Here is a 536,678-nt window from a genome sequence, read left to right on the forward strand (position 1 = left end):
TCACTGCTGACTTTAGTGGACATCCTTGAGTGAGAACCAATGCTGTGGGCACTGCCTCTGTGTGCTGCCCACTTAGCGCAGTGTGAGGGGCCATTGATGGACAAGGCAATCAGTCATCAGGAATACCCACAGGCCCAAGTGTGGGCTGTGAGCAATTGTGCTGCTGTTCAAACCAACACCTGTGATTCCAGGACCCACTCCAGCATGACCTTGGGCTGTGCATCTGTACGTGACAATGGGCGCTGCTGTGAGCAGCCAGCTACAGACACGAGTCGTCAGTGGACCTTTATTTACTTATATGTTGTGCTGAGGATCAAACTCAGTGCCTCACACATGCCAGGCAAGGGCTCTACCCCTAAGCCACAACCCTAGCCCCCAACACCCAGCTTTTGATCCAGTGGGTCAGACAGCCCCCACATTGTGGAGGGCAGCTCAAGTCACAAGGGCTTGGTCCCCTAAGGGCAGGAACTAGAAATTGTTCCTTAACAGAGTAGTTGAAGTGGGGCATGGGGACACTCACCTGTAATTCCAGCTACTCAGGAGGCTGAGGCAGGAAGATCACAAGTTCTAGGTCAGCCTGGGAATCTTAGAGAGAACCTGTTTCAAAATATGTGTGTGTGTGTGTGTGTGTGTGTGTGTGTGTGTGTGTGTATTATATATATATATATATATATATATATATATATATATATATATATAGGCTTGGGGTGATGTAGCTTAGTGGTAAAGTTCCCAGGTTCAAATCCCAGTACCACAAAAGAAAAAGAAAACTAATTTTTTTGTTAAAGATTTCACAACTTTGCTCCAACTCTGAAAGGTCTGTTTTGTTATTCATCCAAAAATTGACATTATTCCCATCTGCCACAAGCTTCAGGCCCCATGGAGTGCACTTGGTCACATGGCCTTCATTACAGAAGGGCTGGCCTTCTTCAGTAGTTCTGGCCAAAATTCAACATTACTGGCTTATTAAATGACTTCGAATATGAGGCAAGGTGGCAAGCCCCAATGTGGGCATGCTGCCTTCAGAGGCCTAATTGGCTGAGTAGTTGTTACACCTGTTTTCCAGTAGTACACAGGAGCCAGGACAGCAGTGCCAGTGGTTGGGAGAGGGAAAGGGAACAGGGTTCACACTGCAGCTGCTGATGGCGTGAGGGGCTGGAGCGCACAGTGTCACTGTTGGGTGGGGTGAGGGGCTGGTGTTAACATTCTTAGCGTTTGCATTCGGCAGAGTCAAAGATAGAATGAGTGAAGTCCACTTGTCAATTTCAAGGGCCTTGACAACATGTTAATGGAGTGGTCTGTGTTCAAATTGCATAGTTACCAGCCGAGGAGCAAACTGGTAATCAGAAACTGGGAGGAGCAAACTTTCATTTATATTTTACTAAAAATGAATGTTTAAAATGAACAAGTAATACAGACAGACTTCAATCCCTAGGTCTTTCATGTCTAGATGTTCATGTTGAGCACAGTTCTCAAATACATGGTCATAATAGATATACAAGTTATAAAAATGGAATACCATGGAAAGATATTACAAAACAACAAAGTTAACAGACTGGAAACAGATGTGAGAGAGGTGTCACCTTGAAAGCAAGATGGCCTCATTCCAGAACCTAAGGAGAGGCTGTCCTGCTTGAGAGAAGGATGACAAACACACAACAAATCAACCAACATATCTATCCAATTACATATGCTATTATTGGGATAGAGTCTGAGGTTGTACCTGAAGGATTCTTATGTTGAACTTTAAACTGCTTTATAAATTATTAAGAGAATGTAAACTTAATCTGACACTGATGTTTTAGAGGTGGGGCTTTTGGAGGGTGGTTTAGGATTAAATGAGGTCATCAGGGTAGGTAAAGCCTGCACAATTGAGTTCTTTTGACTTTATAGGAAAAGGGTGAGAGGCCAGAACACAGACACATGTCACAAGCCATCCATGGGCTGTGCTTGAACATGTGCATCTGAGCAAATGAGGGGACTGGTCTGGTGTTGCTTGTTTATTGGGCTGCGCAACACAGTGTGCTCTCCCTCTGCCTGTGATCCCACACAGCATCTGAGATGGGTGTGACTTGCCAAGATGTCAGTCAATCTGCTGACCGCAAGACATCACCAAGCAAGACTCCACCCTTTGAGACCCAATCCCTTGCCTTATTTGAGTGAACTCTCTATCAAATGTCCTTTCCCCAATAAATAGAGGGGTTCAGGGTATGCTTGCTCTCTTGCTTGCCTCTCTTGTTCCCCTTGCCCTCTTTCCAGCGTGGGAGCTGATCTTTGAGGTCACAGAGCCATCTCTGACCCAGCAATTGAGAAAAAGGTATTTTCATGTTTGTATGGTTTCCTTAGTTATTGATACAGCCAGCTCCTTGAACCCAGCACATCTTGTCAGCCTGGCCAGCTGGCAACAGACACACAGGCATACTTCATCTACACCATGTGAATCCCTGTACCAACTTGGGAATGCCAGTGAGGACATCAGCAGATGCAGGCCCTCAGAATTTTGAGCTAAATAAATATCCCCCTGTAAAATAGTTACCCAGCACTAAGTATGTCATTACAGTAATGAAACACAGATGAATATGTCAACCAACCAACCAACTAATCAATCACATAAAATTGCTTCTAACGATTGCCTAGGGCATTTTAGCAGGCTGTGGGCCTAGGGGTGGGAAGATGTAGACTCACTACTAAAAAACAAGAATGAACTCAGTTGCCTGCAAAAAAACTCAGTTGCCTGAAACTACCATTACTTGCCTAACACTGAGGGCCTTCAGATGCCCCACTACTGAATCCAAGCCTTTGCCCCAGAGGAGAACAGAAAGTAGGGTCAGACACAAATGCAGCTTACAGGAAAGTTCAGACTCAAGGTATAAATAATAGTATTAGTACTTTTCCAAGACATGGTTAGCATAATAGTCTTGACCAATAAGAGTTATGTAAACCCCTAGACTACTATACCATGTGGCAACCTGCTATTAGGATCCTTTGCCCTGTGGGAGTTATCTTCTTAAATTGTACACCTTTCACTCCTGCCTTCTGTTATTATCCATGGAGTTCACTCTTCAAATTTGCACCAGAACCCAGAAAGAAATTGGCGGTGAGCAGCTAGGGTCTACTGTGGAACTGGAGGGCATAATCCACCATTAAGGGCTGCAGCATGCCACTTGATAGTAGTGGGGAACTTTCAGAGCTGATGCTGGCAGGCATTCCCTGTTGTGATTAGCTGCTAACAATGAAATGGGCTTTCTGGGCTGCAGAAGTCTATAGCATACACAGACCCCACCCACAAGCAGAAACAGAAAATCTAATTTCATTTCAGATTCTGATTTCAATAGGACTGAATTCAGAACTGAAAATACAAATAACAGTGACACTACCAAACAGGGAGCTGTGAGGAGGGGTGTTATGGTTTAGATGTGGTGTCCCTCAAAAGCTCACTGTGAGACAATGCAAGGTTTGGAGAAATGATTGGATTACAGCCTTAATCTAATCAGTGAATGGATCCCTGATGGAATGATTAACCTGAGTGGTAATGGGGGTAGGTGAGGTGTGGTTGGAGGAAGTGGTTCATTGGGGATGTGGCTGTGGGGTGTTTATTTTGTATCTGGAGATGGAAGTCTCTTTTCCTGTTTCTGATCATTATATGAGCTGCTTCCCGCTGTCACACTCTTTTACCATGTTCTGCCTCAGCTTGATCCCCAAGGAATGGAGCCAGCCTTCTGTGGACTAAGACCTCTGAAACTGTGAGCTTTTAAACTTTTCTTCCCTAAAATTGTTCTGGTCAGATCTTTTAGTCACAGCAGCAAAAAAGCTAAAACAAGGTGACAAGGAAGAACAGCGTAATGGATCAAAGAACAATTCTCTCTCACAAGGGCAAATGGGGACAATATTCAGAAAGGATATTTATTTATTTATTTATTTTTTAAAGAGAGAGTGAGAGAGGAGAGAGAGAGAGAGAGAGAGAGAGAGAGAGAGAGAGAGAGAGAGAGAGAATTTTTAATATTTATTTTTTAGTTCTCGGCGGACACAACATCTTTGTTGGTATGTGGTGCTGAGGACCTAACCCGGGCCGCACGCAGGCCAGGCGAGCGTGCTACCGCTTGAGCCACATCCCCAGCCCAGGGTATTTATTTGTAAACCTGGAATAAGGGAACCTTTCTGCCGTCAACTGTTTTAGCAGGAGTTCAAGTGGATGGAAAGTTTTATAAAGTAAGGCCGTACTGAAACTTCCACTAAGATGGGAGTTTTGGAAGTATGTGAGATGTTCTAATGGGTCTTCAAGTATATTCAGTTCTTGGTTGAAAAGGGCAAATGAGCAGTCTGGAATGTTCAGAGCAATGGATAGACTAGGCCATGGGATACCCAAATAGCCAGTAAACATTACTTCTCCATTTTTATGCACTCCTGGAAGAGATCAGCATTTGAGTCCTGGGGCTAAGTAGAGCAGACCGCCCTCCTCTATGTTGGTGGGAATCATCCCGTGCACTGACAGCCCAGGAAGGTTGAATTAGCTGTGCCTGTTTGAGCTGCAAACTGATATTTCTTGCCTTTGGAGCTCCTGGTTCTTGGCCTGCTGGAATCTATACCCCTGGCTTTCCTAGGTCTCTAGCAGGTAGCTCGTGGTCTGGTTCTCTTTAGAAAACCCCAGCACAGTGTCCTTGTGAGAAGTGACTGCCATGGCTTGCAGGTTCTCAGAGGGCACCTCTCTTCAAGCTCCTCTGGAACACTAAAGACAATGGCTTGCTGGAGTGGGAGAAGGTTCACAAACACCTTTAGGTCCTACTGTTCTTGATTTTGGAATATAAAGCCCGTTCACTAAACACAGATAGCTTAAAAATAAGACCATACGCTAGGTCAAGAAGTAAACCTCAACTTTAAAACAGGAAAACAAATCAGACCAAAATTTTAAATTAGAAATTAATAACGTGTTTAAATAAAAACTAACAAGAAAACGACAAAGCTCTTGACTCTTTTAAGACTTAACTGTTACTTCATGGAAAGTAATTTAAGGTGATAAAATCTAGCCAAAATTTTTTCTTAACCGTAGGAGAAAACTAAATAAGTTTGCATGGAGAAAAGCCTGAGAACTGAATGAAGTGGGAATCAAAGATGAAAGAAACTCAAAGAACGGGGGAACTAGGGGAGAAGACCGAAAACCCGAGCAGAAGGGGGCGCGGGGCGCTGGAGGCAGGGGCTGGGGAGGCCCCGGGAGGCCAGGCCAGTCGCGCCCCGCAGTCTCAACGCTGGCCGAGCCCCGCGCAGGAGCCGGGTACCGGGCTGCGCCTGGCCGGCAGGTAGCCTCCGCGTGATTCTCGCGAGCGGCGGGGACCCCGCCCCTGCAGCCGGGCTTCCCGGACACCGGTGTACACGCCTCCCACACAGGCTGGGCTACTGCGCGAGACCGGGGAGAGCGCCGGCTCGCTCCCGGAAGACACCCAGCACGCACGCGCAGCTGCGCGCGGCCAGGGACGCCACGCCTCCGCGACGCGGCTCCACGCCTGGCAGTGTCAAGGCCCGGCGCGCGACGGGGGCGGAGCCTCACACGGTCACGCCCCGCCGCTCAATGACGCCATCGGGCGGCGACCGCGGCGGGGCCGGGAGGCGCACTGAGCCGCCTCGGACCGGGCTGGGGCTGAGGGACTAGGGCGGGGAAAGAGTCGCCAAGTCGCCGCGGAGAACGGGGCGGGCTGGTGGAAACATGGCGGACCAGATCCCTCTGTATCCGGTGCGCAGCGCAGCGGCGGCCGGCCACAAGCGCGCGGCCTACTACAGCGCCGCGGGGCCCGGGCCGGGGGCCGACCGGCGCGGCAGGTAACTGCGCGGCCCGACCCTCCGCGCCGCACTGGTGGGGCCGGCTGCGGGCCCGGCGCCTCCGCGGCGGCGAGCCCGAAACTTAGTTGAGAGTCGCAGAGGCCGCTGCTCCGGCTGCGCCGGGCGCGAGGGGCCCGCGGAGCGCTCGCTGGCGCCGAGCGTGGCCCTCGAGAGCGCGGAAGGGAGGTGGAGGCGCGGAACCGTTAAGTAGCTGACGGGGCCGCCGCTGCGCGGCCGGGAGGACGTGTGTGACCCAGGGGCGAGCCGGGCTCCTCGCGGGCTCCTCGCGGGGCTGCCTCCACGCCGCTCAGGATCGCGCCCTTCTCGCGCCACGGAAGTGAGCTGTTGTAAAGGAAGAGGCGTAAAGACTGCAGTTTTACAAAATAAACTCCCAAGTGTTACCTCTTCCAGCTATCAAAATTTTATTTTCTTTATTGCAGAGGTATTGAAGAAATAACCCATGATGCGCGGAGGAAAAAAATACGGATTTTACCCCATATCATATCTTAGCCATTTTACTTCAGAATTTCAGCTTTGCAGTTCTTTTTTGACTGAGACTAACATGCAATCAGAAGAGTTCACGTTATGTAATGTGAGAGCTGAATTCGCCTCTGGTCTGTTTATTCACGAGTCGTTTCATCTTAGGCACCTTAAACTTCCCTCGTTTGTAAAACGATGGATAATATTTTTCTCACGGAGGATGTTGAGTATTACAGGAGAACCAATAAAAGATGTCCTTTTTCAAGGTGCTTTCCTGGAAGTGCGTTCTCCAGAGCTGTCATTTCTCCTTTCCCCTTTGACGTTAGCTTTAAGAGTGATTGCATTAGTAATTATCTAAGCATTTAATTTTAGGATATAAATATTTGGAAGTATGCCAGCTTTCAAAACAAGGTTTTCATCACATCTTGAGTCTGTCATTTTATGTCATTTGGTGCATACACATCCAAAATTTCGTGTCTTGCGCATGTGTTGACCTTTTTTATTATGTACCATTCCTTTCATAATTTTCTTTCACTCTTAAATCTACTAGGTATTAGAGTAGTACTCATGCACTTTTGAATTAATGTTTGCATAGGGCCAGCTTTCAGTCTACATACTTTGTTCAACTTGAGGTGAAGTTTCTTGTTGGGTCATGGTTTTTATCCATAAAGTAATTATGATACATTAGGATTAAGTGTGGCATTTTTCTGTTTCTTCTGATTTCTCATTTCCTTGTGTTTCTCTTTCCTATCTTCTTTTGGGTTACTTGAACGATTTTTGGTATATGTACAGTGTTTTGAGTGTAGATCTTTGTATGGTTTTCAGGTGTTTGCCCTGGCTATCACCATATGCATTCAACTTACTGCTATGATGTGTTTTTATCACCATTTTACCTATTCTTCCATTCAGGGATAGCATTTGGCCACCTGTTTAGACTTAGCACACGGGTTTTGGCCTACATTTGTGGTTTGTAGTTTTAATGACAGTGTGTTGTGCATTTTGGACTGCTTCAATTTAGGTGGTGTCATTGGTCTCTCTTGTGTTGCATGATGGGGAAGAGTGATTTCCCCAGGCCTAGTGTCTCTTGGTAAGAGTTGAGAGTGTCAGGCTCCATGGGATAGAGACTTCCTTGGTGAGGCACTGGATGTGGTTGTGTCCCCTGCACATGTGCCACCAGGCTGTATTGGTGTCTTTGAGTAGGAGGCAGGAGTCTGAGCACCCCTATTGCAGAGGCTTTCCTTGGCAGAATCCTGCTTGTTGGTGCTCCCTGGCCTGCTGGTGCTCCCTGCCTGCCCTGGAGTCTTGGAGTAGGGCAAGGCGTGGGGGAGGGAGGTGCTGTAAAAGAGGCTTCTTGGACTGGGTCTCTTGGTTGATGGGTAGCACTTGTCAGTGCTACTTGGCTGTCTCACTGGTGGGAGAGAGGAATCTCAGGGTTTCAGGACACAGAGATTTCCAGGACTAGCTGGTTGTTGTGGCATGGTTCCCTTGATGGCGCCTACATCCCTCAGTATCCCTGGTGGGAGAGAGCAGCCTCAGGCTCCCCCATGTGACATTCCTTGGCTGCTTACCAGTTTCTAGCTGGTGATGCTGTACTCTCATGATACTGTGATCCTGTTCTATTGGGGTGTGGGGAATGAGCTTTCTTGGCTCCCTTCTCCAGCATGGTTGAAGTTAGGGGACACTGGGCCCGTGGTACTTTATTCTGTTGCGGGGAGAACACATGAGAGACATGACGCAGTTGCTTCAGCCCAGGTCTCCAGCCAGCCTGCCTTCCTCTCACTGCTGTGGTCTTGGCACTTTTCAGAACTCTCATTTGTGTCTTGCTTTGTTCCAGTTTATTTATTTACAGTTGGACTTATTGGGGAGTGTCAGGGAGAAATGCCATTTTGTCTGGACCAGAAATTATGCTTCTGTGTTATTTTTTGAAATTGGGTTGGTTTTATTTTATCATGATATGCATATGGTTTTATTTTATCATGATACACATATAGTTTAAAAATAAAGTGGTGCTAAAAGGCTTATAATAAAACATTATAATTGCTTCATTTACTCAGTTGCCCTCACCCTATTTTTTTAACCCCAGTGGCAGTTACTTGGGACCCTTGTAGCTGGTGTTTTCTTTTTTCTTTTTTTTTTTTGGTACCGGGGATTGAACTCAGGGGCACTCAACCACTGAGCCACATCCCCAGCCCTGTTTTGTTTTTTATTTAGAGTCAGGGTCTGATTGAGTTGCTTAGCGCCTTGCTTTTGCTGAGACTAGCTTTGAACTCATGATCCTCCTGCCTCAGCCTCCCAAGCTGCTGGGTTTATAGGTGTGCTCTAGCTGTTTCTTAAAGCCACTGCACTTCTGAAGTCATTCTTTATTCCAGCTGCTGTTAGTGCAGAATTAGATAACTCCTGCCACACTCATATAGTGCATAGCAGAGATTCCACTTTATTCTATGACTCATCTTCTCAGATGTGTCTTTGTCAATAATGGCAGTGATGATTAGATTTTACCATTTTCCTGGTCTCCTGAGTTGGGAAGTGTTCTCAACTCTTCTTCTTTCTGCAAGATATTGTTTTAATTCTTTTTAAATGTTTGGTGGATTTACCAGCAAAACTATCTGAGCATTGGACATTTCTTTTTTTGGATGTTTTCAATTTATGAATTCAGTTTCTTTATAGTTATTGGGCTCTTCTCACTTTTTACTCCATAGTAGGAGAGTTGTGATAGTTTGTGATTTTTTTTGAGGAATGGTTCCATTTGATAGAAGTTACCAGGTTTATGTGTAGATGTGTAGAGTTGTTCATGGTGTTTGCCTGTTATTCTTTTGATGTTTCTTTAAGATGTTGGTGATATGTACACCCCTACCCATTTTTTTTTTTTTTTTTCTTTCTGGTACTGGAGATTGACCCTAGGGCCTTGTGCATGCTGGATAAATGCTCTACCATTGAGCCACATTTCCAACCCAGCCAGCTGGACTGCCTATGAACTTGTTATCCTCCTGACTCAGTTTCATGAGTAGCCGGATTACATTTATGCACCAGCATGTCTGGTTTATTTTTGCACTCTTTAACGGGTTTTTTGATATGCTTCTCATACAGACAGTTCACCCATTTAAATGTATAATTCTGTGTTTTTGAGTATATTCATAAGTACATGTATCACCTCTTATCCTGCAGCTTCCACTCCACCCTTCATTTTTATTTCCTTCACCCGGCCACCTCTGAATTTATAGATCTTTTTTTATTGTGGTAAAACGTAACATAAAATTTATCATTTTAACTATTTTTAAACATACTTTCTTTTTTGTGGTACTAGGGATTGAACCCAGGACCTTGTTCTCAGTGTCGTTTTTATTTTATTTTGAAAGAGAGTCTGGCTAAATTGCCCAGGCCAGCTTGTGATCCTCCTGTCTCAGCCACTTGGGTAGCTGGGATTATAGGTGTGTGCTACCACGCTTAACTCTTTAAGTATACTGTTGACTTATAACAGATCACTAATTTCATGCTTCAAAACTGAAATGATTTAAAATTGATATAAAGTTTTCTATCAAAACTATTTTTCTAATTTTTCTGTTTTGGGAACTATGTGCAACCTATAGAATACATCTGAAAAATAAAGAGTGTTAGTGTATTGTCTTACATATACAGAAAACAAAGTTTAATATTATCAGGCTGGAATCTACACACTGGCAACAGAATGCTTCATAGCTTTAGTTGATGGAAAGACAACTTTGACATAGACTTTTCTTTGAAAACCTCTCTCCTCAGGCAATGTAAAATTGACATTTTGTTCTTGTTATGTATAAGAAATTATAATTATGTATTTTAAAGGTTTTCAGGTTTTCCTTGAAGTGAAATTATTTTTCTTTCACTAGAATTCTAACAGTTTAGGACACAATATATTTAAAAGATAAGGCTGGTAAATAATTATAGCTTACATAAAAATTTTCTTCATTGGGTTTAAAATATAAACCCAAAATTCCAAGGGAAGAATTATGTATGATTTGATGGGCTGGGGTTGTGGCTCAGTGGTAGAGCACTCGCCTAGCATGTATGAGGCACTGGGTTCAATCCTCAGTACCACATAAATATAAAATAAAGATGTTGTGTCTACCTAAAACAAAAAAAATTTTAAAAAGAATTATGTATGATTTGTGTATGGTTTAATAATTATTAAAAAGCTCAACATCACATTATTTTTGCTATCATCAAAGGTGAATATGGTCCTTTTTCAAATGCCAGTAAATAAGTGAAATCAAAGTTCACTGGGCTTCTAATTACATTGTCATTTGAGGTATCAATGAATGTGTGAAGAGTAAGGCATTTTTAAATTTAGTGTCACATTTCTGTGTTTTAAGTGATAACTATAACATTCAAGTTAGCTTTGTGGTTGAAAAAAGAATGAAGGACATCAAACATTTTAATTTTGCTTTTTCATGTATGTTAGTACTTTTTTGTTTTTAGTTGTAGATGGACACAATACCTTTATTTTATTTATGTTTTATGTGGTGCTGAGCATTGAACCCAGTGCTTCACACATGTTAGGTGAGCACTCCACCACTGAGACAGAACCTCAGCCCTTCTTTACTTTTTCTACCAGCATGGGTGTTGGCCCTGCTTAAGGGCATTTGCAATATTGTAAGAGTTAACCTTCAATGTTGAAAAAGAGTCTAGTGCAGAGGACAGATGGCTATTGTCTGATTACCTGCAAAATATTAGTTTTTCTTGGTAGATGTAACAGTATTTTGTAATGCTAGGTTTCTTATTCTCAGATTTCTTTGTTAGTCAGCGTTTTGTTCCTGTGACTAACATTGTTGACAAGAACAACTTAGAGGAGGAAAAGTGTTTCTGAGCCTCATAGTTTCAGAGGTTCGGTCCATGGTTGGCCAGTTCTATTGCCCTGGGCCCAAGGTGAGGCAGGACAAGGTGGTAGAAGGGCATGGTCATGGAGGAAAGCTGCCAGGAAACATATAGCGCAAATGAGGATCCAGGGACACAATGTAATCCCCAGGCAGGGTGTGTTCTCCAGCTATACCTCACCTGCCTATATTTACCACACAGTAATCCATTCACGTTACTAATCCATCAAATGGATTAATCCATCGATTAGCTTATAGGTCTCCTAAATCATTTCACCTCTGGACATTCCTGCATTGTCTAACATAAACTTTTAGGGGATATCTCATATAGGGTCTATGCAGTATTTTTTCTGATTCTTTAAAATTTATAATGATTTAATAAATATTTTACCAGTTGTGAAGATGAAACTTTTCCTTCACTATGATAGTTCACAATTGAAGGGGTTTTCTTTTCCTCTTTCTATACAGAATAATTCAGTTTTTCATTCTTTTGTGTGTGTGTGTGTGTGTGTGTGTGTGTGTGTGAGTGAGTGTGTATATGTAGTACTGGGGTTTGAACCCATGGTCTTGCACATGATAGGTGAGTATTGTACCACTGAGCTAGATCCTCTGCCCCCAGAATGAGTCTTTTTAAAAAATATCTTTCAGTTGTCAATGGACCTTTATTTTATTTATTTATACATGGTGCTGAGAATCAAACCCAGTGCCTCACACATGCTAGGCAAGCGCTCTACCACTGAGCTAAAACTCCAGCCCCAGAATGAGTCTTAAGACAGTATTTAATTGCTAAGGCCTGTGATTCCTTAGAATTAAAGAAATTTTTGTAGAGGTTTATAAGAATTTCCTTTAAAAAGGATCCATAATTCACTCAAGTATAAAAATCTTTAGACCTTCCAGAATCGGAATATGTCCTTAACTTTCCTATACTTGACAGTATTAACATGATGGGAAGAGGCAATTGGAGTATGTGTCCTGAGTTAGTAGGCCATGAATCTTCAAATTTCTAATTCACATGTTTGTCTCAATTTATATATAGCATTGGTATAATTTCTTCAAGAAATTGGTATGCAGGTTTCTTTTAGAACCTTCGAGAAATTGCTAGCTCAAATTTACTGTATATACAGTCAACATGGGGGATCACTTCTTAGTTCAAGGGGGTGGCAATTCCTTCTTCCTTTTGCTTGTTTTTGTTACTAAGGTCAAGGCATATTTTATAGCTGTTTAATTAATTAATTAATTTGCTGCTGCTTTTTCTTCATTTGTCACAGTCTGCTTTGTGCTGTTTTAACAGAATATCAGAGATTGGGTGATATATAGAGAATAGAAACTTGATTGTCCCCAGTTTTGGGGGATGGGAAGTCCAAGATGAGGGTGCTGGGCTTCTGATCAGAGCCCTTCTTGCTATGTCCCCACGTGGCAGAAGAGCAGAAGAGAATGAGCCCATCTGTAAACTTTTAAAACTGACATTAGGGCTGGAGTTGTGGCTTGGAGGTAGAGCACTCGCCTAACACGCGTGAGGCACTGGGTTTGATCCTCAGCACCACATAAAAATAAAAAATATTGTGTCCACCTATAACTAAAATATAAATACTAAGAAAAACCCTGACATTAACCCATTATTAGGACACAGGCCTCATGACCAAAACATCTCCCTTAGGCACTACCTTCAAACGATGGTGCAGCGGGATTTAACCTTTATCACATGATTTTGGAGAGAACAAAAAAATTAAAACCAGAATGAATACCTGCTCCTGTAGGAGTAGTTTTGATTTCTCAGCAGTTCATGTAGTTTGCTACTTGTGATTTCTAGGTGACATTGAACTTGGTAGCTTCATGTGATGCGGGAGATATTCGCATTTCTTTGTAACAAATTCTTTTGCTTTCTCTATTAATATGCAAGCAAAAGGGAAATGTTTATTTTTCTTAAAGAAGTTTTGAGCATTAGGCATATTTTAAATGTTTCTCCTTTTAAAATAAATTGACTTCTCAGAAATAGTTTTTATCCTAATGGAAACAATAAGGCTGTTAGATACTTGAGGTAAAATGTGAATTTAAGCTAGGTATTGCATTGACCTACTTTTACTTAGAAGCATGTAAATTATGTCTTCCAGAGCTTGAGTGTTCTGTTGAAAGTTCCCAGTTCTTTTAAAGCCTTTGGCAGCAGCTAAGGTAGTTGTCCTCTTTCCTTAGCTTGGCAGTACTCTTGGGTTTGTATCATCTGTTGTCGTCTTTGTTCACATTGTTTTTACTCATTTAAGAAATATGTTTCCAGAATTATACTTAATTGCTGGAAACGTTGATTTTTCTTGAGTGACAAACCAATTAAGTGTGTATGACACCAGGCAACAAAAGACACTTAAGATTCTCTGCTTACTCTGTCTTGAAGAAATCCATTATTCATCATCTTATTGTGTTTAAATACTGAGGTGAAATTTTCAATACAATAGGAAAATTGCTTTGAAAATGGAATAAATTGCTTGCAGTTCAAAGGCTGCGTTTCTATAGTTGAGGTTGCTAAACATGATGTTGCTCATATTCTTTATCTTCCAGGACACATCACTCTGCTTTTCCAGCGTTAAATGTGGTGAGATTGTGACTTTTGCTAAAATGTGACATGATTGCCCAGAAAACTTAATGAAAAGACTTAAAAATCTGATTTTGGATATAATGTTATAATTAAGTGGTGTTTGAAATTTTTCACATTTTTGTATCAGTATTCATTTTCTAGGTGTTTTTGTGGTTTTTTTTGGTACTGGGGTTTGAACTTAGGGACACTCAACCACTGAGCCGCATTCCCAGTCCTATTTTGTATTTTTATTTAGGGTCTCACTGAGTTGCTTAGCACCTCACTTTTGCTGAGGCTGGCTTTGAACTCGTGATCCTCCTGCCTCAGCCTCCCGAATGACTTTAAATGTTGTAATCCTATGCAGAGAAGTTACATAAGAAGTTACATAAAGGAAACAATTTATTTTGGGCTAGATCATGTAATTTTTGCCTGGATCATCTAAAATGTCATTTGCATGTTGTAAGGATGTTCTCTGATGGTATCTAGAGTAGTTGGAGTTGTTGGTGGAAGATGGTATGGAGACAAAAAAATGAGTAGCATTTTCTTCTTTTTTTTAATATTTGTTTTAGTTGTAGATGGACACAATGCTTTTATTTTTATGTGGTGCTAAGCCTCAAACACAGTACCTTACATGTGTTGGGCAAGAGCTCTACTACTGAGCCCCAAGAATAGCATTTTTATTGGTGAATTAGAATGTTCAAAGAGGGTGAAAACAAGTGACTACTATTTCTCTTAGCATAGTTAGGTCGAACAGAAGTTCTTCTATCATTTTTAGTGACAGTATGGTGTTCCATCGTATACTTAACCAGTTCTTTAAACATTAATGCTTTTTCCTTTTCCTTGGTTACTCTTTCAAGCAGCATGGTATGGGGATGATCATCTTTGAAGATACATCTTGTGCACATTTAATTTCCATGGGCAATTAGAACCTCTAGTTGGCTTGTGATGCTGCTTCACAAATTGTTCACTGCTCTTGCTGCTACTGTGGGTGTCCGTCCAGGCAGACACTATGGGGCACACCGGTAATCCCAGCGACTCGAAGGCTGAGGCGTGAGGACTGCATGTTCAAGGTTATCCTGGGCACTTTAGCAAGACCTTTTCCCAAAGTAAAAATAATTAATAAAAAGGGTGGTAGAACACCTGCTTAGGATGAATACCTGGGTTCTAGTCTCAGTACCCCCCAATTTTTTTCCCCACTTGATAGTCAAAGAAAACATTATCCCTTCTTGTTTGAATTTATATTACTTAAAAGACCTTTTTGGAAACAAATTATTTCCACACATGAGACCTTTTAATGGCTTCCCATTATGCCTGAAACAATACTGAAACTCTTGGTACCTTTCTAGCACTGTGTGCCTGGTCCTGCCCATCTCTTTAGCTGCTGTCCTGCTGCCCAAGGTCTCTGCAGCCCTCACTGGTCTTCCTAGATCTTTAGTGGATGGCTGCTCTCCATAGGTGTTACCTCTTAGGAGGACCTCCTAGGTGATCAAGGAAGACCTTTCCAGTCACTTCCATTTGTGCCACCCTGCCTGTTGTTCTAGTATTTTTCTCTGTAATTGACTGACTGTGTACTTCCTGTTACTGACCCTGCAGGATTGGAGCTTTAGAGGAGAGGGCCTTGCTGTCAATTGCTTTTTTTTTTTTCTTATGCTGCAGGTATTTCCCCCAATGTCTGATTTGCTTTAAAATTATTTTTCTTCAGGCATCTGAAGTGTTTGGCCTGCTATCTGGCCGTGTTCAGTACTCAGTAAATTTCAGTCCTTGTCAGTTGTGTCCATTTTCCCTGGCACTCAGGAATTGTTGTTTTTGGTTTTGGTCCTTGGTTTGAGTAAGGAGCCTATTCTCCCCAAATTTGATGTTATGAAGGAACTTACCCTTTTTTGCTTTGAGTGTGAGGATTTGTTTTTTCCTCTTTGGCTTACAGCTTATTTGTAAATGTAGTCCTCGCGCCCCCCCCCCCCCCCCCAGTATATATGGATTTCAAAAAAATTTTTCAATTAATAATGATTAAAATCCATTGTGATGACAGAGCCCATTTTATGTGATTTTAGTTATTTGTTAGGGTTGGTGTTCTGACCCAGGATAGGATCTATGGGTGAGTGATTTCTTTGTGTATTTGAAGAGAACAGTATTATGCTGTTATGGGTAGTGTTTTCTATAAATGCCGGTTAGGTTAGTTGCTGATGTGGGTTGTACCTTTATATCCTTTCTGATTTTTCTTTTTCCTGTCAGTTATTGAAAGAAGAGTTTTAGTCTTCAAGTACCACTGGATTTCCCTTCCATTTGTATTAGCATTGCTTCATGTGCTTTGAAGCTTTGGGCCTGGCTAGGTGCATATACATGTATAATTGCTAGATCTTGTTAGTGATTTAATTCTTTTATCATCTGTGATGTCTTCCTTCATTCTGGCAAGTTTTTTTTTTATGTTAATATGGCTATTTAGTTTTCTATTTAGTGTTTGCATCACACATTGTTTTCTATCCTTTTATTCTCTAAGATCTTTTGATACATATTGTGTTGTAGTTAACTTACTTCCAGTAGGTGGTGATTTTTGTACTCCAGAGACATTTTTCATTGTCCTGCCAAGGCAGTGATTCTGTTCAACATTCTGCATGCACGGGGCAGACCCCCACAGTAAAAAATTCTGTGGCATGAGTTGCAGTGTAGGTGGCTGACTCTCCACTGTCTGCTCAGCTTACCATCCTACCACTTTATATGAACTGTGGAGTGCCTGCTCCTTATGTTGTATGATCACTTGTATTCCAGCCTCTTCACATTGAAAACAATGATATACTTCTTGTTTTGAATAGTTATTCTTGTCTTAAAAGACCTTTCTGTTGCTCTTTTTTTTCTTTCCTGGAGTTCTGGGTTCCTTCTGGTATTATATTTTCTTCATCCTGAGACTTGCTTTGGCATTCTTTTAGGGCAGATCTGCTGCTGAAAACAAACTTTCCAACTACAACTAAAAGATAAATATTAACCCCCCCCCCAAAAAAAAAAAAACCCAAAGAACATTAGTTCCTCTGTCTTTTGGGCCTCTGATTTTCCTCCACCAGAGAGATGCCCCCATGCATTTGAATGGATGTCCCTGGCTCTGTTGGTTTGAAATACTCATCTTACTCCTTACGTGTATGTTAAAGATTTCAATATTCTCTTAATTATGTTTTTGTTATAGGTTCTAGCTGGTTCTTTTTATGGCTACTTAGCTGAGAGCAGTGGCACATGACTGTAATCCTATAATTCAGAAGGCTGAGGCAGGATGATTACAAGTTCAAGGCCAGCTTGGGCAATTTAGTGAGACCCTCTCTTGAAAACAAAATTAAAAGAACTTTGGAACTACTTGGGATGTATGTAGTTCAGTGGTAGAGTGCCCCTCAGTTGAGTCTCTAGTAATGCAGTAAAAACCAATAAAAACAAAAACAGAAAATGGATTTTGGAGATTGTGAGGAGAGATTTCAATTTCAGTGACTACCATTGTCACACACCCATCTCAGAAGTTTTGTTTTCTTAATTTTCTTTTCTTTTTTTTTTGGTATTGGGGATTGAACCCAGGGATATTCAACCACTGAGGCACATCCCCAGCCCTTTTTTGTATTTTATTTAGAGACAGGGTCTCACTGAGTTGCTTAGGGTCTTGCTAAGTTGTTGAGGCTGGCTTTAAACTTGATCCTCCTGCCTCAGCCTCCTTAGCTGCTGGGATTACAGGCATATGCCACCTCACCTGGCTGTTTTCTTAATTTTAAAATTGAGATGATACATAGCATGTGAGCTCCATGTAAAATTAAGGTAGCAATTATTGAATTGCCATTATGGTTTCTGACACTGTTCTCAAAAAGGTGAATTTTTATTTTGTAAAGAGATTATTTTTGTGATTGAGGAAAGCCAAAGTGACAGTGTGGATGGTGGGCTGCTGTTTCTTGGGATGGGAAGAGATCTTTTGCCCTCTAAAACATATTCTACTTGTTGATATTTTTTTCCTTGAGTAGAACATTTTAGTAAAGGCACTGATGAAGACAGAATAAATAGGACATAGCACTGTTCCCTGTGTGTGTCAGTACATCAACTCTAAAACAAACTCAAGGATGGCGTGAGAACTTTCAGTCTATAGACAACTATACTTTGTCAAAAATCACTTCAGGAATTCTGGTAACTAATGTGTGACTGAGGGTTTAGCTGTTACTTTTTTTGGCTGATGGCCATATTTGGATGATTACTTTTACTATTCCTGACTTGAATGCAGTGAGTGAATGTTGGGCAGGCCTGCAGAGCTGTCATCCAGCCATTCATGTGGAGGTGTCTGGGACTGTGGCATGGGTATTGTTGGCCTCTCAGCCAGCACTGGCTTCCTGGTGCAGACTGCTTGCCTGTTTACCTGGGCAGCTTGGTTTTCTGCACTGCTGTTTATGAAAGCAGCTCCATTTGAAGAAATGATAACCAGCAAGTAGTAGGTAGCGGTTGTCCTAAACGAATCCCACGATGTTACAGAAGAATGCTTGGTCTGCTCAGCTTTCTGTTCCTGCCTTTAACTAGGTACCAGCTGGAGGATGAGTCTGCCCATTTGGACGAGATGCCACTAATGATGTCTGAAGAAGGCTTTGAGAATGATGAAAGTGATTACCACACGCTGCCGCGAGCCAGGATAGAGCGAAGGAAAAGTGGTCTGGAGTGGTTTGTCTGCGGTGGATGGAAGTTCCTCTGTTCCAGGTTTGTCATGCTTATGAGCTTACCAGCTAGTATAACTGCAAGATGTATTGATAAGTCTCTATAAAAACCAAAGACACTGGGTTGTCACAGAGAGTACTTAGAACATTAGTCAGACCAAACAGTACTAATCAGAAAGTCAGGGAAAATGAAGTTCATTATTTTATAAGACATTTAAATAGTTAAAAGCTGGGGGAAATTAGTGGCGGAATTAATTCTGGTCACTGTATCAACATTTATAAATGGCATTCCTTTCTTATCCAAAAAGATGGAGATGGACCTATAACATGCAGCTTAATAGCACTGTAATTATGTGTATTATTCAGCTTTAGTGCTTTGACTTGGAATAAGACTCTTCTGTAGGTATAGCCAGCAAGATATTAAGACGAAAACTCCTATTTCAGACAAGTTTCCTGGTGCTAAGATAAACTGGTGTGGTTTGCCTTTGAGTAAACTCTGGCAGGTGAAAGAGCTCTGTGCATCTCAGACACCTTTTTCTCCCGCCATCAGAAGCAGGAAGCAAGAGCTACAAGAGCTAAGTGAGGCCCTGTGACTAGAGCAGAGCCTGTCCAGTGCATCATGCTCGTTACAGAGTCTTCTTCAGCCCTTCTATTGTCCATAAAAGGAAGGTGAATATTTTTAAAGACAGGTTTTGTTTTTCATGCTTTTCATCATTCTTTTGCAAGTTTGCACAAAGATGTTCCTATTCCGATTTGATTTCTGGGTCAGCTTGTGAGGTGATACTCACTGTTTTGTGGAACTGTAGGAAATTGGCAGCATAGAGAAAGGAGAAGAGCAAGATTTAGCTTTAAATCCCTATTTAGCTTTCAATCAGATCATAACTATCCTTGTCCTTGTTGTATATCATAGGCTTTCATGTAAAGAAAGAATTTCATAGTTAACCAGTGTTTTAAAAACTGCTGATGGTGGGATACTAGTTAATAAGAAGTCTCTGTGACTTGTTGAAAGCATTTTCTAGTTAAGTGGCCATTATTCCAAGATACTTGGAGTGGTCTTTGTGGGTACATACTTAGTTGTAGGGTCAATTTTTTAAATAGATTTGGGACTACAGTTATTTTTTTATTTGTTTTTCTTGTGTCAGTTATGATGGGGATATGGCTTGGTGGTTGAGCACCCCTGGGTTCAATCCCCAGTACTAAAAAAAAAAAAAAATGAAAACACTGGATGAATTTCCATTGAAAGAGCAGCAATCTTTATTCCAGCTTTTGAATGAATTTATTCATGGTCTTTTCCTGTGATCTATTGAATGTGTGGGATCTGCAGTGATGTCAACTTTTAAAATTTATAGAGCTCAGGCAGAGTAGGTTTAGTATAATTCTTAGGGGCCCTAGGATTTTTTGGAATGTTATATGAATGATTTTTTGGAATGACATATGAACATTGGCTGCATTAGTCCCTATCAAGAGAATCAGCCTGTACTTTGAAGCTTTGAAACAGGTAATTGCCTGTTCTCAGCTCCCTTCAGGGAAGTCACCATGAAGAGCACTAATTTTTCCTCTCCAGCTGTGACAGACCTAGCTAGCATCTTTTTCCAATGGAAGACTATATTATATCCACATTGAGCATCTTGTTAGTGTAGATACCATCATCGTTTGTCTTCTGGAATACTTGTAGCTTCTGCCAAGTACTTGCTGCTTCACCTTGTATTTTTATATTACAGAGACTTTACCTTAAACAGAGGTGAACCAACCTCTGTTCTCTTGGCTTCAAACTTTTCTTATGCATTTACCTCACCTCTCAGCCTTCATGGAGTTGAAGGGAGTTGGAACCTTGCTTTGAATTTAGCTTTGGCTGTAGGGAATGTGTGGCTGTTCTGCTCTTCTGTTCAGACCACTAGAACTTTCTTTACGTCAGCAGTTAGCCTGTTTCACTTTCTTATCATTTATGTATGCACTGGAGCAGCTCTTTTAATTTTTTTCAAGAACTTTTCCTTTGTATTTATACCTTTGTTGTGACAAACCTTCAACCTTTAAAGATGTTTCTTGTCTAAAAATGTTATTAATTTTCTTTTAAAATATCTATCTTGTATTAAAATATAAAACTAAAGCAGGAGGGTTGGTCTGATACAATTCTGTCAGATCTGGACATGTAAGTTTGAGAGTTCTTACTGTGCTGATACTGGAAGCCTCAAGGAAGGTTGTTATCCTTGAAAGTGCACCTGTTGCCAGGTCTATGAAGAATAAAGGAGATAGGGACTTTGGCAGTTGGAAGAGGGCAGGAAGAATGAAGTGTTGATGGAGATGACTTTTATTGAGTTCTTATTGGAACTGTGGGGTTACTTGAGTTAGCAGGGGATTAGGATACAGATGAGGACTTAATATATGAGAAAAGTCAGCCAGGCTTTGCTAGCAATTGCTAGTAATCAGCAAAGGAAACTCAATACACATGAATTTGTAGTGATTGTGGCATATTTTATGGCTGTTTGTCTGTCGGGGAAGAGCCTGAACCCTTATATAACTGGTTGTGAAAGCATGGGTGGGGAGCTTCTGTGGGACTGAGGCCCACAGCATTGTGAATTGAGTAGATTGTGGTGGGCTACTGATTACTACCAGTTTGATGGCTGTGGGGTATATCTCAGAGGCATGAGTTCCCCACAAGTGTGGCTTGGAGGAAGTATTTTTCCTCTGGTCTGTAAGGCGCCTTCTTCAAAAAAGGTTGGTGTTCCTACTACTATAGCTAAGACCTGGCAAAGTCTCTCTCTGGACAAGTGAGGGTCAGGCCAGCCCTTTTTCTGTTACCTGGGAAAAGTGATAGGACAAGAAGATGTGGCCTGAATGAGCTTGATCCTGATTTGCAGTCTTCGAAGTGCAATGGCTTTTTGATAATTGCCTGTTCTCAGCTCCCTTCAGGGAACACTGGATTGAGAAGGCTGAGGGTTTGTGTTCAATGTGTCAGGAAGTCCTCTAGTGTGGGTGGAGACTGAGTTGCTGAAATCCTTGAGGCTTTGGGAATGAGCACTAATGGACACTAAGCCACAGGACACAGGCGTGTTCCTGGTGACAGTTGCTTGACAGGGGTATTATATGTTATGGGATGGGGGTTACTTGACCATGCTAGCAGCAGTCCTGCCAGCCTATACTGGTCAGCAAGCTGCAAACAATTGTGGACTTGCAGTGCTGTCAGGCTCATCACAGTGCTAAATACATTATTGAACTAATATTTTGCCTTTTTTTATAGAAAAAATGTTAACCATATGGAACATGACAGCCATATTTTGAATTTTACTTATAGTATACTCCTTTTCTTAGAGAAAATATTAAGAATATATTTGAAAATGTACGTGTTAGCAGACAGACAACTCAATTTGGGGGATGGCGAAACAGCTCAATGAAATATCTGGATATTGAATTAAAGATTCAAATACCTTTTAAATCTTTATTTTAATAAATCTTATTCTGTAAGAGCTAAACCGTCCTCACTGGCTCTGTTTAGTCTACGTGTTGTCACTAAGGTAGGTCCTGTTGCCATGTGGGATAGGAAGTAACCTGAGATATCTTTAACTCTGTTCATTAGGTTACATCAAGAAATTGTTATGGAAAATAGAAATTGTACCTTAGCCAAATTGTACATTTAGCAACTAGCTTGTTATTATTTTTTTGCCACTTTATTTTCTAAGTACCAGGCATTATAAAATTCGTTGTTATTGAAATTATTAGATAATGATTCAAAGAGGTAGGTACACATAAAATTAGTTTAATTGCAAGAAAAAATGCTAATGATTATTGCAATACAAGTAGATTGTAATTAATATGTAAATATTTAAATATCTGCATGTGAGATACATTTGAGTAGGAAAGCTTTTTTTTTTTTTTTTAGTTTTAGTTTTTAGTTGTTGATAGACCTTTATTTATATGTGGTGCTGAGAATCGAACCCAGTGCCTCACACATGCTAGGCAAATGTACTACCGCTGAGCCCCAGCCCCAACCCAAGGAAAGCTTTTTTTAAATTTTTTTTTTTTTTAGTTGTAGATGGACATAATACCTTTATTTTAAACATTTATTTTTTAGTTGTAGGTGGACACAGTACCTTTATTTTATTTTCATGTGGTGCTGAGGATCGAACCCAGTGCCTCACGCATGCTAGGCAAGTGCTCTACCAAGCCACAACCCCAGCCCCCCAATACCTTTATTTTATTTATTTTTTTATGTGGTACCGGGGATTGAATTCAAGTTCCTCACGCTTGCTAGGCAAGCGTTCTGCCACTGAGCCACAACCCCGGTCCAGGAAGGCTTTTTTAAAAATCATTATTCTTCAGGGACTGAGTAGACTCTGATTTCTTCATGACTTAAGACTCACTTTTCATTTTTATTATTTGTCAGAAATACCCACTTGGACACTTTGGGAAAAAACAAAACTCTGAAATCTTTTAATTAAAACTTTTGAATTTCTTTCCTGTGAATGAACATACCTTCCTGTAAGTTGCTCTGAGGCACTCGTTGGTATATGTAGTTCTATGATTCAGGTTGATGGTCGTTCTCACGAGATTTACATTTCACTTGTTATCAAAAATCACTTTGTCTCTAGGAAAGTGGAGTTGAGATGGCATTTCCATATGAAGAGAAAGGAGAGGGAGTATCAAATGCTGGGATTATTTCTGGTTCTAAATGGCCTCTGTACTTTGAATTAATCTGTAAAACATTTGGGGTACAGAGCCATGGGAAAATGCTGGTCTTTTAAGACAAATGTGAGTACTGTGTTGCTTTTTTCTTAGTAACTAAAGGTACCTATTAGATATAGTAATTGACCAATTTTGGATGGAGGATGAAGGGAAGGAGGCTGTCTAAATTTTGAGGGTTATTTCATTGTGGTTAAAATTTTAGAACACAGAATCTTGAAATACAAAAATGTTTAATATCAGAATACTTAACTTTGATTATAGAGGGATTTGTGAAAAGCTACTAATCCTAAAATATTTTAAGGAAAAGTATATGTGCACTATTAGAAGTACTTACTATTGATCTTGATCGTGTTAAGCAGTGTATAAATGTGGGAAAGTATTTTTCTGAAAAATTATTAATTTAGAAAGTATTTAGCATACATAGAAATGTGATTAAGTAAAACTGCCAACTACTTACTAGGACTTCATTTTACTTTTCCCTCTCTTTTTTTGATATTTTCCCGTATGTTTTGCTCAGAAATTCCCCATGATATTGTTTTCCTCTTTAGCTCTACCACTCAATAGGGCTTGGTGTACTTTTTTTTGTTGTACAGATTTCTTTCTTTTTTTTTTTTTCCAGTGTTTTGGGTTTATGTATTCAAAATCACCCTTCTTTCCCTTCTGATCATAGTTTGTGTCTTCATTGTCCACTGGCAATTCTGGAGGATCCCTAGGCTTTTCAGACCTCAAGCTTACCTGTTGTGAATGTGTTTATTCACTTTTGTGCAGTAGTATGTGACTTTATAGTGGCATCCTAACCCTTACTTGCTTCTCTCTCTGCATAGTACAATAATTAGTAATAACACTTTGATTTGTTAATGTGTGTGAGTAATGAAGTGGTATGAATAATTTAATTAGATCGTGGCAGTCTAGGAATCTTAGATTTATTTATACTGGGTTATAAAGAGGAAAAGAATATAATATGGAACATATGTTTTCAGTCTTTGGTACATAGTGTTCACAGAGTGAGATGAAGTCAGTGAGAAGCTGGTGCCTATCGTGGCTGGCACAGGTTGATGTTAAGGTTTCTGTTTGCTTGGTGTTACAACACTTAACAATGCTAAGTAGTGGTTTACCACTTTCTTAGCTTTGCATATCCTCTATTTTTCCTTAGGGTTGTGTGACTTTTATATGTTTAAATATCAGATTAGATAATTATGTATTGCAGAAAAAATATTCATGTCTGAATGTATTCTGAGAAATTTTTGCTGTATTTGAAATGCTGAAGAGAAGTGTATATATAAGTAGCTTGTGTTTCACCAGTGGTACTTGTTTTTAGTGTGTTTTGCATGTACCAGTGCTGTTCAGTAGTTCTTACTATTATGATAGGAATATTTAGATCTCTGGTGTCCCATGGTAACCATTAGCCAATGTGGCTGTTGAGCTGCTGAGATGTGGAGGAGGAACAGAGTATTTGGGGGCTCTTGGTTTCAGAGGTCTCAGTACTTTTTGCTCTACTTTTTTGTTGTACAGGTTTCTTTCTTTTTTTTTTTTTTTTCCAGTGTTTGGTGTTTATGTACTCAAAATCACCCCTCTTTCCCTTCTGGCTCCATTCCTTGGGGCTTGAGGTGAGGTGAATATCATGGTGGAAGAGTATGGTAGAGGGAAGCAGCTCACAAGATCATGAAGCAGAGAGACATCTCCATTTGCCAAATACAAATATATACTCCAAAGCCATGTCCTCAATGCCTACCTCCTCCAACCACACCCTATCCACCATCAGTTACCAGTTAGTAATCCCTGTCATGGGATTAATTCACTGATTGGGTTAAGACTCATATAACCTTTTTTAAAAAAAAAAATCAATTAAAAAAAGAAAAGAAAAAAAGGACTCTTACAACCTAATCATTTCTCCTTTGAACCATCTTGCATTGTCTCACACGTGAGGTTTTGGGGGACACCTCACATCTGGACTATAACATTTTGCCCTTACAATGCAAGGGCATCTTACAATGCAAAATACATTCTGTCTATTTCCAGGAGTCCCCATAGTCTCAACAGTTCTAAGATTGCCCAAAAATTCAAGTCCAAAGTCTACTCTGAGTCTCAAGGCAAGCTTGCATCATGAGTTCCTGTAAAAAAAAAGCGATTTACAAGTGTTCAGTATATAAAGGTACAGAGTAAACATTTCCATCACAAAAATGGGGGCATGGAAAAAAGGAATGGGACCAAAGCAGAGACTGAAATCTAGCTGGGCAAATAAGTCCTGCAGTTCTGTTTCCAGTATCTGGGGCACAAGGTGTGGTAATGTTCTATTCAAAGGGCTTATGTAGCTCCACCCCTGGGGCCTTGTTTGTTACAGCTCAAGTGGACTTTGTGTTGGCTTGTTTCTGTTTGATTCTTACAGTTTTTCTAGGATGATGTCCCATGTTATTGGCATTTCTTAATCTCAGGGATCTTTACTGCAGCTTTGGCTTCCTCCTCACATCTCCATGCTTTGCCCTCTCTGGGGCTGTGCACAGGGACTCCAACCCTGGGGCACTCTGCCTGGTTTCTTAGGCCTTCCTTTGAAATATCAGTGGAAGGCCTCCATGACGCCCTCTCTCTACCATCCTGCAATCCTGCAGAACCAGCACCACATGGTTGACACCCAGGTCTGCTGCCATCTTAAGTAGTAGCCAGGCCTCCAGGGACCCTGGATGCAACAGCCTCTGAGTGCCTGAGGGGCTGAATGTGTTGAAAAACTTCCTAGGCCCCCTTGTGTAAGAAGGCTTTCAACTGGGCTCTTCTCAAGAGAATTTTTACTTTTAATTCCTTGAGTCTGGGATGAATATGATCTTGCCAATTCCCGAGATGCCCTCTTACAGTCTCTGGGCAAAGTCTTTGGCGGCATTAATGTCTTTAACAACTGCAACTTTCTAAGACCCCCATTTTCAAGTCGCTTTCTGCTCTGCTTTCTGCTCCTGATTATTACAATAAATTGGGCTCAAAGTGGCCAGCAGTATCCATGCCACCACCTGAAAGCTCTGCTGTCTAGAAACAGATAACTTCTCCACCAGAACATGATACAAATGGCCGCTGATCCACTTACTGGTAGTGTCCTCCTTTTGCTCTAAACTCTATTGAGTCCTGTCTTCACCATATGGTCCTACTGACATTTTGGTCTTCTGAGCTCCCTCCAGAATCAGCCATTAAGCTCCATTTACAACAACCTAAAGCGTTTCCAGCTTGCACTTCTAAACATCTCAAAATTCCTCTCACCGCTTCCAAAAAGCTCCAGATGCTTCTGAACCACATGGTCAGGTTAGTCACAGGAATGACCCGAATTCTCAGTACCACATTTCTGTTTTAGTCAGCTTTTTTGCTGCTGTGACTTACAGACCCATCCAGCATAATTGTAGAGGAGGAACAGTTTATTTGAGGGCCCACAGTTTCAGTGGTTTCCGTCCATAGGCAAGCCGGCTTCATTCTTCAGGGTTCCAGGTGAGGCAGGAACAACATGGTGGAAGAATATGGTGGGGGGAAGTGGCTCACATGATGATCAGGAAGGAGAGAGAGAGAGAGAGAGAGAGAGAGGGAGGGAGGGAGGGAGGGAGGGACACTCCACTTGCCAAATACACATAGTGTAAGGGTCCGGAAAACGTCGGAGAAGGAGAGACCACCCGAGACTAGCTCCATGCAATGGCAAGGGGGATTTATTAGGGATCCGTTCCAGCGCACTGGGGCTCCATGCTCACTCAAGAAGGGAGAGCAGCCCAGAGCCCAGAGCAGAGGTCAAGCAGAGCTTAAGTACACTTTTTGGAGAGGGTGGGGGGCTTTGCATACATCAGAACAAATCATCATGAGGCGCGGGAAAATTGAACAACAACTCTGATACATGATTAGTCCATTCATTGGCGGGAACAGGCTGGGCAGGGGTGATTGGTCACTTCTAAACTGGGTACACATTCAAACTGATTGGTTCGGGCCCTGTGACAAACTGCACAGGGCCCTAGGCTGAATGGCCAGTAGGGCGTTGTCTTAACTATCTCAGGAATCTGGGTGTAACAGAGGAATTTAATAATACCTAATCTTTTACATTTTAATTCAAGCTTTCCAGCTTAGAAACTTTACCCTTTCAATAGATACCCCAGAGTCATGCCCCCAATGCCCACCTCCTCCAACCACACCCTACCCACCTTCAGTTACCACTCTGTTAATCCCTATCAGGGGATTAATTCACTGATTGGGTCAACTCTGGCAAGCCAGTCATTTCTCCCGAACCTTTTTACACTGACTTACATGTGAGCTTTTGGGAGATACCTTACATCCAAACCATAACGTGGCCACATGTGGCCAGCAGCTGTTGGCTGGTATGGGTCTAAATTCTCTGCAGAATTTGGTGTTCTAAAATGGTGACTTTGCATGGGGTGTGGGGCTTTTCCATGGAGTTCCCATTTCTTCTCATTATTTGTTAGTTTTCACCATCTGAGTGTTGTGCCTCTAGCTAGATTGGGGCACTCTGGAAACATAAGCAAGCATTGGCTGCTGACTCTTGTTTATATGCAGGATGCACATCATGTTGATGTGGGGTTGAGATCCAGGCTTCAGCTTTCAGCTCTGCCATTAACATCTTAGGAAAGTCATTTTCCTGTCTGACCTAGAGTTCCTCATGTGTCAAATGTAGGAGTTTGGCATCTGTACAGCATAGTTGCAGGTGACTAAAAGGAAGATCAGGTCTGAAGTTTAAGAAGGAATCTGTCTTAGCTTGTGTATCATCACTGTAGGATTTTCATATCACTAGGAGTACATGTTGAAAGCAGTTTAGAGCTTGAGCGCCTGTTAGGGAGCTCTAGGCAGGAAGTGTCCATGAGCACTGAGCCCTGAGGGTGGGGACTAAGGTTGGGAAGTACAGGGAGCTGGCTACAATCTGCTAGGGGACAGTAAAATAGGGGGGTGCATGAGGGGAAAAGGCCTGGGGTGGGGATGGGGCCGCACAATAAAAGCAGTGGTAGGGAAGAAATAATCATTTGAATCTTATGGTGTTCTACTTGTAGCCTTATTTTTGTTTTGTTCAATCAAAATAAGATGAAATATTGTCAAAATTCAGTTGAAATCTACTCGATGCATCTCCTTTTTTTTCTGCCAACAATAGCAGTAATGGTGGAAGTACTTAGTTTTAAATAACTTGAATAATACTCTGATTTATAACTGTTGGGGACTTGAAAGCATGCTTTTGATATGGAGATGTTAGGTTTGTTGTTTAAAAAGTGATACTGCACAGTACAGGAGATTTCCATTCTACCAGAGGCGGATCTTTGCTCCTGTTGAATTGAGGGGCACTAGGTAGGGCTCTTCATTGGCATTCCATCAGCCTCATTAAGGAGAAGTTTCTCAAGGCAGTAATGTGGGCAATCCTGCAGAAACATTGTGTATCATGCTCTGCCCTTCTAGAGTGAAGATATGAGCAAAGCCAAAAATTATCCGGGTGTGGTGGTGCACACCTGTAATCCCAGTGGCTCGGAGCTGAGAGGGGATCATGAGTTCAAAGCTAGCCTCAGTAAAAGCGAGGCGCTAAACAACTCAGTGAGACCCTGTCTTTAAATAAAATACAAAATAGAGCTGGAGATGTGGCTCAGTGGTGAAGTGCCCCTGAGTTCAATTCCCAGTAATCCACCCCCCAAAAAATAATTCGGCGGATAGTCAATAGGGATGATGCTGATTTTAGTTTATACTCCCCCAAGGCACCTTCCCATAAAGAAATATTTATGAAGTAGTGCATCTGAATTTTTAATGTTTGTAGTAATTTCTGAAGAATAAAGTCAGTGTGATTGGATGGAAAGGATAACACCAACATTGGAGACAGCAATTCTGAGATATGAATTATGATGTGTCAGCTCTGTTGTATGATCATGCCTTCTATGTTATTTTCATACAAAATTCGTCGTTAAATTTAAAGCTTACTTTGTCACAAGTGAAGTTAACACTTTCTGATGTACACAGCTGACTTGCAATTCTAACCTTGAATGCTTTCAGAAGATGAGATCCAACAACTTCCCTTAGTGAACTGTTCCGTTTCTACATTTTGAATAGTCAAATTAACCCAAATTTTTGATACTGAATCTTAAATTCATGATTATTTTGTGTTCAATAGAGATGAATTGGATACCTTTTCTTCATTTTCTGAGGTATTTTAAGAAAAGTTATCCCATTGGACAATTTGTATTTTCTCTCTGAAAACAATGGTTGGGATGACCAGAAGGGGAAGAGCTGGTCCTCCCAGGACCCTGGCTGTGTTGGAACAGGGCATGGATGAAGATAGGCATGTGGAAAACAACTAAGCTTTTATTATCATGAGAACATCACATTCAGCTTTGGTATCTTTTTAAATGTTGTGTTGATTTAAACCATAAGTCTTTAGTTAATGCTACTGGAGTAGTCGTTTTGTAAAAGAAATGGAAAAAAAGATTCTTCAGAGAAGAGACAAAGCTACGTCCTGGATTAATTGATATCTATGTACCTTTATCATTGAATCACTCAAGTGGTATCTTAAGAATTACCATACCCATAGCTATATGTTTTTTCAACATATGGAGCGTTGACTGCTGTAGAATATTAAAGATGTTGTTTTGCCACTAAGAGTGTCTAATAGGGGTGATAATTGCTGGATTCTAGAAGCCATTACACATTTATAGGAGACTTTGCTCTGGGTTCTAGAAGCCATTGCACGTTAATAGGAGACTCTTTAAGTATTTTGTTGTGACATTTTAAATTTGTATAATTGACCTGTTCTAAGAAAAAACCCCAGATTAGCATTAGATAATGCTATTAGTGTCTGGTAAATACAGAAAAGTCAGTATTGTCTTTCGATATGCAGAATTAGTTTAAATGTTTTACAAAAAGCATATGTAATATGTATTTTTTGTTTGTTTGTTTCATGCAGTTGCTGTGATTGGCTGATAAATATTTGTCATCGAAAGAAAGAACTAAAAGCTCGCACAGTATGGCTTGGATGTCCTGAGAAGAGTGAAGAAAAGCATCCCAGGAATTCAATAAAAAATCAAAAATACAATGTCTTTACCTTTATACCTGGGGTAAGACACTCCTGCACGAGGGTCATAGGTCAGAGCTTGCTGGTTTCCAATGCCTTTCAGAGACACCTCTGTGTTTCACTGTCAGGCCCAACGCAGCACTTCCTGGTCTTATACTGTTCAGTTTCAATGATTGCCAAATCATTCATTTGCATTTTTAATCAACAAGAAAATCTTCAACTTGATTATTAACGTCAGTTCTTGATAAACATCATTTATATAATTATAGAAACAATTGTAGTATAGAAATAATGAAAAAATGCTAAGTAAAATGATCAAAAAATAAGATGTAAAGTTTTTTGGGGGTGGGAATTTGGAGGGAAAAGTTGAATATAATTTCTAAGCTTGTCAAGAAATTTCAAAAAGAAAGTAAAACAATTTTGCTTTCACAAAAATGACACTGTAACAATATGTAAGTGTATATAGATGTCTTTGCTAATTTACATTATAAACCTTAGACCTACTGCTAAATCTTTAATTAGGTACTATGCTAAATTTAAATACTAAAATTTATTTTTCTGCTCCTTGGTTATTAGTAATACTTCTAAATTAAATTTTAAAACCAAGTTTATGTGAGTTTAGAATAGTGGAATAATTTTTTTGACAGATTTATTTATCTTTCTGAAGGCAAAGGCAACTAACTGGTGTTGGTTTTCTTTTTTCTTTTTTTTAATTATAAGATTTTATTTTCTTTTTAGTCCTTGATTCTTAGAAGTTAGACCAGCATGATTTATTGGGGAAAGTAGTTTGTCATCATATATCTGATTATATTTCTATATCAAAACTTTGGCATGTTCTAGCTAAGGGCTATTATTCTATTTATCAAGAAAAGCTCTTGATTACATCAATTGAAAGTTGCTTTTTCTTGTGTATTTGTATTTTAATGATCATTCTGATTTTGTATTGAACATTGATTATTCCCCTCCCTCAATCCCCACCCATTCATTTGTTGGCAAGAGTTTGATATCTAATGTGCTTTTTTATTAAAACACACAAAACTAATGGCCCCATAATTAGAAGACTGATCTTTTGTCAGGACAATAAAATGTAAATGTCTTTGGGGCAAATATTTTCAACTTTATTGAATGAAGCACTGTTTTCTCCTTAGGTTTAAATTATTAAATAACACCGTTAGCTAAGCAGTGTACATTTTCTTAACAGTCACCAGACTTATTCAGTGAATAGTCAAGTATTGAGTACAGTGGTCTGAAACAAAGAATGCAAACTTCACTTTGGTCAGTGTAAATTCATACAACCTGCCTAGAGTGGCTGCATCTTGAGAACACCTGTTGATGTGTCTATACAGTCCTTAACTGTGTGGGTGATTTTTTTTCTTAAATTGTCTCTGAAATGATCTTTTCATCTAAAATGTAGTATTTTAGAAACATTTGGTAATTACACAGTAGGAATTCTATGCCATTTTTAGCATAAATGGCAATTTCTGAATTGCTAATAGATATAATTTATGCTGAGATTTTAAAGATATTGCTGAGGAAAAAGAGAGCTTTCCTTCCTGCTGAGATTAATTTATGAAATAGTTCAAAACATTTCTAGATAGTAGTTGAACATGGTTATGAATATAAGTGTGTTACTGGTATAACTGATTTTTCAGTCACACATGAAACTATATGATGATGCAGTAATTTTATTTTGTATTATGTAATATAAATTGCTTCCCCAGGAGGTTTTGATTCATAGACGGCAAGTTTGCCAGTATGATTGTAATTGTGTGCCATTTGAATTGTTCCTATCTATAAATATAAGGTTTGTTCTATTTAATTTTTAATTCAAATCTAGTAATTTGAGGCATTTGTAAATAGAGCTCTCAATATACTGGATCTTGAGTTTTCTTCCTTATAGGTAATTCCATTTGAATTTTAAAAAAAATATAAAATTTTTCACTTTTGGCTTTCCTAAAATTTTATTGAATGATGAAATTCATGTTTGAAAATAGTGTTAAAGACCAACTACCAAAAGACTATAAAAAATATACAAGTAGCTATATTCCTGAAAATTGGTCTGTTATTTACTATTCTGTGTTGATCATTTTACATGTTTTGAGAAAACACATGCAGGAGATCATCTCATGCAGTCACAGTTGTGCACATCTGGCTTCATAAAGCCCAGTTCATGTTACAAAGCATGGCTGTTGTATTTTTTGTTTTTCATTTATTTTTTTTTTCCCAGTTTGTAAACATGAGGTTAGTACGACTTTCGCATCTTTAGAGTTTCTGAGTTGGTATCTAGATATACATTTTTGTATTTACTGACTTGCTAGCATTGGGAAAGTTTTGGTGTCATTTGCTTGGATGTGCATGTAAAGATTATAGATTTTGGAAAACTAAAAATTTCATTAAAAAAATAAAGCCTCTTAGGGAAGGATACTTTTAATATAGTTTAGAGTCCTAATTGTTGTTTCCCCTCAGTTTATCTCAAATGTTATGTGGGGTAACCTTTATATATGGGATAGCTTTAGAAAGCCAATTCCAAACAGAAATGTGGTTATATATTGTGCTGAATTTAATTATATATTGGATGTATTAAAATTTTTCCTTGAAGGGATTGTGTTAATTTCTCTTTTCCTTTTCAGGTTTTATATGAACAATTCAAGTTTTTCTTGAATCTCTATTTTCTGGTAGTGTCCTGCTCACAGTTTGTACCAGCATTGAAAATAGGCTACCTCTACACCTACTGGGCTCCTCTGGTAAAAGAAAAAATTTAAAAAATTATGCTCAATTATTAATTATTATCTAAAAATGATGTTTAGAATACAATTTTAAGAGTTCATATGGCTAAAAGATAAATTAACGATTGTTAAAATGTTGTTGTTTTTGTGTATCATTTAACACTTGTTAAAGGATTTCACTGAGTTCTGTGAATTAATCCCCTTTAGCCCTGTAGGAAGTGTAAGGTCAGAGCACTGCCTGCAGAGCAGCAGGAGTCTGTAGACCTCTGTAGCTGGGGAAGTTATGAGTGTCCTTTCTGGGGCTTTCTGCACCTGTTCAAAGGCTTGTAGGTCTGTCTGCCTGGTCCCTGCTCCTTCCTTTACTATGGAACTGTTGGGTGATACTGAGGTGGTAGGATCTGGAGAGTTAGTGTCTTGATGTGAAGCCAGTGGTGAAAGTTCTGAAGTATTAGACTGCAGTAAGACAATTTCTGGTTGACAGCTCAGTGTATGAAGTGTTCTGAAAGGTTGAGACTCTTGGCATTATTTCAAATATGTTCTTTTATACTTCTTTTCTTTCCTATTTTTTCCTTCTATTTTATCTTATGGTGCCAGGGTCAAAGCTAGGGCTTCAGCATGATAGGCAAGCACTCTACCACTGAACCACATGCCCAGCTCTAGCATATTCTTTCTTGATAGTTTTATGCTATTTGTTGATAGTAAAGACAATAGAAAATAGTTCTGCTTACTTTTTGGTTGCCCCGTTTTGGGCAGGAACAGCAGGGAAAGTGATTCCTTGGTGAAAGAGGAGCGCAGAGCTCAGTGTGGTCTTCAGAGTTGGAGAGGTGTGCTCGCTCCTGTGCTCATCTGTGCTGTCTTGTGTAGTCTCTCCACTAGAGACTCTTCCCAGTGAATCAGGAGAGCTGCTGTCACAGGACAGGTCCAGTGTGTGCCATTAGATTTTTGCTGAGATGTACTTTGTGACTCCCCATTCTTATACCGTTAAGAATGGGGTGAATTTGAGGAATGAAAGTAACTTCATATGGAGTATAAATACAAAATCCCTGGATGAATGAGTATGTTTTTTACATATTAAATTAGTGAGATTGAAAGAGAGACAGGTGCTGAACATGGGTAAAGATGTAATACAGTGGCTCTCATCCATTGTCAGGGTCAATATGTCTGCACACCCATTGGATGAATGGTTGTTAATATATATTTATCAAACACTTGGAGAATTGATTCAACAGTTTTATTTGAGGAATTTATCCTATAGAAATAATGATTGATTAACAAAGAGAATAATCCATTGTTATTTTTGATGAAAAAAATTATGTAAGAAGTCAAATGACTGAATTGATTGAACTGTGCTATATCCTACTCACATATTGGAATAAAGTCTAGCTTTAAAAATGTTTAGGAAAGGTATTTAATAACTTCAAAGGTATGTATAGTAGGGTAAATTTTAAAAGGTAGGTTAATGTGTAGAATAAATGCACACTTCTTTTGAAGAGCCAGTAATATGCACCTTTGTGTCTAGCACTAGTCTAAGTAATGTGGTACAACAATGAACAAGACAGACAAAATCCCGTCCTAACAGAATAAGTGTTCTGGGGGAGAAGACAGTCTACAAGCAGATTCATAATGCTGGATGGGTAGCCATGGCTTTGAAGAAGAAAATAAAAAGCAGGACAAAGGTAGAGGAAGTGAGGCCCTCTTAGGAAGGAAGTCAAGGATCACCTCTTGTGGGGGTAGCATGTACAGAACAGGGGAGTGTTGCAGGAACAGTTTACTAATCTCACCATATTCTGGAGTGTGATCAGGTTCTCCTGCTGGGGAGTGGGGGTAGGGGAGGGTACCTGGAAAGGATTTTAGCAGGGTGAGGGGCTGTGTCCCTCAGACGTTCCCACAGAGGAGACACAGAAGTATATGCAACAGAGATTGAAAGTGGTGTTTTACTAGGAGACATGGAGAGGAGTGGAATGAACATTTCTTCCTTGTTCTCACCTACCTTCTACCCCATTGGGGTGGCTTCTGTTAGGAATGTAAGATTATAGTTGCTATACTGCTTAGTTTACTTTACTGCTTATGCATGTATCATTTCAAATAATATGCAGTATTGTCTTCCATGCTTTATATAAAGTTGTCTTAATTTGTGTATCCTGTTGCACCGAATTTTATTTAGCTTCACATTGGTTCATGAAATTGGTCCTTGTTGACACATGAATATTTACTTCATCTTTTGTTTTTCTAAAGTATTCTATTGTATGAATATATCACAACTGAGGTGTCCAGTGTCCTGGGAAAGGAGACTTTTAGGTTGCTTCTAATTTTTTGCTATTACAGATGTTGTTTAATTTATAATTTCATTACTCATGATTCTTTATGTGCATATGCTAAAAATTATGCCACATACTTCCAAAAATCTCACTTTAAAAGTTTTTTTTGATCTTCAATGTTTTCTAATGAAAGAAATATAGCATCACAGAAATTTTAGAACAGAGAAAATACTTGGCAACAGTAAAAACAACTATGTTTATGATTTTAATGTTTCTATTTCTAGTCCCTTTTTTCTGTTCATAGCTTTACATGTTGTGTTTAACATATAAATATTATTGACATCTTGAATTGAATCTTTTATTAACTAACATAGTGATAAACTGAGAGTACAATTCTTCTTAAAACCAACACAAAAAATATGTATTTTGTTTTTGCCTTTTGTCCTTACTATTAATTTTTAATTTTATTGTTTTTAAATGGTACTAGGGATTGAACTCTGGGGTGCTTTACCCTGAGTTACATTCCCAGCCCCTTTTATTTTTTATGTTGAGACAGGGTCTCACAAAGTTGCCAAGGGTGTGCTTGAACTTCGGATCCTCCTGCCTGTGCCTCCTGAATCACTGTAATCACAGGCATGCACCACTGCGCCTGGCTATAATTACTTTTTAAACCAAAGAAAATTTCCTTTAGGTAGATTATTTATCAAGAATTTTATTTGATTTGTTTACAAAAATGATTATCTTCGCCTTGCCTAGAGAGGAATTTGTTAATGTGTGCATGTGCATGCATGGCCTTGTGCATGTGGTTATGTGAGTATGCGCACACTATACTGTTCACAAAGACCATTTTTTTAGTACTTTATCTATTTTCATGTGAGCATTCATTTCCAGTTCTAGTTTCAGTTTTAAGTCCTGTAGCTTGAATTTTCAGCCACAGGTCTTTTTTAAATTTTTTTATTTTTTTCTACTTTGTCATATTTTTTTGACATGTAGGACTTTGTGTTTAGATGAGTACCTCAGTTAAGAAATTACTTCAGGGTCTCTCTGCTCTCTAATCATCATGAGAGCTTCTTCCCTCTGTCACACTCTCCTGCCATGCTGTTCAGCCTCACCTCAAGCCCCAAGAAATGAAGCTGGCCATTTATGAACTAAGATCTCTGAAACCATGAGCCCTAGGGTGGATCCCAGATGATGGGCCAGAAGGAGGCAGCATTCTGTGTGGCTCCGTGACCTGGGACTCAAGTAGTGAGAACACTGCTTCTCTGCAAGCAATATTCCTGCTCCAGTGTAGGAATCACAGCCATCATGCCCATCTAGGGCTCTAGGCCTCAGGCTCATGGTAGGTCTCCCAACTACTCGTCCATGCAGGAAATACAAGATACCCAAGTGGGATCATTAGCATCTACGTAAAACTTTCGGCCACCCACTTGAGCAGAAATAACTGATGCCACTCCCATACAGGACACCCGGCAGCTTCTCACATGCAGGAACTCTGGCCACCACTCCCGTGTGAACCCGCATCTACCACCATGGGGCTCCCCTGGTCTCTGCCATCTTGGGACTACTCTGCAGCAGTGGAGACAGTCCCCTACACACAGTAGCCTGCCTGCACCCAGGAACTTCATGAATGCTCTGAAGATAGCTGACAGCCACACACTGGAAGCCACAGAGCTCCTCTCTCAACTAATTATCCAACGCCATCCCCTAGTTCTCCCACCCAACCTGACACCCCACCGCTGATGGGCCTTTATCACCATCTTCAGTAGGGCAACATCCAGTTTGGAACTCCAGCTGGCCAGGTATCCAGTTTCCAACTCCCCTCTCTCCCCAGCAGCCACTGTCCCCACACAGTGACACCCTGGTTACCTTCAGCAGCCTGAAAGTGGAGAAATCAGCTAATAACAGATGACCCCATCTCTTGGATAAGAAGAGAAGCAGGAAAGATACTGATTTCCAACCAAAACAATCCGTGTTTCTTCCTTCAAGATTTTTTTCCCTCTCTCTATTATCCCACCCTCACATCCCCAACATATGTGAAACCAAGTACTTTGCATGAATTAGGATTTTGAGGACTGGGATATCTCAAGAGTATCTTACAGTTGTATTGCATATTACTTTTCCCCACCAATTTATACTATTTTAACATCTTTTTCTTAATATATATGTGTGTTTATTTTATGTATTCTACTGTCTTCCCACTTACTTGTCTACCCAAAATTACTTCCTCTCCTTTCTCCTGCTACTAATCTTCTTCTTTAGATTTTTCAACACACTTCCTAAGATATAACAACTCTATATTCTCACCTCCTACCTCCTCAGAAAATCATCCTACTCCTCACCCCTGGTGCTTTGCCCACCATCAGAAACTGTAAACCTTTTTACAAACCTACTGAGTATATTGTAGATAATAATTGAATTCACCATTTCTGTACATTATGACCAAACTGTAAATGTCTTAATAGCAAAAAAAAAAAAAAAAAAAAAGAAAAGAAATTACTTCAGTATATTCGTACAAGGGATATTGTTTTGTTAAAAAGAGAAGTGAAAAGCCTCCTTGCTTTTTTTCCATTTGCACCAGTGCTTATTGTGATAAACTTTGGTGACTGCTCCTGAATCCTGAGTGTTCCTCATGTGAATCTCAGAATTGGTCTGTTTGTAAGAGACATGATCATTTTCTTGGTCCCGCAGCAGCTGCAGTTGATGCCCTCTTTAGATGACAAGTGGTAATTCTTGTTAACGTGGAGGCTTCTGCTGTCTCTATGCACTTTTAACCTTTGGTTTAGTAAAAATCTTAAAATGTTGACGAGCACATTAGGCTCACCTTTAAATCCCAAGAAGCAGCTTTTGGGTATGTTAGTTCTTTGATTCAAGCTCACCTTGGAAGTATTTTTTAAAACTTTGAAAGTCCACATTCAGTATAGAGGATCTTCTTATTAATCTAGGCAAACATACCTGTATTTTGTTTATTTCGTGTTTTTTTATATGGTGCTGGGGATCAAACCCAGTGCTAGGCAAGCACTCTACCACCAACCACAACCCCAGTCCCTGAAGAATGCAAATTCTAAAACCCATTTGGTATCTTCCTTTTTTTATCAAAGGAAATGTTCTTTAACAGGGATTTTTTTCAAAAGTTCTTGCTCTTTTTTTTTTTTTTTAAGTTTCTTTTTTTCTAGTTGCAGATGGACAGAATCCCTTTGTTAAGTTTTTTATGCTGTGCTGAGGATTGAACCCAGTCCCTCTCACATGCTAGGCAAGCACTCTGCTACCGAGCCCCAGCCCCAGCCCCAGCCCGCGTTCTTGCTCTTTTTGTACCAGTTTATTTTTACCCTGTATGTTCAGGGCCCATTATAACATGCTGTCTTATGCAGATATTTATGTTTTTGACATCTTTTCTTTGCTTGTTCTCTATAAGGTTGTTAAGAGAAAGGTCTTAGTTAATTTTTCCAGATTTCTCTTAGCCAAAAACCTGTCAACAAAGCCCATAATCATCTTATAGCTGGTGCTTATAAAATCTCATCTGTTGTTCTTTTGATGCTTATAAAGTCTCATGTCTGTTGTCCACTCATTTTTAAAGTGTTTTACTTAAAATTTATTCCCTTTGTTCTCTAAAATTGGGATGTTTTTGAAAACAGCAATAGCTTTATTAATTATCTTTCTTTTAAAATTATTCTTGGCAATGTTATTTATTAGCTTTAACTCTGAACTAATTTCTGTTATATTTCCTATATACACTGAAAACAACGTGACTTTATTAACTCCATTCTCATGCCACAATGGAGATTGCCTGCCTACCATCTCTCCCCATCCCCCTAACTCCTTCTCCCTCCCCCTCTGCTTTCAGAATTGTTCTTTGACGCAAAGCTAGTATAATCAGATACAAAACAGATTATGATGCTTCAGTCAAATCAATAAGGTAGAACAGGTCTATCCATTCATACAGAAGATTTTCAGTTAAAGAAGATTCTGGCTCTGTGGATTTTTAACTTGTGAGCTAAATATCTTCCTTGTAATTTGGTACTACATAATTGTCAAACAGAGATCGTATGGGTGAGAAATCAATTGATTGAGTCTCTGATTTTCAGTCTTCTGTTAAAATCCTTCTGTCCACCCTTTTTTGTGAGTACTGCATTGGAGGTGGGCAAAGTATTGGAAGGAAGACAAAAATTAGTTGCTTAGAATCCTACCATCCAGGGACACCAACTGTCAGTGATCTGTGTTACCTACTCTCCTGTGTGTCAGCTTCTTATCCATACTCTAGAAGAAAAGGGACATGCTTTCAAGGTTTGTGTGACATATAAAAGTGAGAACTGACAATAAGCCCTTGAAGGTAAACTGATACTCTTTTGGTATTTGTTACACATGGCTCCTCAGTTATCTGGAGAAATAGGAGAGAGGCTGTGGACAGGCCACATGAGACAAACCATGTTGTCCAGTCTGACAGGCTCATTCTCCTGTTTCTAGGGTGTGATATTTCTCTGTGGCCTCTAGGGAGCAACACTATAGCTTATGTCTCTGGCCTGGTTGGTACTGAGGTAATGGGAAGACTCAGTCCATCTTGCAATGATTTACTTGCTCAGCGCTTACATGAACTACCAGTTAAGAACTCTGAATATGCAAACTGTTAATGTAGAGGCCCTTTGATTGTGGACTGTAGTGGTTAAGGAAATAGTAGCATAAGTTTTTCTTACTTTCAGTTTGCTTAATGTTTGTGTGCTGGCTATGGGGTAGCAATTTGCTCAGGTGGATCCGATCGTGGTGACACCTCTTGGATGTTGCTGATCCTATGCACTTATGATACATTCACATAAGCTCTTGATTTAATAAAGCAGCCTATAAATGCCAGCAGTCCTTGCCTATGAGCAGGAATTTGTTTCCTGTTAAGAGTCTCCAACTCCTGTTTTCAGGAATTGGGGCCTGCCTCCCTTTATTCCATTTCTCTGATATTGTTCCCTTATGACTAGTGGCTTAGTTTTACTGACTCCTTGAATTTTTAGAAGCAGTAGGAAGTAGCACATTTTTTTGTGGTCTATTGTTACTTACTGAATTCAGAGTTAACTTTTGCTGCCTTTAAGCCATGAGTTTAAAGAAATGAAAAGTAGAGCCACCTGGAGAGTTTAAATAACATGTGTGTCTAGAACCTGTTTGCTGGAGAATAGAAGTAAAGGTACACATTTCAAATAGGGCCTGAGCAAATCTGTGTTTCAGAAAATTTTCCCGGGTGATTATGAATATTCTCCTGATTGAAACACTGTTTACAATCTGTAGATAAAATGCACTTGGCATTTGCTCATTTACAAACAGAACTTTACGAAATTACTTCTATATCATGAATAGTAAATATTCTAATTGTAAATATTCTCCTAATGGTCTAATTGCAAATATTCTCCTGTATGGGAATGACTGCATAGAAATCTAGTTTCTGGAGTCAGAGATGCATATTATCTCACGTTACTGAAATGGAGCCGTGACTGGCAATGCATGTATCTATAATGGGATTGTCTTCTCCCAAAAAACTTACTAAAATAACTATGCATCTCAAAACTGCTGGTGTCTTTGAGTCAAGGAAGTATTTCCTCATGAGTGTACCATGAACTTCTTTTTTGTGTATATTCAGGTTGTTTTTAGTTTTTCATATTCATGCTGGGATACTTGAATATTTTTTTTTCCTTTGAGATGATTTTCTAAAAGTTAAACTGCTTAGCTAAATATGCATAAATTTAAAGGCTTTTGAAAATACTATATCTCTTAAAGCTTTTTTGGGTAGTGGGTGAGTAGGTATAGGCTGGTCTCACTTTTAATATTTTCTTCTTTTTGCTTTGACTTTAGAATAAAGTAATGAATTTAGTTATTTTTTTTCAGTCTCTAATGGGTTCTTTGGGAACCACTTTTATTTCATTGATACTTAGTCATGACAAGTTGTCAGGTATGGAAAACTAGGACATAATTCCTTGTAGTACATTTTTTACTGTTATAGAGACACTTGGTCATAATATAAAAATCTTTATTCTTAAAATTTTGTATTTTGCACAATTAATACCATTTTTTAATGGTAAAGGCTGAGCAGTTTGTCACTAAGATCAAGAACAAGGACTTATCCTCCCATTCCTTCTATTTAACATTTTATTGAAGATAAGGAGAATAGAATAGTAAGGTAAGAAATGAAATCAGTCATTTAGACTGAAAGAAAGAACAAAAGCTATGTATCTATTCACAGATGGCATGATTCTTGTAAACAAGAAAACTTAAGGAATCTACACAGAGCTATTATAATTAGAAAATGAATTGGCAGAGTTGCAGAATACAAGATAAATATACAGAAATTGTGTATTTCTGTATACTAGGAATAACTATCTTAAAGTGAGATTAAAATAACAATTCAATATATGATAGTATCAAAAAGAAAAAAATACTTAGAAATAAATTTAGCTAAAGTGTGAAATTACTGAAAATTACAAAGCATTTTTAAAAATAATCAATGAAGATCTGAATAAATGGAAAGTCATCTCATGTTCAAGACAGTATATTGTTATGATATAGCATTTTCCATAAGCATCTATAGATTTAATAGAAGCCCCATCAAAAATTGCAGCTTTTTTTTTTCCCCTCAGAAGTTGACAAGCTGATTCTAAAAGTTGATATGATAATACTGGGGACCCAGAGTAACCAGTATATCCTAGAAAAAATAGATCAAAGTTGAAGTACTCAAACTCCCCCATATTCATGCTGAAATAATCAAGACAGTGTGATAATGATACAAACATAGGTGTACAATCAATGGAATAGAATTGAGAGTCCAAAAGGAATCTTTGTATTTATGATAGATTGACTCTCAAAAAGGCTACCAACACAGTTTGATGGAGAAAGAATAGTCTTTTCAAGAAATGATGTTGGAATAACTGAGTATCTACATGCAAAAGAACAAAATTGGATGCCTTCCTAACATTGAACACAAAAAATAAAATGGATCAAAGACATAAATGTAAGAGTTAAAATTATAAGATTCCTAGGAGAAAATAGAGATGTAAAAATCTTTGTGACCCTCAATACCAAAAACTGAAATGATAAAGAAAAAAATAGAGTTTTGGTCAAAATTTAAATTTTTTTTTTTTGTATCAGAGGACACAATGAGGAAAGTAAAAAGATAAACCCTAATGGGAGAAAATACAAGGTCACATTTGTAAATTACATATTTTTCAAGGCATCTGTATTTAGCATAAGTACACAACTCAGCAACTAAATGACAATAACTCTGTTAAAAAGCGGATGAAGGATCCAAATAAACATTTACTCAAAGAATAAATCAAAGTGGCTTGTAAGCACATGGAAAGATGCTCAACAACACTGTGGTGAGGGAAGTAAAAATTAAAACCACCAGTGGATGGCTGCTGTCAGCGAGGCAGAGGAGCATGTGCTAGTGGTGAGGGGACCCACGTTTTTAGTTGGTGGAGTTTTAAAGTGGGCTAAACTCTTGGCAGAACAGTTCAGTAGTTCCTTAGAATAATGAAGTTACCATGTCACCAGACTAGGTGAGGCATAAGAGGTGACTGCTCCTAAGTATGGGGGTTTCTTTTGTGATGCTAAAAAATATTCTAAAATTAAATGATGTGGTGGTTGCATAATTCTGTGAAAGTACCAAAAAACAATGAATTGTGTACATTAGAAGGGTTGAGTTTAATGGCATGTTATATGGCAGAAAGCTGTTACTTAGAAGAAGGATGAATTATACGCTAAGAGTGTAGGTGGGGGCTGGGATTGTAGCTCCGTGGTAGAGCACTTGCCTAGCACACGTGAGGTCCTGGGTTCAATCCTCAGCACCACATAAAACTGAAATAAAGATATTGTGTCCACCTACAACTAAAATATAAATATTAAAAAAAAAAAAAAGAGTGTAGGTGGGTTAGATTCTGCCCATCAGTGGCTATGTTCAGGGAGACCACGGCCAGTAATGGGTTGCACAACGCATGGCTTCTTTTTCAGCATGTTTAAGAATGGCTTCAGGATCCTTCTCTCCACCATGCGGCCAGCGCAATGGTTTCATTAATGAGGTTCTTGGCATAAAAGTTAGTTAGATGAGATCGAAATAAAACACACAGACTCAGTTACCTTATTTCTATTGCCAGGTCTGAGACGGCTCCCCTCTCTGGTTCCCTCCTCTAACCGCCCAGCAGGGCAGCAGGGATTACTCAGGGCTAGAAGGAGAGAGAGAGAGTGAACACGCCTGGGAGTAGCTTTTTATTGGGGAACAAGAGATTCAGGGGAGAATTACATCCAATGAAGATTGAGGGGGAACTGCACTCCAAGGTCAGGGTCAGTGATTGGACCCCCGGGGTCAGTGGTCAGGCACACCCCCACACGGATGGGTTCTCTCATCAGGAAAGGGCCGGGAAAGTTCCGACACAGCCAGAACGCCTCAGGCCCTTAACGGGAGCCACCCAATCACGTGTCAGAATGGCTTCCCACACTTCTCAAAATAGGGCTTCCAGTAAGTACTGGAAGTACACTGGAAGTCCAGTTGAGACCTGTCATGTTGTGGGAGATTGCTCATAGATGCTGGTGTCAAGCAGTCTTCAGTGGGAGACAGGTCTAGGGATCTGTCCATCTTCAGGTCGGGGACATACTTCTGTGAAAGGACCATAAGTAATGGGGAGCTTCCTTTCCCTTGAGCACGATTGTGAGGGGATCAGGCTCAGAGAGGGACACTGGCACAGCAGGTGTATGGGGAGCGCTGAGGAGTACTTGAGCCTGGCCAGGCTGGAGCCGTTAGGGGAGCACAGCCAAAGGTTAGAGGAATGAATCTCAGCACTACTGATGGGCAATGGTAGCAGCTTGTGTGGAGGACTGGGCTGTCCCAGGACCAGGCATGCAGGGGCGAATGGATAGAGTGCACAGATATCAGAAGAAGCCTGGAGGGAGGTTTCCAGAATAGAAGGGGTGGAGGGGTAAAAGGAAAGAAGCAGTGGACAGTGGCCGGGAAGCCCACCTCCTTCCAGGGTGGTTTGAGTCCATGGTGGGGAAAGGAAATTGAAGTGAATTGAGGGGAAGGGGATATGGAGAGGATTCTGTGGTGCAAAGTGTATACTAAGGAGGAGAAAGCTTGTGTTCTTAGGTATGGATGGTTTTAGGGCTGAAGCTACTTATGAGACCGAGATGGAGATTGAGGGAGAGAGAACATGTGCACCCTCTGACGTAAGTCATGTCACACAAAAGGCTTTTAATACGATACTCAACAAAAAAATGCCATTTAGTGGCTATAGAAAACATTCTTCAATGGTCTGCTTAATGGTACAAAGAGGGGAAAAAAAACGTTGAAATAAAGATCGCTGACTTTTTTTTTATATTTATTTTTTAGTTGTAGTTGGACACAATGTCTTTATTTTATGTATTTTTATGTGGTGGTGAGGATTGAACCCAGGGCCTTGCACATGCTAGGCGAGTGTTCTACTTCTGAGCCACAACCCCAGCACCCCTCCCCATTTTATATTTATTTTTTAGTTGTAGTCGGACACAATATCTTTATTTTTATTTATTTTCATGCGGGATCATTGACCTTTCAATGGAAATTCATCCAGTGTTTTCTTTCTTTTTTTGGTACTGGGGATTAAATCAAGGGTGCTCAACTACTGAGCCACATTCCTGGACCTTTTTAAATTTTGTTTTGAGACAGGTCTTGCTAAGTTGCTTAGGGCCTTGCTAACTTGGTGAGGTTGACTTTAAACTTGTGATCCCCCACCTTAGCTTCCTGAGCACTGGGATTATAGGCCTGTGTCATCATGCCCAGCCAGTGTTTTCTTATTTCTAGCATAGGTTGAAGCTAGGTCATCAGGAATATGCAGCCTGTTGATGAGGCTTCTTTAACTGGGGAGGTGGACTTATTGAGAGAGACACAGGCAGTGTTTCAAAGAGGAGGTATCATTGGGCTGGGTTGTGGTAATGTCGAAATTTTGTTTAGAGAACATCCAATTCGGGATGCAGATTTTCACTTGAAGATGGAAAAGCACTGTAACTGCACCTGTACTTCATTGCATTTGTTGGGAAGCTGATTAGTGTGGGTGTTATGGCTGGAACCTTCTCCTCCTCCTAAATACTCTGATCCTGCTGGAAAGATTCCAGTGAGGAAATTGCTGTAAGGTTTTCATGTCAGTCATTGTTAATGTGCTGTTTGAATGCCTGAGTGTTGTAAATGTAATTCATGGGTTTCCTGAAGATCGCTTCTTTGTTTCTCTTTAGGTTACTGAGTATTTTCTGTTATATGTGTTGGAATACATATGATACAAATTTAAACATTTTTTTTTTGGTACCATAAGGGCTATAACACTTTTACTGGGTGTTACATTACCTTTGTAGTGCCTTTGTTGTTTCTTTTTGTCTTGTTTTTCACTTAATTTACACTTCAGAGAATAATATAAATTGGAAAAGTAATATTAAATAGTACAAAATAATCCCATGCTTTTTTTTTGTTGTTGTTGTTAAAGTTCTATTTTCTAAAATACTTTATTTTGTTTTATAGGGATTTGTCTTGGCAGTTACTATCACACGGGAAGCAATTGATGAATTTCGGCGTTTTCAGCGAGATAAAGAAGTAAATTCACAACTATATAGCAAGCTTACAGTAAGAGGTTAGCAAGATATTTTTAATCCTATTTAGCATTCCCTAATATAATCATCATTTTATAGTTAAAACATGTCCTGATTCTGGTCTTGAAAATAGTGTTATGTGATAATCTGATTTTTTTTTTTTTTTTTTAATATCTAACTCATGCAGTTTCACTGGTTGTTTTATCTTGTTTTGTTTTGCAGTTCTGGGGATTGAACCCAGGCTCTTACACATGTTAAGTGAGTGCTTTATCACTGAGCTATATACCCAGCTCCTAGGGTAGATTTTTATTCTAAATGCTTGGATGTATGTATGTGTTTGTTTATATATTTATATATGTATAAATTTATATTTTTATGTATTCACATAATCACATGTTCACATCAACATATCCATATACATATATATTAAAATTATATAATGTGCTCTATTTCAGTTACATGTGAGATACATGTGAGACCCAACTCATTTATCTAAAATTACCTTTGTATTATGTTGTTATTTTTTTTTTTTTCATTACTAGAGATTAAACCCACTGGGGCTCTACCATTGAGCTATACCCCCAGCCCTTTTTATTTATTTTTATTTTTTGGTGTGTGGCAAGATCTTCCTAATATCCCAGGTTGGCCTTGAATTTGTGGTCCTTCTGCCTTAGCCTCCTGAGTTGCTGGGGTTATAACAGACCTGTGCTAATGTACCCAGCTTTGTATTATATTTTAAACACACTCATAAAGATCAGACATCTGTACCATGAAGTTAAGCTATACTTCAGTACAAAAGCATTTGAGCATTGGAAATAAATATTACGATCCAGTGTGGTAATGGGTGCATACATGTTGATTCTTTAACCTTCATTCGGGACATTAACCTGTTTTAACTTAAATTTTTAAAGAGCCTGTTTATCTGATTTTTAGTCTGTAGTTGAAAGAGAAGCCATATATTGGGAAGAGAATGAGGGTTGTGACAGTAGAAGAGTAACCATGATGCACTGGCAATGAGACACCGAAACACAGAAGGAGAATTTATAATAACCCCAAAGTCTGTTGAAAAATGAAATTCATAGTGGATTTTGTAACTTTTCTGTATATGTGGTCATGTATAATGAATTGCTTACCTGAAATAGTCAATTTTAAACAGTTCATTAGGCTGTGTTTTAAAATTCATTCAGTTAAGCTGGGTGTGATGGTGCATGCCTGTAATCCCAGTGACTTTAGATTAGAGGCCTTGAGGCAGAAGAATTACAAGTTTCAGACCAGCTTCATCAACATATCAAGACCCAAGTAACTTGATGAGATCTTGCTTCAAATTAAAAAATAAAAAGGACTGGGGATATAGCTTGGTGGTAAAGTACCCCCCTGGATTTAGTCCCTGGTACCAAAAACAAACAAAACTAAAAGAACATAACCATCCACTTAAAATATATACTTCATTGATTTTGGGTATGTTCAGAGGGTTGTACAGATGTTTCTAGAACATTTGTAACATTTCAGAAAGACACCCGAATACATTAGCAACCATTCTTCATTCTCCTCCTTCCCTGCCCACCCCAGCCCCAGGACCACTGTTCTACTTTCAGTGTCTATGGTTTTTACCTGTTCTGGATATTTCATGTAAGTAGAATTATAAAGTATGTGATTTTTTTGTCACTGACTTCTTTCATTTTACATGTTTTTAGGATTTATCCAGAATGAATCAGTACATAATTTTTTTTTTCTTGACAGGTAACATTCCATTGTTATGATAAACCACTTTTTGCTTTTTTATTCATCAGTGGATAGACATTTGAGGTGTTCTACTTTGTGACTATTGTAAATAACACTAATATGAACATTTGTAGACAAACTTTTGTGTGAACATTATAAATTTTCTCTTGGATATGTTTCTAGGAGTGAAATTGCTAGATTAGATGATAACTATGTTTAGCATTTTGAAGATCTACTGACCTATTTCTAGGTTGATTGTCCCATTTTACATTCCTACCAAATCTGCATGAAGGTTTCAGTTTTATGACATCTTCCTCAACACTTGTTACTGTTTTTCCATTTTTCTTTTGAATTTTTTTTTTTTAGTTATAGATGGACATAATGCCTTTATTTTATTTATTTTTAAATAAATAATAAATGCTGAGGATTAAACCCAGTACCTCACACATGAAATAGGTAAGCATTCCGCCACTAAACTACATTCATAGCCCCTGCTGTTTGCCTTTCTTATTGTAGCCATTACTTTTTGATTGGAGTGGGTGTGAAAGTAATATCTTGTGGGTTATTGATCTGCATTTCCCTAATGACTAATGATGTCATATACTTTATTGGCTACTTGTGTATCTTTGGTTCAGATCCTTCACCCACTTTTTAAAAATTTTTTCCACATGGTACTGGGAATTGAACCTGCAGTGTTCTACCTCAATCCACATCTCCAGCCTGTTTTATTTTTGATTTTGAGACAGAGTCTTGCTAAGTTGCCCAGGTTGGCCTTGAACTTGGGATTCTCTTGCCTCTGCCTTCTGAATAGCTGGGATTACAGTAGTGTGCCACCATGCCTGACTTTCTTCACCCAATTTTTAACTGACTGTCTTTTAGTTGCTGAGTTGTAAGAATTCTTTGGATTTTCTGAATTAAGTCCCTCGTTTTATGATTTACGATTTCAGATTTTCTCTCCCATTCTCTGGGCTGTATTTTTACTTTATAATAATATCCTCTGATACATAAATGTTTTTAAAATTTTCATGAAGTGCAGTTCATCTCTTTTTTTCATTGTTGCTTATGTTTCTGGAGTTGTATCAAAGAAATAATTGGTTCAACCCAACTTCACAATAACTTGTCTTCTTTATGATTTTAATCAATCTTACATTTAGATCTGTTGTTCCTATTCAAATAGTAGTTTTTGTATGCTCTGAGACAGGGGTCCACTTTTTTTTACATGAGTATCAAGTTATTCAGTATAATTTGTTGAAAAGACTTGTTATTTCTCCATTGACTTGAAAAATTATTAAAAAGCTTTAATGCTTGTGATGGTGGCATGGTGGAGAAAATACTAGTTCTAGAAAAGAAGAAAAACTTTAGCTTTAGTTTTGGGAAACAAGAACCCCAAATGGCCTGGTAAATTAGGTATAATTTGCAGGGTATGTTTAATAACATAATATAGGTCTTAGCTTATTTAAAAATTGTTTTAACTATGGCATTTGGACTTAGCAGAGTTTATTTCTGATATATTAATTGTATAGTTGAGAACTAAGTGGAGTGTCAGTGAGAAGGGCATAGTAGGTAGTAACATTTGATTGTCCTTCCACAGAAGTATTGAATATCAAGCAGAAACCATTAAAACCATTTGGTTAGACCTCTGGAAAACACTCAGGTTTATGGCAGCCATGCAATTGCTGAATCCAGGAAAAGGCAACTTAAAAACTGGCATATAGTGTTTTTTCCTTTTTTCTTTTTCCTGCAGTTAGTTGCCCTGGACCCAGACCCTCTCCAGTAAGTCTTGAAGGTGACAGTCTACATTTGTTTGCAGAACAGATTTATTTAACAAGAATGATGTATGTCCATCTAGCCAGTCTGTGGATGACTTGAGGCACTGACCCAAGATTTTGTTTAATCCACTTGGAACTCAGTACAGAAAAGCAGAAAATCAGCAGGCATTTCTCAAGTGTTTGGTAGCTAAATGACCAGACACTGTAGTCTGGGGCAAAAAATTACAGCTAATCCTGACACTAGAATGTCAAACGCCAGGCAGAAAAAAACTTGGGAGAGAATGTCTTTGAGAAATTTGGTTATTCAGAAGCACCTGTGCAGGCTGGGGAATTTTGAGAGTCACATGCAGGTTGAGAACTGGAGGAATGTCAGAAAAGACCTGAGAAGTTCTTTGGTCTTTGGTGGATCTCTGGGTTCAGTGTAAGTAGAAGTAAAGGCTACTGAAAAGTTGTAAATGGCCTTAACCCTTTGCTAGTTCCTGAAGGTGACCTGGAGTGTAGCACCAATCTGCAAACACCGAGAGGTTTTATTTTGTTTCTTCCCTCTCCCCTTCCTCATATTCAAAGAAATGTCTGTCAGAACAAATGCCTGGCTGTATACAAGCTAACAAAAGGGAGACTTAAGAGATTATACTTGACAGAGAATATGCTCCTTATAAAACTTGTTTAGAAAAACCACTAAATAGCTATAGCGTATAGAAAGCTACAAAACTAACACAGAAGTGGGAGAAAATATCTAAACATCTTATTTCCAGAATTATAGATTGTCCAGTTTTCCACAGAAATTTATAAAGCATGCAAAGGAAATTCACAGAAGAAATTAATAGAGAAAATCTTTGAGGAAGTCATGACATTGGACAAGGAATTTAAGTCAGCTATCTTCAAGTGTGCCCGAGGAACTAAAAGGAGCAATGGGAAAATGCTGAACAGAATAATACATCGAGGGAATGATGTGTGGACGAGTAGAGAATATCAGTGAAGGTATAGAAAATTATATAAAGGATGCAAATGAATTCTGGAGCTGACATGTATAATAAATGGCAAGAAAAACTCACTGAGGGTTTCAGTAGATTTGAGGAAGCTGAAGAGTCAATGACCTTGAATTTGAGTTAGTAGAAATGATTTGTTTTGAAGTACAGAACCAATGAAGAAAAAGGAGCGTTCTTCAGAGACCCATGGAATAATGTGAAGTGTGCACCCATTGTGTCAATGGAAGGAGAGGACAGAGGGAAAGGGAGAGAACAAGGAAGGAAGAGTGGCCAGGCACTTCCTCAGTTTAACCAAAGATATTAATCTGTCTATTCAGGATGTTCAGAGAGCCCCTAGAAGGCTAAACACAAAGAGATCCACTTCCAGATACATACACTATTGCAACTTGAAAACCAAGAGGATATCTTGAAAGGAGCAAGATAGAAAAGATCAATTACTGTGGTACATCACAGAGACTTTGTAGGTCCGAAGGGAACAGGGCGCCATGTTTTAAAAATGATGAAGAAAAAATATTGTCAATCAAGAACCTGGTAAAAACACCATTTAAAAACTGATGGACAAATTTAGACATTCCCAGATAAACAAAAACTGATAAATTTTTGGATATCTGATATTACCAAAAATGTGAAAAGATGAACAACTTATAGAATTGGAGAAAATATTTGTAAATCATGTGTGTGATTAAGGCCCAGTATCCAGAATATGTTAAGAACTCTTATAGTTCCACAACAAAAAGGTAACCTATTTAAAAAATGTGCAAAATATCTAAATATGTATTTCTTCAAAGAAGGTACAGAAATGGCCAATTAGTACACGAAACGATGCTGAGTTAATGTTATCAGTTCATAGGAAAAGGTACATCAGAACCACAGCAGGATACTACCACACACCACTAGGCTGGCTGTCTTGAAAAAATTGTAAAATAACAGGGGCTGGAGAGCATCTTCTTTTTCCTGTGTTGCCCTGGACCCAGGCCCTCGCCAGTAAGTCTTTTTTAGAGAGAGAGGGAGAGAATTTTAATATTTATTTTTTTTTAGTTTTTGGCGGACACAACATCTTTGTTTGTATGTGGTGTTGAGGATTGGACCCGGGCTGCACGCGTGCCAGGCCAGTGCGCTACTGCTTGAGCCACATCCCCAGCCCCCTCGCCAGTAAGTCTTGAAGGTGACAGTCTACATTTGTTTGCAGAACAGATTTATTTAACAAGAATGATGTATGTCCGTCTAGCCAGTCTGTGGATGACTTGAGGCACTACAGAATTGCTTGAAGGGTGTGTTTTCAGCAGCAGTGGAGAACATTTCTTGGTAATTGTCAAGCACATTTCTTGTAGAAAATTGGGAAAACGTTCTCTGCTGTTTTTTTTTTTTCTTTTTGAACTTTTTATTTTAAACATGCTAATAATCTGAAGATGCTTTGTTTGGAAGAAGAAAATATTTTAAGTAGAATATTGATCATCCTGGAATAATTTTGAGTTGTCTCTGTTTGATTTCCTGATAAACTACTTACATAGGAATTATCTATATCTGTTGCTGTTACTTCGCTTCTTTTCTCCTTGTTTATGACTGCTTTTATTATTCATCACCATCTCCTTTGATGCGATGCCAGATGCAGAATTGAGGAAGGGGAAATGGAGTAGACAATAGTCAGCAGGTCTTGGGGATTTCCGACGAGAAGGTCTCTAACTGTGTGCCCGTTGGCATTTGGACTTGTGGAATCAGTGCTGTGTGCTAGGTCGAGGTGTATCAATTGTATCTTGACTGTAAGTGTTCAGTGGGCTAGAACTGATTCCTTTCTATTTATATTTACTAAGGAGCTATATTGAGCTGAGAACCATGATAGTCTCATAAGGTTAAAACATGAATTAGTCCTCAACTTTGCTTTTTAAAGAGTTGATGCAGTCTCCTGTGCAGATAGGATCAATTTAGAGGGTTGTTGTTTGTTTTTATTTCATTTAGCCATAAAAAGTCTCAGCAGTACTAAGTTACTTCCTACAGCTTGTGATGATTGTTTTTCAGTATGCCTTAGCTGTTTCTTTGGATAGTTCTGTCATTTCTTTTGACTCAGTTTAAAGTACTCAAACATAAGTGTGATAAGTCTTTGACTGTATTTAATTGCTTCGTGAGTGTGTGTGCACATGTGACTGTGAGAAGAGGATCTTCACTTGCTTACATGCTTCCTGTGTTCCAGTCTGCTTGTCAAAAGGAATGTTGTAGTACAGAAAGAGCCATCTTTATTTCTGTTTTAGTGTCTTTGATTTGCTTATGTCAACATCTTATAATTGTACAAGTTGTATTAAAATCTTGGCTTTTTTACTTTCATATAAAATTTACACATTTCAATAAAAATTTGTTGTCTTTCAGTGAAGTTCACACTATTTATGAGTGATAATTACTCCTTAGAAATGCAAGCCAAGAGGTTTTTGAGTCCCTGACTAGTGCCTTTTGTGGAACGCTCAAGCAGTATGAACATTTCTAAGGGAAGTCAGAAAATGTAGGGGATTTTATGGTTTGCCACACTTTCTGCTTGTCAGATGGGCTTCTCTGTTGCCATCCTAAGGTACTCCAGTCTTGGCTGAGTTGGCTTATAAGGAATTGCTTGGGGACCAATGTGCTTAAAGTAATCAGAGTTGATTGCTGTGGTCCCCTGCTCAGATGCACACTGATGATCTTGCTTATTTTATTTCTCTACATCATCTCTTTGTTTGTCCACTTCTGTGACAGTTAAGACAAAATGGAAAAATGGATATTTAAAAACCACTTATACATGTTTTACATAATCCAGCAGCACTCTGTTATCTGCCATTGTGCTTTGGTTTCAGTTCAGTGGTCCAAAAATATAATAGAAAATTCCAGAAATATAGAACTTACAAGTTTTCAATTACTTGCTGTTCTGAGTAACATAGTGAAGCCTGGCACTGTTCTGCTCTGTCCCTTCCTGATGTGAATGATGCTTTTATCCAGTATATCTGTACTGTGTATGCTCCTGGCCTAGTACCTGTCTCAGGTATCAGACTGTTGTGATTTTGCAGTGCTTAGGTTCAGGTAACCCTCATATTAATTAACCATGGTCCCCGAGATCAAGAGCAGTGATGCTGCATTTTGGACATGCCAAAGAGAAGCCATGAGAAGTTTCCTTTAAGTGAAAAAGCTTAGATTTTCTACTAAGGAGGAAGGATGTATGTATGCCAAGATTGTGAGGATCTATGGTAAGAATGAATCTTCTCTGAAATTGTAAAGAAGGAAAAAGAAATTTGTGCTAGTGCTGCTGTCTCAGCTCAGACTGCAAGTTATGGCCCTAGTGTGTCATACTTGCTTAGTTAAAGTGGACAAGGCCTTTAGTTTTAGGCTTTGGTGCTGCTCATGGTTTCTGGCATCCTGTGGTCTGGGAACATAGCCCCTGTGGATGAGGGGCCAGCTGTGTAGTCAGAATGCTGCTTCTATAAGTCTGGTTGGTTTTTCACGTCATGCCTTTCCTTGAGTGTACTACAGTACACTCAAGTCATCCTCATTGTCTGTGTTTTGAGTGTCGAGCAGCATTTGACAAGGACCCATCCCTTATCTCATTCAGGAGCATTCGGTCTACATTATGGTATTTATGCCAAGTGCTTTATGTTTATTATCTCATTTTTGATTCTCTGTGGCTGGACCAAGGTAGATATGCATACCCTGGAGTGGACATGACATGGCTACTTAGGTTTAGATGTGTTTGTATGTTCATGGATGTATAGTTAGGTACTTAAATGGATATGCAAACTCAGTTACTACTGTTTTATTTCAAGTCACCCTTAGAGGTCTGTATGAATTCATGTCTTCATGAAACGAACTTAAAAATTTTTAAGTTAAAAAAATGATCTCTTGGACATTAGGGCCTAGAGTATGTGAACTATAACTTCAAAAATGCTGTTTTGCCAATGTCTTGGCTGGGCACAGAATCACGAGCCACCACACACCTTGTAGATCCAAACAGCAATTCTTTATTCCCGAACTCACACCGGCCTCTACACACACATTCTGGGGGAATCCCACTTCTGCTACCGCCCAATTCACCTACTCCACGAGGCTTTTTTCCAAAAAATACTTTCTGAATCTCCCGAGAACTCAACGGGAGCTCAGGTAGCAGGAACGCCCTATTTCCAGCAGCAATAATCTTCAACCTCCAATTTCCCTAAAACCCATATTGTCTTAAACTAGGAACGCCCTAAACCCAAGAACCAGGATACTTCCTCAAACCTGATCAGCTCTAAACCCGGATCCGCCCTGGTCCTTGAGCAAGGTCACCTTACATGCAGTGTCAACAGCGAAATTCCAAGGCAAGTCCATTTAACATGGGGTATGCTGGCAAGGTAATTTCCATGCGTCATTCCTGCTTGGCAATGGCCCTCAGCACTGTTTTGCTAATATTATGAATCTTATAAGAGATAAGAATTTAAATTAGGGTGTAGACAAGCTTATCTTAAGCCACAATATTTCTTTAGGAAACTAGAAATTCTAGAACTATAACGAGTTCAATTTTGATCTCCAGTACTTTTCATAGAATATAGGGTAGAGTTTCAGTTAGGGAATCTTTCAGCCTAATCTATCGATAATAATTGCTATGTGGTATTTATTTCTAAGTGTTCTGTTAGCATAAATCTAAACATTTTATTGTATCAAGTTAGCTAAAGATGTTTCTCACCAAAAAGTCCTTCAATTTAAATCTCTTGCCTAATGTATTATAGTGGTATTGTAAATGATATTCTGAAGTTTTAATCAATGAATAAATGAATTACAAAGCACTGTTAAAAAATGAAGAACAAATGAGTTAAAATCCTAAAATTCATCTTTCACATGTCGCCTTACTAAGATGTTGTTGGATGTAGTGCTTGTTCTCCATGTAATTTTGGAAAGAGTGTCAATTCCTTTATTACCTTATAACATTAAATTGTAGAAGATGCAAGAATGTAATTCTTTTTTAAATAATTTTTTATACCTTTGTTTTTATTAATTAATTTATTTGTATGTGGTGCTATGGATCAAACCCAGTGCCTCACATGTACCAGGCAAGTGCTGTACTACTGAGCTATAGCCCCAGCCCAAGAATGTAATTCTTTTTTTTTATTTTTTTTTTTATTTTTTTTTTTAGTTTTTGGCGGACACAATATCTTTGTTTGTATGTGGTGCTGGGAATCGAACCTGGGCCGCACGCATGCCAGGCGAGCGCGCTACCTCTTGAGCCGCATCCCCAGCCCAAGAATGTAATTCTTAATTCTTTATTCTGTTCTTTTTTGCTTATTTCAGTGATTTAAAGGAATTTTCCCATGGTTTATAAAGAGGGCTATTTTTTCTTTTAGACGCACAGATCCTTTGGTCTGTGTGTGTACTTGCATTTCTTAAAAAAAAAAAAGATCAAACTGCTGTTATATACTTGTTATACTTTTTTTTTTTTATTGGTTATTCAAAACATTACAAAGCTCATGATATATCATCTTTCATACATTTGATTCAAGTGGGTTATGAACTCCCATTTTTTACCCCAAATACAAGTTGCAGAATCACATCGGTTACACATCCACATTTTTACATAATACCATATTAATGACTGTTGTATTCTGCTACCTTTCCTATCCCCTACTATCCCCCCTCCCCTTCCCTCTCATTTTCCCTCTCTACCCCATCTGCTGTTGTTTAATTCTCTCCCTTGTTTTTTTCTTCCCCTTTCCCCTCACAAACTCTTATATGTAATTTTGTGTAACAATGAAGGTTTCCTTCCATTTCCATATAGTTTCCCTTCTCTCTCCCTTTCTCCCACCCCACTTGTCTCTGTTTAATGTTAATCTTTTCCTCATGCTCCTCTTCCCTGTTCTGATCTTAGTTGCTCTCTTTATATCAAAGAAGACATTTGGCATTTGTTTTTTAAGGATTGGCTAGCTTCACTTAGCATAATCTGCTCTAATGCCATCCATTTCCCTGCAAAATCCATGATTTTGTCGTTTTTTTAGTGCTGCGTAATACTCCATTGTGTATAAATGCCACATTTTTTTAAATCCATTCATCTATTGATGGGCATCTAGGTTGATTCCAAAGTCTAGCTATTGTGAATTGTGCTTCTATGATCATTGATGTGGCAGTATCCCTATAGTATGCTCTTTTAAGGTCCTCAGGAAATAGACCGAGAAGGGCGATAGCTGGGTCAAATGGTGGTTCCATTCCCAGCTTTCCTAGGAATCTCCATACTGCTTTCCATATTGGCCTCACCATTTTGCAGTCCCACCAACAATGAACAAGTGTACCCTTTTCCCCACATCCTCGCCAGCACTTATTGTTGTTTGACTTCGTAATGGCTGCCAGTCTTACTGGAGTGAGATGGTATCTTAGGGTGGTTTTGATTTGCATTTCTCTGACTGCTAGAGATGGTGAGCATTTTTTCATATACTTATTGATTGATTGTATGTCCTCCTCTGAGAAGTGTCTGTTGAGGTCCTTGGCCCATTTGTTGATAGGGTTGTTTGTTATCTTATTGTTTAATTTTTTGAGTTCTTTGTATATTCTGGATATTAGGGCTCTATCTGAAGTGTGAGGAGTAAAAATTTGTTCCCAGGATGTAGGTTCCCTATTTACCTCTCTTATTGTTTCTCTTGCTGAGAAAAAACTTTTTAGTTTAAGTAAGTCCCATTTGTTTATTCTTGTATTTAACTCTTGGGCTATGGGCGTCCTATTAAGGAATTTGGAGCCCGACCCCACAATATGTAGATCAGAGCCAACTTTTTCTTCTATCAGGTGCAGAGTCTCTGATTTGATATCTAGCTCCTTGATCCATTTTGAGTTGACTTTTGTGCATGGCGAGAGAAAGGGGTTCAGCTTCATTTTGTTGCATGTGGATTTCCAGTTTTCACAGCACCATTTGTTGAAGATGCTATCCTTTCTCCATTGCATGCTTTTAGCCCCTTTATCAAATATAAGATAGTTGTAATTTTGTGGATTGGTCTCTGTGTCCTCTACTTTGTACCATTGGTCCACCTGCCTGTTTTGGTACCAGTACCATGCTGTTTTTGTTACTATTGCTCTGTAGTACAGTTTGAAATCTGGTATCGCTATACCTCCCAATTCACACTTCCTGCTTAGAATTGCTTTTGCTATTCTGGATCTTTTGTTTTTCCATATGAATTTCATGATAGCTTTATCTATTTCTACAAGAAATGCTGTTGGGATTTTGATTGGCATTGCGTTGAACCTGTAGAGAACTTTGGGTAATATTGCCATTTTGATGATGTTGGTTCTGCCTATCCATGAACAGGGTAAATTTTTCCATCTACTAAGATCTTCTATCTCACTCTTTAGGGTTCTGTAGTTTTCATTGTATAGTTCTTTCACCTCTTTTGTTAGGTTGATTCCCAAGTATTTTATTATTTTTTTGAGGATATTGTGAATGGGGTGGTTTTCCTCATTTCCATTTCAGAAGTTTTGTTGCTGACATACAGGAAGGCCTTTGATTTATGCATGTAGATTTTGTATCCTGCCACTTTGCTGAATTCATTTATTATTTCTAATAGTTTCTTTGCAGACCCTTTTGGGTCTTCTAGGTATAGGATCATATCGTCTGCAAATAGTGATATTTTAAGTTCTTCTTTTCCTATTTTTATGCCTTTAATTTCTTTTGTCTGTCTAATTGCTCTGGCTAGTATTTCAACGACTAAATTAAATAGAAGTGGTGAGAGAGAGCATCCCTGTCTTGTTCCAGATTTTAGTGGGAATGCTTTCAGTTTTTCTCCATTTAGAATGATGGTAGCCTGAGGCTTAGCATATATAGCTTTTACAATGTTGAGGTAAGTTCCTGTTATCCCCAGTTTTTCTAGTGTTTTGAACATAAAAGGATGCTGTACTTTGTCGAATGCTTTTTCTGCATCTATCGAGACGATCATATGGTTCTTATCTTTAAGTCTATTGATGTGGTGAATAATATTTATTGATTTCCGTATATTGAACCAACCTTGCATCCCAGGGATAAATCCTACTTTATCATGGTGCAGAATTTTTTTGATATGCTTTTGTATTCGATTTGCCAGGATTTTATTGAGAATTTTTGCATCTATGTTCATTAGAGATATTGGTCCGTACTTTTCTTTCTTTGAAGTGTCTTTGTCTGGTTTCGGGATCAGTGCGATGTTGGCCTCATAGAATGAATTTGGAAGAGCTCCTTCTTTTTCTATTTCTTGAACTAGCTTGAAAAGTATTGGTATTAGTTCTTCTTTGAAGGTTTTATAAAACTCCGCTGTATACCCATCCGGTCCAGGGCTTTTCTTGGTTGGTAGTCTTTTGATGGCTTCTTCTATTTCTTCCTTTGTTATTGGTCTGTTTAAATTGTGTGTGTCTTCCTGACTTAATCTGGGCAGCTCATATGACTTAAGAAATTTATCGATGTCTTCACTGTCTTCTATTTTATTAGAATATAGGGTTTCAAAATACTTTCTAATTATCTTCTGTAGTTCTGTAGTGTCTGTTGTGATATTGCCTTTTTCATCCCGTATGTTAGTAATTTGAGTTTTCTCTCTTCTTCTCTTCGTTAGCATGGCTAAGGGTCTGTCGATCTTATTTATTTTTTCAATGAACCAACTTTTAGTTTTATCAATTTTTTCAAAGGTTTTTTTTTTTTTGTTTCAATTTCGTTGATTTCCGCTCTGATTTTAATTATATCTTGTCTTCTGCTATATTTGCTGTTGTTTTGCTCTTCCTTTTCTAGGGTTTTGAGATGCAGTGTGAGTTCGTTTATTTGTTGGTTTTTTCTTTTTTTGAGGAATGAACTCCAGGAAATGAATTTCCCTCTTAAAACTGCTTTCATTGTGTCCCATAGATTCCGGTATGTTGTGTCTGAATTGTCGTTTATCTCTAAGAATTTTTTGATTTCCTCCTTTATATCTTCTGTAACCCATTGATCATTCAGTAACATATTGTTTATTTTCCATGTGATGCAGGATTTTTCCTTCCTTCTTTTATCATTGATTTTCAGTTTCATTCCATTATGATCAGATATGGTGCATGGTATTATCTCCACACCTTTATATTTACTAAGAGTTGCCCTATGGCATAATATATGATCTATCTTTGAGTAAGATCCATGTGCTTCTGAGAAGAACGTGTATCCACTTGATGATGGTTGATATATTCTATATATGTCGGTTAAGTCTAGGTTATTGATTGTGTCATGGAGTTCTATAGTTTCTTTATTCAGCTTTTGTCTGGAGGATCTGTCTAATGGTGAGAGTGATGTGTTGAAGTCACCCATAATTATTGCGTTGTGGTCAATTTGACTCTTGAACTTGAGAGTTTTTTTTATGAACGTTGCTGCACCATTATTTGGTGCATATAAATTGATAATTGTTATGTCTTGTTGGTGAATAGTTCCTTTTAACAGGATATAGTGTCCTTGTTTATCCCTTTTGATTAACATAGGTTTGAAGTTGATTTTATTCGATATGAGTATGGCCACTCCTGCTTGCCTCCGAGGGCCATGTGAGTGGTATGATTTTTCCCAACCTTTCACCTTCAGCCTGTGTATGTCTTTTCCTATCATATGAGTCTCCTGAAGGCAGCATATTGTTGGATTTGTTTTTTTGATCCAGTTTACCAGCCTGTGTCTCTTGATTGGTGAGTTTAGTCCATTAACATTTAAGGTTACAATTGAAATATGATTTGTACTTCCAGTTATGTTTGTTCATTTATTTATTTTAGTTTGGCTAGTTTTTACTTTTTGGTTGTTTTCCTCCCCCTTTACTGAGATACCTCCCGCTGTTGGTTTTGGGCAATATTTTTCCATTCCTCTTCTTGTAGAATTTTGCCCAAAATGCTTTGCAATTCTGGTTTTCTGGCTGCGAATTCTTTTAGCTTTTGTTTATCGTGAAAGATTTTAATTTCATTGTCAAATCTGAAGCTTAATTTTGCTGGATACAGTGTTCTTGGTTGGAGTCCATTATTTTTCAGCGTTTGAAATACATTGTTCCATGATCTTCTCGCTTTCAAAGTCTGTGATGAAAAATCAGCCGTTAACCTAATTGGTTTACCCCTGAATGTAATCTGCCTCCTTTCCCTCGTAGCTTTTAATATTCTCTCCTTGTTCTGTATGTTGGCTGTCTTCATAATTTTATGTCTTTGAGTTGGTCTATTACAGTTTTGGATGTTTGGGGACCTGTAGGCTTCCAGGATTTGGCAATCCATTCCATCTTTCATCTCTGGGAAGTTTTCTAGGATTATTTCATTTTTTTTTTTTTAAAGAGAGAGTGAGAGAGGAGAGAGAGAGAGAGAATTTTTAATATTTATTTTTTAGTTCTCAGCGGACACAACATCTTTGTTGGTATGTGGTGCTGAGGATCGAACCCGGGCTGCACGCATGCCAGGCGAGCGCGCTACCGCTTGAGCCACATCCCCAGCCCGGATTATTTCATTTAATAGGTTGTCCATTCCTTTGGTTTGAATCTCTGTGCCTTCTTCTATCCCAATGACTCTCAAATTTGGTTTTTTGATGAGGTCCCATATCTCTTGGATAGATTGCTCGTGAGATTTAAGCATCTTTTCAGTGTTGACTATACTCTTTTCAAGTTGATAAACTTTGTCTTCATCATCTGATGTTCTGACTTCTACTTGATCTAGTCTATTTGTAATATTCTCATTAGCGTTTTTAATCTGGTTTATGGTTTCTTGCATTTCTAAAATTACTGTTTGTTTTTTTTTTTTTTTAAGATCTCTATCTCCTGGTAAAGCTTGTTCTTTGCAGTTTGAATTTGTTTGTTTAGTTCGTTTTCAAAATATACTTTCAATTCTTGGACTTGCTGTCTCATGTCTTCTCTAAAATTCCGTTCCATCTGAGTTAGGTATGCCTTGATTTCTTTCCCTGTCCATGTTTCTGATGCTTCTAGGTCCTACTGTAGATTTAAGTTGTCCTGCATTATCTGTAATCCTTTTTTCCCTTGTTTTTTCGTGTTGTTCACATTACTTTCCAGCTCTGTTTGACTGCTTTGTAACTGCTTTCTCCTATACATTTGTTTTGGCTTTGTTTATCTCGTTGTCTCTCCTTTGTGGTGGGAGATTATGCCTATAGCTGTTGGGCTTTATTGTACTTTAGAGCTGATTCATTCAATATATAAAGGGCTTCCGGATTTTGTATGCATATAGTGATTTGTTTTTTGTTCTTAGGACTTTAGGTTAGGTGCTATGCAGGTATAAGGGTTAGTATGTCTTGGCTACTTTAGAAGATTGCTCTACTGAAGGGGGATACTAACCGTCGATTGGATCAGTGTGTTGGTAGTAGCTAGGTATTTAGGAGCACTATAGACGGCCTCGAAACATTCACCTATTTGCATTTAGACAGTTACACGAAATGGAGGACATAATGCTTGGGATGAAAGTCGGGGGGAAGGGGAAGGAAGGTGCTCTTGAAAAGAAAGAAGGAGAGGGAGATAGATAGCATAGAGGAGAGTGGAAAGAACAATAAAACTTGGAAGGGGAGAGAAAGAGGGAAAAAGGGAGAGAAAAAAATAAAATAAAATAAGAAATAAAATTAGGTCTTAGAGATCCATTTTCTTCTCTTCCTGTAGGCAAAGCTGTGCCCTCCGGGCTTAGTTTTGCCCTCAATGTTTCAACAGCAATCCCTGTAAGGCCGCTCCTGGGAGTCTCTCAATCCTGTTGGTCCAGAGCCGTTTCACTTCTACGGCCCCTCCTCCCCTTCCTCCTGCCAGCCAGCCAGGTCCTGCTCACCGGAGGCAGTTCCCCGAGGATTTGGTTACACTTTCAGCCCCACCGAGTGCTCTATTTCCCTAACGACTGAGCACTCTCTCTGTCATTCATCTAAGCCCCAGTGCTGTGGAGCTGTCGTCTGGGAGTCAATAGTTTAATTTTTCCGGACCCCTTTGGTGGGCACACCTTCGGAATCTGGCGGCTAAGACCATTGGTGTCGCCACTGGTGGTAATGGGAGTTGGGGGTCGAGGATCCCCTCTGCTTCCCTCAGCCCCTACAATCACAACCACTCCGCTGGCGGTAGGAGGAGTTGGGGGTCTGGAGTGTCCTCCGTTTCCCTCCGCCCCTACCGTCAAGCCCTCTCAGTTGGCAGTTGGGGGAGTTCGGGGTGGGGAGTCTTCTCTGCTTCCCTCTGCCCCTACAGTCACGCCCACGTCACTGGCAGTAGGGGGAGTTGGGGGTCGAGAGTCCTTTGGCCCTTACGGTCACGCCCACGGAGAGATTTTGAAGTTTCCTGGTTGTTTGTATCTGATGTGGGTGGGAGTCACACACCTGCTAAAGAAGATTCCGCTGGGAAGGAATCTCTTTGGCCAAACTTTGGTGACTTCCCCTCTCTGGTATGGCAGGCCCCTGGCTCCTTGCCGGAGTGTCCGAAGGGAGGGGTGGAACTGGCTTGTCTCTGGTCTGACACATCTCTGGTTTTAGTTCCCAGTTCGCTATTTCATAAAGGCTTGGTTAGATTCCCTTCACGTCGTCTCAGGAGGGGGGAGCCGTTTGCCGGGTGGGTGGGGCCGTTAGCAGAGCCGGGAGGGCTTGGGCCGTCTGCCGGGCCAGGTGGGGACCCTTCTCGCTGAGCCAGGCCACTGGGGGCCGCTTGTAGAGGTGGGCAGCTGCGGCCGCGTGGCTAAGAGCCGGGCGGGCGGAGTGGCCGTTCGCAGAGCTGGCGGGGCTGCCACGGGGGCTGTCTGCCGGCCGGGCGGGGACCCTTCTCGCGGAGCCGGCCTGCCGGGGGCCGCTTGTAGAGCCGGGCAGCTGCAGCCACGTGGCTAAGAGCCGGGCGGGCGGGGCGGCCAGGAGAGCCGGGATGGCGAGGGTCGTCTGCTGGGCCGGGCAGGGACCCTTCTCGCCGAGCCGCTCCGGGCCGCTGGCCTCTTGCAGAGCCGGGCGGGCGTTGGCCGCGGGATTGGACCTCTGCGCCCACGTGGCCGGCCAAGATTCACTTGTCTGGGACAAACTGTCACCTCTAATAAACTTACTCATTCCCGGCAGGCCTCCTTTCAGCGGAATTTTGCTAGAAGTTCCTCAGTAGGTAGAATGTAGCTGTTTTAATGTGTCTTTCTGATCCCGTTAATGTGGAGATCCTGGAAGTGCTGCTTCCTTGCAGGCCGCCATGTTAGATCTGTTATACTTAACATTATAGCCTCATCAGGTCTGAAGGTGTTCTTTCATATCGCGTCCAGTTGTATGATAGTATATCTTAAGGGACAGCATTCTTTGATCTTTTATAGTCCTACACTTGGGTGGATGAGCATCCTTCATGCTCATCTAGCCTCAGGAACTAAACAAATGAGAAAATGAACCTTTATAAAATAATAATGTATACTGAATGCACCTGAATGAAATATTGGGATAGATTCTTTTCAGATGCTGTTTAGATCTCAAGCCATAGACAATAAGGATGACTCAAGTATAGGAAAAGGCACTACATGAGATGATATAGGAAAAGCTGAGCATGCTTATACAAAAATTGCTTTAAGTATATAATTTTCCCACTTATCCACAGGGATGTTACATTTTGTTTCCTTGAACTCTACAGATGGTAGTAGACCACATCTCTTCATACCCTTCCCTCTTGGGGTATGTGTGCAGATAAATATACCCTCATTGTCCCTATCCCAGTGTCTTGGGTCACTAATCAGGTCTGTATCCCTAGCCTTCATCTAGTCATTAGCTGGGCTAAGCTGTTATTTTCCCAGCCGCTCTGCAATTCCTGTTCCAGTCTGTCAGTGCCAGGCACAGCCTATTATCAACCTACTTTAACCTCCACCCCTACCACACCCCCAGCACCCGTCCCAGTCCCATATTCCTTCTCCAGCCTATGCCCCAGCTCCACTTCCATCTCTATGCCTAGCTTCCCTAGCACCCCCCACCACCAACTCCACTTCCATCTCTACCCCCAGACCCACCTCCACCTCTGTCCCAGCTGCACCTCCATTTCCATCTCCGTCTCCATCTCCGTCTCCATCTCCGTCTCTGTCTCCATCTCCGTCTCTGTCTCCATCTCCATCTCCACCTCCACCCCCAGCTCCAGCCCCAGCGCCAGCCCCAGCTATAACATTCTGATCTTATGATAGCTGTATGTTCTGGCCATCACTTTTCTTGACTGAAACAGGAAATGACCTCCTCACCACTCCTTCTTTCTATGCATTAGTCACAAAAATACTTTTAACAGGTGAATTTGAGGCTGGGAATGTAGTTCAGTGATAGAACTACTAGTGATAGAACTAGCTTGTACAAGACCACAAAAAGAGCTGAATTTGAAGCTGGGCATGGTGGCGCACACTTGTTATCCCAGTGACTGGGGGTGGGGGATCACAAGTTTGGCGGCAGCTTCAGCAATTTAGCAAGACCCTATCTCAAAAAATAAAAAGGGTTGGGGATATAGCTCAGTGGCAGAGTTTCTCAGGATTGAGTCCCCAGTTCTGGGGGAGAGAAAAAAAAAGTGAATTTGATTATCATTTTGTTGCTTAAAATCTTTGGGTTTCTCTTAAAATTCCTGAGGATGAAGTCTTAAGTCCTGTATTCTGGCCTTGGCCCTCTATTCCAGCTTATGTGATTTCCAGATGTGACATGCTGCTCTTCCTTTCCATCTTGATCGCCTTTTTCTTTTACTGGGGATTGAACCCAGAAGTGCTTTACCACTGAGCCATGTCTCCAGCCCTTTTTCCTCTTCCTCTTCTCCTTCTTCCTTTTGTTTATTTATTTGAGTTTTTGTTTTGTTTTGAGATGGGGTCTTGCTAAGTTGCTTAGATCTCTCTAAGTTGCTGAGGTTGACCTTGAATTCATGAGCCCCCTGCCTCAGTCTCCTGAGCCGCTGGAATCACAAGTGTGGCCACTGTACCCAGCTTTTTTTCCATTTTGAAGATGCTTTCCTGCCTTCTCCTTTTTAAGCCCTTGGCAAGGACCTGTCATTCTATCTTGTGTTCTTATTCTGTTGTCTACTTTTTGGGTGATTCTACTTTCCTACTGAGAACTTAATGTTTTTATTGAAGTCCCTTTCTCAGAAAGGCTTCTTGGATCTCTTTAGATGTCCTGCCATGTGCATGTCCACGTGCATGTGGTTTACTGCCCTTCTCTTCCCCAAGTGTATGTTCCTGGGTCTCGGTGTGTGCCCGCAGGATCCCATCTTTCCCTTTGCCATGTGTACATCTCACAGACTCCTGTCCCTCCCTCACCTCACATGTTGTCTATGATGGCCTCCTGTTCTCCACCCCCAACTGTTTTCTGAGGCCTCCTGTCCCTCCCTCCCCACCATATTTTGTTCTGGCCTCATATGTTGTCCGAGGCTGTCTATCCTTCCTTTCCCTCATGTGTTTGTTGTTCCATGGCCTCCTATTCTTCACTTTGGTGGCACTCATTGCTCTGGTAATTGGTTCTGCTTTGTGAGGGTGTATTACTGGAATCCTAGGCTAGAGGTTTTATACTGGGGGTCCAGCAAATTAGGTCTGGCCACTCACTCCCAAAACCAAACAGCAAAGGTTGTGGTGAAAAAGCATGAAAGAAACTTAAATCAGCGTAGCTACACTAGGAAGACTCAGGGACCTATCTTCCAGGGGCTGACAATGTCTTTGAGGCTTTAAAGAAAGATGAATGGAGGCAAGGATTGGGGGTTTGCATAACTGGAGGCTTTGCACAGCTGCCAGAATGGATGCTTTTGATTAGGTGTGGTCTGTCCATCATTCTCTCAAACTTGGTCAGGCAGTGCCTTGTCCCAGATATTAAAGTTGAGGTCAGCCTTAGCAACTTGGTGGGACACTGTCTCAAAATAAAATTTAAAAAAAGGGGGGAGGGACCAGGCATTCAGTTTAGTGGTAGATGGCCCCTGAGTTCAGTCCCCAGTACCCCTATCTTCATACTCACAAAGTTGCTGTTGTCTGAGGGGTAGCTTCAACTCATCACAAGTGTTTATTGATCAGACCTTGTTCCTAGAATCCAAGGTGACTCAGAGCAAAGGAGGAGGATGCAAATTGGAATCAGATGACAAATCTTGCATTCTGCTTTTACCCATAGGTCATTTGTAGTCAGAAATGAAGAGTCTAAGTCCTTTTCACTGCTTTTTTTCTCAGGAATAAGTAGAATGGATGGTGCATAGTATGAATGATAAATAAATGAGGAATGTCCAGGTCAGATGTAAAAGTTTAGGTCTGGTCTGTGTGGCTAGCTGTCTAGCTGTTCAGTGCTCACAGATATTCATCTCCTGACACCCTTGCTACTTGACCGACTTAAATGAGTCCTTTTTATTTTATTTTATATTTTTAGATGTAGATGGACACAATACCTTTATTGTATTTATTTTTATGTGCCTCTGAGGATCAAACCCAGTGCCTCGTATATGCGAGGCAAGCGCTTTACCACTGAGCCACAATCCCATGAGTCATTTTTTTAAACTGCTAATTTAGTGAAGATTTGTTATCTCACTCAGTTTTGTTTACTATAAAAAGTTTCATTGCTCATTTGTGATCTTTAATAAACTGTTTTATTGCCTTTTGTTTCTTTTTGTATTTTTATCTTATTGAAATTTCTCTACTAAAAGAATTTGCCTTTGCCACATGGCAAATATTTTTATATCGTTGGACTTATTTTTTATGTCGTTTTTCTTGAATATACAGAAATGTGTGATTTTTATACATTTAATTTTTAACCTTTTCCTTTGTGGTTTTTACTTTAATCTGAGACCATCCATTTACTCCCAACGTGAGCAGTCATAGTATTCCCTCACTACACTTCTGTGTTCTCATGGTTAACTTTATCCTATTTGCGCTCTTGCATTTCAGGCATATTTTGCATGGAAAAGTAATCTTTTCTTTCCCCGGTGGTAACTTAGGTGGCCATTTAGCCACCACATTTAGAGTGTTCCAGGCCTATGAGCAGTGTGAGCTTGCCTAGCTCTCCTCTCCACTGCTTGGCCACGCGTGCTCACTCTTAAGTTCATGTGCTTTGGGTGATAGTCCTTGTATCTTGGATTTGACCTTCACTTTCTTCTACTTCCAATTACTTATTTATTTTTTCATTGTTTCTGTTTTTTTTTTTTTTTTTGAGAAACATGAAACACGAAATACACTAAGAGAGTAATCAGAGGTTTCTTTCTGCTCATGAGTTTGACCTGTGTCACAGACCCCCATAGCAGCTGCACGGCTGTCCTGCTCTCTCCCTTTGTTGATATCTTAGCTCTCTCCTAGAACTGGCCTCTATACCTGGTAGTCATAAAGAAGTAAGCCACTTTCATGTTGCTGTTATTGGACATTAGGGGAAGATGGGGACTTGGGGACAGTTCAGAACTGTGTTGGGCCCATGTCCCTTTCACTACTGTGTCACCACAGAAATGGATGGACATTTGAATTTGTGTATGTGAGTAGGCCCGTGGGAACGGGAGACTGCATTTTGTACATTGTCTTGATTTTGGTGATTGAGAGTCTCAAGGAGCTGTTAAGTAAGAACCACTTATGTTTACAGAATTTTGTGTCTTAAACTCTAGTAGTTATTTTGGCACTTATCTCATTCACAGAAAATGGCTTAGAAATTTCTTTTATGTGTACAGGACAATCAAAAGTTTGAGGGAATGCCATATACTTTTTGTTAAATATTTTAACTTCTGAAATATTTTCAAGCCATTGTCATTTCCTGCTAATTCTTTATCTGATGAATGCAATAAGTTACTGTTAATCTTTGTTTTGGTGTTCAGTTCTGCATATTGGTTTGCGTCGGCAGCTCTACCTTCTGGCAGCATTTGCACTATTAATTGGTGATTACATAGATGGTAAACCTGCTACAGTTAGTGAGGTAATTTTAGAGGGGAAGTGGCCAATAAAATTTACCCAGTGAATAACATTTCAGTTTTTATCTTCAATCTTCAAATGTTTCTTACCATGATATCATATTTTATGATTTCACTGTCCTTTTTAAAATTAATTTATTTTTTGTTGCATGAATTTAAAAAAAGAATGGATTGTGTTTAGTTTGGGCTTCTTAAATTATTTTGGTTATCGCTAAAGAATATTTTTAAAAAACATATTTTGATTATTGCTAACAAATGTTTAGGAGCAAAAATTTGATATTTTCTCCAAGGTGATTTATAACTCCCCCCCCCATCCCCCAGCTAAGAATTTCTTCTTATTCCCTAAACTGTAATTTTTACAGTTGATTTGTTCATGTATTTCATTTCATTTTGCATTACTTAATCTCATTAGAGTGTGAGTGGCAAGGGCAGGGCTTTGTCATTATTGCTCCCACTTTTATTACCAGCATGTAGTCAGGAAGAGGGCCCCATGTGCCCTGAGTTAAGTCTCAACTTCTGGAGCCTTCCTCAGTCAAGGGAAAGCTCTGGGCCCACCCACCTTCAGGTGTTAAGATGAACTTCAGCCTGTGAGCATGGAATATCTTCTTATTTTTGTGTCTTCCTCAATTTGATTCATCTTTATAGTTATTAATGTGGTGCTTGTTTACTTTAGTTAATTTTAATCCTAAGTATGTTATTTTCTGGTAGTTATTGTAAAAGGGGTTGTTTTCTTGATTTTTTCCCCGCAGTTATTGGTGTATAAGAAACCATTGATGTTTGACTATTGATTTTGTATCCTACAACTTCCCTGAATTTAATAGTTCTAATGGGTTTCTTTGGTAGAGTTGTGGGGTTTTCTGATAGTAACTCCTTCTCCATGTGCATACCTTCTGTTTCTTGCCTGGTTGCTGTGGCCAGGACTTCCATATTGACTAGGACTGGAGAGAGCCAGCACCCTTCTCCTTGCCTTGTTCAGGTCTCAGAGGAAAAGGTTTCAGTTCTACCCATCCAGTGTGCTGTCATCTGTAAGCTCATCTGAAGTCGTTGATATTGGTGTGTAGGTTTCTTTTTTGCTGTAGTCTGCTTTTGGTATCAGACTAATAATGTTGGCCTTGTAAAATGATTTTGCAAGTATTTCCTCTTCAGTTTTTTGGAATCGTTTGAGTAGAATTGGTATTAGTTCATAAAATGTTTGGTAGAGTTCAGCAGTGAAACCATATGGTCGTTGGGTTTCTTTGAAAGGAAACTTTTCATTACTGATTTACTTAAGTTACCATTAACTTGTTGTTGGTCTCTTCAGATTTTCTATTCTTTATGAGTCAGTCTTGGTATGTTTGTTGTGAGCCTGATGTATATGGCCTTTATTATGTTGAGAAACACTCCTACTTTACCTTGTTTGTTGTGAATTTACTATGAAGAATATTTAATGTTATTAAGTACTTTTCTGCATCAGTTAAAATGGTCATAGAAGTATGTGTCCAGGAATTTATTAATTTCTTCTAGATTATTGAATTTGTAGATATGTAATTGTTCATAGTAGTCCCTTATAAAACTTTTTTGTTTTTATGGTATCAGTTGCAAATACATGCAGTCCATCTAAGCGTCCATAAGCAGATAAATGAATAAAGAAAGCCCCCGACCCCCACACATAATAGTGTAATATTCAGCCATAAAAATAGAATGAAATCCTGTCATTTGTGGCACCATAGATGAATCTGGAGGATATTATGCTAATTGAAATAAACCAGACACAGAAAAACAAATATGGCATGATCTCACCCATATGTTGAATCTGAAGTTGATCTCACAGAAGTAGAAAGTAGAAGAATGGTTACCAGAATAGGCTGGCATGACAGTGGGGAGAAGGGGATAGGGAGAGTTTAGAGTTACTACTGGAGGAATAAGTTCAAGTGCTTTATTGCACAGTAGGGTGAAGATGGCTAAAAACATTGTATTGAAAATTTCAAAATTTTTATAGCTAGAAGAGAGGATTTTGAATATCCTTATAACAATGAAATGATAAAATGTGAGGCAATGGATATGCTGGATATGAGTTAATTGTACACACTGTGTACATGTATTGAAACATCATATTATACTCTGTAAATACATACCATCATTTTTTTGCAATTAAAAACAAACAGAAGGAAACTTCAGTAAGATATTTATATTTAAAGAAAAACGTAGTTCAAGGATACAGAACACATTCTCCCTGAGACTTCTCATCTCCCTCGAAGAACTAGCCTTGTGTCCACCTGCAGTAGTCTTATAGTGACCATTTTCTTTGTTGATGTCACTTGATTTGAAAACCTGCAGAATTCGAAGTCACCTCAGAGCCTGCATATTCCTTGCTCTGGGATGTAGGGCTTCTGTTTTCATGTTCACCCTTCATGCACTGTGTTTCTGGCATTCAGTGCCCAGATGCCATCCTCTTCACTCTGCCTCGAGCTGTGCCTTCTTTCACTGAGCTGTGGCTTTCTGAACCTGTGGGCTGGAAGCCTCCTTGGTGTTTGGTTATGGGTTTGCTCCTGCTGCCTTGGCTCCCTTGGCCTGACCTGAATCCCGAGCTCATTCCCTTCTCTACCTGGGATTCCCATCTATTTTTCAGCCTCCAGTTCATTGCTTATTTATCTTCTCACCAGTCTTTTCCCTTTTTATCTTCTATTCAAAGAAGTCCAGATTTTACTTTCATCATTGTGCTTTTGTGTCCTAAGGTCATATTTGCATGATCCAAGTTGAAAAAGATTTTCTGCTGTTTCTGTATTTTCATTTACAAGTTTTTTAGTTTTGGAATTTACATTTGTGTATGTCCATTTTGAATAAATTTTTACATGTGGTGCAAACTGTGAGTCCAAATTCTTTTCCTGCATTTGGATATTCTGTTGCTGCTAGCTCTGCTTTAAGAAAATGACTCTTTTCTTGCATCTTTGCCTTTGTCCTTTTTCATGTGTGGGTTTGACTCTGGACTCTTTTTCACTCCATTGTCTATTTGTCTGCCTTTATTTAAATGCTTTATTCTTTATTTTTTTATTTTTTATTTTATTTTATTTTTTTATTGTTGGTCGTTCAAAACATTACATAGTTCTTAATATATCATATTTCACAGTTTGATTCAAGTGGGTTATGAACTCCCATTTTTACCCCGTATACAGATTGCTGTATCACATCAGTTACACTTCCATTGATTTACATATTGCCATTCTAGTGTCTGATGTATTCTGCTGTCTATCCTATTATCTACTATCCCCCCTCCCCTCCCCTCCCCTCACCTCCCCTCCCCTCCCCTCCCCTCACCTCCCCTCCCCTTTTCTCTCTCTACCCCCTCTACTGTAAATCATTTCTTCCACTTGTATTATTCTTCTCTTACCCCTCCTTTCCTCTTATATGTAATTTTGTATAACCCTGAGGATCACCTTCCATTTCCATGCGATTTCCCTTCTCACTCCCTTTCCCTCCCACCTCTCGTCCCTGTTTAATGTTAATCTTCTTCTCAAGCTCTTCGTCCCTACCCTGTTCTTGGTTACTCCCCTTATATCAAAGAAGTCATTTGGCATTTGTTTTTTAAGGATTGGCTAGCTTCATTTAGCATAATCTGCTCTAATGCCATCCATTTCCCTCCAAATTCTATGATTTTGTCATTTTTTAATGCAGAGTAATACTCCATTGTGTATAAATGCCACATTTTTTTTATCCATTCATCTATTGAAGGGCATCTAGGTTGGTTCCACAATCTTGCTATCGTGAATTGTGCTGCTATGAACATCGATGTAGCAGTGTCCCTGTAGCATGCTCTTATTAGGTCTTTAGGGAATAGACCGAGAAGGGGAATAGCTGGGTCAAATGGTGGTTCCATTCCCAGCTTTCCAAGAAAGCTCCATACTGCTTTCCAAATTGGCTGCACCAATTTGCAGTCCCACCAACAATGAACAAGTGTACCCTTTTCCCCGCATCCACGCCAGCACTTGTTGTTGTTGGACTTCCTAATGGCTGCCAATCTTACTGGAGTGAGATGGTATCTTAGGGTGGTTTTGATTTGCATTTCTCTGACTGCTAGAGATGGTGGGCATTTTTTCATGTACTTGTTGATTGATTGTATGTCCTCCTCTGAGACGTGTCTGTTCAGGTCCTTGGCCCATTTGTTGATTGGGTTATTTGTTATCTTATTGTCTAATTTTTTGAGTTCTTTGTATACTCTGGATATTAGGGCTCTATCTGAAAGTGTGTGGAGTAAAGATTTGTTCCCAGGATGTAGGCTCCCTGTTTATCTCTCTTATTGTTTCTTTTGCTGAGAAAAAACTTTTTAGTTTGAGTAAGTCCCATTTGTTGATTCTAGTTGTTAACTCTTACGCTATGGGTGTCCTATTGAGGAATTTGGAGCCCGACCCCACAATATGTAGATCATAGCCAACTTTTTCTTCTATCAGACGCCGTGTCTCTGATTTAATATCAAGCTCCTTGATCCATTTTGAGTTGACTTTTGTGCATGGCGAGAGAAAGGGATTCAGTTTCATTTTGATGCAAATGGATTTCCAGTTTTCCCAGCACCATTTGTTGAAGATGCTATCCTTCCTCCATTGCATGCTTTTAGCCCCTTTATCAAATATAAGATAGTTGTAACTTTGTGGATTGGTTACTGTGTCCTCTATTCTGTACCATTGGTCCACCCGCCTGTTTTGTACCAGTACCATGCTGTTTTTGTTACTATTGCTCTGTAGTATAGTTTGAAGTCTGGTATCGCTATACCGCCTGATTCACACTTCCTGCTTAGCATTGTTTTTGCTATTCTGGGTCTTTTATTATTCCATATGAATTTCATGATTGTTTTATCTATTTCTACAAGAAATGCTGTTGGGATTTTGATTGGCATTGCATTAAACCTATAGAGAACTTTTGGTAATATCGCCATTTTGATGATGTTAGTTCTGCCTATCCATGAACAGGGTATATTTTTCCATCTTCTGAGGTCTTCTTCTATATCTCTCTTTAGGGTTCTGTAGTTTTCATTATATAAGTCTTTCACCTCTTTTGTTAGGTTGATTCCCAAGTATTTTATTTTTTGGGGGGATATTGTGAATGGAGTAGTTGTCCTCATTTCCGTTTCAGAGGATTTGTCGCTGATATACAGGAATGCATTTGATTTATGCGTGTTGATTTTATATCCCGCCACTTTGCTGAATTTATTTATTAGCTCTAATAGTTTCTTTGTAGACCCTTTGGGTCTGCTAGGTATAGAATCATGTCATCTGCAAATAGTGATAATTTAAATTTCTTCTTTTCCTATTTTTATGCCTTTAATTTCTTTCGTCTGTCTAATTGCTCTGGCCAGTGTTTCGAGGACTATGTTGAACAGAAGTGGTGAGAGAGGGCATCCCTGTCTTCTACCAGATCTTAGAGGGAATGCCTTCAATTTTTCTCCATTCAGAATGATGCTGGCCTGTGGCTTATCATAGATTGCTTTTACAATGTTGAGGTATGATCCTGTTATCCCTAATTTTTCTAGAGTTTTGAACATAAAGGGATGCTGTACTTTGTCGAATGCTTTTTCTGCATCTATCGAGATGATCATATAGTTCTTATTTTTAAGTCTATTGATATGGTGAATAACATTTATTGATTTCCGTATATTGAACCAGCCTTGCATCCCAGGGATGAATCCTACTTGATCATGGTGTATAATTTTTTTGATACGATTTTTAATCCGATTCACCAGGATTTTATTGAGGATTTTTGCATCTAGGTTCATTAGAGATATTGGTCTGTAGTTTTCTTTCTTTGAAGTGTCTCTGTCTGGTTTAGGTATCAGGGTGATGTTGGCCTCGTAGAATGTCTTTGGAAGTTCTCCCTCTTTTTCTATTTCCTGAAATAGCTTGAAAAGTATTGGTGTTAGTTCCTCTTTAAAGGTTTTGTAAAACTCTGCTGTATACCCGTCCGGTCCTGGGCTTTTCTTAGTTGGTAGTCTTTTGATGGTTTCTTCTATTTCCTCTATTGTTATTGGTCTGTTTAGGCTGTCTATATCTTCCTGACTCAATCTGGGTAGATCATATGACTTAAGAAATTTATCGATGCCTTCACTATCTTCTATTTTATTGGAGTATAAGGATTCAAAGTAATTTCTGATTATCTTCTGTATTTCTGAAGTGTCTGTTGTGATATTGCCTTTTTCATCCCGTATGCTAGTAATTTGGGTTCTCTCTCTTCTTCTCTTCGTTAGCATGGCTAAGGGTCTGTCAATTTTATTTATTTTTTCAAAGAACCAACTTTTGGTTTTGTCAATTTTTTCAATTGTTTCTTTTGTTTCGATTTCATTAATTTCAGCTCTGATTTTAATTATTTCTTGCCTTCTACTTCTTTTGCTGTTATTTTGCTCTTCTTTTTCTAGGATTTTGAGATGATATATGAGATCGTTTATTTGTTGGTTTTTTCTTTTTTTAAGGAATGCGCTCCAAGCAATGAATTTTCCTCTTAAAACTGCTTTCAATGTGTCCCATAGATTCCGATATGTTGTGTCAGTGTTTTCATTTATCTCTAAGAATTTTTTAATTTCCTCCTTGATGTCTTCTATGACTCATTGATCATTCAGTAACCTATTGTTCATTCTCCACGTGATGCATGATTTTTCCTTCCTTCTTTTATCGTTGATTTTCAGTTTCATTCCATTATGATCAGATAAAATGCATGGTATTATTTCTACTCCTTTATATTGTCTAAGAGTTGTCCTGTGACATAATATATGATCTATTTTTGTGAAGGATCCATGTGCTGCTGAGAAAAAAGTGTAACTACTTGATGCTGGGTGGTATATTCTATATATGTCAATTAAGTCTAGGTTGTTAATTGTGTTGTTGAGTTCTATAGTTTCCTTATTTAACTTTTGTTTGGAAGATCTGTCCAGTGGTGAGAGAGGTGTGTTGAAGTCTCCCATGATTATTGTATGGTGGTCTATTAGACTCTTGTACTTGAGAAGAGTTTGCTTGATGAACGTAGCTGCACCATTGTTTGGGGCATATATATTTATGATTGTTATGTCTTGTTGGTGTATGGTTCCCTTGAGCAGTATGTAGTGTCCCTCTTTATCCCTTTTGATTAACTTTGGCTTGAAATCTATTTTATTAGATATTGAGTATGGACACTGCTGCTTGTTTCCGCAGTCCATATGAGTGGTATGATTTTTCCCAACCTTTCACCTTCAGTCTGTGTATATTTTTTCCTATCAAATGCGTCTCCTGTAGGCAGCATATTGTTGGGTCTTGTTTTGTGATCCATTCAACTAGCCTGTGTCTCTTAATTGGTGAGTTTAAGCCATTAACATTTAGGGTTATTATTGAGATATGGTTTATTCTTCCAGCCATATTTGTTTATTAATGTTACTAAACCTGATTTGTTTTCCTCTTTGATTGCTTTCCCCCCTTTACTGTCCTACCTCCCACTGTTGGTTTTCAATGTTATTTTCCATTTCCTCTTCCTGTAATGTTTTGCCAAGGATTTTTTGAAGAGATGGTTTTCTAGCTGCGAATTCTTTTAACTTTTGTTTATCGTGGAAGGTTTTAATTTCATCTTCCATCCTGAAGCTTAATTTCGCCGGATACACGATTCTTGGTTGGAACCTATTTTCTTTCAGTGTTTGAAATATGTTATTCCAGGATCTTCTAGCTTTCAGAGTCTGTGTTGAGAGATCAGCTGTTATCCTGATTGGTTTACCCCTAAATGTAATCTGCTTCCTTTCTCTTGTAGCTTTTAAAATTCTCTCCTTATAATGTGTCTAGGTGTGGATCTCTTATGATTTTGCACATTCGGCGTCCTGTAGGCTTCTAGGATTTGGGATTCTGTTTCATTCTTCAAGTCTGGGAAGTTTTGTCGTACTATTTCATTGAATAGATTGTTTATTCCTTTGGATTGGCGCTATGTGCCTTCCTGTATCCCAATGACTCTGAAGTTTGGTCTTTTAATGTTATCCCATATTTCTTGGATGTTCTGCTTGGATGTTTCTTAGCAGACTTGCTGAGCTGTCTATGTTCTTTTCAAGTTGAAATACTTTGTCTTCATTGTCTGATGTTCTATCTTCTAAGTGATCTAATCTGCTGGTAGTATTCTCAATTGAGTTTTTAAGTTGGTTTATTGCTTCCTGCATTTCTAGGATTTCTATTTGTTTGTTTTTTATTACCTCTATCTCCCTGTGAAATTGATCTTTTACTTCCTGGATTTGTTTATGTAGTTCCTTGTCAAAGTGATCTTTCATTGTCTGATTTTGCTGTCTCATGTCTTCCTTGAGACTCCAGATCATCTGAAGCATGTATATCCTGAACTGTTTATCTGACATTCCATCTGTTGCAGCTATTACCTCTTCTAAAGTTGAGTTGACCTGCATTGCTTGTGGTCTTTTCTTTCCTTGTCTTTTCATACTGCTCACGTTTCTTTCTGCTTGGTGAAAATGTTGTGTTTTTGAAATTTTCCCCCTATTTATTTATATTGCTCTTGTATAGTTGGGAAATCTCCCTTGCAGGGCAGTTAGTGGCTGTGCTCCTCCTCTAATTAGGGTGATCTGTCTACCACGCTGGTCGGTCGCAGGTCTACCCACCCTGCGGGCGCGGGTGGCGGCTCTACTCTGCCCCCACTCCAATTGTGGTGATGTAACTACCACGCGCTTGGGTCATTGGTCCTGATCCGGATGTCGGCAGCGGCTCTGCTCGGCCCCTACTCCAATTGGTGTGATGTGTCTACCACGCTGGCAGGCCTCTAGGCCTTTTCCGCCGGTGGGTTACAGGTCTGCCTACCTTGCGAGCTCGGGCGGCAGTTCTGCTCAGCTCCCACTCCCAGTGGGGGTACCTGACTGCCTCTCCAACGGGTCGCTGGGCCTTTTCCGGACACGGGCGGCGGCTCTGCTCCACCCCCACTCCAACCAGTGTGACGTGACTGCCTCGGTGCTACTTGTCCACCACGCTGGCAGGCTACCGGGCCTGTCCTGCCAGTGGGTTGCCGGTCTGCCTACCTTGCAGGCTCAGACGGCGGCTCTGCACAGCCCCTACTCCAAATGGGGTGACTTGGCTTCCGCGCCGTCGGGTCGCTGGTCCTGTTCCAGGCGTGGGCGGCTACACTCTTCGGCCCCAGCTGCAGTTGGGGTGTCGTGATACCACGCTGGCGCGTCACTTGGCCTGCTCTGGGCGCAGGTGGCAGCTCCACTCTGCCCCCCTGGCCCCCACAGCACCCAACAGGACCCGGACCGAGAAGCATTAACCGCAGGTTCCCCAGCCCTGGGCCAAAGCAGCTTCGGGAGCCAGAACCCAGCCTCTGCGATTCCCGCCACGCCCCGCTAGGAGCAGGCTCCAAGGAGCGGCCCCCGCGGGTTCCCCAGCCCTGGGCCAAAGCAGCCCGGGGAACCAGAATCCGGCCGCTCAGAGCCCGGCGCACGCCTTGCCAGGAGCGAGCCCCAAGGAGTATTCTCCACAGGTTCTCCAGCCCTGAGCCTGAGCGATCTGTCTGCGATACACAGGCAAATACCAGCCTGAAATCACCTGTTCCGTAGCTGAATGAGCTGAGATCAGTGGAAAACAGGGATGATTACATCAGCTCTCCAAGATGGCGGCTGCTGTCCTCCTCCGTGGTCCGACCGGTGTCGAGAATCGAACTGGACCGCTTCTCTCCTCTGTCTCAAAGCTGGAACTCAGCACTAAGCACGGCCATTGCACCACTGGCAGGAGCCCCCAGAATCTGAATCGCTGCACTCCCGCTCCGGCACCTCGCCGCTTCCCAGCGCGCACCGCAGACTCCAGCTGCGGGGCGGTCCGCAGATCAGGCAATGCGACCCTCCGTGCGGAGAAATCGCCCGCGACCGTGCCCCCGCAGCCCCGAACCTCGCGCGATGGAAATCCGTCCACTAGATTCTGGAGCACCTCAATTTCACTGGAAATTCCCAACAAGATAGCCTTCAGCTGTTTCTCCTCGTCTTTCTACCGCACAGTGACGCGGCGCACTGGGGTGATGCACTCCCTTCGCTGCCATCTTCAGGAATCAATGCTTTATTCTTTAAAAGAAAAAAAAAATTTTTTTTTTAGTAGTCAGTGGACCTTTATTTCATTTATTTATGATGCTGAGAATCGAATCCAGTGCCTCACATGTGCTAGGCAAGTGCTCCACCACTGAGCCACAACCCCATCTCAATGCTTTATTCTTTTGACTACTGTTGCTTTATATTAATTATTTGTTCTTCATTTTTAGAGTCCTTCTGGTTAGCCTAAGGGTATTTCTGCATAACTTCAGATACAATTTGTCAGTTTCTACAAAAACTTTTGATTGGGACTACATTGAGTCTATAGCTCAAATTGGGGAAGAATTAACATCTTAACAATGTTGAGTCTTCTGACCTGTGAGCAAGCAAGGTCACCCTTTCCCTTTATTTTTAGGTCTTTTAAAATTACCCTCAGCAATATTTTGTTATTTTTAGGGTTAGCTGTTATCTTTAGGTCTGCTTTTAAGATTTTCTTTTTTTCGAGGGTTTTGAGTAATTTGATTATGATGTGCATTAGTGTTATTTTTCTTCTTGTTTCTTAAGCTTAGAGTTCAGTAAGCTTCTTGAATCATGAATTGAGTTTTCATTAACATAGACAATTCTTAGTCTTTGTTGTTTCCAGTGTTCACTATGCCCCACCCTTTCATGTCTGCATAGGTTCATGGTCTGTTTCCAGGCTTCTTTGACATTCTTCTCAAGCACTGTAGTTTTTATTATAATAGTTAGGCAAGCATTGTATTCTGGTAGTTTGATTTGGATCTTTTTTTATATCCTACATGTCCTCAGCTTCTTAAGTACATGGAATACAATTTTAATTTGTTTTCCTGTCCTCGTGCTAATTGTAGCCCTGTGCATGGTGCATCAGTGTTGACTAAATGGTTCCTCCCCTCACTTGGGTCCTGGGTTCTTGCTTTTTTTGCATGCAGTCTTTGTGAATTTTACCTTTTGGGGTGCTGGGTATTTTTATATTTCTATACACATTCCCAAACATTGTTTTGGGAAGGTGTTAAGTCCCTTGGAAAGAGTAATCTGACCCTTTCAGATCTTGCATTTTTGTCTCATTTTTTTTTTTGCCTGTTCCAGGCAGCAGCCAGTCTACTTGTTGACTCTGTACAAGGGCCATTCATGGACACTTGTCATGTGGAATCACACAACACATAGTCTTTTGTATCTGGCTTCTTTCCCTTAGCATATGCTTTTGTTTGTGAGGTCTGTTAATGTTGTGGCTCACATCAGTAGTTGATCTGTCTTGGCTGAGTACCATTGGTAGACCACAATGGGTTTATTCATTATGGGTTGATTAGTGTTGGCTTTGGTTTTATAATGTGTATACAAGGATGAATTAGCCTCTTTTAGTTTATTTCATATGTGACACAGAAGGTAATACAGAACTGTTTATTGTTTAAATATTTTGGAGATTATTTCAATTGTTAGCATGTTTCCACATATGGTGCACCAGCAGATAATGTGGAAATTTAAACTGTGAAATAATTTCTTTTACTGAGAAATTAGTAACTAAAAGAGCGACATAGTCTATACCCATGTAACTTTCCCTCCAGAAAGGTACAGAATATTTCCATCATCTCTGAACTTGTCCCCTTCCATTCATCTCCCTGCCAGAAGCAGCCACTGTTTTGAGGTCCTCATAGCTTGGTTTTGTTTTTTCTAGTACTTGATATAAAGGAAGCATATAGTGTGCATTCTGTTGTGTTTCTTCTTTCACTCAGTGTCCTTATGAAATATAGTACTGATGTTGCATAGACTGGTCGCCTTCCTTTTGATGGCTGAATAGCTTCTCATTGCATAGTCATCTGCTCTGCTTAAGATGGGCGCTTGGCAGCTTGGCAGTTTCCATTATGATCCTTATGAATAAAACCCTGATGGATGTTTTCATCTGTTGTGGACATAAATTATTGTTTCTGTTGGATATACACCTATAAATGGGATTTCTTGATTTCAGGATGGATAAATATATAAGTTTTTAAAAAGACTGATATTTTCCCAAAGTTGTTGTACATTTGGGATCTGAGTGGTGGAGGTAGTATGATCTTTGGCATCCCACCCACCCCTGTTTTTGTTTTCTGGTACTGAGTATTTACTGCTGGACCCCTTTGCTGGAACTACATCCCCAGTCCTTTTTATTTTTTGAGACAGTCTTGCTGAGCTGCTCAGGGCCCTCCTAAGTTGCTGAGGCTGGCCTGGAAATTGTGATCTTTCTGCCTGTCTCCTAAGTCACTGGGGTTACAGATGTTCATCACTGTGTGCCCAGCTCCCACCCTGTTTTTAACCCTCACATATGGGGCCAGAGAACTATGCTTGGTAACCATGGAGAATGTGTGTCCCTGATGATGACGGCCCTGAGTACATTTTCAAAGCTCATCTGTTCTTGTGAAGTGTATGTACATGTTCGTTGCTTTTTAAGAATTGAGCTTTTCTATTTTAGTGTTGTGCAGTGGGAGTTCATGTTACATACCCTAGCTAGAAGTCCTTGGTCAGATATGTTTGTTGTGAATATTTCCTTCTAGTCCAGCATGTCTTTTAGAAGAATTGTTGAACATTGATGAAGTCTAATTCATCACTTTTTTCTTACATGGTTAGTGCTTTCTGTGTCCTTGCCCTGAACCTTCTCGGGCTATAGGATTCAGAGAGAGATTCCTGAGCTCCTTTCCTAGAAGCCTGATTACTTCAGAATTCACATTTGGGTACTTGAGTCTTGAGTTCCTTCTGTGAGGTGGGATTGTGGTTCCCAGCACCTTTGCCATCACCTTCTTGTGTTGCTTCCTAGGGCTGCATGCCCAGATACCTGCTCTTCCATTGGTCTCTTTACCACCAGCACACTGACCTAATCACTGGGGCTTCAGAGTGGTCATGGAGGTCTAGCTTTGTTTTTCCCTTTTTAAGATTTGTTTTGGTTGATTGAGATCCTTTGTATTTCGTTGTTTGAATCAACCTGTAAGTTTCTACAGAAATCCTGATTGGATTTTGATTGGGATTTTATTTTTTTTAGTTCAATTTTGGAGAAAATTCTCTAATTCTAGCAATGTTTCATAGTTTTTTTTTTAAGTATTTTCTTTTATAGATGGACACAGTACCTTTATTTTATTTATTTTTATGTGGTGCTGAGAATTGAACCCAGTGCCTTACACATGTTAGGCAGGCACTCTACCACTGAGGCACAACTCCAGTCTCTGTTTCATAGTTTTTTATAAAGAAGTTTTCCATATATTTTGTCTCATTCAACCCTCAGAACTTTACATTTTTGGATGTTACTGTAAATTATATTGTTCTAAGATTTCATTTTTCCATATGAAGTTGATTTTTATATTTTATTTTTGTTTCCTGTGAAGTTTCAAAATGATTCATTCTGTTCTCGATGTTTTTATAGATTTTTAGAATTTTCTATGTGGATGATCATGTAATCTGCAAAACATTTAGTGATAATTCTTTCTTTCCACCCTTTCTGTATAAGTTTGTCATGGTGAGGCCTCTACTATAGTGCCATTGGAATATTGTTTTTTTGGCATGGGGAGGGTACTAAGGATTGAATCTCAGGGTGCTTTACCATCGAGCCACATCCCCAGCCCTTTTTAAATTCTAATTTGAGACAGTCTTGCTAAGTCTCTGAGGCTGACCTCGAACCTCCTGCCTCCTGAGTCCCTGGGACTAAAGGTGTGCACCACCACACTGGGCCTAGTACTGTTGGGAGGAGGGGCAGCTGGGCTTCTGACTTTTCTTGCTCACCCCTTCTCAGACTCAGGTAGAAGACTCTGAGGCTCTGCTCTCTTGCCTCGAACCCATGTTTGGGGACACAGGTGCAGATGGCCCTTTTGTCTGTGACCCTTGGGGTAAACTGTGTGGCAGGCTTCATGCATCTTTAGAGCTGACAAAGGTCCAGTTGTTCTCATGCTTCCCATGTCCTCTCCCTTCTGCTGTGAAGACATCAGTGGGTTCCTTCTCTCCTAGGGAGGCTTGTCCTATTTTGGATTTTATTTGTGTTTTCAATTCTTTGCATCCTGGAAAATCCATCTGAATCTGAATGAGCTTCTTTGTGGGTGGGAATGGCACTCTGACTCTCTATGTAGGTGTGCAGGTGGAACTTAGCTTCACTTAGACTCATGTGCTGGAACGTGGTCCATCCAAGGCAGCAGCACCTTTTAATCATATAACACTCCATGTATGTGCTAAGTTTCTGTTTTAAAAGTTGCCTATTTCCCATTCATACCATCTTGTGCCTTTTTTGTTAGGATATAAGTAATGAATATGTTTTTTTCTTCATTGATGATATCTGCGTCTAGTAGATGTGCTCTTAATAATATGCTAATAATAAATTATGACATTGAGTGATTTTCACTCATTCAGAGTAGATTGGGAGTGATTCAGAATGTATTCCTAGTTGTTCAGGGTCTGGGATTCAAGCAGTGGGAGTATCTTTCACAGTGAGAAAGGTGGAAGAGGTATTTCACTAAAATTCAGTATTGGATAGTCAGAGTGTTTCAGAGACTCAGAAACATTGCATTGAACAAAGAAAAAAAAGTACATTGGAACTTAGCTGGTCATGGCAGTGGCACTGGCTCACTATAGAGGGAAGGGATAACACTGAGAGAAAACACAACAAGCAGATTTGGAAAAATCTGAGGTCAGAAAAGCAGCCTGAACTTAGCTGATCCAGAGGCTGCACCATGGTGTTTGAAAAATGCTCTGTATTTCTCAACTGGCAGTGGAGAGCTGAGGGTGGGGGTCATCTTAAGGAGGCCACACTGTAGCTGCTGCTGGGGGAGCCAGTAGGTCATAGTAAACCCTGCTAGACTGTCCCAGCAAGTGCCTGATAGGTGGCTTAGGGTGTTTATAGCAGAACATGAATGAAACAGGCACAGAGAAGATCGTACTCAGGGGGATTCAAGTCAGAAAAAAATGAAGAGTCTGGTTGTTTGCATGACCAGCTGAAGAGAGTTGGCAGTCTTGAAAAGGTGGGTGTGAATGCACTTAGGGACTAAGCCTGGAAAGGCTGTTTCCTTGGGCAGTAGAGTGTGTGGAGGATTGGCTCCCCTGCCCACAGGTAGAATTCTCTGGGATCCAGACTCCCAGCAGAGATTGGCATCCCCCTGGCCCTACGCGTGTGTTGATCTACTGTCTTCGAGCAGATACCACCCAAAACAGTCCCAGGGCCTAATTAGACCTAAGCCCAGCTTTTAGGAATCCCTTCATAGAACTCTGCAGCGGCTCTCTGCCCCGACTCTCTGCAGCGGCTCTCTGCCTTCTGCTTGTCATCTCCCGACCTGCCTTACTCAGACCCTGAGTAACCAAAACAAAAAAGAAAATAACAACAAAACAAAAAACAACAATTCTGCTGTCTGTGCATACAAAACTACAACTGATTTTTTTTCTTTTTTTTTTTTATTGGTTGTTCAAAACATTACAAAGCTCTTGACATATCATATTTCATACATTAGATTCAAGTGGGTTATGAACTCCCATTTTTACCCCAAATACAGATTGCAGAATCACATTTAAAAAAAAAAAAACTACAACTGATTGTACTTCCTACTCTGTCTGTCCTACTCTATACAGGTAAGAAGGGAGGCTGAGAGCTATTTCACCTAGCTTCAGTCTTAGGCTACTGCAACTCACAGCTTGGTGAGCAACACAGAAAGAGGAAGGGGTTAATAACAGCTCAGGCCTTGTGCACATACTCTCTCTCTCCCCTCCTCAATACATAGCCCAAGAAGAAGCAGAAAGGACACAGTTGGGAATAGGCAGTGAACATCCGTTCTTGTTGACTATTTTGACGACCTCAGTGAAGAATCTTTTGTTCATGACCATATATATACATATTTATTATTTCCACTCCTGATCTCTGCTGGGTTTTCATGACTACTTTCTACAGTCAGCTATACTTGTTTCTTTTCTAGTGCTCTTCTACTTGCCTTTACCTTTCCCTCTTTAAAGTTTTTAAACCATAAGAATCATATCCAATAATTACAGACAATATAACTATCTACACAAGAAGTTCCAAAAACTGAAATAGAGTATTATTAACATGTTCTAATATGACTTTGAGGTCAAATGAAATAATCCTGATAATGCATTATAAACAGTTAACAAACATCTTATTTCAGTCAAAATATGACTATACCTATATACATTAAAATACACTAGTAAATTATTTATATTATTTTTTCATTTTAGCATTTAAAAAGTTTTGTAGTTGTAAATGGACACAATACCTTTATTTTGTTTATATGTTTTTATATGGTGCTGAGATAGAACCCAGTGCCTCACACATGCTAGGCAAACACTCTACCACTGAGCCACAACCCCAGCCCTCATTTTAGCATTTATTTAGGTATACTTTTTTTTGGTCTTTGAGGGTTAGGGTTTTTGGTTTGCTTATTTTATTTGGGTTTTGTTTTGTTGTATTTCTCTTTCTCTCCTTTCTTCTGCTAACAGCCAAATTCTCTTGTTCTTCCTATTTCTCCTCCTTTACTTTGTTTTTTCAATTTTTTCTCCTCCTTTCTTATGAGCATCACTTACTACATCTCCTCTGCATTCTCTGTTCACTGTTTGGACATTGTAAATTCTCTTCTACCTTTCTATCACATTTTCCTTTCTCTTAACTGTATTTTTACTATCAATTGGTTTGTGTAATTCTTACCCCAACCATTCATGTTGTTGCAATTATTACTTCTGTGGATGACATAGTTGACACCTGTTGTTTGCTTTAATGCCAGATCTAGTTTATGGTTATTTATTGTTTTTGCGGTTGACAATTGCTGACCCCACCATTCCTATTTTTGTGATAATTAATATGTTGTAGATCTCATAGACACTGTTGGCTGAACAAAACTGCCAAAGACAGTGTACATTGCTCCACCCATGAATTGACGGCACTCAAACATCAGCTATACTTCAGTATAAAAAATAGCAGTGACAGAAACTCAAACCAATGACGAGGCCCCAAGTAGGAATGGCTAGGGGTGGGCTTTTAGGTACCATGTGCAAATATCTACTGCTATAGCAAAAGCAGAGTTTACACAAAGGCTGTGGATACCACACCTCTGAGGGTGCGTTTCAAATCTAGATCACTTTAGGATAATTTGGTCCTGGGGGGTAGGAGGGCTGTGCCTACAAAGGCCCACACAAAGGAGTAGAAGAGAAATCTATCCCAATTGATGCATGAAACCCAACACAGGAGTGAAAGAAATAAGGGGGGAAAAAAAAACACAAGGTAATGTGACACCTTGTGAAAGTTCATAATTCAAAATCTGAAGATATTGAAATGGATGCACTACCAGATAAAGAATTCAAAAGAATGATTATAAAAATGATTAATGAAATCCAAGAGCACACAGAAAAACTAAATAAATTAAGGAAGTCAGTATAGGATATGAATGAGAAATTCAATAAGAAGATAAGAATTATTGAAAAAGATCTGGACAAAAAGAAAATAAGTAACCATGATCAGAATATGTAAGAACTGTGAGACAATATTAAGAAGCCATTAAGACAATTTGGAGTTGAGAGTTATGAGATGCATGCTAACGGGATATATAACCTCTTTAGGGAAACAATTGGAGAAAATTTTCGAAAGTTTGAGAATGAGATGGACATCCAGATAAGGAGGCATTCAGAAATCCTAATAGCCAAGATGAAAGAAAAACCACTTAAAATGCCTGACATGCAGAAAAAGGACACAGTTTTAAAAGCCTCAAGAGAAAAGGTCACATTGAAAGGCAAGCCAGTCAAAATCACTTCTAATTTCTCAGCCCAAACTCTGAATATCAGGAGGGTTTGGAATGTTGTATTCCAAGTCCTGAAAGAAAATAATTATCAATCAAGATTGCTATATCTAGGAAAGCTATATATCAATCGGAAATAAAAACCTTCCAAGATAAAGGGTATACACAAAAACCCCAAAGCCACCCTCATAGTAAATGGGGAAAAACTGAAAGCATTTCCTTTAAAATCTGGTGAAAGATAAAAGATGTTCACATCTGCTGAGAAAGAAATTGGAAACAAACCCCCCCACCCCCCCAAAAAAAACCTTAGAAATAAATCTAACAAGGTGATGAGAGACCTCTACCATGAAAACTATAGAACACTGAAGAAAGAAATGGAAGAAGACCTCAGAAGATGGGAAGACCTCCCATGTTCATAGATAGGCAATATTGTTAAAATGACTATCACCAAAAGCAATATAAAAATTCAATGCAGACCCCATCAGAATACCACTTCACTGAAAAGAGTCCTAAAATTTATTTGAAAGAATAAAAGACCCAGAATAGCCAAAGCAATTCTAAACCAAAAAAGCAATGCTCAAGGTATTAAAATACCTGACTTCAAATTTTACTACAGACCATAATACAAAAACTGTATGATACTGGTATAAAAACAGACAAACAGAACAATGCTAGAGCATAGAAAACAGACAAACCTGCACATTTACACTCATCTGCTTCTTGACAAAGGTGCCAAAAACACACATTTAAGAAAAGAGAGCCTCTTTAAAGAAATGGTGGTAGAAAAACAGGGTATTCTTATGTACAATTAGGAAAGTCTGTCCTTATGTCTCACCCTGCACAAAAGTCAACAAAAAAGTGGATCAAAAACATAGAAATTAGATCAGAAACTATGCAACTTCTAGAAGAAAATGTAGGATCAATACTTTAGCATATAGGCACAGGCAACAACTTTCTCAGTAGGACCCCTAAAGCTCAGGAAATAATGCCAAGAATTAATAAATAGGATGCATCAAAAAAAAAAAAAAAACTTGGACTGGGGTTGTGGCTCAGTGGTAGAGTGTTTGCCTAGAGTGTTTGTGTGAGACACTGGGTTTAAACCTCAGCACCCCATATAAATAAATGAATAAAAAAACCAAAAAAAAAAAAAAAAACCTGCTCAGCAAAGAATTCAGTTAAGAATCTGAAGAGAGATCATACAGAATGGGAGAAAAATATTTGCTAGCTATTCCGACAGAGGATTAATATCTAGAATATATAAAGAACTCAAAAAATATCAAAAAATCCAGGTAACCCAAATAATAAATGGACAAGTGAATTAAATACATTGTTCTCAAAACAATAAATACAAGTGGCCAACAAATACATGAAAAAATGGTCAATACTGTTAGCAATTAGAGAAATGCAAATCAAAACTATACTGAGAATTCTTTTCGAACCAGTCAGAATGGCAGTCATCAAGAATACAAATAATAATAAATGTTGGAGAGGATGTGGAAAAAAAGTTGTAATTATGTAACTGTAAATTTGTACAACCACTATGGAAACCAGGTTCCTCAAAAGACTAGGTGTGAATCCACCACATGACCCAGCTATACCACTCCTTGGTATTTAGCCTAAAGAATTAAAGTCAGCATACTAGAGTAGTACAGGCATACCCAATGTTTATAGCAGGATAAACCAGAGTAACCAAATTATAGAACCAGACTAGGTGCCTGTCAGTGGGTGAATGGGTAAAGAAAATATATATGTACCAAATGGAATTTTATTTAGCAATAATGAAATTGAGATTATATAATTTGTAGGAAAATGGATGGAACTGGAGACCATTATGTTAGGTTTAGAAGGTCAATCAATAGTTTCTCTCATTTGTAAAAGCTAGTGAATGAATAGGAAATGAATTTGGGTGACTGCATGAAAAGCAAAGTGAGATCAGTAGATCAAAGAAGGAGATCCAGGGGTTGGGAAGAGGGGAGGAAGGTGGGAAGTGCTAGGAAGGGTTATTGGCCAAATTTTATTCTTATTTTGTGTGCATGTACTAATGTTTAACAACACATTCTACCATTATGTGTACCCTAATGAACAAATAAAAGAATGTGGGGGAAGAAGGGGGAGATTGAATATCTGTTCCTTTTTTGGTTTTGAAAGACCTCCGATTTTGGATGTGCATTTCCAAAGTAAGTATTTATTAGATGCCATGAGAGTTCATTTTAATTAATGCTTTGAACCATTCACAGGATATGAAATTTAATAGATGCTCGTATTTGAATATTTTTAACATCTTCACATGTTATTTAGTAGTGTGTTCATGGAGTTTATGTTAGTTTTGTGGTCGAGGTGGTCTGGAAGGGAGGGGTCTTGATGGACAAGTGAAGGGCATGTGTTCCAGGCAGCAGAAGGAAGCAAGGGAGAGCACACCATTGTAGAATGCTGTGCTGGTGGGATAGAGCAGGAGCAGCAGGAAGGTTGATAGCAGGTATAGCCCAGAAGTTAATGTGAGGGACAGTTGTAAAGAACTTCTATGCTATGATACATATATGAGTTATCTTCTAATAACATTACCTAATAATGGAGGTTTTTGAGGGAGGATAAACCTAATCCTGTTTTCTAAATTGCATCATTTGGTATTCAGATTGAATTAGGGAAGTCATAGAAATGGAGCCCTTTTAGTGCCATATTCTTTGTATATGGGGCACATCATCGAGCAGCATGCTGGACTGCTGTGTATTGTACTTAGGACTTCCTGTAGAAGAGCCCCTTTAGCTTCGTTCATGGCAAAAGTCACATGGAAGCTTCCCTTCTTGGGGGAGAATCTCAGCTTTTTGGCTTTTGAAATACAGTGTCAGGGAACATTTTTTTTTTTTTTTCTGGAAGGAGGACATAATTGAAATGGTTTGGAGTAGAGAGTATTATTGTTATCACTATTAACTCTTTTTCTTTGTTTTCTGGTAGCGCAGGTGATTGAACCCATGGCCTGAAACAATGTAGGCAGGTGCTCTTACCATTGGGTCACACCTCCAAACCTTACCTGTTTCATTAAAAAGTAACAGGCCAGTACTGTATGACATTGTGAGCATTACTTGGAATAAATGGAATATGATGTTCAAAGAAAAAAGTGCCATTAGCTTCAGTGGTAGCATTGACATTGAGGTATCTTTGTTGGAGCTTCCTTCTAAAGTGTGCTCTTAAAATTACCTCGAAGTTCCTAAACAAACTGTATTGAGCTCTATGGACCAGTTGTGCCTTAAATATGCTCTGAGTTGTAAGTTTGTTTTCACTCTCCTACCTGTAACATTACATGTGACAAGCTAGCAGCTCAGTTAACCAAGGGTTGACCCGAAATCAAATTCCTAGCAAATTCCTAGCATAAGGCATGGGCTGTTAGAATGAGGCAGAAAAAGGTCAGTGTTGCTGGGCCTTCACCAGCAGGCAGATTGTGGAGAGCAGGTGGCAGATTGTGGAGAGCGGGTCTCTTCTGTTCAGTGTCCTGAAAGTTCTCTGGCCAAGGATGAGAAGTCACTGAGTTCAGGTGGTGGCAGAGGCACTGAAGGAAATGTCTGTAGTCCCCTGAATGTAGGTTGACAGTATTCAAGAAGTTAGTACCTGTTAAAATAGCTTGACTGTCTTCAGCATTTAGAAATGTATCCTATAGCTGAGCAGACTTGGAGCAGATGGCCACACTGTTTTGTGAGCGGCCCATTATTTAACCTTCTGATATTTTCTTTTCTTTTCTTTTTTTTTTTTTGAGATGGGATCTTGCAGTGTTCCCCAGGCTGGTCTTGAACTCCTGATCTCAAGGGATCCTCCTGCCTCAGCCACCCAAGTACCTTGGGTTACAGGCACATGGTACTGTGCCTGGCTTAGTATTCTAATATTTTGTTCATAGTGTAATAATATTAACAGTTTGAGAACTTTTGATGCTATCATTTGCCCTGAACTTTTTTCCTTAAGCAAAATTACAAGGTTGTTCCATAGAAAAGAGTAGCAGTCACTTATTATATAAGTAATAAAAAATCAAAGGCTATTAAATATATGCTGTGTGTCACCATATAACAGAATAATAAACCTTTCTTGGGAATTTAAGATCTTAATTAAGGAATAAAAAGTGTGGTTTTTTTTGTTTCAAAGTATTTTAAATGTATTTACTATATTTATTACATCTTATGACTCCTGGTGTTTTTCTCTCATTTTTTAATGTGTCCATTACAAAGAATGTAAATAGTGAGAAGGAAGAATGAATTATATAGTTACGAAAGAAGATGAAGTTGAAAATGACAGAGTTCTGTGGAGTATACTCAGGGCCTGGGGTCAGACACTTGGCTATAAACAGTCCTGAGAACAAGATGAAAGCTTGAAGTAACCATACTCATGATAATTAAAACAGGCGTTCTTCTAAGTTCTGTCCTGTGCTGGTAAAGCTACCAGTAGAGGATGATTTTATATATTATTGCTTTATTTATTTTGCCTGTGAGGTTTGTGCCAGTGTCATGTATGATATTAATTTAAGGACTTTTATATATCCATGTTTTTCAGCTTTAGTTGTCACGTTATTTTATTGAGTAATGTTTTTCATCATTGGAAGCTTTAACACTGACAGAGTACAGGAAGACCCTTCCAAATGGTACACCTTTTCCAATGACCACAAGAAAATTCTCAGCTTTAAAAAAAAAAAGTGGGATAGTTAATTATTTGTGTTTACTACAGAAGTTAATTATGAGTGACAGTGTCTATATGAAATCTACTTTGAAAGTATGAGTTGAACATAGACAAATTCCTGGTGTTTGCATTTATTTCATTGATTTTGCCTTAGAGTTATTTTAAAATATCTGTCAATTCAACGTTGATCTCTGGTGTGCCATTGTTTCCTTGAGTTGATTGTACTTCTTCTTCTTTTTAAGGTAAAGTGCAAGTTAAGAGTTCAGACATACAAGTTGGAGACCTCATCATAGTGGAAAAGGTTGATGCATTTTAATATATTTTAGATCTATGTATATACCGTCATTAACATTTAGCTTTATTACGAGTAACTTTTGAATTTTTAAAAAATTTTTTTTCAGTTGTAGATGGACATAATATCTTTATTTTTACTTGTTTATTTATTTATTTTTTATGTGGTGCTGGGGATCGAACCCACGGCTTCACACATGTGAGGCAAGTGTTCTATCACTGATTTACAACCCCAGCCCCAACTTTTGAATCTTAGTGAAATTATTTGAGACAGGTGTTTTAAATCCTAATATCTTTATGTAAGATTTGATGTACTTGAACAAAAATCTAGATGTTTGTACATTCTGTATTACTAGTGTATTTTAATGTATATAGGTATAGTCATATTTTGACTGAAATAAGATGTTTGTTAACTGTTAATAATGCATTTTGAGGATTATTTCATTTGACCTCAAAGTCATATTAGAACATGTTAATAATACTCTATTTCAGTTTTTGGAACTTCTTGTGTAGATAGTTATATCGTCTGTAATTATTGGATATGGTTCTTATGGTTTAAAAACTTTAAAGAGGGAAAGGTAAAGGCAAGTAGAAGAGCACTAGAAAAGAAACAAGTGTAGCTGACTGTAGGAAGTAGTCATGAAAACCCAGCAGAGGTCAGGAGTGGAGATTGTCAGAATTGCTGATGATCTGCAGAAGGAAGACTGGCTCAAGTGCAGCCCTTCCCTTGTCCTGCTACGTTTGTGCATTGGGCATCCTCCCCTCTAGAGTTCATACTTGCTGTGTACTTTCTCCTTTAACATTCCTGGAGACTTTTTTTTAGGCTCTAGGCCAGGTTTTCAATAACTCTCTAGGACACTTTCCCATCAGGCCTTCTATAGAGTAGTCTGAACCTGTGGGGTCAGCTGGTGTCTGACCACATGGGCAATCCTCTTTGCCTCCTCCCACTGAAAGGCTGTTTTTACATTATTCTATGCATAGGTTGTGGTTGGCTTTGTGATTTGATTTTATATGATGGGATACGCAGACATTGTTTTGTCATTTACCTAGTTTTCAGATGTGTGGATGCTATCAGTTACTGGCCTTTTATTCATTCCATTTTTTGGAAAGCCTCCTTTTTTCTTTTGCTATTATAGAATGTAGTGGTGACCATCCTTATACATTTGTCTTTGTACATTTATATAGGACAGATTCTGACTAGAGAGATTACTCAGCCTGTTAGTCATGTGAATTTTGCTAATTTTCCCTGCTTTTGTCATAGGCTGTGTGTTTGCTATATTGATGGCCATGTTATTTAAATACCTTTAATTATACTTTACTTTTTGATTCTGGGCCTTGAACTCAGGGCCTTGTACATGCTACACATATGCTGTAGCACAGAGTTTTTGGTTATATTTTAAATATGGTGTGATAAATAAAAAAGAGAAGGAGGCTATTTCAGGTAAGCCTGAAAGGGCTATTGGCATTACAAAATGTGGCTCCTTTAGGGAATTTCAAGCTATTTGATGTTTCAAGAGTAGAGTTGATGTTTTTGAGGGTGGCTTAGAGGAATTGAAGGGTTGCTGGCATTATGGAATAGCTCCTTGCCCTGAGTTAAACATTTCTAAATATTTCTCCTTTTCCCAACTTGATAAATTCATGTTAAGATTTAAGTAAGAGAGTGAGTTCTCTTTACAGTTTGTTAGTTCTTGTTACTTTGTCTTAGGGTTTTCACTTCCTGTTTTCTGTTTTTTTTTTTGTTGTTGTTGTTTGTTTTTTTTTAACTGATGGCCTGCTATAGTGCAGGTCCTCTAGGGCTGAAAGGAGGAGTTCTTTCATTAGTCACGGAGCCTACTTCCTTACGTGTATGTCTTAGAACATGTAGCTATTTTCTCTCTGTATTCCATGTTACTCTGACAGTGGTATTGAGCAACAGAATTGTCCTCAGCTCCAGAACTCGATGTTGAATAAGCTTTTATTATACATGTCTTGGGTGGAAAACCATGAGTTACAGCTTTTTGAACTTAAACCCAATGTTAGGGACTTTACTTGTTAAAAATACTATTTGCAAGAGTTCATCATTTTTTTTCCAAAGAAGCAATCTTTTTTTTAAAATTTATTTTCTTAGTTGTAGATGGACAGCATGTCTTTATTTTGTTTGTTTTTATGTGGTTTTGAGGATTAAACCCAGTGTCTCACACATGCTAGGCAAACTCTCCACCACTGAGCCACAACCCCAGCCCCCAAAGAAACAATCTTTTGTTTAAAAAAAAAAGTATTATTTAATAACAACCGTATCAACTGATACTTGCAGAATTATAGTGCTCTGGATTATTCTAAACTTTAATATAATATTAAATAAGATAAAAGCTGTCAAAGTATTTGTTTAAATAAAAATCATTCCCATTGAAGGTTATGTTATTTTTATGTGTGCAATATGGGAAAGAAAGAAATGCCAAGTTTGTCGCCTAGCTTACCAGGGTGTATCTAAAACTTGGGATAAATCTGTTTGCTAAAATGTTGCTTCTCTAGCACATATCAAGTAAAGAACTTGTGTAGACCAGGGTCCTCTGGGGAAGAGGTGGCAAGTGCAGCCTTCACACAGTTCCTGCAGCCCATGGGTGTGTGCTGCCTCCGTGGTTGCAGGATCAAAACAGACTCAATGGACCCTGTTGAGTGCCTTTTATACCCTGATTAGAACTAGCTTCTGGGGAAAGAGGATGTTGCTTTTCCTTCATCTGGGAATTGCCATTTACTCTTTTGTTGTTTTTTTGCTTTTTTAAAATTTGTTTTAATTAGTTATACATGACAATAGAATGCATTATTTATACCCTATGATATATATATACATACATACATTTATATATATATATATATATATATATATACACACACACACACACATACATACATTAATAATGTCTGTTTCATTCTACTATCTTTCCTATCTCCACATCCTCTCTCATCATTTCTTCTATCCAATCTAAGGTAATGCTATTCTTCTGCGCCCTCTCCCTCGCCTTATTGTGAATTAGCATCCGCATATTAGAGAAAATATTTGGCCTTTGGTTTTGTGGGATTGGCTCTTTTCACTTAGCATGATATCCTCCCAAAACATCCATTTACTGGTGAATGCCATAATTCCACTCTTCTTTAAAACCAACTAATATTCCATTGAATACATATACCACATTTTTTTTTAATTCATTCATCTATTGAGGGACTCCTAGGTTGATTCCATATTTTAGCTATGGTGCTGCTGTAAACATTGGTGTGGCTGCATTTCTGTAGTATGCTCATTTTAAGTCTTTTGGGTATAAACCAATGAGGGGAATAGCTGGGTCAAATGGTGGTTCCATTCCCAGCTTTCTGGAATCTCCATACTGCTTTCCATAGTGGTTGCACCAATTTTCAGTCCCATCAGCAATGTATTAGGGTACCTTTTTCCCCACGTCCTCACCAACATATATTGTTTTCTCTATTCTTGATGATTGCCATTCTGACAGGAGTGATTTGAAATCTTAATATAATTTTGATTTGCGTTTCTCTAATTGCTAGAGATGTTGAACACTTTTTCATATATTTATTGATCAGTTGTATTTCTTCTTCTGTGAAGTGTCTGTTCAGTTCTGCTATTAGCCCGTTTATTGACTGGGTTATTTGTTTTTCTGGTGTTAAGTTTTTTGAGTTCTTTATATATCCTAGGGATTAATGCTTTATTGGAGGTGCATGTGTTAAAGATTTTCTCCCAATCTGTAGGCTCTCTCCTCACCTTATTGATTGTTCCCTTTTCTGAGAAGAAACTTTTTAATTTGAATCCATCCCATTTATTGATTCTTGATTTTACTTCTTGCGCTTTAGGAGTCTTGTTAGGGAAGTCAGATCCTAGGCTGACATCATGAAGATTTGTGCCTATTTTTTCTTGTCTCTGTTCTACTGCCTAAGTCTTTGATCCACTTTGAGTTGATTTTTTTGCAGGGTGAGATAGGTTTAATTTCATTTTGCTTCGTATGGATTTCTGGTTATGCCAGCACCATTTGTTGGTAGGCTGCCTTTTCTCCAGTGAATGTTTTTGGCACCTTTGTCTAGAATGACATAACCGTATTTATGTGGGTCTGTCTCTGGGTCCTCTATTTTGTACCATTGGTCTGCAAGTCTATTTTGGTGCCAGTACCATGCCGTTTCTGTTACTATAGCTCTGTAGTATAGTTTAAGGTCGCTTTATTTTATTTTTCTGAGTTAATGCGATTTGATAAATAAGTATTACAGTATATATTGTCATGCCCAGAAGAAACATTACAAAAAGTATGTGAAGAGATGTACTCTGAAGTTCTGTAAATAACCTGAGGTCCTCCAAACAAGGACTCAGAGTACACACAAAAAGGGAGAGATGAAAAATGGAGGAAATTATAGAAGAAAAGTAAAATAATGCATACTTGTATTCTGTTTTATTAATAAATTACCCTAATTGTCAATGTTATGAACATAGCAATAAAGTGAAATGCAGAGTGGATAGGAAACATGACCGAGCTCTACGCCATTGACAAGAACATGTCTTCCCGTCCACTCAGAAAGGAAGATACGTCACTTAAAATTGAACAAAACAAAAGAGCCGGTATGGTAGTGGGCAAGAAAATATCCTTTAGAATAATGGGGAAAAGTCAGTAAGAAGTTGCATTAGTATGTAAAAGATCTGAGAAGCAACAGCCAGGTCTAGATAGTTTCACTGGAGAATTCCTTAAAACCTTCAAAGGAGATTTACTATTAGTTTCACGCAGTAGCTTCTGGAAAATAGTTGGTGGAAATTTACTCAGCTCATTTTATGAGGTCGGGGTTATCTTTATACGAACACCAGAAAAAAAAAACCTCCCAGACAGAATTACAGACTGATAGATATCCCCTAATGAAAATAGTCAGAAAATTTTTAAGAGAATATTTACCAATTGCCATCAGTAATAAAGAGAGTTCCTCAACATGAACAAGTAGAGGTGACTCCTGGAATGTAAGTCTAGTCCCGCATTCTGGAGTCAGCCAATGTGACCCACTCTATCAGAGACCAAGGAAAAATCTCATGTACCAACAATTGATGATGGGAAAATATTTGATTAAGTTTAGTACTCATCGACACAAAAGCCTTCTGCAGGTAGGATTGGAGGACAGTAGCCTCATCCAGTCAGAAAGCATCTACAAACCCTGCAGCACGTCTTGTGGAGTGGTAAAGACTGGAGCCTACTCTACTTGGACAAGGGGTGTTTGCTCTTACTAATCTTAGCTGGCCACTCTCATCTCTGAGCAAGGCAAGAAAGGAAATTAAGGACACAGAGTCTGGGAAGGGAAATAAAAATATCCCTGTTTGCAGGTGACATGATGGTATGTTGAACCTCACAAGAGATATATGAATATCCTCTGGGAAATAAAGTTCAACAAGGTGGCAGGTTATAAGATGAATATGCAAAAACGCATGTGAAAATGAAATATATAACACTGTTACAGTCACTCTTGTGAAAGTGAAATCTCAAGCATGCTGGAAATTATAGGATGTTGATTAAAGCAATGGAAAAAGACCTAAGTGAATGGACATATGAAGTTCTTGGGTTGCAACGTGACACAGTTTTCCAAGCATTGATCTGTAGGCTTGGTGTAATTTCTATCAGAGTTGCAGGAAGATTTATTGTTTGTTTTTAATAGGTAACTTATTTCCAAACAGCTAAAGCAGGTGCCACAAGGACAACAGCTGGGAGGGCTCTCTCTCTCTGATCTCAGTGCCTGCTCCATAGCCATATTGATCAGCACAGCATGAATGCAGGAGGGATGGAAACAAACCTTAACAACCTACACAGAGCTCAGAAGCAGACTATCAAGAGATACTCTAGTGCTTCTAACAAAAGTGCCAATGCAGTAAATGGAGAAGAGGCACCTTTTTGACAGATGTGACCAGAGCATACATAGGTTAAAAACCACCACTAATTTTGTACAAAATGTCAAGCTGTAAAACTTAGGAAAAATGTAGGAGAAGATACTAAGAATGAAGTTATAGAAAAATATTTCTTTGACTATACATGAAAATAAATGCATAAAAGAAAAAGTTGATGAATTATATCTCATTAAAATTAAAAATGTGCTATTTGAAAAACCATGTGAATACAATGGGGAAAAACAATAACAACCCCTAAAAAAGGAAACAAACAAAAAACCCAAACAAGCTATGTACCAGGAGGAAAAACTTGTAAACCACATATCTGACAAAGATTTGTATCTGGAATATATGAAAACTCTCAAAACACAACAGTAAAAAAATTCAAGTTAGAAAATTTAAAGAGACATTTTGTCAAATAGTTACAGATAGAAAATAAGCACATGAAATTCAAAATGAGTAGCCATCAGGAAATAAAAATTAAACCAGTAAAGCATCAATACACATATATGAGAATGACTAAAATTAACAGGTGGTGACACTTCCAAATGCTGGCAACAGTGAGAAGAAAGTGGGTCACATGCATTTTTTTTTTTTGTGGGAATGCCAAATAGTACAATAACTCTGAAAAGTTGTTAACTGTTTTATTCTTTTTTTTTTTAATTTTTGTATTAGTTGCTCAGAACATTACAATGATCTTGACATACATTTGATTCAAGTGGGGTACCTAACCTTAATCTTATTTTTCCACGTGTACAGATTGCAGGATCACATTGGTTATACAGCCACGTTTATACATAGGGCCATACTAGTGTCTATTATATTGTGCTGCCCTTCCTATCCCTGCCTCCCCTCCCCTCTTTCTACACAATCTTCTGTGACACGTTTCTCTCTCTCTCTTTTCTTCCCCTTCACACCATCTTATATGTAATTTTGCATAATAATGAGGGTCTCCTACCATCTTCCCTGCAATTCCCCTTCTCTCTCCCATTCCCAGGCACCTCTTGTCCCTATTTAATGGTAATCTTCTTCTCATGCTCTTCCTCCCTGTTCTGTTTTGAGTCGCCCCCTTTATATCAAAGAAGACATTCTGCATTTGTTTTTTAGGGATTGGCTAGCTTCACTTAACATAATCTGCTCTAATGCCATCCATTTCCCTGCAAATGCCATGATTTTGTTGTTTTTTAGTGCTGAGTAATATTCCGTTGTGTATAAATGCCACATTTTTTTTTATCCATTCATCTATTGAAGGGCATTTGAGTTGGTTCCACAGTTTAGCTATTGTGAATTGTGCTGATATGAACATTGATGTAGCTGTGTCCCTGTTGTATGCTCTTTTTTAGATCTTTTGGGTATAGTCCAAGAAGGGGAATAGCTGGGTCAAATGGTGGTTCCATTCCCAGCTTTCCAAGGAATCTCCATACTGCTTTCCAAATTGGCTGAACTAATTTGCAGTCCCACCAACAATGTACAAGTGTACCTTTTTCCCCACATCCTCGCCAGCACTTGTTATTGTTTGACTTCATAATGGCTGCCATTCTTACTGGAGTGTAATGGTATCTTAGTATGGTTTTGATTTGCATTTCTCTGATTGCTAGAGATGGTGAGCATTTTTTCCTGTATTTGTTGATTGATTGCATGTCCTCCTCTGAGAAGTGTCTGTTCAGATCCTTGGCCCATTTATTGATTGGGTTATTTGTTTTCTTGTTTAATTTTTTGAGTTCTTTGTATACTGTGGAGATTAGAGCTCTATCTGAAGTGTGAGGAGTAAATATTTGTTTCCAGGATGTAGGTTCCCTATTTACCTCTCTTATTGTTTCTCTTGCTGAGAAAAAACTTTTTAGTTTGAGTATGTCCCATTTCTTGATTCTTGATTTTAACTCTTGTGCTGTAGGTGTCCTATTAAGGAATTTGGAGCCCGACCCCACGAGATGGATATTAGGGCCAACTTTTTCTTCTATTAGACGCAAAGTTTCTGGTTTGATTCCTAGCTCCTTGATCCATTTTGAGTTAACTTTTGTGCAAGGTGAGAAAAAGGGATTCAATTTCATTTTGTTGCATATGGATTTCCAGTTCTCCCAGCACCATTTATTGAAGATGCTATCCTTTCTCCGTTGCATGCTTTTGGCACTTTTGTCTAATATAAGGTAGTTCTAATTTTGTGGATTGGTCTCTGTGTCCTCTGTTCTGTACCATTGGTCTACCTGCCTGTTTTGTACCAGTACCATGCTGTTTTTGTTACTATTGCTCTGTAGTATAGTTTAAAATCTAGTATCGCTATACTGTCAGTTTCACTCTTCCTGTTTAGAATTGCTTTTGCTATTTTGGGTCTTTTATTTTTCCAGATGAATTTCATGATTGGTTTTTCTGTTTCTGTGAGGAATGCCATTGGGATTTTGATTGGCATTGCATTAAACCTATAGAGTACTTTTGGTAATATGGCCATTTTAATGATATTAGTTCTGCCTATCCATGAACAAGGTATATCTTTCCACCTTCTAAGGTCTTCTTCTATTTCTCTCTTTAGGGTTCTGTAGTTTTCATTGTATAGTTCTTTCACCTCTTTTATTAGGTTGATTCCCAAGTATTTTTTTTTTTTTTTTTGAGGATATTGTGAATAGGGTGGTTGTTCTCATTACCATTTCAGAGGATTTGTCACTGGTGTACAGGAATGCCTTTGATTTATGCATGTTGATTTTATATCCTGCCACTTTGCTGAATTCATTTACTAGCTCTAATAGTTTCTTTGTAGACCCTTTTGGGTCTGCTAGGTATAGAATCATGTCATCTGCAAATAGTGATAATTTAAGTTCTTCTTTTCCTATCTTTATGCCTTTAATTTCTTCGTCTGTCTAATTGCTCTGGCCAGTGTTTTGAGAACTATGTTGAATAGAAATGGTGAGAGAGGTCATCCCTGTCTTGTTCCAGATCTTAGAGGGAATGCCTTCAATTTTTCTCCCTTCAGAGTGATCCTAGCCTAAGACTTAGCATAGATAGCTTTTACAATGTTGAGGTATGTTCCTGTTATCCCTAGTTTTTCTAGTATTTTGAACATAAAGGGATGCTGTACTTTGTCATCTATTGAGATGATCATATGGTTCTTATCTTTAAGTCTGTTGATGTGGTGAATAACATTTATTGATTTCCGTATATTGAACCAGCCTCGCATCCCAGGGGTGAATCCTACTTGATCATGATGCATGATCTTTTTGATATGTTTCTGTATCCAATTTGCCAGAATTTTATTGAGGATTTTTGCATCTTTATGTTCTTTAGAGATATTGGTCTGTAGTGTTCTTTCTTTGAAGTGTCTTTGTCTGGTTTAGGAATCAGGGTGATGTGGGCCTCGTAGAATGAATTTGGAAGTTCTCCCTCTTTTTCTATTTCCTGAAATAGCTTGAAAAGTATTGGTGTTAGTTCTTCTTTAAAGGTTTTGTAAAACTCTGCTGTATACCCATCCGGTCCTGGGCTTTTCTTGGTTGGTAGTCTTTTGAGGGCTTCTTCTATTTCCTCAATTGATATTGGTCTGTTTAGGTTTTGTATATCCTCCTGACTCAATCTGGGCAGATCATATGCCTTAAGAAAATATCACTGTCTTCACTATCTTCTATTTTATTGGAGTGTAAGGATTCAAAATAATTTCTAATTATCTTCTGTATTTCTGAAGTGTCTGTTGTGATATTGCCTTTTTCATCCCGTATGCTAGTAATTTGAGTTCTCTCTCTTCTTCTCTTCGTTAGAATGGCTAAGGGTCTGTCGATCTTATTTATTTTTTCAAAGAACCAACTTTTAGTTTTGTCAATTTTTTCAATTGTTTCTTTTGTTTCGATTTCATTGATTTCAACTCTGATTTTAATTATTTGTTGCCTTCTACTACTTCTGTTGTTGTTTTGCTCTTCTTTTTCTAGGGTTTTGAGATGAAGTGTGAGATCATTTATTTGTTGGTTTTTTTTCTTTTTTTAAGGAATGAACTCCAAGCAATGAATTTTCCTCTTAGAACTGCTTTCATTGTGTCCCATAGATTCTGATGTGTTGTGTCTGTGTTTTCATTTATCTCTAAGAATTTTTTAATTTCCTCCTTGATGTCTTCTGTAACCCATTGATCATTCAGTAACATATTGTCCGTTCTCCAAGTGATATAGGATTTTTCCTTCCTTCTTTATCGTTGATTTCCAGTTTCATTCCATTATGATCAGTTAGGATGCATGGTATTATCTCTACTCCTTCTAAGAATTGCCCTGTGACATAATATATAGTCTATTTTTGAGAAGGATCCATGTGCTGCTGAGAAAAAAGTGTAATCGCTTGATGTTGGGTGGTATATTCTATATATGTCAATTAAGTCTAGGTTATTAATTGTGTTATTGAGTTCTATAGTTTCTTTATTCAACTTTTGTTTGGAAGATCTGTCCAGTGGTGAGAGAGGTGTGTTGAAGTCTCCCATAATTATTGTATTGTGGTCTATTTGACTCTTGAACTTGAGGAGAATTTGTTTGATGAACATAGCTGCACCATTGTTTGGGGCATATATATTTATGATTGTTATGTCTTGTTGGTGTATGGTTCCCTTGAGCAGTCCTTCTTTATCCCTTTTGATTAACTTTGGCTTGAAGTCTGTTTTATTTGATACCAGTATGGACACTCCTGCTTGCTTCCGAGGTCCATGTGAATGGTATGATTTTTCCCAACCCTTCACCTTCAGTCTATATATGTCTTTTCCTATCAGATGCGTCTCCTGTAGGCAGCATATTGTTGGATCTTTTTTTTTTTTTTTTTTTTTTTATCCATTCTACTAGCCTGTGTCTCTTGATTGGTGAGTTTAAGCCATTAACATTTAGGGTTACTATTGAGATATGGTTTGTACTTCCAGCCATATTTGTTTATTTATGTTACTTAACATGATTTATTTTTCCTCTTTGATTATTTTTTCCTTTACTGTACTATCTCCCGCTGTTGGTTTTCATTGTTATTTTTCATTTCCTCTTCTTGTAATGTTTTGCCAAGGATGTTTTGAAGAGCTGGTTTTCTAGCTGCAAATTCTTTTAACTTTTGTTTATCGTGGAAGGTTTTAATTTCATCTTCCATCCTGAAGCTTCATTTCGCTGGATACACGATTCTTGTTTGGAACCCATTTTCTTTCAGCGTTTGAAATATGTTTATTTAAAAATAAAACAAATGTGCTCCGATCATATGGCCAATAGTCAAACTTATAAATACCTTTACACAGAGAGAGATTATAATTTATGTCGATACAGCATCCTGTTTTGGAAAGTTTACATCTCCAATTTCCATAATAGTTCCTAAATGGAAACAGTCCTGAAGTTGTGAACAGATTTGACTGGGCAGGCATACTGTTGTGTGTCAACACCATGGGGAAGCATGCTAAGGAAAAACAAGGTGCTCCTTGCAGAATGGTCATGGTTTTAAGGGGAGGACAATAAACAAATACTATCTAAAAACAACTGGACATCATCTTGTTCATGTATGACTCCTTGGAAAATAAGACGGGTTTAGAGAATGAAGAGTAATGGCCTGAAGTGAAATTAAGAAAAAATTTCATTTATGGTAGTATTAAAATGAATAAAATGCTTAAGAATAAATTTATCAAAAGAAATAAAAACCTTGTAGTTTGAAAATTCAAAACTTTTTTGAAACATGTTAAAGAAGACCTAAGTAAATGTAGACATCCCATACTGATAGATACAAATGGTAATCTTGTTAAAATGTCAGTACTTTCCAAACTGATCTGTAGATCCATACTGTCCAAGCTGATCTCTAGAATTCCGTGGAAAACAATTTTGAGAAAAGTTGAACAAGTTTTGCATACTCATTTCAAAGTTCCAGTAATTTATACAGCATATACTAGTCTGTTTTTGAAGTTGAGAATCTGGGAGTAAAGATTGAAATTTGTGGTTAATTTGTTGATTCTTGATAAGGATGCTTCAAAAATTCAATGAGGCCAGATACGGTACATGCTTGTAATCCTGCTGAGGCAGGAGGATCACAAGTTCAAAGCCAGCCTCAGCAACTTATTGAGGCCCTAAGCAACTTAGTGAGACCCTGTCTCAAAAACATGGTGGGGACCAGGCAGGATGTGTGTGGTTCAGTGGTTAAGCACCCCTTGATTTAATCCCCTAAAAAAAAAAGTGAGGTCATGTGCTTGGACAGGTGCCCCTTATTCATTCCACAATTAATGGGTATTTGGTTTGCTTCTGAGGTTTGCCCTCAGGAGTGGTAGATATATCTGTGTTGTTGAACTGTCTTCTGACATATACATGCACACATGGATGTTGCACATGAACCCAGGAGTGCAATGGGTGTTGGGTATGAGTGTGTTCTGTGCAACGTGGCATATCCATTTATGCTCTCATCAGCAGTGACTTCACGCTTGCCAGCACTTGCATTGCCAGTGTTTTAATTTACATTTCTGATGTGAATGTTGTAGTTGTGATCCTAGTGTACATTTCTATGAAGTCTAGTCAGTTGGGTATCTTTTCATATGGTTCTGCAGGTTTGGTATTAGTAAATAGACCTTGAAGATATCTTGCAATTTTGTTTTCCCTTAATTAGCCCTTCTTTCTGGTCAGTGTGTAGGCCTTTATGTATTGTGAATCAGTGTTGTTATATGTGCTGTACGTATCTTCTTTCTTCCTTCCTGGTGGGCAGAAGTTCTTAATTTTAATGAATTATACTTTATTAATCTTCTCATTTATGCTTAGTTCTTTTTTCTTTTTAAAAATTTTCTGGTGGTGATGAGCACTTACTGTAATCCTAATTCTTGGGGAGGCTAAGGCTGGAGAGTCACTAGTTCAGGGGCAGCTTGGGCAACTTACGAAGATCCTCAGCCACTTAGCGAGACCCTGTATTGACATAAAAAATAAAGAAGGGGCTGAGGATGTAGCTCAATGGAAAAGTGCCTCTGGGTTCATTTCCCAGTACCAAAATAAAATAAAATAAAATAAAAAATTCCTACAAAAAAGTCATAAAACACTATAATAATATATAATGAGTGACAAGACAATTAAGCAGAGAAAGAAAATAAATGCTGGATTATCGTTTAGAGATTTTGCTGGTTTTACTTTTACATTTAAAACTATAGTGTGGCATAGAGGTCAGGTATCATTCCTGCACCTCCCCTTTGGGCATCCAGTTTTCACAGTACTTTTTATTGGAAAGACCATTGTTTTTTTGTTGGTCTGTAATGCCACCCTATAAATCTATGTGTGCTCATCTATGGATTTCCCAGTTTTGCATGGGCATAATTACCTTGGTGTAATGCTATCTTGTATTAATTGGTCCAGTTTTATTTCTAGTGTCATTAAGTTGTAGAGTCAGTCCTCACTCTCTTCTTGGTTATTCTTGGCCTTAGAAGCTCCCTGTATAGCTGAGAGAAACCCTTATCAGTTCCCACCAAAAGAGGGGGGTAAAAATCAACTAAGATTTTGTTTGTATGTATGTTGATTGTATGTTTCAATTTATGGGCATTTGACAACTTTGCAATTACATTGTAATTTCTGAGCAGGATACATTTTAAGTTTAATTTCTCTTGTCATGTTTTATATTTTTCATTAGAGGTCTTGAGCATCTTTTATTAGTTTATTCTAATGTTGATTTTTTTTATTACTGAAATGGACATGTTTAATATTACTTACTTTTTTGCTGTTTGTTACTGGTATATATCCATGTATCTATTTATTTGTGTGTGTGTTAGTCAGCTTTCCATTGCTATGACAGAGTACATAAGAAAAACAAAGAAGGAAAGATTTGTTAGGTCTCAGAGTTTTAGAGATTTCAGCCCATAGTTGCTTGGATCCAGGCTATGGGCTTGAAGTGAAGTGGAACAGCATGGTGGGGAGTTTTTTGGTGGAGCAAAACTGCTAATCTCATGATGGCTCGGAAGCTGAAAGAGAGGGGAAGAGAGCACCCCTGTATGTAGAGGAAAGGGCTAGGGACAAGATATGGCCTTCAAGGGCATGCCCCCAAGGACGTTCCTCCTGAACTATGCCACACTTCCAAGTGTCCATCACCTCCCAATAGCACCACCCTGCTGGGATCCAAGTCTTTAACACACAAGCTTTAGGGGACATTTATGACCCAAACCAAAACAGTACATGTTTTTCTCTGTGTCATTAAGTTTTGCCATTACATGCATTTACATCCATGTGGTTTCTTTGGAATTTATTGGCTATTTTTTTCCCCTGCTTTCAAGCTCCAAAATTGATGACATCAAGCCTCTTTTCTGTTCTTTTGTACGCATTGATTTATGTGATTTTCCTCTTGACATTGTTCTGACTTTGGTTGTTGTACTTACTTTCTTGTCAAGTTTTTATTATCTTTTCGGTTTAAAATATTTTCTAATTTCTACTGTGATTCCTTCTTTGACCTTTAGAGATCTTTGTCCTTTAGAGATCTACTGATCATGCTTCTTTGTAGTGTTAGAAAGAATAGCAGATTCCAGCATAATGTTTCAGCCTTAATAACTTAATATTTGTTTTTACTACTAGTTATTGACTAGGCCATTTCTTTGTCATATGGAAAAGTACACATATTTAGAAAATTATGTGAAATATTCTTATTTTAAGTACATATTTTTTTAGCTTGATTTCCCCCTCCCATTAGGGTTTCCAATTAATAAAATGATTATAATGATGATTAAATGTTTGAATTGTGACTAGTAAAAATTTTTATGTGCCATATATCTTTGAGTTCCTTTTCTGTCATAAAAGAAGAGCTCCTCTATTTTGTGAGATTTTGTTTGCTTAGTCACGCATTTATTAATTCGCTGTATTTTAATGATGTGCTGTTATGTGTTGGATATTGGACAGTCACTGCCCTCACTCTGTAGGGCCTTTTCATCTAATGGAAAGGATGAATTTTTATAAGGCAGTAGCTATTGTGTGAGTTAAGGTGCAACAGAAGCCGTGCAAACGGCAATATTTAACACTTTTCCGACACAAAGCGTTTCGTAAGTCATTGCTAAATGCCATTTACATCTCTAGATGATGTATTAAAATAATTAATAACATATTAGTTATTTCAACATAATTTTAATGATGACATTATTGTAGTTGTTTTACTTTGGAATGGAATAATGTAATTTGTAAAGCTTCATATAGATAATTAATTTTTTTTATTATTCTTTGCAGAATCAAAGAATTCCATCAGACATGGTATTTCTTAGAACTTCAGAGAAAGCAGGTATTTTTATTTTTTTGCACTGTTGTTGATTCAGTATTTTGGCAGTTTGTTATTTTAAGAAGTAAGAGTTAAGTTTATGCCTATAAAAATTTCCCTGATAATATTTTGAATTTATTAGTTTCTAATAATCTTTAGTTCTTGATATTTACAAAGGTGGCTTAAATAATCCTGTCACAACCTGTGTACCTTAATTAGTTTTTCATCCTTTCATATTCAGATCTAATTAATTAAATGATGTCATTGCTCAAAACTAGATTGCTGTTTTGTGTTTGCAATTTTATTCATTGATTCAGCAAATAGTTATTTACTTACCACTTCCTTCATACCAGGCATTAATTGTTGCTTACAAGAGAGAATAAAATCCATAGACGTCCATACATACGATGACCATCAGTAGTGACCCTATTGTATAGGTCCTATAGTGGTGACAAGAGCCGTTAGGGTTATGTGAGAGTGCTGCCTAGGTGAGTTGCCTTACTCTTCACAGGAAAAACAACATTTAGATGGCCTGAACTTTGAATAAGTAAAAAGTGGAAAGAGTAAGGGGAGGGAAGCCTCATGTGGTTGACTGGAGAGGCCATGTTGAAAATCTGTTAATTCTTCATCTGAGTCTCTAGTCAGTTCCTGATTGTGTGACCTGGCTTTGTGGACTGAGGGCAATTAGTCAACGAGTGTCCAGAGCTTCTTTCTGCCCATTTCTCAAACTCGTTGAGTACGTGAACCATGATTTTGTAGGAAGCTCAGCATATTGTCATTTGTTTGTGTGCTTAGCGTATGTATTATTTCTAGTGTGAATATTTTTTTTTTTTTTTTTTTGGCCAGCTATATAGTTGGTAGTTATTCACCTTGTCAAAGAAGGCTGTCATCAGCAGAGGAGTTAACCTTAGAATTAAGTGACCTATGGATTCGGTTCTTTACTGTATCATGTGTTATTTAATGTGAGTTCTTAGGTTCCTAACTGGGGCAGACATTGGTAAGGTACTCTGCACCTCTTGGAAACAGCTGGGCTCCTAGTTTATCCTGTCCAGTGAAGTGGATCCATGACTCTGGGCTCTGTCCTGGAGAGTAGGAGCTGAAAGTCTTCCACGTACTTTGCGATGTGCCTATTGTTTCCTTTCTAGCTTAATGGCAGCCTTGGAAATTGCTGGTTGAAGGCACAGAACTTTCATCAGTGTGGCTTCCTGAATGACTGCATTTGGAATAAAGCTTCTCCCGTTCCATTGCCAAATGGATTCTGTTGGAGGGAGGGATAAATCTCTATTGTGAAGCACTGAAGTTGCTAGTTTGTTCTTTACCATAGCTGTTGTTCCTTAGTGTGTTGTCTTCTTGATCTCTGTTTTGGAAGACTTCTCTTTTTCTTTACAAGTAGTGTGATTTGCTTTTAGAGTTTTTGCATGTGTATTTTGAAGTACTCCATTTCCAAGTATTTCTAGTCATTCCCTGGAGTGCAGTGAGGCTACCTCAGTGTTGCAGCAACACAATGATAGGCCTCCTTCATCACAGGGCATATTCGGTGCAGTCCTCTGTTGCATAGAGCAGTCTGCCAGATGGTGAGGGAACTCTGTTGGTGAGGCCCCTGGGAGACCCATCTCCTTGGCTGTGTACACATGCCAGAACAGATACCTCTCAGTCTCAGCACATAAGCCTGTGCTGCTGGATTTTTGATTGCAAGTGTTTTGTTAAGGATTTATGCCTCTGTATTCATAAAGGATTGATTGTTTGTTTTGTTTTTCCTTATAATATCTTTGGTATCAAGGTAGTATAGTCCTGGCCTTTGAGTGAGTTAGGAAGTGTTCTTTCTTCAACTTTTTTGGAAGTTTATGAAGAAATAGTATTGAATTCTTCATTAATGTTTGGTAAAAGTCACCCATGCAGTCATCTGGGACTAGATTTTATTTTGAGGTTTTTTTTTTTTTTTTTTTTTAACTAATTTTCTTGTTAGAAGCCTTTTCAGATTGTTTCTTGAGTTAGTTTTGGCAGGTCATGTCTTTTTAGGAATTTGTGCATTGTAGCCATCTAATTTGTTAGCATACTGTTCTTAGTATTCCCTTGTAATGCTTTTTATTTCCTCAGTGATGGTAGTGATGTCCTCTCCTTTGTTCTTGATTTTAATAATGTGATGCTCCTCTTTTTCTTAGTCACTCCAGCTAAAGGTTTGTTGATTTTGTTGATCTTTCCAAAGAACTAACTTTGGGTTTTAATAATTTTTTTCAGTTACTCTCTGTTTCTTATTTCAGTGTCTTTATTACTTCCTTCCATTCATTTTGGGTTCTGTTTTCTTTTGTACTTCTAGTTTCTTAAGGTGGAAAGTTAGATGAGGTCTTTATAGTATAGGCATTAAAATTACATTTCCACCCAAATGCTGCTGTTGCTGCATCCCAAAAAGTTTGGTATGTTGTGTTTTCATTTTCATGCTCTCAATAGCATTTTTAAATTTTGCTTGTGATTTCTTCTTTAACCCATTGTTTGATGATGAAGATGTTTAGTTTCCAGGTATTTGTGGATTTTTCTAAATTTCCTACCATCGCTGATTTCTGGTTTCATTCTGTTGCGGTTGGAGAACACAGTCTGTGGCCTCAGGCAGACTCAGGCAGATTCACCCATATCTGTGCTCTGAAGCGAGCCCCTGTGCTCTAGAGCAGGCTCTGTGTTTTGTCACTGAGATGTGGCATGTCCAGTGGGTGGGTGTTTGTCAGTTCTGGTGGGTCTGCAGCATTGGTCACATTTTATTGTCTTCCATCTAGTTATTCTCTTCATGGTGGAAAGTAAAGTGGTGGAGCTTGCAGCTATTTTTGCTGTTGTTTCTGTTTCTCCTTCATGTATTTGTGACTGTTGTTTGGGTTACACATAGCTGTCTGCTGGATGGATTGGCCCTTTGATCATTTTAATGTGTCCTGGAGATGCCCGCTCTCTATTGCTTACTGTTTACATTGTTTCCTATTATCTTTAGCCTTCTGTGTCTTTGAATTAGTCTAAAGTGTGTCTCTTGTAGACAGTGTATAGTTGAATCTTGATTTTTTTTCTTCTATTCTGTTAATCTTTGCTTTTTAAATATGATTAGCTTTATTCAGGAAAATTTATGTACAGTTAGGTGCACTCATTTAAAGTATATCTTATATGTTAAAGCGTATTAACAAATATACCTTCCTGTAAAACTACTATTGCTATTCCCACACACCCTCTTTGCCCCATTACCCTGCATTACCCTGCTTCCCTGGCCCTCGAGTTCTTCTTCTCCCACATCTGGTGGCAGAGGAGACACACAGCTCTGTGAACCTCAAGACATTCTTCCTGACTGCCCACACATCATCTTGAAAGGAGTTTTCTTGTCTCTGCTTCAGTTTGCCTTCACCACCTGCACACTCACTCTCAGCCTATCACTTCACCTTCAATATCACCGGGAGCACTGGGGCCCTCAGACTGACAGTTCCTTCCATATTCTCCTCCTTGTTGAAGCATATCTTGAGCATGATGGCAAATCAGCACAACCACTTTGGAAAGCAATATGGAAATTTCTCAAAAGACTAGGAGTGGAACCACCATATAACCTAGCTGTCCCATTCCTTGTATTTTATCCAAAAGTGGTAAGAATCAGCAAACTATAGTGATAAATGCATACCAATGTTTATAGCAGCACAGTTCACAATTGCCATGTTATGGAATGAGCCCAAATGCTTGTCAGCAGACAAATGGATAAAGAAAATGTGGTATAAACATAAACACGACAGAGTTCTACTCAGCCACAAAGAAGAATGAAATTAGATGTCATTTCCTGGTAAATGGTTGAAATGGAGAATGTCATGCTAAGTGTAATAAGCCAGACTCAGAAAGTTAAGAGTCAAGTTTTTTTCCTACAGAAGCTAGAGAGAAATAAAGAAATATATATATATATATGTGTGTGTGTGTGTGTGTGTGTGTGTGTGTGTGTGTATATAAAGTCTAATGAAAACAGAGGTGAGAATAGTGGGGTAGAGGAAGGGGATTGAGAAGAAGGGAGGAATAGGAAAGGGGAGGAACTGCAGAATGAAATTGACCAAATTATGCTGTGGCATGTGTGAGTATGTCACAGAACTACTTTTATGTTTAACTGTAATGCAGTGTTTAAAAAGCAATAAATAAATAGAAGGAAGACCAGTAGAAAAAAGGAAAAGGAGGAAGAATGGGAGGGAAAGGGGAAGTCCTGGGGATTGAAATGGATCTAAGCATTTTATATACATTTTTGAATATGTTAAAATGAAGGCTAGTCTTATGTATGACTATAATGCACCAAAATAAAAAAAAAAACTTGTATATTATTTACTGTAATTAAAGTCTTTAAACCTTAGTCAATACAGAAGTCCTAGATATAACAGTGTGTTCAAGCTTGGACAACAGCAGCTGGGTGCTTGTCAATACAGCTTGGTGAGTCTGTTCATGGCATCACATTGACTGTGTATTAATACGGAGTATTCTATTGAGCTGTGAGTGGATTGTTTAGAATGTAAATGAAGCTGTTGATGGATCTGGTGACTGATGGCTTAAATTCCAATCAATCAATTGCTTCATCAGTTTCTTAATTCAGATCAAATATCTCCTGGGTGCACACAGTTCTTTTAGTGGTATTAAGAGAAATTAATGCTTTAAAACTAATTTTCATCAATCTCTTATAAATGCCAATATCTTTTTCACTTGTTTCCTAAGTTGATGACATTATAATTGAAATGTTCAGGACATATTACAGTACCCCAGCTATCCCTTGTTAGTTGGACGAGGGTAGGTAAATGACACTCTCCTCATCTGCATTATCTCTGTAGTGCTATTCATCTTGCCTCCAGCTTAAAAATTTCATGCAGAGTCATTAAGTCATATAAATGATTTAAAAATTAAGTTTAATGACCAGGGCTCTGGTATTAGAAATGTGAAGTCAATGTCTATTTCTCTTTTGTTGGGCATATACTGTGGCCCATTTCTTTCAGAGCTGCTAGATCCATAAGCTGGTCCAGGCTACCTTCTAATGCTGAGAGGTGACTTGTTACACTATGACAGACTCAGCTGTCTCTCAGGGTCCTTCAGTTACTTCATCACCACCTGATGTGGCTCTCCAATGTGACACATACACGAGTTGATCTTAATTTGGTGGTCATTAAACCTGTCCTTTCCTGTCAACTCTTGTCAATTATTCAAAATAAAATCAAGTATTCATAAGAAGTCTGTAATAGGATATAAGCAGACCAATTTAATAATTCATTTTTACCGATCTATAACTGGCATTCCTTGTAGCTCGTGCTTCTGTTAGAAATTACTAGATCTGGCACTCTCAAAATAAGCCAGGTTGATATGCTTCAGATTTTACTGCAGTACCCCTCCTGCTCCTATTGTAGCAATTGCTGTGTGTTTAGTAAGTTTAACTGTGCTTGGGGGAAAAATAGTATGACATTTTACCTCCTAAGCTTTAAAAATAGCATATAATTATTTAACATGATATGTGTCTTTTTTTAAAGAAAGACAACTGCACTGTTTTCAGTGTTTAATATTTCTACAGAGATCCAGATAATTGGTTTAACTTTTAGATACCCTGTATGTCTGAAATTTAAGACCTTCCAGAGAGTCTCACCTGTTCTTATTTAAATTTTAGAAAGTAGATTTGGAGCAGACTGGAGAGAAATGAGAATCTGTTCCGTTGAAGTTACTTTTATTTATTTTTTTAATCAAAATAAATATATTCACATGTTTAAGAGAAAAAAAATGTTGAAAAAACATTGAACTTAAAATAACATGAAGTACAAATTTTCTTATATTGGTTCCTGGTTGAAATTCGTCAGCTGTAGAGAGTGTTGTTCTTTTCATATAATCTTTAGGAAAAATAACGTACAATATATGTTTATTTACATACATCATAATTTAAAGTGTATGTAATCAGAGAAAAACTCTTGAATATATCATTAATTGATAAAGCAAATGGTTGGAAAATCTTGTTATAGCTCTGATCTTACTGTGCCTGAGAGAAGCGGCTTCACATTCAAATGCGCATATTGAGGATAGCTAAAAGGGTTAGAATTAAAGTGACTACATGGTTAGGACACATCTGAGGCACTACATTGGTGGCACTGTGATTAGTTGACAGTGCATCATTTGGAAGAGAAAAGCATTTGATGGTTATGAAGAGTGAGATTGAAAGAATGTCCAGCAGTAAGCACAAGTGTTTCTCTATTTCTCAGAAATAATTTGCTACCAGTCAGTGACTTCCTAGTGCATGCCCTCATGGCTGAGTATAGTAGATTTTTATAATACCACTCCATGTGACACCTTACTTCCCCATTGTAGAGAAGAAAAAACAGTGAGTCCTAATAAGATAAAGTAACTTGACAAGGAGTGTCAATTAGTGAACTGTTCAGCCTTGAACCATCTGGCTGTTCCTTGTGTCATGCCAGGTTTTAGTCACAAACCTCTGGTGCAGAGGTCCTTACCTTTGTCATGTCATACATAGGGCTCTGTATTTTCTTTGCTGTGGGATCTGTGTTAATGCACTGTTGGGTGTCTTCACCTCACACTTGATGAAGGTGGCATTCCCTGGCCTCCCTCCTTGTTGTGAAAATCAGTAGTGTCTCCAAAAGTTGCCAAGTAGTTTTTTTTAATTTTCATTGGAGAGTCCCTAAAATGAATAATCTTAAATGCTTGGTGATGTGTCTTTTGAGAGTAATTGTTTCCATATTTTTCAGAGACCGTTATTTCCACTAAGAACAGATTGAATCTATGAGAATTGAGACTGACTTGTCTCCAAGCCACACATAGCCAGTAGCATAGGGTGGAAACCTGACTAGCCAAGCAAGTTTAAGCACCGCCCTTCACCAATAGGTAGTATATGTGGAAGGCAAATTACCTTTCCTCTTCCTTGCCTCAGCTCCATGAGAAGGAAGCTCTATTCTAGACCAAGGGCTTTGTTTCTCTGCTTCTTGTTGGTGGAGGCGAAGGCCTCATCCCAGGCAGAGTTGGCCCCTCTCTGATTTTTCTCAGACCGTGATGCAGAAGCCCTGCTCAGCAAACTTGTGTCAGGATATTGTTCTGGCCCTTCCGCTTCCAGTTCCTATTCATAGGCAAGAGCTTTGCTCCAGCCTTATAGGTGCCCCACCCTAGTGATTCCTAGCTCTAGCTAGTGGGTCAGCCAGTGGACACTCCTGGAGCGACTGCTACCACAAGCCCACCCCAAGGGCACTTGAAAAGCACATGTCCTGCCCTAGCTCCAGTGCAGTGGCTCACATGTTCTAACAGATTTCTGCAGGCAGTAGCCTTTGGAACAGAGCCTGGCACAGTTTATGCCAGGGCATCATTAAACAATTTGGGAGAACTTGGTAGTCAACAGTTCAAGGTAGGAGATAGCAACACAGCAGGAACCTCCTTGGAGAGTCCCAGGATCCTCTACAGGGAAGCTGTGTGCCTGTGCTAGGCTCTAAGAGCTATCACAGGGGGACTGGGGTAAACTCAGAAGGATTCCCCCAGAGACAATTTAGCAGTGCCACAGCCTCACTGGCACTGGGGCTAAATCACTCATAGCTCAGCTTAAGCATGAGATCACAAGTATCTGTTAGTGTCTAGGGTGTGGTCTCAGGAGAGCAGGGACAGTGCCTATAAAGCCGCTTCCTGAGTGAACTAGAGCAGGACCCTGCCTTCCCTGATCAGCCCTTAGCACTGCAGAACCTCACTCCTCAAACAAGTTGCAGCACCACCCTTGACCAGTAGGTGGTGTGTGTGGAGCCAGGGCTCAGCAGACCATGAGCAGGGTTGCTGAGGTTGCTCCTGCAGGGAGTGGGTTTTGCAGAAGTAGTTCAGCTAGGTCACTCCAAAAGTAGATGTTTGTTTATCACAGTTCAAATTGTTCAGTGCTTCAGCTATGAGGCTAGGTGCTGCAGCAGGGGGACTAAGGTGTGTGATGCTGTAAGGCTTGGATTTGGGGTGCAGTTCACCTGATTGGGGTTTTTGGACTGTATACTTTCTCTTGAGATTTAAGGCTTGTCTGTCTGAAAGGCTGGAATAGGTTTTCTCAGAGGATGGCAGCATACCTCAGGTATACTGGGGGAACTCTGACTGGTTCTCAGTAAGCAGCTGCTCAGCAGGTGTTAGTGACTTTCCCCATTTTTGAGGAAGAGGAAGAGACATTCTACTATGCACATGTATTTTGTACATTTTTTTGAGGGATTTGCTGCAGGGTAGTTTTTAATCAGTAGAGTAGACTCTTACTTAATTTGGTGTTATGTTGGTTTCTCACCCCACAGTCTTTGGGAGGTGGCTTCTAACTGAGCTGTGCTTCCTGGAATTGTGATGTACTTAGTTCCTTCTTGCTACTTACTCCTGTCATCAAAGGAGGTTTTTGTAGAGAAAGGAGAAGTGTTTTCAGAACACATATGGGGGTACCACTGCAGACCTAGGTGCAGGCAGACAGCTAGGGGAGGATCCAGCAGCACATGGAATCGGTAAGGCTAGAGGAGAGCGCTTGCATGAAGGAACAGGTTGTTGCCCAGTGCTGCTCTGAGGCCATTGGAGAGTGATGTGAAGGGTCTGCTGGGTTTGGCAGCCAACCTTGTTGATGTTAGCCACAGAGGTTTCAAAGTGATGGGGATTTAAAAGAGTAAAAAAGGTGATACTTCATGGCTACAAGAGCAGAGATGGTTTAACACTCGAAGACGAGTTTGCGGTGGGTGGGGGGGCAGTGGTAGGGAGCTTGCCTGCCATCTGTGGGGCCCTGGGTTTGGTCCCACCACTACAAAACAAGAGAGTATGTGAAGGTCAGTCAATGTTGTCCCAGACTTTTTGTGGACTTTGAGCATTTTTTAGAAGTGCTTACTGAGTGAGCTGTGGTGCTTCTCACTCTAGGTGTTCACACATAACAATTATATGTGCAGTTTATTGTTACCTCCCGACATGCAGTACCTTTTGATGCTTTCTCTTCATCCTGAAGGCTTTGTTCAGTGGGCAGAATTCTTGTTGGCCAGTCCAGAACCTTCTGATGTTTTTATGAGTAATGTTTGGTGGTGCTTACTGTGTTTAGAGAGAACAGGAAACAGTCAACTATTCTCTTTCTTGAAGTGACAGTCCCTTAAATCAGTCTCATCCTCTCCTCCAGTGGCAAAGGAATCCCAATACTGTGTGATTGTGTCAGTAAGTTCCTTGGCATTTTACAACCAGAACCACAGTCCCATTGTCATCCCATAAAATTCTCCATCATCTTATATGCAGTCACTTTCCAACTTTCTGATTCTCTGATTTCTTATTTCTTTTTATCTATTCAAATCAGGGCCTATGGTCTGACACATTGCATTTGGTGAGTATGTCTCTTAAGTCTGTTTTCACCTATATAATTCCTTTTCTTTCTTCTTTCTTTTTTACTTATTGAAGAAACAGAGTAATTTGACCTAAAGAATTTCCCATATTTTAGATTTGCCTGATTGCACAACTGTGGTGTTAGTTAAGCTCTGCCTTTGTTTCCTGTTAACTAGTAGCAAAGTCTAAAGACTTCATTATGATTGTTTTCAGATTTCTTTCTGCTGCTTCTCTTTTTGTTGATGGATGCTGTGTCACTGCTACTCTGTGTGTCCTGGTGTGATGCCAGCTGCATGATGTTCAGATGGCCCTCTTGGAGTGAGGTGATGAGTAGACAGGTGTGCTCTGGCCCACCTTGTTTTTCCTGGGTTAGCAGCCACAGGGAGCTCTGTCCCGACCCACTGGTTCCTTCCTTGTTGACAAGTGTTAACTCCTTCCCTTTCTCTTTGAAATTGACATTATCTTAGAATTTGTTCCTATCAACTCTTTTGATTACTCTGAAATTTCAGGAAAGGTAAAACAAATCTTCGATACTCCCCTTATTTACTTATTAGAAGAACCATATGCTGGAAAAACTAAAAATAGAATTTCCATTTACTGCAGCAATCCCAATTATGGATTTTTACCTAAGAAAGCTGAAGGCATTATGTTGCAGGGATGTCTGGAAACCCGTGATCCTGGCTACTCACAGTAGCCAGGTATGGGGCCATTGGCCAGTGTCCATAGGCATCAAGTGGTTGGAGAGGATGTGCTGTGGGTGACTTGGCATGTGTGCACAGTGGTGCACTGCCTAGTCTTTAGAAAGAGGCACATCCTATCACTTGTGCAACCTGACGAACTTGGAGGATGTTCTGCTGAGGCAAATAAACCAGCCACAGAAAGACATAGGCTGCGTGTTTTCAGTTCCACATGGAATCTGGAACAGTCCATCCACCTCACAGACACAGAGACAATTGTGGCCACCAAAGGCTGCGGTGGCAATGGCCCAATGCTACAGGAATAAGGCCTTTTTGATTTTCATTTATTTATTTACTTATTTTTACATCTGTTTTAGCTGGTCATAGTATGCTGTACAGTTCAGAATAACTAAGAGAGTAAATTTCAAATGGTCTTACTATAGAAAATGACAAGTATTTGAGGTAATAGATATGTTGAATAGCTTTATCTATTTCACATTGTGTTCTTGAATCATATAACAACATTTTATTCCCTGTAATATATACAATTATGGTTCATCAGTTTACAACAACAAAAGAACATGGTGGGTTCTTAACACAGGCAGGCAAAGACTTTTTAGTAGATTTTTGTCCCATGCACTTGAACATGTTGATGCTGCACAGCTCGTGACGGCTTCTCACAGTCAGATTGCCCCTTTCTTCTATGTGGAGGGCCTCCGTGGTCTCTTGACAGTGGTGCCTGCCCACAGGCCTTCCTGCATGGAAGGGTACTGTCTCAGCCTCTTTCTTCCTCACTCCTGCCCCACCACAGGTCTCAAGCAGCTCTGATTCCTCCTGAGTATTTTCTTTGGAAGGAGCTTGATTTCTGTTTCTTTCTTCTTTCTCTTTTTGGTACTTGTGATTGACTTAGAGGTACTTTACCAATGAGCCACATCCCCAGCCTTTTTTTTTTTTGTTTGTTTTTAATTTAGAGACAGGATCTTGCTGGGTTTCCCAGGTTGCCCTTGAATTTGTGAACCTACTGTGTCCAGCCTTTTGGGCTTCTGGGATTGTGGGTCTGTGCCACTGCAACTGGTTGATTTCTCTTTTTGGAAAGAATAATTTGTCAAGGGTGCACTGATGATTTCCAGTTCAGATTCAGGATCACAAAGTTTTTACATCTCCAGTTTGTATTTTTTGTGTAGAAAGTTTTGCTTTGTACATTTTCCTTGTCTACAAATCTCATTATGAAAGTTAAGACAAATAACACCAGTTCCCTGATGATATATACCAAGTTTTCATTACTGTGACATATAATAATTGAATAATTAGGTGAAGTTTAAATTTTATATTTGACTCTTCCGTCCACAGATCACTTTGTAGACAGCCTGGGTACCATGTGACTAACTGGTGATCACCACTTTACTCCTTCACTTTGTTGAGTCTGTTGGTGACTGGTCTCTGCACACTTTTATGCAGCTCACATGTAGACAGCAAAGTATGTGGTTGCGTTGCCGCCTTCTCAAAGTGAGTTTGCCTTTTACCATCAAGCACAACTTCATTACTCCAGCCAGTGTATTGAGGCATTGTTTCAACTTTTAAAGCCTGTTATGTAATATGGCCTTTTGTTCCTGTTATTATCACTGTAACTGGGAGTCTTGCAGTTTCTTCAGTTGAGTTTTTTAAAGTCTATCAGGAAACACACAGGGGAAAACATTCTAGAAAAGTGGTAGAAAGTGACAGTGAGTCTTGGTGTGCACAATTGCAGGAAGTCCTGCCATTCCAGAACTCTGAAGGAAGCCACTTGAGAGTGTGTAAAGTGATAGAAAAAGAAGGTGGCCATAAGAAAATTCACACTGCTGCCTTTCTGGCAGATTGATGGTTTGCAGCCCCAGGAATTTATTATGAACTTCTTGATATAAATAAGGGAAATCATGGTAACGAATAGGATGAAGATATCTTGAGGTAAGACATGCCCACTGTAGTCTCACCAGGATGGAACTCTTGCTCCAGGATGAGCATTCTAGGCCAGTCCCACCTCAGCCAAGAGTAGGACTGGGCCAAAGCCCAGAAGGGCGCTCTCTGCTTCTTCTAGAGTTTTGTGGCAAGTAGAAGGAGGCAAGAAGTACCCAGGGAGCTTCCACAGAACTTAAGAGCAGAGTCAAGACTCTCATTCCCGGCATTCTTGCTATTTAAGTTCCCATCTACTCAGTAAATGCCAGTTTTATTTCTTTCATTTTCCCATACATTTATAACTGGCAGGAGGAGAGTTTTGGTGTCCTGACAGGTTTTCAGCAGTCATGGGACAGTTGCTGAATAAGATCACATGGCATGGATCTAGCCTGGACAGTTATCTTTATGGCCCCATGGTAACTGCACCAAGTGGATATAGTCTGCCTGCGTACTGTGCAGAGGTTTGAACATGATAGTCTCCAAGTTGTAGTGCAACATTGCACTCCTGGAATGGCAACTGAAAGCTATTACAGTGTATCTGCAGTTTTTCCTTAGGATACATACCATTCACTAGTGGGTGCAGTCCCATTACTGCAAGTTGTTATATGAGGTTCTGAGATCCTGGGTGATGGTTATTGCAGCATAGTCTTTGTGTCTTCTCAAAGACACAAAGTAATGGGGCAGAGCTGTAATACCACATGGGTCATTGCTGGATTCTTGCAGCTGGTAGAGGAGGGGTGAGAGGAGGAGTTAACACAGAGGAAACCTGGACTCTTTGTCTGTCATGGGTACGTTGTGGTGCTGACTATGGTTTCAGAAACATGAACATGCAGTCATGCACCAAGTGGGACTTCTCAACCAACCACAGGCCATGTTTATGAGGGTGACCCCATGAGATTTTAGTGCAGCTGAAATGTTCTTATTGCCCAGTGGTATCTTGGGGGTCTTAATGCTGTAAGCAGTGCAGTGTACATGTGTGTGAGTGAAGTGATGCTGGTATGAACAAACCTGTGCTGCCAGTCTTCTGGAAGGGCATGTCAGTTATGAACATGCTTAGCGCTTGGTAATGATAATGCACGACTGTGTTAATCATTGAGATATTCCTGTACTGTATTTTTTGTTGTTACTTGAGAGTGTATTCCTACTTGTTGAAAAGGGAGAGAGAGAGTTTATTGTAAACGAGTATGCTGTGTTACTCTAGCAGCAAGCTCATACAGATTTGTGCTCACCACATCCTTTGTTTGCATCAAGAGGCCATATCAAGTAACCTGTGCCATCTGGGTTTGCATTGGTATACCCAGCAACATTGCCCAGTGGTGCATTTCTCAGAAGGTACTCCTGTTGTTCAGTGATGTGTGGCTCTATGTCACATGTTAACAGATTTAAACATGAGGATCATTGTGTAGCAATAGACTTCCATAATACTGTTTGTTTATTTATGACAAAGGTCGTTCATACATACACAAAAGAGAAATCAGACTGCCAGATAAAACCAGTAGTCTACACACAGCATTTAACACAGAATGAGCTTACCAGTTATCCCTGTAAAAGCCCAAAGAATAGACCATCTGCAGCCACGGGGCCTGGTAGGATTCTCATTCTGCATTCTATGTCCTTGAGAATTGGGGTGCTTGATGCAGAAGAAGGGAGATGCAGCTGGAAGCGATAAGGGGTCATGAGAAACCCCACAGCATTGACTTTGGATTGGCGAGATCAGTGTGAACGCAGGATGTACTTTGTGCAACACACACACACACACACACACACACACTTTTCTCTCTTGCTTTTGTTCACTGAAAAGACCTAGAAATGATGTTCAACCTAGTAGTATTCTGCAGTACCGGACTGTGAAGGAGACTGTCAAAATCTAATAGATTCATGTCATCAGGACTAAGGCAAGAACCTAAAGTGGTACCCAATGGACAATGTGGGGCAATTTGAGATTCTGTAATGGTAATAATGAGCACATTGTATTGAAACATCAATACTGCAGCTCATCCATGTGCCTCCCCCATGGAGCACTAGCTGAGGGTGGCAGAGTACCAACTCCTTGTCTTAGAATGTCGAGGGTGAAGAACCATGAGCCAATCCTTACTTAAGAAGCTGTTCTACTAGGTGACCAACCTAATACACTGGGTAGAAGCTTCTCTGCTTGGGCTTCACTCCACCTGGACATGAAAAGGCTGTCTTGCCCTGCACCCTATATTGTAACAGTGGGTCTGTGCATCGAGCATGAGTGGCTGTAGGGCCATTGTAGAGTGGACACTGCCCCTTGCACCTCTGGTGTGGGACCGTGGATGTGCATTCAGTGCAGTGCAGACCTAGACCTTTAGCAGAGGAAATAACAGGGAAGGAGATCTGCAGGTGAAGAGAGAATTTGGTGACATACCAGAATGGCAAGCCCGTGCAAGTAGGTGGTGGACTCTGCAGTGCAGCCAGCAGCAGCAGGTGCCCCTGGCACCTTCCAGAAGGAGGGAAGGACAGAGATTGGCATGGGGCATGTAATGCTTGTTGTAATTTGATTTTTCAATTATGTAAAGCATGTATCCTTTCCAAGTGAACAGTATCAAGTAAGATGTAGTCGGGTCTGGCTTCTCTTCCTGTCCATTCTTTTCCATATAGGTATGATGCACTTGTGCATACCCACAGCTGTGTACCTACACAAACAAAGCACAGACATACACAGATACACATGCATCTAGACAGTTACACACAGATGTGTGCAAATGAAGGGATACATGTACACTCAGACACATGCACAGATACAAATACACAGTACAAATGCTCAAACACAGATATTCACACACTTATACACACGTTTATTCTCCTTTCTCCTTCCTTTCTCTTACTGTTAGTGTTGTGTACATAATGTTCTCTTACTTCCTTCATGTCAGCATGTGTCCTAGAAGTCATTTGATAACAGTATGTAGGGGTCTTTCTTTGTTTTCCTTTCTTTTCCCTTGTGCTCTCCTTTATTCAGCTAGTTCTCTTTTTGCCCCCAACCTTTTGTTTTTGTAAACAGTATTGCAGTGAATAGTTCTGAGAGTTTGTCATTTTGTGCTTTTCATGTTCTGTCTTCAGGGTACATTCTGAGAAATGGGATGATATAACTCAGTCTTGGAGGGTCAGTGGAATTTTGTAACTTGATATTTTTCTGTATTAAAAATCAAATAGCGGGGGCTGGGGATGTGGCTCAAGCGGTAGCGCGCTCGCCTGGCATGCGTGCGGCCCGGGTTCGATCCTCAGCACCACATACCAACAAAGATGTTGTGTCCGCTGAGAACTAAAAAATAAATATTAAAAATTCTCTCTCTCTCTCTCCTCTCTCACTCTCTCTTAAAAAAAAAATAAATGAGTACTTATTAAAGTTTCATGGAACAGGTGGGATCTATTAAAAAAAAAAATCAAATAGTGGGGCTGGGGCTGTAGCTCAGGGGCACAGCATTTCCTCAAATGCTTGAGAGAGTTCAATCCTCAGCACCACATATAAATAAGTAAAATAATAATAATAATAATAATAATAATAGTCCATTGACAGCTAAAAGAATATATTTTAAAAATCAGATATGTTTATGAGTGTCCAGTAGCACATTAGCTGTGCTGTTATTATTGAATATATGTTCTGTGGCGGTAAATGTAACAATTTTTTAGCGAGGTAATATCATGTACTCTTGGAGATTTTTGTGTGTCTCATTTTTTTTGTCACTCTCAAAAGACATTAAAGGTAGAAATGACCCCTGTAGTCTCTATAGTAGTTAATATTAAACCTTAAAAGGCAGAAACACCAAATAGAAATCAGGTGATCAAAAACATTGAATGGGCTTGGCATGGTGTTACACGATTATAATCCCAGCAGCTTGGGATGCTGAGATGGGAGGATTGTGAGTTCAAAGGCAGCCTCAGCAACTTAGTGAGGCCTAAGTAACCCAGTGATTCTCTGTCTCTAAATAAAATATTAAAATAACACACACAAAAAAAAACAAAAAACCAACAACATTGAATGGTTGTATCTTTTCAGAGCCTTGATCTGTCAGTCACATCATATCAAAATGAAGGCCTTTGAGGTTTTTGTTCTCAGGATGTATCTCTTCTGGCCTGGATCTGTGCACTTTAGCTCAGTAATAACCTTCTGTAGTACATTTTGAGAGTTGTGACTTTTTCTTCTCTACTTCCAAGGTTCATGTTTCATTCGAACGGACCAGCTAGATGGCGAGACAGACTGGAAGCTGAAGGTGGCTGTGAGCTGCACTCAAAGGCTGCCGGCCTTGGGGGTGAGAACCATCAAGATGTGTGCAAATAAAGGGATACATGTACACTTTTGTCTTCAGTGGGAATGTCTAGGGAGTAAGGACCTTTCTGTTCATGCCATATAAGTTATATACACTATGAAAATACATTGAGAACTTGTTTTGTTGTTTTCTTATTTCTAACCAAAATATTTCCTGAGGTTTATAAGCACATAACCTGTTTTATATTGTTGAGTATTTTTTTTTTTTTTTGGCTTCACACTTTAGACTTTCATTTTTCTTTTTCTACTTTTTTACATTCTCATTAAATAATCTCAAAGTTGAGGACTTTGGTGGGACACAGAAGGTCCATTGTTGCTAACTAGCTTACTCCCTAATAGCTACTCAAGGTACTACTTTGAGAGACTGGGACTCAACCCTGGTTTAATCAGCATTTGAGCCCAGTCTGTCTCTCTAATGAAGCATGGAGAACCTCTCTGATAGAAGGAAGTGAGTTTTGCAGTGTCTCTTGAGCCAGGGAAAGGAGAAAGGCTCCAGCTTGAGTCCACCAAGTGTTTGTGTGTCACTTTAGAAGGTAGAGGTTGGGTCAGAGAGCAAGGTCATGGATGGTGTGTATTTCCAGTGATCTCTAAAACAGCTCTTACAAATGTCAAGAATCTTCTAAACTGTTTGTGCTTCGGCAGCACACATACTAAAATTGGAACAATACAGAGAAGATTAGCATGGCTCCTGCACAAGGATGATACGCAAATTCGTGAAGCGTCCCATATTTAAAAAAAAAAAAAAGAATCTTCTATACTGGCATACATGTATTGTTTTTTTCCTCCATTCTTGAAAAAACCCTAGTTGTGGTCATTTGATGTTTGTTTTCTTTTAGCTTGTATCTAGTATTGATCTGAGTGAGAGCAGCTTTGTCTTACGTGATTCGATGATTCTATGGAGAGTAAAGCAAGATTGAGATTGTCTAGGGTGACCTTTGACCACACAGTTGTTTCAGCTGTGGAAAGAAGGTTAGGTACTGCTGATTCGTCACTGCCCTTTGTTTAGTTGCATGAGGATGGGAGTACCTACTGCTTATGCTGCAAATGGTTTGCAGCTGCTGTAGACAGCAGGAGCCACCGAATCTCTCTCTGCTGCACTTTCTGGAAACTAGAAAGTGGCACATGTGGGGCTGGGATGCCATGCTTCTTCCATCTACAGTGTTTATTTCAGGTAGTCCCTACATTAGAAGTCATTTCTCTGTGTTCTCTGGCTTTTTCAGAACCAGTGGGCCCCAACAAGCTTCTTATTCCTTTGTGTATTCTTCATCACATGAGAATGTGTTGTCCAGAGTCACCATCACCATCTCCTCTCTTTCTTTCTCTTTTGACAACTTAAAAATACCACATGTGCTTGCCTCTACTGCCATACAGAGTGAATCCAGGCTAGATTTGGAACACAGGTTGTAGTTTTCTCACCCTGAGGTGGATAGTGACCGTTCTTAGCTGACCAGCCTCCTCTAGCACCCTTCCATGGAGCCAGGGAAGCAACTTCTACTTTATTTATTTTAAAATATATTGACACTAAAAGAGGGCATCCAAGTAGCAAATCTTATGTGGAGAGCATCCAAATAGCTGGTCAGATAGCAAGAATTATGGGATAAAATGTTCCACAATTTCAGGCTTCTGGTTTTTCTAAACTGTTGGAGAAGAGTTGTACCAAAACACTCAGTAACTAGTGACAGATGGATTACCAGACATTATCTTTCAAAATATTTAACATAAGCATGAAAGAAAAAAAATTCATTTTGACAGAACGTTGACAGCTCATTGTTTAAATCTATACTTCTTGGAAGTCTAATAGACTGGAATTTTCCATCACATCCTTCCTGTATTTCTCATTTGGTTGTTTGTCCCTTACCTTTGCCATTTCATGTTGGTGCTTGCCAACATGCAGTGTACATGTATGCTCATGTATATTGTAATCCTCCAAATCAGTAAAACCAGATATATGGAAGTGTGTGTCCTCCCTTTAATTTTCCCAATTTTAAACATATAGAAATATGTCTCTTATTTTGTCTCTGTATATCTTGTAGTCCCACTCATTCCCCAGTTTGGAAGTTTATTTTGAAAACTGCCTGAATTTCTGCTCTGGATCAGGATTTCTCCATTAAAGCCAATAGCATACCAGCTAGATGATTTGTTGTAGTCTGTTAATTCTCAGTGCTCTGTGATGGCTTCTTTACATTCTGTAGGATATATCAGGTATTAATCTCTGTGTTCTGAGTTGTCACAGCTCTTCTTTTCTATGATTGATGATGACAGAAGGCAGATTCTCCTAGACCAGTGGATAAGAGATTATAGGAGTCAGATTTGCTATCATTGCCCCCATCAACCGGTTGACTCTTGTATCTTCCTAGTGGTCGGGGACAGTAGGACAGCTCCCATGCCTTGAAGTCACAAGTACAGCATTGAGGCACTTTCCCACCCAAAGGGTTTTGGGGGAAGGTACACAAGCAGCTTCTGCATGTCAGAGTAATTGCCCAGCTGTTTTTCATGATGGCAGTACCATTCACTGTCTCCATTAGGAGTGAAAGAGTGGTCCAGTATCTGTCTTCAGCAACATCAGTGTTGTCACCATTTTGATCTTATTATTCATGACTTTGTGTGGTGAGGTCTCTGCCATTTTAGTTCCATTTCCCTGATGACTTGTTTTGTGAGATTTGCCTCCCCTGCTGTTTGGTATCTGTGTATCCTCTTTGGTGTAGTGTCTGCCCACCCAGAAAGTATTGTCTAGGTGGTTGTGCAAAGGAGATCTTTAACTTTGGCGTTCCAGTCTGTATAGCAGCCATCTGTTTCTTCATTTGCAGTGTCACATTTGACCTGAGTCAGTGTTGGAGAAAAGTGCAGAGACCATTTATTGTGTTCCATGTCATCTTGGGGGACATATTCAGCCCTTGTGTGTAGGGATAATTGTCAGTCGTTCGTAGATGCCTTGATCAGGTTGAGGAAGTTCTTCCTAGTCTCATTTGCTGAGAGGTTTTCCATGAGTAGGTACGGGATTTTTCAAAGGCTTTTCTGTATCTATTGAGGTGAGCATGTGGTTTTTCACCATTATTAATAATAATTTTGTGGACCAGTTTTTACGCTTGTTACACTACCAGCAGAATGGGACGAACACTGTTTTGTCTTGCTCCGAGTTCTTTATACATATTGCAGCATTTGACATTTTGTTAAGGATTTTTTATGTCTATGTTCAGGAAGGATATTGCTCAGGATTGTTTTTGTTTAATGTCTTTAGTTTGATATCTAGGAGTATGCTGGCTTCATAAAACAATTTAGAGAGTCATTTTGCCTCTCGTATGTTTCAAGTGGTTGATGTAAGATTGGTGTTATTTCTTTTTTTATATGTTGAACAAATTCACCTTTGAAACCATTTGATCCAAGAGTTTACATTTTGGGAAACTCTTTAATTATGAAGTGAATTTTGTTTATGGATTTGGAACTAATCATATTTTTCAGCAGCTTATAATACTTAATTTCTTTGTGTATTGTCAATTTCTCTGTCGTTTCTGGTTATGTTTCTGTTTTTAGAACTTTTTTCTTGTGATAGGTCACACTTTTCTGCGTTTTTTTTTGCATGTCTGATAATTTTTTAATTGGGTGCTGGATATTATAAAATTTTTAGGGATTTTTTTCCTCCTTCAGAGCCTCTTATTTTTTAATTTTTTTTTTTTTTTTTTACTTTAGCAACTTGTAGATGGGCTTTCTCTTTTCAAGTCTTGTTCTTAAACTTCGTTAGGATGGACCAGAGTCCCTTTACTGTGATGTTTCATTTGCTGAGAGGTTTGCCATGAGTAGATACTTAATTTTTTATCCTGCTCCCAGGGTGCAGTCCTTCTGGGATCCTCCCAGGACCTACTGAATTGCAAGCCCCTCTTGACTCTCAGTCTCTCCCCAGCTCTGTTGCCCTGGGATGATGCAGTTTGGAGCTCTCTGTTAATGCTTGGTGTGGCCAGATGTAATCCCACCCTGTGTGTGTACATGTTGACAATTGGTAGCAGGTTTCTGCAACTTTGTTTGCCTGGCTTCTTCCCAGTACCTGCAAATGCCAGCACAGTTTACCTAGGTCTGGTCTCCAGAGCTCAAGGTGCCTGTCTCCCCTGCCTAGCTGTTACTCTCACCCTGTGGGGTGTAATCACCCCAGTATAGGAATGGACTGCTGTGGGATGCATGGCTGTGTTTGTTTCTTGAGGTCATTGTGTCCAGTGTCTGAAAGTGACTGACTGTTCTAGTTGCTTTCAGTGGGAAGGCAAGTCTCACACCAGTTAATTCAATATTGCTTATAGAAGAAGTCCTTGATTATTTTTTAATGAGAACTAAGTGCCTGTGGACTATACAAGCTACATGGCATTTCTGATGATAACTAAATTTAAAGCAAAAAGGTATTGGTTTCTTGAGGATTGGCTTGTCAGTAGGGATACATCTGCCTGGAGGACTGAACTTGCCGACCAGGTAGCCTCTCTCTGGGAGAGGACTTGTTATGTACCCTCTGTTTACCTCAGAAGCTCCTCAGTCCTTAGGATGCATTCCTTCAAAAAAGAACAAAAGTTTATTTATTTTTACTGACTCTAATAGTAAAATGTGCATTAAAAATAATGCATTAGTCATAAAATGGAAGAAGCCCTCAGCATTTGCCTGTAGCATCGGCTGCCCTTTGCACACATTCTTCCTGGAAGGATGCTCCTTCCTCACCACACAGCTACACACCTGTGCAGCAGGTGTGGCCCCAGCTGCTGTTTGTAGGTAGGGTGTTTTCTCAGCCTTATGTTTTAAGTCTCTTTCATGTAAGGTTTTATATGTTTTACAAGATTTTATTTAAACCGTATAAAAGTTCAGCATGTTTATATAATATAACCTGCCAGTATTTTAAAATGGTTATTGCCTTTGATTTTATGCTTAGACTATTTCCACTCATTGTTGTATTTCAAATGATTACTTTTTAAGTGATTTCTGTTTTTCATACAGAATTTCTAATCCAACAGACATTTATTTTGGGACCAGCTATAAGTGAGAATTCATACTTTTTTAAGAAAACAGAAACCCCCTCAGTCGGCTGCACTAGTACTATTCATTGAACAACTGTTGTTTTTTCCACCAATTTACCATTGCTCTCAGATGGTTCTGCAGTGTTTGACTGTAATCATCCAGTTTGAACGTGCCTGTGCTGTCTACATACCGTGGCCCTAGTACATGCTACAGGTGGAGCATCCCCATCTGCTTTTTAACTGCTAGCTTATATTAGCTTTTGCCTATAAAAGTGTTGCTTTTAGTTGGGACAATGTTGGTATGTTTTCCTCTATGTTTTCAGGTTTGGTGTTGTACCCATGTGTCATCTTAACTGCCTTGTACATCTCTCCATAGGTAGAGGCTAAAAGTGAGAGGCTGGTCATTAGCTTTCATAGTAACACAGTTTCTGAAGTGCTCCCTGCAGTTCTACAGGGTGTGCAGGGACCCCTGAGAAGGAAATTGCATTGTGCCACTCAGTTTGTGCTGCCCAGTGAGCACTCTGGCCAGGTCAAGCCTTCCTTACGGTCAGTCCACTTTCCCCTCTGTAGTCATGCCTTTCTCCACCAGAGTTTCCTTTGCCCATGGCTCCCATCCTGGCTTTTGCTCACCAGTATCCTGCTTCCCAGTAGCTTCCATTTGCTTTTCATTTTTTTAATGTGGCAAAATAAAGCTGCACCACTATCTTAGTCTTAAGATATATGGTTTGTTATTCTCTCAATATTTGTTAAAGTTGATTAATTTATTGGGCATCTTACAGCTTGTTGACATTGTGATGTTATTTGAGCTATTTTCTGGGTTACTGTTACTGTTCCCTGCCTACATAGTTGGTCCTTGTATCCTTTGTTTATTTTTCTGGTGAATATCCCCAGGCAGTCTTCCCCAGGTTAAAAGAGAAAGGGAGACAGGAATCTTTAGAAGACCGAAGAAGATTTTATTTGCTGTCGCTCTTGGGTGATAGCCCTATCGTCTGTGTGTTCCCCTAAAACTCCTTGCAAGAATCTTGGGGTTCACTGGTGGTGGGTACTTGGGAATGGCCACACTACTTTATAATTTTTGTAATAGATTTAATTTTGCTAAGAGTACAGAATTAAAATCTGAATGTGCCTGAAAGAAAAGCCAAATATTGACCAACAAACAAGAATGTAATTGTATTCATAGAAAATTCTAGAAGAATAGTAGATGGTAGTGCTAAAAGGTGGACGAAAATAGTTTGTGGGCTGATGGAAATGTTTAGGCATACATCAAAGCACACAATTTTATACTTTGTGTGTAGTATATTGTACTTAAATTATACACTAATGAAGTACTTAAAACTTAAGTGTGCCATTATCTATACTTTGGGTAATATCTTTGATATGGAAAGGCATGTCACATCCTATTAAATATGGTAAGAATACTCTTTTTCATTTTTATTAGTGTCACACATACTCATGTAAATATATATTTGAGATTATTTAGATGCTTATACATCTGTTATAATGCTACTTTAAAAACATTATGGCCCTTGTACTTCAGTAGGGAGCATGACTTAGCATTTGAGTGAAACATCTATGTGGTTATTAAATATTTCAAATTTTGATAGGACCATGAAACAAAAAGAATATTTGCTAAAAAAGAAAGAAAGAAAGAAAGAAAATTTAACTGAATTCTAATTCATTAATCAGTTGAAATTTGTAGCTTCATAAAATTGGGTATTTTAAATATTGATCTTGTTGATAAGGACACTGGCAAGGCAGTTTGGTTTGTTGCTTGTCTTGACTCCCAGGTCTTTGCTGTTATGGATTGGGGATATTCTGTTTGGCATTGCCAGTTGTGTCACGTCAGAGCACGCAGTCATGGCATCTATAGTCAGCAAGCCTGCACACATTAAGCTTTTCCTAAGAATAGAGGCAGGCTGCCCATAGTGGGCTCTGCTGGTTCCACTGCCATCCCAGTGTCCTTGGTGAGGCCAGAGCTGAGCCCTCGGGAAGCCCTGGTGAAAGCTGTGTGCAGGCCCCGCAGCTCAGATGCCATTTGTTGATCTTGTTGCCAGGCACCATAGACGTTTGGAAAATATGTTTCTGGCTTTTGTGATCAAGCAAATTTATTAACAACCATGAGGCCCCAGTAATTTTCAATAAATCATGACTTGCTGATTTATTTCAAAAGATCCATACAGCAGTAAACAATACCATTTACATTTAATTAGTTTTATTGAACGCAAGGCAATTTTATTTGTAATGAACCACATGTTATGATTAAGGATGTATTTTAATGACCTTTAAGTAATGTGAACAAATGTTACCCTTGACCTAATAGCAGAGGCTTTCCTACATTATTGAAAACTTCAGAATGATTTTTAAATTATCGTGAAAAGCTTCGAATGACGTTCTCATTATTGTGCCATTATTCAGTCATTTGATGTCTAATATACCAGATGAAGTGCGCTCTTGTAAGTGTCTGCTGCATGTAGAAATGAGGGTGGTTGCTGGCTTGCTTTTTATTTTCCTGTATCACAAGGTAGGGTGCGGGATGAAAGTTTCATGTTTTGAAATCACTGTGATATTAAGTGAAGAATGATTCTGAGACTTACCTTATCCACATTCTTTTGGCTTCTTATTAAATATTCTGGTAGTATTTTCACAAGTTCAAGTTATTATACCATATATTTCTTCTTTATTAAACCACCTTGGCTTAATTAACCTGAGCATAAATTATGTCAGTTCCCATGTCGTCTAAGCTATAGAGTCTGCTTCACTCCATTCACCATCCAGCCTGTGTTCCCTGGGAACTTGAGGACTAGCCTCCTGTATCCTGGAGGCCTGGAAGGTATGGAAATCAGTTTTCATGGTTGACTGTGCTCACAGGAGTTTGGAAGGTAGGAGAAGAGGAGCTGTCCTCTTCCTGTGGTGTTTGCTGGCAGATGCCCTTGCGCGCCCTAAGCTACTGCTGCTCCTCTACCATTTGGGCAGTGGTCAACTTCATTGGGTCATATAGTGGTATTTCCCTGGAGAGTTGTTTCATTAACATTCTGAGAGTATTTTTGGAGGTTTAGTCATGAATTTCTTCCCTTTCTCTGATATTGGAAGCATCATGTTCTGTATGAGATCCCTTTTGCTATTAAATTCAGAATGCTTCTGATTTGAAAAATGAAACTCAACTGATATACCCCGAGTCTAGAGAGAACCTTTTCTCCTTCATTTGGTGGCCCCAAAATAGTAGTCCAAGGCTAGTGGGGGTAGTTTTGTTTTTTTGTCAGGTGACTTCTCACGAGAGGTCTCAGCAGCTCTTGATTGCACAGTGGCCAGCAACAGAGGGTAAGGAAGGTAGATGGACTGCATTACTGCTTGTCATGCTGCTTGGCAAGAATCAGCCACACTTTCACATCCAGCTGTGGAGAATGCTGAGAAATGTATTGGGAAGCCACCTGTCTGCGGCTTGGAAGTTAGTTTTAAAAGGAGAAGAGAAGCAGGATGGAAGATGGAGGATAACTTCTGCCATTCCACTTTTTAATTTGGCTTTCTGTTGAGTGTCTCTGATTTCTTTTTTCTTTTCTTTTTCTAATATCTTAATTTTATTTAGTTTTTTTAATATGGTGCTGAGGATTAAACCCAGGGCCTCACACATGCTGGGTGTGTGCTCTACCGCTGAGCCCGAGTGTCCCTGATTTCTTATGCTGCTTATTGAATTGAGTAGCCTACAACTATTCAGTTAGTTCTCTTAGAGGATTTTATTGGCACGAGAACAGGATATTCCTTTTAGCCTTTTTTTTTTTTAATTAGTGTCAGTTACCATTATGCTCTTGTTCTTTGAGTAAAAGTTTAAGCAGTTCATAAATTTATATGTTCCATCTCACTGAAATTGGGAAGTTAATGAAACATGAACAGCAGAAGTCAATATGTCATCTAGAAATGAAAGACAGTATGAAAGTTTCAGACAGCATAAAGGTGCCTGTGTGGGCAGCATGAGGAAGCCCACCAGCCATTCTGCCTCCGCCTTCTGCGGAGATAGTTGGAATGCATGTGTAGAATCCACAGGAAGGGGAAAGACCAGTCCAAACTGAAAGCAGCCCAGAGGATTAGCTCTCCAGGAACTGAAGACAGTGATTTCAGTTGTCTAATATCTCTGAAGAAATTTGAGAGTTTCTTACAGTTTAAACAAAATAGAAGCTATGAGAAAAGAAAAAGTGAAAAATAAGACCTCTTAGAAATAAACACCACTGCTGCAATTAAAAAGTTAAATAAGAATGGAAAATGCATTGTCTGCATTACTCAGAATGTAGGCCAGAGTGGAAAACAGCTTTATGATGACCAGCATTGGCGTCCTCCCAAGAGACCTTTACCTCTCTGCATGTGTCCTAGGTAACTGTGGTTTCTCCTGTCAGTGACAGCATTCTCAAACTTGGCTCCTCTTCATTTCTCATCTCACTGTCATTCAACACATGGTCTTGCCTGTGCAGAAAAGGGTTCCATCAAGCAGAAGTTTCTGCAGTTCTTGGCCAGTAAAGCCTGTTGCCTCTCTTCCTCCTTTGCCTATTCTGATAACGAAGGATGATTCCTGTTCCTGTCTAAAGGTAAATCTTCCAAAGCTTTGTGCTGATCCTGTCTGGCACGCTTTTCAGAGACCTTGACTAATCAATAATTCCCATCTTTCCTTTCTTGATCGATCCTCTCCTTGCCCTCCTCCCCATTGGGCCCTGAAGCCTGAGCCAACTTTGGTCTCTCATGTCTTCTTTCACTGCCTTTTCCACTTTAGCTTTTAATTGAATACTTTTAAGAAATTAGGTGAAAAAATGGGATTTTTCTTTTGATGTTTGTATGGACAGTTGTCATTTCCTGATGCCATCTCCCCTCAGGGTGAAGAACTTCTGTCAGTGTATATATAGCTGGTGGATAGCCACTGAAATTAGTTCTCATTTAAGTCCTTTGAAAATGTCTTTATTTCTTCTATGTTCTTCAAGGGTCTTTTGCTGGCTTTGAATTCTGGGTTGACCTCTCCCCATATTCGTACTTTAAGTAGTTTGTTTTGTTGTCTTCTGCCTTGATTATTTGTAGTAAAAAGTCAGTGGCATTTTGTCGATTTTTTTCTAGGTGTTTTAGGATTTCACTCCCCATATGTCTTTGTCTTTGTAGTAATTTGATAGTTTTAATTTTTTTTTTTATCTTGAATCTACATTTTGGGCAGTCAGCAGATTTGGAATATTCTAGGTCATTGTTTCTTCAGGTAGTTTTCCTTTTCCCTTTTCTTTCTTTCTCTGCAGTGATTTTTCTTTAGGAGCATATTTTACGAGTCTGAAGTGTTAGAAAGCTACTTTAGAATTTTCATCTCTTGGTTTTCATGCTCCGTGTGTTCAGGACTGGTCTTCACCCATTGCATTCTTTCTTTAGCTGAGTTTTATGGTTTTGCTTCTTTATGTGTCTGGAAATTTGAATTGTATCTTCAGCTTTAGTAATGATACATTATAGAGACACAGGATCCTATAGGGTTCTTCTGAAGAGTGTTGGAGTTTGGTTAGGTTTAACTGTGGTTAGCTTGACTGAGGCCCTTGTTCACTTCTTTTCCTTAGCTGGGCTGCTTGGAACTTGGACTGTGCATGATTTGTTTAGGGGTCAGACTAAGATTATAAACAGATTTTCAGGCCCCTCTATGAGGTGCTTCTTTCTCCCAGACTTTAGTTTACCCTTACTTTTCAGATGCTTTGGTCACCCTATTCTCCAAACTCTGGTTTTTTACTCATACTCAGAAAGGAAATAAAATTTATAAAAATGGCAAGTTCTTTGTATCAGGGATCATCAAAACCACTCCTAGCTCTGATAATTCGTTAGGACTCTCAGAAACCAGGTAGAGTTATCCCCCATATGGCTGTGAGGTATTGCAGGGGTACTGAGTACATCCAACAAGGGACATGTTGAGAGTCCAGAGGAAAGCAGGCATTCGACCCATTCACGAGTTCATGTGACCAGCGTGTGCAGTGCCGCCTATTGGGGAGCTACAGAGACTCATCGCTCAGCCCCTTATCAAGGGCCAGCCACAGAGGCACACACCATGAGTCTGGAAGTCAGATTGCTTGCAGAACAGTTCAGGGGTGGAGAGCTTTTCTCTTGAACCCTTGTTCCCTGAACACACCTCGCATGCAGGTCCTTCTGAGGACCAGGCCCCTCAGGAGGCTATGTGAAGTCTCCCACACAACACCCACCCCACTGGCAGTGTACTCAGTTTCCTCAAGATGCTGCTCCCTGTGGCCAGTTAAACAAAGCTGGTCTACCTGCTACAGAACTCATCTGAGGAGTTCTATACTGTCACGTAGGACTGTAGGCTCTGTGGCCCATTGGAGCTTACCCACTTGCAGAAGCTTGCCAAGGCAGCAAGAGGGGAAGCTTCCAGACAGTTTTGAGATCTAAGGTCCTTCCAGCCCCTCGTCCTCTCCCTACCTCTACATTCCTAGGTGTTGGAGTTTTATTGTCACAAAGTTGTCATATAGGGTTTGGGTTGTGGCTCAGAGGAAGAGTGCTCACCTAGCATGCGTGAGGCACTGGGTTCAATCCTCAGCACCACATACAAATAAAATAAAGGTATTGTGTCCACCTACAACTAAAAAGTTAAATACTAAAAAACAAAAAAGACAAAGTTGTGGTATTTCATTTGACCATCTTGACGTCTCCTATGCTTCCCCAGACCTTTTACCTGGGATTGTATTCAAGAGGGACACAGTCTTTTTTAGAAAAAGGAAAACATTTTTTTTTAATACAGCCTAACCATAAAGACATATCATGCTTAACAGTTTCTCAAGAGGAATTATTAATTTTCAATCATTTTGAGAATGACTGTGTAATACTATCTTTTGTCCTAATCATCTGTTGGGGAGAGGCCTAGAAAAGATGACTTGGTGTCTGGGCACCAGCACTCTCGGCATTTCCTGCCTTTCTAAGGTGTGCATGCAGTAACAGGTGAGGGGAGTGGACTCAGGTTCTTAGACATCTGCTGTGAGCTGCAGCTGTTGGAACAGAGAGAGCACACTACACAGCATGGAAATACCCCTGGGGAGGCGTCTCAAGTCACAGGAAAGAATGGGACCCTCCCAAGGCTTCGAGGTTGTGTGCCTGCCTGATGTACAGCTCTGAGTGGGAACAGATTTTTTTTGTGCAGTTGTCCTCCACAGCAGGGGCATAGACTGACCACAAGCAGCTTAAGTTCAGATGTTATCCCTTAGAGAATGAGCCCTGGGCATTGGTGCTGGTTCCAAAATTGTGCATCACAGAGGGGTCTGAAGTCTATACTTTTCCATGTCTAGGACTGACTGTGAATCTGTCCTTCTTCTTCATTTCCCAGCTCGTGTTCCCTGGGCAAAAGGGCTTCCATGCTGTCAAGCCTGTCCTTCAGGGACAGTGAGCCAAGGATGAGGTGGGATTGTGGGGTACCATTGTGCCTTCAGGCTCTACCTTGAGATTGAAATCCTGTGAACAGCCCCAGGCAATGTGTGCTTTCCCAGCTTCTCCCAGGTGGTTCTGATACACACTGCGCATTTCTCGGAGGGAAGAGAAGTGACCGTTTCTGTTGAGCTTTAGCACTGCTTTGTTGTTACCTTCCATCCTAATTCAGAGTGCTGGCAAACAGGATCTAAGAATCACTGGTAGCACAGAGCATAAAGAAGATTTTAATTAGCAAATGGAAATTTTCCATGTCATTTTATTTAATTATAACATTGAAATTAATACACATGTTCTGTATTCCAGGACCTTTTTTCTATCAGGGCTTATGTTTATGCTCAGAAGCCCCAACTGGATATTCATAGTTTTGAAGGAACCTTTACCAGGGTAAGTTGAATCTTTTGTTCATTACAAATATTGTTTGTATAAGTTAAAGGTAGTAGATCTTCCTTTTGAGAGAGTAATTTGATGAAGAGTAAATTCACATGAAAGCTGTGAACTAGAGAGGGAAAGTTTGGAGAATTGTCAGGTTCTTAGATGTTCCTATGTCATTTACATGTCTATGGGATATGTTCAGTACAGTTTTCTAATATTTTTAGCATATTTAGTGTAGATAACATCCTTCTTCTCTAAAATATGAGTCAGTAAGATGGTATGATTTAACTCTTTGAGTTAATTATGGTAGCCACATAATATCTAGATTTCTGTTTTTCATATAAGTACATATGTATGTGTGGATATGTGTGTATGCAGATGTGTCTTTCTTTACATGCATAAGAGTATTTTATTCAACTTTTATTTTATTCCAAAATACAGTGTTGGTAAATCTTTAAGTCCTCTTTCCCCTGACTGCTGGGGTTTGAAGGACTTTTGGTTACTGATTTTCACAGCGTATAAAAGATTTTTATTGGCTCAGTCACCTTTGTTTCAGTCTTGATCAGACATGACGAGGCTCAGCAAGTAATCATCATCATTTTAGAAGCACTTAAGGAGCTCATAGTATGTGACAGTTGATGAACAGCTGTGTGGATGCAAAATGAGGACACCGTGATGCTGTCAGAGACTGGGGATGAGCATTGCTCTGCAGCTGCCCGTTGTGCCTGTTTTAGATAGGTCTGCACAAGATGCTCTTGGAACATGGACACAGGGAACAAGCTTGTCCAGGTCAACAGGATCAGAGCACCAGTTCTGAAGTACGCGGAGATCTTTTTTGACTTGTACGAAAATACTTTTTGTGAAGAAAGCACACACTTTTAGGGCTGGGGATGTGGCTCAAGCGGTAGCGCGCTCGCCTGGCATGCGGGCAGCCTGGGTTCGATCCTCAGCACCACATACCAACAAAGATGTTGTGTCCGCTGAGAACTAAAAAATAAATATTAAAAATTCTCTCTCTCTCTCTCTAAAAACAAAAAGAAAGCACACACTTTTAAAAGAAAATTGAGCATATGAGAAAAATGCTCGAAAGCAACAAATCAGAAGAGATGAGTGTCCCTACAGTTAAGAACTGGGAGCATGGTGCACTGTCCTCCTTTGCTTTGCTCGTCCTCCTTTTCATGCTGGTTTGTATTGTTTATGACTTCTGAAAAGCTGGATATATGTTTTAGGCCTTGTGAAAGTACTTCAAGGGTTGACAACAAGAGCAGACAGTTCAGAAGTGGGGAGAGTGTACCATTTGTGGGAAGCCTGGGTGGAAAGTTGGTGAGCTCCACCGGAAGGATCTTCAGCTTAGAAGAGAAATGGTAACACTAGGCAGCTTTAAAAGATTCCTTTAAAACTTTCTATGTCCATAAGATAGTGCAGCCATCCAGTACCACAGGCCAACTCCCATGACAGATAGAGTCTTCTGCACCTGCAACTCATATGTGCTGCATAAAATATTATATAAAATACCACATGCTTCAGCTTCTTGCAAGTGTCAGGGAGTATAACAAAAAATAGCGTGTCTGCTCCAGAGCCAAGATGTTGCAAAGGAGGAGATTATTCCAGAACACTGTCATCATTGAGCTTCTGATTCCAGAAGAGGCAGGATTTCTGTATGGCACGATGCCCCTGCGTATGGATTTGGTGATTGCCACTGCCTGAAGATGAGGGCACTTTTGGAAAAAGTGCAAGTCATAAGGTACAATTTGGAAAATCTGGGGTGCAAAAGGGCTACCCATAAAGTACTGGAACCTCTAAGATGCATGGTGAAGAAGAAAAACATGAAATTGGCCTTTCAGAAACAGGATAATGGCACTTAGAGTCTGTCCCACACCATCCTAAAACATGGCCCTGTGATTCACTGAAGTGGGACAGAAGGCTTGCTTGAATTGAGAGCAGGTTTTCTCTCTAACTGGAGTACATCCCCTGTTATAGATGGGTCAAGAAAGCCAGACTCATTACCAATGAAGGTCCAGTGTACCAATTAAAGTTCAAGATAGAGTGGAATTCAAAACTTTTCGGTTAATAAAAATCCTCCAAAATCCAGCAAAGGAAGATCCTCAAAGCGGAAGAACTCTTGACAGGGCAGTGAATCTCATCTGAAAGCTGCTAACCAAACAATTGTGGACAGGAAAGAGTACTGTAAGTTGAGAATTAACAAAGCTCCAGAATGATAGACATGATGACGCATGCTTACAATCCAAACGATTTGAGAGGCCAAGGCAGGAGGATTGCTAGTAGGAGGCCAGCATGGGTACCTCAGTCTATCTAAACATACAATTTAAAAAACCCAGGAGATGCAGCTCAGTGGTAGAGTGGTTGCCTCCTGTGTGTAAGATCCTGGGCTGTGTCCCCAATACCACCAGAGAAACCCCACAGAAGACAAACAGAAAACTCAGGAATGGAAAATGTGGAGGAAGATGGTAGATTAGAGGAAGGGTGCACTTCCCAGCAGTTCCTTGGCTCCAGATTTAACAAGTGGGACGACTGATCATCAGTGAAGCAGGTAACGAAGGGAACTCAACAGCCCATCCAGTCTGTTGAAGATGCAGTCAGGGCATCTGCCCTCCAGGACTGATAGAGGTAGTTTACATCCATTGCCACGAGTGTGAGATTATTCCTGCCACGAAGGCAGGGATTATTAAGATCAGAGTCAGTATTAATGAAATTAATAACTATAAAAATGCCCAGGATCAATGCAACAAAGAGTTGCTTCTTTCAAAAGATTTAAGATGGATAAACTCTTACCTAGTATAACAAAAAGAGACAACTCAAATAAGCAAAATTAGAAATGAAAAAGGAGACACCACCAAGCACTTTTTTGATATCCAGAGAATCATTAGAAACAATTTTGAAAGAACACACTACAATAAACTGAAAAATCTGGAAGACACTGACAGATTTTCTAGACACCTATGACCTGCCTGGATTGAACCTATCAAATAATGAAATTGAAACAGCAATTAAAAGCTCTCCAACAAAGGAAAGCCCTGGACCATATGGATTCTCAGCTTAATTCTACACGTTTAGAAGAACTAACACAAGTGTTTCTCAAATTATTCAATGAAATTAAAAGGGACATAACTTTCCCAAATATATTCTGTGAAGCCAGTATAACCTTGATACCAAAACCAGAGAAAGGCACATCAAGGAAAGAAAACTATAGACCAATATCCCTGATCAATATCGAAGCAAAAATACTTTATAAAATATTAGCAAACTATGTTACAAAACACATTAGGAAGATAATATTCCATGGTTAAGTGTGTTTCATCTCCTGGATGCAAGGTTGTGTCAACATACATGAATCAATAAATGTAATTCACCTCATACATAGAATTAAGGACAAGAATCATATGATCATCTCAGTAAGTTCAGAAAAGGCCTTTGATCAAATTCAGCATTCATTCATGGTAAAAATGTTGGAGAAACTACCTCAACATTATAAAGTCTGTATGTGACAAACCTGAAGCTATCATACTGAACAGAGATAAACAAAGGGTTTCCTTCAAAATTGGGAACAAGGCAAGGCCACTCCTGTTCAATACAGTTCTTGAAACTGTAGCCAGTGCAGTCAGGAAAGCGAAGGAAATTAATGGGATTCAAGTAGAAAAAGAAGTCAAATTATCTTTATTTGATGATGGTATGATCTTGTATCAAAAGACCAAAAAGCTCTACCATAAGATGATGAATTCAGCAGAGTAGCAGAATATAAGTTTCATAAATTAATAGCTTTTCTTTCAAAAGTGATTTCTGGTGAGAAAGAAATCAGGAAAACCATTCCATTAAAAATAACCAATAAATAAAATACTCGGGAATAAATCTAACCAAGGAGATAAAGTATCTCTACAATGAAAATAATATGACATTGAAGAAAGAAATTGAAAAAGACCTAAGAATATGGAAAGACATCCCATGTTCTTGGATAGGTAGAGTTAATACTGTCAGAATGTCTTTACTATCAAAAGCAATATACAGATTCAATGTAGTCCCCTTCAAAATACCAATATTCTTCACAGATATAGGGGGAAAAAAAAACAGTCCTAAGATTCATTTGGAAATTTGACACCCATACTAGTCAGAGCAGTCTTGAGACAAAAGAATGATGCAGGAGGCAGCAGAATACTTGACTTAAAATGATACTGCAGAGCTATCGTAATTTAAAAAAAAAAAAAAAAAGGATGGTATTGGCATCACTGAAGACTAGTGGGACAAAATAAAAGACACAAAGACAAACACACATTCTTACAGTCATGAGATACGTGACAAAGGTACAAAAATATGTTGCAGAAAGATAGCCTTTTAAAACAATGGTGATGGGAAGACTGTATATTCATATTAAAAGAATGAAACTAGATTCTTCTCTCTCACCTTGGAGGAAAATCAAATCAAAGTAAATCTAACATTTTAAGAATTAGACCGGAAACCTTGCAACTGCTAGAAGAAACCATACAGTCAGCACACCATCATATTGATGCAAGCACTGATTTCCTTAACAAGACCCTAAAGCTCAAGAAATAAAACCAAGAATCAATAAGTGGGATGGCATGAAATTAAAAGCCTGCAGAAGGGAGAAAATCTTTGCCAGCTACTTCTCTGACACAGGGAATTAATATCCAGAATACATAAACAACTCAAAAAACTTAACACCACAAAATCAAATACCTCAATTAATATATGGACAAAAGAACTAAATAGATATTTCTCAATATATGAGAAAATGTTCAACATGTCTAGTAAAAAGGGAAATGTAAATCAAAATTACACTAAGAGTTCATCTCACTCCAGTCAGAAAGGCAGTTATCAAGAACACAAATAATAATGCTGGTGAGGATGTAGGGGAAAAGGTATGCTTATAGTGTGTTAGTGGAACTTCAAATTAGGACAATCATTCTGGAAAGCAGGATGGAGACTCCTATAAAACTAGGAATGGAACCACCATATATAACTCAATTCTCCTACCTTAGTGTTTATTCAAAATGCCTAAAATCAGCATAATATAGTGCTAGAGCTACATCGGTGTTTATAGCAGAACAATCCACAATAACCAAATTGTGTAATCAGGCCAGATTCCCATCAGTAGATACATGGATTTAAAAAATGTGGTATGTATATGCAATGGAATTTTACTCAGTCATAGAGAAGAATGAAAATATGGCATTTGTCAGTAAAAGGATGGAACTTGAGAACATCATGCTAAGTGAAATAAGCCAGACTCAGAAAATCAAGGGTCAAATGTTTTCTCTCATGCTGATGTTATAGCAGAATACAAGGATAAAATGGTTTGGTAGATCAGATGTCATACAGGGAGTTTCCATTGAGTAAAAGGAGGAGATCAAGGAAGGAGGAGGGCAGAAACAGGAACAAATATGGAGTGAGTTTAAGAAAACTGCACTATGCACTTGTGTAACTATACCACCATGAATTCCACCTTCATGTATATGTATAAAGCACCATTCAGAAATAAACAGATGTGTGAAGAAAGACCAGTAGCATTGGGAGAGGGAGGATTGCTCAGGAGCCCTTTTGCTTCAGGCGAACATTAGATGAGATGGAGAACACAGGGGAGGTTTTGTCTGAGAATATTAAATACAGGTGAAAGTGAGGTTAGCTCCCTGGTTGCTTCATTAGTGAAGGGCTGAGTCAGAGAGAGACTTCCCTGAAACTGATGAGTTCAGTCATAAGAAGATAGGTGTGGGTGGAAGGACCAGGATGGATTACTGTAGCATTGGCCAAAAGGTAATGGCTGAAGAGTAAAAACCTTAGAAAAAATTATCAAAAAATTTTTAAACAGGACTAGGGTTGTGGCTCAGTGGTAGAGCACTTGTTCATCATGTGTGAAGCTCTGGATTCGATCCTCAGCATCACATAAAAACAAATAAATAAAATAAAGGTCCATCAACATCTAAAAAAATTTTTCTTTAAACATTAAGGAACAGTTGATCAGTTCATAGTCTTTTTTTTTTTTTTTTTTTAGTTCTTGGTGGACACAACATCTTTGTTTGTATGTAGTGCTGAGGATCGAACCCGGGCCGCACGCATGCCAGGCGAGCGCGCTACCGCTTGAGCCACATCCCCAGCCCTAGTCTTTTTTTTTTGTTACCTAAAATTAATTGGATCAGAAAGGCTAATGCAAAAAATTATGTGAAAATATACTAAGTAAATACAAATAAAGAGGAAGCAGGAGTTGCCATTTTGGTGTTCAACAGAATAGAATCAAGATGGAATAAGGAAAGACGGATACTATGAAAATGATATAGGGCATAATAGGCTTTATGCCTGAGTTCCCATTTGATTTAGTAGTCAGGTGAGAAAATGTATAAAAGATAATATGGGTAAGCAATATAATAAATCCTTTTGTTACTTTTATTGAACTCTATTCCCTAGTGATTTATTTTTAACAATGTACAAAGTGTTACAGAAACTTGATCATATATTCTTGGCAAAGAAAACCTTAGCTCTATAATGTAAAAACGTTACAAACTGCATTCTTGGTCATATGCAATAAAAGCAGTAACAAAACCCAGGGGTTAAATGGTCCTTCCACCCAGAAGTTTAAATATCATAGGCCATTAGTTTGAGGATGGAAGGAGAAATATAAACTAAAATTGGAGAATTTCGAAACAATATTGGTTTAGGGAACACTGCGTATCAGAATCTGAATATTTTGGATATAGTTAAAGTAGAATAATATGCTTAGGGGGAGAGAGAAGAATAAAATAATGTAAGTAAATAAATGGAAATACTTTATCACCATGAAGGGATCAGAAATAGCAGGTCGAAGGACGCACCTACAGAAGTGCATGTTAAGGTGATATCATGAAATAATACAACCAGAAAATTGATCCAGATGTCATTTTTCCCCGTATTTTTATTGGTGCATTATAATTATACATAATAGTGGGATCCATTGTTATATATTCATACAGGCATACAATAGAACAGTATCAGGTAGCGTTTTTGAAGCTTTTTATGAAGTGTATTTAATCTTTTTTTGATTTTATTTTGCTGTATATGACATCGGAATGCATTACAATTCATATCACACACAGCGCAATTTTTCATATCTCTGGTTGTACACAAAGTAGAGTCACATCCTTTGTGTCTTCATACATGTACTTAGGGTAATGATGACCATCACATTCCACCATCTTTCCTACCCCTATACCCACTCCTTTCCCTTCTCTCCCCTTTTCCCCTTTGCCCTAGCTAGAGTTGGGACACAGCCACATCAATGTTTATAGCAGCACAGTTGACAATAGCTAAACTGTGGAACCAACCTAGGTGCCCTTTAGTAGATGAATGGATAAAGAAAATGTGATAATATATAACACAATGGAATATTGCTCAGCAATAAAAGAGAATAAAATTATGGCATTTGCAGGTAAATGAAGAATATAATGCTAAGTGAAATTAGCCAATCCCCCAGAAAAACAAATGCTGAATGATTTCTCTGATTTAAGGATGCTGATCCATAAAATGCTTCGGAGGTTTGGGGGCAGGATGGAGGATAAAAATGAACTCAGGTGTCGTTTTTAAGATGATACAGCCAAACAAAAAGCTATTCAGCCAAGAAAAAGAAAAGCGAGAGAGCAAATTAACCTCAGACAGAAATGGATAAAATAATCATTGAAAAGAAAGTTAAAACAAGTACATAACTTTCTGTTTACATATATGAAGATACCATAGTGAATCTCAACATCATGAACATCCACAAGACTGGGATCCTAATTAGAATAAGATATATTTCATCCTTGTATAAATATATCAAAATAGAGTCTCCTGTCATGTGTAACTAAAAACAAAAAGTACAAGCCAAAAAAAAAAAAAAAACCCCAAACCCCACATAAAAAGACATTGCAGACTGTGCTATGCAAATAATTTTGAAAAATCCAGATGAAGTAATTTACAAGGATAATGTAATTTACCATTTAAAGAATGATATTTAAGCAGTGAGCTTACCAGAAAATAACCACAAAAAGTGTAGGCCTTGTTGGTTTCACAGTGGCATTATACCAGTACTAAATTGTTGAGGGTTGGTTACACAGTCATATTCCTATAGTAATCTTCACTGTTGTCTTAAATGGTGATAGCATCCTCTACAAGCCAGGTGCTGGTGGTAGGGACACCCTTTGTGACTCAATGTGCACTCGGTACCATTGCTTAGAAAGGGAAGCTAACATGCCAGGAGTGGCCCTCAGCCAGTGTTGTTAGAAAGGTGCATAGATGCCCTTGGATTGGGCATCTCTGTGGCATGTTCTTACTGTCTGCCTGGAGTAGGTTGAGCTCCTCTTACATGCAGTGATGAGTTGCTGGTTAACACACCCTGTATTGATTCTACCCTTCTCAGTCTTTGTTTTTCACTTCTCTAATGGTGTTTCTTGAGTTTTGCCATACACCCCCAAATCCTTTTTTCAAGCTTTGCTCTTGAGAAAATGAAGCCTAACGCAGCTAGTCCTTTAAATGTAGTTGCTGGAAGCAGGCTTTCTATTGAGATCTCCGGCTCAGATTACTTGCCCTCTGCCCAGAACCAGCAAGTGAGTGGAGGAGGTACTGCAGTGGTAAGGGATGTGGAGCAGTTGGGCTCCTGCTGTTGACCACAGGAACTTGGAGCAATGGAAACTCAGCCTGCCCTGCTGATCCAGTATACCACATTAGTGTTCATGCAGTTCTTGATTTTCAGCTGGAAAGGTGATGGCAAGAGAGGTCAGGCAGTGATTTTTCTGCACTTAGGACAGCACTATGGTGAATAGCAGAGATGTTCTGAGACCTGGAATGTCAATACTGAGGCTGATGCACTGGAGAGTTTGAACATCCACTTTCTTCAGTATCCCTTGAGTCTTCAAGAAGCTACTTTCTCGAAGCTGCTAGAGGAGAACAGATGTAATTGAGATCAAAGTAGGGTGATCAGGCTTGTGTTGTGGAAGGAAAGGGGTTATTTATGATAAGAGTTGTAAGACAAACTGTTCTGGCAGGACCTGAAAGATGTGACTGAGAATGGTCTTGGACTATTGGACCAGGAAGAGGGAATAGGAAATACAGGAAGGAGTGTATCCATAGGGTTCAGTTTCCCATTACTTAAGATTTAATGTCCTTGCATGAACACCTGGATATTAGAAAATGGTGATAATATACTAGTCCGTGTAGGCTACTGTGACAGTACTATAAACTGGATTGCTTATAGAAAGCAATTATTTCTCATAATTCTGGAGGTTCAAAGTCTAAGATCAATGCAAATATAGTAATTTGGTGAGGGTTCCCTTTCTGACTCATACATAGTGTTTTGACTGCTGTGTTCTCACAGGGTAGGAGGGCAAGGAAGCTCTGTAGAGTGTCTTTTGTAAGAGCAGTCATCCCATTTATTAGGGGTCTTCCCTCCTGACCCAATCACCCCCAGAAGCCCATCTCCTAATAATATCACCTTGATGATTAGGTTTCAACATGAATTTTGGAGAGAGAGAAACGTTCAGACGATAGCAGATATTCTATTAGTAAATGAGCTAGAGTTACTGTTGCTGTTGTCATAGAATATCGAGGAATAGGTAAAGTTGATTAGAGGATCTTTAGTTTGGGAATGAATTCATCATGTAAGACCAGAGATCCCTCCCATTGGTCATGTTCCCCAGAAGGATTCCAAGGACAGTCCCTTTCATAAAGTGATAAGGACTGCAGTAGCAAGTAGAACACCCACATTTCTGAGAAGCATCCTTGTCTGTCTTCTGAAGCAAGGGTGATATTAGGAAGGCAGCTGTGGAACTGGCCTTAGAGAATTCTGTTATTGCTCAGAAGATTGGACTGGCATTTGGTGGTTCTTTGTAGGGCTTCTGACGCCAGCTTTTGGATCTTATCGAACTTATAAGGTCTACTACTATAGTGGAGTGTGTTATGCAGAGTTGTGGCCAAGTCTTCCAGTAGGCACTGGATGAATAGTTTGTGTTCACATGGATGTTGGGACTTTCAGCACCTTTCCCTATTGGGTTGTGGATGTCAGAGGTAATAAATGGCTGTCGTGTATGTTTTGTTTTTGTTTTTTAATATTATGTGTGAAGTGATATAATATTGATACAGGGTGAACAGTGATACAAAAGGTTCATATTGTAATTCACTGAGCTACTGATAAAAATCAAACAGGTCAAGCTAACAAGCCCAGTAGAGGTGATGCAATTGGATACTCAATTAAAGTCAAGTAGCCCTCTTCACCTTCTCCCCCAAAAAAGAAAACGATTGGTAAAAGGTATCAAACATTAGCCTGGGGTTGGGGCTCAGTGGTAGAATGCTTGCCTCGCAGGTATGAGGCACTGGGTTCAATCATCTGCTACCACATAAAAATAAAGATATTGTGTCCACCTAAAACTAAAAAGTAAATATTAATAAAAGGTACCAGATATCAAGTACAACAGGTAAGAAATAAAGCACAAGATAATTACCTCAGTAATTAAACTATGCTCTCCAATGGGAAGTTAGAGATTATCAGATTGGACAAAGATGTAGTGTAGTCGTTCTTCTGTATCTGTGGTTCTGTATCCTTGGATTCAAGGAGCTGAGGTAAATAAGTTATTTTGTGAAGACAACTTCATCTGTACTGTACTTGTACAGACTTATTTTCTTGTTCTTACCTACTAAACAATTTAGTATAATTACTGTTTACATAGCATTTACCATTTAATTGGGTTTAATCAGTGATCTAGAGATGATTTACAGAATATGGAAGGATGTACATATTATATGCAAATGCTATGCTATTTTATATGAGGGTTCTTGAACATCCACTGATTTTGGAATCTACAGAAGGTCCTGGAACTGAGTCCCCATAAATATTGAGGAGTAACTATACTCCCAAGTGGATAGAAGTAATAGGGAAAATATAAAAATCTACAAGAATAGGGTCCTTCCTCCTAATCCATAGATTATATGGATGTACTTTATGAAATATATAGAATATTTAAACATCATTAGGAAAACACTTTACCTTACTGACAGATATTATTAAAATGATTGCATTTTAATGGATCATCCCCATGTGTTCTGGAAAATTCAGTCCTGTTGTGTGAGGATGGTTCTATGAGATCAAAGAAAGAGACAGGCAAATCCTTTATTCCCAAGAATACATTTACTGGGAACTTATTTCTTGGTTAGCAGCAAGACAGGTGGATCCCTACAGTTGGGGCCTAAGGAGTGGTGTGAGGGGTAGCTAGTGCAAAAGTGACATCATCCAAGCTGGATGTGCCTGTTGTTATTGTTTGTTTGTTTTTGTTTTTTTAGAAAATAAAAAAATTATTGCTTTGCTAGCAAAGGAGAAACACAGAGGGACTCCTGTTCTGGAGGCTGTGATTCTGCCCATCAAGGGGAACTGGGGACTTTAAAAGGTGATTCAAAGGCTTTTAATCTGGGAGATAGTTATTTTTTATATCGTTTGGTGCCATTCCCAAAGTTTGAATTACTCCGGTACTGTGGTGGGTGTGTGCTGAAGGTCAGAAACTCTGTCTAGGATGGGGAAGAAAGGTAATACTGTTTCCCTGAGATTAGGGAGTGCAAGGAAAAGAGGAAGAAAAAGAAATACGTCCATTTTAAAGCAAATATTCAAAACATAAAGTAGACCGTAGGGATCATGCTAAGACTCAAAAACAAGATAGCAAAGCATTACTTTTTTGTAAACAGTACAAAAATGATTCAGGCCAGTCTCTGAAAACCATGAGGACAGTAACTCTGTCAGTGAAAACAGATGATTTATGTAGGAAGTTAGGAAGATTTGTAGGTCTATGAAATCAGGCCCAATAACCCTTCTCTTTGCAGAATGTGCATTGGTTGGCTTCATGTTCTCTAAGGTCCTCTTGATCTACCTGATTCTTCACTCTGAATTTGAGTTTTGACTTTTCCACTTACTAGATGTCTAACCCTGACTAAGCACAACCTTCTCAATCTTATTTCCCAGATCTTAGGAAGGAAGGCTAATCAGCATATATGTGGGCACTCCAAAAATGTTTGTTCTTTCCCCTTTCCTGCACGCCAGCCAGTCTAGAGGAGGTCTACTAGGAGGTACACACAAAGTAAAAATGCCTCATTGGGTGGGAAGGGAGGTGGAGCAGGCCTAGCTCTTGAAGAGATCTGTGCCCTTTCCTCAGGCTGGTACTCTGACCCCACTCAAGGTGGCCACCACATAAGAGCCTTGTATCTGGCTGCAGAATTTGTGCAGGAGGGAGCTTCCTGTGGGTGGCCCTCTGCTGTCTTCCCTAGCCCACAGATTCCCTAGCTCATCTTTACAGTTCTATATTATATCTAGGTTTTTGTCATGCCTTGTCATATAGGAAGGGTTAATTAACATCACATGGCAATAGCAAGACCTTTAACGTCTTGGTCACTTGTATACATACGTACCCTCTTAGGGAGGTTGTGGGCCCAGTGGACTGATCCTTAGCAACCTGAGTTTCACATCAGGAGCATAGCAAGCAATTGTTGCATTTTCCCATTTTAGTAATTTATGTGTCTGAGGTTGTCTACAGAGGTGAGAATCATCCACATCAAAACTGAGACGGGACTGGGATTGTAGCTAAGTGGTAGAGCATTTGCCTTACACGTCTGAAGCACTGGGTTCAATCCTCAGCACCATATAAAAATAAATAAGTGAAAAAAAGGTATTATGTCCATCTACAACTAAAAAAATGTTTTAAAAACCAAGACAGGCAGGAGTCTGCCCATATCAGAAGACAGATGGGAATGGCCCCATGTGAGAACCGAGACAAGGCCTGCTGGTGGTGCACACTGTCGACATGAGGGTAGACTTCTGTGGGAGGCTATCCTTGTTCTAAAATGAGAGAAACTTACTTCAGGACTCTAAGTTGGTTAAAGACTCATATATCTTGTATGGGTTATTATAATTCTTGATGAATATAATAAATGGCTTTTCATTGCCCTCATTTGACGTTTCTAATTTTTTTCTTTTAAAATGTATTGATCTAGAGTTTCAGATTAAGATGAAAAATATTTTATGTACTTTTTTCAAATAGGAATAAAGAAAATATTAAATAACTAGTTTTGTAACTAGAAATGGAATTCAATTTAATTAGCAAAATTCAACAAAGTGAACATTTTGTGATATTTGTTTATTTTCCTGTTTTACATTATCAAGAAAAAATTACACCTTTTGCATTGAGGAGGGATCCTGCTTAAATACTTAAATCAGAATTTGAACAGATTAACTCAAGGCCTCTGTAGCAGGGACACAGTATGCATCTGTGACCCGTACAGAATCTCACAGACGTATCCCGTCTGCCTTTTTCCAGGCAGTACAGAGGCAGACTGGGAGATGTCTGACGTGGTGAAAGCGGTCACATCATTGTTCCTGATGCCTAATTTCATGAATTGTTCAAACATAGGCATTCTCTTGGAATCTGGAGCTCAAGCTAATTGGTTTTGAAGTGCAACAGTTCTCATAGTCCTTACCTCCTTTCTAGTTTTTCTTACAATGCATTTTCTGCAAATCATAACACACTTAACTTTGCTTTATGTTTTCAAATAAAAATATTCTCTAAAAAGCACATTTCTGTTGTTTGTTAAATAAGCTACACCATTGAGAAAACAGCTTGAAATGGAAATGGTTTGTATTCTTTCCACAAAGCAGGTTTCATCTTTTCAATCTATATAACCTGAAGAAGAAGAAAACCAAAAATGAAAGTTATTTGGAATAAATTTTTTCCCATCTTCCCCATTTTTATTTTCATTATAGAATGTGGGTAAGGAACTGCCTTTTAAAATGATTTTCCCTGTTCGACAAATGTTTTAATGTTTAAAGCCTGTCACTGCTGTTAGACTTGGAAAGAAGCACAAAGATACAAAACACATTCTTCAGCCTACCACACGTTAGAATGGACAGAACCTTTCACACAGTGAAATGGTTACCAAAAAGCAATGGAGGAATTGACTTAATTTCTAAATCTACATTGTATAGTGTCATTTATTTGCAGTTCAGAAAGCGTTATACATTTTTTGTATATTTTAAGGCCCTTCTTGCTCTTGGAGATCAACATAAGGGGAAGATGAATGGTGAGCATGTGTGAATAATTTTTACATTTTATTATTAAGGGAAGCATTAGAGTTTTGAGGTCTACTTTGAGCTAGGTTGCTACATTGAAGATGACAGCTATAGGTGGCATGGACCAAAGGGGACACTAAAGACCACAGTGGGGCAGCACAGCTTAGGGGCACGCACTGGCCCCTGGGTGCTGCCATGCATGTGTGGGCACTCAATGCCTGTGGGTATTAGCAAAACAGTTTTTTGAGAGTCTGTCTTTCATTTACTGATACATTGGATAAATCTGAGTACCTGTTCTGTGGGCAGAAAGTAGAGCTCAACCCTATAGTGACTTAGTTTATAGTCCTAGGTGATAAACAGACATGTAAATTGCTATGATGCAGTGCAGGTAACTCAGAATACATTTAGAGAAAATTTTATTTGTTTCATACTTTAAATGATAAGTGTGCAAATCAGCACTTGGCCTCTTCTTGCCAATTATGCACTCTGTTTGCTGGACCTCCTGGAACACCTATACTCTTGTCTGTAGAATCAAAGGGTATGTAGCGTCAATTGTATTTAGGAAATAGAAGTGAGGATATGTAGATTTCGCTTTCTTCAGCAGCGTTTATCAGAACTGTATCTGTGTAAATGGTTTAGAACCTGGTCATTTCAATTCAGACATACATTCAAGTATAAAATAAGCTAATCTATTGAGGCTATTTGCTTTTCTTTTCTGCTGAGGGCCATTGCCAAGTAGGAATGACGCATCAAAATTTCCTTGCCAGCGTACCCCATGTTAAATGGACTTGCCTTGGAAATTTGCTGTGACCTTGCATGTGTGTTTGAGAAAGGTGACCCTGCTCAATGACCAGGGTGGATCCAGGTTTTAGGAAGTATCCGGGTTTAAGATAATTTGGTTTTAAGGCGTTCAGGTTTAAGACAATAGGGGTTTTAGGGAAGTTGGAGGTTGAAGATTATTGCTGCCGGGATTAGGGTGCTCCTGCTGCCTGAGCTCCCGTTGAGTTCTCGTGAGATTCAGAAAGTATATTGGAAAAAAGCCTCGTGGAGTAGGGGAATTGGGCGGAGCAGAACTGGGATTGCCCAGAGCGTGTGTGGAGGCCGGTGTGAGTTCGGGAATAAAGATTGCTGTTTGAATCTACAAAGCTGTGGTGGCTCGTGATTCTGTGCCAAGCCGAGACATTGGCACTTATCTAAATGATTTTTTGTTGTAGCTATTCTTCAAAAGAATAAAAGTCAATGGAAAACTTAGTTTCCTGGATTACTTATTTTTTAATTAGACAATTTTTGAATCTACTAAACATGGGAATAAGTGACAACTCCCTGCCTGGCATTGTGCATGGAAGAATGAACAACATTTTGGAAAATATGAAGCAGAGTACTTGAATATTATGCCTTTTAAAGGCTCATGATGGTATGTGAGGTACTATGCAAAGAGCTCAATTTCATAAGATATATGAAAAAATTTGTAAATATATCTCCATTGCTACAAGATTATATAAAAGTAAAGTGGTTACAGTGTAAAATTTTTTATAACTTTGTCATCCAAACATAAATACAAATATTGTTTCACTTTTCAAGTATTTTTGTAGTATTTTTAATGGCATTATGTTAACCTTCATTTTCCCACTTAAGATATATTTACATGAAGTATTTTGCCCATCAGTGCCACTGAATAGTTTATCAGTAGCTTTTTGTAAGCATAAAACTTTAATTGAAATACATAGTTCTGGAGACTGCAAAATTAAAAGTACTTGCTGCTAATGAGGCAGAGACTGGTCACATGCAAGAGTAGGTATGTGTTGAAGACAGCCCTTCATCAGTGCATTTGCAGGGCTCTGCTTTCCAAACCTCGCTCAATCCCACACATAGGAGATTGCATTCTCTGTGTTTTGCACATGCCATGTCTGCCCATCTTGGTATTCACCCACAGCAAACTCGTCTGTGGCTGATCCATGAGTATCTAGCTGAAAGGCTACAGCCTCACTCTTAACAGCTAGCTGCTAACCTAGGCACTCTGGCTGTTGGTTCCTGATCTAGGTAATTCCCAGTGCAAGCACATTGTTGGGATCCAGGTCCTAGGAAATGTTTCTTTTCTTCCCTTTCTTCCCGTATTTGGTTTCCTTATTTTATTAAAATATATCTTGATATCAAATATATCTTGAGATTTTATGTGTGTTTGTGTGTGTGTGTTGTGACACGCACACTATATAACTTCAGGTTAAGAGGAAGGTTTTCATATTTTAAGTTCTAAGTGTTATGTCTGAATATTAACATTAAGAATATGATGATAAAATTAGCCTGAATATATAGCTGTTATGATATTGATGTATGAGCATGTTTGATAGCTGTATACATTATTAGCAACATACAACTTATATTTGAATTTTGCTTCATGAAAAATATGTACTATCATAATATATAATGATGTATCTGTTGGTACATGTTTGAACATGTAACAACAGATACATCATTGTGTACAGTATAATGCACCAACACAAAAAGTATAAGAAATAAAAGAAAAATATCCAACATAATAACAACATTTTTAAAAAGGAATTTAAGAGAAAAAACTTTTCTCATGGGTGTATTGTGGTATTTGCGGGAGTGTCCCCCCCCCCCACCCACCCACCCAGGCATGTATTCACGTTTATACTTGCCTACTCCTTGTCCTTGCAGAAAGGTGGGGAAACATGACTTGAGTTCATCTGTGATCGTGTGCATGCTAATGTTTCCACCTTTGCAGGGAAGCAATTCTTAGTCCAGGAATGTTGCTAAAACACATTTGAAGATGTGATTTTAGCCTACTCTTAAACGGTATCACAGTATATATAGTACTTTTATGAACATTTAAAGTTGTTTATATTAAAGCTAAATATTAAAAACAGTTGACTCAAGATAGGTCTTTCAACTTTGCTTTTTACAACTTACATTTTGAGGTTCCTTTAACACTGCTATTCTATTGGTTCCAGGTTGTGGGCACGTTTCTAACACTATAGATTATCTAAAGTATGAATAATAAAAAGAACATGGCCAATTTTCCCGTTTTGTTTTTCTGTCCCTGAACAGGAAGACAGTGACCCTCCCATTCATGAAAGTCTCAGCATAGAAAACACGTTGTGGGCAAGCACCATTGTTGCCTCAGGTGAGAAAGAAGTTCTCCTTCAGTGTGAATTCTCCCAGGATGAGGACTCCAAACAGCTTTCTCAGAATTGCCTGAAGTGTGTTTGTGGCAAGGTCTGTGTACTTCGTCACCCATGGCACTGGGGATAGTAAAGCCAAAAGCAACATGGAGGTGCAGTCTTCCTGGAAGAACAGGTGTTCAGTTTCTTGGGTTCTGACATGTATTTCCTAATATGCTCCTCAGTGTGCCTTAGAGCCAATTGTAATTTTAGAAGTGCGATATTCACATGGGGGCCTTGCTGTATGCCATTGTGTACAGTAGGCTCCTTCAGGAGTGCACAGGTTCACCTTCTAGGGACAGAATATGAAAGAGGATTCACTTTTATACTGATGTTTCATGTTTTTAAAACAAGTTTGAGGGCGAATATGTGAATTCTAGTAGGTGTCAACTCTTTGAGGTATTTGATTTTTTTTTTTTAATCCCATATCTTACTTTAGTCTTTCAGGATGCAAAGAGAAAGAGGTAAGGGTGGCACTCAGGGAGGAGACCTCAGGGACAGACAGGACAGCGCTGCCTCTGGCACCACAGGAAGGGTGTTTGCAGGCCCCATTAGAGGGCATGTGGAAGCCAGGGAAGCCCTGCTGTCTTGCCTGCCACCTTTCTGCTGTCCTTGCTGGTGTATGTTGCTGACAGCCAGGGGCAGGGCAGGGAGGTGGTGTTATTGCCAGCCTCCTCCTGGACTACTCTGTAGCCTCGTTGTTAATGGTCAGGCCAGAGCCAGGCAGGACCTGCTGCAGCACTGAAGTCCAGGTATGCCTTCCAGGAAAGCCATCTGGCCCAGAGCTCAACATTAATATTACATAGCAGAATACCTGAAAGACAGGTCATGGCTTATATGATCAGAAATTCTGATTTGTTCTGTATTTAACACGATATTTATTGTTTTAAATTATGTGTCATTGAGATACTAAGGTTTTCTTTATAAAATCGATTTCATTTAATCTTTTGTTCTGTTTCTTTTTTAAGCATGTGTTAGAGTCTTGTCATTAATGCCATGTAGTATTGATTTGTGACCATTCTCCTCAAAGAAACAGAAGCATCTGAGCTAAAGGCTTCTAAGACATCCCATATAATTTCCTGAAAAGAGATTTTCTTTTGTGACCTTAAGGCTGGATAATCTTGGTGAATGATAGTTGCTACTTGTTTACTTTGGCAACAGAGACTCTTTCTTATTCTTTGCCATGTAGCATTTAGCTTGCCAGGGCACTTGATCCTCACAGAGAGTATTTTTAAATGTCCACTGAAGAAGGTTAACTAACCTCTCTTTAATGTTATTTTGTGTTTGGACATATTTAAAATGCATGAGTAAACCTTTATTTAAAAGCCTGTTGTGTGAACAACTACCCAAGTCTGTCCTTTACCAGATTACTGTGTCCTGAGAACATTTGGAAAGACTTGAGATGTCCAGGAATAACCTGAGGGTTCTTGTCTTCTTTGTAGTTGATCATAAGTTTAGAATTCTTTTCAATCTTACATGTTAAGTTATATCTCCATTGAATGCAAGGTGGCTCTTTTTTGTGTGTGTGATACTAGGGATGGCACCCAGGGCTTTGTGGATGCTAGACAACCCCTCTACCACTGAACCACACCCTAAAGTTGCTCTAAGTAAAGCAAACTTGGCCGTTCTTTCTCTGTCATGGAGTCTGAATGCATAGGAACAGGGACTCAAACACAGACCCACAGGACAGCAGATGACCAAAGGAAGACAGAGAACTTCCTGAGCTGCCATGTTCAGTTGCCCTGATTGATTCAGAGAACCTTATCCTTCCAAAAAATATATAGGTCCTCCAGAGCTTATTATGATGTGCACACAAGAGTCTGTTCTCGGAGGAGTCGCTGCAGGGCCTTCCACAACCAGAGATTGGTATTCCGCAACAGGACTGTCCAGGAGTTGAGCCCTTAAACCAGGCACAAATGTGCACAAACTGCTCTAGGAATCAGTCCTCTGGAGCAGGGCCTTGAGTATGTACAGACAGCCCCTCCAGGAATTTAATCCTCTGCAGGCCCCTCCTGTCAGGCCCCTCCAGGAGTTTAGTCCTCTGCAGTAGCACATTGAATATGTACTGAGGGGGCTGTCCAATTTACTCATTGTGGAAAATGAGAATAAATATTTGGAAACTGTTATAGAAGTTGGATGTAGTTTACTGATGTTGGAAATATTGGCACATATGTGTTCTTTAATTTGGTTGTTAATTTGTTCTGGTAATTCATTTTTATTGTGTTTTATGAAAGTAGCAGTCTCAACGAGATTTTCAAAATGAACTCTGGCCCAAAGGTCATTAAGAGGATGAAATGGAAAGACCTGTCCCAGTAGGAAGTTGCCTGAAGGGCCAACCCCAAAGATCTATGGGGATGGGAACAAAAAATGGCCAAGGAGGTCGAGCAGGTGGGTGAAGCCGAGAACACCAGAAATAGCCAGGAAAATAGGTTGCAGTGCAGGTCCTGGGCACATGGGTGGGAGCTGCTTCTGCTGGAATGGTCTCTTGGAGCACTTTGTGTGGGCCATAGAGGTGGACACCAGAGTTCTGTCCAAAGCTTACTGCTGTCCTTGTGATGTCCATGGCTTGTGGACTCTGTCCTTGGTGCAATTCTTATGTGTCCCTCTCTATGCCTCTGGCCATGTGGAGTCCACCCTTGGGGTTGTGTGTCATGTGTCCTCTGTATGTCCCCAGCTTTGTGGAACCTGAACCTGGTGCAGATGTCCTGTGGCCCTATCTGTACTTCTGGCTGTGAGGACACAAGACCTGAGAGCAGGTCCTCTTTGTTACTCTGTGTCCTACCTTCTTACTTTGGTTGGTCTTGTTGAGGTTGTGATGCTGAGTTCATTGTCTCCTCAGGTCACTGTGCACCTAGCACTCAGTCAGTATATGACACATGGTGTCCTTACCTCCTACCTGTGTTGCCTGTTTGCTTCCCTGTCTGGCCTAACATGTGAAGGCTCCATACTAAGATGCAGTGTGGACCCTGGCATTTGTGAAGATTGGCACTAGACAGCATCTGTCAATCAGAGTCAGTTCCTGGCTGATGTCGGTGGTCCTGACAGCTTGTTTCTTTTCTTTCTTTTCTTTTCTTTTTTCTCTTTCTTTCTTTCTTTCTTTCTCTTTCTTTTTTTTTTTTTTTTTTTTTTTTTTTTGTTAAAGATAGAATTTTTTTAATATTTAGTTTTCAGTTTTTGGTGGACACAACATCTTTATTTTATTTTCTTGTGGTGCTGAGGATCGAACCCAGCGCCCTGCGCATGCCAGGCCAGCAAGTTACTGCTTGAGCCACAACCCAGCCCTCCGAAAGCTTGTTTCTATAGTATCTAGCCAGTCTGCACGTATCATACTTTGGTTGACAGTACTCTCTGTATGCCTTTCATACACAGAAAAAACACGTTTCATTTTTGGTCTGAGTTAATTTTGTAATAAATAAGTAAGCATTCTACTCTCTTTTTGATCCAGTAGTTTCAACCACCAATCCTTTTTGTTAAAATGGTCTAGGTTTTATGTTTTGCATATATATGTGTGTGTGTGTGTGTGTGTGTGTGTGTGTGTATATATATATACACATACATACATACACACACACACACAGGTGTTTATATATGTGTGTGTGTATAAATTATCCATGAATCATCTTTAAGTTATTTTTGGGTTTGTGAGGATTGGTTGAGAATAAGTAAATTGAACTTAATATTTTCTCAGTGGTCAAAAGCAGCTGAAAATATTGTAGTAGGTTGATCTTTTAAAATATTTAGGAGAATAGTCAGTTTGACTTGCTGCATTGTTTTGTGGTCATACGTGTTAAATACCTATAAAATATAAAAAAGAATATCTTTTCCCCCAAACGTTGGCCTTGTTAGCATTTTTTTTTCTTAATTTGCATTAGGAAAGTTATTTGCTTAAAGTATAACTGTTCTGTTAATTAGAACTTGGTAGGGTTTTGTGTGAAATTTCCTCAATAGCATGATATAAGAGGCTCATGTAATAGCTAATATGTCAGCAACTGTCCCCTTGAGTGACAGGGGGATGACACTGAAGTTTAAAGTCATACCAACAGATGACATCACGCAGGGTAGGGCTACTCAATCAGTGGTGGACATGTCATGCTTGTGACCCTGTTGGGGACAGCCAGCACCTGGATCTTCTTACACTGACTTTTCAGTAACTAGTCAGTATGAGATTTGTCAATATGGATCAGGGAAATTAACCCCTGCCTTTCCAAATTAAGTGCTTATAAATCTTCTAAAACATTTCCTTGGTACAGATTGAGCTACATTTTGATTACTTACCAATATTACATCACCACCACCTCTAGTGACTTTGTGACATGGTACCTTCCTATTAGCAATTTCTTTGTGGTTGTGGTTTTAGTATATAAACACATTTCCAAATCTGTCTTCCTGAATAGAAGATTCCCAAGTTGGATCCAGGAGAAGAGGTACTTAATTTTATACTTAAAATATAAAGTTTTGAAATTCTCCCATTTAAACATATATGTGTGTGTGTGTGTGTATACACACACACACATATACATATATATATATGTATGTATGTATGTATACACACATATTTATGTATTTTAAAACTGGAAAGTTTTAAAACATTCTGTACTTGTCACATTTGGTTTTCCATTATCTGATGTGGTACAAGGTACATGTCAGGTTTTGTTGCTTTCACATGTCTCATTTTCAAAATTGGTAGCCTGTCCCTCCCTTTTCAGTATTTCTTTCTTTTTTTAAATTTTTTTCTTTTTTTCTTTTCTTTTCTTTCTTTTTTTTTTTTTTTTTTTTTTTTTTTTTTTGAGGGGATGGGTACTGGGGATTGAACCCGACCTCTGAGCCACATCCTCAGGCCTTTTTTGGATTTTATTTAGAGACAGGTTCTCACTGAGTTGCTTAGCACCTCACTATTGCTGAGCTAGCTTCAAACTCGCGATCCTCTTGCCTCAGCCTCCCGAGCCACTGGGATTACAGGCCTGTGCCACCACGCCCGGCTTCCTGTATTTCTTTATACAGTGCTTACTAGGTCTTTTTGCCTGTACCAGTTCCATAAGAGAACAGAGAATATCCTGTGTATTCCTGTACTCATTTCAGTAATTGAAAAGCATGAGACTCAGGAAAAACAATGCATTTTAAGGTAATTACAGTGAGTTTTTAGGAAGAATCAAATAGGAAAATACATATAAGAACCATTAGCAGATGTAAATAAATTATGTATGACACACTAATTATATTAAAGGCTTGTTGATGTGTGCTGTGTTTTTTCTTAGTCTTGTCATTTGTTACGTTTAACTTTTGTACTGTAAATTATAGTGGCAGCCTAGAATCCACGTTGTTCATAGTCTATCTTGGCTTTTAGTACAAGTTTTCTAGGTTCTTTTGAGGCTTGTTCATTTTGCTGTTGTTTAAAAAACAATAATAATAATTATGCCATTTTCCTTGTTATGTAATTTTGCATCAGTGGCACTTTTACATTTTGGTTAAGTCAAAATGGCAAAATAGGAAGAAAATATTGATCAGGTCATCTTTAGTATTTTACCTTATTTTAACATTTAAAGAATCCTATGATGCAACCATATGTTTCTTTTAAGCTTTCAACACTATTACATCATTATGAATTTAGCATTTTTCGGAATTTCAGGTGTAGTAGTCTTATCCAGGAAGTTTATAGGGGTGGAGATATAGAAATGTTCTTGTGCAGGTAGTTGAGGTCACATGGAAATTGTGGGCCAGCTGTGCCTTCAGGAATTTGACAGATGGAAGCCCCACTTCCTTCCCAGCGAGGCACAGTTGAACACACTGCTGCTGCAGACACCTGGTTAACATCTTCATCTTCCTGGGCCTGCTAGAGGGGCAGTTGTGAGTCACAGGTTGTGACCAGTGGTCCATTGACCCAAAGAAGAAACTCATGCCATGTCTGCTTCTTGGGTCCTGAGAGTTCACTGAATTTCATGTGTTTGATTAATGTGACATTCAAGGGGTTTTGTATAATTATTATAATTAATTTTATAATGTTTGTTAGTTTTAGTGTTATACATATTACCTTACTATCATTCTGTTTTTCACCTTCAAAATTTAAAAAACTTAAGGACAAAAATTAGAAATAGAGATTTTGCATAGACGTAATTCTAAAAAAGAGATTCCATGGTGTATAATTTAGACAGTCTAGAGCTGGGTGCCTTGAGACTTTGTAATCTACGGGTTGTTACAAGGGTATTTTGTTACTCTTTTCTCTTAGGTTTGACAATTAGCATACCTTCTTTACATGTAAAATTAGAAAACCAGACTTTTAAAGATATGAATAAAAGAGATTAATAGCTCCTAAATAAGAAGTTAACAGTTTTGATAATATTTCTGCTGTTTTGGTTGCATGCATCAGAGGTGCCAGCAGATGCTTCTGCTGGTCTTGGTGTACAGCGGAGGCACTCTCACTCAAGAGAAGCTGTTTTCCTGGTCCCCTTTGGTTGGCAAGTCCAGCCAACCAGCTGTCAGTTAAGAGCACTACCTCTCAACAGATTGTCAGCAATGAATCCCTCTTTCTATTGTCAGGCAAAGAAATGGTAGTGCATTTTCTACAGTTATATGTAGGTGAATTTGTATTGTTTAACAAATCATTTGACTTTTTCCAAGTCCGTTTAAGAAGTTGAGATTACGTTTTCTTGAATTGGCCAAATGAAATTGACTGAAGAATAAATGTATATAAAGTCAAATAGAGTAATGTATTTTCCCATCAAGACAGTTAATGAGAACTGTTATCTCTTTGCTTTCCTTCACATATCTCTATAAGGACCACTTTCATGTTTTTGCAGGTACTGTAATAGGTGTTGTCATTTATACTGGAAAAGAGACTCGAAGTGTAATGAACACATCCAATCCAAAAAATAAGGTAGGCTAGATTAAGGAGCAAATGCTTTAATGACCTTGCTTTTCCTTTCAGGAAGAAAGTTGGTATAGTCCTGAATAACTCATTCACATGACATAGTATGTGGCATGAAACAGATTCTGGTGATTTGGGGTCTGTTTATCTGTGTTTATAAAATACCATTCTCATTTTAAAAAATTTTCCAAATACAACTTTTCTTGCCTAATTGGAGTTTCATGTGTGTCTTGAATTTGCATTGTTAGATCTATAATTTGTCAATAACTTGACAGTTATTGGTGGGTTCTCAATTTCTCTTCTTACAGTTTATTTTACAAATTGTGTTCTTTATGTTGATAATTTAGTTTTCTTTTAAAAAGCAATCTTTACTAATATTTTTATAGCATTTAACTTAATGTGATATTGTTAAAGCAATTTAATATATTTCTACTGCAGAATATGCATATTGAAAACCAAATTTCAATTTTAAAAGAATACTTGATTACATTCCTAAAATTGGTACTCAAGCAATCAGCATGTATAAGTAAATCAAAACAAAAAGTCAGTATGAGTTCTCAGTAGTTGCTGTCTCAGAAAAGGCACATGTGCTCCAGGTATGGCTAATGACAAGTTCTTCTTCAAGGTGACTTTACTCACTTTTGCTTGGAGTGCAATCTGCATATTTAAGTAGAACCAACAACCTCATGTGGCTTCATTCCTCACACTGTACCTATTAGTAAAGGCTGTCTTTGCTGGGAATTTATTACAAATTAATAATCCTTTTTTAAAAAAACATTTTTAAGACAAAATATGATCCTCTCCTCCCCACCCCCCCAGCTAAATATCATTGAAAAAAATAGCCCTTCTAAGATTAGGAAAACCTTACCACCTGTGCCTGGCTTTTCTGTGCCCAGAGGCCTCCACTTCTATGTGTGCTCTGTGAGGGGCTGGCTGCAATATAAATTCTCATTGTGATAATGGGGATTTCTTTAGATTAGTATTGCACCTTTGAGTATCAAATATACCAAAGTCACTAATTCTACAATAGTTAAAATTAACATTTAAAAGTGAATTGTTCAACTAATAATTTACAGAATCACATGCATACTTATATATGTTTTCAGGGAAGCGTAGTGATTTTTTTCTCAAGTGAGCAAATAGAATATTCTAGTGCCTGTATAAGTCCAGTGCTTCTCTAATCTTTTCACCTTTTATATTTATGATATTTAAAGATTAAATTTAATGTTAAGTGTAAAGTTTAATTTATATTTTAAAAGTTAGACTGCCTTTCAATTTAACTCTTTATTCTTCAGTTTAACTTACTTCCTCTTTTTTTCTTCACTTTATCACTTTTTTTCTTGATATAGCCTTTGTTTTTACCTCATTGAACTCTTTGCATGGAATTTTGATGCATAGTAACTTAAGTGACCTTGTATTTTATGATCACAATTAAGAATTCTGGCACTGGAGTTTCACTATCTGGCTGAGAATCTGGATTTTGCCACTGACTTGCCCTTTGGTCTTGGGCACATATCACAATTCTACATCTTAATTTCCTCATCTATAAATGGAGAAAGTGTCCACATATTGAAAACAAGATAATGTGTGTTGCTTTTAGAAAAGAACTTGCCAAGTGACAGATGTTGAATAGATGTCATCTATAGACTTGCTATAGAATGGAATGTTTTCCAGCCTATCATCTGCAGTCAGTAAATACTTACTAACTAGTTTATGTGAGGTAATATACCCTGTGCTGTCCAGTACCATGTACTCTAGAAATTCTCCCAGTGGCCACCCTCTCTGCCTTTCTCCTCACCTCCTCTCCTTCCACCTCATCTCTCTCCCTCTTCTTCTCTCCTATGTTTAGCCTTCTGTATTTCCATGGTTTTAGCAAGGACACTGTTGGTATTCACAGGATTGGAGTGGAGCCCTTGCTTGACCTCTTAGTGGCTTTTAACCCGGTGTAAAGGGCTCCCTCAGTGACAGGCTCCAACTCCAGCCAGAATCTGCCTGCCAGCAGTGCCTGAAACTCTGGAAGCACTTTTCCCTTGGCTGGCCCCTCTGCAACTTCCCTTGTGTAGAGTGGTGCATTCACACCACAGCTCCCAGAAGACGGTGGCGCCTCAGTGGAACTGTGCCTTCACGGGAAAATTCTGAGCTGTGCACTCTGCAACAGGGCACGTTAGTAGAGGTTTGTTGGAAGTTTTTTTTTTAGGCCTGAAGTTTTTAAAAATTTTTAAATTAAGGAATAACCCCAAGAGGGAAATTGATCAGGTAAATTTGTATGTATAATGAAATCTAAGTGTTCAATGCTAGTTTTATAAGAATAAAATTGAGAAACGGCTTTAAAGCATGCTATAAATGGGCTGAAGGTATCCAGGGAAGGTTTTGATTTTGGTGTATGGTGAGTGGAGAGGAACATGTGATGTTTGTTTCCTGATGACCATTGTACTGTTTGAGAGACATTATTTTCTGAAGACTGCATCTAGTGTTCTTCCACAGGCTAGCGAACCAGCAAACTTCTGGACTTTGAGGAAGGCTGGTCTAAATGAAAGTGCAAGCACTCTGAAGGGGAATCAGATTGCTCTTCTGAGTTTCATTGGATTTCTTCAGAGAGACAAAACCATCCCTTACAGTTCCGACAACTGTCTCACACATGGGATGGGTTGATAGGGCAGTATTTGAAATTCAGTTTTGGAGTGACTTGTCAACAGAGTAATTTGAGCTAGAAATACATATTTTTGAATGAGTAAGAAGTGGTTACAGTTGGAACAGGCTAAGCCATGCTGGGATCCTAAACTGCCCAAAAGCATAGTGATTTCCTACAGTGGTCCCCTTAGCGTGTTTTGTGTCTAACTGAGGCTGGGGGGTGCTTGCTCATCATAGTCTCTGATGTAAGATAAACTAGCACATTGCATGTTGACCCTTAAGGCCTCTACTAGTAAGCAATACAGGTCACACTTCATTGACCAGAGCAACTAAAGGCCTCAGCTTTGCTCAAGAAGCCAGATAAGAACAGTCCTGCTCCCCATGCAGGAGGGAGCTGTAGGTACTGAACCAGCAGCACTAGTGACTGCCTCCAGCATGGCTATGACATTAGCTTTTCAGGGCTTCTCTTTAGTGTGAAAACAATCAATCATTATGTCTCTTCCTGTCTCCCCTTCCCTCTTACTTTTTTGTTTTCTTCCCTATTTTCACTCCCTTCATTTTTCATTTATTTTCTACCTTCATTACAGTGTATGTAAATGTGAGGACCATGCAAATTTGTAAAATTGTTAAGTTCCTATTTAAGCTCTTTTGTGTAATATTGGGGACCTAGCTGTTCTTGGAGTTAAAGTTATAATGGAGCCAGTAACAAACAGAGGACAAGAGCCCCAAAGCAGGCACAAAACAATAGACACTTAGTTGGTCCAAAATTGCAGGTCGGCAACAGCAGGTTTCAGAGAAAAGTAGTTGAAAGAGTACAGTAACCCCAGGGCACACGCAGTGAAGTGAGTGATAGTACATAACCATACAGATGGCAGCCCAGAGTCCCCCTGTAGCCCAAGGGCAAGACTTTTAGAAAAGGAGAAAGGCAGAAGATGTGGTCAGACTAGGCACATCTGGAAGAAAGGTAACTATTGGCACTAAGAGGCAAAGTACAGGCAGCTTGGTGGTGCATGCCTGGAATCCCAGCAGCTAAGGAGGATTGAAAGTTCAAAGCCAGGCTCAGCAACTTAGGCAGACCCTGTCTCAAAATAAAATATAAAAAGGGCTGGGGATATGGTTCAGTGATTAAGCCCTCCTAGGTTCTTTCCCCTATACTCCCACCCCCCCAAAAAGAGGCAAAATGCAGTGACAGGAGGGCTTCATGCAGGGGAGGTGCCAGCACCCATGTGCACACCTGTGTTCACATTTTCCAGTCTACCTTCCCTTATAAAAGGATGCATCCTGTTATTGCTGCAGCTAACCTCAAAGGCAGAGTGACTGTTCCTACGTGTGTTCTATGTCCCAGGACCTTCTCTCTCAAGGGGACACAGTAGCAGTCTCATACTCTTCAATTGCTTGTGGACTCTCACAGAATCAATTCAGTTTAACAAATGCTGTGCTTGCTGATTTTTCTCCTTTATTCCTGGATAGAGCAGAAATATAGAATTCTATAAAGATTGCACATCCTCTCAGTGACTTTTGCCTCTGCCTCTCTGTTACTGTTCTGCTGTTTATTGATGCCTGTAGTGTCTTTTGCCTTCTACTATAGGTGTGACCCTGCATCTGGACGTTTCTCTCTGGGATCACATTGCTTTAACAGTGAAAGAAAATGATGCACATAATTGTTGACATGTAGAATGTCTAAATGAATGGACTCTTTCTAATACGTTGGTTCTGTGGCTCCTGCAGCAATGTAAAGCTCATCGGGCATTTTCCTAAAAAGATCAGGCCCAAGTATGCAGTAACTGTTGTTAACTAGGTCCAAGTGGCTCCATAAGACAACAGCAAATAGAGGCTGGCACTCTGCCCACTCTGCAGCCCTAAGATCTGCCTGCTCTGTCTTGACAATGCTGTTCGATATTGTGCACCCCCCCACCACCACCACCACACTGCTGGGAAGAGCATTGTGAATCCCATCCCTTCCCCCTTGGCTTAGGTTGGCAGCCCTTCTTCCCCACTCAAGTTGAAGGGTCCTTGAGGACCAGAGTTTGTAGTTTCTAATCCCCAGAGTTGAGCAGGTAGATGTGGGACATTCAGCCAGTATCATCAGTGGTTTCATGAATTATGTTTTAAATCTGTCATTCCTCTTAGCAGACATCCCCATGCATCTTTTGGTCAGTTCTCCTTTTTCTTTTTATGTTGGCTACCTTGTTCTTCTCTAGCTGCTTAAAAAAGAAATAACTACTATTATCAGCAGCCAAGCCCAGAGGCCCTGCCTGAATCCCAGTTGTTGGATTTGCTCCCCACAATAAGAAATAGACAAAAAAATGCAAAAAGGAAAATAGAATTTCATGCAATTTGACCTAACTGGGTAGAAGTACTAGATGTCTTCTCTTCCAGTTCCACAGAAGGTGTTAATGCTTCAGACATGCAGAACCCAGGAAAACAGCATGGGCACTCTGAAACCCAAGCCTCGGCCCTGGCACTATTTTACTTGTTTCGTCTTTCCTGTGGCTGTGGATACGGGACCATCCCTAAATATGCTTTTTAAAAAGTTGAATGAAGAACATTTCCACCCTGCCACCCTTCCTCACTGCTTTGGGTTGGCAGTAGCATTGCATCTCCCAGTACTTATCCTGTCCCTGGGCCGGATCTGAAAAGGCAAACTTATGGAATCCCCAGAATTCCTGAGTCAGCAATGGGGTGCAGCCACCTATAGGGATTCTGACATACCCTAGAAATTGAGAATGTCTCTTTTGGTCACTGAAATCTAAGATGGAAAACAATTCCTGTGTAACTAAATTCAGTGACTCTGGCAGATATCCCAATTTGATTATTTGGGGTTTGTTTTTAGAATTGGTTTTAGAATCTAATTTTATTGTGTGACATAATTGAAAAAAAACGTAATGCCTATTATAAGAATTTACTAGAACTTTAAAAAAAATGGTTACGTGTTTTATCCAGAAAGGGATTAAAAATAAATTACAGCATTTTGTTAGATCTAGGAGGAAAATTTTATCTAGGATAAAAATGAGCTCTTAGAGCTTAGAATTGGAATTTTCCCCTCAGCATAGTGCTTAGTGAGGAGGTGGGCTCTACACAGAGTTGGAAGTTTTATTGTGAAACTTTGAACAAATCAAAAGTTGTTATTACTAAGTAATTTTACATTGATATTTGGTGAAAGTTTAAATTACAAGGACTACAACTTGGAATAATGGACTGCTTTATAGAACCTAGCCTTACACATATTTATAAGGTGATACTTGATCACACCTAAGAGGGAAGAATTCTTAGAGGAGGTTAAGAGAAATCAATTGTGACAGGTTGCCATTTTCATGCCGTTCATAATAATAAGTTGCTCAGAGCAAGAACAGCAAGGATGAAATAATAATGCAAATTGCTTCAAGCAGTTATTGTAATCCCTTGGGTATATTGATTTGTGTTTCTAATAAAAAGATGCTTTTACATGTCTCATTGACAGAGAGACAGGTGACATGTGCCATTACATGAATTAGAGCCACTTCTCATTGTCTGGATTGTTGCAAAGGCGTTTTTAGATAATAGAGCAAAATACAACCAGCTATGGTATATTTTGCAAGTTGAAATCAAGGCAGTTTGGGGAATAGCTTTCTTATTTTAAAAAAAGGCAATTTATTAATATTGTTAGAGTTTTGTTGATTTATAATAAAATCTTAGAATAGCTTCCTTTTCTCTGAGGGTTGCATAGAATTGTAGCACCCCATATTTCTAATAGTTGACTTCTTAAGTAATAAAATATTTTCAAATTCAAATACTTGTTTAAAAATATGCTTCACAAAGGAATTACATGTTGTAGTATATAGTATCACAACCTACATTCAGAAGATTAACAGTCACAGTGTCCAAAGCCCCATCAGAAGAAGATTGACCACAGCACAAACCTACCATGAATCTCTGCAGCAGCACACAGGATGCATGTGACTTTGGGGTTCTGCCTGCACACTTCCACCCTCACTCTTATGGTTGGCCCACTGTAATACACTGTGCACAACTGAAAGTCAGGCTTCCTCATCTGCAGTTTGAGCTTAAGTGGGCTTATAATTCAGGAAAGCTATACAGATGCAAAATACTAAATGTTAAGAACTAATGCTTGAAGGTAGTATCTGGGACTTAATGCTGTGTGAGCATGACAACACCTACAGCAGAAAACTGGATTTTGACTCTAAATTCTCTAAAAATATGAATTTGATTATAAAGCAAATGCTTCATACAGGAGATACAAGCATAAATTTATTAAAGTGAATGCGTTACTTATTTGATAGTATTTCCTTATCCCTTAACAACTATAGCTACATTCTCTGTAATTCAGATTCTTAACAGATGGTAATTTACCCAAGAAGCAGATGAATACTTTCCTAATTATCTTTTTTTTTTTTTTTTTGAACCCCTTATTTCCTTACCCGAAGTCCATGAAAACAGAAGTGTGTGGAACTTGTAATAATGACTTACTTATCATGGATGGCAAAACTAAGTATTTCTTCTGCCAGGTCATTTTGAGGTATTTCTGATGGCAAGGTCTGAAATGTCTAATGTGACTAGGAGTGCACAAGCCCAGTGTTGTCCAGAACTCCTGTGTGCACTTGGATAAAGTGGGCCAGAGTGGATATTCATGTTGTTAGTGAGGACCTGAGTGAGATAAGGAGCTTTTCTTGTTATTTTGAAGTTCTCTGAGTAAATACCACTTTCCCACGGTGATTTCTGTAAACTACCAGACTGGGATAGTTTGTGTATTAGAAATGCTGTGTGGTCACTGCCTGTCATCATCATGCACACATACAGGGGGTCAGAAGCCAACCTTGGGGCCTTTCAAGCCAGCAGTCAGACAGAAAGGAGGGCACTGTGGTTTCCTCACTGCCTTTTGCCAAGGTCCAGTTGAGTGGGGCTCAGTTGGCCAGCTGCCCCCTCCTCTTAGAGAAGCCCTGACCCTAATTTGGCCCTAGGAAGTCGGGTAGGTACTTGTCCTTGTGGAAACACTGAGGGAGGGGGAAGCCAATGAGTGCAGTCTTCCTGTTTGGCCACCCTGCCTGTGGCTTGTGTTGAGGACCCCAGCACACTATGACTGCAGCACCACACATTTCCCTCTTGACAGTACCAGCTGGGGCCCATCCTGGTCACCTTGTTCCTAAGCCTCTGGCAGTGTCTTACAAGCTGAATGATTGCATTATTTTTCTTAGGGATAGTTCATGTTGTTTTTCTTTCCATGGCTACCCTTTTCTAAGTAGTAATTGTGTTTAGGTATTCCTCAGAATCAAATCAGAACATATCTGGTCTCAGTTGTCTGCTCAACCTCTAGAAGTGCATTCTAGCTGTGAATGTTTAATTTGATTTTCTTGACATTAAAGGGTGACTTCACCAAGCTCTGTTTTGAACAGACCCACATGCAGCAGCCTCAGCCTGAGGTCAGGTGGCCTTTGTGGTATGCTGTCCCAGACCGCTTACACTGCCAGCTGGTTGTCACCTGTGTGAGTCCTGTCTCTTACAGTGTGCTGGCCTCACCAGTGGTCTGGCTGCCCTGCTGAGGGTACTGAGATGAGGTGACACACCTCAGGGACTTGGTGTGACTTCTGTCTCTGTGGCTGTTAAAAGACCTACCGGATGTTTCCATGAATTTCAGTGTCCCTCCCTGTTGTGCAGTTCTGGGCATTGTGTGGGCTGTGCTTTGGCATGGAGGTTAGCAGGGGTGTGGGCTAGCTGGATCAGCAGACTGAGTAAGCATCCTGTTGAATTGAATTACTAGGATTTGTTGTAAAATGGGGCCACAGCGGAGGGCCTTTCAGAAAGTTGCTGTCTGTTGCAATAGAAATCTCATAAAGGTTCTGGGTGAGGAAACAAAAAAAAAAAAAAAGGACTATGAACAAACATTTTTGTGTGTCTATATAACCGAATCAGTTTTTGTGCTGATGCTGAGACTTGTAGACTTTGTATGAGGTATGGGTGACAGTTTGAAGGAGGCGACATCCCTGAGGCACTTGTTAATTACATTTACTACCTTGAAACTTTTGAATTTCTCAGTTACAGACAGAATTGCAACAAACAGACACTTCGTGTCCTTTTTCTCCCCCTAGTACTTGGATTGAAGTCATGGGTACTCTACCACTGAGCTACATCCCCAGCTCTTTTTATTTAATTTAGAGAGACGGGATCCCTCTTTGTTGCCCAGGCTGGCCTTGAATCTGCTATCCTTCCACCTCATTTTTCTGAGTAGCTGGAATTATAGGCGTGCACCACTCTGCCTGGTTGATCATTCTTATTTTTTGAAAAAAGTCTATTTCACAAAAATTAATATTTTTTCAAAAGTGAACACGAGAAATTAAAGTTATTTTTTTACAAGTTTTTTCCCTAATGCTGGAGAATTTAAACTGATTCGGTTATATAGACACACAAAGATGTTTGTTCATAGACTTTTTTTTGACTTGATAAACTTTAAGTGTAAAATGTTAGGTTTTTTTTTTTTTAATTTCTTTGGCAGCAAGGAAGAATCTTTAAAAAAAAAAAAAAAAGACAAATTTAAAGTACTAACTTGAATAAATATTTACTAAATAAATCCATGCCACGACTGGCAGCACACCTGGTTCTTGTCCACAGCCTCACTCTGGCCAGACCTCACATTTGAGGAAGTATCATGCTGTGTGCCTCTCCATCTCACTACACTAGAGGGTCTCTTCTCTCCCCTGCCCACTCCTTCATAAGAGTGAATAAAATCAGCTCATAGTGCTTTCTCTTTGGCCTGTGGAAACTCCTTTAAGCTGGCTCTGTGTCTCATTTTCATGAACCCATCATAGTATTTTTTTGTTCTTTCTTACACAAAAAGAGGTATCAGAGTTGTACTTTCTTTACCCAGTCCTAGGATAAGCCTGGGTTCCTTTCAGCAAAAAATGGTATTAAGAAGTTAGATTCTGGTGTTAGATGTGCTCCTTACTCTTGAGATACACTGATTCCAGGCACTTAACCCACACAGTGAGGGAACGGATATATGATGCATGTATGTATCTGTCTGTCTATGCATCCATCTGTTCATCCATGAAGAGATGGATGTGTGGGATGGATGCATACCTGTGTGGTGGGTGGATACATGGACAGATGAATGTGTAGGGTAGATGGGCGGATGGATGGATACACATGCATGTGTATCCATGCATGGGTGGATGGACAAATTAATACATGGATTGATGGATAGACAGGTGTGTGGGTGGGTGGATACATGTATACATGGATGGATGATGGATGGATACATGTGTGGATGACTAGCTGGATGGATGCATACATAGTGTAAGTGTTTTTTAACTTTGTGTATATTGAACACCATGAGTTTGGACATACTTCCAGTTCCAGTTTAAGTCCACAGGGTTACTTCTAGTGTTTTCTCCAAACTGTGATTCCTGTCCCTGACAGTGAAAAAACCTATCTACCTTTACCCTTAATGCATTTATTCATTTGAGCAACCCCTAAACTATAACTAGCCTGCATTCCTCCTTATTTCATTTGTGCCTCAGTGTCCTGCACCAGCTCACCCTTGCCTGTTTTCCTTCCTTAGACAATCACTGAATGAATCAATGAAGTGTGTCTTAGAACCTCTTAAATCATCACAGCTAAAGAGAGCCTTCTGGGTGAGGATGGAGTGATATTGGTCTTCAGTTGAGGCGAGTGTGGTCAAAGTGACAGTGTGGTTCAAAGTAATAGATTCTCTTCTGGTTTCGAATATTGCATTCTGCTGGGTGAGCAGTATTTTGTAGGGTTTTTTGTTGTTGTTTGTTTGTTTGTTTTTGCACATCTGTGTAGGCTTCTGTGCCAGTGTGATAGGTTGAATACACTATGGGAGAGAATCGATCTTTTCATAGAAAACCCTGGGTAAATATGGATACTGAAACAAAATCCTAAACGTAGGTTTCAATCTCTCTCCTGCCAATACCTCCAAATTACTATCATTGTAAACCCAAATGGGGAATCTACTGCACGTGTGGTGCCCTCCCTTTCTAAGTCTATTCTTCATTAGACAAGGTAATCCTTACTTAAGGTGATTACCAGTTGCATCTATCATCTTTTAGAAATTAGAAACTAGCACTGCCTTTAAAGAGATTTTAAACAAAAGGAGGAATTCATCATAGATCCATTTGTCCTCTGCCTCTTTCCCTATCTTTTGCATATAGTAAACCCTTAACAAATAATGAGTTTTTGTAGATATGACTTGCTGTGCTGGCATCAAAATTACTAAGTTTTTAAAAAAACTTAAATGTTCCAAATTTTAAGTAACCTCAAAATTCATGAACAGATTTAGGAAGGTAGGCCTAGAATTCAAACTTATGACTTTGAAGCACATAGCCAGATTTCTGTTAACTTTGCTACTGGTGCTAATGTGAATTGTTTTTCCCCCATAGTAATGTTGATAGCTCATACTTTGTTACATTGGAATCATAATTGCTAAAGTGATCCAGGGACACTCTCCCACCACTAATTTTAAGGATGTAAAAATTAGAAATGGAAAAAGCACAAATAGAGCATCACTACATTAACCTGTGGAAATGAGCAAGTTGTGTAGGATGCAATTTAGAGACATTTGTTTTGGTTGAATATTTAGTCATTCAAGCAACAATTTTCTTAAGTTAAAGTCAATAATTTGTTTCGTTATTACAATTACAAAAATTGTTTCATAGCCTTAAGATATAGACATGGTCTGAAACACACAATGTAGAGAACAGAATTTTCATAATGGATCAATTTAATATGTTTTTAATTCCAAACAACATAAAGAAAAATTACTATGCTGAGGCTTCATTTCAGTCTCATGTGATGCATTTGCTGCCCTTTGGATGAGGGTGGGTGGGTGGCACCCAATGTCTCCAAGGGGCCAAGTGTGTCTGCCCCATCACCAGGCAGGAGCCACTGTTGATTGTTTCTGGACCTCAGAGAAGATCAGACTGGAAGTTCCCTTGACCTCTTCAACCAGCAGCCGGTCTTCTCCTGGGGTGTGTTCTTAAATCCTGACTTTCTGGATAAAGAATCATAACAATTTTAGAGAGGATTTATGGGTGCTGATTCATTGAAACAAAATCAAGTTGTTTCTTGGGCATTTTTTTTAAGTATCTATGTTATGCTGCTTGCATACATTACATTAAAGATCAAGAGGGGCTCAGGGTCTGAGCCTGTTTTATAAAGCAGAATTATTGCTCTGGAAAACATGTCTGTGTGTAAGTTTTAGGAGTGAATAAAGAATAGTTTGCCACCCCGCCCCTTATATTCAAGGAGTACATATGTGTCGGTTTGCCTTTTTATCAGTGTTGTAATACTAGTTTTTCAAAGAAAAGTGGCCATCTACTTGTTGCCCTTGGAGGGTGGGAGATTATGCTTGTCATTGGTCTAACCTGCTTTAGGTTGTTGTTCGATCTGAATTCTGATCTCTTAGTTCTGGTTCTATACAGCCAAGCTCTTTGCTGCTGTTACTAGTTAATGTAAAGTGTTTCTTCTGTGCTTATAATCCTTTTATATCAATTAACTGCATATAAATTGTTGGTCATAAGCTGTTTTTCATACTAATGAACGAAGTTTAAACTGCCAGCGGTCTCTTGTGTTTGTCTCTCTCCTGAGGCCCAAGGTTCTGGCCTCGTTTATGCACAGGATGACTGTGCTACTCCAGCAGAGGCAGGAAGAATGCTAAGATCCTTTGCAACAGCTCCATTAAGAACAGGGACTTGGGACCATTGTGCTCTAACTAGCTTTGGATCTCGGCTCTGTCTCAGTAGAGCCCTTGCACCTTTGGTGAATACTTAATCTTTATGCCATGTGGGAGCTTATAGCACTTTGTGTTTTACATGGACAACATTTTAGAAGACACATTATCTGACGCATCATAAATGCTCAAGAAGCATTGTCAGAAGCCACAGAGGACCAGGGGTTTTAAAACATAATATGCTCAGCTTTTGTGTTTCTAAACAGATTTTTTTTAAAAATATTGACAGTTGTCTTGAAAGCTGAAAATTTTGATTTAGAAGAGCTGGGTACTATTGAGATTTTAGAGGCCAAGTCTTAAGGGGAATCAATATAGAGTTTCAGGGATAAGCAGCAGAAGGGAAAGAGGCAAGTCACGTAGCCCCTCATAACCTTCCTGCCATAGAAGGAGATAAGCTGCAGAAGCAGCCCTGGCAGGTGTGGGTCTGGGGTACTGGCCTCTGTGGAGGTCTTGCAGGGATGTGTTGTCAAAATGAGATGATTAATTAATTCAGTCCTGCCCTTGGCTCTGGGAGGTGAGCAGCCCATGGGAGCCAGCCCTTGGAGTATATTTGCAAGCATAGACAAGACAGCCTTGCCCAGCCTACCAAGGTCCCCATAGGCTCCAAATCATGTAGGAGTGCCACACGCTTCTGTACGCCTGGAGTGGCCAACTAGAAACAGGCCAGCAGGCTGCATAGCTCCATGGCAGTGAGGAGTGAGAAGGCTCTGTGGGTGTGGCATTGTGGTCGTGGCAAGACTGCAGCAGCAGGAGCTGAGGTCCCATGGAGTAGTGGCATCAAAGGGTGCCTCTCTACAAATTTCCCCTCACTTTCCTAGAACTTAGGTGTGGGCTGGGGACGTGGAGTTGCAAAGGCTTGAATGTAACTTATTGTAAATCTGAAATGATAATTGCTAGTTTTAAAGAGTTAACTAGGATGTGACTAAATTATTTTCCATTAGATAGAAATTTATTTTTGAAAACATATTTTGCACATCAAATCTGTCCTGTAAAAGTGATGTCTGCTGCCTCCAAACTTCTCACAGGTTGATGCTTTGATCTGGAGAGCTCCAGATGCTGTTAGGTAGATGGCGAAGGTAGGGATTTGAACGTCTTGGCATCATTGGCATGGATGCTTGCCATGGAAACTTGCTTATAAGCCTGGCCAGTGTACCTCCAGAAGCCAGGGCACAGTTGGGGTTGCTGACAGCAGCTCAAGAGACAGTGCAAGGTAAGCATAGATGAAGGGGGTCTCAGTGTTTGGGCCTCCGAGTGTGAGGCTAGTCTCTCATGATAAATTTATGCATCCTTCTCTCTTTGGAGTGCTTTGATCTTGGGTCAGCGGAACTTTGAGGAGACATAGGCAGAAGCCAGGTGCATGGAGATGACAAGGGAGCAGGAGATGAGTGTCCTCAAATGTCCTAAGGCTTGAGGCCATTGTGTTGTTTAAGAGAAAAAAGTGGTCATGCATGTAGACCATGGGAGTAGCAAGGAGTCGGCAGAAAATTCCTGAAAGACAAAGGTGATGGCTGATGAGGAAAAATCCCTCAGGGGGCAGGAGCCATCCAGAGGACATCGTGTTGATGAGAACAGGGTTAGGATGCAGGGTGAGCTCAGAGGTGGGTGGTCCTGAGCCGTCACCTGCTCACACTTCCTGAGGGAGGAGGAAACTCCTCCTTGTCAGAGTGAAGTAAGTGCAAAACATTTGAAGTGGGTGGAAAATTGTGGTAGAAAACACTTGAAAGATTGATTTGTGGTGCAGCAGCTCTAGAAAGGTTATCTTTCCTAGAAAGATTATCAGTGATTGCCAAGTTGCCATGTTTGTTCTGCTATTCAGATGTAGAAGCAGTGACTCAGATCTTTGGTTTTGCTGAAAGGTTTTATAGGAAGTGAATTAGAATAAGCCAAAGTGCAATGACATTGACCCCACCTCGAGCCACTATTCAGGTCAGGTCCAGCACCTGTTGGCCTCTGCCTTGCAGTAGTTCTGGGACTTGAGTCTCTCTACTCTGTTGTCAGACATCACCTGGTCTTGGCACTGCCATCTGCTGTTGCTGAAAGAGGGGCAAGAGTGTGTTAGGATCACCCGCTTTGTATAGCAGCAGCACAACTTTGGCATGAAAAGACCACAGAAGTCGCCACACCCAGCTGAGCAAGCAGAAGGTGATTGACTTTTTTGAGACCTGTCAGAACTGGGGTCAGTGCAAACAGCCCCGAAGTCTGGAAAGACCCAGGCACCTCTGGAGAGTCGCAGTTGGCACCTGCTAACCAGGAGCCCTGTGAAGAAGCTAGCCATCAGATGGTGGTCTTAGAGATTTCTGGAGTGCGCGCACAGAGAAGTGTGTGACCAAGACCTGGAGGCTGCAGGCTCTGGCTGGGGCACATTCCTGACTTGACCTCCAGAAACCAGTCAGTTTCAAGGTGAGATTACAGGAAGGATGCCTCTGGGCTCTGGAAGGGGAGGGGAAAAGCAAGTGGTGCAATGTCCAGGACATAGGCTCACTGCACAGGTGAGAAAATGGTCCCAGAGCTGCCCCTGGGGAGGTAGCTTTCCCATTCCAGCCTCCTGTCTCCCTATCTCATCAAGTGTAGAGTGAGCTGGGGAGAGCTGAGGATTACTTGCAAAGGGCACAGCCCAGGGTACAGACCCATTTAAGCTGACCCTTCATCCATAGCATGACAGCATGCTCCTCCCTCCTTGCCTCACACCAGCTCTTGCTTGGGAATGTAGATGCCACCCAAAAGGGAGCATGACACAGAGCTCTCTAGGAGGAATGTTTAGGCCCAGACCAAAGCAAGGAGTTGGCAGCCACCAGCTCCTGCAGCTGCAGCAAACACTAAGCTTAGCTTAGTTCCTGGCCAGATAAGCACATAAACTCAGCTAAAGGCTAGTTTGCTTCAGTTCCTGTTATCTAATGTAGCATGTCCAGCTTTTAAACATTACAAGATAGGCTGAAGCCACAAGGCAACATTACAACCAGACTCTGGACACAAGGTTTGAAATGACAGGGAATTAAAAGTACTATGATTAGCATGTGAAGGCCACTAATAGAAAAAAGTGGACAACATCCAAGAACAGATGGATAATGTAGTCAGAGATGGACACTCTAAGAAATCCAAAGGCAGAAATCAAAGTCACTGCTGCAGAAATGAAGAATGGGCATGATCGGCCCTGCTACTTGTGAGTGTGCAGCCATACGCAGAGCTCCCTGTGACACCCTGTGGTCAGTAAGGTGTGGGTGAGTGCGCACACCAACCTCTACAGACCTTTGTTCCCGCCTGCTGCCATGTTGGAGGCGGCCTGCTGCACTTGCACTGAAATTTCTTAACTATTAATGTTCCGTAGATGGGGTCGCTGTCCCCTGCTGAAGTGTGGAGTGCCTGCTTGCCTCAGTGTTGGCCCTGGCCAGTGCAGTTTCAGCAGTGCCATGAGCTGAGTGTTCAGACGAGAACGTTTGGCCTCTGTAGTTTGTAAGACCTTTGTATTACAACCTTATTGTATATACCACCCCTTCAACCTCTCACTTTTTGAAGTTTCAGAAATGCTCTCTGTTTAGTAGCTTTTGAGAAAGTCTAGTTTTGTTCCCATTTAATTTTCCTCTAAAATAAATTTCCTCCACATAATGTGTGACCATTGCTTTAATTTAGGCTGTTGTGCATTTAAGATGTGATCTTCACCTTAGAAGCTCCTCATTGGTATGTGGATTTTGCTTCAGAATAAGAATAATACTTGCTTTCTGTTTTACTTGTTTTGATTTTTTTTTTTTTTTTCATTTTTAACAACAACTTAGCCCAGAAGCGGGCAAACTTGGGGAAAAAAAAAAAAAAAAAAAAAACAGCTACGTGAATCGTCAGGAGCAAGCCCCTTCAGAAACAGCATTCTCCCAGCCTCCTTTGCCAAGTTGACCACCATGCTCCTGTTTAATGGGCCCATGGCTGTGGTATGCCTTGGAAATTTTTAAAAAAGGAATAGAGTGCTACATATTCTTCTGTATTTGACTTCTGTATAGTGACATGCACATGTGGGATTTATTCACATGTCCAGGAGTGAGTAAACCATAACTGTATGGAGCCCTCAGTCCACACGGGATGCATTGTTGAGTTCTTCCTAACCTTTGTAGTTAGGAATCACTCCGCCCTGAATGTGGGTGTGCATGTTCTCTCCTGCATTCCTGTGTGCCTTTCTAGGGAGAGGAATTACTGTGTCAAATGATACATCTGTACTCATGTCATAGGATTCCAGTCTCCCAAAGTGTTTGCACCAGATGTAGCTTTTCCCAGGCATGAAGGTGAGCTTAGGTTTCTCTACAGCCTTGGCTATGCCCGTGCTTCTTATTTCATTCTATAAATGAAATATGGCCATGCATATGGTGATTACCATCTTGTGCCCGTTTCTTTCTGGATAGCTCATCTCTTTTCTTACTGCTCTGGAGAACTCTCTCATGTCTGGATGTGAGTGTTTTGTTGGCTTGCATGTATTGTTTCCTCTCACTCTATTGCTTGCCTTCTCCCTCTTCATAAGGAACAGCAGATCTTCACTCTCATATGATCCAGGTGTCAATCATCTCTGGTCCTGAAAATACTCTGTGCATTATCTGTTGTGGTTTTAGTGTTTACCTTTCTCACTGACATCCCACAGCCTTGTTTTCATGTATGAACAGGGATTGAGCTTATGTTTTTCCTTGGGCAGACACCCTGTTGACCCTTTGCCATGGTGCCCAGGCTGCTGTCCTGGCACAGGGCCAGCTTCTTGGACTGCTGTATGTCCATGCACAAGGGGTCCTCTGAGCCTCCGCTTGCATTGGTCTCTTGCTCCCTTTCTGTGCCAATACTTTTTGATTACTGTAGGGAGTTTGATTAGGATTGCATATAATCACTATAAAGCTTTGGAGGGAATTAATTTTCATAGTATTGAGTCTTTAATCAATGAGTACATTATATTCTTTTCAATAATGTGATTTTTCTCTGTAGATGTTTTGTATAATTTTGTTTGATTTATTTCTAGGTACATGGAATTTTTTGATGTAATTCCATTGTTATCTTAATTTTTTTTCTATTTGCTGCTATATAAACAGAATTTCTTTTTGATGGAACATTTTCATTTTAAATGAAAATGGCAGCAAAGCCCTTTATTTCCAAATTGGTTACCCAATAGAATGTTGAGTTCACATGCTTTGCATTTTAATTACAGATCCAGTAGTACTCAGATAATTGAACACTCTCATCTCAAGATCTGCCCTGTTAGGCTAGCTGATCATTTCTTTTGAATGAGAAAGCTAGTGACTAATTCTACAGGAATCTCATGATGGCTGTCAGTCAGATTGCCACCATCTTTTCCAGTGGGGAGAGCAGTTTCCACCCTGGGTGCGGGCAGTGCTCATGGTTCTGCACAGCAGGTGCAGGGCACAGGAGTCAGGAGTGGCAGGCGGTGCTTCTCAGACCAGTGTGGGTTGCTGCTGTTGCCACCAGGATGCAGCTTCAACCTGGATGTCTGGGATATGGAGGCTGTGCTAGCTTTGTATGTTCAGGCACAGAGTGACTGCTTCCAGGCTGTTGGCCACATCTAGACCCTGTGCCTTCTGCTCTTCCACAGTGAGTTGTGGCAGGCCCCAGGCTGCCACGCCTGTCTAATGGCCCAGGACACCCACCCCACTCCAGAGATGGGGATGCAGCAAGGTTGGTCCCCTTCCTCTTCCCTGCCCTCAAATGCTGCTTCTCAGTAAACTGGGAAAAGGCTAGGATGTGACATGATCTTCTGGTAAAGAAAGCTGCCTCTTTATAAAATGAAACAGTCCCCCAAAGGATGAAATCCACAGTGTCAGAATAGTCTACTGTACAGAAGCATTTTTGCTTAGATTTGAAAGTAATTTAAGTTACCAGATACTGTGTGCATGCTGTCTGCCTGAGGTAGGAGGTCCAAGAGAACTTCCCAGGCAGGTACCTGCTGAGCATCTTCTGAGTCACAAGAGACAGCAGAATCCTGTGGGAAGGCAGGGGTGGGTCTTGGAACCAGATTCTTTTCATGAGCTTCGCAAAGCATGCTTAAGTGTGTGGGGCATGGTGCCTGGCGGACAGGAGGGTGCCAGCAGACAGGAGGGCAGAGGCACTGGCTGCCCACCTTCCATCCTCTCTTGCACCAACCCCCTATCAGTCATGAGAACTGAAGCCAAGGTCATGGTTTTTAGAACAGAACAAATTAAATTGCTGCACCTCAGAGAGGTGCACATGAGTGTTCCTGCTTGGTGCACAGGCCATTCCGAACCCGGGCCACAGAGCAAGCAGTGTCAGGGCCAGTAGGCTGCTTTGCAGCCTGTCGTCCTGATGGCGGGAGGCAGGAGGATGGTGTGTGTTCTGTGGACTGCGGGGACTTTAAATGGTCTTTGAGGAATTAATTTGTTTAGATTCTAGTCATTATGGAGCCATTTCCTACCATCATGTCATACTTATTTTGAGAGAAAATTGAAGAAAAATTAGCTTACCTGCAGTGCATCATTGTTTAAGAGTAATCTGATGACCAGGGCTTGTTTCAGACATTTCCCCCTCGGTTTCTTTTATCATTTGGAATTTTTGTCATGTAAGTTATGTGAGTATCCTTTAGGGGAATATGTTTCTAACCTTGCTGTTTTCTTAAGAGCATTGTTTTATAAAGCTGTTAATCTTCAGTTAAATGCTGTGACTTCAAGACACTGTGAAGAGACATAGGAAGTGGGTGGCCTCTGAAAGCCTGGGCTCCAGAGGAGTTCCTGCAGGGCTGAACTTTTCTGCAGATGGGAGAGGCGTGCCCTGCTAGAATCCCCTGACTGTGCTGTCTCAAAGGCCCTTCTTGCCTGGGTTCCAGGCATAGTCTCCTCAGAGAAGGAGACTCATCCTGGTGCTCAGTGGAAAGGGTGAACTGCTCTCTGCAAGGGAGGAGCCTCTGCAGCCGCCAGCTGGGAGGAGGCAGTGGGGGAAGGCAAGGGCTTTGTGCTGTGACAGCTGTTGGGAATATACTTCTTGTGGGTCCTTGGGTAGCAGGTAGTCATTTTATTAGTCTGTTCTTAAAGTGTAGTAGTTCATGTCAGTTGAGCGAGTTTTGCCACGATTAAATAAAAATGGTAAAGGAAAGTTAAGTCATTAGTGGAAGTCCAGCAATAGGCTTCTGATTATAAGAGTGAACATGCTTTCATTTTTTCTGGGACCCTTCAGTGAGCTGCTCAGCTTTAGCAGTGAGCAACAGTGGGCCCAGGAGGCATGACTTGGGGAGGAGGTAGGCAGCTGCCAGGAGCTGGGTCCTTGGCTAGCCACATGGATCCTTAGAGGAGCAGAACAGTGAGGTGGGATAGAGTGGGCAGGCACGGGGGAAAAGACATCTAGTACGCTTTGTAAAATGGAAATGGGCTAAAGGGGAACAAATTGTTCAGCTTAAATTTATTAAGCAATGTAAACCAAAAAATAGCCCTCATGTGTTAGGTATTAGTTACTAGTTTGGAATTCATCTCCTGAAAGTGAATTCATCGCACACCATCCTTGTCTGAAGCATTGTTGCCTGCATTTTTTAAATACCTTTAAAAAAAAATTTTTATGTATCAATTTTTATGTGGTGCTGAGGATCGAACCCAGTGCCTCACGCGTGCTAGGCAAGCACTCTGCCCTTGAGCCACAACCCCGGCCCTGTTGCCTGCATATTTTACTGCAGTTGTCTGCAGTGAGTCCCCTGGAGAAAGGCCAGGGCTTCCTGCAGTCTTGCCATCTCTCCCTTCTGCTCTGGCCCAGCTAAAGCAAGGTACTTCATTTCCCAGCAGGAAGTCTTGACAGACCAGCTCTGAGATTTTTTACGTGTATCTCAGGTCCTATAGCTATAGAGCTGTGGCTTCTGTGCCCTTTCCCAAGAGAGATGTTGGTATTTCTGTCACTCTTCTGACCAGGAGGCTGATGAGGCTTCGGTACAGATTTCCACTTAGAAAGGACTGTTCCTAGGTTTAACCATGAAAAAATTCATCGAGTTGGAACCTGTTGACTCTGTTTTGCCATAAGACAATTCATTAATTACTAGAATTTTAGCTCCTTTAGTTCAGGGCAACCTTTTCGTCATTATGAGGCATGCTTGTTTTTAACAGCTAATATGTGTAATTACATTTAAAATAAGTGCGCTCCAAGTGCTTTAACAGCATTTTGATATTAGTGCTGTGACCCAGCAGTTGTCTTCTGGTGGCTGAATAATTAATTTGTTTCTAAGAGCTTTTGAGTTTGATGGTCCTAACACAAGGGTTTCCTTGTGGAGGGTCAGCTGGCTTCCAGTGACCCTTCACTGCCATCTGGTACACATTCAAAGTGCTTCTGTCATCTGCTGCTAATTGCTGTCACCTGCACGTTGCAGTCTCTCATAACTGAGACCAGGGGAGCAAGATGCATCCTGCCTTTTGGAGGGGTTTCTAGTGTACCCGCTTAGGCACCCCTGGGAGTGGTGGCACACAGGGGTTTCAGCAGCAGCATTTTAGTTCATTTGTATTTTAGCACCTAAGGTATGAAAAATGGAGACTGTTTTTGTGAAGGTGATCAGTTCCCTAAATCCAAGCGTTCTGTCTTATGGTCTGTTTTAATGGTTGCGGGGCTTAGTGGCCTATTTAGGCTGGCAAGATTGTTTTCACCACATTCTGTAGAAGACTTCTTTAATTCTCCTTGTGAAGCTGATGAGTGTTTCTTCAGGGCACTAGCCTATAGCACCATATTATATTAATGTATTTTACTTGTAATTTAGAGAACAAGAAGAATATCCTGATTTGAGGTCTAAACTGTCCCCTGTGGCACTGGCACAGCTGATAATCGTGAGCGAGAAAGATGTGTATATCAAATAGTTTACAAAATGAAGCCAGCTGTGTTTCCCTACATACTGTGGCTTCCTGACATGCATCATTAAACCTTATTAGCTACTTCCTTTTACAAAGATTCTTGTAGTCTTGAACATTGCATATTAACATTTTCTGCCCCTCCAACTGGAAATTATTTGCTTTATTGTAGAGTGTCAACTTGCTCTAGTTTCTGATGCGTTCTAATTGGTACTTTAGAGTATAATCATCGTGAGATACCATGCCATGCATTTCTTTATTTGGAAATTAATACAGACCTTTTCACTTTATCTGTCAATCTGAGCAACTTTTCACACAATTCCCAACTCTCAGGATTGCTTACAAGCCATTAAGTATGAAATGGTTCATAAAATGTTTCTGAAGGCATAAAGTAACAGAAAAATTTTAGATGGTTTAAAATAGTGTTACATTTTGCTAAGATACCAGTAATAAAGCTCATTTTAAATAGATAGTTTTAATAATAAAAGAGTGATTAGGCAAGATGAAAAGTTTATTTAACTCTATTACCCTTATCATTTAAATTTTTTCAGTGAATCTGTTGAATTACGTTTTCTTTACAAAAGAATGAAAATCATAAAATCCACAGTTTGTGAAAACTAAGAAACTGATCTAAAGTTAGCTGTTAGACCGAAATAACTTTCCTTCTTTCTTTTTCTTTGCTATTTTGTGTCTGCCATTCTGCTGTGCTGTCTTAAAAATCAAAATGTTAATGAATCCCACTATTATGTATAAGTATAATGCACCGATAAAAAACAAAAAATCAAAATGTTTACCTCCTTATAACTTCTGGTTAATAGCTAGTTAAGCTGGTGTGTGGGTGGGACAGAAAATGGGCAGATCCTTGTCTTTGTTCAAGATGACAGTGATTCTGAGGTACTTCCAATGCTGGTCAGCACTTTTTACGGGTTCACACGTGTTTGTAGTATAATTATGAATAGATGATACGTACTTAGTTGCCAAAGAACTTAATTAAGAGAAACATGGATCATAGTTGTGGCTCCAGAAATATTGCAGGCGCAGGTCTTGTTGCCTTAGTGCGTGGTGTTAGCTTGAAAGCCCTGTTGGTGGTTCTCGGCAGTGGTAGGTGCCTTGTGCCTGCATGGTGGCAAGGAGCTGCCAGTGGTACATGCACACACACACGCACGCACACACACGCACACACCCACAGTGAAGGAAGTACAGTTGCAGAGATATGAGCCCTTTCCCTTGACCTGGTGCGTTTCCTTTCTTCTGAGCTTTGTGGTTCAGTGCTTGTGCCCCAGAGCAGTGTGCAGACTCTCAAGGTGTGAAGTAATGGCAAACTGAGCACTGCCATCATCGAGTCATTGAATATCAGGGAGTTTTCTGCTAATCGTCATTTGGTTGTTATTCCAAATATGTTATTACTTAGAATGAGCAACTTCAAGTGCTGTTTTTAGTACCCAGAGTAGTCCTTAATAAAACCAGACTTCTGCTGCCTTCTAAGCAAGTATGTTGAGTAAGTCCCCTTGCACACAGCACTGAATACTCTCTACTTGTCGGTATATCAGAGAAGGAGTTCAGACGGTGAGGAACAGGGCCTCTTGGTGAGGCGTGTCATCCCTTGTGCTTGCAGGTGGAATCCAGAATCTAAGTTATAAATCAGTGACCTTGTTTACTGGTAAAAATGTAACCATTTTGTTTTCTAAAATTCTGTAATAAAAAATGACTGAGCAAGTGGAATTGCTCCCCTCCCCCAGTTCTCTATAGCTTCCATATAAGAACAACTCCTGCTGTTCCAGGGAGAGGGGACAGAGCTGGTGCCTATCTGCCCAGGCTGTTGCCCTCACCCTCTGTGCCTGGGGTGGCTGGGTGACTGCTTGGCCTGTGGAAAGGAGGAATGGTCCCACCAGTTTTTCTTTTGTATCACAACTTTGCCACCATCTGTGGTCCAGCACTTCCAAAGCCACTCTGGTCCACAGGGGAACATTGCTCCCTTAACTTGTTGTATGCTGTGTTTTTAGATAATAAAGATTCAAGAATAGGTTAATGCTATTTGTAAAATATGTGTTAAAATAAATATGAAAATTACCAAAATAAACTGCTTAATTGATACTAAATTGAAAACCAGATACCTGGCCTGAGATTTCATTTTCATGGATGTTGAGGTTTCTATTGTCAGAGGTTAGTTTATGCTTTTGAAGTAATTGTTTTAAATCGTTGGTTGGATCTGGTAAAAACCATTTAAAATTGATAGCCTCCTTCACTGTTGACAAAAACAAGGTAAATGAGTTCAGAGTCTCACAACCATTACACAAGCTATGGTCACTGTTTGTCAGTTGGGCTTGTAAATGTAAATCTTCAGGAAGCCTTTGCTAGGCAGTGCTGTACTGATTCCCTCCTTCATTTGGATGCCATGTCATTACGTAGGATTCTTATATGATGGCAGGTTTTTATTCAGGGATCCCTCCTCTTATAATCAGTTCTGTCCTGAATTTTGCACGACAGAGGAACATTTAGGATAACTCTGTTGTCTCTGATGTCCTGAGTTGGTTGACTTAGAGGCAGAGTCATGCTTTGCCAGAGAACAGGCAGGCAGCATCAGGAAGACTGTGGACTGTGCTCCAACGTGGAGCTCCCTCTGATGGTGAAGCCATGCCATGCATGTTCTGGCCTTTTTCAACACCACCTGGGAGGACAGCAGTGAGATGTTCAAGTAAAAACGTTATTCACTGCACTCACAGTGGAGTGTGGAATGAGAGTGATTGCTAGCTTTTGATCTCCTTCTACCCCCAATTTAAAAAAAAACTTATGTGGACTACTGTAAAATAAAATCAGGATTAATTTACATTAGGAAATTTATGAGTTTGTCTTAATATTCACTACTGGATTTTAATGTCATTTGTGTATGTGAGTAAAAACTAAATTTTCAGATAGTTTGCAAACTGCCTTGTGTGTTTTCACTCATTCATTCTTTGAAGTATGGTTTTGATGTCACAAGTTAAATATTTTAAATAATTTATAATAATTATTTAAGATAGAAATTTTACCAATGTTTTAAGCCACATTTGCTGACATTTGGTATATTAAGTATATTATAATAAAGGTTGTGATGTTGGTAAAGGCTGTCAGAAAGTGATTGGTGGGACCAAGTTGTCCTGCTTGAACACAAAATTAGCACAAAGTTTGCTAAAGCCAATCTGAAATGCATGTGCATATGCACCATGTGGCTGCTGCACTGCTTTCTCTCATCACTGGGGGTTATTATAAAAGGTGTTCTGGTGAATAAGCATGTGTGTCGTGGGAAGTACTGTGTCCAGTGTCTGGGAGGCAGCAATTTAGGAGGCTGGCACCAGGAAGCCATGCACAGCAGCAAGGTGTGCACTCACCCCACCTTGTGGAATGGCACAGCTGTGGGCCCTGTTCCTCACCAAGAGTCAAGTAGGGCACCAGCTGTGTGCTCTGGCATGCAGCTCCTCTTGGAATCCCCTTGTCCCCTTGATTGTGATCCTCCTTTGGGTGTGCAAGTGTCTTCGCTCCCTTGTTTAGTCACTGGTCTTTGCACAGATTTGTTTGTTTATACAAATAATAGAATGACCCCATTTTTGTTTTCAAGATTTAAGAAATTGCCCTATCACCGAGCCAACCCCACCACCCCCACACTTTTTTTTCTTTTTTTAAAGACAAGGACTTCCCAAGTTGCCCAGCTAGCCTCAAACTTGTAGTTATCCTGCCTCAGTGTCCCAAGTGGCTGGGATTACAGATCTGTGCCATCATGTCTCCCAATTTCTTTTTAAATATTAGTCAAGGAAAAACATTCTTAGTGATAAGTAGAGTAAGCCAGGAGAAAACTTTAAATTCTGAGTGTAGGACAGTTGGGCAAAACTTGTTGATAGACAAGAATTCAGGTGATTATGTATATTTTCACAGTAACTGTCACAATTGTATAAATACAGATTTTGATTTTCAGAAGTGGTGGTGATTATTGTCTTGGTACTTACCTGGAGAGCTTTGAAAGTCCAGCAGAGGGCTGGGATTGTGGCTCAGCGGTAGAGCGCTCGCCTAGCACGGGCGGGACCCAGGTTCGATTCTCAGCACCACATAAAGATACAGGCATTGTGTTGTGTCCATCTACACTTAAAAAATAAATATTAAAAAAAATCTTAAAAAAAAAAAAGAAAGAAAGAAAGGCCATCAGACTACAAGCCAGAAGAAACCCCCTCGCTTCACGCACCACCAGTGCTGTGCAGGCTTTAGCATGTGCCAGCCTCACCCCTGCAGGCACTGTTCAGCAGGTGCGCCCAGAAGCAGCAAGTCAGTAAGCTGGAAGAGAGGCAGAGGATGCCTGGCAGTAGTATCACTTTAAAAAATTAATGTTTGACATTTAAACTCCATAGTGGAAAAAGTTATTGCTTTAGATTTAATGTACATGTTTCATTAATTTGAAATATAAAAATACATATGAAAGCTTGCAAATTTTTTTTCTTGTTTCTTAGTTCATGCTAAAAGTGGAAAGTATAGGGCTGATTTCTTTCAAAAATATTGAAAAGGAATATGTTTAGAAATTTCATTTAGGCTAAAGTACAACTCAGTGTTATAGTCACAGTCCAAATTCTGAATGAACATCTGCTGGGTTGATTCACAAACAGTTTAGCTGGTAAAAGATAAACAACATTAGCAATTGTGGGTTTTTCCTTAAGCAATCTTTCATATATAAAGCTTCTTTCTGTGTAGATTACTCTTGAATGAATTAGGTATTTGGGGACTTTTCTCTTTTTCAAATTGTGCTGTTTTCAAATCTAAAACTTAGGACAAGGTAAAATAATATTTAGTTTTCTGCAAGGGTATAAGTTGACTTCTGAAATTTTGAATTTGATTATATTACTATTCAAAAAGCTTCCACATAAGGAAGAAATCCATGTGAGTTGTAAAGACTGGTAAGAGTATGCTGATGTCCAGACCCTGTTAATCCAGGGCAGTGTTACCGACACTCAATGGTGTGTGCACTCTGCCCTCTGATGCTCACTTAGCAGCGACAGGGCCCAGGAGTTTACAACATAAGACTTCAGTTTCAGTTTGCTGTGCACATGTGTTTCTCAGAGACTCAGTAGCATGCAGGAATTTTAACTCTGAGATGGATGGGAGTAGTTATGTTATGGAGATAAGGTCTAATTCTCATTCGTCCATGTGTTCATTCAAGAAAGAAACAAAAAAAAACCTGACCGATCTTTTCTTGATTAAGCAGGAGAATACCGTATTTACCCTTTATTGTTGGTATAAACCATTATTTTAGTGAGAACCATTAGCTATTTAAAACTTGGTACATAAATTAAAGAGGAGCTAAATGGATTTGTGATCGTTGCCATTAGTAGCATTTTAGATTATACAGGCAATTATTGTGTTCATTATCCTAGAACAGCCCCTTTGCAGAGCCATTGTGGTTGTCTTAGACATTATGCACAAATTTTCCCTTGGAGATTAAAATTTCCAGTAGCGTATTTAATTTTGTTATCACAGTTGCTTCAAATGAAACAAATATTATGACAAGTAGAAGGAAATCTGCTTTACTAATATAGGAAATTACAACAAATGTTAGAAATTACTTTCTCGTGTATTAATTTACCTTTTCTTATATACTCATAATTACTTTAAGTGATTAATCGTGTATTTTGTGGGTGAAAATCATAGCAAAAGCTATATGGTCTGTGGAGGTGTTAATGAAATTCTTTAAAGAATGCAGGTTCACATCAAAACTTCAGTGACCACTGTCTTTACAGAATCTGTAACTTTGTAAGTTAACTAGTTTTTGTTTTAAATAGTTTTTTTTTTTTTAAGAGTCCATATTGTCTTTTACATGAATCAAAGAAACTTTTAAGGGTGTTTCAGAGATATTCAGTGTAAAAAGATCAACCGCTAATTGGAAGTGGTTTAAAATAAGTGTCAAAATACATCTTTTCTTCCATTCCGTTGGAACTGACCACAGAGTTGAGAGTGCGAGGTGTCCTTGGCCCAGGTGCACTTCCCATCCTGGAGAGCAGTCCGGGTTCAGGAGGAGCTGCCTTGGGAGGACAGGAGGCAGAGCTCCTTGCCCAGAAGTTGCCTTTGACTCTGGTTCACTTGCCCTTTCTTCCCACCTTCCAGTGAGGAGGAGTGGGAAGGCAGCATTTAGTTGTCTTCAGAACTGTGATATTCACTAGTCGGGCAGTCCACCACATCTGTCTTGGTCAATTAGAAAGGTATTAATGCCTTGAATTATCTGCATATCCGTGTGCAGTGGGCTGCTTTTAATGTTTCCATCCTCTGTGGCATTTTTCAAAGGAAACTTTGTATTCATTTCTGAGTGGTTTTGTCCCAGCTTTTAGCCTTTCACTGCTATGATGCAGGGAAAGTGTGAGGTAGTAGTTATGCGTTTTGCAGGACAGTGATTCTTTATTTTATTACAAAAAAAGACCAACTCTGGAAGGCCAGATTAAATCATTCCTTTCACTTTTTAATGGGATTTGGATGAATAGAGTAAAATATGCACTTTGCATTCATTGATAGCATCTTTAGGTTGAGGTAATTGAGTCTTTTTTCCCTGACTGAATGAATAATGACTTCATCTGATCCTAGTGAGGCCTGAAACTTAGGCTGCCTTTGTCACAGCAGAAAGATCTGGGCTTCGAAACATGCTCTACTTCCCTGGCTTAATTTTTCTTCATTTTAATCCCAAAACCTATTTTTCTCAATAATTCAAGCATAAACTGTATAGTAGTGAAGTAACGGAAATTGCACGATATTTGTCCTCCTTGTGCTGCTTTTTAAATGGAGCTGATAAATCAGATGCTGTGCTCTTGAGCAGCCTTGTTCTCAAGGGAAGGCCCTGCCCCTGCACAGGGAGCAACATGAGGTGGAACTTGGTAAATGCAGTGATTTCAGGCTGTTCACTGTCTAGGGAGGTGGTGGGTGTCACTGTCCTGGTGCAAGACCTGGCTATAGGCAAGAGATCACCTGTGCTGGAGTTCGAAGGCGTTCCAGCCGCCACTGAGAGTTGGCACACACAGTATGTTTTGGGAATCTGCAGTCTCTGTGGCCCATTGCATATCACTGACAGGTAAGAAGTGAGAGTTTCCTGTAAAATGACACTTAGTTTCTGTTTGAAGTTTTCTTAGTTAGTAATTTTGCATATTAGTGACAAAACATGCAATGGCCAGATGAGACTGTCAACAAGGGAAGCCGGCCAGGCTGCTTATCCCAAGCCAATGACCCTGCTTCTTCCCTATCTGAGGCCCTTTGCAATTGGAATTGCTTGCCTGCACTTTCCTGTGGGTAGATCACACAACACGCACACCCTGCTGTCCATGGCCTAGAAGTAGAGAAGCTGGCCCCCTGGCTATTCAACCTCAGATAAAGCCATACCAGGCCATCTTGAGCAGACACGTGAACTGCTGACCAGTACTCACCTTTAGGTTCATACTGTGTCACTGTACTGTGGTTCCCTGGTGAGGACTCCCTCTCTCATACGAGAACAGCTGACCATCCAGTGACAAGGGCCCAGAAGACCATAAAGGAGCAGAAAGAGGTGGCAACCACGGGCTTGGAATGTCTGCACCCCCTCCTCCCATGGACACTCCTTCCCTCCGTCAGCCTGTCCCTCCTCTTCGCCTTGCTCAACTGTGCCTACTTCATTCTGCATCTCCACAGGCCCAGAAGCTTATTTGTGAGCTGAATCTCCTGTTTCCTATTCTTTGGCCAAGAAGAAACTTCCTGCACTGCTTGACCAGGGCTTGGTTTCCATTATTGGCCCTAGGATTCTGAGAGGACCTGGTGCGGGTGAAAGTAGTGACAAAACTACAGTGCAGATGAGCTGGCCTGTTCCATGCTGGGTTTGCACCACGAGGACAGCTAGACACCTGGGAAGGGGTGCCTGTTGAGTCCTAGTCCACGCTGTAGATCCTACCGTGTTCTTTTCAGTGTAGGCTCAGGATCTGCACTCTAAACAGGTGTCAGTCATACTGCTCCTGGGTCCCTGTGGACTTCCCATTGTGTCTGCTGTATTTCAGAAGGCCATGCCTTTAAAAAAAAAAAAAATCCATCATTAACTCTTCCTAACCTTTGAGTTTAGCACAAAATGTAGTAGGCATGTAATTGTTAAATTAGTTTTCTCCAGAGCTGTATTAAATGGACTTTTTGACTAAGTATTGTCTTTTCTAACTACAGTTTCTCAAGATCTCATGAGGATTTATGGCAAATATTAAGCAAAACCAGATATAAACTTGAACTAGGAGTCGTAGAAAGACCAAACTCATATTGCTGGCCAAAGTTACGGATTTTCAAAAAGCATTAGAATAAACCAGGTTATTAGCTTAGTGACCCTCTGATTTTTACATTCAAAAATCATAGCACTTCAGTTGTTGCTGCCAAGGTTTTGGCAACCATGGAGTTGCTGCTGTTGGCCTCTTTTAGTTACTTTTTTTTTTTTTCAGAAGTTGTACCAGATTGAGGAGAAATTCTGATGATTGAGATGCCTAGCCCATAGGACTCAGCTAACTATCCTCATCACCATAAGCCAGAGTGGCCGATTATGTTACTTACACGCTGTTCCTGGGTCTCCTCTTGCTGAGGCTGTGGCCTCACGGCTTAGAGCCATGTACCTAGGGTGTCTGTGCTCCTCCAGCTACCTTTGCTTGGTTTTGCACACTTGGACAGAGAGACTTGAGAGTTTTAAGGGAAGTCCCCAAAGTCACACAGTCCTCCACAAAACTTGATGAAATGCAAATGCGTACAGTGACAGCTGCATGTGTGCTTGGCTTCCTGGGTCACAGGAGCTACATGTGTTGTGTGCATGATGTCTCTTCATACCAGAGTCCTGTTAGGAGGGTGCCACCATGATCCCTGTTCCACAGGTAAGCATGCTGAAGCTCTTCTGGCCCAGGGCTGTCCAGAAGGCAGAGTCAGCCTTTGGATTCACTCCCTCCACAGGCCCAGGAGTCTCAGTTGCTACACTGCTTCTTTTCTCCGTCTGCTTCTGCTGCCTTCCTGAAGCCAGCAGCGCCCCCTTGTGTTCTCCTGCCCCCTCACACTGTACTGCACTGTAGTCTTTCAGGGGTGAAACTAAAGAGAAGCAGTTTGCAGAGATTGCTAGAGCTCGAAATTGAAGTTACATGCTTCACAGAGCCATATTCTCTTTACTTGTAGAACGAGAGCTATTTGGGTGGCTATTTCTCACTATTTCCAAGAGCAACCAAAAAATGAACTTCTCCTTATTGACATGATTTTCTGTACATTTTTTTTTTTCAGCTAACGAGTGATCTAAAGGATGAATTTGAGTGTAGGGTATCATACAGGGAGATCCTGAAGTATGGAAATGGTGCAAATCAGAACGTTTTCATCACAAACTAATTATCTCTGTTGCCTCTTTCTCTATCAGAAGGAGTCCTGAGGCCTTTGCAGACAGACAGGCTCTTTTATGACATGGAATGGATGCAACCAGGGCAGGCTACATGCGCACACACACACACTCTCACACACTCTCACACTGTTCTGTTCTTAGGGTCACTCGGTCTGAATGAAATCCCTAAATGAGTGTGTGCAGGGATAAAGAATGACAGCGGGCACATTGGTCTGATGTGGCACTTGCCGAGGGAGATAGGTCTTGGCTCTTGGAGGGCTATTGTGGGGCTGGTCACTGAGCAAGCCTTCTGTGCCCTCCTTTGGGCCCGCCATTCTTTGTGTCCTGATTGTCGTCAGAGTGTCACCTGCCAGGAGGACCTGGCTCAGGGCTGGCCTCATGCTTCTCGGCAGGCCCTTCTTGAGAACACTGTGGGGATCAAGACCTGCTGGCAGGCATTCTGCCTGAGTCTATAAGAGGCTTTCAGGAGGAAAGTGATGTCAGTATGCTTTTGTACTCCGTTATTGTAAAGACTATAAAAAATCCTGAAGTCTTCTTAGATCATCATGATCATGGCTTCTGATTTATGGTGTTAAGACATATAAAGCTGGCTTGGTCGTATACTAATGTTACACTGTTTTCTTTCAGATTGGTTTGCTGGACCTCGAGCTCAATCAGCTGACGAAGGCGCTATTTCTGGCTTTGGTTGTTCTTTCTGTTGTTATGGTAACCTTACAGGGATTTGCAGGCCCTTGGTACCGTAATCTTTTCCGATTTCTTCTTCTTTTTTCCTACATCATTCCCATCAGGTAGGTTTAAGAGTTTATAAATAAAGACAAGTGTCTGGTTTCACACCATAATTCTTTTGAAAATTTTCTTTCTCAGTGTGTAAGAAATTATGCAAACACAGCTAAAGAGCAAAGGACTAGGAACCCTAATGAATCGGAGGAGTCCTTCTGTAGAAATGGTGTCCGGGGCACAAATCAGTTTTGTTGGAATAACCTAGAGACTGACAGTTTTCCTGTTGCAGATGTATTGATAATGTACTCTTCAATAACTGGGAGATGTTTTGATAAAACATAGGACTGAGGGCTGGGATTGTGGCTCAGCAGTAGAACATTCACCTACCATGTGTGAAGTCCTGGGGTTCGATCCTCCAAACCACATAAAAATAAATAAATAAAATAAAGATATTTTGTTCAACTACAACTAAAAAATAAATTTAAAAAAATAGGACTCAGTCTGAGAAAATAATTTCCATTGATTGCCAATAGATTCCTCCCCCCCCTCCCCCCCCCCCCGTCTGTGACCTTGGATCTAATTAAGTCATGGACATTTTAAAGTCACCTATCTTTGAAAGAGGATCTGATATGTCCTTCAAGTTAGATGAGTGTTGAGGAAGCTAGTGTTTACATATGAACCATGTTCAAAATGATAACCCATGTAACTAGAGACTGTATGTAAACAGTTAATATCAGGTATCTATTTAAAGAGTAACCCTTACTGACATTCACAATTCCATTTTACATATTTGCAAAAATGATATCATTAAAAAGATATCCTTGATATACATAGTCTAAATCATTCATATGAATAATTGAAACCCATTGAATCCTGGATAAGATGAGAGTCTGGGATAGTCATCTTTTATGGCATGGAATGGAAGAAAACAGGACAAACTCCATGCGGTCAAGGGCAAGACACTTGGAAGAGAAAGACGTCTGTGACCAGGTTCCTCTGAACGTCTCATGTCATGCACTGGGGCTTGAGTCCCTTCATGCATCCTGTGTGCACCATGACCTAGTGGTGTGTGGCTGCCTGGAGGCCGTCCAGCTGCTCTTGTTCCTCTCCTTCTCCCATAGCACTGGCCCCATGGAAGCTCCCATCTGCATGCTGCCACTCCTAGGGGCATCCACTCATCCTGCAGTTAGGTGGTTCTTACCACTTCGAGTTCACCTGAAGACCCTCTTTGGACAGGCCTTTGGTCCTGACCAGGAAGCACCAGCACTGTCTGCCGTGCTGACCGCTGCAGTCCTGCATGGTTCATGCATCTCCCCAAGCTCCCTGAGGGCAGAGGCCAGGCCTGGCACCTTGGCTGTATGTGGGAGCGAGCTGTGCGGTTCCCGGGATGGGCTCCTGAGGTACTTGTGAATGGACCTTTGGGAAACCAAGCATGTTTAGCTTGTCAGACTCGTCACAAACAAATGTTTCATGCCGTAAGTGGGCCCTAGGAACCTAATCTTTGTCCCCAGAGACCCACCGGGTCAGTGGCCACATAAAAAGTATCCTAGAGAATCATATATTTGCTTAATTCAACTCTCATGCCAGAGGGTGCATACTTAGGTACCAGTGATCCTTGAGGTAGTTCCCAACTTTAATGCATTTGACTTAAGTATGCATGGCTAGCCTCAGTCCCATGTCCTGCAATATCTCGTCGCCCTCCACCAACTTCCTCCATCGATGTCCCTCTCCACCAATACCTCCTTTCCCTCTATTCCCACTCTTGCATTGCCTTTTCTTATGGGAGAATGTGGGCCAGACATCAGGTGAAGGAGGAATTGAAAAGAAAGACGTGTCCCCTGCTTTTCTGTTTCTGCCTACAGAAATACCTGGCTCTGAGAGGCAAAGCTGCTGTCGCCCCAGGTGGGTCTGTACCTGTAGCTTGCAGAAGCACCTCAATTCCTGGGAATGGATGTGCAGCCTGAAAACTTCTGTCAAGAGTTTTTTGTTTGTTTGTTTGTTTTATTTTGTTTTTCTCAATGAAAAAAACGTATTCCAACTTCTAAAGTATGATAGGGGACACTGAATACAGGCTTTAAGGCTATATGTTAGCCCAGGCACTCTTTTTTTTTTTTTTTAATTTTTAAAGATTTTTTTTTAATTGTAGATGAATACAATACTTTTATATTATTTTTATGTGGTCCTGAGGATCAAACCCAGTACCTTACGTATGCTGGGCAGGTGCTCTGCCACTGACCCACAACTCCAGCTTCCATACTGTGATCTTTTTTTGACAATTATTTTGATTATTTATTTGCATTTAGTATTATCTTATTTTTTAGTTTCTAATTGTCCAGCTTCTATATTTATTTTTCTTTCTTATACCCCTTTGAGTGTTTCTTTCTTTTTTTTTTTAATTCCAGTTTTTTCTTTTTATTAACTTGGAAGTAAAGCCCCATATTTCTGTTCTTGTGTTTCCGTAGACATTTTACCCTGCATGTGTAATGAAGTTTAAGGCTGCCTTCATTTTTACTTTGCTCTCACACAGCACAAGGCCGTAGCGTGTATTAGCTTTGGTACCTCCTCCTTCTCGTCTTGTTAACATACTTTTCCTGGCCTCTGTTCTCCTGGTACTCAAGGCTCGCAGCAGACTTCTGGGCGCCTGGCTTCTCAACATTAGCTCAGCAGTGAGGCTGCTTACAGTGAATTTGCCCTGCACATCTGCAGTAGTCTTCTTCCAGAGATGGGAGGAAGGTCTTTAAGCAGTGCAGATTTCACTTACAGAAGAGCATCAGTGGTGATTATGATTGAAATAAGACTTGGGAAATATAATTCTTATCACTCTTATCCAGTATTACTGCATTGCTTACACAGGAGATAGCAGGAAGCAATGCAGGGCCTCATGTGATGAGAGGTGTTGTCAGTACACAGTCAGCATTGGTGTGAACACAGGGTGAGGGCACAGACAGGTCCAGTGCCCTCTCCTGTCTTCCAGCAGAGTTGCTGGCTATAAACAAGGAAGCAGCTCAAGTGCTCCTATGGTGGTAGATGCTGTTTCAAGCTAGAACAGCAGAGGGCAGCTCCGGTGGCTCTGGTAATCACCGAACACTGGGCTGCAGCCTGCATGCTGACAGCCACCTCTAAAGACATGGGGAAAGTGTTCAGGCCAGCGGGAACCAGAGCTCCACCTCTGCTCAGCAGTGCCTGGCTCTGCACTAGCTCCCTGCTCTCTGCTCCTCCAGCTGCTGTGCAAGGTGTCTGCTCCCGTCTTTGTCCAGAGAGCGTCCTCTCTCCCATCTGTTCTTTAGAATTCCCAAACTTTTCTTGTTTCTTTCATTAATATTGTTTTTCTTCATTTAAGCTGGTGCTTTCATTTCCAGAATATTCTGTGGCATTAGGGTTCTGTTTCACAGTGCAAGGGGTTTGGGGTGTATTTCCCCCTCTTACTTCTGGGCTCTTTTTATTATAGATTTTTAAGGAAATATTTTATTTCTGTATGCTATCTCAACTTATATTTTAAGTAAAATAACAATATTAAAAGAATTTGAATTATTGCCCCTTTATCCAAAACAGGTGAAGTTAATTACAGTTATGCAAATTAGTATGTTTTATATGCATTTTTTAAACTGATTTCTGTTATTTCGTATTTGAATCATTACATACATTTCTAGTAAAAAGTAGAAAATATTGAGAAGAAAATAAATATTATCTATGATCTTACTATCTAGATAAATTACGTGAAACCTTTTAGATCTTACAGACTTAAAATTATGAATACACACATTTGAATATATATATATATATATATATATATATATATATATATATATATATATATATATATATATCTTTCAACACACACCCTTTTTTTAAAATAAGTGGAATCTTTTTTTAAAAAATATTTTTAGCTGTAGATGAACACAATATTTTTTTATTTGGTGCTGAGAATGAACCCAGTCACACATGCTAAGCAAGCCCTCTACCACTGATCCACAACCCCCCAGCCCCTGGAATCATTTTTAATATTTGCTAAAACAAGGAAGGTACCAGACTTTCTGCAACTCTGTCTTGGGTATTTTTTCAGTGAATAATTTTCCGTTAAGCATATTGAGTAAATAGAGAGTGAGGAGAGAGGAGGAAGAGTCCTCCTGTCTCCTCTGTGCAACTCCAGCATGCCCACACCCACTTCAGTGTGGCTCCTCCCCAGTTTCCACAGCCCTAGAGCACAGTGATGCAGACGAAGCACACAAGTTGGAAATGTCCGATGTCAGAAGAATGGGACAGTAGTTTAGGGAATTACGGTTCACATTTGATTAAAGCAAAGTTTTTCTTTATGCGGGGGAGGGGCTAGTCTCCATAAAACGTGTATAAGAATACATTTTAGTGTTTGTTAATATGTTTTTGGATTTAATAAATGGTAAGATTTTAATGTATATATTCTTTCGTTTTGCAAAGAACAAAAACTTGGAAAGTAAAGTGCTTTTTATTTCTATTGTTTCCTCACTCTTAAATGGCTTTTAAATTTCAAAAGCTGAGCTGTTTTATAAAAATCTCTCTGTGTATGCCAGGTAGAGTGGTGCACACCTGTAATCTCAGCGGCTTGGGAGGCTGAGGCAGGAGGATTTCGAGTTCAATGCCAGCTTCAGCAGTGGCAAGGCACTAAGCAACTCAATGAGACCCTGTTGCTATACAAAATAGGGCTGGGGATGTGGCTTAGTGGCTGAGTGCCCCTAGTTCAATCCCCAGGACCAAAAAATAAAAATAAAAAAAATCCCTCTGTGTAGCATATAATAATTATGAGTTACTTAAGATAGTATACATCATCTTCTAAAGGAAAAAAAAAGATAACGTGTGTTCCTTAGTCCTGCGCATCTCTTGTAGCCAAGCAAACTGTCAGAACTCTACAGCACATTGAAGTCCCCACAGGGCTGGACTTGCATTTACTTCTTCCTGTGCTTGGAGGTGCTGTGTAACGTTTTAGCCATTTTACCAGCAGTGGGCCCAAGAGATTCCTACTCCCACATGAGACCTCTGGGGGCAAAATAGAGGAATGAATGAATTAATAAATAATAAATCAATAGCTTGACAAAGTGAATTCATGTCCCTCCTGAGAAACACCTAAGACCCTCTTGTAGAGGCAGTGACTCTGCTTCAGGTACCGGAGTGCATCCTTCGGAAACAGGTTTTCCTCTTACTTTCTGTAGTCAGACAGCCATCAGCCTACAGTGGGGTACCTCAGAGTCACGGACTAAGGAATGCTGGGGAGCTGCTTGGAGTCCTGCTTCTTCAGAACAGGAGGTGTCAGGTAGCTGGTGTAGCTCTTGCTCCCAAGTTCAGGGTTAGTCTTACAGCCTTCATGAAGGTGCATTAAAGGAAATTCTTAGCAGCTTTATCAAGTTATTCTCAGCTCAGGTTCTCTTTCTGAGACAATTTATGGGTTTTTGCTAATACACCCAGTATCTTTTCTATCTCACTTTCCAGGTAGAATGCTTAGTGAAAAGGGAGTATATAGCTCTCTTGGACTTGGGTGTGATGTTCAGGTATTGATTTTGGGGGAAAATTTGCAGATTGCAATAAAAAGGTAAGAAGGTGCTAGCATCAGGAGAGCCCATGTTTGGAAAGTGCACTAGAGAGGCGACCAGGGTGTGACCATACTACATTCGCTAAAGGGATAAATTAGGTCCATGATCAAGGCTGCAACTCAGCCATCTTGGCAGAGACAGGAATACAGAACAGGTTTTCCAGTAAAGATGTGTGGCCCTCCATGACATTCGCAGGAGACCTTACAGAGTGGTTGAGAATGTTGTATGACTGAAGGGAACAGACACAGGATGAAAAAAGAAGCCTGTCAGACTTTCAAAATTCTACAGGCAGGAAACGGGCTGATAGAGCCACTTGGTTGCACATAGGTGCTCTGTTCAAGAAGAGGAAGGATGACTCCTAGGCAGAGTTGACCTTCCCCAGTGTAGAAGGCCAGCAAGCCCTAGACCCAGAGGCTAGAGCACTGTTCTCAGCTCTCACCACCTAACGGAATTTGCCCTACTGACTTTTAGACTTGCCTGGGACTATTGCCTATCCCACCATTGTGCTTTGGAGACCGATGACTTGTTTTCTACATCCACAAGCTCGTCAATGAGGAATTTTGCCCAGAAAGGACTGTGCCCAGAGTCCATCCATACCTGGTGTAAATAGTGTGGATTATGAGAGTCCAGACCTCTGAGCTGGTGCTTTTTAGATGAAATTTGGGATTTAGTATTGAGGCTGTAAAGGGCTCAGACGTTTGGGATGGGATATTGGGGTGGGGTGAATGTATTCTGCATGCGAGACAGACGTAAATTTTGGGAGGCTAGAGGGCAGAATGTGATGGATTCAGAGATGGCCCCTAAAGCACATGCCCACCTGAAATCTGTGGGTGTGATCTTCCTTAAGGAGGGCTCCTTTTATTTTTTCTCTACAAACCTATTATCTTAGCATGATTTATATTACCTTTTTTATGTTCTGAAAACGTGCTTTTGGCATGTTTATACTCATTATGTGTCCCCATTTCTTTTTATATTTTCTGAAATAAGATTTCATGACAGCTCCTTTACAAACTTTTAAAGCAGACCTCCAAGCTCCACGTAAGACTGTTGTCTGTGCCTCTCATTTTACAAAATATTGTTATTTCATTATTCATGTTTTGTGTTTTATAATCGACTCTCAGTTCTTCACATAATAATTGCCAAATGTTACATTAAATGTAGATTTTTAGAATAACTTAAAAATTCGGTTGATAACATGGAAGAGACAAGTCAGTATTCAGTGGTTAAGAGTGCTTTTCTTCTGTGAAGACATACTGTCACCTCACAACATTACTTCTGAAATGTTTCCGAGAAGATATTCCAACATTTTTATTGTGAGATATAGCAGAGATACTGAAAAGTGTAAGTGCATAAAACAGAAAATACAAGTAAATATACAATTTTATAAAATAAATGCCCATCTCCCAGGGTCAAGATAGAGAATGTGGTTCAGAAGCTCTCTTCATGGTCAAAGTTCCTTTTATTTCCTTAGAAATAAGCACTCTTCTGGCTTCTTAAACAAACTTTTTTCCTTCCTTCCTTCCTTCCTTCCTTCCTTCCTTCCTTCCTTCCTTCCTTCCTTCCTTCCTCCCTCCCTCCCTCCCTCCCTCCCTTCCTTCCTTCCTTCCTTTCTTTTCCAGTACTGAGGATTGAACTCAGGGGCACTCAACCACTGAGCCACATCCCCAGCACTGTTTTGTATTTTCTTTAGAGACAGGGTCTCACTGAGTTGCTTGGTACCTCACTTTTGCTGAGACTGGCTTTGAACTTGGGATCCTCCTGCCTCAGCCTCCAGAGCCACTGGGAGTGATCACAGGTGTGCACCACCATACCTGGCTTTGATTTTCATATATCTGTGAAGTTATTTTTCTTGTGGTCTACTTCAGCAGCCTTTTTGGCATTATTGTTTTCTTTTTAGATACGGTGTTTTTAAAATGTTTTTTAATGGATAATGACTATTTATGAGACATAGGGTGATGCTTTGGTATGTGTCCCTGGTGGTATGCTTCTCTTAGGATTAACTTTTCCCCATTTTCTTGAGCTTTGCCACCTACAGTTGCATACATAAGCGTAATTCAGCTTTTCCTGTTTTCACCTGTTTATATACTAAAATCCTACTGGCTTTAAGTCTTTAACATGACTCCACAGTCAGATTCATCTGTGTTGCCCGCATTCATTGCTTTTCAGTACATCATCTTTTGGGAACATACTGCAGTGTGTTTCCATTCTTGGTGGACCTTGGGTAGTTTCAGTTTTTTTGCTGTTAAAAGTGCTGCTGCTACTAACATTCATGAACATGCATTCTTCTGCTGTAAGCCCTATAGAGTAAGGTATCTAGGGATGGGATTACTTGGCTGTGGCATTCACTAAATTTACTAGATGATAGGAAACTGTTTTGTAAAGCAGTTGTACCATTTTAGCATTCCAGCATCACTATAAAGAATAGTTCCCATCCTTAGGAGCACTTCATAAAAATTGGTTCTCGTTGCAGTTTTAGTTACCCTTTGCCAGATTAATAGTAAGAATAAAAAAAAAACTGTGCAAATATATGTTCACTGTTTAGATTTATCTTTTTTACTAACTCTGCAAATCTTTTGTCTGGTCTTCTCAGCAGTCTTAGATACTTACATATTCTGGATGCTCATTCCTTGGCCCTTAGGTTTTGCTGGCATCCTTCTCAATCTGTGGCTTGACTGTGTTCACTCAGTGGTGGAATTTTGAAAACAAAATAGTTGTTGGTTTTGCCTGGTAAAGTTCGTCTGCGGTATTAGCCTCTGTATACTGCTTAAGAAATCCTCCTCAAGGAGATGACTCGCCTTTCTCTGTATGTTTTAGAAGCTGAATAGTTTTTCCTTTGGCTGCTTCCTGTGCTGCTGCTGTTTGTAGTGCTGGGGATTGTACCTCAGGCCTCGCACCTGCTATGCCTAAGCCCCATGGTGAGCTGCACCCCCAGGCCAGGTTGTTTTGGTGCAGGGTGTGGCAGCTTTCGAATCCCATTTCCTATACCAATTGCTGTAGTGCCTTTGCAGAACAGACTGTTCATGAATGCCTGGGGTCACCTGTCATGGAGCAGGCATTCCTATGTGCAAGTGCTGTTTGGGGTTCCCTCTCTGGTCCCTCTGTTTCTCTATTCCTGACCAAATGACAAACTGTTTTGATTGACATGCCTTTGTTTATGTAGAAATCAGTATTGGGCACCACACCCTTTCTTCCTTGTATCCCTTAAAAGCATTTTGGTTTTTCTTGGCCATGAATCTAACATACCTCTTAATTTCTTAGTTATTCTCAAAAACTTCCCCATAAAACCAGGCGTGGTGGCACATACCTGTAATCCCAGCAGCTCAGGAGGTTGAGGCAGCAGGATCCCAAGTTCAAAGCAGCCTCAGCAACTTAGAGAGACCCTGTCTCAAAATATACAATTTTAAAATGTAGGGGAGTTGGGGCCGGGGATGTGGCTCAGTGGTTAAGTGCCCTGAGTTCAATCCCTAATACCAAAAAAAAAAAAAAAAAAAAAAAAAAAAGTTCCCCATAGAGATTGCATAACTCTTGGTAGAGCAATACTTAGATGTTTAAAAAATGCTACTGTAAATATCTTTTGCAAAAGACTCATTTCCTGTCTCTTCATGGTTGATGTAAAAAAATAAAATTTATTTTTGTAAACTGAATCTATAATATAATGAGAACTTTGTTATTTGTTTCTATTCCTTGCATCATTTTTTTTCTTTGTCTTCTCTACTAAACAGAGATCACCAGTTTATTGTTAAAAAGAAGCTACAACTGCAGTTGTAGCTCAGTGGTAGAGTGCTTGCCTAGCATGTGTGAAGCACTGGGTTTTGTGTTCAGAACCACACAAAAAAATCAATGAATAAAATAAAGGTATTATGTCCATCTTTAAAAAAAAATTAGAAGGATGTAATAATAATGGACATCGTGCTTTTGTTTCCGTTGTGAAAGGCAAAACTTTGAATAGTTCATCATTTATATATCCTATGAGTTTTTATAGGAACCCTTTAATATATTAAGGAAAATTTTTTGTATTCCTGTTTTGCTAAAAGTTATTTTCAAATCATGAATATTTGCAAATATCTTTTCTAAGTGTGTTCATGACTTTTCATGGTTAAACTTTTATGTTTTAGTATATTAATGGCCTTCCTGATGCCATACCAGGGAAGGCCCCACATGATCATGGTATCCTACTTGTTTTAGTCAGCATTTTTGCTGTTGTAACCAAAGTACCTAACAAGAAGGAAAAGTTAATTTGGCTCCCAGTTTCAGAGGTTCAGTCCATAGATGGCTGACAGCATAGCTCTGGGCCTGAGGTGAAGCAGAGCATTTTGTCTTGAAGGGTGGCAGAGGAAAAACAGCTCAGCACCAAGAAGCAGAGAGAGCTCTGCTCACCAAGGACAAAATATAAATCCCATAGGCACACCCCCAGAGACCTCCTCCAGCCACACCCCACCTGCTTATATTGACCTCCTAGGTAACCCATATCAGTGGTGAATGCACGGATCAGGCCTCATTCCTTGATCATTTCACTTCTGAACTTTCTTAGATTGTCTCACATGTGAGCTTTTGGGGCACCTCACATCTAAACCATAATACCACCCATTTGTGTATTATCAGATTTCCTTGTGCCTATATTTCTGTGACCGTTTTCTATTGGTTTTATGTGCATGAAATTAAATTGCAATTTGTCTTTCCATGCCCTTCTTTTGGAGTTGAGTATCAAAAGTATGTAGTCTCATGAAACATTGGTGAATCTTGTCTCATTTTGTCTTCTCTAAATGTTTTTTAATTGAAAATTTTTTATTCTTTGAACATTTACTCATCGAGAAGACAGTGTGAGCCTGAACTCATCACTGTGGAAAGATATAGCAGATTTTATTTCTTTGATTGCTATAGGGCTGCTCTGCTCAAGGTTGTGTTTTGTTGTTGTTGTTTTTGTTCTTTTTAGTGAATCAATTTTGCAAAGTTATAATTTTAAAGATACTAATCAGCTATATCCAAATTTTCAAAAATTTTCATAAGTTTGTTAGTGTTTTCCTATTATCTCTTACATATAAATGTGGTATTTATCTTTTTCATCTTGTCATAATTATTTCTGCCCTGATTTTGATCAGTCTTCCAGTAAGTTTGCTACCATTCTTAGGCTTTTGGAAATACCCACTTTTGTTTTAATTGGTTTTTCATATCTTATACTATTTTCTGTTTCATTAATGTTAACCTTACTTTGTATTTTTTTTCTTATTTTTGTAGATCTATTTAATTGTATCTTATCTCTTGAGGTAGATGCTTAATTGATCAGTTTTCAGCTTTTTTTCTTTCTTTTCGAATATATATAATTGAGGCTATAAATTTCCCTATAAGTTCTAATTTGGTTGCATCCCAAAAGTTTTCATGTATAGTCTTTTTAATGTTATCAGGTTCAGAATATTTTAATTTTCACTGTGATTTTTATTTTTCCTATGGTTATTGCAAAGTTTTTTCTTAGTTTACAAGCATAGTTGAAGTTTCTAGTAATTTCTCTGTTCATTTTTAGCTTATTTGAATTTTTCTCAGAAACCATACCCTTTCCATTTAAGGTAAGGAAGCTGTCAGAGTAGTTCTGAGGCTCAGTGCTGTGTGTTGGAGAGCAGCTTGGGTTCTGACCTGTGGGCCAGTGGCCCTGTGTGCAGTGAGGCTGGGATTTTCAGTCTCTATCTACCTGTACTGGTTTTCCTCTGCCTTTCTAGCAGTTGCTGAGACTGGTGTTAAAATTTCCCATCAGTATTATAAGTGTGTCTTGTTTTTTGTTTGTTTGTTTTTTCCTTGGAATTCTGTCCATTTTTGATACTATGTATTTTGTTGCTTTGATTTTTGGATGCACACAAATTTCAATGGTTATCTGTTCCTGGTGAATTGAGCATTTTCTAATTATAAAGTGACTTCCTTTGTCTCTACTAAAGCTGTTTGCATTAAATTCTACTTTGTTTTGTGTTAATGTAGCAATTATGCCAGCTGTCTTTAATTTACTTGGCATATTCTCTTCCATCTTTTTACTTTCAGTTTCTCTGTATATTTATTTTTATGTTTCTCTTATAATTAGCAAAAAGTTTAATTTTTATCTACCATGATAATTTTTGACTAGAATACTTAGTGCCTATACAGTCATTGCAATATTTTCATATTTGTAGTTTAAATCTATTATTTAATTTTGTACCTTCGACTTGACTTGCCTAGTCATTATTTTTGTTCTTTCTTGCCATTTTCTTTAATTTTAAAAAATGATTCCACTTTGTCTCTAGTAGTTTGGAAGTTGTATAAGCAATTTCTGCTTTTAGTAGTTACTATAGAAATTAAGCACATTATATTATCAGACCTACACTTAATCACCTCTTTTTACATGTCACCTTATAGTTGTTTAACTCCGCCTCCCCCTTCTGCATTTATGCCATTTTTGTTTTCTTATTTTAATTCTGTAATTCCAAAGATATTGTTTATGCACTCCTTATCAGTCTGGGTTATCTGCATTTTTGTTCTTAATTTCTTCCTGTATCTCAGACCTCCCATGTGGAATAATTTTCCTTCTGTCAGAAAGGTATTCTTTTTGTATTTTGTTTAGTGCTGGATTTTGTTGGAAACTTTATTTTGCTGGTCTTCCCTCTTGAAAAATTGCTTGACTGGTCTAGAATTCAAGCTTCTCACTTTATTTTGCTTTCTTTTGGCTTTGATTCTTGCCACAAAGTGGGTGTCTTTTAAATCTTGACTCCTATATACCAACCTTTCCCTTCCAGCTGCCTTTAGAGCTTCTCTCTACTATCTCTGTTCTACACTGAACTACAGTGTGTCTAGTGTTATGCTTGCTTGAGATTCATTGGACTTCTTGAATCTGCAGATAGATTTCTTTCATTCATTCTAGAAAATTCTCAGTCATCATCTCTTGAGATATTGCTCTTGTATCATTCTATCCCCTGTTTTGAGAGCATCAACTTGATGTTTGTTAGATATCCTTACCATATCCTGTGTTTCTCTTATTTTTTTACTACTTTTTTTGCTTTCACACTTTATTCCATGTCATTCACGCTGGCCTGTCTTCCAAGTCACTGATGTAATTTTTGGTGATGCCTAATTAACTCTAAAACTAATTATCCTTTCATATCTCCTATTAGTTCAACAATTCTGTTGGTTTCTTTGTTGTAGGAATGTAGTTGCCTATTCTGTGCAGATATTTTTCTAATTTTTCTTATGCATCCAAATGTTTTATGGTCCGAACCTGCTACCTTTGTAATGTCTGATACCTTTTCAGTCTTTCTCTGAATATTATTATTCTGGCTCTTGCTTGTTGTGTCATTCCTTTGTTGTGTGCCATGTGGTAATGTTCATGTTTATTGTGATAGTAGTTTTTTTTTTTTTTGTAGTATTTGAAATACTAATTATAAAGATGAAAGTATATTTTCCAAGACTTACAGACTTGCTTCTGCTGGGTTCTTGGAGATAGCCCCTGGCTTGGAGTATCTTCATCCAATTTAAAGATGTAGTCACAGAATTACTTAGGAGATGTGAACCTGACTGGACCACCACATGGAGTTCATTGTCTTTTGATTTTCATTTAGTTTGAGGGCACAGCCCTTCCTGCCCCAGCTTGTTGTGAGAAGGGAGCATTCTTGTTAACCTCGCCTTCTCTGGGCTTTCACTTATGCTCCCTTGCCTAGTTAGAACACTGATTTAAAAAAAAAAAAAAAAAAAAAAAGTTTCAGTGTGTAGAGGTTGACGTGTGGTCCTGGGGCAGAGGAGATTATGTGATCACACTTTTCTGAGTTCCTGATTTTCCTTTGAATTTAGCCTAGATATTCAATGCTATTTAGTTCTTTCTTTCTTTTTTTTTTTTTTTGAAGATTATTATTATTTTTTTTTATTGGTTGTTCACAACTTTACAAAGCTCTTGACATATCATACTTCATACATTAGATTGAAGTGGGTTATGAACCCCCAATTTTACCCCAAATGCAGATTGCAGAATCACTTCGGTTACACATCCACAATTTTATTTCTTTTAAGAAATTTTTTAAAAGGCACAATGGCCCATGTCTATAACCCCAGCAACTCAGGAAGTTGTGGCAGGAGGACCACAAGTTCTTGGAAAACCATTTCTCAAAAATAAAATAGAAATAAAGGAGGGCTGGGATCGTGGCTCAGAGGTAGAGCACTCGCCTACCTTGTGTGAGACACTGGGTTTGATCCTCAGCACCACATAAAAATAAAATAAAGATATTGTGTCCACCTATAACTGAAAAATTAATATTAAAAAAAAAGAAACAAAGGAAGGGGTTGGGGATGGAGCTCAGTGGGACAGCACTCCTGATTCAATCCCCAGTACTAGAAAGTAAAAATAAATATGTGATAAATTTACATAGTTTTTTTTTATTGTTTTACCTGGATGCATTTGTTCAAATAAAATAACATTATTTCCCAAGATGACAGATTTTTCTTGAAATTTTTATGTGAAGTTATACAAATTTGAATTAAAATTGTGTAGTAACTTTCATAGCAGTACTTTCCAAGGCCACAGTTTTAAGGTACCAAATGTGATAAACTTTATCTTTGAGAATGCAAAAAGCTTTCTTTTAAAGATAAAGTGCAACTAGATCATAGAAAGCTTGGGAAATTCAAGCTTTTAATAGTCTGATAAACCAACAGTGATTTATCTATCTGATAAATACTGTCCATCAACAAAAAGGAATGAACTATTGATACAAGCAAAAACTTGAGGCATTCTCTTAGTCCATTTAGGCTTCTATAACAAAATACATAAGAGTGGGTAATTTATACAAAACATAAATTTATTTCTCATATTTCTGAAAGCTGGAAAGTATAGGACCAAGGTGCCAGTTGATTCAGTGTCTGTTGAGGGCCACTCTCCACTTCTAAGATGGCTCCTCTTTCTGTGTCCTCTGGAGGACAGCTGTGTGTTTGCACACATGAGAATGCAAGAGAGTAGAGAGGGCATTAGCTATCCCCTGCAGTCCCTTGAGGAGATGCCACGACCAGCACGGAACAATCTAGCAGTTTCTGGTGAGAGGCAAAGGGTGATAAGAAAAAGATTCACAAACACAGATTTTGAAGATAATAGCTGGGGTCAGGTGGAGAATTTCTCTCTGATAGAAAAGCAGGTCTAAAGGGTTACCCCAGCAATCTTTATTTATATATGTCTCATCAGATTAAAGACTATGCAAGCATTACTCTTTGTATTCATGAAAGTTTCAGAGTTAGCAACATTATGCAGTTTATTCCACAGTTACATGCTACAGTTGTAATGTGCGATATTAGGAGCTTTGTGTAGCTCTCAGGAAAGTCCATTGTTTCAAGTTAGCAGGCAGGTTCAGGTACAGTGGAGCTTAGTGAAACATTGTGGTTGTCTAGCAAGAGAGTTCCTTTATTCCCAGGAGCTGAGTGCTGAGACCAAAGTTGAGGCTGATAAGACTCTAGCAGAGCCTCCTCATGCAGGGCATTACCGCAGCAGCTAGGCATCCTGCACCTCTGCACAGAAACTTTCCCAGACCCCAAGCCACAGCCTGAGGTCATCAGAGACCTCCATCTCAGACAGAGCTCCTCCATTCTCTGTCACCACTCTCCACACGGAGGGCTCCATCCCGGGGGCCTCCTCACTACCTCTTAAAGGTCTTTTCTTTTAATATCACTGTACTGGGGACCAAGATCCAATATGAAATTTTAAGAGGGCACAAATGTTCAGACCACAACAGTTATGATGCTGTGGGTTAAACTCAGTCTCAAAAGGTCACATGCTGCATGATTACTTCATGATACTGTCTTGAATTTACCAGATTGTGATGGTGGTGTTTGGTTGAGGCTCAGATCCTAGGAAACAGATTTGGGATCCAGGCAGATGGAAGAAGTTTCAAAGCCTGGTTGGGATAGTAGACATGCTTCATTTGTAGGTAGCAGCATCCTTAGCCCCCAGCTTCAGCCCCCTGAGTCTTTCCTTAGGCATTTTTTATGTGCCGGCCAGACAAAGAAGGCACAGTGCAAATAGGTGGGCTCATGCTCTCAAGCAAAATCAGGGTGTTCATGTCCTCGGCTGCATGCTAAAAACATAGTCCACCTGGAAGCCTAGGTGAGGGTGCCTACCATTCATGCCACCGTGGGCCTGCCTACAGTGGAGAGCCAGTCAGTCTTTTCCCAGCACAGGTGCTAGAAGGGTGTGATTGCTGAGGTATCGTCCACTGGTGGTTCCACATATGTATGCAAGATGCTAAAGCTGACCATATGAGCAGTGATGTCTGGGTTTGATTATGGTGCATAGCTCCCCTGCATCATTAGGGACCTGGTTTCAAGAAAGACCTCACAGGCATTCTCTGTCCTATTCGTGTAACTTCTCCTGAGTTCTAAGTAATTTTAAAATAAGAAATCATAACAATATAGACCACCCTCAGCCTTGGTCCAGGAGAGTTAGTGCCCAGCCCAGAGGCTGGCACCTAGCTCCCTGGAGTCAGAGTGAATTTCCGTGTGGCCCAAGGCTGCACTCTTCACCACCTACTTTTGAGTTTTCTCATCTGTTCTTCATGTGATGAAGACTTTTAGTGGTACCCTTTATTCACATTTTCATTTTCTGCAGCTCCAGTTACCCATGATCAACCACAGCCTGAACATATTAAATGATACACTGAGATATTCAGAGAGAGCACATTCATATAAATTTTATTACGACATATTGTTAATAATTTTTCTACTTTATTCATAGTCACTGTTGTGAATCTCTTACTGTGCTTACTTGTGTACTTTGTTGGTGGTGTATATGTAGGGAAAATGTAGCATCAGGTCATGGTACTGTTTTCATTTTCAGGTATCCACTGGGGTTCTTGGCTTGCTTGTTTGTTTGCAGTGGATACAAGCCCACTGGAGCTCACTACACCTCCGGACATCTCCCTGTCTTCATTTCAGTCACCTGACACATGTAGCATTACATGCATGTGTAACTGAGGCACCCAACACACCTTCTGAGCTCTGAGCTTTGCTGGCCACTGGCTTCCAAACACCTGTGTGACAGGCCCCGCCCTCCCCAACTAGCTCAGGGGCCACCTTTTCTGCAATTTTTTTGCTGGCTGTTGAGACCAGTGACTGCTTCCAGCCCATGAACGTTGCTCTCAGTTCCCACTTTTGCACATCACTCCTGACCCTCAACTTGACCTCCCAGCACCTGGCATCTGACAGGCCTTGCTGAGGCTCACAGGGATTGAGTCTATTTTCAGTCTAGATCTTGGAACTAGTACATGTCAAAATTAGGGATCAATATGAGTCATTCTGAACATCAAGAGTGTAGAGGTCACCTACTCTTGCTTTCTTCCCAGGACATGGAAGTCTGCAGTGGAGTTAGCAGGAGGTCTTGATCCCTCGGATTTTGGAAGGAGGGGGCAAAGGAGCCTGGCATTGCTCAAACTCTGGCTGGAGATGGGTGGGTCACAGTGCGCATTGACGGGAGAAGATTTCCTCCCTACCGAGAAGGAGAAGATTCATTTGTTTTCATTTTGTTTGACCAGGAAAGGGAGGAAGTGGGCATGTTAACCTTCCCGGTGCAGTGTTCACAGGTTAGTCAGCCCATAGGCACCTGAGCGCATCTGTTTGAAGGCCAGGAGGTGACCTAAACAAGACCTAGAGATTTATACGCTGTCTTGCTGTGGTTGTACTGGGTGACTGACCCTGTGAAAATGCTTTGGTGCCATCTACTGCTGTCCATGGGTGTTTGTCTCCAGAGTATAAAAAAGCCATCATAGAATGAAAGCTTTGGGGAAATTTTCAGATTAAATGGCATATGTGTCCTCGTGGCCTTAAAATTTACAGGAAAAGTTTTGAATGCTTTTAGTAAAAGTTCTGATTGAAATAGCTTCTGTTTTCTTTTGCTCAAATCAGAATCTGCATGTACATTATTTCAGATGGATTATTTCCCTAAGGAGATGGGCTATGGGGCTGGGCTTACCTGGAGGTGATGAGGGTTGAGCTTAAATGCAATGAGCATTCGGGGGCCTATGTGGGAGCCCAGTGTGTGGACTAGGGACGCGCACTGCAAGTGTATCTGGAGTCTGGGTGACCTCCTCAGACGTTTTTGTAGCGATAGGGTTAGCCTATTTGGAGAACAAGAACCATTTTGAAGGCGTTCCTTCATTCTAAAATTTACTTCATGTATTCTAACTGTAGCAAAATCCAGATTCATGCATGTGATTATTTATAACATCCCTGAACACACTATTATTTAGGGTAATTCATTTCATTTTTCTGATTAGATAGCATTAAAAGTCATAATTGCATCCTGGTTCAGTTAACCATCTTAAATTACAAATGAATTCCACTTACTGGAATAGGTCTGTTGGTAACAGTTTCACAGTTGCTATATCAGCAGTGGAATGAACCTAAACTGTAATTGATATCTATTATCATGTAACCTAGTTCTGTAATCCTTCTCAGAATAGTAGCATGTGTGTTTCTGGAAGTCACAGACCATATCACAGTTTGGCACTTTTATCACAGTTGGAGAGAATTCTAGGATTTAAAATTCTAAAAAATTAAGAACATTCTTAAAATGTAAATGCAGCAAGTTGTGAATCAGTCTGCCAGCTTAGTGATTAAGTTGGAGCGTCTTAGAGATTTTTAACATTAAAAACGAATTACTCCATTAGCATTTAATCAAAATACACAAAATGGATCACAGTATATGTGAATCTTGAACACCCTATGTATGATTAATGTCTTGGTTGAGGAAAGATAAAGTTTACGCTGCTTTTCATATAAACTGTAAGCAGTCATTCTTCTTATTTTTTATTTCTCTAGAGATATTCTGTCTTCTCTTTTCCAGTAGAAGCTTCTGCTTTGAATGGTCTCTGAAGGGTATTTGTATTCAACCCCAAATGTCCCAGTGGTGATTATGTATAATATTATATTCCATGAAATAATAAATTTCCTCCACTCTTTAACAGAAGTTAATTTATTAAACCATAAATTGTTCATGAAGAGGAACCTGAAGGTGCTGCTTTGGTTTCCAACAGACTCCAAGCTCTTCAAAAGTGCCTATCCGGCTAAGGACAGGAATCCATTTGCATTATAATAGCTATGGCAGGCTGACATTTGCCAAAATAATTTGACCAGAATCCAAAAGGGCACAACACACCTTAGTTTTCCAAAGTGCAGATCTCTGGGCCAAAAGATCAGAGCTAGGGAAAGCTTCACAGGTGTCCGGTTTCTTTGCCACCCACTTCCTGCTCTATGTCGATATACAACTAAATATATATGTATATGTATGTATATAATGTGTGTGTATGTGTGTGTGTGTATGATATATATTTTTCTTTTCTTTTTTTTTTTTTTTTTAATCCACAACTGTTCGTCCTACCTGGTTGATTTTGCTATGGTTTCATCTGGAAGCACTGGAATGGATGGCCTCCAGGCCTTCACTAAAGAGGCTACAGAAGCACACACACTAACACTGCACCACATAGACTGTGGGCAGGCACTGTTTCTCTCACATGTCACTTAGAACATTTAGCCCTGCCTAGTCTGACTCTATCAGAGAAACTGCGGATACTCAGACCATTTTTGACCTACCAAAATGGCAATCCACATGGTTCAGACTGTTAATAAACACACACTTGACAAATACTCTTTGGGAATCACAGTCACAAGAAGTCTATAAGTTAAAGAGCAGTAAATAATCGTAATTTATTTATTTGTCCATAAAGTCACATCTTAAAAATTATAGTTGGAAAGAAAATCTGGAACTGACAATTACACACACCTTTCAAACCAGCCCCTCAACATCCTTAGCTACTCACTGTCCTGTTAGAACAGTGAAACAAACTAATGAAAGACAACAGCCACTAAGCAAGGTGACTCAAAATGACTTTCCAGGAAGGATCAGTGGCATCCAGTCAACAGCCCATAGCCACTCACATGCATGCTACCTAAATCTCTGTGCTTGAGGTCTCCCATGTCACATGGGCCACACAAAATCTCTCTTCATTCGGTGTGATGAACCAATGCATTTCCATACAGCCAGCATCCAGTGGAGGGCTCCACACAGGAAAGGCTCCACACACATGAGGATGTTGTTGTCAAGGGCTGTGAGGCCACAAGACGGTTCAGCATGGAATTAGGATAAGGGGAGATTTGCAGAAAGAAAAAGAAAAGCATTTTTCTGTGGACACTGCTTTCATTTGGGCTTTGGAGAAATTCTATGATTAAGAAAAATAAAATGAAGGCCATGTAGTATTTATGTGGTGCTGAGGATCGAATCCAGTACCTTATCATGTGCCAGGCAAGCACTTCACCACTGAGCCACAACTTCAGCCCCCAGTTGTGGATTTTAAATCACAATCTTATACACAATCTATACACCTTTAAAATATATAATATTTAAAATAACCAAGAGTGGCATAACTGATTCCTTTGTATTGATCCTGTCATTACTTGTTTGTTCTAGTATTTTACTGTTAAGCACCTGGAACTCAGGAGACAGTCAATTAATAGCTGTAAAATGAGTGGATAAATCTTTAAGACCCATTTCACATTTATATTTGCAGTGATCACCACTTGATTTCCTCCATATGAATGAGCCTCGTGGTGATCTGTGCCTGAATGGGCCTTAAAGCCATCTGCCTCTCTGTTCCATCTGGTGTTGTTAACCACATGCAGTAAGGTGCTGCCCACTGCCTGTCACTGGCAAACACTATCAGGGATGTAAAAGCATTTTTCAATTTCAAGTCTACAGATCCATTTACTTTAAAGTCTAAAATCCAATATTATCTATATATTTTTATAAAAATTTAAAGATGCATTTAAGTGAGTATTTTACATGAAATCACAAGTATGAATGTATTGTGTGGATCTGCGTGCACTAATGACTGTGATGGTTTTATTTGGCAGTTTACGTGTGAACTTGGATATGGGCAAAGCAGCCTATGGATGGATGATCATGAAAGATGAGAATATCCCTGGTACAGTCGTTCGGACCAGCACTATACCAGAGGAACTGGGGCGCCTCGTGTACTTATTGACAGATAAAACAGGTACTCTGTAGTCTGTTTTCCATTGAGAGCATCAGAGCACATCCAGAAATGTTCCTGGTTTTACATGGACATGTGTGTGTTGTAAGAGAATGTTGAAGTAATATGTAGAATTTTCCAGACTCTGTCTTTGAAAGTTGTTCATACAACTTAATCTTCATCTTCTAATATGCACAGTATCCTTCAGGTTAGCAAAATGTTAAGTTCTTGGAACTTTAAGTGACCTATTTGTGTACTTTGAATTTTCTATAATTCTATAATTTTATAGGTTTTTTTCTAACAGTCTGTATAACAGTTTTTGAGAGCAAAAATAAAATGCACATTTGTTTCTCATAAATGGATACTTCTGAGCTTTTAGAAGAAAACAAGGCATGTGAATTTGGTATTCTAATAATATTCTTCTTAAGAGTTTTACTATAAACTATTTATCACACCCTACAACTCTGTGCCCAAAACACTGCTTATCTTTATTTTGCATTTTTTTCTATTTTTATAAAAAACTCACATTAGTCCATCAAATGCTAAATAAAAAGATAAATAAGTCTACTGCTATAATAAAAGGTATAGCTTAAGGGTAAAATTCGTCCTTAATTTATCAACTCATAATTTTAAATTCCTAATAATTATTCATGAACTAGAAATGAAAGAATACTTATATAATGTGATAAAGAAAATATTCCACATCATGTGTAATAATTACATAGTAGAAAAATTCTTGTAATCACCAGGAAGAAATGGAGAAATCTGTATACAACTATTACTTAGTATTTATTTTAGAAGATCTAGCCTTTGTAATAAGACAAGAAATCAAAATAATATGTACAACTAAAGGAAGAGAGCACGTGTTTGAAGATATAAGAGTGAACTGCAGAAATCAACTTATAGCTGCTAAGTCTTAAGAAATCAGTAAAGTGTCAGGTTGCAGATTAGGTTGTCAGGTTGTAACCCTGTGTAGCTGTGGAACACACTGGAGAATAAAACTCCTTTCACGGTGGCACCTGTAGAGCACATGGATATGAACCAGCAAGGGCATGTGTAAAAAATGTAACAGAAGATTTAAATAAATGGAAATTCAGTATTCTGTACGTGTAAGGTCTCATGGTAAATTTGTAAGCTTAGTGCCATTCAAAATCCACTTTTGGAGTTTTGGGGGGTTTTTGTTTTGTTTTGTTTTGTTTTGTTTTCTTTGGTATCAGGGATTAAACCTAGGGGCACTCAACCACTGAGCTAAGTTCCCAGCCCTCATTTATTTTTTTTATTTTGAGTTAGGGCCTTGCTAAAGTTGCTAAGGCTGGCCTTAAAAAATTGCAGTTCTCCTGCCTCAACCCCTCAAGCCACTGGGATTACAGGAGTGTGTCATTGGGGTTTTTATTTGAATTTCATTCAAGTTTATTTTCTGTGGTACATTGAGGTACCTGACCAAGAAAGGATAATGCTCATGACTCCAGATAACTCACAAATAACAATTGAGGGCCTTCTGATTCATGAAGGTAGAATGAGAACATGTATTAGGGTTTCCCTTCCCAACCTCATAGAGCTGACAGAAAAAAGTTTTAAAGAATAAATCTGTAAGGCTGGGGCAGTAACTCAATGGTAGACCACTTGCCTGACACTTGTTAGGTGCTGGGTTTGATTCTCAGCATCACATAAAAACGTAAAGATATTGTGTCTATCTATCTACCATCTAAAAATATCTTCTAAAAAAGAAAAAGAAATCTATTGCACTGATAACAAAAAAAAAAAAAAAAAAAAAGCAAAGTACAATTAGAGTCACAGAAATGGGTTATTTCTAGGAAAGTTCTAGAACCAATTTGAGGGAGAAGCCAAAACAAAGCAAACCGAAGCTCACCTTTGCTTCCACAGAGAGCCCACTCAGATGGAGGGAAAGCTCTCCAGAAGGGAGTCCTGGAGACATATGGCCAGAAAGCCTGTGGGAGGACATGGAAACTCGGAGGGTCCCAGACAGCACCAGTCTGCCCCTTCATGTCCATGCCTGTGAAGCTGATGACTGCCAGAGTCTACTGTGGGCCAGAACTGGAGCCGCCTTCTCCTCACTCGGAGGCCTGGGGAAGAATATGCTGATCGGCACATGAGTCCCTTGCATGAAACTCACAGACAGCACTTAGGAATGCCTGGAGAAAATCCTACTTTACAACCAGCCTTGTGCTGATTGATATATCAGTCAGAAGTGAAGATTGTACATTGTAAAGTCAGGGTAGCAATTTGAGCAAGCAGCCTGTTCCCAAAGAAAAATACATAGCAAACCCAAAGGAGCTTTGGGAAAATTTTTAGGATTTAGGAACATTTGGTTATATGAGTAGGCTGAATACACAATGAAGCTGCATTTTTACACACCACATCAGTAGACAAGACACTGGATATGGGAAATATCAGTGAGAGCACAGCATAACTAGAATGCAGCTAAAAGTAAGTTTTAACCCAGAAACGTGTCAACCAAAGGTAAAGCTCTTAAAGAAGACCAAAAGAGACAGGTAGGCACCCCCTCCATGCTGGAACTTCCCATGGAGAGGACCTAACAGGCACACATTTCATGAGTGGGGTTTTTAAGTACAGCAAACATATGGCAAAGCAGGGCTTCCTCTAGGCTTTGGTACCTTGTAAGATAAGTTTTGTAGTATTTATCAAATTGAAGTGTGTACCCCGCCATCCAGCAAGTTCACTTCTACTTCTGTTCCCTAAAGACATGTTTGCAAATCTATGCCACAAAATATACACAAGAATTTTCTTAGCATTATTTTGGTCAACTAAAGCAAACAACTAATTGTCTAAATATAATTAAAAAAAAAAAAAAAAACAGTTGGTCAGGAGTAGAATAGATAACCCGTGCCATGTCGTGCAGCTGAGTATTGAACAGCGTGACAGCTGAGCACAGGTCCTTAGGTGCTCACAGGTATATTATATATGATATATGATATTCACATATATCACAGGTATATTATATATTTTATATATATATATTATCAGGTATATTATATACCTCACAGGTATATTATATATAATATATGATATTCAGACATAATATCAAGCTAAGAAAAACACACAAGAAAAATCAATAGTGTTGACTGACAAAGATTTAAACTATAAAAGATTAAGACATTTAATATGTAAATAAAAATTAGTGGTAAAGCTGTAATAAAACAAAAGAAAAATCATTAAGACAAATCAGAATCAAAAGATAGTTGATATGTCTTCCTTAATACCAAGCAAAATGAACTTTTAAGGCATTATTCAAGGAAGTGGATGCTGCATAAAAATAGTAGTTGCAAGTCTAAGTGTTTGTGCCCTTAAACAGCCTCAATCCACAAACAAGAATCAATAGACTACAGGAAGAAACTGATTATTACAGGAGGAAATTTTAGCTTCTCTTTAAATTATTGATAAGCCAAGCTGGCAGGAATCAGCCACAATATACAGGATTTGATAGAACCATTGCCAGCTTTGCCCTCCTGCTCACAGATGACATTGTCCATCTGATGCTGGTAACGGGCATTCTCATCAAATATGGAAGACTCACAAAGGTTGGACATGAGTTAGGCCCTGATTCAATCAGTGAATTCCAAAGTGTAGGGATACCTGCCTAAAATTAAAAAAGAATAAAAGGTAAAAGTTTGGGCTGGGGGTTGTGTCTCAGAGGTAGAGCACTTGCCTAGCATGTGTGAGGCACTGGTTTTGATTCTCAGCACCACGTTATGAATAAATGAATAAAATAAAGGTCCATCAACAACTGAAAAAATATTTTTAAAAAAGTAGAAGTTAAAAATCATAAAATGATAAGTTCTTTAATCCCAGTATGTTGCGAAGTTGAAGAATACACTTTAAAATGACACATAGATACAAAAAGACTTAGCAGAAATTTAAAAATTCTTTGCCAAGCACTGTGGTGCACACCTATAATCCCAGCAACTCTGGAGGCTGAGGCAGGAGGATCCCAAATTCCAGGCTAGTCTCAGCAACTTAGCTAGGCCCTAAGGTCTCACCTTAGTGAGACCCTCAAAATAAAAAGGGGCTGGGAATGTTGTTCAATGGCTAAGCACCAGTTCAATCTCCAGTACCAAAAAAAGTTAAAAATTTAAAAAAATAAATAAAAATTATCAGAACTAAATGATAGAATTGTTTGCCATCAAAGCTGGTGGGATGTTTTAAAAGCAATGCCTTATAGGAGCTTTCCTCCGTTTTTAATAGAAAAAGAAGAGAGGCTAAAAACTGATAATCTTCAATGGCCAACTTAGGAACAAGAAAACAAAGCCAGATGCATAGAAGAAAAAGATCTTAAGACACAAGAGCAGAGATAAATGATATGGTACACAAGACATCAAGTAGGGCATGATGGTGCACCTGGGGCCCAGCTCGTCTGCTCGCCACAGGTTGCTTGAGCCCAGGAATTTGGGCCATCCTGGGCCACACAAAAAGACCCTGTCTCTATTCTTTAAAAAATTGGCCAGACCAGGTGTGGTGTCACACACCTATAACCCCAGTGTTTGGGAGGCTCAGACAGGAGTATCACAACTTCAATTCCAGCCTCAGCAGCTTAGGCCCTAAACAACTTATCAAGACACTGTCTCAAAATAAATAAAAAGGGCTGGGAATGTGGCTCAGTGGTTAAGTGTCCCTGGGTTTGATCCCCAGTGCCAAAAAAAATAAAAAATAAAAAAGCCTTGGCCAAATGCAAGTTGAAGGCTGAGGCAGGAGGGTCTCAAATTCGAGACTAACCTGGGCAACTGAGCAAAACCCTGTCATAAATTTTTAAAAGTTGAGGGGCTGGGGATATAGCTCGGTGGTAAAGTGCTTGCCTAGCATGTATGAGGCAATGGGTTCAATTCTCAGCGCCACATATAAATTAATAAATAAATAAAATAAAGGCCCATCAAGAATTAAAAAATATTTTTTTAAGAAATGAAAGCTATTAAAACATTCTGAGGAAACAGTTGTAGCACTCCGAACAATGAAAGAGAAAGGTAGGTTAGAAACCCCTGACACCAGCCCTTCAAGACATGCACTCTCAACATACACAAAACTTCCATAGATGAGGAAAACGGATATTCCACTGATAGAACACAGGGAGAGCAAGCCAGGAGACTTGAAAGTGTCCCTGGAGTCTCTCTCAAACCCTAGATAAGCTGTCACAAGGCCGGATTAGTATTGCTACAAATAGAAATACATTCTGCTCAAGTGGAGTTTACTCTGGCAATGGAAAGATGGTTTAATATTAAACCTGCACGGATTAAAGGAGAAATCCAAAATAAAGTACCGTAGCAGATAAAGATGCTCAAAGCATTTGGTGAAGTCAGCACCTGCTTGTGACTCCTGAAACTCTGCTACCTGGAAGTGGCCTTGACCCTGCTCTGACGCATGTCACTGGTAAGCTCTCCCACTGTTGAGGGGAGGAAGAACCCTGTGTGAGCACATCTCCCCTGCAGACAGAGGGAGCCACTGGATGTGGACATCACAGGAAGGGACGTCACACACATCGACATGAAGTCTCAACCACATTGGTAGCAGACAGAAATCGTCAGTGGAAGAAGCTGTCACACATCATTATCCAGTCAGATTTTCCCTAGAAACACAAGGTTGTTGAAATTCAGAAATCAACACGTGCAACGTATGTCTTGAATACAATTCAGGGAAATTTCCATGTGACTCAGGAAGTCCAGTAAAGCCTTTGTATAAATTTCAACACCCCATTCATGATTAAGACCTCTTAGCAGGCTAAGAGGAAAGGGACCTCTAATTCTGAAAAACGGTTTGCTCAACATAGCATACAGCTGTTGCTGTACTTAAACGTAGGATGTTGCATACTTCCCTCAAGACCAGGAAGAATGTGTCATATTTGAGTTACTAGCTCATCCACAAAGCAAGGAAAATGTTGGAGGTTAAAAAAGAAGGATAGCCTTTTTAAAAAAAAAATATATATTTTTTTGGTTGTAAATGAACACAATATCTCTTTTTATGCATTTATTTTTATGTGGTGCTGAGGATCAAACCCAGTGCTTCACATGTAGCAAGAAGGCAAGTACTCTGCCAGTGAGGTATAGCCCAGCCCAAGAAGGAGAATCTTATTAGCAAACAGCATATATAGAAAATCTAAATAAGTTTACAGAGAAATACCAGTAGCTAGCTCCCTTTAGCAAAACTAATATAGAAAATTTTACCTTAACATGTGTAGTAGCATAAAAACACAAAGTACTTAAGAATAAATGCATTTCCATTCCATTATGGTTGAGGTGATGGCATCAATCCTTTTGGATATTCAGGAGTTCTTGGGTGGCCTCACCTCCGTCTTTCCTCCATAGTACTTTCTGTCCACTGAATATGGAACTTACTGTTGATAGTTCTTTTCTTTCAGCTCAGAAAATGTGGCTGCTCTGGCTTTGTGGCTCAGAGGGGCGCAGCTGGTGTTCCTGTGGAAATTCAGCTTTTCTCTCTGGCTGAATCTGAGAGCTTTTCTTCATGATTGGTTTCCAAAACACAGTTCTGATGTGCCTTGGCCTGGCTGTTTGATTTTACCCTGGTTTGGGATTGGCTCAGTTGTTGGGCCTGTGTGGAGTCTTCAGCCAGATGTGGGGACTTCTGCATTGGGTCCTCTGAGCACATGTTCAGCCCCATTGTCTTCTGTCCTCAGATTCTGGAGCTAGGAGAATGTGTCTCTGTTGCAAACCCCTTATGCCCTGAGATTCTGGGTCGGACAGAACTGGTATGGACTGCCCTGCAGTGCAGTCAGCTCCCCTGTTACTGAGCCAGTATAGCCAGGTGTTCATTTCTGTTATTGGGGGCTTTCGTTCTAGAATTTATACTTAGTCCTTTTTTTATAACTTCTATTGGTTTTCTGAGATATTCTGTTTTTTTTTTCATTTGTTCAGAGAGAATTTGTAATCAATTATTAAAGCATTGTTCTGGTAATCCATCTAAATCCTTGTTCGATGATTCCAACATAGGCTCCACCCTGTTATTGACGCAAGGTGACCCCACCAGTGGTGTCAGACCCATCCAGTAAGTCAGGGGGGAGGATGAGGCCACGGACTACTCTTGGAGGCAGCCTGGAGGTCAGGAACCCAAGATCCAGGCTTCCTCTTGGGATGGGAATGCAGACATCCTGTGCTGAGAGGCTCCCCCACAGGCCCAGAGTCCTGCACCAGTTGCCCTCTGACCACAGTCAGAGTCGCCTCCTGTGCCATTTCCAGGACTAATGGTGGAGCCCATCCAGAGGAGCTAGGAGAGGCGTGGAGGACACCTGGTGGGGGCCAGAGGCCCTTTTGTGGCAAATGACCTGCACGGACATTTCTAAGCATGCTGCTAATCTATTCTTTCATTTCATTTACCAGCAAGTACATCCCAAGAATTACAGTAAGCTTGAGTGACTGCTGCATGCTTTCTGTGTCTCTCACCATCTGATGTTTATAATAAATGTTCTGTGACATTATCCCTCCTTAAAATGCTGAGGTTTTATTTTACATTTTAAACAACGATGGAATTCTTAACTACACCTGCCCCACTTTTCATTTTGGAATTTGAGCTCCATCGGGGTAGGACACATGATCTTAGCACGGGATCATGAAGTTGAAACCTCCTCACTCTTTGCTGCTTTAAAGCAAACCAGTGATTCTTAAAACACAGTAAGTAAATGATCTTATTAGCGCATGAGATTTTCAAAAGGAGCATAGCAAAGCTACATAGAGTATATCAATGTGGTAGAAGTCTATGCATTGTGTTGCTTTTCATGCAAGTCCTTGGAGGAGTACAAGTCCTGATATTGAAGCTGGATGGGCTTTTTAAATTCATTGGTCTGGACTATGTTTTAAGAACCTGTCTCAGTAATCACAAGGTGAAGCCCTGTAGCTGGAATGTTTCTGGCTGTATCTCCAGCCATGGCCTCTTCCTGGGAAGAGACCGTCTCCCAGGGAGCTCTAGATTCATGGCCTGGTTTGGGGCTTGGGCCCACCATTCTTGCCCAGGGGAGGAGGACAGGATACCTACCTCCTGATATCCATGGAGCCATGGAGATGGCAGCGTTGCTGTGGCCTGTCATGAAGACCACATAGTACAGTCATGGGCTGATGAGAAACTAATCATACGGATGCATTATTTCTGCATATGGATAGTTAACATTTTTTTACTTCCTCACTTAAGTTTTATTTAAACATGTATTCTGCATGGTCTGATGGAATGAAAATAGGATTTGGAGTCAGTCAGACATGGGGTTGAATCCTGGGTTCCCTCTGCAGGTGGCTTTGGCAGATCCCTAACCATTCGGAGCAGTCAAATGGGATTTCAGCCATTGAAATTCCAAGAGTGCTGGTGGTTCTACATTCTGGGGATAGTGGATGAACACAGAAGCAGAAATTGAGGGCCAGCCTGGCAGGGACTCCCCTTGCACCTTGTTGAGGCCAGTGCATGTCCTGTGTCAGCAAGAAGGTATTGCATTACATGGACAAAAAGGATCCCTTTTGGTCTTATAGTCCCTATTTCAGTAGATGAGTTGTCCTCCGCGTGCCAAGGTTCCAGCTCAGAGATCTCTGCTTCTAGTGTCGGGGTGGAGCATCGGGCAGTTAGCAGACATCTTCCACCTGGCTCAGTTTCCCCTGAAATGGTGGAGAGGGAGCTGTTGTCTGAGCTGACACTCTCATTACTGACACGAGTGCACAGTGGACCTTCATACGAGTGTGAATTGGGTTTGTGCTTCATCAGAATGCTTTTTGACAAGAGGCGTCCATCACAGTGGCTCTTTCATTTGCCACGGCAGAAGAGAAAAATGAAGTATCCCAATAATTGCATTATAGTTTCCTTCTTGTGGACAAGAAAGCAATGTGGTATAATTAGGTTTGATTGGAATGCACATTTCCGGTAAGATCCAAAATTAATGATGTTGCTATAGTGACACATCTGCCGTCACCAGTGCGTGAAACATAAAGTAATTCATTCGACAAGAGTAGACATCTGTGAACTACAAGGATGCAGACCATATTGACACTGACCAGAAATACTAGACACTGTGTGATAAATGAACAAATGATGCTGAAGCAGGAGGATGGATAATTTGTGCTTGATCTGCTGGGAGAACTTTAATCTTCTCACTGGTTGCATTTGACAATGCCATTGTTTAAAGAACAATGCTGCAGAGAACTCATAAATTTTAACACTTCACTCAGGGTGCAACCTACTAAAGCAATACACTACTTCCTTTGTCAGGGAGTTTTTAGCTGTGTTTATTAGTGTCCCCTGTGTGATGGCAAGGAGGACATTTCAGTTACAGCACACATCCCTAGTCAGATGGGTGCATTATTCACTGAGGTGTGGGTCCTACATAACATTCCAGGGTGTTTAGACCAGTTGAGATGCCTTATACATACAGTAGCTGCACAGATGCTTGCGACTGGAAACCTCAGCCTCCAGGAGAGCCTGATCTACGGTGAATGTAATGTGGACTCTATTTATTTAAATAATGTTAGGTATTTGTGAAGACCAAGGCATATTTCAGAGTTTGGTGAGTCGGTCGCATCACTTGAGAAGTTGTTTCCATTCATTCATGGAATGGTCTAAGTAAGTTTCTTTGGATGTAACCACTGATCATGCTTGGCTATTTGCCTAGCTAGGGTCTTCCTGAGAATAGTATCCCTCTGGGTAAGAGTTGCTTTAGTTTATATATCACAGTCACCTGCCTGCTTTTTATAAATTATGGCCTGGTGAGTCTTGTCTAATCGGCGTCTCCTCTGCTGGTCGAGCGAGGGTAGCATCTGCCACTGCCCTGAGAGTGGTGCCTTCAGGACTCTACCTTAGAAATCAGTTTTCCTCTGTGCCCTGCAGTCCAGGAAACCTGTGCTTCTTCAAAGAGCCACTGCACTTTCATTAGAAATCCCAGACAAACCTGGGAACTTGGTATCATAACCACCCTGTTGTCGTTCTCTGCTACGGAGTCTCTTTTAAAAATATGTATTTATTTATTTTTTTAGTTGTGGTTGATAAAATACCTGTATTTTATTTATTTATTTTTATATGGTGCTGAGGATTGAACCCAGGGCCTCACACATGCTAGGCAAGCACTCTAGTGCTAAGCTACAACCGCAGCCCCTTGAATCTCTCTTACCATCTTGTTTTTAAGTTAATTCTTTCTTTTTTTAAATTTCCAGCCTAAGGGCCTATTCCCTTTTGTCATATTAAGATGACAAAAGTTTTAGAAATCATTAACTGGTTTAAGTCATGAAAAGATTTGAGATAAGATTTGAAAAATAATTCTCTTATTTTTTACTTAACTGATTTAATCTTGTTATATTATCTACTATTGTACAAGAGGGCAAAGTAAGCCTGAAACTAAGAAGTTGTGAAATATTTTCAGAATTCCTCTTAATATTTAAGGAAACTATGTGCCTCAAAGGAGTGTCTGGTAGTATTCTAATTTCGTTGGCCTGCAAGGTGTGAGTATCTTAATTGAGATGCCAAAATAACAAAGCCAAATTGTATTTGATGAGATATACTAGTCACTTATTTGAATTTATCAATTTTAAACTGCTTTCAACATCATTTATTAGCAACTTAGCAATTTTAGGAGATGCAAAGTAATTATTCATAGTCATTTGATGCAGATGAGAAACACAGAATGTGTCACTCTCGTAGCATTTTGGCATAACTGTGACGTCTCAGTACCATCCAAGACCCTCATTGTCTCAGACAGCAGTGCTGCATGCATTAGAACCACTCTTGGTCCTCCTCTCCCATCCACTACCTGGGCAAACCCGGGTCTGCTTCCACCCCTGGATTTGTCCAGTGTGGACATTACATGTGGATGGAATCATGCAACATGTAGCCTGTGTGTCTGGCTTCTTTGATTTAGCAGAATGTTTGCAAGTTCATCCATACTATAGTATTCCTTTTTATGACCACATAGCATTCCCCTATATGGATATATACCACATTTTACGTATCCATTTTTGAGTGGGGTCTGGGGGGCATTTGGGTTGTTCCTTATTCTTGCCTGTTACGGATGGTTCTGCTGTGAACCTCAAGACTCTAGGCAAGAAAAAAGAAGTGGCATTCGTGTTGCAAAGGTTCTATTTGTGTGTAGATTGGTCTGTGTATAGGAAACCCAGAGGGATCCCCTAAAAATATGTCAACAACAATACTAGTGAGTTTGTAGGACGTAAGATCAGTATAAAAAATGAATTGTATTTTATATACTAACAATGTGCTATCCAAAATAAAATTAAGAAGGCAGTTTCATTTATAATGGCATCAGAAAATGAAATACTTTTTGATATATTAAGATGGCTACAGAGGGGCTGGAATCATGGCTCAGTGGTAGAGTACTTGCCTAGCACACGTGAGGCACAGGGTTCAAACCTCAGCACCACGTAAAAATGAAATAAAGATATTGTGTCCACCTACAAGTAAAAAATAAATATTAAAAAAAAAAAAGATGGCCACAGAGCTCCCCAAATTGATCCATAGATTCTACACGGTGCCTGTTAAAATCCTAGCTATCTTCTTTCCAGAATCTACAAGCTGATCCATTGGTTTTACCACATGCAGATATAGGAGAGACCATTGATAGCTCGAACAATCCAGAAAATGAATAAAGTTGGAAGACTCATGCTTCCAATTTCAAAATCTTCAAAGCCAGTCAAGACAGTATGGTACTGCAGAAAGAAAGACACAGATGAATGGATAGAGTTGAGAGGCCATAAGGAAAGCTTTTTGTTTGTTTGTTTGTTTTGTAGTCGGCTGGCTTTGACAAAGATGTCAAAGCGTTCCTTGGGAAAAGGAACAAACTGTAAAAAAAAAAAAAAAAAAGATGCTGTGCAAGAAATGAAGTTGAATTCCTTCCTTCCATCATAAAACAAAATAGAGTAGATCACAGACCTAAATGTAAACATTAGAATTGTAGTATTTTAAGTTTCTCAGTCTTCAGAAATTATTCTGAGTTTTACCTTTCATTCTTCTCAGTTCAGAATGAATAAGCAACCAATAAAAGGCTTTTAGGAATCTAAATATAGAGCTTTACAAGGTGGCTGGGCCCATGGCTTAGTGGTAGAGTGCCTGCTTCACACATTGAGAGACACTGGGCTCAATCCTCAGCACCACATCAAAATAAATAAAATAAACATAGAGCTTTACAGCTCAAACCTAAGACATCAGTAATCTTTTAGATGATTTTCAACTAAATGTACATATGTAACAGTACATTGAGTATCTTAGCATCTGTCTAGATATGTCTGTGATAATGAGCACTACATTTCAATGGGTCTCTGAGCCATGTACACAGAATCACTCTCAAGATTTTTCTAAAGGGTGGTAAGAAGAAAAGCATAATAAATAGCATTGTGGAAGTTGAGAGCCTCAGCACTGAAATATGTTCAGCAGGCTTAAAAAGGACAGTAACCAGGGCTGGGGTTGTGACTCAGTGGTAGAGAGCTGGCCTAGCATGAACGAGGTACCAGATTTGATCCTCAGCACCACATAAATGAAAAATAGAGATATTTTGTCTACCTAAAACTTAAAAATAAATATTTTAAAAGGACAGTAATCAGAGTGCTGGGTTAGAAAAGTAGACACTTCAGAGCTCCAGCATCTTTGTCTAAAAGTGGTCTGAATGGAGTGATTGTAATCCTGTGTCTTTGTTTGGGGAAATATTTGTTGTTCATGTAGATTTATTGCATTTGGAAAAGCCAAATTTTTCTTCTCTAATAATTTCTGGAAAAGGATGCCCCAAATTAAATGGTATATCATGATTCATTACAAACAATAACTTGAGTAGGTCACAGTCCACCCCCTTGCTTCCTGGCCACCATGAGATGACTGCTTTCCTCCTTCGTCCCTCTGCCATTAAATTCTGCCTTATTCAGACCCAGAGCCAAGGAGTAGTGACCCCGACTGAAAGTATGAGCCCCACAGAAACTTTCTCTCCTCCAGGTTGTTCTTGTCAGGCATTTGTTCACAGTGAGGAAAAGCTGACTAAGGCAGCCCATACACGTAGGTTCAGAAGATCTTTGATAGGGCGTCTGCAGCCGTGAGCCAGGAGGCCCCCCTACTGCACCTCCAACACAGCTGAGTAGCATCTCAGCCCACCTAGCTGCTGCCTGCAGTGATATAAATTACTCTTCAAAGACAAATTATTCATTAAATCCAAAATATTTTATTATACTAATATTTAATCTCAAAACTTAGATATGGAAGCATCAGCAAATTTCATGTGAATAATAGAACTTGGCAGTTTTTTAATAAGGAAACAGGTGTCAAAGTTGGTTTATCACCTGGCAAATGGTTACATAACTACCAAACCCTAACAACACAATTTAGGGCATCCTAACAACTTTGTGCCTAAACTTCTCTCTTGATTGTGATAACTGTTCACATTGCTGCTTCCCCACGTCACCATCCATGCATAATCCCTGTCTGAGCTCCTGAATGGCTACAGAAGCACCAAGGGAAGAAGAGGTTCTACAGTAGTTCATTGCTGCACATTCTTTCCATATTCATAGGGCAGTCAAGCTCCTGTGTTCTGTGAACACATTAAGTAAATCACTTGCATCTCATGTGTTTTTGTATATTGCATGAAATATGCATGACCCAGCTTTTCTACAGTCCTGATGATTATCCCTTTTGATGCCTCTGATGTAAATAAGCACTTCCTGGTAGCTGTCTTTCCGAAGCTCCCCAAAGGAGAGTGTGTTCTATCTTGCAGGTGATACAAAGGTATGCCCAGAACTCACCACATCTCTAGTGTCTATTCCTTGGCCTAACAGTACATAATTTTTCGAGATGGGCTGTCTTAAAGCTGATGGGCATGTCGACTAGGTTCCCATTGGTGCCTTCCTCAGCTGTGCTCTCCACTGTGACTGTGAAGATGGCGACCCTGCTTCCTGGTGTTATGCCTGTCTCTTTCCGAACAGGCAGAAGTTGCATTCATGCCATATAACAGATCTGGGAAGCAGAACCTAGAGCTCTTCATTTAACTAGAGCCCTGCCCACTGTTGCAGGTGGAGCACCTCTCCTCCCACGGTCAGCATCAACACAGCGAGAAGAACAGCATGCAGGTACCTGGTGCATCAGCAGAACATCCTGGTTGCACAGTTAGCTCTCTGAGAACAGGCAGGTGCAGACCAAGATCCAGAGCTGAGGCCTTCCTTATGCAGTGCTGTGTTTTTGTCCTAGGAACTCTCACCCAGAATGAGATGACATTCAGGCGGCTCCATCTGGGCACTGTCTCCTATGGAGCTGACACAATGGATGAGATCCAGACCCACGTCCTGAGCTCCTACGCACAGGTACGTGATTCATTTCTCCAGGAGCTATTCTCTAGGGAGGAGCTAAGACCCTGTTGAGCTACACTGGGCCTGTGTTATATCCCCGATGGTTATATCTTATTACAGTATCACTTAAATAATTAATTCTAATATTTCAATCCAGAAGTAGTTTTCAGTAAGCATTTCTATATCAATGTAGTCACAAAAGGGATAGAGGGCCTAAATCAATTACTTACATTTATTCTTAGTGAATTATTTGTTAAAAAAGTTAATTCAATAAGCAGAATTTTGAAGAATACTCACTAGATAGCTGCCTTTGTTTTTCTACATAGTAAATGAAACTTGAGCTCAAAATTTTAAAGAAATTCTTTTTTCATTAAACAAAAATAAAGTATAGTTCTATGAGTCCTCATATACCTATCATTCAACACTCAACAATTTTCAGTACCTAAAGGATTCTGTAGTTATTCTTTCTCATCATGTTTTCAAGTGATGCTCAAAAATCATACTATTATCTGAAAATTATTTATTACATGTCTATAATAGACAAAGATTTGGGGTTTGGTAAGAATTACAACCTCCCAAGAGTTCTCTGAGGTGTCGGCAGGAATTGTGTGTGCTTTTTTTGTTTTTTGTTTTTTTTCTATACAGGAGATTGAACCCAGAGGCACTTAACCACAGAGCCACATCCCCAGCCCCCTTTTTTTATTTTATTTCTATTTATTTATTTATTTTGAGATAGGGTCTCGCTAAGTTGCCTAGACTGACTTTGAACTCGCAATCCTCCTGCCTCAGCCTCCTGAGCCGCTGGGATTACAGGCCTGTGCCACCACTCCTGGCTAGGAATTATGTGCTTTGAATGTGAGGATGACCTCTGTGATCTATTCCTGGGTCTGGCTGCTTCTCACAGTATGTGTTTCTAACATTAAACTGTGTGTAGATCAAATGGAAGGTTCTCACAGCCCTGGCCCCAAGTAGTATTTGAATCTCATTCATTTGGATTTTTTTCTACCTGTCATAAGTTTGAAGTCACTGATTCAGTATAATTAAACCTAGCGGTTCAAGGCCATGTATTTAACATGCCAGGTACAAAACTGTGGTCTGTTACGAATTTCCCCTTCTTAGGTCACTTCTCTGCCTGTTTGTTGGTTTGCTCTGAATGCAGTAATCATATCACCTTGAGTCCAGGCCTTGGGTTTCAAGAAGGGCATAGCTTAGCTGGGTGGTCAGAGCTCAGGTCTTGTTGGCCAAACTTGTGACCCCGGCCCAGAGCCAGGGAACGTCTCACATGTACTCATTCTCTCCAGAAGGCTTCGCACAAACTAGGCTGAATTGCACTTTGCCTTTGCAGTTCTCCACTGTGACAGGTCAGAATCCCATTGCCGGTAGTGGGTACTAGTATTTGGAAACCTCTCCTCTGAGTTGCTACCAGTCGGCATGTATTATACCCTTGAGGGTTGCCACATAAAAAGACCTCATTTTCGTGTGTGTGTGTGTGTGTGTGTGTGTCCTTTGTATTTATTCATTCATTCATTCATTTGCAGTGCTCCCTAGCACCTCATGTATACTGGGCATGTGTTCTACCAGAGAGCCACATGCCTAGCCATAGATTATTCATTAATAGAAGAGAAATCTGAAACAAAGGAGTAAAGTTTCCCTTCTCGCCTAGAATTCTGTGTCTATATTGAAGTAGTGCCTACGTACATCTGTTTTTCTAAAATTAATCTATATTATCCATGAATATGGTTTTAGTGGTTCCAAATAAGTCATTTTAACACCAAAAGTTAAAAGCAGAAAAGATCAAAAATGGTTACAAAGACAGATATTTACCTAAGAGGACTTTAAAGGTCATTTCTACTAAAAGCTATCTATCTGTACACAGTACTTTGTGTGTGAAGTTGATGTCATCCTTGTTTTGTGTTCTGTTTTGTTAGTGAGATGACAGTGGTCTAGTAGATCCACTGTAATGCAGCACAGATCTTTTATAACCTGGTTACATTCCCCTCTGGAAGCACTTGGTGATGGAGGGCATAGTCTTTAATGGAATTTGTGTGGAATTAGATTGTGTAGGCATCAGTAAGCATAATTCAGAAAAGGGGAGCGGCTGGACCTCTCTGCTGCAGGGGCAGTGGCATTGGGAACCCAGTGCAGGTGTGGGGCTGGCAGCTCTGGAGGGCAGTGAAGGGCAGTGCAGGCCGAGCACCAGGTAGACCCTCACTAAGCAGTAGAAGACTCGAAGTTCAGTGGCTCTCTACACCCAGTCCAGTTTCTTAAGATTGTCATGAACTGTCTGAAGTTACTAGGAGAAATGAGTGCAGATCCTATTGGGGTCAGGACAGTGTTCTGCAACATGCTGCTCAGGCAGGAGGTGAATCACAGGAGTTGTCACTTGGGGTGACAATTCACTCATACTGCTGGGTCTGATGAGAGCCAGATGTAGTCACTGCACACAGTGGGCAGCTGCTTTGAGGTACGAGGGGTCATTTCCTCTGAAGGAAGGAACCCATAACTTCACATGACTGCATCTCATTACCATTAGATGCAAACCTGACGCGCCAGTTCAGAGACAGTTCATACAGCCAGGTATGCTTGTGGTATGCAGGACAGAGTGTTACAAGCTCCATCCAACTCTCAGCTTTATACCAGTTCGTCCATAGCATTGTTTGAGAAAGCAGAAAGATGTTGTGGCCGTTGCCATTCCATTTAGTTGTCTAACTTGCTCTGTGTTCAGAAGCAAAGAACACGAATTATTCAGGGTGTAGCAAAGTCATGCCACAGATGAAGTGAGGTAAAGTAAAAAGAAGTGGTTGGGTTTTAAGTTATAGCAACTACCTTGGTATGCTCAACAACCTAGAAATCCCAAAGCACTTTACATTCCTAAGACAGAAAAGTAGCTCAGCTGTGTAAGACACAGACAACCACTCTTCTTACCCTAGCAATTTCTTTTAGCTTACAAAATAACAGGTGTCAATAATCCCTGTGTCAGCATCTAGTTTTCTTTTTGGCCCATAATTACGTAACATCCTTCATCTTAAAGGTTCATCCTCAAACTGGTGGAAACAACCCCAGTTCAACCCCACCGAGAAGAGCCCAGTCTTCAACTCCCAAAGTCAGGAAGAGTGTCAGCAGTCGAGTCCACGAGGCAGTGAAAGCCATCGCCCTATGCCACAACGTGACCCCCGTGTATGAGTCCCAGGCTGGTGTCACTGGGGAGACTGAGTCTGCCGAGGCAGACCAAGACTTCAGTGACGAGAACCGCACCTACCAGGCATCCAGCCCGGACGAGGTGAGTTGCGCTCCTTAGAAACTCTTGCTTCAGGAAGTAGTTTTTCATGGTGCAGAGCCCTCTGACCTCTGTGCGCTGGCTCTCTCTGGCATGGGGAGCAAGGACTGCGTCCCAGCCTCCATAACTGCTCCGTCTGCAAAGGTGAGAACCGTCTGCCCAGTCTAGTGCATGCACTCCTCGGTCCTAAACTGTTCCTACCTCCCAAGGTAGCTGAGGATTAATTACAGGAAATAACATGAGAAAAACATGAGTTTTGAGTTTTATAAACTAACTTGTGACAAAGGCAGATCTACATAAAGCTGTTGAAACTTGGGACTGTTATACACTCTGTCATCCAGTTTTTTTCCTCATCTCCAAATGAATCATCAGACTTACATATTAAATATCCAGGTATTTTGTCAGAATTTAGATACAGTGTATCTATAAGAGAACTGGTGCTGGGCGTGGTGGCTGACGCCTATGATTCAGTGATTCGGGAGATTGAGACAGGAGGATTGCATGTTCAAGACCAGCCTCCCAGCAACTTGACAGGACCTTGAATAGAAATAAAAAGGACTGGGGATGTAGCTCAGTGACAAAACACCCCTGGATTTAATGCCCAGTATTAAAAAAGATAGAAAATTAGTATCTAAATAATTTCAAAATTTAAGAGACATGGTAAAAATTTTAAATAAGGTAAATTAAACCTTTCTCCCTTTACATCATTCTTAATAATTTTTAGAGTGGTAGGATTCATTACTAAATTTTTTTAATACCTCTGCGGTCTTAGCATATTTTATGTACAGCTTGGTATATACTCTGTGCCCTCGAGGAACTCGAGATGGAATAGTCAGACCAGCTGTGGAATCAGGGTAAATAAACTGCTGCATCAGGGACCTTGTCAAACTGGGTCACATATGTGAGTAATTGGAGGGAAAATGCCTGTAATCAAAGTGAAAAGAGGAACTCAGACCCGTATTCTCAAGAGAGAGGGCTGTTGGTTCTGGCGAGCAGGTTTATTGCAGAGGAGAAGTCTCTGCTCTGTAAAGCATTTTAGTCCAGAAGCAAGGTGTGCCTCTCACCCACCCTCACAGCGCTGGGCTGTCAAGTGTGGAGGTATCACAGGTCTCACCAGTCCCTTTCTAGATCATATCCAAGAAAAATGAGAACATGTGTACATCCAGCCACTTGAACACATGTGTTCGCAGAATTGTAGCCAACAGGTGGAAACAGCCTCAACTGTAAGTGGAGGGGCAGAAGGTGGTCTGCCCACACAGCAGAGGAGCAGCCAGTCCTGGAAAGAATGCTGCAGCACGGAACCTGGGGAATGTACGTTCAATCACAGGAGGCCACATGGCCTGCGATTCCATGTATACAAAACGTCAGAACAAGGAGGGTGCCGGGAAACAGCCAGGGAGTGATGGCAACAGGTCGGGACATCTTTTTAGGGAGAGAAAATGTTCTAAAACTGACGGTTGTGATGAGCGCACAGCTCTGTGCATGTACAGAACCCAATAAGTTTGAATGGTGCTGCGGTGTACAGACTGCGGCCTCACAAAGCCACAAATGAGAAGCTTCAGAGTGAGTAGACAGGCCACACAGATAGGAGGAAAGGGCACTGACCCCAGGGCTGCTGCACAGCTAGCCAGCAGACCTGAAGGAGTGTGGGGCACAGGGCATCGAGGACAGAGAGGCCTGAGAGCACACAGGTCCCCGGCAGTTTACACTGCCGAGGAGAGCAGAACCTTGCCCAGAGGGGTGACAGCAGGTGAGCACAAGGAGGGTGGTACGTGTGCCACAGAGTGCAGCACTTGACCCGTATGTCTATTTTGCCAGTGACGGTCACACAGGAGATACAGCTTGAGAAACTTGTCAGGAAAGGGTCCTCATGAACAACCAGAACAAGTTCCCCACCCCAGGAAGATGGGAATGAGCAGATGTTTGTGCGCAGAGAATGGAGAGGGAGCCCCACTCCTTCCCGGTGAGGAGGGCCCCACCAGGGGTAGGACGTCACCCAGAATCAGGTCTCCCTTATCTCCTGTAGGCTCTGGAAACAGAAGGGTTCTACTTGTTTGGGTTAGAAGAAAACAGTGCCATCATTTCCTTTCTGTGTCTCTCCTGGGGCAGGATGGGGTTTCATGTCAGCAGAGTTCTCAATTCTGTCTGGATGCAGACAGGTGGGTGCCTAGGCTTTTCCCTTAGTAAATCATCTTTTAACACATACACACTAGCACCTGACTCCACCAGCACCAGTTGTTCTTGAGAGGTGTGGGGCTGGCAGCTGTCCAGAGATGAGGAGAGCTGTGTCCTGCAGATCGTTCTCTGAGCTTGCCGTCAGGTTGAAGACTGATGCTGATATGAGATAAACGGGTGGTCGTGAAGACGTGCCACCCTCTTCTGGTGTTCTAAGGTTCTCCAGTACTTCTGGAGGTAGTGGCTCTTGGTGGTTCCTCCTGAAGTTGGTCTGTGGGATTTAAGACATATGGCCCCAGTTGCCTTTATCTGGCACATAATGATAAGGAGTAGTGAAATGAAAGCCTAAGTGTACCAGCAGATTTGTGATACTTCACAAAGCGAACATCACTGCAGTCTTTGAAACAAGCCACAGCACTGGAAGTTCAACAGGAGCTGATTCCTGAAGTGTGGCAAGGCACATCCAAAGTTGAGAAGGCGTTTGTCCTCGTGGTACATAATGAAACTGGCGAGGAACCGGGTCTTTCTTCTCAGAGGACACTGACACAATCTGCGATAACTGGAGTTTGTTGAACTATTGGGATTTCCCAGAGGCTCCAGAGTGGAAAGAGGGGAAGCTGGGTATGGAACTGAGCACCATTCCTTGCTCCTGCTTTCACTGCAATGACTCTTCTCAGCCCTGCAGCTGATGGCCCAGTGTTCAGGTCCCCTCTGCCACAGCCCCCCTTGTCTCCTGAGTCATGTCGATCAGTGAATCCGCCCAGTCTCTGGTAGCTGTTTCAGGACAACTTGTGGGATCATGTGTGTCAAGGTCTGTTGTTCAGTGGTAGGGACTTAGGAGAACACCATGTCTCCACAACCAGGAGCAGAGTGGGGACCCAGAACTGACAGGACTCACCAAGTGCCATCTTCTTGGCTGAGGGCCACCAGGTGCCACCTTCTTGGCAAAGGCTTTGAGGCAGAAGTTATAACTGCCTTTTGAAGGGAAGAAAGCCTTTTCCTGTGAAGACAGGGCTGAGTGCTTTCACTGCAGCGACTTTTCTCTGTATGTGCTGTTGCCGAGCGACTGGAGGTTCTCACTCGCATGATCCCACGTTGGCAAAGAGCTACTTCCTGGCTGTAGCGTCGGGCACTGGGGCCGGAGACCTTCCAAGGAACATGTCATTGAAGATTTTAAAATACTGCACTGTGGGGGCTGGGGTTGTGGCTCAGTGGTAAAGTACTCGCCTAGCACGTGCGAGGTGCTGGGTTCAAGCCTCAGCACCACATAAAAATAAATAAATAAAACAAAGGTATTATGTCCAACTACAACTTAAAAAAAAAAACTGCACTGTGGGTTTACCTTATTTCCTGCCAAAAGTACGAATTTTGTTAAAAGTGTGCGGGGACTTTTTTTTAAGTTTTTACATATCATAATACCTTTTAAACCTTAACCTAGGAATTTGCAATAGAGGTTTCATTGATTCAAAAATTACTAAAAATTTAGAGAAGTTATAACATGGAAATTATTAATCTTATATGTAACTTTTTTGACCTGTTTGGAAATTGGACAGTTATTGAAAGTTGCAGAACATTAAGTAATTTTTTTAAATCCCTGATATATATTTTAAATCTGAAAATGAAAACAGTAAACTTCATCATAATTTTTAAAGAGCTGTATTGATGCAATGTTTGCAAATCCCCAAAGCCTCAGGAAAATAATCTAAATGGTTCATTATTTAGCTTATTGAACTTTGCTGCAGTTAGGTTGACGGATGATAGCAATGTTTCCCAATCACCCAAGTACCGTTTTAAAAGCATTTTTTATTGAATAAAGTGCTTAGAATATTGCACCCTGGAGCTTTATTTAGGGAAATGGTTCGATTGATGTTTTCTGTTTAACCTCAGCTTTGACCTATCACAACATATATGGTTAATAAGCTGCAGCATCATTTAAGAGACCTGACTAGTTCCATGCATTCCTTATCAACGCCACACTCTTACAGCCCTCTTGGTTACGGTGCCAGTGTCATCCAGAGAAAGAGTGTCCTTTGTTAGGCAAAATGCCCTGGTGTCTGAGTCTCTGGCTGCCACCATTCGCTGTTCTTCACAGCGTGTGCAGCCTTGCTTCCCATTTTCCTAGTAGCAGAAAGGATCTGTTATCTTACCTACACATGCACACAGATGGATTTTTATTAAACAAGTAATGGGGTTCTGGAGGAATTCATCATAAGTGCAAAGGTCCTTGCTTGCAGTGGTGTGAGTACCGGGATGCTGGAGGTGTGCAGAGAGTGGCGCTGGTGTCTGTGTGGACAGCCTTGTGGTGTTCAGGACGGGAGGCTGCTTATGCCCTGCCCATTGTTTCTTATGATAAGGGATCAATATTTCATTTTCTCTATGAGAGCAGAAGGTTCTGCTTCCTGTCGTTTGTCTCTCTCCAGGCTCAGCATAGCCCCAGCCAAGAGATGTCAAGTGCTCCCTGGAAATTCCTTCCTGATTTACAGCTAGTCCCTCTGGTTGGCACACCCATCCCGTGCAGTTGCAATAAGCCTGTGTGGAGTACATACATGTCTTATGTGATCATGAAGGACTTTAGCTCCAGTCCTCCAAGGACCGGGGCCTAGTAGGACAGACCTGCAGAGACTCTGCTGCTCTGGTCCAAGCAGGTTGGCTGTGGATTTTAATGTCCGCCTGGCTCTATAGCACCCTTTCCCCACTGTGGCTCCATGTCCTCCCAGCAGTAAGTTCTGCGTTTAAATATTATGCCAAAATGTGGCTATCGTTGCCTTGCTTCAGCACTGATGTGCAAGAATCAGCTAGAATTAATGACAAACCACAAGTGGGTTACTTAAAAATAGAGGAACATTACGTCCTAATAGCATTGCTTTTGGATTTACAGAAGTCAGTGCTAATATATGGGGCGTGCTGTATTTTTTAATTCATTTTATTGTGTGTGCCCATTGAAGCAAGACTAATTGTGGTGTCTGTCAATATATTTGTGAGGCGCAAATCACTGTCAGTGGCACAAAGCCTTCACTCTGCGACCTTCAGGACCAGTGGAGAGTAAATACTACGTGGCCTGTCTGTGAATATCGATCAGCAGCTTTTCCAGATGATCAGATTGCATTTTAAGTTAATAATCCTATTAAATTAGAACAACGATTGTGATAACCACAATCAAAAATGATGAGTTGTCAGTGATTAAATTATGATTTATAAAGTACATAGTAAAAATGTATTCTCAGAGCAGAGCTGGCAGCCACATGTATATAATTGCTAATATGATAAGGGAAATTCTGCTAGGCTTTTCAAGAATAATTGCACAGAAGGTTCTGGATAATGGAATTACAGAGGAAAATTGATAAAATCTTGCTCCGTGTTTTACTTCCTCCGTGTGATGTGACTCTTGGGTGTACCTTTCTTCACTGCTTGCTCAGTGTGACTGACTGTGGAAACACAGAGCTGGGCCCAGCTGCCCAGTGGCCTGTGGAGAAGGAGACAGCTCAGGCTCTTACATGAGAAGGTTATTTATTTATTTATTTATTTATTTATTTATTTATTTATTTTTTGGTACCAGGGATTGAACTCAGGGGCACTCAACCACTGGGCCACATCCCCAGCCCTGTTTGGTAATTTATTTAGAGACAGGATCTCACTGAGTTGCTTAGGGTCTTGCTAAGTTGTTGAGGCTGGCTTTGAACTCACCATCCTCCTGCCTCAGCCTCCTGAGCTGCTGGGATTACAGGTGTGTGCCATCGCACCCAGCAAGGCTTTTTTCACACATTTTAGTTATTGGTTTACCTTTGTATTATTATCAGTGATCACATAATGTTTCAGAAACTTCTAAAATCTCAGTAATCAGAGAAATAGCACTTGAAATACAGTAAGCCTCAATGTTCTCAGCTGTTATTTTATGTTTCAGAGAATAATATCCCAGGGATTATGTCCTGTTATGTCAGGCAGCAGTGAATTCCATTCTAATATAGATGTACTTGATGACTGTTTGATAAGCCACTCTCCCAGTGTTTTGAGTACTTAACAACATTGTCTAAACAGATAAGCCAAGTAACAGGGCTAGAACCTCAGTCTCACCAGAAAGCCATGCTTGAGTACAAGACAGGCTTGGCCACTGTGTGTCCAGTGGGGTGGCCTCTGGCATCCCTGACATCACCCAGACAAAAGGCAAAGGGGCCAGGGTTGTGGCACAGTGACAGGAGTGCTTGCCTAGCATGACTGGGTCCTGAGTTCTATTCCCAGTACCACCCAAAAAGGAGCAGGGAGTGGGGACGGGGATGTTCACTCTCAGCTCCCAAATGCAAGGGCTGTGCTGACTGGAAGAATAAGCAGCCAGAGGCCTTCTGAGCCAGACCTGGAAGTTGCCACACACTCCTGTGTGTATCCTGTTAAAAGACACCACACGCAGTGTGCAGTCTGGCCAGGCACAGAGAAGGGTGACCTAAGCAGAGCCTGTGAAGAGGGCTGCTGTCCAGAGGCCCTGATGGAAAGCTCTCAGCAAGCACCAAGGGGCGTCCAGGGCGAGGGGTAGCCAGGGAGGCTCCAGTTCCTCTGCATGGGAATGTTTTGCAGTCCACCAAGAAAGGGGAACATTTGACTTTGCATCCAACCAGTGATAGGGAGAAAAAAAAAGACAAGAACAAAGAGAAAAACAGCAAGTGACATTGAGAAAGCAGCTGTTCAGAAGCTAGTTCTTTGACAGGCTGATGAAATTGGAAAATCGTTGGTAAAAATGGCAGGTGAGGGCTGGGTTGTGGTTCAGTGGCAGAGCACTTGCTTCACACGTTGTGAGGCCCTGGGTTTATCCTCAGCATTACATAAAAATAAGTAAACAAAATAAAAATATTGTTAAAAGATAACTAAAAATTTGAAAAATGTGTTTTAAAAAATGGCAAGTGAAACAAACCTGAATGCAAAAATCTCAGTAGAATAACTAGTCCTAGAAAAATATGAATTAGCAAATTTGGGTCTAAAGAAACCTGAAGAGACCAGAGAAAAATTTCAGAAAAACATCAAAACAGCTTTAGAACCAACAGTTTTATATAGGTCAATGGTTTTGAGCCACAAATAAGTGCTACACTGTAAACAACTTTCTGGAGCAAGAAGTTTCCAGAGCCATCCAGCTCATCCTAGGAAGCCACCTTCATCCTAACCCTGAAGTCTTACCAAGATTGTGTGTGTGTGTGTGTGTGTGTGTGTGTAAGTGTAATTATATATACATTACTAGAAAGAAATTTACAGATGACTCTTATGAATAGAGGTAGAAATCCTAAAAGACAATATTGAGTTAAATCTTAAGGTATATTAAATGAATAATATGTTATGGCCAAGTAGCGAGTATAAGAAGGATTCGGTGGTTAATACAACTTTACAAATCAGGTCATTGGAGACTCCAGAAAAAAATATTTATGTTAAAATTCAGTAAATATTTTTGATCAAAACAAAACTAGCTCAGAAATATCTGATGGTAGTAAATTCAAACCAGAAAGGCACTTTGCTCACATGGCTTGTGAAGGCAGTTCCCCCAGCATGCTCCAGAGGTGCCCCACAAGCATTTCTGCTACAGTGAACACAAGACAAGCTCATCTGTGATCTCCAGTGCCACTGAGCACCGCAGGAGGGTCCTTGGTCTGCATTCCGTGCTAGAAGGGTCCCTAGTACCAGGAGGACTACTGGGAGGAGCACTGGGCCAGCCTTGGTGGCCTTACCCCCTACCTCGGGAGGTAGCTCATGAGCCAGAGTGAACAGAGGGCATGTTCCCATGTGTTGCTGATGGCACATCTTCCCCAAAGCTCCCCAGTGCTCACTGAAATGCCCTAAGGTACCTCAGATCCCATTTCTACTACAGCAGTTCTATTTTAATTCTAAACCTTCCTACAAGGACACTCTAGGCCATATGGCTTTAGTAGTGAATTCTGCCACATTAATGGGGAAATAAGACCCATTCTATACAAACTCTTCTGAAACATAAAGGGGAAAGGACACTTCTCAGGTAATTTTATGCCGCCATTGTTAAACTGATATCAAAATCAGATGAAGGTAGTAGAAAAAAGACTGCAGTACCACTTGGGACACAGGTACAAACATCTGTCACCAAATATAAGCAGGTCATATCCAACAGCATGGTTCTGTAGTCGCATCAAACACAAATCATGGGTGAGGGTCACACCATCTGAAACAAAAAACCTCTCTGTGCATTAGGAGAGAAGGAGAAATCTTCAGCTTCATGAGGAACGTCTGTGAAAAGCCCTGTGGTCAGCATGACAGTGGAGGAAAACAGGATTTCTTTAAATGCGCAGAGCAAGGCAAAGATGTCCTCTCACACCAACCAGTCTGCATTGTATGCAAGCTCCTGGCCAGAGCAGCAGGAGGAAAGGAGAAGTTCAAGGTGTACCACTTGGAGCAGAGCAATGAGTCTACCCTTCTTCGTAGATGATGTGATCATCTGCATAGAAAATCCCAAAGACTGCAAAAGTTACTTAGATCTAAAAATGAATTTACCGAGAGTATACATTATGATGTCCACATACAAAAATAAGTTGTATTTTTACATACTAGCTGTGAGCAACTAAAAACTGGATGCTCAAGGAGTTGAACACAGAAAGGCCGCCTTTTAAAGAGTGCTCAAAACAACTGGACAGCCATATGCCAAAACAGCTTCCACCCATGCCTCTTGCCAACTATAGCAGTTACTTTAAGTGGGACATTGAAAGGAAAGCGAGGAACTGGGAGATAGGCAAGCAAGAAATGAAAGACCAGGCTGAGATACACACGAGAGTTTGTCAGAGCTGACGAATAAAGACTGTCTCTCCATAGCTGGAGAGAGGCAAAGCAGGCTTGAGTCCTGGGACTTTTATGGGGCAGGCTCAGGGATTAGAGCCAGGTGAGTCCTAATGCTGGAGGTTGTAGGTGGGGTTGGTCTGAGGGAGTGGAGGGCCTTTCTCAGAAAAGCCCTTGGGCAGGAAAGCAAAACTTTTTCTTAAGATAGCCATCCAGATGCTAAGCAAGGACTTACCTTAAACTCAGATTAAAACCTAAAGGACTAAAGTTTACAGAAGCAAACTAGGACAGATGTTTGTAGCCTTAAGCTAGTTAGACAATGATTTCTCAGGACACAGAAAGCACAGATAACAAAAGGAAAAATTGATTAATTCAATTTCAGAATAAAAATCTTACATTCTTCAAAAGACATTTTTAAGAAAATGAAGACAAGCCACGAACTTGTAGAAATCGTTTGCAAAATACGTATATCTGTCAAAGACTGGTAAACAAAGCACATGAATTTCAACTCAATTAAAAAAAAAACTGTTTAACCTTGGCAAGAGACTTGAACAACTATATCACCAAAGAGATAGGGCTATAGGCCACAAAAACACTGCATGTGGGATGTAATACAGAGAAGTATTAGGGTGCCCAGAGAGATCTGTATGTGTGGGGGTGAGCCTGCCACTGTCCCCGTCAGAAGACACTTGGCCTCTGCTCCTTGGAGAAGCGGCTGGTTCTAGGACTGGGTTACAAGTGACAAGGTGAACTTTGAGAATCTGGTAGTGCCAGAAAATAAAGAAAGGCTCCAAATATGAAGCAGTTGACAAAACCCCACCACCTTGCTGAGATTATGTCCAGTGGACACTGGAGCCAACTGAAGAAGCTCCCAGTGGCTGGAGCTGGGACAACTTAAGTATCAAAGTAGGAAAAGCATTATTGGATTAGAACCCAAAGTATAGAATTCGTGTGAATGAGTCCTCACTGGTGTGAATAAATGACTGTAAATAAACTGAACTGAACGCATAGATCTCCCGCTGCAGAGGAATTCCTGTGCAGAAGAGGGGAGCATAGTTCCCCACTCTTTCGGTCGAAGAGAACAGTGTTGAACAGGGGAAATAAAAGTCACTTTCAGTGGAGACAGCTACAGACACACCTAGCCAGGTGATCTAGAGCCAACACCAGCAGCTGCGTCATCCTGGATCAGATCTGAAGAGATGTTCTTGTTAGTTGAGGAGCAGGCTGAACAAATGTTAGCTGCAGGGTGGTCTGAACCCTCAACCCCACTCAAGACTGAACCTTCAACCCACATCTGACCCTTCCCCCTGAAGGCAGAAGATGACACCCTTAGCAACTACTTATGATCCAATCACTGTACGCCAACAAGTCAGCTTGCCAGACCCAAAGACCCCATTAGATTTTGGGTATAAAAACTCTCTCCTCCTGCCCCCTCCCCCTTGCATGCATGTTCTCTCTCTCTCTTGCGCTTTGCTCGATTCTCTCTCTCTCTCCCCCCTCCCCCTCTTTCTTCTCTCTCTCTCTCTTTCTCTCTCCCCCTCCTCCTCTTTCTTCTCTCTCTCTCTCCCCGTCCCCCTCTTTTTTCTCTCTCTTTCTCTCTCCCCCTCCCCCTCTTTCTTCTCTCTCTCCCGTCCCCCTCTTTCTTCTCTCTCGCGCTTTGCCCAATCCCTCTCTTTCTTCTCTCTTTCCCTGTTCTCTTTCTCTCTCTCTCTCTTCCTTCCCTATTAGTCAGGCACTGCTGCAGTAAAGATCTCTTGGTCTCTCTGAGTGTCATGGTCACTTCCTTTCACTTCTGGGGTCTTCCTCCCCATTTTACACATAACCCAGGCTAACCCTGAGGATACATCAACAGACTCACATTGAGGGATATTTTACGGAAGAACATTCAACCAGTTCTTTAGAACTGTCACATCATCATCCAGCACAGTCCCGCAATCCCAGCAGCTCAGAGCCTCAGGTAGGAGGATTGCAAGTAATTTAGCAAGGCCCTAGGTAAATTAGTGAGATTCTGCCTTAAAAAATAAAAGGGCACACAAAAACAACTTTGACGTCATCAAAATACAAGGAAAATTTGAGAAATTTTCTAAGAAAAATGGATCCTGGATGGAATGCTGGAACAGAAAGAGGAGTTGTGTGAAAACTGTTGCCAAAAGCTTGGTCCTTGTCCAATGCCAATCTAATAACAAGGACATGATTTTGAGAAAAAGGAAAAAGAAGGTTTATTGCCTTGCTAGCAATGGAGAAACACGGGGACTCCTGTCCCAGAGGCTGTGATTCTGCCCATCAGCAGGAACAAGGGGCTTTTAAAGAGGTGACTCAAAGGCTACATTCCACATGCTCTCTGTTGGAGTTGTAATTTCACTTGTTAATTTGGGAGATTGTCATTTTTGAGAGCTTCTGGTGCTGTCCCCAAGGTCTGGATTACTTGTTCCTGTGGTGGGTGTGTGCTCAAGGACAGGTAACTCTGCCTAGGATGGGGAAGAAAGGTAATCCTGTTTCCCCTGAGATTAGGGATGGGGAGAGATTAAGGAGAAGCAGGAAAAGAGGAAGAGAAAGAAATATGTCCATTTTAAAAGGGTTGTTGAACTGGGGTTGTGGCTCAGTGGTAGAGCACTTGCCTGGCATGTGTGAGACCCTAGGTTTGATCCTCAGGACCACATATAAATTTTAAAAAATAAAGTAAAAAGATCCTAGGCAACTAAAAAATATATTTTAAAATTTTTAAAAAGTAAATAGAGCAGCAAGGACTATATTCAAAACATAAATTTGACCACTGTTACAAAACTGAGGCCATCTGAGCAAACTATGGTTTTTAAGTTTTAAAAAATATAACCTGCTCTTTGCTCAGATCTTACTGATAACTTGAGAACACACTGATGTGTCCACCCTGAAAAAAAAAAAAAAACTACCAAATAAATGTTAAGAATTTTTCTAAAGCTCTCGGTCCTTTTTTGTAATGATTTCACAGTAACGGCTGAAGCAGTTTTTCTCTTCCTGCTATTCCATCTTGTCATTGTGTAATGTAAGACTGTAGTGTAATTGCACATGTGGCATGATTTCAGACCTTACAAGGTCATTTGGTGACATTTCCTTAGCAGGGCTAGGAGCACAGTCCAGGATTGTGTCTTCTTTTACTTTTGTCCTCTGAAATGGGAATAATGTTAAGATGGAGCACACAGATTTCATCACCATTCCATTGGTTACCGGTGACCAGTCCTGCTCCCTCACATGTTGAAGGTGTAGCCTTAGAGGAATACGCCAAGGCAAGCACATAAAGCAGGATTCATTTAAAAGGGGGTAACAAGTTACCTTCTCCCCAAGAGGGAGAAGGGGCCATAGCTGGTGTCCTGGTGTACCAAGAAGCGAGGCCTTCTGTCTTCTTTCCATGTCCTAGGCTTGCTGTGTTCTCCTGCTCTTCTTCCCCTTAGCTCTTCTTCCTGACTAGGCCCAGGAAAAGCTGGGTGGGATAGCCCAAAGGTGGGAAACTGGTGGGCTGAAGGGGAAATTGCTGGATGGAGCAGCCCTGGACACGTTGCTTTAGAAATGTACGTGTAGTTTATTATCAATTATTTATTTATCACAATGCTAGTGATTGAGGCCAGGGGCCTCATGTACACTGGGCGAGGGCTGTACCACTAAGCCACATCTCCAGTCCCAAAAGTTTGTGAATTTTAATCACTTAAATTCTCGGAATAGAATCAAACTGTCTGTGCCATTGACATTTTCTTTGCTTTTGTTTCTGTATTTAACATCACAGGATGTAGTTTATTTCTCAGAGTCTTCTAAGAAAGACACCACTGATATATTCACATACATAGAATTCTAGAAGGCTTCTCACTCCTCAACTCCCCATTAACTCTATGCCAGTCCCAGCGCAGCAGACCTGCTAGAGCTGGCCTAGGATGTGGCATCTAAGCCTGCCTGACTTCCACAAGGAAGCCAGGCCTGTGTGATGCTGAAGGCGGGCATGAATTCATAGCAGCAGCTTTGAAGGTATCCCTGGTCCTCCTCTGAGGTTACTTTATATGCTTAATCCAGAAGTATTTTTTTATTATTATTAGTTGTTCAAAACATTACAAAGCTCTTGACATATCATATTTCATACATTTGATTCAAGCAGATTATGAACTCCCATTTTTACCCGGTATACATATTGCAGATTCACATTGGTTACGCATCCACTTTTTTACATGCTGCCATTTACTTTTCTGCCCAACACCAAGCCAGTTAAATTAGGATAGTAATTAATGCATCTCTCTTGTGAAAAACTTGAATGCTTTTTTTTCTTTTTTTTTCTGGTTGGCATTATATAGAGTTAATCCTCAAGATGATTGCTGATTAAAGACATTTGGATGGAACACTGCGCTAGGTGTAGGATTTTTCTTATAAGCTGCTAACTCAAAGGGGTGTGAAACCAAGCGTAAACTAAACAATAAACAGATGTAGTTGCCAAATATAGAATTCTTGGGTCTGACTTCAGTGGGGCACCCAGAGATGATAGGGTGTCTGTGGAAAGGTACAATTTATAGGTCACAACATAATGGGAACCTTTCACTGTGCAAATTGAAAATTAACCTTGGGAGTATTGGTCATTTGCAGTTTCTGAAGAAGTCGTACCATCTCATTTCAGGTGTGCTCTCCTCCCTCCTGGCAGAGTCGGTTCTGTTGTCATCCTTGTGGTTTTTTTCAAAACTGTAATTTGGAATGTGTTGCTGATGTGCTCAATTACAGTACTGGATCATCACAGATGATTTCAGCCTCTTGGTACATTTCAGTCTCTTAGTAACACCCTGGAGGCTCAGAGTAGAGTTCCGATTCCAGTTCCTGTCCTCTCGGCACTGGTGATGGGCCAGTTGGCATTTAGCACAGCCTTAGCCAGCAGGGGACACCAGTGCCGAGAGGACAGGCACATGTTGCTGCCGCTGTACCGCACACTTCCTGTACCCAAAACCTAGGGTACAGAAAGCCATCTGATGTTCTCAAGGGCACACATTCCTGCAGCCCAGCCAAGTCCTGCAAGTAGGAGTTTCTAGCCCTTGCATCCCTGCCCCCGGGAGATGATGGCCTCCTGGCTACTGTGACCTGCGGGCTTTGTCACTGCCTGCATAGAGGGTAAGCCCTTCACCACCGGCTCGCAGGACTTGAGAACTTGTGGTTTTCCACAGCATTTGAGAAGCATTAAGCATGCCATCTGTTACTGTTTGTATGATTTCTCTTCTGGGAAGAGTACACAGAGCTCTTACTGAGATCATCAAAATGGACAAAATTTGCTGATTTCACTTATTTTCCACAAAAGGGAGAAGTATCTGTTACATATGGAGAGCGGGGAGCTTGGAGCTAATAAGGTGAAGTTCCAGTCCTCTCAGAGCAGCCTGCTGTCAGTAGGCAGCACTTCAGTGTGACTCAACTTGCCCAGAATACACCAGGAGGCCGGGTCCGGGCTTCATGTCCTGTCCTGCCTCCTTGGGCTTCACATTCCAGCCTGTTGAGTACCCTCTCCACATCCAAGAGCCACCACCTGTGTAAGGACATGGATATTAAGCAGATCAGGTCAAGGTTATATTCTTTCCTGCTAGGAGCCACAAGCAGATAAATGATGCATGGCACCTTTGCTTGTAAAGTGACGCCAGCTAGCCACTGAGATGATATGATTATGTTAAGATTTACATTCATATGCAAATTGGGCTCCTGCTGTTCACCTTGGCCTGCTACCGGACTCAAGTTACGGGACTCCTGGAGAGTTCCCATTGGTTGGGGAAGGATAGTAGGAGGAAATTCCGGGGGGAGGTTGGGGGGGGGGGCCTGGTTCCGGGGGAACGCGCGGTTCCGGCAGACGCCCGCGTGGGAGGACCGGGTTTGGCTTGCCGGCGCCTACGGAGTATTGGCGGCTTTTTCAAAATAAAGTTTTGTTCCTGCTTGAGTGGCTCGTGATTCTGTGCCCAGCCAAGACTGCGGCACTTTCCCAGAGTTTAACTCTCAGGCCAGTACTAGGGCTACAGCCGATGCACCCAGGTGTCCTGGCCTTACATGCAGGTTATTAAAGAGACATAATGCTTCTCTCTTAAGTAAAAAAGCTGATTACTTAATTTCATTGTGTTGCTCTTAACAAAATAATAATATTCTGTGCAGTTAAATCTCCTTACTTGGCTTTCTAATATCAGCTAAGTGATGATTTTTATTACTTTAAACATAATATTTTTCTAAACAGTTCAGGCCGAGAAAGAATTCAGACACTGCATGGCCATTGCTGTTGCAGAAAGCAGGTCCTTGAGTTGTGCTCAGCAACTCAGGTTTCGGCATGGACCAGAGAGGAGTGCAGCAGATGAGGCCTTGGAGCCACACCCCCAAGCCCTGTGGTTCCAGGAGGCAGCCCTGGTGATGCAGGCGTGGGTGGTGTGTAGTGGGTTAACGCCCTCCTTGTATCTAGGGCAGGACTAGTATTCTACTTGGGAACAGCAACTGGTACCCCAAATCATGTTCTGTTTTCTGAAGAACTCAGATGGAGAAAGGCTGTTTGGTTCCCCATCCCTTGCCTTTTTTAGAGAAATATATTTTTGACTTTGTAACTGAAATAAAAATATTAGGCCGTTATAATTTCACTCTCAATTGTGAATTTCTAGAATTATTCTATTCCATTTACCATAGGCTAACTCCACTATGTAAACTTTTTTTTAAAATATCAGAATATTATAAGAGGTAGTTTTATCTCTGCTCCAGCAACTACATTCAATTTATAACTAGTAATTTTAAAATGCATTCATTTTTATGTATCTTTATTATCCTACAACAATAGGATACCAACCCTATGGTAACCTTATCCAGTTTGTTCCCTTAGGAGACCCTAAGCAGTGTTCAGGAAGTGAGTGTTGGCCCAGTGAAGCGGTGGATAGCCCAGGGAGAGCAGAGGAGCTTCCTCCCACTGCCTGGGACAGACGTTTGGCACCCTAGTCTTCGGCTATGCTCCTACACTCTGCCCCAAGCCGTCAGCAGTCCTGGGAAGTGCTCGATTGCTTTTGCCCACTGTCCCTCACTCTCCCTGCCCTATGCCGCACACACTCCCAGCACTGAAAGCATCCCATCTCTGGAAATCTTACTGGAAGTATCCTGCAGTTGGGTTTGTGGCAAGTTATTAGAAAACCTGATTTTAAAAATTATTTCCTGATCTGTCCAAGAGAACATATCAAGTGGGACGTGTGAGCAAGGGTTGAGTACACAGCTCGGTGCTCTGAACATCCACTGAGCATTCTGCTGGTGTTGGTCTCTTGTCCTCCTGAACCTGGCCACCGTACACTCAAGGCACCAAGATTATAGGGATGCAGGCATTGCCTGCTCCAGAATCCTAACCTGAGCAGTCAGCCTCGGAACCAGAGCTGCTAAGAATTTTTCCACAGCCTCACCAGATATTAAGATTCAATTGACAACATCCTGAACACAGCCAGAATTTTAAATGTCCCTGAGATGACTTACGTCTCAAAATCCAAAATGAGATCCTAACAGCATAGGTGGCAGTGAGACTTGAAAGCAGGGGTGAGCTCACCCTGCCTCTGAGAGACTTGAGCCCCGAGGGACCCGCCCAGTCAGGCCCTGGGAGCTGTGACATTGCTGGCCAGTGACAAGGCTGTGCCTTCAGAGCAAAGGTGAAGGGTGCCCAACCTTGGGAAGCTGCAGAGCACAGAGCTGGTCTTGTGGGCATGTTGTGACAGTCTCCAACCCTGGCAGCATGTTCATCACAGAGGGTGTTCCTGTTGGGTAACATTCTCTCAGCTACTGCCAAGCTTGGTGTGCCATTAACTGACCTGCTATCCCGTGATAAGGCTCCTCAGAAAGATATTCTTTTCCAGAAAATGCTTGATTGTCATAAAATACTTAACATACATTATTAACTTTAGAAAATATCTTCTTATGAGTTTTTAATTTTAATAAGTTATTAAAAGTAACTCTAAGTAAGAATAAGTAAGAGCAGCTCCTATTGTTTAGTACCTACACACACCAAAGACTCAGCTTACATTTCTTCAGCCTTAGGACAGCTTGCAGAAGCATATTTCCACCTGGCAGAGCTGGAATTGAACTGGTGAGGTGAAGAGACTATGCTGCGGAGCTACTGGCTGGCCTGATCAGACTCAGAGCCCAGGCTGCCCTCTACAGGCCTGATCTGCAGGCTCCGGCTTTTCGTCCCCTTCAGGTCGGAAGATATTCCACGTAGACACTTTCATGTAGTTGGTCAGACACCAGTTTCTCTCTCATGTTGGAAAAAAATAGGGATAAACAAAATTCAGATTACTTGCTTCCTTCTAGGGTTTAAACATGACTAGCTGTAGGGAGCTCATCGACACAGAGTACAAAAGGAAGCCTTTATGGTGCATAATGGACCATGTTACACAGCAGGCCACATTGCTTATTGCTCACCTGTATGTAATATGGCACAGAAATGAAAAGTTCTAGACACTGCAGTTTTTCTGCCTTCATGTGTCTGGGGACACTTTGCATGCAAGGTACCATATCCTCTGGGCACAGCGTCCCCAAGGCAGTCAGACCTCACACTGTGGTCTCTTCAGGTCGCACTGGTGCGGTGGACAGAAAGTGTCGGGCTCACTCTGGTCAGCAGGGACCTCACCTCCATGCAGCTGAAGACGCCTGGCGGCCAGGTCCTGACCTACTGCATCCTGCAGGTGTTCCCCTTCACCTCGGAGAGCAAGCGGATGGGCATCATCGTCAGGGTAAGCTGCCGCTTGTGCTGGGCCCAGAGATACTTCAGTGTGCTTGGTGTGGACAGCTTGAGCGGTTCCTTTTTTAATCTTTTAAAGCAGATACAAAATCCTCCCTCTCCACAAAAAAGGTTAAAGTTAAGTACGTATTCGCTTTGTGCTTGTTATGGTTTTTTTTAAAAATAAAACAAAATCTAAACTAATAATTTATGAGTGAGACACCAGAGTGGCCATAATGACATAAAATACCTGGTGATGTGAAACATCTGTTCCTAACACTGCTAAGGGAGAATAAGTAAAAGATGTTACTAATTTTCAAAATCAGCTAGTTGTTTTGTGTTTAACAAAAGTAACGTAACAAAAAGTTTAACTTAATAATGATTTTTAACCATAAAGTTTTTATATGTACCTGTGTTCAGCTTTTCTTAGCAAATAACAATTAAAAATATTTGGAAGTTTGTTAAACAAGAAAGCATTTGATCAGACTTTGATGCTTACAGTATAGCCCAAGTCATTTATTCATTAACAGAATTTATTTCAAAAATTTCCTCCCAGCATCTCAAGTGTGCAGTGATTTTCCCAATTCTTACTGCATTGCATGTAAAGGCGCCTGTCACTTGGAAAGCAAGCAGCTTCCCACAGGGAAGGCATTCTTAAGAGTTGTTTTTTTGTTGTTGTTGTTGTTGTTTTTTTTTTTTTCCGGTGCATTTTCTATTAGACCAGCAGTTATTTGCAAGGAGCTAGATAGCCCAACAGTGTATTTTCACTCCATACAGGATGAGTCCACAGCAGAAATCACATTCTACATGAAGGGTGCTGACGTTGCTATGTCCTCCATCGTCCAGTACAATGACTGGCTGGAAGAGGAGGTAAGTAGGCCATGCTTGTCATTGTGCAGCCACACATGTTCGTGGAACTTAGGAAACATCAGATGACCAAAAAATTGTCTCCTCCCCACAGCTTGGGAGACACTGGTGTCATTGGAGTAGGTCAAGGTACAGAGATGTCAGACCAGGTCCTGGAAGGTTACCAGGGGTGTTGTCATTTCCCACCAAATTATTCTGAGTAGTCATGGTTCTCATACTGGTTAAGCAAAAAGGATAAGGCCCTCGTTAATTATGAGGCTTTCTATACAATTAACTATTGCTGTTTTGTTTGTGAAATCATGTGGATGTGCACAAGGAGCCCCTTATAGAGAATAATTTTATGTGTAATACTGAAAGTATAGAAAACATCATCAGTCATTCACTAGAGAGTTGTGAAATAGCACTGTGTGTTTAAACAAGGTTAGGCTTTAATATGACATCTAGTTAATATGCAAGGAGATTTTAATTCGAATTTTAGTATTATGCTAGTCAGTTCACTTAAAAGTAGAAAATAATGTACAAACACCAGTAAGCCTATATTAAATTGAATGAGAGTCTACAATGTGTTAAGTTTACATTTTAATTGATAGCTGGGTTTCTGAGTAAAGCCAGACCAGTTGTAACGGCAAGTACAGCCCTTTTCCCTGTTTACATGTTGTTCTGCTGCTCAGAGCTCTCCTGTCAGTGCAGTGACCACACCCAGTGTTTGCATGATATTGGCAATATGAATCAATATCTCCTTCAGGGCACTTTGATTTAATCAGGGACATGAATAAATTAAACTCCCTGAAGACCTAGTAAAATGCCATAAAAATTACTTTTGGTCATAATGATGTGCAATTAATTGTAAAATACTTGTTTAATTTATTTAGCTTTATGAGGTCAAATCAATAAATGTCTTGCAACAGACAGATAATGTCAGATTGTTTTTTTACAAAGATAACTTTATTAAAAATCCTATGTACATTTATTTTCTCAGCATTGTGCTTTGTTTCATAGATAAATCTTTTGACCCTTTGTGGTGTCTTTGCTGTAAACTGTTGTAATCAGAATCCTTTCAGTGTATTAAGAAACAAAGCAAAGCAATCACTCCAGGGGCCTGGGTTTGTGCTATGCTTTTTGTTGCAAGCAGAACCTGGAGTTGGCTTCTTGGCTGCAAACTTGTGTTCTCCAGTTGTGCAAGGAAAACACTCTACATTGATCATATTACAGAAAGCACCATTCTTCAAAATTGAAATATCAGAGTATTCACACATAATAACACACAGGAAAAAAATAATCTTCTGGATGAAGGGAGGTGTGGCAATGATGGGCCTCTTCCCTCTAAACACAGACCTGAATTAGATCCTGATGTGGTATCCCAGGAGAACAAGCTCAGCCCTCCTCTGTGGTACAGCAACAGTCCCCTCCCTCGTCTACATAGCCCAACCCTGGAAGTTGCTGAACTGGACACTGGGAAGGACATAGCTCATGAGTGTCTGAGTGGGTAGTATTAGACCCCAGGCTTCTTCCCCAGCCCTTCCTGCCACTGCAGCCTACAGATTTAATAGTGGGCATCAGATCCAATAAGCTGGATGAATTAAAAAGGTATTTTCAGAAAATCTGGATATTTTAATAATTTTTATTTGCCTATAGACAAACATCTCTTCATCAGATGCTATACCTGGCTTTATTGGAGGTAGACATCCCACCTACAGCTTCCTAAGAGATGGTAGGGGTGACAAGTGCCTGCCTGTGGCTTGGGGTCTGTGGTGTGCAGAGTTGGGTCTGAACTGTTAATCAGTACACCCCAGGAAGTTCAGGATCCCTGCCCATGCCTAGTTCTAAAGGCCCAAATCCCTAAGTCAGTTGTCTTCACTGCCTGACTGCCTATCACTCACTGTAGGTCTGTTACTGCTGTAGAGATGCAAGATACTTCCTGAACATGTGAATCATCACAGGGCTTGTGACAGCCTTCGTGGGGGGCGTGATTGCTCTCCTTTTCCCGCCATTCAGCTATAGCATTCTATAGCCCACCCAACTCACTGTAATTTTTTTAATTCATTTGCTGAGTACAAAAAAAATTGATATAATCCCTTGAATCTTATCATGTCATAATGGAATGAAATTAGAAATCAACAGAACCAAACCCTATAGAAACTATATAAACACATGGAGATTGAACAGTACTCTATTGGACGATGAAAAGATGATAGGAGAAATTTAAAAATTCTTAGACTCGGGGCTACAGTAGTGGCTCAGTGGTAGAGCGCTTGCCTGGCATGTGTGAGGCCCTGGGTTTGATCCTCAGCACCATGTATAAATAAATAAATAAAATAAAAGGTCCATTGACAACTAAAAAATATTTTTAAAAAAAAATTAAAAATAAATAAATAAAAATTCTTAGGCTCAAATGGGAATACTGATACAACATTTCAGATCCTCTGGGACACTATAAAGGCAATTTTAAGAGAAAAGTTTATAGCTATGAAAATCAGAAAGGTCCCAAATAACCTAAAAATGTGTCGCAAGGCCTTGAAAAAGAAGAACAAACCAATTCCAAAACCAGTAGAAGAAAGGAAATAATTAAGTTCAGAGCTGAAATCAATGAACTTGAGAATTAAAAAAAAAAAAGATACAAAGGATTGATGAAGCAAGGAGTTGTTTCTTTGAAAAGATAAACAAGATTCATAAGCCCTTATTCAAACTAACCAAAAGAAAAAGGGAGAAAAAAACAATTTAATAAAATTAGAGATGAAAAAGGAGAAATCACCACAGACATCTTAGGAATTCAGCAGAACATTAGGGACTATTTTGAAACCTTGTACTCCAATAAATTGAAAGACTAGAAGAAATGGATGCATATCTAGACAAATGTGATCTGCCAAAACTGAATCAAGAGGACATAGAAACCCTAAACCAGTAACTTGTAATAAGATAAAATCAGTAATAAAAAAAAAAATAACCTTCCAACAAAGAAAAGCCCAGGACAGTTGGATTCTCAGCTGCATTCTACCAAACCTTTAAAGAACTAATGCCAATACTCTCAAATTATTTCATGAAATAGAAAGGGATAGAACACTTCCATTCATTCTATGAAGCCGATATCACTCTCATACCAAAACCAGATAAAGACATTTCAAGGAAAGAAAATTACAGACCAATATCCCAGGTGAACTTAGATAACAAAAATACTTGATAAAATATTAGCAAATTGTGTTTAACAAAATAGCAAGAAGATTGTACATCCTGACCAAATTGGTTTTATTCCAGAGGTACAAGGATGTTTGAATATTTACAAGTCAATAAATGTAATTCATCACATAAATAGAATCAAGGACGGAATCACTTGGTCGTCTCAATAGATGCAACAAGACCTTTGACATAATTCAGCAACCAATCATGATGTAAAAACAAACAAAAAAACACCAAAGAAACTAGGAATAGAGGGAATATACCTCAACATCATAAAGGGTATATTAAAAAAACCAAAGCCAACTTCATAGAAAATGGGGAAAAACTGAAAGCATTTCCTTTAAAATCTGGAATAGTCTATTTAACGTAGTGCTAAAAATTCTAACCAGGTCAGTGTGGCAAGATGAGGAAATAATGGGGATAAAAACAGGAAAGGAAAAAGTAAAATTATCACTGTTTGCAGATTATATTTTTCTATACCTAGAAGATCCAAAAAAAAACTCCACAAAAGATTGCTATAACTAATAAAGTTGACAATGTAGCAGATTACAAAGTCAACATATGAAAATCAATAGTTAACAAATCTGCCAAAAAGTCAGTAAAACAATTGTATTCAAAGTTGCATTTAAGGGCTGGGGTTGTGGCTCAGTGGTAGAGCGCTTGCCTGGCGCATGGGAGGCACTGGGTTTAATCCCCAGCACCACATAAAAATAAATAAACAAAATAAAGGTATTGTGTCCATCTACAACTAAAGTAAGTAAATAAATAAACTAAAAAAAAAAAAATGCCTTAAAAAAAAAGAGAGAGAAAGAAGTTCCTAGGTATAAATCTAACCAAGGAGGTAAAAAGAACTCAACAATGGATACTATAGAATTCTGAAGAGAGAAGACACAGGATGGAAAGGCCTCCCATGTTCATGGATAGGCAGAATTAATATTGTTAAGATGGCCATGCCACCAAAAAGAATATACAGGTTTAGTGCAACCACCATCAAAAATACCAGTGACATTCTTAACAGAACGGGGGCGGGGGGGGGGGGGTGGGAGCCTAGAACTCATTCAGAAGAATGAAAGACCTTGAATAGCCAAAGCACTTTTACACTGAAAAAGCAGTGCTGGAGGCATCATAAATACTTGAATTCAAATTACACTGCAGAGAGAGCTATAGTAACAAATTCTACATGGTACTGACATAAAAACAGACACACAAACCAGTAGTACAGAATAGAAACCCACACATCTACAGTCATTTGATCCTTGACAAAGGTTCCAAAAACATACAGTGGAGTGCAGCCCTCTATGTGTCCCCTGGTGAGGAGGCCCCAGACCATCCCTGCACCCAGTCCTACTTCACACAGCAGGAAATGTGCGCTCCTTAGTCACCTGGGCTCTGCTCCAGAGCCTTCTCCCTGAGGAAGTGATTCCAGATGGTCGCACTCTCTCTGTTGCAGAGCCAGCCACCTTCTGTCCCACCTGTTCATAGATGCCTGCTTGCTGTCAGTGTCCTCGTAGTGCAGGCATCTTGGGCAGGACTGTGCCTGCTCCTAGCTATGGAGCAGGAGGTCTGTTTCTCTGCCACACTCATCTGCCTCTGTGACCCTGCAACCTCCTTTCAGCTGTCAGCACCTTGTGCCCATAGGAGATTGGGTTAGGCAGTTCTGGACCATGCAGGACTGTGATCCCCAACACTGGAACTTACGTCTCACACCTCCTAGCAGCCTCTGTTCTTCTTTCACACCACTACCACCCGCTGCAGAGGGATATTTGCTATTTCTGCTTGGTGCACGAGGAAGAAGCTCTGCAGCTCTGCCTTGCTCTTCAGGGCCATGTTGATGTCTGTGGTATGGAACCCCATGTGTGCCATTTCAGGTTCTTTAAAGTCTGACCCCTGTCCACCTGTTCAACATGGCCAGGACTAGCCTCATGTGGATATGGCCTGGTATATGATCGCAAGTGTGTGCCACATTCCCTACAGTGGGAATGGTGTCATTGGAAACTGCAATTCAAACTTTGTGAGAAGTTGCCAACACCTTCAAACAGGTGTGCCCCACCCCTGTACCAGTTGTGTACCAAAGAGCTTGTTTCTTCACTCGAAACTGTTGGGTTTCTGCTTCTGATGGGGAAAGTAGTATTTTATTATTTTAATGCAATCTTTCACTGTGAATGGTGCTAACATCTTTTGATACACCTACAGAATGTATCTCTAGTTCTGTTTTAAATACAGTTGGGTCATGGCTCCTCAGAGCTTCCTCTTCCCTGCCCACTGAGACCAGGAAACCAGTGTCCCCAGTGCCTAGCACCATGCCGTCTCACCAGTGGAAGCCTCCCTCCCACCTGATCACGGACCAGGTGCATGGGGCTTTGGGCATGGCCCATGTCCCCACCAGCCTCAGCTCTTAACTAGTACCCCACTGCCCATCAGTCTGATGGCAGTGCCCCTGTGTGAACACCCGAGCTGCAGGGCCAGGAAGGGGGACCAAAAGCCGTGCCAGCAGGGGGGAAGACTGCAGCACAGACCACACACGCTGTGCTTAGCCCAGCACAGCTACCTGAGACCCACTTCCACCCATGAGGCTAGGCAGTCAACCAGTCAGCTTGCCCTACAACACAGAGCAGAAACAGCCTTCAGATCCATGCGTCTTAGATCTGGCACTCCCCATGGGGGCCTCCCCTGGCCCCACTCTCCCCACACCACTGCTGCACTTTCCTGGTTTTACTTATTTCATGCAAGTTTGGGGGCACTTAAGGAGGAGTGTCCTGTGGCAGAAAGGGACTCGAAGGTGTTGCACAGCCAGTGTGGAGTAGCTCAGACCCAGTGCAGCAGCCTCTCCCCTGTCCCCCGTGGGAGCAGTCCCACTGGAGTGTGGTGGGAACCATGAGTATACCCACAGAGCACAGAGAACACATGCTGCACTGTGACCTCTTAGTCCTCACAGCACCCAGGCCGGCACATGCTGGTCCTGCGTGAGATGAAGACGACCACAGTATGCATGGGAGTGGACTCCATGGTGCCTGAGGCCACCTGGGGACCACAAGTGACTGGGCTTCTCCTTTCCAGTGTGGAAACATGGCTCGGGAAGGGCTGCGAACACTTGTGGTGGCAAAGAAGGCATTGACGGAAGAGCAGTACCAGGACTTTGAGGTGAGTGGCTCATCACCTGCCCTTCATGAACTCTCCTGCCCTGCAGGCCTCTGTCTGTACTCAGGTGCATCCTGACATTGTGCATGAGCACTCAGGAAACCAGTGTCCCCAGTGCCTGGCATCAGGCCGCCTCGCCCGTGGGAGCCTCCATCCCACCTCCCCTCAGTCTGGAGTTAGGGCAGGGGCATGTGCACAGCAACAAGGTTTGCACCTTCTGTCTCCCAGTGCTCAGGGGAACAGAAGTGGTTCAGGCTTTGGAGTTACTTGCATAGGCATGACCTGGTTTAGTGTCTCTAACCAAAAATTGCAAAATGCTTCAAGATCTGTTGTCTGTGCTCATTATATATCCAACTTCAGAACATTGTAAATTGCAGATTTCTGGATGAGGGATGCTCAGCCTGTATTGTGGATTTATTTAGTAAATAATTGCAGACCAGGCATGTGGACCATACACATGTCCCCTGTGTCCCAGAGCCGATACAGTCAAGCCAAGCTGAGCATCCATGACCGAGTACTGAAGGTGGCCGCAGTGGTAGAGAGCCTGGAGAGAGAGTTGGAGCTGCTGTGCCTCACCGGGGTAGAGGACCAGCTGCAGGCTGACGTGCGGCCCACGCTGGAGATGCTGCGCAACGCTGGAATCAAGGTGGTGCCTGCTGCCCTGGCTCCTGGGATTCCTCTGTTAAGCAGACTCTCTTTTCCTTTGGAGTATTGTTTTGTGGCACTCCTGGGGTGGTGGGTGGAAGAATGTGGGAAGCAAAGCTACACCTATCCCCCATCCTTCCTCAGCCTCACAGCCAGACATCCAGAAATACCTGCACTGTCCTGCCTTCAGACATGGTTTCCCCTGGTTCTGTCCATCCACATAACGTGTACTTCTGAAGACAGTCGTGAGGACCCACAGCCCCTGCCCAATGTCTACAGTCTGTGGTTTAGCCACAGGCTCTTCAAATCAAGTTTCCTCATTTGCCATCACCCTGCTGGTCAGAATCCTGTGTCACAGGACTGAGTGTAAGCACTCTTCCTGAAATAATCGCAGTCTTGCCAAAATCCAAGTTGCCCAAGCAGCTTCTGCCATAGGCAGCACATGTTGGGTGAGGAGAGGAGAAGGGCAGAACCCCAGCCTCACAGGGACGTTGGTTCTTACATGCAAGCCGTGCACATGCAGAATCCAGTGTGTCCCAGAGCTTCTGGCTAGGACATCCGTCATTACAGAGGATGTCCAGGAGCCTATGCTGTCTGTCTGTCCACGCTGTCATGGAGTCAGAAAGCATACTCCTCGCAGTCCTGCTCAGCTGCTGAGCTGCCGAGCTCAGCAACAGGGTTTCTTGCAGAGATGGTATGCGCATACAAAGCCAAGGCAGGAATATCTCCTCCCTCTGGCTCCTTGTTGGACATACTGGGTTCTTCTCTGGGTCTGCTGCTGACTCGGGCCTTGGGAGGGTGCCCTGGCCCACATAACCCCCAGCTCCTCGCTACTTTACAGCTGCAGGTTGGCAGCTGACATTTCTCTTATAATTGGTTTGTTGAGTTTGAGTTGAGGTTTGTGGTGCATTTTCCTTGGGAGTCGTGTGGCCAACTGCCCTATTCCCCGGCTGCTGACCTGCCATTTTTTCTTCTGACTGTTGAGGTCCTCAGTGCCCGAGGGAACTAGGAAAACTAGGAAACTGCTTTCTTACCTCACATTTTCATTGAAGTTGAGAGTTCAGTGACAGGCTGGTTGAGAACATTTATTTTAATACTGTCCAAAGGATTTGGAACCTACTTTTGAGGATGGAAAAAGTACAACTAGCTAGAAAAACTCTAGCTAGACAGGAAAGGTGAACTGAAGGGAAGGTGGGAGGCAAAGCAGTGCCTGGCCCACCTCCCTGCCCAACCCTTAGATTCTGGGGAACTTCTGTGGGAAGGCCAAGGAAATCTGGCGGCAGTGGGAAGCAGGCCCTGAGGCTGCATGGTGGGCAGAGCATTGTGCAGACAGGGAGTTCAGTTAGGGAAAGCAGTTCAGACTGGGTATTTAAAATCACCCAAGTCCAGTGACATGGTGCAGCCATGGTCTCAGTGGGCAGGGAAGAGGAAGACATGTAAATGAGTAGAAAACACAAGCCTTCAGGCAAGGAGAAGAGCCACAGTTGGATCACTCTTAAACAAATAATTAATATTTCATGTTTTTTGTTTCCTGTTTCCAAAAATGTCTTTTGGTATGTTACATAAGAAATCTGAGAAATTCCAATGATGAGAATATTACAGGAAGTTTTTTGATGTTATATAAAATATATAAAATACTTTGATATATATTAAATGCCCTGATATTTTATTTTTTTATCTGCAGATATATGTACATAATATGTGTATGTATATGCAGTTTTTTAAATGGAAAAGTAGCATTGTTTGATGTGTTTTATTTGATGTAAATTACTTCTGGCTTAGCTATGGGCCCTCTGCCTATTTGGGCTTCACCTTCCACCTGAAAAAATCAATAAGTTGAAATAAAATTCTTTATGATCTTGCTAGTGCTGTGTGCAACCTCGTCCACCCTGTTGGTTTGGTTGGAAGGCTATATAAAGTTACCTTTGGGCATCTATAGATATCCACTTTGACTCAGCCATGTGTAACTGACACAACCGAGTTGCTAGTCAACATGCCTCCACATCTCATGGCTGTCTGCACATCACTTTGCTCTTACTTGTTCTGCCTAAGCAAGTCAGGGTAGACACAGTAAAACTTGGCACCACTTTTCAGTGCATGAAGAACCTCACAGCGCTTTTTAGCCATCACCACCATCCATCTCCAGGACTTTCCTCTTCTTAAAGTGTCCCCATTAAACCCCAGCTCCCCAGCCCCTAACCATACCATTCTGTTTTCTGTCTATAGATTGGATTTATCCGGGGACCTCATATAAGTGGAATCATACAGTGTTTGTCCTTTTGTACCTGGGTTATTTCCCTTGCCATAGTGTCCTCACATTCCACTGTGTTGCTCCATGAGTCAGAACTTCCTCCTCGTTAAGGCTGAATGATATGTCATGGAATGGTAGACCACATCCTGGTTATGCATTCATCTGTCGGTGAACTCGGGTTGCTTCACCTTTGGGCTTTGTGCTAATGCTATGAATGGGGCGGGAGGGGTGTACGAGCAACTGTTCAGGACAGACGCTTTTAAGACGTAAAGTATCGTTGCATTGTTGAAGTTCACCAGTTTAAATTGTTTCATAGATATGGATGCTAACAGGTGATAAACTGGAGACGGCTACTTGCATTGCCAAAAGTTCACATTTGGTGTCTAGAACACAAGACATTCATATTTTTAGACCTGTAAGTATGTTTCTGAATCACTTTGAAATTTTAAATGTTTTATCTCACACTTAAAATCTGTTATTTTTGTAAAAATGTATATGCAGTTATTAATTACTAAATATCTTTTTTTTTAAATACTTTTTTAGTTGTAGATGAACACACAGTATCTTTATTTATTTTTATGTGGTGCTGAGGATGAACCCAGTGCCTCAAAATGGGAGGCAGGCACTTTACCACTGAGCTACAGCCCCAGCCACAATTACTAAATATCTTTTTAAAAAGAAATACTGTCATTTTTTTCTTACTCAACTTATAAAAAACAAGTTAAAATATTTTTTTAGTTACATTAAATGTAATAAAGAAGATGGCTTTTTGATAGTGACCAAGCTCTAAATCCAAAAGCATTTTTCTGTTATATTCTTACTATTATTTATTGCTATTTTTAAATAGACATACCTCCAATACATAAAAATAAATATTTATTTTACAATACATTTTTGATTTAGTTACTCATATTACATGTGGCTCAGAGGTAGCTCTTGTGAAACAAATTCTAAACACAAAGTAGGAATGTGTTTTTAAAATATTGCCATTTTCACATTAAATGTTCTTCCTTAATTGACTCAAAGAAAATCAATAGAAGTTATCTAAATTTATGTGTTTACTGTATGTATTAGTAATGACTAAATTTAATCCACACAAAAATAAAAGTTCTTCAGCCTTGATTGATGGTGAGTGAACAGACACTGTGTTCTGTAGCTGTCTGAATGCAGCTCTGACACCTACAGAAATGGCTGTTTGAGAGTCGTTTACATGTAAATGTATTTTGTTTTGAAGCATAGAATCACAAATCAGGCCCTGCAGACTACTATTTGCAATTAAATTATTAATGCTTCTGATAAAACTTTCCATCAATTTTTGTTGACTTTTCAGTGTTATAGCACCACAAATTACATTTTTCACAATAACCTATTTACAGATGAGTTTGAGATTAATTTGGATCATGAGAAGCTTAATTTATTTCACTCCTATAACATTTATTTTATTCCCTATAAAATCTCCACAGAAAGAATGTTGAAAATGCATACCTTGGTTTCTGACATCTTTTCACTCAAAAATTAATGATATTCCAAGATTATGAATTAATTTTACTCGTTTAGATTGCTTAATCCTTCAGACATCAAACAAAATGGGATAGATGGAAAACCAGGGCAGAGACCACGGGGGATTTTACAAAAGCCTCCCACACTTCCTCCACATTGTGAAAAGAGACATCTTTAACACCAGGATCTTAGACAGTTGTACCTCTCCCTGGCATGTGGCCAAGGACCCTGTCTCCTCCAGCCAGGGCTCCAAACAGCAACAGTGTGGTGTCCCCACAAATATTACGATATAGTCAAAAATATTTTTTTATATAAAAAATCATTTTTGTAAACGCTATGGGCTTTCATGCAACTTTTGATAATAAATGTGACTTATTTTATTTAAAAAAAAAAAAAAACTGGCTGCGTTCCTGGTGCTAAATACCATCTCACCTGCACCCCACTCTGCCTCTCTCCTTGCTAAATCCTCACCTCACTTAGGGCACTAGAATGTGTCTCAGGTGAATTTACTCTCAGAACCGGCCTGACCTCAGCAGAAGGGAAGCCAGCTCCAGGTACCGCTCAGGTGTGTTTCTTGGGTACAGTGCTTTCTCTGCTTTTATTTGCAGCAAATTGAAAAATGGTCTGTTAACAGTCAATGGAGAGTGCAGTAGAAATTTGAAGGGACCTTGTTTAGCAATTGAGGTTCTCGACACTGTCCAAAGGACACTACCGCGATTTCTTGAAGCACATCCTATTGGTCTGTTGCTCTAATTTTGAAGACTTTTAACCTGTACTAATCTTTTCTCCTCTGTGGAGGTGACCAGTCGAGGAGAGGCCCATTTGGAGCTGAATGCATTTAGAAGGAAGCACGATTGTGCACTGGTCATATCAGGGGACTCCCTGGAGGTAAGACCAGGCCCCAATACTGCGTGTGTCTATCTGTCTATCTGTCTGTCTCATGAGGCGAGGCTGGGTCCTAATACAGCATATGTCTATCTGTCTCCTGAGGCAAGTTTGGACAATAATATAGTATGTTTCTGTCTGTCTGTCCCTTATAGTTATCCAGGGCTTCTTGAGGGATGTGCTGTCAGGTGGCCCTGCCTCTCTGCTGTCTTATGCTTTCCTATCACCCATAAGGCACATGCAACTGTACAGTCAGGGCTGAGCATGTCTCCTGGCCTGTACCCACTGTTTAAGGCTGGTGTTTTCAGCTGACCCGGATCTCTGCCCCTTGGTAACAGCTCTACCTCCTTGCAGCCTTGGTGTGGTTCCTGTCTTTATCTAAGCCAATGATCCAGGCATGTGTGGGTCACCGGAGAGCTCCCAGTCAGGGGAAGCACTCTCTAGTCCCATCTGTCCTCCTCTTGACCCCAGGGTACTAGGAGTGCACAGGTCCTGGTAAGGACTGCAGGTAGCCACACAGGTGGAGTTGGCTTGACTGGACCCAGGCCCTGGCCTTGTTTGGCTGTGGGCCATTCCTGAGGTGGTAGTGTCACTCAGCGTCTGGGTCTTGTCCTGGGCAGGGGCGGCTGCATGGATGGGCGCCTCTCTCCACACTACTTCTGCATGGGGCGCTGTACTCGATGACCTCAGATTGCATGTGCTGCTTTCCCAGAACAACGTGCCCAGAGGTTGGCCCTGAGACCACAAGGCTTCTTACTGACCTCTGGCCACCAAGAGCACCGCTTCAGTTGCTCTCCTTGCTCAAATTGCAGAGGTTGCATCTGGCCCCTGAGTAGACATGCCTCCTCAGGCCAGGGAAGTGGTCCTGTGCTGTCCACAGTTGCATCCTGATTTTATGTTCCCATCTCTGAGTCCAGGGGAAGACTCCACAGCCAGCTGAAGAGTTAGTGAGCCAGAGTCTGAAGTGCTTATTAGTCCAGTGGCGTCACCCTGCACCTCTCTATGCTAACTGGAGCCATGGCCACTGTGCTTCCTCGGTTACCTGGTCACTCTGTCCCTTGGCTGTCACAGTCTGTCTCTCTACAAAGCCCTCTCTGATGGCCCCGTAGGTGCCGGGCCCTCTTCCCGGCAGGAAAGGGCACAGGGCACTTTCCTATCTCTACCATGTTGGTTGGTGTCATTTGTACTTACTGTGTGTGTTCGAGTTTTGCAGGCATGTGGTGTGAATGACCAGACTGTCCTACCATGGCCCCCCACTTCCCATCCTCCTCCAGTTCCTAACATATGCCGAAGACCCCTTGAGGCACCATATTTTGGTATTTGTTGCCATGTCTCCAAATAATAGTGTTTGTAGAGCTATAGTTTGGCTCGTTTAAGTTTTTTATTGCATCTATCTAGTGCCTGCTATTCATTATCTGAGCTTCATTCTCTTTCCTCTCCATGTTCCCTATGCAGTTAAATGGTGATTTTGGTTGAGTTCATTGGTGGATAGGTGGCACTTATTTTCTTATATTCTGAAATTTGGGAGTTCTGAAGAGGGTTCAGATAACTGACCCAAAATACACATATTAGGTGAGAATAAAAATTATGCAAATGAGGGGCTGGGGTTGTGGCTCAGCGGTAGAGCGCTCGCCTGGTACATGCAAGGCCCTAGGTTTGATTCTCAGCACCACATAAAAATAAATAAAAATAAAGGCATTGTGTACAACTAAAAGAAATAAATATTTTTTTTTAATTATGCAAATGAGAACATCAAAGCAAAGGAAACGAAAACAGTCACGTTGTGCAAGAATGAGCACCTTGCGGTTACAGGGTGTATCTGCAAATGTGGCTTTGGGCTTCTTTGTCCCCAAGAACAGAAGAGAAGATGGCAAGAGATACCAGTGGCCACAGTCCCTGTTCAGAAAGGTAGCAGTGTGCAGCCAGTGGCTGGGGAGGAAGAAGCACTCTCTTCTCAGGGCTTTTGTTCCTGTGGTGAAGGACCTGGAGTCTGATAGCTGTCCTTTGTGCTAGGGGAGCATTTCAAAGCTCCTGAGAGAAAGAGTAGGCTCAGTGCCCTCCAGGCAGTGCATCGGGACTCTGGTTTTCTTGACCAAGGGAATGCATTGGGAGCTGGTGGACTCCCCTATTTCTTGGCAAGGGTAGTGAGCACTTGATATCAGAGGTCAGTCAGGTGTCTTCATCACCACAGTGTGGGGAAGGAGGGGCTGGAATCATCTTAAGCAGGTTTCCCCAGAATGGCCCAAACACTGGCCCCAGTCACATCAGCCTGGAGACACCTTTTGCCTCATGGCCACCAGCTCTGGGCCTGACAACCCTCAGCGTGCTTTGCCCTTCCTGGTGGCCCTCGTTGTCCAGCCTCTGTGATCTTTCCCACCATGGCCTTGATGCACTAGTGTCCCCCACCTCACCCCTCCTCTTCTTACAGGGCTGTGGGCCCATTGGCTCCCACATCCCCCAGCTCCCACAGGGCAGGCATGGTCACAGGTGAGACCCAAAAAATGCAAGTTAATGCACATTGGAGAAAGACCACTGGTTTTCCAGCCCCCTGATTTGCTCTGTCCCTTTGCTCAGCTGCAGAACAGTGCAGTGGCACAGTGAGAGTGGCGCTCTGTCTTGCAGGTGTGTCTGAAGTACTATGAGCACGAGCTTGTGGAGCTGGCCTGCCAGTGCCCCGCCGTGGTGTGCTGCCGCTGCTCTCCAACCCAGAAGGCCCACATTGTGACACTGCTGCGGCAGCACACTGGGAGGCGCACCTGTGCCATCGGTGAGCCACCCTGGGCTTCCACCTGGCGGGGGTAGGGGACATAGCCAGAAGGGCTGTCGGTGGGTGGGAACGCCACCTCCCTCCTCAGCAGTGAAATTTTAAGAGCAACTGGCTTCTTGACGTTGCAGGCAAAATCATGTTTCATCTCTGGAACTAGATTGATTGTATCTATGTTACTGAAAATTCCTTAAACAATCCCAACTGGTAACACAGAAAACATGATGATGGATAGGTGCTTTATTTATTTAATATCCCAACTTCTTGTGCTTCTCAGGTGACGGAGGAAATGATGTGAGCATGATTCAGGCAGCAGATTGTGGCATTGGGATTGAGGGAAAGGTACGTCTGTCTTTTTGTTTTATGTATTTTTATCACATCCTCAGCACATGTACAGCCCACACCTGCGTTTAGCAAGCATTGGGTCTGCACAGAATCAGTGCCTCCTGGGTCCACATGTATTTAAGGTCCTCATTTGTCCAAGCCCTGAGCTGTGTACTTGAGTAAGAGATAGGTAGGTCAGAGTCACGCCCTTCTGTTATTTACTCCATAACTGGATGCCTGTCTGAGATGCTTGTAAACCAAAGTGGGTTGGCAAGCCCTCAGCATCCCCCAGTTCTCGTGGCCTGCTGGGACTTATCCTCTAAGATACTTGTGCATAGGGCTTGGCTGGCGTGTCCCCAGCACACCTTGGTTGGTCTCTTCAGTACCACCGCTGCTCTCCTCTGTTTATCTACCACTTCCTCTTCATGGGCATCCCTGATTCCTGGCCATGTGAACCATGGTTGTGGTTTGTCTTCCTGCCAGCCTTGACCACAGCTCTTATCGTGGCTTAAGTAGGAACATACCAGAAAGACCTGGAAAGTTCACCCAACTTGAGTTGGCTGTTTCCTTGACTGCTTTGTCTGAAGTGTGTTACAGCAAATTTTGTGGAGTAGGAGATAGTTTTTTCAGTCATGACAGAGCTGAGGTGTGGGGAAGGGCCTTGAATGGTGTTGTCCATACTGTCCCTTTGCCTTACTTCTGTGCGGCTGCTAGACTGCTGAAGCCATTTCTTCTGCAGCACTTGTGAGCACCTCCTCCTGATGCCCACAGGCAGGCGCCTTTAGGTGGGCAGGCAGGTGCCCAGTACAGACCTGATACCACCCACATCACCCGATGCCCGGGATGCCCTGTGGGGAGCTTCTAGGGCCATGCAGGAGGAGCTGCAGGTTTCCATCTGTCCGGGCCAAGCTCCTGAGCTCAGCTCACAGTGTGCGTGCTCCGCAGCACAGTGTTCTGCAGAGGCGCCTGTGTGTTTCTGCTCCAGGAGGGGAAGCAGGCCTCGCTGGCAGCGGACTTTTCCATCACACAGTTCAGACACGTCGGCAGGCTGCTCATGGTGCACGGGCGGAACAGCTACAAGAGGTCCGCAGCTCTCGGCCAGTTCGTCATGCACAGGGGCCTCATTATCTCCACGATGCAGGTACTTAGGCCTTTTGGGTCCAGGGTGCCTGCAGAGGGTGACAGATAGCACTTAGAAGCGACTGTGGCAGCATCGCAGCTTCATTGGATGTCGTATTTTTAATTAGATGTGTTACTCACTCTGAGAAACCTGCATGCAAAATGATGTTCAGGTGACCAACAGCGGCTGTTTCTAACTTATGGTTTTCTGTCTTTAAGGCCGTGTTCTCTTCAGTCTTCTACTTTGCGTCTGTCCCCCTGTACCAGGGATTCCTCATGGTGGGGTAAGTGCAGTTCCTTGCTCATGGTTCCCAACTCAACAGAAAAATGCGTGTTGAATACTGAATGATATTTTGGGCAGTTGTGCGTTTGGGATAAGCACCACTGATGTGAAGGCTGAGGCTGTGCTTGGGGAACTCCGGGCAGTACCTGCACACTTGAGCCTCTTGCGACTGCTGCTTCATTTTTCACACAGATTGTGTGTTCATGGGGAGGCTGTAATTTGTGTCAGGAAGTAGGATGGAGCTGAAATCTTATAAAAGAACCCCATGGCTTACGAGAGGGGCAGAACCAAGGGGTAAGCATTTGTGGAGGCTGTCATTCCCAGAATGGAGCCAGCTGGGCCAGCTGCAGGCCTCTCAAAGCCTGTCCCTGTCCTGGCAAGAAAGTGGGTCTTCATGTGGGGACTTGACAGTCACCAGTCAGGATCACACAGAACAGAAGGCACTGGGCTGTCTGCCTCCTGAAATTTGGGTGAGACATGACCTAATCCAGAACAGGCACTAGAAGTCTGTCCCCAGCAGCAGTGAAACCTCACATCTGAAGATCCAGTGCACCAAAGCATGCTGCGCACATGAGCTGGAGTAAAGCTAGGTGATCTTAGCCACCATATCTGTGAGACAGGAGTTTCCTCTAAAAGCAGTTAAACTGGGATCTCACCCCCTCACCCACTGTGGTCATGCGCAGAGATGACGTCAGCACGGATGTTAGTGTGTGGCCATGCCTCTGCTGCTCTCTGTGTCTGCAGTGATCACCACCTACCCCAGAAAGGGCTGCCTTCTATGAGCAGAGCCTGGGAACTTGGTGACCAGGGCTACCCACTTACATCCATCCCCATCCCACCGCATTGTCAAGAGGAGAGGGAGAGGCCTTGGCTCAGTGGCTTGCTCGTGGGAGGCATGGCCAGGCTAGGCTTATCAGCCAGCTTCCTGGACACTTGTACCAGCGCCTCTCCCTGTGCTCAGCTTCCTTCCGGGCAGCAGAGGACACATGAGTGTCTACTCACCACAGGCTGTTGTAAGAGCATCCTAAGTGCTATGTTGTCTGGTCATTCCTTGAATCCCCAGAATTCCTGGTAATGTGAGCAAGATACAGAGGAATGGCAGTCCTTCCAAGTGTTAGGTTTTTGTTCAACGTGAGGTGCTTTGATCGCATCCCAGTGAGAGCCCATGGGAGTGCTGCCTGCCATGCCTAGGGCTCCCACCTCAGCCCACCCACCCACCCTCCAAGCCAACGTTGCATCCTACTGCTCTTCCTAGTGCATCTGCCTCTCTCCACAGAACACTGCGCCTCCTCTGTGGATCCGTATGTTCATACTGGCCTGTCCAGGCAAGCCAGGATAATCTCCCATCTCAGGGTCCTGAGCACTGCCACCTTGAGCTGGTGCTAGAGAGGAAAATGTGGACATGTGACCACAGTATGGCATGATTCAAAGGAAGAGGGCCTCATATCTCAGACTGGGAGTGCATACTGCCTCCCAGTCACAAGAGACTCCGTGTCCTCATCTGACAGGAAGTTATAATATGGAGCCTCAGGTGGTGGTGTGTGGCATGGACATGCCACATTCCAGCATAGAGCTCAGCAAACCAAAATTAGCCCGAGTCTGCCTCTACCATATCACCCAGCACATGCTATCCCAGTTGGTGCTCTGGTCCAAAATAAATGAAAGCTTATCTTCAAAAGAAAAATTCATGCAGTGAATGTCGACTGCAGTATTGTTTGTGATAACCCCAGACTCAGGGTAACCACAGTGCCCTACAGTGTGCAAATGAATGGCTAAGCAACCAGGGCCCCTTTACCACCAGGATGCTGGTGCAGCCATACCCAGGGTCACCTCCTGGGACCCAGCAAGTGGAGAACCCCAAAGGCTGCCTGCCGTCTGTTCCGTTGTTCATGTGGTAGTCCACAAAAGGGGTAGGGATGATAGAGATGGAGAACAGGTTGTTTCTTGGCTGAAGGAAGAGGCAGGTGGGAGGCAGGGTTCTGTGTGGGGACGCTGTCTGCGTCAGCATCCCACCAGCAAGGCTGTTCTAAAGTGCTACAGAACACTGCCCTTGGGGGAGTTGGGTGAGATACCAGGTACTTCATGTTAACATGACAGCTTCAGAGAAGTCTGACCTCAACCTGCAAATGTTTAATAAGAAATGTTTATCTTTAAATGGATTCCACTCCCAGTAAGCATTTATGGCTTACAGAACATGCTACTGATCAGAAATAATCTTACTGTGTTGCCAACTTTGATGTTTTATCTTGTTTTCATGGGATGTCTTGGGTTTTTGAAACTTCAATCTACCTCTAATTTTAGTTGTGTTGCAGACATTTTTCAGGCTAACTAAATGTTCTTGGCCTCTAAGGTATGCAACTATCTACACCATGTTTCCAGTGTTCTCCTTAGTGTTGGACCAAGATGTAAAGCCGGAAATGGCAATTCTTTACCCAGAGCTGTACAAGGACCTCACCAAGGTATGGCCCTTTGCCCACGGACTGCACACACGTGCATTCTGAAGTCTTGTTGGTAGTCGTTGTCCTTGCAGATACTTCTTACTTCTCCTCAGCAGTTTTGACATTTTCCTCTTGAGTTAAAGAGGGGAGGGGACCTCTCAAGTGTTGGCCGTAGAGCTCCAATGGCACACATGTGTTTAACAGCCTTTGGAGCTTCTGTGAGCTCAACGGGCAGGCGTCCTGGAAAACCGAGAAGAGCTTGTGCCTTGATTTCTGTGTGAAGGACCCTTACTACCTGTGCTTCACCCAGTCAGCATGCATGCCCCTTCCCAAAGAGGTGCTTCTTATTTATTCATTCCCAAAACTAGAAATCGATGGCATCCTTGGCCAGGCATTTTCTGTAGTCCCCAGTCTCTAGTGTTGGTTCAGCATTCCATCTGAAAAGTGGCTGGCCGTGTTTTCCAAGTCCCTGAGATGTGTGTGCTGCTGTGCAGGGATGCTGCGAGGAGAAAGTCCACCTGGCAGCTTTCCCTGACTGACGGCACAGAGATCTGCTTCCTTGACAGTGTGCTCTGTTAGGAGTCAAATGTTCCTGAAGGCAGTTTTGAGTTTATCATGTTTGTATATGAAAGCATATTTTTATTTCATGGAAAATTTAAGGACACAGTAGAGGAAAATCTCAGCTCTCCAGATATAAATTCTGGTTGCTTTGAAATTTTCCACATTGAAAGGTTCTCTTGAACCACCACTGAGAACAAAACCCACCAGCCCTCAGTCAAACTCAGTTTGTAGCTGATAACCTAAAATTATCAGATCAGAGTTGTTAGAGCTCCAGTATTGTGGAATAGGGAGGAAAGAATTCAGTGCTCAAGAAGCAAAATTCTGGTCCAGCTGACTGCTAACTAGCAGACTAGACTCTGGCCCGGCTGATCCTTATAGATGCTAGTCAGCTAACCACATTAACAGACCAAAATCTAATCTATTAATGACTAACGGAATTAACTATTTCAGCCAACCATGAATTAATGGATGACTAGTCCAGTTGACTACTAACAGGATAGATTCTTGTCTAGTTAATCACTAATTAACTAATTAACTTTAGGCCAGCTACCAGACTGTAGCCTTGCTAACTAGCTACCCAGAGTAGTTCTTGATGAGTCATGTTACATTTTGAATTTCTGAATTACATTTTTTTTCTACTAATCTGATGGAAGAGGGGTTGTGAACTTTCTTGAAAACCTCTATGTCTTTTATCAGGACAGATAGACCTACTTCAGCTGTGTGCACAAAACTAGTCAAGCATTATTATCATGCTGATAATGTCGTGACCAGCAGGGAGATCCCCAAGCTGCACACTCAGCAACTAGAGGACTTGTGGTTGGTATGCTGAAATGACGAAGCCTTTGTGAGGGTACAGAGTGGGGCCAGTGGTCCAGAACCACAGGGAGCTTTGCAAAGAATCTGTTTCCATAGCTTATGCACAGCCCCGTTTCCCGAGATTGGGAGTGTTTGTTCAATGCTCGTTCATAGCTATCAGGCAGAAATCGTCTCTTCCTCACAAGCAGAAGCCCAGCGTTTCTGGTTGTACACCTAGGCAGTTGATACCCAGCAGAGTCAGGACCTCCGTGTTAGGAGGATGCTCATCCGCAGGTAACAACAGCAAGCACAAACTACCAGGCATCACATGGCTGTTGCCAGCTGTGCAGACTCAGGTCCTATCCACTGTGGATATCTGAATTATCCAGGAACAAGAGCTGCAGGCAGGCACCAAGCATCTGCCAGACCGCTCTTGCCTTGGGCTCCAGCCACAGGGTCAGTGCTTGCTGTCATTAGATGACCCCACTTAACAGGGTGTTGCACACAGTCTGATTGAGCTGTATCTCAGCCAGCGTCTGAGTCTCCATCAGACAGCTAGCAGTTCAGAACGCTTCAGTGTCCTACACACTGATCCTACATTTTTTTGACAAGAATTCCATCACTCATTTTCTCTTAAATTCCATTAAGATCTGAAAATCTGTACTCTTTATCTTTGTAGTCTCTGTTTCTTTAAAAATCTAGTACTCTTCAAACCCTTTGAATACAAAAATACAAAAGTGCTCAACCACAAGTTGGTAGAATTGAAGGTTTTTCCTTCCTGAAGCTAAAGAACTGTTTTTGAAGGTTCTTCTTCTAATCACTTGCCAATGCACTGGTACAGCTGTTCTTTTCACCTTCTCTAATAACCCTGGTAGCCAAAGGCTAGCCATGCTGAAGCAGGACACCAAGCAAGCATCCTGATGCAGCAGGCATGGTACCAAGGCTGGGAAAACTCAAGTGTAGCCCTTGCTCTTGGCAAGCCTGCATAATAGCAGGAAAAGAAAATGTTGGTCCCTGGTAAATCACAGGACAGCAGTGTGGAGTAAGGCATGGACTGCAAATGATCATCCCCAGATAGTTATCCAGCATGTGCCACACCACTCATCCAGAGGCACAGGAAATCTATGATTTCTTTTGGTGGGCACAGCCCTTGCACATCCAAGAGGAGGTACTATACTCTTCAGTAAAATATCTTGGGTCTTTTGTATTTGATTACCAATCATTTCAGTCTAGAAGTATAAATGATGCAAGTATCACACATCTGCCTTACTGTTCTAATGAGGTCAGCCAGTCCTTATTCCTCTGTCTCTGTGGCCTAAATTACACCAGCTCTTTGGTGTCCATTACCAGGTGTGGTCATGGTAGTCAGCAAATGGATTGAGGGAGTAAAGGAATCAACTTGTGCTTTTCTTATTCATAAAACTGTATGGATGTATTTGCAGCAGCAGCACTGAGCGTCCTCTTCTGAGGCCCAGGACTCGCTCTGAATCACTCTGCTGTACTCATGCTGAGCTCAGTCAGTGAAACAGGACACTGATGCACTCACACCTCATGACCCTGCAGTAGTGCACTGATGCACTCACACCTCATGACCCATAGAGCCCGATGCCTGTGACCTCCAAAGAAGCTAGTTAAGTACACCTGTAATCCCAGCAACTCAGGAAGCTGAGGCAGGAGGCTCAAGGGCAGCCTGAGCAACTTTGTGAGACTGTCTCAAAATATAAAAAGTGCTGGGGATGTGACTCAGCAGTAAAGCACCCCTGAGTTCAGTCGCCAATACCAAAAAATACACACACACACACACACGCGCGCGCGCGCGCACACACAAGCCAATAAGGCCAGGTGCAGTGGCCCACGCCTGTAATCCTAGCTGCTCAGGAGGCCGAGGCAGGAGGATCAAAAGTTCAGAATCAATCTCATCAATGGCGAGGCACTAAGCAACTCAGTGAGACCCTGTCTCTAAAAGTGCCCCTGAGTTCAATCCCTGGTACCCGGGGGAGGGGGGGGGGGGGGACGACAATGAGTCTCAAGTGCAAGGAGCAAGACCAGAGAAGAGACTATGCCCAGCAAAGCCAGCCAGGTCACTCTTCCTGTCACCTTGTCCCATTTGCAAAGACATCAAGTAGGTAATGGCATGCTGATCTTCACATAAGCCTGAGGTTCCCCTGGTCCAGCTACTACTTCACTGTTTCTTCTTTTCTAGAGAATATTCACAGAATGATTTTTTTACGGGGTGGAGGGTGCTGGGGATTGAATATGGGAATGCTTTGCCACTGAGCTACATTCCTACACACCATTCTACATTCTTAGACCTTCCTTTTTATTTAATTTTTATTTTATATCTCTGAGAAGGGCCTCACTAAGTTGCTTAGGGCTTCTTAAATTGCTGAGGCTCACCTTACTTGCATCTTACTGCCTCAGCCTTCCAAGTCACTGGAATTACAGGTGTGTGCCACCATGCCCAACTCAAAATGCGTTTATCTTTTGAAATGTATATTTATGCTATTATATAATTTTTTAAAATAATGGTGAATAAGGCAAGAAACAGAAAGTAAAGACATGGAGATTAGAAAGTAGATAATAAAAATATTTGTAGATGCCATAATTAACTAAGTACAAAATCCCAAAGAAAGAAAAAAAAATTTAATAAGTCATTTCTAATTCTGTATACAACCAGTAAACAATGAGGTCAGAAGAAATGTAAGCACCGTCTGCAGCATTTGCAGTAATACACAAATAGGCAGAGCACTCAGGGCAGCTCTGAGAGCACATGCAGGCCCAGTGTTCTAGGGCCGTGCAGCACCACAGGTCGGCAGTGGTGGCACGTGTATGAGTGGGGAGACTGCATGTTGCTGACTGTCAGCAGGTGCATTCTGCACTTCAGATGGAAAAGCAGGGAACTGGGTTTGGCAAAACAATTTAGGAAACACAGAGTTGGTAGACTACTACCTGCTTTCAAGGCTTGCTGTACTGCGGACCATACATGATTAATCAATCAGTAATGATGAGGGTGATGTCAAAATGGCACAGAAAGCAGTGGCTGAAGTGGAACCCAGTCAGCAACAGAAGAGATGACAGCCTCATTGTAACCAAAGAGTACAGTAAAAACCGCATCCAGGCTGATACACAAACAGCCCACCAAGGAGTGCATGATTGGCAGAGGATAGATGGAGGTCAGTAGGACAGAGGAGAGCTCAGAAACCCACCCATAGGCATTACTGGCCTTTGACAGGAAGTCAGGCAGAGGAGGAGTGATACCAACAAATGGTGTCAGGACAGCTGGCTACCCACATGCGACAAGAGCATCCCAAGTGCAGGGTCATTTACAGTGGACCATGGCCTAGATGCACATGGTAAGCCTTCTAGAAGAAAATGCAGGAGAAAATACGCATGACCTTGGGACGGGCAGCACATTGTTAAATAAGACATAAGGTCAAAAGCAGGACTCATAAAGGGAAAACATGATAAAAAACAGACCTTTTCTCTGTGAGTGATAGAGCTAAGTATATGAAAAGACAGTACACAGACTGAGAGAAACACTTCAAGTCATACAATGGACAGAAGACTGTGTTCATGTATGTGAAGAATCCTTAAAATTCAACAAGAAAATATCCCAGTTTAAGAGTGAGCAAAAAATGTGAACTGACACCATTCCAGAGATGATGTACAGACGTCAAGTAAAAATAAACATGAGAAATGCTGAATGTCATTTTTCTTTCAGGGAGTTGCAAACTTAGGTGACAGTGAGATAGAACCACACACTTGTTAGAATGGCCAAAACACACAGCACTGCCAGTCTGGAAGCTGGGGGACGTGACCCCGCAGGAAGACTCTGCTGGTGGGACTGCAGAGTGGGACAGCCACTGGAAACAGTTCGGCAGTTTCTTATAAAATTAAACATAATGTGTATGTGACCTAGCAATCCTATTCTAACTATCTAACCAATAGAAGCAAAAACTTGTGCTCACTAAAATTCTGTCCACGATGTTTATGGCAGTTTTGTCATACTTGCCCCAAACTGGAGGCAGCCAGATGTCCTCAGGCCAGTGAGTGGATGAGCAGGGACTGTCAAAAGCAGTGAAGGTGCAGCCCTGCTGAGGCAGCATTGGAACAGCAGGTTCTTCCCACACATTCTTAAATGCCTCTTACTGTGCAGAAGAGCCAGATGCCACGTTGCTTGGATTCCTGTGCCTGAAACCTGGGAGATATACACCTGTAGGTCCCAGAGCAGATCAGTGGTAGAGGGGGTCTACCAGAAGGGGCTGCTGCATCTGGCACTGTGGTGTGCACACCTGCCTGTGCATGCCAGAGCCCCTGGGACCTTGCCTCAGAGGGGACCAGGCTGTGATAGATGTATCAGCACCCAATCACATAGAGTGGGTGGGAGGGCAGGAGCTGCCTGAGTGACCTGGGATCTGCTGAGAGGCCAGAGACAGCAGTACACAGCCTGTAGGATCCTGTGATACATGCACTTTCACAGGGAAATCCCCTGTGTCCTGGGTATAGAATAGGTACAAACAGGTAGCAGACCTGTGAGCCAGGCCAAGTAGGAGCACCATGATACCAGAAAGTAAGGAACTGCTCAAAAAATCAATAATGATGGGGATGATGCCAAAATGGCATAGGAAGCAACCCCAAAGCCTCCCAGTGGCTGAAGTGGGACCCAGTCAGCAACAGAAGAGATGACAGTCTCATTACAACCAAAGAGTACAGTAAACAAACCGATCCAGGCTGATTCGCAGACAGAAGCCCCTTCCCCTCTGAAGAATTCCAGTGGTAAATGTGAAGGAGCAAAGGAACAGGGAGGCAAATCAAGCCCCCCAGAGCTGCTGTCAGCAAGCACCCTTAGGGTAACTGAGCTTCAGAAAGAGACTGAAGAGAAACTGCTTTTGCCTCAGCTGAAGTTGGCTTCCCCAAGGTGCTCACTGATTACCAAGGCACACACTGCAGTTCAGAGGTGGAGCCCCAGCAGCACAAGCCAGTAGCTCCTTGGTGGCTAGTGGATGCCCTGGTGTCCTGCTGGAGCCCTTTGTGGAGACCCTTCCCAACTGCCTCATCCATCCTTCAGAGACATCCGGCAGGCCCAGATTTAGGGCTTCTACAGATCTCATTGGTGGTTTGAGAAGTGTCCAGGTCATCAAAGACCAAGGAGGAGTCAGGAACTGGCCAGGCAGCAGGACACAGGGTTCTGGAAAGCTGGTGACGTCCAGTCAATGCAGCCCTTGGAGAGTTTCTGTTGTGTGTTGCTTGCGCGCGCTCGCGCTCTCTCTCTCTCGCGCTCTCTCTCTCTCTCTCTCTCTCTCTCTCTCTCTCTTCAAAATATTTATTTTTTTAGTTGTAGTTGGACACAATACCTTTATTTCATTTATTTATTTTTGTGCCTTACTGAGGATCAAACCCAGTGTCTCTCACGTGTTAAGCGAGTGCTCTACCACTGAGCCACAACCCCAGCCCTTTGTCTCATTTTTAATTGCCTCTTTCATCTTTCTTCTCAAGACTCATCAAAAATTATTGTCATGTGAATATAACAACCAGGTTTTGTGTTGTAAATTGAGAAGACAAGGCTGGAGAACACAGTAGTGAGAAAAGTGGTAATGAACAAAAATACATGTTTCTGAGCATCTGGAACGTCCCTCTATGGGTCCCAACTTCAACCAACAAGTAATACATCACCTGTGTGCGTGGCAGTGTCTTCCACACAGACTCATGCAGCATGCACGTGTGGACATACATGTCGGTATGATCCACATGTTACACACAGCTTGGCTCTCATCTACTCATGTGCTCATGGGCACATGTCAACATGGATGTCAGTGTGATCCACCCACACATGTTACACACAGCTTGACTCTTTATACTCTAATTTATTCAAAGTGGATTAATGTTTTCTTAAAATTCTTGATTTCATTTTTTGCATTTTGGTGCATTTATAATTGAAACAAATCTTCTTAAGTCTATAATGTTTAATTGGCAATACAGCAGTAGCATTTCTTGAATTTACTGTTTCTGGGTTTGTGTGTATCTCCTTTCATGGCGTAATTTATTTAATCAGCATGAGGTCCGTACTGCTGTCATCTCTGTTTCACAGAAGAGGAAACTGAGGTATGTAGATTAGATTCAGAGCCCAGGGACATGGCAGAAAGGGTGTGCTCGCTGGGGCTGACTGCAGGTGACCTTTGTCCTCATCCCAGGTGCTCGCATGTGCACCTGTTGCGTAGACAGTGGTCCTGTGGAATCCGTGTGGCAGACACGTGAATCCATCAGAGCAACAGACAGTTCTTTCCTCTCCAGGAAGAGCAGCTGTTTATAGGAAACGTGCTGCCTCCGTGTGTGTTCCTCCAACACACGCAGGGAGGTTTTGTCTCGTAAGCTACACAGACTGTGAGTGGGCTTCCACGTCAAGATCAAGGCTATCTCTGCCCATCCCTCTGAGTCTGCTCATTAGTCCATGACCTGCTCAGTCTGCTTGGATATAGAAGCTTCCAAAGAGGTGCCATTTGACACACTATTTGAAACAAGCATCTATTGATGTTTGCAACTAACAAGAGAAATAGTATACACCCCTTTAACCTTCAACCTAAATTGGTATTTACCTCACATAAGTAATCTGAAAGCTTTTCAGCAAATCTGATTACAAGGAAAATATTTATTATATCAATAAATTATAATATATCTTTATTATATCAAGAAATTGAAGCCATGGGGCTAGAGTTGTAGCTCAGTGGTAGAGCACTTGCCTCTTAAATGTGAGGCACTGTGTTCGATTCCAAGTACCACATATAAATAAGCAAATTAAAAAAAAAAAAGGTCCATCAGCAACTTAAAAAAAAGAAAGAAATTAAAGCCAAGCATAATGGCATATGCCTGAATCCCAGTGGCTCTGCAGGAGGCTGAGGCAGGAGGATCACAAGTTCAAAGCCAGCCTCAGCAACTTAACAAGGCTCTAAGAAATTCAGTGAATGAGACCCTGTCTCTAAAAAAGATACAAATAAGGACTGGAGATGTCGTCCAAGGTTAAGTGCCTCTAAGTTCAATCACCGGTACCAAAAAAATGAAAAAGAAATTAAAGTTAAACTTTTAAATTACTCAAGTAAAATTTGCTACATGTGTAATTATAGATGGTTCCCATAACTGAAGACTAAATGTTGACTAGTGTCCAGTCAGAAAAATGCACTTAGGAAATATGTACTAAGAGAACCTGCTTAAAATATGTCAGTGTTTGTTTCTGCTTTTTGAAATCTTACCTTTTAATAATTCCATATGTCTGGATCTTGCTTCTTACACTCACATATGGAGGACTCAGCCTCAGTCAGCTGCTTCATAGGTGGGCACTCGTAGCCAAGGGAAGTACTTGAATGGAGCTATCACTGTCCTTTACAGTGATAGAACTCGAGTCCACACACCTGCTCTTGGTGGGCTTCTGTGGGTCTACAGCTGGAGTTCTGCTTGACACACGTATTTTCTCTTGGGCATATTCTTATTGCTAAATGTCCCAGCAGCCACCAGGAAGATAAGTGCCGGGGTCCAGAGTCTGTCTGGTATGTGCATCCTTGCTGTGTCCTCTGGTATCCCCAGGGCCCCATGACTGTCATCTGGCTATCCATTCGTCATGAGAAACTGTCCCCTCAGTAGGGAAGCCCCAAATCAAATACACAACTTTGGACTCTGATAAGTCATCACTGAGCACCAGTAACATACAGTAGGAGCTTGAGGAAGCCAGCAGGCTTCTGGGGTTTCTTCACCTGTGGAAGGTTCTGCCTGTCTTAAGTGAGATGCCACACTGCTGAGAACAGAAGCCACAGCGCCAGGTGATCTCTTCTGGGCCTGTCCCAACTCTCTGTAGTGCTGCAGGGCCTCCTGTGTCAAATCTCTATCACCAAAAGCCAGGGCTCTGGGTCCTTGGCTGGCTTTCCTCCTCAGATTGGAGAATCTCAAGGAGAGGGTGAAGTAGAACAGCCAGGCCAGGCCCTGGTTTGTGATGCACCCCCAGTAACCTGCATGCAGTTGAGAGTGTGGAGCCGGCAGGAAGCCATTCTGTTTGTCAGCAGAGGCCTGACTTACTGGCAGCTCTTCCATTTAAGGGCCAATCAACTTTTACTTCAGTTGCCGGGGACTCTTCTAATTGAGGAGATCTTATATCTTGTACATTTTTGTCTGAAGACACTAGAAAGTAAATACAAGAATATTTATTCCCAAGAAACAAAGAAGTAAAGGGAAGTTATTTTTATTACAAATATAATTTTGACCCCCTAGTTCATTTAAAAGTTTGTCTACAGAGGGCTCTTCCTGGCTCACTAGGACCCAGGGACGCAGGGCTGTGGCCAGGAATCATGCAACCCTATGGACAAAGCAGGTCAGATGCTCCCCAAACTCAGGCATTCAGTAGAGTGCTCCGTGGAAGACCCTGGGGACAGTGTGCACAGTGGGGCTGGGGGCCTGAGCCTTTGAGAAACCCCAGCCCTGATTCCCTGGGGACAGAAGAGTAAAGCATGCCATTCTCTGTTGATAAAGCTGCCCCCTATTTTCCCTAGGGGAGATCCTTGTCCTTCAAGACCTTCCTCATCTGGGTTCTGATCAGCATTTACCAAGGTAAGACAGGCCCTGGTTTTACTGGACCAAAGATTTCTATTGGTCTTCTCTTAGCAGTATTGTTTTCACCTCCAAGTTAAATTCCAACAGCTTAAGATTTCATCAGCAGTTAAATATTGCCTTCTGTTTATCTTGTAAATTGATACCTCCAGACATGTGGATCGGTATTTTTTAAATGATACATCTCAGTTAAAAACTGACCTTTTTTTAAATATGTATATTAGTTGTAGATGGACAGAATGTCTCTATTTTATTTGTTTAATTTATGTGTGGTGCTGAGGATTGAACCCAGTGCCTCATGCATGCTAAGTGAGCATTCTACCACTGAGCTACAACACCAGCCCCAAAAAACTGATATACTTTTAATCAAATGTCAATCCAGAAAAATTCAACAAGCACTCCTCCCGTCATCCCTGCACAATGGCTTCTCTGATACGTGATGATGCCAAGGCCTCAGGAAAGCTGGCTTACACAGCCACGTGCCTTAGCCGCTCTGTGGGTGCTCCAGGTGAGCGAGGGTGCTGCGAGTGTGGCTATCCCCCAGCACATAGATTACATGCGGCCTTCGGTGGAGGCGTCCTTCCTGCAGGTGTTGAGATGTCTGCGAGCCTCTGCCTGGCGCTGAGCTGGCTGATGCCACAGTCCAGAGTATGACCAGGCTGTCCATCTGCGTGGGGTGTGTGGGCAGCGTGCTCCCCAGCTGACCTGTGTGCTGTTTTCTAGGAGGTATTCTCATGTTCGGGGCCCTGGTACTCTTTGAGGCTGAGTTTGTGCACGTGGTGGCCATCTCCTTCACAGCACTGGTCTTGACTGAGCTGCTCATGGTGGCTCTGACCATCAGGACATGGCACTGGCTGATGGTTGTGGCCGAGTTCCTCAGTCTGGGCTGCTATGTGGCCTCCCTCGCCTTTCTAAATGAATATTTTGGTAAGTTTTTGAACATTCTGTTATTGTTACCTCTCAGAACATTGCCTTAAATTGTAGATCACAATAAAACCCATATTAGACAATTTCACAACACAAAATTTATTTTTCTGCAAAGAAAAAACTTCTTGCATTCACCTGTAAAGTTAAGATTTCCATCATCTTGGCTTTAAAAGATGTTGAAGCATCCTCCTTGGCCACTTTATCACACCAGCTCATTTGTCCTCCCCAGAATCTAGGCCTCGTCCAGCTGGAGATTGTGAATGATGGAGACTATGTCAACGGTCAGACACTGGGTTACCCACCTCCAGATTGGTCAGTGGCTGGGAAGACCAAGCATGCTTCCCTCTTAAGGTGTTTAAAATCAGGGCAGAGAGCAAAGAATCATTTAGCATCAGGTCTGACTCATTTCCCAGAGCCTGTCAAGGCCCTGTCTCCTGGGGCAAAGACAGGGGGTAAGACAGTAGCCACTGCCTCCACACTGTGCATGAGAGCATGACACCATGGCTGCCTGCAGGTGGCAAGTTGACACTCTTCCTGGTCTGGGCGGAAAGTTCCAGGTCTGCACCCTAGGGAATGTCCCAGGCAGGTGAGCAGTCTATTTAATGTCCCCTGCACTGCAGGTGAGGATGTGAGCCCTCTGCTGCTGGCGTGCTGATGTTTGCACCTTGACATAAAGTATGGGGCCCTCAGAGCACCCAGAATTAAACCTGCAGTGAGTGAGTGCAGAAGCATGGTGTAGACTGCCACTCTGCCGCTTTGCTTTATGCAGTGGTGAGCATATAGGCAGGAAAAATATTAAAAGTTCATGCTTATAATTTTTAGAAGTTACACAAAAAGCCTGCCTATAGCACATAAGAAAGGGCTTCTTTCTGGTTAGAGTAGCTTAGCTGTTTGTCTTTGGAGAATAAATGTTTGCTGTATTTTTCTGTATGATCATAAACACACATAAATGGGAGCTACAGAGCCCCAACTACATGCTTGGGCAGGACCTGTCCCCTCTGAACCTGCTTCTCTGAGCCAGGCCTGGAGAGGAGCAGCATATCTAAGTGATATGAACAGGTGCACGGAGCCCCATCGTGCCCCAGGATGGCAAGCATTCAGGGGAGCTGTGTTCTGAGGTGGAGCCCACTTGGAGGTTTAGCTGCAGACCCAGTGGGGCATATCTGGGTGCTTGCTGTTAAGTTATAGGAAGTTAATCACACATCTCAGCTATATTTTCAAGTTGCATGGCAGTAGGTGATAAAATAACAGGGTTAAAGCCAGTCACAAATGCATTTCATACTGACATTTTTGTTGCTTTTTAATGTGTTTCTGTAATCAGTAGCTAACCACCTGAAACTGTCCTGCTGTCTGCTTTAATCCGTCCTTCATGTTCTTTACTCCTGTTTTGTCTCGGAACAGGTATAGGCAGAGTATCTTTTGGAGCTTTCTTAGGTAGGTGAAGTTATGATTTCTTTCAAGAGTATAGAAATTTAGCAAATATATATATATATAGATGGAGATACTTATCTGTTAACAAAAGTCTTCCCCTGACTTAGTCTTCCCACTGACTCAGACATCACGTGAGCCTGGGGGGTTGGGATTGCCTCTGGGTACTTGGTGTCTGAGTGAAAGGCCAGAGGCAAGGGGAGCCACTGTATTTCCTGCCCTAGAACTTTGGCCTTTCCCGTTTTAGTATCAAAGCTCCTGAAAAGCACTCCCAGGTGTCTCAAAATGTGGGTCAGGTTGCCTGTGGCCTTCTCTTTTTGGCTTCAGCCCATTGTATGGACAGCAGCTGTTTTCCCTACATCTTTTATTTTTGTAAAAGCCCAACTCCTAGTAAGTAGATCTTTCTATCCTTTTCTTTCTTTTCTTTCTTTTTTTTTTTTTTTTTTTTTTTTTTTTTTTTGGCAATCTAAAAGGCTTCTGCTGTGTGTAGAATGGAACTACAGATGTCAGGTTTTCCACAAGTCTCTTCTCCTGCGTTCTTAAAGCAGCCATCTTTACCCATGCAGTCTCGTTGGGGTGGTGAATAGGCTTTTTCGAGGTGACTGTGAGAGTGAGGATGCCTGGGACTGGCGGGCTGAGAAGCACTTGAGACTGGCGCATCTGAGCGTTCATGTCGCAGGGACCTGCCAGCTGCCCCAGGCCCCATGTAGCTGGCTCTGCCTCAAGAAGAAGACTGGCCAGGGTAGCCAGACAGAGCAGAGGCCAGTTAACTGGCATCTTCCCCAGAGCCACGTGGCAGTGTGCAAATCCTGCCATAGGCTGCCTGAACCGCTAGCCATATATGGTGGCCATGTGCATCCCCTTCCTAGTGCTGTTCCTTCTCTTCTGTTGAGAGAAGAAGTGTGTGTGCCAGACACAGGTAAATAGCATCCATCAAGACCCTTCAGGACTGAGTAGGCCGGCTGGGCGAGGGCGCAGTGCTGAAGTGGAGGCCTGGGAGGTGGCGGGCAGGTCTGCAGCTGTGGCCGGGGCTGGGAGTCCTGACAGCTTTCACACTCTGCCTCCTCCCCACAGATGTCGCCTTCATCACGACCGTGCCCTTCCTGTGGAAAGTGTCGGCCATCACTGTGGTCAGCTGCCTTCCACTCTACGTCCTCAAGTACTTGAAGCGCAAGCTCTCTCCTCCCAGCTACTCCAAGCTGAGCTCCTGAGGGGTCGGCAGCTGCCAGAGGCCTCCAGGCACCGTAGGCCTCTCAGCTGGCTCCTGTGGGAGGTGGGAGGTAGGGGGCTGGGGCCTGCCCTTTCCTCTTTGATGTCCACTGAGGCAGCACGGGCTTCCACTGGAAAGGAGTCTTGTTCCTTCCCTGCTACTGTAAAGGATTTGCCCTTCTGAGAGCTGGCAGTGGTCTCTGCAGCTCCCCAGCACTCGGGTTCTCCTTTGATGTGGAATATGAAAGCCACTCCCCTGCACAATAAAGTCTGCACACTGGGGAAGCCCTGCAGCCACCCTTGCCGCCGCCCATGGCCATGATGCCATGATGCGCCTCCAGACTTCTGCGGGGCTCTCTGCTGGGCGCTCACCTGGTTGTATGTTCTTGCGTAGAGTGTGTTCCTCCCAGAAAAACCCAGGTGACAGATGGTGTGACATCTCTGATTGCAGTTACATTGCCACTGGGAATGGAGCCATTTGTCAAAGGCATTGCTGCTCCATAGTGTGTCCATACTCCATGTCCTCTCACGTCTGCAAAAATCACATTCAGAAAGAGGTTTTGCTGTGTAGCAGGTGTCCCTGGGGGACTTGTGATACACACACATGTGCTGGCCCTAGGGTGGAAGAGCCCCCAGCCCAGGCTTCAGGAGGTGCCCAGGTGTCCACCAGCGGCTCCCTGGCGTGCCGTGGCCCCTGTTGCTGGTGTTAGGGTAGAAGAGCCTGTGGGCCAGGGCTTGGTCCTCGCAACAGCCCCAGCTCTGTGCCCTTCTCAGGATGTTTCAGGAGCCCTCCAGGGAGCTTGCTGCCGAGCACCTGGCCTCTTACAGGAAGGAGTCTATGGTTTTCTGAAACAGAGTCTGTAGTCCTCTGCACCAGGTGTCTTATGCACCACACTGTTCTTCACCTTGAGCACCCACTGAATGTAACCCCACCATCCTTGTGTAATGCCCACCCATTGAGGGGAGCACCGTGGGGGTGGCCCCCAACAAGCCCTGTGTCTGTGGTGCCACCTCCTCCTAGGCTTATGTCAGTGCTGCTTTTCAAAGGAGAGGCTCAGTGCCACAATAAAGTGTATTCCTTCCCATATATCGTCACATGTGCCTTTTGGATCACATGCCTGTGGCAGGTTATCTTTGGATGCCTGAGCATTCAGAATTCCCAGGTGGACCTGGGACCAGAGAATGCTGTTTCTCATACCCCCCACAAGGTGTCACTGTTTCGCCAGTTTCTCCAGCAGCGTCCCGTCTGGGGCTGCCAGGCTGGAGGAGTGTGCTGAGCTGCAGGAGCCTGCAGACACCCACCGTCTTGGTGGATTGGGAGTTCGTGTCCCTGTCCTTTCTTTCACACAATTTGAGTTAAGGGCATTGGATGCACAGGAATGCCGCGGCCTGTGTGCTGACGTGGCATCACTCATGGATCTGGGTACAGAATACCAAGTTCAGATTAGACATTTCTTGCCTCTGCTGTTTTTAAAATAAAACAAACACCCACGTGGGAGGTTGACTAACAGTTGTAACAGAAAATCTAAATACTGTGAGCCTTAGATACAGAGTAAGGAGAAATGGCCAAATATGAGTTTCTAGAAATCAGAATGTGTGGAGTCAAAGCCCGCTGTGAAGCGAGGAGAATCACTGCAAAATGCGGCTTCTGGGGCTAAATGAGGCCACTCACAGGAAGGAAGCAGCCGGCAGACACCTGGCACATGGTAAGCTGCTCAGAGGGAGTTTGTGATATTGGTTCTGATAGATGGGACAAAGTAATTGCCTAATCAAGGGTCTCTGGATCTCGTCCAGCTCAGGTTTAGGAACCAGCTCAAGAGGGCAGTGGTGCCCTCGGGCGGGTGAGGACTAGTTTGTGGAACGACCTCATTGGGTCCTCAGTTCTTCAGCTGCATCTGTCAGAGGTTCTCTAGCTGAGCTGCCTGCTTGTCAGATGCTGCCCAGCCCCCTCAAGGCCTCTGGAGGACCCCACTCCTGTCTTGGAGCACAGGAAGGCCATCTAGATGATGGTTCAGGGTTGACCTCAACCCTCCTCCATCAGAAGCTTCATGGGAGAGGAGATTGCTCTCAGCACAGGAGTCTCAAGTGCCCACTGTGTGTCAGGTGCATTCAGGGACATGGCAAATGTGGCCCTGCAGGGGAAAGCTGACATGGAGATGAGAGTTAAGGCACTGCCAGGACAGTCTAGAGGAGACTCCTCAGAGAGGTAGGGTTGATGCTGAGACCAGAGGAGAAAGTAGCCACTTGTGCAGAGACGGGGAAGAGACCTGTGTTCAATGCAGGTGGGGCAGGGCAGGTGGGGTAGAGTGTAGACGGGAAGGCCAAGTGGGCAAGTAGGTGACAGGAGAGGGGCCAGGGTGGAGTGGGCAGGCTGGTGGGTGGACTCTGCTGCTGCTCTCCACACCCCATCCTCCTTTAGGCTTGCGACCGTCTTGCATTTTTATCCAGTGTTTCTAAATCAGAGGGCGACACCACATTCCTAAAGCCTGTGCCACCCCCCATGAAGCCAAAACAGGTCGAGTAAGGGGTCACATGTACCCTTCCTGTACCGGTAAGGGCCCTATGAAGAGCCTACAGTGGAAAGACACACTCGCTGCTCGACTTCTGAGGCCTAGGGCACTGTCTTCATGGAGCAGCTGAGCAAGTCCAGATTCTCATCTGTGGGAAGATGGGGACAGTGTCGTGGGTGAAAAACCACTTTCCTAAATGCAGTGGATGCTTTAGCCAAAGGCAGATTATCAGGCTGCATAAAAAGCAAAACTAACCACTTGCTGTGTACAGAGAGAAATGCCATAAATACGGAGGGAGACACAGTGCAAGAGCAGCAGGCTGGGGCAGGTGGAGCCTGCTGACAGGAAGCGCTCAGAGCCAGTGCCCCGCAACACCATTTCTGAGGACCCTCAAGCTGAAGGCGTCTCTGCAGGCAGCACACACTGGACAGGGGCTGCAGGGGAGTGGAGTGAGGAAAGCTGCGGCTGCAGAGTCAGTCTGCTGTGGGACACCAGTTGCTGTCCTGTGTGGCTGGCATCCTCCGTGCCCTGTGTCAGAAACAGCTGCACAGAAACCCCAGACCTTGCTGACTGAGGGACCCTGCGCCCAGCTACTGCAGTGCACCCACCAAGGCAGCCAGGTACTGGGTCCACAGGCACCAGAGAAACAGGAATCACATGGCTCACTTACGGAGGGCTCGTGAGTCGAGGAAAACATGATGGGAGAAATTCTAACCAATTCCGACTTAATGAAAATGTCAAGATTTGAGAGTTTCTTAAAGGAAACTTACAGATCTAAATGCTTATGTCAGAAAATAGAAAGGTCCTAAGATCAACGTGTAGACTTGGGAAGCTAGAAAAAGAGTAACAGTGAGCCCAAAGCAAGTAGGAGGCAAGAAGCAAAAATAAGTAAAAGTGAATATCAACAAAATAGAGCACAGATGAACAGCAGGAGTCTAGGAATCCAAGGCTAGCTTGGTGAAAACCCAACCTCTGCCAGATGGACGAAGACAAAGGTTTCCATCACAGAAAGTCGCCCTGGAGGAGGAAAGGTCAGTTTTGCTCCAGGTTTCACGGTTGTGTCTGGCCAGTTGGCTGTTGCCTTTGGGCCTGTGGGGAGGCAGAACATCACGGGAGCAAAGCTCTCTGTGGCAGCTGTGAAGCCGAGGAGGGAGGAGTGGTCAGGGTCCCTGTGTCCTTCCTGTCCTGCCCCCAGTGACCTCCCTCACTGCCTTCCACTAGACCCCTTTCTGCAGGTTCCACCTCTCCCCGTAATGCCATCTGCTGGAGACCCAGCCTTGGACACATGCGCCTTTGGGGGACATTTAAGGTTCACCCAGAACGGTTAGTGTCTTGGGGGCCTTTGGGGTGATGTGACTACAAGGGACAGCAGGAGGGGCTGTGTCTGCCTGGATGCTGCAAGGGCAACAGCTCCTGCACCTGCACGCTCCCACTCGCGACTTCACATGTGGGCCAGAGTAGGGACCCTCCCCGCAGCTCACATGTGTTTTGAAACTTGCTGTGAACCTGTGGGTTGAGGACCAGATGGGGAAAGGTCTGGCACCATGAGCAGGCTAGGCCAGGGGTTGCGGCTGCTCAGATCAAGGCCTCAGCTTTTTCTGGGAGGAGGCCAGCTGACAGCAGTCTCTTCGCCTTGAGGGTGGGTCTGCCCTGGGGGAGCTGCCTGGAGTTGTGGCCTGTCCTCTGAACCCAGCGTGGGACTACAGTGGGTTTTGGTGGTACCATGCAGTCTGCACATGGCCCTCATTGTGGGCTGGGCTTGTGGCCGAGCCATCCCCCAGGCGGAAAGGCCCTGCCTTCTCCAGGGGTCAGGAGGCCACAGGCCCTGCACCTAGCCTCCATATGGTCAAGGACAAAGGGTCTCTCCAGGGTCCCCAAGGGTAAAGGAGGTACCACAGGGATAGCTTGAGTGTTGGGGTACCCACGTGGCCTGCAACCCAGGGGACAGCAGCACAGAAACTGGACCTGGCTCTCTTGTTTCCACAGCTCCTGGGTCTTAGTGACAGTTGAGGCACAGGGATGACAGAGACCTGAGGATGGGGTCAGAGAGTACAGCTTATAGAGGACAAGAAGTCTGTACTGTGCTGTGCTGCCTCTAGGGCTCAGCTGGGAGTCAGCTTTTGGAGACCACTCCTAGTGCCCTGGCAAGGCAGGACCTGCTCTCCCTGTCTCCTGTCAGGTCTTGTGCCCGACTGGCCCAGCTGCCACCACCAGCTAAGATCTGCTGCCCCTCACTCACCTGGAAAATCACTTCTCACTATCCAACCTTCCTGAGGTTTTAGGCACGTTGGCCACCAGGGACCATGCAAGCCACATTGTAAGGTGGCGTGCCAGAGAAGTCGCCTTGTGTTTCTGGGGCCACCCTGAGAAAGAAGAAGGGTTTCCCTACCATCCCTGCAGCTCTGCCCTGAATTTAGAGTCTGCTGGAGCCTGCCTCTCCTCAGAGCACCCTTGGACATACTTAGGGGTGGGACTGGCCTTTTCAACCTTCCTGCCTCTTCTAGAGGACAGTGTGGTGCCCTGGATATGCTCAGAGGCACTGGATCAGTAACAGTGGGGGTCGCAGTGGGGAGACTGAGGCATGGAGAAGATTCCCCAGAGCAAGGAAACAGCCAACCTGGAGTCCAGGACACTCTGTGTTTGGCTGTATGGACCTGGCTGAGCCCATCACCCTGTTTCCCAAATCATGAGGTTATGTCCCTGCAGGTTACCCAGCTCCCTCAGCACAGGTCTCCAGTCACTTGGAAAAGACCTGATGCTCCAAGAGCCCCACAAGAGACAGCCACTTAGTTCCCCTGGCAGGGACCAGCCCAGCCACCACCACCAAATGCCCTAGACAGCAGGGCTCTCACCCAGCCTCTCTACTCCTTTCAGCAGAAACTAGCCTGTGTCTCTATGAAAACTGCTCATCTTGGGAAAAAAGTTCAGGCTTTCAGAAATATATTGAGACCCCCATGTTCCCCTCAGCTCCTGCAAACAGGCGGACCTTGTCCAGTGCAGCAGACTTCCTTAGGCCTGCTGTCCACTCAGCCCTGTGGCCAAGCCCCATCTGGGAGGTTCCTGTGGGCACTGCCTTGAGGACAGGACTGGAAGGGCCGTTGGAGGAAAGGTACCTAGTTCTAGCTTCTGGGCGGGCACATGACACACACAGACTTGTGTCCTTGTCAGGCCGTGTCCGTAACCCAGATTTGCAGCTACCTTGAGGCTGAACAAATTCCCTCTTTCCAATCCATTGTGCCCAATTTTAGCGTCCACTAGTGTCCCTGGGGTCCTCTGCAGTCCACCTTTGTACTGAGCATAGGTGTGATTTCCAACATCTCCAGGAGGGGGTGCTAGAAGACAAGAAACAGGTCCACCAAGCAGCCCTAGTGCCGTGGCACAGGCAGGCTAGAGGCAGCTGATGGGAGCTCCGCCAAGGGAGTCCTGGATGCAGGGTTCCTGGGCAGGGTTTGCTCTGGCTGAGAACATGCCTACCCACAGGCACTAGTGTACACAATGTCGCTGTTTTGCCTGAATGGGGAGCCTGATCCCCTCATCAGTAGAGCCCCCAGTGTCCAGGGTGCTGGTGCCTGGTGCGTCCAGAGAGCACAGTGGCTTCAGCCTGGATAGATGGGCTTGGGCAGGCGGCAGGGGCTGCACCAAGCTCAAACTTGGCCACAAGGTCCTGTGTGCCTCTGGGGTTGGTGGCCCAGGAGACACTGGCAAAGGCCAAGGGGCCCCAGAGAGATGTGTTTGTACTCATTTTGCAGCATCATGAACACAGTAGTAATAACAGGCCTTTCCAGACCTTGTCTATCTGGAAGGAAAATGGAAGTCCTCCTGTCCCATTTACAGCGTTTCCAAGAAATCTTGTACTTTCAGCTCCTTCCCCACCCCTGGACCCCGAGGGCACTGGTGGCCAGCACAACCAGTGTGCTGCAGTTTCTGCACTGGCCTGGATGCAGAGACCTCCTGTGCAGATCTAGAAATGCGAGTTCAGCATCAGGATCCCAAGTTCTTGTAAAAGTCATACCCTGAGGGAGATGGACTCAGTCTCATGCAGGAGCTGCATCTTGCTTGCTTCTCTTTTGCTAATAAAGAAAGTGAGGCTATAAAATCAAGTGTAGATCAAAGTCAGAAGTCTGGGTTTTTATGTGAAATTGGAGTGTAGAGGTGTTGACTCTTGCTGTGTTTGTAGTCTGGGAAGCCCAGGAGCCCTCTTGGCTCAGTCACAGAAGCACTGTCCACCTGTCCAGAGCATTCCGCACGGCTGTGATTCAGGTTTTCCTGGTGAGCGTGGTCTGTGTCTGCAGACATGCCACATGAGCAGGGCTCTGTGAGCACGTGCAAGGCTTTCTTGCAAGAGCGTCCAGGGACTCAGGAAGGGGATGCCATGATCCTCACTGATTTTCCCAAGCCAGAGGTGACACTGGCAGGCTCCCACAAGGTCACCTAGCCAATCAAAACTAGCTTTGGGGTCATCCAGCTGATCAAGGTTCTCACAGAGTGGGGACTTTCAGTGTCAGCCCACAAGCCCCTGGAAGTGGGAGGCCAAACACCCCAAGGAGGAAAATGTCAGCAAGTCCTGAGGGGCTTGACCAGGCCCTGCCCTCCTTGCTGCTCTGCTTGGGCTCTGCCTGTAGGTCAGAGTGGAATCGGGTCACAACGGACGAGGACCATTTCCTCTCAGTTGTGCAGCTGCCTCCCACCTCCCTTGAGGATGCTTTCGGTTGTCCGCATTTCTTCCTCTGAGGAGTGCTTCTGTAGTCCCCAGAGTTGTGAACCGTGTTCTGCCTGCAGGTCCTTGAGAGGAAGCACAGCCCGTGGCTGCTGGGAGTTGGTGTCACACACAGCAGGTCCCACAGAACCAAGAGCTCCAGCTCCAGGTTCCACAGCGGGTACTGGCACCCACCATGGGGCACTCCATGGGTGGGTGCAGGCTGCGGGGCTATCGGCCCACATTGTTCTTCTGCTGTGGACCCTGGGCACCTGCACAGGAATGAGTGGATGCCCCATCAAGGTGTGCGGGGGGCCTGTGGGCCAGACTTCCTGCCACCCCAGCTGACCGTGTCCTGATGTGTGTGGAGAGCACAGTGGCTACAGCCTGGACACGTGGGCTTGGGCAGGCTGCAGGCTTGTCCTTGGCTGGCTGTGTCCTTCAGGTGGGAGCCTGCAGGCGGGTTTCTACAGGTGGGGTGCTCCAAGTAGGTCACCCCACCCCTGGGACCCCTGGGAGTTCTCGCTGTGTCCACCCCACCCCTGGGACCCCTGGGAGTTCTCGCTGTGTCCACCCCACCCCTGGGACCCCTGGGAGTTCTCACTGTGTCCACCCCACCCCTGGGACCCCTGGGAGTTCTCACTGTGACACCCCACCCCTGGGACCCCTGGGAGTTCTCGCTGTGTCCACCCCACCCCTGGGACCCCTGGGAGTTCTCACTGTGTCCACCCCACCCCTGGGACCCCTGGGAGTTCTCACTGTGACACCCCACCCCTGGGACCCCTGGGAGTTCTCACTGTGTCCACCCCACCCCTGGGACCCCTGGGAGTTCTCACTGTGACACCCCACCCCTGGGACCCCTGGGAGTTCTCACTGTGTCCACCCCACCCCTGGGACCCCTGGGAGTTCTCACTGTGTCCACCCCACCCCTGGGACCCCTGGGAGTTCTCACTGTGTCCACCCACCACTGGGACCCCTGGGAGTTCTCACTGTGACACCCCACCCCTGGGACCCCTGGGAGTTCTCACTGTGTCCACCCCACCCCTGGGACCCCTGGGAGTTCTCACTGTGACACCCCACCCCTGGGACCCCTGGGAGTTCTCACTGTGTCCACCCACCACTGGGACCCCTGGGAGTTCTCACTGTGTCCACCCCACCCCTGGGACCCCTGGGAGTTCTCACTGTGTCCACCCACCACTGGGACCCCTGGGAGTTCTCACTGTGTCCACCCCACCCCTGGGACCCCTGGGAGTTCTCACTGTGTCCACCCACCACTGGGACCCCTGGGAGTTCTCACTGTGTCCACCCCACCCCTGGGACCCCTGGGAGTTCTCACTGTGTCCACCCACCACTGGGACCCCTGGGAGTTCTCACTGTGACACCCCACCCCTGGGACCCCTGGGAGTTCTCACTGTGTCCACCCACCACTGGGACCCCTGGGAGTTCTCACTGTGTCCACCCCACCCCTGGGACCCCTGGGAGTTCTCACTGTGTCCACCCACCACTGGGACCCCTGGGAGTTCTCACTGTGTCCACCCACCACTGGGACCCCTGGGAGTTCTCACTGTGTCCACCCACCACTGGGACCCCTGGGAGTTCTCACTGTGTCCACCCCACCCCTGGGACCCCTGGGAGTTCTCACTGTGTCCACCCACCACTGGGACCCCTGGGAGTTCTCACTGTGTCCACCCCACCCCTGGGACCCCTGGGAGTTCTCACTGTGACACCCACCACTGGGACCCCTGGGAGTTCTCACTGTGTCCACCCCACCCCTGGGACCCCTGGGAGTTCTCGCTGTGTCCACCCCACCCCTGGGACCCCTGGGAGTTCTCACTGTGTCCACCCCACCCCTGGGACCCCTGGGAGTTCTCACTGTGTCCACCCCACCCCTGGGACCCCTGGGAGTTCTCACTGTGTCCACCCACCACTGGGACCCCTGGGAGTTCTCACTGTGTCCACCCCACCCCTGGGACCCCTGGGAGTTCTCACTGTGACACCCACCACTGGGACCCCTGGGAGTTCTCGCTGTGTCCACCCCACCCCTGGGACCCCTGGGAGTTCTCACTGTGTCCACCCCACCCCTGGGACCCCTGGGAGTTCTCACTGTGTCCACCCACCCCTGGGACCCCTGGGAGTTCTCACTGTGACACCCCACCCCTGGGACCCCTGGGAGTTCTCACTGTGTCCACCCACCACTGGGACCCCTGGGAGTTCTCACTGTGTCCACCCCACCCCTGGGACCCCTGGGAGTTCTCACTGTGTCCACCCACCACTGGGACCCCTGGGAGTTCTCACTGTGTCCACCCCACCCCTGGGACCCCTGGGAGTTCTCACTGTGTCCACCCACCACTGGGACCCCTGGGAGTTCTCACTGTGTCCACCCCACCCCTGGGACCCCTGGGAGTTCTCACTGTGTCCACCCACCACTGGGACCCCTGGGAGTTCTCACTGTGACACCCCACCCCTGGGACCCCTGGGAGTTCTCACTGTGTCCACCCACCACTGGGACCCCTGGGAGTTCTCACTGTGTCCACCCCACCCCTGGGACCCCTGGGAGTTCTCACTGTGTCCACCCACCACTGGGACCCCTGGGAGTTCTCACTGTGTCCACCCACCACTGGGACCCCTGGGAGTTCTCACTGTGTCCACCCACCACTGGGACCCCTGGGAGTTCTCACTGTGTCCACCCCACCCCTGGGACCCCTGGGAGTTCTCACTGTGTCCACCCACCACTGGGACCCCTGGGAGTTCTCACTGTGTCCACCCCACCCCTGGGACCCCTGGGAGTTCTCACTGTGACACCCACCACTGGGACCCCTGGGAGTTCTCACTGTGTCCACCCCACCCCTGGGACCCCTGGGAGTTCTCGCTGTGTCCACCCCACCCCTGGGACCCCTGGGAGTTCTCACTGTGTCCACCCCACCCCTGGGACCCCTGGGAGTTCTCACTGTGTCCACCCACCACTGGGACCCCTGGGAGTTCTCACTGTGTCCACCCCACCCCTGGGACCCCTGGGAGTTCTCACTGTGACACCCACCACTGGGACCCCTGGGAGTTCTCGCTGTGTCCACCCCACCCCTGGGACCCCTGGGAGTTCTCACTGTGTCCACCCACCACTGGGACCCCTGGGAGTTCTCACTGTGTCCACCCCACCCCTGGGACCCCTGGGAGTTCTCACTGTGACACCCACCACTGGGACCCCTGGGAGTTCTCGCTGTGTCCACCCCACCCCTGGGACCCCTGGGAGTTCTCACTGTGTCCACCCACCACTGGGACCCCTGGGAGTTCTCACTGTGTCCACCCACCACTGGGACCCCGGCAGTTCTCATTGTATCCACCCCGGCTCACCTTCACGAGGATGGGGCTCTACCCTGGGCCTCCTTGGTCACCCATCCATCAATCTGTGAGAAAGAAGAAGAAAACTGAGAGGACCCAGGCTGGGCTGCTTGAGAGTCCTAGCCCTGGGCTAGCTTCCGCTGCCCTTCCAAGGGCTGTCTGTACTTGGTGGCTCTAAGGCCTAGGCACAGAGATGCCACATGGGGACAAATGGAGTGTCAGACACAAGCCAAAGAGGACAGGAGGAAGACACCAGGGAAATGTGCAGAGAGTGACTGAAGAGGGAGCCTGCAGCTAGGAGCTGCAGCTCCGGGAGATCTCACAACGCTCTGAAACTCGGACCTAATGGGCTGGCACCATGGGGAGCCAGGAGACGTGGGAAGAGGCGTGGTGGAATTGGGGGATGAAGATATCTGAGTGGGGGCAGAGGACCCTGAAGTGCCAGAACCCAGGCATGGCCAGTGTCGAGATGCCCCTGCTGCCCCTGCCCCTAGGCTGACTCTCACCCCTCACCAAAGTGGCTGCTGTCACTCCTCTCAGGTCCACCTCGGTTTCCTCAAGGACCAGGCATCTACTTCTGCCCCTTCTAGGCCCTTCCAGTCCCCAACCCCCATCACGGACCACACAGGGGCTCCAGGACACCCCTCGCCCCTCAGATACCCAGCCTAAATATCCTTGGCTCGGGCACTGGACATCAGTGGTCTACATGGGAGAGGGACAGAGACAGGGAGACAGTCAACTACAGAGACATGAGGGCTATTGGCCAGCTGGATGGTTTCTCTCTCCCTTGGCACCTGGGTCAGTGGTGGAGGAACCCCACCGGGGTCACCTGTCGGCAGCAGAGGCTTCTCCCAGAGCCGCTCCAGGCAGAAGCCCAGCAGGAGCCCCTCCCGCACAGCAGCACTGGGAGCCCAAGGGCCCAAGGACTTGCACCCAAGTCCTCAATGGCATCGCTCAGATAAAGTGAGTGGAGATGGCCATTTCTCCACATCAGGTGAATGGGCAGCTGGGCATGCTGGGCACACCTGTGGTTCCAGCTGTTCAGGAGGCAGGGTCAAGTGAGCCCAAGAGGTCAAGGCCAGCCTGGGCCACATAGCAAGACCCTCTCTCAAAATAGATAAGAAGGAAAAACAGGAAAACAGATGGATGAACAAAACAGGGTGCCGGCCCACTGGACTGTCACTGCGCCTCAGGAGGGAAATCGGACACACAGGTACAGCACATAAGAACCCTGGGGACTCTGCAGATGGATAAGTGCTGCACAGCTCACTCCCAGGAGGTCCAAGAGACAGCAAAGCGGAGCAGAGCTGGGGCAGCACAGCCATCGGTGCACAGAGGGGGCAGTTTCAGTTTGGGAAGATGAGAGAGTCCTGGAAACAGATATGGTGATGGCTGCACAGAAGTGTGAGTGCACCTGGTGCATCATGCACTTAGGAAATGGCTAAAATGACACATTGTATGCTAGGGACATCTTACCAGAACTTTAGAAAAGAAAACCCTTTTTAAAAGGGGGCTGTTTGAGTAGGGGAGGAGAGCAGGTGGAGGCCAGGGGTGGGCTCTGCCTCTGCCTGAGCGCAGGTGGGGCTGCAGGGCAGCCCTGGGCTTGCTGGGTCTGGGATGGACGCATTACTGTGGAGAGGTTTATGTTCATCTACACTTTGGCCAGATGCCACTTCCTGTTTCTAAGAAGAAATAAAGTCCTGAGCAGGCTTATAAAAAGCTCCCCATCTCCTTGGACATCAAACAGCCCCAACACAGCATCTTGATGGGTTCAGTGTAAATGAATCAGAAACACATGGATTAAATTTTCCTTGAAATTCACTCAAGTTTAAAAATTAATGGAAAAAGTGCCTGGCAAAACTTGTTTAGAGCTTTATTGAACCAAAACACTTTAAAAATAGTTTGGGAAGTTGGGCGAACCCAAGTTGTGGCTGGGCCCTTCACCAGGACAGATTCTGCCGTGTCTCGTCAGGCTGGGGGTGCTCCTGGGGCAGCCAGTGCCCCACGAATGGCACGTGGCTCTCCAGCAGAGAAAATCCCATGGCACGCATGAAAAATGAAGTCGTTTGGTATCAGAAAGGAAAAAAAAAAAATGGAAAGAACAGCCTCATTACCTAAGGCTGGGGGCAGAAATGGCTTACTTGGAGTTGTTACTTAATTAAGAGATTTAGGTAAACAGTGTTTTAAAGAAAGCTACAATGTTGCCATCAGAAAACTCTTTGCTACTCCTTCTATTATTTTGGTTATGGAAAACAGTTGCAAGTTAGCAGGGACAGGGACATGTCTGAAATCCTGCTGGGCTGTGGTAAGGAGCATCCTGCAGGCCAGGAAGTGACCCAGGAGCCCAGTGCTCCAGGCACATTATAGATGGTGTTTGGTAACTGCCAGTTCTTGTTTGGGCAGCACTGTGCAGAGAAGACGAGGCTGTCCCCAAGAGCAGAGGTCTTTGGCCTTGGCCTTTGTGTGGATTCCTAAGTCCTAAGTAAACCTGGGCACAAGGGCAGAGCTCTGTGGCCGGGACGGCAGGGCCGCAGGGCCTTGGGGGCTCTGTCTCAGACGGCTCCGTTTGCACCCTGGTGTGGAAGCTCTCTGTCGTAACCCCATTAGCCAGCCCATGCAGGCCCCAAGAGTGTCAGCTTAGCCTATCTGTGTTTTCTGTGAGAAATCAAAGTAAAATAGGACTTTTTCCTACTCTGCATGTCATGGGGCCCAGGGGAACACAACTGGACCCGGGGTCTGTCTTTCTGCTCACCTTTCTCTTCATAACTGGTCAGAGAGCCGTTCACTCCTTGGGCCTGCAAAGCTGCCCTCTCCCCACCCTTAGGGGGAATTCGTTCTCCACCAGGTGAATGGCTCACGCGCCTCCCAGCCCTGGCGCTGCTCTTTCTCAGCCTCCACATCAGACAGCTTCCCTAGGACAGGCCCGGGAGCCTCAGGTCCTGTCCCCAAGACCTCCTGGGCAGGAGCTTCAGGAAAACACCAGGCCCGAGTGGCTGGTCTCAGTCGCGTACCACCCCAGGCTGCAGTAGGCAGTGGGGCAGTCCCCTGACTCCATTTGGAGTTTGAGCCAGGCAAACAGGGGTCCTTGAGCAGAGGTCATCTCTGACAAGGCGCTGCTGTGCCGAGAAGGAGTGACCTGGATTTGTGTCCATACAGGGGTCTGACACAGAAGGGCATGTCCCCCGGGGTCCTTGTAGCTGGAACTCTGAAGGAGCACTAAGTAGGATGTGTCCAGGCCCCATGAGGAAGGCATGAAGGAAAGGACACAGCACCCTGTGATGTGTCATGGAGTAGTGATCCATTTTTCATAACTGTCATGAAATACCTGAGGAAAGCTAACTTCATAAAGGAAAGAAGTTTGTTTTGCTCATGGTTCTGGAGGTTCAAGGTGGAGGGGCCTCATCCAGTGCCTTCTTGCTGTTCAGAGGCCCAAGTTGGCACAGGGCATCACAAGGCTGAGACTGATTCTCTGCTCACAGAGCCACCAGAGCCTGGGCTGAGGGCCTCATCCCATCCCAGCCCTCCCAACGGCCACCTAGGCACCAGGTGGAGGACGCAGTTCCTCCCTCAAGTACCTGTGGGGGATGCTCAGACACGTCCATCCATGCCGTAGTGCATGGTAACTGGGAAGGGAATGAAGCCAGTGCCTGTGTGTGAATTCCACACTGGGTGGTTTAAGCCAAAAGAAAGTCACCATCTTATAGATCTGGAGGTCAGGAGTTCAAAACCAGGGGCCAGCAGGGCCACTCACCCTGAGGGTCCTGTAGAGGAGTGTCCTCCTGCCTCTCCAGCTCTTGGCTCTCTTGGTGGCCCGTGCCTGACAGGACATAGCTCCAGGGTGCCTCTGTCTGCACAGGGCATCGCCTTTGTGCCCCTGCCTCTCCCCTTATAAGGACACCTGTCATTTGGGGGACCCAGTGGCCTCCCTTAACTACCACACCTGCAAGACCCTACTTGCAGACAAGGCCATGTCGCAGGTGATGCGGCCAGGCCCTCGGTGTGTTTCCAGAGGACACGGTTCCACACACGGCTTTGCTCTGAGGCAGCTGTCAGTGAGCACCACACCACACAGCCTCACAGCAGCCCTGAGGGGAGGGCGGTCCCTGGTGCCTGTTGGTGTAGGAGACTGAATCCAACCCAGCTGCAGGGGACCAGCCCATGGAGGAGAACTAATGGGAACTGGTGGAGCTGCTTAAAAACACAAGCTCCCGTAGTCTCTGGAAATGGATCCAAATGCAAACAGTAAACAAAGACACTGCTGCTGAGAACCCGCATGAGTCTGTGACAGCGGAACTACAGCCGTGTCCCAGCCCAGTGAGTGCAGACTCCACTCCCTTGGTCAGCCACGGGCAGAGACAGCAGTGCCCTGCACCGCTCCCCCTGAGGGGCTCCTCCTGACCCTCTGCCCTGGCCTCCCAGTCTCCACCACAAGGCAGCCTGGGCCGAGGGTGTGGGGCACTGAGAAGATGGCCTGACGGCTGGCCCCAGGTCAGGGAAGGCAAGCCGAGAGGGTCTCAGGAAGCTGCTCCCACAGTGCTCAGGGGTGAAGGGCTGTCAGCCCGACTGAAGCATCAGTTTAGAATGGCCAGATGTTGGATTTATAAGAAAAGACTTTAAACCACCCACATGCAGCTCTGAAGAGAGGCCTCACTGACGAGTAAAAAAGGGTGATGATGGTGTCACACTAAAGACCATCAGGAAAGAGACGGAAACACACAAAAGAACCAAGTGGACCTGGAGTTGAAAGGAGGGAAGGGTTATAAGTCAGCGAGGGCCTTTCCGGGGGGAGTCGGCCACAGACGTGGCCAACGGAGGAAGAAGGAGTCAACCTGAAGCATGTCTCCAGAGATCACGAAAATCCAAGAGCGCCTTGGAGAAGTGAGGTGTGCTCCGGGGCCTGCCTGCCTGCCCATGGTGACCGCACCAGACAGAAAGAGAGCAGAGAAGGAGAAAAAATGCTGGAGGAGCAATGGCTGGAAATGTCACAAACACGTTGAAAAACAACCTACCTGTCCAGGAAGCTCGGTGATCCCCAGGTGAACTCAGACCCACAACCAACACATAGTAAAAATGCTGAAGGTCAAGGACAAGGAGAAAAGTCTCAAAAGCCGAGAAGAGAAAATGGCTTGTCACTCCCAAGAGAACTCAAATCAGGCTAACATCTGACTTCTAAGCAGAAACTACTGAGGTTAGAAGCCACGGAGATAACATACCAAAGTGCTCCAAGAAAAAAATATGTGCACCAAGAATCCTACACTCAAGCTTTCTTCCTAAAGCTAAGGTGAAGTAAAGAGTTTCCAGAGAAACAAAAACTGAGAATTTGTTGCTGGCAGACCCACCTTGCAAAAAATCCAAGACGTTCTAGAGGCTGGGCCAGAAAAGCCTGTTTGGTGATCTAACCCACAGGAAGCAGGGCCACTAAAGGCAATTGTGTGATTTTGTAAAATGGCTTAAGTGCATATTTTCTCTTTTCTCCTCAAAACTCACTTAAAAAGCAATTGTATAAAATGTGTATAGAACGTAGTGTGGGCCTGACACTTACAAAAACCTAGTAGATGTGTAATACATTTTCCAATAACAACACCAGGGAGGTGGGTAGGCACACACAGCATCCTGGACAAAGGAGACTGCTGAAGATGGTGAAATAATAATGGCCACAGGTATTGTTGGGTTGGTGACACTGCTGCTTATAATACTGTGGAACAGAGCTCTGTAAGGGGGGACAAGGAAGTAGAGCCCCATAGAAATACCATTCCTTTATGTCACTGGAACTGAGCTAGTGCAAATGAATCTAAGGCTGATTGTAGAGCTAAATACATATGGTAAACACAAGAGCAGCCACTGAAGAGATGGTGAAAACATATGGAAAAAAATAAATAAAAAGCTACATTATGAAACATTCACTTAATGCAAAGAAAGCAATAAGGAGGACTGGAGGGGAAAGCTGTAAGACACTAGGAAACAAAAAGAGAACCCGGCTGTACAACAATGGCAGTCAATGTGAATCCAGGCCAGGCCAGCAGCTGTGAGACTGGGTCAGAACATGCAGCTTCATGCTGCCTCCGGGCACATGTCAGGCACACTGAGAGGCTGGGAAAGACATGCCCAGCAAACAGTGCCAGCAGAGGAGCTGGGGTGCTACACTCATGTCACACAGATGGAAACAGAGGCATCACTAGAGAATGCTATGGAGCCGAATGTCCCCTAAAAGCCCTGGAGTGGAAGGCTTTGCCCTATGGTGATTCTGTGGGAGGTAGTGGAGCCTTTGAGAGTTGAGGGGTCTTTAGGTCATTGAGGCTGTGCCCTTGGAGGGAATAGTGGGGCCCTAGCCTCTCTCTCTTTTTCTTTTGCTTCACTGCCAAGGTGAGCAACTCACTCCACCACATGCTCCTGCCATGAAGTTCTACCTGGTCACAGCCTCAAAGCAATTGGGCTGCTTGATCATGAACAAGAGCCTCCAAAACTGTAAGCCAAAATAAACCTTTTATCTTTATAAGTTATTTCTTGAGCAGCAGAATAAACTGGCTAGGCTCATAGTAGACACCCTAGAGCTCCCCCCAGCAAAGCCAAAGGCACACCTTACTCAGGGGCACAAGACACTCTTCAGGACGGGCCTCATGCTAGGCTACAAACGGATGCCAGTTGTCTGAGGGAAAGGCTCTTGACCAGCACAAAGGCAAGGGGAAGGCACACAAAGGCTTGTGGAGAGGTGGTGAGGACCTGGGGAGACAGCTGCAGGAAAGCCAGGGTGTGTCTAGCAAGTGCCAGCTGTGGACTCTGTGGAGGGGTAAGGGGTGGGCGGGGTAACCAGGAGCATGGTGAAGAGGTGCTGCACACCACTCCAGGCAGGCCATGCATGTGGAGGGTGAAGGACATTAGATGCCAAGCTGAGCAGCTCGGTCTTGGTCCTGAGGTCCTGTACAAAAGCCAGAGCGGGGGGGGGGGGGGGGGGGGGAAGGGATTCACTGACTGACTGCTGCAGGAGAGGTCAGACCTTCTGTTAGCCATCTGTCCATCACTGAGACAAAATACCTGATGACATCAAGTTAAACCACATCTTCCCGTGGTATCAGAGACTTCAGTCCATGGCCTGTTGGCCCTGCTGCTTCTGAGCCTGTGGGGATGAAGCATGTCGTGGTGGGTGTGCAAGCAGAGCTGCTCCTCATGCTGTCTGGGAAGCAGAGGAGGAGGGGTTTGGGTCCCCATTCTCTCCAAGGATCCACCCCAGGTGACCTAAAATCTCCCTCTAGGCCCACCTCCAAATGTTCCCCCATTTCCCAATAGTACTATGGGCTGCGGCCACGCCTCCAACAGTCGGCCTCTGAAGACATTCAAGGTCCACCACAGCAGACCCGGGTCAGTATATGACATGAGTAGTGGGCTGATACAGGCAGAGACCAATGAGGACAGCTTCAGCACCAATCCAGGAAGGCGGACAATTGAAGAGATGTTCCCCAAGTTGAAGCATAGTGAAGGATCACTGAATCCCAAATTTGTGGCTCAGTGAATACACCCTATTATCTGAAGGGAGTCTGAAGGTGCTGACACAGGTGGATCACCAAAGGGGCCCTTCTTTCTCAGCTCAACCACAGCTGTAAGACTTGCATTGGCTTTTTAAAATGTCAGCAGTTTACTTAAAAGTAAGCTGCCTGAGGTGTGGCTCAGTGATCCAGAAGTTAGCCTGCAGCAGGCCCTGGATTCAGACTTCAGCAGCATTAAAAGAAAAAAAATGTAACTTCCTAAGAATTTGGTTTAATATTTCATTCTACTCCAGGTTCTGGCTAATAGCCCATGTTCCACGTTGACTTCTGGACATGACAGCCTTTAGGCCTCTGGTGCTATCGGGAAGAAAAGAAGTGAACCCACCCTTGCTGTCTATCTTAGAACTCCAGCCAGAGGCTCCAAGGGCATTGGGATGGAATTTTAAAGAGACCCTGGGGCTCAGAATGTCGCTCCCGAGAGACAAGATACAGTAAAGCTCCATGTGACCTTCACCAGCCTGTGGATCAGCGGTTCAGTAAAGGGGCCAGGAGCCGCTGGCCCTGGGCACCCATCCGCCCAGCCCTGCGTGGAGGCCCCGGCGGCTGCAGGTCCCCAGCAGCTCCCCGGGCAGGAGCGCCAGCTCTGTAGGGCAGCGGTGGCGCGGCCGGGCCGGGCTCAGATCCCCAGGCCTGCGCTGGCAACGCCCCCGCGCGGATGGGGTCCGGTAACTGCAGCCTTTCCCCCGCGGGTTTAGGAACCCGAGCAGCGGCGAGTCTCCAGAAAACGTTGGGCCGGTGGAGGCAGATCCAAGTGCGCTCCAGGGGAAAGGATCTGGCTTCCAAAGATTTCCAAACTGGTAAGTTTCTAGGGGTGATTCTCCCCAATAATCCACAGAAACAACAGTAACCTAAAAATAGGCTTGTTTTCTGTCCTAAGCTTCTTTTAACTTTGTTAGTCATCACCAATTCTTAAAATAAAATCCGTGTAACGTCTCTCCTAGTAGCAGCTATAAACAAACCCCCGAGAGGAGGCCGGAGGAAGAGGAAAGGAGGCGGAAGGGCCGCGTCGGGAGCGCAGGACCCAGGCCGGTGTCGGTGGTGGCCGCAGGGCCAGCGCACAGCAGCGAGCTGGCCGCGCTCCGCGCGCCGCCCCTCGGAACTCCAGCGCCCTGGCGCGCCGCCACCGTGGTCCCGGCAACGGCATTAAACAGAGGGAAACAGGCCCGGGATTCCGTCACCCGCGGGGATAAGGAGGGCATTGAGAGACAGGAAAGAGCTGCGCTAGACGGCGAGAGCCTCCACTGGGGGAGGTGCCGGGGAGGCGAGAGGAAGAGGAGGAGGAAGAGGGAAGGAAGAGGAAGACGGGGGGAGGGAGGGAGGAGGAAGAGAAGAAGGAGAGGGAGGGCGGAGGGCGAGCGGAGGGAGGGCACGGCCCCCGGCCGAGCGCCGCCGCGCGGGTGGCGGTGCGGGGTGCGGGGTGCGGGGTGCGGTGGGCGCAGTCACGACTTGCCAGGCCTCCCCGGCCTCGCGGACGCTTTCAAGGACGCGCCCGGACTCTGCCCTCCCGTCGCGCCACAGACGACCGTGCTTTTGTCCCCGCGAGGCGCTGTGGGGAAGACGAGGGCAAGAACAGGAACTCCCCGGGAAAAATTCTGGCTTCCAGGTCTGGGGATACCGGGATTTATTGAAGGATTTTTTTTTTTTTTAAGGACAGGGCCGCCGGTAGCGCAGCCCTGGCCCCCTCTAGCGGCGGCCTCTTTCTGTCTTGAAGCACCCCAGGCTTCGCCATCCTCGCGCGGTTACTCCCCAACACACAGATCTTCGCGTGGTCTCCCTCCCCAGCTTCTTCCCCGCTGGTCACCTACCAGCGACCTGCTCGCGGGGTCCCCAGTGTCCGCGCTCCCGCGCAGGGTACTCTTGCCCCACCCCCACCCCCGCAGGCCCCTCTGCTCTGGGTATCCAGGACCCGGGCGAGTGCCGGCCCCGGTTTCCCCCTGGAAACGGGCTCGCAGGTAGCCACACTTGAGGGGCACTGGCAGTGGCCAGGCTGTCCCTATTCCTCCGATCCCTCTGGGCACCTCTCTCTTTGGCGGGGAAAAGGGGACTTTCGTTCTTGTTGGTGGAAGCCGCTGGAAGGATCCCAAAGACGGGAGGGGTGGAGTTCTTGCACCTTCCGAAAGTTTAAGTCGAATCCTCTTGGCCAGCGCCACTCACTGGCTAGATCAAAGGTTGACCCAAGTCCTCCTCCCCTCCCCCATTTCCCGGAGTCCTGGGGTCCTTCGGGGTACCCGCTGGCACAGTAATATGCCCAGGAGTCCGGCATCTTCTTGGCACCCACCGAGAACACGCTTTTTTGCTTTGGGGCTTCTTTTAAACTACATAAAGTGTGAATAGATTCACGATTTCTATTACCCTTCTCCAAACCCCCACCCCAGCATTCCAATCCTTTCCATCCAAAGCCAACAAGAAAATATGGTCCGGTTTTGGCAGTTGAGGGGCGCCCTAGGGGGTGCGGGGAGATTTGAAAGAGAAAAGTTCTCAGTGACACGGGACGGATCCTCAGAGGCCCCCCGCACCAGCCCTCCCCGCTCCACCGCGGATCCGAGATCCCACAGTTGCTCCTACAAAACGTCTTTAACCCTCCCCCCACAGGGGCAGCGCGGAACAGGGTCCAGAGAAGGGTCTGTGCAGGTTGGCGCGCTCTCCTAGACGTCCCCTTCCTCAGCTCACGCAACAGGCAATCTGGGTCGCTCAGATATTTACAGAATAAGGAGGACGGTATCTGGACTTCCCGGGACGGCCAACAATCTGTTAGTAATTTAACGGGATGGGAATTTCCTTTCTCGGGCCTGCCAGTGGAAGCGCTTTTCCAAATTTCCACAGAAGGGGAAGCCTGCGATTTTACATAATGACTTCAGCATGCAGGGCTTTCTCGGCACCCCTCCCCCGCCTCCTACGCCCCCAGCCCCTCATTAAGCAGAGTGTTTTTCTCCCGGGGTACCGCGTGGACCCAGGTCTTGCCTGTTCATCCGTCTCCCCTTCGTGCGCCCCTTCTCTCCCATTTCGTCTCCACCAGCCCCCTTGTCCCTCATGCGCGCCTTGAACCAATTTCCTACTAGAGCGCCCCTGCCCGCCCTTTTTGCCCCAATCCCACGTCTTGGGCGCCTCGGCTTTCCCCCGGTTCCCCGACCCACTCCCTGCTGTTCTGCTGGCCTTCGGGCACCCCTGCTAGCTGCTGTGTCCCTGTTGCCCGCTGGTGAGCTCCTAGCTCCCAGTGCGCCCCCGCCGGCCTCCGGGCACTTCTGCCCACCCCCAGGCGCCCCTCCGGCCCGGCGCAGCGGCAGGGAGGGCGGCGCTCGGAGACTAGTCCCCCGGGCCCCGCGCCGGCTCGGGCGGGCAGGGGCGTGATGTCACGGCAGGGAGGGGGCGCGGGAGCGGCTGGGCCGGCGGGGAGGCGGGGGAGGTGTTTTCCAGCTTTAAAAAGGCAGGAGGCAGAGCGCGGCCCTGCGTCAGAGCGAGACTTGGAGGCTCCGGACTCAGCGGCGGAGTCGCCGCGCGGGATCCGAGCGACCCGGCTCGAGCTCCGGCGCGAGGTGCACACCTCCAACCCGGGTCTGCCACGCGCGCACACCCCCCAGGACAGCTCTCCGCGGGGCGCGGCGCTGAGCGGGCCCAGCGCGTGTCCGCAGGGGAGAAGTCCGACTCCCAGAGCCCGGCCCGGGTGCTCGCCGCCGGCTCCCGCTCCTCCTCCCGCCGCTCGCCGCCGCCGCCGCCGCGTGGATGCCAAGTACCAGCTTCCCTGTCCCTTCCAAGTTTCCACTCGGCCCTCCGGCCGCATTCTGCGGGAGCGGAGAAACTTTGGGGCCCGTGTTGCCCGCCGTCAGTACCATGAAGGCGGCGGAGGAAGGTAAGCCCGCGCCCTCTCTGAGCCCCCTGCCACCACTAGCCGCCGAACCTCACGGTGGATCCACTCGGGACCCTGCACTCAAACGCGATCTGAGCGCCCCGGGAAGGCGCGGGCGGCCGGAGCCGCACAGATTGGGAAGGGTGTCCCCCTGGTGTTTCCCCGGCGCAGCCCTGATTTCCAGCGCGCTTTCTTGCCAATAGGTGTCTCCTCTTCTCCAGCGCGGAGAATGCGAACTTGGCGGTGGCTGGGGCAGCCTCGCCACGATCCTGGCTGGGGAAACAGTTCAGATGCGAGCGATTTGGGGACCAGGAGAGGTAGGGCTGTCAGAACCACAAAGGACACTTGGTGACGAGTGAGGTTTCTGTGGCGATGAGGGATGGCCCGGTTTATTCTCGAGGGCGGCCAGGCCGCCTTTGGAGGTGAAGAGGAGCCCCACAACATGAGGTTTGGGGTTCTTTTCCGCCCAGACTGGTAGGCACCTCTTCCTGAACGCCCCGCTGGGTCAACTGGCCCCAGGTGGCGTGGTCAGGGTTGTGGTCAAATGGTCAGCTCTAACTCAAGCCATTCTGCATCGTTTAGACCAGATAATTTCGACTAGAAAAAGCTTGGGGAAAGGTTGAAAAGGGGCCGACAGGGTTTAAGCTGCTGCTTCCTGGTAAAGGTGTCTCAGTGCGTGCGTGACCTGACCTGTAGATGGTCAGTGCAGATGATAGGGCTCCAGACTCTCCTGTGGGGCCCCCTGGTTTACCTTCAAGCCCCTAGTCCCCTTGAAAGAACCATCACAATAACAAAATCCCCCAGTGGGTTCCCGCAGGTGTTTTTAAAAACATCCTGGAGAGGGATGATTGGCTGCTAGGAGGGATTAGGATGGCCCCATAACATGGAAACTGGGAGACACCTCTCCAAATTTCTTATCAGCTCTGAAGTATGTTCCTTAAAATCATTGGAAGAAGGCTGGCAAACCTGCCGATTCTGGTGTGTTCTCACGTTTTTTAAGGGCAGACGTCCTCCTGACGAGCGCTTGAAAGGAAATGCTAGTTTCTTGCATGGTTCTAATAAATGTTTCAGGCCCTCACACTGGAACTGCAGCTCCCATAGACTTCCAGCTTTGGAGACCTTGCTTATCTTAACCAAAGATGAGCTCAAGAACTTACATTCAGCACAAGAGGATCATTATTTCCAGTGCCCTGATGTCCCATGTAGGAAGCATCTTGTGAAATTGGATAAGACATTGCTTATGTTTCTTAAAATTTCATTTCTAGCTTGAATGTTGAACTATCAGGCAGTGTTTTAATGCTTACACAATGAGCTCTTGCTATGAAGTGTGGGGTTTGAATTTTGAGCCCCTGGACACTTACTTCTGCACATATTTGTCACTGCTTTAAAAAAAAAAAAAGATCTTTCTAAGTTTAGATTTCTTTGAAGAGTCAGTGTTTCATTCCATAGTAAAAAGGTTTTTTTCCACTTACAAGAGGAAAACACTTTTGTGGGGGATAGTGGTTATTTTTCACATTTTACTTAGGAAAATAAGTTTGAAAATGCTCTGCTAAAAGGCAGTGGACTAGGGGCAGTGATGCCATTGATTACAGTTATGGGATGTGTATAGGGACTACAAAATTGGGGTATCCAGAAAGTGGGACCCAATCTTGTGCATGGACCAGCCAAATATGGAAGGGAAGGTGGCTGGCCACGGGACAGTGTCTGCCTGCCGCGGCTGAGGCCTGCAGGGAAACTGGCTCCTGCCCTTCCTGAGTGGGTGTGACCAAGGCATCAGCTGCCCTCTTCAGGGCCTGGGTGATTACCAGGATGTCCCCAGTTTAATGAGCATCTGGTGGAAGCTCGTTAGGCACTGGTGTTTTTGAAGGCCCTATGCTATTCTCCCCTGAAGAATGCCAAGAAATGTAGGCCTGTAGGTAGCCACCCAGTCAGAGGATGCTCCCTCCACAGCTCTCCAGAGCCAAACAAAGCTTTCCCTGTTCTCCCGCCCGCCACTCAGCTTCATGGCATTGTTTCCTAGTCCACATTAGAAAATGCCGCAGAGCTTGCACCCTGCCTTATCACACCCAGCACTGGAGGTCTGCATCCCGTTAATGTCCCTGCAGCCTGTGGAGGAGGCTCCAAGCTAAATACTTCAGTGGAGACCTGAGTGTTTGCTGAACTGGAGAATGGGGATGCAGAACCAGGGCTCCACAGCAGGGGCTGTTTAATACCCAGCTGCCCAGTCTGATGGCCTGAGTTGGGGACTTGAATGAGGAGGGAACCAGTCTAGTCTCTGGGAAGAACCCTGTGACTTCCCAACAGGGCCTGGGATCTGGGGCACATGTGTGTGAGCTTGTTCTCAGCAACAGTTTAGCAAAACCCTTTAGTCTAAACATGAGTAGGCCTGATATTCGTGTGTAACTTTTGGTAGTGGTGAAAAGGTAGTTGAAGTAAAATAAATAAATAAATAAAAATGGAAAGAGAAAATGAAATGTTGATGCTTCTCTACAGAAAACAGAACTTCCATTTACTCAAAGGTCAGCAGAAAAGCAAACTAAAACAAAACAACCCTCCAACATGCATCTCAAAGTGAGAACTATTATTAGAAACTAAATCAGGCCAAGCTGAACCATAGTTTATCACAGAGAAAACCAGCCATTGGGAAAGTGTCCTGGGAGGGAGGCAGCCGCACGCGTGAGGCCCAGGTAGAGGCCTCTGGAAAAAGCTGTCCCCAGGGCCCAGGGGCAGGAGGAGGACTCTGGGGACTAGCAGTGGCAGGGTGGTGCTGACCTCCCTCCCCTTCCTTCCTGGCTCCCTCCCATCTTGTGATGCTCAGCCTCCCACTCCAGCCTGGCCACCATTTTGCTGGTATTCCAGATGTGGGTTTTAGGTGGTGCCAAGAGGTGGGGAAAGTTAGAACAAAAAGCTGGAAGAGAAAGGAAGAGGACGGACCGGCTCCCAGCCCAGCCTTTCCTACTGACGGAGTGTCCACGAGCTACTGCGGGCCCCGCCAGGTGAACATCAGCTCAGGTTAGAGGGCGATGAAATCGCCCGTGAATGACCGGCGAGTCCTGGGGACTCCTGAGTGTGCAGTGCAGAAGGAGCCAGGGGACGAGGAGGCCGTGTGCGGGAAGGGGCGGGTGCTCTGAACCAGGCAGGACTGAGCCGAGTGCCCCCGGGAAACTGCAGGCGCACGCACCTGTGCTGCGGGAGGTACCCACCAAGGCACGCACCGGGATCAAACCAAATGCCTCCGGTCTTCCCGGCACTTTCTTTAGCAACGGGGCCTGGAAAATGCTATTCCCGGAATTTCCTGCTTGAAGTGGCAGAGCTGGGCGGCAGGTTGGGGAAGTGCTCCTGGAGGCGAGCCTTCCCTGCCGGGGCTTAAGGCCCAGGGTCCACCCACAGGGCGGGCAGACTTGGGCAGCCACCCAGAGGAAATCCTGGGGCCCCGAGATGCCCGCGGTTTGAAAGTTGGTTTCTTTTTAAACTTTTGGACCCATCCAGCAGACGAGGTCTTTGTCCTCGTGGAGGGACCAGCCAGACCTGCCGCGCCTCCTCCCGCTGGACACTGCGTTCCACGCCGAGCAGAGGGACTGCTGCGAGGAGGGCGGTCCCCGTCGAAGCTCGAGCCCCGCACTTCCCCGCACTCGGTCAGGGACCCCGGGCCTGCGGGGCCGCGCCGGGACTCGCGCGCGGAGTTTATTTAAAACTCGGAAGCCGGCGGCCGCGAGCGGCTTGTTTATGTAAACCCGGAAACACCCGGGGGGACCGGGGCGGGACCGGGCGGGGAGGGGACAAGGGAGGGGACAGGCCGGCGGGAGGGCGGGGGCGCGTCACGCCGAGGACGCGCTGCCAGCGCCGGGCTCACCGGCCGCCGCGCGACCCCGACATGACGCGGCTGGAGCCAGACCCAGAGTTCGACTTCGAGTTCCTCTTCGAGTTCGACCAGGGCGGCGAGGCCGCCACAGGTGGGTGGGCGGCGGGGGCCGGGTGGGAGACGCCGTCCTCGCCCGGCCCTGGGGACCCGGGCCGCCCTCCCCGCGCTCCCTGCGCCCGGCCGGAGCGGCGCGCACGGCCGGAGACGCGCTGACCGCGGGAGGCCACCTGTGGGCCTGCCGCCCGCGCGCAGGTGGCGACCTGAGCCCCGGGCCCTCGCGGGCGTGGACGGCGGCGGGCACCCGAGAGTTCGCCGAGGCCCTTCCCACCGGCCCTTCCCCGGGGAGGCGAATGTCCGCGGCGAGGGACTTGGACCTGGTCGTCCCGGGACAGATGGTCAGCGGCGCTGCCAGAGGGCAGTAGGAAGCCGTCCTCGGAGAGCTGCTCTGTCGGGGCCTGGGCAGAGGCCGAGCCGGGAGCCGGGCCGGGAGCCCCCCGCTGCGCTCCCTCCAGGAAGGCTCCAGGCTTTGGTTCCCCTCTCACACCAGCGCTGCCACTAACAGAGAGCTTTGCTTCCTTTCATTTTCTGTTCGCGGTCAAAAATAAAGGTTCCAGTTAACAAAAGACCTGTGGCCCCTCCCCCACGCTGACATTCTTGAATAATATCAAGAGTGCGAATAATGACAGCCGCTCACAGGGCAGACTAGCGAGAGCAGGGGCCCAGGGCCCACGCCCAGCACTTGGATGGCGCTCCACCTGTCTTCTTTTCCCGATTCAACAAATGGGTGGGTCTCCCCTTTATCCTGTCCCTGTCCCAGCCCGGTGGCAGAAATGTGATGGAACAAATAGGACCCTTGGGGAGGAAAGTTCGTCCATCTCTTTGGTGATGTATAAGATTTTCCAGAGCATTCACCACCTGCTTTTAAAAATCTGAATATCTTGTTTATCTTTTTAAATTTTTTTATTTGTTCTTAATTATACATGACAGTAGAATGCTTTTTGACGCATCACACATAAATGGAGTATAACTTCTCTTCTGGTTGTTCGAGAGTTGGAAACACACTGGCCATGCATTCATATGTGCACATAGAGTAATAATGTTGGATTCATTCTACCGTCCTTTCTACCCCAGGCTGCCTCTCCCCCCTTCACTCCCCTCTGCCTAGTCCAGAGTACCTCTCTTCTTCCCTTAGCAGCCTTGCCATATTGTGAGCCTGATAGTGAATCAGCATTTGCATCTCAGAGAAAACATGCAGCCTTTGGATTTGGGGGATGGGCTTATTTTGCTTCTTGTTCTTCTTTGGAAGTAAGTGTCCTATGAGGCTGCCAACTGCTGCGCTTCCCTGACCCTCCCCACTATCTTCCCTCCGAGGTTCCTTTCATCTGTGTCTGTTGCTGAAGGTTCCAGGTGTGGATGGGGGAGAGAGACGGCTTTGGGGAGGAGAGTCGGGGCAGGATGTGGAGACGTGGGCCAGCGCCTTTGAGCTTTCCAGACTGAGATCTGGCGGTGGGTGGCAGTGAGCACCCCCACCCTTCCTTCCTCCTGCAGCTCTCATTCTTGAATTGGTGGTCCGATCAAAGGTGCTCTGCCTCAGTGTTCATTTCATTTGCACTTAAGACTGGCCGCACAGAAGTGTGGACCTCTTCTTCCTGTGTCAGAGTTGGTCCGGAGGAGACGCTGCTGGGGCCCTGGCTGTCTCCCGTGGCCTCCCAGGCCTGTGTCTTCTGGGTGGGGTGGCCAGCCAGAGGAGCAGGGACCAGGAGCCAGGGCCTCACCCACAGGATGAAGGAAGCTGTGGCCCAAGGCTGCTCGGGGAGGAGCACACGCAGCTGCAGCCTGGAAGGAGCTGCCTGTCGTGATCCTGCAGACCTCCAGGGCTGTGCAGCACAGGACCCAGGCCCAGCCCAGGCAGATCTGAAGCAGGTCTCAGTGCCATAGGCCACTTCTGTGGTGGCCCTGCACCTAATGGGGAAGGGGGTTCAGGCCCTAGAGAGAGTTCTGGGCAGGGAGGCCAGCGATAGGAAGAGCGCCTTCCCCTTTTCACAGTGTCAGAGATAAGTTGCTGGAAACCATTGTACACATAGGCAGTGTGCGTTATAGACCACAAGTTATGACAAGTCATCACATTACAGTCATAGTCCTTCACAGACCAAGTGGGAGAAAGTGCTCTACGTTGTTTCTGAGCCTGGATATAAATCAAGAACGAACAATCCTATGATCAATTGCCAGACAAAGTAGCACTGAGTCCAAAAATTCACTTTGTCAAAAAAAAAAAAAAAAAAAAAAAAAAAAAGTGGGCAGCCCTGAGCACACTCCTGGGCAAGTGCTACAGGAGTGAGGGTAGGTGGACTGCCCTGTGGTGGACTGTGGGGCCGCTGCCCTTCCCCTCCTTTCCCCTCACACCTCTACACCCACAGTCTTGGGCCTCATGGAGTCTCTTTGGAGGGAAGGACCTGGTTTTGTGGTTCTGCATTTCCAGCGTGCTCAGCAGTGCAAGTGTTAGATGTTCACGGGAGAATGAAAAGAGGGTCTTTAAAATCCTGTCCTGGGCAGGACAGGAGTGATGTTCATTCCCAGCACCTGCATCTTCCTTTCTCCACCCAGCCTGCTAGGACACAGGTCGTCCCCCCCGCCCCCCAGAAGGCAGGGCCTGGGCTCCCCTCCGGGGCTCAGGAAATAGGCTGTGCCTGTCAGCTGGGAGGCGGCCTGAGCTTCCCGCCCCAGGGCTCCTGTTTTCTAAGTTATTTTGGCCTGCCTAAACACTGCCAGCACTGTCGCCCTGGTGACTTGGGAGGAAACTGGCCACAGCCTGGGCCTGGCAGGAGGAGCCGGGACCTCTACATGGGCAGTTCTGCCTGCCTGCCTCAAGCTCCACTGGTGGCCTTCAGAGGATCCCGTGTGGGAAGGGGACAGTGCAGAATCAGGATCTGGAAGAGGTTTCTGTTCTCAAGTCCAGTTTCAACAATGGGATGGTTTTCATTCCCCCAGGAAGACTGCAAAGGGCCAGCCACTGTGGCAGGAGACCTGGAAGAAAGTCTTGCCTCAGGAGAGCCCCAGGCTCCCGCCTGGACTTGCCGAGGGTCAACATTTCGGGAAAACATTCCAATCTCTCCTACCGAGGCCGGGCTGCCTTCTCAGATGTTTCCATCCAGGACAGGCTTGTCTGTGTGAGCAGGACATTTTAGTCCTACGTCAGGTTTCCCAGGGAAGACCATAGCTAGTAAGGGACAGTGTGGATGCTCTTTCATTCTTTGTACAACTGGGCAACACGCAGTGGTGCTGGAGGGGTGTGTGCTGGGGTGGGCCCGGGCAGGACCCAGGCCCTTAGTGGGCTGTGCTCAGCTGTCCTGATGCTGCAGCTGTCCGACTGCTGCCCTGTGAGTCTCTCCAGCACCACAGTACCTCAGAACCTGTTGCTGTCTGTCACACCACCAGCCTGACCTGTCCTCACACCATCCCCTCAGGTAGGGCCTTGGTGTGCTGAGTAACGCTTCACCTGCAAGGCTGCCAGGGATTGGGGGTCGTCTCTTCTGTTTGATGCCCGTGTGTGCTGCCCCGTCTTCGCCTGGACCCCAGCCCCACTGCGTGTGTGTGCAGAGAGCTGTGTCTGCCAGCGTTTGGAGGACAGGGCCTGGCTGGCAGGCTTTTCCCAGTTCTATTTCTAGCCTTGTGTCCTGCAGTCCAACCCCAGCAAAGGCTAAAGGGGATGTTCCTTACCATGAAAACCAAGTCCTCTGTGATGGAGTGAGCTGGTGTGAGTGGACGGGACCTGCCCATGGCCTGAGAGGGTGTTTCTTGTCAGAAAGCACCTGCCCGGTGCCGCACCGTGGATGTACCGCTCATCCTGGCCTATGCAGAGTGAGGCACTTCCCTGCTGACTCAGGGCCGTGCCTGGAGGTCACAATAGACTGCCGAGTGGGCTGCCGCTCGGCTGTGGTGTCCTGATAGAAAGCACACCACACACTTACATCTGGGGCTGCTCAGAGGCAGGTGCTGAGAGAACTGACACCACAGAAGGATGCACATGCCTTCAGACAGGCTGGCTTGCTGAGGTGGGCAAGACCAGGGAAGCTGGTCAGCTCAGGAGCCCAGTGCACAGTGTCCTGCACTCCCTGCTCCCAGCCTGCACAGTTTTGTGGCATCAGCACCCAGTGTGGCATTGTGTGCACAGGAGGGCAGCTGAGAGGAGTGGCCCGAGTGAGTTAGAGGAGCGGGAGAGCAGAGGGGCCACAGAGGGAGGCCAGCTGGCTTCACATTCTGTGATGCATCTTAGGATGCGACAGCTTGGAATGTGCCCAGGACAGGACTCTCTTCTGCAGTCACCTGCGCTGCGGGTCAGAGAGCCCCTTTGACTGCTGGTGCATTCCTGGGTGTGGCAGCCAAGTTCTTCAGTCCTGTCTGGCTTGACAGAAGTTGGTGAGATTGTTCAAAATTCTTAAGAAAGTTGCTGGAATTCTCTCATCCCCTGCAGACTGACCTTGCATGTGAACGAATTCCACTTTGGACAGGACAGGTGGGAAGTCACGGGGGTCGGTCAGCTCTGCAGCTGCAGGTGGGCTTGGCAGGGCAGCTCTCTGCTTGAGGGGGCCTCCCTGGTCCATGGAGGGCCAGCACCTGAGGGCTGCTGGATTGACGGCAGACCAGCAGGAGCACGGGCACTTGAGCTTCACCCGTGGCTTCTTTAAGGAAAACTCACACAAGGTGAATCTTTCTGTTTTTTTCATAAAGCCTTAATGTTTTTACTTCCCCCATTAAACCAGGTGTCATCGGAGCACTTTGGTCTGAATAAAGACTCCCTTCGGATGTCCTGGGTCTGTGGCTGTGCTGCACAGCCAGGCCCTGCCTCATTTCCCCCTCACTGCTCGGCCCTTCTCTCAGAAACCTCTCTTCCTGCAGCCCAGGAGGGCCAGGGCAGCCCCAGGGCCATGCCCTCTGCCTGCCCTGCCCTGCCATCTCCTCTGGAACCTTTTTGAGATCCTCTTGCTGTCTCCCGGACCCTGTGCAGCCCAAGCCGGTCCTGTGGGTGGAGGGTGCTGGAGTGGAGAGTCGTGTGGGAGAATAGCCCAGGGTTGGCTCTGCTCATCGCTGGGCGCTTCTGAGAAGTCTTCCAGATCGCCTTCCTTGTCAGATACAGCTCAACCCAGGGTCGCTGTCGCTGAAGCAGTGAGTGTCTTGTCTGGGGAGGTGGGCTCTGATGGGCCACACCTGGCCTCCTTAGGGCCTGGCAGCTTGCAAAGCCACCTGCTGTGGGGGCCTGTGGGCCTGGGCAGGGGCCTCTGCAAAGCCCATTCAGCATTTCCCACCAGCCCCTGGTGTTGGATTTGCTGGAAATGGAAGCCCACCCTTCCTTGAATGTTACTGTCCTCGTGCCTCAGAGCAGAGGGCCTTGAGCGGGCAGGGTCCCTGGGGTTCTGGGGTCGGTTCCTAGGCCCCTCTCCTCTGCCACCGCGGGCGACACAGCCTCTTCGTCCTGGTGGGGCATGGTTCCACACTCCCAGGAGGTGCGGCCTGAGGCATGTGTCTAAGGCAGATGTTGTGCTGGGACTTCTGCGGAGGAAGCTCCCTCTGCACCTGCTCCCCACTCACCTGCCTGCTGTGTAGTTGACAGGGCTCCAGGTGGTGGCCAGGGCCCTGGACGCTGAGGAGCAGACCACAGATGGAGGCTCCTGGCTCTTCCTTGGGGACCTCAGGAGCCCGTGGGCAGGCTCCCAGGTGTGGGCGGGCATTAGTTTGTGTGTGGAGACCCTGGGAGATGCCCAAAGGGCCTGCAGGGTATGGCACGGTGACAAGTGAGTAGGAGAACCCCCAAGAGAGGTGTGTTTCAGAGGAAGCCGTGTCAGTGGGAGGCCTGCGAGTAGAAGCTCCGGGCGAAGGGCAGGCCCCAGGGCTGTGCCAGCCGCTTTACCTCAGGGCTCACCTGGGACATGCCCACCACGGTAAAATGATTTGTTGGAACCTACTAAAGTCTTACCTCACAAACACACACACACACCCTTCCATTATCAGTACTCTGCCTGGTGAGTCAAGCCAGTGCTGCGGTGGCCAAGGCTGCACACAGCCGAAACCCTCCGTCCATCTTTGGTCAAGGAGGTGGCGCCCAGTCTCTTACCTGGAGACACTCCTCTGTCCCTGCCAGGTGCTGCCCAAGTGCAAGTTCAATTTGGGATGTGGGACCAGAGTCAGGAAGCCTCTGAGGAGCACCTTGCCTCTGTGTCTATCACCTGTGTTCGACAGCAGAGTGACATGTTGGTGACCATAAAGAACCACACTTCTCCCCCCTTGACTTGTCTCTTTAGACATCTTGTGGTAAAACAGTGGAGAGAGAGGGCAGGGAGCCCAGTGGTGTGTGCCTGAGGTGCTGCTCTTGCTGCAGAGCTGTGGGTGCCATTGGCAGGACCTTTGACAGAGCCGGGCCACCCACTGCCCAAGTGGACTGCTCCTCCCGGCCTCAGCCTCCCACCTGAGCCTGTCTGGGCCGGCTGCAGCTTGGTTCCTTTGGGCCAGCGTCCTTGCCTAGTGGCACAGTCCATGCCATCCACGGGGGGTCAGCCCGTCTACTGCCCTAAGCCCAGGCCTGCACAGTGCTTGGCCCTGTAGGACCCCCAGATGCCACCGGCTGGTTGATGCCACCTCTTCCTCAGCGTTCTACTCTCTTCTCCAGGAAGTGGCTTTCTGGGTGATTGTTTAAGAGGCTGAAATCTAATTTTTCACAGTAGACTCTGGCTTCCTGTCTTGAGGGGTTGGCGTTACGATTGGGAAGTGGGGCTTGCACATGGCAAGGACTGGCACAGCCCTTCCACCTGGCTGCAAGGCTCGGGGCCGCCGGCAGAGCTCTGGTCGCCTCCGGCTGCTCTGCTGCCTTCCCTTGTCATGGCTCTGGAGTTGCCAGAAGTCCCTTGGGAAGAAAGCCACCTTGGAGAGAGGGAGCGGTGGTTCTGTCCGCAGGAAAGAACTGATGGTGAGGGTTATAAAAGATGGGTTTAGAGACAGGGTGGTGGGTGGCTGTTTGGGGAAGTAAGCAGGCATAGGAACAGAACTCCACCCATGTTGAGTGCTAGGCCCGTTGTGTTGGAAGATAAGAATTGGTTTGGATTGGTGCTCTGAGCCCCCTGGTTCCTGGGGCTCATCCCTGCTTGTTTCTGAACAGGGACACCAGAGGGCAGCCGCCTTGAATACAGTACTTCCTCTACCGGGCGTTTGAGTCAGGAGGCAGGGCGAGAGTTGCCCTGTCCCGCTTCTGTTCCTTACAGACTTGGGATGCTCATCTCCAGACCACTAGTGCTGTGGAAGGGCTCGCCAGTCAGAAACCCAGAAGGAAAGCTTTCCTGTTAAAACTACTGATGAGGACTAAGCTGATTTCTAGAAAATATTTTGACATGTAATTATACACAATGATTCTTAAATCTAACTGTGTATCAGAATCGTCTGTTTGTTTTGTTTTAAAAAATGGATTCATAGGACACAAGCTAGCCTCAGCCATCTATGAGAGGGACTTCAGAATCCATGTTTTCATCTAGTCCTTGAGCTGGTGATTACATACCTTCACAGTAATCATCCTATTTAAATCTGTATGAATATCTAGGTCCCTGTATCTAAAATACATACCTCTTTCCACCTACCCCTCTACATCATCCATCCATCATACCTGCCCATCCTTGGACCCACCATCTACCCACCCACCCACCCTCCTGTCCACTATCTATCCATTATCCATGCACCCCATTCACCCACTTATGCACTCACCCACCCGTCTGTCCACCTGCCCATCCATCTGTCTGTCCATCCATCCATCCCCAACCATCCACCCAGCAGCCTTCACCCTTCATGCACCTGCACACCGCCCTTCCCTCCGTTGTATTCCATCCACACACAGAGTCACCACCCACCTCCGCCCATCCATTCACCACGAAGCAAAGCGAACACCTTCTCTTTGTGTGTCAGGTACACTAGGCTCTGAAGACAGCGAACACCAGAGACCAGGGCAGGTAAAAGTTCTGCCACCACAAAACTTCTTTCCTACCGGTCAAGGACGGGACGGGAGAGAAAAGTGATCAAGGACAGACAGTGCTGGGCTGTGGTGTGTGTGGAGGAGAGAACTGAGCCCGAGAGGGTGCCCAGGAGTGGGGCTAGGCTTGGACTCAGGTAGAATGGCTGGGGATGCGGGTCTTGTGGGAAGAGCCCAGGACACTAGAGTCGGCTCACAGGGCCCTGCTGCCCCGATAGGCTTGGACTGAGTCAGGTGGGAGGCCTGGTCCACACAGCCTCCACCACACCTTCAGAGGCCCACCTCCTGGGGGTCAAGGTACCACCCACCCGTCCAGGCCTCCAGGAACTGGGAAGCTGGGCTGCAGAGCGTGTGGGGCCAGGCTCCTGCTGACCAGCCACTCACCCTTCTCGTCTCTTTCCTCCAGAGCACTACGGTTTCGCACCCTCCAGCACCGGCTCCGCCCTGCCACTCCCCGCAGCACACACCTCCCTGGCAGCCCCATGCCACGACCTCCAGACAGCCACTCCTGGCATCTCTGCCGTTCCCACAGCTGGGCACCCCTCGGGGTATGGAGGGGCCATGGACAGTGGGCCCGCGGGGTACTTCCTGTCTTCTGGCCACGCCCGGCCCAACGGGGCCCCAGCTCTGGAGAGCCCCCGGATTGAGATCACCTCGTACCTGGGCCTGCAGCACGGCAGCGGCCAGTTCTTCCACGATGTGGAGGTGGAGGACGTGCTGCCCAGCTGCAAGCGGTCGCCATCCACTGCCACCCTGACCCTGCCCAGCCTGGAGGCCTACAGGGACCCCTCCTGCCTGAGCCCGGCCAGCAGCCTCTCCTCCAGGAGCTGCAACTCGGAGGCCTCGTCCTACGAGTCCAACTACTCGTACCCGTATGCGTCCCCCCAGACGTCCCCGTGGCAGTCGCCCTGCGTGTCCCCTAAGACGACAGACCCCGAGGAAGGCTTTCCCCGAGGCCTGGGTGCCTGCCACCTGCTGGGCTCCCCCCGACACTCCCCGTCCACTTCTCCCCGCACAAGCATCACTGAGGAAAGCTGGTTGGGGGCCCGCAGCTCCCGGCCCACGTCCCCCTGCAACAAGCGCAAGTACAGCCTCAACGGCCGGCAGCCCTCCTGCTCCCCGCACCACTCGCCCACGCCGTCCCCGCACGGCTCCCCCCGGGTCAGCGTGACTGAGGACACCTGGCTGGGCAACTCCACCCAGTACACCAGCTCGGCCATCGTGGCAGCCATCAATGCTCTGACCACTGACAGCCTGGATCTGGGCGAGGGGGTCCCCGTCAAGTCCCGCAAGACCACCCTGGAGCCTGCACCCTCCGTGGTACTCAAGGCGGAGCCCACCGGGGAGGAGCTGGGTGTCACCCCGCCCACGTCCGACCTGCCGCCCGAGGAGTTCACCTTCCAGCCCCTGCGGAAGGGCCCCTTCTGTGAGCAGTACCTGTCGGTGCCCCAGCCCCCCTACCAGTGGGCCAAGCCCAAGTCGCTGACCCCTGCGACCTATGTGAGGTGAGTGGCAGTGGAGACAGGGTGGGCTCTTCCTCCTCACAGGGCAGGAAGGGTGGTGCCGACTTGGGGTGCTCCCGGCCTCTGGAGCTTGGTCTGCTGCGGCCCCTGCTGCCTCCCTGGACCTGCACCTGCCTGCTCCGTGCACCTGGGGTGCTTCCCGAGAGCCCATCAGGTTCCCCTTTCCACAGGATGTCTGTGGGATTGGGCCTGCCCTGACGGCCTCATGTGACTCGGTCATCTGCAAAGGCCCTGATGGGGTTGGGGTCAGATTCACAGGTCCAGGGCAGGGGAGACGTCAACATACGAGTTCTGGGGACACATTGTGGTGAGCTCATGTGCACAGCGTGTTTCCCGTGAAGCACCTCAGCAGGCCCCTCCCGTGTGCCCGCCTGCTGCTCACCCACTTCCTCTCTCCACCTTAATTGCTGTCACCTCGTCGGGGGCAGATGGGACCTCAGCTCAACAATCCCCCAGAGCAGCCACCTCGCCAGCATTGGTGAACAACACAGCTGCCTCCTCCCAGGAGACGGCTCTGCTCGCTGGCAGGCGGCAACAGGGAGCTCGAGTGTGTGCCAAGCTCCAGTCTTGAGTTGCTGTTTTTTCTCTTTAACGGGGTACGGGCTCCCTAGGGCCCACTTCGCCAGCCCCGAGCTCTTACTTCTCACTGAACAGCTTCCCGACAGGTGGGCTGCTCGAGTCCCTGGCAGAATGCTTTGGGCTCCAGCAGTTTTATCTAAAGCATGAAAACCTTGCCCAGGCCAGGGAGGGCCAGGTGTCTGACGTCAGGGCTGGAGCCTCGTCCCCAGGCAGGGGGGTTGGGACTCCCAGGGGTCCTGCCTGCAGCCCAGGGCTGCCCAGGCCCTGCTCTTCTATTTCTTGATGCCTTTCCATCAGGGGATCCTGAGGCAGGCCTGGGGTGGGACCACCTGGACCCACCCCCACCCATTTTCAGCGGTGCTTGCCCCCTGGGTAGGTGCCCAGGGAGGCCACTGGGCACAGAAGTCCTCATCTCCAGGGCTCTCTCCTCCAGGGTGCAGCCACAGACCATGGCCAGAGAGAGCTGCAGGGGATGGTGCTGCAGAGACTCCTGAGACTCTGTGGCAAAGGAAGAGCGTAAGGGCCGATGACCACTGGGCAGCCGGATGGGCCCCCGTCTGCCCACGAGGGGCTGCAGGCTGGCTGGCGGCCTGGGGAGAGGAGCGCACTCCCGCTCTTCCCGACCCGCGCCAGCTCCTTGCCACCTTCTTCGCATCTCTCTTCAGCCTTGGGAGCTTTAAATGGCTAGTGATCCAGCATTTTCATAAAAATGAGTATCTTGGGACCAAGGGTTAATTCATAATATGGGGAATCTAAAAACTCCAGGTGGAAGCATTTAGAAAACATAAGAACTGTACCTGGGATGGTGGCTCAGTGATGGAGCACTCACCCAGCATGTGCAAGGTGCTGGGTTCGATCCTCAGCACCACATAAAGATAAATAAAATAAAGGTCTTGTGTCCAGCTACAAGTAAAGAAATTGTTTCTAAAAACTCCAAGAACTATCAATGCTTGCTGCACTCTTACAGTTTGCGCTGGACTCAAAATAAGACTGTTTCAACCCAAGTGGTCTCTGCAGGTTATGGTCTGCATCTCAACTATGAGGGGCACTGTCCCTCACCGTGGACTCAGTGAGCTCCGAGGACCAAGGGAGGAGGAATGTGACTACCACCTTGGGCACAGGCAGCCTTAAGAAGCCATGAAAGTCAGTTCAGGTGAACCTGCTTGACAGCATGCTGGGCTACCATGGCCAGGCACCCAGGCTGGGGACCAGGTGGCTCTAGAAAGGACCCTCCTCCCCGGAGCACTGTGCTGGAGAGGTCAGGGTGTCACAGGGCCAGCTCCTCAGCAGAGTCCTCTCCTTGGCTTGCAGATGCCACTGTCTCCTGGTGTCCAGATGTCCCCCCTTCTTATGACACCAGTCTGTTGGACCCAAACCCACCCTGGTGACCTCCTTTTAACTTGGTCACCTCTTTAAAGGCTCATCTCCAGATACAGCCCCATTCTGAGTGCTGGGGGTTAGGACTCTCATGTAGGCGTTTGGGGGACACAGTGCAGTCCCTGGCTGCCTGGCTCACTATCCCAGGGAAACAGCAGTGCCTGACCACGTGGGTCCTCAGCAGCAGCAGCCTCAGGAGCCTTGGCACTTCTGGTGGCTGGCAGTCCACCCTCTGCCTGTCCCAGACTGGCCTGGGCACAGTGTTGGGTATCCTTGCCTTTGCCTGGCTTGACACACCAGCAGCGCTCTGCGGCCATGTGACTCCTACCTGTCCTCTTGGCCACAGGGCTCACCTGACTAGGTGTGATGCTCATGACGTTCCTGGGGGTCAGTGCAGGCACACACCATGCGGAAGGTACCAGACTCTCAAGGGGTTGAGTTCCACCCCAGAATATGTTTCCTGGTCCCCCACAGTGCATCTCCCTAGACCTCGTCAGTCGCTGTTCTAGGGCAGCTGGAGGCCACAGAGGAGATGAGATGTGCATATGCTCCGTCAGCGACAGGGAGCCGCCAAACTCCTGCCCTGGAGGCTGGGCGCATGGGCACGACCAGGCAGTGAGCGTGGCTGAGTGGCCCTGGGGTACTGTGTCCTCTCTTCTCTGCAGGCGTGGGGAGAAGATCCTCGCCCACGGGCACTTCCTGGGGTGCCGGGTCTCAGCTCTTTGGTCTGTCCCCATGTTTAAGGGTTAGGGTGGAAAGTGCCGTGTTCATGTTCTCCAAGGAGCTAGATGTTCTGCAGACATTTACCTTTTGGGGTCTTTTTATGGCACCCTCTCTTCCATGCAGAGCACCCCAGAGGTCCCTCAGCATTCAATTCTTATGACAGCCAAAGAAATGATCTGTGAAACTAGCAAGAATATTGGTCAAGAATTTCATGGTTTTTTACAGTTTAGCTGAAAGTTGCTAAAACTTGAGACACTATCACAGAAAGCTGTGGGACTTGAGGCAGCCCCCTCTTCCCCGTGAGTTCTGAGAGCTCTTGTCTCTCTCCCATCATCAGGCCAGGCAGCCCCAGGGGAGCAGGGCTCCCTCCACCCTGCGCCTTCCACGGGTGAAGGCAGCACGTCAGTGAGCTTCGCCGGAGCCAGGAGGACTTTCGTGAGGCACGGAGTGCAGGTGGGATTTCCTGGGCAGCAGCACTGGGAAGGGACATCAGGCACTTGTCCCTGGCCAGGAAGGGCCTGGGTCTAAACACCTGTGACAGAGATGCCAACTTACATTTTGGGTATTTCCAAATATAATTTTCAGATGGTCACTCTCAGGAATATCTATACTTACCTAAAGGAACTAAATTTCACAACCGTCTGTCCATCCAGGCCATCCTGTCACCTCACAGTGCAGTGTCTGGCTCTGCTCTCTGCATGTCCCAGCCTCTGGTGTCCCAACGTCTCCCGCCCTCATCTTGCCTGGGAAGAGGAGAGTTGCTTGGGGAGTTCAGATGGAAAGGCGCTGACTCTGGAAAAGTAGAAGTGTTTTAATCTGGTGTCTTTGCAACCAGCCACCCATCTGTTGAGCTGGGTTCTTGGGCATGAGCCTTGCTCTGATAAAGGCATGGGGCTTCTGAGGGGCAGGGCAGGTGGGTGAGCAGCCTTCTCTCCGTTTGTCAGGTTCAGAGGGCCAGAGGCAGGTGCACCTCTGCTCGGTGAGTGCCTGTTTGTCCTTCCTTGGGTTTGGGCTGTCGTGTTGGAGGTCTCTGTGAGTTTGGTAGCTTTGATGCTGTGCCCAGGGCGAGTTTCAGGTCTGATAAGACCCTGGCTTCTCAGTGGTAAAAAGATCAGCCTATAGGTGGATAACTTTTTCCAAACAGAAGCCCCTTACACTCAGGGATTTCTGCAGAAACAGGATACCTGCTGTCCTTGGCTTTGGTGGCCCGAGGGAGGCTGCAGCAGAGGGTTCTCCAGGGCACGTAGGTTCTCAGGAAGTACTGGCCAGCAAGGCCACCTCGGTGCCTGCACTGTGGGCCAAGGGATGCGGGCATCACCTCTTCAGTGATGGCTAGCCCTGAAGTTGGGGACGTGAGCCTGCCCCGTGGTTTGCAGCCCACTTTCAGGCCAGGCCATGGCCATCCCCAGGACCTGTGTGTCTGAGCCCTGCCCGGTCCTGGGAGGGAACCTGATGCCCGGCTCAAAGCCTGCACAGCTGCTAGCTGGTCTTCCTGCAGAAGCACCCTTCCTCTTGTCTCAGGGGCTCTCTGGGCCTCCCAGTTGCCCTCCAGGGCTGGGAGCAATATGTGCTTCCCCCTGAGCTCTTCAGAGTCACTGAGCTCAGTGCTGACAGAAGTCCTGATCGAGTGCCTGGGAAGATGGTCCTATTGCTGGACCCCCGGGTGAGGCTGGGGCCGCCTCTCTTGGCAGGTGGGCTGCTCCATGATGCCCAGCAGCAGTCCTGCAGGCTTGGGTGTCAGGCTCACCCTGCACATGCTCAGTGTGGCCTCTGCGGTCCCTGCCCAGTGTCGGTGAGGGTGCCACCATCCTCCTGGGGTTGGGGGCTACACTGCAGCTCAGGGTGGGGGTGGGGGCAGTCTCTGGGATGCAGCTTCATCCTCCCTTCCTGGCAGCCTGTGGAACCTGGTGTTCCTGGGCACAGGAGGGAGCACAGGGGCTCTTCCACCCCTCCTGGAACTCTGCGTGTGTGATGGCGTCAGGTCTCTGTACCGCCACCCACCACCCAGGGCAGCCAGGCCAGAATCAGGGCTCCTTAAGGGCCCCCAGCTCATACCCCTAGAGTTGAACATGTGCCTGAGATGAGCTGACTGTGTGCCTGTGCCCGACACCATCTCTGGGGGCCCCTGACTCCTTGGGGGCCAGTGAGGAGGCTGCGGGCAGCAGAGGGATGGGACTGACCTGCACTCGGAGGCAGCACAGCAAGGGCAGTGGGGGCCCAGCAGGGACAGCACCCCTGAAGAAGGGGCCTTTCAGGGCCTCCGATGGGCAGGGCAGGCGGGGAGCACAGGGGCTGCATGTGGAGCCACCAGGCGTGTTCCTGTGGCCACAGGAGAGGACTGAGCCCACTCCTGCTTCCTGACCTGCGGGCGCACAGCCTCCTCCCTGCTGGGCTCCCGGGGGTGTGGGCCGTGTGAAGTGCTGACTCTTGGCTGAAGGGTGAGCTGATGGTTCAGCCAAGAGGCTGTGCCTGATGAACCTGGTTCTTCCAGCGTCTCAGAGGAGAAAGGGGACCCCAGAAGAGGGCCAGAGAGGGCAGGCAAGTAAAGGATGTGTCTTTGCATTCATCCCGAAGTCCACCCACGAATGCCTGGAGTTATGCTAGACTCCTAATGATCCAGGAGCCATGCTGTGCTCAGGAGGGCTGGTGGCCATGCTGGTCCGGCTCACGCCCAGGCGTAGGGAGGCTCCAGTTGTGATTTCCCAAACTCAGAGCCCCCAGCTGGGAGGAAAGGTGCACACTGTGTGTGCCAGTGACCACAGACAGACACTGGGTTCCTGCTCAGTTTCCAGCTGAGGAGAGAGGCAGTCGGTGGGAATCGGGGACCTGCAGCCCAGTTAATGTGGGTGGACACATGGACCAAATGTTGTGACCTCTAAAGCTAGACTCTCAGAGGCAAAGTAGTGGAGCTATCTCTAGTGTTTCTTGGGGTCTGGAGCAAAAGGGGTCCTATCTACCATAGTGGATTTTCCTTTTGGTGATCTCCTGGATGCTGTGGTTGGACACACAGTGGTGTTGGTGTTGAGAGAGTGGCTGGAGCTGCGTTTGGATGTAGGTGCTTCCTCTAGACTCCAGAGCATAGCTGCTTGCCCTGCCTTGCCTTTTGGATTCCCATCCCACCTGGAGCTGTGACATGCTGTTTCCCAGGAGGGGACGTGTGGGGAGAGAGAGGAAGGCCCTTGGCCCCGCACCGTCTCTGATTTTTGCCCCATATAAGACACCACAGGGACCTGCAGGTCCGACCCAGTTTGGCTCTGCAGGTGTGGGGTTCCAGTTCTGTTGGAGGGGCCTGTTTGTCCCTCCCTGGGACGTGACATCACACATGCATTCCTGGGAGGCAGTGGTGTCACAGTGTGGGCCTGGAGACTTTAGGAGTGGCCGGGCTCCTTTCCACTGCTTGTTCAAGGCGTTTCAGAGGTGGACGTCCACCTCTGCTCCTCTGCTGCTTCCAGAGCAAGACGATTCACCCCAATCACCAGGATGAGGTTGGGGCAGACCTTGAGTCACGTGGAAATGCCTTTGTGACCTATGTCATTTCCACGCAGGAAGTGCGGCGGTTTCCAGAGCCCCGGGGCCGTCAGTGGGCAGTGGCTATAGTGATGACCCTGAAGCCGAGCTCTGAGGGCCCAGGAGCCCCAGGCAGCCAGTAGCATCGTAGGCCCAGGAGGCCCTGCTCCATGGTGCAGGAGCCCACTGTGGGGCCGTGTGCAGGGCCAGTGCCCTCTGCAAGGGAGGGGACTGCAGCCCTGAACAAGTCACATACAGGGGAGAAGCGAAGCTCCGAGGCCCCTAGAAGCGCTCTGGTTGGGCATGGTATGGTCTTGTGGGCAATGCCCGGCTTGAGGCCTGGCACCCGGCTATGCTTGGAGCTTGTCACCTGGGAGGTAGGGTCCTGCTCACACCTGGGGTGCCGGGGGGCTGGCATGGTGGCACACAGAGGCCAGAATGAGAGGGGATAGGAAGTGGCATCATTCTTATTTTCAGCCAGAACCATGAAAAGGAGCCGGGCTGATGGCTCCTCTTGGCAATGTCACCACGCAGGAGCTGTCCCCTGCCATGGGCTCTGCACGGACCCCTCTGCCTGGGGGTCCGTGCCGGCTCCTGGAGGAGCTGCCTCTGCCGGCTCCTGGAGCCTCTTTTGCCAGAGCGGGGAAGGCGGCTCTGAATCCAGCTGTCAGTCCTCTGTGTCGGCCGCAGCCGGAACAGCAGCCGTCTCCAGGCTCTCCATCTGGGTGGCAGTGTGTTCCCACAGTGGCTGGGGCACTGCCTCTGCTGCTGCTCAGGGTCACATCTCAAGCAGAGATGCTGTTCTAAACTTGGCCTTCACTGTTAGCAGACACCCAGTTCCTCTGGAGGCCTGTGCCCTCTGAACAAGTGAGTGGCCTTCAGGAGCTTGACCGGCAGCTGTTCCTGCATCAGCCAGAGGTCCAGGCGCTGGCGTGTCTGCCTGTGCCCCTTCTGCATTTGCTCCTATGATGCTAAATTTCTTGTTCTTTGTTTTCATCTGCTTTATTTTTTGTTTTCCTTAAGAGGCCTGTGGTTTTAACAACATATTCCCTGAAACTGCTGAGAGGAGACGGGGCCTGAGCAAGGCGCGGCATGCAGAGGCCCACGGAGGGGGAGTTGCTCCTCTCTCTGTCCGCCCATTCACCCATCTGTCCATCTGTCCTTTTCTCTGCAGGTGATCTGCAGCCCGAGGACTGGCACTGAGACAGGCAGGGCCTCCTTGGTCTGAGAGCCTGGTTCCTTTAGCAGATGGAGGGGGACTGAGCATATGAGTGTGGTATCCATTCTTTGGAACCGTGAAGGCCTAAGATGAGTTCCTTCCTGAGTCCACCTTCCCTCCCTGGAGCAGAGCAAGGCTTGGGAGCCGTAGGCGCCCTGTCTCCAGCTGCTTCGGCAGCAGGTGGACTGATGTTGGTGGGCTCTGGCTGTGAGTGGAGGAAACACCCCACCCCACCCCAGGAGCTGTCCACAAGGGGCCCAGGTAGGCCTGGGGCCCTGGAGGCTCAGCCTGGCCTCTGCCCTACTCTCCATCGGGCCCAGGTGCAGGGCAGCAGGTGAGATGGGGCTCCTTGACTGGCCACAGCTGCAGTGTGGAGCCCCTGGGGCACCCTAGTGCATTCAGGAGAGGTGGGGGCATAGAGCAAGAAGAAAAGGGATTTTCCAAACTGCTAAAAGAATCTGCCTCTTGGAAGTTCTGCAGGCCCCAGTTGGTGGGACCACAGAATGCAGCCAATTCCCTGAAACCCTGAATCTGTCATTTAGAACAAAAGTTTCCCCACAGACACCTGCTGCCTGTGTTCTGCAAGTTCTGATTTGTGGCTTTGACTTCATTTACACTCCTGAGCCAGGGGAACACCCCCTCTCGGGGACAGAGACCGCCCCCTGCTAGTCTCTGTGCCAGCCTCTGGCCTCACTGCCACTCCCAATGCAGAGTGGAATCCAGGGACATAACAGAGCCCCTGGTGTCCTGGTCATCATCCTTGGGCCCTGGGTTCTGGGAGCAGTGGGTGAGGGTCAGCCTGCACAGCTGCCATGATGGGAGGCAAGAGGCGGAGGCAGGTGGACGAGCCCCTCTGCCCTGAGCCCACCCTGATGGCAGGAGGGCCAGGCTGGCCCTGCTTCTCCATTTCCCCACTGGTGTCTCCCTGGAGTCTTGTCTCCCCTGCAGGGTGCAGAGCTGCAGCTCTGGGTTGGGAGGGCAGCTGCTAGGAGCTCAGGCCCCAGACCCAGGGCCGCATGTCCTAGAGCTTAGAGCTTGGGACTTGTAAAGTTATCTTGATTATACAAATCAGACCCTTTGCTGTGGAGCATTTTAAAAACACAATCGTAAAGGAAGGCAGAGCCTCCTCCTCCTGAGGACCACCACCCAGGTCACTTAGCCCTGTCCTCCAAGTCCTTCCTGAGGACTCTCGGGCTGCCACTTCCCAGTGGACGCTCTAAACGCGTTCAAAGGCCAGTCGCTGCCCAGCCTGGCTGCTCCAAGGCATCCTGCGGCTCTCGGCAGGCTTGGCAGTGAGTCTCTCTCAGAGGCAGGAACTCATCTCAGAAGCTAACACGCCTCTTGACCTCTCAGAGCGACTGCTAGAGCAACGAGTCTTCGTTTCATTGGGCAGAGTTGGGGTCTCCCCATCTGGTCAGCAGTCGCTGGGACTGGGGCGAGGGGCCGCTTTCCACAGTCGTTGGGTTGCGTGCTGTGCGCTCTGTTCTCCACTGCTCTTCTCCCTGCTGGACTTGGCCGATGGCCTCTGTCTGGGTTGGCTCTTGGTCCCTGTCTTCCCTGCTTCTCCTTTAAATGGGTGCTGCCTGGGAGCTCCTCGGGTTCTGGGTCTGTGTTGGGCAGAGCGGCATGAACATGTCTGTGGGGGCAGACGTCCCATCTTTGTGGTTCCGCTGATACTGCTTCTCCATGTTGAAGTCTGAACATCAGAAAAGCACGCAGAGGTCAGCATATGAAGCAGGGCTTATTTAAAAAGGGGCCACATAAATTTCTCCAGCGAGCGAGAAGGGGCCATAGCTGGTGTTCTGCCCTTTTTAGGTGAGGTGTTCTGTCCTAGGGTTCCTTTGTTCTCCCACCTCCCCCCAATCTTTCTCCTTCCTGCTCACGTGACAAGGCCCGGGAATGCTTGGTGTGGCCCAAGGTGGGAACTGGTGGGCTGCAGGGAACGGGCAGGTGGAGTAGACAGGGACACAGTCACCACCTTACAGCTCCCTGGAGGGAGGGGGAATTCCTGGGACAGGTCACCTTGGCAACAGGTTGGAGCAGGGGCAGGTTGTCGATCCCTCAGGGGACAGTCTCCAACTTCCCAGACTCACTCCGATTGGCCTCCGGGATCACCTGACGTGATCTGCCTCTCTACCCTGACTGCCTGTCTGAGTCTAGCCTCACAGTCTGTCCTGATGAAAGGTCTGAATGACCTGTTTTGGACCAGGGGGTGGTGGGCCACGGCACTGGTGCAGAAACTGGAGCCCTGTGCTGTGTGGCCGGTGGGTGGGCCACCCCACTCTGGAAGGGGAGTGGCCCCTCTCCAGAGGCTTGGCGGCTAGGCCAGAGTGGGCGAGGTGAGTACGGACTCAGATGCCCTGGGTAGTGGCACGACGTCCTGGAGATGACCTTGAATTCTGGGGCAGCAGTCCCTGTTTCCCCCTGCTCCTGGGTCCCAGCCCTTCCATGCCGGTGGAAGGACCGGAGTGACGCGTAGAGAGCAGGGACACGGTGGGGCTTCCTCCACAAGACTAGGCACCAGAGCCCTTCTGTGCCGGCATGAGCTTGGCATGAGGGCAGGGGGAGAGCTGGGCCCCACCCACAGTGACTCCCTGTGCCTCTCGGAGCCTGATGCTGGCGGGGCTGGCGGAGGCCTGTGGGGAGCTTCCTGGCCACGGTGCCAGGAGCTCAGGGGCAGCCAGCAGTGCGCCCAGAGTGGGTGGGAAAGGGTGTGAGGCCCCTGTGCTCTCTGGTGTGGACCCCGAGGCATGGCCCCTGCCCTGTGAACCCTGTGTTTAGACATCCCTCGGTGAGACTCCGTTCTCGGGAGCTGGCTCGGCAGCCCGCCCTCGTCCCGACAGCCCGGATCCCTCCTGGTCCCTGGGCACAGGAAAGCTGGGAGCCACACTGTTTTGCCAGCCCGAGGCCTTCAGAACTCAGAATTGAGGAAAACTTGCTTGCAAAGAATGTTCGCTTTTAGATCTACATGTGTTTCATTACTGTGTCGTGTCTCATGAGGTCCGACGATGGCATGAGTTTATGAGGCCCACATCCAGTCTATGTAGTCACGAGATTGTGCTTTATAAGTGACCTTCTGAGGAGGCCAGAGAAAGGTAACAGATACTTGTCACACCTGGTGACAGTGGCTGCTACCTCAAGTGGCCTGTCCACTGCCTCTGGACAGTCAGCCCCTCTGTTGGGGGGAGACCAGGCTTCAGCCTGTGGGAAGTGGCATCTTGAGTAGGTCCAGGTATTTCCAGGACTTTTATTACTTGTGAATCAGACATATTTATCTTACTTACATCTGTTATTCATGCACCACATGTGGTTTTCAGTTTTGCAAGTGTTTAAGTGTAGTAAGAAGAGGTGGACAGCAGCACAGGAGGCCCCTTCTGGGGCATAGTGTTGGCAGAGAGTCAAGCCCCCGGGACCCCTGTGGTGCCCACTTGCAGGGGGGCGGGGCTGCGTCAGGAGCCTTGGGCTCAGAGGGGCTCCCTGATTTAATTATGCAGATATTCATATCACTGGGAACAACCCAAGGTTCAACAATAGAGCACTGACCATTATTGTAAATAATGAGTGTTACTGAGAGCTTGTAAGTCACCTTCACGTAATGATTCTGTTTTTCATCAAAATGCCAAAATGCTCACCAAGTGATCTTTCGAAAGAAAAGCCAGTTACACCGTGGCATGTGCTGTTTAGTGAAAATAGAGGCATCTCTCTTGTAGAGATACGGATCTCCCCCAGCTGCAGTAGTGGCTCAGATGACAGTGTGACAAGTCGCCTTATGTGCCTGTGGGTGGTGGCCTCAGATGTTTCCCTCAGCATGGACCCAGTGGGCCTCGGCCCCTGCTCAGTGTTCCCTGAGACTTTTTAAAAGACAAATTAAGTCTAAGGCGAGTTTGAAGTTTGCCGTTTGGATCCGTCCTGAGCTCAGGCCTTCAGCAGTGCTGACCATGCTGGTCAGCATTCTGGTGGTACAGAGCTGGGCACGGTTAGACCCTGAGAGGGCAGCAGATGGGTGGCTGCCCACCTCTCTTCTCTGCAGTCTCAGGGCTCATCTCTGAACCAAGGTGCAGGTTTGCATTTTTTTTTTGTTTGTTTTTGTTTTGTTTTGTTTTTGGTGAGCTGCCAAATTCATGCTGAAAATTTCCAACCAAACCAACAACCTTAATTGTCTATAGTACAGTATTGATTTTGTAAGCCCCTGACTGTGAGCTGTTCACACACGGCGGTGTACATCTGCTCACAGAGCCCTGCTCACGTCGGAGTCGGGGAGGGTCCAGAAGCCTTCACCTTTAGGAAGCCCCGGCCTTTCCCAGGGCAGCCTGGTGCACCCCTCTCCCTCCTGCCTACCCCCCCCCCCCATGTGTGTGTGTGTGTGTCTGTCTGTCCTTCCTCTGTGTCTGTCACCCTCTCTCTCTTGTTTTACTTTCCTGGGAGGTGGGTGTAGCCCATTTCTTTTCCCTGAGAATATCTTGGCTTTCTGTAGCCACAGGTAGTCTTTCTTTTTAGATCAAAGCTTGCTGGAGCATGTGTATTTGACACAAGTAGAGCTGGTGCCCTGGACCCGGGGCTGAGGGGTACCCTGTGGGCAGCGCACCCTTTGCATGCTGGGTGCCCAGCACTGTGCCGTGTGTTGCTCAGGATGCAGGGGTGATCGCCAGCGAATCCTCCTGCACTAAGAATCTGTGGGCCTCTCCACTGGCCAGAGCCGCCCCCTCCCCAGCAGCAGGTGCTCTGCCCTGAGCTCCCCACGGACCAGGGAGCCACCTTTCGCAGGAGGCCTGCTCCGCTCCTGGCCGAGCTCTGCTGAGCCACTCTTCCTTCCACCCAGCAGCCTGCTGGAATCGGCGGAAATGAGGCACATGACGTGATCACCCCACACAGGAAACAGCCGCCAGCCTGGCCACAAGCTGCTGAAGGCATCACAGTACTTCCCGCGTCAGGGTGGTGCCCTGACTGCTGTCGAGGTCCCCTGAAGCCTCAGAGGCCATCGCAGCCCTGGCTCAGGTGGTGGGTGGTGTTTCTGTCTGGGCTACAGATGCTCAGTGTGCCTGTTGCCCTGCATTTCAGGGTCACATTCCTGTCGTGGTGGCCCAGGCTGTGCCCACATGGTGACAAACACAGTGTTCCTTCCTGAACTTCCAAGGCATGGCACAGCACACAGGGCAGCACCAGGCAGGAGCAGGGAGGGTGCCGCGGGCAGGGCCATCTGTCCCCATCCTGGGTCTGCTGGCAGTCATCTGTGAGGTGGTGGTCCCCAGGAAGTGCCCTGGGGCCCCAGAGAGGCTAGGGAGCTTCACCTCGGCTGTGTGTCCTCATGTGCCAGGCTGGTGCCTCTCTGGTCTCCAGGCTCTCAGTGAGCAGGACCCTCTGTTATCAGGAGTGTCAAACAGCTCTGGCTGGTGGTGGTGAGGGACACTGACTGGGTTCCCTGTGTGGTAACCAACCGCCTCTGCTCCTTTTCAGCCCATCTCTGCCTGCCCTTGACTGGCAGCTGCCATCCCACTCGGGCCCGTATGAGCTGCGGATTGAGGTGCAGCCCAAGTCCCACCACAGAGCTCACTATGAGACGGAAGGCAGCCGGGGGGCCGTGAAGGCATCGGCCGGAGGACACCCCATTGTACAGGTATGGCTCGGTGCGGGCTTTGGTGCTCCTGCATCCACTGGGCAGCCTTGGGACAGCTGCTCACCCAGCTTTTCCCCCTCGGGTTTTAGAAAACGATGGCCTCCCAACCAGTTCTGCTGAATTTCACGTATAGTAAGTGGAGAAGTCCCATTGTCTCCTCAGTGTAGATGCCCTTGACTTATGTGGCCTTGTGTCCCAATAAGCCCCTTGTAAATGAAATACTGAAAGTCGAAGTGCACCTACCTCCCCCACCTCCCGGCCCAGCCCTCCTGATGGCAGGCTGACTGTGCCATGCCTGTGGCTGGCGCCCAGCACAGCGGCTGGGGAGGAGAACCTGTGCTGCCTTGAGGAGGGGAGACCCGGGCCAAGCCCCTGTGCTCCAAGCGTGCCCAGCCGCACAGGGGGCTGCTTGACAGCGTGCCCAGCAGACATCTGCATGCGCTTGGACACAGGGGGGTGGTGACTTTCATGGCTCTGCTCTCTCCTTGCTGAAGGCCTTGGCCCTGCAGCAGGATTCTGCAGAAGTGCCTGTCACCTCCTACCTGGCTTTTTGTTGGCGATGCAGGTGCTGGGCTGCTGGCCCTGGACCCAGGGAGACTGTTCTCACCCGCTGCTGGGCCACATCTGAGGGAGCTGGCGAGGGGACAACCTGTAGCAGGGTCCCTGCAGGGCCAGGCTCTCCCTGTGTGGCTCTGGTGGCACTTCCTTGCCTGATTAACATCTTGGCAAAGGAAGCATCCAGTTGCCACAGACTTAGAGTGTCCAGCAGTGACAGCCAGGGAGGCATGTGGTGGCCAAGAGGGACAGTGTGAGACCCAAGTTAGTCTCTCCTCTGCTGGACATTGATTGCATCCTGGTGGCTGTGGAGGGGCCAGCACCCCCCCAGCTGTGCCTGTGTGCTCAGAGGCTCAGCTCTCAGGGTGCTGCTGCTGCCGTCCAGGACATCTCACGGGCTCCAGCCACACGGAGCCTTGGAGAGCCTTTTTCTCCAGTGCCCCAACATCACAAAGCATCACAAATTCCCTATGATTTGGGGAATGATGCAAGCCACAGGGGGAGCTCGGTAGGCACCCTGTATTTCTATTTTATTCCATTTAGGTAAATAAAAAGCCTGCGAGGGCAGGAGCACGTGGAGACAAATGGCTGTTTGCCAACGCGGCAATCAACCGCCTGGAATTAGCAGGCGAGGCGCAGAAGCAAAGCACTTTAGCCGTGCTCACAGATGGTGTTGAGGTGATATTTGTGGCCCGTGTGCTTGACGCCAATTAATACCCACTCTGTTAGCTGCTTGACGTGAGAAAATGCAGGAGACATCAGCACACAGCAGCCGGCTGACATTTTAAGCCTCCACCTTCTCAGGTGGAAGCAGGTCAGATAATGCGCGTGTTCAGTTGTGCTAAATAACGACAGGCATTTACCTCCCTGTCTGGCTACGTTTTCACTGAATGAAAGTGCATTATTGCTGAATGGGAAAGATATTTAAAAGGAGAGGAAATGAGTCTGTTAGAGGAGGAGGCATGGAGACCAGCAGTGGAGAAACAATGGCTGAGCACCCCCATTTGTTCTAAATCATATCAGTGAGGGGCACTGGCCGAGAGCTGAGGGGGCAGTGGCCACGGAGCTGGGGGACGTGAGCCTGAGCCCAGTGTGAAGGCAGAGTGTCAGGTCAGAGCTGTTCACGGCGGTTGATGGTGGTGGTCCTGACGCTGTTCCTTGGAGGATGGAATGTGGGTGGGGTGGAGAGCTCACGGACCCCTTCCCATGTCTGCTAAGGGCTCTAGAGGTGCCTGGCTGCACCGCACACCATGCTACCGCCAGCACCCAGGCAGCGGCTACCGTCACGGACAGTGTTGAGCCACTGAGACGTTTGGGAGGATTGTGAAATCGAAACGGTCATTTAGAGTGTCTTTAAAGTGAATCCGCACAATTATCTAAAACTAATTGTACATGTTGGTGGACAGCGGCAAATCAGGGCAGGCTGGTGGTGTTTCAGCACTTGGTCCCCCAGCCCCTGCATCCTGAAGAAAAGGAAATGCCAGGTCTGTTGGCATTTCTCCTGGTGACAAATCGGTGCTGGGAGAGCTTTCTGTGTGCCCATGCAGAGTGAACCCACATCTGTGCGGGCATGGGGCAAGCAGCAAGAGATGGGGGTTGGGGGCTTTATTTTCTTTCTTGGTTGGTGGACCACAAATTGGGTAAAAATAGAGTTTGTACATAATTACAAAACATACTAAAATAGAAAACTCTCTGTTGCCATGAACGCTCCGTAACCACAGTTCCCTTCTGTACTGTTGAGTTGTTTTGGCACATCCCTCAGCACTTCAGCCCTGACCCTCAGCCTCCTCTTGCTCTCAGAGCTAGGTACGAAGCATTGTGGCCACAGATCCCGTGTTGGGGCACAGCACGTGGTCAGCGGTCACCTCTGCTGCTGTGACCATTCAGATCCACCATACACATGGGCACCTTTGCATATTAAAAATTCTGCTCCCTTCTGTGTATACTCCAATTTTTCTTTCTTTATGTTTTAAAAAATCTGTCCATAAAAACCAAAGCCAATGATTGCAGAATGCAAACCCCCGGCAGAGCCCGAGAGGAAGACAGGAGAAGAGCAGAGGGGGACCCTGTCTCTGGTGCCAGGGCAGGTGTGGACGTGGCTCACCCCAGCATCCTCTCCCTACTGCAGGAGGCCAGATGCTCAGCCCCATCCGGTGGGGCCAGAGGTGGCAGTGCTTCAGATAGGGCAGGGCACTGCACCTGGCCTCACCCGAGGTTCCTCAAGGCTACGGAGTCCCACTGAGCCCTGGTGCGTGCGAGGGCAGGACCCCTTCTCTTAGTCTAGGGGCCTTCCTGTGGGACTGTGCCATGCTCACAGGGTTGAGCCCTTCGCCAGGGACTGCATCACTCCTGTCCTCCCATGGACATGTCCTTGTAGCCATCTAGCAGCCACTGGCTGTGGGAGGAGAGGCCCTGGGTCTGCCTGGCCCTGGGCAAGGGCTGTGAGCAGGCTGCAGAGCTGCCTCCAGAGCACAGGTGGGTCCTGCCTCTGCCACGGCGCTGAAGCCCAAGAGGGAGGGCTGTGGGCTCGCCTGCACCTTCAACAGGCCTTTTCCTCCACAAAGAAGACGCCTGGTTCAGGCCATCCAAAAGGGCTGTCTGGGACTCTGGACGAACCTGAGGGACCGCCTGTCTTGGGCTAGCCTCTGGTGGTCAGTTCTCCTTGTCTGTCCCGGCTGCAGTGAGAGGAGCTGAGGAACCCCAGCTCTCCTGAGGTAGCGTCCTAGGGAGCACGTCCTGGAGGCCTGTGGAGGTCTGGGGCCTCAGCAAGGCTCTGCCCCGCAGGCAGGTAGAGCTCTGCCTGGAGGGAGTCCACTGACCTGGACCCACAGAATCCAGCTCCGTTTACCAATCACCAGAATAGCTTGCTGATAGCATCTGGCCTGCACTGGAGGCTGCTGTGCCTGAATAATTAACCACTCAAGTGCCAAGCACCCAGGACCTGGCATTTGGGTTTATAGTTTATAGCTCCTCGGTGAACAGTGGCCCATAGCTCCTGCCTGGCCCCTGAGGGTTTGAATCAGCCACAGAGCGGGGCACAGCAGTTCCTGCCTGTGATCCCAGTGCCTCTAGAGGCTGAGGCAGGAGGACCACAAGGTGCAGACCAGCCTGGGCCACTTAGCAAGACCCTGTCTCAAAATAAAAAATAAAAAGGGCTGGGTGCAGCTCAGTGGTAGAACACCCTGGGATCAATCCCCAGCACCAACAAAACAAAAATATCAGCAGCAGGCAAGGCTAGGGCAGGGTTGCGGGCAGAGACCCTGGGAGTTCTCATCTGTGGGTGTGAGGTGTGCACTCGGGGTATGCACAGCAGGATGGGGTGCTGAGGATCGGGGAGCGCTGGGCGTTGGGCAAGGTGTCGGGGACCAGGCAGAGGGGTCCTGGGAAATTTCCTCAGGCTTCTTGGTTTTAAGGCCAATTTTGCCCCCATAGGCCCAGGGCAGACACTTTCCCTGCCATACAAGAAACCCAGCAGCAGACAATCAAGGGATGAGGCCCCCCAGAAGGTGCCCTTGTTCTTGGATCGGTAACTTTGGCGTCTGAGTCGGGTGACTCTCAGTCACTGGGCACTGCAGGCAGCGCCTTTCCCTAGGCCAGAGCATCAGAAGGCCAGCATCGCAGGAGCAGGCTCCCGAGCACTCCCTGTTGGTCAGTGGCCACGGGCCTCTTCTACCTGAGCCTTGCTCTGCTTCTCTCAGGTGTCTGTGCGCCACACAGGACTAGTGAGCCAGGGCTTCACCAGGGCCCAGGGAGAGTGCATGCCGGGAGCCAGTGGCCTTGGTCTGCTCCAGCCCAGCCTGGGGGCTCCCCAGCTGAGGTGCCCTGTGGACAGGAAGACGCAGCCTCACTCTGCTGTGGGCAAGCCTGCGGCCTGCCCAGCAAGTGGGTTGGTTCTGTGGACTGGGCTCAGCCCCTGGACGGCCTCTCCTCTTTCAGGAGGTTCAGGGTGAGTGTAGCACCCTCCCGCTCCCCACGGGCACAAAGTCAAGGGTTCTTAGAGGTGCTTTGGTCCCCTCTGCCCACACTGCTCAGTACCAGTGTTGGATCGTACCCATGGATACGGACAGATACCCAAAAGTGCTGTGAGGAGGGCCCTGGTCACCCCCGAGTGCATGTTCCCTGTCATGCTCCTCCCAGGAGCAAAGCCACAGTGTCCCACAGCAGTGCACCAGGTGCCAGGGACGGTCCAGTGGCAGCTCTCACTAAGTGCATGCCATCACCATGGGCAGCAGTGACGCCTGGGAAGGCAGGTGGTCCAGAGGACTCCCAGCATGGCTTCCAGACACACCTGGCCCCAGAGGGGATGTGGAGCTGAGCTGAGGTCCTCACTGCCAGAACCTGCCTCGAAGCAGAGTCCACGCAGAGCTGGGCACGGAGCCCCGTCCAGAGCATGGGTCCCCAGTCCGAGTCCTCAGCCAAACCTCCAACTCTGGAGCACCAAGAGAGTTGAGAATGAGCCCGGCCTGAGCTAATGACTTTCCTTGACCCTGAAGCGTTCACGCACTGTGGGTGGTTTTCCTGAGTCTTCTCTGAGGGCAGGACCCTCTCAGGTGGTTTCTGGGTGGAGGTGTGGGTGCAGGCCCTGCTTGGTGTCAGTGGGATGCGCAGCTTCTCTGGGCCCAGATGAGAATCAGCATCTGAGTGAAGGGGACAGCAGGGATGTCCTCAGCTGGCCCTCTCTTGTGCCATGTGCAGGCTTCTTCCATGTGGAACTGTGGCCTCCCTGGGCCACCCTGCAGGGGCTCTTGCAAGGGTTCCTCCGAGAACCTCTGGCAGCCTCAGGGGCACCGTCTGCCGTGGACAGCTGTTAGGCGTGAAGAGTCTGTCCTGTGGGCGCCAAGCTGTGTTGTGGAGAGGGCTGTCTTGCATGGCCTGCAGGGGGCGTTCTTCTGAACCTGTTTTGTGGCTGCTTCCTGCCTGGCCCTGGCCAGGCTGCCAGGGGTTGCTGGACATGGCCAGCACCCTGTGGCCTGTGCCAGGCTTGGCCAAATGGGCTCATCATCAGCATCTGCCCCCCAAGGGAGAACCCTGGACTCCTGTGTGTGGACGGAGGCCCTTTCTCTGCGTAGTGCACATGGCAACTGGCTCGCCGAGGTAGACAGTTGCCTCACTGGCTGTTGGACTTCCTCAGCAGCACCTCGTGGGCAGGGAGAGGGCAGACCATGGGCCGAGGTCCCCATGATGTGACAGAGCCTGGGTGGCATGGCAGTGCCAACACAGGGAGTCCTTTCTGAGCCAAAGTGCCTGCAGTCCCTCCCCTCCTCGTTCCTAGCCCCTCCTCCCATCCTTGGGGACCCCGAGGGCTTCCTCTGTTCACACTGCGGACACTTGTCATGCTGCCAGTCCCTCCCCTCTGTGCCAGTGAACCCACCAAAGTGTGCCCCATTAGGACCCAGAGGGTCCAGTCCCAAGAGAGAGGAGGGCACCTGCTGCAGGCACGCAGACCAGCTCTGCAGTGACGGCCCTGCTCAGGGCCTGGGGGCCAGGAGTTGGCCTCCCCGAGTGCCTGGGCATCCCTCACGGCTCGCTCCACATGGGGCCAGCCGCCCTGGAGCAGCTCTGTCCCGGGTGTTCCTGTGTGTAGGGAGCTGGCGGGTGTCACTCTGGAGCCTGGGGATCTTTCAGGGGTAGAGGAGCAGGTGGCCCTTTCCCACATTGTCGGGCCTGCCCTGCCAGCTCTTGGACTCCTTTCTGTGCCCCTCGGAGAAGAGCTGTGCAGCCCTGAGTGGGTCCTGTTGCCCATGGAGGGTAGGTCCTCACGCCGCAGGCCGGGGGCCACTGGCTCCTGGCCTGGGGAGGTTTCCAGAACCTGCAGTGGACCTCCCTGATGGGCCCTGAGGGCTCTGTCTCTGGACCACTCTTTGCTAAGCAGAAGAGTGGCTTCTCTGCGTGTTGTTAGTTAGAGATGTGGATGCAGAGCTTCAGTGCAGAGCCTTCCTCAGTCCAAGGCTCCCGCAGTCCCTCCCTTCTGATGCTCCCTCCTGCTTCTGTGCCTGCTGGGTCCTGGGTGCTGCAGGCAGAGGAGTCTGTGTTCGTCGGGAGGCCTGGCTGCCTGCTGGCCCCTAGCTGGAGCTTGGTTGCCTCTGGTGTGGGTGGAAGAGGCTGCCCACACGTAGGCCAGCCCAGGGACCTGCATCCCTGCCCCCAGGGAGGCTTCCAGGTGGGGTGGACCAGCCACGGTTCCACCTGCCCGGAGCCCCAGGACCCTCAGGCCCGCACAACTTCCCAGCCTTGCTCAGGTTCCCCTGGTCAATGCGAGGGGCTGAGAGATGAGCCGTGAAGGGACGCGCCCTGGCTGAGCTTTGCCCAGGGTGTGGCTCTTCCTTCGCTCCTCAGCCTCTCCACCTCAGCCCTGGCAGGAGTCGGCCCTGTGCCATGGTCCCCTGGGTGCTCAGGCACAGGTACAGATGGGTACCTTCTCAGGAAGACCCCAGAGTGCTGGGTGAGGGGCACCAGCACTCCTCCCGGGGGGCCCTGGCTGAGTGGTGTTTCCACAGATCGGGGTTGAGGAGCTGGGAAAGTGACAGTCTCTGGAGAAACCCGAGGTGCAGAGCCAGTGAACAAGACTAGACCTCCTGGGATCGCAGCCCTTCCTTGTAGAGGAGGGCGTGATGGCCGGTTCCCAGGCATCTCCTGGCTGCAGCTCGGGGACCATCACCAGGTGTGGTGCTCCTGCCCTGACCCGTACCTTCGCACTCTCTGATCTTGATTCATGAGCTTTTGTTCCTCTGGGTTCTGCCTTTGCTTGCAGCACCAAGCCAGGTCATGGGATCGGCATCTGGTGGAGGTCTGAGGTCTCCACAGGATAAGGGTGTGTGGGTGTCAGGACCCTGGTCTTGTGCTCTTCAGCTCCCTGCCCCCAGCCTCACGGAACACCAATGCCCTGGGACAGGTGTCCCCTGCTGGTGCTGGGACTGACTGCCAGGACCGGAGAACAAAGCAGGTCTGGTCTTTAACTCTAAGAGGCCCAGCATTCAAAGCAGCTGTGTGGGCGGCCAAGCCAGAGGGGAGCTGCAGGTCCCTGGAGAGGCCAGGGAGCAGCATTTCCAGGAGGGTGGCTGGACCACTGGCCTGCTGTTTGGAAGCTGGGCAGCAGGGCTCCTTCAGGAGCACCAGGGTGACCCTCAGGTCAGAAACTGCACCAGATCTGGGAGGCCAGGGGGAGGGGACATGGTGGGTGGGAGGCTGGCCCAGAAGTGGTGATGCAGTCTCACAGGCCCCCTGAGCGGTCACAATCAGGGCCTGTGGCTTTCCTGTCTGTGTGTTAGGTGTGTCTAAGGCTCGCTCCACCGTGGAATGGAATGAAATGAAACGCAGAGTTTTGTGTGAGGTGCTGGGAGTGAACTGAGGGTCTCACACATGCTGGAAAAGCTCTCTGCCACTGAGCCGCACCCCAGCCCCCAGAGCTCTCGGAATAAGCTGAATAGTCCATTATTAGAGGCCCTGGGAGGCTTCAGCCCCCACAGGTGGGAGGACTGGACTGGAGGAAGGAAGTCCTCCGCTGGCTTGGTGGACGTCACCAGCACAGGCAGCCTCTGGGTGGCCAGACTTTCAACTGTGGTGGTGCTCATCCCGTCTCCAACCCCCTCCAAAAGGCAGAGGCTTCCTACAGAGGGACCCGGAGTCGGAGCAGCCTTCCTTCTGAAGGCCCGTGAGCGCGCATGTCCTCCCTGCCGCTGTGTGTCACGGAGCCCGCCAGTCCCTGCAGGCTCACCACTTGTGTCCCCTGCGAGCCCTTGATCCGTGTGACTGTAGCAGACCCGGTTTGTCTGTGCTCATGAGTTCATACCACATATAAATTCTGGGTGAAATAACAGCACTACTTTATGCAGGGAACTCAGCATGGCTCATCGCACATGTTCTTCTACACACAAAAACAAATGCACCCGTTTCCAAACACACACACACTGACACACACAGTACACTTGCACACACACTCGCACACAAGCCACTCATTTGCATCCACATACGCTGACACACGATCCACTCACTTGCATACGCATGCGCACTGCCACACACAAGCACACTCACACTCAAACACACATCCACAAGCACATTCACTCTTGCACACATATGCACATGTGACACACATGGTGCACACATGTATGAACATGCACACCCCCACATAAGTAAGTTGCCTAGCACATGTGTACACATGGGCAAACACATACACATGCAACACCCTGAAAGCAGAGGGCACTTTCTCCATCCTGCATGAGACCCGTCTCACCCCTGAGAGCCCATTACTACCACATCTGAGCCCCCACCTGGCACTGTGCAGCGGAGCTGGGTCCCCACATCTCACAGTGATGACTCAGAGGATTCCTGGGGTCACCTGCCAGGTGCTCTGGATAATTTAGGCAGGCGTGCAGACTGTGCAGGTCTCTGTTGACACCCTTTGGGTCTCTGTCAGTGAAGTGGAGCTGTCCGTTAGTCCTCCTGGGAACAGGGCTGGAAGGTGCTGCAGAGGCAGACCAGTCTTGGGTGGTCCTCTCTGGTTCTGTCTTGGTCCCACAAGGTGTGCCCTGCGTGCACCTGAAGCACTGAGATCAGTTCCTTGGTGCATCACTTGTCTGGGTGGTCTTGTTCAGCTGGCCACAGAGCACCCACACAGTGGGCTATGCAGTGCGAGGACAGGTGGGCCTGGCCCTGGCACTGCAGGGAGCCCAGTGTGCTGCGGTTCCTGGAAGAGGGCCAGCAGAGCGCATGGAAGGACCAGGCTGTCATCAGGTGCAGAACTGCGTCCTGTCTGCATTGTGCATAATGAGGAGTCGGCACTTAAACCTAATTTGGGACAGTGTGAGTACAGCACAGAGGAGCTCTTAAATTAGTTCAGTGGGGGGTTTGGGGTCAAAAATAGTGAATCAAGCCCCCAGGTTTGGTTCCCAGTACCACAAAAAAAAAAGTGGAAGCGAGTTTGTGAGCTGGATTCTCCCTCCCTGCACACCTTCTGGGTATTGGGAAGTGCAAATATTACCTCTGGATCTTAAATACACAGTTTCCCTTTAAACCCTTGAGCACAACTGTGCGGGGTCTGGGAGGAGGACTCGCACCAGCGTGTCCAGCTAAGTTTCCATCAGTTAGCTGCCTTGTGGGTTCCATGCCGCCCCTCACTGCAGATGGCACCAGGCTTGGCAGGATAAATGTGTCCTGTTTCCCTGTCACCTCGCTGTGTAAGTGCTGAGGTTTGCACAGGAGCTAAAAGCAGACACTCGGGCACAGGACACTCAGGGCTCTCACACCTGGGGACAGAATGGCTCGTTTTGTTTAGTTTAGGTGAAGCAGAGAGGCCACTGTTGTGACAGGCAGCTCTGCAAACATGATTCTGACAGATGTCGCTGTGTGCCAGAGGCAGGAGAACCATGCAGCAGGGCCTGTGAAGAAGCCACGTCTCTCTCCTAAAATGAGCCTCACGTTTTGAATAATAGATGCTCACCTCCCAGGCTAGACCTGGGTGTCCCCATTTCCACTGGAATGGCACATTTTCTAAAGCATCAACTCATACCCCAACTTTGCAGGCACCATCAGAGAGCTGCTGTGGCAGGGGCCCTGGGGAGTCTTGAATTGTCATTTTAAAGTTATCTGTCCCCACCAGGCCAGGCTGGAGCCACAGGCTGCCCTGAGCCTTGCCCACCAAGAGGATTTTGGTCTAAGACTCGTTTATTTGTTCTTGTGTAACAGTTCTCAAAATGGAGTACTCAGAGGCACGATTTGTCTCTGTGTCTCTGCTTCCCTTTCCCTCCCTGCACTGTAAAACAGCTGAGTCCAACAGAGTGAGGTTTCCTGGCCAGCTTCTAAGTGGACACAGCTAGCCTGGCTGCCTGAGAGTCCTGCAGCCGGGGTGACTGGAGACTGTTGTAGAGACTCCTACTTCCATGCAGGAGAAAGGCCTGGGGGTCAGGTGGGGCATCTTGTCCCTGTGGGTCAGGCCCCTCTGATCTGCATGCCTTTCGGGTGCTCAGCAGGTTGGGTACTCAGTGGGCAGGGCAGATGGGGAGAGAACACCTGTGCTTTGGCTCCACTGGCAGTAACCACAGCTCATACAGGGGCCTGGGGCCTCGTGTCAGCACCCTCCACACATGTTCCTCACGTGTGGCCTGAGAGCGCCTGTGGGCAGTCTGGCCAGCACTGTGCGTCAGGAGGAACACAGCTTTTTGTACAGAAGCATCGTTGGGAAGTGATGGGCCCATGGATGCTGACACATCACAGAGATGAGAGATGATGCCCGCATCTCCTGCTGAAGCAGGGAACAAGGCTCCCCAGCCAGGTTCCTCCAGCCACGTGCCGAGCACACAGGAGTGCTGCCCAGAAACAGTGGACCTGAGACCCATGGAGCTGCATTCTGATGTCTGGGCTACTGGCCACCCAGCCACAGAGCGAGTGCTCAGCTGTGCAGCCCAGCTCTCGTGCCCAGAGCCATGGCGTCCTGCAGGCATGTCATCAGGGAGACTGGTGCAGGCTGAAAGAGTGGGCGATGGGCCCACCAGCCCCACAGCAGAGGGCTGCTGACAACTATTTCCTGTCCTGGCCCCGGCACATGAGCAGCCACCCGCAAGGGCTTCTGTCCTGGGTCCCGGGTCTCCATATCTGCCTCCAGGGGGAACCAGGCACGGCTGATGCCCATACTGCTCACTGACGGTGAATCTGGATCCTGAAGGCGGGGCAGTGGGTAGCAGCTGAGGACTCCTTCCTGAGCCCTTGGGTTTATAAATGTCTGGACTCCCACTTGAGGAACTCAGGACAGTGATGGAGTCTGGCCATCAGGTTTCCAGGGTCAGTTCCTGCTGGTCCAAGCTATGCAGTGGACATGGGGTAGATGGAATGAGATCAGGAGGGGTCTTGCAGCCACTTTGCACTCTTAAACATGACTCCCTGAGGCTCGTGATGGTCTCAATTGGGTTGGGAGGAAGATGGTCTTGGGCTGAGACCTCCCAGGGCACTCACTGGGCCGGACGTTAGGGAAATAGAAACTTGTGTAAATAAACTCCTTAGCAAGACGGTCGAACTTGGGGCTAGCCCTCAGCCAGCCGCTGCCTGCTGTGGCTTCCACTTCAGAGTCACTGGTGACTGTCACCCTGGTGACCAAGCTCTCCTGAGCCTGCCCGGGGGCGGGGTGGAGGGCAGACCCTCGGGAAGCCCCAGCGGCAGCCCCCTGCAGCACCTCTGTGCCCGAGGAGCGGCTCTGTCTGTGCCTTTTAGCCTTTGGTTTCACAGGGCGCACGTTTCCCGCTGCGGTGGTGGCCCAGGGACCCATGGTGGAAGGAGAGGATGAGGCTGGACCTGTCTGAACTGTGATCTCAGCCGGACTCCTTTTATCTTGTGCAGTGTCAGAGCTGGCCCCGTGCCATGTGCTGACAGTTCAGAGGGGTTAACAAAAGTCACGATGCCTTGGCCCCTCCGGAGGCATGGCCTGGCCAGCGTCCAGCCAGAGCTGTGGCTCTGATGTCTGTGGGAAGGACACCTGAGGGGCTAGCACCTCGTGAAAGGCTGGCATCCACGGCGGCGGCAGCTAACCGCAGGGCCCGATTCTCTGCCCCCCATTTTAAAGCTCACTGTGGTTCCCAAGTTGGCATGAAATTCGACCAGCCCCGGAGGGCGGAGTCCTGCTGAAGTCAAGCGGGCGGGCGGGGCTGGGTGGCCCTGCAGCGGCTAGTCTCCAGCCACTCCCTCTCCTCCCTGCGCATTCCTGGGTAGTCTTTGGGCTTTGCTTCTTCCCAGGAGCCCCGCTCACTCATGGTGCTTTGCCCTCCCAAGCCCTGGCGGTGCTTCCAGACAGACTCCTAGTGGCTCCCCAGCTCACCTGTACCTCCCCATCCTTCACCTCTGTTCCCCCGTCCAGCCTCCTGGCCACTCTGCCGCCTGCCCCCAGGCCTCATGCTGACCACAGCCCCGTGTCTCAGAGGCAGGCTCGGGGCTGAGCCAGGGCAGGATAGCCCTTGGTGACCGTGGTGACTGCTCCAAGGCTCAGGTCTGCCCCAGAGCTGTGGCAGCACAAGCCCCTCCCCACCACCTGGGTCAGGCCAGGAAGGCTTCAGGTCTGTGGCTCAGGGTGGCAGACGTGACTTTATTAGGAAGGACAGGAAAGGAGAAAGGGTACCCTCTCCAGGGAGAGTGGGTCCTCTCAGAGAGGCGAGGGTCGGCGTCCTCCGGCCCCCCAGTCGCACCAGCGTCTCAGGGAAGTGTGGGCCTCCTCCAGGAGAGGGGCTGGGGGGCCCTCCGGATTGGGCTCTCAGGAGGTCTGGGCTCTCGTTGTGGCCTCAGTTTCCTGCCCCTTTGACCTGCCCTTGGAAGCTTTCCCTGTGAGGGTCTTGATGTCGGCTCTGGGTGAGGGGCCTCTGTGGGTCCAGGTGGTGAGGGAGGTCCAGGCTTCCGCTGGGGGTGTGATGTGACCCGTGGCTTTCCCAAGGGGGTGTATGTGGCTGGGGGTGTCCACATCCCGGGCCCGTCTTCCAGGCCTGCGGGCTCGACTGTCAGAGCAGGCTGCGCTTTTCAGTGGCCCTTCCTGTCCTCTCCTGGCTCAGCCGCCCATGGCTGACTAGCCACAGATCAGTGACCAGGAGGAGGCTGGGCCAGCAGGGAGAGGGAGCTCACAGCTTACCCCAGGCCCAGGGCCCCGCTCCTCCGTGCGTGAGGTCTCCCCTTGGCCTCTGTGGCGTGTGGCCAGCATGGCTGTGGGTATTCAGCTCTGGGGGACTCTGGGCGGAGTCTGCGGGCTGCTGGGTGTCAGGCAGAGGCGCCTGCCAAGGCCACCCGACCCCACTGCGGCTTACCTCCGAGATCCTGTGTGGTTGGGGACGTCCTCTAGGGCACTGACCTGCCTGGGGGCAGCCACACCGAGCCCTGCAGGGGCCTGCCCAAGGTTGCTGGCTCCAGCTCTGGCCACCCCCCGGGGTAGACTGGGTCTTCTGCCCCACTCAGGAGCATGGACAGGGTTTCCACACGACCCCGATTCACCTGGGCAACACAGTGTGACTCTGCTGCTGGCCTCGCGTCTCAGTGACCATGTGGCGGGGAACTTGAGACAGTGTGAGGAGCAAGATGAGCTCATGGATGGAGCAGCCCAGTGCCGGGCAGCTGAGCCCATAGGACCTCCTGTAGTGTCTCCCTGAAACCTGGCCCCGCGTGTGGGTTCAGAAGGACGCTCCGCGTGGGGCTGCCTGGTGGAGGAACTTGGCATGGCCACCTGTCTTCTGGTGCTTGTCCTGTTCCTTGTGACCTCCTCTGAACAGTCACCCTGGTGGTGGAGGGGTGGCCCCTGGTGGTGGAGGGGTGGCCCCTGGTGGTGGAGGGGTGGCCCCTGGTGGTGGAGGGGTGGCCACTGGGGTGGAGGGGTGGCCGCTGGTGGTGGAGGGGTGGCCGCTGGGGTGGAGGGGTGGCCACGCTGGTGGTGGAGGGGTGGCCACTGGGGTGGAGGGGTGGCCACGCTGGTGGTGGAGGGGTGGCCGCTGGGGTGGAGGGGTGGCCACGCTGGTGGTGGAGGGGTGGCCGCTGGTGGTGGAGGGGTGGCCACTGGGGTGGAGGGGTGGCCACGCTGGTGGTGGAGGGGTGGCCGCTGGTGGTGGAGGGGTGGCCACGCTGGTGGTGGAGGGGTGGCCGCTGGTGGTGGAGGGGTGGCCGCGCTGGTGGTGGAGGGGTGGCCGTGCTGGTGGTGGAGGGGTGGCCGCTGGTGGTGGAGGGGTGGCCACGCTGGTGGTGGAGGGGTGGCCGCTGGTGGTGGAGGGGTGGCCCCTGGTGGTGGAGGGGTGGCCCCTGGTGGTGGAGGGGTGGCCACTGGGGTGGAGGGGTGGCCGCTGGTGGTGGAGGGGTGGCCACTGGGGTGGAGGGGTGGCCACGCTGGTGGTGGAGGGGTGGCCGCTGGTGGTGGAGGGGTGGCCACGCTGGTGGTGGAGGGGTGGCCGTGCTGGTGGTGGAGGGGTGGCCGCTGGTGGTGGAGGGGTGGCCACGCTGGTGGTGGAGGGGTGGCCGCTGGTGGTGGAGGGGTGGCCACTGGTGGTGGAGGGGTGGCCACGCTGGTGGTGGAGGGGTGGCCGCTGGTGGTGGAGTGGTGGGGCTGGTGGTGGAGGGGTGGCCGCTGGTGGTGGAGGGGTGGCCACTGGTGGTGGAGGGGTGGCCACGCTGGTGGTGGAGGGGTGGCCGCTGGTGGTGGAGTGGTGGGGCTGGTGGTGGAGGGGTGGCCGCTGGTGGTGGAGGAATGGCCACTGGGGTGGAGGGGTGGCCGGGCTGGTGGTGGAGGGGTGGCCCCTGGTGGTGGAGGGGTGGCTGCTGGTGATGGAGGGGTGGCCCCTGGTGGTGGAGGGGTGGCCGCTGGTGATGGAGGGGTGGCCCCTGGTGGTGGAGGGGTGGCCACTGGTGGTGGAGGGGTGGCCGGGCTGGTGGTGGAGAGGTGGCCGCTGGTGGTGGAGGAATGGCCACTGGGGTGGAGGGGTGGCCGGGCTGGTGGTGGAGGGGTGGCCGGGCTGGTGGTGGAGGGGTGGCCACTGGTGGTGGAGGGGTGGCCGGGCTGGTGGTGGAGAGGTGGCCGCTGGTGGTGGAGGAATGGCCACTGGGGTGGAGGGGTGGCCGGGCTGGTGGTGGAGGGGTGGCCGGGCTGGTGGTGGAGGGGTGGCCTTCCTGGGGTGGAGGTGTGGCCACTGGTGGTGGTGGGGTGGCCTTGCTGGGGTGGAGGGGTGGCCTTGCTGGGGTGGAGGGGTGGCCTTGCTGGGGTGGAGGGGTGGCCACGCTGGTGGTGGAGTGGTGGGGCTGGTGGTGGAGGGGTGGGGCTGGTGATGGAGGGATGGCCACACTGGGGTGGAGGGGTGGCCTTGCTGGTGGTGGAGGGGTGGCCTTGCTGGGGTGGAGGGGTGGGGCTGGTGGTGGAGGGGTGGCCTTGCTGGGGTGGAGGGGTGGCCTTGCTGGGGGTGGAGCGGTGGCCTTGCTGGGGGTGGAGCGGTGGCCTTGCTGGGGGTGGAGCGGTGGTGCTAGAGCAGAGCAGGTGGTTCCACGGTGGCTGACTAGCTGTCAGCCCAGGGAGGCCTGGATGAGCCTGTGACATGGGTCCAGCAGCCCACCCCTGCCTCCCGAGCTCTGGTCACTTACCCCAAAGGGAACTGGTATTCAGCACACAGACCCAGAAGTGGGCTCCTGCTGAGTGTGACCTGGACTTGTTGCCACCCTGGCAGGTGCATCTGGCTGCCCTGGGCCTGCTCTGGGCCACGTCTGCCTCCAGGCACGTGGGTCCTGGGTCCGGTGCTCTTGAGGCCTCGCGGTACCAGTGGCTCTGCTGAGTGCAGGGATGATGGGAATGTCGTGGGCATTCTGCCATGTGGGGTCTGCCCCTGGCTGCCAATGGACTGCTGATATGACCACAGCTGGCCTGTGTCCCGGCCATGTGGCTGCAGCTGCCTGAGGGGGAGGTGAGGCGCAGCATGCTGGTTGGAAGAGGGATGCCCAGCCTGGCCTGGTTCCATGCACTGTTGCAAAAGCAGGATGTGTGTGTGCCCAGCTCCAGTTAGCTGAAGGCAGGACAGGCCTGGTCCCCGGGGGAGCCGAGCGAGCCTGCCTCCCTCACACAGCCTCTGCCTCCTCAGAACCTCTGCAACCCTGTGGGAAGGCCGTGGGGCTGAGAAGACAGGCGGCCCCTACAGGATGCCCACAGGAGCATTGCGGTGGTGGACTCAGAAGCACATGAGCATGCGGCCTGAGTGGTGTACATGTGTGCAGCTGTGTGTGAACACACGTGTGCACATGTGTTGTGTGTGTGAAAATGGGGGTGGGCGTGCTCGCAGCCTGACCTGTGTCCAGGACAATGGGAGGCTTTCCGAGCACAACCTTAGAAAGCATCTGTGTGGGTCACAGGAACGGAGGGTGGCGGCTAGACCTGAGTGCAGGCACCGCCTCCTTCCTCCTTGAGCCTCCCGCGGCTCTGTGCCCAGTCTCAGGCGGGGTCTGTTTTCTTGCCAGCTGCACGGCTACTTGGAGAACGAGCCGCTCACGCTGCAGCTGTTCATCGGGACGGCGGACGACCGCCTGCTGCGGCCCCACGCCTTCTACCAGGTCCACCGCATCACGGGGAAGACCGTCTCCACCACCAGCCACGAGGCCCTCCTATGCAACACCAAGGTCCTGGAGATCCCGCTGCTGCCGGAAAACAACATGAGAGCCATGTACGTGGCCTGGCGCTCGGGGCCCAGCAAGCCTCACACACAGTCATGGCCGTGGGTTTGTGTCTTTCTAGGGTTTCGGCCCCTGTGTATGTTGGCACCTAGAATAAGTCTCCACTGCACAGCTGTGAGAACTCCCCAGGGTGTCCAGTTAGCTCCTAAACATGGCACCTATTTATTTCTGAATACAGCAGGGCAAATTAAAGGAAAGTTGAAATGCAAACATTTGAGGAGTGAAGAGGCTCATCTCTGACAGTGAGGGACTAACCTGCTGCTGTGGCCACTCTGAGGTGCAGTCAGACCCGGCTGTGCTGCGGGAAGCAGATTGCGATGGAGATGCAGGTGCACAGCTCCTGCTGGGAGGGCTGAGTGCGCTCACTCGGGAGCAGTGGACACAGATGGACGCGCACAGGGCGGGTGGTGATGAGATGTGCAGGGATAGGGGATGGGGCAGGAGTGGGGACTTGGTGCCCTTGCTGCAGCTCAGGGGCAGCACCTCTGGCCATGTGAGTCTAGCAGAGAGCTGACACACAGAAGGGGTGGGCCTTCCAGGGCCCTCAGTGGCACACGCAAAAGTCAAGGACAGGAGTGCCTTGGGCATCCCTTGGGCAGTGAGGAGGCTTGTGTGGTGAGCCGAGGGGCTGATTAGGGAGTAGAGAGTGAGGCGGGGGCTGCTGGCACAAGGCTCTGTGAGGGTCTTGTTTTGCTATTTATGACTTATAAACCCTCAAGTCAAATCCGAGGGAGAGCCTTCCTGCCACCGTGGCTTCATCCTGGACCTGTTTCCCAGGGATGGCCAGGGCTAGACGGTGGGGAGAGGTCCGTGCTGCCACAGGCATGTGCGGCTGGACCTGCTGCCCTCCTTCCCCCACACGGCCCACAGTACACTTGCACTGCTGGTGCTAATGCGTGGGTCCCGTGGCCCGCCACCCAGGCTTGAGTGCCTGCTCTCTTAGCTGGTGGAGGAAGAAGTCTTGGCTTTTGTTGTTGGAGAATCTGAACGTGGCGCTCAGTGCTGGGGCCCAGACATGCGTGGAATCACCCAGGGGACAGCCGCCAGGAGAAGGTTTCCAGAGAAACAGGGTGTTTGGGACAGGCCTCACGTGTTCCTCGCAGCTTCCAGGACAGCTGGGGACACGAGGGGAAGGTGGCAGGTCACGGGGCTCTTTCCAGGGCTGCTCCTGGATGTCTGCTGTGGCAGAACGGGAGCCCAGGGCGTCTGGGAAGGTCCTGGCCTGCCTGGGCCGGGGAGGCAGGCACATCCGTGTGGCTGACTCACTACCTGATCCCGACCTGCTCTGGGCGAGGGCCTTCGTTTGCTGCCTGTCCTGGGGAGGTGGGGCAGGGCCACTCACAAGGAGGGGCAGAGCTTGCCAGGCCCCAGTGGGTGGGCTGGGCCTGGGAGGCTGGGCGGTTCAAGTTCAGGTGTCAAGTGACCTTTTGTTTGGGCAGCATTGACTGCGCTGGGATTCTGAAGCTCAGAAACTCAGACATCGAGCTGCGGAAAGGGGAGACAGACATAGGCAGGAAGAACACCAGGGTGCGGCTGGTCTTCCGAGTACACGTGCCACAGCCCAGCGGCCGGACGCTGTCCCTGCAGGTCGCCTCGAACCCCATTGAGTGCTGTGAGTAGACTGCAGGGCATGTCCCTCAGGCACGGGTCGAGAGAGTCTGGCCCAGGTGCTGGCCTCTGCCTGTCTCCCTCACCTGGTGTGGACCTGGAGCGCAGCCCCATTGCTGTGTCTGGGTTAGCACGTGCTCCAGGGAATACCTGCTCCCTGCCGCCCAGACCAGCTCTCTGTGCACTTGGGGTGGTCCCTCTGAGCTGCACGCCCCTGGGCAGCTGGGGGATGCAGAGCCAGCTGGGACCCTGGCTTTTCTGACCCCGTCCTGCAGGGCAGAGTAGAGCAGAGAGTCAGCCTGGCACGCTGCGAGGAGCCCTGCCACCCCGAGTGCACTCCACTTCCCCATCTGGAAACTTGAGCAAAGGTTTTGGCACTGCAGTCCATCCGACTGAGCAAACCTGAATATGTGTGTGAGTGTAAATGTGTGAGTGTGTGTGAATGTGTGAGTGAGTGTGTGTGAGTGTGCATGTGTGAGAGTGTGCATGTGTGGGGGTGTAAATATGTGTGTGCACAAGTGTGAGAGTGCAAATGAGTGTGCGTGTGAGTGTATGAGCATTGTGAGTGTGTATGTGTGAGAGTGTGTGCACATGTGTGAGTGTGCGTGTGTGGGGGTGTAAATATGTGTGTGCATAAGTGTGAGAGTGCAAATGAGTGTGTGTGAGTGTATGAGCATGTGTGAGTGTGTATGTGTGAGAGTGTGTGCACATGTGTGAGTGTGTGTGTGAATGTGAGTGTGCATGTGTGAGAGTGTGCATATGTGGGGTGTAAATGTGTGTGCACAAGTGTGAGTGCAAACGAGTGTGCATGTGTGGGTGTATGAGCACATGTGAGTGTGTATGTGTGAGTGTGTGTGCCTGTGAGTGTGCGTGTGTGCGTGCAGTGCTGGGTCACAACCCAGGACTTCACACACTTTAGGCACGTGCTTACCCCAGCCCCAGGCGTAAAGGGTGGAGACCATGTAGACATTCATCTTTCTGCTGCCACGGGCTTCTGTACCTCTGGTCTCTGTGTGGCTGTGTGCTGCCTGATCTTGGGCACAGTGGCTCGGGAGGGCCAGTGGCAGTCTGCAGCCTGCAGCCTCCCCCTCTGTCTGCTGGGCTGACTCTGGTCAGCAGTGAGGTCCCGTCAGCTCTGCACAGAACCCTCTGCACCACCCTGTCTTCCCATCATTCCCTGCTTCCTGGAGCCCCGTGGCGTCCTGAGCGGGTCTGGGCTCACGGGGGGGGGGGGGGGCAGCCAGGCTTTGCTCACCCTGGGTCCCCATGTCATCTGCTGCCTTCTCCACCTCTCTGCCCTTGTCACCTAAAGGGCAGCCTCCCTACCAGGAAGGCACTCCCCCTCCGTGTGGCTGACTCAGAAACTCTCTAGCTCCTCTGCCCGAGGCCTCCTGGGGTCCACTCCTGGCCACCCACCTGGACCTCCAGCCAACCAGCCCTGCTCTTGGCCCCCGCCCCTCGCCTCAGTCACAGAGCGAAGCCTCCCGGCTCCTGCCCTTTCTCCCACCCACCGCGTGGGTCCTGCAGCTCAGGCCGAGGCCAGCTCACAGGCCTCCCTGGTGTCAGAGGGCCAGGGCCAGCACCGGGGTCAGGTGAACAGTGTCCAGGTGCTGGGGGCAGTGTCCTATTTTCACACAAGATGTAGAATTCTGAGAGTTGGCAGTAATCCGTGGAAGGCTGTCGTCAGAGCAGGGTACCCTCTGTCCTCCATGTCCTGTGGTGGGAGACCCAGCTCAGACCAGGGTCGGGCAGCCCTGGGGTAGTCAGATGGCAGTTTCCCTGGGGGCCATTCTCACTGTCCTCTCACCCATGCAGCCCAGCGCTCAGCCCAGGAGCTGCCCCTCGTGGAGAAGCAGAGTCTGGACAGCTACCCAGTCGGCGGTGGGAAGAAGATGGTCCTGTCAGGCCACAACTTCCTGCAGGACTCCAAGGTCATCTTTGTGGAGAAGGCTCCAGGTGGGTCCCTAGGACAGCCACCAGGGTCTCCTGCCTGGGGCACCGGTGGGCGTGGGCTCCTGCTCGGCAGGCACAGGCCTGCCACGTGTGCTCCGTGTGCGTGTGGGACAGCCCTGCGTGTCCACAGTGTCTCAGGGAGCTGTCTGCTGGAGGAGGCACAGTGGACGTCTGCAGTCCTCCAGCTGTCCTTACAGTGGAGGCCTGGGGCAGGTCTTCCCCTCGTCTGCTTGCTGCGCTGTGGGTCCTTGTCCTCTGGAGGGGGTTCCCAGGGCCGGGGCTTCTGTGACTGCTGGCCAGCACTTCCCCATCCTCCTCCCCTTGGCCACGTGCCATGGAACCCCTCTCCCTGCTGCCTGGAGAGCTCCTGAGGCCTCCTTGGGCTGGTGGCAGGGTGGTCATGAGCAGGCCGGCTTGCTAACCTTGGGGGCCATCATGTGGATGCTACAGACTAGAACTGCTGCTTCTTCTCTGTTGCTGGGGGCCTTCCGTGCCATGGCCACATATGTGTGTGGTGTCTGTGAGATCCCCATGCCCACAGTTCCAGAGGCCTAGGCTACCCCAAGCCAAGTGTGGCACCATGACCTCCGCGGCTGTGTGCTCACGCCGGCCCCGGCTCAGGCACTGCTGGCCTCCGGTGCAGCCCCCAGGCAGGAGGGAGGTGTCCTCAACATGCTGTGTGGCCTGCCATGGCTGCTGCCTGGGGTCAGGAACTCAGCTGTCCCAAGACAGTGGGGACCTCTCTGGCTGTAGGTGGGGGCCTGCGCTCTGAGGCGCTGTGTTGACCAGAGAGGCTGGGCAGGGGCTGCTGCTGGCCAAAGATGAAGAGCCTGTGTTCATTGACATTGGTTTCAAAGAAGGATTGATAAGCCTCATGGGTGTCCTCTGACAGGTGAGGACAAGGGTGCGTGGCCACAGGGCCAGGCTTCCACCAGGGCCACAGGTAGAGGGCCTTGCCTCCATCAGGGCCGCGGGCAGAAGCCTGTGGACCCCACTGTCTGACAGACAGTTCTGAGTGTTGTTTTGGAACTGGGTCCTGGACTAAGACCAGTCCCTCCTGGGCGCCTTCTCCCTCTCCCCAGGACCTTTCCTTAGGACGCCGCCCCACCCAGGCACCCACACAAGGCCAGTAGCTTGGTGGCTTTGCCCTTTTCACATTTACCAACTGGAATTTTCACGAGGGTGGCCAGTCCTGCACTTAGGCTAATCACTGACAGCCACTGAAGCTTTTGGTCTCCACAATGGGGTCTTGATTTTGTACAGTTTGCAGGAAACTTAAGCACTTCAATCAACACGGGCCTGGAGAGCTCTCGCCTCCAACCTGGCTGGCCTCTGCAATCATGCACGTAATTGAAAAATACTTCTGAAATTATAGAGAACAGCCAACTAGGTGTGGCGACGAGGACCGCACTGCCCGGCCCTCTCCGCAGGAGGCCAGCTGTGGTGTACTTCAGGCCTCTCTTGCAGGAGCGTGAGAGCCAAGGCTTTGCTCTCTGCACTGAGGTTGGTGCAAGGATACCTCAAGGAAACCTGGGTGCCTGCGCAGGCGTGAGGCCGGGCACCCGTGCTCCGGGGACGTCTTCCTCATTGACAGCTCTTCAGGCCAGGAGAGGCCTGGCGGGGGCGGGGGTTTCTCTGTGCAGACCCTCTGTCTGGAGCTGCAAAGGGGGGTCAGTGCCGTGGGGTCCGCCGTTGGCAGCCAGCATGCTCCAGTTGGTCAGAGCCCATTGTACAGGGTGGTGGTGAGGTGTGGTCACCTGCCCCTTGGTGTGCAGAGCCTGGGGTCATGAGTGTCCCCCATCAGCCTCCCCTGGCCACCCCCCATGGGCAGCCCTCCCACCTTCACTGGCTCCTCCTGTCCTCACAGCTCAGCACAGTGGCTGCCTCAGGAAAGCCGCTCCTGACGCCTCAGGCTCAAGGCCAGCTGACAGGCACCATCTGCCCTTCCTGCCCAGAGCAGCTGGCTCTGCAGCTGCCCACTCTCTGCAGCAATATCCGGTATATCCTGTATATCCAGGTATACAGAAGGCATGCAGTAAATGCATAGTTGTCACATAAATGCATACGGCACTGTGAGCTTACAGCCACAAGCATGCTGCAGCTGTGCATCTAGTCAGCGCCCACAGTTGTTTTCATATTCAAATAGACTGGGCACTTATCTGTGTACATGGACATGTGCAAATTGTGTCTTCAAAAGAAGGGGCCAGTACCCATGTAGCCTCCCCAGCATTCAGCTTCCCAGGGCACCCATGAGTCACTGTGACTCCTCTCTGTACCTGGTGATGAGGTTTCCTAGTTTTTTGGGGTTTTTTTATTTTTTATTTTTTGAGAAACCACTAAACTCAAAAACACAGTTCTCACCTGTCTTCTGATGAGGCATCAGGTCCATTTCAACGTCCTGATTTTAAACTGTTGCTTAGTGGCAGAACGAGACCAGGGAGCTGCAATGGGCAGGTGCACTGGGCGTGTGTGTGTGAGTGTGTGTGTGTGTGTGTGAGAGTGTGTGTATGAGGACGGCGGTGCCTCTCAGGCCAGTGCACTGGGCGTGTGTGTGTGTGTGTGTGTGTGTGTGTGTATGAGGACGACCGTGCCTCTCAGGCCAGTGCACTGGGCGTGTGTGTGTGAGTGTATGTGTGTGTGTGTGTGTGTGTGTGTATGAGGACGACCGTGCCTCTCAGGCCAGTGCACTGGGCGTGTGTGTGTGTGTGTGTGTGAGTGTGTGTATGAGGACGACCGTGCCTCTCAGGCCAGTGCACTGGGCGTGTGTGTGTGAGTGTGTGTGTGTGTGTGTGTGTGTGTGTGTGTGTGTGTATGAGGACCGCCATGCCTCTCAGGCCAGTGCACTGGGCATGTGTGTGTGTGTGTGAGTGTGTGTGTGTGTGTGTATGAGGACCGCCATGCCTCTCAGGCCAGTGCACTGGGCATGTGTGTGTGTGTGTGAGTGTGTGTGTGTGTGTATAGAGGACCGCCATGCCTCTCAGGCCAGTGCACTGGGCATGTGTGTGTGAGTGTGTGTGTGTGTGTGTGAGTGTGTGTATGAGGACGGCAGTGCCTCTTGGGCCACTGCGCTGGGCGTGTGTATGTGAGTGTGTGTGTGTGTGTGTGTGTGTATGAGGACGGCCGTCCCTCTTGGGCCACTGCGCTGGGCGTGTGTGTGGCTGTGTCCCTCTTGGGCCACTGCGCTGGGCGTGTGTGTGGCCGTGTCCCTCTCGGGCCACTGCGCTGGGCGTGTGTGTGGCCGTGTCCCTCTTGGGCCACTGCGCTGGGCGTGTGTGTGGCCGTGTCCCTCTCGGGCCACTGCGCTGGGCGTGTGTGTGGCCGTGTCCCTCTCGGGCCACTGCGCTGGGCGTGTGTGTGGCCGTGTCCCTCTCGGGCCACTGCGCTGGGCGTGTGTGTGGCCGTGTCACATTTGGCACAGTGAGGCTCACTGATGCCCAGATGAGTGGCGATGCTGGAGCCCCAGGAGGTGCAGCGTGCTCTCTGTTCGGAGACCGGCCGAGGGAGCAGCACCCAGGACTCCCAAGACCTCCAGGAGCTGCTGCCTTGGCAAAGCCGCCTCCTGATGTGCGTGGTCTTCTGGGGACAGGCGCAGACCCCTGTGGCAGGCTGCTACCGCCCCTCATCTGCTGGTGACCGCAATGGCGGGGCTCAGCTGTGGTTCTGGCCTTGGTCACCTCTGTGGCCACCATGACCTGGGCAGGTGAGCTGGGACCAGGACAACTGGCCTCTTCCTCCCAGGGCCTGCCCTCCCAACAAGGCCTCCCACACTCTCTGCCTCCAGATGGGCCGACGTCTGACAGGGCAAGAACATGACTCGCCACAGAGGAGGCGCCACCCTCCTGGGCTCAGGCCCAGACCCAGGGCCTCACTGCAATAAGGCCAGGGGAGACACGGGAGTGGACACTCAGAGCAGCCACATCCGTCACATTGACCCCTGCCCAGAGCTCCCACTGGGGCCCACACCCATAGCCTGACCATCTGCAAAACTCATGAGTCAAGTGCCAGCCCCAAGCCCACAGAGAGCCCGACCCCAACCCAACAGAGAGCCTGACCCCAAGCCAACAGAGAGTCCTGACCCCAACCCAACAGAGAGTCCTGACCCCAAGCCAACAGAGAGTCCTGACCCCAAGCCAATGGAGTCCTGACCCCAAGCCAACAGAGAGCCCTGACCCCAAGCCAATGGAGTCCTGACCCCAAGCCAATAGAGAGCCCTGACCCCAACCCAACAGAGAGCCCTGACCCCAAGCCAACAGAGAGCCCTGACCCCAAGCCAATAGAGTCCTGACCCCAAGCCAACAGAGAGCCCTGACCCCAAGCCAACAGAGAGCCCCGACCCCAACCCAACAGAGAGCCCTGACCCCAACCCAACAGAGAGCCCTGACCCCAACCCAACAGAGAGCCCTGACCTCAACCCAACAGAGAGCCCTGACCCCAACCCAACAGAGAGCCCTGACCCCAACCCAACAGAGAGCCCTGACCTCAACCCAACAGAGAGCCCTGACCCCAACCCAACAGAGAGCCCGACCCCAACCCAACAGAGAGCCCTGACCCCAACCCAACAGAGAGCCCTGACCCCAAGCCAATGGAGTCCTGACCCCAACCCAACAGAGAGCCTGACCCCAACCCAACAGAGACCCGACCCCAAGCCCACAGAGACCCGACCCCAAGCCCACAGAGACCCGACCCTTTACTAACACAGAGCCCTGACCTCAACCCAACAGAGAGCCCTGACCCCTGTCCTCCCCAACAGTTGTTGCCAGCACCACTTTTCTTTGGTGTCCTGAGTGTCTGTCCAGGAGAGGGGCACCCTGGTGTGCTCCCTAGGACTGGGCCCCAGCCTTTCCCAGGCCCTCCTCTTCTGTCCCATGGAAGGCCTTGGTCTGGGTGGACAGAGGTGGGACTACAGGCCATGTGGGTGCACAGGTGGGGACCTGCAGTCAGATGTGACTCTTGACCTCGTCCACCCACCTGTGCTTGGCATGGTTGGTGGGAAGCAGCCTGCAGGAGCTGACCCCATCCCCCTGCTGGCACAGGACACCCAAGGAGGACCCTGGAGGGGGTGGCTCACGGGGCCCTTGAGTGCCTAGTGCCACGGTAAGCCTGGAGAAGAAGGGAAGTGCACCCTCCTGTACGTGCGAGTGTGTGCAAGAGGCCATCCGGTCGGCTCCAGAGGAAGGAGTGGAAGGACTGCCCTCCGCGAGCCGGGCTGGCCAGTGTGGCTCCTTGGCTGGCCCAGGAGCGTAACACATGGAAGAGGCACCACCTTCCTGCAGCTGACAGGCAGTGTGCCCAAGAGGGACCTGGACCAGATGGGCCTCATGCTCTCGCTCATCACAGATCTCAGCACGTTTGTTAATTGTGACCGACTGTTCCGGGGGGTATCGCCCGCTCCCCAAGGTCACGGAGTAGCTGGAAACAGCAGCCCACGTCACGTGGCCCTGACAGGCGTCTCTAGCTGCACCTGCTCAAGTACAGGCCATCCTGGGAGCGAGCACTGTTGGTGTGTGCGAGTGTGAGTGTTGTGACGTGTGCCTGCGTACCTGTTAAAGTGAGGTGGAGTGTGGGTGCGTGTGGGAGGGACTGAGCTCCTGCTTGGCTCCTGAGGACCGCCCTGCCTTGGGGACCTCTCCACCTCTCCCTGCCCTCCGTGCAGCTGGGGAAGTCAAAAGAGAGGCCTCACACTGCATGTGCTCAGCAGTGGACGTGCTAGTGGCCCTCCCCACCTTCCCTAGTCTCCGACCGCCAGGCGTGGTCACAGGCATCTGCTGTGTCCTCGAGGCTTTGGAAAGCACCCTCTTCCTGCTTCTCTGCCCGTTGGAGGGAAGGCAGGATTGGGAGGGCACATCTGTGTCTCTGCTCTTCGCCTTGGTGTGGGCCTCACTGGGAGCAGCTCCCAGTCCCTGCAGCATGTGGCCACCTAAGCACGGTGCCAATGCTCCACAGCTCTGCTGCGCACTGCGGGATGCAGGAAGGGCTGTGCCCAGAGGGTGCGTCCCAGGCTTCTTCTTGCATTGGCCTCAGAGCCAAGGAACTGTCCCGTGGTCCTCCGTGTGGCTGGTGCTGCAGAGGCTCAGGAAGAAAGGGACTCGAGGTCTGGAGTGTGAACCTGTCCACAGCCTGGCCTATGCAGAGCAGGAGCTGCCTTAAAGCCAGCCCTCCCAGCCCCAGCCCAGGGGCCGAGCCCCAAAACTCCAGGGGGCTGTGGCCTTCTTGTGTGTTGTGGCTGACCTTGGAGGTCAGAGCCCAGAGCAGAGAGCTGTGGGGAGCAGCGTGGGCAGTATAGACGGTGACTGCTGCCCATGAATGGACAGCTCAGCGTGCCCCCTACAACCCAGGACTGCTGCTCTCCCCTGAAGTGGTGACCACCGGATGGCGAGCGGACCTAGGGCTTCCCTTGAGGAGCTTCCCCAAGCAGGATAGCACCACAGGGCACAGTTGAGCCTCCCTTAGGGTAGCCCCTGGGCTTTCAGACCCCGGACTCTGCCACCCAGTGGAGTTGCGTCCCAGGTCCCAGCTGGCACAGATCCAGTATCACTGTGGTGGGCAGTACGTGGCGTGGGCCCTGTTTCTCCTGGCTGCATAGCCCCCGGGCCCCCTCTCAGGACGGAATCCCCAGCAAGGAGGAGCTGGGCTCCCTGCATCCTGTGGCCCCTGCTTCTGCCCCTTGAGCTGTGTGCCTGACCCAGCTCCCAGAAGAGACCACACCGCTGCCTGCTGTGCTGTGGGCATGGCCACGGTCTCCCCAAGGTGCACACGCTGGAGGCTGGTCCCCAGGGAGGCCACGTGGGCGGTGCTGGGATGGGGGAGTGACCTGGAAGGGGTCTCCAGGACCTCAGTTAGCAGTGAGTGTGGTCATGGAGAGTGAGCCTGAGCCAGGCACATTGGCCAGGCCTGTAACCCCTGCTCCGTGGGAGGCTGAGGCAGGAGGATGGCAAATTCCAGGCCAGCCTCAGCAACTCAGTGAGGCTTTGTCTCAAAATAAAGACTAGCTCATGGATAGAGCACCCTGGGTTCCGTCCCAGTCCAGCGCCAGCCTGGCCCCCAGCTACTGTGGCTTCCTGCCGGCCTTGTGCCTCTTCCCATGCCCTCCTGCAAGCCTTCACCACAGGCCTTGGCAGAGCTGCGGCGCCAAGGCACCCAGCCGCAGGCGCTCTGCACAGGAAGCAGGCGGAAGAGCCATCCCTGCCGGACCACGTGGGCCCCTGTCCCTGAGTCGGCCTGTGTCTGGCTGCTGTCACAGCAGCGTCTTCAGGTCTGTCCGGGCTGAAGCAGGTGTCTGAGCTTCACCCTTCCCCGTGGCCAGCGAGTGCCAGAGTGGCTGGTCTGCTCCACAGGTGTGGGCACCAGGGCCCTGGGCACCCTGGGTGATGAACCTCTGGCGCATTCCCGGGTGGACCGTGTGTCCCTCCTCAGGCCCACACAGGGTGCACTGCCAGGCCACAGGCTGACTCCGAGTTGGGCATCAAGTACCTGCCAGGCTGATTGCTGCAGTGATGGGCCACCTCCCTGGAGTCCTGCTGAGGAGGCAGACCATGGACCCAAGGAGATCCACCAACCAGGCGGCCAGGCCCCTCAGTGGCGGGCTCCTGATGTGTGCTGTGGCTCAGTTCTCTTCTCCGGTCAGCCTGTTGGCCCGGCCCTCCCAGAGCTGGGCCTGGGGCCTCTCCTCTGGCTGCTGACGGGAGCTGCAGCATGAAGCAGCCGTGCCCCCCCCCCCCCAAGCAGGACTGGAGACAGCGCCTTGCACAGCCGCTTCCACACATGGAAACAGTGGCTCAGCTCCTGGTCCTGGCGTGTGACTGGCCTCTGGGCTGCGCAGGCGTCCGGTGGCCTGTGGAAGCTGCCTCCAACCCGCAGGCCCGGGTGTGGTGGGGAAGCCTGGCAGTGACTCACGCTGCAGGGAATTCCCTAATGATAGGGAACATTTTTGCTTCTGGAGTCGGGCACAGCTTCCTCCTGAGGCTCCAGGGAGCTGCGGATGAGGCAGAGCTCAGAACCCACCCCGGCAGCCAGGCCCTCCCCCGGCCTGCCCCGGAGCCTGGTGCACAAAGCCCACCCGGCTGCCCCCAGCAGCAGCCTGCTTCACGGAAGTGTGGTGGCGACGTGGAGGGGCTCCTCGTGGTCCCAGACACGAGTGTGGGCCTCCACCTTGCCTCAGCCTCTGTCTGTGCTTGAAACGCTCCGCCATGCCCACGTTTCTAGCCTCAGGTGTGTTTGTCCACGATCCCTCAGAAACTTGAGAGCCGAGGTCCCCTCACAGTGTGCTGCCGCTTGTGGGCCTCGGGCACCCAGAGTGCAGTGCCCAGGTGGCATTCCACTGCCTCCTGGGGTGGGCAGGAAGGCCAGAGGAAGCCTGGGGTCTTTGAAGATGCTACGTCTCAGTGGCTCCCAGGAGCTGTCGTGACTGTTCTGTGACCTGGCCCAGGTGTGTCATGGAAGCCCTGCCCCTGTGGTGTCCTCCTGGCCCAGCAGCATGGTGGCCCACGGGGCTCCCTGTGGGTACACGACAGGCACCGCAGGCCCGCATGGCACAGCAGGAAGTGCTCGTTTCTCCTTTGTGCCCAGCACTGCAGCACCCACCTCCACACCTGCACTTTGTCTGATGTTTGCCACAGGTTTGAACTGCAAAGCACACCACTGTAGTAGGCGGCCATGCCACAGGAGACTAGTGGCACGCTGCGGTCACTGCTGTCCTCAGAGGTGACCAGGCAACAGCATCTAACCCTGGGGCTTGTGACGTGCGACATCCCTGCCTACACTGCAGCCCCATTCCCAGCATAGGCTGGCACCTCCTCAAAAGGTTCCTGGTGAAACTCCACTGTGCCACGGCTTTGGCCAGGCTCTGCAGACAGGTGGCCACACCCACGCTTCTGGGGCAGACTTGGCTGTGTGGCAAGAAGACTCACAAGTTGCTTTAAAGGTGCCAAGGAGGTGACGCCCTGGTCCCATGAAGGGGAGGTCTGCAGAGATGAGCAAAGGGGTGGCATCTGGCCACACAGGAGCCAAGGGCAGGACGCGCCTTGCGTGGGGCATCTGCACACGCGGCTGGGCCCCAGGTGCTTGTTCGCCAGGCTCTTGGGCTGCTGCTTCAGGGGCTGCAGCCGTGGGAGCACCGGTTTCCCAGCCCCTGCTGTTTCCCGGGAGAGGCGGCTGCAGGTCCGTGGTGATCCCTGAGCAGATGCATCTGGCAGGGGATCTGCACTGGGCCTCAGGCGTGCCAAAGGCTGGGGTGGCCCTGGTGCAGCTGGGAGGCTCTCAGGGCCGCCGGTGACTCACATTTCCATCCTTGGCCTCCACCCTCCGCCCACTGCCTTGCCTGGCACTGAGGGAAAAGGAGATTCTATCAATAATGTAGGGTTTGTAACAGATACACGTTTTCTTCTTTGAAAACGGAGCATAAGCCATGCTGAGGGAGGTTGCCCATAACAGTTCGCCTTGGGAACTGACTTCGTTTTGGAGAAGAAAAGCATTGGGGAGGAAGAGGGGCCTCTGTGGGGTGGACATTGTCAGCTCGTGGTGACCAGCCTAGGTAGTGAGCCCGTCAAGGGGCTGGAGGCACACCACCTGCCAGCTGCAGATGCCGTCCCCTGAGTGGGCCCACACCTCGTGCCAGCTGAGAACAATGCGTCCTTTCACTGAGCCTCCAGAGCCTTTTATTTTTTTTTTAACATGCAAACGGCCACTGGGTAAGGTTAAAAATACCATGTGTTTTGCATTTCTGGGTCCCTGTGGCAGGGGGCCGTCACAGAAAGGCTTTTCTTACTTTCCCCTCTGAGCAGAGGATGGAGCCTGACTGGTTCCAGATTCTGCCCCCCTAACCTAGGGAGGCTGGTGGGCCGTATGCAAGTGGACACGCGGGCTCCCAGGCTGGCGGTGTCACCTGCTTCCCCGCTTGGCTGCTCTGGAGGAGCGCCGGGCACAGAAAGTCCTTCCCGATGGAGCTGAGGGCTGAGGGGCCACAGGCAGGGTGGCTGGGGGCCATGTCAGGGGCCAGGTGGGAAGGAGCCCAGGCACAGCGGCGTGGCTCCCTCAGCGTCATGGCTCCCTCAGCGTCGTGGTGCCCAGCTCCTTGGCCAGGCCACTGCAGGCCACACCCTGTGAGGGCCAGCCACCCCCCCTCCGGTGCCCAGAATGCTGCCCTTGACCAGCCTAGGCTGGGACGTCTGCTGCTGGGGTCTTCCACTCTCAAGTGACAGGACTCTTCCTGTCCTTTCTTCCAGATGGCCACCATGTCTGGGAGATGGAAGCGAAGACTGACAGAGACCTGTGCAGACCAGTAAGTACCCCTCAGTCCCCCGCCAGCAGGGCCCAACAGGCTGTGGTTCCTGTTTATTAAAATAAAGCAACTCAAACAATGAACAGAAGCAGTAATAAAACAGCAAACACTGGTGAGAACAAGTGCTACTGCATGCAGAATGCCAGACACAGTTAGGGCAGTAGCAGTGACCACAAGACACTAGGCTGGACGGCCTGAGGCGCCTCACTTGGGAGCCTGCTCCCGAGTCAGGTGGACAGGCTCTGAGGCTCCCAGGAGGGGCACCTCACAAGAGCATGGCAACTCGAGTCCCGCCTCCCGTGCCCACAGCACTGTTACACCGGTGCTGTCCTGGGAGACGGGTGTTCGAGCCTCCCACGGGGCGCCAGCCCTGCCCCTATGTGCTGGCAGCCCGTGGCATGTGAGCTTGGCAGTGACTGGCCACCTCTCCAGAGAGCACCCTGGTGCTCAGCACCCTCTTGTGTTGAGCTCCACTCAGCCTGGAGAGCAGCCCTAAGCAGACTGCCCAGATCTACTCAGTGGATTTGCAGACAGGCCAGCGAAGATGCACGTGCCACAGCTGTGGTCAGTGCGTGGTGTGGTCTGTGGCTGATGTCACCAGTCCATTTCCAACCTGCGGCAACACGCGTCATCTGCCCACACCCCCCTCTTCACTGTGGGCCGCGTGCACCAGGCAGTTGCCCGTGAGCAGTTACTGCTTCTCCGAGGTGCGTCTTGGGGCTGGCTTTGGTCTGCAGTTGAGACCACCCTCCAGCTTGATGCCGGTGTAGCACCCCCAGCCCTCTGCCTTCAACCTGCACCTCTTCCTGTAAAGTGGGCATCAGGGAGGCCTGGTCTTATCTGGCGTGTAGACCACTGATGTTGAAAATGAGTTTTCATGCAGTTCCTCAGCACCTGCCAGTGAACAGTGTGTTCTGCTGAGTCCTAGGGGAATTTGAAGCACATCAGGCCCAGCAAGCAGACTTGGAAGATGTCCAAAGGCTCCCGCGCTCTCTAGCTCACTGCCGCGGCCATTGCAGTGCCTGATGGCTTTTCCAGGCCAGGGGGCCGGGTGGGCTTTGCCTGCCTCCCGGGTGTGTAAATGGACATCCGATTATTCAGAAATGTCATGGGTGAAGGGCTTTGTCCTCGTGGGCTGTCTCTGGACACTGGACAGCTGATGTCACTGAACAGGGACACTTGGGTGGTGTGCCTGGCAGACCTCGTCCTGGCGAGGTGCCCTGGCTGCCCATGTGCGTGGGCCCAGCTTACAGGTCACTGTGTCAGAATGATGGTCTTCCACTGCACATCATGAACCCCTTCCTGGTGCTGACGGCTCCTGGGAACCTTTCCTGGGTGGCAAAGGGAAGGTCCTCCCTGGCACAGGGTAGAGCCTTGTCCTGGTGATGCAGGCCCCCTTTGGAGCCAGTGTCCACTCAGGGGCCACCTGAGGAGCCCCTGAGGAGGAGCCAAGGGGGCAGGGTGCGCACACCTGTGTGTGCTGTGTACCCAGCTCGAGCTGGTTCCTGTCCACTGCTGAGCACCACTCTCAACAGAGCCCGTCTTTCCAAAGCAGACCACTGGGGGTGCAGTGCCCCGCGTAGCTTGTTCTTTCCTGGGTCACCTGTTCCCTCTCCGTCACTGTTGAGGGCCTGTCTGTCGGTGAGCTGCAGCTGTGCCACCCAGGACGGCCCAGCCCTGCTTCCTCCCCGCTGTGGCCTGGGTAGGAAGTTTCCTTCTGTGTCTTCTTGCCATTCTTGTCCTTCGAGGGTGTGCTTCTTCCACCATGGACAGGAGGCCACTGCGGTTGAGCACCAGCAGCGCCACAGGCCCCTCCCCCTGGCAGCCTCTCTGCTCCAAGTCCTCCTTGTGCAAATGAGGGTGCTGGGACCTAGAGCAGCACCTCCTCAGCCAGCAGGCCCGACCGGCAGGCCCGGGCTGCGTGGTGCAAGAGGGCGTCCTGCTGGGCCCAAGCACATGCCCCGGCTCCACCCTCTGCCTCTTCAGGTGGCTCTGTCTCTCCCAGGTGGTCCATGATGAGGGACAGAGGGCCCAGGCAGAGCAGAACCACACACCTCTTGCTTCCCCCAAATGGGTGAAGTTCATAAAACCACCACCACAGTCCGCTTGGAGCCAGTGTGGGCCCTGGGGCTGAGGCCAGGCGGGGACATCCTGCCGTCCGAGGGTCCAAGCCGGCCTGGCTGCTTCAGTTGTTCCTCTGTAACAGGAGAGCTGGACCCGCAGCTCGTCCTGACGTTCATGACTTATTAACACGACTCAATCGATCTTGTGACAACTGATTTTCTACAATTACTTTCACACGAGAAGCCATGCAGTGGGCTTCCTTGACCTGTCCCCGATTGTTAACCTAAACCACATGATGAGACACAGAACGAGGCCTGGCGTGGCCCTGCAGAACCGGCCTCCCCGGCACCTGGAGCTTCTGCAGCCCCCTCAGGCTGGGACTGGGCCTGCTGCTCGCCCCACCCAGAGCCCCACCCAGTGCCCCACCCAGAGCCCCACCCACGGCCGGCTTCCTAGACCTGCCCTTGGAGGAGCACCATTTCTGTGAAAAGGCTGTGATGTTTATTTAGGAACAAAAAATAAAGCCCAAATCACCAAAGTGCCCTGTACTCCTGCCTGTGCTCTGACCTGTCCCTGGGCTGTGTGCCACTCTGTGCCCTTTAGCTTGGGTGAGCTGTCCCCAAGAGGGTGGCCCCAGCCAGCAGGCCCCCTTCCCTGCTTCACTTGTCACGTGGCAGGGGCTGTATCACCAGGAGGAAAGGTGCCTCCCGCCGGTTGACAGATGGTGGTGAGCTCGTCTGCAGGTCACTGACCCTGAGTGTGAGGGCCAGCACAGCCGGAAGGTCAGCTGAAGACCCCTCGTCACCCAGAAGCAGCCTCTCTCCTTGGCAGGTGCTCACCACACAGCCTGCGAGGTGCCCAGTTCCACCAGGATCACCCGGTTCTCGACCCCCAGGAAGTCAGCCTCCTCTGGAGAGCGAGGGGTCCGGTTTGCTCAAACACACAGGCCGCGTGTGCAGAGGCCGCCGCGACTGAGGCTCTCTGGGCAGAGGGGTGGTTGTAGGCTAGAAGCCGTGGGTAGGAATCTAGCAGGAGTCTCAGCCGGCCCAGGAGCCGCAGGGCGGTTTGGGGCGATGCCTTTCTACCTGAGGGTCTGATGATCTGCTTCCTCTTTGCCTTGTTCTCGCTAGAACTCGCTGGTGGTCGAGATCCCACCTTTCCGCAACCAGAGAATAAGCAGCCCCGTCCAAGTCAGTTTCTACGTCTGCAACGGGAAGAGAAAGCGAAGCCAGTACCAGCACTTCACCTACCTTCCTGCCCACGGTAACGCTGCCTTTCTGACCTTAAGTGCCGAGCATGAGCCGAGGGGGTGCTTTCTCTAAAAGACGCTGTGGAGACATGGGCTGTGTGGACGCGTTCGGCCATGTGTATCTGTTAGCAGGACGAGTCATTGTCCCTGCACAAGCCAGGAGAGCTGCGGTGGGCTCCTGGGTCACTGGCGCTTTCTGGGTAATGCTGCTCATTTTGCAGATCTCTCGGAACCCACCACGGGAAGGCAGGGCTCTTCGGCACTCAGAGGCTGAGGTGGTCTTGGGGATGCACACCCTCAGATCCAGAAGGGGGGACAGCGGAGAGGTGCAGCCACTTGGCAGGGGACTTCAGAAGCAAACCCTCTGCTCCACACGAGGCCAGCACGTGAGGCAGCTGCAGGGAGCTAAGCGGTCCTGTGCTCCTGTGGCACTCCCCGTGGCTCGGCCCGCTGCCCAGTGGCATCTCCCAGTGGCAGGAGGCTTCCCCAGTTAGTGCCTCTGCCCAGTCTGACTGTCCCTTCGTGCACGTGGGGATTGCTCCTTTCCTCCCCAATCAGCTTCTCTTCTTGACCTCTTAGGGTGCTATCTTAAAAAAAAAAAAAAAAACAAAAAAACCACTGTTTGTCATCTCACTCCCTAAACTAGTAGAAAAGAAAGATGTGACCCAGGATAGCCTGGGACTTCCTGTGTGGCCCAAGTCACTGCTTGGGCTGCCTGGGTGTGTTCAGGGAGCACAAACTCATCCTCGGGTGTATCGTATTCTGGGGTAAACTCAGCTACGTCAAACATCCTTTTATATCGTTGCTTTTTAAAAGAAAAGCCTTAGAGATTCGTATAATTTCAGAGGGAAGTTGTATATCTAGAAACTATCTGCAAATGCAGCCACATTGTGATCTTAGTAAGACCCAGATTACTTTGAAGGTTTCAGTTCCCTCTAAATGTGAGAGGCCCAGAATGTCCCAGTTGGTACTAAACTGGTGGGATTCACAGTGCCAGTCCCAGAAGTGCCGCTTTGGGCTTGGTGACGTGTGGTGCGTGGCCAGGCAGGAGCACGGTGCCGCAGGTCTGTGTGGTCTCCACCATGGCGGCGGCTCCTCTGCCCCACTTGGCACGTCTGGACCCATCTTGGGCAACGCATGATAGAGCACACAACAGAAAGCAGTCTTTTTGTGAAAGTGTGGTGATTGTGTCCTGATTAAACTTCAGACATGGTTGACCGAAAATTGAAGGTTTTAAGGGAAACATGGGCCTCACCAGGAGAATAGGCAACGGTGGCAGCGCAGAACCAGCCTGCCTGTTCCCCTCCTGCTTGCGGGTGCTGCCGGAGCTGTTGGAGCACAGAGAGGCCCTCCCGCAGCACAGGCCTGGGGCACAGTGCGAGCCCCCCACAGAGGCCCGGGAGCCCCACAGCCGAACCTCACAGGGTGGGCTGCCCCAGCTCAGCCAGCCGAGGCCCCACCCCTGTGCCCCCTGCTCCGCCTCTCACGCTCCGCGCCGACATCCCGCAGGCCTCCTGCCATGGCCTGCCCTGCCCACGGCCTGTCCCAAGGCCTCTCTTCAGCATCCTCCGCCTACTCTCCTGGACATTTGCCCCCCATACTGTGGAGCCCCCAGGTAGCCTTTGGCCCCAGCCTGGTCTCGGGGGCTCTGACAGTGTTCCCGCACCGTCAGACTCAGCCACTGTAGAGAGCCTCGGTCCCCAGCAGCGCCCAGTGCCTGGCGTGGCTGGCTGTCATCTGTGCTTCTCGAACTAATAAACGATCAGATGGAGAACTGGAGCCTTTGTGTCCAGCGTCCTGTCTACCGTCTCAGGCCTCCAGCTGCTGTGGGGCTGGGCGGGGGCCTTAGAAGGTGGCCTTGCCCTGGCGTTAGGCTAGGGCTGCTCGCGCTCTGCCACACTGGCAGCCGAAAACTCGAGGCTCGTCCTGCGCAGGAGGAGACTCTGCTGCAGGCAGTCGAGGCTTTAACTTGGAGATGCCCACTGACCTGGAGGCGCTTGGTCCTGACCCTCTGCTGCTGATGCTGTCTGGTCCCCACGGGCCTCACGTCCACTGCTCTCCTAGTCTCTGCTAACAGGCAGTTCTTCCTACAGCCACAGAACGTGCTGTGGAGGGGCGTGAGACACAGACACGTGTCCCTTCACACCCCGTGAGGTTCGTCCCCCCTCAGTGTGTGGAGTGCATCTCCAGTTTCCCTCTGAGGTCAGGACACGTGAGTGTACCCTCCAGGCTGCGTCAGACACCGCCTGTCTCTCCCACTCTCCATGAGCCCTGATGGAGAGCTGTGTCCCCGTGGGGAGGACGGGGCAGCCCGTGGCCACCAGCTTCTGCTCGATTCGAGCCGACCTCTTCTCTGGAGACTCGGCAGCAGAGGAAAGCTCAGCAGCAGCTCTTCGCCCGCCGGCACAGCTGCTGGCCTTGCTGGTCTCTTGACTTGAGCCGCTGCCCGCTGCCATCTGTGGTGGGCCCGGAAGGACAGCCGGCCCTCTCGCCCTCTGTGGGGCCAGCGTGTAGCGGGGGAGTTCCACGCCAATGTGAGACGCCAGGAGGGGAAGGTGCCCAGCCGGCTGGAGTCCCTGCCGTCAGCCCCAGGCCTCCCTGGGATGGCCATTGAGCACAGGTGGCAAAACACGGGCGCAGCCGGAGAGGGCTGCGAACTCGCGTGGGCACGAAGCGGCTTCCCAAGTCCTCCAACGTCACTGCTTCTGTGCGGCTGAAAGGAAAGTGCGCTCCTTCTATCCAGTTGTGATTGCCGGGATGACCCACAGGATGGACGGGCAGGTGTGGCCATGGGTCTGTGCTGCTGTTCCAACTTGCCAGTCGGAAGCAGAGAGGACACCAGAGCTGCAATCTCAAGGCAGAGGGACATCTCTGGTGGCTCCCACATGGGCACCCACATGGCCCTGGCTCCCACTGGAGTGTCCTGCCCGTGGTCCAGGGGCAGAGTACTTGTTGAAAATGAGAAATAAATAGCAGCATCGTGGATCTTTGAGACTGTTCCTCCCACCTGAAAGCGTGGTACTTGTTTGCCGGAAAGTGCCGCAAGGGACAGCCCCACCACCTGGGCTCCCGTGGGCAGCTAGGCGCCCACCTCAGCCCCCAGGAGCGCCTGCCTCTGGGACCCTGTCCTCTGCCTTTGTCGGGGGCCCTCTGTGTGGCCAGAACTCCAAGGAAACAGGCAGCCCTGCAGAGGGTCACCTGGTGGCTGGGCGCACGTGTGACGGTGGGGCAGAGAAACAGCCGTGACAGAAGAGCCCAGTTGGTGCAGCCACCAGGGAAGATGGGCTCTGGACCTCAGGCTCCTCACCACCGAGGTTCCAGCCCTCCCTGTGGAGGGTGGACCTGAGCGCACTGGAGAATTGAGCCCCATTCCTGACCTTGGTGGTCACTAACAAGCCTCTGGTCATGCAAGGGGACCTAAGGCTGGAGTTGGTTCTGCCATGTCCTGGGTTTCTTGTTTGCCTTATTCAACCAGAAATGACAGTCGTGCAGGGGGTGTCGGCAGGGTGGCTGGGTGGGCAACGCAGCCAGGTTCTACAGCCTTTCTGCTCTCCCAGTGAGGGCCGCTGGGGCTGTGAGCTGTCACGTACACCAGGCCGCTGCCCACCAGCTGCCCAGAGCCAGTTCCGGGGCTCATCCTTGCCAGTGCCACCCAGACGGCAGTTGGCCGAGTCAGGGAGCTGCTTCCTGGTGGTGATGAAGACCGGGCTGGAAGGCGCCGCCTGCGCCTGCCTGGGGGCTCAGCCTGGGACGTGCTGGGGCCCCGGCCACTGTGGGGAGGGATCGGGGTGTGGGCAAAGCTGGCACGGCAGTGCCTAGCAGGCCCCAGGGGAAGAGGGTCCCGCCTCCCTCCCCACCACACACCTCTCGGCCCCACGTCCCTTCAGAGCCGTCTGGTCTCACCTTTCCACTGAGCTTTCCCACGTGTCTCCCAAGTCCACTGCAAGTCAGTCTGACCCAGACAAGTCCTCCCATGAAATCAGGGTTGACGCTGTGACTTCCAATACTCGGTCAGCTCCCCTGGGAGGAAGTGACATCTTCACTGCTCTGTGGCCGCCCCCAGTCTGTGCACTGCCAGCACCTTGGACCCTGGGTGCCAGACACAGCCCCTGGCTCCTCGCCCTGACCTGGGCCTGGAGTGAGTGACCTCCGGCCTCGATGGTGGCTTGCCTGCAGATACTCCAACACCAACACAGATGCCTCCCTGGCATCAAACGCTTTCACAGCTGGGCAGCCACTGGGCACTAGTTGGGTCATGCATGTGGGATCAAGCCAGGCCCTCCCCAGACCTGCTGGACTGGGCCTCTGGACCCTTGTCACCCAGCCTCTTCTCTGAGACAAAGCCATGTGCTCTGTGGCTCCCAGGTGACTGCTGCCTCTTTGCTGACAGTCAGCCCCATGGCCTCCAGGCCTGGAGCCCACTTGTCAAGCTCTGGAGACAGAACGTCAGGGCCTTTCTGTGCTGAGCTGGCTGCTCCCAGGACTCCTCGGGGCAGAGGCTCTCCAGGCAGCCCTGGGATGCCCTCCCACCCGCCTAGTGCCAGTGCAGCCGATGTGAACTGCAGGCCCCAGAACCCGTGGCCATTCTGGTGTCAGCATGGCCACCTCCTCTGTGAGGGACCCAGAGGTTGTAGAGGACATGTCATCAGGCCCGGGCTGGAAGCTGGGGCCTGCCCTTCATTGCTGAACCCACTTGATAAGTGACCCGGGCCCTCTGCCCACATTCCCCATATCCTGGGCAGTGTGTGACCACATGCCCAGAAGGGTTAATTCTGGGCACCCAGGAGTCCCAGCTCCAGGCCCTGTGGCTGATGGTGCCCTCGACTCCCAAAGGCCTGGGGGTCAGCCGTGTGCTCTGGGGCCACCATGCTCAGTAGTGGGCTGGTCCTGTGGACACTCCAGAACATTCTTGCTGAGCCAGCTCGGCCCTGTGGAAGCTGAGCCTCCATGGCCTGCGCAGCCTGACCCAGCTTTCCATGCCCCAGGGGAAGAGGGTCCCGCCTCCCTCCCACACTCCCAGGGCTCTGGCCCCTTCTCACCTATGGAGGGCTCTCCCAGGAGGCCCCGGTGTTAGAAGGAGGTCAGGCCTGCCCAGCAGCACAGGCATGGGCATGTGAGCACCTCAGAGGGGCAGATGACTGCTCGCACACCTGGCTAGCACCTTGCATTCTAGACCGGGAGATGCCTGAGGGCGGAGAACTGCCCCCGGAGAAACTGAGGACCCGAGGGAGGGAGCCGGCAGGAGCCATGGAGTGCACTGAGTGGGGATGGCTGGGACAGGGAGGCTAGGGCCCTTGCGGAGCAGGCCAGCGAGTGAAGGGTGGGGATGTGGTCCACCAAATACAAGCCGGGTGAGCCAGTGCCGACCAGACTCCCCAGCAGGGTGCGCTCCCAGGGAGGGAGGGTGGGCAGGGGACTCCACCTGCCCCCCGACGCCCAGACGGCAGCCTGCCTCCCAGACAGGTCCCAGGTGGCCAGCAGAGCCAGGCCGCCTGCCGATCCTTGTCCTCGGCCCCCGTCTCAGGCTCTGGGCCCACGCTGCCTGGAAGCCAGCCCCCCCCCCCCCCCCCCCGAGAGGGCGCGTCACGTCCGGGAGCAGGGTGCAGTTCTCCGATTCCTGGGCGAGGCCGAGCCTGTGTGTTTTGGCTGGTGTGGTCTGCTCCGACCATCCTCTGCCGTGGGTCTAACTGGGAACTGTCAGATCGCTGTTTGATTGGCAGCAGCTCTTCCACACCTGTGGCCGTGGGCTGGCACCCACACACCACAAAACCTGCCCCTCATCCTGGGCCTGGGCTGGGCCTGGCTCCCTCACCTCGACTGACCCTTGGTGATGTGGTGAATCTCTGCGCCCTCTCTGCTGCTGGGCCTGGGCAGGATCGGGGAGACCAGGGAGTTCAGCCACAGGCTTGTGTGTGCACAGTTGGGACATGAACTTCCCCGTGACCCCAGAGCTGCGCCTTCCTCAACACCCTGGGAGCCGCCTCCGCGGGGAAGAGCAGCCATGTTCCCCGCGGAGGAGAGACGAACTCAGCACCGTGGAACCCAGGCCCTGTGCAGGCAGCCTGTATGGGAGCGCCGACACATCGGCTGCAGATGTAGCCCGGACCCGGGAGTGTGACCTTGTGTGAGGGTCAAGGCTGGGCCTCACTGTTTATGGGCGTTTGTGCCCCAGGTCTTGCAGCCAACCGGAGCAGTCTGGTCTGGTCTTCTGGGGCTTGGCCTTTGAAGGGCCCTGTTGGTTCTGTGCCACAGAACGTCTGTGGTGGGAAAACCCAGCTGAGACAGTCATGGTCACTTGAAATGTGGGCCTACAGCAAGGGGACTAAGGGGGACTCGAGGGGACAGGGCCTTCCTGTGCACAGCACACACAGGCAGGCCTCGGCCACCTTGTCACTCATTCCAAGCCTGGGGCTTAAACAGGGCTTGTGACACTCAGCCCTGGAGCTCTGGGGTCCTAGACAGGATGTCACTGCGCCCTCGCAGGGCAGATTCCTGAGGACAGCAGTGTGTCCTCTCTGTGCTGCTGGCCTGGGAGACCAGGGCCACCTGCAGGACAGCCATCGGCACTCCACCAACGAACAGCCCTGTCTCTGATTCAGTCTCTGTGGGGTGGGCTTTAATGCCCATGGGAAGCCCCCTCGAGCTCCCAGGGTCCTGCGTTGGTCCGCCTTCTCCAGGGGGGTCTGGGAGTGGGTGCTGATGCCAACCAGTCTCTAGGGGAGGGGCACGTTCCTCTTCACTCCCACTGCCTGGGCAGGTCTGGGAAACTGAGGCCGGGACGGAACTAGCCAAGAGGTGGCCTGGTGGTGCCCGGGGGACTTGGGTCCTGGCTCTGCAGGCAGCCCCACACAGCACCACGCATGCTTTGGCACAGCTGGCCCGAGGGCAGGCTGGTGAGAGCGCTGTCCCCCATGGCATCTGCAGGGCGGCCTCTCTGCATCCGGGCTGTCTGCAGGGGTCAGATGCCAGGCCTCCCGGGTGGGTGGTAAGGAGGTGGGGCAATTGTCCACGAAGTGTGGCTCACTAGAGAGTCCAGCCTCTCACATTTATTTAGAGACAGCTTAATTTTCCAAATAAAACACTCGGATTTGCTAGGTGCTGGCGCACAGTGGAGCCAACCCCAAACTGGTGTTTCCAAGGGGAAGGTGGGTTTGCCGGCCCAGAGCCCCCAGTGTGTCCTGGGGGGCCGAGGGGCAAAGCCCTCTGCAGCGCCTCCCTGAACTGCCCCGCAGCAGGAACCAAGGGATGGTACAGCTCCCTGCACACAGAGGGAGGCTGTGAGGGGACATGAGGGGACAGCAGGAAAGGGCCCAAAGTCACGAGCACAACCCTGCAGGAGGCCCAGCCCCAAGCCCCTGCCCTGGGGAGGAGCTCAGGGAAGACAGCCTGGGGTTCAGGTGGCACCTGCACTTCCCCTGGGAAGTCACCCACCCTTGCCAGTGGCCCGCTGCAGGGGCCCTGGCCACTCTTTCATAGACAGGGCTCTTGGGGTTCAAAGCCAAACTGGGAGCCTGAGCCTTCATCTCTGCTCCTGGTTCCCATGAGGGGTCCTCCAGCCCCCCATTCTGTCACCTATTAAAATGGGTGTTTGTGGGCCGTCACCCCCACCCCAGGCCAGGCAGGAGGAGACGTGGGCTGTGCTGGGCAGGACTAGCTGCTTCCAGGGTACTTTCTGGGTGACTGCAGGAGGGCCTATGGCCAAACGGGCGGGCAGGAGCTCTGTCCACCCCAGGCCCAGCCCGGCCAGCAGGAACATGTTTGCACTTGTTCCAGGGAGGTAGGGCAGGGCTCCGTCTGAGAGCCCCAAGGGCACCTGGACCCAGCAGGGCAGCCAAGGGAGACTCATGGGGATTCTTGCTGGGCTTGGGAACACAGCTGCTCTGGGCCAGCCCCGGCTCCGCCTGGCCCGAGGGCCCAGCCACGGACCACAGGACCAGGAGGTGGACTCACTGGGGGGCACCCTGCCCACAGGCTCAGAAATGTTTCAGAATGCCCTTTGGCCCATAGGGACTGCCAGGGGGCCAGGAGGGGCACCTCTCATGACACTGTCACCTGCACTGAAGCCATCCCAGGCTAGGATGCGAGGGGTCGGGACTGCAGCTCTGAGCTTCCCTGGGAGAGCCCTGTAGCTGCAGAACACTGGCCAGAGGCAGGACTTGAGTGCCACACGAGAGCCATGACAGGCAGGCTGGGGACCCAAGCTGAGAGATTCCTCGCACAGTGCTCAGCTGCGCTGATGGCACTTGGCTGCGTGGAGTCCAAGGGCTCTGTGGCCGCAGACACCAAGAGCCTGGCTTCTCCGTGAGCACGCCTAGTGAGCCATGGCGACTTCGGGACCCGCCTCCCTCTTTCCCGCCTCCACTCTCTGTGATGAGTCCAGGTCACAGACTCGCCACCCGGCCACGTGGTATTTCTCGGGGCGGCTCGCCTCGCCTGCTGAGTCAGGCCACACTGGATCCCAGGACCACAACCCCACAGCCTAGTGGGCGGGAGCCTGCAGGAGCACAGCACTGGTCAGTGAGGATACTCCCTCCACGTGGATCAGCAGAGGACGGGCAGGACCAGACTCCGGGGCTTCCGTGCCAGACATGTTCTTTCCAGTGGGAAACTGGAGGCCCCTTCCTATGTGGCTCTGGCCTTCTCAGAAGCCCACACGTGGACAGCAGCACCTCGCAAGGACACTTAGCCTGCAGGCCTCTTCAGTTCTGCTGGGAAGACCTGGCCTCGCGGCTCGTGGGCAGGGAGTCAGGCTGTCCACCCAAGCCGCCTCCCCTGCCTGGGTGCCAGGGGCGGATGGCCCTCCTCCGGCACCACCCACTGCTTCCCTTGGGCACGTGGGACCTCAGAAGGGTAGTCTGGAGGAGATGCCGGTAGCAGCCCAGAGAGCAAAGGCCCAGGCACCAGCACCTTCCAAGGCGAGGCCCCCGGGGGCATTGCCCCAGATGCCGGGAAACTGCTGCAGCTGCAGTGCCCAGTGGGCACGAGAGGTGGAGGGCACGTGGTTCCCAGCCAGCTACAGGGGGCAGGCATGCTGGGCCCGCGGGCAGCCCGTCTGGTGGCACCCGCTCAAAGCTCGGCTGGAAGGCACCTCTCGTGACATGTCCCAAGCCTCTGCCCCATCTCTCCTCAGCGTGAGGGCACGGCCACAGCCCCCAGAGAGCAGCAGGGACCACTGTGTAAGTGCAGGGCTTGAGGGGGGAGCCTGTGGCTCCCAGCCCTGTGCTTAGGCGGGAGGAAGGCGAGAGAGGCCCAGCCCAAGACCTCCTTCCCTGTCCACTCTGCAGCCTCAGAGCCAGAGGCCTGGAGTCCCTGCACCACCGCCGGGTGCCCAGAGGCCCGATGACCACGAGGCTTCTCTATCAAGAACCCAGGCAGTGGGAGAGAGGCAGTAGTCAGCGCCGGCCGCAGGCCTCCTGAGCAGGCGGGAAGGGCCTGGGGGCGGCACCGCCCCTACTCCCCGCCTGGCCTCTCTGGCCTCTGGTGGCTGGCCCAGGTCCAGCCCTGCTTGCTGTCACTGTCCCTGGGTGGCAGATAAATTACGTCTGCCAGCTTTTATGGGGCAGCTGTGTTGGGGCTCCACCATCGTGTCCTCCAGGCAGTCGGCAGAGCTTTCCCAGGCAAGGAGGGCTGCCGGCGCCTGGCTCAGAGCACAGTGCGGCGGAGAGGACCCAGAAGGGCACTAGCGTAGCCTTCCAGACACACCATTTTAGGATCCTGAGCTCTGGGAGTCGCCAGTATAGAATTGGACCTTGGCCGTGGACGCTGGCCTTTCACAGGGGCTTCTTAAACTACGGGGCTGCTCGTTCACCTGGCCTTTCAAGTGACAGCCGGTCCCTTCCAGGCCAGCGTCTGTTCTCAGAGCTGGCTGGGCCGCACTCTGCCTCCCAGGTGCCTCTCTGGGCCTGACTTCCTCCCACCGTACGCCGGGGCTGGATTTACAACATCTTTAACCAGCTGGAGCGATTCTGGCTGGGGCAGTTCCTGAGAGGCAGCCTCCCCTGCGGAACCGTGGGGAGGGAGGTGGGCTCTGAGATGAGGTTGCGCCCTGTGTGTCCACCTGCCTCGCGTGGGCTTCGGGGTTCCAGACTGCTAGGACCCTCGCAGCTCCTCACGCCTCTGCTGGGATCACAAGTGTAACCTCCCAGTGCCCAGTGCTGCTCTCCCAAGCACAAGGACGTGTCCTCCAGGGCAGGTGCCCACAGGCCCTCCCTCACACAGCAGTCCTGGGACCGGCACAGGAGCAGGCCTGGGGAGAGGGCGATGGCAGTGGCCCGAGATCCTCCCAGGAAGGTCTGCGGGGAAAGCTCCTGGTCTGCGGTGTCACACAGGACCCTACACCCAGTACCTCCCTCAGCGGTGGCTCTAGGAGCAGCCAGTGTCTGCCATCGGGGCTGAGCATGGCTCCCGACGTACCTGTGAGAAGCTGATGGGATCCCTGAGGAGGGTTCGTCCACCTCCCACCCTGGGGAGCCACGGAGCAGGGCTGCCACCACGTCTGGCCTCAGGCCGGGACAGAGTGCTCCTTCCAGTGCGGCCAGGCCCGCTCCCCAGCCCAGGCACTACCAGGCCTTGCTGTCCAGGGCCATCTCAGCAGTCAGCTCGGGATTCCAGGTCACTGCCAGGGAACAGCCTCGTCATAGGCGACGTGGGCCCGGCAGGGAGGCACCCACAGCCCCCTGACTCCCAGGGGCAAGGCTATGGGCTGGCTCCTGCTGTCGTCCTGCGACTGACCCATTGCTCTGCATATGGCCGGTCACCCTGTCACAGTGCGGCTGGTGACAGCTCTCTGGGGGACTCCAGGGCCTTGTGGGTGATGTCCTTAGGAAAGGAAAGAGAACCCCTGGTGCTGGGTGGCACAGGCAGCGGGCTGCCTGGGGCAGGTGAGCCACGTCCTCTCCTGGAAGGTCGTGGTGCATGGGGCGTCCACTTGCCAAGTCCAGCACTCCCTGCCCTCTCAAAGGCTGCCCTCAGCGCACTCCCAGGTTAGGCCCAGGAGCACCCTGGGCGCAGGTCTGGAATTCCTGGGCTCGGGTGGAGAGCGGAGGCCCTGAGGGACATCTGCAGCCTCAGTGGAGCGAGGCCTGCCATGCGGGAGGACAGCACCAGGGCTGCAGCCCGGTCCAGGAAGGCCGAGGAGGTCGCCCCCTGCTGCTTTGCCTTCTGCAGTCGGCCCTGCCGGAGGCCAGGGCCGCAGAGCCCACACCGGCCCCTCGGAGCACAAGAGGGTGCTTTAAGGATCTGAAGCACTGGGGCTGGGCGCTCAGGGTAGCACCCTGGCCTGGCATGTGTGAGGCACGGGGTTCGAGTCTCAGCCCCACATTAAAATAAATAAAGGTCCATCAACCACTAAAAAATAAAAATATTTAAAAAAGACCCGAGGAACGAGGATGGGCAGGAGGAAGCTAGCCACCACCTCCAGGGCTGGGGGCAGAGCCACGGCACCCGGGAGCCACGTGCAGAGCCACGGGGCCTGTGGCAGGGATGCTCCTGCCGGGAAGTCCGTCTGCGTGGCTCGTAGCTGTTGCGCAGACGCATGTTCTCGCTGGCTCAAAACCGTGGTCACAGGTCTCTCTCAAAACGGGGTGTGCTTCCATTTGTGGGGGAAGCCCGTCCGCCTGTGGGGCACGTGTGCTGTGCTTGGTGCCTGGAGCCTGTCTCAAGGGCTGGCACCCAGGCCCGCAGGTGGCGGGGGCGGGGAGCCTCAGTTGCCGACCCTCTGCCAGAGCCACGGGAGCAGCCTGTGAGGAGGCGAGAGGTGGCGGGAGCCCCAGGACGGTGCCGCGGGAGCCCCAGGACGGTGCCTCGGGAGCCATGGCCCTACTCACTGAAGCGCACTCCTGCTGGTCACTTGCAGAGTAAGCTGGCCATCTAGAGAGCTCTTCCGAATGGCAGAAGAGGTGAGGCCAGTAGACTGCAGCCGTGACAAGAGTGGGAGGGCAGAGCAGGCCCTGCTGGGTCTGCCTGGTGCCTCTTCTCTGCCCACGTGCCACCCGCATGCCACCCGACTGTGCTGCAGAAGTGGAGGCACCCAGCACCAGGGAAGACCTGGCTCCCGCACTGGCCGTGGGCGGGACTGGGGCCCAGCCCCAGAGGCCACGTCTTTCCTGCACCACAGCCTCTGTGGGCCTAGAGAGCCAGCAGCTCTGGATCTGGGGCAGAGCGGCCTGTCTCCTGCTAGCCAGCCGTCTGCACTTCCCGCGCAGGAGTGGAGACGGGAGGCAGCTTTCCTGCTCACGCCCGACTGCATTGTTTTTGAAAGTGACTCATAGCCACTCCTGCAGCAGATGGATGTGGTACCTCCCCACCAGTAACTGCTGCGTCCAAGGCCAGGCTCCCGCTCCTTCAGGGGACCCGTATTGGCATCCATCCGGCAGGGGCAGTGCAGTAGTGCCCTGAGTTAAAGTTTTCACTTTGATTGCTACAAATCCTCTGGCCTTTGGGCCCAAAACTTCTACTGCAGTTTGCAAATGGGTTTTTATAGCACGTTAGAGCTGGGGCAGATTCCAAGGAAAACAGTCCTGATCCTCAGTATTGGAACCAACTGCGACTCTCCCAGCCGCTGACTCACTGGGCTCTTTAATTGGGTGGGAGAAGCTGTCGGACACGGGGCTCAGTCAAGACGCTGTTTGTTTTCACGGGTGTCCTGGCCACAACCCTCCTGGCCGTACCCAGCTGCAACCTGTGTTCATCTGACTTTTTCTTCCTCCTCACAGTTCCAGTTATAAAAACAGAGCCCACGGATGACTACGAGCCCACCCTGACCTGTGGAGCCGTGGGCCAGGGGCTAGGTCCCCTCCCACGGCCATGCTACAGCCAGCAGCTCACAGTGCCACCGGACCCTGGCTCCTGCCCGGTGGGGGGCTTTGCCCCCTGTGCCCAGAGGAGCACCCTGATGCCCACGCCTCCCAGCGCAAGCCCGAAGCTCCACGACCTTTCCTCTGCTGCCTACTCCAAGGGTCTGGCCAGCCCAGGCCACAGCCACCTTGGACTCCAGCCACTGGCTGCAGAGGACCCCACCCTTCAGGAAGTGCCGAGACCCCTGGCCATGCAGCCCGGCTCGCCTGAGCAGCCCCCTCCCGTCCTGCTGCAGCCGCAGGTGAGTCCACTTCTGAGCAGTAGCTGTCCTCTCGGTCGTCAGCAAGCTCTCTGTCCCAGCAGCCCCTCTTCTCCACCTCCGTCCGCTGCCCACGGGCCACCCTGTTTGCAGCCCTCAGCCCACCCTCCCACCATGGGCCACCAGCAGCACCAACTGCCAAAGGGTCGAAGGAGCGAGGCTCCCACCGCGAGACCACAGTCACTGCCAGAGGTGCGGGAGGACAGTACTCGTAATTTGGCCCCTATTCCTGTAATGGTCAAGCAAGAACCTGAAGAATTGGACCAGTTGTACCTGGACGATGGTAAGTGCCCGCGCCGGTGCAGGTGTGCGCTCCACCCGGTGCCCCGGCCTGAGTTTGTGCAGGAAGGCTGTCGCAGAGGAGCGCCCTTGGACGGTGTGGCCTGGAGACAGTAGTCTGGGCAGTGCTGGCTGGGGTGACTGCTCCAGTCATCTCGGGGACCCTACCCCTACCAGGGTCCATTAACTGGGGACCACCAGATTCATGACAAAAACTGAGAAAAGAGCCACCAACCCACACTCAGGAAGCCCCAGCTTGTGAGGCCTCCCTTGGGACCATGTCCATTCAGAACCTCCTGGCTTGGGTGTCCGGGAGGTTCCTTAAAGGACCGTCTTTAAATACCGCCTAGCAGTGCACCTTCTAGCCAGGACGCCCACCCAGCTCCATGGAAAAAGCTAGATAACATGGTGTAGTGGATGGGCACAGGAGTGAGGTACAGGTGACTGATCTGGACACGGTGTGTCTAGGCTGTCTGCAGAGCAGGACTGATGGCAGAGATCTCGGGTTCTGACATCTTCCCGTGGTGATGAGGAGATCTCTTGCTCTCTGTGGACTGTGTTTGGAGGAGTCAGTCTCTTTGGCGAGTCATAAGGAGCTGCAGGCCACATAATTGCTGTGGCAGCTGGTCTGGTGGACGGAGCCGGGGCCTGCTGGTTGGTAGGTTCCTAGTGTTTTCTGACCTTGTTGTCCCTGAAGGGCATCTGAGCTCTGACTGAGGCATGGTCAGTTTTCCCAGGTGTGGATCGTCTTCTAGATCAGCATGCAAAGCCACCCACCTGGAGCAGGGCCTGGCCCCTCCTTCCTCCACCGACCCAGGCAGGGCCTTTGACAGCCAGGATGTGCTCCTCTCAGGCCAGGCCAGGGCCTGGCCACCTCCCATGCAGCTCAGAGCTGGGTACAGCTGGCTTCTACCCGGCAGTGGCCATTCTGCATGTGCACAGCCCCCTACACTCAGGTCTGTGAGCATCCAGGGTCCATGGCAGCCTCTGTGATCTGGTGGACAAGGCCCTTGTGCCAGGGTCTCCAAGGCCTCTGCTGAGAACTCCTGCAAGCTCCTGACTCATGACCGTGAGCTTTGTGAGGACAATGCATGCAAAACATGGGCTCACGGGGTTTTAGCCCTGGTCTATGGTGTATGTGGTGGTTGTGTCTGTAAGCAGCAGGGCCCTCTCTGTCCACCTCCGCTGTCCATGACAGCTGGTTCGAAGCATTCCTCCCTGGTCTCTGCTTCCTCTCACGTCTGTGTCTTCGGGCCATGGCTCTGGAGAGTGGACACCGCTGTGCGGGTGTCAGGAAGGTTTCTGCTAGTGTGTGCATCGCTCCTTCCCCGTCCCCCTTGGGCCTGTCACGGTGGTGCAGCAGCCTGTCTGCCTCGGTGGGCGGCCTGGCCCCAGTGTGCTTCTGCCTCTGCCCCTCACGGTACACTGCCCGGCAGCACTGGTGTCTCCTGCTGAGCTCTGTTGCCGGCAGGGGCCGTGCAGCTGGCCAACCCTGGGCTCCACATCTGGGCAGTGCCCTTTGGCCCAGAGACAGGAAGCGGGCCTTGGCCAGGTATCCTGCAGTGCTAGAGGTCACAGCTGCCCACGTCAGATGCGGCTGTTGTGAGTGTGAGATGTGGGGCAGGTGAGCCGCGCAGGGGGGAGCAGGTGCTCTTTCCGGGAAGTCATCAGGGCAGGACGCAGCGCGGGGCTGTGCACAGGGAGCGCCGCCGCCGGGAGGGGGCCGGGGCGCCGTGGCTTTGGCATGTGTTTTGTTGAGTTTCACCCTGTCTCCTGAGAGAGGACCAGAGGCGTTTCCGACCTCTACCCCGAGGTGCAGCATTGCTGACGCGGACGAAGGAGATAGACGCCCCAACTCTCTGGGGGGAGAAGGGGCCCCACCAGACAGAGGCCTGTCCTGCATTTGGCATCTTTTCCATTTGATTTGCGGCCACCCAGGGGAGGAGCATCATCAGAGTTGGAAACAACCTTTCCAGTGACTTCAGAGTGGAGAGCAAATCAACATTCCAGTCCACACAACAGGGGGAGGTCAGAGTTGGGGGGCAGACACGCTGGGTTATAGGTGGGCGAGGGCCTCCTTCTGACAGCCCCAGGTCTGTGCTGGGCATGGCCAGGCTGAGCAGGCCGGGCTGTGCTCCAGGATTCTGAGTGGCTCTCTTCTGGAATTTTCCTCTGCGCGGTCCTCGTCTGAGGACAGACCTAGTCTCCTGCAACCACACAGTCGCCTGTAGGAAGGGACACAGGGACAGCTAGCAAAGGAGCCTCTGGCCAGGAGGGCTGGGCTGGGGACTGAGGAGTACAGGGACCCTGAGGGCCTCCCTTCCCGGCCAGGGTGCCGTGCAGGTCCTCGGCATACTCCTCCTTCCCTGGCCACTCCTGAGGTCCTGCTCAACGCTCAGGCCAGCAGGGTGTCTGGCTCCTGTCTCTTGGTGACACTGGGGCCACCAGGCTGGGAGGTGTGGGGAGGAATGTTCCTGGCATGTGCTGGTTTCAGGTTTTGTCTCTTGAGCATGCCAAGTGAAAGGCCGTGGTGACAAAGATGGCCGTGGTGGTGCACACCTCCCAGCGGCTCGGGAGGCCGAGACAGGGGAATCATGAGTTCAAAGCCAGCCTCAGCAACAGCGAGGTGCTCAGCAACTCGGTGAGACCCTGTCTCTAAATAAAATACAAAATAGGGCCGGGGATGTGGCCCAGTGGTCGATGCTCCCTGGTACCGAGAAAAGAAAAGGCCGTGATGAGATGCCATGTTCAGGTCCAGAGGGTCACTCTGCTCACTGGCCCCAGAGGGCCCGGGTGCCCTGGGACTTGCAGGACACTGCATGGGCCTGCTTTCCAGTAGCCCCAGGAATAATGGAGGCTCGGAATAAAAAAGTGAATCCCACTTTTTTAAAAAAGTATTCTTAGGTTTCCAGCTCTTTCTGGGCTCAAGTTCCACCACAAAAGCCCTTGACCCATAAATACATTCCAGTGACGATTTCTGTTTTGTTCCAACAGTCTGCATAAGCTGTGAGCTTCCAGTTTGGACTTCTCAAGCACAGCAGCACCACAAAGGCACATATTAAAACTGTTAGCACCATGGACCTCACGCGGTTCTGAACGTGATTTTGGGTTAGGGTCCTGAGATCAGGCCAGAGCTCTGTAAGAGCTCTTTCCTGGGACTCTTTCCTAAGCTGCCCGTCGTGGAGAGGCATGTGTGGCCTTGCTCCTGCTCTAGAGGCAGGCCCTCTGGAGCCTGGGTGGCTCCTCACACCAGCCCTCCTCAGGTGAATGCCCCAAGGTCAGAAGTCCTAGAAGAGCCACAGAGCACACTCCCCCCACTGTGGACTAAAGTGAGGGGTCCCGAGGCACTTCCTCTCTACTGCTGCCCCTTCTCATGCAACTGCCCTGCAGCCTCCGCCACAATCGGGCCTTTCAGTCCTCTCCAGGGCTCTTGGGTGTCCAGGACGCTACGTGTCATTACAACAACCAGCAGGTAGACCAGGCGGCCCGAGCGTGTCTGCTGTCTGGGCTGCTTCTCTCCTCACCCTCCCCTGCTTTCCTGAGCTTAAGCTGCTCTGGGAGAGAACACAAAGCTCTCCTCATGGAAAGTTTTACTAACCTGGCAGGGCGCCCGGGGCTGAGCCTTCCCCATGGCTAACGACGATCGCAAGTCTGTGCAGCAGTGATCAAACACGCCGAGCCGTAAATATTATGGACACAGCTACTGCCTGGTGGGCAGAAGGGTGGACTCAGCCGTGCACATCAGTCATGAGGCTCAGCCCTTCGTGCTGGGGAGTCTGCACGGGGGTCACAGGCACAAAAACCACACCACGTGCCTCCCGGGGTGGAGGCTGCTGTGGGTGGAGTAGACCAGCAGGCTGCACTGGCCCTTCTCAGAGACCCTGAGGAGGATCTCCTGACATGAGTGAGGCCATCCATCAAGCCCAGGCCTGAAGCAGCTGCCTGCTGCTGAGAGGCGTCCACTGTTCACTCCTGGGCCAGGAGGGACACGAAGGGCAGTTTCAAACCCGTGTGTGTGAGCCACAGTGCATCAGACGTGGGCAGAGACTCTGAGGTTCTGTCTGGGTGTCTGCCACCCTATAGATCCGACCTGTGGTCCAGTGTAACCAGCTGAGGGGCTGCTGCTGGGAAGGGACAGGCCGTGTGTCCTGCTGACTGCCCAGAGCTTGGTCCGGCTCGCGTGATAAAGGCTGCTGCTGGGCTCCAGGGCAGCTGCAGGCAGGACCGGGCCCTCCAGAGAAAGCAGACGGAGCAGGCAGGCAACTCAGCTGCCCACTAAGCAAGTCTCCCTGTAAATCGTGTGTGTCTGGCCACTGTGGACACGTGTGGCTGCCGCTGCAGGCTTTCTTTCTGCGAGTGGCTAGCTGTGCTGCGGTACCGCGTCATTTCCTGCCTTTTCCTGGTGCAGCATCGCTCGACGCTCTGTTGAAGCCCCTCTGCTGTCTGCCCTCTCTGTGCTGGGAGGGAGGTCAGCAGTACGGCTTCCTGCTGTCACTAACCATGCTCCTGTGCTCCTGGGGAACGGCACTGAGCTGGTCCCTGCTGTAAGTGAAGAGGTGGTGACGACCATGGATCTGGGGAAGGAAATGGGGTAGGAGAGACAAGGAGAAGTGAGGAAGCTCCTGGGGGCCTGGGGGTTGCACCCCAGAGGCCTGGACAGGGGCCTGGCAGTGTCGCCCCTCGTAGGCGGCCCGAGGACGGGGCTATGGCGTGTGCTCCTGCGGCCCCCGCAGACCCATGCTGACCTTGTGCAGATAGGCCAGACCTTTTCCGGGACCTTCTGCCCGTGCTCCTCAGCTCTGCACCCCCGTGGAGTCCCCCGGCTTTCCTCTCCAAGCTCCCATGGAGGAGCACCTCGTTCAGCTCCGAGCCGGCCAGGGGCACGACGCTCTGCTGGTGCCGGAACACACGGCCGTCAAGCATGAGGTCACATTCAGAGTGTCCAGCTGTTGGTGGCCCTCTCCAGAGCCGGCCAGGCGGGAGGGCCATCACAGCTCTTCTGCAGAGCATCCAGGTTCCGAGGCTCCCTGGGCACTGGGCCTCCTGCTGCAGCGGGGCACAGGGCCTCATAAGTGCTCCTCCCAATATGAAAGTGCTTCTTCCCCTGGGCTTCTGGGGAGCCAGGAATCACCGACTCAGAGGTGGCTGCCCAGTGTAAAGGACAGGGTGACTGGAAGAGAGGCCATGGTTTTCCCCTCAGCTAAAGCGGCCTGGCTGATGCCACAGGACCTGCGGCTGCCATGACAGAAAGCTGTGAGGCTGTGACGGGCGCCACGGCTCAGGGCCCCTGACCTCACAGCTGCGGGTCCCCCTCGCCCGGCCCTTGCAGACAGAGCTGCCAGTGCCGAACTCGCCAGGCACAGAAGGAAGCCTCGACTGAGACAGGAACGTTACTGTGCTGCTCAGAGCTGTGGTCAGGAGTGTGACGGGAACACGGTCCCAAACGCCTGCACCAGCCTTGGCTCCGAGGTGGACATGTCCCACTGCAGACGGGACCAAAGGCCCCTGCTCATCCAGCTCTCCAGGGGGATTGGGCCTCGGGGGCCACAGAGAGGCAGTATTTTTCCTCATCAAGGGATATCTGTTCGTCAACAGGAGGGGCTCTTGACCACTAGGAAGCCGTACAAAGGATCCTGGTCACTCAGCTGTTCCCCCCAAACAGCAATAATACCCACAAAACTGCCAAAATCTGGAAATTAACAAAGTGAACAGAATCATTCAGGAAGCACTGGGCCTTGCCCACTCCCAGCCCTCGGGGCAGCTGCGCTGAGCCAGTGGCTCCCCATGGCGGAAGCTGACCGCTGAAAGCCCTTCCCCGATGCGCAGTAAGCACTTGACTGGTCCCAGGGCTCCTGGAGATGCCCATTCTAGGCTTGGCAGGGTCAGCTGCAGGGCAGCCGTGAGGGTGGGAGGCGGCCAGGCTGGGCTCTCAGTGCAGGGAGGGAGAGCCTGACCAACCCGCATGACCACGGGGGTGGAAATGTCTGGCATCATCTTGAGGACCTGGATGGCCATGGTGCAGGTGTGAATGGATGCTGCAGGCTCAGGAAGAGAGGCCCAGCTCCTTGCCTCTGCTGATCACCTGCTGGCCACCTCTGCTGACTGCCTCTGCTGCCACCAGCCACAAGCAGAAGTGGAAGCTGAGCTGACCACGAAGGACCTGCACTTGGAAGGGAGGGCTGCGCACATGGATGTTCTCAGGGAAGTGCGGGACTCGGTGGCTCCGGAATGGGAGACCTCCTCCTCCCAGTTGCAGATCAAGCTCCGTTTGCCCCAGGAGAGTGCTGGGACACCAGAAAGGAACAGAAAACCTACTGTCCACGCTCTGCGAGGACACCGACCGGCAGGAGCAGCCAGGAGGCCGTCATGGGGCCACAGCAACGGGAAGGGGCACCTAGCAGCAGCTGTAGGTCCTAACAGGGAGTCCTAGTCCAGGGCAGCTGTGCCCGTCACCTGCCACGTCCATTCTAAACTGCGGCCCTGGAGATGTGCAGAGAAGCCTGGAAACACATCCGTCCACAGCCACAGAAGATGCCTCAAGAGGTCTCAAGTGTCAGACTAAGTCGTGAAGAGCAGTGGAAACGTCAAGTCACCTATTATAAATATGTTCAAAGAACTGAAGAGAACTGTATGTAAAGAACTCCGGGAAGTGTCACAGACGTGCTGTCAGATAAACAACAGCAACAATGAGGTAGATAGAAAGAATTTTTAAAGCGTGGAATAAAAATTTTAGAGTCAGAAAGTACATCGGCGGGCTGGGGTGTGGCTCAGCGGTAGAGCACTCACCTAGCACGTGCAAGGCCCTGGGTTCGATCCTCAGCACCACATAAAAAAATAAATACATGAATAAAATAAAGGTAATGTGTCCAACTATAACTAAAAAAAATAAATATTTTGAAAAAGTACATTGGCTAGCCAGGGCAAGGTGGTGCACACCTGTAATCCCTGCAGCTCAGGAGGCTGAGGCGGGAGGATTGCGAGTTCAAAGCCAACCTCAGCAACAGTGAGGCGCTAAGCAACTCAGTGAGACCCTGTCTCTAGATAAAATACAACATAGGACTGGCTCCACGGTTGAGTGCCTCTGAATTCAATCCCTGGTCCCCCCACAAAAGTACCATGCCTGAAATGCAGAATTTATTAAGAGAGTAAATGACAGGTTCGAGCTAGCAGAGGAAAAGAAGCAACATGATAAAGGAAGATCCACAGATGGTCCCATCCAAGCCGCTGAAGGGGCCCAACATGGGGAAGGCAGCCGGGCCTCGGGGCACACACGGTGCGAGCCCTGGAGCGGGGCGGGGGACGAGTGGGACATGAGGAGGAATAATGGCTGAAGCGGCACAGACCTGATGGGAACATTACTCTGCACATCCAACAAAGGTCAGCAAACCCCAAGCAGAATAAAATAAGAGATGGACACCCAGAGACGATCCTGGAGCGGGCGAGGAGGGTCCTCAGGAACATAGCCTCCTGAGAAAGGTTGATGACTTCTCCTCAGGACGGCGGAGGCCAGAGACAGTGGCACGTGTCTCAAAAATGCCGAGAAGATGGCTCCAGGAATTCTGTATCTGGCAAAAGAGCTTCAAAATGAAAAGCCAAGTAAAGGTATTTTTAGACAAACAAAGATGCCCAGAGTTCGTTTCTAGTAATCTTGACATCCAAGAAATACTAAGGGAGTCCTTCCGGTGGTGGGTAACTCAGACCCACACTAAGACCTACACAGCACTGGCAAAGTAATTATATGGGCAAATAGAATGACAGTGTAAACACATTGTAAAGTTCTCTTATTCTCCTACCTGACTTAAAGGATGATTGTATAAGACAGTAGCTATTAAAACTATGCTGATGGTCTTATACTGTATAAAGGTGTATAACAGCAACAGCAGAAAGGGGGCAGGGAAGGGAGTTGTATCAGAGCAAATTTGTGGAGAGCCACTCCAAGTACACGCACCTTTAAGTCCTGATGCACCACTGGGATCTGACCCGTGACTCGGGCTCTTCCCTTGCTCAGATCACAAGGTGTGGCCCTAGGAGTAGACAGCACCCAGAGGGGCTAGCTTACACTCACCTGGTCCTTTGTCAACCCTTGCCTCATTTGAATAGTTTCTCACCAATAAAAAGGTGCATCGCGTGCTCCTCATCCTCTTTTTGCATGCTTGCACCCTTTGGGGTAGCTGAGGCTAAGGTACTTTCTGTGTCTGTGTCTTTATTTAGCTTCAGTTCACTTGGAAGACCCTGACTGGTCATGTTGCATGACACGACACAAATTGGTCTGTATGATTAGAACTAGGTTAGTATTAATATGAAATGGCTCATCCTGAGGAAAATGCATGGTACACTAGAAAGTATATATGTCACATGGAAGAAAGTAATGAAGGCACATGGGAACACACCTCCAAAAATTCCACAAGATGTGGAAAAAGAGCAAAATGGCAAGCATAAGTCCTACCATGTCAATCATCACCCTAGACTTAAAGGAAACACTCCAATAAAAAGATACAGACTGTCGGACTAGGTTTAAAAAAATGAAACAAAATGGGATCCACCTGTATGTTGGCTATAAAAGATATCCTTTAGATTTGAAGATACAAATAAGTGGTAAGTAAAAGTGTGGAAATGGGATATTTTTTTGTGCAAAGAAACCAACAGTTGCCCTGATGCTTTAGTCAGCTTCCATTGCTGTAACAAAACGCCTTGCACATGCTGCTCATGGAGAAGAAGAGCCGTGGTCAGCTCAGCGTTGTACAGTGCAGGGCACCGCGCGGCACCACCACTTCTGATGAGGGCCCTCTCTGGGCCACATTGAATCCCAGCAGATGGGAGTGTGTGTGCCAGAGCTCACCGTGCCAAACTGGAAGACGAAGGGGGGCTGGGCCCCACAGTCCCTTCTGAGGCACAGGCCCAATGACAGCAAGGACCTCCCACGAGGCCCACCTTTTAATGACTCCCTTTTCCAATACTACCACCCTGGGAACCAACCCTTCAGCTACAGTGGATCCTTTGGAGACAGCATTAAACCATTTAAACTGTAGCCGTGTCAGACAAAACAGACTCTAAGACAGAAGGTGTCACTGTGACAAAGGTCGGGAGGTGCTCCTTCTTCATTCCCCACTGAACAGGAAGATGGCCTGTCCCAGACAGACAAGAGAGTTCCACAACCATGAAACCAAAGCTGATGGAGGTGAGGAGACAGACAGACAACTCACCAAGGACCACGAGAAGCCTCAACATCTCACTCCTACCAATGGTAGAACAAGCAGACAAATCCACAAGGACCTAAAACCCTTGAACAAGACCACAACCAGGTCGACCCAAGAGACGTCCACAAAACACCTACAGGTGGCACAGGGGACCTTCTCCAGTGTAGACTTCCCACTAGGCCACGAAACAAGCCTTACTTAGTAAATTCAACGTTAATTCTGATCCTAATGAAGTAAAATGAGGAATCCACAACAGAAATCAGGGAACTTTACCTAGTGATTTAGCCTAGAAATTAATGCTCTTTATATAAACTATGGGTTAAATAAGAAACCTTGAGAGAATTGGAAAATACTTGGAACTAAATGAAAATGAAACACAACGTATCAAGACTTACTGGATGCAAGGAAAGCAGTACTTAGAAGGGAATTTATAGCTTTAAATGTCTGCGTTAGAAACAAGAAAGTTTTCAAATCCATAATCTAAACTTTTTTCCTTAAAAATGTGGAACACTGAACCCAAAGCAAGCAGAAGGAAAAACCCTAAGGAAAGTAGCAGAAGGCAGCGAAGTTGAAGAACAAGAGAAACCAATGAAATCAAAAGTCAATTCTTTTAAATGAAAAACAGAATTGGCAAATCTTTAGCTGGTTTGAGCAAGAAAAGTTGGGAATGAAGGGGAAATGACCAGTGACTCCTTGTGTATCGAAGGGTCACTGACAGAAGTGGCGCCTACATAAAATAGAACTGACTCAAGAAGAGATAGAAAGGCCTGAGTGGATCTGACCAAGCAAAGGGAATTAAATGACGATTTAAAATCCCCCCAAAAGAAAGTCCCAGGCCCAGAAAACTTCTCTGGTAATTCCATCAAACATTACCAGGAAAAAATCAATTCTCATACTCTAAAATCTCTTCTGGAAAACAGGGCACGAAAAAGAACTTCTCAATTAACTAACCCTTATGCCAAAGTCAGAACAAGAGGTCACAGAAAGCCTCCAGACAAACGCACCCAGGAACCCAGAGCAATAAGCCCCCTCGGAGCGGCAGATTGAATCTAACACCACAAAAACGGGGCACACCCCGTCCCAGAGGGGTGCATTCGTCAGTGCGGTGTGGGTCAGCACCTAACACGTGCGGGTTCGTGGCCTGAAGGACAGAGCAGCAGTCCCCTCAGTAGATGTGAGATGGGATACTGACCACATCCAACGTCCTTTGTTTGGGAAGCTCCCATCAAACTTTCAAAGACCCAGAACAGCCCAAACCATTTTGAAACCAAAGGAGGCAGGTGGAGGACTCATGCCTGACTTCACAGCCTGCCTGAAGGCACAGCCCTCAGGAGAGCATGGCTGGCCCCACGGTGGTCAGGGAAGCTGAGTTCCAACCAAGGTGCAGGCCACTTAGTTGGGGTCAAGGGTAGCCTTTTTAACAAGTGGTGCTGGGACAGCTGGACAATTGTCTGCAAAACCCGCACTCCCCGCCCCCCACAGCTCAGCATGGGTCAGGACTGAGCTGCAGGAGCTGACTTCTCAGGAGATAACTCAGGAGAAAGGCTCAAGACCTTGGCTCCGGCAAACATAATAAACTGAACCTCATCAAAATTCAAAACTTCTTATGCTTCCAAAGACACCCCGGGGACCAAAGACACCCCGGGGACAGCGCAGAGACAAGAATAGCCTGGAGGGGCCCTCTGCAGAAGAACTGGGCCTTCCAGGACCACTTGCCCCATGACGACAGCAGGAGGCCAGCCTGGTGCACAGCAGGGTGCTCACGTGGCCAGCGGCCAGCAGCCAACAAAGCCACCTGCCACGCATCTCAGAAGGCACCCTGCGGTGTGCAGTGGCTCATGAATGCGAATTAAAAACCGTGGTGAGAAGTGGTTTCCCTTCACTAGGGTGGCTGTGCAGGGGATTTGGGAGAGGACATGGAAAAACGGGACCCTGGGCAGTACGGCAGGTTCTACAGCCCTTGGCAATATCCTAAGAACTGAAATAGACTCATCGCAAGAGCATTGCCTCTGCTCCAGGTCCATGTGGGACCTGAACACATCCATCCACAGCAACCAGCCCTCCAGTGTCGACAGGGCTCTGTGAGAGGCTCACTTTCAAAAGGCTGGCGAGCAGATGGAAGAAGCAGGGTGCACCCCCTCGCAGCCAGAGCCGTGGCAGGAACTGGGGCGAGTGCCGCACACAGGCCACTGCTCCCCAGTGGGTTTGCGAGCCGCCCTGGGGCACGAGACACCTCCGGCACCGTGCAGATGCCCTGAAGTGGCCTCATCCAATGGCTGGGAAGCTCAGTGGGCTCACTGAACACGTGGCCCACTGGGACCCACCCGGATGCGGGCGCCATCCCGTGTGTGAGGCAGCGTTGGGCAGGCCCAGCGCTCGGGGTGAGCAGGGGCGCGCAGCGAGCTTTCGGCGCTTTTGCCAAGGAGGCTGCTGTAGGCTTGCAGGTGTGGCCAGCGCAAGACCAGCCTGCTCCCAGCACCATGCATGAAGTCATGGTCTAAGGACACTGGACCCTTTGGGACAGCCTCCAGGAAGAGCCAAGCCTGCCCCCATGGTGACAGGCCTTTTCTGGTACTCTGGTGACTAAGCCTCTCCTAGACTGCTCTCTGGGGGGTCTCGCCCCTGTCCTGCGTGCGGCCTGTGTCTGGCTTCTGCCTAGCCAGCTCTGGGAGGAATGCACCTCTCCTGGCCTCATGCCACACGTTGGCACTGACCTCAGGTGCTCAGGCCCAAAGGATGGCAGCTTCTGAGCTCAGGGCTGGCATGGGTGAGTCCATGGACAGCCTCCTTCAGAGTCGGGAGAAGCCCTCCTGCCCTCATGGGGAGCGAGGACCTGCCTCCAGCACTGTGAGGCTGGAGAAGGACCCTCTTTGGGGACTGACGTCGGGGTGACTCTCAGTCTCCGTTTCTGAGAGGCCTGCTGCCTCATGCTTTCTGAGGCTGGTGAGGTCTCATGTGCTGCCCCAGGCCTGTCCTGAGAATCCCCTTACCATTCTCAGGTTCCTTCTGAAGCAAGAACGCGAGCTCATGTGCACAGCGAAGGTGGTGGAGGGCCACAGCGGCCTCACAGCCCAGGCCCTGCCCCCAAGCCCAACTACAGGACCCTGGGTGGCAGGCCCCTGGCTATCACTCCTGGAACCAGGTCCCTGGAGGAGCGGGGCTATCAGGCCCCCGCCATCCACCCTGGTGAGGTCTTCCCAGACGCGCCTATCAGGCCTCCCAGCTGCGCTTCTTCAGATATGGCAGGAAGTTGGCCTGGGCAGCAGGCACTCCGGCTCCAGGAGCCTGGATCTAGTCCCTGGGCCCTCTGGGCAGGTAGCTGCAGGACACAGGAAAGTTCAGCTGACACTGAGGCCTGGTGGGCACAGAGCTGCTCATGGGCTGGGCTGGCAGCTCTGCTTCGGGAAGGACCTGTCTACCCTCCTGGGGTCCTGCCTGAAACACTCAGTGTCTCCGCTCAGCTGTGTGCTGCCAGCAAGCTGACAGGCTCGTGGGTCACTTCGGTGGGAACCTAAGCTTTGAAACAAATTAGACTCTTGTTGACATTGTAATAAAATCAGAAGGGACTGAAGAGCTCCGGGAAGCACAACTCCACGGTTTCTGTGATTCTGGAGGCCTGTCTGGGCTTCCCAGACCCCTGCAGGAACGGCTTCCTCTTGGCAGCTAGCTGGCAGGAGAGCAGGCCAGAGAGCAGGCCAGAGAGGTGGCCGGAGAGGTGGCAGACCCAGAGCACTGCTGGGCCAGGCCCAGCCCACGGTGGGAGGTGGGCGTTGGGAGGGTGGGCACCGGGCAGCTTTTCACGCCCTTCGGGAAGGAGCTCAAAGCACTGGTCAGTTTCCGTCTGCTGATCAGAAGTTTGTGCTGGATCGAAAGAGGCTGAACTCACAGTTTAGCCTCGAGTTCGCGTCCAAACCAAGCAGGGGCATTCGCGTGGACCCCCGTGTCCATCTCTGCCTTTCTGTCCCTCTTTCTCTCCCTGACTCTTTCCCTCTCTGTCTCTCTCTTTCTGCCTCTGGCCACCTCTCGCTCCCTCCCTGTCTCTCTGTCTCTCATGTCCACCTACATTTCAGCACCACGTGAACTGTATGTGTGATTCTTGACCATCTTTTCCTCTGGCTAGGATGGGACGGTAGTTTCCGCTGGACCAGCTGCAGCTCCCCTCTTCCTGCCCTGCGGGTGTGGAGCCAAGTCTGCAGCAGCGTGTGGGTGGAGTCAGGCTTCTCTTGGGAGGGGTGGTGGGTTTACCTGGGCTCCGAGCCAGCGGCTGTGGCCTCCCAGTGAGGCCTGTGTAGTCCCTTCCTGGCCAGGACACTTCCTGTCCCCTCCTTCTACTTCCTGTTTCTCTCCAGGCCGCAGGCAGTGAATCTTGTGGCCTCTGGTCACATGTGCTGATGTCACCTGGCACTCTAGTGGACTGGCTGTCTACCTCAGTGGGCACAGGTGCCCAGGGCTGGCCTTGCCACTTTTCTGACCTGAGCATGTGGGGTGGGCAGAGACGGACATGGTCTGCAGCCTCTCAGGCAAGTTGTTGGGTGCAGGGGGCACCAGCTATGGGTGGTGTCCGGCCCAGCATGCTCCCCAGGAGCCAAGGAGAGTCCTGTGGAGAGGCTGTCCTGGGGGCGACTTCTGCAGAAGTCCTCCCCACTGGTCGGCAGAGGCCCCTCTTGGAACCAGCCCTCATTCCCTAGGGATCTGTATAGTGGCTGTGTTCTTGTCCTGTGGGCCTGAGCCCTCAACTGGGTCACTGATGTGGTCTCCATTCCACAGGACTGATGCCTTTAGGGGGTTGAGAGCATCCAAATACGGCCTGTCGGTGGGCATGTCCAGCTGCCCATCAGGCAGCGCGGGCTGTGCTGGTCACAGGGGAGGAGAAGGCTCTGTAGTAGGCCCTGAACTCCAGCCTCTGCTTCCTGATGGGCCTGAGGCCATCTCCTGATCTGCGCTCAGAGCCCCAGTTCCTGGGAAGGGGGTCTGAGCGGGCTGTGTGCCCCTTTGAGCCCAGGCCTGGCAGGAGGGGTCGTAGGAGCTGGGCCTCAGCAGGCCTGGCATCCAGTCACCAGGGGCGTGTGTTGGTACCCAAAGTCAATTAGAGCGCCTGTGTGCCGCCCTGCTGATCTGATTTAGGCCCAAGGAGCGCTCCAGTAATGGGCGATTACCGAGAGCTTAATGGCCCTTTATCTTGAATGCGACTTCCAGGCACCTCATGTGCTTTGATGAATCACTCCTTAGGTGCAGCGTGGGAATAGCCTCCATAAAGATTAATAATTGGCTCATCAACACGAAAATCCAATCTTGGGGTTTTCCACTCCGGCTCTGGGCTGCCTGCACATCCTACCTCTTCCCCTCCTTCTCTTCCTCTGTCCTCCTCCTCCTTCCCATGGCAGCTTCCTGCTGGGCTCTACTGCGTCCCCCACGCCTTGGTGCTTCCCTGGGCAGACCTCTCTGGAAGACAGGAGCAGGGCCTGTGCCCTCAGGTGTGCCTGACTGGGGGCCTCGTCCAGCAGGGACCGGCCGTGAGAGCTCTGACACTAGGTGCCACGGCACGGGGACAGGAAGGTGGCCTTCACAGATGGCCAGCAGGCAGGGGTGGCGTGGGCCTCCCTCCCTGGGGGGCTCCTGGGACCACCTGGTGTGCACCAGGGTGAAGGGTGGCCTGCTGAGTGGGCGGGGCCTCGGCGAGGGCTGTGGAGCTGTCCTGGAAGCCCTGCTCTGGGCGCAGGTGGGAGTCTGACCACAGAGTCAGGGGAGAAGTGAGGCGTCCTGGTCTGAGTGTGGAGACCCCGGGGCCAGCAGTGGGCAGCAGGAGGAGGCGGCAGAGCACACGCCGCAGCCAGGAGTGAAGACGAGGGACGATGGAGGTGCCCTCCGCCCTCATCCTCGAGCGCACCATGGGTGGAGGAGACTCAGAGCTGGGCGGACCTGGGCAAGGCGGGCCCTTGCTGGGCAGGAAAGACTCTGCAAGCGTGCTGGCCCTGGTCTGTGCCTGTGGAGGCCAAGCTTGCAGACCTCAGGCTTCTGCCACACTCCTGCGTCCCTGGGAGGACAGAGGGCCTGCGCTGTCGCGGGTCTGCTCCCCTCGGGGGCAGGGTGGCTCTCCGCCCCGGCAAGGCGGTGCCCAGACCCTGCGCTGTCAGCCACCGGCCTGGCCTTCCGCACCTGGTCTCTGTTCCGTGGCTCAGGAATTCAGCCTGAGAGGCATGGAGTCGCGGTCAGCACCTCCGAGGGTGTTATAGACCCTGCATCACTTACCGACACCCAGGTTCAGGTGGCAGGCCGCGAGCGTCCACACCTGCTGCGACTCCACACGGGCCTCACAGCCCCCTCAGCATCCACTGGTTGAGCAGTGAGGGGCTGGGGCCCTCTGAGCTGCCTTTGCCCACAGGGGAGCCAGGCGATGCCAGTGGCCCAGGCTGAGGACCACGGCACGATGCTGGATCCCAGGCCCTGCTGTGGGTCCCGCATGGAGGTCACTGCTTGCTCCTCCCTAGGGCAGCTCGGCCTGTGGAGGGCATCGCAATGCCCACACTAGTGATTTCCTCAGGACCTGCCCATGGGTGCTCCCTGTCCCTCAGGACCTCCCTACGGTGCTCCCCCTCCCTCAGGACCTCCCTATGGTGCTCCCCTTCCCTCAGGACCTCTCTATGGTGCTCCCCTTCCCTCAGGACCTCCCTATGGTGCTCCCCTCCCTCAGGACCTCACTACGGTGCTCCCCTCCCTCAGGACCTCCCTATGGTGCTCCCCTTCCCTCAGGACCTCTCTATGGTGCTCCCCCTCCCTCAGGACCTCCCTATGGTGCTCCCCTTCCCTCAGGACCTCTCTATGGTGCTCCCCTCCCTCAGGACCTCACTACGGTGCTCCCCTCCCTCAGGACCTCCCTATGGTGCTCCCCTTCCCTCAGGACCTCTCTATGGTGCTCCCCCTCCCTCAGGACCTACCTACGGTGCTCCCCCTTCCTCAGGACCTCATTATGGTGCTCCCCCTCCCTCAGGACCTCCCTACGGTGCTCCCCTTCCCTCAGCACCTCCCTATGGTGCTCCCCCTCCCTCAGGACTTCCCTATGATGCTCCCCTTCCTCAGGACCTTCCTATGGTGCTCCCCCTCCCTCAGGACCTCCCTATGGTGTTCCCCCTCCCTCAGGACCTCCCTATGGTGCTCCCCTCCCTCAGGACCTCACTATGGTGCTCCCACTCCCTCAGGACTTCTCTATGGTGATCCCCCTCCCTCAGGACCTCCCTGTGGTGCTCCCCTTCCTCAGCACCTCCCTATGGTGCTCCCCTCCCTCAGGACCTCACTATGGTGCTCCCCCCTCACTCAGGACCTCCCTATGGTGCTCCCCTCCCTCAGGACCTCCCTATGATGCTCCCCTCCCTCAGGACCTCACTATGGTGCTCCCCCTCCCTCAGGACCTCCCTGTGGTGCTCCCCCCCTCAGGACCTCACTATGGTGCTCCCCTTTCCTGGGTGTGTGACCTGTCCCCTGACACCACATGACTCTACCCCTAGGTACAGTCAGTTTTTACAAAGCGAGGGCACCACTTCTTACTGAAGATTGACGGGTGTCTAAGATACGCACATCGAGGGGACCTGGAGGGGTCTTCAGGGATGCTGAGGCCCATGTTCTGCTGTCTCCCCCTCCCAGTCCGGGGCTCCTCAGACCCCGGGTGGCTACCGAGCAGCTGGGAACATATTGGAGTGTTCTTAGGCAGCAGGTCGGGTGGGATCCAGGCATCTGCATCCCACCAAGCCCCAGAGCCACACGGCCTGGTCCCTGGGCCATGGGGCACGGGGCGCTGTGAAGGTGAGCATGGTCGGGGTGTGGTGTCCTGGATGCGCCGTGTGCCAGCCAGCAGCCTCTCTGTCCCTGGGTCCAGGTGCCTGCTCTGAAGTGACCTTGGCCTCTGAGGGTGCATTCCTGCCATGCACTGATGGAGTGGGGGTGGCCCTCGTGCTCACACGCACCCCTCCTGGCAGCCACCTCTGGGGCTGGTTGCTGAGGTGTTCAAGCGCCAAGCCCCACGTCCCCCTCAGCACCTTGGAGGTGCCCACCCCAGGCCCTTCCCTCCCGTGAGCACAGCACAACTTGGCCAGGCACGTGGACATGCAGCAGGGACGGCTGCCTTTGCCTGTCACGGCCACATCTTCTAAGGGGGCTGGCACTGCCCACCAGGGGTAGCCTGGGCACAGCAGGGGCCCTGCAGGACCCTGGCCCATGGCCTCTGCTATCCACCCTTCAATGGGGCGGTAAAGAGGGCAGCTGAACCTGTTGGTGACGTTTCTGCCCCTTCCCTTTCTTCTTGCAGTACTGGGGATCCAACCCAGGATGCCCACCACTGAGCCACAGCCCAGTCCTTTTCATGGTTTTGAGACAGGGTCTTGCTGAGTAGCTGAGGCTGCTCTGAAACTTGCCATCCTTGGGCCTCAGCCTCCCGACAGGCATGGCCACTCCACCTGGCTTTGTTGGTGCTTTTGCAGCTAGTGCTGGACCACTTGCTGGGCAGGCAGAGGACTTTGGCGGGCCCCTAGCTGAGCAGCAGGAGGAGGCCAAAATACCCACCCGTCCTCTCCTCTTCTCCAGGTCCCTGGATTTTACTGCAGTTAAAAGGGCTTTTAATATTTTTATTTTTTACTTTTGTTGGTTCTGTCAGTTTCCTAATGTGGGAGAGAGCCCTGGAACCATGCCGATGGAGGTGATGGCCTGGGCCAGCGCTGGCTCAAGGGCATCTGGAGGATGAGCCAGTGCCCGGGGCACCGCAGAAGTAGGGCCTACATCACAGGACAGGGCCACGTGGCCTCCGCACCCTGCCTCGCTCAGGTTTCCACACAGGGTTGGCACGCCCTGGAGTTTTGGGGCTAAATAGGGAAGCAGCTCTCAAAACGGGAAGCTTCTGCGTCCCGCTCCTCAGGGCCAGCCTACCTGAGGAGGGGCACGCTTCATTAAAGCTGTGACTTGCTGTCACTAAGTCCCCTTACTGTCCCCTTCTCTCCTTCTAAAAATAGCAGGCCCCTGGCGCTGGCCTGTGATGATTGAAAGATTAAGAATAGGCCAAGGCTGGACAGGCGGGGATCTACCTGGACGAGCCGCCCCAGTGAAGGCCGAGGAGCCGTGCTGTTTCCGGCCTCCACAGCTTCCGGAAAGCCCCAGGGACCTCAAGTCTCATCTCCAGGTCCTCGAGGCTCTGGGCCCTCGTGAGCACCCTGGGCCCCGGCCTGCCTCAGGGGCCACTCTCGGGTGTGCAGGATCAGCCCGCGCACTGCCAGGGACCAGGGGCAGGACAGAGCACCCTCCTCCTAAGGGCTGTCTCTTCTCCAGGAGCAGGAGGCCCTGCACCCCGCTGCATCAGGCCGGTCAGGCCCATGGCGGGCGCAGCTTCTCCTCCTCTTCCTGTTTTCTGAGCTCTCATCTTTGGCTTTGATCATGATATTTCTATGTTCTTAACTCAGATCCACTATTGGACCCTAGCTAAGAGTGACCCAAGTCTAAGTGCAGAGCCATGGGAGCTGACCTGTGTCACACAGGTGCCCTGGGAGGGGCAGAGGTCCTGCCCACCGCTCCACAGGGCCTTGCTGCCCAAGTTGACCACCACAGGCCCTGTTCCAGGAGGTTCTAGACACGGTGCAGGTTTGCTCAGCAGACGGACCTGGACGCTGCCCAGGAGCAGGATCTCGGAACAGGGGCCAGCCTGCACCACTCTGGGTCTGCTCGTCCCCGAGGGCTGCCACTCAGGGTTCAATTCTGACTTGAGCTGGGAAGGCGAGCAGGTCGTTTTAGTGTTTGTAATTATATTTTATAGGAATGGAAAAGCATGCTCTTCCTGTTTTGTTTTGCTCTCTGAAGAGTTATTTTGGTTTCTCTTAAAAATAAAACTATCCTTGACAACTTGAGGTCTGTGGGGATGTTCGTCTTCCTGTCCATGGTGAAGAGCTGGCAGGTGTGCCCTGCTGCTGCCCGTCTGCCTGGGCAGAGTGTGGCCCGAGCACCGGTGTCCCTCTCGGAGGTGACACGCACAGTCCTGTCATTTGCAGTCAGCTTTGTGGAGGACAGGATAGTGGTGAGGACGTCCTGGGAGAAGCACAGGTGTGGCTGTGTCCACCGGGCACAGCTGTGTCCTCTGGGCACGGCCTGCCCAGAGCAGGGACACATACCGTCGTCTGAGCTCCAAGCTGGAGCCAGAGTCACTGAGGGGGAGGACCTTCCTCTGCGTCAGGATGTTGATTTTGAAAACTAACACAGCTTTTTTTTTGCAAAGATAGTCCTTCTCCGTGTTAATGACACTTCTTTAATGTGGGCTTGAGCAAGGTGTCCAGGGTAGCATTGCTGGACCAGATTTCTTATTCTTTAAGCCCAAGTCCGGTTTCTAAGAAGCAGGGAAAGCCACCAGGAAGATTTCGGCCTCTCCTGGCGGCTGCTCTCCAAGCCTGAGGCTGGCCTCTGACCTCAAAAGGCACCGCCTACCCTCGGAGGTCCCACTGAGGAGCAGGGGCAGGTGGACTCCACAGGCACGTGGGGGGCCAGGCAGAGGCGGCTCTGCTGCGTCAAACCACCTTTTTCCGCTGTTTGCTGTGGACACCATGGGCTGTATCTGATGACCGGCAGAGAGGAGGCTGCTGTTGACCTGAATCACTCTCTGCACGCTCTCCCCACAGGGGCTCTCCTCTGCCCCTGGGATATCTGCAGACTGCCGTAGGCAGGGGCCACAGAGCTGCAGTGTGGGCCACAGGCAGGGCCTTGGCCATGGGGAGCCTTGGCCGTGCCGGGCCTTGGCTTGGCTGGGGGTGGCCTTGGCCATATGTGACCTTGGATGTCGGGGGCCTCATCAGGCGGGGCCTCGGCCATGGGGGACCTCAGCCATGTGGGGCCTTGGCCATGAGGGACCTTGGGTGGGAGACCTCAGCCATGGGGACCTGGGCCCCTGGGGACCTTGGCCGGGCGGCTCAGCTGGGCTTCCCTTTCCCTTTGAACCCTGTGGCTTCTGCCAGCTACCGGGGCTCCCCTTTCTCTTACGACAACAGGTGAACTGAACGCTCACCCCAAAGCGCTCGGGCCCAGGACTTCCGCCCAGCTGGGCCAGGCACCCACAGGAAGAGCAGCTCCTGCGGGCGGTGGGCTTCCGCAGAGTCCCACTGTCCCCATTCCCAAGCACTAACGGGAGGCCACAGAGGACCCTCCCGGCCTGGCAGCCTGTAAGCTATATTTAGAAAACCCACAGGCCCTCACCTCCTCGTGGGCCCTCACCTCCTCGTGGGCCCTCCCCAGGCTGCCCTCTCTGCTCCAGGCATTGGGACCTCCTCAGTGACCTCGAATGGAGAGCGGCCTCTCCTGGATGGGAGCTGCAGGTCAAGGCAGGAGCCTCGCCTTAGCCTGAGCACTGCCCACAGCCCACTCGGTCAGCTGCAGCGGCAGGAGCTGCACCAGCCCTGTCAGTCCCCAGGAGGTGGGGCTCCTGCTACTCTAACTTGAAGACTGCGTCCGAGTGGTCAGGCCGGCCAGTGGTGTGGAGAGGCAAAGGCCACAGGAGCAGCCCTGGCATGGCACTGGCATGGGCACTGGGTCTCAGTGGGTCTCAGCTGGAGTGTGGGCCCCTGGGGACCCGAGGCCTGTCCATGCCTCTGTGTGGCAAGAGCCCCTGAGCCCTCGGGATCCATCCCTTTCGAGCCTTGGGTGCCTGGCCCAGCTGGGCGAAAGTCCAGGAGGGTCCCAGCTCCAGGCCAGCTGGGCAACTTAGGGAGACCCTTCTCCAGTAAGAAGACCCTTCTCCAATGTGGCTCAGTGGTTCAGAACCAGTGGGTTCCATCCCCAGGACAAAAACAGAAAAACAGAACAGAACACAACCCCAGCAGCACCGGGTAGTTCTGGCGCTCAAGGCCCAGGGCCTTCTCTGCGGATGCCCACTCCGACCTGCTCCCCATCTTGCGGCGGTCCCTCTTCCCATCCTCCCTGGTGGCCTGCTTCTTGCTGCTCAGCCACAGCAGGCTGTCTGCCTGGCCAGTGCAGGTTGGAGAGGGCCAGGGGTCTGCTGCTCTGCAGGCAGGGCCACGTCTGCCCTCCCAGTGCCCGACTGGGAGCCCTCAGCACAGACGCTGGGCAAGTAAGAAGTTTGCTCATTCCATAAAATTTGGCTTGATATCCTCAGTCACTTTCAGAGACCAAAGGTTGAGAATGTGTGTGAGCCTTGCTGAGCATGAGGGGGCGGGCGCGGGCGCGGGCGGGCGGGCGCCAGTCTCCAGACCACGGGTTCCTTTCATGGGTGAGGTCTGGGTGTGGTCATGTGCAAGCCGGGAGCGGAACCTGGGGGGCGCTGGGGGTGTCCACTGCCCCGCTTCTCTCTCAGCTTTTCCTAAAGGGCACAAGAAGGGGAGACTGGGTGAAAGCCTAGGTACTGCACCTAGGACGACCCCACCTCCAGGCCCCCAGGGCTGTGCATGGACACCCGGGTCCCTGCAGAGCCCATGGACGGCCCTGAACCCAGCACTGACTTCCCAGCCCCCGTCCAGGTGTGTGCTGGGGGTGTGGGCATGTGCAGGGAGGAGACGGGACACACGCCGCCGTGTGCGGCCTGGCTGTGACCGGGATTCTCACTGCCACGCACACGTTAGAGAAACGCAAGACTTTCCACCTCGGGAGCAATTTAGAGAAAAAATTGAATATAAGGGAAAAAAGCCTTCTTAATAAGCTGTGCTGTGGTCTAACAGTTGGCCACATCCTGTGGAGGACGTCTAAGTGAGCGAGCAGAGTTCCTCTTTCAGGCGGGTCGTGAGGGTCACATGTCACCTGCAGTTCAAAACACCTCTATGAAGAGAAGCCTTCATGTCGGTGGAAAAGCTGAATAAGAGGGTGGAAATTATCAGTGGCGAGAGCACTGTGGGAACCGTGGGCGGACGCCTGGAGAGGAAGCCACCAGGGCCCAGTGGCAGCCCAGGGCCAGGCGGGCCCCAGGGCGAAACCGTGACCTCATGGAGAGCGGGCGGGAAGGGGAGCCGGCTGGGGTCCTGTGCCCAGCCTGGCAGCCTGGAGTGCCCGTCCCAGAGTGGGCACGGCCCTGACACCCTCTCTGGACTGTGGCAGAGGTACTGCCACACGGCTCCAGCGCAGCACGCTCCCGCCGGCCGCCCACCAGGCCCTGGGGGACCTGGGGAGGCCTGGCACAGCTGGGGACTGTGGACTCCCTGTGTGCACACCCAGGACGTCTGCTTGTGCTGCTGGAGAGTGGTGCTACCCACAGCTGCTGGGGGCGCCGGTCACACTCCTGAGCCCTCCAACGGCCTCGAGCCCTCCGGAGCTCTGTGAGGGCACCCACCACTACAGAGCAGAGGCCCCCCAGCCCACCTTGGCCTCCAGCCAGGGCCCCTTGTGGCTGGAGAAGCCCAGCGTCCCCCCAGCCCACCCTGGGTCTCCCTCTGTGGCCCCGGTGCCTCCAAGGGCAGCAGGGAAAGCCCACTCTCTGGCTCTCCCCCTTCCTCCTGACCAGCAGAGGTTATTTCCTGGGGGCTACAGGACCACACGTCCCAGAAGACTCTCAGCTGCTGGCCCCGCGGTCTCCCTCCGCCATGCCAGGATGTCACCTGGAGTTTCCCACTCCTCCACGCCGCTGCCCTGGACTCCTCAGGTCCTGTCATGCCTCTGGGAATCACACCTCCTGTGGCACAGGGCGATCCCGAGCCCCCCGGATCTCCATTAGTACCCCGTAGTCCTTCCTCACATGCCCGCCCTACCTCGCTGCCCCACACTCCCATCCTGACTGTGCCCACCCCTGCTGGGCCAGGGTTACCTTTAAGACCCCAACAGCACCCTCCGCGTTCCTCCTCCCACCTCCCTCCTCCCCGTCTGTGACTCCTCTCTCCTCCCTGGTTCCTCAGCCTCAGTGTCCTCCGTCCTCCCTCCCGTCCTCAGAGCTCCTCTAGCCCGTGGGTCCCTGGCCCACTTCTCTTCTCCTTGAGGCTGTCCCTGGGCTGTGCACCTGAGTGTCCTCACTTCTCCTTCCACGGGGTCTAGCTGCAGGTGCCCGAGTCCCCTGGTCTTCGGCCTCGCGGTGGGCAGCTCAGTTCCCCGTCATGGTGCTTCACATCTCTGTGACACTTTCCCACTTGCAGCCCTGGGGGGCTCCCTGGTTCAGGAGCCCAGGGACAAGGTGTCTGTCCTGCCTCTACCCTGCCTGGAGTCCTTGGGCCGGAGTTGGGTGCACGGGGTGTGCCCGTTGTCTAGTCCTGGACACCACGCCCCACAGTCCCCACCTTCTCACCAGCGCAGACCCTGCCTCACCCAGGAGCGTGCACCTCTACTGAGTGGGGTGCTGCCCATCTCCCTAGAAAGTACCCCGAAGGCCCTGGGGCTGTGCTCTTCCCTGGCAGCCGGCCCCTTGCGTGGCCGCGCTGGGGCAGAGCACGAGTCAGACGGGCGGCTCTTTCCATAAAGGTGACCGAGTGAGCGAGGAGGGGTGCTAAGCTCTCCCCCTCCACAGCCCTGCCACATGTCCAGCTGCCCCAGCCCAGCTTGGTGCCCAGCACAGCCAACAGGCCAAGGATGACCAAAAGTAAAACCCTGGGCTCCAACAGACGTGCGGCCCACTGTACCCAAGAGACCGCATCCTGCCTGCCAGGAGCCTCTGCTGGCACCCACAGGGCCACAGGACCTGCACCCACACACCCGACTGTCAGGGAAAGGGCCAGTGGCTAAGGAGCTGCCCGGTGTACTCTGGGGACAAGTTGAGTCCTGAAGGCTGCTCTGTGCCCAGCTTGTGAGCCCTGGCCCTGCTCGTCCTCACAGCAGCGGACAGAGCCTGCTGCCTCCTGAGCTCTGCCACGTCGGGCCGAGCTCTCCAGAGTGCGGCTGGCGTCTGTGCCCAAGGGCCCCTCCTGCGCCTCCACGCAGGGCCCCTCCTGCTCCTGCACGTCCACGCAGGGCCCCTCCTGCTCCTGCACGTCCACGCAGGGCCCCTCCTGCACGTCCACGCAGGGCCCCTCCTGCGCCTCCACGCAGGGCCCCTCCTGCACGTCCACGCAGGGCCCCTCCTGCACGTCCACGCAGGGCCCCTCCTGCGCCTCCACGCAGGGCCCCTCCTGCTCCTGCACGCAGGGCCCCTCCTGCTCCTCCACGGGCCTGCTCCAACGAGCTCCTGGGCAGGGCCATAGAAGGAGCAGGGAGACAGGCCTCGGAGCCGGGGTGTGTGCAGCCAGGTCCCTCTCTTATCAGTTCCCATGACACAATTCCTGGTTCCCAACTGCCTTCTGTTATTGTTGTTCTTAGGAGCAGTGGGTGTTGAAAGCGAGCTTGGGGAAGGGAGGTGATGAAATTCTCGCCCGCCGGTGGCTCCAGGAAGCTGCCCTCAGACAGGCCGGGGCCCCTGACAGCGTGAGGGTTTATCTGGGTGCAGGCCTCCAGCCTGTGGCGAAGGGAAACCCGGGCAGTTCCGTGACGTCAGTGCAGGCTCCCCACCTCCAAACTCCGCCAGGAAAGGCTGGTGACAGCCTGCCAGAGGACCGTTCCTATCTCAGTGCAGATCAGGTGGCCAGCAAGGGAGGTGGGCGGAGAGAGGGGGGTTGTGCAGCCCCCTGGCCACAGCCTTGCCAGCTTCTCTCATTTCCTGCCCATTTGCCAAAAATCACACACTGACCGTGGCCATCGCTGGCCTTCGGGGGACACTGTAGCTGACCATCTATAGGAAACAGACATGAAGGGGCAGCCTGGCTTCAGAGACCACCCTGCTCTCTTGGCCAAGGGTGCGCTCTGGGGGGACTCTTGTGTTGGCTCCTGGACAGAGGACTCGCTCTGCACCTAGCAGGTTGGCCCCCGGGCCAGGGCCCTGAGGCAGCACTGCCACTCAGAGCCTTTCCCACTGTGCAGGCGCCAGGACCAGGCTGAGAGCCACACGCCAGGCCAGGCAGGTCAACCTCGGGACCCCAGGACCCGGCAGGGAAGGGGAGGGAGAGGCCTCATCTCCAGTGGACGTGCGGATGAGAGGCACAGCAGAGGGCATCTGGAGTCCCCCCGTGTGGGCCGACTGTGGCCTCTCCTTCCCTGACCCTTCCTCTCTCTGTTTCTTTCAGTAAATGAAATCATACGCAACGACCTCTCCGGCCCGGAGCCTCACTCCTAGACCGCGGGGAGCTGGCAGCAGCAGTGGGGTCGGCGCCACCCCGACAGCCGAGCTCCCGCACAGGCTCCTGACCACGGGCCTGACAGGGCTGGTGCCACTCAGACTCTGACTTCTGGCACAAGGGGCTGACGACCAACTGCGCTGCATGTTCAACCACGAGCTCTATCAGGGGCTGCGTGCCTCCTGCGGGGACTACGCTGTGTGTTCAACCACGAGCTCTATCAGGGGCTGCGTGCCCCCTGCGGGGAAAGCCCGCCAAGAGAACTGCGGGCAGCGGAGGCCAGCCCCCACTCAGCACTGGAAGTGCCTTGTCTAACCAGACCACGTGGTGTCGTGGAGTTGAGCATTGGATTTGCTACCACGAGTATTTGTAGGAGCGAAAACACTGGCTTCGAGGCTTCATCCTTGGTGTGTTAGGGGTCTGGCCAGCTGGGCTGTGAGAGAAACCTAGCCCCCCACGGCTCCCCGCTTCCTCCACGTCTCCTGGGCTGTGTCCCCCAGGCTGCCTCAGCCCTGCACGTCTCTGCTCTGTGTGACTAACTCGTAGGATTTTAATAGGAGCATGCTGGGGTCTTAATTTCTAATCTGGTTTTGAATAAAGCACAAAGAGGCTGAATGGCTCAAGGTAGAGTCTTGGACAAAAAAGACGCGTCTGTCCCGGGCGGGTCTGCATCTGCATGCCTGTACATAGACCACCATAGGCTTATGTGTTCTTGGTAAGTGACAGACAGGGTGGCAGTGTGTGCTGGCAGGGCCTCCACATTGGAATGACCAGCGTCTGTTTTGGAGAATGCACCGGAGAGTCCAGACCCACTTTCCAGCACCTTCCATTGGGTCTGCCGCCCAGCACAGGTGGCATTTTCTGACTCACACAGTTAGAGCCCTTTAGACCCCCAGAGAGGTGCATTCAGACACCGGCAGGTTACCACGTGGCAAAGTCAGAAAGTAGTTGTAAATACATTACGAAGGGAGTGTAACATATTTGTCAATTATAGACTCGTCATTCACAGAAGCCTTAGAGTCTCTGCTTCTAGGAAGTTACCCAAAGCAGCGTTTTCAAAGCGGCCACATGCAGGCTGTCTTCAGATCAGTCGCAGCTGCAGACGGGTGCCTGGGGCCTCCTGCTGCATCTCTACAGTTAGCAGGTCCTGGCAGTGACCTCCTCTCAACCAAAGAGCACGTTGGCGGAAGCAGGGCCATCCGTCCCTGTGCCTTAGCAGTCGTCGCCCCCTTGTGGAGCAGGCCCGAACTGCACCATGGGTGGAGATCAGGTGGCAGGCCCGCCAGGCCCCATCTCTGTAGTGTCCATCTTCCAGGCCGTCCTGCCTCTTCCAACCCGCAGAGGAACAGCTTCGAAAGCCATATCTGACCCTGGGAGGCCGTGAGGAGCTGACTGCAGCCTGGAGCACGGCACTCGCCCCCCGCAGCCTGCTGCTGACCCCGTAGCTAGCGTCCTGCAGTTGCATGAGCTGCTTCGTAGTAGGCTGTCATGTGAAAGGAAACATTTGAGATCTGTGTCTGCTCTCCTTGTAGTTAGAAAACGGATCCAATAAAGCAGTATTTTTTGCTGGACAATCTCAGTCTGAGAGTGATTCATTGCTCATGGAAAATTCTACTTGGTTCTCTGTGGCACTCGTGGGAAGTTTCCTGAGATGGGCTTTGCTGGGGAAGCAGCTGCTGTGTGCTCACTGAAGCAGAAGGAAGCACGTCTTGCCGTCGGTTTGTTCCCCTTCTTCCTAATGCTTGTGAAGGAAGCCTGCTGGAAGTCAGCAGCAAGGCGAGGGTAGAGTTTGCAGGAGTCCTCAACAGAGAGATGCGCAGTGCTTGCCCCGGCCAGGTGGAGAAGGGACTCGTGCTGATGCCAAGTATTTGTGTTCAGAGAAACATCCTGGGCGAGGCTTGGGCCACACACACTCCCCTGGAGCTGGAGGTGGCTCCCTGGTGCCTGGCGAGCCACCTGTCAGCTGCACTCTCGCCCCCGCCCATGCAGAGCGTCCAGCCATCCACCGAGCGGGTGGGCGCCAGGGCCTCCCCAGCACATAATCTGAAAGAACGGTGTGGCCTTCAGAGCTTTACCAGGCGCAGAAGCTCCGCCGCCTGCTGAGGGTCTGCAGACTGATCTGCACCCAGAGCAGGCAGAGGCACCCGCTGCCAGGACCCCCTGACACTGCTGGAAGTAAGCCCTGCAGGGACCTCACAGCCCCGTCTGGAATGGAGGGTTCAGGGACAGCAGGTGGGAGGTGCCCGCTGAGCTTTCCCACCCTCTCCGCCAGCAGGGAGCCCCAGGATGGAGGCAGGCCAGGAACCTCCAGAGGGCCTCCCTCAGCCTCCCCTGCCTTGGAAACCGAGGTGAAGACCACGCTGAAACCAGCCATGGCACAGCAAGTGATTCCGGGGCCTTCTGCGCTTCCTCCGCTGTAGTTTGTATCTAGTTCTGAAATATTGTCATCGCCTCAGGAGAATGGAAAAGCCCACACCTGCTTCCTCCTCCCCAGCCCTACAGATCCCCAGGCCTGGAGGGGCCGAGGGGAGCCCCGCAGCAGGGGCCTGAGCCTGCCCTTGGCCCCGCCCCGGACTGGCCTGCCTCTGCCTGTCAGTGCTGCACACCTGCCCCCAGCCACAGGGCTACACGTGGATAGGTGCTTCTGCCCTCGGCTGCATGTGTGGGACTGGAGTGCCCAGGGCCAGCAGCTGGAGGGAACTTTAAAGTAGCCAGGCTCCCCGTGTGGCTTGTGAGTGCTCATGCCCAGGACAGGCCCCCACTCTCTGACCTAACTTGGAATGATGTATGTGAAGCACATCGTGTTTATGATTTATATGCCACAAAAAATAAGATCAGGTCTATGATGACTGAGCATTCCCTTAGACCCCCTTCGTGCCCATGTGTGGCTATGCCCAGCAGCACCCACCCACCGTGGGTTTCTACCAGGAAGCTGGACACCCGATCCGAGTGAGTGTGAGTCGCCCCAATGGTGCCAGGGGCCAGGAAATACACACACTGACCTGGCAGACGGCAGAGGCTGGGCCAGGCCTGCAGCAGCCAGCAGCAAGGCCAGCATGGGTCCCCACGATGGCACTGCTGTTGCCAGCAGAGCCACCCAGCTCTGACTCCCTGCATTGAAGCTCAGAGCTGCTTCTACGCTGTGTGGTCAGAGCACCTGCCATCCTCCCTGTCACTGTGGGACTTGTCCCCTTCTTTGACACAAGGAAGAGCCAGCTCCTTCTCAAAGTGCCTGAGCAAACCATGAGCTGCCTGCTGTTAATGCGCTTATCCAGCAGCCATCCCTCTTTCCCAAGAAGGAGCAAACAGGCTGGTAAGGGTGTCTTCTGGGGCTAGCCTGAGTCACCTCTGGAGGGAACACGCTCAGTGCCCTAAGCCAAGGGTCTTCAGCTCTCCTCAGGCCGTTGCTTCGGCAGCTCTGGCCTGGCCTGGGCTGGAGGACGTGGTGCAGACCCCGGACTCCCACTGCCCTCAAAGGAAGGGCTGCCACAGCCACAGCAGCCCCTCAGCCCAGCGTGTCCTCCACACTGCCCCTCTGCTGGCTCAGGGGCCTCTGCAGGGCTTCTGGGTTGTGTGCAGGCCACAGGCCCCCAGAAGTACCCCCAGTGCTCCCCCCGCCACGACTGTCAGGGTGGGACGGTTCCTCTGTGGAGCAGAGCAGGACCCATGTGGCACTCAGGGGGCTGCTGCTGCTCTGCACCTTTGCCACCACTGAGAGCAAAGGTACCTGGCAGGAGCAAGGAGAGCTGACCAGCAGCTCCAGCAGCCCGCAGTGTCCCAGCCGCCACGGGTGGACTGCTTTCCTGGGCACTGGGCATCGTGGAGAAGTAGAGCTCCGAACCTCCCAGGGAGTGAGTGCCCCAAGAGATTGTGGCTCAGCTGCACACTCCCAGGGGATACCTGGGCTTCGCTCCTCCATACCAACACTGTGGGGCACAGACTTCCTACCTGTGACCTTTGGGGAAACACCCGGGAGCCTTAGGTTCCTCACATGGAGAAACGGGACTACCAGGAATCCTTCAGCTGAGACAGCCATGCTCACTCCAGGTCCTGGGACTGTAGGGAGGAAGGGAAGGTGGGAGGCAGCCAGGGATCTTGTCTTCCAAAGGCTCAAGCAAACATTTGTGCTCACCAGCCTGGCTCACTGCTCTGCGAAGGTCCTCCCCTCTGGTCTTTCTCTGTGCTTCAGGCAGGTCCTCCGCTCTGGTCCCCTGCACAATCTCCTCTCTGGTCCCAGCAGGTCCTCCTCTCTGGTCCCAGCAGGTCCTCCGCTCTGGTCCCCTGGACAATCTCCTCTCTGCTCCCAGCAGGTCCTCCTCTCTGGTCCCAGCAGGTCCTCCTCTCTGGTCCCAGCAGGTCCTCCTCTCTGGTCCCAGCAGGTCCTCCTCTCTGGTGCCCACTAGGTCCTCCTCTCTGGTCCCAGCAGGTCCTCCTCTCTGCTCCCAGCAGGTCCTCCTCTCTGGTCCCAGCAGGTCCTCCTCTCTGGTCCCAGCAGGTCCTCCTCTCTGCTCCCAGCAGGTCCTCCTCTCTGGTCCCAGCAGGTCCTCCTCTCTGGTCCCAGCAGGTCCTCCTCTCTGGTCCCAGCAGGTCCTCCTCTCTGGTCCCAGCAGGTCCTCCTCTCTGGTCCCCTGGAGAATCTCCTCTCTGCTCCCAGCAGGTCCTCCTCTCTGGTCCCAGCAGGTCCTCCTCTCTGGTCCCAGCAGGTCCTCCTCTCTGGTCCCAGCAGGTCCTCCTCTCTGGTCCCAGCAGGTCCTCCTCTCTGGTCCCAGCAGGTCCTCCTCTCTGGTCCCCTGGACAATCTCCTCTCTGGTCCCAGCAGGTCCTCCTCTCTGCTCCCAGCAGGTCCTCCTCTCTGGTCCCAGCAGGTCCTCCTCTCTGGTCCCAGCAGGTCCTCCTCTCTGGTCCCCTGGACAATCTCCTCTCTGCTCCCAGCAGGTCCTCCTCTCTGCTCCCAGCAGGTCCTCCTCTCTGGTCCCAGCAGGTCCTCCTCTCTGGTCCCCTGGACAATCTCCTCTCTGGTCCCAGCAGGTCCTCCTCTCTGGTCCCAGCAGGTCCTCCTCTCTGGTGCCCACTAGGTCCTCCTCTCTGGTCCCAGCAGGTCCTCCTCTCTGCTCCCAGCAGGTCCTCCTCTCTGGTGCCCACTAGGTCCTCCTCTCTGCTCCCAGCAGGTCCTCCTCTCTGGTCCCAGCAGGTCCTCCTCTCTGGTCCCCTGGACAATCTCCTCTCTGCTCCCAGCAGGTCCTCCTCTCTGGTCCCAGCAGGTCCTCCTCTCTGGTCCCAGCAGGTCCTCCTCTCTGGTCCCAGCAGGTCCTCCTCTCTGGTGCCCAGCAGGTCCTCCTCTCTGGTCCCAGCAGGTCCTCCTCTCTAGTCCCAGCAGGTCCTCCTCTCTGGTCCCAGCAGGTCCTCCTCTCTGGTCCCAGCAGGTCCTCCTCTGTCGTCCCAGCAGGTCCTCCTCTCTGCTCCCAGCAGGTCCTCCTCTCTGGTCCCAGCAGGTCCTCCTCTCTAGTCCCAGCAGGTCCTCCTCTCTAGTCCCAGCAGGTCCTCCTCTCTGCTCCCAGCAGGTCCTCCTCTCTGGTCCCAGCAGGTCCTCCTCTCTGGTCCCAGCAGGTCCTCCTCTCTGGTCCCAGCAGGTCCTCCTCTCTGGTCCCAGCAGGTACTCCTCTCTGGTCCCAGCAGGTCCTCCTCTCTGCTCCCAGCAGGTCCTCCTCTCTGGTCCCAGCAGGTCCTCCTCTCTGCTCCCAGCAGGTCCTCCTCTCTGCTCCCAGCAGGTCCTCCTCTCTGGTCCCAGCAGGTCCTCCTCTCTGGTCCCAGCAGGTCCTCCTCTCTGGTCCCAGCAGGTCCTCCTCTCTGCTCCCAGCAGGTCCTCCTCTCTGGTCCCAGCAGGTCCTCCTCTCTGGTGCCCAGCAGGTCCTCCTCTCTGGTCCCAGCAGGTCCTCCTCTCTAGTCCCAGCAGGTCCTCCTCTCTGGTCCCAGCAGGTCCTCCTCTCTGGTCCCAGCAGGTCCTCCTCTGTCGTCCCAGCAGGTCCTCCTCTCTGCTCCCAGCAGGTCCTCCTCTCTGCTCCCAGCAGGTCCTCCTCTCTGGTCCCAGCAGGTCCTCCTCTCTAGTCCCAGCAGGTCCTCCTCTCTGCTCCCAGCAGGTCCTCCTCTCTGGTCCCAGCAGGTCCTCCTCTCTGGTCCCAGCAGGTCCTCCTCTCTGCTCCCAGCAGGTCCTCCTCTCTGGTCCCAGCAGGTCCTCCTCTCTGGTCCCAGCAGGTCCTCCTCTCTGCTCCCAGCAGGTCCTCCTCTCTGCTCCCAGCAGGTCCTCCTCTCTGGTCCCAGCAGGTCCTCCTCTCTGGTCCCAGCAGGTCCTCCTCTCTGCTCCCAGCAGGTCCTCCTCTCTGGTCCCAGCAGGTCCTCCTCTCTGGTCCCAGCAGGTCCTCCTCTCTGCTCCCAGCAGGTCCTCCTCTCTGCTCCCAGCAGGTCCTCCTCTCTGGTCCCCAGCAGGTCCTCCTCTCTGGTCCCAGCAGGTCCTCCTCTCTGGTCCCAGCAGGTCCTCCTCTCTGGTCCCAGCAGGTCCTCCTCTCTGGTCCCAGCAGGTCCTCCTCTCTGGTGCCCACTAGGTCCTCCTCTCTGGTGCCCACTAGGTCCTCCTCTCTGGTGCCCACTAGGTCCTCCTCTCTGGTGCCCAGCAGGTCCTCCTCTCTGGTCCCAGCAGGTCCTCCTCTCTGGTCCCAGCAGGTCCTCCTCTCTGGTCCCAGCAGGTCCTCCTCTCTGGTCCCAGCAGGTCCTCCTCTCTGGTGCCCACTAGGTCCTCCTCTCTGGTCCCCAGCAGGTCCTCCTCTCTGGTCCCAGCAGGTCCTCCTCTCTGGTCCCAGCAGGTCCTCCTCTCTGGTCCCAGCAGGTCCTCCTCTCTGGTGCCCACTAGGTCCTCCTCTCTGGTGCCCAGCAGGTCCTCCTCTCTGGTGCCCACTAGGTCCTCCTCTCTGGTGCCCAGCAGGTCCTCCTCTCTGGTCCCAGCAGGTCCTCCTCTCTGGTGCCCACTAGGTCCTCCTCTCTGGTGCCCAGCAGGTCCTCCTCTCTGGTCCCAGCAGGTCCTCCTCTCTGGTGCCCACTAGGTCCTCCTCTCTGGTCCCAGCAGGTCCTCCTCTCTGGTGCCCACTAGGTCCTCCTCTCTGGTGCCCAGCAGGTCCTCCTCTCTGGTGCCCAGCAGGTCCTCCTCTCTGGTCCCAGCAGGTCCTCCTCTCTGGTCCCAGCAGGTCCTCCTCTCTGGTGCCCACTAGGTCCTCCTCTCTGGTGCCCAGCAGGTCCTCCTCTCTGGTCCCAGCAGGTCCTCCTCTCTGGTCCCAGCAGGTCCTCCTCTCTGGTGCCCACTAGGTCCTCCTCTCTGGTGCCCAGCAGGTCCTCCTCTCTGGTCCCAGCAGGTCCTCCTCTCTGGTGCCCACTAGGTCCTCCTCTCTGGTCCCCAGCAGGTCCTCCTCTCTGGTCCCAGCAGGTCCTCCTCTCTGGTGCCCACTAGGTCCTCCTCTCTGGTCCCCAGCAGGTCCTCCTCTCTGGTCCCAGCAGGTCCTCCTCTCTGGTCCCAGCAGGTCCTCCTCTCTGGTGCCCACTAGGTCCTCCTCTCTGGTGCCCACTAGGTCCTCCTCTCTGGTGCCCAGCAGGTCCTCCTCTCTGGTCCCAGCAGGTCCTCCTCTCTGGTCCCAGCAGGTCCTCCTCTCTGGTGCCCACTAGGTCCTCCTCTCTGGTGCCCAGCAGGTCCTCCTCTCTGGTCCCAGCAGGTCCTCCTCTCTGGTGCCCACTAGGTCCTCCTCTCTGGTCCCCAGCAGGTCCTCCTCTCTGGTCCCAGCAGGTCCTCCTCTCTGGTGCCCACTAGGTCCTCCTCTCTGGTCCCAGCAGGTCCTCCTCTCTGGTGCCCACTAGGTCCTCCTCTCTGGTCCCCAGCAGGTCCTCCTCTCTGGTCCCAGCAGGTCCTCCTCTCTGGTGCCCACTAGGTCCTCCTCTCTGGTCCCCAGCAGGTCCTCCTCTCTGGTCCCAGCAGGTCCTCCTCTCTGGTGCCCACTAGGTCCTCCTCTCTGGTCCCAGCAGGTCCTCCTCTCTGGTCCCAGCAGGTCCTCCTCTCTGGTCCCAGCAGGTCCTCCTCTCTGGTGCCCAGCAGGTCCTCCTCTCTGGTGCCCAGCAGGTCCTCCTCTCTGGTCCCAGCAGGTCCTCCTCTCTGGTCCCCAGCAGGTCCTCCTCTCTGGTCCCAGCAGGTCCTCCTCTCTGCTCCCAGCAGGTCCTCCTCTCTAGTCCCAGCAGGTCCTCCTCTCTGGTGCCCACTAGGTCCTCCTCTCTGGTCCCAGCAGGTCCTCCTCTCTGGTCCCAGCAGGTCCTCCTCTCTGGTGCCCACTAGGTCCTCCTCTCTGGTGCCCACTGGGTCCTCCTCTCTGGTGCCCACTAGGTCCTCCTCTCTGGTGCCCACTAGGTCCTCCTCTCTGGTCCCAGCAGGTCCTCCTCTCTGGTCCCAGCAGGTCCTCCTCTCTGGTCCCAGCAGGTCCTCCTCTCTGGTCCCAGCAGGTCCTCCTCTCTGGTGCCCACTAGGTCCTCCTCTCTGGTCCCCAGCAGGTCCTCCTCTCTGGTCCCAGCAGGTCCTCCTCTCTGGTCCCAGCAGGTCCTCCTCTCTGCTCCCAGCAGGTCCTCCTCTCTGGTCCCAGCAGGTCCTCCTCTCTGCTCCCAGCAGGTCCTCCTCTCTGCTCCCAGCAGGTCCTCCTCTCTGCTCCCAGCAGGTCCTCCTCTCTGCTCCCAGCAGGTCCTCCTCTCTGGTCCCAGCAGGTCCTCCTTCTGGTGCCCAGCAGGTCCTCCTCTCTGGTCCCAGCAGGTCCTCCTCTCTGGTGCCCACTGGGTCCTCCTCTCTGGTCCCAGCAGGTCCTCCTCTCTGGTCCCAGCAGGTCCTCCTCTCTGGTGCCCACTAGGTCCTCCTCTCTGGTCCCCAGCAGGTCCTCCTCTCTGGTCCCAGCAGGTCCTCCTCTCTGGTCCCAGCAGGTCCTCCTCTCTGCTCCCAGCAGGTCCTCCTCTCTGCTCCCAGCAGGTCCTCCTCTCTGGTCCCAGCAGGTCCTCCTCTCTGGTCCCAGCAGGTCCTCCTCTCTGGTGCCCAGCAGGTCCTCCTCTCTGGTCCCAGCAGGTCCTCCTCTCTGGTCCCAGCAGGTCCTCCTCTCTGGTGCCCACTAGGTCCTCCTCTCTGGTCCCAGCAGGTCCTCCTCTCTGGTGCCCACTAGGTCCTCCTCTCTGGTGCCCACTAGGTCCTCCTCTCTGGTGCCCAGCAGGTCCTCCTCTCTGGTCCCAGCAGGTCCTCCTCTCTGGTCCCAGCAGGTCCTCCTCTCTGGTCCCAGCAGGTCCTCCTCTCTGGTGCCCACTAGGTCCTCCTCTCTAGTCCCAGCAGGTCCTCCTCTCTGGTCCCAGCAGGTCCTCCTCTCTGGTCCCAGCAGGTCCTCCTCTCTGGTCCCAGCAGGTCCTCCTCTCTGGTCCCAGCAGGTCCTCCTCTCTGGTCCCAGCAGGTCCTCCTCTCTGGTCCCAGCAGGTCCTCCTCTCTGGTGCCCACTAGGTCCTCCTCTCTGGTCCCAGCAGGTCCTCCTCTCTGGTGCCCACTAGGTCCTCCTCTCTGGTCCCAGCAGGTCCTCCTCTCTGGTCCCAGCAGGTCCTCCTCTCTGGTGCCCACTAGGTCCTCCTCTCTGGTCCCCAGCAGGTCCTCCTCTCTGGTCCCAGCAGGTCCTCCTCTCTGGTGCCCAGCAGGTCCTCCTCTCTGGTCCCAGCAGGTCCTCCTCTCTGGTCCCAGCAGGTCCTCCTCTCTGGTGCCCACTAGGTCCTCCTCTCTGGTCCCAGCAGGTCCTCCTCTCTGGTGCCCACTAGGTCCTCCTCTCTGGTGCCCACTAGGTCCTCCTCTCTGGTGCCCAGCAGGTCCTCCTCTCTGGTCCCAGCAGGTCCTCCTCTCTGGTCCCAGCAGGTCCTCCTCTCTGGTCCCAGCAGGTCCTCCTCTCTGGTGCCCACTAGGTCCTCCTCTCTAGTCCCAGCAGGTCCTCCTCTCTGGTCCCAGCAGGTCCTCCTCTCTGGTCCCAGCAGGTCCTCCTCTCTGGTCCCAGCAGGTCCTCCTCTCTGGTCCCAGCAGGTCCTCCTCTCTGGTCCCAGCAGGTCCTCCTCTCTGGTCCCAGCAGGTCCTCCTCTCTGGTGCCCACTAGGTCCTCCTCTCTGGTCCCAGCAGGTCCTCCTCTCTGGTGCCCACTAGGTCCTCCTCTCTGGTCCCCAGCAGGTCCTCCTCTCTGGTCCCAGCAGGTCCTCCTCTCTGGTGCCCACTAGGTCCTCCTCTCTGGTCCCCAGCAGGTCCTCCTCTCTGGTGCCCAGTAGGTCCTCCTCTCTGGTGCCTAGCAGGTCCTCCTCTCTGGTCCCAGCAGGTCCTCCTCTCTGGTCCCAGCAGGTCCTCCTCTCTGCTCCCAGCAGGTCCTCCTCTCTGGTGCCCAGCAGGTCCTCCTCTCTGGTGCCCAGCAGGTCCTCCTCTCTGGTGCCCACTAGGTCCTCCTCTCTGGTCCCAGCAGGTCCTCCTCTCTGGTCCCAGCAGGTCCTCCTCTCTGGTCCCAGCAGGTCCTCCTCTCTGGTGCCCAGCAGGTCCTCCTCTCTGGTCCCAGCAGGTCCTCCTCTCTGGTCCCAGCAGGTCCTCCTCTCTGGTCCCAGCAGGTCCTCCTCTCTGGTGCCCACTAGGTCCTCCTCTCTGGTCCCAGCAGGTCCTCCTCTCTGGTCCCAGCAGGTCCTCCTCTCTGGTGCCCACTAGGTCCTCCTCTCTGGTCCCAGCAGGTCCTCCTCTCTGGTCCCAGCAGGTCCTCCTCTCTGGTGCCCACTAGGTCCTCCTCTCTGGTCCCCAGCAGGTCCTCCTCTCTGGTGCCCAGTAGGTCCTCCTCTCTGGTGCCTAGCAGGTCCTCCTCTCTGGTCCCAGCAGGTCCTCCTCTCTGGTACCCAGCAGGTCCTCCTCTCTGGTCCCAGCAGGTCCTCCTCTCTGGTGCCCACTAGGTCCTCCTCTCTGGTCCCCAGCAGGTCCTCCTCTCTGGTGCCCAGTAGGTCCTCCTCTCTGGTGCCTAGCAGGTCCTCCTCTCTGGTCCCAGCAGGTCCTCCTCTCTGGTACCCAGCAGGTCCTCCTCTCTGGTCCCAGCAGGTCCTCCTCTCTGCTCCCAGCAGGTCCTCCTCTCTGGTGCCCAGCAGGTCCTCCTCTCTGGTGCCCAGCAGGTCCTCCTCTCTGGTGCCCACTGGGTCCTCCTCCCTGGTCCCCAGCAGGTCCTCCTCTCTGGTCCCCAGTGGGTCTTCCTCTAGTCTCCTGCCAATTTTCCTTTCTGGTCTCAGTGGGTTTTTCTCTCTGGTTCTAGGCAGCTCTTTCTCTCTGGTTCCTGCAGGTCCACATCTTTGGTCTCCATATGGGCAGACTTGGTGCCACTGAAGACAGGGGGTGGAAGTGACAGGGCTGGAACAAGGTTGGAAATGCAGGACAACTTCCACATGCTCTGGAGGGCGGTCCCCTTTTAACCTGGATGCCATGCTGTGAGGTAGCCAAGGCCATGTGCGGAAGCTTGTGCTGGAGGTGCTGGCGAGTGCCTGCTGAGGGCCCCGGCTGCACCAGCCCCAGGAGCACAGCAGGAGAGAGGGAGGGAGGGACTGCACCAGCAGTCAGTGAAATCTGGGTTTCTACCTCAGCCTACAGTCATCCCCAGCTGACACCGAGGACAGCAGGGACCAGCTGTGCTGCCAAGCTCTACCCCAACTGCAGAAAAAGTGCTGTTGTTTTAATTAACTTCTGTGGTGCGTGTCGTATGGCAGGAGATGACTGAAAGGCAACAGGCTGGGCCCTGTGGGGCCCTGTGGGCTGTGAAAAGGACTGGGGCTAGAGGCAGAGCAGGGCCATGCACTGGCCACAGGAAACCAGGCATGGTGTGGCACGCCCTCACCAGCTCAGGAGGCTGGAGTGGGAAGGATGGCAAGTTTGAGGCCAACTTGGGCAACTTAGAAAAACCTTGTCTCAAAAGAAAAAATAAAAAAGGCTGGGATGTAGCTCAGTGGCAGAACTCCCCTGGGTTCATCCCCACCAAATAATAAAAATAATAATAATTTTAAATTTTAATATGATTTAAATGACCAGGGGGCATGTCTGTAAATGGTTGCCAGGGAGCAGGGAAAGCTGTCAAGGGAATCAGTCACTCATGTGGATAACCGTTAGGAACAGGGTAGTGGTGGTGGTGGTGAGCTGAATCCCACGAACCAGTGCAGGGTGAGGAGCTAAGATGGGTCTGCTTCAAAGCAGGGCACTGGGATAGGCGCGTGGAGAAGAGGGACAGGGTAGAGCCAGAGGACCCCAAGAAGGGCCTGCCTGGTGCTGGCTGGGCCTCACTCTGTGTCTTGAACCCAGGGCACTCTACCACGGAGCTTCACCCAGCCCTTTTTAAGATATTTCATTAGAGACAGGGTCTCGCTAAGTTGCTGAGCTGGCTGTGAACTCAGATCCTCTGGCCTCAGCCTCCCGAGCTGCTGGGACGACAGGCATGGGCCACTGTGCCAGGCCCTGGGGAGATCCCAGTTCTTCAGTAGGTCCTTCCATGTCACCGGTGGCTTGTCTGTCGTCCTGGACTCTAAGGAACCTGTTCAGGTCACCTGAGGCAGAGTCTGATGCCCTTTTGCTGTTTGGTGGGTGGAATCCAGAGCAGTGCTCTCCTGTCCCTCGGGACCACGGGCTCCACAGACCTCGCTGGGGAAGCTTCACCAACTTTGTGCCTCACCTTCTGATCTCCCATTCCTCCCTCGCTCACGGGTACCCTTTCTTCATTCCTGTGTTCCCTGATGCTTGAGATGGAGGCCAAGCCAGGCACCATGGTGCCCCTGTGTCAAGCAGCCGTCCAGGAGGCTGAGGCAGGAGAACCACAAGTTCAAGGCCAGCCTGGGCACCTTGGTCACCCTGCCTCAAAATGAAGTATATAAAGGGCTGGGGGACGGGCGTGGTGGCACATGCCTGTAACCCCAGTGGCTTGGCAGGCTGAGGCAGGAGGATGGTGAGTTCAAAGCCAGGCTCAGTAATTTAGCCAGGCGCTAAGAACTCAGTGAGACCCTGTCTCTCAATAAAATACAAGAAAGGGCTGGGTGTGGCTCAGTGGCCAAGCACCCCTGCATTCGATCCCCAGTACAGAGACAAAACAAAACAAAAACTAGTTGGCAGTTGAGTCCTCGCCTGAAGCTTCTTTCCCACCAGGCCTGGGTCCTGTGGCTTCTGGTGACATTGCTTTACCTGGTGTCCCACTGTCATGTTTTCACCTCATGAAATCCAAAGTCCTGCTAAGTTCCTTTGATTCTTCACCCGCTGGAAGTGTGCAGGTTTCCCGTGCCTGGGGATCTTGACTGACTCCCTGTCTCCGTCAGCTGTTCCCTGCTGTGACGAAAGGCCCACAGAACAACTGTGGAGGAGCACAGGTTCAGCCAGGGGCTCAGGTTTCCACAGGCTCCATTCCTCGGGGCCCAGGTGAGGCAGGAGACCATGCAGAAGAGTGTGGTGGAGGGAAGCAGCTCACGTGGTGACCAGGGAGCAGACAACGAGAGACTCCACTCTCCAGATACACAGTATATACATATCCTAACAGCCTGGCCCCCAGCGAGCCACCTCCTCAGTGACCACGCAGCTCGTCCATCGGGGTGGATTCACATGGGGTCAAGACTCTACAACCCGATCGTTTCTCCTCGGCACCTTCCTGCACTGTCCCACCCAGGAGCCTCTGGGGACACCTCATCTAGGCCCTGACATCTCAGCCAGAACATGGTTCATGTGCTTTTACTCCATGTTCCTGAGTGTTGTTTTATGGCGCAGAACGTGGGCTGTCCTGGAAATGCTCCTGAGCACGTTCTGTGGGCGTGGTGGGAAGTTCTGGAACCTGTGGAGCCCGTCTCCGTCTCCGTTGTGCCCCGGGTGGGCTGCCTCTCTTCTGGTCACATCACAGCTGAGAGGCGCTGGTCCCTGTGACTGTGGATTCATTTCTTCTTGCAGTTCATCAGCTTACTTCCTGTGATGACACTCCACCCTTGTTGGCCTTTATTACCGTCAGTTACCCTCCCATCCCTGGTAACGCTTGGGCTCTAAGATCTACCCAATGTACTACTAATTCATCTTTTTAATTTTTTTTGTTTTTATAGATGGATAAATAAAATATCTTTATTTTATTTATTTATTTTTATGTGGTGCCAAGGATGGAAGCCAGGGCCTCACACGTGCTAGGCAAGCGCTCTACCGCTGAGTTACAAGGAAAGCCATTAAATCGTCTTTTGATTGGTGTTTGCATGTATGTCTATTCATGTTTAAACTGTGAATCCTTTTACATCTTCATATACAAGTAGGCTTTTCTGGGCATGTAGTCTCATCTTACTTTTTTAATACAATCACATCTTCTCTGCCTCCCAAATAGGATTTTTTTTAATTTATTCATTTACTTATTTACATTGGCACTGGGGATTGAAGCGACGGATACTCCCCCACTCTGCCTCTTATGAGCGCGGCCACCCACTGCCAACGCCATCCAGGCGGCCCTTCCAGGAACCACCAACCCGAAATCCCTCCTCCGGAACTTCCCCAACCAACGCAAGAACTCCAAAGTAGCGGGTGCCCCCCCCAGGCGGAAAGCAGGGGTCTAATATACAATTGAATACGCAGCTTAACATAGCCATCATCATCTCAATGGCTCGCTGGCGGCACCTCTCAACAGCTCCCTTCTGGCAAAAATGCCAGGCCTCATTCCGACTTGGCTGTGGCTCTCAGCAACCCACCACTGTGCATGCTGATGGGGTTTGTGCTTCTGTACATGTATGCCACGGACCGACATGATCTGGCCAACATCCTTCCCCAGCACTTCCTCCCCCTGGTTCTGGGAAGGCGCTCCTTTCTGGCCTCAGAATTCTCTGTTCCCTTGCTCTCTCTGGGTGCTTGAGGGTGCTGCTGCGGGGTCTTTTGCTCTGTGCTCTGGTCCCGTGAGCAGACTGCTGTCAGACTGTGTTCTCTATAGACAGTGTGTTTCTCCAGCTGCCTTGAAGTTCGTGGAGCCTCGTGGATCTGGGGGTCTCTCGTTCCCATAAACTGGAAATATTTTAGCTGTCACATTGAAGACATTTCTGCCCCTGCTTCAGCGACCAGCTGCAATGCACAGCTCACTGATGTTCTGCTTCCCGAACTCCCTGTTGTCATTTAGGGTGGTCCCCAGTGCAGTCTCGGGGCACACGTGTCTTTTTCCACGTGATCCACCTGCTGCACCTTTACCAGGTGGATCTGGGTTTCTACCTACCTGGCACGGCGTTGCTTCTGATGGATCACAGGCCACACTTGCTGGTTCTACTCCATCTCACTCCCAGCGGGTCTTGCAGGGCTGCTCTTTCTCCACACTGGTTTGCTTCTCTGAACACCTGCTGAATTCTGAGTAAGTGTCATTAGGTGGGTTTTACTTCCCTGGATCCCCTCATAAATGTGCATGAGCTCTTTTCGGGGCATGTTAAGCCACTTGGGAAATGGTTGGCCCTTCTGTGCCTTCCAAAGTTTTCCAGGCTTTGTTGGGTAGGCCCGAGCAGCTCCCACTCTTGGGCTGGGCTTCCCACTATTGCAACAGACTACCTGATGCTGTGTGGGCCTCCTGGCCTGGTGCTGGGCTGAGCACTATCCCTGGACCCGGGTGAGGTCAAGGGCTGCTCCTTCCTGTGCTATCAGATGGCACCTCCCTGGACCCAGGCTCCCTCAGCTGCACATTGGAGGGGAGCCCTCTGCAGACTTCAGTGCTCCCTCTGTGCAGCCCCTGCTCTCTAGCAGTCTGCCCTAGAGCCTTGGCCCCATCTCCACCTCTGCGGACTCTGGGCTCTGCCTGTGCCTCCTCCCTCACCAGGGCCCAGAACCCGCTGCAGGCCGTAAACTGAGCCTCCCCCAGGGCCTGCTGTCTTTAGGTGCCTGCGGTCTAGTGTCTAACATGTGTCTGGTACGTTTTAAACTTCTTAGTTGTTTTAGTGGAGAGTAGCCCTGGCCCCTGTTAGTTCATCTTGGCTGGAAACAGGGATTCTGACGTTTGATATCCAAGGCTTCCTGGGGAGGCCACTAGTCAGTGCAGCCGTCAGTCTCCTCCGCCCTGCGTTTCATGTCCTGTAACAATAAAGCTATTCACATAACAACCTCACGTCTGGCCAAGAGAGTGGCGTGATCACTGATGGGCCTCGGGGCCTCATATAACTTTAATCGGAAGGGGAGCATCAAACAGAGGCTGAGAAATAGCTCCCGCTGCCAAACCAGCTCTTTACCTGGAGGAGAAACAAAGGAGGGCTGGGGAAGAGCCAAGGGTTTCCACCGTTTCTGAAAAGTCAAGAAGAGTGAGGCAAAATGTCTGTCCAGGTGTTGTGGGAGCCGCCCACGTGGCCCAGGTGTCCTCTGTCACGTGGCCCAAGATGAAGAGGAGCTCTCCACCCTGGTCCAACTGCTCAGCTGCTCCAGCTTCCTGCCCACGCCCTCAGAACCACCACAACGCTGGCCTGGCCGCTGGCCTCTGCCTCTCCAAGGTCAGGCCACTGCTCCAGAAGAGAGGGCTCCATCACAGCCCTGCTGCCCGGACCCCGGGACCACCCGCGAGCTTCTGCATGTCTCTACAGCCCCAAATGAAGACCATTGACTTGACGGACGTTTCCTTTTCTGTGTGCCTGGAACTTACTCACTAGATACCTTAATTTGGGATTTGTAATGACCGGACATTAATGATGGTTTGGCGGGGTTCAAGCTTACCTGAGGCTTCCCAGCAGGAAAAGGGTTTGCCAAGCAATTTAACCACTTAAAGCAGGAGTGCCAGAGCCACTCTATGGGAATGGGGTTAAAGACTTGAGGAACACTCATTGTCTGGATGCAAATAACGCTGCTACTTATGGGATTTTTTTTCCTATTCATTGGAGTAGGCCCAGCAGGACTTCAACATGAAAATGTGCTATTAGCAATTAGCTCTTACCACAACATACTCAGAGGAATAAAAAAATTAAAAATAGTCTCTAATCCAGGCTCTTTACTGAATTGGACCCCACTTAACCTGGATGATAACAGTTCATGCGTGGACTTCAACTGCAGCTTTCCAAGTGCTTTTCAAATGTTCTCTATTCCATGTGACCCTCAAAGCTGCCCTGTGAGGACACAAGGCAGGTCAAGCCCCACCTGCAGATGAAGTTACTGAGGTCTAGGGGGACCGTGCTAATATGCAGACTTGGGCAGGGGCTGTGGCTCAGCATTAGAGCGCTTGCCTAGCAGGTGTGAAGCCCTGGGTTTGATCCTCAGCACCACATAAAAATAAATAACTGAAATAAAGGTATTGTGTCCAACTAAAAAATAAATATTAAAAAAATATGCAGACTCTAGGACTTTCTTGTTGTCTCATACCTTGAGACTGAACCTGCTGTCCCTTTATCTACCACCTATCATCATCATCCCTTCATCTATCCGCCCACCCACTTGCCCATCCATGACCCCCTCATCCTCCATCCATCTGTCAACCTACCCACCATCCATGTATCCCTCCATGACCCCCTCATCCCTCCATCCATCTGTCCATCCATCTGTCCATCCATCCATCTGTCAACCTACCCACCGTCCATGTATCCCTCCATGACCCCCTCATCCTCCATCCATCCATCCACCCACCCGTCCATCCACCCACCGTCCATGTACCCCTCCATGACCCCCTCATCCTCCATCCATCCATCCACCCACCCGTCCATCCACCCACCGTCCATGTATCCCTCCATGACCCCCTCATCCTCCATCCATCTGTCCATCCATCTGTCCATCCATCTGTCCATCCATCCATCCGTCAACCTACCCACCGTCCAAGAATCCCTCCATGACCCCCTCATCCCCCATCCATTCATTCACCCACCCGTCCATCCACCCACCGTCCATGTATCCCTCCATGACCCCCTCATCCTCCATCCATCTGTCCATCCATCTGTCCATCCATCTGTCCATCCATCCATCCGTCAACCTACCCACCGTCCAAGAATCCCTCCATGACCCCCTCATCCCCCATCCATTCATTCACCCACCCGTCCATCCACCCACCGTCCATGTACCCCTCCATGACCCCCTCATCCTCCATCCATCCATCCACCCACCCGTCCATCCACCCACCGTCCATGTATCCCTCCATGACCCCCTCATCCTCCATCCAAAATTCACCCACCCGTCCATCCACCCACCGTCCATGTATCCCTCCATGACCCCCTCATCCTCCATCCATCCATCCACCCACCCGTCCATCCACCCACCGTCCATGTATCCCTCCATGACCCCCTCATCCTCCATCCATCCATCCACCCACCCGTCCATCCACCCACCGTCCATGTATCCCTCCATGACCCCCTCATCCTCCATCCAACCATCCACCCACCGTCCATGTATCCCTCCATGACCCCCTCATCCTCCATCCATCCATCCACCCACCCATCCATCCACCCACCGTCCATGTATCCCTCCATGACCCCCTCATCCCTCCATCCATCTGTCCATCCATCTGTCCATCCATCCATCTGTCAACCTACCCACCGTCCATGTATCCCTCCATGACCCCCTCATCCTCCATCCATCCATCCACCCAACCGTCCATCCACCCACCGTCCATGTACCCCTCCATGACCCCCTCATCCTCCATCCATCCACCCACCCGTCCATCCACCCACCGTCCATGTACCCCTCCATGACCCCCTCATCCTCCATCCATCCATCCACCCACCCGTCCATCCACCCACCGTCCATGTATCCCTCCATGACCCCCTCATCCTTCCATCCATCAATTCACCCACCCGTCCATCCACCCACCGTCCATGTACCCCTCCATGACCCCCTCATCCTTCCATCCATCAATTCACCCACCCGTCCATCCACCCACCGTCCATGTATCCCTCCATGACCCCCTCATCCTCCACCCATCCATCCACCCACCCGTCCATCCACCCACCGTCCATGTATCCCTCCATGACCCCCTCATCCTTCCATCCATCAATTCACCCACCCGTCCATCCACCCACCGTCCATGTATCCCTCCATGACCCCCTCATCCTCCATCCATCTGTCCATCCATCTGTCCATCCATCCATCTGTCAACCTACCCACCGTCCATGTATCCATTAATGACCCCCTCATCCCTCCATCCATCCATCCACCCACCCGTCCATCGACCCACCGTCCATGTATCCCTCCATGACCCCCTCATCCTCCACCCATCCATTCACCCACCCGTCCATCCACCCACCGTCCATGTACCCCTCCATGACCCCCTCATCCTCCATCTATCCATCCACCCACCCGTCCATCCACCCACCGTCCATGTATCCCTCCATGACCCCCTCATCCCCCATCCATCCATCCACCCACCCGTCCATCCACCCACCGTCCATGTATCCCTCCATGACCTCCTCATCCTCCATCCATCCATCCACCCACCCGTCCATCCACCCACCGTCCATGTATCCCTCCATGACCTCCTCATCCTCCATCCATCCATCCACCCACCCGTCCATCCACCCACCGTCCATGTATCCCTCCATGACCCCCTCATCCTCCATCCATCCATCCACCCACCCGTCCATCCACCCACCGTCCATGTATCCCTCCATGACCCCCTCATCCTCCATCCATCCATCCACCCACCCGTCCATCCACCCACCGTCCATGTATCCCTCCATGACCCCCTCATCCCCCATCCATCCATCCACCCACCCGTCCATCCACCCACCGTCCATGTATCCCTCCATGACCCCCTCATCCCCCATCCATCCATCCACCCACCCGTCCATCCACCCACCGTCCATGTATCCCTCCATGACCCCCTCATCCTCCATCCATCCATTCACCTACCCATCCATCCACCCACCGTCCATGTATCCCTCCATGACCCCCTCATCCTCCATCCATCCATTCACCCACCCGTCCATCCACCCACCGTCCATGTATCCCTCCATGACCCCCTCATCCTCCATCCATCCACCCACCCGTCCATCCACCCACCGTCCATGTATCCCTCCATGACCCCCTCATCCTCCATCCATCCATCCACCCACCCGTCCATGTATCCCTCCATGACCCCCTCATCCTCCATCCATCCATCCACCCACCGTCCATGTATCCCTCCATGACCCCCTCATCCTCCATCCATCCATCCACCCACCCGTCCATCCACCCACCGTCCATGTATCCCTCCATGACCCCCTCATCCTCCATCCATCCATTCACCCACCCGTCCATCCACCCACCGTCCATGTATCCCTCCATGACCCCCTCATCCTCCATCCATCCATCCACCCACCCGTCCATCCACCCACCGTCCATGTATCCCTCCATGACCCCCTCATCCCCCATCCATCCATCCACCCACCCGTCCATCCACCCACCGTCCATGTATCCCTCCATGACCCCCTCATCCTCCATCCATCCATCCACCCACCCGTCCATCCACCCACCGTCCATGTACCCCTCCATGACCCCCTCATCCTCCATCCATCCATCCACCCACCCGTCCATCCACCCACCGTCCATGTATCCCTCCATGACCCCCTCATCCTCCATCCATCCATTCACCCACCTGTCCACCACCCACCGTCCATGTATCCCTCCATGACCCCCTCATCCTCCATCCACCCATCCACCCACCCGTCCATCCACCCACCGTCCATGTATCCCTCCATGACCCCCTCATCCTCCATCCATCCATCCACCCACCCGTCCATCCACCCACCGTCCATGTATCCCTCCATGACCCCCTCATCCTCCATCCATCCACCCACCCATCCATCCATCCACCCACCGTCCATGTACCCCTCCATGACCCCCTCATCCTCCATCCATCCATCCACCCACCCGTCCATCCACCCACCGTCCATGTATCCCTCCATGACCCCCTCATCCTCCATCCATCCATTCACCCACCGTCCATGTATCCCTCCATGACCCCCTCATCCTCCATCCATCCATCCACCCACCCGTCCATCCACCCACCGTCCATGTATCCCTCCATGACCCCCTCATCCTCCATCCATCCATTCACCCACCCGTCCATCCACCCACCGTCCATGTATCCCTCCATGACCCCCTCATCCCCCATCCATCCATCCACCCACCCGTCCATCCACCCACCGTCCATGTATCCCTCCATGACCCCCTCATCCTCCATCCATCCATCCGTCCATCCACCCACCGTCCATGTATCCCTCCATGACCCCCTCATCCTCCATCCATCCATTCACCCACCCGTCCATCCACCCACCGTCCATGTATCCCTCCATGACCCCCTCATCCTCCATCCATCCATTCACCCACCCGTCCATCCACCCACCGTCCATGTATCCCTCCATGACCCCCTCATCCTCCATCCATCCATCCGTCCATCCACCCACCGTCCATGTATCCCTCCATGACCCCCTCATCCTCCATCCATCCATCCACCCACCCGTCCATCCACCCACCGTCCATGTACCCCTCCATGACCCCCTCATCCTCCATCCATCCATCCACCCACCCGTCCATCCACCCACCGTCCATGTATCCCTCCATGACCCCCTCATCCTCCATCCATCCATTCACCCACCGTCCATGTATCCCTCCATGACCCCCTCATCCTCCATCCATCCATCCGTCCATCCACCCACCGTCCATGTATCCCTCCATGACCCCCTCATCCTCCATCCATCCATTCACCCACCCGTCCATCCACCCACCGTCCATGTATCCCTCCATGACCCCCTCATCCTCCATCCATCCATTCACCCACCCGTCCATCCACCCACCGTCCATGTATCCCTCCATGACCCCCTCATCCTCCATCCATCCATCCGTCCATCCACCCACCGTCCATGTATCCCTCCATGACCCCCTCATCCTCCATCCATCCATCCACCCACCCGTCCATCCACCCACCGTCCATGTATCCCTCCATGACCCCCTCATCCCCCATCCATCCATCCACCCACCCGTCCATCCACCCACCGTCCATGTATCCCTCCATGACCCCCTCATCCTCCATCCATCCATCCACCCACCCGTCCATCCACCCACCGTCCATGTACCCCTCCATGACCCCCTCATCCTCCATCCATCCATCCACCCACCCGTCCATCCACCCACCGTCCATGTATCCCTCCATGACCCCCTCATCCTCCATCCATCCATTCACCCACCTGTCCACCACCCACCGTCCATGTATCCCTCCATGACCCCCTCATCCTCCATCCACCCATCCACCCACCCGTCCATCCACCCACCGTCCATGTATCCCTCCATGACCCCCTCATCCTCCATCCATCCATCCACCCACCCGTCCAAACACCCACCGTCCATGTATCCCTCCATGACCCCCTCATCCTCCATCCATCCACCCACCCATCCATCCATCCACCCACCGTCCATGTACCCCTCCATGACCCCCTCATCCTCCATCCATCCATCCACCCACCCGTCCATCCACCCACCGTCCATGTATCCCTCCATGACCCCCTCATCCTCCATCCATCCATTCACCCACCGTCCATGTATCCCTCCATGACCCCCTCATCCTCCATCCATCCATCCACCCACCCGTCCATCCACCCACCGTCCATGTATCCCTCCATGACCCCCTCATCCTCCATCCATCCATTCACCCACCCGTCCATCCACCCACCGTCCATGTATCCCTCCATGACCCCCTCATCCCCCATCCATCCATCCACCCACCCGTCCATCCACCCACCGTCCATGTATCCCTCCATGACCCCCTCATCCTCCATCCATCCATCCGTCCATCCACCCACCGTCCATGTATCCCTCCATGACCCCCTCATCCTCCATCCATCCATTCACCCACCCGTCCATCCACCCACCGTCCATGTATCCCTCCATGACCCCCTCATCCTCCATCCATCCATTCACCCACCCGTCCATCCACCCACCGTCCATGTATCCCTCCATGACCCCCTCATCCTCCATCCATCCATCCGTCCATCCACCCACCGTCCATGTATCCCTCCATGACCCCCTCATCCTCCATCCATCCATCCACCCACCCGTCCATCCACCCACCGTCCATGTACCCCTCCATGACCCCCTCATCCTCCATCCATCCATCCACCCACCCGTCCATCCACCCACCGTCCATGTATCCCTCCATGACCCCCTCATCCTCCATCCATCCATTCACCCACCGTCCATGTATCCCTCCATGACCCCCTCATCCTCCATCCATCCATCCGTCCATCCACCCACCGTCCATGTATCCCTCCATGACCCCCTCATCCTCCATCCATCCATTCACCCACCCGTCCATCCACCCACCGTCCATGTATCCCTCCATGACCCCCTCATCCTCCATCCATCCATTCACCCACCCGTCCATCCACCCACCGTCCATGTATCCCTCCATGACCCCCTCATCCTCCATCCATCCATCCGTCCATCCACCCACCGTCCATGTATCCCTCCATGACCCCCTCATCCTCCATCCATCCATTCACCCACCCGTCCATCCACCCACCGTCCATGTATCCCTCCATGACCCCCTCATCCTCCATCCATCCATCCACCCACCCGTCCATCCACCCACCGTCCATGTATCCCTCCATGACCCCCTCATCCTCCATCCATCCATCCGTCCATCCACCCACCGTCCATGTATCCCTCCATGACCCCCTCATCCTCCATCCATCCATTCACCCACCCGTCCATCCACCCACCGTCCATGTACCCCTCCATGACCTCCTCATCCTCCATCCATCCATTCACCCACCCGTCCATCCACCCACCGTCCATGTATCCCTCCATGACCTCCTCATCCTCCATCCATCCATTCACCCACCCGTCCATCCACCCACCGTCCATGTACCCCTCCATGACCCCCTCATCCTCCATCCACCCATCCACCCACCCGTCCATCCACCCACCGTCCATGTATCCCTCCATGACCCCCTCATCCTCCATCCATCCATTCACCCACCCGTCCATCCACCCACCGTCCATGTACCCCTCCATGACCCCCTCATCCTCCATCCATCCATTCACCCACCCGTCCACCACCCACCGTCCATGTATCCCTCCATGACCCCCTCATCCTCCATCCATCCATCCGTCCATCCACCCACCGTCCATGTATCCCTCCATGACCCCCTCATCCTCCATCCATCCATTCACCCACCCGTCCATCCACCCACCGTCCATGTATCCCTCCATGACCCCCTCATCCTCCATCCATCCATCCGTCCATCCACCCACCGTCCATGTATCCCTCCATGACCCCCTCATCCTCCATCCATCCATCCGTCCATCCACCCACCGTCCATGTATCCCTCCATGACCCCCTCATCCTCCATCCATCCATTCACCCACCCGTCCATCCACCCACCGTCCATGTATCCCTCCATGACCCCCTCATCCTCCATCCATCCATTCACCCACCCGTCCACCACCCACCGTCCATGTATCCCTCCATGACCCCCTCATCCTCCATCCATCCATCCGTCCATCCACCCACCGTCCATGTATCCCTCCATGATCCCCTCATCCTCCATCCATCCATTCACCCACCCGTCCATCCACCCACCGTCCATGTATCCCTCCATGACCCCCTCATCCTCCATCCATCCATCCGTCCATCCACCCACCGTCCATGTATCCCTCCATGACCCCCTCATCCTCCATCCATCCACCCGTCCATCCACCCACCGTCCATGTATCCCTCCATGACCCCCTCATCCTCCATCCATCCATCCACCCACCCGTCCATCCACCCACCGTCCATGTATCCCTCCATGACCCCCTCATCCTCCATCCATCCATCCGTCCATCCACCCACCGTCCATGTATCCCTCCATGACCCCCTCATCCTTCATCCATCCATTCACCCACCCGTCCATCCACCCACCGTCCATGTATCCCTCCATGACCCCCTCATCCTCATCCATCCATCCACCCACCCGTCCACCACCCACCGTCCATGTATCCCTCCATGACCCCCTCATCCTCCATCCATCCATCCACCCACCCGTCCACCACCCACCGTCCATGTATCCCTCCATGACCCCCTCATCCTCCATCCAACCATCCACCCACCCGTCCATCCACCCACCGTCCATGTATCCCTCCATGACCCCCTCATCCTCCATCCATCCATCCACCCACCCGTCCATCCACCCAACGTCCATGTATCCCTCCATGACCCCCTCATCCTCCATCCATCCATCCACCCACCCGTCCATCCACCCAACGTCCATGTACCCCTCCATGACCCCCTCATCCTCCATCCATCCATCCACCCACCCGTCCATCCACCCAACGTCCATGTATCCCTCCATGACCCCCTCATCCTCACCCATCCATCCACACACCCGTCCATCCACCCACCGTCCATGTATCCCTCCATGACCCCCTCATCCTCCATCCATCCATCCACCCACCCGTCCATCCACCCACCGTCCATGTACCCCTCCATGACCCCCTCATCCTCCATCCATCCATCCACCCACCCGTCCATCCACCCAACCGTCCATGTATCCCTCCATGACCCCCTCATCCTCATCCATCCATCCACCCACCCGTCCATCCACCCACCGTCCATGTATCCCTCCATGACCCCCTCATCCTCCATCCATCAATTCACCCACCCGTCCATCCACCCACCGTCCATGTACCCCTCCATGACCCCCTCATCCTCCATCCATCCATCCACCCACCCGTCCATCCACCCAACGTCCATGTATCCCTCCATGACCCCCTCATCCTCACCCATCCATCCACACACCCGTCCATCCACCCACCGTCCATGTATCCCTCCATGACCCCCTCATCCTCCATCCATCCATCCACCCACCCGTCCATCCACCCACCGTCCATGTACCCCTCCATGACCCCCTCATCCTCCATCCATCCATCCACCCACCCGTCCATCCACCCACCGTCCATGTACCCCTCCATGACCCCCTCATCCTCCATCCATCCATCCACCCACCCGTCCATCCACCCACCGTCCATGTACCCCTCCATGACCCCCTCATCCTCCATCCATCAATTCACCCACCCGTCCATCCACCCACCGTCCATGTATCCCTCCATGACCCCCTCATCCTCCATCCATCCATCCACCCACCCGTCCATCCACCCACCGTCCATGTATCCCTCCATGACCCCCTCATCCTCCATCCATCCATCCACCCACCCGTCCATCCACCCACCGTCCATGTACCCCTCCATGACCCCCTCATCCTCCATCCATCCATTCACCCACCCGTCCATCCACCCACCGTCCATGTATCCCTCCATGACCCCCTCATCCTCCATCCATCAATTCACCCAACCGTCCATCCACCCACCGTCCATGTATCCCTCCATGACCCCCTCATCCTCCATCCATCCATCCACCCACCGTCCATGTATCCCTCCATGACCCCCTCATCCTCCATCCATCCATCCACCCACCCGTCCATCCACCCACCGTCCATGTACCCCTCCATGACCCCCTCATCCTCCATCCATCCATCCACCCACCCGTCCATCCACCCACCGTCCATGTACCCCTCCATGACCCCCTCATCCTCCATCCATCCATCCACCCACCCGTCCATCCACCCACCGTCCATGTACCCCTCCATGACCCCCTCATCCCCATCCATCCATCCACCCACCCGTCCATCCACCCACCGTCCATGTACCCCTCCATGACCCCCTCATCCTCCATCCATCAATTCACCCACCCGTCCATCCACCCACCGTCCATGTATCCCTCCATGACCCCCTCATCCTCCATCCATCCATCCACCCACCCGTCCATCCACCCACCGTCCATGTATCCCTCCATGACCCCCTCATCCTCCATCCATCCATCCACCCACCCGTCCATCCACCCACCGTCCATGTACCCCTCCATGACCCCCTCATCCTCCATCCATCCATTCACCCACCCGTCCATCCACCCACCGTCCATGTATCCCTCCATGACCCCCTCATCCTCCATCCATCAATTCACCCACCCGTCCATCCACCCACCGTCCATGTATCCCTCCATGACCCCCTCATCCTCCATCCATCCATCCACCCACCGTCCATGTATCCCTCCATGACCCCCTCATCCTCCATCCATCCATCCACCCACCCGTCCATCCACCCACCGTCCATGTATCCCTCCATGACCACCTCATCCTCCATCCATCCATCCACCCACCCGTCCATCCACCCACTGTCCATGTATCCCTCCATGACCCCCTCATCCTCCATCCATCAATCCACCCACCCGTCCATCCACCCACCGTCCATGTATCCCTCCATGACCCCCTCATCCTCCATCCATCCATCCACCCACCCGTCCATCCACCCACCGTCCATGTATCCCTCCATGACCCCCTCATCCTCCATCCATCCATCCACCCACCCGTACATCCACCCACCGTCCATGTACCCCTCCATGACCCCCTCATCCTCCATCCATCCATCCACCCACCCGTCCATCCACCCACCGTCCATGTATCTCTCCATGACCCCCTCATCCTCCATCCATCCATCCACCCACCCGTCCATCCACCCACCGTCCATGTATCCCTCCATGACCCCCTCATCCTCCATCCATCCATCCACCCACCCGTCCATCCACCCACCGTCCATGTATCCCTCCATGACCCCCTCATCCTCCATCCATCAATCCACCCACCCGTCCATCCACCCACCGTCCATGTATCCCTCCATGACCCCCTCATCCTCCATCCATCCATCCACCCACCCGTCCATCCACCCACCGTCCATGTATCCCTCCATGACCCCCTCATCCTCCATCCATCCATCCACCCACCCGTACATCCACCCACCGTCCATGTACCCCTCCATGACCCCCTCATCCTCCATCCATCCATCCACCCACCCGTCCATCCACCCACCGTCCATGTATCTCTCCATGACCCCCTCATCCTCCATCCATCCATCCACCCACCGTCCATGTATCCCTCCATGACCCCCTCATCCTCCATCCACCCATCCACCCACCCATCCATCCACCCACCGTCCATGTATCCCTCCATGACCCCCTCATCCTCCATCCATCCATCCACCCACCCATCCATCCACCCACCGTCCATGTATCCCTCCATGACCCCCTCATCCTCCATCCATCAATTCACCCACCCGTCCATCCACCCACAGTCCATGTATCCCTCCATGACCCCCTCATCCTCCATCCATCCATCCACCCACCCGTCCATCCACCCAACGTCCATGTATCCCTCCATGACCCCCTCATCCTCATCCATCCATCCACCCACCCGTCCATCCACCCACCGTCCATGTATCCCTCCATGACCCCCTCATCCTCCATCCACCCATCCACCCACCCGTCCATCCACCCACCGTCCATGTATCCCTCCATGACCCCCTCATCCTCCATCCACCCATCCACCCACCCGTCCATCCACCCACCGTCCATGTACCCCTCCATGACCCCCTCATCCTCCATCCATCCATCCACCCACCCGTCCATCCACCCACCGTCCATGTATCCCTCCATGACCCCCTCATCCTCCATCCACCCATCCACCCACCCGTCCATCCACCCACCGTCCATGTACCCCTCCATGACCCCCTCATCCTCCATCCATCCATCCATCCATCCACCCGTCCATCCACCCACCGTCCATGTATCCCTCCATGACCCCCTCATCCTCCATCCATCCATCCACCCACCCGTCCATCCACCCACCGTCCATGTATCCCTCCATGACCCCCTCATCCTCCATCCATCCATTCACCCACCCGTCCACCACCCACCGTCCAAGTATCCCTCCATGACCCCCTCATCCTCCATCCATCCATTCACCCACCCGTCCATCCACCCAACGTCCATGTATCCCTCCATGACCCCCTCATCCTCCATCCATCCATCCACCCACCCGTACATCCACCCACCGTCCATGTACCCCTCCATGACCCCCTCATCCTCCATCCATCCATCCACCCACCCGTACATCCACCCACCGTCCATGTATCCCTCCATGACCCCCTCATCCTCCATCCATTCACCCACCCGTCCATCCACCCACCGTCCATGTATCCCTCCATGACCCCCTCATCCTCCATCCATCAATTCACCCACCCGTCCATCCACCCACCGTCCATGTATCCCTCCATGACCCCCTCATCCTCATCCATCCATCCACCCACCCGTCCATCCACCCACAGTCCATGTATCCCTCCATGACCCCCTCATCCTCCCATCCATCCATCCACCCACCGTCCATGTATCCCTCCATGACCCCCTCATCCTCCATCCACCCATCCACCCACCCATCCATCCACCCACCGTCCATGTATCCCTCCATGACCCCCTCATCCTCCATCCATCCATCCACCCACCCATCCATCCACCCACCGTCCATGTATCCCTCCATGACCCCCTCATCCTCCATCCATCAATTCACCCACCCGTCCATCCACCCACAGTCCATGTACCCCTCCATGACCCCCTCATCCTCCATCCATCCATCCACCCACCCGTCCATCCACCCAACGTCCATGTATCCCTCCATGACCCCCTCATCCTCCATCCATCCATCCACCCACCCGTCCATCCACCCACCGTCCATGTATCCCTCCATGACCCCCTCATCCTCCATCACCCATCCACCCACCCGTCCATCCACCCACCGTCCATGTATCCCTCCATGACACCCTCATCCTCCATCCACCCATCCACCCACCCGTCCATCCACCCACCGTCCATGTACCCCTCCATGACCCCCTCATCCTTCATCCATCCATCCACCCACCCGTCCATCCACCCACCGTCCATGTATCCCTCCATGACCCCCTCATCCTCCATCCACCCATTCACCGACCCGTCCATCCACCCACCGTCCATGTATCCCTCCATGACCCCCTCATCCTCCATCCATCCATCCGTCCATCCACCCACCGTCCATGTATCCCTCCATGACCCCCTCATCCTCCATCCATCCATTCACCCACCCGTCCATCCACCCACCGTCCATGTATCCCTCCATGACCCCCTCATCCTCCATCCATCCATTCACCCACCCGTCCATCCACCCACCGTCCATGTATCCCTCCATGACCCCCTCATCCTCCATCCATCCATCCGTCCATCCACCCACCGTCCATGTATCCCTCCATGACCCCCTCATCCTCCATCCATCCATCCACCCACCCGTCCATCCACCCACCGTCCATGTACCCCTCCATGACCCCCTCATCCTCCATCCATCCATCCACCCACCCGTCCATCCACCCACCGTCCATGTATCCCTCCATGACCCCCTCATCCTCCATCCATCCATTCACCCACCGTCCATGTATCCCTCCATGACCCCCTCATCCTCCATCCATCCATCCGTCCATCCACCCACCGTCCATGTATCCCTCCATGACCCCCTCATCCTCCATCCATCCATTCACCCACCCGTCCATCCACCCACCGTCCATGTATCCCTCCATGACCCCCTCATCCTCCATCCATCCATTCACCCACCCGTCCATCCACCCACCGTCCATGTATCCCTCCATGACCCCCTCATCCTCCATCCATCCATCCGTCCATCCACCCACCGTCCATGTATCCCTCCATGACCCCCTCATCCTCCATCCATCCATTCACCCACCCGTCCATCCACCCACCGTCCATGTATCCCTCCATGACCCCCTCATCCTCCATCCATCCATCCACCCACCCGTCCATCCACCCACCGTCCATGTATCCCTCCATGACCCCCTCATCCTCCATCCATCCATCCGTCCATCCACCCACCGTCCATGTATCCCTCCATGACCCCCTCATCCTCCATCCATCCATTCACCCACCCGTCCATCCACCCACCGTCCATGTACCCCTCCATGACCTCCTCATCCTCCATCCATCCATTCACCCACCCGTCCATCCACCCACCGTCCATGTATCCCTCCATGACCTCCTCATCCTCCATCCATCCATTCACCCACCCGTCCATCCACCCACCGTCCATGTATCCCTCCATGACCTCCTCATCCTCCATCCATCCATCCACCCACCCGTCCATCCACCCACCGTCCATGTACCCCTCCATGACCCCCTCATCCTCCATCCACCCATCCACCCACCCGTCCATCCACCCACCGTCCATGTATCCCTCCATGACCCCCTCATCCTCCATCCATCCATTCACCCACCCGTCCATCCACCCACCGTCCATGTACCCCTCCATGACCCCCTCATCCTCCATCCATCCATTCACCCACCCGTCCACCACCCACCGTCCATGTATCCCTCCATGACCCCCTCATCCTCCATCCATCCATCCGTCCATCCACCCACCGTCCATGTATCCCTCCATGACCCCCTCATCCTCCATCCATCCATTCACCCACCCGTCCATCCACCCACCGTCCATGTATCCCTCCATGACCCCCTCATCCTCCATCCATCCATCCGTCCATCCACCCACCGTCCATGTATCCCTCCATGACCCCCTCATCCTCCATCCATCCATCCGTCCATCCACCCACCGTCCATGTATCCCTCCATGACCCCCTCATCCTCCATCCATCCATTCACCCACCCGTCCATCCACCCACCGTCCATGTATCCCTCCATGACCCCCTCATCCTCCATCCATCCATTCACCCACCCGTCCACCACCCACCGTCCATGTATCCCTCCATGACCCCCTCATCCTCCATCCATCCATCCGTCCATCCACCCACCGTCCATGTATCCCTCCATGATCCCCTCATCCTCCATCCATCCATTCACCCACCCGTCCATCCACCCACCGTCCATGTATCCCTCCATGACCCCCTCATCCTCCATCCATCCATCCGTCCATCCACCCACCGTCCATGTATCCCTCCATGACCCCCTCATCCTCCATCCATCCACCCGTCCATCCACCCACCGTCCATGTATCCCTCCATGACCCCCTCATCCTCCATCCATCCATCCACCCACCCGTCCATCCACCCACCGTCCATGTATCCCTCCATGACCCCCTCATCCTCCATCCATCCATCCGTCCATCCACCCACCGTCCATGTATCCCTCCATGACCCCCTCATCCTTCATCCATCCATTCACCCACCCGTCCATCCACCCACCGTCCATGTATCCCTCCATGACCCCCTCATCCTCATCCATCCATCCACCCACCCGTCCACCACCCACCGTCCATGTATCCCTCCATGACCCCCTCATCCTCCATCCATCCATCCACCCACCCGTCCACCACCCACCGTCCATGTATCCCTCCATGACCCCCTCATCCTCCATCCAACCATCCACCCACCCGTCCATCCACCCACCGTCCATGTATCCCTCCATGACCCCCTCATCCTCCATCCATCCATCCACCCACCCGTCCATCCACCCAACGTCCATGTATCCCTCCATGACCCCCTCATCCTCCATCCATCCATCCACCCACCCGTCCATCCACCCAACGTCCATGTACCCCTCCATGACCCCCTCATCCTCCATCCATCCATCCACCCACCCGTCCATCCACCCAACGTCCATGTATCCCTCCATGACCCCCTCATCCTCACCCATCCATCCACACACCCGTCCATCCACCCACCGTCCATGTATCCCTCCATGACCCCCTCATCCTCCATCCATCCATCCACCCACCCGTCCATCCACCCACCGTCCATGTACCCCTCCATGACCCCCTCATCCTCCATCCATCCATCCACCCACCCGTCCATCCACCCAACGTCCATGTATCCCTCCATGACCCCCTCATCCTCATCCATCCATCCACCCACCCGTCCATCCACCCACCGTCCATGTATCCCTCCATGACCCCCTTATCCTCCATCCATCAATTCACCCACCCGTCCATCCACCCACCGTCCATGTACCCCTCCATGACCCCCTCATCCTCCATCCATCCATCCACCCACCCGTCCATCCACCCAACGTCCATGTATCCCTCCATGACCCCCTCATCCTCACCCATCCATCCACACACCCGTCCATCCACCCACCGTCCATGTATCCCTCCATGACCCCCTCATCCTCCATCCATCCATCCACCCACCCGTCCATCCACCCACCGTCCATGTACCCCTCCATGACCCCCTCATCCTCCATCCATCCATCCACCCACCCGTCCATCCACCCACCGTCCATGTACCCCTCCATGACCCCCTCATCCTCCATCCATCCATCCACCCACCCGTCCATCCACCCATCGTCCATGTACCCCTCCATGACCCCCTCATCCTCCATCCATCAATTCACCCACCCGTCCATCCACCCACCGTCCATGTATCCCTCCATGACCCCCTCATCCTCCATCCATCCATCCACCCACCCGTCCATCCACCCACCGTCCATGTATCCCTCCATGACCCCCTCATCCTCCATCCATCCATCCACCCACCCGTCCATCCACCCACCGTCCATGTACCCCTCCATGACCCCCTCATCCTCCATCCATCCATTCACCCACCCGTCCATCCACCCACCGTCCATGTATCCCTCCATGACCCCCTCATCCTCCATCCATCAATTCACCCAACCGTCCATCCACCCACCGTCCATGTATCCCTCCATGACCCCCTCATCCTCCATCCATCCATCCACCCACCGTCCATGTATCCCTCCATGACCCCCTCATCCTCCATCCATCCATCCACCCACCCGTCCATCCACCCACCGTCCATGTACCCCTCCATGACCCCCTCATCCTCCATCCATCCATCCACCCACCCGTCCATCCACCCACCGTCCATGTACCCCTCCATGACCCCCTCATCCTCCATCCATCCATCCACCCACCCGTCCATCCACCCACCGTCCATGTACCCCTCCATGACCCCCTCATCCCCATCCATCCATCCACCCACCCGTCCATCCACCCACCGTCCATGTACCCCTCCATGACCCCCTCATCCTCCATCCATCAATTCACCCACCCGTCCATCCACCCACCGTCCATGTATCCCTCCATGACCCCCTCATCCTCCATCCATCCATCCACCCACCCGTCCATCCACCCACCGTCCATGTATCCCTCCATGACCCCCTCATCCTCCATCCATCCATCCACCCACCCGTCCATCCACCCACCGTCCATGTACCCCTCCATGACCCCCTCATCCTCCATCCATCCATTCACCCACCCGTCCATCCACCCACCGTCCATGTATCCCTCCATGACCCCCTCATCCTCCATCCATCAATTCACCCACCCGTCCATCCACCCACCGTCCATGTATCCCTCCATGACCCCCTCATCCTCCATCCATCCATCCACCCACCGTCCATGTATCCCTCCATGACCCCCTCATCCTCCATCCATCCATCCACCCACCCGTCCATCCACCCACCGTCCATGTATCCCTCCATGACCACCTCATCCTCCATCCATCCATCCACCCACCCGTCCATCCACCCACTGTCCATGTATCCCTCCATGACCCCCTCATCCTCCATCCATCAATCCACCCACCCGTCCATCCACCCACCGTCCATGTATCCCTCCATGACCCCCTCATCCTCCATCCATCCATCCACCCACCCGTCCATCCACCCACCGTCCATGTATCCCTCCATGACCCCCTCATCCTCCATCCATCCATCCACCCACCCGTACATCCACCCACCGTCCATGTACCCCTCCATGACCCCCTCATCCTCCATCCATCCATCCACCCACCCGTCCATCCACCCACCGTCCATGTATCTCTCCATGACCCCCTCATCCTCCATCCATCCATCCACCCACCCGTCCATCCACCCACCGTCCATGTATCCCTCCATGACCCCCTCATCCTCCATCCATCCATCCACCCACCCGTCCATCCACCCACCGTCCATGTATCCCTCCATGACCCCCTCATCCTCCATCCATCAATCCACCCACCCGTCCATCCACCCACCGTCCATGTATCCCTCCATGACCCCCTCATCCTCCATCCATCCATCCACCCACCCGTCCATCCACCCACCGTCCATGTATCCCTCCATGACCCCCTCATCCTCCATCCATCCATCCACCCACCCGTACATCCACCCACCGTCCATGTACCCCTCCATGACCCCCTCATCCTCCATCCATCCATCCACCCACCCGTCCATCCACCCACCGTCCATGTATCTCTCCATGACCCCCTCATCCTCCATCCATCCATCCACCCACCGTCCATGTATCCCTCCATGACCCCCTCATCCTCCATCCACCCATCCACCCACCCATCCATCCACCCACCGTCCATGTATCCCTCCATGACCCCCTCATCCTCCATCCATCCATCCACCCACCCATCCATCCACCCACCGTCCATGTATCCCTCCATGACCCCCTCATCCTCCATCCATCAATTCACCCACCCGTCCATCCACCCACAGTCCATGTATCCCTCCATGACCCCCTCATCCTCCATCCATCCATCCACCCACCCGTCCATCCACCCAACGTCCATGTATCCCTCCATGACCCCCTCATCCTCATCCATCCATCCACCCACCCGTCCATCCACCCACCGTCCATGTATCCCTCCATGACCCCCTCATCCTCCATCCACCCATCCACCCACCCGTCCATCCACCCACCGTCCATGTATCCCTCCATGACCCCCTCATCCTCCATCCACCCATCCACCCACCCGTCCATCCACCCACCGTCCATGTACCCCTCCATGACCCCCTCATCCTCCATCCATCCATCCACCCACCCGTCCATCCACCCACCGTCCATGTATCCCTCCATGACCCCCTCATCCTCCATCCACCCATCCACCCACCCGTCCATCCACCCACCGTCCATGTACCCCTCCATGACCCCCTCATCCTCCATCCATCCATCCATCCATCCACCCGTCCATCCACCCACCGTCCATGTATCCCTCCATGACCCCCTCATCCTCCATCCATCCATCCACCCACCCGTCCATCCACCCACCGTCCATGTATCCCTCCATGACCCCCTCATCCTCCATCCATCCATTCACCCACCCGTCCACCACCCACCGTCCAAGTATCCCTCCATGACCCCCTCATCCTCCATCCATCCATTCACCCACCCGTCCATCCACCCAACGTCCATGTATCCCTCCATGACCCCCTCATCCTCCATCCATCCATCCACCCACCCGTACATCCACCCACCGTCCATGTACCCCTCCATGACCCCCTCATCCTCCATCCATCCATCCACCCACCCGTACATCCACCCACCGTCCATGTATCCCTCCATGACCCCCTCATCCTCCATCCATTCACCCACCCGTCCATCCACCCACCGTCCATGTATCCCTCCATGACCCCCTCATCCTCCATCCATCAATTCACCCACCCGTCCATCCACCCACCGTCCATGTATCCCTCCATGACCCCCTCATCCTCATCCATCCATCCACCCACCCGTCCATCCACCCACAGTCCATGTATCCCTCCATGACCCCCTCATCCTCCATCCATCCATCCACCCACCGTCCATGTATCCCTCCATGACCCCCTCATCCTCCATCCACCCATCCACCCACCCATCCATCCACCCACCGTCCATGTATCCCTCCATGACCCCCTCATCCTCCATCCATCCATCCACCCACCCATCCATCCACCCACCGTCCATGTATCCCTCCATGACCCCCTCATCCTCCATCCATCAATTCACCCACCCGTCCATCCACCCACAGTCCATGTACCCCTCCATGACCCCCTCATCCTCCATCCATCCATCCACCCACCCGTCCATCCACCCAACGTCCATGTATCCCTCCATGACCCCCTCATCCTCATCCATCCATCCACCCACCCGTCCATCCACCCACCGTCCATGTATCCCTCCATGACCCCCTCATCCTCCATCCACCCATCCACCCACCCGTCCATCCACCCACCGTCCATGTATCCCTCCATGACACCCTCATCCTCCATCCACCCATCCACCCACCCGTCCATCCACCCACCGTCCATGTACCCCTCCATGACCCCCTCATCCTTCATCCATCCATCCACCCACCCGTCCATCCACCCACCGTCCATGTATCCCTCCATGACCCCCTCATCCTCCATCCACCCATTCACCGACCCGTCCATCCACCCACCGTCCATGTACCCCTCCATGACCCCCTCATCCTTCATCCATCCATCCACCCACCCGTCCATCCACCCACCGTCCATGTATCCCTCCATGACCCCCTCATCCTCCATCCATCCATCCACCCACCCGTCCATCCACCCACCGTCCATGTATCCCTCCATGACCCCCTCATCCTCCATCCATCAATTCACCCACCCGTCCATCCACCCACAGTCCATGTACCCCTCCATGACCCCCTCATCCTCCATCCACCCATCCACCCACCCGTCCATCCACCCACCGTCCATGTATCCCTCCATGACCCCCTCATCCTCCATCCATCCATTCACCCACCTATCCATCCACCCACCGTCCATGTATCCCTCCATGACCCCCTCATCCTCCATCCATCAATTCACCCACCCGTCCATCCACCCACAGTCCATGTACCCCTCCATGACCCCCTCATCCTCCATCCACCCATCCACCCATCCGTCCATCCACCCACCGTCCATGTATCCCTCCATGACCCCCTCATCCTCCATCCATCCATCCACCCACCTATCCATCCACCCACCGTCCATGTATCCCTCCATGACCCCCTCATCCTCCATCCATCAATTCACCCACCCGTCCATCCACCCACAGTCCATGTACCCCTCCATGACCCCCTCATCCTCCATCCATCCATCCACCCACCCGTCCATCCACCCAATGTTAATGTATCCCTCCATGACCCCCTCATCCTCATCCATCCATCCACCCACCCGTCCATCCACCCACCGTCCATGTATCCCTCCATGACCCCCTCATCCTCCATCCACCCATCCACCCACCCGTCCATCCACCCACCGTCCATGTATCCCTCCATGACCCCCTCATCCTCCATCCATCCATCCACCCACCCGTCCATCCACCCAATGTCCATGTATCCCTCCATGACCCCCTCATCCTCATCCATCCATCCACCCACCCGTCCATCCACCCACCGTCCATGTATCCCTCCATGACCCCCTCATCCTCCATCCATCCATTCACCAACCCGTCCATCCACCCACCGTCCATGTATCCCTCCGTGACCCCCTCATCCTCCATCCATCCATCCACCCACCCGTCCATCCCCCCACCGTCCATGTACCCCTCCGTGACCCCCTCATCCTCCATCCATCCATCCACCCACCCGTCCATCCCCCCACCGTCCATGTACCCCTCCATGACCCCCTCATCCCTCCATCCATCCATCCACCCACCCGTCCATCCACCCACCGTCCATGTATCCCTCCATGACCCCCTCATCCTCCATCCACCCATCCACCCACCCGTCCATCCACCCACCGTCCATGTACCCCTCCATGACCCCCTCATCCTCCATCCATCCATCCACCCACCCGTCCATCCCCCACCGTCCATGTACCCCTCCATGACCCCCTCATCCCTCCATCCATCCATCCACCCACCCGTCCATCCACCCACCGTCCATGTATCCCTCCGTGACCCCCTCATCCTCCATCCATCCATCCACCCACCCGTCCATCCCCCCACCGTCCATGTACCCCTCCATGACCCCCTCATCCCTCCATCCATCCATCCACCCACCCGTCCATCCCCCCACCGTCCATGTATCCCTCCATGACCCCCTCATCCTCCATCCATCCATCCACCCACCCGTCCATCCCCCCACCGTCCATGTACCCCTCCATGACCCCCTCATCCCTCCATCCATCCATCCACCCACCCGTCCATCCACCCACCGTCCATGTATCCCTCCATGACCCCCTCATCCTCCATCCATCCATCCACCCACCCGTCCATCCACCCACCGTCCATGTACCCCTCCATGACCCCCTTATCCCCCATCCATCCATCCACCCACCCGTCCATCCACCCACCGTCCATGTATCCCTCCATGACCCCCTCATCCTCCATCCATCCATCCACCCACCCGTCCATCCACCCACCGTCCATGTATCCCTCCATGACCCCCTCATCCTCCATCCATCCATCCACCCACCCGTCCATCCACCCACCGTCCATGTATCCCTCCATGACCCCCTCATCCTCCATCCATCCATCCACCCACCCGTCCATCCACCCACCGTCCATGTACCCCTCCATGACCCCCTCATCCCCCATCCATCCATCCACCCACCCGTCCATCCCCCCACCGTCCATGTATCCCTCCATGACCCCCTCATCCTCCATCCATCCATCCACCCACCCGTCCATCCACCCACCGTCCATGTATCCCTCCATGACCCCCTCATCCTCCATCCATCCATCCACCCACCCGTCCATCCACCCACCGTCCATGTATCCCTCCATGACCCCCTCATCCTCCATCCATCCATCCACCCACCCGTCCATCCACCCACCGTCCATGTACCCCTCCATGACCCCCTCATCCCCCATCCATCCATCCACCCACCCGTCCATCCACCCACCGTCCATGTATCCCTCCATGACCCCCTCATCCTCCATCCATCCATCCACCCACCCGTCCATCCACCCACCGTCCATGTATCCCTCCATGACCCCCTCATCCTCCATCCATCCATCCACCCACCCGTCCTTCCCCCCACCGTCCATGTATCCCTCCATGACCCCCTCATCCTCCATCCATCCATTCACCCACCCGTCCATCCACCCACCGTCCATGTATCCCTCCATGACCCCCTCATCCTCCATCCATCCATCCACCCACCGTCCATGTATCCCTCCATGACCCCCTCATCCTCCATCCATCCATCCACCCACCCGTCCATCCACCCACCGTCCATGTATCCCTCCATGACCCCCTCATCCTCCATCCATCCATCCACCCACCCGTCCATCCACCCACCGTCCATGTATCCCTCCATGACCCCCTCATCCTCCATCCATCCATCCACCCACCCGTCCATCCACCCACCGTCCATGTATCCCTCCATGACCCCCTCATCCTCTATCCATCCATCCACCCACCCGTCCATCCCCCCACCGTCCATGTACCCCTCCATGACCCCCTCATCCTCCATCCATCCATCCACCCACCCGTCCATCCACCCACAGTCCATGTATCCCTCCATGACCTCCTCATCCCCCATCCATCCATCCACCCACCCGTCCATCCACCCACAGTCCATGTACCCCTCCATGACCCCCTCATCCTCCATCCATCCATCCACCCACCCGTCCATCCACCCACAGTCCATGTACCCCTCCATGACCCCCTCATCCCCCATCCATCCATCCACCCACCCGTCCATCCACCCACCGTCCATGTATCCCTCCATGACCCCCTCATCCTCCATCCATCCATTCACCCACCCGTCCATCCACCCACCGTCCATGTACCCCTCCATGACCCCCTCATCCTCCATCCATCCATCCACCCACCCGTCCATCCACCCACCGTCCATGTATCCCTCCATGACCCCCTCATCCTCCATCCATCCATCCACCCACCCGTCCATCCACCCACCGTCCATGTATCCCTCCATGACCCCCTCATCCTCCATCCATCCATCCACCCACCCGTCCATCCACCCACCGTCCATGTACCCCTCCATGACCCCCTCATCCTCCATCCATCCATCCACCCACCCGTCCATCCACCCAACGTCCATGTATCCCTCCATGACCCCCTCATCCTCATCCATCCATCCACCCACCCGTCCATCCACCCACCGTCCATGTATCCCTCCATGACCCCCTCATCCTCCATCCATCCATCCACCCACCCGTCCATCCACCCACCGTCCATGTATCCCTCCATGACCCCCTCATCCTCCATCCATCCATCCACCCACCCGTCCATCCACCCAACGTCCATGTATCCCTCCATGACCCCCTCATCCTCATCCATCCATCCACCCACCCGTCCATCCACCCACCGTCCATGTATCCCTCCATGACCCCCTCATCCTCCATCCATCCATCCACCCACCCGTCCATCCACCCACCGTCCATGTACCCCTCCATGACCCCCTCATCCTCCATCCATCCATCCACCCACCCGTCCATCCACCCAACGTCCATGTATCCCTCCATGACCCCCTCATCCTCCATCCATCAATTCACCTACCCGTCCATCCACCCACCGTCCATGTACCCCTCCATGACCCCCTCATCCTCATCCATCCATCCACCCACCCGTCCATCCACCCACCGTCCATGTATCCCTCCATGACCCCCTCATCCTCCATCCATCCATCCACCCACCCGTCCATCCACCCACCGTCCATGTATCCCTCCATGACCCCCTCATCCTCCATCCATCCATCCACCCACCCGTCCATCCACCCACCGTCCATGTATCCCTCCATGACCCCCTCATCCTCCATCCATCCATCCACCCACCCGTCCATCCACCCACCGTCCATGTATCCCTCCATGACCCCCTCATCCTCCATCCATCCATCCACCCACCGTCCATCCACCCACCGTCCATGTATCCCTCCATGACCCCCTCATCCTCCATCCATCCATCCGTCCATCCACCCACCGTCCATGTATCCCTCCATGACCCCCTCATCCTCCATCCATCCATTCACCCACCCGTCCATCCACCCACCGTCCATGTATCCCTCCATGACCCCCTCATCCTCCATCCATCCATCCGTCCATCCACCCACCGTCCATGTATCCCTCCATGACCCCCTCATCCTCCATCCATCCATCCATCCATCCACCCACCGTCCATGTATCCCTCCTTGACCCCCTCATCCTTCCATCCATCCATCCACCCACCCGTCCATCCACCCACCGTCCATGTATCCCTCCATGACCCCCTCATCCTCCATCCATCCATCCACCCACCCGTCCATCCACCCACCGTCCATGTATCCCTCCATGACCCCCTCATCCTCCATCCATCCATCCGTCCATCCACCCACCGTCCATGTATCCCTCCATGACCCCCTCATCCTCCATCCATCCATCCATCCATCCACCCACCGTCCATGTATCCCTCCTTGACCCCCTCATCCTCCATCCATCCATTCACCCACCCGTCCATCCACCCACCGTCCATGTATCCCTCCATGACCCCCTCATCCTCCATCCATCCATTCACCCACCCGTCCATCCACCCACCGTCCATGTATCCCTCCATGACCCCCTCATCCTCCATCCATCCATTCACCCACCCGTCCATCCACCCACCGTCCATGTATCCCTCCTTGACCCCCTCATCCTCCATCCATCCATTCACCCACCCGTCCATCCACCCACCGTCCATGTATCCCTCCATGACCCCCTCATCCTCCATCCATCCATTCACCCACCCGTCCATCCACCCACCGTCCATGTATCCCTCCATGACCCCCTCATCCTCCATCCATCCATCCGTCCATCCACCCACCGTCCATGTATCCCTCCATGACCCCCTCATCCTCCATCCATCCATCCGTCCATCCACCCACCGTCCATGTATCCCTCCTTGACCCCCTCATCCTTCCATCCATCCATCCACCCACCCGTCCATCCACCCACCGTCCATGTATCCCTCCATGACCCCCTCATCCTCCATCCATCCATCCACCCACCCGTCCATCCACCCACCGTCCATGTATCCCTCCATGACCCCCTCATCCTCCATCCATCCATCCACCCACCCGTCCATCCACCCACCGTCCATGTATCCCTCCATGACCCCCTCATCCTCCATCCATCCATCCGTCCATCCACCCACCGTCCATGTATCCCTCCTTGACCCCCTCATCCTTCCATCCATCCATCCACCCACCCGTCCATCCACCCACCGTCCATGTATCCCTCCATGACCCCCTCATCCTCCATCCATCCATCCACCCACCCGTCCATCCACCCACCGTCCATGTATCCCTCCTTGACCCCCTCATCCTTCCATCCATCCATCCACCCACCCGTCCATCCACCCACCGTCCATGTATCCCTCCATGACCCCCTCATCCTCCATCCATCCATCCACCCACCCGTCCATCCACCCACCGTCCATGTATCCCTCCATGACCCCCTCATCCTCCATCCATCCACCCACCCACCCGTCCATCCACCCAACGTCCATGTATCCCTCCATGACCCCCTCATCCTCCATCCGTCCATCCACCCACCCGTCCATCCACCCACCGTCCATGTATCCCTCCATGACCCCCTCATCCTCCATCCATCCATCCACCCACCCGTCCATCCACCCACCGTCCATGTATCCCTCCATGACCCCCTCATTCTCCATCCATCCATTCACCCACCCGTCCATCCACCCACCGTCCATGTATCCCTCCATGACCCCCTCATCCTCCATCCATCCATCCACCCACCCGTCCATCCACCCACCGTCCATGTATCCCTCCATGACCCCCTCATCCTCATCCATCCATTCACCCACCCGTACATCCACCCACCGTCCATGTATCCCTCCATGACCCCTCATCCTCCATCCATCCATTCACTCACCCGTCCATCCACCCACCGTCCATGTACCCCTCCATGACCCCCTCATCCTCCATCCATCCATCCACCCACCCGTCCATCCACCCACCGTCCATGTATCCCTCCATGACCCCCTCATCCTCCATCCATCCATCCACCCACCCGTCCATCCACCCACCGTCCATGTATCCCTCCATGACCCCCTCATCCTCCATCCATCCATCCACCCACCCGTCCATCCACCCACCGTCCATGTACCCCTCCATGACCCCCTCATCCTCCATCCATCCATTCACCCACCCGTCCATCCACCCACCGTCCATGTACCCCTCCATGACCCCCTCATCCTTCATCCATCCATCCACCCACCCGTCCATCCACCCACCGTCCATGTATCCCTCCATGACCCCCTCATCCTCCATCCATCCATCCACCCACCCGTCCACCACCCACCGTTGGTGGCTGTCTGTACAGGGATCCTCATGGGCAGTTGCGGGTCCAGGCCACCTGTGTCCCTTGCCACCCCGAGCCTGGCACCTCCTCCCCATCCTAGCTGTTGGTGACAGGTGGTCTGGGAGTCAGAGCAGAGCCCTGTGTCCCCACAGTGAGGCCACCTCTGCTGCACCTGCCTCTGCCCTGGGGTCTAATTGGGATGGCTCTGGCGGCCTCCTGTGAGGCAGGCACTAGGGCAAGGACAGCAGGTTGGGGGTTGGGGGGACTGGTAACAGGGGTGAGTCTCTGGCAACTTGGTCACTGTGGACGCGGGACATGAGACCAGGCTAAGGGTTCAGCAGCAGGAGGGAAGGACTGGATAGATCAAACTGAAGGTCACGTAGCCCTTCAGGTGTTGGGATGTCCTGCAGCTAGAGCTGCTTCAGTGCTCCAAGCTTTCTGGGTTACACACTGGTACCTACAGTGGCTGGGAAGGGTCTGGAATGTGACTCCACAGTGGCGCAGCCCATCGCGGTGCTGGTGAGCCCGCGCACAGGGGGCTGGGCGTCTGAACGGGCCTCGCCTCCCTGTGGGCCACGCCCTGAGGCCAGGATGCTGATGCTGGATGTGAGGCAGGCAGTCCCTCGCTAGCTCCAGGCCCTGGGAGACCCTCTCCTCGCCCTGCTGCCGCTGCCCCAAGGCCCCGGGAGGGCGGTAGTGAGCAGCACAGCAGCAGCTGCCTCACAGGAGGCTGTCAGGCCCAAGCCTTTCCATCCAGCTACCCACAGCAGGGATGGCTTCCCACACCCGCTGTGTCCACCCTCCTGCCTCTGCTGTGCTTCATGCTGGACAGGCCCACTCAGGCCAGGAGGGTCATTCCCAGGTGACTCCAGCTCCCAGGTCGCTGGCACTCAGGGTCCCTGGGAAGCAGAGCAGGGGCCTGCTGGCCTCAAGGAAGAGGGCCGCAGCCCTCCCCAGCCCTGGTGACCTCAGAACAGAGCAGGGCCGTTCTGCTGTCCCAGACTCCAGCCACACCACCGTTGTGCCACAGTCAGACTCTGCACTTCCTCTGGCTCCCAGCTGTGGCCCCATACTGCTCCTCTCCCTCTGAGAAAGCACGCGCTCTCCTCTCTCCAAGCACTGTCTGCTGGCCTCTGCCCAGCGTGGAAACCGACCTCCAGGCTGCACCGACAGAGCAGGGTGGAACGTCCTTCACCTCGTGCCGTGAACATCCAAAGTGAGAGAAGGAGCCACTGCAGCTTTATGGGACAGAGATGCAGAAGGTGGGGTGTGGAGCAGGCCCGAGGGGCAGGGCCTGGTGTCCAGCCACAGCCCCTTCCCAGTGGACATCCAGGGCAGGACCCACCACACAAAGAGTGGAGGTGGAGCCCAGGCACTCAGTTGGGCAAGGGCCCTGGGCCCTGCCTAGCACCAGGGTCCAACCTGAGCAGCCCTTCTTCTGGGACCCTTTCTGGGGAGGGTGGGGACGCTGGGCTCAGTCACCACGGCCACCCTGGTGGTTTTGCGGAGGTTCACAGATGAGGAAAGAACTTCCCTGAGCCTGCAAGGCCCCACATCCAGGGTTGTTTTCATGGAATAAAAAGGGCTGAAGTCCTGCCTCAGAGCTGCAGGCCCACCTCCTCTGGGGCTGACTGTGGGTGAGAGTGGAAAGTGGAGCCATTGGGTGGACACTGAGGTGACGTCTCTGCAGCATGGAGCTCGCTCAGCTGCAGGGACCATCTGCCTGCAGCTCTGTCCACTGTCCCTCGAGGGGACTGTGGTGGGATCCCAGGACACTCCCTTTACTAAGGAGAGGAGACTTCCCTGGGGGCTCACAGGGCACATGCCCAGGTGTCATGTCAAACACATCTCCCCTGCTGGCCTCCAGGAGGCTGGACAGGGCCTGGCTGACCCTGCTCCCTGCAGAACTGGTGGGAGGGTGGGGGACACCACCTAGCGCTTCAGAGCCATTTGCTGTCCTCAGAACATTCCTCTTGCCACGTGGCTGTGGGTTGGACCAGCTGTCTCTATCCCTCCTGGTGGTACCCAAGGCGTAGCTAGGGCCAAGCCGTGGGCTCCTGGACATGCTGGGCCTTGCTGGTGGCCCACCTCAGCCACATGCCCTCTGCCCACCCAGCCCCGGGAGCAAGGGCACAGGTTGTTCAGGAAGGCCCTGGTGGGCAACCACAGCCCTGTGGCAGCTGCTAGGCCTGTGCTGAGCTCTAGGGAAGACTTGTCAGGAGCCCTCAGGCCTGGGCAGGCTGGGACAGCAGGGACGCCTTCTGGAAATGCAGCTGGGGCTGCGCCAGGTCGGCCTGAGACAGCGGGGCTGTCCACACCATCAGGACGTCTGCAGCCACATTCCAAACCCCTGCAAACACAGAGCAAGACAGCGCCGTGGTCCCCCTCAGCGCCTAATGCATGTCTTGGGGCCTCGCAGACCGTGACTCACCTGTCACCCTTTGTGTGGGCCCACAGTGAGGCTGGGTTTGTCCTGCAGGTCCCTGGCAGCTGCGGCTGAAACCACCCCTCCAGGAGAAGTTGGCTTCCTGTCCCCGGCAGCCCTCAGTCCTCGAGGTGCCGGTGGGGCCAGGTCCCTGCCCCAGCACCCAGCCTGCTTCGCGTCTCGGAAGGGAGGCCCTTCTGAATAACTGAAGGGAAATCGGTCTCACTGAGGGCCCAGTTAGGGAAACTGAGGAAAGAACTTAACGGCCAACAAACATCCCCCTGAAGCCCCCAGTGGACCCTTTCCTGGTGTCTCGCAGGGGCATGGTCCCCTCTTCTCCTGTGCTCTCACTCAGATCTAAGAGGCCTCAGCCATGCTGCCCACCTTGCACCTCAACAGCCCACCGGCAAGACGAGGCCCACCAGTGCTGTGAGGCCCGTCCCGCTGCCCCGTGGGCCCTGCCGGCCTGTGCTTGCTGACACCCTTCAGAGTCCTTTGGAAGAGTCCACAAATGGACTGGCCTGTTGGACGGTGCTGTCTGTGCTCAGTTGCCTATCCCACACGCCAATCCTTCCTAGACACACCCTCATCATCACCCATGACCCCTTCAATCCTGGGCATCTCTTAATCCAATCAAGCTGACCATGCAGAGTGGCTCTTACAGAGATCGTCTAAGAGCAGCTTTACTAAATGCCACAGGAGACATCTCTGTCTGCAGGGTTGAGAGCCCTCCTGTCATTTAGGACTCAGCAGCCCAGGCCGAGTGTCTATGGACGCCTGCTGAGTTGGAGACCTGCGGACTCACACAGATCACCATGGAAGCCATGGAGGGTGGCTGCTGCGGAAGGGCCCAGGGAGCCCATTCCTAGTCGGAGGATTTGGATGGTGCAGGTGCAGGGGGAGGAGCTGCAGAACAAGGACAGCCAGATTGTGGCCAGCCTCAGGCGTGTGAGGACAGGATGCCCAGGCTGAGGGGTTTACTTGTGGTCAGCTGAGTGGACTGAGTGGTGGGCTCTCAGCAGGAGGAAGGACACCTGTGAGACTTGTCAGCAACTGCCCGAAGGCCGGACAGCCACAGGACGGCAGAGTGGCTCCACAGGCTCCGTGGGTGGCTGTGACCCTCTGGTGTGCTTTGCCTGTAGGACGTGGCCCACCGCGTGCACAGACCTGGGCAGGCCTGTCCTGCCTACCTCTGGGCCACACAGGACCCCGGGTCTGGGGGCTCACAGACCCAGGGAAGGCCCAGGGAGGATGGGGCTGTGCTCACGCACCATGAGAACAGGGTCATCCTGAGGGCTGGCCCAGACTGACCCATCTTCCCGGGGCCCCGTGCCCCGGGCTTGGCAGTAGGCTCAGGTCCACAAGGTTGCGTCTTCCCCCGGCACCCCTGGCCTGCACCTCTGCCTCCAGTGTGAGTGGTCAGGCCGTGCCAGGCCCCTCCCCGCAGACAGCAGGCCTCGAGAAGCAGTGCAGTGACTGACCCGGGGGGGGGGGGGTGCCGCGGCTCCCACTCCCCATACCTGAGCAGAGTTGGCACCCCGTCTGGGAGCCCTGCCCTCTGAGAGTGGGAGGTGCTGGGAGGTGCCACTCTGAGAGTGCCCCTGGCCTGGACGGAGGGAGAGGCTGCACACTGGGAAGGGGCGCAGGAGCGGTAGGAGGCTGGCCAGAGGCCAAGGAACGGGGTGAACCGAGTGTCAGCCTCGTGCTGTTTGGGGCCGAGCATCCACTGAGGGCTGCAGGGGGGCGCTTCAGCCCCCAAGGCAGCGCCATATTGGGTGTGGCCTGGCTGACTCACGCGTGGCCACCTCCTGACTCATCTCTCCCTGCACCTGCCCAGCCATGAGAACAGGGTCATCCTCGGGCGGCCCAGCCTGACCGGTCTTCCCAGGGAGACCCGAATCCAAGCAGACCACACCAGTTCTGGCCTTCCGGGTGGAGGGCCGTGTCTACTAGACAGTCGGCCGAGCATTACTGAGTGGGAGCAAGCGCTGTCCTGGGAAGGAAGGCCGCCCAGAAGCCCTGTCCTCCATCCAGCAAGCCAGCCGTGGGGAGCGGATGGCGCACGCTGCGCTTCTCCTCTCAGCTGGCGAGGGGCTCGATGCGTGTCTGACGCCCTCGCCTCTGTGGAGTCCAGTCTTGGATGGGAAGACTAGGGCCAGTACCCGGGGCCACCCCTCTCCTTTGCCCTCCTGGGGTCCATCTGTGGCTGCACAGTCTGCCCACCCATGTTTTGGCCTCTGGCAGTGGACGTCCAGTGCTGCTGATGACAAGGACCACGGGTCTCAAGAGCATGCACACCTGAAGTACTGGGGAGAAGCCGTGCCCAGGGCCAGGCCTGTGAGCCCCTGGCCGCCTGGCCGCAGCGGTTTCTCGGCAGGCGCTCCTGAGCACAGTCCCTCGGCCACCAGCTGGTCAGCCCAACCAAGTCATGGAAGCAAGGCCCTGGGCTATGCTGCCTGAGGCTCAGGGTTTGAGTTCTGCGTGGGACATGAAGAGAGTGACACAGGCTTCCCCGGCTCTCCTGGATGCACACCTCCTCCCCGTGGAGGCCAGCCCTGCCCATGTGCCCTTGGAGGCCAGCACAGCCAGGTGAAGCTGTGGGCCCCCCCGGGGCATGACCCCCTGCTTGTGGATGCCCAGCACAGGAAACAAAGAGACGGATCTGCAGGTGGGCCTCCTCTGCCTCCAGATGTCGTTCCACACCAGCCGAGGTCATTTCTTCCCAGCCGAGGTCAGTGGGCTGCGTGTGCCTGTACCACGTGGCTGAGAGGCTGAGGAAGGAGAGACCTGGGCAGAAACCCTGCGTGGCGCTCTGACTTCTGGATTCCCGTGGCTGGCGCATGCTGATGCTCTCCGGGCTCCTGTGGAGGCGGGCTGGCCTTGGCAGGGCTCCTGCCTGGTGGAGCCCATGCCGCCTGCTCCTCATGGCTCCTCGTGGCCTCTAGCTCAATCCTGGAGCAGTCCTTGGAGGTGCCTGGGTGTGGGAGCCCCTCCCTGCTCCCCTTCCTAACTGCTGGGACAGTGGAGAGTGAGGGTCAGAGCAGACTGTGTCCATGCCCGCCCAGCTCAGTTTCCCGAGCCAGGTTTCCCTGGACCAGCTGAGAGGCGCCACATTGGCCACTCAGCCACCTCAGAATCCAGCAGGTCACCGTGAGGCTGGTGGCCTTGAGGCCTTCCCCTTCCCTTCCTTTTTTGTTTTTGCTGCCAAAGCTCAGGGCAGGGGAGAGCAGTGTGCTCCTTCTGGGTCCAGCAGGGCCCCAGGCCAGGGGTGCGGCCGGGCCACCGGGCGGCTGCAGAGTGTGAGCTGGGAGGGGCACTCCTTCCTGGGGTGGGTCCGAGCAGGCAGAGGAGGTGTGCAGATTCCGGGGGGCCTGGCCCGCTGCCCCAGGCCAAGACAGCAGGCACCTGGTGGAACAGGTCCACAGAGGGGTTTCACCTCTGTAGGAGCCACTCTGTGGCCTCTCCCAGGCCTGCTGGCAGCAGCACTGGCCTGGCCTGCAGGGCCATCTTGCCCAGGCCGGCATAGAGCCCAGAGAGGTAGTCCAGGAGGCCTGCACCCAGGGTCGACCAGGCAACCTCCAAGGGCTGCACGCTGCAGAGGAATGATTCAGGGGCTAGTGACAACAGAGAGCTAGCCATGAGAGGGTGGCCCCAAGGCAGGGCAGGTGAGGCTGACAGGAAAGGAGGTCAGAAGGTTGTTGCAGCAGAAGCCAGTCCTGTGTCACGGGGCGTGGGGTGGGGGTGACGTGGGGAGCTAGAACCATGCTTTGCTGCTGACCGCACTTCCCGGCCATGGTTCTCCCTGGGTGAGGGTCAGGGTGGGCCCCTCTGCGATGGCCCAGATGCTGCCTTCTGATACCATGGGCCCAGACCACATGGGAGCCGGTCCTCACCTGCACCTGCCATCTGGGGTCTTTACCTGGAGAATGATGTCCACACGTGGCAGATCCCACAATGAAGCTGACTAAAATTATTTGGGGATATCAAAAGTGCAGTAGATAAGCACGTGAGTCTCGGATTTTCTGGTTAACTCATGATTTACTGGGAACCTTTCCTTTTAAATCTTGTGGAGAAGAGTCTTCTGAAGTCACCTCTGTGGTCCGTCTCATACGTGGACAACAGCACCAGCCTTCCTCCTCCGAGTCCCAGGTGAGCAGGCCCGTGGCCAGGGCCAGTGGGCCGCAGCGTGGGGTGTGGCTCTGAGTGGATGGGGGTGGGGAGGGCACACAGCGCAGGGCCTGCCTGTCTCCGTCTGTGGCAGGGGAACCCGCAGGCTGTGCACGGCTCCACATAGGGGCTGTGTTTCCTGGCCTCCGGCCTCGCTCCCTGGCCTTGGCAGTCCCTGGCCATGACGCTGGCCACCGGCTGCAGCTTCTCATGGCAGCCCAGGGCAGACTGCTGTGTCCTCAGAGCCTGGAGTCCAGCCCCTCAGGCAGGACTGCAACCGGGAGGGGCCCTCAGGCATCCTCCAGGCCATCCTCCTCTGTGTTGCTGCCGTGGCCCTGGAGCACCCTGTAGAGGAGACCCTGGCCCAGGTCTGCAGAGCTGTGGCTGAGGCTGGCACTCCTGGGGGCGGTCCCCCGCCCTGCCCAGCATCCCGAGAGGACCCTGGAGGGAGTGTGAGGCAGCAGAGCCTCGGGTGCCACAGGCGGGAACAGGCTGCCGCCAGCCCCATGGTGCCCTGTGGAGGCACCAGAGAAGGTGGAGACACAGGGACAGCTGGCAGAGCAGAGCCAGCACACGGAGGCAGTGTGCTGGTGAGACCCTGAGGCTTGGCTGTGGCTCGTCCCCACGGCTCGTCCCCACAGTTCCCAGGTGGGGGCATGGGAAACAGGCGGCTGACAGCAGGTCCTGGCCGATGGCACCGGAGCTGGGTGTGGGCCGGGCAGGCAACAGTGGCACCTGGCAAGCTCGCCCAGTGCACTGGCCTCTCACCCCTGGGAAGCCACGTGGCAGTGGGGACAGATTCGTGCCCAGGTGGTCTGGTCCCCTGGCTCGGTCGCTGCCCCATGGAGGTGTCCTGGCCTCTCAGGTGCGGCCTGTGACACTGGCATCAGACACTTAGCAAGACCACTCCTGGGTTTGGCGCTGGGTGAGGCTTAATGGGTTCCAGGGAAAGCCCCTAATTGTCTGTGAAATTGAGGATCTATTTTCAGATGAGACTCGGAGAAGATTCCACCCAAGGCGCTTCTCCCCTGCGCGTGGAGCCAGCGCTGTGAGGGCCTGGCGACTCCCCAACGCCTCGCCAGCCCGTGGGGAGCACATGGAACAGAAGCAAGCCCCCGTGAGAAGCGCGGCACAGCCAGCTGCCACACAAAGCCAGGCGGCACCTGCCACAGCTCTGTCACAACCCTCCCCTGGAGCCTGGAAGCTGAGGCTTGGGAGGTTTCATGGGGCCCACCCAGGCCCAGGCTTGTTCTTGCCCTGCCCGCCTTCTCTCTCGCGGGACCTGACACCTGTGCCTGCTGGCTGCCCCTTCCAGGATGGCTCTGCTCTCTCCCACCCCACAGAGCTCGGTGGCTCAGCCAGGCTGCCCTGTACCCAGCATGCCCCACCCACCCGTCCTCCACACCCAGCGGCTGGGTGGGGTCCACAGACTCACAGATTTCTGTTCCATGTAGCAACAATGTCCAGAATATATAAAGAGCACTTGCAAAGCAATAAGAAAAATGCTAATGACTCAGGTTTTCAAGCAGGCCGAATACTTGAACTGTTTTTCCTCAAAGAGGGTTCCAGATGACCAGTCAGAATCTGAAAAGCTCAGTGTCGTGACACATGGGGAAGACTCCCACAACCAGAGACCATGACCCCACCCCCACCCCAAGATTGCTGGGTCATGGGGCCTACAGAGCTCTGACGCTGCGAAGGGAGCCTGGGCCTCTTTGGAAAGCTATTTGGTGTCATCTGCTAAAGCTGAGTGCCTGCACACCCCATATCCACTCCTGGGCTCCCACCTAGTGAGGGTGAGGTTAGGGTCACATGTGACATGAGCTCTGTGATAAGATCTGACAGCAGGCCAGGTGGCAATCAGCAGGAGAGCAGGTTAGCAAGCAGGCGCATCCACAGGTAGAACTCTACACAGCACAGAACAAAACCTTGTCGACACACGCAGCAGCCAGCGTCACAGGTGACGTTGAGCGAGGACATCACCGCTGCAACCACACGACTCCAGCCCCCTCTGGTAGGAGCAGCAGGGCTGGCTTGGTGACGGAAGCCAGAGTGATGATGGCCTTTGGAAGAGCCTGGTGGGCCAAAGGCGCTTCTGGGCTGAAGGTGACTATCACCTTGCTCCTGGAGGTGGCTGAAGACAGTTGACATCAGGGAGAACAGAAAGCAGGCGCGGGGGACAGAGGCGGCCCGGAGGACTCGGCCGAGGGGCTCAGACCCCCGCGCCGTGGAGTGCAGAGACCAAGGCCAGCCCAGAGCCAGCGCCTCCAGGGAGCAGGAAGGACAGGACACGAGGTGGGCAATGACTTTGTGTTTTAGGAGGACGTCCCACCAGCCTGAACCCAGCCGTGCTGTCCATCAGAGGGCAGGGAGAGGCCCGGGGGACAGGCAGGGAGCCTCCTTGGGACGAGGCCCTCCGTGGGGAGAGTGAAGGTGGAGGAAGAGGAAGCCAGGAGCAGGAGGGCCAGTGCTGCTGGGTGCCTGACCGCAGCTCTGTCTCGGCCAGCACGTGGGAGCAGAGGGCATCAGGGCATCTTGAGGAAGGCACTGAAGCCAGCAGCCCTGCTGCCCCAGGTGCCCCTGGTGACAGTGGGAGCGTTCAGCAGGGGCCTGTGCACTGAGACCTGCAGGATCAGCCGCTCGTTCCAGGAAGTGAGATCTACATGAAAACACTCATTGCACTGGGTTGGGAGCCAGGAGCAGGTGGCCCCAGCCCTGCATCAAGCCCACTTCCCTGGCAGAGGGAGAGGGAAAGGTGCTCTTTCTCCTCATGTGCTCAGGCAGAAAGTGGTGTGTGTGCCCTCGACTCATGTTCACAGATCCCAGGGCCGAAGCCTGGGCCCACAGCCTCCACTGCGAAGCTTGGGGTTCTCCACATGCCCAGGTGACACCAAGTGTGAATGACATCTTAGCTGGGCAGAAAGATGGCACTGTGCCAAGTGAGGAAGAAACACCAATGGGGGGTTAGCAGGCAGAGCCGGGGGTGCCACAGCTGCTGCAGAAGGTCCCGAGGTGTCAGTCCTCACGGTACAACTGAACAGTGCACTTCTAAAAAGCTCACGGATTCCTCTCCTGTCCTAGAGCATGACAGACTGGTGTCTGTCCCTGTGACCCTGGGTCCCCACAATCCACCGCGAACAAGAGACACCACACGTGCTGACCAGCATGAAGTCACCCAGATGACGGGAGGAAGAGGGACTGAAGTGTCCCTCCCCAGCAGGAGTGAGAAGGCTGTGCCTCGACCTTGGAAATCACTGAAGAGCTGTGAGACACTTTTTTGACGATTATAGGTGAGAATTCACAGTCCAAGGTCGAAGGACTTTCAGAGGAGCAGGTGACTGAGCTGGACCTGAGCACAAACTTGCATCTGAATCGTAAACCACAGTCACTTCCCTGAAAATCAAAGTTACCGAGCACGAGAGGAAAAAGCCTTGCCCAGGAAGCACAAGGTCAGAAACAGAGGGAGCAGGGCAGAGCGTGCTGGGGGGCCTTGCACTCCCGCGCTGTGGCAGCCTGCTCACCCTCTGCACCGGAGGCCTGGCGCTGGGTGCTGGGAGAGGTAGGGAGAAGGGGCAGGCCCTGGGTGGGCCGCCCAGCCCACGTTCTGGCCCTCTGCTGAGATGCTGGTTTTCCCTGCTCTGCTTAAGGCCGCAGACCAACCCGGCTCCCCTCAGAACCGCCTCTTCTGGCTCCTGCAGGGTTCAGAGAGGAAACACAGGTTCTAACCCTGAACAGTTGAGCTTCAAAAAATGAAACCTGGCAAATGATTAAACTCAATTGCAGAGCTAATGGCTTTCACTTAAAACAACGTTCAGGCAAACATGATGCTGTCTGACTCGGAGGAACGGACCTTCAGCAACTCCCTATCTTCTGAGTTTTCACAAGGGGGACGGCAAGGCAGGGATCCCAGGCAAAATTCATGTGAAACTTAGTCCTTCACATCGCTAAAGCTTGTGGAGCGTTCTTAACCAGAGCAAAGTGCCACTGCAGAGCGGCCCTTGGCCCCTGCACGGGTCGTGGTGGCCGCCTGCAGGCAGTAAGCACAGAGCCGACTGTGCAGGTGGTGCCTGGCCCAGGAAGGAGCCAGGGCCCAAAGGCTGAGAGGGAAGAGGAGCGCAGGGCGCCAGGCAGGCTCAGGAGGCACTGGCGAGGTGGGCGAGGGCAGGGTGAGCGCAGTTTCCCCACCCCTCTAGCTCACCCTCAAGCTGATCTGGATTCCTTGTGGCCAAAACAGCTGTTCACACCTTGGAGATGAGGCCCTGGGGGCTCAACCCCTCCCAGCCCACCCACCTCGAGGCTCCGGCCTGGCTGTGGGAGGGGCTGCTCCTGAGACCCTGGCCCAGCCCAGGCCCAGCTGGGTGCTGCCAAGGCATCTCCCCAGAGGATCCTGCTAACTGGAAGGAAGAAAAAAATGAAAGAAAGAGAGGGGAGGGGGATGGGTCCTGAGCCTGGGGCCTATTTACCCTGCAGCTTTGATTTCTGTTTTCTAGTTTGGAAAAACACTCTTCTGTGCATCCCAGACCCTCAGTGATGGTGAGAGATGATGATAAACCCAAAAAGCTGAAAGGGAAGGAACAGTCCTGGGGGCCACCACACCCCAAGGACTCCCCCTGTCCTGAGTGCCACCCTGGACTCCCACAGTCCACGTCATTTCCGAGGCTTGTCCCCAGTGCACAGGGAGCACACCCTTTGCCTGGACCATGCAGAAGAAGGCTTCAGATATCCACCACCCGAGCCTGAGTCCTGGGTCCCCTGGGCCAGCCATAGCGAACCTCGTCTGCGGCTCAGACACGCACGGCTGTGGGCTTCAGCATGGCCTTGGCCACGGTCCCCTTCCCCGCCTGGCCCAGGAGCAGGCCTCTGTGCTGGGAGCTGCAAGTCTGCATCGATGGTAGGTCTGTGCTGCGCGTGGTGCCAAGCCGGTGGGTGCGGCTCTAATGTGCCCCAGCTGTGCTGGCCGCCCTCTCTCCCACCGTGGAATGGTGAGCACAGTAACAGGCACATCCCTCTGAAGCAGCTGCGAGCCATTCAGTCCTATAAATTGAAATGAGAGGACGGTGAAAAGCCAAGCCTGCCCGCCCCACAGCCATGCTCACAGCTCAGCGAGACGGCTGCCCAAACAAAGCCACCTCCCTGGCCTTGGCTGGCTGACAAGAGGAAAGAAAGGAGATTACTCTAAGCCCCAGGTATTTTGGTGAGCTGGAAACTGGCTGGGGAGGACTTGGGCGCCAGGACACCTCCAGCTGGCGGGTGAGCTGGGCCGCCCCATCTGTAGCAGGGCGCCCCGACTGCTCCCCACTTTCCAGCAGGCAAACGCAGCTGGGGGGAGGCCCTTGTCCAACCAGCGAGCCATCCCCCACCAGGGCAAGGAAGATGTCCACAGTAGGTCCTCTGGCACTCTTGGGCCCACCCTGAATGACTGCAAAGTCCTCCAACAGGAGCAGAGGGCAGCTCGGGCAAGGAGCCCAGGCCAAGTGACCACCATGAGCCCCTGAGTGGCTGAGGGTGTGGAGGAGGTGTGCCTGCGCCACCTGGGTCTTGGACACAGCCTCCACCTGCCCCTCTCTGCCCTCCAACTCCGGGTTTCCCCAGGTGGAGAACGTCCGACTTAGCAGAAGGACCGCTGGGGAGGCCAGGAGTGCTGAGTGAATTGGGTCACCAAGGAATGGCACCAGACAGTGGTGTGCCCGGATGAGTCCTGGATCCTTAGAACCTGGTGGTGATGGAAATTTTGATAACAATGGTATTGCTTGTGATGGTGGTGGAAAGGGTGATGTCAATGGTGCTGATGGTGTTCATGGGGGTGGTGATAGTGACATTGACCGTGATGGTGGTGGCAGTGATGGTGGTGTTAGTGTTGCTGGTGGTAGTGATGCTAGTGCTGATGGTGGTGGTGGAGGTAGTGATGGTGATGGTGGAGGTAGTGATGCTAGTGCTGATGGTGATGGTGGAGGTAGTGATGTAGATGGTGATGGTGGAGGTAGTGATGTAGATGGTGATGGTGGAGGTAGTGATGCTAGTGCTGATGGTGGTGGTGGAGGTAGTGATGTAGATGTGATGGTGGAGGTAGTGATGTAGATGGTGATGGTGGAGGTAGTGATGTAGATGGTGATGGTGGAGGTAGTGATGTAGATGGTGATGGTGGAGGTAGTGATGCTAGTGCTGATGGTGATGGTGGAGGTAGTGATGTAGATGGTGATGGTGGAGGTAGTGATGTAGATGTGATGGTGGAGGTAGTGATGTAGATGTGATGGTGGAGGTAGTGATGTAGATGGTGATGGTGGAGGTAGTGATGCAGATGGCGATGGTGGAGGTAGTGATGCTAGTGCTGATGGTGGTGGTGGAGGTAGTGATGTAGATGGTGATGGTGGAGGTAGTGATGTAGATGTGATGGTGGAGGTAGTGATGTAGATGTGATGGTGGAGGTAGTGATGTAGATGGTGATGGTGGAGGTAGTGATGTAGATGGTGATGGTGGAGGTAGTGATGTAGATGGTGATGGTGGAGGTAGTGATGCAGATGGCGATGGTGGAGGTAGTGATGCTAGTGCTGATGGTGGTGGTGGAGGTAGTGATGTAGATGGTGATGGTGGAGGTAGTGATGTAGATGGTGATGGTGGAGGTAGTGATGTAGATGTGATGGTGGAGGTAGTGATGTAGATGGTGATGGTGGAGGTAGTGATGTAGATGGTGATGGTGGAGGTAGTGATGTAGATGGTGATGGTGGAGGTAGTGATGCTAGTGCTGATGGTGGTGGTGGAGGTAGTGATGTAGATGTGATGGTGGAGGTAGTGATGTAGATGTGATGGTGGAGGTAGTGATGTAGATGGTGATGGTGGAGGTAGTGATGTAGATGGTGATGGTGGAGGTAGTGATGTAGATGGTGATGGTGGAGGTAGTGATGTAGATGGTGATGGTGGAGGTAGTGATGTAGATGGTGATGGTGGAGGTAGTGATGTAGATGGTGATGGTGGAGGTAGTGATGTAGATGGTGATGGTGGAGGTAGTGATGCAGATGGCGATGGTGGAGGTAGTGATGCTAGTGCTGATGGTGATGGTGGAGGTAGTGATGTAGATGGTGATGGTGGAGGTAGTGATGTATATGGTGATGGTGGAGGTAGTGATGCAGATGGCGATGGTGGAGGTAGTGATGCTAGTGCTGATGGTGGTGGTGGAGGTAGTGATGTAGATGGTGATGGTGGAGGTAGTGATGTAGATGGTGATGGTGGAGGTAGTGATGTAGATGGTGATGGTGGAGGTAGTGATGCAGATGGCGATGGTGGAGGTAGTGATGCTAGTGCTGATGGTGATGGTGGAGGTAGTGATGTAGATGGTGATGGTGGAGGTAGTGATGCTAGTGCTGATGGTGGTGGTGGAGGTAGTGATGTAGATGTGATGGTGGAGGTAGTGATGTAGATGTGATGGTGGTGGCAGTGATGGTGGTGTTAGTGTTGCTGGAGGTAGTGATGCTAGTGCTGATGGTGGTGGTGGAGGTAGTGATGTAGATGGTGATGGTGGAGGTAGTGATGTAGATGGTGATGGTGGAGGTAGTGATGTAGATGGTGATGGTGGAGGTAGTGATGTAGATGGTGATGGTGGAGGTAGTGATGTAGATGGTGATGGTGGAGGTAGTGATGTAGATGGTGATGGTGGAGGTAGTGATGTAGATGGTGATGGTGGAGGTAGTGATGTAGATGGTGATGGTGGAGGTAGTGATGTAGATGGTGATGGTGATGGTGGAGGTAGTGATGTAGATGGTGATGGTGGAGGTAGTGATGTAGATGGTGATGGTGGAGGTAGTGATGTATATGGTGATGGTGGAGGTAGTGATGTAGATGGTGATGGTGGAGGTAGTGATGTAGATGGTGATGGTGGAGGTAGTGATGCTAGTGCTGATGGTGATGGTGGAGGTAGTGATGTAGATGGTGATGGTGGAGGTAGTGATGTAGATGGTGATGGTGGAGGTAGTGATGTAGATGGTGATGGTGGAGGTAGTGATGTAGATGGTGATGGTGGAGGTAGTGATGTATATGGTGATGGTGGAGGTAGTGATGTAGATGGTGATGGTGGAGGTAGTGATGTAGATGGTGATGGTGGAGGTAGTGATGTAGATGGTGATGGTGGAGGTAGTGATGTAGATGGTGATGGTGGAGGTAGTGATGTAGATGGTGATGGTGGAGGTAGTGATGCTAGTGCTGATGGTGATGGTGGAGGTAGTGATGTAGATGGTGATGGTGGAGGTAGTGATGTAGATGGTGATGGTGGAGGTAGTGATGTAGATGGTGATGGTGGTGGTAGTGATGCTAGTGCTGATGGTGATGGTGGAGGTAGTGATGTAGATGGTGATGGTGGTGGTAGTGATGCTAGTGCTGATGGTGATGGTGGAGGTAGTGATGTAGATGGTGATGGTGGTGATGGTGCTGATGGTGGTGGTGGTGGTGGTGGTGGTGGTGGTGGTGGTGATGGTGGTGGTAGTGATGCTAGTGCTGATGGTGATGGTTTGAGTGGGGAAGTGATGATAGTGGTGGTGGTGATGGTGGTCTGGTTTCTATTGGCTAGACATGGAGAAAGGCAGGACCCTCCTCTCCTCACCACATCCTCCCGCTTTCATGGGTTTCCCACATGCACCCCTGCCCACACAGCACAGGCATCCCCTCTACCCTCGGCTTCAGGAGACAGCTCTCCTGTCCAGCACAGCAGCCACTGGCCACACCCGAGAACTGGAGAGGAGTTGGAGCTGGCTGTGGGTAGGAAGTGTGGCAGGCGTGAGTATGTAGGTTTCCTGTGAGAGAAGGACTGCAGAATTTCTACTAATTTTTTATGTTGCTTAGAAATTGAAATGATGAAATTTCTGACATGTTGGGTTAAATAAAAACAAGTGTTAAAACCATATCATTTTTACTTTCTGATGTGGAACTGGAAGACTTAAAATGACATGTTGGCGCCCATTGGATTCTGTCAGATGTGCGTGTAGAAAATTGCTGTAAACTGTTCTGCTTCCTGCTGGTCATGGATGGGCATGCACATGGTCAGAGGAAGTGCTTCTCAGCGTGGCCACATGGCTCTCAGGGCAACAGTATGGTTTTGCTCTGTTTTATTTTCCTATTTTAAGAAATCAGTAAAAGACTTTGGAGTAGCACACTGTCTGCACGTGACCTTTCTGCCCACACTTCTCTGAATCTTCCAATGCAGACACCCGGGTACACATGCATGCAGAGGACTTCCTCGTGTGACCTTGATGTGGAAGCTTCTGGACAGAGAAGGCTCCGACCTCCACAGGGGCCCCAGGTCATGAGCCAGGAGTTCACCATCATTCTTCAGGGCCGGGGCCCACTTCACAGGGAGCAAAGCTCACAGGGCCACCCGAGTCTGCAGACCAAGTTGCATCTGCAGGCTGGATGGCAGCCTGATGGGAAGGGCCTGCGGTACCCGGGCTGCTCCAGCTCCCTGGCCCATGTGGCCTCCAAAGAGGAGGAGCACAGACAGGGTCCCCTCAAGCTGCTGATACTCCACGTCACACGCTGCCCCCAGAGTTGTGGTGCTGGCTCGTGGTGCTGACTCCTGTTGCAGGGGCTGGTCTGAGGCAGTGTGGGCAGCACCCCGAAGCCCTCATGGCTCCCAACACCTGCCTGTTTCTCCAGCCAACTGGGCTATGTCTGCCCCGGAGAGGCAGGAGGCCACCTCCCCCAAGGCCAAGAGCTCAGCACCCAGAAACGTCTTCTGCGTGTTCTGTTTGGGAAACCTGTGGCTGTAGAGCGTGGGTCACTCCAGGCTGCGGAGGTCTGAATGCCTGGGTCCCCAAACTCACACCTCCAGGCTCTGACCCCAGGCAGGCGGAGGCACCAGGAGGAACTCTGGGAGACCAGGAGGGTGGGGCCCTGGCAAATGGGTCAGTGCCCTTTCAGGGAGGCCCTGGAGACCTGCAGCCACCCACCTCCTGAACACAGCAGAGAGGCACCATCTGTGACCAGGAAGCAGCCCTCACGGGACACTGGGGCTGCCCCCAGGATATGAGAAACACATTCCTGATGCTGACTTTAAATGGCCCAGCCATGGCACAAAGGGACAGAGTCGCAGGCCAAGCCGAAGTCAAGGCCCTGATGTTGCAGGGGGCTCGGACAGCTCCAGGCCCTCACCTCTGGCAGAGCTTCCTTGGCCATCTCAGGGTCACTTTCATGCAGGAGGGACTGGGGGCCCCAGACACCTTGAGGGGGCAGATGTTGTGTGGGGGCAGGCGAATGGCATTCGGCTCCAGTCCTGGACCTTCTGGTGCCGTGGGCAGTGGGCCTGAGCTCCTCGGCCTGCCATGGAAACACGGAGGCAGCAGGGTCTCTGCAGACTGGGGGGAGCCCGTGGCCAGGCTCCAGCAGAGGGTCGGGGTGCTGCACACAGGAAGGGGGAAGGCACCTTAGGCCACAGAGAGCCACTAGGAGACCCGAGTTGTAGGACATGCAGAGCTGACAGCGAAAGCCACCCATCACACCCAAGTCAAGCCTGCAGGCCAGAGCAGGAGCCCGTCACCAGGGTGCTCATCTGCCAGAGGCACTGGCACGCCTGAGGCCCTGATCTGAGACCCCTTTCGCCTCTCCACCCTCAAGGTCACGGCTTTCTCAGTGCGCTGAGGCGTGGCCAGTAGCCCACACGGGTCTCTCCTGGTCACACCTGCAAGCACTGAGGAGCACAGGGAGGTCCCTTGCCATGGCCCTCCGATGGTCCAGGCCATACCGATGGGGTCAGGGCTCTCTGGGGGGACTCCAGCCCATGCCAGTGGCATTGACCAGCAGGCCCAAGCCAGCCCACTGTGTGGGTCTCCTCTGTGCCAGGTGGGGCCTGTGCTCTGCTGAGATACGGCCCTTGCCGAGCACCCACCAGGCTCCAGGGAGGCAGCACTAACTCGGTCCCCTCAGCCACCAAGGCTCAGCCCAGGCCCTGCAGCCTCTGGACCCTGGCACAATGTGGTGGGCAGCCTCTCAACTGGAGCCCACAGGGGCTCGGCCCCATGCAGCCCCCTGCCAGGCGAGGAGGTCCCGTGCTCCGTGTCTGGAGGCAGGTAGAACAGGCACCACCCTGTGAGCTAGAAACTCCTGGTCTGGAGGGTGATGGGAGGTGTGACAGGGCCAGAGCTAGACAGCCACCTCTCCATCACCGAGGCACCCTCGAAAGGCAGAGCCAACCCATCTTGCACCCTTGATGGGCCATCGCAGCCTAGGGTCAACTGCAGAGGACCCCAGGGCGTTCATGGGTGGGGTCTGGGCAGGGGCTCTCAGTGCTTCCTCTACCCAGCTGAGTCAGCACCACAGGCTGCCAGTCCCCTCTCAGAGGGCTCCCATGAGCCATGCTGGGGGCAGAGTGGCACACAGGGCCACGGGGCATTCCACTGGGCACCCAGCCCAAGTCCACTCCTTCCCAGCTCTGCCCCCTGAAGCTCCGCTTGGCTCCATCGGCAGGGTCTCGATGGTCTCTAGGCTCTGTCTAGAGAGGCAGATGTGCCCGCACAGCCTGCGTCCTGGGAGCCGAGAGCACCTGAAGCCTCGTGCAGCTGGACCTGGACTGCAGCAAGATTTCCGAGGTCCAGGTGCGGGCTCTGGAGGTAAGTCCAGGGCCACATCCCTAACCCTGCACTTACAGAGGGTGAACTGTAGTTCAGAGTGGACCAGATGTCCAAGCGCAGGACATCCCCTGCCAACATTGGCACAGTCCCCACCTTCCTACACTAGGAGCGCCTGCCGAGGCGCTAGGCAGTCACAGATGACCAGGCAGAGGGGAAGTCACTGTCCAGGGCTCATACAGTGCTCACCGCTTGCCCCACAGAAGGGTGCCTGCTTGCCCATGGGACAGCATGGCCCGTCTAGACGGCCGCAAGGTTTGCAGGTTCTGCAGGGAACTCGACTGCACCTCGCCTGGCAGAGAGAATGGGGATCGTGGCCAAACCAGAGGCCACTGGCCCTGCCCGAAGACCTCGCACAGCCCAAAGGTCTGGCCTGCATCCCACGGGGTGGGGGGGATGCCTGAGCAGAGCGGCCCAAGCTGGGGAGGCCAGAGGTGCAGCTCCCAGAGGGAGTCCAGCCCAGAAGACGACGGACGGCGTGGGCTCTGAGCACACTGAGCTCCCTGCGCCCTCCTGCCCACCCACTCCACCCACTCTTTCAGGATTTAATGGTTTTTCCAGAGTCTGAGTTGTCAGAACATTCCAGTGTTTCTGTGGAGCTGCTCTTTCTCGAGCTTTCTGTCTGGACAATAAAATGTCCTTCTGGGCATGAAGTGAGTGGGTCCTGCTGGACGGCACTGTGGGACCACTGCTCTGACCCTGCCCTCTCTGGCTGACCCACAGCCATGAGGGCGCCAGCTTCGTCTGGGCAAATTCCGAGCAGGGAGAGAGCTGATGGGGGCAGTCCCTTGCTCTGAGATCCCCAATCGTCCTCCTGGTGACCAGCACTCTGGCCCCTGGGCAGGGTCAGACAGTGAGGCCTTGAAGGACGGCGGGGGGCAGATAGCACGTGGACCATGGGGGCCTCATGTGCAGCACAGTCATGCTGTAGACAGGGAGGGGTCCCCCCGGACAGCCCTCGGGGGGTCACAGTCCTCAGGAGAATCAGCAGCTCCCACAGCAACCCACAGAACCCCAAAAGAGCCTACGGATCAGAACAGCCCCTGGGGAAGACTGAATGGCCACCTGGCCTCAGGACGCCCCCGAGGCCTCCGAAGGCTCCAAGGCCTGGCTCAAGGACACAGGCAGGCAGAGGCCAGGAGCTCCCGAGTTCTCCAGAAAGCACAGAGTGCGCCGGGGTGGGGGGGACACGTCATCACTGTGTCCTTCTGGAGGGTCCTGCTGGGCTCCGGCGGTGCCTACAGAGCAGGCGTGGTGTCCTAGGGAGCTGGATGGCAGGGACGGGCTGCTGCAGGGAGCTCAGTGTTCTGCCACAACACTCGCCAGGCTTCCAACCTTGCCTCGAAGCTCACCTTGGGGAGGAAGAGTGCACAAGGTTTGTTTATGACGTTTATACCATAAATACCTGGTGCCGGTCCCTCCCCGCCCACCCGTTGACGCCCAGGCCCAGGGCAGAGCCAGCCTGGAGCAGGGTCTGCCCCTGTGCAGGAGTGGGGCCCCTAGTGAGAAGTGCTCTTTCCTTTCTGGGGGCCGGGAGAAGGTGTGGCCCCACCCCTTCCGCAGTCCAGCCCTACCTGCGCCTGGCTCCCATTTGGAAGTCAGAGGGGGGGGACTGGGCATCCTGGTGACAGCAAGTCTCCACCCCCTGTGGAAACACAGCCTCAGCAGAAGCCAGCCCAGAGCACCTCTCACCCTGTCCTGAGCCCTGCTCCCCAGGCCGCCCATGTTCCCTGCTCCCTGTGTGGCCTGGCGCAGGGTGTGAGGCCCACTCAGCCCCAGCTGCAGGAGCCCAGACCAAAAGTCCCTGAGGCCGCTGAGCTCAGGCAAAGAAAATCAGTCGTGTTGTGAAGTCTGAGCGGGCGGGGTGGCCATGCAGAACCAGAGGGCCGTCCACGTCCAGACCCCTAGCACAGTTCAGCACGCAGTGGGAGAGCAAAGGAGGACCAGGGGCAGCTGCAGTGGCCTCACCAGCAGAGTCCAGGCAGGCAGACGGCCACCGCACCTCTCCCTGGCCCTTCCCGAGGGGGCCAGCCCGGTGAACGCGACGCCGGGACTTGTGTTTTGCTTTGCTGAAGCCTGTCTCCGGCCTTCCTTCCCACATTTTATGTAAACTCTGGGGCCCTGCTGGCTGAAAGTGAGCTCTGTTTCTCGGCAGCCCTGTGGCTTTTGGACTTCACAGACTTGAAATTAGTTCATGGCGACCCAGACGCACATCACAACTCAGAAACCACACGGGAGCCGTGTCGGGAGGGCGGCCGCTCCGTGGAGCAGCCAGACTGAAATTTATAGCAGCGGCCCAGGCCTTGTGGGGCCCCACGAGAGTATGTAACGTGAATCGCTGCTTAGTCACCCCTGGCTGGCAAGGTCGGGGATCAGGAGCACATCAAAGGTCAGACAGTAGGAGTGCGTCTAGAAGGTCTATTTCAGAGTCTGTGCTCACTCCGCGTGTTTCTGTAGCAACCTTTGCAAACACTGATATTTTAGCAATATCATAAAAAGCTTGCTTCTCCTCTGCGATGGGGCAGGCCTCTGGTTTGACAATCACTGGGTCCAGGCGCCGTTTCTGCAGAGATCCAACTTCCTGGATCTGGAAGCTGCGGCAGCATAGGGAGGGCCTCCTCCTGGCCCTGCCAGCAGCGGCTCCTTGGGTCAAGGCCAGGACTGCCAGAGGCCTCTCCAAGGCACAGAGCAAAAGTGCCAGGAAGAGCTGAGGAGAGGGCTGGCCAACCGCCTGTCCTCAGTCATCCCCGGGAGAGGCAGCCTCCGGGGCCAGGGAGCATGTACACACATCGCGCTGGACCTCTAACAGCCTGTCCTGCGTTGACAGAGGCAAGAGGAAGAGTGGACAGAAGCCGGAGGAGGGGAGAGAAGGCCTCCCTTGGACTTGCCCTCAAGTTCTGAGCCTCTGAGGACATGTGGCCGTGCTGGGGATGACCGGAACCTGCGAGGGAGCCAGGGAAGCTGCTCCACACCTGTGGCACCAGGGCAGCCACAGAGAGGTGCCCCAGCGGGCAATCGTGCCGCCGAAGACCTACCTGGGAGTCAAGCCGGGTACGGAAGAGGAAGGACGGGTGATGGAGGTCCGGGCCCTCTCCTCTCCAGGACTTCCCTGGAATACTGCTCCTCGTCCACTCGGGTGTGTCCAAGGTTGGACGGTGCTGGCCTCTGGGGGCTGCCGTCAGAGGGGGCCTGCCGGTGCCCAGGTCTGCCATATACACACCAAGGCAGGTGGAGAGCAGGAGCAGCCAGTACGGCTGGGCCTGAAGATTCCCCTTCTGCATGCTCCTTCCAGGCAGAGCTGGGGACCCGCCATGTGACAGCCAGGCCCCCTGCCATGGACTCTCCTCGTCCAGCGTGGCAAGGTGACAGAGACCTCACCTCGGGCTGCCTGTCCTAGGTCCCCGACAGGCGGTGCTCCTTCCTTCAGGTGGCTGGGCCACACCATCTAGGCCACAGCCTTGGGAAACAGAAGGTCACGCCATTCCAACGCCAAAGCACACGGCTGAGGGCCTGGCTCTGCTTGCGCCGACTTGGGCCAGCAAAGGCGCGTGTGCTGGCTGCCAGGATTCGCCCACCAGCCTCCCCCAGCCCCTCCTGGCTCCAGCATGGCTGCACCATCAGGGCCTGGAGTTTAGCAAACTGGCACTGGGTGTTGCTGAGCTGCGGCAGTGGGTAGGTGTCATGGAGGCTTCCTCCATGGGACAACTGGCCAGGGGACTGGGAAAGCTTGTGGGCCATCTAGGGCCGGCAGGGTGTGGAGTGTGTCCCTGCCATGGCTCCTGGCTGACCATACAGACATCTGGGTGCTCCCCAGTTCCTGGGGCTCAGCCTCCCACAGCTGAGAACCAGCCCAGACTCACACCACAGATCCCACCAGAGCCCAGGGACAGGAGAGCACAGTGGCCCTCGGGCTGGGGTACACGTCCTCCAACGTCGTGTCCACCTGGGCCACCTGCTGATTCCCTGATTTGGATCTGTGTCCACCTATAAGCACTCTGCTCCCCAGTGTCCAGCAGGAGTGGCCTGCTCTGCCTCCTCTCACCTGCACTGACAGCAACTGGACTTCTAGAGCAGCCCAGCTCTGGTCCAGTTGCAAGCCGCCTCTCCGTCATATGCTGGGCAGCTGTCAGGGCAGCAGGGGGAGAGCCTGGGCCTTCTGGCTGACAGCTTCTCCTCCTGTCTCCAGCAGGACATGTTCAGGTCCACCCGTGGACACTTGTCCAGCTGAGGACACAGGCCAAGTACCCTCCACCCACCAGGGACCAGCCCTGACTGCGGCAGATGGTCTTGAGCCACACAGGCAGGACCATTCCTGTGAGGGCAGAGAGACCTTGACTTTGGGTGCCACCAATGGGCCAGTGAGCCCAAGATCAGACGGCGTGAGCAGCCAGGAGAGCCCAGTGCAGCGGGGGGCAGGCCAGCCCCCACTGACCACACGAGCTCACAGGTAGTGCCCAAGACCCAGAGGGCAGAGTGGCCAGGAGACAAACACAGCCATGGGGAAAGAGCAACAGGAGAAACGTTGATGAGAACTAGGAGAACGGAAACTCACACGCCTGTGAGTGTGCCAGGGGCCAGGACCAGCCAGGGCTGCTAAAGAAGAGGGCTGTGAGGCGGGGGCAGGAGGCTGGGGACGCAAGGGTGGGCGCAGAAGACGGTGTTCTGCAGCTGCAATGCTCACCCCCAAGTGGGACACGAGCTTCCTCTCTTCTGAGCCCGTGTCCTGCTGGGGGTCCCCACGCCCCGTCTGCCTGCTGGGGGTCCCCACGCCCCGTCTGCCTGCTGGGGGTCCCCATGCCCCGTCTGCCTGCTGGGGTCCCCACACCCTGTCTGCCTGCTGGGGGTCCCCACGCCCTGTCTGCCTGCTGGGGGGTCCCCACGCCCTGTCTGCCTGCTGGGGTCCCCACGCCCCATCTGCCTGCTAAGGTCCCCACACCCCGTCTGCCTGCTGGGGGTCCCCATGCCCTGTCTGCCTGCTGGGGGGTCCCCACGCCCCATCTGCCTGCTAAGGTCCCCACACCCCGTCTGCCTGCTGGGGGTCCCCACGCCCTGTCTGCCTGCTGGGGTCCCCATGCCCCGTCTGCCTGCTAAGGTCCCCACGCCCTGTCTACCTGCTGGGGGTCCCCACGCCCCGTCTGCCTGCTAAGGTCCCCACGCCCCGTCTGCCTGCTAAGGTCCCCACGCCCCGTCTGCTGAGGGGCCTGCTGCTCTGTCCTGGTTTCCTTCAGCAGAGCAGCTGTGGCCTCCTGAGGTCTGTCCCCAGTTGTTGAGAGGGTGGGTGGGCTCCTGAGGAGGTGATGGCTGGGAGCCCCGGTCAGGAGCCCAGGGCTGCTGCAAGACGGGTGGCTGTCTGCGTCCCTCGGGTGCCCTGGATTTGTTCTGTGGGTGGGACTCAGACTGGCCAGCAGGTCCAGGGCTCACCTGGTGTCCATGTCAGAAGGAAGCATCTGGGCAGTGCTGCCATCCCCGACTGAGGCCCAGGTGGCCATGTGGTCCACCCCACAGGGGTGACAGGTGCTGGGGCTCTGTCACCTCTGATGCCTCTCTGCTCAGCCCTTCTGGGACTTCCCATCACTGCTGAGCTGACCCAAGAGGTGACCAAGAGGTGTGTGGCCCGAGAGTGGGTCCACAGGGCAGACTGGCCTGAGGCCACCAGTCTGCTTGAGTCCACGCACCCCGGGAAGCAGGGACCTGTGAGGTAAGTGGGAAATTCAAGGCCGAAGGGCGAATGATTTAAAAAGACTCAAAGTCCTGGAAAACTGTGCTGGTCCTGCCGGGTCCCACCCGTCACCTGGTCGGGCTGCACGTGCCTCTGTCTTGCCGGGACTCACATTTTCTTCCGTGACTGGGTCCGGGCAGGCTGGGAAGGTCACCTGCCTGGTGCCCCTGTTCTTCCCCGCCTGGTGCTGGCTCTCTCTGCCAGGTGCTTTGGGCAGTCCTCACGTGCCTGGTATCACCCAAGCTGATGGCAGCCATGCCCAGGGCTGGGCCGCCCACCACAGGCAGCGTGTCCAGCTCAGTGCCTCCTTGCCCAGAGCCATCCACTTGCGGCTGACCCATGCCCCTTGTGGGTGTCAGAAATGCCACACTCACCTGAGGCCCCATTGTCTGTGTCCACGTTCCCTCTGCCCTGAATCCGCCCACACCCTCCTACCTCTGCCAGGGTCCAGTGACCCTGGTTGCCTGGGACTGTCCTGAGCAACCTGGGAAGCCCTCCGTCCCAGGTGTGGGGAGGGTTGGTCACCATCCCCACCATTTGTCGTGTCTGACACAGCCATGTCCCTGAGGGGCTCCTGTCCACTGTCCCCACCTTGCAGCCGGCGATCCCTGGAAGCTCTGTGGGCAGGGACACTGAGCCCCTCTCCTGCACCGCCGTCCTTAGGGCCCGTCCCTCTTCCTATGCTCCTGCCTCGGGCCCTGCGGCCTTCCTTCTGCCGTACACCAGGTGACTTATGTCTTCTTGAGGGACACAGCTGGGCTCACTGTCCAGACAAGGGACCAGGCCAGGCCAGTGCTAGCAGCTTCTCAGAGCCTCAAGCAGCCATAGCCCAAGCCCAGGAGGTTGGCTGGAAGGTGATGTTGTGGATGTCCCTTGGAGGGACAGGTGCTGCAGGCTGAGTGCCTATGCAGCTTCGCCAGCGCCTGCCGGCCGACAGGGAGGGAACAGAACACCCACCGTCCCTCTCTTGCCTGTGACCTGACCAGGGCGACCCCTGGAGAGACCTCGAGAAGGTCAGTCTGAAGACAGCTGCTTGTGACAGCTTCTCCCTCTGCTGCCGGAGTTCAGCGCCCACTTGACCAGCAGAGCAGGTTGAATTCTGGCCTCCACACGCACGGCCCCTAGGACCTTAGCTCAGTCCTGTCTGGGACAAGGTGCGGTAATAAACACACCTGACAAGCCCACACCCCTCCTCCCCGCACGGCCTGCAGCCCTCAGCCATCACTTGTGGCCCTCCTGCCCCGGCCCCCACCCTGGGCCCCCAGCCCCATGTCTCCAGGTGTTTCCCCTAACAAGTTCCTGCATATTTAATTCTGCTCAGCCAAAGGACGGGCCAGACAGGGTCTTGAAAACGGGTGCTGCCTGGCAGCCAGGACGCAGGTGGAGTGAGTCCATGTTAGAGCTCCTCGCTGCTGAGGGCAGCCTCGAAACAGCCACCACTCTGCCTCAGTGGCTGGTGTGTCCAGGAGGCAGGGACACGAGTAGGGAGGCCTCTCTCCTCCTGGGCACCAGTTCCTGGCCCTGGTGGGGACGGCAGAGGACCTGGTACCTGGACCTGCTATCCCTGACTGATTTGGCCCTTTGCTCCCAGCACCTGGACTTCCCCAGAATCACCCTGCCTTGCGCTCACAGGGGAGAGGAGCCCCAGAGCAACCCGACCAGCGCCAGAGGGGTCATGTTGGAGCCAGCTGTGCGGACGCAGACTGGCAGGCCCAGCTCTGCGGGGGAGGAGCCGTGGGGCGCAGCCAGACTCCACCCTGGAGGCAAGCTCAGGCGCAGGGGGCACCCGCTTTTCTCCTTCCCAGTGGCCACAAGCCCAGGCCTCTCATCCCTGCACCTCCCAGAACCCAGTGGCTGGGTTTCCACGCCCTGGCCAGCTGCCAGCCGGGCTGGCTCGAGGCACAAAGGCAGCTCTGTTGGGGAACCCGGGTGGAGGCCCAGCTGGCTCCAGAGGGGTCTGCCCCGACCAGCCTTGGCAGGAGATCCTGGCAGCGCGGTGCCTCAGGAGCACCGAGGGCCAGGCCCTCAGAGCAGCAGAGTAGGAGGCCTTAGCTTGGCCCTCGCCTCCCTGGGAGCCCCGAGGTGGCAGCTCAGGAGGGACCCCCTGCCCGGCCCTACCGAGAGCTCCCCCAGGAGCACCTGGCTCTGAGGGCAGGCAGGGCTGAGCTCGGCCTCATAAAACAGACCCAAAAGACCAGCCTGTTTTGTCTTCTGGTGGGTGCACTAAACGCACAGGAACCCGAGCCTGCGGGGAGCTGGTGGGTGGGGTGTTCACACGGGCGACATCTGAGCTGCACAGAGGCTGGGCACAGGGCCCTTGGCTCACATCTCCCAATTACCACCTCGGTCCTGGGCTTTGCTCGCTGTGTGGGCGCCGTGTCGTAATGGAACCTGCCCGTGTCTCTGCCACTAATTAGCGGATGACCTTAGGCAGCTTCCCAGCCCAGGTTTCCTTATCCACAGCGGGAGGGAACCATCAGTGGGGACGGTGAGGGAGGCTGGGGCTGGGTCCTGGGACGTCCCTGCTGCTGCCCACCAGAGGAGAGGGCAACGGGCAAAGCAGCTGGTGCAGATCTCAGGCAGGAGCTGGGGGGCCCACTGGTGCTGGAGGGAATGTGGGTCCAGCTCCTAGCCCCTGAGGCGGAGCCACAGGCCCCTCGCCGGCACCCACCTCCGGGCACACAGGGCCAGCGGGAGCAGTGCCACCAGCCCCTCTCCAAGCACCACCGACAGAGAGAGGTGGGCGCACAGCACCCGCCTGCATTCCTCAGGAACCCCCCGCCAGACTGCCCAGGGCTCAGCCTCGAGCGAGGGAAAGTTCTTCAAGAGGGCGAAGCTGAGCTGGTGGGCAGCCTGGGGCTCCTGCTCCTCTCCCACGGTCACAGAGGGGCACGTGCCCGCCCACTCCCCTCGCTGCACCGCTGGCTGGGCCCCAGGCTCAGGGGCCTCCTCAACAGCGTGACTGTGGCCTTCCGCGCGCACTGCAAGAAGCAAGTTGGAAGAGGTGGACGGCTCCAGTGCCTCCCGCGCCACTGTCGGTCCCTGGCTGCTCAGGCCCACAGCGCACACACGGCCTGTCCAAGCCTCCCCATTCTGCTGTGTGATTTCTAAGCCTCTCAGGCCAGGGCTCTTGTCCAAGGGGCCATGTTCCACAGGTCATGGTGCACACCATGGTTGTTGGGGTTGAGGCTGACGTGGAGGCTGGGGCCTCTGTCCTCATCTCAGCACCAGGCGTACTCCCTGCGGCGAGTGACGAGGGGTCCACCCTGCTGCCCTCCTGAAGGGGAGACGCCTAGGGACCCGCAGGCACACCCCAGGGGAGTCGGCACCTGTGCCCCCTTTCCTCTGGAGTCCCGGGTCACTCCTTGGGTGCCAGGGTCACCCATACTGCAGACCCCACCCGGCTGGCCGCTCGCTGCCTGCCATGGGGGCAGTGTCTACACCAGCCAGGGCAGCCCTGGGCCACCCCATGGCCACTGCTTGTGCTCACACGGCTGTCTGTGGGGCCAAGCAGGCACCAGCTGGCCCTCCTAGCCTGGCCCAGACCCAGCCTGCCACTCTCCTGTGCAGCAGGTCCCATGTCCTGAGGGCAGGAGGCACTCGGGTCATTCCCACCTGGGGCCTGGCACAGGGAGGGGGCACACGTCATCGGTGAGATCCAGCCGCAGCCAAGGATAGTCACCCACCAGTCAGTCCCTGCACGTGGCACAAGCCTCTGACACCCAGCGCTCAGGCTGTCTCCAGGTGAAAGGTAAGTGGAAGAGAAGGCCTCAGGAGGCTGGGCTTCCAGCTCTGCCGCCAGGTGCTGGGAGTCACCACTCTGCTGACAAGCAGGAAGCTGGACAGACGGAACCGTAAGCTCCTCATGGGTCCAGGGGAGAGCCCTGGCCATGGAAACATCAATGGGACATCCAGCCCAGACCAGAGCCAGTCAGGAAGCCCCTGGAGGCTCGGCCAGGAGACAGCCCTCCAGGGACCCACTCACAGGGATACCATGCTGTTAGGTGTCGCCTCAGGTCCCCACCAGATCCTCACAGTGACCATCAGGGGAAAGTCCCCCGGTGCTGGGCCAGGGGTCAGGTGACACACACCAGACCTGTTCCTAACAAGGTTCCCATGGGAGGAGCTAACCACAGCCCAACCACCCAGAGGAAGGGAGATACGCAACTCCAGCCTCCGCCAGCCACCTGTCCTTCCTAAGGAGAGAGAGAAACACCCAGCAGCATTTGTAAATTACACCCGGGGCTCAGGCTCACTACAGAGACCTGCTCATAGGGCTTTTGTTATGGTCTAAATGTGAGGCGACCCCCTGAATCTCATGTGTGAGATAGGAAAGTTTAGAAGTGAAAGGGCGGTTTGTGAAAGCCCCACCTAGCCAGTGCATTAGTCCACTGACAGGGATGAGCTGGGTGGTGACTACAGGCAGGTGGGGTGCGGCTGGAGGAGGTAGGTCACTAGGCGCTGCCAGAAACGAAGAAAAACAAGACCCCAAAACATGTCATCTACAAGAAGCCCATTTTAAACATCAAGACACAAGCATTAAAAGTAACTGGAAGGATGGTCTAGGGCTGTGGCTCAGTGGTAGCCCACGTGTGGGGCCCTGGGTTCAATTCTCAGCACCACCTAAAAATAAATAAAAAAAGGTATTGTGTCCATCTACAATTAAAAAAATTTAAGACAATAAGTGAATGGAGAAAAATATACTTTGCTAACACAAATCAAAAGAAAGTGGGAGTGAATATGATAAGTTCAGATAGAGCCCACTTCAGAGCAAATGAAGTTAGGATAAAGGACATCGCATGAGATGAAGGGATCAACCCTCCAAGAAGATGTAGCCAACCATATGTGCAATGCACCCAAGGACAGAACATCAAAGTAAGTGGCAAGATGGTTAGAACTGCACAGAGAAGCAAATGGATCGATATTATAGTTGTGGAGTTCAACACCCTCCTTCAGATACGGACAGATGTGTCAGGCAGAAATCAACAAGGACACAGTTGAACTCAACACCATCAATCAACTAGATATAATTGACATGTATAGACTACTCACCTGGCAATAGCAGAACACACATTATTAAGCTCACATGAAAGGTTCTTCCAGATAGAACACATTCTGATCCATAAAGCACATCTGAATAATTTTAAAAGAATAGAAATCATGCAATGTCTGCTCTCAGAACACAATGGAATTATAGTGCATATCAACAACAGAAAGACAAAAGAAAAACAAAAAAAGGAAATTAAATAATATGCTTCTAAATAACACATGGGTCAAAGAAGAAATATCAAGAGAAATTTTCAACAATTGTAAAATAAAGAAAAATACAACTTATTAAAATGTGTGGGTTACAACAAAAACAATGCCTAGAAGAAAAATTCTAGCATTAAATGCAAAAAAGAAGAAATACCTAAAACCAATAATCTAAAATTCCATCTTAGGAAACTAGATAAAGAAGGGCAAATTAAATCCAAAGTAAACATAAGAAATAATAAAAATTAGAGCAGAAATCAATAATATTTATAACAGGAAATCTACAGAGAAAATTAACAAAGCCAAAATTTGGTTCTTTGAAAAAAAAATTTCAAATCAATAAGACAGTAGCTAGCCTAGGGGAGAAAAAAGAAAGAAAGACACAAATTATTAATATCAAATATGAAGAAGGGACATCATTACAAATCCTGCAGACATGGAAATGATAGTAAAGAAATTCTCTGAACAAGTCTATGCCACAGATTTGCTAATATAGGCAAAATGGACTAATTCTTTGAAAGACACAATCTGTCAAAACTTCTCAAGAATAGCTAGTCAACCTGAATATGTTTATATTTATTTAAGAAATTGCATCAATAATTAATAACTTTCCAAAACAGATACCACCAGGTCCAGATGGGTTTGTTGGTGAATTTTTTCCTAACATTTAAGGAAGAAATTATACCAAATTCTCCATAATCTCGAAGTACAGAAGCAGAGGGAATAACTCATTCTGAGACTGGCATCATCCTAAGACCAAAACCAAAGACCTTCCAGAAATTGAAACTATATAACAACATCTGTCATGAACAAAAGTCCTCAACAAAATATTAGTAAATCAAATTTCACAATGTAGAAGCCTACAACCAAGTAGGATCTACCCCAGGTATGCAAGGCTGGTTCAACATTCCAATATCAATGTAATCTATCATCTCAATAGACTTAAGAATAAAAATCCCATCATCAAATCAATAGATGCATAAAAGGACATTTGACAAACTGTAATTAATACCCATTGATGATTTAAAAAAAAACTTAGTAAACTAGGAGTAGAGGAATTTTTGTATACATAGAATATGTACAAATAACATACATCTAATGTAAAAGCTAATGGTGAGAAAGTCAAAGCTTTCCCACAAGATTAGGACTAAGTCAAGGATATTCCACTACACCACTTATTTTCAACATCCTACTGGAAATCCTAGCTAATAAGACAAAAAAGGCAATGAATTATATTCTGATTGGAATAAAGAAATCAAGTTGTCAGATGACAATTATCCATGTAGAACATCCCCCCAAAATTGACCCTTTTCCCCTAAAAAAGTACCCTCCTAGAACTAAGAAGCAATTATAAATGGGTTGCAGGAAACAAGATTAATATACAAAAGTCAATTGTTTCTTATATACTAACAATACAGAAGTGGAATTCGAAATTCCCAATGAAATACTTAAGTATAAATCTAAAAATGTCTACAGAATCTATAGGAGGAGAACTAAACCTGGAAGGAAGGAAAGAAGGCAGGCACTGATAAAGGTTCAAGGATAGAAAGACTCAATATTGTCAAGATGTCAATCTTCCCAACTTGATCTATCAAGTCAAAGCAATCCTAATCAAAACTCCAACACGTATTTTGTTGATGTCAATAAACTGATTTTAATGTGGAGAGGCAAAAGTCCCCAAATAGTCAAGACAGCGTTAAAAGAGAAGAAGGAAGGTGGAGGGCTGAGGCTCCTCAACTTCAAGATTTACTACGCAGCTACAGTATGAAGACAGTGTGGGGTTGGTGACAGAATAGACAAATGGATCAATGAACAGAATGGGGAGCCCAGAACTAGAGTCACAAAATAGACAGCTTGTCTTGGACATAGGAGAAATGGCAATACCAACAACACAGGAGGAAGTCTAGACAATCGATCCAAAATCATACTCCACGAAAGGAAGATTCAACAAGCTGGACTTTGTTACCAAAAACAGGCTAAGTTAAATTAAAATCTTCTGTGAAAGACACGACCAAGAGAATTAGAAGACAAACCACAAACTGGGAGAACACATTTCCAAAAGACGTACCCATAAAATGTTACCCATAAAATGCAAAGGACCTTACAGCTCAACAATAAGAAAACATGCACCCCAATTAAAAATACAGGTCATAGATTTTTAACAAACACCTCATGGGAGGATATACACATGGCAAAAAAAAAAAAGCATGTAAAGAGATGCTCCACACCATTTGTCATCAGGGAAGTTCAAAGTGACAAGACACCACATATACTTCCTGGAATGGCCAAACCCAGAACTCTGCACCCCAAGTGCTGGGCCCCTGGTTCACTGCTGATGGGTGCACACAATGGTGCAGATTGGGAGTTACTTGCAAAGCGAAATGTTTTCTTATCATATGACCCAGTAATCACAGACCTTGGCATCTACCCAAGGGAATCGGAAGCCTAGGTTCACATGCAGACCTGCACACAGAGGCTTACAGCAGGTGTATGCACAGATGCACAGTTGCCAAAACACAGATGCAACCAAGTTGCCCCTGAGTAACTGAGTGGCCAAGTTGACTGGCAGAGCAGAGGACAGGATGCTCTGCAGCACTGAGAGCATGATCTAGCCAGCACACAGGGCAGAGGAAATGGAGACCCTCAATGTGCAGAGTCAATCTCAGGAGACCTGTCCTATGTGACTCAGTGGGTGCAGGGGTTTGGAGAGGGGAGAGACTGAGGAGCAAAGACTGAGGACTTGGCACAGCAGCTCCCTACATGACATTGTAGAGGCAAATACGTGTCATTGACATGTGCCCTAACCCACAGGATGCACGAGATCGAGGGTCCACGTCAACTGTGGACTCAGAAGAAGATATGTGGGTGTGGGCTCAGTCCAGGTAGTGGGAGACTGTGGACATGGAGGCAGTGGAGACGGGGGAACTCTCTGTACTTCTGTGATCCTAAAACTTCTCTAAAAAATCAGAGTCTTCTTTAAAAAATATAAAGAAAGATACCATCCAGGTCTTGCCCAAGGTCACTCAGAACCTAGGTGTCTGAGCCATGGTTAGGGCCCTGTATGGTCACTGTGCTGTGTCCCCAGAGAACTGTGACACTGGCCCTTGCAGTCTGGGTCTGAGCTGTTTGGGGAGCATATACCCACCGCCAAGGGACTGCATGATGGCGACTGTGACCAAGTCTCCAGAGCTCAAAGCCAAGTGTCCCACAGCACCCAGTGTGTTTGCAGAAGAAGGGGAGGAGAGGGCAGCTGGAGTGGACAGACTTCATATACCAGCTATGCTGGATGCCCCCTCAGGTGTGGACCCTGAAGACTTCTGTCCTGGGGAACTGAGTCCCCGAAGAGCTTGGGCAGGGAGGAAAGGAAGAACTTGGTGGGAAAGGTCTTTTTCTAAACACCATCCAGCTGTCTGACCTGTCTCTTCACTAATTTGCCTGAAGACACCACTTGTGGGCTGGGGCTATAGCTCAGTGGCAAAGCGCTTGCCTAGCAAGCATGAGGCACTGGGTTCGATCCTCAGCACCACATAAAAAAAATTAAAAATAAAATAAAGGCATTCTGCTCATCTACAACTACAAAATATATATAGAGAGACACTCCTTGTGAAACCAGGAAAATGCTCTCTGTCCTCTCCACATCCATCATAAACAGCTCGTCCCAGGACACAGCTGCAGCTGGGCGATTCCCGAGGCAGGTCCTCCTGGGGGCAGACCAGGGAGGTGTCCATGGAGGAGCATAGGCCTGATGGACCTTCCCGCCTGGCTTGTGGTGGAGATAGGGATGGCCACAGAGCTGGCGGGTTTGTTTATTCTGCTTCTTTTAACCTTTGGAGTTCCTAAGGTCAGACTGGGAGGGGGCAACAGCCCAGTGGGAGCCAGAAGCAGGCAGCTCATGGAACCTCCCACCGATGAATCTTCAGAAGAACAGTCTGGTTTAAAGCTGGAGACGCAGTAGTCCTTCTGTAATCGGGCAGGAAAACCAACGCTCACCAGGCAATGTCTTGTTTGAACTGTGCCTCACTGAAAGAATTTCACTAAAGCAATTATATTTTAATGAATGTGGCTCTGGTTATGGTTGACACTCCATTTCACAACAGAACCCAAGCACTGCACCAATTAGCAGCTGGGAAATTAGCCGCAGAGCCCTTGCTGTCCACGCAATGTTCTCATTGCCGCAGCTACGAGCCATCCATAACTCTCCCTGAACGCCAGCAGCCTTTGCAGCTGCCCGCCGAAGGTCAGCTCTGAGACCCCACTCTAAGCCAACAGGACAAGACATTAGCAGTCAGTGCTGACTTACGGCGCAAGTTGAGCACATTTGTGGGGTCAGGGGGATCTGAGGGCTGCAGAGCCCAACTGCCCAGGTCAGGTTGCATGCAGAGCCTGGCCCACCCCACTGTCCAGGGATGATCATTCTGCTCAAGGGTGGTCAGTCTGCTGAGGATTGGTCAGTCTGCACAAGGGCAGTCCAACTGTCTGGGGTGGTCAGTCTGCACAATGTGGTCAGTCTGCACAATGTGGTCAGTCTGCACAGGGATGGCCAGTCTGCACAGAGATGGTCAGTCTGTCCAGGGATGGTCAGTCTGCACCATGTGGTTAGTCTACCCAGGGATGGCCAGTCGGCCCAGGGGTGGTCAGTCTGCTCCCTCCACAGCCAGAGGTCACCCCCAGAAGATATTGAGGTGTCTCTGCTCACAAGCCTCTTGGCCTGTGGTTTTCGTGGGCACTGACAGAGGACGTGACCCTCACATATCAGAAATGCAGCCTTGGTCTCCACCACAGTCACGGTCAAGCTCCAGACAGTCTCAGGACGGGCACGCATCTGTGTGGGTGCTGGCTCAGACACGACCCTGCGGTTCCTGCGCAGGTGGACACGCTGTCTCTGCCCTCTGCGTGCTCTTGGAAGGGACCTCCAGACACAGGTGCCCTCCCCAACGTCGGTGCTCATGTTCTCATCTGCCATCCTTCCTCAGCGCCATGGGGTCCATGGGCAGAGGCAGGGCCCATGCTGCCCAGCCCAGAGGTGAACTGGCACCTCTTGGACTCCCATGGCACTTCCTCCATGCCTGCCCCAGGCCTGGAGCATCCAGGGACACTGAGGCACGATTTGCCTTCCACCCACTGCTGAGCCCAGAGGTAACCCAGGCCAGAGACCCAATTGGTGCCAACCAGGCACCCTGACTTCCTGCTCCACCATTCACAGGAGACAAATCCCCAGCATAGTCGCCAGGCAGCCTGGCACGGGAGGCAGGAGCCCTGCTGTACGGCAGGGGCCACAGCAGGTGTGGCCAACGGCCCTCTCCACCACAGCAGCCCCCGCCGCACACAGCTCCATCAGAGACCAGAGCCCCAGCGCCATGGGGCCTTGGAGACCCTCCCCATGCTGACCTGTGGCAAGCTGACCACCAGCAGGCCCACACTCAGGATGCCCCACAGCCTTCCTGCCTCAGGCTTCCTAGGGGGCTGGCCTCTCCCCATGACAGGTCCAGGCTGGAGGGTGTAGCACTGCAGGACCCTCCATTGCTCACACCTGCCAGAAGACCCTGGAGGCCACGCAGGAGAAGGAGGCTTGGGACACGTGCTTCTCAGGGGGAAGCTCCAACACTGAGCTCAGATGCCTGTCCCCTAGAGTGACAGTGAAGGGGCCACTCACAGCCTTCCTGTTATGGAGCATTTGAAACACCTGTGGGTCCAACAGGTCCAGGGGTCACCAGGTGGTCTGCGTACCCTGCAAGGATGCCAGAGGCCTCACCTCGTGGGGAAGATGCCCAGTGAGTGCTTCTCCATCCCTCCCAGGTCCTGGGACCACCCTTGCCAGACAGCAGCCTGGGCCTGAGCCATGTAGCACCCTCCTCCCTGCCAGGTGCTGACTGGCCTCCGGCCGTGGCCCACAGGGAGCTGTGAGGAGTTCATGCAGGGTCAGCACCGGGCCTGGGAGTCAAGGGGCCATCCGTCCAGGAGCAGCTGTGGGGGGTGAAGACCATAATCTAATGAAATTTCCCTTCTCTGGCTCAATGATCGCACGCTAAGAACCACTCTCTCTTAATTAAGCTCAGCTCCCGAACACTTCCAACCACGCACGTCAAGAGAAGCACGCATCTTTCCAAATTAGCCTCTCCTAGAGCGTGAGCGGCTGGTCGGAGAGCAGGCCTCGGCTGGAGAGCTCACTGGCCGGCTCTTGGCCTCCGGGGTGGGGGCAGGGGGAATTTTCTCGGCTTAGAGTGCACACCTCCAGCTCCTCGTGGGGCAACACCCGGGCTGGCCACACAAAGGACACACACCCAAGCCCACTCGATCCAGGGCACACCTCACTCCGCTCTGCATTGTAGCTCTCAGCTTGGTTAAAGCAACCCAGGGATCTGCCCAGAATGTGTGGTTTGGGTAAAATAAAAATGTTTTTAAAAGCCAGAGAAATCCTTTTCAAGGAGTGGGGTTTTCCAAGGACGCCATAGGCTGTACTTGTAAGACTGCACCCCGTGTGCTGTGGTCCTCAGAGCTGCGCTGGTCCGGCCTCCACCAGCAGGAGAGACGGGGACCAGTGGGTCTCCAGGACCTGGTTGTGGGCATACTACCCAACTGATGGGGCCTTGGTTTCTGAAGAGCTACACACGACCCAGATCCTCCCTCCTCTCTGCTGCTCAGGTCACCCTGCAGCAAGTCAAGTAACAGGGACCGTGCACAGGAAGGTGACTTGGTAGTGGCTCCCTTCCTGCTTCAGGAACCTCCTGTGTGCTGCACTTCTGGGCCGGGAAGCTCAGCCCCCAACTCCTCCAGCTCCGACGGCGGGGAGCATGAGGAGCCGGGCTGCGGTCAGAGGCAGGCTCACAGAGGGGCAGAAGGCACCCTGACTCTAGACTGACTTCAGGATGGGCCGCCTGAGTAGACATGCAGGCAGCGAGCGTCCTCCCCTCCCAGTGGGGAGGGAAGCAGGAAGCCAGCCCGCGTGGGGAGCAGGGCCCCCGAACCAGACTGCCAGCCTTGTGAGGGCAGGACAGAAGTCCAGGGCAAAGGCCAGCGCGAGGGACAGAGCAGCTCCCTGGGCGACTCGCCAGGCTCTGAGTCTCCCCATGGCTCCCAGGCCAAAAGCTCCCCACCACCACCCATTGAGACCAGCAGGCTGCACTGACACACACAGGAAAGGCCCCCAAGCAGGGAGAGGAGACAGGTGACCACACCCTGCAGGCCCCGTGGTGGCCTGGACATGCTGGCTCCAGGCACCAGGCCCAGGGCGGGTCCTGGTGCGCCAGAGGGACACGTGTCAGTGGTCAGCACAAGAGGCACACAAGTCCAAGTACTGCCCAACTGAAGACCTAAACCACTCGTGGAATGAAAGGCTCTGGCGCGTTCTGGAAATGCCTCCACTCCCAACACCGTCTCCCAGAAAGGGCACTCAAAAAGCAGAGGAGAGGGGCTGCGGGAGACCCTCCTCCAGACCCTAGCTGCTGACCCAGGGCCGCACAGGGCTGGCATGACCCTCCTGAGGTTGGGGTGTCCAGCTCTCCCTGGGCAGTGGCCTTGGCTAGCCAGGATCCCTCTGACTGTTGGTGCTCCCAGAGAGACCTTACCATAACCATGGGGTAAAGCCAGGCCTTGACCTGCCTCTCCAGGTGCCCGTGCCCTCTGTTGAACCCTGTCCTGCACCATCCCAAGAGCCTCTGAGCCTTTGGCCTCAGCAGGACCCTGGGCCGCTGGCCAGATCACTCAGCCACATACAGGTGGCCAACAAGCTCCAACTTTCAGACCCAAACCCAACCATTCTGGGTATCCAGCTCTCTGGGTCAGGCTTGGTGAGGCAGACCCTTCCAGAACAGGCCCCTGGTTGCAGGCACAGTGGGCAGGGGCTTGGCAGGGAACTGTGGACTTGGTCAGGCAGGCTTGGGCTCCAGGAAGTTGGGTGTCCCCTTTCTGTCCTCACTCTACCAGACGTGGCTTCAGGAGGAGTCTGTGTCTGGCCTCAGAAGTGTCCGCCCTGGCCTGTGTGTGCCTCCCGTGTTCCACTGTGGATGTGTGGTCACCCCCACTGTGGGATGCCTTCAGCCCAGAAGCAAAAGGGCCCAATTAGCTGCACAGAACTGGGTGTTCGCTCTTGGAAACAAACTTAGAAACTCACATGAGAAATGACATCTGGATTCCAAGACAGGCGCCACCCTGCACCAGACAAATAGATCCTGCCCACCGCCTGTGGCTGCTCCTGCATCTGAGGGCTTTCTGCCCCAAAGGGCTGGACATGGACTCCTTGTCTGGCCTCACTGGACACTGTGGTTGCCCCAGGCTCTGAGAACCCTCCACTCTCAGGTGAGGTGACCCGGCCACACATATGGCCATCCAGGTCTCCCTGAAACTCTGTGAAACACAGTTCAGTTATAGGAGAACAAGAACTGAACACCTGTCCTGTGGCTTTGCCACCTGTGCAGCAAATGCCACTGACCATGATGTGCCACTGGAGGGTCACAGCCCTGAGTCAGCACTGGGGCCTTGGTCACTCTCTGCCATGGGCATTGGCCCAACAGCTCTGGTGTACAGTGAGCACAGCACACAGCGCATCCAGAGGTCTTTCTGTTGGTTGCCCAGGACTTGAGTGCACAGGCCCTGCAGGCCCAGGGAGAGGGTGGGCACATCACGAGCTTGAGCCGTGCCAGGGGCTGAGGTGTGGGGTCCTGGTGCTGCCCACGGCACACTGACGACCCCATGCCCAGGCCGAGGTGCAGATTCACACCCAGGAGGGACCAAGGGCCCACAGGCCCTGACCAGCCTGTCCCCTGGCAGCTCCCTGCAGTTCCAGGACAAGGCTGCATCACTGGATGGTGGACATGGCCAAGGGGTCCAGAGACAGCAAGAAGACATATCCCAAGGTCCCTCATTCCCTTTCCATCCAGAGTGACCGGCCAAAGCCGAGGGTACACCCACAGAAGACCAGCGGTGCTAGCACAAGCGACAGAGCCCATGACCAAGACAGGCATCCCCGCCACAGCCCAAGCCCTCAGGGACAGGGACAGAGTGAGTGCCAGAGATCGAAGCCACCTGCCTGTCCTGTGGCTTTGCCACCTGTGCAGCAAAGTTCACACAGAGTCCAAGAGGGACTTGAAGGGCAAGTTCAAGACACTCGGCAGAGTGGCCCTGTAGAATCCTGGGAGGCTGCCCAGAGGCCCGGCGTGGAGGAGGAGAAGGACCTGTGGCGCGCACAGACCACGGCTCCGCCCTGCGTCGTCCTCTCGGGGCAGCATCGCCCTTCAAGCTGTGGACGCTGTGTTTTCAGCATGATAAACAAAAGCGCTCTCTGAGAAGAGTGAGAGTAGCCTGGGGTGAGAAGCAGGTGGACACCGCTGAGGGGAGGGCCTCAGTGGGAGAGGGATGGGTGCAGGGCCAGCCACCAGGAGATGGCAAGACCCGGGACACACAGAGAAATAGGCCCCCAGGGGGCTGGGTTGGGCTTTGCCGGGTTCCGGGCCTAAGGATGGGACCCAGGCCTTGCTCCAGGGCTGACACTCGCTGTGAGGCCTGGCCCCAGTCGGGTACCACAGTGACCACATGTCGCTCCCCCCGGCCCCTCCAACTATTCCACAGCAAGCTGCCCTGTTCCCACCCACAGGGGAGGAGAGCCGGGGTCAGGGAGGGTAGACCAGTGCCATCCAGAGGGGAAGGGGCAGGGCGGGGCCTGACACTGGAGCTGCCGGGAACCCAGGGCAGGAGTCCTGTGGCGAGATCACCTCCTACCAGGTGAAAGGGTCTGGAGAGTGTGGCTGCAGTGACATATCTCCAGGACCCAAGGCTCCAGCTCCGGGGTGTTGCAGAGGGGTGGAGTGGAGAGGGAGGCCCCGCCTCGTCCGTGGGGCTGGCCCAGGCGGCACTCAATATGGGCCAGCTGGGTACAAGGCAGAGCTGGCCTGCAAGACCCTATGCCCCAAGTCGGTGGCTGGCCTCCATGGAGGGGTTCTCAGCACCCCAAAGGCAGAGGAGATGCCCGGGGATGTGACCGTGCAGGGAGGTCTCCTGGACCAGAGCAGATGGAGGAAAGGAGGCAGGATATGGGAAGGGGTGGTGTGGGTAGCACCAGAGAGGCTGCCCACTGCACCTGGTCACCAGAGGCAGCAGAGGCCCCTCCACAGTTCAGGGCGCTCTAACAGCATGGGGCACCTGGGCTTCAGGCCCCGCAGGAAGGAGAGGGGCTCCTGGACCTCCGTGGGGCAGGCCCTGGGATTGGATCTGGAGGAGGGAGGTGATCTGGGGCTCTGTTTCCCCTGCTGCCTGTGAGCTCAGGCTCCGGTGAGGGCCATCGGCAGTTGGAGCAGAGAGAGCAAAGTCCCGGGAGCTCCCACAGGGCCAGCGAGCAGCCTGAAGGGAGGAGATGCTCAGCGCCTGGGGCCCAGCCTCTGGGGAGGTTGGCTCCTTGGCCCTCTCTGGTTCCCACTGGCCTGTCCTTCTGCACTGGCCCCTCGTCCTCCCAGACCTGCTCCCACAACACCTGAGCTCTTTGGTCTGACTCCCCAGGGCTCGGCCACTGGGTCTGGATGCTTGGCCCTCCATTCCTCACTTCTCCACTCCCAGCCAGGTGCTGGACTCCTCGTAAAGACTGCCTGGTGCCCTGGGACCTACTCCCTGCACGTCCTGTGCCGGGCCACCTGCCACTCCCACCTCCCCTCTCTGGCTGGCCTGGAAGCAGTGTCCACGTTTCCCTCCAGCATGAAATCACTCCCCCCGGAAAGTGAAGTGAGCCTCTGCATCCTGCCCCACGTGGATGAGGTGGTCAGGTACGGGTGGCCTCAGTGAAGGTCGGTGGGTCACCCGGAGAGTCAGGCCTGGCAGGTCACAGTGATGTCAGGCGAACCCTGCCCCACCCCACTGTGGCCTGGCCCTTTCCCTAGTCTAGACGGCAAGGGACATGGCTTTGAAGACTCGAGGCACGCTCCAGGTTAGGGCCAGGCCCTGGGAAAGAGGTCATCTACAAGAAAGCCACCCTGGGCCCTCAGCCAGTGTGCAGCTCAGGAGGCCCCCCGAAGGCCCGCCATCTCTCCAGGAGCCTGGATCAGCTGGAACTCCCTCTGACACCCAAGCCTGGGCCGCAGTTGGATCAAGTCCCAGTTCCACCTGGCAGTCTGATGGGGTGCGTGGCTGTGCAATGCCCCCCCAGGGGGCAGTGCTGGTACCACGACCACAGCCGCAGCACATCCTCATGACCAGGCCACTGAGGCCTGCATCCCACCTGCTACCAGCTCCGTCGTTCTCCAAGAGAGCCACCATGAGGGTGCAATGACTGTTGGTGACCGCAGCCAGGAGCCCATCTCACTAGGACAGGGGAAAAGGGTCAAGGAAGTACAGACTTCCAAAGTTACAAAACCTGGTCAGAGCCAAGGTGTCCATCCATCCTGGCCCCAGCTCCACCAAACCTGGTCCAAAGACCTGGCATTCACCAGAGGAAAAACCCAAGAGGGTTGGTGGAGCACCTTCCATACCACTGCAAAGGCGGGTGTGCAGCCGAGAAGAGCTGGACGGGCCTTGCCTGTGCGGCTGGTGCTGCTGGAACCACACAGGCAGGAGGGGACGCCTGTGACCGGTGGGGCACTCAGCCTGGCTCTCTGCGGCTTACCTTCCTCCCCTCTCCTCTCTCCTCTTCTTTTTTTTTAAATTTATTTTTCAGTTATAGGTGGACACAACGTCTTTATTTTACATTTATGTGGTGCTGAGCTTCGAACCCAGTGCCTCATGCATGGTAGGCGAGCACTCCACCTCTGAGCCACAGACCCAGCCCAGGCTCTTCCTCTTCTTGACCTGCATTTCCTTCTTCCATACTGCAGAAAGTTCCAATGTTCAGTCCAAAGCTCGTGGTTGAAGAAAGATAAGGAGATACCAGCTCTGCTTGCAGCTCCCGCGGCCACTTAGTCACCCCCAGGAGCCAGTCAGGGCGGGTCTGGGGAGAAGCAGCGAGGGAGAGCTGGCAGGCAGTCCACACACATCTGCCCGGTCTACATCTTCTCAGGAGGGGGCAGTGGGCAGAGGGGAGGAAACACCACTCCCAGCACTTGGATCCTCAGAGCTGGGCTTCCCTTGTCCAGCCAGCACACTGAGTCTGTGTGAACCAGGCCTCACAGACCCACAGTCTGAGGGGATGCTTCTCTGGGCCTGACCAGTGCCTGCTGGTGGGGACCAAGCCAACCTGGACCTGAACACACAGCTGTGGGGCTGAGAGTGAGGGGCATGGACCCCAGGAGGACAGCAGCTGCTCCCCCACCCCCTGTGCAGAAATCCCCAGGGTCTTTCCTGAGAGGTCCTCAGGCAGCACCCAGGAGGGCACTGACGGGGTCCTGGGAACTGGCTGTGGGAGAGCACGTCCCGCCAGCCACCATCAGTGGGCAACCAGACTGGTGGTCACACAGTACCCGTTTTCCTTCTAAAGTCAGGCTGCACCGCCTGCTCTGTGTCCACCCTCCATGGCAGGAGGGCAAGCCCCACTTCCTAGAGCAGCCGTCCGGGGCACGCCCTGGTACCCTCTGCTGCGTGGTGAAGCTGGCTCAGAACCCCTGCTCCAAGCACCTCCCCGCCTTGGCACATGCATTGAGGGGACAGACGGGTGGTCAACAAACTCAAGAGGGGCGGCTTGCAAAGTGGCAAAGCCAGGGCTGAAATGACCGCTCAGAGGAGTCTGGGAGGCAAGGCTGGGGATGTGAGGACTGCCTGCTCCCCGGGGGTCAAAGTGGTGACGTGCCACTCACCCTCATTCAGCAAAGGGAAGTCCCGCTCGTCACACCGTTCCCTCCTTCCAGAGCCTTGCTCCAGGATGAACATGGAGACAAGGACTTTAGGGACCGGGGGGGAGGAAACCAGGGCCTACACTGAGGTGCAGCTCCGACTGGAAGTGAAGGTCAGGGCACATGAGCGGGTCGTGTTCCTCAGAAGGTGGCCTGCAGTGGGACAGCAGTTGGGAAGGGCTCCTGGTCGCAAGAGGGGAGCATTGCTTGGCTCTGTGCCCCAGACCTTCTAGGCCACAGGTCTGGGGGTGGGAGTGACAGGCCACGAGATGCGCCCCTGTGAGGCCCAACACCCTGCTGACCAGAGGTGCAACCCCAGCTTCCATGATGAGGACACCTGTGTTGCCCGTGGAGACAATGGTCTCCACGGCTCAGTGAGACCTGGTTAAGAAAGTCTCAGATCCCAACGGAGACCCTCATAATGAGAGGAGACGCCTGGCCTTCTTGCTCTCCTCGGGCCTCGATGCAGTTGGACTGGTAGGTGCTGCTCCACCTGGGACCCAGACGCTCCCAAAGAAGCCCTGAACTATCGGTGTAGAAACACCCCACACTGTCACCCTCGTGTGGCGCCAGCTGGTTGTGCACACGGCATCACCAAGTACCAGTACTCACTCACCCAGGAAGACCAAACCCTGGTGCGGTTCCTCACGTGCAAACAGTTCTACCTTGTTGCAGAGTTGAAAGACCCTGAGTCAAACCATCATAAACTGGGGCCATCTGTGAACAAGACTCGGTTGGCAGAATTTCTTTGTAATCTTTCTCCACAATACCTCTACCACGTAAATGAAAACACTTTCATTTATTTTAAGCAAAAGTCAGTATTTTATTCAAGTAACAAATACATTTAGTTTGTGGTTGTCTCTGTTCATAAGCCAAGAAACTCCACCTGGTGCAAGTCCAGCACAGCGAGGTGAAGCCCTGTGGCCGTCCAGCCCCGCGCTGCTGGACCCCCAGGCCGTGTGCCCAGCCCTGGCTCAAGCCTCCCCTGGGGCGTGGGACCACTTCTCACTATGGCTCAGCAAGGGCTGCATCCTCGGGAAGGGGGGCAGCGCAGCTGCAGGGGAGGGCGGCCCCCGCGGGCTGTGCCGGTGGGGCCTGGGCAGCAGGAGGCCGAGGGCCCTGCAGAACCCTGGGGTCGGGCATGTGCAGCAAGGGCTGTGGACGGTGGTCGCCCGGCCCCCCTCGGGCGGGCACCTCTCTGAGCCCAGGGCCTGGAGATGTCCTGCCTGCTGTGCGTGACACCACGGGCTTAGCCAGTAAGAAGAGGAAGAGCACCCCAGCACGGGCCTTCTGCAGGGGTCCACCATCTCCCTACCAGAGGTCCCTCGTCCAGCTGTCCCTGGGGGGCTCTGGTCAGTCAGGCTGTGTGGACTCTGGCTAGGGCCGGGGGCAGGGGCTGGGCTCTGGGCCCCTGTGGAGGCTGGGTCCTGGGCTGGCTGAGCACGGGTCCTCCTGGGCCACAGCTCCAGGGGCAGGAGCTCCAGAGCACCCCCACGGCCTGGGCCTGCCTTACGTCTGCGTGCGGAGGGGGTGCCGGTCCTGGGGACCGTCACCCTCTGCAGCACGCTCACTGTCACCGTCATCTCCTCCTCAAGCCATCAGCACGGTTGTCTTCACCACATGGCCACCATGATGTCACCTCATCATCACCAGGTCATCCTCACCACTGCAGTGACCACCCCTGGTGGCACCGTCATGGTCACCATCACATCCCACTGCCCTGGTCCTGGCTGGGGACCACCGCTGCTGGAGTGGGCTGAGGCTGAGGCGGGAGGCCAGGTCCTGGGCCCCAAGGGCGTCCACACTGCAGGCAGACAGGCAGCCGTCCACCGCTCCGTTTAGAAGGCCTCTCCTCGTGACACAGGAGGTGGAGGGACCAGAGAGAGGATGACCAGCAGCCCAGCAAGGACACCAGAGTGACATCAGCCGGCAGCCAGGAGTGGAGTCAGAGGGAAGCCCGGGTCCCAGCCTCTGCCTGACACCAGGGCTGGAGCCACCTCTGCCGCTGCTCTCCCTGCAGGAGACGGGGCAGCCTGGGGCCTGGCATCTTCTGCACAGCTTCGCCCCACAACTTCCAGTCCCCCTGAGCACTCTGGTCATGCTTGCTGTTCCCACATGAGCCCCTCACTGCGTCAGGGCAAGGGGCAAGACAGGCTCACTGGCCTCCTTCTCGCCCTCTGATCTCTTCCTCACACCTGCCCCACTACCATGCCATCCACTATGACAGGGTGCAGTCCAGGGCCCTCACCAGAGCCACGCTGATGCTTGCCCATGTTCTTGACTTCAAAATAGTGAAACCTCTTTTCCCTGTATATTACCCAGCCTCAGGCATTTTGTTATAGCAACAAAATATGAACTAAGCAACCTTCAAACTAAAACATTGATTTAAAAAAAATATCAAAGAACCATCTTTAAACATAGTCTATTTGTAGTGATGATATAGAAGGAATCAAATATGTTTCAAAATGCCAAAAGAAAGGTACTCAATTGAAAACAAGCAATCACTGTGCTCCCTGGGAGAAGCTAGCCCCAAAGGACCACATCTGTGGGTAGGGGATTCCAGAGCAGGTAATGGCATAATAGGAAAAGGTCTGCGGTGGCCAGGGGCTGGTGCTGGTGGCAGAGGGGCTAGTGGGTAGCAACTAAAGGGCAGGGGCTTCCTCTTAAGGTGATGAGAATGTTCTAGAATTGACTGTGGTGATGGTGGCATGACCCTATGACACACTAAGAAACCACTGGCTTTTGAGAATGACAAAATGTTTTGTGAAGGAGAAGCAGAGATGGCATTGGTTGCTAGAATCCTGTATTCTGGCCCCTTTACCCTGCAAAGGACGCAGCTGAGACCTGGAAATGCTGGTGAGGGACAGTCCCATAGGGGCCCGACCTCTCACCCTGCCACTAAACACCCAGCTTTGGAAGATGTGCTCTGTAGTTTTCTCTTATAATGTAAACCCAGCTACACTTTATATATATATTAGTGGTAGTTGGACACAATACCTTTATGTATTTATTTACATGTGGTGCTGAGGATTGGACCCAGGGCCTCGCATGTGCTAGGTGAGTGCTCTGCCACTGAGCCACGGCCCCAGCTCCCAGGTACATTTTCACTGAGAAAAATTCTCACAGTGTGGTCAACTCCACATTCTGCTCGTGGGCAGGCCCTGCTGGGTCGGAGGACACTCCCACTAGCCGGAGGGCTGGGGTCTGACTCCTGCCTTTGGCATTCGGCTGGGGCTGGAGAAGGCTGTGGGTGGCTGAAGGTGGGCTGTGCAGAGCTGGACGCGTGCAGCTGACATGCCAAATGCGTCAGGAAGAGGTGTGCCCGGGGTGGCCAGAGCCCGGTGGCCTTCCACTGATCCCGCACACAGTTTGTGGGGAGCTAGCCCCGAGGGGTGCCCCAGCGGCCTGCAGAGCAGTCCAGGGCCTGCCTGTGATACGGGGTGGGAGAAGGCACATCCTAGCTGCAGGTCCGCTGCCCCTGACCCACGGTCCTGACCAGCTAGGACAGCAATGCTTTCTCTCTGTGGCCGCACCTGGGGCCCTGGGAACAAAGTTGCTGGGGTCTGACTCAACCCCACCTTGGCTGGCCCCAGGACATGGACGGGGAGCTGCAGGAGGCCGGGGAGGGGACCGAGTCTCCTCCCAGCAGCCCTTCCCGCACCCTGGCTGCAGCGCCCACTCACGGGAGCAACAGGAGCGGGATGCATGTTTGTGTTTGCCTATGTTCACGTGTGTGATATGTGTATGTGTGTGGTTGTCTCTTGCAATGCACGTGTGAACTAGTGTGTGCTGGGTGTAAGCACATGTGGGTGAGTGTGCACATGCCTGTGAGAGTGTGCTTCTGTGCTTGGTTGTGGGTGTGTATAAGTGCAATGCATGTGCGTGTGCATGCTGTGGTGTCTGCTTGTGCCATGCATGATGTGGGTGTCAAACGTCAGTGGCATTTGGTGGTCCTCAGCAAATCACTGTCTCCCCCAGAAGAGCTTAGCCTCTAAGCTGAGGTATCAAGTGGAGCTGTCCAAACAGCTGGCCAGTCCTCAAGAAAATCATGTTTCACACTCCTTAAACCTGACCTCCACTGCCCAGATGTCCAGCAGGCAAACACCCTTCCCTGTGAATCCTGCTATGGCTGTAAAGACATGGCCCCGATCCTCTGGATGTGGGGTCCTGCTGGCCCTCTCCAGGGTTTGGGGGCTAATGTCACAGGTGCTGAGAAGGAGACACTCCTCCACACAAGAAGTCTCAGCAGAGGCAATGGAGACAGAAGGACTCAAGTGTGAGCAAAGAACACAGCCTGGTGTGTGCCTTGTCGAGACTTTTCAAACTAAAGCCACACACAGCCCAACACAGAGCAGCTTGAACACGTAGGTGCGACTTTACTAGCGTGAGAACATGGCAACGCACTACCCCACACTTCACACTCTTGCCTGCTCAAGGTACATTTCTTTCAACAGGGAATGCTTCACAGTGAAGAAACATGCTGCAAACAATGTCATAACCAACTAGTAAAACCAACACGGTAAGTTTAACTACCTGCAATGGAGGCCACACTACTAGCAAGAAACCTCAAAGAGCACAAGAAGGTAGGGACACTTACACAAACCCACGGAGACCTCAGGAGCACTGTGCTGTTAAGTGACCCTCCAGTCACCTGGGGACCTCAGGGGCACTGTGCTGTAGGAGACCCTCCAGTCACCCAGGACCTCAGGAGCACTGTGCTGTATGAGACCCTCCAGTCACCCGGGGACATCAAGAACACTGTACTGTAGGAGACCCTCCAGTCACCTGGGGACCTCAGGAGCACTGTGCTGTAGGAGACCCTCCAGTCACCCAGGACCTCAGGAGAACTGTGCTGTAGAAGACCCTCCAGTCACCTGGGGACTTCAGGAGCACTGTGCTGTAGGAGACCCTCCAGTCACCTGGGGACCTCAGGAGAACTGTGCTGTAGGAGACCCTCCAGTCACCTGGGGACCTCAGGGGCACTGTGCTGTAGGAGACCCTCCAGTCACCCAGGACCTCAGGAGCACTGTGCTGTAGGAGACCCTCCAGTCACCTGGGGACTTCAGGAGCACTGTGCTGTAGGAGACCCTCCAGTCACCTGGGGACCTCAGGAGCACTGTGCTGTAGGAGACCCTCCAGTCACCCAGGACCTCAGGAGCACTGTGCTGTAGGAGACCCTCCAGTCACCTGGGGACCTCAGGGGCACTGTGCTGTAGGAGACCCTCCAGTCACCTGGGGACCTCAGGAGCACTGTGCTGTAGGAGACCCTCCAGTCACCTGGGGACCTCAGGAGCACTGTGCTGTAGGAGACCCTCCAGTCACCCGGGGACATCAAGAACACTGTGCTGTAGGAGACCCTCCAGTCACCCAGGACCTCAGGAGAACTGTGCTGTAGAAGACCCTCCAGTCACCTGGGGACTTCAGGAGCACTGTGCTGTAGGAGACCCTCCAGTCACCCAGGACCTCAGGAGAACTGTGCTGTAGGAGACCCTCCAGTCACCTGGGGACCTCAGGGGCACTGTGCTGTAGGAGACCCTCCAGTCACCCAGGACCTCAGGAGCACTGTGCTGTAGGAGACCCTCCAGTCACCTGGGGACTTCAGGAGCACTGTGCTGTAGGAGACCCTCCAGTCACCTGGGGACCTCAGGAGCACTGTGCTGTAGGAGACCCTCCAGTCACCCAGGACCTCAGGAGCACTGTGCTGTAGGAGACCCTCCAGTCACCTGGGGACCTCAGGGGCACTGTGCTGTAGGAGACCCTCCAGTCACCTGGGGACCTCAGGAGCACTGTGCTGTAGGAGACCCTCCAGTCACCCAGGACCTGAGGGTCACTGTGCTGTAGGAGACCCTCCAGTCACCTGGGGACCTCAGGGGCACTGTGCTGTAGGAGACCCTCCAGTCACCCAGGACCTCAGGAGCACTGTGCTGTAGGAGACCCTCCAGTCACCTGGGGACCTCAGGAGAACTGTGCTGTAGGAGACCCTCCAGTCACCTGGGGACCTCAGGGGCACTGTGCTGTAGGAGACCCTCCAGTCACCTGGGGACCTCAGGGGCACTGTGCTGTAGGAGACCCTCCAGTCACCTGGGGACCTCAGGAGCACTGTGCTGTAGGAGACCCTCCAGTCACCTGGGGACCTCAGGAGAACTGTGCTGTAGGAGACCCTCCAGTCACCTGGGGACCTCAGGAGCACTGTGCTGTAGGAGACCCTCCAGTCACCCAGGACCTCAGGGGCACTGTGCTGTAGGAGACCCTCCAATCACCTGGGGACCTCAGGAGAACTGTGCTGTAGGAGACCCTCCAGTCACCTGGGGACCTCAGGGGCACTGTGCTGTAGGAGACCCTCCAGTCACCTGGGGACCTCAGGGGCACTGTGCTGTAGGAGACCCTCCAATCACCTGGGGACCTCAGGAGCACTGTGCTGTAGGAGACCCTCCAGTCACCCAGGACCTCAGGAGCACTGTGCTGTAGGAGACCCTCCAGTCACCTGGGGACCTCAGGGGCACTGTGCTGTAGGAGACCCTCCAGTCACCTGGGGACCTCAGGGGCACTGTGCTGTAGGAGACCCTCCAATCACCTGGGGACCTCTGGGGCACTGTGCTGTAGGAGACCCTCCAGTCACCTGGGGACCTCAGGAGCACTGTGCTGTAGGTGACCCTCCAGTCACCTGGGGACCTCAGGAGCACTGTGCTGTAGGTGACCCTCCAGTCACCTGGGGACCTCAGGAGCACTGTGCTGTAGGAGACCCTCCAGTCCCCTGGGGACCTCAGGAGCACTGTGCTGTAGGAGACCCTCCAGTCACCTGGGGACCTCAGGAGCACTGTGCTGTAGGAGAACCTCCAGTCACCTGGGGACCTCAGGGGCACTGTGCTGTAGGAGACCCTCCAGTCACCCAGGACCTCAGGAGCACTGTGCTGTAGGAGACCCTCCAGTCACCTGGGGACCTCAGGAGCACTGTGCTGTAGGAGAACCTCCAGTCATCTGGGGACCTCAGGGGCACTGTGCTGTAGGAGCCCCTCCAGTCACCTGGGGACCTCAGGGGCACTGTGCTGTAGGAGACCCTCCAGTCACCTGGGGACCTCAGGGGCACTGTGCTGTAGGAGACCCTCCAGTCCCCTGGGGACCTCAGGAGCACTGTGCTGTAGGAGACCCTCCAGTCACCTGGGGACCTCAGGAGAACTGTGCTGTAGGAGACCCTCCAGTCACCTGGGGACCTCAGGAGAACTGTGCTGTAGGAGAATCTCCAGTCACCTGGGGACCTCAGGGGCACTGTGCTGTAGGAGACCCTCCAGTCACCTGGGGACCTCAGGGGCACTGTGCTGTAGGAGACCCTCCAGTCACCTGGGGACCTCAGGAGAACTGTGCTGTAGGAGACCCTCCAGTCACCTGGGGACCTCAGGGGCACTGTGCTGTAGGAGACCCTCCAGTCACCTGGGGACCTCAGGAGAACTGTGCTGTAGGAGACCCTCCAGTCACCTGGGGACCTCAGGGGCACTGTGCTGTAGGAGACCCTCCAGTCACCTGGGGACCTCAGGAGAACTGTGCTGTAGGAGACCCTCCAGTCACCTGGGGACCTCAGGGGCACTGTGCTGTAGGAGACCCTCCAGTCACCTGGGGACCTCAGGGGCACTGTGCTGTAGGAGACCCTCCAATCACCTGGGGACCTCAGGAGCACTGTGCTGTAGGAGACCCTCCAGTCACCCAGGACCTCAGGAGCACTGTGCTGTAGGAGACCCTCCAGTCACCCGGGGACATCAAGAACACTGTACTGTAGGAGACCCTCCAGTCACCTGGGGACTTCAGGAGAACTGTGCTGTAGGAGAATCTCCAGTCACCTGGGGACCTCAGGGGCACTGTGCTGTAGGAGACCCTCCAGTCACCTGGGGACCTCAGGAGCACTGTGCTGTAGGAGACCCTCCAGTCACCTGGGGACCTCAGGGGCACTGTGCTGTAGGAGACCCTCCAGTCACCTGGGGACCTCAGGAGCACTGTGCTGTAGGAGACCCTCCAGTCACCTGGGGACCTCAGGGGCACTGTGCTGTAGGAGACCCTCCAGTCACCTGGGGACCTCAGGGGCACTGTGCTGTAGGAGACCCTCCAATCACCTGGGGACCTCAGGAGCACTGTGTTGTAGGAGACCCTCCAGTCACCTGGGGACCTCAGGAGCACTGTGCTGTAGGAGACCCTCCAGTCACCCAGGACCTCAGGAGCACTGTGCTGTAGGAGACCCTCCAGTCACCTGGGGACCTCAGGGGCACTGTGCTGTAGGAGACCCTCCAGTCACCCAGGACCTCAGGGGCACTGTGCTATAGGAGACCCTCCAGTCACCTAGGACCTCAGGAGCACTGTGCTGTAGGAGACCCTCCAGTCACCCAGGACCTCAGGAGCACTGTGCTGTAGGAGACCCTCCAGTCACCTGGGGACCTCAGGAGCACTGTGCTGTAGGAGACCCTCCAGTCACCCAGGACCTCAGGAGCACTGTGTTGTAGGAGACCCTCCAGTCACCTGAGGACATCAGGAGCACTGTGCTGTAGGAGACCCTCCAGTCACCTGGGGACCTCAGGGGCACTGTGCTGTAGGAGACCCTCCAGTCACCTGAGGACATCAGGAGCACTGTGCTGTAGGAGACCCTCCAGTCACCTGGGGACCTCAGGAGCACTGTGTTGTAGGAGACCCTCCAGTCACCTGAGGACATCAGGAGCACTGTGCTGTAGGAGACCCTCCAGTCACCTGGGGACCTCAGGGGCACTGTGCTGTAGGAGACCCTCCAGTCACCTGGGGACCTCAGGGGCACTGTGCTGTAGGAGACCCTCCAGTCACCAAGGACCTCAGGGGCACTGTGCTGTAGGAGACCCTCCAGTCACCTGGGGACCTCAGGAGCACTGTGCTGTAGGAGACCCTCCAGTCACCTGGGGACCTCAGGGGCACTGTGCTGTAGGAGACCCTCCAGTCACCTGGGGACCTCTGGGGCACTGTGCTGTAGGAGACCCTCCAGTCACCAAGGACCTCAGGGGCACTGTGCTGTAGGAGACCCTCCAGTCACCTGGGGACCTCAGGAGCACTGTGCTGTAGGAGACCCTCCAGTCACCTGGTGACCTCAGGAGAACTGTGCTGTAGGAGACCCTCCAGTCACCTGGGGACCTCAGGAGCACTGTGCTGTAGGAGACCCTCCAGTCACCTGAGGACCTCAGGGCACTGTGCTGTAGGAGACCCTCCAGTCACCTGGGGACCTCAGGAGCACTGTGCTGTAGGAGACCCTCCAGTCACCTGGTGACCTCAGGAGCACTGTGCTGTAGGAGACCCTCCAGTCACCTGGGGACCTCAGGAGAACTGTGTTGTAGGAGACCCTCCAGTCACCTGGGGACCTCAGGAGAACTGTGCTGTAGGAGACCCTCCAGTCACCTGGGGACCTCAGGAGAACTGTGCTGTAGGAGACCCTCCAGTCACCTGGAGACCTCAGGAGAACTGTGCTGTAGGAGACCCTCCAGTCACCTGGGGACCTCAGGAGAACTGTGCTGTAGGAGACCCTCCAGTCACCTGGGGACCTCAGGAGCACTGTGCTGTAGGAGACCCTCCAGTCACCTGGTGACCTCAGGAGCACTGTGCTGTAGGAGACCCTCCAGTCACCTGGTGACCTCAGGGGCACTGTGCTGTAGGAGACCCTCCAGTCACCCAGGACCTCTGGGGCACTGTGCTGTAGGGGACCCTCCAGTCACCCAGGACCTCAGGGGCACTGTGCTGTAGGAGACCCTCCAGTCACCTGGGGACCTCAGGAGCACTGTGCTGTAGGAGACCCTCCAGTCACCCAGGACCTCAGGAGAACTGTGCTGTAGGAGACCCTCCAGTCACCTGGGGACCTCAGGAGAACTGTGCTGTAGGAGACCCTCCAGTCACCTGGGGACCTCAGGGGCACTGTGCTGTAGGAGACCCTCCAGTCACCCAGGACCTCAGGAGCACTGTGTTGTAGGAGACCCTCCAGTCACCTGGGGACCTCAGGAGCACTGTGTTGTAGGAGACCCTCCAGTCACCTGGGGACCTCAGGAGAACTGTGCTGTAGGAGACCCTCCAGTCACCTGGGGACCTCAGGGGCACTGTGCTGTAGGAGACCCTCCAGTCACCCAGGACCTCAGGAGCACTGTGCTGTAGGAGACCCTCCAGTCACCTGGGGACCTCAGGGGCACTGTGCTGTAGGAGACCCTCCAGTCACCCAGGACCTCAGGGGCACTGTGCTATAGGAGACCCTCCAGTCACCTAGGACCTCAGGAGCACTGTGCTGTAGGAGACCCTCCAGTCACCCAGGACCTCAGGAGCACTGTGCTGTAGGAGACCCTCCAGTCACCTGGGGACCTCAGGAGCACTGTGCTGTAGGAGACCCTCCAGTCACCCAGGACCTCAGGAGCACTGTGTTGTAGGAGACCCTCCAGTCACCTGGGGACCTCAGGAGCACTGTGTTGTAGGAGACCCTCCAGTCACCTGAGGACATCAGGAGCACTGTGCTGTAGGAGACCCTCCAGTCACCTGGGGACCTCAGGGGCACTGTGCTGTAGGAGACCCTCCAGTCACCTGGGGACCTCAGGGGCACTGTGCTGTAGGAGACCCTCCAGTCACCTGGGGACCTCAGGAGCACTGTGCTGTAGGAGACCCTCCAGTCACCTGGGGACCTCAGGGGCACTGTGCTGTAGGAGACCCTCCAGTCACCTGGGGACCTCTGGGGCACTGTGCTGTAGGAGACCCTCCAGTCACCAAGGACCTCAGGGGCACTGTGCTGTAGGAGACCCTCCAGTCACCTGGGGACATCAGGAGCACTGTGCTGTAGGAGACCCTCCAGTCACCTGGTGACCTCAGGAGAACTGTGCTGTAGGAGACCCTCCAGTCACCTGGGGACCTCAGGAGCACTGTGCTGTAGGAGACCCTCCAGTCACCTGAGGACCTCAGGGCACTGTGCTGTAGGAGACCCTCCAGTCACCTGGGGACCTCAGGAGCACTGTGCTGTAGGAGACCCTCCAGTCACCTGGTGACCTCAGGAGCACTGTGCTGTAGGAGACCCTCCAGTCACCTGGGGACCTCAGGAGAACTGTGCTGTAGGAGACCCTCCAGTCACCCGGGGACATCAAGAACACTGTGCTGTAGGAGACCCTCCAGTCACCCAGGACCTCAGGAGAACTGTGCTGTAGAAGACCCTCCAGTCACCTGGGGACTTCAGGAGCACTGTGCTGTAGGAGACCCTCCAGTCACCCAGGACCTCAGGAGAACTGTGCTGTAGGAGACCCTCCAGTCACCTGGGGACCTCAGGGGCACTGTGCTGTAGGAGACCCTCCAGTCACCCAGGACCTCAGGAGCACTGTGCTGTAGGAGACCCTCCAGTCACCTGGGGACTTCAGGAGCACTGTGCTGTAGGAGACCCTCCAGTCACCTGGGGACCTCAGGAGCACTGTGCTGTAGGAGACCCTCCAGTCACCCAGGACCTCAGGAGCACTGTGCTGTAGGAGACCCTCCAGTCACCTGGGGACCTCAGGGGCACTGTGCTGTAGGAGACCCTCCAGTCACCTGGGGACCTCAGGAGCACTGTGCTGTAGGAGACCCTCCAGTCACCCAGGACCTGAGGGTCACTGTGCTGTAGGAGACCCTCCAGTCACCTGGGGACCTCAGGGGCACTGTGCTGTAGGAGACCCTCCAGTCACCCAGGACCTCAGGAGCACTGTGCTGTAGGAGACCCTCCAGTCACCTGGGGACCTCAGGAGAACTGTGCTGTAGGAGACCCTCCAGTCACCTGGGGACCTCAGGGGCACTGTGCTGTAGGAGACCCTCCAGTCACCTGGGGACCTCAGGGGCACTGTGCTGTAGGAGACCCTCCAGTCACCTGGGGACCTCAGGAGCACTGTGCTGTAGGAGACCCTCCAGTCACCTGGGGACCTCAGGAGAACTGTGCTGTAGGAGACCCTCCAGTCACCTGGGGACCTCAGGAGCACTGTGCTGTAGGAGACCCTCCAGTCACCCAGGACCTCAGGGGCACTGTGCTGTAGGAGACCCTCCAATCACCTGGGGACCTCAGGAGAACTGTGCTGTAGGAGACCCTCCAGTCACCTGGGGACCTCAGGGGCACTGTGCTGTAGGAGACCCTCCAGTCACCTGGGGACCTCAGGGGCACTGTGCTGTAGGAGACCCTCCAATCACCTGGGGACCTCAGGAGCACTGTGCTGTAGGAGACCCTCCAGTCACCTGGGGACCTCAGGGGCACTGTGCTGTAGGAGACCCTCCAGTCACCTGGGGACCTCAGGGGCACTGTGCTGTAGGAGACCCTCCAATCACCTGGGGACCTCTGGGGCACTGTGCTGTAGGAGACCCTCCAGTCACCTGGGGACCTCAGGAGCACTGTGCTGTAGGTGACCCTCCAGTCACCTGGGGACCTCAGGAGCACTGTGCTGTAGGTGACCTCCAGTCACCTGGGGACCTCAGGAGCACTGTGCTGTAGGAGACCCTCCAGTCCCCTGGGGACCTCAGGAGCACTGTGCTGTAGGAGACCCTCCAGTCACCTGGGGACCTCAGGAGCACTGTGCTGTAGGAGACCCTCCAGTCACCTGGGGACCTCAGGAGCACTGTGCTGTAGGAGAACCTCCAGTCACCTGTGGACCTCAGGGGCACTGTGCTGTAGGAGACCCTCCAGTCACGCGGGGACCTCAGGAGAACTGTGCTGTAGGAGACCCTCCAGTCACCTGGGGACCTCAGGAGCACTGTGCTGTAGGAGACCCTCCTGTCACCTGGGGACCTCAGGGGCACTGTGCTGTAGGAGCCCCTCCAGTCACCTGGGGACCTCAGGGGTACTGTGCTGTAGGAGACCCTCCAGTCACCTGGGGACCTCAGGGGCACTGTGCTGTAGGAGACCCTCCAGTCCCCTGGGGACCTCAGGAGCACTGTGCTGTAGGAGACCCTCCAGTCACCTGGGGACCTCAGGAGAACTGTGCTGTAGGAGACCCTCCAGTCACCTGGGGACCTCAGGAGAACTGTGCTGTAGGAGAATCTCCAGTCACCTGGGGACCTCAGGGGCACTGTGCTGTAGGAGACCCTCCAGTCACCTGGGGACCTCAGGGGCACTGTGCTGTAGGAGACCCTCCAGTCACCTGGGGACCTCAGGAGAACTGTGCTGTAGGAGACCCTCCAGTCACCTGGGGACCTCAGGGGCACTGTGCTGTAGGAGACCCTCCAGTCACCTGGGGACCTCAGGAGAACTGTGCTGTAGGAGACCCTCCAGTCACCTGGGGACCTCAGGGGCACTGTGCTGTAGGAGACCCTCCAGTCACCTGGGGACCTCAGGAGAACTGTGCTGTAGGAGACCCTCCAGTCACCTGGGGACCTCAGGGGCACTGTGCTGTAGGAGACCCTCCAGTCACCTGGGGACCTCAGGGGCACTGTGCTGTAGGAGACCCTCCAATCACCTGGGGACCTCAGGAGCACTGTGCTGTAGGAGACCCTCCAGTCACCCAGGACCTCAGGAGCACTGTGCTGTAGGAGACCCTCCAGTCACCCAGGACCTCAGGGGCACTGTGCTGTAGGAGACCCTCCAGTCACCTGGGGACCTCAGGGGCACTGTGCTGTAGGAGACCCTCCAGTCACCTGGGGACCTCAGGGGCACTGTGCTGTAGGAGACCCTCCAGTCACCTGGGGACCTCAGGAGCACTGTGCTGTAGGAGACCCTCCAGTCACCTGGGGACCTCAGGAGAACTGTGCTGTAGGAGACCCTCCAGTCACCTGGGGACCTCAGGAGCACTGTGCTGTAGGAGACCCTCCAGTCACCCAGGACCTCAGGGGCACTGTGCTGTAGGAGACCCTCCAATCACCTGGGGACCTCAGGAGAACTGTGCTGTAGGAGACCCTCCAATCACCTGGGGACCTCAGGAGCACTGTGCTGTAGGAGACCCTCCAGTCACCTGGATACCTCAGGAGCACTGTGTTGTAGGAGACCCTCCAGTCACCTGGGGACCTCAGGGGCACTGTGCTGTAGGAGACCCTCCAGTCACCTGGGGACCTCAGGGGCACTGTGCTGTAGGAGACCCTCCAATCACCTGGGGACCTCAGGAGCACTGTGCTGTAGGAGACCCTCCAGTCACCCAGGACCTCAGGAGCACTGTGCTGTAGGAGACCCTCCAGTCACCTGGGGACCTCAGGGGCACTGTGCTGTAGGAGACCCTCCAGTCACCTGGGGACCTCAGGAGCACTGTGCTGTAGGAGACCCTCCAGTCACCCAGGACCTCAGGAGCACTGTGCTGTAGGAGACCCTCCAGTCACCTGGGGACCTCAGGAGCACTGTGTTGTAGGAGACCCTCCAGTCACCTGGGGACCTCAGGAGCACTGTGCTGTAGGATACCCTCCAGTCACCTGGGGACCTCAGGAGAACTGTGCTGTAGGAGACCCTCCAGTCACCTGGGGACCTCAGGGGCACTGTGCTGTAGGAGACCCTCCAGTCACCCAGGACCTCAGGAGCACTGTGTTGTAGGAGACCCTCCAGTCACCTGGGGACCTCAGGAGCACTGTGTTGTAGGAGACCCTCCAGTCACCTGGGGACCTCAGGAGAACTGTGCTGTAGGAGACCCTCCAGTCACCTGGGGACCTCAGGGGCACTGTGCTGTAGGAGACCCTCCAGTCACCCAGGACCTCAGGAGCACTGTGTTGTAGGAGACCCTCCAGTCACCTGGGGACCTCAGGGGCACTGTGCTGTAGGAGACCCTCCAGTCACCTGGGGACCTCAGGGGCACTGTGCTGTAGGAGACCCTCCAATCACCTGGGGACCTCAGGGGCACTGTGCTGTAGGAGACCCTCCAGTCACCCGGGGACCTCAGGAGCACTGTGCTGTAGGAGACCCTCCAGTCACCTGGGGACCTCAGGAGCACTGTGCTGTAGGAGACCCTCCAGTCACCTGGGGACCTCAGGGGCACTGTGCTGTAGGAGACCCTCCAGTCACCTGGGGACCTCAGGGGCACTGTGCTGTAGGAGACCCTCCAATCACCTGGGGACCTCAGGAGCACTGTGTTGTAGGAGACCCTCCAGTCACCTGGGGACCTCAGGAGCACTGTGCTGTAGGAGACCCTCCAGTCACCCAGGACCTCAGGAGCACTGTGCTGTAGGAGACCCTCCAGTCACCTGGGGACCTCAGGGGCACTGTGCTGTAGGAGACCCTCCAGTCACCCAGGACCTCAGGGGCACTGTGCTATAGGAGACCCTCCAGTCACCTGGGGACCTCAGGGGCACTGTGCTGTAGGAGACCCTCCAGTCACCCAGGACCTCAGGAGCACTGTGCTGTAGGAGACCCTCCAGTCACCTGGGGACATCAGGAGCACTGTGTTGTAGGAGACCCTCCAGTCACCTGGGGACCTCAGGAGCACTGTGCTGTAGGAGACCCTCCAGTCACCCAGGACCTCAGGAGCACTGTGTTGTAGGAGACCCTCCAGTCACCTGGGGACCTCAGGAGCACTGTGTTGTAGGAGACCCTCCAGTCACCTGAGGACATCAGGAGCACTGTGCTGTAGGAGACCCTCCAGTCACCTGGGGACCTCAGGGGCACTGTGCTGTAGGAGACCCTCCAGTCACCTGGGGACCTCTGGGGCACTGTGCTGTAGGAGACCCTCCAGTCACCAAGGACCTCAGGGGCACTGTGCTGTAGGAGACCCTCCAGTCACCTGGGGACCTCAGGAGCACTGTGCTGTAGGAGACCCTCCAGTCACCTGGTGACCTCAGGAGAACTGTGCTGTAGGAGACCCTCCAGTCACCTGGGGACCTCAGGAGCACTGTGCTGTAGGAGACCCTCCAGTCACCTGAGGACCTCAGGGCACTGTGCTGTAGGAGACCCTCCAGTCACCTGGGGACCTCAGGAGCACTGTGCTGTAGGAGACCCTCCAGTCACCTGGTGACCTCAGGAGCACTGTGCTGTAGGAGACCCTCCAGTCACCTGGGGACCTCAGGAGAACTGTGTTGTAGGAGACCCTCCAGTCACCTGGGGACCTCAGGAGAACTGTGCTGTAGGAGACCCTCCAGTCACCTGGGGACCTCAGGAGAACTGTGCTGTAGGAGACCCTCCAGTCACCTGGAGACCTCAGGAGAACTGTGCTGTAGGAGACCCTCCAGTCACCTGGGGACCTCAGGAGAACTGTGCTGTAGGAGACCCTCCAGTCACCTGGGGACCTCAGGAGCACTGTGCTGTAGGAGACCCTCCAGTCACCTGGTGACCTCAGGAGCACTGTGCTGTAGGAGACCCTCCAGTCACCTGGTGACCTCAGGGGCACTGTGCTGTAGGAGACCCTCCAGTCACCCAGGACCTCTGGGGCACTGTGCTGTAGGGGACCCTCCAGTCACCCAGGACCTCAGGGGCACTGTGCTGTAGGAGACCCTCCAGTCACCTGGGGACCTCAGGAGCACTGTGCTGTAGGAGACCCTCCAGTCACCCAGGACCTCAGGAGAACTGTGCTGTAGGAGACCCTCCAGTCACCTGGGGACCTCAGGAGAACTGTGCTGTAGGAGACCCTCCAGTCACCTGGGGACCTCAGGGGCACTGTGCTGTAGGAGACCCTCCAGTCACCCAGGACCTCAGGAGCACTGTGTTGTAGGAGACCCTCCAGTCACCTGGGGACCTCAGGAGCACTGTGTTGTAGGAGACCCTCCAGTCACCTGGGGACCTCAGGGGCACTGTGCTGTAGGAGACCCTCCAGTCACCTGGGGACCTCAGGGGCACTGTGCTGTAGGAGACCCTCCAGTCACCTGGGGACCTCAGGAGAACTGTGCTGTAGGAGACCCTCCAGTCACCTGGGGACCTCAGGGGCACTGTGCTGTAGGAGACCCTCCAGTCACCTGGGGACCTCAGGAGAACTGTGCTGTAGGAGACCCTCCAGTCACCTGGGGACCTCAGGGGCACTGTGCTGTAGGAGACCCTCCAGTCACCCAGGACCTCAGGAGCACTGTGTTGTAGGAGACCCTCCAGTCACCTGGGGACCTCAGGGGCACTGTGCTGTAGGAGACCCTCCAGTCACCCAGGACCTCAGGGGCACTGTGCTGTAGGAGACCCTCCAGTCACCTGGGGACCTCAGGAGCACTGTGCTGTAGGAGACCCTCCAGTCACCTGGGGACCTCAGGGGCACTGTGCTGTAGGAGACCCTCCAGTCACCTGGGGACCTCAGGGGCACTGTGCTGTAGGAGACCCTCCAATCACCTGGGGACCTCAGGGGCACTGTGCTGTAGGGGACCCTCCAGTCACCCAGGACCTCAGGAGCACTGTGTTGTAGGAGACCCTCCAGTCACCTGGGGACCTCAGGGGCACTGTGCTGTAGGAGACCCTCCAGTCACCCAGGACCTCAGGAGCACTGTGTTGTAGGAGACCCTCCAGTCACCTGGGGACCTCAGGGGCACTGTGCTGTAGGAGACCCTCCAGTCACCCAGGACCTCAGGAGCACTGTGTTGTAGGAGACCCTCCAGTCACCTGGGGACCTCAGGGGCACTGTGCTGTAGGAGACCCTCCAGTCACCTGGGGACCTCAGGGGCACTGTGCTGTAGGAGACCCTCCAGTCACCTGGGGACCTCAGGGGCACTGTGCTGTAGGAGACCCTCCAGTCACCCAGGACCTCAGGAGCACTGTGTTGTAGGAGACCCTCCAGTCACCTGGGGACCTCAGGGGCACTGTGCTGTAGGAGACCCTCCAGTCACCCAGGACCTCAGGGGCACTGTGCTGTAGGAGACCCTCCAGTCACCTGGGGACCTCAGGGGCACTGTGCTGTAGGAGACCCTCCAGTCACCTGGGGACCTCAGGGGCACTGTGCTGTAGGAGACCCTCCAGTCACCTGGGGACCTCAGGGGCACTGTGCTGTAGGAGACCCTCCAGTCACCCGGGGACCTCAGGAGCACTGTGCTGTAGGAGACCCTCCAGTCACCTGGGGACCTCAGGAGCATTGTGCTGTAGGAGACCCTCCAGTCACCTGGGGACCTCAGGGGCACTGTGCTGTAGGAGACCCTCCAGTCACCTGGGGACCTCAGGGGCACTGTGCTGTAGGAGACCCTCCAGTCACCTGGGGACCTCAGGAGCACTGTGTTGTAGGAGACCCTCCAGTCACCTGGGGACCTCAGGAGCACTGTGCTGTAGGAGACCCTCCAGTCACCCAGGACCTCAGGAGCACTGTGCTGTAGGAGACCCTCCAGTCACCTGGGGACCTCAGGGGCACTGTGCTGTAGGAGACCCTCCAGTCACCCAGGACCTCAGGGGCACTGTGCTATAGGAGACCCTCCAGTCACCTAGGACCTCAGGAGCACTGTGCTGTAGGAGACCCTCCAGTCACCCAGGACCTCAGGAGCACTGTGCTGTAGGAGACCCTCCAGTCACCTGGGGACCTCAGGAGCACTGTGCTGTAGGAGACCCTCCAGTCACCCAGGACCTCAGGAGCACTGTGTTGTAGGAGACCCTCCAGTCACCTGGGGACCTCAGGAGCACTGTGTTGTAGGAGACCCTCCAGTCACCTGAGGACATCAGGAGCACTGTGCTGTAGGAGACCCTCCAGTCACCTGGGGACCTCAGGGGCACTGTGCTGTAGGAGACCCTCCAGTCACCTGGGGACCTCAGGGGCACTGTGCTGTAGGAGACCCTCCAGTCACCTGGGGACCTCAGGAGCACTGTGCTGTAGGAGACCCTCCAGTCACCTGGGGACCTCAGGGGCACTGTGCTGTAGGAGACCCTCCAGTCACCTGGGGACCTCTGGGGCACTGTGCTGTAGGAGACCCTCCAGTCACCAAGGACCTCAGGGGCACTGTGCTGTAGGAGACCCTCCAGTCACCTGGGGACATCAGGAGCACTGTGCTGTAGGAGACCCTCCAGTCACCTGGTGACCTCAGGAGAACTGTGCTGTAGGAGACCCTCCAGTCACCTGGGGACCTCAGGAGCACTGTGCTGTAGGAGACCCTCCAGTCACCTGAGGACCTCAGGGCACTGTGCTGTAGGAGACCCTCCAGTCACCTGGGGACCTCAGGAGCACTGTGCTGTAGGAGACCCTCCAGTCACCTGGTGACCTCAGGAGCACTGTGCTGTAGGAGACCCTCCAGTCACCTGGGGACCTCAGGAGAACTGTGTTGTAGGAGACCCTCCAGTCACCTGGGGACCTCAGGAGAACTGTGCTGTAGGAGACCCTCCAGTCACCTGGGGACCTCAGGAGAACTGTGCTGTAGGAGACCCTCCAGTCACCTGGGGACCTCAGGAGAACTGTGCTGTAGGAGACCCTCCAGTCACCTGGGGACCTCAGGAGAACTGTGCTGTAGGAGACCCTCCAGTCACCTGGGGACCTCAGGAGCACTGTGCTGTAGGAGACCCTCCAGTCACCTGGGGACCTCAGGAGCACTGTGCTGTAGGAGACCCTCCAGTCACCTGGGGACCTCAGGGGCACTGTGCTGTAGGAGACCCTCCAGTCACCTGGGGATCAGGGGCACTGTGCTGTAGGAGACCCTCCAGTCACCTGGGGACCTCAGGAGCACTGTGCTGTAGGAGACCCTCCAGTCACCTGGGGACCTCAGGAGCACTGTGCTGTAGGAGACCCTCCAGTCACCTGGGGACCTCAGGAGCACTGTGCTGTAGGAGACCCTCCAGTCACCTGGGGACCTCAGGAGCACTGTGCTGTAGGAGACCCTCCAGTCACCTGGGGACCTCAGGAGCACTGTGCTGTAGGAGACCCTCCAGTCACCTGGGGACCTCAGGGGCACTGTGCTGTAGGAGACCCTCCAGTCACCTGGGGACCTCAGGAGCACTGTGCTGTAGGAGACCCTCCAATCACCTGGGGACCTCAGGAGCACTGTGCTGTAGGAGACCCTCCAGTCACCTGGGGACCTCAGGAGCACTGTGCTGTAGGAGACCCTCCAGTCACCCAGGACCTCAGCACACGGTGTTTTTGGGGAGCCCCTCACAGTCTCCTGGTGACCTCAGGGACACTTGGTTAAGGAGATCCACACAGTCCCATCTGGTCCTCAGGAACACTTTGTTATGGAGACCCTCTTAGTCCCCTGGGATCTCGGGGAGATTGTTCTGGATTCTTTCCCCTTTTTTGTGTTTTCCCTTTGGCAGCATCAGACCTTTCTGAGGCTGTATCTAGGGTCCCATCACAGTGTGGCCAGGGCACGCCAGGCCGGCTGCTCAGCCACCTTCTTCTCCTTTCCCACACATAACCCGTTTGTCCAGCTCTCTGACTGCCCATGCAGTCTGGCCCAGAGGAGCATGCATTTAGGGCTCCCCTTCTCAGTGGTCAGTGGGTCGTGGTCCCGGGGCTGGAGATGTGACCTGAGATAACCCTGTCGGGTGCCCCTGCTCTGGTACTAGGACCTTCACTCTCCTGTCCCCAGTAGCTGTCAGAAACAGCCTTAGGGTGGCAGATGGACCAGTCCCCGGATGACCACTGCTCATGCAGTCTCCCTGAAGCCTACGTGCGGTGCCAGTGGGCCCCCAACACACACCTCTGGGACAACATTGTGGAGGTGAGTTTGAATTAACCTCAACCTCACTGCTGCTGTGGGGTGGAGCTGGGGTTTGTGCATAACTTCAAGTAGCCTTGAAAGCCCTGCCTAGGCCCAGGGGCCCTGGTGGCTTCTGGGGACACCCCGCCAGGTGGTGTCCTGCAGGTCACAGGATCTCCCGAGGCTCTGTGCTGCTGCTCACCCACCCTGCTTTATGGGTGAAGACGAGGAGTCTCAGGGCTGTGGACCCCCCACCTGAGATTCAGTGTTATGTGATGGATTCCTTTAAAAAGCTTAGTTCTCTTTAAAGAGAACAATTAAATAACAACAGCATGACCCAAACAGTGTCCAGCTCCAGCTCAAGAGGCTGGCAACAACTGGTCTTGTAAAATGTTCATGTATTTACTTGCTAATTAATGTATTCACTTAACTAAAACGTGGGTGAAGCAGAGGGCTTGCAAGTGGGACTTTCCTCGTGTGAGTGTCTGTCTCGAGCACTGACATGTCTTGCTGACAGAGGACTATTTCTGGAGAAAGCAGAAATAATCAACTCACCAAAAATACCCATGATTGATCCACACTTCCTCTTTCAGAGGGAAACGGGAAGCTTCCCCTTTTGGGTTCTTGTGGGAGCCCTGGCAGGTGCCGGGCCATGCCTGGGTGCTGGGAGGATGACCTTCCTGCTGTGACTGGGCAGCCAGGCCTCGGTGAGCAACTCTGGAGTCACAGTTCTGTGGCAGCACAGGGCCCTGACCGCACCACTGGGGACAATGACCAACTGGCCTGAGTCGGTTCCTCCACTTTGGAACTTGAAAAAACTACATTGTTTTCTTGGAGAAGTAAGAAGTAAAATGATCAGACAAAACCCTGGGAGGAAGGAGGGTCTGTGAGCCAGAAAGACAGGAGCATCCAACACACAGTCACTGTGCAGGTGGCACTTCCAGTGGCCAAAAGAGCACATCCTATGGGTGCACAGACCATCTGAAGTGCCCGGAGCCTCCAGGGCAGTGGAACTCCTGGCTGAGGGGTGGCGCGGCCCTCCCACCAGACAGGACGGTCCTGGTGCTCCACAGGTCCAGTGTGGCTCTGGCCCTGGGGGAGGGACGGGCTGTACCTGCAGCAGCTCTGGGCACGGTCTCCTCCACAAGAGCGCAAGCAACACCAGCGCCTGCTGAGTCTGAAAAAGGGCTCGCCCGCTCTGGTTCTTCTCAGGGCCCAGCTCCCAGCCCGGCCTGCTCTGCAGATCTAGAAAACCGCACCCAGCGCAGGGCAGGGACAGCAGCAGGCTTCGTCCTGCCTCCCTCCTGTGGCATCTACTGGGGAGTCAGGGCCGGTGCTCTGTGGACACCTGGCAGGAGTGACTGCTGCCCTCCTCCTGGACCGTCAGGCTGCCATCTTCTTTCTGCTCTGGGCAGACTGGCGTGGGTGCCCTGGCCTCTGCTGTTCCTCCTGGCTCTGAGCCTCCCCACAATTTGCTGCTTCTTTATTTATGCATTTTGCTCCTTTCCATTTATCCCTCATCTTTTCTGCAGCTCGGACAGATTTAGATTGATTAGCAAATTGAGGCTGTGGAATCTGGTGGTTCTCACCTGAGTAAGGACACTTGAGCTGGTCAGGTCCCATGTGCAGAGGTCTGTCGGGAGCCTGCTCATCTGCAGCAGGCCTCATCCACTCTACCATCCCTAGGAGGTCAGCATGCTACAGGGGAGCCAAGGGGGCTGAGTCACAGCCCACCTCAGCTGAGCAGGGGGGCTGTCGCAGCTGCCCCATTACTGCCCACGCCACTGTCCCCTGAGGCGGAGATGCCATCCAAGAGCTAAGTATAACCCATCACATCCCAAGGCCAGCCGTCAGGGAATCTGGAGCCTCCGCCCAGTTCCGGAGTCAGCACTCCGGAGGAGCATGTGTTTAAGGGCCCCAAGAGCAGGTGTCAGCAGATGTCCACGCAGTGGCCTGGTGCTCACAGGGACATGGCCTGACAGTCACTGAGTCTGTTTGCCCAGCTGGCTGTGAGGAGGCAACGGCGGAACGTTTAGGACGCTTGATTTGAGAGGCAGTGACTGTCCAGTGAGGCACTGTCTATCATGTCCAAATAAGCAGGTGTCGGTCTTCTGCCGGCCTCCCTAATCAGCGCACAGACAGCTGTGCATTGTCAGAGTGCCGGCTCCGGGGGAAAGCGGGGTCCAGAGGTGGACCCGAGGAAGGAGGCTCGGTGATGGCCGGTGGGGTGAGGTCTGGGGAGGTCTGGAGCTGGGCACAGGCAGATGCTAGCCTCACAGGCACCAGCAGGGCTGGCACTCAAGCAGCATGGGCAGAGGGCCACCTACCAGGCATCCCCAGGACACCAATGTCAAAACAGGAGCTCTGGCACAAGGCCGAACCTGGAGCCCTGGGTGTGCTGCCCTTGAGGGTCTCTGCCAGTGAGGGCCGCGGAGCCCATGTGCAGCCATGGCCTCCATCTCTGAGGGATGGGCCATGGGACTGCTGCTCTCCCACCTGTGAGGCCAATGGAAGGGCTGCGCCCAGGTGCTCTTGGGGGAGGGTGGAGGTGAAGGTGCAGAAATGCTTTGACCATCCCAAACCCAGACTCCTCCCACCATGAGTCTGACCCCCAAGCACAGCCCACCCCTGGCTCCTGACTCAGGGTTGGCAGGATGCAAGGATGCACCCTGGGTGGAAGTGCAGGGCGCTCTCTAGACGAGGGAGTACCCTCTGCACAAGAACTCACTGAGCAGGACCCTACTGACCAGCTGCTGCAGGAGGCCAGCCCAAGGCAGTGCCCTCTGCTCCTGGGCCCACAGCACGGCAGCCGGAGCTGCTGGGAGGAGCTGCAGGCTCAGGTGAACGTCCTCATTGTCATTACTTCACAGGCCCCAGGCGGGGCAGGAGCTGGTCCCCTCATGGAAGGTGAACTGCTGGCTTCAAGCTCACTCCTTGCAGAGACCTGGCTGGGGAAAGCCGCGTGGGAACTCCAGTGTTGGCAAGTTCTCTTTTCCCAGGCCCCTCCCATTCCTGCTATGGGCTGGCAGGAACCTACAGAGGGTCAGAGGTGTACAGGTGACGCTGGGCACCATCAGGCTGAGGGCACACACCAGAGAGCAGAACGTCCTTCCTGAGATTCTGTGTCACATACTGGCTCCACTGGTTGGCCCCTGTACTCGCAGCAGCCTCTCAGTGAGCCCCAGCACATTCCCTGATTCTATGCCTCACTTTCCCCTGGCGAGATGTGAGAGCAAATGCTTTCAGCCTGCAGGAAAGCTGTTGTAGAAATGGGAGGAAGCGTGGTTTCCGACCCACTGAGCACAGCGAGCATGACGGTCCACGGCCTCCCAGTTTCAGCACCTGGGCCATCAGAGCTCCAGTCGGAAGCAGAGGAGCTTTGCACCTGCTCACCTCACCGGCACCAGGCACGGGAGGTCAGATGTTGCTACTGTGTGTGCACATGTGTGCATGCGTGTGTGCCACAGGTGGTGTTCTGGGTGTCAGGTGATGGCCCTGCTGGGAGGGGCCTGATCAAGACATTGTACCAGGGGCTGGGGATGTGGCTCAAGCGGTAGCGCGCTCACCTGGCAGGCGTGCGACCCGGGGTTCGATCCTCAGCACCACATACCAACAAAGGTGTTGTGTCCGCCGATAACTAAAAAATAAATATTAAGATTCTCTCTCTCTCTCTCTCCACCTCTCTCTCTCTTAAAAACAAAAAAAAAAAGACATTGTACCAGGGAGCCCAGTGTATCCTCCATGACTCCCCTGGTAAAACCTCTGATTGTGACTTCACTGAGACAACTGAGACAACGAGGCAAGCAGGACCCAACCTTCAGCTAGTTCCCGCACAGAGGCCGACCACAAGTCCCAAATACGCAGCATCACTGAGCAGCACTCTGCCAGGGGGCGGCGGGGTTGGGGGACAGAGCAAAGCAGGTTCTACCACACACGCAAGGTGCCCAAAAGTTAGACTCCCTTATCCAGCCCACGGTGGCTCAGAGAGCGGTTGACAGGGATGCAGAGGAGCAAGCCTCAGGTCAGTGAACAGGTCCCCAACCAGCTCAGGCAATGCCCACTCTCAGGGCTGCAAGCATTTAGAGCTTAGAGCGACTTGAGATGGCAGGACAAGCCCAAGTACACATCTCAGAGGACGTGAGAGATGCCTCCCCATCTCTGTGAAGCCAGAGTCACCCCCTCAGGAGGATGGCCTGGAGCTGTCACTCATCTTATTGCACCAGGGTCACCAGCATGTAGGGAGGACTCTGTGAAAGCAAGGCCCAGCAGGGACCCCGGGACCCGGGGACCCCGGGAGCTGTATCCCAGTCCTCCTGTTGCTGCTGGGCTTGCTGCAGGCACACGGGCCGGAACGCAAGCCCACGAGCTGCTTCTCAGGACAGCCGATGCCGGCAGTCGCCCAGCCCTCTGAGCTCAGCTTCCCATGGATAAAGATGGGGTGGGAAGGGACCAACGTATGTGGCTCCCAAGGGCAGGACAGTGGTGGTCCCTGAGCTGTGAGTGCAGGAAGCAGTTTTCTTCTCATCCCAGCTGACCTGTGTGAGTGGAAATTAACATTATAATTTATTAGCCAAGATAAAAAAAAATGGATTCTACCAAAAAGGTTTCTTCAAAGAAAGCATCCCAGCAGGCAGCATGGTTGGGAGATGCAGCAGGAGGATCGTGAGTTCAAGGCCAGCCTCAGCAAGAGCGAGGCGTTTTGCAACTCAGTGAGACCCTATCTCTAAATGAAACAGAAAATAGGGCCGGAGATGTGGCAAGGGGGACAGGAGTCCATGGGAACCAGAAAGGTGTAGCTGGATCCCAGGACAGAGGATGCTAGCAGACCCTGGAGCCGACCCTGGGTGGAGACGGACATAGCCCTGAGCAGGAGGCCAAGCCAGACGCTATGAGCCCAGGCTGGCCAGGAGAAAGCACCCTGTCTCGATTTCCACACACACATAGCCCCAGACTTTCTATTTGAACACATGCCAACCAGGACTTGGGTTGCTCCGTGGATTCCGGGACCAGGCGAGCTGTTCCTGAGGTTACTCCAGTGACCTTATACCTCCTGAATGGGGCTAGGTGGCCCTTTCCTGCTGCCAGTGGCAGGGCTGGCCTTCCTCCTGGCTCTACAGCTGTGGACCCTTGCCTTGGCAGGCCTGGCCAACCTCTGCCTGACCGCTCCCCAGCACTGGGCCAGGCCTGTGTCCTCCTCAGCCACTGCCTTCTTGGCGCCCGTACCGCCCACTGATGAAGGCCAGAGGCATCAGGGAGAGGGCAGTCAGGAGAGTTCAGGTCCTCACAGCTGACCCTTCCCTTTACCCCACTAAGACCACTGAAGGCCACCCAGCTGCCCATTGCCCAGAGTCACCACCCACCCCACTCCCCAACACCCACCATCTTCCCAGTGCCCTGGGGCTTCCTCTACAGCCCACAAGAGCCGGCTCCTAGAGTGCCCGGCAGGACGCCAGGAAGCCCGGCACCACCCGCCCCAGTGAGCCACACCCGCAGCCCACAGGCTGCCGCCCCCTCTTACTTGGAGGGCAAGTCTCACTCCCCCCGAGGGGGGGGATGGGCCCCTTGCCGCCTCAGTCTCCCCAGGGCAGCCTTCTGTCCCAACCTAAGTCCTCCTCTCTGAGGGCCAGGCCCCGAAAGAGGGCCCGGTGGGGCCTTGCTGGTCTTCCCTCCGTGCACACGGCACCCTGGGGAACTGCTTCCCCTCCTCTGTGGGGTGAGAAGGGTGGTCCAAAGAAGGGTGCTCAGTGAGGGAACCACTGTGACCACAAGGCCAGGATCTGTGTGAACACATGGTGAGGTGGCACACGGGGGAGTCCACCTGCCCTGCCCACCTGCCCCTCCCAGGGGCCTTTTCTACTGCCCAGACGGAGCGGCTCCGTGCCCTCCTCCTAGCAGCTGCCCCTGCCTCACTCCGGTGAAGGCTTGGGGACTGCTAGGAACCAGGCGCCCTGCCGGCAGCCAGCAGTGTGGGAAGCTCTGCCTCCTGTTTTCTCTTAAGGCTAAGCGGCCTGCCTGGTCAGGTACCCGTTCCCACAGGCTTGCTGCAGGGTCCTGGATTGGATGGATCTGGGCCCTGGCAGCTCCAAGGGGCCAGCAGGGGTTGGGAGCCTGAGGAGCCAAGCTGAGTCCTGCCGCAGCAGCAGAGGACAGGGCCGTGTGACGCTCAGGGCATCTTGGGCATCACGAGTCTCGGTACAGTCCTGTCAGGCTCAACGTGGCTCCGAGAGTCCAGCCTGGCTCTGGTCCAGCCCTGGGTAGAGCGCACAACTCCAGCTACATTGCAGTGGCAGCCTGGACCCGCCCCAGTACGGGGGGCTCCATCCTTTGCCCCCAGCTCCATTGGAGGCTCAGGAAGTTCTGTCCCTTGGGTGCTGCTTGGCTAGGGGGATATGGATAGTGTACCTATGAACCCTGCAAAAGAAACGCACACCCTGGGAATACACCACCACCAGTACTGAGGGCCCCGGAGGGAGCCTGCAGGGGCTGCTGAGGCCATCAACGCAGACACAGCCTTGGCCTCCAGGAGATAACCAGTCCACATCCTACAGTCAAAGGGCTCCAGGCTGGGGAGTGGGCTCTCCAGCTCCCAAGGAGGGCCAGGGAGTGCTCCTGGGCACACACGGTGGCCACCTGGAGACAGGTCCCAAGCACAGTCCCCACAAGAGCAGGAGGGCTGCAGGCCCACCTGCAGCGCCCTCCGTGTGGTGCTGCCAGTGGGGCCAGGCTGGGTCCACCTGTTCCTCAGCCGCACTTTCTTTCCAGTGGCAGCCGGCATGGTGCAGACAAGGTGTCTCTAGAGACAACCTCCAATTCCTGCTTTCAAATTGGAAACAGCATTACTGGCTCTAATTTTCTGTGAAATTAACCCACACACTCGATCTCCTCTAGCAGGCAGGCTGCCATCCTGTGGGCAGAGGCAGAGAAAGAGCCCGAGGGGACTTCCACTGCTAGAAGAGGGGCTTATTCCCTGGAAAAGGCACAACTGAGCAGGGCCCCTGCTGGGATCCAGCTGTCTGCTCTGAGCAGCCAGGACCAGCCGCTGTGCTGCCCTGGGACCAGTCTTCCCAACCATGGACCCCTGGGGTTTGGCCTGGGCCAAGGCACCACCTCCTCGGAAAGGATGGCCGAGAGTCCCCCAAAGGGGCCCTGGCCCTCTGCTCACATCACCCACATCATGAGACTCCAGGAGGAGGGTCCCAGGTGCCGAATCAAAGGGAAGCAGGCCTCCCACCAGAGCCTGGGGGGCTACAGAGGAACAGCCTGGCTCCCGCAGGATCCCGGATCTGGCCAGACCAGCTTCCTGTGAGGTCCCTGGGGCAGAGTCAGAGGCCAGCATGCTCAGGAGGGGTGGGCAGACTCTAACCAGCACCACGGCCTAGATGTGTGCCAGTCTCTGCTGTGAAGGAGGACGTTTGGTTCTGTTCTGACCTGACTACGGAACCGTCCGGCGCCACAGCAAGTGAGCAAGTGGCCTCCAAGGTTCAGTGAGTTTTAAAGTCTCAGTAAAACACTTGTGCAGTCACACTTCTTGAGAAGTTCGGTGTGAAAAGGAAGTCTTCTTATTTTAGGAAGCCTGGCCATTTGCACCCCTAGGCCCTGGCCCCCCACTCTGACCTCCACCTACGGTGTAAAGATGTCATCCGCGCTTTCTCCCCAATGGGTCCACCTCACTTCTTATTTTTTGGGCACTGAGGATTGAACCCAGAGGTGCTCTACTACTCAGCTATGTCCCCAGCGTAGACTGGGCCTGACTGGCGACCCTCCCTCTGTAGCTCCCAAGTCACTGGGATCACAGTGTGCGCAGCGCTCGATGCTCCTCACTTTACAACAGCCAGGGTGAAACTATGGAGTTCCACATAAAGGATCGCGGGGGGAGAGTCCCTCCTGAAAAGGAAAGCCCCAACAGGAATTTTTAGACCGAGGTGGAATATGTGGAACCCAAAATCCACCATCCCAGCCACTGCTAAGCCCTCGGGTCAGGGGCATGACGGCCACGTGCCCCCAGACTCTGTCCCAGCTCCCAGCCCCACAGTGCTCCAGGTGTGCCACTCCAGGGGCCTCAGGTAAGAGCAGCCACAGGCCATGCCTTGGTGGCCCGCTTCACTGGGCACAGGGTCCTCCAGGCTACCAGGCCATGGCCTGTGTCAGCACTCCATTCCACTGTGCACAAGAGCATGCCGCTCTGCGGACGCACCACATTTACCTTCATCCGTCCACAGACACGATGTGGCTTCCAAAAGCCGGCTTCTGTGAACAGTGCCAGTGTGGATGTGGGTGTGCAGATTCTCCTCAAGGTCCTGATTCCCATCCTTTAGGCCTGTATTCATCGCTCATCGTACTTTAACGTGTGATTTTATGTTTGTTAAGCCACTTCTTCACAAGTTTGGAAAAATTAACTCATTTTTTAGTGGAGATGTATCTATAATAAATACTCTTCACATCATGGCCAGGGTCATCTCTCAGTACCTTTTCTTATTTGGGGAGGGACATCTGACTGGAGTCTCAAGCCCAGGCATGGATTGGCCTCCCAGACAGAGGCCCCTTCTGCAGCAGCACCTCTCCCATCCCCTAATCCTCAGTTCTAGTTTTCCCAATGTCCAGCCACCTCTAGCACCAGCTTCTCAACAGAGGACGGTCCAGAGCCTCCCAGCTCCTGTCCATCCCTCAGGAGACTGTTGTGCAGCCAGCGATTCGAAACGCCTCCTGAGCCTCCTGTATTCCCCGTACATGGCTGGGGCCAGCAGGGCCTGTCCTCTGTGTGATTAGCCACAGACCTTCCCTCCTGCGCTTTTCCTTCCAGCCTCCTCTGTCTGGTGACCAGCCTGGCAGGTGAGTCATCACCTAGACCAGGGCACCTCTGGGACAGAAGGGCCACCAACCATAAGAACCAGGGACAGACTGCAACCAGGGCAGGCAGCCCACGGAGGGCTAGGCCGTGGCCCACAGCCCCACTCTCGGGCAGGTCTGGCTCTGGTTCACACAGTCCCCTTTGGCAGAGGACGCTGACCTGTACACCTCCAAGTGCTCCACATGTTCCCACCCCCCTCTCTTTTGTTTTCTGAGCAGTGACATCCCCTCTCGCATCCCTCTCTCCCTGTCCACTATGGAGCCTGGCAGGTTTGGTATGGAAGAGGCCATAAATATGGGAAAATAAACTTCCTCTCAAAAATGTCATCTTTGAAGGTCCAATTGCGCCCCAGTGTGGTAACAGTGAAGACTGCAGACTGAGGACCTCCCACCAAGGCACAGGCTCAGGGTCTGCACAGCGCCCCACAGTTTGGGAGTGAGCAGGCGATGGGGGGGCCTCAGCCACACCACAAGCTCTGGGGTGAAGGCCCTGGAGGAGGGGCCGGGCCTGGTGGCCCCAGGCTAGCTGCTGAGAGCCTACCTTACCCCTCACTGGCTCCTCAGCCAACATCTCCAGACACCTTGAAACTCGCCCCAGCATTTTTTTATTTTTATTTTTTTTAAGAGAGAGAGAGAGGAGAGAGAGGGAGAATTTTAATATTTATTTATTTTTTAGTTTCTGGCAGACACAACATCCTTGTCTGTATGTGGTGCTGAGGATCGAACCCAGGCTGCACGCCTGCCAGGAGAGCGTGCTACCGCTTGAGCCACATCCCCAGCCCTGGCCCCAGCATTTTAGACGGAAGCTTTACAGGGGACGAGGCTGGTGCTTCCTGCAGCCACGTCAGGCAGTGCCATGACTGGTCCCTAGGATGGCTCACGGGAACGTGGACTGCCACCTCAGGACCTGCCAGCCCACGGGCGGTGGAGCATCTTGGCGCCCTGCCAGAAGGCAGCCAACGCTCAGCGGTGCCGGAGCAAGTGCATCGTACTCCTGGGGTGAGGATGACCCTGAGCAGGGGTAACAAGTAGACAGAACATCTGGAACTAGAAGACCCTCACTCAAGCACCAGCTACCAGTGACCAGTCACACTGCTCACGTTTCCTCACCGAGAAAGTGGGGGTAGGGGCGACTCTGGCCTCGAGTACTGTCACCAGCACGGCGCGGGGCCTTGGGCTCCAAAGCCTTAGGAGTGTTGCAACGTGCACACACGTGTGCCTGTGCTCACACTGGCGGGAGATCTGCAGGGCACAGGAGGGATCACCAGTCCTCCCAGCCCCACAGAGGCCTCAGCAGAAAGACTGGCAAGAGCCAAGGTCCTCTCACACGACTTGCAGGCCTCGAGGCACTAGGTCCCATGGATGGTGCCTGTGGCCCTGACCACCCTCTTTCTATACTCCTCTTGGGCTCCTGGGACACCCTAAGTCCAGCCCTGAGGCAGAACTGCCTCCTGACTGCATTACTGCAGGACGAGGCTCCAGACTGTCCAGGGCTGTTCTTCCTCAATACAGCCCACATTCAAATAAGTAAAAACTAAGTGTGAGCAACAGCGGCAAAGTACCAGCTCTCCACACACTGCCCAAAAGGCTTCTCCTAAGGCTGCAGGCTCCCAGCAGGAGACTCCCTTCCAAAGGCTGTGCAGCCTGCTCCCCGGCTGGCCTGGGCTATGGGGAGACGTCCCCACCTCGTGGCCGCCATTTTCACTGCACTGAGAAGCAGGCTCCTGGGTGGCTCTGGAATTAGACAAGGGCATTTGTGCACAACCTCATGACTATGCTAAAAACCATGCAATTGGACAGCTTAAGGGGTGAATTGTATAGAATAAGTCATATTTCCATTTAAAAAAAAGAATATTGTGAAAGGTTTTCATATGAACAGAAAGAGAAATCATCATCTGTGTTTCCTGACAGACAAGTTGCGGCCTGGAGCCCAGTGAGGGCCTCCTCCTCACTCTGTTCCTAGGACACAGGTCGGGCCTTTGGGGGGCATTTGAAACCACCGCTACAGTCCTGGGAACAACTCGTCCAGGACCCTCGGTCTAAGGCTGCAGGAAGCCCTTTCTTTTTTCGGGCCACATCTCTACCACACACTCCTGGCTGCGACCACAGCCCTGAGTGTGCCACACACGGCACCGCCGCTGCCCGGCCTCCAGCTTGCTGCCTCCCCTACACGACACCCAGCTGAATGCCATGCAGGGCTCCCAGTACTGCCACCACACACCACCTCAAGAGCCTTCCCCACTTCGTGTGGGACTGATCAGTGCAATTATTTTGTAAAGGTCTTTGTCAGTGGCTTCAAAATAACCAGAAACAGTAATTATTATCATTTAGGATTCAAGTGTTATTTTCCAGCTGAGACGCAGCCTCAGCGTCACACAGCCACAGGTGTGGGTGACGAGGAAAGCAGTTCTCTGGCATTGTCTTCAGGGGGGCTTCTGAGACCAGCTCCCAGTTCCTCTGCCCAGAAGCCGACTCTCCACACAAGCCTGGAGGAATCTGCTGTGGCCTCACTGTGTGTTTCCCTAGCCCTGCAGGGGTCCTCCTCCTCCATCAGCTCAGACAGAAAGTGCCTCCGTGGAGGAAACAGAAGTGCTGCCCGAGGGTGGAGGCGGCTGGAGCTGCCTCTGTGCAGAGCCACAGCCAGGCCAAGAGCAGCCATCAAGTAGCCTCAGGCAGCGCAGTGGCCACACTCACCCTCCAGTGGGCTGCTGGGCTCTGCTGCCTGCACAGCGTCTGCCCCCTCTGCCCAGCCCTTCCTTCAACTTCCTCTCACAGCTGTGAACCCAAACACATTCCACACCAGATGTGTGCACAAATCAGACACAGCCCACAAGCATAAAACAAAGAATGATCTTAAGACAAAGAATGATCCAGCCCCAATGCCAACAGTCTCTGGCCAAAGACCCTGAGGCAGATCAGCGGAGAAGGAAGGAGCAGGGAGGGAGGGAGGAAGGAGCCTCGTGGCCACTGAGCTGGAAGCCAGAGGTTGTTAGGGACACCCCAACAGCTGTGTGCAAACCAAGACGCAGTGGAAAGTCCTAGAAAGGTACAGAGGACCACACCTGACTCCAGCAGAGACAGGAAGCCTGAATAAGCCTAACAGGTGAAGAAAGTTCCTGTTTTAAAATCTCCCCACAAATACAAGCCCAGTCCCAGCTGGCTTCAATGGCAAACTCTATCAAATACTTAAATAAAACACTGATCCTCATGGACTGAACCCACAAGACCATGAACCCCAAGCAAACCCTTCCTCCTAATTGTTCTTGTCAGGAATTTTGGTCACAGCAATGGAAGGCTGGGCTAACACACCCACTTACACAAAAATGGACTGACATTAGTAGGCTCAGCATCCTTTTAAGATGACAGGAAAGAACAATATGAACAGAAAGAGTAATTATGTCCATGTCTTCTTATAGTTGAGTTCCAAGGCCTGGAGCCTCGTGAGGGCCTTCTCCTTACTCTACTCCAGGGAAAAGTTTAAGACATCCAGGGACACAGGCTGGCCATTTGGTGGCCTACAAAATATGATTTCCAAAAGGGATTCCAGGTAAGAGCTCTGACTGAAACTATGACTATGAGACAAATCTGTCAGTTTAAACTTTCCCACAGAGAAATACCACAACCAGAATGGTTTCAAAGGCTGATTGCACCAAACTTTTAAGGAACAAGTCATTCCACACTTACAAAACCCTCTTCAAAACCAGAAAAGCTCCCTGCTCATTCTCTGAGCCCAGGCAGCCCTGATGATGCCAGAGGGGAGGCCTGTGGATTAGTCTCACCCACAAATGTGGGTGTAAGAATATCAGCTAAAATATCCACCAGCTAACATCCAGCAGCTGAGTGGGGTCATCCCAGAAATGAAGAATTTGATTTAGTCGTGTGTGTGTGTGTGTGTGTGTGTGTGTACACATTCACATATTCATAAGTTACTATTTTGGCAAATGAAAGAGAAAAGCCACATGACCATCATCTCAGTAGAGTCAAACCAAACATTTTTGACAATATTCTGAAACAGTCATAAAAATCTTCCAAGGAGATAGGAAATGCATGGAAGTTTCACTTGACCAAGGATAGCCTAACACTGTCCACAAACTTCTTTCTTAATGGACACTTGTTAAAAGCCTCCCTTTAAAACCTGGAATAAGGTGAGGATTCTACCAGTCCTGCTCATCTTCACATGAGAGAAACTAGCAAGTCAGGACAGGAGGGGAAGAAGCCACAATCCTGGGAAGGAGGAGCAGAAGCCACCTGCACACAACCTGAGTGCACTGGGGAATTCCAAGCACCTGCTGGTCCTATACGAAACCCCAGGTGACAGTAAGGTGGGTACACCAGAACTTGACTGGCAGGTGTATGTACCAACAATGACCACTCAAAACTGTTATTTAAAAAGGAACATCACGGGATTCTTGAGATGGCGGCGAAGGGAGTGCAGCACACCAGTACGCTGCGCCACTGTGCGGGAGAAACACGAGGTGAAACGGCTGAAGGCTACCTTGGTGGGAATCCCCAGTGAAATTGAGGTGCTCCAGAATCTAGAGGACAGAATTCCGGCGTGGGATTCGGCTGCAGGGGCTTGGTCGCAGGCGATTTCTCCGCACGGAGGGAAGCAGTACCTGGTCGGCGGACCGCCCGGTGGATGGAGACTGGGACGCGCCCGAGTTAATTAGCCGCGAGGTACCAGAGCGGGATTACAGCGAAGCGGATTCTGGAGGCTCCTGCCAGTGGCACACTGGCCGCGCTGAGTGCTGAGTTCCAGCTTTGAAATAGAGGAGAGAATCGGTCCAGTTCGATTCCCGACACCGGTCGGAACACGGAGGAGGACAGCAGCCGCCATCATGGAGAGCTGATGCAACCATCCCTGTTTTCTACTGATCTCAGCTCATTCAACTACAGAACAGGTGATTCCAGGCTGGTATTTGCCTGCGTCGCGCAGACAGATCGCTCAGGCTCAGGACTGGAAAATCTGAGGAGAATACTCTTCGGGCCTCACCCCTGGCAAGGCGGGCGCTGGGCTTTGAGTGGCCAGATTCTAGTTCCCCGGGTTGCTTTGGCCCAGGGCGGGAGATCCTTCCGGGACTCCAGGCGGAGGCCAGTTACAAGTGGATTGTGCACTGAGGGGCGGCGTGGCTCTAACTCCCGGAACAGTTTTGGCCCGGGGCTAGGGAACCCGCGGCGACTGCGTCTTTGACCCTGCCCCTGGCGGAGCGTACACTGAGCTGGGAGAGGTTGGAGCTGCCAGGCTCAGGCTCCCGGGGCTGCTTGGGCCTGAGGCTGGGGTACCTCTGTGGAGCCTGCTCCTAGAAGAGTGTGGCAGGGATCGGAGAGGCTGGGTTCTGGCTCTCGTGGCTGCTTGAGCCCAGGGCCGCGGAGCCTGCGGGGACCGCGAGCTGAGGCCAGCCACAAGTGAAACTTGCAACGAGGGGCAGCGGGACTCTGTCTCCTGGAACAGTTTTGGCCCGGAGCTGGGGAGCCCGCGGGAAGTGCGTCTTAGACTCTGCTCCCAGCGGAGCGTGCACCGAGCAGGGAGAGTCTGGTGCGGCCAGGCTTGGGCACCGAGCAGGGAGAGTCTGGTGCGGCCAGGCTTGGGCTCCCGGGGCTGCTTTGGCCTGGGATTGGGGAACCCGCGGCGGTTGCCCTGAGGAGCCTGCTCCTAGCAGAACGTGGCGGGGATCGGAGAGACCGGCTCCTGGCTCCCGAAGCGGCTCTGGCTCAGGGTTGGGGATCCTACAGGGACTGCTTCTTGGTCCGGGTCCTGATGGGTGCTGCGGGGGCCTGGGGGGCAGAGTGGAGCTGCCTCCTGCGCCCAGAGCAGGCTAAGGGTCCCGCCTGTGTGGTATCGCGACACCCCAACTGCAGCTGGGGCCGAGGAGAGTAGCCGCCCACGCCTGGAACAGGACCAGCGACCCGACGGCAAGGTAGCCAAGTCAACCCACTTGGAGTGGAGGCCGTGAAGAGCTGCCGTCTGACCCTGCAAGGTAGGCAGTCCTGCGTCCCACTGGCAGGACAGGCTTGGCAGCCTGCCAGTGTGGTGGACAAGTAGCATCGAGGCAGTCACGTCACACTGGTTGGAGTGGGGGTTGAACAGAGCCGCCGCCAGCGTCCGGAAGGAGCCCAGAGACCCGTTGGAGAGGCAGTTAGGTACCCCCACTGAGAGTGGGGGTTGAGCAGAACTGCCGCCCGGGCCCGCAGGGTGGGCAGATCTGAGACCCACCGGCGGAACAGGCTTGGAGGCCGACCAGCGTGGTAGACACGTCACATCAATTGGAGTAGGGGTGGAGAAGAGCTGCTGCCCACATCCAGATCAGGACCAACAATCCGAGGACGTGGTAGGAACGTCACCGCAATTGGAGTGGGGGCAGAGTAGAGCAGCCACCCATGCCCGCAGGGCGGGCAGACCTACGACCAACCAGCGTAGTGGATAGATCACCCTGATTAGAGGAGGATCACAGCCACTACCCGCCCTACAAGAGAGATATCCCAACTATACAAGAGCAACATAAATAAACAGGGGGAAAAATTTCAAAAACACAACAGTTTCACCAAGCAGAAAGAAACGCAAGCAACATGAAAAGACAAGGAAAGAAAGGACCACAAGCAATGCAGGTCAACTCAACTCTAGAAGAGGTAATAGCTGCAACAGATGGAATGTCAGATAAAGAGTTCAGGATATACATGCTTCAGATGATCTGGACTCTCAAGGAAGACATGAGACAGCAAAATCAGACAATGAAAGATCACATTGACAAGGAACTACAGAAACAAATCCAGGAAGTAAAAGATCAATTTCACAGGGAGTTAGAAGTAATAAAAAACAAACAAATAGAAATCCTAGAAATGCAGGAAGCAATAAACCAACTTAAAACCTCAATTGACAATACTACCAGCAGAATAGATCACTTAGAAGATAGAACATCAGACAATGAAGACAAAGTATTTCAACTTGAGAAGAACATAGACAGTTCAGCAAGACTACTAAGAAACCATGAGCAGAACATTCAAGAAATATGGGATAACATTAAAAGACCAAACTTAAGAGTCATTGGGATACAGGAAGGCACAGAGCTCCAAACCAGAGGAATGAACAATCTATTCAATGAAATAATACGAGAAAACTTCCCAGACTTGAAGAATGAAACAGAATCCCATATCCTAGAAGCCTACAGGACGCCGAATGTGCAAAATCATAAGAGATCCACACCTAGACACATTATAATGAAGATGCCCAACATACAGAATAAGGAGAGAATTTTAAAAGCTACAAGAGAAAGAAAGCAGATTATATTTAGGGGCAAACCAATCAGGATAACAGCTGATCTCTCAACACAGACTCTGAAAGCTAGAAGATGCTGGAATAACATTTTTCAAACACTGAAAGAAAATGGGCTCCAACCAAGAATCGTGTATCCGGCGAAATTAAGCTTCAGGATGGAAGATGAAATTAAAACCTTTCACGATAAACAAAAGTTAAAAGAATTCGCAGCTAGAAAACCACCTCTTCAAAAAATCCTTGGCAAAACATTACAGGAAGAGGAAACTGAAAATAACATTGAAAACCATCAGTGGGAGGTAGGACAGTAAAGGGGGGAAAGTAATCAAAGAGGAAAACTAATCAGGTTTAGTAACATAAATAAACAAATATGACTGGAGGAACAAACCAAATCTCAATAATAACCCTAAATGTTAATGGCTTAAACTCACCAATTAAGAGACACAGGCTAGTCGAATGGATCACAAAACAAGACCCAACAATATGCTGCCTACAGGAGACGCATTTGATAGGAAAAGATATACATAGACTGAAGGTGAAAGGCTGGGAAAAATCATTCCACTCATATGGACTGCGGAAACAAGCAGGAGTGTCCATACTCATATCAAACAAAATAGATTTCAAGCCAAAGTTAATCAAAAGGGATAAAGAGGGACACTACATACTGCTCAAGGGAACCATACACCAACAAGACATAACAATCATAAATATATATGCCCCAAACAATGGTGCAGCTACGTTCATCAAGCAAACTCTTCTCAAGTACAAGAGTCTAATAGACCACCATACAATAATCATGGGAGACTTCAACACACCTCTCTCACCACTGGACAGATCTTCCAAACAAAAGTTAAATAAGGAAACTATAGAACTCAACAACACAATTAACAACCTAGACTTAATTGACATATATAGAATATACCACCCAGCATCAAGTAGTTACACTTTTTTCTCAGCAGCACATGGATCCTTCACAAAAATAGATCATATATTATGTCACAGGACAACTCTTAGACAATATAAAGGAGTAGAAATAATACCATGCATTTTATCTGATCATAATGGAATGAAACTGAAAATCAACGATAAAAGAAGGAAGGAAAAATCATGCATCACGTGGAGAATGAACAATAGGTTACTGAATGATCAATGAGTCATAGAAGACATCAAGGAGGAAATTAAAAAATTCTTAGAGATAAATGAAAACACTGACACAACATATCGGAATCTATGGGACACATTGAAAGCAGTTTTAAGAGGAAAATTCATTGCTTGGAGCGCATTCCTTAAAAAAAGAAAAAACCAACAAATAAACGATCTCATATATCATCTCAAAATCCTAGAAAAAGAAGAGCAAAATAACAGCAAAAGAAGTAGAAGGCAAGAAATAATTAAAATCAGAGCTGAAATTAATGAAATCGAAACAAAAGAAACAATTGAAAAAATTGACAAAACCAAAAGTTGGTTCTTTGAAAAAATAAATAAAATTGACAGACCCTTAGCCATGCTAACGAAGAGAAGAAGAGAGAGAACCCAAATTACTAGCATACGGGATGAAAAAGGCAATATCACAACAGACACTTCAGAAATACAGAAGATAATCAGAAATTACTTTGAATCCTTATACTCCAATAAAATAGAAGATAGTGAAGACATTGATAAATTTCTTAAGTCATATGATCTACCCAGATTGAGTCAGGAAGATATAGACAGCCTAAACAGACCAATAACAATAGAGGAAATAGAAGAAACCATCAAAAGACTACCAACTAAGAAAAGCCCAGGACCGGACGGGTATACAGCAGAGTTTTACAAAACCTTTAAAGAGGAACTAACACCAATACTTTTCAAGCTATTTCAGGAAATAGAAAAAGAGGGAGAACTTCCAAAGACATTCTACGAGGCCAACATCACCCTGATACCTAAACCAGACAGAGACACTTCAAAGAAAGAAAACTACAGACCAATATCTCTAATGAACCTAGATGCAAAAATCCTCAATAAAATCCTGGTGAATCGGATTAAAAATCGTATCAAAAAAATTATACACCATGATCAAGTAGGATTCATCCCTGGGATGCAAGGCTGGTTCAATATACGGAAATCAATAAATGTTATTCACCACATCAATAGACTTAAAAATAAGAACCATATGATCATCTCGATAGATGCAGAAAAGGCATTCGACAAAGTACAGCATCCCTTTATGTTCAAAACTCTAGAAAAATTAGGGATAACAGGATCATACCTCAACATTGTTAAAGCAATCTATGATAAGCCACAGGCCAGCATCATTCTGAATGGAGAAAAATTGAAGGCATTCCCTCTAAGATCTGGTACAAGACAGGGATGCCCTCTCTCACCACTTCTGTTCAACATAGTCCTCGAAACACTGGCCAGAGCAATTAGACAGACGAAAGAAATTAAAGGCATAAAAATAGGAAAAGAAGAACTTAAATTATCACTATTTGCAGATGATATGATTCTATACCTAACAGACCCAAAAGGGTCTACAAAGAAACTATTAGAGTTAATAAATGAATTCAGCAAAGTGGCGGGATATAAAATCAACACGCATAAATCAAATGCATTCCTGTATATCAGCGACAAATCCTCTGAAACAGAAATGAGGACAACTACTCCATTCACAATATCCCCCAAAAAAATAAAATACCTGGGAATCAACCTAACAAAAGAGGTGAAAGACCTATACAATGAAAACTACAGAACCCTAAAAAGAGACATAGAAGAAGACCTCAGAAGATGGAAAAATATACCCTGTTCATGGATAGGCAGAACTAACATCATCAAAATGGCGATATTACCAAAAGTTCTCTATAAGTTCAATGCTATCCCAATCAAAATCCCAACAGCATTTCTTGTAGAAATAGATAAAACAATCAGGAAATTCATATGGAATAATAAAAGACCCAGAATAGCAAAAACAATGCTAAGCAGGAAGTGTGAATCAGGCGGTATAGCGATACCAGACTTCAAACTATACTACAGAGCAATAGTAACAAAAACAGCATGGTACTGGTACCAAAACAGGCGAGTGGACCAATGGTACAGAACAGAAGATACAGTAACCAATCCGCAAAACTACAACTATCTTATATTTGATAAAGGGGCTAAAAGCATGCAATGGAGGAAGGATAGCATCTTCAACAAATGGTGCTGGGAAAACTGGAAATCCATTTGCATCAAAATGAAACTGAATCCCTTTCTCTCGCCATGCACAAAAGTTAACTCAAAATGGATCAAGGAGCTCGATATTAAATCAGAGACACGGCGTCTGATAGAAGAAAAAGTCGGCTATGATCTACATACTGTGGGGTCAGGCTCCAAATTCCTCAATAGGACACCCTTAGCGCAAGAGTTAACAACCAGAATCAACAAATGGGACTTACTCAAACTAAAAAGTTTTCTCTCAACAAAAGAAACAATAAGAGAGATAAACAGGGAGCCTACATCCTGGGAACAAATCTTTACCCCACACACTTCAGATAGAGCCCTAATATCCAGAGTATACAAAGAACTCAAAAATTAGATAATAAGATAACAAATAACCCAATCAACAAATGGGCCAAGGACCTGAACAGACACTTCTCAGAGGAGGACATACAATCAATCAACAAGTACATGAAAAAATGCTCACCATCTCTAGCAGTCAGAGAAATGCAAATCAAAACCACCCTAAGATACCATCTCACTCCAGTAAGATTGGCAGCCATTAAGAAGTCCAACAACAACAAGTGCTGGCGAGGATGCGGGGAAATGGGTACACTTGTTCATTGTTGGTGGGACTGCAAAATGGTGCAGCCAATTTGGAAAGCAGTATGGAGATTTCTTGGAAAGCTGGGAATGGAACCACCATTTGACCCAGCTATTCCCCTTCTCGGTCTATTCCCTAAAGACCTAACAAGAGCATGCTACAGGGACACTGCTATATCGATGTTCATAGCAGCACAATTCACGATAGCAAGATTGTGGAACCAACCTAGAAGCCCTTCAATAGATGAATGGATTAAAAAAATGTGGCATTTATACACAATGGAGTATTACTCTGCAATAAGAAATGACAAAATCATAGAATTTGGAGGGAAATGGATGGCATTAGAGCAGATTATGCTAAGTGAAGCTAGCCAATCCTTAAAAAACAAATGTCAAATGTCTTCTTTGATATAAGGGGAGTAACCAAGGACAGGGTAGAGACGAAGAGCTGGAGAAGATTAACATTAAACAGGGATGATAGGCGGGAGGGAAAGGGAGAGTTAAGGGAAATTGCATGGAATTGGAAGGTGAGCCTCAGGGTTATACACAATTACATATAAGAGGAAAGGAGGAGTAGGAGAAAAATTATATAAGTAGAAGAAACAATTTATAGTAGAGGGGATGGAGAGAGAGAAGGGGAGGGGAGGGGAGGGGAGGGGAGGGGGGACATTGGAGAATGGGATAGACAGCAGAATACATCAGTCACTAGAAAGGCAATTTGTAAATCAATGGAAATGTAACTGATGTGACACAGCAATCTGTATATGGGGTAAAAATGGGAGTTCATAACCCACTTGAATCAATCTGTGAAATATGGTATATTAAGAACTATGTAATGTTTTGAACAACCAACAATAAAATAATTAAAAAAAAGGAACATCACACACAATAGCATCAGAAAAATAAGGTAACTAGGAATAGAAGGAAACAAAAATCTGCAAATCTGATGAGGGGAAAACCATCCCTCTTTTGGAGGACTTGTGAGGATCCAGCAGATCCTTGTGCAGATGGCATGATTCAAACCACAGGGTCAGTCGACCCCCAGAATGACTTACAGATGCCCTAGCAAATTTTATCAATAAGCTTGACACATTAATAAAATTTAACAACAAAATATCAAGAACAGCCATTAGACTCCTAGAAAGGGAGATGCCCATGTCCTCCAGAGACCAAGATTCTGAGAGGCTGCAGCAGTGAGGTAGGGTGGTCATCACCCAGAGCAGAACACCCCCATGGGCTCCCCTGCTAGGGGACATGAGCACCAGAGGTACTGCACACAGAGCAGGAGTGTTTCAGTCCACAGGGCTGGGACCATGGGTCATCCACACAGAGAAGAACCAGGGCCCTGCCTCACACCATCAGAACATCCACTTCTTAGGAAGACTTGGTTGTGACAGGCAATTTTTTTCAAAAAAGAAGATATTTCTGGGACCTCATATTAGGGAAGGCATTTTTAAAATTAACAGCTTCTGTTCATCAAAATACCTCAAAGCCAGGTGCAGTGGTACATGCTTGTAATCTCAGCAGCTCGGGAGGCTGAGGCAGAAGGATTGTGAATTCAAAGCCAGCCTCAGCAATAGCAAGGCACTAAGCAATTAAGTGAGATGCAAACCAAACATTTGATAATATTCTGAAACAGTCATAAAAATCTTCCAAGGAGATAGGAAATGGATGGAAGTTTCACTTGACAAAGAATATCCTAACACTGTCCACAAACTTCTTTCTTTTTTAATATTTATTTTTTAGTTGTAGTTGGACACAATACCTTTATTTCACTTATTTGTTTTTATGTGGTGCTGAGGTGCCGCAGTCTTGGCTGGGCATAGAATCACGAGCCAGTCAAGCAGGAACAAAACTTTATTTTGAAAAAGCCGCCGCAGGCAAGCCAAACCCGGTCCTCCCACGCGGGCGTCTGCCGGAACCGCGCGCCTCCCGGAGCCAGGGTCCCGGACCTTCCCCGGAATTTCCTCCTACTATCTTTCCCCAACCAATGGGAACTCTCCAGCAGTCCGGTAACTAGAGTCCTGTAGCAAGCCAAGGTGAACAGCAGGAGCCCAATTTGCATATGAATGTAAATCTTAGCATAATAATACCTCAGTGGCTAGTTGGTGTCACTTTACAACCAAAGGTGCCATTTATATTTTGTTTGTGGCTCCTAGTATTTGCCCCCTTCTGTTTAATTAAGCAACAAGCAATGTGGCTATGGACCGTGCCTGGTAGGTTGTCCAATTTAACATATGGTTTTTACCCGTCATGGGAGAACTGACCTTTAGGCGTCAGCTTCCTGTCTTAGGTTGAATCCATTGTAATCAGATCAACCCGTCACTGACTACCGGTCCAGCATTCAGCTATGCTTGTGGATAGGCCTATGCACCAGTGGGGGGGGTGAGGTTCTTGCCTCATCTCTGTTGGCCCCCAAATTTTGCCTTGGTGCCAGTGGGGGGGTGAGGTTCTTTGCCTCACCTCTGTTGGCCCCTAAATTTTAGACCATCACTAGTAGAAGGGAGGAGGATACAGAAATGCCACGACATTAAGCCAATTGATGGCTCCTTGGAAAAATTGCGTCACTGGTGACACCATCAGCAAAGATATGCCAGTATTACCACAATAAACATGGGGTGAGCTGGCAAGGAAATTGCATCACTGGTGACACCATCAGCAAAGATATGCCAGCAGTACCACAATTCGGTGCACCAGATGATATTTCACAATGTATGCAACTGATATATAGTCCAGGCAAGTTCTGGAAGCAGTTCAAATTGGAGGAGTCTATCAATGTGTCCATTTCCTCCCAAAGTAAATCAAGTCCTTGATAGCATTACTTGTTGAGTTATATTCATTGATGCATCAGTTTATACAGTTTACTGTGATTGCTATCATAGAAGCTGTAGTTTGGTTTTATCTTAGTCTTCATCGGCACTGGGATGGAGATGGGAATTCTGGCAATGATGCTAAAGAGACATTATCCTGAACAGAATTATTAAATATAATAAAAAGGAAAGGTGAAAGTAAACAAACAGATCTGTTAAACTCCTTTAAAAACAATCCTTAACAGCTGTTTACCAAATTTAAATTAGCAAACAAACAGATCTGTTAACCATCTTAAAAAACAATCATTAACAGCTGTTCACCTAATTTAAATTAAACCATATAAATCACGTGAATAAAGAAAAAATTTGGATCCATTTTTTCATGAGTGCTCCTCATATAAGAAATATGGACATACATACATACAGACATACAACACAAAACAGAAGTGTGCACACAACATACAACACATAAGACAATAGTAAATAAAGGCCTTGTAACTATACCTAGGTGAAATCTTCATTGCAATGTTTAAAAACTCCACAGTCAAAAAATAAAACACAGTCAAAAAATAAAACTGATCAGAAAAACATTAACCTAGGTTTGTATGAGCTCAAAAAATAAATAAATAAATAAAATAAAATAAAATAGAACTTTATGGTGTGGGAAAAATGCAATAATAAAATAGATATTGAAAAAAAAAAAAAAACACCTTGGTTAATCATTGCCGCAGATGTAAGAATAGCCAAGCTGGAGCTCTGGATGTCAGCTGTTATGAATTTGAGTCAAATCATCTTCTTTTTCTGTAGAAATTGTTTTAGTTAATCTCTCTGGAATCCAAATCGGTTGCTGTTCATCCTGTGGGAAAACACAGATAGCATCTCGATTCCATACTATGACTGGATCGGGGCCTTTCCATTGTCCTGTTAGAATATCTTTCCAAAGTACCTTAGGCTTATGTACATTTTTGGGGTACAAGTGTCTTTCCGCAGCACTAAGTCCCGATGAATCTAAATTTAAAAAGTTTAGAGTAAAAAGGGTTATTTTAAGTTTATCTTTGGGGGATATATACCCCTTTCCAATTCCCTCCTTTTGTTTTAATAAGTACATTTTAATAGTTTGATGAGCTCTTTCAACTATGCCTTGTCCTTGTGGATTGTATGGAATTCCTGTTATGTGAGTAATACCAAATGATGAGCAAAATTGTTTAAAAGAGGTGGAAGTATAACCAGGACCGTTGTCCGTTTTTAACTGTTTTGGAACACCTACAGTGGCAAAATTTTGTAAGCAATGAGCTATAACATCTTTAGTTTTTTCTCCGGCATGAAGGGAGCCCATCAAAAATCCGGAAGAGGTATCAACTGTAACATGTAAATATTTTAATTTTCCAAATTCTGGCAAGTGTGTGACGTTCATCTGCCAAATATGGTTAGGTATCAGTCCTCTAGGATTGACTCCAAGATTAACTTGTGGTAAAAATGTCACACAATTTTGACATTGTTTTATTATATGTTTGGCTTGTTCTTTAGTTATTTTAAAATGTTTTTGTAAAGTATTAGCATTGACATGGAACCTTTTATGAAAATTTATAGCTTCTTCTATTGTAGAGAAAATATGTATGTCATGTGTAGATTTATCTGCTAGTTCATTGCCCATACTAAGGGCTTCAGGCAATCCTGTATGTGCCCTGATATGACCTATAAAGAATGGATCTTTTCGGTCCCAGATTAGACTTTGTATAGCAGAAAACAAAGAGAAAACAGTAGAAGAAGGTGAAATCCTACCAGCATCTTCAAGGGATATTATAGCATTAACTATATATTGACTATCAGAAAATAAATTAAATACAGAATCTTTAAACATCATAAAAGCTTGTAATACTGCATTAAGCTCTACCTTTTGAGCTGATTGTTTGGGAACTAAAAATGTAAAAGTTTGATCAGGAGTAACTACTGCTGCTGTACCATTGTTTGACCCATCAGTGAATATATTTGGAGCATTTATGATAGGGGTTTTTCTTGTCATTTTTGGAAAAACTACAGGATGCTTAGACCAAAAAGACAACAAAGGATTAGATGGTAAGTGATTATCAAATGAAACACTAGTTTTACACATGATTATTGCCCAAGTATTTAACTTATTAGCTAACTCATCAATTTGATCCATAGTATATGGAGTGATAATTTTATTGGGAGAAATCCCAAATACTCCCTTAGCTGCTTTTATTCCTTTGAGTATTAATTGTCCTACAGCCTCAGGATATCTAGTAAGAATAGTGTTAGGAGAATAAGATAAATGTATCCACAATAATGGACCTTCCTGCCAAAATACTCCTGTAGGAATATTTTTTGTTGGTAGTACAATAAATAATAAAGGCAAACTTATATCAATTCTATCCAAATGCATATTTTCCATATACGTTTCAATGATTTTTAATGTTTTTCTTGCTTCAGGCGTTAACATGCGGGGTGAATTTGGATCTGATGGACCTTTTAGAATATCAAATAAAGGTCTTAACTCTCCTGTTGGTATGCCTAGATAAGGCCTTATCCAATTTATGTCTCCCAATAACTTTTGAAAGTCATTAAGTGATTTGAGTTGATCTACTCGTATTTGAATTTTTGGTGGACGGACCATGGTTGAGGATAATAGAACTCCTAAATAATTAATTGGAAGATTTAATTGTACTTTATCTATTGCTATCTCTAGATTATAATTTTTCAATAAGTTTGTAAGTGTGGCATAACATTTTAGTAATGTGTTTTTATCTTTATGTGCCAATAACACATCATCCATATAGTGAAATATTTGTAGTTCAGGATTTTGGTTTCTAAGTGGCTGGATTGCTTTATTAACATAAATTTGACACATAGTTGGGCTGTTAGCCATCCCTTGAGGGAGTACTTTCCATTCATATCTCTGATTAGGACCTTCATGATTCAGTGCAGGGATAGTAAATGCAAAATGTGGACTATCCTCGGGATGAATTGGAATTGAAAAGAAACAATCTTTAATATCTATAGCTAAAACATGCTAGGTTTTTGGTAAAGCAGACAATTGAGGAATCCCTGATTGAGCAGGTCCCATAATAACCATCTCATTATTAATGGCTCTTAAATCTTGTAATAATCTCCATTTACCAGATTTCTTTTTAATGACAAAAATGGGAGTATTATGGGGAGATACGGAAGGTTGTATATGTCCTTCCGCTAATTGTTGTCTGACCAAGTCATGGGCTACTTGTATCTTTTCTTTAGTCAGGGGCCACTGAGGAACCCACACTGGTCTTTCTGATTTCCAAGTAATTTTGATTGTCTCAGTGGCCCTTTCTGAAAACCCAATTTGTGTCTATTTATTTCTTGATCTATTTGAATAGGTGCTGTTATACCTTGTTTTTGTTCTCTTAATCTTTTTTCTTTCCTAAAGCCTTGTTTAGCCCTAGTAGTGGGCGCATTAGGATTGATGTTATTTGTTAATGTCAATCCTAATTGATCTAGGACATTTCGTCCCCATAAATTTACGGGAAGATGATCCAATACATAGGGCTGTATAGTTCCTTCACATCCTTCAGGATCCCTCCAATCTAATACCATAGCACTTCTATGGGGATTAGTCGCCACTCCTAGGCCTCGAAGCGTTTGAGTGGCTTGTTGTAATGGCCAATGTTTTGGCCATTCTTGACGAGAGATGACACTAAGGTCAGCTCCTGTGTCCAGCAGCCCATTAAAGTTATGTCCTTGTATATTTAATTTTAGCATTGGGCGAGAATCTAAATTCAAAGACAGCATAGCCCAATCTACACCTGTGGAGCCTAATTCCTTGGAACCTCTTTCTACATTACGACTGGAAAATTTATCATGTAGGCTGGGTATTATTAATAACTGTGCTATTCTATCTCCTGGTGAAATTACTGATATACCTCTTGGAGAACTAGCTATAATTTTTATTTCACCCTCATAATCGGGATCAATTACCCCAGGACTTATCGTAAGTCCTTTTAGTGTAGAAGAATTGCGTCCCAATAATAAGCCTATTGTTCCCTGGGGAAGAGGTCCTTTTACTCCTGTGGGAATGATTTGAACTCCCATCTTTGGAGTTAGTACTGCTCTGGCAGAGGAGCAGATGTCTAGCCCTGTGTTCCCTCTAGTTTGTCTGATGAGGGATTTAATGGATAATGCGTCCTGGGCACTACCTTGATGGTGCTGTTGGGTTCCTCTATTGCCCCATATATTTGTGGTTTTGGGCCCCGGGGCATTGGGCTCTTTAGTCCGTTTTTTGGCAACGGAGCCTGATACCTTTCTCCATGATATCGTGGGTAAACATTTGGTCTTTGTCCGTTTTTTGATAACGGAATACCCTCTATGGTGGTTTGAGAACGGCATTCATTAGCCTAATGTTTCCCTCTATGGCATCGTGGGCAAATACCCGGTATTCTATTCCTTTGATACCCCGCTTTGTTAAACCCTCCTCTTATGGGGCAACTCCTTTTAAAATGTCTTGTTTGATTACAATTATAGCATGTTTTTGGCCTGGCATCTAAAGCCTGTTGTACTGCTGCTAAGATTTGCCCTTGTTCATTAATGTCTCTACATAATTTAATATATGTGTTTAAATCTTCATGTCTCCATGGTCTAATGACCTCTCTGCAGCAACGATTTGCTTGGTCATAAGCCAGTTGTTTTATAAATGGCATTACTTGTTCTGTATTACCAAATATCCTAGAGGCTGACTGAATAAGTCTATCTATAAATTCAGCGTAAGGTTCATTAGTTCCTTGTATTACCTTAGATAATTGACCTTGTAAGTCTTTATGCCCCTGTAAAGTTTTCTATGCCCTAACTGCATCTACAGCAATCTGTGCGTATACGCCAGGGTCATATTCAATTTGCTGTCTTTGACCCTCATAAGGTTCCTTCCCCAAAAGCATTTCTATATTTCTTTGAGGATAACCAGCTTCTGCATTTTGCCTAGCTGTCTCCATGCAAAATTCCTCATTGGCAACTTTCCATAATAAATATTGTCCTCCGTTTAGCATAGATCGACACATGTTAGCCCAATCTGTTGGTGTCATGTCCAAGTTGGTAACAGATTTGACCATGCTTATTGTGAAGGGAGCTTGCGGCCCATAGGTCGTTATAGCCTCCTTTAATTGCTTTATTGTTTTGAAATCTAAAGCACGGTGAATTCGTTGCCCTCCTGCCTGCTCAAGTACAGGGCATGCTAATCTTTGGGGTCTTGCTTCAGAATTCCGTCCATCAACTATGGGAGTTGAGGGCCGCTCAGCGGTAGATGGAGCTGTTGGTTGAGTTATGCCCTCTGGTGATAGAACGGAGTTAGTAGCAACCTCCTGTTGTAATTCTCCACCTGATGGTTGCTTTTCCTCTAAGCTTGGTTTCTTTAAATTTTCCTCTGTCTGACTAGCTTGAGAGACCTTTTCTTTTGCTTGACTTAGCGTTTTTTCTACCATAGTTTGGACCTCTAACAATTTACTTAGCAGTTTTTCGGTTTGTTTTTTACTGGATTCTAATCTACTATAAAGGTAACGTAACCCAATAAGATAGGATAAAACAAAGCCAAAACAGAATGAAACAAAAACGGAACAGACAATGGTTGTATCAATTTTCTCTTTTTCAGGGCCGAATAACTTCAAACCTTGAGTCAACCATTTTTCCCAGTTCGCCTGAGAAAATTTTAGGGCTAGGGAGCTTGAAATGAAAACAAAATAAATCAAAACAAGAACACATTGTTTTTCTAAATGTTCACTTATTCTGTCGCCTTCCCTTAGGGGCGAGCAGTTTTATTCACCTCTAAGTTTCAGGCGTTCCCCGTACGGGCCACCAAATGCCGCAGTCTTGGCTGGGCACAGAATCACGAGCCAGTCAAGCAGGAACAAAACTTTATTTTGAAAAAGCCGCCGCAGGCAAGCCAAACCCGGTCCTCCCACGCGGGCGTCTGCCGGAACCGCGCGCCTCCCGGAGCCAGGGTCCCGGACCTTCCCCGGAATTTCCTCCTACTATCTTTCCCCAACCAATGGGAACTCTCCAGCAGTCCGGTAACTAGAGTCCTGTAGCAAGCCAAGGTGAACAGCAGGAGCCCAATTTGCATATGAATGTAAATCTTAGCATAATAATACCTCAGTGGCTAGTTGGCGTCACTTTACAACCAAAGGTGCCATTTATATTTTGTTTGTGGCTCCTAGCACTGAGGATCGAACCCAGGGTCTCGTACGTGTGAGGCGAGCACTCTACCGCTGAGCCACAACCCCAGCTCCAACAAACTTCTTTCTTAATGGGCATTTGTTAGAAGTCTCCCTTGAAAACCCGAGACCCTGTTTATAAATAAAATACAAAAAAGATCTGGGGATGTGGCTCAATGGATGAGTGTCCCTGAGTTCAATCCCAATCCCTGATACCCACCCCCACAAAAAAAAGACAAACCAAGAATTGGCAGGTGGAAACGTGCCCTGAAAGCTTTGTGTTTAGAACCCATGCAGAGCTGCTGCAAATCAGGAACCCACAGGAAAATGAGCAACAGACATGAACCGGCACTTCACAGAAAATACCCACAAATAAAAAGCAGAAAGATGTGCTATACCAAATGATATCAGAAGCAGCAAGTTAAGATGGCAGGTTTTATTCTACCTGACTTTTGTTTAGCTCGGCTAAAGGTGGAGTCTGACGAGACCAGCTCCTGAGGGTAATGGGAACAATGTACCCTGTGCAGAGAGGGCTAGTGAGGAAAACCACTTTGAAAAATAACGTGGCCTTGTCTCATGAACCTGAGGTATACATCCTTTCCACACTTGGGTATACATCCTCAGAAGACTAGCTCATGTGCACCACAATCAGCACCATCGCAGCACTTCTCACAAAGCAGAAAGTGGAGACAACCCAAACACCCTTGTCCAGAAGCACCCCCACCTCTCAGAAGTCTCAAAGAACAGGCCACCTCCATGAGATAATATGGATGGAATCTACACAGGTGATAAGTGAAAAAGCCATCAACAGAACAGACACAGTATGTACACATACATGTGCTGTTTCCATGAACCTCAAGAGCAAGAAAAACTAAATACCTTGTGCCAGCATGTATCTCTGTGCAGCAAGGACTACACAGGACAAGGACACACATGGGTGGGAGTGGAGGGACAGGGCACCTGAGCTGAGGCAGCTGGAATGACCTGGCAATGTCCTGGTGAGTGCTTTTCAGGACCAGGGTCTTTGGCATGGACATACATTGCATGGTTTTCAAAGAGGGAAACTGGAAGCTGGTCTTCTTCAACACGGCAAAGCCTAAGGACTAGAGGCCCAGAAGACAGCTTTGGGGAAAAAGCCTAACAGGGCAGGTTTGAACGAGAAACCCAGGAAACAGTGGGCAGCAACAAGACTCAACTTCCCCTCCTCTGAAGGGCTAGAGTCCAGGAGGCCTTTGAAACTCAAAGATGACCAGATGAACCCTCGGCCTCTAACTTGGGACTGCTTTGTTAAGTCTCCCTGATACTGAGTCAAACAACACGTCCCCCCAGCATGTGGGGTCCAGGGGAGGGAGGCAAGTTGGCTTAGCTCCAAGCTGAGTGGCCATTCTGTTGGCAGGAGTCTGTCTGGAAATACCCTGAACACAGGCCTCAGAGACAGTTCCCTGAGTGGCAGAAGTCATTGTCACTTCTGACGTGACAGTACATGGGGGAGGGATACTACCAACACCTTCCTCCAAACAGGTCCAAAAGCAGAGCATCACCTGGATGCCCCAGCTCAACCTCACCTCTCTTTGGGCTTTGCCCGACTCCTCTGCTGCTGAGGTTAGATACCTGCTGCCTCAGACCCAGGGCAAGTCACCATCCTCACCTGTTTTGGAAGGCTGACCCATCTGCTGATCCCCTGCCCTGCCCAGACATCTTACAGAAAGACAAAACTAAAGAGCTCAATAAAACTTCAAATATATCCAGTGTCTCATCTATCATTAGTTTCTACCTTATTCTGATGATATTTATTGAAAAGCTGTTCCATTTTGTTTTCATGTCCCTTGACTATGGCCCCTTAATCAGATGAGAGAGCAAAGCTGACCTGCAGAGGTTAGGAGAGCAGGTCTGCAGCCAGGCACCTGACCTCAAGACTCCAGTCCTGCCCCAGCACTGGGGGATCTCCTCCATCCTCCTTACTTCAAGTAAAGCCAGTCACTGCCACTGC

General features: G+C 49.1%; 2 protein-coding genes and 3 long non-coding RNA genes across 20 annotated transcripts; 3 read left to right on the forward strand and 2 right to left on the reverse strand.

Moving 5' to 3' along the window:
- Nucleotides 1-5,586: 5,586 nt before the first annotated feature.
- On the forward strand, nucleotides 5,587-279,046 carry ATP9B (ATPase phospholipid transporting 9B (putative)). 4 transcript variants are annotated; one of them, XR_014018324.1, is made up of 31 exons: nucleotides 5,587-5,811; nucleotides 18,235-18,408; nucleotides 29,947-30,097; nucleotides 32,685-32,798; nucleotides 45,546-45,654; nucleotides 90,490-90,548; nucleotides 105,578-105,629; nucleotides 121,709-121,803; nucleotides 134,540-134,620; nucleotides 151,752-151,827; nucleotides 158,659-158,735; nucleotides 189,901-190,061; nucleotides 210,441-210,583; nucleotides 224,741-224,853; nucleotides 227,870-228,118; nucleotides 245,620-245,781; nucleotides 246,546-246,638; nucleotides 252,867-252,950; nucleotides 253,423-253,593; nucleotides 256,160-256,258; nucleotides 258,142-258,231; nucleotides 260,851-260,995; nucleotides 261,270-261,334; nucleotides 262,302-262,457; nucleotides 262,655-262,719; nucleotides 265,069-265,177; nucleotides 275,044-275,101; nucleotides 275,825-276,028; nucleotides 276,258-276,340; nucleotides 277,430-277,462; nucleotides 278,531-278,619. XR_014018324.1 is itself a non-coding variant. In XM_081263198.1 (30 exons), exons 1-30 carry the CDS (start codon nucleotides 5,699-5,701, stop codon nucleotides 278,665-278,667), a joined length of 3,438 nt encoding a protein of 1,145 aa, XP_081119324.1. In that variant the 5' UTR covers nucleotides 5,587-5,698; the 3' UTR covers nucleotides 278,668-279,046. The 4 variants fall into 4 exon arrangements, 3 of the variants coding, with proteins under 3 accessions (XP_081119324.1, XP_081119325.1, XP_081119326.1); XM_081263198.1 differs by lacking the exon at nucleotides 276,258-276,340 and having other exon boundaries at nucleotides 278,531-279,046; XM_081263199.1 differs by lacking the exons at nucleotides 276,258-276,340; nucleotides 277,430-277,462 and having other exon boundaries at nucleotides 278,531-279,046.
- A 16,899-nt stretch (nucleotides 279,047-295,945) lies between these two features.
- NFATC1 (nuclear factor of activated T cells 1) lies at nucleotides 295,946-399,712 on the forward strand. Of its 11 annotated transcripts, none has more exons than XM_081262648.1 (13): nucleotides 300,328-300,595; nucleotides 300,796-300,909; nucleotides 303,411-303,588; nucleotides 304,082-304,545; nucleotides 312,866-313,964; nucleotides 326,842-327,001; nucleotides 343,496-343,698; nucleotides 345,148-345,320; nucleotides 347,132-347,272; nucleotides 357,490-357,545; nucleotides 360,740-360,872; nucleotides 373,572-374,255; nucleotides 399,489-399,712. In XM_081262648.1, exons 1-13 carry the CDS (start codon nucleotides 300,469-300,471, stop codon nucleotides 399,536-399,538), a joined length of 3,582 nt encoding a protein of 1,193 aa, XP_081118774.1. In that variant the 5' UTR covers nucleotides 300,328-300,468; the 3' UTR covers nucleotides 399,539-399,712. The 11 variants fall into 11 exon arrangements, with proteins under 11 accessions (XP_081118780.1, XP_081118776.1, XP_081118771.1 ...); XM_081262649.1 differs by having other exon boundaries at nucleotides 304,085-304,545; XM_081262650.1 differs by lacking the exons at nucleotides 300,796-300,909; nucleotides 303,411-303,588 and having other exon boundaries at nucleotides 300,069-300,595; nucleotides 373,572-373,954; nucleotides 374,066-374,255; nucleotides 399,489-399,706.
- LOC308631432 lies at nucleotides 382,437-399,480 on the reverse strand. 3 transcript variants are annotated; one of them, XR_014018195.1, is made up of 4 exons: nucleotides 398,364-399,480; nucleotides 396,830-398,303; nucleotides 390,202-396,771; nucleotides 382,437-390,142 (listed from the first exon to the last, which is right to left on the reverse strand). It is a non-coding gene; the product is annotated as an uncharacterized lncRNA (long non-coding RNA). The 3 variants fall into 3 exon arrangements; XR_014018194.1 differs by having other exon boundaries at nucleotides 382,437-396,771; nucleotides 398,388-399,480; XR_014018196.1 differs by having other exon boundaries at nucleotides 382,437-396,771.
- Nucleotides 399,713-466,342: 66,630 nt separating the features above from the next.
- On the forward strand, nucleotides 466,343-470,809 carry LOC308631853. Its single transcript, XR_014018353.1, has 3 exons — nucleotides 466,343-466,461; nucleotides 466,629-466,869; nucleotides 466,910-470,809. It is a non-coding gene; the product is annotated as an uncharacterized lncRNA (long non-coding RNA).
- A 6,544-nt stretch (nucleotides 470,810-477,353) lies between these two features.
- Nucleotides 477,354-478,945, reverse strand: LOC308631765. Its single transcript, XR_014018331.1, has 2 exons — nucleotides 478,859-478,945; nucleotides 477,354-478,828 (listed from the first exon to the last, which is right to left on the reverse strand). It is a non-coding gene; the product is annotated as an uncharacterized lncRNA (long non-coding RNA).
- Between the last annotated feature and the right edge of the window lie 57,733 nt (nucleotides 478,946-536,678).

The sequence above is a fragment of the Spermophilus citellus genome, assembly GCF_964194105.1.
Source record: "Spermophilus citellus genome assembly, chromosome: 12".
In the NCBI taxonomy this organism is placed as follows: domain Eukaryota; kingdom Metazoa; phylum Chordata; class Mammalia; order Rodentia; family Sciuridae; genus Spermophilus; species Spermophilus citellus.

What these genes read in the sequence shown, in the direction of transcription:
- NFATC1 (XM_081262645.1), top strand. Translation starts at nt 300,096, where the DNA reads ATGTCACGGCAGGGAGGGGGCGCGGGAGCGGCTGGGCCGGCGGGGAGG. An exon ending in CATGAAGGCGGCGGAGGAAG is followed by an intron (nt 300,596 to 304,081) that starts GTAAGCCCGCGC and finishes GGACCCATCCAG; the next exon opens with CAGACGAGGTCTTTGTCCTC. An exon ending in ACCCCTGCGACCTATGTGAG is followed by an intron (nt 313,965 to 326,841) that starts GTGAGTGGCAGT and finishes GCTCCTTTTCAG; the next exon opens with CCCATCTCTGCCTGCCCTTG.
- ATP9B (XM_081263198.1), top strand. Translation starts at nt 5,699, where the DNA reads ATGGCGGACCAGATCCCTCTGTATCCGGTGCGCAGCGCAGCGGCGGCC. An exon ending in AAGCACCATTGTTGCCTCAG is followed by an intron (nt 151,828 to 158,658) that starts GTGAGAAAGAAG and finishes ATGTTTTTGCAG; the next exon opens with GTACTGTAATAGGTGTTGTC. An exon ending in AGGCATCCAGCCCGGACGAG is followed by an intron (nt 228,119 to 245,619) that starts GTGAGTTGCGCT and finishes TGGTCTCTTCAG; the next exon opens with GTCGCACTGGTGCGGTGGAC.